The sequence below is a fragment of the Desmodus rotundus genome, chromosome 4 (assembly GCF_022682495.2).
Source record: "Desmodus rotundus isolate HL8 chromosome 4, HLdesRot8A.1, whole genome shotgun sequence".
NCBI lineage: Eukaryota > Metazoa > Chordata > Mammalia > Chiroptera > Phyllostomidae > Desmodus > Desmodus rotundus.
Window position 1 is genome coordinate 26,710,350 of NC_071390.1, and position 561,019 is coordinate 27,271,368.

The 561,019-nt window shown below is 40.0% G+C and overlaps 4 protein-coding genes, 1 non-coding gene and 1 pseudogene across 16 annotated transcripts; 2 read left to right on the forward strand and 4 right to left on the reverse strand.

The window, feature by feature from the left end:
- Positions 1 to 883: 883 nt before the first annotated feature.
- Positions 884 to 74,715, reverse strand: TBC1D12 (TBC1 domain family member 12). Of its 3 annotated transcripts, XM_053922374.2 has the most exons (13): positions 73,572 to 74,715; positions 48,507 to 48,630; positions 29,892 to 30,007; positions 22,392 to 22,474; positions 20,067 to 20,184; positions 18,662 to 18,768; positions 15,277 to 15,357; positions 12,070 to 12,158; positions 7,666 to 7,737; positions 5,288 to 5,416; positions 4,916 to 5,025; positions 2,614 to 2,872; positions 884 to 1,449 (listed from the first exon to the last, which is right to left on the reverse strand). In XM_053922374.2, exons 1-13 carry the CDS (start codon positions 74,534 to 74,536, stop codon positions 1,381 to 1,383), a joined length of 2,322 nt encoding a protein of 773 aa, XP_053778349.1. In that variant the 5' UTR covers positions 74,537 to 74,715; the 3' UTR covers positions 884 to 1,380. The 3 variants fall into 3 exon arrangements, with proteins under 3 accessions (XP_053778349.1, XP_053778350.1, XP_053778351.1); XM_053922375.2 differs by lacking the exon at positions 5,288 to 5,416; XM_053922376.2 differs by lacking the exons at positions 48,507 to 48,630; positions 73,572 to 74,715 and adding an exon at positions 44,893 to 44,912.
- LOC123480067 (ubiquitin-ribosomal protein eL40 fusion protein-like) lies at positions 14,336 to 15,266 on the forward strand (annotated as a pseudogene).
- Positions 74,716 to 98,907: 24,192 nt separating the features above from the next.
- NOC3L (NOC3 like DNA replication regulator) lies at positions 98,908 to 122,641 on the forward strand. Its single transcript, XM_024563463.3, has 21 exons — positions 98,908 to 99,045; positions 100,043 to 100,250; positions 101,834 to 101,966; positions 102,730 to 102,887; positions 103,479 to 103,532; positions 104,488 to 104,618; positions 106,501 to 106,662; positions 107,042 to 107,135; positions 109,754 to 109,929; positions 110,328 to 110,456; positions 113,095 to 113,226; positions 114,636 to 114,716; positions 115,400 to 115,500; positions 116,488 to 116,560; positions 116,699 to 116,762; positions 116,847 to 116,918; positions 117,258 to 117,439; positions 118,585 to 118,713; positions 119,379 to 119,476; positions 121,455 to 121,539; positions 121,863 to 122,641. Exons 1-21 carry the CDS (start codon positions 99,037 to 99,039, stop codon positions 121,989 to 121,991), a joined length of 2,400 nt encoding a protein of 799 aa, XP_024419231.2. The 5' UTR covers positions 98,908 to 99,036; the 3' UTR covers positions 121,992 to 122,641.
- On the reverse strand, positions 119,456 to 451,522 carry PLCE1 (phospholipase C epsilon 1). 9 transcript variants are annotated; one of them, XM_045197747.2, is made up of 33 exons: positions 451,184 to 451,522; positions 417,295 to 418,820; positions 302,460 to 302,748; positions 260,266 to 260,582; positions 208,540 to 208,685; positions 203,412 to 203,670; positions 201,662 to 201,867; positions 193,903 to 194,578; positions 189,350 to 189,532; positions 186,221 to 186,338; positions 185,495 to 185,648; positions 182,916 to 183,038; positions 182,694 to 182,830; positions 180,443 to 180,681; positions 178,781 to 178,842; positions 178,532 to 178,697; positions 175,401 to 175,508; positions 173,548 to 173,664; positions 171,741 to 171,899; positions 163,724 to 163,853; positions 158,967 to 159,088; positions 157,814 to 157,931; positions 152,995 to 153,126; positions 151,658 to 151,948; positions 146,864 to 147,027; positions 145,344 to 145,605; positions 143,238 to 143,356; positions 141,283 to 141,411; positions 137,568 to 137,777; positions 132,824 to 132,982; positions 131,048 to 131,266; positions 130,525 to 130,735; positions 119,456 to 119,539 (listed from the first exon to the last, which is right to left on the reverse strand). In XM_045197747.2, the coding sequence occupies exons 2-32, from the start codon at positions 418,480 to 418,482 to the stop codon at positions 130,547 to 130,549; spliced, it is 6,891 nt and encodes a 2,296-aa protein (XP_045053682.2). In that variant the 5' UTR covers positions 418,483 to 418,820; positions 451,184 to 451,522; the 3' UTR covers positions 119,456 to 119,539; positions 130,525 to 130,546. The 9 variants fall into 9 exon arrangements, with proteins under 9 accessions (XP_045053682.2, XP_071077318.1, XP_045053683.2 ...); XM_071221217.1 differs by lacking the exon at positions 119,456 to 119,539 and adding an exon at positions 122,756 to 127,626 and having other exon boundaries at positions 185,540 to 185,648; XM_045197748.2 differs by lacking the exon at positions 119,456 to 119,539 and adding an exon at positions 122,756 to 127,716 and having other exon boundaries at positions 185,540 to 185,648.
- Positions 451,523 to 478,329: 26,807 nt separating this feature from the next.
- LOC112307421 (U6 spliceosomal RNA) lies at positions 478,330 to 478,434 on the reverse strand. The gene has a single exon (XR_002975049.1). It is a non-coding gene; the product is annotated as a U6 spliceosomal RNA (small nuclear RNA).
- Positions 478,435 to 510,531: 32,097 nt separating this feature from the next.
- Positions 510,532 to 520,636, reverse strand: SLC35G1 (solute carrier family 35 member G1). Of its 2 annotated transcripts, none has more exons than XM_045197786.2 (3): positions 520,381 to 520,636; positions 515,723 to 515,900; positions 510,532 to 513,566 (listed from the first exon to the last, which is right to left on the reverse strand). In XM_045197786.2, exons 1-3 carry the CDS (start codon positions 520,562 to 520,564, stop codon positions 512,828 to 512,830), a joined length of 1,101 nt encoding a protein of 366 aa, XP_045053721.2. In that variant the 5' UTR covers positions 520,565 to 520,636; the 3' UTR covers positions 510,532 to 512,827. The 2 variants fall into 2 exon arrangements, with proteins under 2 accessions (XP_045053721.2, XP_024419213.3); XM_024563445.3 differs by having other exon boundaries at positions 515,723 to 515,903.
- Positions 520,637 to 561,019: the final 40,383 nt, after the last annotated feature.

A 561,019-nucleotide genomic window follows, 5' to 3' on the forward strand; every position in this document is an offset into this window, starting at 1 on the left:
TTCCAATAAGTGGTCCCTAGGCTAGAATGACCCATGGGGTAAAAATATATGGGCACATCTGGTCCCATATTCTTAAAGAGGCAGTCACTACACTAACAAGGTTCTCAGGCTTGTTAGATTGAAGACAATATACCACTAACAGAAAGAGTGTGCTTAAGGCTGTTTCAAACCAAACTGCAACATAAAAGCACACTATAAACCTAATTATTAACCAAACAGCATGTTATATAGACATCGCTCATAATACTAAAGTGATTTATTTTAGGTTTAAAAATTAAACATAATAAATTTAATGTCCAGTTACCAATAATTAATAATCTCTTTATGCACTATACCATCAAAGTTAGACTCATTAGAAAAAAGTTCATTTTATCTTTTTCTTTTACTCTTATTTCCATTGATTAGAAAATTATGCACAGTATTTTACAAGTCATGGACTTGGCTACATATTAAGATTTCAAATTTCAAACTGAAATTAACAAATTTTATTTCTACAAACAGTGAAAGAATTTTAACTAAAAAATTCCAAGTCTTGCCAACTAGCATGCTATTTAAGAACTGTCAGAATTCACACTTTTTAATCTTACCAGTGAAAAACCTCATTTACATTTATGGACATACTCACCAAATCAAGTCTTCAGTCCACTAAAGTGCAAAGAACTTTCCTTCAAACAGTTAGCTTTTTAAATTACTAGATGAACAATTTTTTTAGACTCGAAACAGAAAGGCTAAAATTCTTTAAGTACTAGGAATTCCTTAAGGGGACAAAACAATTTCCCTTCAAAAACAAATAGACCCGGATACTGTAGAAAAACATCTAAACAGATGCAAATCAATTTCCCAAGTATTTCCAGTTCCCAGATAACCAAACTTTGCCCCAATCAGTGTATGAAGATAAACAACTTCAGTAACATATAATTTATACCAAAGTTGCTTATTTTTGGTCTATAACATCTTAAAAAGGTCAGAACTAGAGATAGAGAATATCTGTATTTTTCCAAATAGTATTTTGGAAGTTAAAGAAGTAGTATTTAACAATCCTGTGCTGACCTCCAAAGTGCCTTTACGGTAACTGTTAAAAAAGAAAAGATGCTATAAAAATTTGAATATCTGCAAAGCTGTTAAAAAATTTTATTACATTACTGTTCACTCCAAATCACTTAAACTTTTTCCTTTGTAAATGACTCTGCCTACAAAATACTATCTTATTAAAATACTGTCAATAGGTTACTTATTTCATTTATTTCAGCCACGGACTTCCAAATCAGCAGTTTTCCATGTCTTGATTCTTTCAGATTTCTCCATGCTTCTTACATAGGAAACAAAAAACTTGCATCAAAAAACACATTTATATTCCAATTAGTCTGTTAATTTTGAAGATTAGCTTTTCAGAGCAGGACTACTATTCTTGTCTCCTTCTTTAATATCCTTCATTACAGATGCAAAGACCTGAAATTATACAGAGTAAAGACGAATCCTCAAAAAACTATTATGTACATTAAAGAGGTTGAAATAACTATATTGTATTAATATGAAAAAGCTTGCTCTGGCTGGTGTGGCTCAGTGGATTGAGTGCCCGCCTGTGAACCGAAGGGTCGCCAGTTCAACTCCCACTCAGGGCACATGCCTGGGTTGTGGGTCAGGTCCCCAGTTGGGGGCATGTGAGAGGCAACCAATTGATATATCTCTCACACATTGATGTTCCCCTCCCTCTCTTTCTCCCTCCTGCCCCTCTCTCTAAAAATAAATAAATAAAATCTTTAAAAAAGAAAGAAAAAAGAAAAGCTTTAATATATGTTAACTCTGTCCCCAGAGTTAAGTTTGAGACAGCCATTCTCAAATCCTTTTGTTTGTTTCAACCCAATTTTATGGTATATATTCAGATTCCAGTTTACATCACTTGTTAAAAATAAGGTGGGCAAAGTAGGTTTACAGTTGTTCATATGGAAAATATTACAATAATAAATAATAACACAAGAATAAACTCTGGGTTTTGTGTACTCACAGCTTTACACGTATTTTTGCCCCATCCTTTATTCTTAAATTACTATTTGGTAACAGAACATCTTCTAGACCAATATTCCTACATTTCATTTTCATAAGCAATAAAACTGTGAGCTTTTTCATAATGCCTACTGTCTATCATTCATGGAGCTTAACCTAACTTATGTCACTTAACTCAGACCACCAGTGTTTGCTTCCCTAACAAGACTAAGCATCTAAAAAGCCAGGATCATACATTATTTTCTTTCTATTGCAACCCTTAGTATACAGCAGGTGTTTACACAATTGCTGTCTACTTGAAATACCAAAGTAATAATATATTTTACCTGGCAAAGACATGACTACTATAGGATGTACTTCACTGAACTCATAAGATATTACTGAACTTACAGAAAAATAAATCCACAGGTTTGGAGAAGTCAAAGAGGAGCTATCTGTTTTAAACTTGCTCTTTCAAAGTCAGGAATTATTATTATTTTTTTAAGGAATTACTTTTAATAAAAGACTTTTTATTTTAAGCACTAACATTTGAGAAATGCATAACTTTGTTATATAAAGTCAACTGATTGTTTTAACATGTCTATTAGCAGAATGAAAATGCCACTCTACCTGAGTCCATTTTTTGGTGCTATTTTGCATCTGAATGGCTGCAATACAGCTGAACAGCTTTTCTGATGTGATATCTTCTGGTAATTTAGTTAGAAACTGTGCTATATGAATAAAATCCATCTGTAGGAGGATATCTTCATATAATCGGAGGATTCCTAATCCAGTCCTAAATAAAAATTCCTCCCCATCTCTGCAAAATACATCCCAGACTCGACATGCGAGATCAAGTGGTAGTGATTTGCTATATAGAGTGAAGATCCTAAAATTAGAAGAAAGAATAATCATTGAACTTTTTCATTTATTTATTCATTCACTCATTAAGCATCTCTATATAAAAAGTACAGTGCTTAATTAGGAATAAAAAGGCAAATATAATATGGCTCCTTCCCTCAAGGAACTTTAATAATACAAAATTAAGTAACAAATAATGAAATTATGTGAATTTACCTTACGTAGAGACACGGCCCAATGCAAACTAGAGGGAAGAACAGCCTAGTTGTTGAGGGTATGACTCTGAAACCAGAATGCTGGAGTTCAAATCTTAGATATACAACTTACTAGTTGTGTTACTTTGAGCAAGATTATTTATTCTTGTTGTCTCTCAGTTTCCCCATTAGTAAACAAAAGATAATGCTACCTACCTGCCAGGATTGGTTTGAGAATTAAAGGAGTTAATAAATGTAAAGTGTTTTTAGAACAGTGATTGGCACATAAGAAATGCTCAATAAAAGTTAGTTATTAATATTATTATATAAGAAACCCAAGTATCATCTTATAATAACCTACATACAAAATTATAAAGTCTTACTTCTCTCTTTTCTCCTGGTTTTTTCTCCACTGTTTTTTTTTTTCACCCTTAACCAAACTTGACCTTTTACTTCTTTTGGAGCACGTACATGCTCCAACAGAATCAACAAAATGGTTTTTCCCCATCCTTGCTGACAATGTCTGATCATATTAATTCATTACCCAGTGGTACTTCAGGGTGGCATTCTGGTTGGAGAAGAAGAGGTGCTAGAGAACTTCTCCTTAAAGTTGCATTGGCAAAAGAAAGTACAGTTTTTACACAGACTTTGTTTTTTTGAGGTGAGGGCTAATGAAACTTGAGGAAGGGAACTAAAAACTCTCCAACCAAAAACACAAACACACTTCTTTTGCACTGCCACTTATTTCCAGAATTTGTATGTAGTAAGTCCAATAGAGGCAGTGAAACAAAAATCCATGTCTACTTCTTAAAGTAGAGAAACACATATTTGACTGCATAAACCAAAAGAATACTCTTGGTAGTACAGAGAATACTAACTCACTATTCAAAAGAGAAAGGGTACTAGCAGTGCCTAGGCAGTTTCTAATACATAGTACTCCCTCATTATTTCTATCCTGCTCCCTATATCAATTGTGATCCTGACTGCTTCATGTTCACATTCCTCAAGATTGACAGCTGAGTTATTTTTCCCCTTCTTTACAGATGTAGTATTTCATCTAGGTCCTCTGGGTCCTATGATATAATTACCCATTACCTTGGGTTCTTCCCAGAGGAACTCAAATGTTCCTAGTGGGAATAAAAGAGAATATATTGAAAAATAACTTGTTTTTTTAGAAGTCTAAATAAAAGAAGCCCAAACACTTGGGAAGATATCATATTTGATTAATGAGATTAATTATTTTTCTATATTAAAACTTACTATCATGAAACCCACTGATTTAAACTTTAAATCCTAATCATTTGAAATGTACTCTTAACCTATCTTAAAATCAACTCTTCCATCTCTTTGGCTCACGAGAGTCTAGGCAAACCCTGCAAATTAAAACAAAAGAGCTGGAATTGTAAAGTTGAAAAAAGACATTAGCACCTAAATAAGGCATCATTCTTCTGTCAGAAAGCTGGACAAAGCCTTGAAAAAAAAAAAAGCCTTAGGTTAAGAAAAAAAGCACACTATCATAAAACCCTTGTTTGTTAACCAAATTAAAGCATAGCAACTAACTTTTGGAAAGCTTAGTATTTACTGAGTTTTGAATGAGATAATCCAAAACACCCTCAGTACAACTCAAAATAAAATATTATTATTCTCATTTCACAGATAAGAAATTGAAACACAAACAGAAAAATTCTGATTTCAACCCCAGAGTCCATGCTCTCTTAATTAAACACCTCCCCACAAAAATGTGAGAGTTTCTGTATCGGTAAACGAAGAGTTTTGTTTTTTATATGTATGATCCTGTGCATGGCATTTACTCTAGTCCCTGAAACAGAAAGTTATACTTTGTTTCCTTTTAATTATTTAGGTACATTATGACTTACCAGTCTATCAAATATATGTCGGGTGTAAGACTGTAAGATTTGAAATGAAGAAATAGTTTCGAGAGATTTTCTTCAAAAAATACTTCAAATGTTGCAAAATATTTCAACATCTAAAAATAGAAACATCAATAAAATTATTAGAGTATGCTCTAGAAATAGAGAAATTAAATCTTAATCATAAATTAACAGAAAATCTTTCTTAGCACCTCTTTCTGAGTCTTTTCACATCAAGCATTCATAAAACTATACTTCACTGAAATGTTTATTTTAGATCACATTATTGTAGTCTTCTATTGTTTTCACTCTAAAAGGGCATTAAGACTACTGACACTGACAGTCAGCAAAAAAACAATTCATTCCAAATGTCCCTACCATGCTGTGATCCACACGGAAGAAGGCCAACTGGCATGGCTTATTCAGGAGATTTGCAAATGCAATGAAGGCATCTGCCTCTTCCAAATTGAGAATGAGAACTGCTGCTATGAAGGACATCCCTTGGACCTCCAAAGGGAAAAAAACTTAATGAAAATGGGCTTATAATAATAATTCTATACAGTTTATTTTATTGCATTCCTGAAAAATTACAGTGACACAAGGTAAAACTAACCAAGATTTCTTTTTTCCCCTATAAAAGGTAAATATGGACAACTCAATAATTACAAAATCTCCCTAACTTTAAATTTCTTGATCATGGTGTGTTTTAAAAAGTGTTAGGGAAAATTTTAGGAAAAAGTATCAGATTTTATTTTTACCACAAAAGCCTATCTCAGTGTACTACCTAGTTTACTTCGTCTTTGAAGTCTTTTCAGAGTATAGAATCACAAAATTTAATGAAAATCAGGTGATTGCCTTCATTGTTATATCTGTCTGAAAAGCAGGAAGTGAGGAACTAAGAATCAAAGAGATCTATGAGAAGTGCTGTTGAAAATCCAAGATAGAAGAGGTTGTGGAGGTTGAGATAGTGAGGCTGGATTCCTGGAAAAAGCAGGAGGAGAAAAAAAGAAAAAAACATTCCAAGATGAGAAAGACGTAAGAGTAAAGACATACAGAACCCACCCAGTTGGAGCACAAGATTTATAATGGGAATAATAGGAGAAAGTAGAAAAAGTAGGATATATTTACAAATTGGAAAAGGCCTTGAGTAAAAGGTTAAGCTAACCAGATGCTTGCTTGTGGGTTATAATGAGCTAACGTACATTTCTGAGCACACAGATGGTATGGAACAGCTACTGTAAAAACACTCATTTTTTCATTAAATAAGTTTATGAAGCACTTACTTCTGGTAGAGAAATGTATAATAGACTTACACAGAAAGGCGACTAAGAATATTTGCAATAATACCTCTTGTCTCTTTCAACTTTCTTAGCAACCTTTAAACTCTTGAGCACACTTCAATCTGGATTCCCACTCCATAACTCTACTATTTTGAAACTTCTTTTACTAGGGTGACCAATGATATTTATTGTAAGTCCCAATGGACACTTTCCTACACACTAAGCAGAATTCCCTTAGCTTCTTCAACCCAAAATTTCTTTGTTCTCCTCCTACTTCCTTGGCTTCTTCTATGACTGTTCAATTTGCCATGTTTAACCAGAAGTCATAAAACCATCATCTTCTGACCTTTGTCTTAAAATAGAATTTTAGAGACCTCACAATAAGGTGGCTACATTGTATAACTTACTATATATTTTTTCATGTTCATTTGTACATTTGTTCATTTACTCACTCAACAACTATTTATTATGAGCTTACTGCTATGTGACAGGCATTGTTCTGGGTACCCTGAGATATTGTACCTCAGTGAATAAAGGATTCTTACAGTTTAGAAAGAGAAGACAGACCATAAACAAGTAAATCACATGTTATATTAAAAGGTGGTAAGTACTATGGAAAACATATGGCATAGTTTAAGGAGGAATGTGCCAGATTTGGAAATGAGGCAGGTTTTACTGCGCCTTAATCTTTGTTCATTTATTCATCCACAGGCCCCAGCTTTCCCTCTACTCTCATCAACTTCTTCCTAATCATTTTGGAGAAAACAGGAACACTTTTTCTTTTTTATTATCATAGTTTATTATATATAGGTACATTTATTCAACCAGCTTTTGTTCTTTGAATGGGAAGCTATTTGTCTGCTAGTCACTTTTCTTTCTATATTTGTTCTGCTTCTTAGAAAGCAAACCCTCTTCTCTTGCCTATAAGTAAAACACTAAAAATAAACACAGCATTTAGAAATTTTAATTTAACTGAACAGAGAATGTCAAAACTAAAATGTCCACAGAGGAAAAAGCCAATAAACAGCAAGCCCATCAACTGCAAAATCTAGAAGGCTCAGGAACTGAAGTTATCAGGTATCTCTGAAATTGAGAGGTAGGGCTACAACTAGGATTGGCTGACAGTGTGCAAAAGAAGCAAAACCCCTCCCCTATCCTTCCCTCAACCTGGAAGGATGCACAGTCAGGAAAAGGAAGATTGGGGAAAAGGGGGAAGGCACCATACTAACAGCAGTTACAACAAATAAAACTTTACAAATTGAATGGTGAAATCCCCAGTTGCCCTCCCAGAAAGCTAGCAACCAGTCTCATAAACCTCTGGTAGGAAATACAAAGGTTCCTCTCTGGGTAAGAGGACAGGTCCAAATAAAAAAAGACATGGAAATACACATATTTGGGAGCTAATCTAATATAATATACTTGGATAAGACAAGTTAAATGTTTATATTCAAAAACCAGATTGAAACAAATACTTACATAACCAACATCAGGTCTGTAACATGTATATGCCCCTAAGATACTATGTAAGACATCATGATATGGGCCACCCTTAGGAGAGAAAATGAAATGTCAAACTATACAAATAATTGTCTCCAAGTTAATTCTCAAATAACATGTTAATACCTTTATCATTTCCTAAATGACTAGTTTCAATATATTTAATTATTGTCAGAAATATCCTAAATGCACTCAGCCAAGATGTTTTCTAAAGAGTTCGTAAAATATATATTTAATCCTCAACAACAAAAACATCAAACTCACTTGTGGAATATAAGCTATGTAGTTTACGAACAAGTTTAAAGACATCTGGGTTTAGTATAATAAGATTATGAGGGAAACAGATTGTTTCATGTTATATAACACAATTTCAGGAAAAAAACCCATCAAGCTACACTAAATTAAGTTTACTAATAATTTCATCTTAATAACAAAAATTTTTATCTCATTTTATCAATGTAAAGATAGAGAAATTCAATTGTGTTTGCAGCCACCCTGGCTCTCTAACACCAACGCCTCTCTAGCTCCCCAAGCTCCAGCCAAGGAGAAGGGGGCTAAGTAAAGAGGTCTCTATACTATGACTCCTACAAAGCAGACTGCCCACAAATGGCTACCAAAATCAGTTGCAAGCACGCACCCTCTACTGGAGGGAATGAAGAAACCTTGTTACAGGCCTTGTACTGTGACACTTGGTGAAATTAGACGTTCTCAGTACACTGAATTTATTTTTAAAGTATATTTTATTGATTATGCTATTCCAATTGTTCCAATTTTTTCCCCTTTGCCCCCCTCCGCCTGGTACTCCCCTTCCCTTCAGCAATACCCCCCCTTAGTTCCTATCCACGGGTTCTACATATAAGTTCATTCTTTGGCTTCTCCACTTCCCATATTATTCTCAATACCCTCTGTCTATTTTGTACCCACCAATTATGTTTTTTAATCCCTGCATCTTTCTCCCCATTCTCCCCCTTCCCTCTCCCTGCTGAAAACCCTCCATGTGATCTCCATTTCTATGATTCTGTTCCGTTTCTAGTTGTTTGCTTAGTTGGTTTTTGTTTTTTTAGATTCAGTTGTTGACAGTTGTAAGTTTGTTGTCACTTTACTACTCAATAGTTTTGATCATTTTTTTCTTAAATAAGTCCCTTTAACACTTCATATAATAAGGGCTTGGTGATGATGAGCTCCTTTAGTTTAACCATGTCTGGGAAACACTCGATCTCCCCTTCATTTCTAAATGCTAGCTTGGCTGGATAGAGTAATCTTGGATGTAGGTCCTTGCTTTTCATCACTTTGAATACTTCTTGCCAGTCCCTTCTTGCCTACAAAGTTTCTTTAGAGAAATCAGCTCATACTCTTATGAGAACTCCTTTGTAGGTAACTCTCTGCTTTTCTCTTGCTGCTTTTAAGATTCTCTATCTTTAAACCTTGGCATTTTATTAACTATGATGTGTCTTGGTGAGGCCCTCTTTGGGTACAACTGTTTGGGACTCTCTGTGCTTCCTGGACCTGTATGTCCATTTCCTTCACCAAACTAAGCAAGTTTTCTTCATTATTTTTTCAAGTAAGTTTTCAATTTACTGCTCTTCCTCTTCTCCTCTGGAATCCCTGATTCAGATGTTGGCATGTTTGGAGATGTCCCAGAGTCTTCTTATTCTAATTTTTTTGATTTCTTGTTTCTTCATTCTGTACTGGTTGATTGTTTACTTCTCCCTTATGTTCCAAATCATTGATTTGAACCCCGGAATCCTTTCCTTCACTGTTGGTTCCCTGTGGATTTTTCTGTATTTCATTTACTGTACTCTTCATTTCTTCCCTATACATTTGCCATACTCAGTGAGTTCTCTGAGCATCCTATCACCAGTGTTTTGAACTCTGCATCTGATAGGTTAGCTATCTGTTTCACTTAGCTCTTTTTCTGGAGTTCTGATCTGCTCTTTCATTGGGCCATATTTCTGTGTCTCCTCAATTTGGCAGCCTCCCTGTGCTTCTGCATATTAGGTACAGCTACTTTGACTCTGTCTCGGCACACATGTTACATTGCAAGGGGTGGAGCCTTAGGTACTCGCCAAGGTGGGGCAACCCACTTCGCTACTTTGTGGTGCTGTAAGTGTGGGAGGGGTCAGAGAGGGGACAATGCCACTTGCTGGGCTCTCACCCCATTCCCAGTCATTTCCCTTATGTGACTAGTACCCTTCTAGCTGCTGCACTAGTGCTGAATCCCAGAGTGGGTGGTTTTGCATATGTTCTAGGGCCTCGCAGGTCCTTTAGACAGACTCCCCTGAGAAACCGGCAGTTTCTTTCACTGCCTCTATCCCCACTGATTTTTAGTCTAAAGTTAGGCTTTATTTCCTGGTGCTGTAACCCTGGGCTGCGCAATCTGGCCTGCAGCTGGGATCACTTGCTCCTCAGGTGTGCCTCCTGGTTTTTATACACCATACCTGAATGCGGGACCATCTGTTTCACCAACCACCACCGCCACCGTCACCACCACTGCCTTGCCACGGCCACACTGCATCTTCTCTGCCCTGGCTCCCCATCTCTGCCCCTCTTACCAATCTGGATGAATTATTTCTTCTTTAAATCTTTGGTTGTAGGACTTCCATACAGTTCAATTTTCAGCAGTTCTGGTTGTTTTTTGATTTGAGGTTAGCTGTGATCCTTTTTATAGTTGTGTGAGGAGGTGAAGCGTGTCTACCTATGCCTCCATCTTGGCCAGAAGTCCCAGTACACTGAATTTCTGATTCACAAACTTCCCTTCCAGCGTTTGGTGAGAAAAATTGCTCAGGACTTCAAAACACATCTGCGCTTCCAGAGTGCAGCTATTGGTGCTTTGCAGGAGGCAAGTGAAGCCTATCTGGTTGGCCTTTTTGAAGACACCAGCCTGTGTGCTATTCATGCAAATCCTGTAACACTTATGCCAAAAGACATCCAGCTAGCACACCACATATGTGGAGAGCGTGCTTAAGAATCCACTATGGCACTGGCTAGTGTGGCTCAGTGGATTGAGTGCTAGCCTGAGAACCAAAGGGTCACCAGTTTGATTCCCAGTCAAGGCACATGCCTGGGTTACAGGCCATGTCCCCAGTAGGGGGCACATGAGAAGCAACCACACACTGATGTTTGGCTTCCTCCCTTCCCCTCTCTAAAAATAAACAAAATAAAATCTTTAAAAAGAAAAAAAGGAATCTACTATGATGGGAAACATTTCATTCTTTCAAAAAAAATTCTCTTCTTCCTGATACTGGTAGTTCTGAACATCAGATATTTTTTTCCCATGGAGTCACAAGGTACCTAAGTATATGATTCCAAGTGGAAAATAGGGGACAGAAATCAGGTATTGTCAATTTTTCCATTTTCATTTGTGTGTGAATTTTTTCAATATAAATACAGGGACATAAAGCATTAATGTAAGTGAAAATGTTTTAGTGAATAAGTTTCAGCAGTTCAACTTTATAACAATATAAATAAACCTATTAAATTTTTCTAGGCAATGCCAGCATTTGAATTTTTTAGAAACAAGTACATTTCTTATTGACGGCAACTCAGTGGTGCTTATAGCACTTTTATCATACACTAGATTCCATCCATTCCCTTTACTTTTCTGACTGAGTTGTTCTACATGCAAGTACATGTTTTCAATGTTGTCTCTCTTCTGTGCGGTTCCTATAAGTTTGCTAATACATTAAACTATAAAAAAAATAGAGAAATTCCATATATAAAGATTTGAGTCATATATAAAGTACACATAAAATATAATCACTTCTCATAAAGTATAAGAAACTTTTTAAGAATTTTTTCTTTTCAGTTATAGCTGACATTCAATATTATACTAGTTTCTGGTATATATATAGTATAGTGGTTAGACATTTGCGTAATTTACAAAGTAATTCCCCCCAATAAGTCTAGCATGTACCTGGCACCATACATAGTTGTTACTATATCATTGACTATATTCCCTATGTTGTACTTTATATAACTGTATGAAACTTCTTAATAGCCTTTGCACACAAAAAAACCTTTCTCTTCCTATTTTAATTGTAATTCTGAAAATTTTTTTAAGTTTAGGGACAGATTCCTTTATATTTTAACAATATACTAGGCAAAATCATTAAAATTCAAATCTTACAGAATAAAAAGTGAAATAAAGAAATTCACTTTAATGATAATTCATCAAGTACCTAAAATTATTATGTGCTGTTACCTGCAACACATTCACAGCAAGTGGAATAAAGTAATAAAAATTTTCCTTTAAGTTTCACATTTTTATATTAAGTTCCACAATTTTTATAGTTTTGCCTTTTAAATAATAATACTTATGAATTTAAAGAATTTGTTCACTTGAATTTTTAAAAAAGTAGTTAAAAACTAATTAGAAACCCTCACCTTCTGAAAGATGTAGAGAGATGGAAATGTACGGGATATGTCCAACTTAATTAATTCCAGACTGGCCTCCCGATCAGCAACAGATACACCTGTTTTTGCCAGGTAAATAAAGTTAAAATTATTACTTGGCTATCCCCAGTTCAATCTTGTAAACACAGAATGATCACATAGCATACTTGTTACTTAAGGAAAGTTAAAAGTTGAATAATCAAGAAATTTAAAGAAATGCCACATAGCTTTTGCTGGAACTTAGACCCTCTTCTGTGAAGAAAATATCTATACATTTTAGCAGAAAGCTATATGGTAAAGAATTTCTACGTCCAGTTATTTTAGAAGGTAGGTGTGTTTTTCAGAGAGGGTAGGTAGATGATTACTCCCACAATAACAACTGGGAAAAAAATACATTTCAAATATTCCATTCTTTAAAAAGGTGTAACAAAGTTGTGTACACAGAGAGGTCTAGAGAATTTAAATCCCAGAAAGTGAAGAGCCTTTCGTAGGTAAGTGGATACCAGTGGTCGTTTTTCTTTCTAGGGCCATCTGCCAAGTCTGGGCATGGGTTCAGGATTGAGTAAACCATAGACAAAAAGGTATTTTGCTTGGGGTAAAAAGAAATCAGAAGAGCCTTTCAGACACAAAGACTGATATGATACAGCCTGAATGTATATCTGGTTTTCCTCTATGGACTTCTGCTAAGTGCTAACCTAATACATAGTGTTAGAAAGTTGGGCTAGAAAGGCAAATTGAAAACACCCAAAATCACATGGTCCTTGGTGATTGTCTCAGAGAGGGAAGAGCCTATAATCAAAATAGACCAGTTCTTCCCAGTAAGATGAACTAAGTCTATCTAAAGCTGCAACCTTGCCCCAAATGCCTAACATAAAAAAAGAACAAGGTCCCTCTGCAGGAGAAACATCAGCTTTAGTTCATACATTCTTTTTATATACAACTGACATACAATTTAAAATTTTAAATTATGGAAAGAAGCAGAAAAATATAACTTATATCAAGGGGGAAACCAGCCAATAGAAGCAGACCTGCAGATGATCCAGTATTGAAATTAACAAACAAGAACATTAATTGTTACATGTTAAAGAAAATAGATGGAGAAAAAGATGGAAAGAAATATATGAAATGGAAGAATAAAGAATTTCAACAGAAACAAAATCTACAAAAAAAAAAAGTGAACATTCCAGAATTACAAAGTATAATATCTGTATTTAAAGACTCATTGAACAGATTTAATAGGAAAAGAGAAGATTAGTGAACTTAATTACATAGGTCAATAAAAATAATCTAAATGAAGCACAGAAAAAATTTTTTTTAGGTATAAGAGATTTGTGGGACACTTCAATGTTCTGACATTTAATTAGAGTCTCAGAAGGAGAGAAAAGATGGGGTAGAAGTAATATTTGAAAAATAATGGTCAAAAAAGTTTAACGACAACTGAGAATTATAAACACCAGGAAATAAGAAATCAAAAATTTAAATAAAACATTGCTTCTCAGTAGAACAATTCTTCATTTGGATTCAATTAATTTCTACTGAAGTACAACTTTTACCATTTAATCATGACAAAATATCTCAGAAGCAAATGCTTAAAATTTTAATTCTTATACCTTTAATACTTCATAAAATGAGTGTAAAAAGAATGATAAAACACCTACATCTTGCACCTTTAGTTTCCCACAAAAAGCTGATGTAGCTAACAGGTCTCAGGATGATACTTACATGAACCCTTCTTAAAATCAAGCCTTCTCTAACCTTGCTTAGTCAATTTTCCCCTCCCTACTGCTCATTTTTCTTTTTATCTTTCCTTTTTCAATTATAGTTTACATTCAATATGATTCTGTATTAGTTTCAGGTGTACTGTTCACTTTTCTAAAACAGAAAAAAAGACTGAAAGAGTATTCAAGAAATTTAAGAGTTGTTTACATACTCACAGAAAACCACTATAAGATATGTAGATAAACCACTATAAAACCATTTCTCTATCCTAAGTCATGTTCATTTTGTAGAGTTTTACTTACAGGCAAGAGAAGGTTTGCTTTCTACTAAGTAAATATAGAAAGAAAAGTGACTGGCAGACAAATGGTTTCCTATTATTGAAAGTCAGGAGATGTTTGAATAAATGTACCTAAAATTAATTAGCCATGATAACAGAAAAAATGACATTCTCCAAAATGATTAGGAAAAAAATTGATGGGAGTGGAGGAAAGGGTGTATGAGTGAATTAAATGAACAAAGATTAGGCATGATAAGAATTATAAACAATATATTGGAGAGTAAGTAAAAGTCAGTGAGAGGGGAGACAGGAGGTTTCAAGCTTGACACAAACATCATCCATCTGCAAGTTAAAAGTTAGCCTAAAAATACTTCACACAATTAGTCTTACTATGTGATTAAACCCTAGGCTCTGGAGTCCAACCACCTGGGTTTACATCATGGCTTCACTACTTACAAGTTAACTGTTTTGAGTTTCCTCTTACACCATCCAGGACAATACCAGCTACTTAAATGTTATTAACATTAAAGGAGATAATATACATAAATCAATTACTACAGTTCCTGCCATACAGTAAAAAAAAAAAAAAAAAAAAAAAATCACACTATATCTTCAATGACTGAATTTTCATCTAGCAGTTTTTGTTAACAAAAAATAATCACACACACCCTTTTTCTTCAGCAAGGCAGCAGAGCAGCCTTCCTAGCAGATAAGAGATGATCTTTGTGAAGACCCAGACTGGCAAGACCATCACCCTTGAGGTTGAGCCCAGTGATACCAGTGAGAATGTCAAAGCAAAAATCCAAGACAAGGAGGGCACCCTGCCTGATCAGCAGTGTCTGATTTTTGTGGGCAAACAGATAGAGGATGGCAGCACTCTCTCAGACTACAATATTCAGAAACAGTCCATCCTGCACTCGGTGCTTTGTCTGCAGGGTGGCATCATCAAGCCCTCCGTCCCCCAGCTTGGCCAAACATGCAACTGTAACAAGACGATCCGCTGCAAATGTTACACCCACCTGAACCCTCTGCACTGTCAAGCGACACAAGAAGTGCCACCACACCAACAACCTGCACCCCAAGAAGATTAAATAAAGCTCCTCCACTACCTCCTAGGGCCACAGGGTGGTCCTCTACCTGAACCCAGGGTCCTGGGGCCTCAAAAAATTTGCCTTTCATTGAAAAAATAATAATAATCATACCTTCTGTATCATTCTCTGAACTTGTTTCACTGAAGCTTTTCCACCGTTCCTTCGCTCTTGATAGGAAGATTTCATAAAGTTCTGAGGACAAAAAGAACAAAAACTCATAAATAGGAGAGAAATATATTCACATATTTTTATTTTTCCTCTTAAAAAATAAAAGATCCCACATAGGTCAGGTCTCCCTTATGTAGCTGGCATAAAAAAAAATTTAGCAAATTGAAGTACTTGATTCCACCAAACTACTTATTATACAACTAGAAAGAGAGCAAATGAAATTACTCCAGAACAGCCATTCAAATAGCTACAATACAGAATATATGTATGAGGCAGGTAGAGATGCTTCTGCTAAAGGAATATCATTTGTGGAATAGCAGAAACATTATTTTTGGAGTCAGACTTAGATTCAAATTCCAGCTCTGTCACTTACTACCTGTGGGACTTAAAAAAGTTACTTTGTAACTCTGGAACTTGGCTTTCTTCATCTGTAAACTGAAGAAAAATAATACCTACTCATAGGGTTACCGTTGATTAAACAAGATCATTTATGTAAAGCTCCTGACACCTTATATGCCCTTAATAAATGCTAATTATTGCTTCCTTATTCCTTGAAACTGGTTTCTTCATTATGATACAGCTATCTAAAGCTACTTAAACTGTGATTAAAGGGTCACATACAAAAATCTCTACCCCTGTCTTTTTTTTTTAAGTGCCCAATCACTTTTTGAAACCACACTCTACACTTTCATATGCAGGATCTCATTAAATCTTCAAAAACAGAAAAACTAATTTTTTTCTCAATTCTCAAATTTTAATTGTCTTTATTTTCTAACTAACCATTACAGATACTTTAAATTATAGAAAAATTTCATAGCAAATTTCAATGACAGAGAAACAGTAAAAAATATTTCTTGCCCAAATACCAACAATTATATATTGCCCCAAATACCAAGAACTTTTGCCTCAATTAATCTTAAAACATTTATGTGTTTTTAAAGATAATACAAAGGAGGGTTTTTTTTTTAATTTATAAAGGTAATAAAGATACAGGATATTTTTTTTTAATTTAAACAGTACAAAACACTACAGAATGAAAAGTAAATCAACTTTCTTCAGATGCAACTATGCTTACCAAGCTGTAAAGATGAGAATATGCACATACAAGCACATACATATGTATCTTCATTTTTTCAACAACAACAAAAAAGTCACACCATATTATTTATAGCACTGATCTGCAACTTGCTTTATTATATTGGAAGCTGTTCCAGATTAGTAGAATAGGACTGCTTTATTTGTTTAACAACTGCACAATACTCCAATGTATGACTATACCATAAGTATTCTTATATTGCCAAGAATCAGATCATTATAAAATACTTACTAGATACATGTGAAATAGATTCTTATTATTCTGATCTTCTCTCCCTTCTGTTCACTTTTCATTATTACTAATGGTTTAGAAAGAAGAAATTTAAAAAATCCAACTCAAAATTTCTATTATTTATGCCCCATTCCATTTAGTGTAAGAGCTGGATATAAGTTTTAAATGTAGATACATAATTTTTGCTGTTATCAGAAACCAAATTGAAGTTCATACTTTATTTCAAATTGCCTCCAAGCCAGGTCTAGTTTCACTATTGTACTCAAATTTAAAACTGTCTTGGAAGAAGAAAGGCCCAGCAAACAAATCCATCACCCGTGGGAGCTACAAAATTGATCCAATAGTAAAAATGCGATAATGCTTTTCAGAACATCAAAGGACATCTCTCCAGGGAAGATTTACAATGCTTATCTATAATAAGACGACCTGCATCTCAGTTCAACTCCTTGCTTGACTCTGCATGTTATATTTATTTTATTTTGAATCTCCAAATATAGAGGTTGAAACAGACTTAAAGATGTATCTTAGGAACAGAAAATACTTTGAGATCAGTATATATTTCACTTTCTGATTTTTTGTCAATGATGACATTGTACATACTCTCAGCAGATTTCACTTTCACTCTAATCTTACACTCACTGTCACAAAAAAAAAAATGCTAGAACAATTTTACCCCCATTTTAGAAATGAAGAAAACTAAGACTTCTAGATATAAGTAATTTGCCCAAGGTCACAAACCTAATAGACTGTAGAAGCAAGATTTGAACCACATTTGACTGACATTAGAACCCTTATTCTTAATTACTATTCCATAATGGTGACAAATTTCATAATTAAAACAAATACAACAGGTAAGGAGTCAAACTATTAGAGTCATTGAAAGTAAACTAGATTATCAAAAGTAAATTTACTTCAATCAAAATTTAGCTTCCTTTCCACCACTAATGTTAAAGAGAATGAGTACCCATTCCATTCCTGAATACATAATTGTTTTCTTTTAGAGAAACCCAAAATTAATTTGAAAATAAAAAGTCCAGTTATTTCAAACTTTAAAAAAAAAAAAAATTTGAGTACAGTTTCACAAAAAATTAATACCAACTTAGCCAACATTTCAATGTCTACGTTAACAGGATTCCTAACATGACACCTTCTTTTGAGCTGCAAAATATACAAAAATAAGTGATGAGCTTTTCAAACATTTGTTCACCTGAAGTTTCTTTTTTGTTTTTTTAAATTGAATTTATTGGGGTGACAATGGTTAATAAAATTATATAGGTTTCAGATATACAATTCTATAATTCATCATTTGTATATTGTGTGTTCACCACCCCAATTTCCCTAATTCTTTCCATGGTGCGTAGTCTAGCATTATCATTATCATTCAGACCTAGTTAGCACCTTTTGTTATTAACTCTTACATATCCCCCATTTGGTGTTACTGTAATTTTATTTAATTTTTTAACTTCATCAAAACTACTCTACATTTTACTCCTATCCTTCAAAAGTTTTCAGTTAAAAAAAATAATTCCTTGAGAATCTTTTTTTTAATTTTAAAATTTTCAAACAAAAAAGAATCCGAAAGGACTGCTTTGAATAGAGATGTAGAAAAAGAAGTTTCTAGCCTTCCCCCAATATTTATGTTTTTTTAAACAAAGAGGAAACCTTTTCACAATTAAGACTATTTTATTTTTCCATATATATCCACTGCTACATAAAATCCCAGAAGTTTTTGCAGTTACCTATAGTTAAGGTATTTGGATGTCAGTAATATTACTGATGGTTGTAAACTAAAGGAAAACCCACAAATCTTATTTTGATAATATGAAATATAGTAAACTTTAAATCATACCAGGTTTTAGAGGGAGATGGGAAATGAAGCATGCTCTAAAAATGACATTATACATGGTAATGCCCTTTTAAATGGCCAATCTACTAGTCTACTTTTTAACTCTGGAGATGGCTATTTGTACGTGTGGGAGTAACTGAATATAGAATACAAACCAGGAGTGATATTTAGTTCATTTCCTACAGCTAGACTCCAAACTTTCCCACGAACACTAGGGGGCAATCCCTGCCACCACAATTCTCGAACTCTTCTCGTACTACGCCTAGAATTAAAAGGGGAGAAAAAAGGAGAAAGTTACTTTTTATACCAAAAATACTAGTTGCATGATGGTTTACCTAGTCTATGGCCAAATGACTGAATGGTTTTTAAAAACACAGAAAGTTAAGTACGTGATGCATTCTTTCCATTGTGTTCATGCTTGTAGGCCAGGAGAAAAGAAAAAATGGCCCCAAAGTACACTGTACCCTAAAGAGAGACAATAGTAATTTCAAGGGAACTGCCTTCTATAATTGCCATTTATACTAATAGAATAAAAGACCAGAAATATACAGATAATTATGGAAAACAAAAAAAACAGGATAAAAGGAACACAAGTTTGTTGTGTATTCAGTACCCAAAAGAATATAACAAAGTATTCAACATGGGTTAAGCCCTAGTCTTCAAGAGGCAGTGTAGTCTGCTTAAAGAGTATGGGCTTTAGAGTCAGACAGATCTGAGTTCAAATCTGCCTTAATCACTCATTAATTGTATAACCTTGGGCAAATCACTTAACCTGTCTGACCTTGAGCTTCCCTATAAGATAAGTGGGAGTAAAGGCTGTAAGAATTAAATGTGATTACTTATGTAGAGCCTAATATAGTATCTGTCACACTGTCCAATATTCAAGAAATTCCAAATGCACATCCTGTACTGGGCACTGCAGAAGACAGCTCTTCCCCTCCAGACTAGAGGGAAGACAAGGCATGTACAAAAATATTATAAAAAATAAAAGACAAAAGAAGTATATTAGTCTCAAAGTGTAATGGAACATTACAGAAGGGAAACATCATATATTTTATTGTATATATACAATAAATATACAAATATACATATAATACCACATTATTTTGATTATGAGAGAAGCATATTAAAAATCACTTTCATTTTTAACATTTAATAAATGCATCTTATAATAAATGTACATACTTTAGTATTTCCTTTGCAAAAACCCACTATGACAGCAATAGTACATTTTGCAATAGATGGTATGTTAGAAGTAGGAAAATATGGTAACTAAGGAAAAAGTAAAGTTTCATGGATCAAATAGCATTTCAAATGGGACTCAAAGGATAGGTAAGATTCTGACAGTCATAGAGGACAGTCAGTAAGGAAAGCAGGTATTAGAAATTGAGGGATTTATAAAAGCAAAGGCACAGATATAAGCATGAAATTTTCAAACATTGGTTAACAGTATAATTTAGCCAAAGCATAAGATACATGGTGGAAGTAATAAAAATAGAGAATTGGAAACATGAGCTCTTTGGAAAAAGACTGGAATTCAGGAAAAGTCTGCTTACTTACATTACTTCCCAATTGGGCAGTATTTCATTGATCCAAATTACCATTGCATTTGCAATATTTTCTTCCTGTTTAAATCGTTCTTTCATTATTTTTTTCCTTTTGTGTGCTTCTTTAATTTCTGTTTTAAACAAGTAAGAGTTATTTCAATACAAAAGAGCTAGATCAAAATCCCCTTCTCCTTCTATCTAAGCCTACAAAAAAGAGGCTTTCTCAAAAAAAAATATTCTGATAACAGAAAGGAAAAAAGGGGGAGAGAAGAGAAAAGAAGGGGGGAAAGATGTAAAAAAAGAAAGGAAATGAACTTGATTAACATAATTTTATTTATTTAAAGATTTTATTTATTTATTTTTAGAGAGAGGGGAAGGGGACAGAGAGAAACATTGTTGTGTGAGAGAAACAGTTGCCTCTCACATGCCCCTAACTAGGGACCTGGCCTGCAACCCAGGCATGTGCCCTAACTGGGAATCGAACCAGCAACCTTTCAGTTTGCAGTCCAGTGCTCAATCAACTGAGCCACACCAGCCAGGGCTGATTAATATACTTTTAAAATACACCTCCTACAGTGCCAAATGGAATAAAGACCAGAAAAATCACTTAAGTAGATTACAGTATCATATATTCTACTTATACTTAATCAGTAAACTGAAATTTGTCATAAATTAACTATGTAAAAAATAAACAACTATGAGCAACTAACCAATACTCTTTTTTCATAGAAGGGGTCTATGAACTTCCTCACATAAAACCACATGACATTAAATCTGAGTGTATTTCACTTTACTAATTAAAATTTTAAAATCCTCCTAAACACTTCTAAAAATCAGAAGTCACAATTTCAGAAGAGATGCCTCAAAAATAGAGAAGTGAAATATATACACATTAACTATGCATATATAGTTTTATATACATAGTTATGTAACTATATATAATTTTAGAACCAGTAGGGACTTAAGAGATTAGGTAGCTAAAGTGTTTTCTAAATTGTTTCACATATGCCTCAGGAATTGTCTTAAGGGGCAAGCAGGAGGCCAAATAGGAAGTTCCGCTTTTTAAAATTTGTTTTATATATTCGGATTCGATGTGAGGTTTCTTTGGAGAGGGTTTCATGACTTTAAAGAAAGTGTTTACAGAGGGATTTGAAAGCCTGCATCTAGAGTGTCCCACACACTTGACAGATGAGGATACTAACATGAGGTCTATTTAGAGTGTCACATTCAGGTAGTGTCAAACAGGATTAAAGATGTGACCTTTTGATTTCCCAATTCAATGCTATTCCTTTCATATCATTTTCTCAGGACTACCTACCTACTTATCAGTAACTATCTTTTTTTAATCCTTACCCAAGATATGTTTATTGATTTGATAGAGACAGTAAGGGAAGGGGGGGAGAGAGACGGAAATATCGATGTGAGAAGAGAAACATTGACTGGTTGCTTCCTGTAGGCACCCTGACCAGGGATCAAACCTGCAACCTAGGTATGTGCCCTGACTGGGAATTGAACCCACAACCTTTTGGTGTACCAGACAATGCTTCAACCAACTGAGCCACCCTGCCAGGGCTCAATAATGATCTTAAATATTTATTAAATAGTAAAGTCAGTGTTGAGAGTCAATTAAAATGTGTTGGATATGTTAGAAACGTTTCAAAATCTGTATAGAAAAATAAACTCAACTAATGTTTAAATAATTAGGCCTTTTAGAAAAATATAATTGGCCTTATAGGTTCACTACAACATTAAATAATTCACTTTTCCAAAATAGTGCCACAAAATAGAACTGTATACCATTACAATATCCCATTCACTTAGGTCAAGGAAAAAATATCAGTTGTTTAAATAGCATATGCTGAAAAGCATACACACAAACAAACATACACACATGACAGTATACATTTATGTGACACTCTGGGACTCTCGGGATTTCATTAAGTCACAAAAGCATATTTTGATATCAAATCACATTCTCACAGCCATAGAGAAAGTTATCTTAAAGGGTTAAAATTATTAAATTATAATATATCAAAAATCATGAGAAATATCTTCATTTATAAGTTAATAGTAGTCCAAGTTTATGACTGTAATTACAAGACCTCTCATATAGTGTGCTGCCTTTCTCCTCCCTATTAGTTTTGTAAAAGTACTTGCAGAAAAACTATGTTCCTAGTATGACATTTTATTTCTCCTTAAGAACAAACATAGTTATAAAAATAAGAAATCACCATCATCATAAAGACAGACTTCATCAACTTCACCGTCCATCTTCCTGCTGAAATTAACCTGTTATAATCAGTAAATTAAATTTACCAACTGGAGTTAAATTTTATACCTCGTTTTTTAGCCTCAGCCACCATCTCATCATATTCTTGTCGGTGACGTAAAGCTTCTTCCACAGATTTGGCAGGAAGATTTCTGGGGGGAAAAAATTTTTAAGTCACTTTTTAAAAGACTAACATTTAAATGTATTAACGTCTTCCTTTGTATAGACAGATACACAGAATTTCTAATCTGACCTCGTTTCACACTTAAGAAAGTAAAAGGTTAAAAAGAACTCTACATTTTAGAAAAGAATCAGAATCCAGGTTGCTAACATTTGTTATGTATGTTTTACATATTTATATGTCATATGTATATGTGTATATATTATTTTTGCATGTCAAATCTCAGACAATATTTCTAGGTTATTTGTTAAAACCACTTACTGAAGTTTTTTAAGTCAACTTTTTGGAGGTATAATTCACATGTGATAAAATGAGCATATTGTAAGAGTACAGTTTGACAAGTTTTGACAGTTTTACATACCTTTGCAACTAACACACCAATCAAGATACAGAACATTCCCATTATTCCACAAAGTTTCCTTATGACCCTTTGCATACAATACTTACCCATCTTCTACCTTAGGCAATCACATCTATAATTTCTAACATTAGTTGGTTTCTTGTAAAGAGTTTCACATAGATTCTTTTTCATCTGACTTCTTTTGCTCAGCATATTTTAAAAATTCATCCATGCTGTTCTGTGTTATTACCAATGTATTCCTTTTAATTGGTGAGCAGTGTTCTATTTATCCATCTGAATGAACATTTAGATTGTTTCCAGTTTGGGGCCGCTATGAATAAAGCTACAATAAATATTCATTTCAACTCTCCTGTGGGCATCAGCCTTCATTTCTCTATGGGTAAATACCTAAGAGTAGAATTCTTGGGTCACATGGTAAGTACAAGTATACTTTTATAACAAACTTCTTTGTAGTTTTAGAGTTTCAAGATAATGTTAATCACTTATATATACTATATTTTGGTTTACAAAATTAATGGTTTCATAGAGCCAGTGATTTATATATATGACTATGCAAAAAGATTTACATTTAAGTATTATCACATATCCAAATGTATTGTAATAATGTCTGATTTTTGCAGTCAGTTTTAAAAATTATTTTCAATAGGCTAGGGCGAAGAAAGGTTTGTGACAAACTTTCAAATTTACAATGTACCTCTTCCTCTCTTCTTAAGTTATAAATTATAGTCAGATTCCTCAGGTATGTTGTAGTAGGGATGAATAATGGTTAATGGTTAAGACTTCTGCTTCAGACCATAATGGAGTAAAAGGGACCAGGTTTACCCTCTTACCTTAATTAATTAGAAAAACAAACAAAATATATTAAACGACAGTGTTTAGACACCAGACAACAGGCAGCACAAGACAACGATGTTATGAGAAAGGAAACAAAGTAATTCTCCAAGTGCCTAAGCTTATAGCCAGTAGTTTCCCTGTCTCAGTGCTAGAAGGGAGTACGAAAACAGAGTCCACCAGTTTTGCTAAGTTGAGGAAACAGAGTTTGGAGTTGGAGAGTCAAGATAGCCAGACATTGCAGATTAGACTACCAGAGAGAAGGAAAGTACAGATGATTCCCCTTATGTCTTTGGCAGAATACTGATCTATGCATGCGTGCGATTAAACCATGGTAGCCAGGGAAAGAAAGACCAGAAAGGAATAGGTAGAGCATTCTCAAAGGTCACACTGGACCAGCCAAAGTTGAAAGACCTTCTAATAGACTGGGTATCAGGTGGAATCCTTAGGGTACTGCTTCAGTAGTAAGGATAAATTAGCTCCTAGCCACAAGAAGCTACTGGGCACTTGACTTGACATGTGGCTAGTGTGCATAGGGACTGAATTTTTTATTTTATTTAGCTTCAATTAATTAAATTTAATTTTCAATAGCCATACATGGCTAGTTGCTACCATAATGGACAGTATAGGCCTAGACTCTAGAGAAATAGGAAGCAATAACTGCCATCCTGGTCATTTACATAAGGGAATGGAACCAAACTATGAATAAGCACAAAGATCACAGACTTTAAGCAAATAATAGAACTACATCTCAAAACCATGGTTATAAAGGCCTAGTTAATAAATTCTTTTATACACATGTGTTTCACTGACAATTCACACCTTCATATGTCCTGACAGTTCCCCAAACTGTGCTGACCTAGTCCTGAAAGATTTCAAAAAAAAAAAGAAAGAAAAAGAGGCTAGCATATACCTTTTATATCTTCTTAGCATTAAATGATTTGCACAAAGGAATTAAACACTGTTCAGGGTACAGAAATTTTCAGATCATCCTACATCAGGTTTGTTTGCAATTTCTTTTCTTTGAATATGAATACTTCTAAAACACATTCTAAAACAAAATAGTACATAAATAATAATTATACATTCTATGCCTTGGTATCCCCTTTTTTGAATCATCATAAATGCAAAAACCTTGGTAAATAGTAGGTATTCAATAATTGTGGTCCAAAGCTGAATGACCCATATGGTAAATATCCTACCAATCTTTGACAGTCTGAGGTAGAGCAGAGCTTCAACACCACAATTGCTAAGAAACTATAGGCTGTACAGAAACTAAAGCATAAAAACAATGTATACAGACTTGCTTTGTGGGGATCTTTTTAAATCACTGATTTTGCAGTCATCTGTCTGGAGAAGTAAATAAAAAAAATCAAATTCATCAGTCTTGAAAATCAAAGACTGAGTAAATATTATCAATCAAAAAATATTAAACACCTTAGCACTTAAATACTGTAAGGGAAAGATATGGCTTATTCCTATCTCTAATAAAAGTGTCAATTAGTTATGTGGTCAGGGCAAGAAACCATTAATGAATATCTAAGATAGTGTATCATGCTAAAAATCATGGTATGAACATTTGCTGCTACTCAAAGGCATTACATAAGAAACCTGTACTTCACTTTTTGTGTTTCTGCCATTTCATTTGATACTAGTGTGAATAGTAATTCATTGAGAAAGCTAAAAGAGAAAAAAGGTAGCTCTATACATTGGTGATTTAAAAAAAATAGTTCCTTAAGTGTAAGTGATTTTTAAAAAATGTATGAGGCTCACATCAATACAATCAGCTAGTAAGAATGTTCTTTTCTTCCCATCCAAGGCTGTCTTTATTGTGATGTGGACTGGTAAAATGGGAACAGGGAGAAAGGAAGTTAACAAAAGGATGAAATTATACAAATTCCTATATCTGAAGTCCTCTGAGACTTCAGATTAATCATCTGTCATACTGTAATTGCATCATATGTGAAAATGTTTTGACTATAAAAACCTATGTTGTCAATGATTTTGGATGCTACTGAAAATTAGAGGTTAGGAAAGGAAAAGTAACACCCATTCACAAACTCCTTTTGCAATGGGAAACTCCTTCTCTACTATCACTTTGACCTATGGAAAAGGACAGTTTTAACATCAATTCCAAGATGAGGAAAAACTTTTGCCTTTTTCTCTACCTCCTCACAGATGCCACCTCATAATTGAAGTTGTAGTGTTAACCGAACCAAGCTGCATCCACCAACAGAAGAAACAAAATGTACAAGTCTCTCCTCCAGCTTCTCAGCCTGTGAAAGGATGGATGTTAGCAGGTCCAAATCTGTTAGGAGAGTATTCTGGGGGAGATAAAAGGAAGTGCCACGTAACACTCAGGTTGCACCCATGTATTCTCAGCTGGTTTTATCCTCAATAAAACTGAAGTTTTCACTCTCATGTTTCAATTGTTGTAGTAGAGGAAGGATGAGTGATTAGATATTCCATATTCCAACATCATGGAAAGCCTTTGTTGGTTTGTTTTAAGTTACTTAAATGTAAGTCATATAAATCACTTCCCCCATAAATATCACTTCAAATGTAAAGAGGTGAACAAATTTTTCAATTCAATCCCAGCATCTCAGAGCTGAGTGGAACAGTAGCTACCAAGCTGAATCTCAATATTACATAAAAACAGCATAAAAGCTACAATATTTAAACTTAATATATTAATTTCAGATAGTCAATAGTACAGTGAAAAATGAACGTACTTTTTTCAGTTGCTTATTTGGTACACTGAGATCTTATAATGTTATTGTGTCTGATATATTTCTTTCAAGTTCCAATTCCATGCTGCTTGTATAAGTTAAAAGAAAAATTTAAGAAAAGCAGATATCACTGAAGGTTGAAGATGTCAACAAAGACCTGACTTGATAAAAAAAAAAAGATTAAGCTTAATCTGTATAGGATTAGGTATATGAGCAGTAAAAGTAAGATAACTGTATTCTGAAGGCAGGAACATGAACAAAGGCATGAAGGCAAGGAGACTTATATAGGTTTGACTGTAAAATAGAGGATGGTGACAAGAAAAATTTGTCCCAAAGACTATCTAGCACAGAACTTTTTGCACAGTATTTTTATAAACTCCTTTGGGGAAGAAATTAACATTTCTGCTAAAAAAACCTTAATCCATTTTGGATGAATTTTAAGATGTTTAAGAAAGCTCTTCTGGGAACTTAGTTATCTACTTACTCAGCCAACTGTCCATCAAGATTCAAAAGGTCTTCAGCTAGGTATTCTTTTCTTGCTTATCTAACCACTCTTTCAATTGGCCTGGTTCATTCTGCTCCTTGTCAACAAGACAAATAAAACTTTGACACTTTTCATAACTAAATTTCTAAATAGCTATTTATTTTCTTACCAATAGAAAAATATAATATTCACCAAATCCTTAAAAAAAGGAGCAATGTGATCACAATTCTTTACCATAAAAAAAATGAAACAAGAATTTGAAAATAAATGTACTTATGTCCAGACTTTCTTCTCTCACAAGGAAAAAATATTCAACCTGTCTGTTTGGTTCCAGGTCCTTTTATTATGCTCCTCAGGATAATGGGTGGAAAAAGCTGCAGACCAGGAAAATGACAAAAAAGGTTAGGAATTACTACACTGGAAGGACAGAGAAGTCTAGAAGAAGAAAAAAGAATAGATCCAGAGACCTAAGAAGGGTGTGCTTTGACAACAAATCAGAGACAATATTTTGAAGAACAGCAACGTTGTGAACCACTGAGATGGGAAGGTCAGGAACGGGAAGGGAAGAATTTAAGATATTACCATCTTAATATCTTAATAATGTATTCTTTTTAAAAAAATATATTTATTGATTATGCTATTACAGTTGTCCCATTTTCCCCCCCTCACTCCACTCCATCCTGCCCACCCCCTTCCCTCCCACATTCCCCCCCTATAGTTCATGTCCATGGGTCATACTTATAAGTTCTTTGGCTTCTACATTTCCTGTACTATTCTTACCCTGCCCCTGTCTATTTTCTACCTACCATTTATGCTACTTAGTCTCTGTACCTTTTCCCCCTCTCTCCCCCTCCCACTCCCCTGTTGATAACCCTCCATGTGATCTCCATTTCTGTGGTTCTGTTCCTGTTCTACTTGTTGGCTTAGTTTGCTTTTGTTTTTGTTTTAGGTGTGGTTGTTAATAACTGGGAGTTTGCTGACATTTTTACTGTTCATATTTTTTATCTTCCTTTTCTTAGATAAATCCCTTTGACATTTCATAGAATAAGGGCTTGGTGATGATGAACTCCTTGAACTTCACCTTATCTAAGAAGCACTTTATCTGCCCTTCCATTCTGAATGGTAGCTTTGCTGGACACAGTAACCTTGGATGTAGGTCCTTGCCTTTCATGACTTGGAATAGTTCTTTCCAGCCCCTACTTGCCTGTAAGGTCTCTTTTGAGAAATCAGCTGACAGTCTCATGGGAACTCTTTTGTAGGTAACTGCGTCCTTTTCTCTTGCAGCTTCTAAGATTCTCTCCTTATCTTTAATCTTGGGGAATGTAATTACGATGTGCCTTGGTGTGTTCCTCCTTGGGTCCAGCTTCTTTGGGACTCTCTGAGCTTCCTGGACTTCCTGGAAGTCTATTTCCTTTGCCAGGTTAGGGAAGTTCTCGTTCATTATTTGTTCAAGCAAGTTTTCAATTTTTTGTTCTTCCTCTTCTCCTCTGGCACCCCTATAATGCAGATGTTGGAATGTTTCAAGATGTCCTGGAGGTTCCTAAGCCTCTCCTCATTTTTCTGAATTCTTGTTTCTTCGTTCTTTTCTGGTTGGATGTTTCTTTCTTCCTTCTGGTCCACACTGTTGATTTGAGTCCCACTTTCCTTCCCATCATTATTGGTTCCCTGTATATTTTCCTTTGTTTCTCTTAGCATAGCCTTCATTTTTTCATCTAATTTGCGACCAAATTCAAGCAATTCTGTGAGCATCCTGATTACCAGTGTTTTGAACTGTGCATCTGATAGGTCGGCTGTCTCTTCATTGCTTAGTTGTATTATTTCTGGAGCTTTGATCTGTTCTTTCATTTGGGCCATTTTTTTTGTCTTGGTGCACCTGTTTTGTAAAGGGGTGGAGCCTTAGGTGTTCCCTGGAGCGGGGTAACGTGGGTTGCTGCCCTGTGACGCTGCACGTGGGGGAGGGGCCGAGAGGGAACAATGGTGCTTGCTCCACTCTCTGCCGGTTTCAGTCACTCCCTCTGCCACCCACAATCAAACTGGGCCCCTCTAGTGCCAATTCCCGAGTGGGTGGGCCGGCGCATACTCCTGTCCCCCGTGGCTCTCCCCAGTGAACTCTCCTGTGAGGCTGGGAGTTTCTCCCACTGCCACCTCAACCCCCACGGGTGTCCCCAATCAGAGGTTTGAGGCTTTATTTCCCTGCACTGGAAACCTGGGTTGTGTGGTCTGCTTCACTCCCCCGCCATTCCTCCTGGTTTATCTATGTGTCAATGTGGGACCACGGGGTCTTCTAGCTGTCGCACTGCCTGCCCAGTTCCACAATCCGCCACCTCGCTAGCTTTGCCAGCCGCCGCCTTGCCGTGAGTGCTGTCTGCCCCTCTGCCCATCTCCGCCCCTCCTACCGGTCTAGATAAATGTTTCTTCTTTATCTCCTTGGTTGTCAGATTTCCAAGCAGTTCGATTTTCTGGCAGTTCTGGTTGTTTTTTGTTTTTAAATTGTTGTTGTCTTTCTTTTGGTTGTGCGAGGAGGTGCTATGTGTCTACCTACGCCTCCATCTTGGCTTGAACTCCTAATGATGTATTCTTAGTAACAGTAAACCAACAGATGGACATTCATTTCAACTGTCCAACAGGCAAGGACAAATACCCTTAAGTACATGTTAAATGTCAAGAAAGAAAAAATAATTGTTTTATCATGTTACGGTAAGGCAGAGGAAGGCTGAAATAGAAACAAATATAGAAAGCCGAAATGTTATGTGCCATACATTGGCTCTTAGAAACTTCTAAAAAATATACCTAAGGCTTGAACATCAACAATATATTCCTCCCCATTAGTTTTAGGATACATAACTAGGATTTAAATTAAAAAAATAAAATAAAGCTATTTTTATATCTAATTTCTTGGTGTCTTTTGTGTGAAATGGTAAGCAAAATTATACTTAAGTTTAAAATTATAAACAGCGAGCCAGATGAGCACTGGAGTACTTACGATGGTCGGTCCTCAAGAATCAGGGCAGTGGTAGAAAGTGGCTCAAATTCAAAATTCTTACGTCTTGAAGACTGAGGTGGTGGCTTACAGGTCCTCCCTGTTCGTGCTTCATATTCCTAGAGTAGATAAAAATATACTTTATGTAGAGACTTTCCCAATTTTTCATCATATCCTAAATCTGTTTCCCAATTTTTCATCATATCCTAAATCTGTATCATTAAGGATATTATGCTATAAAAGGGATACATACAATTCACACATTAATCTGGGAAAATATCAGGCAGACAAAAAAAGTCACTTTTTTTCCCTGAGGCAAACTAACTTAGGAATTAATATTGCATATAAAATATCAACGTGTGGTTAGGAGAGAGGAAAACTGAACTAGATTAATGAGGTAAGGTTTTTAGGGAGATGTTCCTGATTGCTGTCTAAGGTACCAGCTATCCAAGCTTTGAACCTACTTTCTAAACCTTCAACCAAATCAATGATGGAAATGTTGGCACAAAATAATCCTGCTGAAATGCTCTGAAGATCTTTTTCTAGGGTGACCCTGAACCTCTAATCAAATGTTGGTTTTGAATTCCAACCTACTTTGAATCTAACTACTATAAATCTACCTACTTACTTTAAATTTAAACAATTCACCAATATATCTTATCCAATAATATGTCCAAAGACTTAAATACTTAACTAAAATTAATAAACTGCTACTACAGTAGTCCTCCCTTATCTGCTGTTTTACTTTCAGTGGTTGCATTTACCCACTGCCAACCACAGACCAAAAATATTAAATGGAAAATTCCAGAAATAAACAATTTACAAGTTTTAAACTGCATGAATCGTGAGTAGTCTGATGAAATCTCAAGCCATCCCAGTGGGACATGAATCATCCCCTTTAGTCTCTCAGTAGCCCTTAAGCTATCAAATTACAGTCCCTTAGTAGTCTTCTAGGTTATCAAGCAGCAATGCTTGTGTTCACATAACCTGTCAGAAAGATCAATAACAAGCTTAATTGTTTGTTATTTCTAGAACCCACATTTTCCCTTTCTAAAAAAGATTACAATTAAGCTAGTGCTTGTTCATCACTGGGTAACACATACAGTGTGGAGCAAGAGTAGGTTTGCAGTTGTTCCTATGGAAAATACAAAAATTAATAAATAATAAAAGAATAAACTCTGTGTTTTGCATACTCACAACAATAAACCTACTTTTGCCCTACCCTGCATATTTTTCATGAAATTCTCAAAGATTATTCAATGATTCCATGAGTCGATTTGCAAGCCCACTGGCAGCTAGAGAAGACATTAATTTAAATGAAGAAAATTCAGTGCACTTAGAGCAGTCAATTGTTTCACTTATGACTGCTTTCCTACCATGGCCTATTTCTCTTTACGTTATCATTTGCTTTTCCAACTCACACACTGCTTCTCCCTACTAAATCAGACATTTGTAAAATATGAACGATGGTTCCATCCCTCTTAAAAAATTGATCTTGTTGAACCTTAATCTTATTTATTACCTTAAAAAATAATTTATGTTGTCTTAAACATTTTCTGTAAACTTCAGCTTACTTTATGATTTCTGCTGCTGTTTATAAAGGTCTGTAAAATTATAATTATCTTTAGTTCTGCATCTCCCCTTCCGCCAACATCTCTGTTGACCTGAAAGTTCCTTTGTTTGCATAACTGCATTAGATTTTTAAAAACTTCTTTCTCAAATTAAATAGTACTGTGTATGCTCATTTTTAACTCCCATCCCAAGAAACTAAACAGCCTTTCAGTGTCAACTAATTGAAGGGGTCACTCATTTATTTTCTTTTGCAATTTTCTTTCCTAATAACTATATGTATTATATATAATAATAATATATAGTAATATATACTTTTATACATAATATATAGTAACAATGTATGGTATTATATATAGCATATAATATTTATAAACATATTATAGTTGTGTATATATATGAGGTTTGTTATCATTTAAATGGCACTGTTTTCCTAAAATGTGACCTTGACTCACTGCCAGACAGAATACAATGAGTTTTATCCAATAAAGCATTTTCCATTCAAATAAATATCAGTGCAGAAACAGCAAAATAAAATTTCTAAATCAATATATTAGTAACTAGTATTTATTGACATTTACAATGTACCATGTGCACTGTTTAGACACTTCAAACATTTAATCGTTGAAACCATGAGAGACACCTAATTCACAGTGGGAAAAACAGGCATAAAGTTCACTTGTCAAAGGTCATAAATGACAGGCAGTATAGCTCTAGAGCCTGACCTTTTACCATCTACATGTTATCTTACTAACAGTCAAGTAGCTATCTGTGACAATTTAAAAGAATGGTACAGATAAAATCACTCATTGAGAGGCTGATGGGTCGATCAGACTGACAATACCTCAATCACTGATCCAGCTAAACACCACACAGACCACCAGATAGTATGTTTCCTGTTATGTTGCAATATGGAGCATATATACCAGTCCTGAAATATTTTTGCCAAAAGAAAAATCAACCTTAAATAAGATTAAACCTCTAGAATTGTGCTCTCCAATATGGTAGTGAAAAGAAGTGATAACCAAGTAAGTCATATGTTTAAATATATATAAAAAAGTATCAAGAATCAGTACTATTAAGAGGTTCTCTTCTGGAGGGCTGGATTAAGAATGAAAGGCATTTGTTTTACTTTAAATTATTCAGTATTGCTGACTTTTCTTAAATGAAATAATGTAGTTTTTGAGGTAATTTACAGTCATGATGGATAACTGACAAAGATTTTAGTAAAGAGGTTGAATCAGAACTGGGACAAGAAAGATAGGTATTAATTATATAGGCAGAAAGGATTGAAAAGGAACAAGCCATGGGGAGGAAGCAAAGACATGGGAAACATTCATCTCACTGAATATGAAAAAGGATGGGAAATAAGGTTTGAAAGGTGTAGGCTAAATTATGGGGCCTTTCATTGGCAAAAACAGTATTTGGAATTCACAATGAACAAAACGGAGAGCCAATAAAGCGAAGTCTAGCTTTGATGAAAGTAGTCTTTCATTAAAATTAACTGAAAAAGTATACATTCAATATAAAAAGCAATACAAAATGAGATATCTATATATCACTTATCTACCTTACAAATAAGCTTTATACAGAATTGGCACTCAAATATTTATTTTTCACATGACAAAAAAGTTGTATTCTAGCATTTCCTATCACAGACTCTTAGCATGAAAATGCTTTTAAGTTTCTACAGGTTAGTATTTTAAAAAGCTTAAAAACATAGTATCAATCTATTGTTATCTGTAATTACTATAAACTTATATATCCTGAATGACTCAAATACTTGCTGAATAAATTAAAGATGCTATTCTAATGTGATTAAAATTGCAAACATTATTAAAAATAGTAAAATAACAAATATCAGTACTTTCAAAATTGATCACAAGTTGATATCCTAATTATTAGTTAGGGTGTTTATTATATACAAAAAAATAACCTCACAAGGATTAGGCACATTTATCAGACCACCAAACTGACTATTCCATGCACATAGCTATGGAATAGCTATGACCAAGAGACTCAAACATTAGTCAGAGACTCCACCTCTCTATCATTCTCTCAGCCATGCCTTTCTCCATGTGTGGGCTTCACCTGGAGGCTAGCTTGCTTCTCAGAGAAATGACTGCAGCAATGCCAGTTGTCACATCTTGGTAACATAATTTTCAAAGATCCTCCCGCAGCTTTTCAAGTAACTCCCACAAAAAAGAAAGCATTCTTCCAGGAAGTTCCCAGTAAATATCCATTCTACAAGCAATCATGATGACCATAGATGAGTGTAAGTCAATGAGGGCCTATTTCTGCTGCTGAGGCAAATCACATGAACCTTAACTTTTGAGTTGAGAGAAGCAGAAAGAGAGAGCAGTGCTTAAGTTATTGCGAAGTACTTGAAATGCATAAGACTTCACTTTAAAATATAACCAAACAATATCTCTTGGGTGGAATGCCTAAAGTCAATTTCATTTTAAATCTATATGTATCATGTCACAAAAAAAACCTCCAATATGTTTCTTCTATAGGGTTTAATAATGAACTAAATATTGATAATTTCATAGGTCATAAAAAAACTACAATATGCATAACTACAATGTATGTAAACAGTACTGAAAAATCATAGTCCAAGGAAATCAGTAAATAACACTAACTACAGTGCATTCACTGTTCGAAAATACCATATCAATATGCCTTATTTTCTGCCAACAAAGCAATTTTAACTGACCTATTTTATGAGTAGTTGGAAGCTAACTACCTCCCAACTGTAAGAAGCATTTAGCTTCTCTTTTAACATACATAACAAAGGATTCCATTTCTATGGGATGTTGTAATAAGGCCTATTTATTTTTTTAAATTTAATTTATTCTTCATTTCCCACTTGAAATATTCTATCCTATGAAATATATTTACTTTAATTGGGGTAACTAGAATAGTAGATGAAACCAATGCTAGGAGATGAAACCAATGCAGGCTGGCAATTATCTGTAGGATAATTTATCCCAGCTACTATAAGAAAATTAGAATCAGTAGGTAATTAATTGTAACACTTATCAAAAGATGGTAGGCAACTGTTGTCATCTTCATGAGCATAAAGTAAAAAAAGCACTTACAATTCCAAGGCAAAAAAACATTGTATACTTATAGAGAGAAAAAATGTTTTCACTCAAAATAATCTGTCAGAAAAGAGGAAGGGCATTTGCTTAACATCTCTCATATTACAGGTGCTTTTACTCTATTAATTTTGAACAAGAAAGCACTATCTGGAGAATGCATCCTGAAATTATCTCAATCAGTGTTAGTTTGGAAGGTCACTTTTTGATCAGTGGCATTTTTGTTGTTGTTGTTGTTTGTTGTTTAACTGGAGTAGGAGAAGAAGAAACTGAACAAAAGTAAGGAAGGATTCCCAGAAGTATAACCATCCAATTGCAAACTATCATAGAAAAACTTTAAACATTTCCTTAAAAAGCAACATGGCACTGTAATATAGTCAACAATATAGCGATAAGTATGTATGGTGCCAGGTGGGCGGTGAAAACATCAGGGGAAACACTTCATAAAGTATATGACTGCCTAACCAATATGCTGTATACCTGAAACCAATACAAAGTAATATTGAGAGTAAACTGTAGTTGAGAAACTTAAAAAAAAAAACATAGTAAGAAACTGGGTTGTAGAGATTATAATTTTATACCTAAAGACAAATGAAAGAAAAAACTGTAATGCATTTGAAAATTTGTGGCTTGAGATTAAAATCTCTGGTAACAAGACAGTACATAGATTTAAAAAGCACTGTATCTCCTACAACTTGGACAAAAGTGAAAATAATGTGCTCTGGGGTTAAAGACTACAAAACTGGTCACAGTGATAATGACATATTGATGTCAAAAATGTTTGCACCCTGGCCGGTGTGGCTCAGTAGATTGAGCGCCAGCCTACAAGATGGAAGGTCGCAGGTTTGATTCCCAGTCAGGAGCACATGCCTGGGTTGAGGGCCAGGTCCCCAGTTCTGGATATGTAAGAGGCAACTGATCGATGTTTCTCTCGCTGTTTCTCTCCCTCTCTTTCTCTTTCCCTCTAAAATTAAATAAATAAAATCTTTTTTTAAATGTATGGAAACAGTACTGAATAAAAATGTACCATTTCTGAATATATTACTTTATAAAATATATTATTTGAATGTGATCATAAATTCAAATCTTCATCTATATTCCTAAAATTATATATACATGTTGGCGCAAAATTTTTTCAGAATGACTGAGGAGATTTGCACTTGGTGGACTGGGTAATTCATACAATTTTCTTCCTGAAAACAACCTCTGTGATCCCTAGCAAAAGGGAAACAAACAAGGTGAGCCTAATGATCACCCAGTGTTGTACGTGGAGGCAATTCTGGACATCAGTACGGGAAGCGGGAACTCAAAGAAAGTCTAGCTGTCAGTTTGGAAAGGCCAAGGAGGGCCAAAATTTGTGTGCCAGAGAGTAACAGAAAAGAAAGCACTTCTTTGAGAAAGAACTCCAAAATCTGCATAGGAGTCCTCTTGAGTCTTTAGCTGAATACTAATCTGCACATGTGCAAGGCAAAACATTACAGAGCTGGGCAGAAAACAAATTCTGGGGAAAAAAACAAGTATTCACATTCCCACCAACCAGAATGGAAAGTCATCACTGAATACATGGGATGTTCAGAAGAGACCTGACTGTTTAGATTCATCTGAAACAGTGCGAGTCAGAAGACATTGGAAAAATCTTTTAATATGCTGAAAGAAAAAAATGGTGGAAAAAACCCTGTTGACTTAGAATCCTATATCAAGAGAAAATATCTTTCAAAAGTACAGGAAAAATTTTTTTCAGAAAAACAAAAGCTGAATCTATTGCCAGTAGACCTGCAGTATAAGCAAGCTATTTTTTAAAAATTTTTCAGGCAGAAAGAATCTAACATATGAAAGCATGAATATACAGGGTGGGGCAAAAGTAGGTTTGCAGTTGTGAGTACACAAAACAATTTATTCATGCATTATTTATTGACTATTGTATTATTTTCATTTGAACAACTGTAAACCTACTTTGTTCCACCTTGTACACAAAGAAATGATAAGCACCCAAAACAGTAAATATGGGTAACTATAAAAAACCTAAATAAAAAACAAAAAGTAAATTGTGATAAATTAAAGGTAGTTATCGTAAGCCCTATCACAGCAGTTTTCAACAGTGCCCCAGAAATGCCTTCATAGGCTCTGCAAAGTCAAAACTACTTACATAACAACGCTAACAGTTTGCCTCTGTCAGCGTACTGACAACAGCACTAATGGTGCTACAGCAAGGGTGAGTAGACTGTTGGTACCCTGGCACAAATGAGAGTGATGACACCAAATTATGAAAAAGGTTCACTAAGAATGTCTATGATCAACCAGTAAAAATTACTAATTATATTAAATCCTGACCTATGGGTAAACATCTCTAATATTCTTTGTGACAAAAGGAAATATATACATAAGGAACTTCTGCTGCATGCCAAAGTACAATGGTTGTCTAGAGAAAAAGTATCTATGCAATTACTTGAGTGCCCTGGACAAACCTTTTTGATCATGAACACTATTTTTCCTTAAAAAGAAAAACTGACAGCAAGCCATAGTTATTCCGACATGGCTATCCAGCAGACATTTTCTCAAATTTAGACAAAGTGGACACTTCACCTCCACAATATTTCTCCCAAAAAATATTATCCCAGTCAATTCACAGGGAAGTCATCAGACAAACCCAAGTTGAAGATCTGACAAAATAAAAAATATGTATATATTTGGTCTCTGCCTTGAAATGTACCAAATGACAAGTGTCTTGACTGGTGGCACAGACTACCAGATATTCTCAGGATGGGAAGTGATTGCTAGGGGGACCAACCACGTGATTAAGCCCCTGACCTCTGGAGAGGTGAGATGTGCTAAAGATTGAGGTATTCACTAATAAATCAATCAGTTATGCCTACTTAGTGAAGCACTCTTGTGTTGGGGATCACATCAAGGTCCTGGGAGGGTGACAAACCCAGAGGGTCATAGAAGCTCCATGCCCCTTCCCATATACCTCACCCTAGGTATCTCTTCCATCTGGTTGCTCATAAATTTTATCTTTATTTTATAATAAACTGGTAATCTAGTAAGTAAAATGTTTTCCTGAGATCTGTGAGCCATTCTAGCAAATTATCAAACCCAAGGAAGGGGTGGTGGGAGTCCTCTGATTCAGCTGGTTGGGCATAAGTACTAAAAACCTAGACTTGTGATTGGCATCTGAAGTGGAGGTGGGGGGCGGGATGCAGTCTTATGGGACTGAACCCCCTTAATCTGTGGGATCCGATGCTAACTCTAGGTAAATAGTGTCAGAATTGAAGTGAATTGTAGGACACCCGGTTGGTGTCAAAGAATTGGTCAGTGTGGGTAAAAAAAAAAAAAAAACACAACCCAACACAGTTAACGTCAGATTGATTTACTTGATTTACTTTAGTTAGACAAGAAATAAAAGGCCCTGGCCAGGTGGCTGAGTTGGTTGAAGCATCGTCCCAATATGCCAAGGTTGCAGGTTCGATCCCCAGTCAGAGCACATATAAGAATCAACCAATGAATGCATATATAAGTGAAACAATAAATCCATGTCTCTCTCTCTCTCTCTCTCCCTCTTCCTCTCTCTAAAATCAATAAATAAATTTAAAATAATTTAAAAAGAAATCACAGCATTTTTCTTTCAAGCAACATTCTGGAAAATGCCTGAACAGTATTCCTCAAAAGTGTCAAGGTCATAAATCAAGAGAAACTGTAAAAGGCCATAGAGACAAAGAAACACAATAATGAAATACAATATGGTGTTGTGGATTGGATCCTGAAACCCAAAAAAGGACATTAGCATAAACTGGTAAAATCCAAATGAAGTTTGAAGTTTACTTAATAGTAATGTACCAATGTTGGTTTCTTAGTTTTGTTAACAGTCCAGAGTAATGCAAGATGTTAACATTAGGAAAAACTGAACGAGGAGCATACAGGAGTGCCCTATATTTTCTTTTCAACCTTTCTGTAAATTTAAAGTTATACCAACATAAAATGTTTATTAAAACAAAAGAGGAGTCAGTAACTTCAAATAAAGCAACTGAAAGCAATCATTGCCAATAATAAATGCCAACTTTTAAAGTGAAAAATAAATTATGTAAAACTTGTAAAAGGCACCATATGTTTGAGAGTGCCCAATACTATATTGCTATATTTTATTATTACTATAGCAGATATTACTATAATTTATTGTTATTGTATAATAAAATGTTATGACATTTGAATGATCTGTATAACATGGTGAACCAATATTTTCTAAATGATCAGTGTAAAACCATGTGCAGGTAAAAATCATCCAAAGTGCAAGAGAGATCAATGGATTTTAGTATTACAAAGTTATATGATTTCAGATTCCACACTATAACTTACCTTTACGAGTTTTGAATGATGTCAAAGAAGAATATCCATAATTATCTGAAAAGACTTAAAATGTCTTCCCTCTACTACCCACATATCTTAGTGAGGCCAGATTTTTTTTCACATACTTAAACTAACACAATATGATAAAGAAGTCAATTCATCAAGAAGATACAAAAACAAAGCTTCAAAACACATGGAACAAAAGGAGAAAAAGCCAAGTAGATTGAGGTGGGTAATTTATTACTCCTCTCTCAGCAATTAATAGAACAAGTAAACCAAAAATCAGCAAAATTACGCAAGACTTGAATAACACCATCATCTAACATATCTGAGATTTATAAAACATTCACCCAACATCTGCAGGATACACATTCTTTTCAAGAGTATATGATTCAAATAAGTTCAATGGCAAATTCTACTGAAGAAATGATACCAATTCTCTAAAATCTCGTCCATAAGACACAAGCAGAGCGAATACTTCCTAACTTAATCTATGAGGCTAGCATTACCCCAATGTCAAAACAGGCAAAGACATTACAAGAAAAGCAAGTCACAGAACAGCATTTCACATGAACATAGATGCAAATAACCTCAACAAAGTACTATTCTCAAATGGAATTGAACAATGTACAAAAAGGATTATACACCACGACCAAAGGGAATTTATCCCAGATATGCAAGGCTGGCTCAACATTTGAAAGTCAATTAATATTTTTTGATCCACTCATTTGCTGATGGGGACAGATAGCATATGATCTCACCTTTAACTGGAACATAATCAACAAAAGAAAAAAGCAAAGAAAATATAACCAGAGACATTGAAATTAAGAACAATGTAACAATAGCCAGAGGGGAGTGGGGAGGGGACAGTGAAGAGAGGGGATTACAGGAACTACTATAAAGGACACCTGGACAAAATCAAGGGGGAGGGTGGGGGAGGAGGGAGGGAGGTTCGGCTGGGGTGGGGTGGAGGGATGGGGAGAAAAGGCATACAACTGTAATTGAATAACAATAAAAATTTTTTAAAAAGTCAATTAATGTAATCCATCACATTAAGATGCTAAAGAAGAAAAAACACATTATCATATTAACAAACACAGAAAAAGCTTTTGACAAAATTTAACACCCATTCATGACAAAAATTCTAATTTTGCATAGAAGAGTACTTTCTGAACTTGACAAAGAACATCTACAAAAAAAATTAAAACCCACCTGTAGCTATATCTCACATTTAATAGTGAACAACTTAAATCTTTCTTGCTAAGCCAAGAATAAGGCAAGGATGGCTCCTGACACGACTGCTTGTCAACATTCTATAGGAAATCTTAACCAATACAGTAAGAAGAGAAAGAGAAATAAAAGGTATACTGATTGGGCAGGAAGAAATAAAACTGTCTTTGTTTGCAGATCCCATGATTGTCTATCTAGGAAATCCAAAAGTATAGACAAAAACAAAACAACTTCTGGAATGAATAAACAATTATAGCAAGATTGAAGATAAAAGGAAAGTCAATCATTTTCCTACATATCAGCAATGAGCAAGTGGATATTAAAACAAATCAGTATTTACATTAGCACTTAGGTATAAATTTAATAAAAGTATGCACAAGATCTACGTGAGAAAAACTACAAAACTCTAACAAAAGATATCAAAGAATGAAATAAATGGAGAAATAATCAATACTGGTATAGATTAAGTATTATCAAGATATCAGCTCTTCCCAATTTTATCTATAGATTCAACATAATGCCAATCAAATTCCCAGCAAGTTATTTTGTGGATATTGACAAAATGATTCTAAAATTTCTATGTAGAGGCAAAAGACCCAGAATAATAAACTCAGCATTGAAGGAGAATAAAGTTGGAAGATGAACACTACCTGATTTTAAGACTTACTAGATAAAGCTACAGTAATCAACACAGTATTTTATTTAAAAATAAATGTGTGAGATACAGAACAAACATTTCAGAAATTTATATGGAACCATAAACGACCCCAAATAGCTGCAGCAATTTTGAGAAAGAAGAACAAAGCAGGAGGGATCAAAATACCTGAGATCAAACTGTATTACAAGGCCAATGTAATCAAAACAGCCTGGTACTGGCATAAAAACAGGCACATAGACCAATGGAACACAACAGAGAGCCCAGAAATAAACCCAAGTCTTTACGGTCAATTAATATTTGACAAAGGAGGCAGGAGCATAAAATGGAGCAAAAATAGCCACTTCAACAAATGGTATTGGGAGAGCTGGACAGCTACGTGCAAAAAAATGGAACTCGATCACCAGCTTACACCATACACAAAAATAAATTCAAGGTGGGTAAAAGACTTAAATGTAAGTCGTAACACCATAAAAGTCCTAGAGGAAAACATTGGCAGGAAAATCTCAGACATTCCATGCAGCAACATCCTCACAGACACGTCCCCTAAAGCAAGGGGCATAAAGGAAAGAATAAACAAATGGGATCTCATCAAAATAAAAAGTTTCTGCATGGCTAAAGAAAACAGCACTAAAATACAAAGAGAACCAACAGTATGGGAAAACATATTTGCCAATGATACCTCAGACAAGGGCCTGATCTCCAAAATATATAAAGAACTCACACGACTCTATTCCAGGAAGACAAACAACCCAATCAAAAAATAGGCAAAGGACTTGAACAGACACTTCTCCAAGAAAGACATACAGAGGGCCCAGAGACATATGAAAAGATGCTCAGCATCACTAGCCATCAGAGAAATGCAAATTAGAACCACAATGAGGTACCATCTGATACCAGTCAGAGTAGCCAACATAAACAAATCCACAAACAAATGTTGGAGAGGAAGGGGAAAAAAAGGGAAACCCTAGTACATTGTTGGTGGGAATGCAGACTGGTGAGGCCACTGTGGAAAACAGTATGGAATTTCCTCAGAACACTAAAAATGGAACTGCCCTTTGACCCAGCAATTCCGCTGCTGGGATTATACCCTAAGAACCCTGAAACACCAATCCAAAAGAACCTATGCACCCCCATGTTCATAGCAGCACAATTTACAACAGCCGAGTACTAGAAGCAATCTAAGTGCCCATCAGTAAACGAATAGATCAAAAAACTATGGTACGTTTACACAATGGAATACTATGCAGTAGAGAGAAAGAAGGAGCTTATACCCTTTGCAACAGCATGGATGGAACTGGAGAGCATTATGCTATGTGAAATAAGCCAGGTGGTGAGGGACAAATACCATATGATCTCACCTTTAACTGGAACATAATCCACAACAAAAAAAGCAAAGAAAATATAACCAGAGACATTGAAATTAAGGACAATGTAACAATAGCCAGAGGGGAGTGGGGAGGGGATAGTGGGGAGAGGGTTTACAGGAGCTACTATAAAGAACACATGGACAAGATGAAGGGGGAGGGTAGAGGTGGGGGAGGGAGGTGGGTTTGGCTGGGGTGGGGTGGAGGGATGGGGAGAAAAGGCACACAACTGTAATTGAATAACAATAAATTTTTTAAAAAATAAATATTTTTGAATTAAAAAAAAAGAAATAAAATACAGGAGCTGGGGAGAATACGGAGCTTCTCTTTCTAAGACATTATGAAAACCAAAGTAGCCTGAGATATATACAGGACAGGGCAAAAGTAGGTTTACAGTTGTGAGTATATGAAACAAAGAGTTTATTCTGGTATTATTATTTGTTGTATTATTTTCCATACAAACAACTGTAAACCCACTTTTGCCCCACCACGTATGCTAACTCAACATTTAGGTTCAGTGGACATTGATAACACTCTCCTAAAGGGGCTAATGTTAAACTCTCAATTAGTAAGTAAACTCTCACATTTCTTTAGGCTGTGAACAGTTTATATATATAGAGAATCAGAACAACATTTCAGAACTGGAAGAAAATTCCCCATGTGGACATTTCTAGCCCATCAAGACCATGTCTGCTCACAATAAAGCAGTTCTCTTCCTCAGCTTGATCCAACAGCCAGGGAAACCATCATGTTTGCAGTAGAGGGGGTTAAGCCAATTATTATGTCTTTACTAATTCTAAATTTTCTTCCAGAATCTATTGATTAGTAGAGATAAAAACCCATCCCAGCCCTGGCTGGTGTGGCTCAGTGAATTGAGTGCGGGCCTGTGAACCAAAGGGTCGCTGGTTTGATTCCCAGTCAGGGCACATGCCTGGGTTGCTGGCTAGGTCCCCAGAGGGGCGCGTGCAAGCGGCAACCCCACACTGATGTTTCTCTCCCTCTCTTTCATTTTCCCTTCCCCTCTCTAAAAATAAATAATGTTTTTTGTTTTAAAAAAACCCATTCTATAATTCAAACTTCATAGAAACCTTGAGGCAAAGTATTTCATATCCCTCTGGCATATAGGAGTGCTTCAGCAAACTTTATTTTTGCAAAGTTATATGTACAATTTTGTTTAGTCTAATTTGAAGCCTAATATAATATATAAATCCAACATAAATATAGAATGAATACAACTTTTACCATAACTTTGATATTTAAACTGTATTTATGGAATCATACAACAGGTAGTCAAGAGTATTTTCAAACTGCAACCCCTTTTCCAAGTCTGTCTTTGATAACAGGAAAAAAATTTCCCCCAAATCCTACCCTACTGAATTTGAGAATCTGTTGTTCTTACTCTTTTAGTTTAACTAACTTAAGCTTCTCTCTTGTGGTTCATACTCTTCCCTATCCTGGTGGCTCAGATCCAGAGCTGTTATAAATTCCTCCCTTGATCTTCAGACCACATAAATTAACTTTTATAAAATCAATTTGTTCTCACATAGGAAAGACAATAATTTATCTTGAACTGTAAATAAAGCACACAAATGCAGCTGCAAAGGTAGTTATTCACTACCTTTTCAAGGTGACAATATATTAGGTAAATAAGGGTGAAAATAAACATGCAAGGATGTAACATTTTTAAGGACTTTTCAAAAATAGTGAACATAGTTCAGTCACTCCACAATTTAACAAAAATGGAAGAAGTAATTTCTGTGGTATTCGGTATTACATCAAAGATATCAATATTTAAGCATAATTAAAGCCAGTGAACTATTCTCAAATGTTCTAATGCTACAGAGACCAATAAAGACCAGAAAATCCAGCTCTAACACTTTAGAAATGGTTATATACTTAGCTACTGCTCACAAAGCACATGTACTCAAGTCCTTTCTATGTTACTGTTCCTACAGTAAAAAAATTCCAAAAGCAAAGGTTTAAATGATGACAGTGACCTATTCTACTTTTACACAATTTAAAGTGCTCAGATTAAATCCTGGTCAGAGTGGTTCAGTTGGTTGGGCGTTGTCCCACAAAGCCAAAGGTTGCCGGCTTGATTCCCAGTCAGGGCACGGGTGTGGGTTGTGGGCCTGGACCCTGGGTTGGAATGCATGGGAGAGGCAACCAATCACTGTTTCTCTCCCTTCTCTTTCCCCTTGCCTTCCCCCCCCTCTAAAATAAATAAATAAAACCTTTAAAAAATAAATTAATTAATAAAGTGCTCAGACTAAGAAATCAGTCTACTGTCTTGAAACTTTTTTCCTTGCCTATCAAGGTTACATGAAAGGTATTCATTCACTGAATTAAAACATCATTCAAAAAAAAAAAAACAAAACCATGAATGATGAAAAATCTTAACCATCACCTAAGTACTATAATCTCATTTTCTCATTAAAGGTGCCAATATAAAAACGGTGCTTCGCAAAAAAAGAAAAAATTACTTTCTACTGAAAGATTGTCAGTTTGACATCAAAAGGGTTATACATATTCAATTTAGTATGCGATCATGTTACAAGTACACATGATGTGGCTCGTTTGTAATCATTATCACTTGCAGTTTGGAGGTCATAAGATAAACTATGTAGCTGTATTCAAATTTCAGCCTATTAATTTAGAAAAAAACAACTTAGGTCAATTGAACTACAATATAACTGAAGTACTATTTATAATTAATAGATGCAATTTTTAACATGGCTCACCAACTGGTTCAAAAGGCCACAAGCAGGAATTTCACACCTGCAAGAGAACACACGTGATAATCCTCATAAAATAATATTATGAATATTCATGTGATTTGGGAAGTGACTAAGTTAAATACCAAACTTGAGTCAGTTTGACTTTGCTTTTATCCTAAAAAGATTTTTGTTCCTTTACTGTTAATTAACACGGAGAGCTAAAATTGATTAGCTCTTTAATATAATTTACTATAAGAATACAGTTTAAAAATATTTAACCTACAATTACCTTTCACTTATAGAGTTTATGCATCTCTGAAAAGCTATAGGTGCACAACGTGTAGAGTTAAATAGAGCAAAATAAAAAATATATACATAGACATTTTGTTTTGAAATGTTACAGAAAAATTTATGTAATACCATATATACACATGTGAAAAAACAATTATGTTTTCCACATGAAAAATAAATTTTAAAAAGCCTAAAAATGTGAAGGTAAAGTAAAATGAGACATATCTTCTATAATATTTTATATTTTATTGAGAGAATATAATCATGTGTTATTTGTGTAATCAGAGAAAAAGTTTATAAATCAAACCTTACTTTCCTATATAATTAGTTTATAATCATATATATATTTCCACTAAAGAAAAAAAGTCTGACCCAATAATATAACTATACTCATACTTTAAAATATGGCATATACGTCCCAAATATCTGCTTTAAAAAATTATCCTATGAAATAATACTAGTACTCTAAATCTCCAGTAAATTTTACTGTTTTGTCACTTAAATAGCAAGTAAGGCATCTTTAGAAAGCTCAAAGGAATTGATTATAGTAGTTTTAGCACTGCTCAATTTTTCAGGCAGATTTACACTTGAATTACTAGCTACATTCATATTCTACAGCTTTAATAACTTAATATCCTACCCTAAAACACAACAGATGTGTCCTAACATTCTTCATGGCTTTACTGGCAATATCTGCATTTTTTAGTTCTGATTCCAAACACGTAACATCCATTTGAAAGGGGTACATAGTAAAGGAGCTAAAATATAGTTTTATATTCATAATGTGTTAGAGTTTAAAAGTCAGGGCTGTTAAAAATGTTTCATAGATATGTGTGTCTCAGAGACACAAAGTTCTAAATTTATTATTACTAATAAAAGAAAATTATGTCCTCCTTGAGAATGGCAAGGAAGAGGACAGCACAGACACAAATGGGGGAGCAGAGGACACACAGAAGTAGAGAAAGAGAAAGGGAGAGGCAGAAACATGTCTCATTACATGGTGAAAGAGATACATATTTGAGGGTGGAAAAGGGTCAAAAGTACAATTTCACCGTCATCGTGCCTCCCCCAAACAAAGAGACCCATGAAAAAGGCACTAAAATATATATACTAGTACCTACACACAACTGAAAAGTTCAAAATTTAAAAGAAGTAGCTGCGAGAAATGACCATTAACTAAGCCAGAGAAGGTGATGTAGAGGACAGCAACTGCATTTTAATTCCACTCCTTCCTATATGAAAATAAAAGTTCTTTTCCTAACCAGTCATCAAATTTTCACACAATATACATAAGAGAGAATGTAGCTTTCCAAAATAAAAAACAGCAGATTAAAGGCATACAGAGAATCAATAAACAGATAATTATCCACCCAGTAATTTATTTAGGTACAATAAGATATTGTATAATGTTAGTTTACATAAAGATACAAAAATGTACGCACATGCATATTCAAGGTAAACTACCATAAAGAATACAAACCTTCAATAGCAAGACCACTGTTTTGCCTCTAGAGGGCGAACTTGGTTCTGGAAAACTCTAAACAAGAAGTTACTTTCAGACTTCACAAAAAAAGAAGTTAAAATTTAAGATGCTGAGATAGCAAAGATTCCCAAACTTTCTTGGATAACAGTCCCCTTAAAGTCTCCATAATTTTTTGATGGTGTCCCCCAAACCAACAAAGATATCTAACTGTTCTGTTTAAAAACTACAGGAGTTATGTCCAATAATTTAATAGGATTTATGTACTAAGTAGCCATTTGAAAAAATAATATACATAAATTAAAGAAAAAAAGTTCTATTTCATTCTTAAACAACCACAACTAATTACTAATTGGGCATGTATACCTGTTATGCACTATACAATTTCACAAAACTTGAAATCAGATTGGACACCATCACCTTCATTTCCTGTTCCACACTGATATTTGCACAGTATCTGATTTTTATCAAAACAACTTCAGAACCAGATTCACAAAGGTATGATGCCACAGAAAAGAATATAGTGCCATTTCATACTGAAATTTCATACTACCTCAAGCTGATAGTCTGTATCCTATCTGACAGATGTGGAATATCATTGACCTACATTAGCTGCAGCACATGGGGTGCTTGAGCACACACCTTGGGAATCAGCATAGTTTTTAAGTCCTAGCAGCTACTTAAACTAGACAATATTTTAATTAATTATGAATAAAATTATCTATAACATGTTTTTAAAGATCTAAAAATTATTTTCTTACATTACTTGGGAAACTAGTTTTTCTTTTGAGCATAAAAGCAACACTATTAAACTCTTAAAAGAATATATTTTTTCCAATTTGAATGATGGTTATTGCCTCATTCAAATGATGGTAATTATTTTTTATAATGCTGGTTTTGTTAATCTGATAAACTGCACTGGGAAGCAGAGAAATAGGAAATTTATTATATAACTCCTTCTAAGCAATAAGTTCTCCTAACTTGAAAATGCTACAAAGAGATCCACTCCTGCTGCTTTCCAGTCTTGCTCATCTCCTAGCACTGAGGAACTCATGTTAAGGCAGGGGTGTCAAACTCATTTTCACCACGGGCCACATCAGCCTCGCGGTTTCCTCATGGTTGCCTTCAAAGGGCTGAATGTAATTTTAGGACTGTACAAATGTAACTACTCCTTAACAGTTACACAAGAGCTCAGTGCTGCCACTGGGTAGAAACAAGGTGCCAGGTGGGATAAAAGAAGGTGGAGGGCCAGATTCAGTCTGTGGGCCTTGTATTTACCACCTGTGTGTTAAGGAGTCAAATAAGATCTGAAATTCTTAAAAGTGGAAGAAAATGAATAGTAATACAGATATTAGAAGAATTAGCTCCTAAATTACTAAAACAGATTAATTATGTACCCCACCCATCTCACAAAGTCCTTGATTTAGGCAGAACACCAGAAAAGTAACCAAGAAAAGAGTTCAATCTCAAAATCTACTCAGTTTTTGCTTTTTACTGTTTCATAAGTTCACAACTATATCCGTAAAATCTGTGCAGTTGGCAAATGCTACCATGTTCAATTAGAAGTCAAAGTATGTGGTGAGAGTAGTGAGCTAACAACCACCACAGCAACAGCAACAAAAAGCTATCCAAGGAGTAACTAAGAAACAAAATCAATGTTCTATTACTTTAAAAATTTTTCACAACCATAAAAGATAATTGAAAAATGTGTCATGTTTTTAAAAATAAATATTAATGTTACTACATGTATCTATAATCCCAAAATCTTATATGTACAATAAAGGTAAATGAAAGCAGAATATAGTTAATTATCAAAAAGAGAATTTTGAAAAGCTAAGGCAAACCACCTGGTCATGTTAGTACTTACCTGCTGAATAATTTTGGAAGTTTTCTGAAGATTCTCTCTGGGAGGGACTTTACCAAATAATTTCCAGCCAGGAGCACTATGGACTACTGATTTGAGGTCCTTGGTCCTTTTTAGAAAAAGGTTTCTGAAACACAGAAAAGTTACATGAATTGTGTTTTTTATAACCAGGGAACTACTTACTAGTAATTTTTAAAGTATGTTTATTCCCAAGACAAACACAAAATACTTTTAAATAAAATTATTTCTATTACTTTAATACTATTAGACTAACAAGGCTCAAGAAAACCTGGCTATATAGAAATATTAGAAGAATCATCAAAAGAGACATTAGAGAAATAAATAAATTGGAAAGAAAATGACAGCTATAAATAAAATATAAATATCTGCTTTGAATCAGCTACAAAATGACAAATTAACTATACATGCACTTGACGATAAAAGCCAAGAAACTGAGAACAAAAAAGTTCAAGAGAACCTGTATAAAATATGTTAAGGATTAAATAAAAATCTTTTGGGAACATATTAATGATTTTCAGTAGTAATTTGTTATTGTTTGTAACAGAAGAGCATCAACTGATCCTCCACTGTCATTAAACAGGTATATGTAAATTTTACATTTTGTTTTTCTAGGACGGGTATGTACAAGAAAGGTTACTGCAAGAGTATATAACTAAAAAAGAAAAAATTATCACTGAAAAGGATAAAAAGAGAAAAAATGAAATAAATAACCTCCACAAAAAAAAACTAGTTCCAATATTTATTATAGTATCATAGTAAGATCAGAATGAAGTTTAAATTCTCATGAAATCATTTTTTTAAAAAGTCAAATACTTTAAATTTACATAATCCAAAAACTTTGGCTACCATAATAAATTTCCACAAAAGAAATGAGCCAGAGGTATCCAATTGCTAAAGAAAGGTCATCAGATAATGTTCCACATTAATTTCTTATGCCATTAAGAAATTTTGGATTGGGTTTTCAGTTTACTTCCTGCCACAAAAACTACTTTCAATGTAGCTAACTAGCATACATCAGCAATAAAAAGTAATTTTAAAATACTGTTACAAATGCATGGAATTGTATTAAAACAACATTGCAGGCCTGGCCAAGTAGCTCAGTTGCTTAGAGCATGGACCCAATATGCCAAGGTTGTATTTTTGATCCCTGGTCAGGGACATACAATTATCAACCAATGAATGCATCAATTAGTGGAATAACAAATCGCTGCTTCTGTCTGTCTGTCTCTCTCAATTCAATAAATAAAAATAAGAAATAGAAATAAAAATAAAACAACATTACAGATCAAATGGGCTTCTATCAGTTAGCCTAAGAAGAGAATTACCACTTCATTAAATTTTAAGTGAAAAACCCCAGTGAAAAGGTACATAAATAAGCCAAAAATGTGTAATACTCTGTTCTTCTTCTCATTCACCACCCCGTGTCCACCCAATCCACTGGCAGGAACTGGTGAAGTACAGGTCCCAATGCAAATAAACGTGTGGGACTAGGTTCCTCATCACCTTTTCAAACCAGACAGGCAGACACACACATTCACACACACACGCTCTTCCTTTTTTCCTATCCCCCAAGATATTCAAATTTCTTAAAAGTAAATCAACAAGACAGGCTTCTTAGCACAACAAACAAAATGTGTACAAGCAGCCCTGACCAGTGTGGCCCAGTGCGTGGGGTGCCATCCCACAGACCGAAAGGTCTCCCAACTCGACTCTGGGTCAGGACACATGCCTGGGTTGCAGGTTCATCCCCAGTTGACAGAAGGGGCAAGAAGCAACTGATCAATGTTTCTCCTCTTCTCTTTCCCCCTCCCTTCCCCTCTCTCTAAAAATAATAATAAAATAAACATTTAAATGTGTCCAAGCACCCATACACAGAAGATAGGACAATTCTTTCTCTCTGAATTCCAGCTGTAGAGCTTGACTGTACACATGAGCTTTATATGGGAGGGCTGCGGGAAAGGATTACTCTTACTCTATATTCTTCTAATTTGGGGGTGAGGGGCAGAAGGGAGGGACACTTCTAGCTTCTCTGTGCCCCCTTACTCATCTCCACCTGTGGAGATGAAATCTAGTGACAGACATTGCTGCCTAAAAGCAGAGAGGATTCAGTTTATTCTGCTTTCCTAATATGAGGCTAAATTAGTTTCCTCTGCACCCCTCTGTCCCTGATCCCCACAGAAAGGCTATGCTGTGCTAGTAACTAGCTGGATAAATTTAAATCAGGTGAAGTATTAGAAGGCCCACTGCAACCAAGGGCATGCCTTTTGAGCCATATTTCATCAGTATTAAAGCTGATGTTTTGAGGTTTCATTTGTATGTGTCCTATGTATTTTTTCCTACTGATTCCAAACACAGAGGGGCTGATAAAGAAGTGTTATTTACTGGTTCTGCCTAAACCCCAGTCAAGCTGTTATAAGTTGTAAAATATCTTACATTTCAGATATGCTGGAAATATTTAAAAATATGTGTTTTCTAGTTTGGGCTTATTTTTTCTTTCCCATTCTGTGACACATTTTGTCAGTGTATATAGAAAACAGGGAATGGCAATGGTAATCCATCTTTCTCCCCCATTAAATTCATTCTCCACCCCTACCAATTCTATGTTCACATACACAACTATCTACACATACACAGAAGACAAAAACACACCACCTTCCATTCTCTCTACTAATTTGTGTCCACTCTTTAGCAAAAAGAAATTAAGAAAATCTGTTGTACCAGTTCAGAATAACAGTTTAATGTTTCCATACTGCTGAAACATGAAAAAGAAAAAAATAAGAGGCACACCAAGAAAAAAACTGATGTGGGGATTAGAAGAGAAAGATGGAGGAGAAATAAAGCCCTAGCCTTCTCTGTTAGTGGCTTTTATAATAAAGGTTGATGAATGAATGACTGTTGCTTGTTAATACCTGTTAATATTTGCTTCACATATGTCTGTTTCATTTTTCCAAGATTTCTTTTACCACACAAAGAGTTACATATGATATAAGAGTCCGACCCCTTGCCTACTACACCTTACTAAAAGATAAAGCTAACCTAAAGGAGCAAAATTTATTTATACCATCTTAGCTCTCTGCTCATGATTTCTACCATAGCAGAATCTCCAGTGTTTGGGTCATTAAGAAGTGGCAAACCACTTATAAACTGAGACAAAACCATGTAAATTCCATAGTTTCTCAGAATGGAATTTGACACTAGAGAAAACTGGCTAATTCTGAATTTTCTTACTGCCAATAATGTCAGCTCTAGCTTAAAAAAAAAAAAAAATTCACTGTTTTTACCTAACATTTACATCTATGACTATTTTAACTTTTTAGCGTCATTACATAAATTCTGGTCATCATTCAAATGGAGTTGGAACATTAAAAAGGGGTCAAAATACTTTTTCAAACAGGAAAAAGAATCATACTTCAATCAAGCGAGTAAAATCAGGTTGAAAAATTAGAAACCATGACTTGCTCTTCAAACTGTCTCAGTAGAAGCTGGACTACTGAAAACACATCAACTTCCTGGACTTTGTACTACGTTTCCTCAAAGTATAATAGAAAGTTAAACAGAAAACATTCTCTAGTGATCATGGAATGCCACAGTTCACTACATAATTAATTCAAAGAAGTGTAAGTACTGTCTCTTTAAAGTGCAGTTCTTTGGCTACCCTTGAGTATTTTGGATTAAAGATCTGGCATGAAGATTACTTACATTCTTTCCAAACCTCAATCATTTTTCACTTGGAAAAGACTTTCAGCTGACTATACACAAAAAAAGTACTTTTTCTGTTTTTGTTTTGTGACAGATAACTTAAGCTTTTTTAATTTCAAGAATTTTCTTTTTCAGGCTGTTTCTGGCTCTTGTATTTGTCATTATTACATATCCTAAAAATTAAAAAATAACACAGATTTTTATTTAATACACACTGCTTGTAACCTAAGTATTTCCATAGATCAGACTATTAAAAAAAAAAAGACTTCAATTCTCATTTACTGTTTGTCAAAAAATAGAACTTCAAGGCTGAAAGAAAGTTATAATTTGTTTTTTAAAGTATGTCAGAACTGCCATGGACTTCAGAGAGCAACCAAGACAAAGGTTCTTCATCAAGAATCAACCAACCTACATGAATGGGCGAGAGGAGGTCCATAAGCCTCCTCAAACTATATGCACAATTTGAAGTAAATAGTGTGTTTATGAATATTTTTCTTGGGCAGCTATCTAGATCTTTCATGAAATTTTCCAAGGACTGAATACGCCACCCAACACCCCCAAGAAAGGTTGATGAGCCACTTGCCAAGGTCACACCACTAACTAGTACTGGAGCCAGGTCTCTTGTAGTTCCTCTTCTTCCTAATCTTGTTCATGTCCTCACAGAACAATCAAGATGTAACAGTTTCACAACTATCCCTGTTTTCTTTCATACTACACATCGATGAAAGGCCTCTTGATATTAATTTAAACAGTTCAAAAATATAAGTTATTTTCTTCTGCTTGTATTCACATCAGCAAGTCGCCTTATGGTATGTCTTATTTGTTATAGCAAATAAGTTTCAGGCGCTATCTTACTGAGATCTTTTTATTCTTTTGTTGCAGGGAGAGAACAAAACTGAATATAATTAAGGAAAAAGAAAAAGCAATCATAAAAATATTCTTACTTCTGTGCTAGATACTATTTATATCCTCTATCAAATGCTTCATTAAGAGAATCTCCATTGCTTTAAGCCCAATGTAGTATCTAAGACATTCAGACAAAGATAGAAACCACCAGAAGAGGAAAAGTATAGGAATGACGTTTCAGACAAGAATATAAACAGTAAAAAGGGACAACATGCAAAATAAGAGCAAAATATTACAGTCACCAGGCTGTAAACTATCTTTTAACCCTAAGAGAAAGTTAAGAAACAAAGGCAAGATGATGACTGATGATGATGATGAATAAAACTAACCGCATGTGTGAATACTTTTCCACTTATGCCTCTTGTATATAAATAAAACAGAAACTATGTCAGTGTTTTTGTTTACATTAGAGTAAGCAAATATTTAATTTTCTTGATGGGTACAGGGTTTTCTTCTGAGATAATAAAAATGTTCTAAAACTGATTGTGGTGATGGTTACACAACTCTGAATATACTAAAAGCCACTGAATTTTACACTTTAAATGTATGAGTTGTATATGAATTATATCTCAATAAAGCTGTCATTTTTTCAGAGAGATGCAAATTAAAACCACAATGAGGTACCATCTTACACCAGTCAGAGTGGCCAACATAAACAAATCAACAAACAAATGTTGGAGAAGATGGGGAGAAAAGGGAACCCTAGTGCATTGTTGGTGGGAATGCAGACTGGTGAGGCCACTGTGCAAAACAGTATGGAATTTCCTCAGAAAACTAAAAATGGAACTGCCTTTTGAACCAGCAATTCGGCTGCTGGGATTATACCCTAAGAACCCTGAAACACCAATCCAAAAGAACCTATGCACCCCCATGTTCATAGCAGCACAATTTACAATAGCCAAGTACTGGATGCAACCTAAGTGCCCATCAGCAAATGAGTGGATCCAAAAACTATGGTACATTTACACAATGGAATACTACGAAGCAGAGAGAAAGAAGGAGCTTATACCCTTTGCAACAGCATGGATGGAACTGGAGAGCATTATGCTAAGTGAAATAAGCCAGGTGGTGAGGGACAAATACCATATGATCTTGCCTTTAGCTGGAACATAATCAACAAAAGAAAAAAGCAAACAAAATATAACCAGAGACACTGAAATTAAGAACAATGTAACAATAGCCAGAGAGGAGTGGGGAGGAGATAGTGGGGAGAGGGGTCTATAGGAGCTACTATAAAGGACACAAGGACAAAATCAAGGGGGAGGGTAGAGGTGGGGGAGGGAGGTAGGACTGGCTGGGGTGGGGTGGAGGGATGGGGAGAAAATGCAGACAATTGTAACTGAATAAAAATAAAAAGAAATATATTAATAAAAATAAATAAATAAAATGGAGAATTGCCTTAAAAAAAAAAAGATGTCATTTTTTAAGTGAAAAAAAAATCAAGTGACAATATGTGAAAAGAAAAACAAGACCAAGTAGGGTTTATCCAAGAAATGCAAGGCTCATTCAATGCTCAAAAGTCAGTCAATGTAATTCACTATACTAACAGTCTAAAGAAGAAATCCCACATGATCATATCAACTGATACATTTGACAATATCATAAATCCATTCCTGACTTAAAAATACTCAGAAAACTGGAATAGAATAAAAGTTCCTAGTTAAGGGCATCTATAAAACAAAAAACAAACAAAAAAACCCCCTCTAAAATCAACTTTTAAAGTTTAAAAACATCCTACAGCTATTATCATACTTATATCACGAAAGACCAAATGTTCTGGAGATTGGAAACAAAGTAAGGATGCCCATCTACACTCATCACTTCCATTCAAAACCATTCTGAAAGTCCTAGCCAGTGCAATGAGGCAAGGAAAATAGCCCTTACAGATTAGAAAGAAAAAAAATTAAATATTCTCTGTTTGCAGACATTACTATTTACATAAACAATCCCATAGGATCCACAGAAAACTTCCTAGAACTATTAACTAAGTTTATCACAGGGCTACTAGATATAAGACAAACTAAAATCAATCATATTTCTATACATGATATTAGAAACTGAAAAAATTTTAAATGCATCATTTATAATAACTCTAAAAATATATTAAATCTAACAAAACATGAGTAGGACGTGTATGCTAAAAACTACATAATATTGATGAAGAAAATTTAAAAAGGACCCAAATAATTGGAGAGAGAACTTGTGTTCAAGAAATGTAACAAAGTAAAGATAAAACAAAGTAAAGATGTCAATTCTACCCTAATTAACAAGGATTATCTGTAGATACAGACAAGCTGATTCTAAAAATGGTATGAAAAGGCAAAGGAGGCTGTGAAGCCGCCCCAGGAGCTGAAGCTGTCATAACCCCTACTTTTCTACTTCCCACTGCAACCAATAAAAGTTTGTTAGTACTACTGTTTAAAAAAAAAAAAAAAAAAAAAGTAGGCAAAGGAGTAGAAGAGCCAGAACAATTTTGCGAATTTATTTAGATTTATCTTCTGCACTAGAATGTGAGCTCTGTGATGTTACAATTATCACTGCATCAGACTGTGAGCTCTGGTCATCACTGTATCCCTGGTGCTGTGCTTGCACACATGAATGAAAGTCTCCCAACTTGGGGACAGGGCACTACACAGAAAAAAGTGAATTTTGTCCTCCACGTAGTTGTTTTAGCCCATTCTGGCTGCTATAACAAAATACCATAGACTTTGTGGCTTAAAAATAACAGAAACTTATTTCTTACAGTCTGGAAGCTGGAAAGTACAAGATGCAGAGTCTGATGAGAGCCCACTTCCTGGTCCGCAGACCACCACCTTTTCCTGAGCTCTCACAGGGCAGAAGGGGTGAGAGCACTCTCTGGGGCTTCTTTTACCAGGGTATTAATCCTATTCATGAGGGCTCCACCCTCATGACCTAAGTACTTGCCAAAGGTTCCACCTCCAAATACAATCATACTGGGGATTAGGTTTCAACATAGGAATTTTGGGTTGACACATTCAGTCCTACAGCATTAGTTTAATGGAGGAGTGGAATCTGGTGAGCCACTATTTCTATGAAACTTTCTCCTCTATAAGCTATTTCTTCTAGGAATCATTCTCTTCTGATACTTTTTACTCTCTGCTTTATATAACTGATCTTAATGCTACAATGATTCTATAAATGCATGAAAACAAAATCTATATAACCTTCACAATGCTCTGCATATAAGGTAAACACTCAGAAAATAATTTATTTTTTAAATTAACATGGAATAAAAATTGTTTTTTTGCCATACATATAGATATGTGTAACTACCACAAAAAATTGAGGTATAGAACAGTTTTATCACCCAAAAAAACTCCATCGTACTAACTCTTTGTAGTTACTCTCTCTCCCCTAACCCATGAAAAGCTTAAAGATGAACTTAAAGGTAAATTCAGTGCCAGAGGAGTAAATATTGCTTCTCCCATCACATGCTCCCTGCTAAGCACATCATAGTACTTCAATTTATGTTTGCAATGATTGCCATGTCTTTACCAATAAAGCTTTAAACTAGCTCCTTCTTTTCCTGTTATATAGTCAGTGCTCAAATATGCTTGCTAAATGTACAAGGGAAGATTCAGACAAACCAAAATTAGAGAAAAAGGAATGACAGATGTCTCATTCCAGCTAGTAAAAATGACAAAGTACAAGCAGAAAAGAATAGAGCATTTAATTTCCTTGCCACCAAATCCTCAAATTCCTAATATCTATGGAAAAGTTTTAATTCCTTATCTTTAAAAAGATTTACTTTATCTATTTTTAGAGAGAGGGGAAGGGAAGGAGAAAGAGAGGGAGAGAAACATCAATGTGTGGTTGCCTCTCACACGCCTCCTACTTGGGACCTGGCCCACAACCCAGTCTTGTGCCCTGACTAGGAATCAAACTGGCGACCCTTTGGTTCACAGGCCAGCACTCACTCCACTGAGCCACACCAGCCAGGGCTAATTCTTAATCTTTTTAAAAAAGATTTTACTTATTTATGTTTAGAGAGAGGGAAGGGGAGAGAGAGAAACATCAATTGGTTGCTTCTCACTCACACTGAGACCAGGGATCGAACCTACAACCCAGACCAAGAATCAAACCAGTGACCTTTCACTTTGTAGAATGATGTCCAACCAACTGAGCCACACCAGTCAGGGCTTTAATTCTTTTCCTTAACATTAAAGACTCTACAAATTGGACCCAAATTATCTTTCCAACATCATTTCTTACTACTCTTTCTAGGTAGGATAAATATAGGGCCCACCACAAGTAACTGCCCTTTTTATTACAAAATCTGTATTAACCAGAAAACTAAATTCCACTGGTTTAGGCTTTTAAAACAAAATACAAAGATACTGTTCATGCCCTGGCCAGTATGACTCAGGCGGTGGGGAATCATCCTGCAAACCAAAAGGTCACCAGTTCAATTCCCAATCAGGGCACAAGCCTGGGTTGCAGACCAGATTCCTAGTTGCGGGCAGTGTGAGAGACAACCAATCAATGTTTCTCTCCTTCTCTTTCTCCCTCCCTTCCCCTCTCTCTAAAAACAAATAAATAAATAAAAATAGAGTGCAAGAAAAAGCTAGACACATTTTAGTTCTACTAAAATTGAAAGTAATTTGTTTTGCAAATTAGAAAAGCCAGCCTAAGGCCATACCACCCTGAATGCACCCAATCTCATCTGATCTTGGAAGCTAAGCAGGGTTGGGCCTGGTTAGTACTGCCCTGGTTGGTATGGCTCATTTGGTTGGAGTATCGTCCTGCAAACTGGAAGGTTGTGGATTCAATTCCCAGTCAGGGCACATACCTAGGTTGAGGGTTTGGTCCCTGGTCAGGGCAATAGAGCGATGTTTCTCTCCCTCCCTTTCCTTCTCTCTAAAATCAATAAGCATGTCTTCAGGTGAGTATTAAAAAAAAAAAAAAAAGGAAGAAAAGCTAAAGAATTTACTTCCCAAGTGTAAAACTATAAAGGATACTTCAAAACTAGAAATAGCATTAAAGCAATATTTGTAATACAAACTTCAACACTTCTTTCACATTTTAACATTGCCAGTTACAGATGCTGTATTAAGGATTTTACCACAATCTATATGTTAGTCCTTTAAATATGGACTGTATTGCAAACACACTGGTAACAAGAGTTTTAGGCTTCACCAAAATTAAATTGATACAACTACATCCACCCAAAGATGATCAAATTTAAGGGTGCCAGACCCCAAGTCGTTGAAAAGAGTACCAGAAGTGAAATCATTCATTCACGCCTGTTTGTACAAACCAAAACTATTTACATATTATGTCTATTTGCCTGAGGATGACTCTTTTATACCTAGTATATTGCTTACAGTTAACACACAACTGGATGTGTTTAGTTGGCTTTTTAATGTATTTCAGCTATGATTCCCCTCCAACATTCAATTCTTCAGTTCCATCTTACATTGGCACAACTGATTTCTCTCCTACAGAAACATCTCCCAAAGATAAATACCAAACATACTTTGAGAAATGATACCACTAAAGTAACAAGTGGAGAGCCTCACAAAGCAAACCACTACAAAGGTTCCAATCATTTGACTATATAAATTCTGGTACCTTCTAAAAGGTTTTTGATCCAGTAAATTTTCATGTTCCTATTATATTAGGCTCTATGTCTCTATGCAGAGACAAAAAAGATACATTCCCTATCTCCAGGGAGTCTGCATCATAGTAGAACAGACACATATACATACAAGTAATTATGGAAGTCTCAATACTTTTTTACCCATTCAATCCTCAAAATTGGCAGATGTGTATACTGCCTCCATCCACTTTTATGAAGCAATGTATAGAATTTGTGCACTGAATATAAAGACTTGATTTTACAACTTCACACTCTCAGGGTTTTCCCTGAAGTTTTTCCTTTCTGATCCATGACAGCAAAACAACTAGCCTAACAGCCATTCTGTATCTTTCCCACCTCACCAAATTCCTTACAAAACATGGCAGACCTAATTTTTCACATGACTCTTCCATTTTCATAGCATCCCATTTCCCTCAAAACAAACATCAGATTCAAAGTTTACCTTCATTAAAACTTCACAAAAAGCCTATCGGTGTAAGAATATGGAGGGCTGTCCAGAAAGTACCCAGCCATGTACTATGAAAAACAGAGACATTTATTGAAAAACATACAAGACACAAGAAACAGCCTACAGCCACACCACCCTGAACGCACCCAATCTTGTCTGATCTCAGAGGCTAAGCTGGGTCAGGCCTGGTTAGTACATGGATGGGAGACAAGATACAAGAAACATTGTACATAGGACAATGACATCTCAGTCCTCTTCAAAGTAGGCACCTTGGGACCTCACACACTTCTCCCAATTGCTATCAGCTGTCCCGTCATATTTTCCTGAATCTCATCAACAGTCTGAAGTCTCTTCATTTCAAAGGTGATTTTAGTTTTGGGAAAAGCCAGAAGTCCCAGGGTGCTAAATCTGGGCCACAGTGGGGCTAAGTCACCTGGGTGATTTGATGTTTCGCCAAAAAACTCTGTGTGAGATGTGATGAGTAAGCGGGTACGTAGTCGTGATGAAGCTGCCAATCAGCAGTTGCCCATAGCTGCGGCCTTCTGAATTATCTGAATAGTTTCCACAAAGGAATGTTCAAGCTTAACACAAATTTTGATGCAGATTTGTTGCTCTACTCGCTCAGTCATTTTAATGCGATGGCCACAGTACACATGCTTACTCAACAGTCTACCGCCCCCAGTGACTAGTACAGAGAGGTCGTCATTGTTCACGCATGTGCATTCCAGTCCACTCTCCTTGGTTGCCAAGTTACATAAATGTCACGCAAACTGTTCTTATTGTATTAATAATGGCTGGACTTTTTCTGAACAGACTTTGTATGTCACTCAAACTGTTAGCTATCCCTTCTAGCAAGGAATGAATTTAATGTTATTTAAATCAATTATCTGGATATTACATTCTAATAAAGAAACTTCTAAGCACCCATAAACTACCACAAATGGATTCAAGCCCAAGTTTCTTACGTCCCAAATCATGTGCCACACTGCTACGAGAGTGACTGTTCTAAGGCACAATCTGAACCACACTGCTAATGTTTTAAAAATCCATCAGTGGTTCTACGCCCCTCATGGAATCAAATTAAATTGCTCAGTTTCATTACACAAACTCCAAAATTTAGCCCTAACCATTTGCCTTGGTTTTTGACACTATACCTCACCTGCCTCAAGACAGTCACACTAATGAGCATCTGCAGTTCCAAGAGTGCTGTGCTGTTTCATGTATAAATTCTGCATGTGCTGTTGTGTGTCCTCAGCCTCATTCCAACCTAAACCCTCATTATTAAAAGACCAGGCATTCATGTTTAATATCCATGACGAGTGCCCTAACTTCCCACCCCAAAGTTAATCACTCCTTCAGTGCTACTGCTGCATCCTTGTAGCTTCCTTTACAACACTCATCAGATAATATTGTAAGTATTGATTTATATGACTCCCCTATCTTAAGTTTATTAATATCCTATTTACCTAATTTCCTTAATGCCTCACTTAGGTAATAAGGCTCAACAGCATTGTGAATGCATAAACAATAAGAAAAATGCAAACTAGTAAAGAACTGTCTATGGTTAGCTAGGAGGATTTGTAAACAAAATTAGGTAGGAATAGTTAAATTGCTGAAGGAAATTCTGTAAAAGAACTGACTTGTTCTTTGTGGTTCTAAAGGGCAAATTAGGACCAGGAACAATACAAAGGGAAACACTGTGCTTCCACATAAAGAAAGTTCTAACAACTAAGAACCTCAATAGGCTGCCTTGAGGAAATTGAGCTCCTTAGCTCCTTGTTAGTGAAAGAATTCAAGCAGAGGCTAAACAACACCCATCAGGTGTCTAAAAACTATCTAAGAATAAAGAAGCAGAAACTTAGCTCCAGGGTTGTTGCTGTTTTGCTTTGTTTTGTTGACATTTTGCGCATGTCTAACCTAGACGTACTTCCTGAACTGATGATAGAACCTGTGATACAACCTATGAGAGATCTTGTATTCCAGTGGGAAATCTTTCTCCTGACAAGGGTAATTGTCTTTTTTTTCCCTACAGATGTTATCATGTTCCATCAAATGGACAATTAAACCAAAAAATTGTATTTTAGTGCTCTCATATAAGAGCAAAACAAACTTATCTCCTCATTAAAACATGTACCTAGTTACTATTTTACTCAATAAAATTTTAGAGTGGTTATCTTCTAAATGTTTGTCCTTCAGGTAGTATAATTCTCAGCTGTTTTATTAGTATGCCCAGTATTCAAAGTCAATCACTATTATACTATTCTTGACTGTATCAATGTGCTTCTGAGAGTGTATCATGAAGATAGTTATCATCCTCTGGCTATATGCTCTGGTTATGTTCTATAACAATTATCCACCAAAAGTTTTATTTTATCAGTCTTTAGTTAACAAATTTTGGTGCTCAACACCAATTCTGAATCACAACAAATTATATGTTTTCCAAACAACACCCAAGGATTATCAATCTCTTTAATTCCAGGTAGCACCAATGAAATTAAAAAGTCAGTCCAGCCCGAGCCAGTGTGGCTCAGTTGGTGGGATGTTGTCCTACAAACCAAAAGATCTTGCGTTCAATTTGATTCCAATTCCCGGTCAGGGCACATGCCTGGGTTGAGGGTTCAGTGTCCAGTTGGGGGTGTGCAAGAAGCAACCGATGTTTCTCTCTCACACTGATGTTTCTCTCCACTCTTTCTCCCTCCCTTACTCTCTCTCTGGAATCAATAAAAGAAAAAAACTTTAAAAATAAAATAAAATAAAATAAAAAAGGCCTGTCCAACAGGGGGTGGGATGAGAAGTATCACCATGTAAGCAAAAAAAAAAAAACACCTTAAATTTTATCATTCTTCAAAAACACAGAAACTGCTTATTCAATTGAGACCTCTTACTAATTTGAAACTTCAATAACTTACTTCAGAACTTGAATTTCTAAAAATACATCTTCCTGGTAATGAATACTTTTTTTCCTCATGCATGAGAGAGACTTTAATTCTGTTTGCTAGATTTACAATGGTACTTGTAAAAGTACCTTTCAGCACTGGAACTCAAGTAAGAAAACATTGTGTAAAATTGTATATTGCATTTATTTTACCCTTTCATACAATGTACTTTTTAGAAATACCTTAATCTACCATGCCAACAACCTAAACTTTTAAGGTCTAAATTAAACCTTATATATACAACTTCTCATTAAAAAACAATATTTCACTTGCACAATATAGCCTATAACAGTCCATGAGGGGATGAGGACACTAAGGAAGTTAAGGAGAGACACAGCAGATATCTTTAAGGAAAGAAGTTGCCAGAAACATTCCAAAGGCACTGAGGTAAGCAGAGTAGAAAAATATATATGGAGATCATCTGCAGTAATACTCTGAAGCCCACAGGCCAAAGTACAGCACTAACTTCCAGCTAACAATTAATCTCAAGCAATCTTCTCTGTACTAACCTCTTCAAACTCATTCTCTAAGTTTCTCCAGTCTCTAATCATACCTCCACACCCTCTGGTTTTCTTTATCTTCTTTCTCACCACCTTAAATGGAAAAGTATGGACACAAAGTATTTACCTTTAGTTTGTATTTCCTACCCTGCTTTTTAAAAGCAGATTATATGAGCATTTTGGGTTTTTAAAAACATTTTTAAAAAGATTTTATTTATTCTTAGAGAGGGGAAGGGAAGGAGAACGAGTGGGAGAGAAACATCAATGTGTGGTTGCCTCTTGCGTGCCCCCTCCCAAGGACCTGGCCTGCAACCCAGGCATGAGCCCTAGACTGGGAATTGAACTGGCGGCCCTTTGGTTTGCAGGCTGGTACTCAATCCACTGAGCCACACCAGCCAGGGCACATTTTGTGTTTCTTAAACACAAAAAAATTAAACTGTTGTAATTTTTCAATAACTTTTTCCTGAAACAACAGAAAAATATTTCCCCTACTTGACTAGAAGACTACCAACGGATTACATGAAAAACCGATTTGGAAATTCTAAATAATGCCCAGTATATGATGGGTAATTGTACATTGCAGTATTCAGAAAAATATGAAAGAATAGCACATAATTTGATTTCAAAACTATCATGTTCAGTTCCAAACAAAATATTTTAATCTGTGTGGCGCTGAAGACAGGCAGATGGAAATATTTTTTAACCAAAAAATGTATCCCAGAATAAAATTCAAATTAAAAAGAAATCAAGAGCAAAATTCAAAGATAAACTGAATACATTACCAAGTTCACTGTCAAACTAGCTCTACATAGGTGCATAAATTGTAGCTTGGTTTCCTAAGGTAAACTTCTCTTAATTGCAAGAAAGAGCCTGCTGAAAACCCAGTCACATGGGTTTCCCTCTCTTTCTTCTTTTGGCCACAGAAGTGCAAGAAAGGCTGAAGCGGCAAATTCTAAAGGGGAATAAGCCATGTGTAATATGCAGGAGTTTTTATTAAAGATATGGAAAAGAATTTTAACTATCAGCAGAAGGAAGGAAAATCAACACCTTTTTGATAAGCTGTAAATAAAGGGAGGTAACGTTATGACTCCACATTAGAGACCTGAGTCTCTAATGTGCTAAAGCTTAAGAATAGCTAAATTCATGAGCTAAAGCTTAAGAATAGGCAAGCATGGCTATCTAAACAACGTAAAATGAAAGTTAAAGACCCTTCTCACTAATAAAAATGAAGCTAAAATTTAATTAAGCAAAGATAATTTCTCAACCAGTGGAAGTTAAAAACATACTTCTACATTTGTATTTATATCTGTTCTTTGTTGTATTTCTATTTATAATCATGAATTACACCGTACATAAATATGATCCAACTTTAAATAAATAAAGCAATCTGAGCTGTAAATATATGCTGTAACCTATCAACAATTATTTCAGTGATTAATTATAGTCTTGGAACCACCTGTATTAGAATCACCTGTATTACTTGGTTAAACATGTGGATTCCTGCTCGGTGCCACCACCTAAGATCTACTCAATCAAAGGGCGGGGGGTGTAACTCAAGGAATCTGCATTCCTAACACCACCCCCTCCCCCTTTAAAACACCAAACTTTAAGAATCGATGTAGTAGGATCCAAGCAACTATTAACCGGAACTACCTGGGGACAACTCTTAGTGTAGCTAAGAGTTCCTAGGAAGAAATATGCTGCCTCAAAAGGGATACTTTCCCCTTCTAAATAATACATTTAGCGATGCGTAACAGACGTATTACCTCAAAAGCTCCAAATGTTTCCTCTCCTCCCCCAAAGCTTTCTTACCACAACATACTAAGTATGAAATGTATGAGTAAGCCAAGTTAAACATTTCACAAACTTAAACTTAAAAATTGGCTTTGCCTGTCTATAAGAAGTCCTTAAAACAATAAAAGACACAAATACTTTAATATTTTTTAAAAAATATTTTATTTATTTTTAGAGAGAGGGGAAGGGAAGGAGAGAGGGAGAGAAACATCAACATGTGGTTGTTGCCTCTCGCGCACCCCCTACTGGGGTGAGGGGGCCTGGCCTGCAACCCAAGCACATGCCCTTACTGGGAATTGAACCGGTGACCCTTTGGTTTGCAGGTCCGTTTCCAATCCACTGAGCTACACTGGCCAGGGCACTTTAATATTTCTTAACATTCCCTCATTTCAGTTCCTTCTTGGATTTGTTTTAGTCAAAGTTTCAAGACTTCTGGAAATTTCTGCATCACTACACTAGAGTTCATTTTAATCCCAAAAACAAATTATGTTTAAAAATCTATTACTCAAATTGTGTAATGTTTTTTCAGGTAGTATAGATAAAATTTACTCCAGTCTCTTCCTTTCTTTAAACCAGTGGAGTTCACTGATGGGATTGAAAAAGGGACTGTGTTGGTCTTGCTATAGTTTGAATGAGACTTGAACCCTCACTATATGCTGCATAATAAACACAAAGCACTTAATATTATCTCATTTAACCCTCGTGACAATTTCATGAGGTAGGTATCACTATTATCCCTATTTTATGGATAAGTTGCTTAAGGTCCAGAGAGGTCAAGTAACTTGTCCATAATTTCACCACTAGTAAACTACTCTAGACCCAGGCACATACGTAACTTCAGAACTAGCAATTTTTAACCACTGCAATATCCTGTAGTTAAAGATGTCACCTGCCGAAAGCAAATACCCTGAATCCGGCTAGGTAGGGGTTGTGGATTCTGATGAATCTTGTTCTTTTAAATGCTATTTTTAGGAGGTGTTGAAGTTTAATGAAGGCTAGAAACTACTGCACTAGGCTGTTAGTTCTCCAAAGTGGAGCACTGGCAAACTTTAAGAAATAACTCATGGTCAGAAAGTTAATGCCTCAAATTCCAGTTCACTGATTAACTGTAACTTATTTATTACCTACCCTCCCCACTCCAAAGAATTATAAGGAAAAAAACCTACCATTGTCTATAGAAAAAAAAATTAGAACTCCTGATCTGTACTGTCTACATCTAACAAACTACACAAAAATCACTGATGTTTTGCATGATTACTCTGAGACAGAGCTGGATCTTTACTGAAAGAAATGTTCAAGTTAGAATTTAGAGTTGAGGAGGATATATCTATCTCTGGCAACGTTCTCATTTTATAAATGAAAAAATACCCTGTTTTTTTTTTTAAGCATCCTCTTTAACTCAGTTCACATTTGTAATATTTAGCCAGCAAATATTTTGAGTCTACAACAGTGTATGCAAAAGAATTGTGTAATATATCACAGTATACTGGATCTAGAAGGGACTCTGAACCTCCTAATTTCACAGATGAGGAAAATGAAGTCTGGAAATTTAGTGATTTGCCCAAGGTCACATAATTATTTAATGGCAAAAGAAGCTACCCAGGACAAAAGCCAAGTTTCTTATTTCTCAAGCCAATAGCATTTTGACTACACAAAAACTATGTTTTTCTTCATAAACTTCTTATATTGATTTATTCACAGAAATCAGCACATTAGCTTCAAACACTAGGAATCAGACCTATAGTCCAGTTCTGATTTTTTTATTAATTAACTATCTGACTATGGACAAATAACTGTAAAATAAAAATATATGCTACCTTTCCTAGGTCACAAGTATATTTCAAGAATTTAAAAAAAAAAACCTCCCAAGGGTAATATGTATAAAAATAATTTTGGAGCCCTGGCTGGTGTGGCTCAGCGGACTGAGTGCCGGACTGAGAACCACAGGGTGATCTGTTCAATTCCTGGTCCAGGCACATGCCTGGGTTGCATGCCAAGTCCCCAGTGGAGGACGTGCGAGAGGTAACTGCACACTGATGTTTCTCTTCCTCTTTTTCTCCCTCCCTTCCCCTCTCTCTAAAAATGAATAAAATCTTTTAAAAAATGATCATTTTGGAAACATATTATGTAGATATGATATATTTTCATATTTTTTTTCTAGAGGTCAACAGATACTGGTTAAATCATGTAAATACTACCCCAAATAGTCGGAACTTAAAAGCTTCAAAAATCATTGCTCTACGTCCCCCTAAATAACAACTTATTACCATGTCTAATTCATTTCCAGTATCCAATTCATAACACCTTACTAGGTGATGTCTAGCAAATGAAAGACTTATGACAACAGCACTGTGGTTTTCCGTGGGATATTCAACAATGAATAAAGGGAACCCCGAATTTCCATCTACTTTTAAACATTTATAACTTTATAGTAAAACAAAACTGCTCCCCAAATAAAAATCTTTTAGTCAATAACTCTACACCAAATAAACTATATAAACTGTAAGGTTTAAGTAAGGGAATATACAGCAGGTCCTTGAATATAGTCATTTCATTATAACATAGATGAGATGCCAAAATACCGTAGGACTGTACCTCTGTTGATATCAATTAGCCTATGCTAGAATCAGTTTGGTTATGCATCCTTTCACTTAATGCCTAGTAAGCTGCACAACCTAGCAACGATGTTAAGTGAGGACTTACTATACAAATGTTGCTTTCTAACTTGTAACAAATGTACCTGAGTAATATGATGCTGACAATATGGGAACAAAGTGAATGGGATGGGACAACTCTATGTAGTTATCTGTGTAACTTTTCTGCAAATCTAAGCTTTTCTAAAATAAAAAGTATTAAAAATAAATAAAAAGTATCTGTTCTCATTTTGAGTAATTCAGAAAATCTCTACCTAACGGGTAACTCCCACTTAATATTGGTTTAATAGTCTGCTTTGCTCACTAGGGTATAGCATTAAAATATTAATTTAGTTTAACATTTCAAAATGATGTTTGAGCACTTAAAATTACCTTAGTCCCACGGAAACTGAAGTTTTCCAATACTATTCTACGAATTTAGATTTATGTTATCATATCTCTAACCATCCACCTTAAAACCATGATCAACAGTGGAAAGAATAAACAAATGGGATCTCATCAAAATAAAAAGCTTCTTCACGGCTAAAGAAAACAGCATGACAATGAAAAGAGAACCAACCATATAGGAAAACATATTTGCCAACAATACCTCAGACAAGGGCCTGATCTCCAAATTATAAAAAGAACTTACACGACTCCACTCCAGGAAGACAAACAACTCAACTAAAAAAAATGGACAAAGGACTTGAACAGACACTTCTCCAAGGAGGACATACAGAGGGTCCAGAGACATATGAAAAGATGCTCAGCATCGCTAGCCATCAGAGAGATGCAAATTAAAACCATAATCAGATACCACTTCACACTGGTGAGAATGGCCATCATAAACAAAGCAACAAACAACAAGTGTTGGAGAGGATATAAAGAAAAGGGAACCCTAGTGCACTGTTGGTGGGAATGCAGACTGGTGCAGTCACTGTGGAAAACAGTATGGAATTTCCTCAGAAAACTAAAAATGGAACTGCCTTTTGACCCAGTAATTCCACTGCTAGGATTATATCCTAAAAATCCTGAAACACCAATCCAAAAGAACCTATGCACCCCAATGTTCATAGCAGCACAATTTACAATAGCTAAGTGCTGGAAGCAACCTAAGTGCCGATCAGTAAATGAGTGGATCAAAAAACCATGGTATATTTACACAATGGATACTACGCAGCAGAAAGAAAGAAGGAGCTCCTACCATTTGCAACAGCATGAATAGAACTGGAGAGCATTATGCTAAGTGAAATAAATCAGGTGGTGAGGGACAAATACTATATGATCTCATCATTAACAGGAACCTAATCAACAAAACAAACAAGCAAGCAAAATATAACCAGAGACATTGAAATTAAGAACAAATGGACAGTAACCACAGGGGAAATGAGAGGGGATAATGGGTGGGGGAAAGGGTGAAGGGTTTTCAGGAACAACTATAAAGGACACTGGACAAAACCAAGGGGGAGGGAATAAGGTGAGGGAGGGGAGGGAGGAGAGGGAGGTGGGGATGGCTGAGGTGGTGGGGGGAAAGGCAGGAAACTGTACTTGGAGAATAAAATTTTTTTAATAATTAAGAAAAAACAAAACCATTATCAAATTCCTTGAACCAATGCTGGACATTCAATGGTTTTGTATAGATCCCTGTTTCCTATGGTTGTGGTGGTGGTGTGTGTGTGAGTGTTTAAGAAAATACTGAATCTTGCCCCAGCCAGTGTGGCTCAGTTGGTTGGGTGTTGTCCCACAAACCAAAAAGTCACCCGTTCAATTCCTGGTCCTGGTCCCTGATGCCAAGGTTGCTGGTTTGGTCCCTGATTGGTCAGGGGACATATGGAGATGACCAATATATGCTGCTCTGTCACATTGATGTTTCTCTTCCTCTCATTCTCCTTCTCTTCTCCTGTTGCTAAATTTAAAATTTTTTAAAATTTTCCCCTCTCTAAATTTCTAAATTTAAAAAAAAAATTTTAAAAGAGAAAATACTGAATCTAAGTGTGGGGGGGTGGGCCAAACATAAGGAAAAGATATGGAAGTTTCTTGAGCCATTAGCTCCCCCATCTAATATTCTAACAATTAGCTTCACAATACCCTAAAATCTTCAGACTCTTATTTTTATTCTAGAGAAATTAATTATATTCTTTTCAGCTTTTCTAAAATATTAATTTTTTTTCCATCCTCACCTAACGCCAAACTCACTGATTTCAGAGAGAAGGGGGAAGAGAGAAAGGGAAAGAAACATCAATTCGAGAGAGAAATATCTATAAGCAGCCTTGATATGGCAGTCTCCCTATGTACCCAACAGGGGGCTGAACCACAACCTAGGCATGTGACCTGACAGGGAACTAAATCCAACCGAACTTCGACCTTTCAGTCTTCGGGACAACACTCCAACCAACTGAGCCACATCAGCTGGGGCTTCTAAAATTTTTAACATTCTTATTATATTAATATATAAGTAACACCCAATGGAATTCCACTAGTGACATAGAAATGAATACTTCTGCATTTTTTATATCTTGTAGTAACAAAAATTTGATATCTGGATCAAAATAATTCTTTGTTCTACTTATCATTATACCACACCTATATTTAAAAACTGCTTGTTTCAGGGAACTACAAAAATCTTTTAAAATTTATGAGAAGTTTGATATGTTGCCTTTATTTAATCAAGATGTTGAAAAAGGAATTTTTTTTTAAGAAACTGATTTTGAAACTGCAGTTTTTATTTTAGTTGGCTGGGAGGAATACACACTGAGGAACAAAGCCCTCTCTAACACAGGTCTACGATGACTCACTCAAGTGAATTATGATTTTGTCAACTAGTGTAAATTCTGGAGGAAAAAAGGATGTGCTGATTTTGATATTTCTGAGAACTTTAAATTAAGAAAATTTATAACTGGGGGAATTTTAAATTCTCAGTATCATACATAATTAACAAAAAATATATTCTCAACAATTTTCATACTAAGGAGAATGAAGACTACCTAGATGTGAAAAGAAATCACTAAAAAAACTTTTAGTCTTCCCTATTCAGCCTAACTAATAAAAAGAGCTCTGCGAAAGGTTTTTTGGGGTTTTTTTTGCCACAACATTTAGAAAGTTCAGAAGTCAATAATTATAGGGAAAGCTACATCAATCTGTATGTTCTAGAATCTAGAAAGTCAATTTTCTTTTCAGATAGGAGGGGAAAAACAATCTTCAATATTTTATTCCCTACCTTAGTCATGATATTTAAGGCCACTAAAGTCTTACAATTCATCATGAAGACTTTGTAAAAAATTATCAACTCTACCGGGAAACAAAGATACATACTGTGGGTTCCTAAATAACAGTAACTATACCAGTGCAGTCTGAACAATCCTCAAAGTAACAAATGGCGCCTTGGCTGGTGTGGCTCAGTGGACTGAGCACTGACCTGTGAACCAAAGGGTTGCTGGTTCGATTTCCAGTCAGGACACTTGCCTGGGTTGCAGGCCAGGTCCCTAGCAGGAGGCGCATGAGAGGCTACCACACGTTGATTCCCTCTCCCTCTCTCTCTTTCTCTTCCTCTCCTTCTCCCCCTCTCTTTCTCTCCCTCTCTTTCTCTTCCTCTCCTTCTCCCCCTCTCTCTTTCTCTCTCCCTCTTCTGTCTAAAACTAAATAAATAAAATCTTCTTTAAAAATAAAAGTAATAAATGGCTTTAAAAAATGCGCCCTGGTCAGGTAGTTCAGTTGGTCAGAGCATCATCCCAATATGCCAAGGTTGCAGTTATAAACACAGAGATGCCCTTGTGAAGCTGAGGCCATCCCCCATCAAGGACAGAACTACAATTCACTTCATCAGGAAGGGAAAGAAAGCAGGAGATCATGACAGTGGTCCCATCCTGGACCAAATTCCTTTCTCTCCTGTAATATTTCTACCACAGTCAATGAAGCTCCTGTCAATGATGAATCTTAACTGAACGTAACTTTATAGTAATAGATATAATGCTGCAAAATGTTTCCCTCTCTTTACTTAAGTTAAAGCAAACCTGAAGCTATTCTTTAGAAGTATTTCTGTTACAGATTTTTGCCCAGGGAAGGGAAAGAAAGGAAGCAGGAAGGAGAAGGAAAAGATGGAAGATAATCAGGTGGGAAAGAAAAGAGCCACAAGTAAACAGCAGTTGTGATGGAATATAAACCTGGATTGAAAATTAGGAATCCTGGTTCCCAATCCCAACTCTGCCATTACCTAACGAAACTAAACTACCTTCTTTAGACAGTGAGTTTCCTCATTAAAAAATGAAGTGGGTATAGGGGTTGCACCCAAGAACAAGAATACAAACTAGAATGAGATATCTCCAAAGGGAGCCCTGGCCCAGAGCTTCAGAGTTGAAAATGGTAACTGTGCACAGGAAGAAAAAAAATAACCTCTTAGGTTGCAGAAGCAAGGAAAATTTCTGATTATTCTGCCTGAGAATGGAAGATTATTCAAAATAACTATTTACAAATTACTACCTAGAGTGGGAGAGTCCATGCAAGTTGCCAATTCAACACCTGAGTGGTGTTCTTTATACCAGTGCTAGGCACTATAGATTCAGAGATGAATGTCATAGTCTCTGCCTTTAAGATGTTCGGGATCCAGTTAAGGTTTTTGGCTAAATGCTAAGAGAAAAATTGTGCCTCTGTCTGACTCTGCCCTTTTCCACCAATGTTACACAAAGGAAGCAATGACACCTAGAATCTTAGCATTCAGATCTCAATTAAGAAAAATGAGGTTTAGAGAAATTAACTTCAGAGTACCTAAGGTTTCTAATTTCAAACCCAGTCATCTGATACACATGACTAGCATGGCCATATGAATGCCACCTAGTTACATTAACTAAAATCCTATGAACCTACGGGATGAAAAAATTTTAAATTATATCAGAATTCCTGCCTACGGTTAATATTAAAGCCTCTTATAATAGATTTGTTTTATTAGTCATAAATTGCAAGCATACATATATGCATATATATGTATATATGCACGTATATATAAGTGTGTGTGTGCATGTGTGTGTGTATAATTTCCACCTAATCCCCACTGGCCTGTACTCCACCTCCAAGTTAGGAACCATTGCCCAAACCATCTCTGTTCCCAATGGGTAGCACAGAGCAAATACTCTGGGTACATTGTTTGAATTAGTGATCTCCAGAGCCCCTCCCAGGTCTAAAATTGCTTGACACTTGACATCAACACATGACCAATACACACCTAGACTAGTTTATTTGTGACAAGGTCACAAATATATACACTTAACTCACCTTGAGATCTTTCAAAATACTGCCACTACAGCTTTAAGTATATTTTGCAACCACAGGCACAAATGCAGATCTTACTACTCTATACATTTTGTTCACAAAATTAGTATTTCCCAATCTTGATTTAAATGTTACAATTTATTTGTAAGTTTATACAAGTAGGAAAAATAAGTGATAATAAAGTAGAAAAAAGAATATTACTTAAAATCAGAAAATTGTGACTGTATGTCTACAACGTACACTAATTGTATAATCCTCTAAAACTTGAGTTGTAGAATGTGTGTGTGTGAAGATCACTGAAATAGGAACAAAAACACAGGAGAGAGAACTTTGAAAGGGAGGGTTTTACAAGTTGGAAATACTTTCCTATTTGCCTACAGATTTTTTTTTTAAGCAGGTCAAAATCTGACTCAAGGTAGATTGCTTTTACTTTTCATTAACGTGCATTAAAATGGTATTTTCTGACTACTTACTTATCACTGACAAATCAACAAAGCCCCATTCTGAAATCTGTAATGTCCTGCACCATAATTTAATTTTAAGAATAGCACGTCAAATAATATAAACAATACCACAAAAAATTAAAAATAAGTTGTTGAAAAAAGTGGAAGCCTATCTGTCAGAATTAGAGAAGAGGGATTTTCTAGATAAACCGCCATAGTAATTTGGCTTTAAAGACTGGATCAAATTCTAAACACCAAACTGCACTTGAATAAAGGCCACTGGGAAAACACAGTTAAACACTGTGAAACACAACCTCCTCTATTTTTGAATTCCCAAACCGTTTGAATGGATTGACTCCATGCAGACAGCTCTGCAAAATGACTTTCCTTTCTTTTTCAGAAACACAACCCCCCACACACCGCCAGCCCCTCCCCCAATCCTTTTAGTACAAGTAAAAATAAGTAAGTTAATTAAAATGGGGACGGAGAAGGCTGTCCGCTTTTCCAGAAGAGGCAGAACTGCAGGCAGGGCACTACCAGGCTGGCAGGACCTGAACAGACAGAAACCAGGTGTGAAAGGCGGGTACAGCCTCCATTCGACAAGGAACAGAAAGAGTCGCTCCCCTCGGAGCCCTCAAGTTCCACGGGCAGCACAACGCAGACCAGCTCCTCTACCCGCGGTGACAAATCAAAGCTAAGCCTGGAGGCCGCCGAGAGCCGGCACGGAGGCGGCCCCCCAGCGGCTCTCCGCCAGCACCCGGCCTCGGCCAAACCCAACCCGAGCCCCGGCTCAGCCTGCGCTGTACCTGGCGAAGAAGTCGGCGAAGCCGCCGCTCCGTCGAACCCGGGCCGCGGTCCCCGCGGGGCCCTGCTCCGCGGCGGACGAGGGCACCGGCGGCCCCGCCGGGGGCAGGAGGTCGCGGGCGCTCTGGCGGCGGCTCACCTCGAACGTGTTCCGAGAATTCAAGAGAACGTCGGAGAAGCCGAGGCGCGGCTGGGCGCCCGCGCCCCTGCTAGTCCTCTCGCCCGCGGTGGCGGGGGACGCGCCTTCCTCGGGACCCCCGGCCCTGGCTGCCGGCTGCTCCAAGTCCTCGCTTCTGCCGCCTCCCCGGACGGCTCTGCCCCCGGCGCTGCCGCCCGCGCCCTCGGGCTCCTCCGCGTCCTCCGCGTCCTCCGCGTCCGCCGCCGCCAGGCAGCAGCTGCGCAGCGGGTCCTCCAGCGGTGCGGCCCAGTCGGAACGGCCGCCCGCGCCGTCCGCGCCCTCGTCGCCAGGCCCCTCCAAGCGGAGGCGGTGGTGGCGTGGATTCCGGAGGCCGGCGCGGGCCAGCCCGCGAGACTCCTCCAGGTCGCGACAGTCCTGGCCCAGCAGAAAGCCCGAGTCCCCGTTGGTCATGCCTCCGTGCGGCGGACCAGGGGCATTCGCCGCCTCCGCACCTCCGTGCCGGGCGCCCGAGTCCAGCGGGCAGGCGTCCGAGTGCGGGGCTGCCGAGGACCAAGGAGGGCAGTGCTGGCCGGAGGGGAGCGGACAGTAGCCCAGCCCGGGCTCCAGCTGCCCCCCGGCCGCCGCGAGGTAACGCCGAAGGAGCTGCTGAGGCGGCGTCTCCTCTTCCTCCCCCTCCTCCTCAGGCGACTCCACAGCGCCGACGCCTCCGCCAACGCCGCCCGTGGCCCGGATCGTTTTCCCGTCCTGGCCCGCCGACTCGGGCGCCGGCACAGGGAGCAACGTGCGACTCCGTCCCGAGCAGGCTCCGGCATCCTCCGGACCCACCATCTGGGCCGGGTGAGCGCCTCCCGAGGAGGCGGCGGAAGACTCCCCGGCGCAGGCTCGGTGCGGGTATAGCCCTAGGTGCTGAACCCGCGGCGGCAGCCGCCGCAACCTTCCCAGACCCACTCCCACCCGGGGTTCGAGCTGTTGCGGGAGGGCGGGCCAGTGCCTCGGCTTGCGCACGCGCAAAAGCCGGACCGGTCAAGCCCCGACCTGGAGGTCCCGCAAACCATAGAGACGCCAGCTAGAGAGCCCCGCTCCATAATACTCGAGCGGCCAATCTGGGATCAGCCGTCTGGGTGGTGGAGGTTGGTTGGTCCACTCCGAGTATGACAGTTCTCACAGAAGCACGGCTCTGGCTCGCTTAGCAAAAATTCACTTGACGTACTTAATTTATAGGAGTAGAATACAGGATGTTAGATGTAAATCCTTTCAGCTCTAATTGGTCACAAGTCGACTTTACCCATTTACATCCATCTTCTCCATCACCATTGCCACAATTTAGGGTTTCATCTCTGCGACACCCTCCAGAGTTCTCCCCTTCATCTTTCACAATACTACTTAGGTTATCTTTCTTGTCTAGCAACACACTTCATCCCGATTGCTCTTCTTACAGATTTCCTTTATCGCTCAAGGAGGGAGAGGAAAGAGAGTCAGGCAGAGAGAGGCTGTTGAAATAATTCCAGCACGCTATGAATATAGATTAAAATGGAGTGATAACCATTGAGTGGAGACGAAGTGTATTTAAAGTAGAAATCACAAGACCTGATAACATCTGTTATAAGGAGTGATTGAAGAGGGAGGAACCAGCAACTACTACAAAACTCTTGAGATTCAAACCAATGTAGTTTGAAGAAATAGGGGCTGGAAAAACTTGATTAATCGGGGAAATATGTCTGGTAAAGTAAAAGAATGGTACTACTATCAGGCATATAGTTACAGGTGTAAAACTTGGGTTAGAACTTAGGTCAAGATGCAAGTTGAAGAGTCATTTGCATAGTGCTGCTAGGTGAGTCATGAGTGACAACACCTAGAAAGAAAGAATAAAGATGGAGGTGGAGCAGAGACTCAATAGCATCATTACGTCAGGATGGACAAAGAAGTTGTATTGCAAGGGATTAAAGAGACACCGCTTGTAGATAAAATGAAGCAACAGACTACTCGTTTTAGAAGTATGTCAGTAAAAGAGAGCAGAAATAGGAGAATGCAGTAGTAGAGAAAGCAGCACTGTCAAACTTCAAAATTTTTTCTTACAAATATACATACATACACACAAAAGAGTGAATATAACCTATATGGGTGATAATATATATATATATATATTAAAAAATGGGTATCCATATACCCAGCAACCAGTTTAAGAATCATCAAGTGTCTTTTATAATGAGCATTTTTTGAAGACCCTAAGGAAGGGCTAAGTGGCATGGGCATAGTTAACAATGCATTTATTTCCAGATCTTCTAGAAGAAAAATGACTTCCAGGACAGAGGTGGAAAAGTGAATTTAGAAAGTGAGAAAATGTTTGCAAAGCATATATCTGATAAGGTTTGGTATCCAGAATATATAAACAAGTCATACAACTCAACAACAGGCAACCCAATTATAAAATGGGTAAAGGACTTGAACAGACATTTCTCCAAAGAAGCTATGCTAACAGCTATTTTTTTAATTCTTACTTATTGATTTGAGAGAGGGGGGAGAGAGAGAGAGAGAGAGAGAGAAAGAGAGAGAAACATCGATTCGTTGTTCCATTTATTTATGCATTCACTGGCTGATATTTGTATGTGCCCTGACCAAGGATTGAACCCACAACTTTGACTTATCTGGACAATGCTCTAACCAACTGAGCTACCTAGCTAGAGCACTAATAGCTACTAATAAGTATATGAGTCCTGGCTGAGAGGCCCAGTTAGTTGGAGCATCATCCTGTACACCAAAAGGTTGTGGGTTCAATCACTGGTGGAGGAACATACAGGAGGCAACTGATCAATGTTTCTTTCTCATATTGATGTTTGTTTCTCTCTGTCTCTCTCTCCCCCCTCCTCTCTCTCTAAAATCAATAAACATGAACATATCTTCAGGTGAGGGATACACACGTGTATAGACACATATGTACACATGTGTATGTGTGCATGTATGTGATGATGCTCCACATCATTTGTCACCAGAGAAATGCAAATCAAAACCACAGTGAGATAGCACTCATACCTACTAAGATGGCTATAATCTAAAACTGGAAAATAACAAGTGTTGTAAAGAATCTGGAGAAAGTAGAATCCTTATACATTGCTGAAAGAAATCTAAAATGGTACAGATGCTGTGGAAAATTCCTCAATAAGTTAAACATAGAATAAAATGACCTAGCAATTCCACTCCTTGGTATATTCCCAAAATAGTTGAAATATGTTCAAATGAAAACTTGTACATAAATGTTCACAGTAGCACTAATTATAAAAACCAAAAGGTGGGAACCAAAAAATGTCTATCACCAGAGGAATGGATAAAGAAAATGTGGTATATCCATACAATGGATTATTACTCAGCCACAAAAAGGAATGAAGTCCTGATATGAATTACAAAGGGAATGAATCTCAAAAACTTTATGCTAATTGAAAGAAGCCAGACACAAAAGATCACATACTGTATAACTCCATTTGCATGAACTATCCAGAATAGGTAAATCCATAGAAAAAGAAAGCAGACTGATGATTGCCAATGGCTGCGGGAAGGGGAAAAGAGGGAGGGACTGACTAATGTATATGGGGTTTCCTCCAGGGGTAATAAAAATGTTTTTGAGCTAGATACAGTTGGTAGTTTCATGCTATTGCAAACGTGCTGAATTGTACTTTTTTTAAATGACTTCATTTTATATGAATTTCACCTCAATTAAAAAACGTAAGTTATACAGGCAATGTCTAGACATAAGTATAGTTATTCGATGGGTAAAGATGAGGGTAGCTGACAGTCCAATCTTAATCTTTTGTCTTTTCAACCTCTTCCCTCTCTACCTAGAGAATTTATCCTTGTGATTCTCTTACTGCCATCAAACCTTTCCTAACTAACTTGTTAACTTATTCGACCATTCCATTTCTTCCTCTATAAAGTCATACTATTTTTAAACTTTTTTCCCTAAATGCTTATTTTGTTATCCCCCCCCTCTCCCATAGTCAATAGCAGCCAAGTTTTTATGAACCATGCTAGCCCATATTACCCTACTATTTCTCAGTGCAGGCTTCAAAACCAAGACACATTTACATTTTGTAACTTTGTTGATGATCATATGTATTGCATAATACTAAATTATGTTAATAGCTCTTATTAGAGGTTAGTGGTTTTATTTCCCACTTTCAGCAGTAAAAGTTTGTCTTATTTGATAAATAATAGCATATCTTATTTTACACAAAAAATATCTTTCTGCAAAAAAATATGCTACTTTCAAGGTGTAGCATATCCTTTTTGCAATCCTTAAGAATTTGACATTAAAAACTTTTGATACTGGGCCTTAGCCAGTTAGTTCAGTTGATTAGAGCATTGTCCTGATATGCCAAGGTTGGGGGTTCAATCCCCATTCAGAGCACATACAAGAAGCAACCAATCAATACACAAATAAGTGGAATAACAAAGAACAACTAATCAATGTTTCTCTTTCTCTCTCTACCTCTCTCTCTGTCTCTCTCTTTCTGTCTCTCTATCTCTTCCCTTCTTCTCTTCCCCTCTCTCTGTCTAAAATCAATAAATAAAGCATTGTCAACTTAAAACAAACTTTGATACCCTATTACTACATTACTACAACTTTAGGCATAAATAATACAAGCTGGTACTTTCCTATAAATCATATCAAACTATTATAATAGAAAAGATATTCATAATCACTGCAATAAAATATTAACTTAGTTAAAATATGAAAAACTATTGGTATACTTGGATTCTTACATCTTGTAAGAAAATTTGACCTTCACAGAAATTCACAAAATGCGTATAATTGCTTATATTCTACATATTTAACCCAATGCTCATTACTGAAGGGTGAGACATGGTATCATTATCTCATATTATTATTTTGCTGCAGTTGTATGCAAGGAAAGGACAAAGGCCTTAAAGAAAATGCTTCAGAACTCCTCACATCTTTCTTTAATCCTCCAGCTTTTACTTGTTATACTGAATTTCCAAACAACAGTCAAGCATGGTTTCCTTTCTATCACGTTAAATCAATCACCATCACCTCCCACATACCAGCCAATCTCCTCAAAATTAGCTGTAACCTCAACTTAATCACACAAACTCCTCAAACAAATCCTAAATGAAGAAAATTCTGTTCTAAAAAGTGAAATGAGGGGACTCTGTTCTTCAAAAAGTGTAAATATCATAAAAGGTAAAGAAAAGCCGTGGACATGGTCAAGAGTAAAGAAGATTAAAACAATGTGACAATTGCACGCGATGCCTGACCCTAAAATGGATTTTGTACTGGTTAAAGAAAAACAGTCTGCGAAGGAAATTATTAGACCCACTGACACTATTGTCTTATGCACAGTGGAGTAAATAAAGGTGTCAATGTGAATATTGGTATTTATAATAAAAAATTGCTATATGATCTATAAGAAAATATTTCTATTCTTAGGAAATGCTCACTGGAGTATTTAAGATAAAGGTCCATGTTACATGTAATTTACTGTCTAATGATTCAGAAAAAATGCATGCACACAAATACACAAAAAGTGATAAAGTAAATGGGATAAAATGTTAACAATAATTAAATCTGGGAAAGATGTATGTGTTCCTTGTACTATTTTTATGTTACAACCTTTTGTAAGTTTAAGGTTTCCCCCCAATTTTTAAAAAAGTTATCTCCATTTTCTCATCTCCCATTTACTCCATTCTAGCTTCTGTCCATAATTCTTTACTCTCAGCAATGACTTCCCCGTCCCCAAGCCAACAGAAAGTTTTCTGTCTCCATCTTGCTTGACCTCTCAATAGAATTTATACTGTTGATTACTCCCTCCATTTTGAAACACTCTTTCCCCTTCTAAAAGAAAATTTTTTCCTTAGTTTTCATGACTTTATTGTTGCAGTACTCTCTCGGTTTTCCTCCTACCTCTGGCCAATACTTCCCAGTAACCTCATGGGAAGGAATTCCTCCTTAACTGAAACTCCCTAATGAAATTGTTCTGACCCTCTTCTCTTCTCTTCTCACACAACCTAGGCAATCTCATGGATTCTCATTATGTAGGTGATCACCTATAAACCGATGACTCTAGAATTTGTTTCTACAGCTTCTACATTATAATCCAAATGCCTTCTTGATTTTTCCATATGGATATTCCTAGGCATCATTAACATAACATGACAAAAACGAGTTTCTCCTAGTGTTCTTCTAGCATTCTCCATCTTTATACATACCACCACCATCTACTCAGTTTCTCTGGATCTGTCCTTTTAAGATTTTATTTATTTACTTTTACAGAGAGGGGAAGGGAGGGAAACATCGATAGGTTGCCACTCACACACCCCCAACTGGGGACCTGGCCGGGAATTGAACCAGCGATCTTTCAGTTCTCAGGCTGGTACTCACTCCACTGAGCCACACCAACCAGGGCACTCCAGACCTTATATGCTAACTGTGTAGCCAACATCTTTGCTTGGGGGGGGTTTCAAAGTCACCTCAATCTGTCCAAGTTTAACCTCAAAATGGCCTTTTCCGAATCTGCTTGTACTGAACCATTCCATATGTCACTGAATGAAAGTATTGTACATTTAGGTGCACAAACCTAAAACCCCAGAGTCATCCCTGATAACTCTCTTTTACTCATCCCGTTAACCAAGTGTAGTGAGTTGAATTGTGGCCTTCAAAAAGTTCAAGTCCTAACCCCTAGTACCTGTGACTTTATTTAGAAAAGGGCTTCTACAGATGTAATTAAGTAAGACTCTCAAAATGAGATCATCTTGGACTGGACACTCTCTCTCTCCTCACAGAGCTGATAAACAGGTGTCCACATAATAGACAGAGACACAGGAAAGTCCATGTGAAAATAGGGGCAGAGACTGGATGCATAGAGAAGCCAAAGAACACACAAAAAAACGCTGAAAGTTAGTAAGTTAGGAGAGACCTGAAACAAATTCTCCTTACAGCCTTTCAAAAAAAGCACTGCTGCCAACCCCTTCATTTCAGACTTCTGGTCTCCAAAGCTGTGAGAGAACAACTTTTCGTTGTTTTAAGCTACCAAGTTTGTGGTAATTTGTTATCACAGCCCTAAGAAACTAACGTACCAAGTAGTTATTAAAGTCTCTCTGTTTTATTTCCTATCTTTACGCTGTTATTTTTTTAAGATTTTATTTATTTTTAGAGAGAGGGGAAGGGAGGGAGAAAGAGAGAGAGAAGCATTGATGTGAAGAGAAACATTGAGCAGCTGCCTCTCACACATGTCCCAGCCAGGGACCAAACCTGCAACCAGGGCAGGCTAAGTTTCGCTCTGCAGGGCAGTGACCAACTAAACGAGACACACTGATCAGGGATTATCTTTATTTTAATTGTATGAACACTATTATCAGTTATACTCACCATGTTTTACAGTAGGTCCTCTGAAATGAGATAACTGAAAGATCCTTACAGATTTTCAACTGTAAAATGAATAAGGTCTGAGGATCTAATGCCAATGTCTTAAATGTATTCACTCCACACTAATTCCACGCCCCACTCCAGACTAATTTACCATCATCTCATTCCTAGGCATCGGAATGATCCTCCACCTGGTCTACCCACATTCACTTGAGGCCACATCCAAACAATTCTCTATGCTGCCGCCAAAGTACTATCTTCATACATACAAATCTGACCATGTTAGTGTTTTGCTTTTTAGTCATTTTATCAACTTTTTAACCTTTTCAAAAACACTTTTTCCTTAGTTTTCCATTATTCTATTGTTTCCATTTTTTTCTCTTACATTTTTGGTTGTTTCTTCTAAGTACTCTTTGGGAGGGTTCTTCTTCCTTCATCAAAATGGAGTGGCTATCTTCGTAAGGCCAGAGACAAAATCTTTTTTCATGACCTTCAAAGCTCTTCATGGTCCGTCTACTTGTCTAGTTTCCTCTCCTACATCTCTCCCTAACTTCCTGAATTTCAGTTACTTTGGCCGTCTTTTCAGTCTAGCTACTACAAATCTCCGAGTTTCTAAATCTACAATGATCTGGGTCTTTGTTATCTACATCTCCAGTCTCTTCTCACATGTATCTTCCTATTCATGTCTCAGACACATTCCCTTTTGTCAGTTCTGAACTATGTGCTAAGTAAGCCCTTTCTCCCCAAGGATTTTCGTGCATGTTCATCCCCTGACTAGAGGTCTTTTCCCCACCTTGTCAGTCTACCTCTTACTATTTCTTCAGAACTCGGGTGTTTTTTAAATTGATCTTATAGAGAGGAAGAGGGGAGAGAGAGAGAGAGAGAGGAAGAGAGAGAGACATTACTTTGTTGTTCCACTTATTGATGCATTCATTGGTTGCTTCTTGTATGTGCCCTGACCAGTGATCAAACCTGTATTCTTGACCTATCAGGATGATGTTCTAACCAAATGAGCTACTCGGCCAGGGCAGGACTCGGTTTTAATGTCAGCTTTTCAGAGAAGTCTTCTTTGACCTCTGCTCCAGTTGCTTAGATTCCAGATACATGTTTTTATAACACTCCTTTTCTTTGTAGTCAGTATTACAACTATAGTTTTATGGTTTGGGGCCAGTTAGTATTTGAACACTCACACATGCATAAACACCACAACACAAGCTCTGCAAGGAGAGGGAGTATATCTGATTTGTTCATCTTAGTGATAGTATCTAGCACAGTGCCAATCACATAGTTGTTCAATAAACATTTATCAAAGAAAACTTCAATAAACAGGTGAATAAGACTATCAAAACAGGGGTCTAGTCCCCAGGAAATCCCCAATTCAACAGATCAAGCATATCTATCATCCTGAAGACCATGATTCAGAAACCACCTGATGCTGATTCCTATGTATACTCTTGGACGCATGCAATTCCATCACCAATGAATGAATGTTTAACCGAAAGATGATTTGTTCCATAGTATGCACCACTGAAATCTAAATAACCATAGGTTTTCCTCACTATATACTGATCAGAAAGCTGTGAGTCTTTGATGATGAACTGATTAAACAAAAATATGCTCAATATGTCCGTTGGAAAATTGGTTGACAAGATGTGGAATAAATTTGGTATCAAAATCCAAATAAAAATCCTGTAAGGCAATGGGGATAAACAATCTTCTGTGGGACTATGTGACTCGGATTGCTATTGAAACCATCTTCAACTTCTACAGATGGTTTAAATTCCATGCATGCCTGGTAAAGCCTCAGCTGGTAAGAGAGGGTGACTAGGACTAAGGTTATGGATTATAGTTAGTGCACAAGTACTGAATGGATGCATATTGCAGATTAACTCGGCAGGGTAAGATATGTGTGGGAAATTAATGGTAGTAAGATCACAAAGCAGCTGCTACTTAGTAAGCCACAGAGAGACAGCCAGAAACCAAGAGACAGATGAAATGCTTTAGAAATTCACGCTGGCCCTTGGGGAAGCGAACTGATGCCACATGTCAAGAAGCACAGTATTGCTGCTCCTGGGAATCTGTCACAAGGAAATCATTCAAAAGGATAAAATAAAAGCTATACAAACATGCTTATAGCAAAATGTTTAATGCTCAAAAATTAAAATTACCTAACTTGTCAATAATATGGGAAGTGCAGGAAAAACTAGGTATATCAAATATTTCTAGAGAAATATTATGAAGATAATTGAAATGATAAAAATGTGGAAATATGAGAACATTTTACAAATAATATTAAATAAAAGGTAGAGATACACAATTGCATATCATAATTACAATGATGTGTAAAACTGCATATCTAGCTTAGTAAAGGTCAAAAGGGTACCCATGAAAAGAGAATGATGGAATTTAGTTATTTTTTTCCTTTTCCTTTTTGTGATATTTTAAAAAGTGATTGAATGGTAACTTCTTAAAAGAATGCTATGAAATTAATTTCCAAATACATGCCACAACTATGAATTGTGAAGGATCAAGAGTTTCTTCCACGCTGTGAGATGGCACTCAGCTACATCTAGAGGAAAAAGCATTTAAAAGCCTACATTTAAAAACTTTACACAGACTTACAAAAAGAGTGACAGGTTCTGCAAATATTTACTACTACTGCGATCAAGTGAGAGTCTTCACGTAAATTCAGCATAAGGACTAAAGTTTGTCAAGTGTTAGCGTTTTCAGAAATGTTTGCGCCAGACGTGAAGTAGGATATATATATGGACACAAGTGTGTGTATGTGTGTGCATATATACATGTAAACACATATATACACTGTATTTTGCCATGTATAATGCGCACATTTGCCCAAACTCTTTGAAAAATAAGGATGCACATTATACATGGGTAGTACCTGAAATACCTTGTATCTGTTCTTGTGTTTTGTAATTATGTTACATAAAATTTCTTGTACCAGAATATGTTAAAAAATAAATGCTAAAATTCCTTCATAATACAAAAACAAGCATCTAAATATAATTTGATGCTAAATATAATTTGAAAGATCTTTTTCCTGAATGTCTGGGCCAAAAATGTGGGTGTTCATTATATACGGCAAAATACTTCATATGTATTCCCAGTGACATCTTTATTTTGATTACAAAAGTCTAACAGAAAGCCATTGGGCCATAGAACAGAATACAGAAATTTTTAAAAAGCCACAATTCCATCATCTAGAAATAATCAATTTTAATACTGGTTGAATACTCTTTTCAGATTATTAAATTTTCTGTGTTGTTTCCCATTCCATGGATGAAATAAAGTATATCTAACCAATGCCAGTACTGGACATTTTGATGGTTTCCAGCTGTTTACTATTACAAACACCTTTGTGGTTTAATTCCTTGTATATAAATGTTCATACATATCTTTGGTTAGTTTCTGTGGAAAATTTATCAGAAATAGAACTGATAAGGAAAATGACATAAACATACATTTTATTTTTTATTAGGCTTGAAAGCCAAAGATTGTATTGCTTTACATGTTTTCTTCCCATGTCCAGCTAAATCTCCTTTCTACCCATTAAATTCTCATCCATCCCCCAAAAACCAGTTTTAAGTTCCATTTTCCAAGACAATTTCAGCGAGTCCTCCAATGCTCACTGATCCCCTACATCTTTTATTTTTAACTTTGAAATAATTTGACTTACAATAATTTGCATAAGCAGTACAAATTATTTCCACATGCTCTTATTTTCTCCAAAATTAACATCTAACATAACCACAATTATCAAAATAATGACATTAACATTGATATAATACCCTTATCTAATCTACAGACCTTATTCAAATGTTTTTGTCCCACTAATGTCCTTGATGTGGTGCAGGATTAAAGATGTGTGGTTTTCACATGTCCTTCTATCCCTCCACTGCAGGACAGCTTGTCTTCCCATGTCTTCCACGACCTCAGGGCCAGCTTCATGGGCATGCTCCCTGTCCAGTACGCAGGGCCCCGCGCATTTGTTTAATGTTCTGCTGTGGCTGTCTTGAAATTCTTAATCACTCTGGAAGAAGGAACCTCACATTTTAATTTGAACTGGGTTCTGTCAATCATGCAGCTGATCCTGAATGACCTTGACACTTTTGAAGAAATTCGCCCAATTATTTTTCAAGATGTCCCTCAGTTTAGGTTCGTCTAATTGTTCCCTCATAATTAAATTTAGATATTGCATTTTTGGTAAGAATACCACAAAAGTGACGTTGTGTCCTCCTTCGTGCATTGTATCAGGAAGCTCACAATGTTGGTTGATTCCAATCCTGGTGATACTAATTTTAGTAACTTAGTCAAGACGATGCCTGTCAAGTTTCTGCACTGTAAAGTTTCATTGTCCTTTGATACATATTTTCAACTTGCTCCAGAAAGATTTTACACTTCCCACTTGCCTATCTTCCTGAAACCTCTCCAAAGGTAGATTATATCTTTTAAAAAGATTTCCTAATCTTGTATGAGTAAAAGGACTTTTCTTAACTATTTCAGATTACTTCCCTTTGACTATTGAGGAGGCTGAATTCCCCCCTCCACCTGATTTCCATATTACATAGCCATTTATGTTTCTTCTTTTGACAATAAGTCAAAATTTCTTTGGCTCAGTGTGCTTCCAGTCCACCTTAGTGACTAAATAATTCTAAGAAATATTTGTGAATTGAAAGTGTACAATCACAGGCTAAGCAATAATGTTACGGTGCTTTATTTTTTTAATTTTATTTATTTATTTTTAGAGAGAGGGGAAGGGTGGGAGAAAGAAGGAGAGAAACATCAGTGTGAGAGAGAAATGTCATACACGTCACCTCTCACGAGTGCCCCAAATGGGGACCAGGCCCACAACCCAGGCAAGTTCCCGCACTGGTGATGGAACTGGTGACCCTTCACTTTGCGGGACAATGCCCAACCAAGCCATGCCAGTCAGGGCTACAGCATAAATGTTTAGGAAAAGAAAACAGAAACCTCCTTTATAAGATGGGGATTGTCTTTAGCACTATAGCTGTGTGCTGTGAGTTCTGAAGGGGATACTGTAAACTGGGTCTAGATCTAGGCTACTGGGGAAGACTAGAACCCTGGTGGCTTGCCCACAACAGGTTTGTGAAGTATGAAAGGGGTGAAGAGAAAAAAAATAATGGAAAAGAAGAATCCAGGATGGCCTGTTGGAGAGCAATGGGGATGAGATGATGGTAAAACAGAAAACCTCTGATGACTGCAGGCGCTCTGGAGACCTGCTGGCATGACTAAGTCAAATCAAACGCATGCATGACCTATGACCCAGCAACTCCACTCCTGGTCATACCTTTCAAAGGCATTTTCTCACCTGTCCCTCAGGGGAAAAGTTTGAAGATGCTCATTAGATTGTGCAAGTGTTGTTGTTTTAGGTAGAAAGGAATTGTAGAACATACAGAATTGGAGTAAATAAAATAAGCGATAGATGAACCATGATAGAGAACTATGCAACAGTCAGAAACAATAGCTTAGATATACACAGAGCTCCTGGGACAGACATTAAGAACATAGTGCCAAGTGAAAAAGGGAAATAATAGTACAGTATCATTTACATATGTTAAAAGTACATATACAAAACCACAAATATATATTTTTGCAAGAACACAAGTAAATTTTTTAAATCTAAGTTAAATGCATGAAAATGGTTGCCTACAGAAGAGAGGAGAAAGGAATTGCTGAAAGGGGATAAAATTGAATATACTGATAAATAAAAAAATGCAACAGACAGTCTTTGCGTGAATTAATGACGATAATGTGTCAAGAACTGAGGAAGGTGCTAACTTTCTACATTCAAGGAGAAAGGAAGGAAGGAAAAGAAAGGGAGGGGGAGGGAGAGGGAGAGGGAGGGAGAGGGGGAGAGGGAGGAGGAAGGGAAGGAGGTGGAAGAGGTCAGAAAAGGGAGAAACTGAGCAGGCAGTTAACGCTGATGAGTAATAACCCCATGCTCCCTTTGGTCACAGGGCTTTGCACATGCTGTTCCAACTTCTAGGAAGTTCCTTCAGAAAGGAAATTCTTCACAGGTAGGCGTTACTCCTATTTTAAAAATTGGTAAAGACTAAGTCTTTGCACCCTCCATTTCCACCTTTCCCGTGTACTATTTAGGATGGGGACATGGAGAGAAGTAGGACAAAGAGACTCGGCGAGAGTGCTGACTGGAGCGAGGGAAAGCAGATAGAAAATCAAGTTTAACAGAATGCAGGGGCATCACTGAGCTAAAAAGGGGAGATGGCTACCAAACAGCACTTTTGATATCAAGCCAAAAGCAATCTACAGGAACCAGCTCACCCTTAGGACGGAGAGGAAGAATAGGCTGAACGAGTACTACATAGTATAATCCTGTAATTTAAAATCTAGATGCATGGGTCTCATACTCACATGCCTTTAGGGACCAATAGGCTGATGGATACTAGACAACAGGAAGTGGTGGGGCCTGTGGGGAATTAGAGAATGCGCACTGAGTGTTCCCTACCTGAAGGTATTCAAAATTAATTACAAGATCACTCTCACACACACTGTTTTAACCAAACAAACAAGTTCATTGGCAGAGTTCAGTCCATCGTCTCCAGTTTGCGGCCCTGTACTGATCTAAGTTCTAGGGAAGAGAGCTGACTATGTCAAAGAAACAGGTAACAGAAAACAACTAGTAGAACTGCAGTAATAGAAACCCACGAGTCGGTGGGATACATGTGTCTAAGGATTCATCTAAATTCATAGGTTAAATTTAATAAAACAAACCAGTAAATAGTTAAAAAATAACGACTCAGGTGTAAGGCATTACAGGATGGAATAATTCACTACTGCTGCTGCTACAAAGTTTTATGAATAGGCAGTCACACGTTACAAAATAACCTTTCTCCTCTGCTCAGTAGAAAGTCAGTCCCTCATGCTGAACACAATGTAAATCTTGCCTTCACATTCATTTAGCTTTAAACCTATTATAGTTCTATAATGTTCTATGTGCTAAAATTGCTTCTTGTCTACCTGCAAAAAACTTCTGATTTCTTTAGTCCTGGGTGTTGGAAAATAATTTGTGTTGGAATTCCAGTGTCTACTCAGGTCCCAGTAAAGATGCTCAATAAATATTCATTGAACCCAACACTGATGTTTTTTAAATATGTCCACAAAGTTTTTGATACTCCTATCTTCAAACGGTGAACTCTAATACCTCTATCATTGAGTGTGATCTGAATTAAGTAACTTCTAATAAATTGACTGGCGGAAGTGATGACAATTGAATTGACATTTAAAAGCATTCATCTTCCCCTTGCTCTCTTGGATAACTTGCTCCTGGGGAAGCCAGCTGCATGTCATGAAGACCCTCAAGCAGCCCTAAGGAGAAGTTCAGAGAGAGAGAGAAATGGATGCTTCCTGCCAACAGCCAGGAAGGAACTAAGGCCTCTGATCAAGAGCCATGTAAGCGAGCCCTGTTAGGAGCTAATCCTTGGGTCTCAGTAAAACCTTCACATGACCGCAGCCTTGTCCAGCATGTGGACTGCAACTCCCAGAACTGCTACCATCATGCTAAGTCTCTTCTAAGTTCCAGACCTACAGAGACTGTGTGAGATAATAAATATTTATTAATGTTTTAAATCGCCAAGTTTTAGGGTAATTTTTGAAGCAGAAATAGATAATTCATATGCCCACTGAAACATCATTATATTATGATATATACCCACATCATTGTACAATGTTTAAAAGTTAGTTGTGTTGGCCCTGGCCTGCGTGGCTCAACTGGGGCGTAGGTGAGAGGCCAGGCAACCGATTGATGTTGCTCTCCCTTTCCCCTTCCCTTCTTTCTAAACAGATGAAGTCTTAAAAAAAACAAACTTTTTTTAAAAATGTAACTGTTTTGGAGCTTGGCTCTTTTACTTACATCCTTCCCCTCTTCCACTTCCTATTTTTGCCACCTCCAAAAGCCACCAATTCCCTTTCTTGGATGTTAAAACGTCTTAAATAGAATATTAAAAAGTGCTTTCCCCTCTAATGGGCCCCCAAGAGATTCCTTAAGTGCAAATCATTAACTTCTTCCCAGTGTGACAGAGGTAGGAGGAGATATTTTAGATCCTCCAGACTTCTCATCTTATTTCTATCTTAAGTAGAAATAAGATAATCTACTTATTTCACCTACATATCCATTTATCCACCCAAGTGGATTTTTGTTATAACCAGCAGCATCTACTTGGAAAGTGCAGGAAGACAGCCAGAAGCAGAAATGCCACCTAAGCAGGTCTTGGGAGTACATGTGGCTAAGCCCGTGAATGGAGGCATTGAAACTTGGAACAGGAGGAGAGAAGCTTTGGTGACGGTGGAGTAGAGAACATTAGAATAAGCAGGGCCAGCACTGTGGAGGTGTGAGAATGAGAATGACACACACACTTTAGATGTCAGTTTCATTCTACAGTCTCTTCCCTGCTCAGCTGCACTTACCCACAGCTTCGGAATAGAGGCCTAGAGACAATGCGTCTTTGTTTTGCGGAACATTCTTTCAGAGAGCTCCTAGCAGAGTCTGGTACAGAGAGGAGAGTGAGGAACTATTGCTGCCAAAGGGACTGTCAGAAACTGTACAGGACTTTGTGCGTGGAATCTACTTCCTCTTCCCTAGAGATTTTGAAAAGCAATGAATAAATAAAGAATGGCTCTGAACAGCCAATGTAAGAAAAGAGGAAATGTCATGTTGTTACAGAATAGACTGGGGTGGGGGGGGCACTGAATGCTATAAAAAAGACCCCCCATTTTCTCCAGGGGTTCCTCCCCCATACTAGGTTTGCTTTGCCCGCCGCCAGAGGAAAGATGTCTTTCAATGCCAGAGATTGGTGAAAAGGAATTATTATTTATTTAAAAGTTATACAGACTATACCCACAAACACACGCAGTCCTTCCTTCTCCCCTTTGCCCAGTCTGGGGTACCGTATCTCAGGAAAGAAGTAGAAGTCCTTGATTCAGGCTCCCGGCACCATCCACATGGCAAAAGGGGGCACTTCCAAAGCCGTGTGGTACCTGAAAAGATGCCCAAGCCACATGGTCCCCCAAAAGACGCGTGGTCCCAAAAAGAGACACCAAATGGCTGCTGTGCCCGGGTTTAAGTCCCAGCACCAACCTTCCTCTGCAGCCCCATTTCTGGCTCCTCCCACAATTGGCCACAGCCGCCAGCATTCAGGGCAGGTGTGGCCCTGTGGTGTGGAGCCAATTATCTCCAAGCTCTTCTGGACCCCATTACAAATCCCTATTTGGGGCCCCCCTCTTGGTTACACCCTGTTATAATTCCCTCCTTTCAGATATATAACCCCTTTATAATCATATAGAGGACAATGGATGAAGGTCTCATCTTGTAACTACTTCCAGCTGGACATGGACATCGTCCCACCTACCCTTGGGTCAGGGGTTCCCTGAAAGGGGGGGCGGTGAAGCACGGAGGGAGTCCTTCCTGTACGGGGAAGGACCTTACAGAATCCAGGTCAGTTGGCTGTCACCAGGAAGTTGCAGGCTTGATGTCCAAAGGCTGGCATTACTGGACAGTTGGCATCCTTGTATTCTGGAGGTGACAGATTTGGAAAGAGTTGGACTTATCTGGAGGAAGGTGTACGAGGCAGGCTATACCTATCCAAAACCCTTGTGGCCCACTATACTTCACTCAGGCTGAGGGGAATATATTAGGGTTTCCCTCCTTTCAGATTTCTGGGCCCTTTCTGTCCACGGCTTTAGGACAGAAAAGGGAAAGTCAGTTCTAAAGTGAAGCCCACAGACTGCCCCAACCCAACCACTTAGTTCAGTCGAACCGCTGAGTCTCAGGGGGCGATGATGAGGGTGGGCTCCTTAAGTAGGGCCTATATTGCAACTGACCACTCAGGTAGTGCGGTCCTAGGCATACGCCCTAGGAAAACATATTAATTTACACAGAGATCCCCAGGCCAGTCTCTGTGCCTGTGAGACTGTCTTTTGGGAAGACATCGTGTTGCAGGCCCTTGCTGCAATGAAAGTGGCAATTTGACAGGTCCTTCGTGCCTATAAATTGAACATTTTTGGTGATATTACAAACCCAGTTTTAACTTTTAAACGAAAAACAGACTTTCAAGACAGTTAGCTGTGCCATTTCTGATGTCCAATACTGAGCATTGTGATTTTCCTCGAACCACAATTTTTCTCCCTAAGATCACCCTCATTGTTATTAGAGGAACTACATTGAGTCCAGATTTTAATTTTGCCTGTTCATTTGCATAAACACACCAAGAGCAGCCTGAATCACCTATATCTTTAAGTCCCCTTTGCTGGAACTCACACAGGGAGCCTTTAGACTGACTTCTCGGTCCGCCCCTCGGGGCACAGAAGCAGAGCCACACACCTGCCCTCTGGCTTCGCCTGTACCAGTTGTTTCTCTCAAGTCCTGAGGCTTCCATTGTGCCTACAGGTTCCTTTTTAGCCATCTTTTAGGAAAGCAACCTTCATTCCTTCCCTGGAAAAACTGCCATGAACCGCACAACCAAGGTACCAGGCTTTTTCTTGTGGGCTTTCGCTAGCTTTGCAAGTCAATCCCAGTTCCTCAGGGCTTCCTGGTGATGACCAGACCCCAGACAGGCCTCCTTCCGGCGTGACATTCCAGTCAAAATCGGTTCAGAAACCACCATTAATGACTGGTCTTAATGGATTTATGCAAAGAAACGTTATGTCATCTTTCAGAACGCCAAATTCTGGAGGGATCAAGTAGGGAGAAAAAAATCACGTGTGAAGGAAAATCCTTTTCCTTCTGATATCCTTTTATATACCTTCTTCATTTACACATCCTTCACTTTTCCTAGTTCACTCTTCTACAGAGTGTGAAGTTTAACCCCTCCCTGGAATCCTGTCTCCTTTTCAGAGCAGATTGGCAGAGACGTGCTCCTTAGCCTCAGGCTGAAACACTCATCAGCCCTGAATGACCCTCCCGGTCCCAGCGGCAAAGGCATCCTCCCCAGCTGGTCACAGGTGACCTTTCCCAGGTCTTCAGATACAGAGGGTTTCTGATCAGAAACAGAACCAAACTGAAAACAAGAAAAAAAGGAAACAAAATATAACCAGAGACATTGAAGTTAAGAACAATCTAACAATGGTCAGGGGGGAATGGGGAGGGGACAGTGAGGAGAGGGGATTACAGGAACTACTATAAAGGACACATGGACAAAAATCAAAGGAGAGGGTGGAGGTGGGGGAGGGAGGGGGGTTCAGCTGGGGTGGAGGGATGGGGAGAAAAGGCACACAACTGTAATTGAATAACAATAAAAATTAAAATTATTAAAAAAAGAGTAGTTAAGGTTTCCTTTCCTCCAGGTTTAAAACGTTCACAACCTTTCTACATATTTTTTCCCATTCAGATTTAACCACAATTTTCTTTAATTCCTGTTCCTTTCCCATACTGGGAAGGACTGTACTTAAACTCAGCACTTAAACTCAGTATATGGCAGCCGAGAGTCCCTAGCATTATAGGTACCTTCCACTGAAAGTCCCTAAATTCGAGAGGACATCCTGCAGCTTTCTGAAGCTTAAACCTTGCAAACACCCTATAAATCAGATGGTGACCCTTGGACCTCAGGTCATGACCTTCAGAACCAGAGCCCTCCCTATCAGAACCAGTTGCACAGAGAACCTGACTGGTGCAATGCCCACGCGACCGCAACACACAGCACATGACCTGAAGAGAACCCTGAGCCCAGCACTTCGCCCAGGTCCAAGACGGTGGAACTCTCAGGTGACCTGTCACCCAAGATGGCAGCGCCCATGCACGCAGGGCCGTCCAAGATGGCGACATGCACGCAGGACCCGCCCTCCATGGTGGGGCACTCACGTGGCTCATCCTTCGTCTTACCCGAAATGGCGGCGCACCCACAGGGCTTGCTGTCCAATCCCCAACATACAAGCAGGCTGGGCTGACAGAGCCTGGGGGCTTGCTTCCTCCCCAAACCCGAGTACAGGTGCCCTTAGGGCCTCCTGGGCTCACCAAACCTGTAGTGAGCAGACAGGGGCAGCCTGGGAGTAGCACACCAACCAAACCATCATCCACAACTCCATTATTCCAGAACAGTGTTCAGAAACAAGTTTTTGACCGAACCATTTCACGTCTCTGCTCTGTTCCCCATTTCGTTTCCTTTTCACCTTTCCCGGCGTGGTTAGGCGGCCGGTGCCCTCAGGAGGAGCGCAGAGAATTCTGAGACTGGGAGAATTCCGCAGTCCCACTCTCCCACACTGAGGGGGTCGGCCGGCCACGGGCAATTGTGGTCCCTTCGTGGTCTCCGAAAACTGTTACAGAACAGACGGGGGTGGGGCTGAACAATATAAAAGACCCCCCTTTTTCTCCGGGGTTCCTCCCCCATACTAGGTTCGCTTTGCCCACCGCCAGAGGAAAGACATCTCTCAATGCCAGAGATAGGTGAAAAGGAATTATTATTTATTTAAAAGTTATGCAGACTGTACCCACAAACACACAGTCCTTCCTTCTCCCCTTTGCCCAGTTCGGGGTACCGTATCTCAGGAAAGAAGTGGAAGTCCGTGATTCAGGCTCCCGGCACCATCCACGTGGCAAAAGGGGACACTTCCAAAGCTGCTTGGTCCTGAGAAGAGACCCCAAATGGCTGCCGGGCCAGGTTTAAGTCCCAGCGCCAACCTTCCTCTGCAGCCCCATTTCCGGCTCCTCCCACAATTGGCCACAGCCGCCAGCATTGGGGGCAGGTGTGGCCCTGTGGCCTGGAGCCAATTATCTCCCAGCTCTCCTGGCCCCCATTACAAATCCCTATTTGGCAGCATCCTGTTACAATGTCTTAGAAGCTTACTTTATCAACAAAAATCTTAAATGGAAAAGAACATATATCACAACCCTAGGAAAATCCCTCTTTAATCTTTTTCCAATCTATAATATTGCAGATTAGGAAAAGAGCTTAAGGTATTTGATCCTTTTGTTGAAAAAACACTCTCACTGTTGGGACTGACAACTTAATACATTTTCCACCTCGTATAAACACAGACTTTGCTAAACTATAAATCTAATTCTCAGATTCATTAACTTTAAAATGAAGCTAATATTTATCTCATAAGATTATTGAGGATAAAATAAAATAATTTAAGGAATTATAAAAGGTACTTAGTGATAGCTGCCTTACATTGGGGCCCCCGTATTTGACCCCCGAGTTCAGGTGTTAGGGGTTGAATTGCGCACCCCCACAACAATGTTTATAATATCCTAACCCTTAGCACCTAAGAATCTAAGCTTCTTTAGATATAAGGCCTTTGCTAACATAATCAAATTGAGATGAGGTCATGAGATTGGGCCCTTAAGTCCTGGCCAACGTGATTCAGTGGGTGGAGTATAGTCCTGCATACCGGAAGGTCACTGGTTCAATTCCCCGTCAGGGCACTTGCCTGGGTTGCAGGCTGTGCTCTGCCTCCATTGGGGCCCTTGCAGAAGACAGAAGGTGACCAATCTATGTTTCTCCCTCACATCAGTGTTTTTCTCCCTCTCTTCCTCCCTCCCTTTCCCTCTCTCTAAAATAAAAATAAAAATAAAATTTATTAAAAATATTATAGATTGGATCCTTAATTCAATATAATTAGTGTCCTTACATGAAGGGAAGAACAGAGTCACGGGGAGAATGATATGGAGGCAAAGGTTGGAGTGATACACCTACCAGCTAAAGAATGCCAACGATTGCCAGCCATCACCAGAAGCTGGGAGAGAAACATGGAACAGATACCCTAAAAAGAATCAGCTTTGCCAACATCTGTATCTCTAACCTCCAGAACTGTAAGAGAATAAAATTCTGTTGTTGTAAGTCATCCAATTTGTGGTTCATTGTTGCAGCAGCCCCAGGAAACTCATGCACAAGGATCTGAGTGCAAGTGGTTTATTTTGAAGGGAATCCAGGAACCACTGACTGCAGGATGGAGAAGTGGGACTGGGAAGAGAAGGACAGTGACAGAGTGGGCTGATGAGTAGGTTACCTATGCAGGTTGAGCTCAGTCCATTTGTGAACCTCCAGGAGAAAATGTAGCAGGCACCTCAGAGTTATCCTACCTTTGAGGAGGACATTGGTATATTTATTAGTATAGATATAGGTGTATTAGTTTTCTATGGATGCTGTAACAAATTGCCACACATGTGGGGGCTGAAAACAACAGATCTAGAAGCAAGAAATCCAAAATCATTACCACTGGAATAAAGCTGTCAGGACGAATAAAGAATAAAGCTCTCATTTCCTCCAGAAGCCCTAGAGGAGAATCTGCCTTTTCTCCCTTCTGGTGGTTACTGGCATTTCTTGATTTCTGGCTAAATCACAACAATCTGCTTCTGTGGTCCCATTGCCTCCTCCTCTTCTGTCTGTGTGAAATCGCCCTCCCCCTAGTTTGTTATAAGGACACATGTGATCACATTTAGGCCCTCCCTGGATAGGCCAGGATAATCTCCCCATCTCAAGATCCTTAATTACACCTTTGGACATATAAGGTAATAGTCGCAGGTTGAGGGGATTAGGGCCTGATTCCTTTGGAGGACATTTTTCAGTCCTCCATGCCAATTATGGTAGACTATGGCATAATTGGCATAGTCTACCATAACTGGCATCATTCTACTTACATTTATTATTGGTGGAGGGCGAAAATTCCTCGGCACTCTGGCCTGCCCTGCAGGGGTTAAAAAAAAGTCCTCAGGACAAAATTTGCAAGCTCTCATCGAGGATTTTTAGGCATGTATGGAATGGGAAGTCCCAAGAGGATGTCGATGGGACACCAATAACATTGCTATATGACTATTATTTTTGTTACTAGTTTGTTTTTTTGTTAACAATTAATTTTAATTTAACAATTAATCATAGTTATTATGACTGTTACTAGTTATTTTAATCTAACTTCGTAATGGACCACAATATAAATTTTTGCACTACCTGTGTGACTATGCTTAGAAAGTACTATCCCACCTGTTTGAACTTGATCCTTTCTACAAGGGTACATTTAAGCATATATTGCTCTGTCATTTCCACCAAAACACCCTTTCTTTATCTTTTTTTTAGCACCAATGCAATCTGTTTTATTAATCTCTATTTGGTTATGTATAATTATCTCTCTCAACTGTATATTTTTCTTAAGTATATTTTAACAATGTCAAAGGTAGAGACCATGACATATGTATTTTCAAATACTTAATGTTGTGACTTTGGAGATTTACATTTACAATCTGGAACCATTTAGTAATTTTTCATCAGGAAATATAAAGCATCTACTTTGAGCCTATTACCCATTTTTAGTTTCTTCAAGGTCCCTTGTTATAACTCATATAAATTATCTTGTGGGGCTGGAACATCAGCAGCCTTATTGTGCCATGTCCACTTAGTGACTGGTTCAAACCAGTTTGTCTATAGAAAATGAAAGAATTGTAATATGTGAGTGGCCAAGAAATCCCTGGCTTGTTTCCAAAGATCTCTGGAGTATTGGGATTTTTAGCAGTGGGTCAATGAATGAAACAGGGAATATTGGAAGAGGCACAAGTGAAAAAAATAGTTTGGAGTTTGATTTTAAACACAGTAAGATGAAGTTCAGTGGTTGCCTTGTGGAGATGTGCAGGAGGCAGGTGGCTATGAGACGAAAGCTTGAAGACTGAGCTTGAGGGAGAGGTAGGAACTGGGGTATCTCTGCAATAGGTAGATGGATGAGACCACGCTGGAAGAGCAAGCAGAACAAGAAGAGAAGTAGCAAAGTGGGCCAGGAGTAGAACCCTGAGGGTCAACAAACATTGAAGAGGCCTGAAGAAGACGGAATAGGGAGAGGACAACCTGGAGAAGAGACTGTTAGGGGAGCCACGGGACTCAAATTCTAACCTGAAAAAGGAGAAGTGGAGCAGAGAGATCTACTGAGGTTAAAAAAGAAGAAAAACGAAATGATGTAATTCAGTGCATACTTCAAAAAGAAAAAAATCACAACCTGGAGGTTCTTGATGACCTTAATGAGAGCAGTTTCAGTGGGATGTTATGAGCAGAGCCAGATGGGTTCACAGACCTCTCAAAAGAAAAGGGCTCACAGGAATCTCTGGGTACAATCCTTGTGAAGCTAGTTCAGGGTCACCCAGCGACCACTTTCAGCCCAAGCGTCCAGGAGAGCTCTGGAGGATCCAGGAGGATCTAGAGTCCAAACTGAGCTTAGCAGGGGATTAAGTGGACAGGAAATGACACAAAGCTGAAAAACCAAGATTAAAGTAGTAAACGCCCATTTTTAAGTTAGAGTTCTAATAATAAATAGATTGCTCAAGCTCAAGATGGGAGAGATTTAGCTTAGCAACAATTGCTTGAAAATAATCCAATGATTTTAGTTGATTATAAACTTAAAATGGGCCAAGGCTATGACTTAATTCCCCAAAATGCTAGGACAGGCTTGGACTGTGATAATAGAAAAGAGGAAGTGGAGACACCAGTAAATACCAGGGTTTTTTTTTTTTTTTTGAAGGACAAGCAGAGAAAGAGGAAAATGAAACAACAATCAAAAGGAGTAAGGTTAAATTAGAAAAAAAAATTTAAGGATGGAAGAGATTTGAATATGTTTATAGGCCAAGGGGAAGGATCCATCAGGGAGGGAAAGAACACAGGTGAGAAGGGAATTAGTGATACAGGAGTCTGATGAAGCTGGAAGTTGGTTTTGAACTGAAATGCTGGTGCCTCTCCCTTGAAGAGACTTGAGGGAAGTCTGAAAAAAAGATGGGAGTAACCACAAATAAGTTGTTTTTTGGGAAGGAAATCAGACACTTGGAAAGACCATAGGCAAGCGTTTTGGATTTGCTTGATGAAGTAATACTCCAGGGGGACAGGCTCTGCTGCCTGCGGGTGTGAGGGGAGAGAGAGCCATGGGGAACTTGGGGCAGCTGGCAGGGATGGAAAGAATTCCAGAGAGAACGGGATTCTTGGTTTTTGAAGTGAGATCCAGAAACTGGGAGGTTTCTTCCCAGTCCCTTTAAGACCAACACCCACAGGAAGCTGGGAATCTTTTGAGCCCGCTGGCTTTTCCCAATTGACTCAGGACTGGCAGGCCAGACTGTGTCAGCAATGTGCTCACGAATCCTAGGCTTTTTTTTTCTTTTAAATAAACTTAAGTGGAATGCTTAAATTTATTCATTAAAAAAAGTCTTTTACAGTCAATCATTTTGAAAAAACATGTTTTTATTCTCGCAATGCATAAATCTACCTGTTAAAATTTTGGCGGAATTACTAAGCAGGTAGTATAATTTATGCAAAGGTAATGTTGCGAAATACTGAAATGCAAAGGAATCTGGCATAACCCTTTATCAGGCAAGTTATTAAGGCAAAAAGTGTTTCAAAATAAAGTAAATTATCAACAATCACAAACTTTCGAGTAACGGAAGGTCCTGAGAAATTCGGAATTTCCGAAGGGTCAGGCGAGGGGAGGGCTTTACACAAAAGGAATAAGCTTTTCTCGGCCCTCAGGACTTAACGGGAGGGAACAGACACAAAAATCAGTATCTGTACCAGAACTATGAAATAAGCTACGTGAGAGGCGCAAAACGCAGTGAGGTGATTGAAAAAATCGAGTGGTTTCGTTCTGAGATGAGGAGCCCGATTTCCCAAACGCTTTCAAGGAAATCCGGAAAGAGGCAAGGGCGCAGAGACCTTGTAAAACATCCGCCCCGGGCCACCCGCCTTTGGCTCACGCAGTTCTAGGCTCGGTGTGCCCAGGCGCGCGCACGCTAGGGCGACTGTCACCGCGGGAGGGCGCGGCCCCGAGTGTGTCTACGGAAGTCCCGCCTTCACTTCCGGCGGGATTTCCGAATGGGAGGGCCTAGCAGCAGCTTCCGATTTGCGGTGTTGCCACTGCCACACGTGTGTCTTCCCATTGGGATTCCTGGATTATTCCTACCCCTGGGGAATTTGTCGCGCGGGAGCTTCCTTCAGATTTAAGGATGAAGGCGGTAAGGGTCCTCAGAAGCCCAGCCCCCACAATTTAGGACCGCTTCGGCTGAGAGTCACTGCCCGATTTTTCGTCCTTGTTTAGGGGGCGGTGGCCTAGACTTAGGGCTCCCTCTCGGTTCTTTGCGCTCTTTGCTTCCTAGCTTTTTCACCTGATTCTTCCTTCAGTGCTCACTGTGCTCGCGCTCGGCTTCAGGAGCCACGATGAGACCAGCATCAAGTCTTGCATCTCTAGGATGTCAAACATTGAAGGGTTCTTCACGATTGTCTTTCAAACCCCTATTTTACGGATGAGATGCAGGGTCTTGTTCTCAGTGAATTTATAGTGTGAGTCATGGGATTCGAAACGAGCTCTTCTTCTTCCCCGAAAGGGTAAGAAGATAGGAAAGCAAGTGATTTGCTCCGGTTCTCGCTGAAAATTAGAGCTAGCCCTAGGATTTGGATTTCTGAATAAGGGGTCACCAGCAAGAGAGTTGGAATCCAAAGACCCGAATTCAGTGTTGCTTTCCTTAGTTTAAGGGTCTTTGACAAGTCATCTTAAGGCTTAACTTTACCAGTAATGTAAAGTTAATTGCTTAACTAAGCTATTGGAGGTAATATGTTGGAGAACTTTGTAAGTGGTAAAGCAATATGTAAATGTCAATTGTTGTCAGAGACAGCCAGCATTGTGCTCTGGGTATGCTGAACTAAGATAGGCTTGAATAACCACCTACCACTAGATCAGTGGTTCCTAACTTTTTGGGGGGTCTTAGACCCTCTTTAGTAACTGTGGCTTTTGGTCATGAATAAGACCCCTGGTTGGAGTAACTATTGCTCTAGTGCCATTCTGTAGGATTAATGCCATAGTTTGGTTTTAGCTCTTATATGCAAGATCCTTGGCTGTGAGGCATTAGAATTGTGGAATTGGTCTATTGAAATTTGTAATCAGTTCTCTTTAATCTGATTTAAAAAATAATATGTTTCTGGATATGCAGCATTCCTCCTGTTGTTGTTTTCCAGAGAAGAAATAAAAAACAGGTCCCAAGCTTTAGGAAGCTGATTAAGACAAGTAAAGTCAAACTTGAAAACAAGCTAAAAAATAAGCAATTTAAACAACAAAGTAATCTCAAGAAGTACCGAAAAGAACAGAGGAAACTAAGGCAAGCTGTCAAAGATGCAGTGTCTAAGAGACCCATCCCCCTGGAGGACCCGAAGAAAAAACGACCAGGTAATTGTGAAAGCATTCACGCTCTAATTTCCATCGGTTTGTTTTAAAATGTTCTTCATGAAATAACTGCATTCTACTGGTCGCTATTCTTGCTCACAGATCTTCGTAAGAGTTAGTAAGGATAGTAGTCCTTTATGCTTTACCAGTCAGTGTAAGAAAACATTTCAGTACAGTATTCATTGTGAGAAAGAGCTGGCCTCGGCTTTCAGTATGGTTAGAAAGCAGACCTGAAGATACAATACTTGGGATAACAAACTCAGAATTGTGCAGTAAATAAATGTCAGGCAGCATGCCATGTCACTTTCCCGTTCACTGGCAGATAGCTAGGGTAAGAACTTCGCTTTTCTCTGCTGTGTTCTTCACAGTGTTGCCAAAATTCATGTAGTATTCTAAACATCGGGCTTTCTTTTTATTTGGAAACTTGGAGTATAATAGAGCTGTAATTGTCAGAGTTATTCTTCTGTGAAACTATCCAAGAACTCCCAAGTATTCAAAACAGGTAGGGAATATGACCATTTTGAGGCAGACCGGTTCTACAATGTTACTGATACTTTCAGGGTAGTTATATTTGACTGTATCTGACCTATTCAGTCTTCCAATGTGCATCTCATTCTCTTAATCCTGACCTATTTCATTTGATCTCTTGGCAACATATTATTGTGATATATAAAAGGTCATGGGCCTGGAAGTCTGGAAACTTGGGCTTTTCTCTTAATTTTGATACTTAATAGCAAAGTGGCTTTAGTGAGTGACTTAATCTCCAGATACTTAATCTGTAAAACAAATGTGATGGTTGAGTTAAATAAATGTCTCTTCCATCTAAATTTCAATAGAATTTAAAAAGCACGATGTGTTAATAATTATATATTAAAAATAAGCAGATGATTTCTTCATTCTTAAATGTTGGAGTCTATCAGGCATTTGGAGTCTATCAAACTCTTTATGTTCTAACATTAAATAGTGTACAAAATAAACTTAATTTAAAAAAAGACTAGGTGTTTACTGAAGCTTTTACCCACTTGAAATTACAGGCTGTCACCACATGTCTGATAGGAACACACTGGTAAATAGAAAAAGAAGAGTGGGCAAAAGGCCTATATATTTGGTCAGAGAAGTGAGTGGCAGTAACTGAATGAGAGCTGGAAGGATAAAGGGTTAAAGGGTTAAAGTCTGAGAGTGGGGTGGGCGCCACGGTTTGGGATGTGGCCTTGGGAGGGAGTGGCTGAAGTGGAATGGAGGTGAAAGCTACTGGCGATCAGACAGAACTGAGGGGCCAAGTCATTGGTTCTCAAATGCGCTGAAAGACATTGTAGACAGTGTGGAGACATTTATTGTTTGATTGTTGTAGTGACCTGGGCGTGAGTGATCCTGGCATTTAGGTTTTGGGGGTCAGAGATGCTAGCACTTTGGGTAGCTCAGGACACCCCGGTATAACAAAGAATTGTCCTGCCCAACCTGTGAGTTGTGCTCCCATTTAGAAACACTGGGCTTAGGTACTAGAAAAGCATACGTCTTTCCTAAATGCGGAGTTCTACATCTCTTACTGCTTGATTCTGATTTTTTTTTTTTTTTTTGATGAATAGGTAAAAGGATTGAGAGGGAAGAGGAGGAAGAAGAGGAAGCCCTTCCTTTAGATATGATGGATGAAGATGACTTACAGTTAATGAGGGATTTAGGACAAAGAGCATCTTTTCTAACGAGAGATCTTTCTTCTAGGTAATATTTCATTTAGATTATAATCATGCATATCCTTTAGTGTTAAAAACTTGGTTTTGAATTTTACTTAGGTGATTAGTGCAAAACTTGAGCTCTGAACACAGTGTTGACAAAGAGTAAACCCTATTTATTATTCAGTTTATTTCCTAAATAAGGGAAGTTCATGAATAAAACAAGCTGCATTTATTTAGCGTACATCTTTATTTCGTTTGAGTCTGAATAGTGAAGTAGAGTGAATGGGGAAGAATGCTGTTCTTTGTTTGAGGAATTGGCAGAACAGTCCCGAGTTCTTCGTGGCCATGGTCTCAGTCCTCGCTACCCTATTAGGTGGGTGTCGCTCCCACTTACAGAGAGGAGACTGATGCTTCCTCACAACCATAGGTTGTAGATCTGAAATTTAAACTTAGATCTTTTTAACTCCTAAGTCCATGCTATGCTCTGAAGGTTTTTGGGATCGTAGGGTAGCAGTACGCCCCCCTTGGCTCTGGCGTGTTCTTCAAAGAGACTCTGCTGCACCTTTCAGCTTTATTTTGCATCTCAAGGGAAAACTAGACAGAGCCATGTGTTGAGTCCGGTGGTAGACTACACAAAGAATTTACTCATTTACTAGATACTTGAGTTCTGCTGTGTGCCTGGCTTAGGTGCTAATGTCTATATACCTGTTGAAGTTTTGGCTAGTGGTTTATTTTTCTGTGTTTTAAAAATGATAGGTCCCTACATTCCTTTTTAGTATGTTAAAACTGAAAATTGTTTTTTTTTTCAGTGAGCCTGTTCACATCAAAAAACGAAAGCATGAGCACGTTATAGATAAATATGAAAAAATACCAAGATCTCTGCAAACTGCGCCAGAGAAGGAACTGATTCACTTGCTTCCCATCAAAGATAAAAGTGGGATAATCCCACAGACCAGGGAAAAGCCAGGTGAGCATCAGCCTGTGTGTTAGTTACAATTTCAGCTCCTTAATAATACCACTTATGTCTCTCATTAAAAATTTAACTTTATTTTGACTTTTACCCATATCTACAAAATAGAGGCAGCTACAGTTAGTCATATAGCAAGCTGATGATTTTGGCCAGAAACACAATCAATTATCTTAGGTGTTTGTGGTACTGTGAGTGCAACTGAAGCTATAAGGCCAAGGTGATTATTTTCTTTTCAGAGTATTTCACCAAATTTTATTGTTTCTAAAATTAGAGCATGTTAGTCATCCTTTATTAGCCTTTTTTTCTTTTATGGATATTTTTTCTTATGAAATACAACACACAGAAAAGTCCAGAAGTCTTAAGAAGTGAAGTTACATGGTTTATCACAAAAAACACCCATAGAGCTACCACCTGGGCAAGAAACAGATAGCACCCAGAAACATCCCTCGTGTTCCCCTTAGTCACCAACTGTTCCTTCCTCGAAAAAGTAACTGCTTTTCTGCGTTTCATGTTCATCACTTCTGTGCTTTTCTATGTAGTTTCACCACTTAAGGATGTTATCACGTTTTTAATGTACATATTTTCCAGTTACTGACACTAACCAAGATGATGAGGATCAAAAAGAGCTGGAAGCTGAGGAAGGTAATGGGACACATCTTTGTAGTTACTAATTGTTAATTGAGACTTTTTTTTTTTTTTTTTTTTTGCCTAATATAAGTGACTTAATTTTAGATAAAATCTGGAATGTGCATTTTGGAGTACTGGGAATTTCAAGGTCATTTTGAACATTTTCCAACATTTTGAAAGTTTCACCTTGTGGAATTTGATTGTTGTTTTTTATTATGGAAAAATTTATGCAATTAAAATTTGTAATTATAGGCATTCATGAAGAGTCTTGTTAATTGCATTGTTTTGAATTCTTTTTAATTGTAAGTAAGGACCTACCTACAGATAACTATTAACTGTTTAGCTTTAAATTACAAAAATGATTTTGTGGTATGCAATCATTTTGGTTCTTTAGAACAGTTATACTTTGTGTATATCTGTTTTAAATCATTAAATGTGAGTTTCTAATAGCTAGCATAGTTCTAATCAAAGTTAAAAGAACATTTATTGTTTGAAGCTGTATTGGTTTGGAATTCGTGACAGAACAAACTGGTTAAATTGTGCCTCTGCTTTGCAAACCTCATTAATAGTGTAAATGAGATTCCAGGTCAGCTACTTTACCTGTGTCCGGTCCTCCTGCATCGGCTTCTTGCAGATTATACCCATGTGTTTATTAGATCTAGTTCAATATAAGTTTCTTTAAAAAAATTATTATTCTATTACAGTTGTCCCAATTTTTCCCCCTTTGCCTTCCTCTGCCCATCACACCCCCCTGAATTTCTTAATGTGAACATATTTGATGCAGTTCAAAGGACTGTGTAGAGTTGAAAACAAAGAATATAGTGTACTTTTTAAAACCACAGAATCAGATTGCCCTTCCCCTTATGGTATAGTACCTGCCTCATGATTGTTGAGAGGATGATATGAAATAAGGTTCTTGGAAACTTGTAAATAAAGGAATGTTTAAGAGGGAAAATCTAACCTGTTTTAGAGATCATTGAAGATCCTGTTCCAGAGCTGACCTTAGAAGAACATTTAATTGAGAGAAAGAAGAAACTACAGGAAAAGAAACTGCATATTGCTGCCTTGGCATCTGCCATAATATCAGATCCAGAAAATAATGTAAGTAGTGGTGATTTCTTTAGGTTCCTCGTGTTAGATATGGTCTAAATGTCTAATATTTTAAGATTCTCCTGTTACCTATAAGTACACACAACAAGGAAAAGTTTTAGCAAAACATAATAACTGAGTTAGAATAAGAGAGTAGACAGAACCTTAGCCTAATTCTGTGTTTGAACTTAATTTCTTCTGTAATCTTGGAAAAGTCTTTTAAGTGCTCTGAGTCTCTTAAGTGTAGGTATTGGACCTACTGTTGTAACACATGGTGCTGGGAAGGAGGAACTTCCTTGCAAATTTGCTTGACCGACTGTCGAGTTTTTAGTTAGGAACGTGCACATGAAAGACATTATTTTAGGAGTACTTGTAGGTGTAAAATATTTAAGTGCAGTAAATGAGAAAGTTATAATGAATTATCACTGGGCCATGGGTACACCAGAGAAGGTGGTGGTAGTTATAACACGTCACCTCGAGAAACCCAAGGTTTAGACTTGGCTCTGCTAAGTACTATTAGACTTTGGGTAAGTTCTATATCCAAGACTCATTTTCTATCTTTTTCTTTTTAAAGATATATGTTCTTTATATTTTTAGAGAGAGGGGAAGGGAGGGAGAGAGAGGGAGAGAAACATCAGTGTGGGAGAGAAACATCGACTGGTTGTCCTCAGTACACACCCTGACCAGGGACCGAACCTGCAACCCAGGTGTGCTGCCTAACCAGGAATCAACCGACGGCCTTCTGGTTTGTGGGACGACGCTCAACTAACTGAGCCACACCAGCCAGGGCAAGACTCATTTTCTCCATCTCTAAAATGAGAATGGAACCTGTATTAAAACTTTGCTGTGAGGATTAAATGATATGTATACATGAAGTTATATAAAGTGTTACTATTATTTTTGTTATACTAGTGTCTCCAGCATTCTACTATGACAAATATTTGTTTACTGAACAATAAAATAGATTATTTACATCTATAGAAAAAATTTCATGTGGGTTTGTTTTGGACTAGTATTTGTCCTTTTCTAACAAAGTGGGGAGATCTGGAGCATAATCAGGGAGGGAATTTGGAATATTTCTCATCTGTATTATCTCATTTAATCATTGCAAAACCATAGAGACAGAAGCAATTAATCTCATATTATAGCAGAAGAATAAAACCTTTAAAAATTCAAGTGATTTGTTCCAGATTTTAACAGCCACTGGGTTGGAACCCAGTTCTTCTAACTTTGGAGGCTCGAGCTCATTTCGTAAAGGCTAGGGAGAGCCAATAGGCAGTGACATGCTTGTCCTACTCCCTGCTGTGGCGAACAGTGCTCATCAGCCAGGGCGTTGCTTCTCAAGGTAACGCTCCAGCAGGCAGTAGGAGCTCATCAAAGCAAGCACATTAGTTGAAACCAGTTTTTTACTTCTGCATTACATCATCTTGTACCAATGACTTTTATATGAGTAACTTCGAAGCTTACGTTAACGTGGATACATTATATTAATTTCTGGTTAACTTGTGTATATGTGATTATATAATATATGGTAATACATGAGAGAGAGAGAGAGAGATATGTATATATAACAAGCTATTTCAAAGGTTGTTTTTAGGGAAATAGGACACAAGTCTCTCTAAGAAAATCCAATTAAAAATAGGCAAATTAACAAATTTAAACTATTATTTAAGTTATTTTTTAACTACTTACTTGACAAAAACATGAAAATTTATGACTTCGGCGATTTACCTGTAGATAACGGGAGCAGTCTGGAGTTGTGTGTGGCTTCAGCAGACTCCGAGTCGTCGTATGAATTCTGCTCACTGTGCCAGATCCAGATGCGGGGCTCTTGCCTCTGCTCGTAATTATTTAGCCGTTACTTCTCTAGCCCTATATGTTATTTCTGTAACAGGTGAAAAAACTGAAGGAGTTGCGTTCAATGCTGATGGAACAGGATCCTGATGTGGCCGTTACTGTTCGAAAGCTGGTGACAGTTTCTCTGATGGAGTTATTTAAAGACATCACTCCTTCATATAAAATCCGTCCCCTAACCGAAGCAGAAAAGTCTACCAAGGTATGTTAAATACAATTACTATACAAAATAAGCTGAACATTTTGGAGAGTGAGAGATGGGAGAAACAAGATTTTGTCTCTTCTTAGATTTTTTGAATTGATTTCTTAGGGAGGGAAAGAGAGAACCATCGATTTGTTGTTCCACTTACGCCTTTACGGGCTGCGGCTTATATATGTCCTGGCTGCGGATTGTACTCAAAACCCTGGCGGGTGGGGACGGCACTAACCAATGGAGCTCCCTAGCCAGGGTGGGGTTTTTATTTTTATTTTCTGATGGTTTTTACATGACTGGGTGTATAGTAGGCCCTCAACATTTTGTCCTAATTTTCAGATTTCAGTAATTTGATGTTAAAAAGTGCTTGATCTTTTGGTCTTTTCAGATACGCAAAGAAACCCAAAAGTTAAGAGAATTTGAAGAAGGCCTCGTTAGCCAATATAAATTTTATTTGGAAAACTTGGAGCAAATGGTTAAAGGTATATTAAACATCTTTAAGCGTGTGACATCCTTAGCTTTGGTCAGGAGGGCGGATTCTGTGTTCTGGGCTGCGTGCCGACTGTCAGCGCAGCGGATGGTCCCCAGCGGAGTCTCCAGCCAGACTCCCTGGGTTCAGCTCTTGGCTCATCACGTAACGCCTGTATCCTGCGAATTGCTGACTCTCTCTGGGCTTAGGTTTTTCTGACTATAAAATGGGAATAATAATAGTACTTAACCTCATGGAATTGTTGTGTGAAAGTAAATTGACTTATAGATATAAAGCACTTAAATTATATCTAGCTTGTGTTAAGGACTATGTTTTATCAGTTATTAGTATCAGTATTGTTATAGTTCTTTGCCTGGAAGTAGTTGTATGTGTCTTAAATTCATGAATAGTTGGAGTTTATTCTGCTGGTGTTTTAAAATTTTTATTTTGGAGAGCAAGTAAGTAGTCAGGGGAAAAGGATAACTTGTAATGAATCCTTTGAAAACTCTTATGAGTCAGTTATTCAGGATGATAAACTCTTCTGTTGAACCCTTGTTCTCAGAACAGGAAGGGCATAGGAAAAATCGGGGCATGACGGGAAGGGATTCAGTTGCCTAGGCCGGGTGCTTTCATTGGCCAGGTTGGGCTGCTTTACTCAGTGCAGGGCCTGAGGATCACCCAGTTGCTGTCTCAGCTGGAACAGGATTACCGAATGCCTTGCCCAAAAAGGACATGAAGGTGCTGGGGTATAGTGGAGGTGGGTGGGTGGGGTGGATATTGTCTGTAAGCTCTGACATCCCACCTGGAACCTGCTTACTAGCATTTCACTCTCCCAGTGGTACGGCTTGGAAACATTGTGTAGACTAGCACTGTCAAAAGAGGTAGAACCTGATAACATGAGACACAAAAGTCATTAAAAACAATGTAGCCACACTTTAAAAAAGTAAAAAGCAGTATCATTAATTTTAATAGTAAATTACAATTGTCTAAATTATCATTTTAACTTGTAATCAATTTTAAAAATTAGTGAGATGTTTTATATTTTTTGGGTGTTAAGTTCAAAATCTGGTGTGTATTTTACACTCCAGCACATCTCAGGCGGGAGTAGCCACAGTTCAGGCACTCTGTTGCTCTGTGTGGCTGGTGGCCTTTGCATTGGACCGTGCAGGTGCAGGCCGTTCTAAGTGGGTCGAAACATATTTTTTTTTAAGCTTAAAAAAAATTATGGTAAAGCATATATAACATTTATATAGCTTCAGCTATTTTTAAGAGTACAGTCCTGTGGCATTAAGTAAAATCACCATCATCCATCTCCAGAACTTTTTTATCTGCCCCAACTGGAATTTTGTAACCATTAAACATTAACTCCCTATTCCCTCCTCCCCCAGCCCTTGGCAACCAGTCTACTTTCTGTCTCTGTGAGTGTGACTCACCAGGAACCTCATATTAATGGGATCATACAATATTTGTCTTTTTGTGACTTGCTTGATTCACTTAGCAGGAGGTTATCAAGCATACATTCTTGTAGCAGGTGTCAGAATTTTCTTCCTTCTTAAGGTCAAATAATATTCCATTGTCTGTAATCACATTTTGTTTATCCATTTATCTTTCCATTATGAAGTCTTGTCAGGTTTAAGTAAATAGAACATATGGTTCTTCCTTATGGTGAACACAGTCTGTTGAGGGAAAAACTATGTATATGAGAAGCAAGCTTAAAAGAAGTTACTGTCGTCCGTGTCATCTTTATCATCTCTGGCTGTACATGATATAGAGGGAAATGCTGAATCTGCTGTAGAGAGACCAGCATGTTTTCATATTCTCATATTCAAGATGCTGTGTCACCGTAACAATATATGTATGCAGAAATTTCTAGAAAATAGGTCTGTGCATCATCAATTATTTTGAAGGATAACTTGACTCTCTTTTGGACCTCCTGGGTAAAGATACCACTGTGAGTTTCAGCAAGAATTCAGGAGAAATGATGTTTTAGACTCTTTGAATTTGTAATTAATTAATTAATTAGAAATACTGCTTTGTTGTTCCACTTATTTATGCATTCATTGGTTGCTTCTTGTATGTGCCTTGACTGGGAATTGAACCTACAACCTTGATATATTGGGATGATGCTCTAACCAATTGAGCTAGTTGGCTAGGGCCAGATTCTTGGGATTTTTAGAGTATGAAAGGCTGGGATTCAGAGAGTTTGGAACTTGTTCATAGTCACCAGCCAATTAGTGGGTGACTAGGATTTGAATCCAGGCTTCTTGACTTCTAGTGGAGTGTTTTGGGAAAAGTCTTGGAGAGCCCAGTGTGAGGACTCCTTTACGGTATCCAGCTCCCTGTCCCCTCCTTTCTTTTTAACCCCCTGGGGACCCTTTTCGTCTGATATGTCTTTAAGACACAGAAAGCCGATACTCTGGTAATTGTGGTTACAGTCAGAGGACAGGTGTGGTAGAAACATTGTAATGATAGCCTTGTATTTGTGTAAGTGTAGATACAGCTCATATTTAAGAATTTGCATAGTATGTTGGGTTTTCATATGACCACATATTACTGTAAAAGAAAGATAATTAGTTGAAGCTTTGACCAATGAGGAAAGTAAGTAACTAACTACAGTTGTCTTTTGATTAGATTGGAAGCAAAGGAAGCTGAAGAAGAGTCATGTAGTTTCCTTAAAGGCATACAAAGGCCTGGCAGAAGTGGCTGTGAAGAGCCTGTGTGAGCTGTTGGTAGCCCTGCCTCATTTCAACTTTCACAACAACATCATCGTGCTGATTGTCCCTCTCATGAACGACGTGTCAAAGTCGGTGGGTTGCTGATTGTTGCTGTTTGTTGCTGTTTGTGCTTAATAGAAAATTATAGACCATGTGGTTTTTTTCTCTCAAAATTCTTTTGGAGCTCTTACTTATTACTAAAATAGAGTCACTTTGCTGAATACTGCTTCTTTAAGAAAACTCTTTGAACCTAAGTTTGGGGCAGTGGTTCTGAACAGGAGGCGGTTTTGCCTTCCAGGGAGCATTAGCCAGGGCTGCAGTAGCCGGGGCCCGGGAGCTGCCGTGTAGGGGTGAAGGCCAGGCTTCTAAGCGTCCTGCGACACACAGGACAGCCCCCACAGTAAAACATTCTAAAGAAAATGAAGTCCGGTATTTAGCGTTAGGTGCTGAGGTTGAGAAACAGCGGTCTAGTGTAACGTTTTATTTTTCAGATATCGGAAATGTGCTGTGAGGCCGTAAGCAGACTTTTTAAACAAGATAAATTAGGCCAAGCATCCCTTGGAGTAATTAAAGTGATTTCTGGTTTTGTGAAGGGCAGAAATTACGATGTCAGGCCAGAGGTAAGCCTTTTGTTTTTTACTTTACATTTTATTTGTCTTTAAGTCACAAACTTAATTTTCAGTTGTCAGTTTATTCTTTACAGAAGTGTGTGAAGTAGAAAGGGAAGGCGCTCAGTGCTGCAAACGTAACCTTCCATTTAGTGCTGCAGTTTTCATTGCCCACCTTGCAGTTTCTCCTGTTGCAGTTCCTAATTTCAGAGTCTTTCTTGGCCATTAGATCCCCTTCATTAAGGCTGATAATTTTAGTGGAACTGCTAAAATTACAAATATTGCGCTTAAGAGAAAATATTTAGTGTCTTTATTCAGGATTATAGAGCAATGAGATAATAAGGGTTGAACAGAAAACTTGTTCACAGGGAAACACTTCCACTTCAGTGATTTAGAATTATAAACTTCATTCTTTAATTTGTTGTTTTGGTCTATATTTAGGTTGTACATTGTGACTTTTTAAAGGTGTACAATGTGAAAATTTAATATACGTACACATTGTGAAATGATTACCACATTAAGTTAATTAACACATTCATTACCTCTCATAGTTACCTTTTTTTACTTTTTGTGGTGAGAATACTTAAGATTATTCTCTTAGCAAATTATTAACTATAATCACCATGCCGTACTTTAGATACCTATCTTTTAACTGAAAGTTCGTAGCATTTGATCAACATTTTACCATTTTCCCCATTCCTGGCAACCACTGGTTCTCTGTGTTCCACTTTTCAACTTCCACATAAAAGTGAGGAGATCACACAGTGTTTGTCTTTCTGTGTCTGGCTTATTTCACTTAGCATAATGTCCTCCAGTGTCATCCATGTTGTCACTGATGGTGGGACCCTTATTTTTAATGGTGGAATAGTATTCCATTATATGTATATACCACATTTTCTTTATTGACTTATTTGTGGACACTGGCTTAACTCTTTGAGATGTCTACCCATCTCCTTTGGGTATACAACCAGAAGTGGGATTACTGCGTTACATGGTCATTCTCTCTCTAATTTTTTGAGGAGCATCAAACACCTGTTGTTGTGTCTTTTTGATAACGGCCATTCTAACAGGTGTGAGGTCGGCTTTGCGTTTCTCTGACAATTAGTGCTGTTGAGCACATTTTCATATATACTTTTATGTCTTTTTTGGAAAAATGTCTGTTCAGATCCTCTGACCATTTTTAATTGGGTTGTTTTTTGCTATTGAGTTGTATGAGCTCCTTCCATGTTTTGGATATTAACCCCTCATCACATACGGTTTGCAGATATTTTTCCCATTCTGTGGCTGACTTTCCAAGTTGACGGTTGACTGTGCGGGAGTTTTCATTTAACGTGGCCCCGCCTGTGTATCAGTGCTCTCGGTGTCATAGGCAAGAAACACTTTGCCAAGGCCAAAATCAAGGCACTTTTTCCCTATTTTTTTCTAGTAGTTTTGTGGTTTCAGGCCTTATATTTAAGTTTTTAACCCATTTCCACTTAGTTTTTGTGAGTGGTTTACGATAAGACTCCCAGTTTGATTCTTCTGCAGGTGGAAATTCATTTTTTTCCAGCCCCTTTTATCGAAGAGCGTACCCTCCCCCGCTGTGTATCTTGGCGTCCTTGCCAAAGGTCAGCTGACCGTGTACCACGTTTTTTGATTTGGAGTTATTTTTCATCTGTGAGCACACAGAATACAGATGCGCGAATTGACCTTTCCCACACCTAGGATGACCTTAGGCTCACTGTCTGTAGTTAGTTTTTCCCGGCTGCCATTAGTGCTCTAAGCCCTGTCATCGGAAATACTCAGTTTTCTTTCCGATGTTCACGTTGGAATAATAGAAAGCTGTAGTTCTCAAGTATTTTTTTTTTTCAGGAATGCTTCTGTGACTTCCGGAGGTCTGTGGAGTGGTTTATCCCAAGAAAATGTAGGGTTTTAAACCCCTTTTGTCTTTGTGTTTGGATGGTTGCCAATTTCCAAGTCAGCGTCTGACTTTTTTGAGTGGCTTAAGGCCACAGTTCTCACTGGGTCCCTGAACCAGCATCAGTGGAAATGAAAACTACGGGTCCTGAGGCCCTGCCCCAGACTCACTGAACGGGAGATTTGCCGGGCCCAGCTGTTAGTGTTTTAGCAAACCTTCCGGGTGTTCCGATGTTTGCTGAAGTTAGAGATCCGTTGACTTGAAGGAATCTTCCTTCAAGATAAGTTGTCTTAATTAATAACACCAGTCTCCGTGTTGTTTATTTTTGTGGGGCGGGGGGAGATGAATATTAGAACCATTTTCCGTAAAACTGAAGCCACTGTGGTAAAGGAAAGCTGGTTTAGAAACACCTAATTTATGTCTCCTCCTCCAGTGCTGTTCAGACCTTTTACCTGGCCTGCCTGCTCTTCGTAGTCGTTACACACCAAAGCCACCTAATCTGCTCTTGCCTCTTATTGCCACTAGACTGCAAAATAATGCTACATGTAGTTAGCCAAATACCCGACAAAAGTTACCACATATGTCTAGCAAAAAGGTAATGGATCTTTGTGTAAAATGGGATAAAAGATGTTTTGAGAGGTTTTTTTTTTTTGCATGAAGGAAGGAAATAACATCTTTAAATGCTTAGTTTTCTCGAAGTTTTTGAGGGCATTATAAATATTAAGTTGTGTATTGTGTTTTCTTCCATATCAGATGTTAAAAACATTCTTGTGCTTAAGAATCAAGGAAGTGGAAGTGAAGAAAGATACAGAGGACATTAATAAACCGAAAAAGTTCATGACTTTCAAGGAAAAGAGAAGAAGTCTGTCAAGAATGCAGAGAAAGGTTTGGTTTATTCCCTTTTTTGTTTTGATTTTAGATTAAAATCATAGTATAGAAACAGGTAAAAATTATTGTTAAATAGTAATTATAAATATTTATAAGTCCAATTTTAGAGAATTTAATTTTACCATTTAGTACAAAGAAATATTTTATTGAGTCAGTTTAAACTGACAATTCATTGGCAAAAGAGTAATGGTGAAAAAGACACCCTCGCAGTGCTGGCCTTCAAGGTTGCCTTTGATCCAGCGTGACGCGTAGATGTTTTCCTTCACAGGAAGACTGTGTAGCAGCAACGTGGCGTTCTGTTAATTGAATCAGGTTTTTATTGGTTCATATTTAAAACCTTTTATTTATTGACTAGGAAACTCTGGGCGCATTTTAAAAATATTTTGAGAAATGGAGCTATTAATAGTCTCCACCTTCCAGAGTCATTGTGCATTTAAATGAGGTGACACAGGCAAAGCGCCCAGCAGGGTGCATGGCACTGGCTGCCTTACAGCCCTTAGTTGCCACCCCCACTCTCGTCGCTACCATTTCTCAAAACATTTCTAAATAGTTCCTTAGTGTTATCCAATTGCTTATAAAAACAATAATTTCCAGGATACCCATTTTTAAGTGTGGGTGATAATATTAAAAACATGACATAAATATCAAATTAGACTTTGTAACTGCAAACGAATGAAGGCAAATACTTATTTTCATTGTTTATAGCACATTGTCCTAATGTAAGCCGGCTAGTAGTTGTGATGGGGAGCAAGGACCCGATACGGACGCGGCAGCTCATCCACAGCCTCACCCGAGGGAAGGAGAGGCGTTCTCAGTCAGTGCCCTGTGTCTCGGGCAGCTTAGCAACCAGTTTGCTGCTTGTAGAGCATAAAGAAGTGAAAACAAATTGACATTTTGTCGAATTTCTGTATAGTATCTGGTTTTATGCAATGTATATAAATGAATTTGGGAAGTTTTGGAGATGACTGACTTCTGTTACAGATGATTTGACAATAAGAATTGAGCCCAAAATTTCTGGGCTCAGCCTGTTTTGTTTTGTTTTTTTTTAAGCTTTAATTTGAATTATAGAAAACTACAGAAAATAGTGTAGCACACCCCATGTCTCCACCTTTCTGAATGAGCAAATGTTAATAGACTGATGTCAGTTTTTTTCTTGAAAAGGAAACAAGCATTGATGTTAGAGTTCGAATCCCCTTTGGCCTCCCTGTTTCATTCTTGTTGGTGCCTCCCTCCTGCGGGGCCACCACTCTTCGTGTGGACTTCTTACCGTTTTCTCCTGCTTATATTTGTAGTCATAGGCAACCTGGTGGTGTTGTATGTGTTCCACAATATTTACGTAATCTCTCTCTGAAGCTTGCTATTTTCACTCAGTGGTATATACTCTTTATTTTTCAATCTGTTTTCAGTGGAAGAAAGCAGAAGAGAAACTAGAGCGAGAGCTTCGGGAGGCAGAAGCTGCAGAAAGCACTGAGAAAAAACTTAAATTGGTAGGTGGTTTCACATTCTCCTGGGCCAGCAATAATAGCCATTCAGTGTGAATGAGTCAAAATTATACCTATATCTTTTGTCAGATCAGCAAAAATATAATTATTTTTTGGTGTGCTGCAAAATTTTAGTAATTAGTTTATGTGTATCATAAGAAAGGATAAAAGTTGAAAATTGCTGTTCTATGCTTTTTAAATATTTGGTTAAATAATTCTAACTAGGGATTTATTGTTTCAACTTATGGCTATATAATTTTGGTTTATTTCCTTTTTTATTTTTGTTTATTTATTTTTAGAGAGGGGGGGGAGGAAGGGAGGGAGAGAAACATCAATGTGTGGTTGCCTTTCGCGTGCCCCCTGCTGGGGACCTGGACTGCAACTCTTTGGTTCACAGGGTGGCACTCAGTCCACTGGGCCACACCAGCGAGGGCTAATTTTGGTTTATTTCATGAGGCTTAGATTTGAGATACTCAAGAAATTATAATGTGGTCAGTGCTGGTTTTATGAAATCGTTTGATGTGTATCTTCATTCTATTGAAGCTTCATTTTGTTAAAGCTCCTAAGATGGAATTGTTGGGAGGGATGGGAAGGGACAAAAAAAGGTTGAGCTTAAGTGATAGTTACGGTAATTCAGGAGGAAGGGTATTGCGTTATACTGAAGTCATGCTGTCTGTTTCTTTGGCCAGCACACGGAGACTTTGAATATTGTGTTTGTAACCTACTTCAGAATATTGAAGAAGGCCCAGAGGTCCCCTCTCCTGCCAGCAGTTCTGGAAGGTCTTGCCAAGTAAGGGCTGCGTGGGTTAAAACCTCTTAGATTCTTTCCAAATAATAAGACCAATGAAACCATGAATTTTAAGCAGGGTTTAGTAATGATGACACGGTGTCCTCAGTTCTCTCTGGGGTTTTTTTTGGTCACCAGCCTTTCCTTGCTTCGCTTTATTTGTATTTGGCTAGTCCCTTTGCTGCCCTGGAAGTATTTCCGTACGCTTGGGTTCATGTAATGGCCAGCTCAAAGGGTGCGCATTTTAATTTTGGTAACTATTGCTAAATTGCTCCCCCAAAAGATTTTACCAGTGGACTGGGAATGTGTGACTTCTGAGGCTCTTTCTTGTTCTAGGTGTCAAAGGCTCTTACACTGATACCGAAGAGATACCCTCTAACTACTTCAGTGCCTGATGTTTTACAGTGTACAGAGTACTCTGACGTTTAGTAGCTCCCACAGTTCTTTCTCTTTGACTCTGTTTTGATTGATCTCAGTTAGAAATGGAGGCCCAGGCCAGTCAAGTGACTTACCTAGAATCATAAAGGTATTTCACTGCAGAACTAGACACCAGGCCCAGCTTATTTTCCGTTTTGTTTTCAAAGCTTTCATAGAGTCCATATTCTTACAAATAGCAGAATCTGTCCTCCTTCCTTCTCCCCGCCACCCGTTTTCCTAGAAGCTGGTGCTGCCTGCTGTCTTGTGGCTTTGAACAGGTCTGTGTACCCGGTGAACTTGCCCCGGGGAACCCGTTTGCCAAGGCAGCTTCCTTCTCGGGGCAGCAGTGTTTGTGAAATGCTGTATGAATTGGTTTGTACCTCACGTATTCCTGCTGAGCATAGTGTAGGACTGTGGCTTGTCAAAAAGGCCGATCTGAATAATTGAGAGGTAACTAATCTCTGCAGTCGCTATCACAGCTAGGAATAAGGAATATTAAAAAGTCAAGTGTAAATTTGGCTGTTTTATTTCTGTTTTTAGATTACCTTTTAACTAAGTTTTATTTGATTTTAGGTTTGCTCACCTTATAAATGTGGAGTTTTTTGATGATTTATTGGTAGTGCTACATAACCTTATTGAGTCTGGTGTAAGTAACAATTAATGAATAACTTTTTAAGATATAAATGGTACTGTTATTATTTATAAATAAATAAATAAATAAATATATATATATATATATATATATATATATATATATATTTTTTTTTTTTTTTTTTTTTTTAAGAACCTAAGCTACCAAGAAAGTCTTCACTGCGTCCAGACGGCTTTCCACGTCCTTTCCGGGCAAGGTACGGGCCGCCCCTCCTTGAGCTGTGTCTGCTTTCCCTTCGGAGGCTGCAGCACATCTAACTGTGTTTGTTGTCATTTCAAAGGTGATGTTCTGAATATCGATCCAATGAAATTCTATACACATCTTTACAAAATGCTGTTCAAGTTACATGCAGGTATGTATGTGTAGATAACATGTCTTTAACATTTATTTCTTTTAAGAATATGCTGTGACTGGAATGATAGCCAATAAAAAGTGAGAAATAGGAACTGGTACATGAAGTGCTGGCCTGCCAGTTCCCCGCGACTGTATTTACCCTCCTGTAAGTCGGGAGGAGCAAGAACTTCTGGAATTGGCTGGAGCTGCTGTACTACCCACATCTCTGGAGCAGTCTGGCCCTACTTCATGGTTCGGCTGATGATTGGGGATGGGCACGACAGTTGATCTTGAGTTTTCCGGAATTAGGTGAGGTTGCAGCGTGGGAAAGTAATAAAGGGTGTGTCTGCTCTTTTAGGTGCTACCAACGAAGGGGTCGAGATTGTGCTCCAGTGCCTTGATGTCATGCTAACTAAGCGCAGAAAGCAAGTTTCTCAGCAGCGAGCCCTTGCCTTCATCAAGCGCCTATGTACCCTTGCTCTTCACGTTCTTCCAAACTCAAGCATTGGCATTTTAGCAACTAACAGAATATTAATGCATGTAAGTAGTGACAGGGACGAAGACAGCCACGAAGCCCTGGCCGTGCAACAGTGGTGTTTTGTTTGATGTGTGTTCCTTCCTCACCATTCACATTGTTATTTAATTACAAAAGTAATTCGCACTTGTAAGAAAATCAGGCACCAAAGGAAGCACATAAAATTACAAAAGGACAGCATTCCACCCCATTGACAGTCTCTGGAGGTGACCATTTTTACCATTTGGTGGGTATCTTTCCTGACTTTAAAAAATTCATATATAAACACGCACACCAGGCACATGCAAACAGCATAGCTTTTATTTTTTAATGGAGAGGGTTGTGGAGATTATGATGTACATAGTGTTCTACAATATTTTTTTAACACAATGGTGATGAACACATTTTATAGATTCTTTCTTTCTTTCTTTCTTTTTTTTTTTATCATTGGCAAATAACTCCTTCAATTCAGTAGATTGCCTTTTTGTTTTGTTGATGGTTTCTTTTTTTTTTAATTTTAATTTTGTATTGTTATTCAATTACAGTTGTGTGCCTTTTCTCCCCATCCCTCCACCCCACCCCAGCTGAACCCCCCTCCCTCCCCCACCTCCACTCTCCCCCTTGATTTTGTCCATGTGTCCTTTATAGTAGTTCCTGTAATCCCCTCTCCTCACTGTCCCCTCCCCACTCCCCCCTGACCATTGTTAGATTGTTCTTAACTTCAGTGTCTCGTTGTTATATTTTGTTTCCTTTTTTCTTCTATTTATTATGTTCCAGTTAAAGGTGAGATCATATGGTATAGGTTCTTTCTGCTGTTACAAATAATGCTGTAGTAAATATCCTTATGTGTACCTAATGTAATTATTTCTGCAGGAAAGATTCCTAAAAGTGGGGTTGCTGGGTGAAAAGAATATTCTGTTTTCTCTTGCAAGATTAATTCTTCTCAGAGCGAGCCAGGAAAGGGAAGTAATCGTTTGCAGTTTTTGTTCTCTCATGGTATAAGCTTAAATTTACAAAATTAAAACTAGATATGAAGTTTTTATGCTTATAGCTCTAATATAACCATAAAATCAAATGAAATTTAAGTATACATAAAAGTACAGAACCCAGTAACCTCCTTTAAACTAATAATATTAATTTAATTAATCCTTTTTATGTGACATATTTGCAGACTTTCCCCAAAACTGATCTGTTGCTTGACAATGAATCTCAGGGCAGTGGGGTCTTCCTTCCCGAGCTGGACGAGCCTGAGTACTGTAACGCTCAGAACGCGGCCCTCTGGGAACTGCACGCACTGCGGGTAAGGGTGCCCCTCCCTCCTGTTTGTGAGCAGTTTGCTCAGCTTTTCCCCAAGCAGTTGCTATTGCCAGAGTACATAATGTACCTTGTTCTGGGACAAGAGGTACATTGTACGCCTCTCCTAGAATTCATGTTTTAATAGCTTGCGTTTCACTTTGCTTTTCCTACTCTTTAAGATGTCGAGGCACATTTTCTATGGAAGCTGAGAGGGACAGTCTTGTAGGGTAAGGTTTATTGAAGTCTTTCCCTCCCCAGGCACATGTGTATTGGCTCCTCCCAAGGAGACTTTGGTGGGCCCGCAAGTTTCGACAGGGTCCCCCCTGTGCAGTGATCCTACAGTGTGGACGGCATTAGAGTGAGACGGGGCAAAAGTGTGTTTCAGGAAGCCTGTCAGCTCACTTTGTCATCTGAAGGAGAAGTTTTGGTTTTCTGTTCACCCTGCAAGGGCGAGACTGAGCTCTGCCACTGGAAACTTGCTCATCGCACAGATTTGTGTGTAATCCTGTGAGCAAAGACAAGTCGTTCCCGTAGTTACGTGGTTTTTATGAATTACACACACATCTATAGTTTTTTAAAAATAGTAGCATTCATTAAATAAATCTGCGGTAGCTAGTGTTTTATGAAATACTGACCTGTGCAAAACGTGGCCGTCCTGCTTCCCCTCAGCGCCACTTCCACCCCGTCGTGCAGAGGTTTGCGGCTCACCTCCTCGCCGGGGCCCCCCTGGAAGGCTCTGAAGCGCTCAAACCAGAGTTGAGCCGAAGGTATTTACGTTGCTTTGTTATAAAACTGGAAATTTCGGTTGACAGGTCTTGACTGTGAGAAGTCTGTTTTAAAATGTAATAGGTTTTAAAATGTAAAGTGCTAGTTGGTGATCTGCATCTGGTCTCACTTCATATTCCTGAATTGTTCCGAAGAGAAAGCACGCTGGCTGTGATTTTAGTAGTTTGTTTTGGGAAAGCACAACATTTTTTTTTTTTTGTCATAAACATTTTTACACATGTAGATACATAGAAAGAATAGTGAATTCTCAAATGCGCATGGCTCAGGTTCAACAGTGACTAAGATAGTACCATATGCGCTTATGTGAAGATCCATGAGACTGACTACAGTGAGATCCCTTTTTTTTTCTTGGATGGTCCTGCAAGGACGGAAAGGGAGAAATGAGGAGAAGAAAGAAGTGTTTTGCAGCACTGCCAGCCGGGGGGGGGGCAGCAGTTTCTCTCCTTGGCCTCCTGACCTGCAGGAAGCACAGATCGCTACCCCAGCATTCACCTGACACTCTTCCAAAGGGGGAAAAGGGCCCTAAGGAAGTTTCTTTTCCCGCCCTTTTTTTAAAAAATTGAATTCATTTTTAAATAAATGTTTTACCTATTGATTTTAGAGAGAGAGGAAAGGGCGTGTGGGGGGAGACATCAATTTATTGTTCCACTTATTCATTCATTCATTGGCTGATTCTTGTATAAAAATCCACAGCCTTGACATACTTGGGTGGTAGTCTAATCAGCTGAACCGCCCAGCCAGGCCTCCCCACACCTTTTTATTCTGAAAAACTTTTAAAGCACAGAAAAGTTGAGAAAAGAGTAATTACCTATCCCCCAAAAACCAGTTAGAAAATACCTCAGTTATACAGAAGAGAAAATGATCTAAAAGACACCTTGTGATAAAGCTACCACTCAGAATTAATATTTTGTTGTAGATTTTTCTCCTTTGCAAATGCATTGGTTTTTTATATTCAGAGATCATTGGCAAATGACCTGTAGGTGAGCAGGCTGATTTTCTGGCCTCTTGAGAGTTTGAACAGAAAATGAATTAGTTTTTATATTTTTAATATTGGAAGAATTCATCTGAAAATCCAGTTTCTTTTGAAATACTGAGAGATTTGGCAAAATAGCTCTGTATTTTTTTTACATGGCACTAGTTAGCTGCTTACCCCTCAAAATGAGGCATGAACTTTGTAGATTTCCATAAATCCTTTTCCTACTGGGTCAGATAGAGATACCTTTGGGCCATAAAATAATAAAATGTCCATTTACATTTTTCTTCCCTCATTCTACCCACCTGTCTCCCAGCCTTGTTTTTAAAAGGAGAAAACAATTTTTTGTCATCTTTTTCACCAACCTTTCCTGGCAAGTTTTCCTTAGTGATCTTGAACATTTGCCCCATTTATCCCAGCGGTGGCCCTGTCCAGAGGAAGAGGAGGAACCGCTTTACCCCAGAAGCTTGAGAAAGGAGACTCGTGATATGTCTCCCCCTGGGGAGTGGAGCTGGGGTGTGACCCCAGGCACAGCCCTTGCAGGCCCCTGCCCGTCGGTCTCCTTTGGAGAGTGGCAGCCAACCCCAAACCGTTGTGGATTCATTGACGTGTGTTGTCTGAAATCCATGGAGGGTAACTCTGTGCTTCACTCCTCTGGCTCCCACGACCATCTTAAACGTAGTTGCATGTTGTTTACGTAACTCTGGTTGGTTGAGTTGGTACTTGATCCCATGGAACGTGAGCTCTCCTCCTCAGCCTTCTCTGTTCAGGCCTGTGCTTCTGAATGTGCGCCAGACCTCTGTGAGTGGGGGTCAGTTGGATAATGTCGTCAGTACATGGGGATTTAGGATTTATTTTATGGATGTTGACTTGGCGGGATTATATCTTAACATAAGGGTTTAGAATAACGAGTCCTTCTCTGGGTACAATAAGCAGTATCAAGTTATTGTCCTTTTGTGACTGCAGATTTCTGTTTGTGACTGTAGGTCCGCTGTAGAGCTCTTTGAGGCCTACAGCATGGCAGCAATGACGTTCAATCCTCCTGTTGAAACGGCAAGCCCCAAAAAGAAGGTACGTCTTACCTTTTCATTTTTTTAAAGATGTAATTAAAATTAATTTTTTAATAACTGATTCCAATTTGCCTGATTGTTTCAGAGGCAGAATTTTTTTTCATGTTCAGGAGTGATGGTAGGCTGGCTCTCTGGGGCTGGAATTCTGTAGGTAGAGGCAGCCAGGAGACAGTGCCATTCGGTGTGGGGGACGTCCGATGCGACCCAGCAACGTGCGTTTCATGTGTCGCTTTGCTGTCCCTGTTGCCAGTTCAGCTTCGCTCACAGCTTGGCTTTTGCTGGTAGCGTAAGAAATTTCAACTCACACTTTTAATATTTTTTCAGGATAAAGTTTTGCAAGGGGATTCATTTTTGAATGAAGATTTAAATCAACTAACCAAAAGACTTTGCGATGAAGTCGCTACCCATTTGCCTTTGGATTTCACCAGATATTTGAAGCTGTCGCGGCGGTAGTAGAAGAAGGAAGAGTCAGTGGACGTTCCTGTACGTTAGTGTGTTTGTGCGGATGCACGTAACGCCAGTGGTTCACTCAGGACCTTCTCTTTTTATACAAGGGAAACGGCCTGAGAAAATTAACAGAGGAGGAATTATCCTTCGCATGGCACAGGATTCTGCCCTGGTTCTGAAAATGTCCTTTCGTTCAGAAAGGAGAATCAAAAGCCTTTTCTTCTCCTTACATTTGTAAACTTCTTTCTTAATGTGTTGCATTTTTAAAATTTAATATACATATTAGCTGTTTTGGCCTCTGAAAAAAGCCTGAGTAGTCATTACGGCTGCCTTCAAAGAAAGTTTGTCTGTGATTCTAGTCTCCTCGAAGTTCTTCACGTTTGCTGACGTGCCCTGGAGGGTGATGAGGGAAGAGCTGTAGGGTGGAAGACGCCCACCCCGGGTCTCACGGTTCTGTCTGAAGGACAGAGGGTACCCAGTGAAGGGCTTTTTTTTCCTGTACAGGTAAAATGCCATATTCTTGTAATTATAAAGCAATGTTGATGTAACATCTGTTGCCATATTCTAAGAATGGCCTATGAAGTGAGTATTTTAATGACCAGGTTATAAAAATTTCTCCTGTGAATAGTTGAATAAAACAGCTGCTTTTTTCTGCTTCCTGTTTTTGTAATGTGAGAATTAAAAAGAAAAATGCACAGCAGTCCAACTACATAGCCCTGTTATTAGTTCAGAGCTAGAGAAGCCAGTGACTTTAGTCTAGTGGAGCTTAAAGCGCTTTTTCTTTGTCTTGAAGTAAATGAAAATAGAAAGTTCCCTTATTATTCTAACAGACTGGGGAATATCAGCTTTAAAAAGTGTTTCTAAGACCAGTTTTTTTAGGCTTGATTATTTAATGATAAGAAATATATGCCTCAACATATAAATATTTGTTTTCAACCTACCTTTTAGACATAAAACAAGGGTCAGGAGTGTAATGAATGGTTGGGATGACCAAAGGGTCTTCCTCATCAGAGCGCAAGTCACCAGTACCTGTCACAAGTCATTTATTTTCCAAACATATACAGATAGTCTGTGTTCTACTTTGGCAGTAGAAACTGTAGTTTAGAAGAAAAATAAGTTTTAAAATAGAAATTCATCAACCAATTCACACTTGCATTATGCTTTTAACCTTGTTACATATATAGAGAATCACAGGGGGACCATGAAGTTCTATGTCTAGTTTTTGAACACCCTCCATGGATTTGAGCATTAACGTATATAGCCTCGTATCCGTGAGTTTCATTTTCAGAACCAAGTAGTGAGAGTGACTGGTAATAACATAGACACACACTCAGACAGACATGCCCTGAGGCTGCACTGAGCTACAGCCCTATTTTTTTTTTTTTAACTAGACAAATACAGAGCACCTACTATGTGCTTAGCACTGTGCTAGGCACTTAAAAGTGAAGTGGGGTAATGATGGGGAGTAAGACACACAGCCTCAGTCTTCCTGGATCTCGAAAGCTGAGTCAAGTCATTCGCACACATGAAAAAAGTACGACAGTACCTAACTCAGTGTCAGAGTGAGTTGTTTGGAAACCTGTGTCACCGAAAATAGAGGAGGTTTCAGAGGCATGCTTGATGTCAGCCTTGAGCATAGTACGGTTTGGATCTAAGAGATGTACGTTAATAGTTGGATGATAAGGATATTCAGCAAGTACTTGAAAAATATTCATTGCAGGTATTCCTCTGCCAGAGTACTTAGCCGCTGGTCAAGGATTGCTCTGAGGAAGCTGATGCATGGGGATGGCAGAGAAGGCGCTCGTTAACAAGGGCTGTATCATGGGAATGTTGGCCCAAGGATGGGCTGTGTGTCAGAGGCCATCTCCCTTCTCTAATAACTTTGGGAAGGGCCCGGGCTCACCTCCTCTTGCCTCACTGCTGATGTGACAAACAGCTGAAAGGAGTCTGAGGCAGCCATCTAGAGAGCAGTCCCCCTCCAGGCTGCCTGTCACTCCGCCAAGTGGGAGATCAGACAGCAGCCAGGAAAACCTGTCCTCTTCCATGGGCGTGGGAGCTGAGCTGTGGGGCTGTGTTTTGGAGTTAATTCAAGTTTACCAGACCAATATGCAAGCTGTGATTACTTTTCAGAATTAAACAAGGCCTGTGGGAGTCTGGGCAAAGGAGAGGAGGTTAACACAGACACTGAAAGGGAGCGAACGGAGCAAGGGGAAGATGGCCATATAGGAGGCCCACTTTCATTAATGAGCCATGAGGGCCTTCAGAGCTATGGTGATGGGAGACCATTGTATGAGAGCAAATTTGATTAAAAACAAGGCACGTGTAATTCACTTTTCTTAAGTCTAGGCCCCATATTTACCCCCAAAAGGAGAAATTATAAGTAACTTTTACTAAGGATGACAAAAGGTGTTCCCTCAGGGGGATACTTCCTGCCCAAATAGTGTTACTTCCTATAGATTTGTCCAAACTTACTCCCAATTCCTTACCACCCTTGTATAATTTTCCATTTTGCAAAACAGCCAATTTCAGATGAACAGGTGACTGAGGAGGTTAATCTGTTTCTTCCAGCATCACAGAGATTGTGGATTTCTGCTTCAATCCTTTCTTGCCGGCTACGGGTTTTCTTAACAGTTGGCACTGCCTAACAAAGACTGAATTCATGCTCTTTTCCTTTTGCTTTTGGTGAAGCCACTTAAAATATTTCTCCCTCAAATCTTGTAATAACCCAGGTTGCATATTTAGATCTTTTCCATATCAACTTTACTGGTAAAGTCTGCTACCCAGGTTTTTAGTAGTCTGAAAAGTATGACGTGGTAACGGTTATAGTCTGGGGGGCTATTATAGACACATTCTAAACAACAGGAGAGTTCCATTGGTGTACTAATATAGCTACATAACTCGGATAAGCTGTAAATAAAAATCTCATGTCTTTGGCAACTACCAGGTTTCTTTCTGCTGGTTTATCTGAATAGTAGAGTAGACCTGTTATATTTATGAGCAACACATCCTTCCTAAAATCCCAGCGACTCAAATACAGTAGAGTGTGTACTTCTACCTCCAAAAGGAATGAATGACCACGTTGAGTTGCAGTGCAGGCCATATACTCACTGGGTAAAACCTAGTCTCACATGCAGTCTCAGGGTGTGTTTTAGATTCTGTACCGCAGCCAAATCAACTATGCAAAAAGGCTGTGGGGTGCGGTGGGGTGCAGTTTAGAGAGTCACGGCCAAATGATAAACCTAGGGAGACCGGTTTTGCTTTTCCTTTTATTACTCTGCAGTTTTTATTCAACTATAGCCAGTTAGGCCAGGCACTCCGTTTTCAATTCATGGTAAGCCAAACCAGAGGGGGGTAAATGCCTATTAATTTATAGAAACCTGATAAAGTATTTCTGGAATATACTTTGAAAAAATGGACAGCATTGTGCATTTGTAATAGGCTGACTTTTTGGTTTAAAAAGAAACCTGTAGCTCTGTACAAACATCAAACTGGAATAGCCTGAATTCTGCTGAGAAACCAATGGAGATTCTTCCAGCATGAAGGCTTTGGGTTAGTCAGAACTTAACAATAACACGAAAGCTGTGTGGCCTATTTTTAACACTTGTTTCTAGAATATGTGAAGGACTTGGGATTGCTTTATTCTTTTTTTATAATAGGTGAAAATAAAAAACCCCACAACTTCTCAAAACAGAGTTTAGGATTTTTAGTGTGTTTTATAATTTTAAGAGGAAATGTCTATTTTTAATGTCAATAGATAAAATTTGAATTTTTCTTTAGAGGAACACACATTTCGTTTTAAAAGTCGTAATTTGCTTCATACCCAGAATAAGAAGAATCCTCTGCACGTACTTGATAGTTTTACACAGCACAGTTTTAAAAATAATTTACGTTAAGTAGCAAGTATGACATGGATCAATAGCTCTTAAGTTAATCAGAAATGAAAATGAAGCTTTGACACACGGAATTCTGGTCCACTTCAGGTATTCAGAGCATACATTTTCCTTTTAGATTTGTCTTCAAATAGTGAGAATCACTAATGTTTCTAATCCACAAGTGAGATCAGGAAAACTATGTATAATAAATATGTAAGTACAGTGTCAGCACACACCTTGCAAAATAAATAAATTTAAACACCAACTCAGTCTACTTTTGCTTTTAAAAAAATGGTTAAGTTGCTTGTTAAGACATCATAACTCATAGATATTAAATTACACATCATTCTAAATCAATTTTATGAAAACCAAAAGTGGAATAATCTGTGGATATATAGGCAATAAACTTCAAGGGAAAAAACCCCAACATTCTATATGTAAAAAATCCTACAGAAGAGTACATTATGGTACACAATATGGAAACTAAACTGAGTTCCTCTTTAATGAATCTTGTAGGACATACCTATATTTGCGGTGCCCCAAAGCTTCCAATTCTCAGCCGTAAAGTGTATGGCTAAACCAGCTTGCTCCCAGTTTTCTAAGTTAGGTCAGCAAACTGGCCCATGGGCCAAATCCAGCCTGCCACCTGTTTTTGTATGGCTCTTGAACTAAGAATAATTTTTACATTTTTATGTGATTGTGGAAAAAAGGGAACATTTGTGACATGAAAATTATATGAAATTCCAATTTCAGCATCTGTGGACAGTTTTATGGGAACCCAGCCATGTTCTTTCGTGTTGTTTGTGGCTGATTTTGCACTGTGACCACTGAGCTAAGCAGTTGCAAGAGACCAGATGGCCCCTAAAGCTTAAAAATATTTACTGTCTGGCCCTTTACAGACAACGTTTGCTGACGCCTGTTTCTAGGTCAATTTTTGCAAGCTTAATATATATAATGGTTTGTCTGGAAAAAGTCCAGCCATTGTTAATATAACGAGAACGGTTTGCCCGACATCGATGGAGCCTGGCAGCCAAGGAGAGTGGACTGGGATGCACATGTGTGAACAATGACGACTTCACTGCACTAGTCAGTGGAGGCAGTAGATGCCATTGAGTGAGCATGTGTACACTGTGGCCATTGCATGAATCTGTATCAGATTTTGCATTAAGCCTGAACATTCCTCCATGGAAACTATTCAGATAATTCAGAAGGCTGCAGCTATGGACAACTGGCGACTGGCAGCTTCATCATGACAACACATCTGTTCATGCATCACATCTTGTGCAGAGATTTTTGGCGAAACATAAAATCACCCAGGCGACTTAGCCCTCCACAGCTCAGAATTCCTGCCCAGCGGCTTCTGGCTTTTCCCCAAACTAAAATCACCTTTGAAAGGGAAGAGATTTCAGACCATCAGTGAGATTCAGGAAAATATGACAGGGCAGCTGATGGCGATTGGGAGAATTGTGTAAGGTGCCTACTTTAAAGGGGACTGAGGCGTCATTGTCCTATGTACAACGTTTCTTGGGCCTTGTATCTTCTTTGATAAATGTCTCTTTCATATTATATGGCTGGATACTGTCTGGACAGATTATTTATATATTTACTTATTTTAACAACTTGACATTTGTAAGATGGAATCTCCTGGGCTCCTTTGCTTCCTTCATCAGGAAAACGGTAGCTTGTTAGTCCTGTGCCATTTTGCTTGTCCCCAGTGTGGACCTCACATCGTGTGTGAAGAAAGCTTCAGTCCAGAAATCACCAATTTCCTGTTTAAGTTGAATGAAAACAAGGAAGTTATATTTGTTTCCACCATGTTCACTCTTGACTTTTTTAACTTCTTGACGAAAGATCTTCACCTGTAAAGTTGTATCCATAGGCTTGTTAGTATATTTTTAAATTTTTATTTATTGATGTGTGTGTGTGTGTGAGAGAGAGAGAGAGAAAGCGAGAGAGAGAGAGAAACAGAGAGAGAGAGAGAGACAGAGAGAGAGAGATCTATCGTTCCACTTATTTATGCATTAATTGGTTGATTCTTGTGTGTGTCCTGACTGGGGATGAAACCCGCAACCTCGGCCTATCAGGATGATGCTCTAACCAACTGAGCTACCCAGCCATGGCTTTGTTAGTGTATTTTAAATGGAGGAGCAGAAACATTTAGAGTTCAACCAACTGGAAACCACAGGAGCTCTGGTGGCTGGGTTTGGCAGAGGGACTATGTCCTATATAGTCACAGTGTTATAACACGATGTTCTTAGGATTGGAATATTAGGCTATTTGTGTCCTGGGACACTGTATTCTTTAGAAAATATTTTCTTCTAAAAATCACAATAAAGCTGTTCAACTTTTTTTTTTTTTTAAAGGTGGACTTTCTTCAACTATTATTTCAGTTAAGAGTAAGGTAAATAATTACTTGTTTAGAAATTCTTAAAAGTATTACACAGGGGTAACTTAACACTTTAGAGGTGAAAATTTTAGAATAAGCAACATGAAATATGTCATCAGAAAGCAGTAAAAATACTGAGTTTGTTTATATAGAGAAAGGCCCTTTTTTTTTCACAAGTGCTCTTCCTTGAAAACACAACTTGTAAAGGAGTTCATAACACGGATATACATTCCCATAAACGTACCAATGGCAATTTTAAAAAAGAAGCTTCCCCAAGTTCAACCAAAGCTGAAGTCAACTGAATGATTCTGAATGTCTGTCTGCTACAGAAAAATTGAGTGAAAGACATTTATCTAAATCACCACCCTCCCTACTCTCCTAAACCATAAGCAATTAGTAATGCTCATTATAGCAAGCATATTATTTGTAAGTCAAATTTCCAGTGGAGTCGTATTCTTTCGCAGTACGTAATCTTGCCGCACACGAGGGCTTCTTGTGTGCAGAGTGTAATTTCGCTGTATCATTACGGAGGTTATAATGAGATGTGTGTATAACGCCACGCCTATGATTTATTTGATGCTAAGTTCTGGACATGGGAAGCTGTATTTTAAGTTTTCATGACCGTCCTTTTGGCCCGCTCACAGACCCACTGCCACAGTGAGTCATTTTCTAAACGCTGGAGAGGCTCAACGTTGGTGCTTCGTCCTGTAGCTCACTGGGCTTTTGGGGAAGGCTTGGAGTATCTCAGCGACACTGAGGGAGGAAAGGGAGCGAGCCTGGAGCTTTTCAAAACTGGGATACCAGCTGTTACCTCAACAGAAAATGGGTGCTGGACCTTCTCAGAACACCGACAGCCGGGGCTTCACTGTCCTGTGCGTGTTCCCGATTCTCTGATGCTATCTGGTGTGATGGCTGCCGTAGTTCTGACATTTCTCTGATGAGTCTGCATGTAGACGCTAAACGACTCTGAGTCCCTGGGGACAGCTGGGTGTGCACATGTCCTGGGGGAAGTGGCTTCCTGTATTTGGTCTTGCCTGTTTTTAATTTTTTTTAGATTTTATGTATTATTTTTAGAGAGCAGGTAAGGGAGGGAGAAAGAGTGGTAGAGAAACATCAATGTGCAAGAGAAACATCGATTGGTTGCCTCTCGTACATGTCCTGACTGGGACTAAACCCGCAAACCAGGCACGTGCCCCGACTGGGAATCAAACTGGCAACAATTTGCTTTGTGGGACGATTGCCCAACCAACTGAGCCACAGCGGTCATGGCTGGTCTGTTGTTTTGAAAGAGCTCTGTAAGTGTGATATTGGGCACCAATTATTTTAGGAGTTGGCCCTTAAGTGTAAAATATGGGTTTTTTGTATCGGGCTTTCTTTTGGGCTGTTACAAATCAAAGTTGGTCCTGTCAAGAGGTATCAATGAGTTCTTTAACTGTGAGCTTTTACAATTTAATATGAGAAAATCCCGATTGTAATAAAGACAGACGATGAAACCCTGTAGTTATTATAAGCAGCAATGCCTTCATTGTGGTCTCTCACAAATTTTATTTATTTATTTTTGTTGCTTGTGAATTTTAAATCCTAGAATTATAATACCACAGCTGGAAAGTGGGTGTTAATGATCCCTTGGGTTCATTAGGAAACTAAGTGAAAAGAAGAAATCTGTGTTTGGTTTCCTCATGTGGTTCTTTAAAAAAAAAATTCAGGTTCCATATAAATGATTTGTTTTAAGATAGGATGACATTTACCCTGTATGTGGACACCGAGTGGTGGGCTGGCAACCCAAGGCCTAACTCACTGCAGTTTGAAGATGGAGGCTGTTACACTACTTTGTTTTCTTTTTAATCATCACATCCTGAATGCCAAATTTTAATTTTTTTAAATGAGGCAGAAGTTGAGGTTGTTGAGGCCAAATCAAACCTAAATTAGAATAACGAAACTGGAAACCCAAAGGAATGAGAGTTGAATGGTACATAGCAGCCCCTGGAGAGTGTTTGTTACCCACAATGAAAAGAGCTCTGTGTCTGATGAAATGAGGCTGATGTAGTTGGGGCAGCTTGGCGGTCCTCTTGGACCTTTGTTGAATCATTTACAAAATAAGGAGGACTAAAGTGACAACTTCTGAAGGTACGTGTATCTTCAGAGCCCTTGCCCTGTTTTGGTACCATTCCTTCCTCCCTGAGGGGACGCCCCTGTTGGGAAAGATAAGGTACCGTACAGATCAAGCCTTACAAAGCTGTGTGACTGCACCCTGCTTCGGAACAGTGCAATGACTGTGTACCTGGTCAACGGGCTCCCCACGGTCACTGTCGATAGTCTGTCACGTCACTGGAGGACAAGCTTCCCACAGGTTTCTCCTCCTTGTTTTGGACACTTTCTGAGGTCAAGACCTGAGCAGGTGATGTGAGTCCTCGGGGCTGTTTGGTCGACTTGGTGAGCTTCTTGAGCTCACTTGCAAAAGAAATGCCTTTCCTTTTGTCTTCTCGGGATGCCTGTGGGAAAAAGAACTCTCCATTGGTATTAGGTTAGAGCCAGTGTCCTCATGGCGCTGTATGATCAGAAAGAGCACTTCCCTCTTCCCTGTCTAGTAAGTGGAGCTTGGGAAAGGACTGAGGAACTCCCCTCTCTGGACTGCTTTCCCACAGAAGCAAATACATTTCTTTTCCCACAGTGAAAATGGAGCCAAACAATTTTCTCCCTGCTAAGAAACTTTCTCCTAATTTCACTGTCTCCTAAATTTGAATATGGTGTAGTTATGAACATCAAATAATTGGTGAAGAGAGCAAAATAACCTTGAACTTTACCTGCACCTGCTCCTTTAGCTTAAGGATGAATTTCCCTGCACCTTTCCACTTGCTTTGGGCTTGAAACACACACTCCTGATCCAAAAGGACCCGCTGGGAGGACTTGGGGGTGGAAGACTTCTTGTTGGCTGTGTCTTTCACCACCTCTTCCAAAAGCACGTAGTCACTCGGGTTGGGGTTGCTCAGAATGCTATAGGAGTACTTGGCTTTGCATAAGGTCTGAAAGGTAAGTTGTGATCGACTGAATAAAGACACAGTGTCTCCAACACCTGCATTCATTGTAAATGGAACTTTAAGGTGGAAAATGGTCACAGACTTTCGGAGATGATGGGGATCTTGCAAATCACATCATCCCACTCCTCATTTTACATTTGTGTAGCTTGTAACATACTGTCCCACATTACCAGGTGTAGCTTCACAACACTCCATGATTTAGTTATGATTATTCCCATTTGCAGGCGGAATGATTCCAGAGGATGCACAGCAAAGAAGTAATGGAATAAAGACATAACTGGACTGGCTGCATGCAGCAAAGCCAAAGACTCACCAGAGAGTCTTGGGTGTTAAGACATTTTAGAATTTAGTTGGCTTCACTTCTCATTTTGTACAAGATTATCTTTCATTTATTTATTTATTCACTCATCAATCATTTAGTGAGGGCCTACTATAAATATGTCGCAAATACTTTGGGGACACAAAGGTCGGCAAAGAAAAAAGAAACAAAGTTCAAAATCTATACTAACAAAGTTATCCTGCAATAGCAAATAGCACTTAGTGCTTACCATATGCTAGGAATTGTACAATTTACATATATCACTGACTCAATCTTCATAAAGACCCCTGTGAGCAGAGAACTATTATCTTAGCTCCATGTTTTCTAAGTGGTGCTTTACTACAGGGTAGTATGTTGGAGCCAAATGGAAGACTGTGAAATCAGACATGGTGGGGGCGTTTACACAACAGAAATTGCCAAATGCTACAAATCAGAGGTTTTTTTTTTTTTTTTAAAGCATACCACTGTAACTAAGGCATAGATGGTTACAAAACTTGCCCAAGATCTGAGAGTTAGTAAAAAGCAGACCTGAGATTTGAACCTTGAGCCTGTTGACTGAGAATCTGTGTCCTTAACCATTATGCTATTCCAGTTCCCCAGGGTGTTTCATGAATGCAAAGCATGACAAGGCTTTGAAGGAAGGAAATACAGTTCTCTGAAACCACATGCACAGAGAAGCATGACCTAGAGGTGGAAGAGGGTCAGGGTGGGCCTCCTGGGTGTTCTCTGGCGATGGTCATTAGTTTTGTTTTGTTTTTTTTTTTAAAGATTTTATTTATTTATTTATAGAGAGAGGGGAAGGAAGGGAGAAAGACGAGAGAAACACCGATGCGTGGTTGCTTCTCACATGCCCCCTACTGGGGACCTGGCCCACAACCCAGGCATGTGCCCTGACTGGGAATCCAACCTGTGACCCTTTGGTTTGCAGGCCGGCACTCAATTGAAGCTACACCAGCCAGGGCGGGTCAGTAGGTATTGACTTAGGCATTTCTGGGACAATGAAAGTGTTACTTTGCACAGCCTCCTCCTAAATCCATTTTTACCAGTGCTTCACAGTAGATACTAGGTAAGTGTCTGTTCAAGGGATGAACTATTATTTCCCACTCTCCCTTTTTAGGTCCCCAGTGGTCTAGGCACTTTATTAATACAACAGGCTGACATCAATTTGTCCCAATAATTTACACAGAGGACAGGACCGAGGAGAGGAAGGGAGCGGCGTTCACCTGCTGAATAACATCCTGTGCTGTGCTGACGCGGGGTGCTTTGATGACGGTTCGAGGTTGTTCTGGGGAAACGTCGTGCACTTGGACAAAGAAACTCTCCTCCTCTGAGGTCAAGATCACCTCTTTGTCATCCTGAACAATGCTTTTCTCTTCTAGGTTCTATGTTAAAGAAGAAGAAAAGAATGGTAGATGGTGAGATGATGTAGAATGAGGAAAGAAAAATCTAACAAAAATTTGAGATGTATCTTGATAATGTGGAAATAACCTCTTAGTTTTATCATTTATACACTATTTAGTATTTCATGAGTTATTCTAAAAGGACATACATGTCTTAGAGAAAGAAGTACTGTGTTTCTGCTGATGTGGACAGATTGATAGGGTCTGGCCCAGAATAAGCTAGTGGATCTGCTCCTATTAGCTGTGGATTTTGAGTCCAAATCAACTGTAGACAAATTTGTAAAAAAAACTATGCACTATTTTGCCAATTACCAAGACAAGAGAAAGCCCACCCATTCCCACATAGACCTTGAGCATTTAAGAAATGTTAGACATGTGAAATGTGAAATGTGAATCTGACATTCAGCCAGGCTAAGTGAACAAAACCCACAGTGAAAGGCGGAAACAATGGTTGGAGGTTCACATTGAAATGAATATTGACACTTTACAAAGTATATGATTGTCTAACAACTATGCTGTACACCTGAAAAATAATATTGAATGTAAACTATAATTAAATAAAATAAAAAATAAAATATTAAGATATTATCTCTTAAAAATGAAATGAATATCAACAAAGTATTCAATAATTATGAGACTTAGTCATCAGGTTGATTGGCTCTTGGTGAACTGTATTGCAGTGAATTTTTTTAAAGATTTTATTTATTTATTTTTAGAGACAGGGGAAGGGAGGGAGAAAGGGAGAGAAATATCAATGTGTGGTTGCCTCTCATGTGGCCCCCACTGGGGACCTGGCCTGCAACCCAGGCATGTGCCCTGACTGGGAACTGAACCAGCAACCTTTTGGTTTGCAGCCCATGCTCAATCCACTGAGCTACGCCAGCCAGGGCTGTATTGCAGTGAATTTTATATATACAATTATGTATGTTACCCATGTAGTTAGATACATCTACAGACATATGTACCTTACTAAAATTTTCAAGTGGTACAGAAATACATCTATAAAAAGGCAAACTTTTCTCACTCTCACCCTTTTTCCTTCTCCCTCCCACCTCATTCTCCACAAAACAAAACAAAAAAAGACTGTTGTTAAGTATAGGTTATATATCCTTCTAAACATGTACTATGGGTATACAAATATATTTTTGTGCATGTGAATAAAAACAATGAAACCCTTGAATTATGTGAATTTAGCTAATGTGACTGTTAAATGGTCCCTGTTCTTTGTTAGCCCCATTTGCAGATGAGGGTGGTTTACAGTTATCTTCTGCAGGGGGAGGCAGGAAGGGGAAGGAGAGGCAAGGCAAGTAAACAGGAGGCAACCCATCTCGGATTTGGCAGGGAGGTCGGCCGATCCCCAGAATCCCCTGGCCTCATCTCCTCTGGTCAGGCTAATGAAGTGGTGCTAACCAGCCAGAACCCAAGACTCATTGTCACTATCCTGGAAGTTAAAATCAGCCACAGGACCCAGAGTGGTCCTCATTAATACTTACTAAAATCAAATGGGTAACTGCCACCAGGTGGCGCCAAACTGTAGCCAGGACCAGAGAGGAACAGCCAACCACCCACACAGACTCACCCCTATCATTTCATTGATCTTGCAGTCCTGGTCCCTACAATTTACATAACTGAAGCCTTTAGACCCCATTCATTCTATTATGGGCTTGGGCGACAGTTACGGTTACTACATAAAATTAGACTGTATTCTACTACACACATTGTTCTACAATTTGTTTTTTCTCTCTACTTCAAAGACTGTGGTCATCATTTCTTGTCAGTGCCTAGAGATTTTGCTGCATTATTCCACATGGCATTGGTCACGATATACTTCATCAATCAGAGAGTGGGGTTAAGTGGTGATTCACACGACATAATTTAGAATCTCAGGGCCCTGAAAACCAGGAAGCAAGTAAGCAAGCAGGCAAAAAAGCAAAAAGGTTCTAACTGCCTTATAAATAAAATATCCTGACAACCATGCACACTTATTTTTAAAAGAGCTCCTTGGAGCCTCACTCAGAGCTTATTTACTTTTCAGGAGTTTTCAGCTGCATTGGAAGCCACAAGCAATGACTGTAACAATAGCCCTCACTGTACGGCCCTTTACAGTTTACTAAGCATTTTTCTACATATTGTCTACATGTTGATCATGCCTCTCATGATCTTTTTGAATCAAACAGGGTAGCAGTTTCTATCATAGCTTTTACATATCAGGGCAGAGAGGTGTGCAGAAGTCAGGTGAGCTGCGCAGGGTCATCTGATACTTGGCATTGGCGGAGCGAGGTTTGTCTGGTTTCAAGTCCAGTGGTGTCAGAGGAGGGCATACGGACCACAGGAAGGTGTGCTACCTGACAGCTTGACAGCCCAGCAGACAACACAATTATGAAAGGCAGGCAGGAGAGACCAGGTCACAGCAGTCTGGGGACTTTGAGGATATGGGCGAACTGTGTATGTATCTTACTAGTTCCAAAGAGCAAAATAAGTGAAAACACTTGTAGCTGTAATCTAGCAACTATGCCAGTGTCTGCTTATATTCAATAATTGCCGAATTAGTTCATTCAATCAATCAGGAAGTATGTATTGTGTGTCATTATGCACCAGGTCAACCTAGATACGTTAAATATGATGTTAATTTTTGAAATACATTTCAGTCATTTCAAAAATCGCGTCCCAACAAGAGCATATAAAAGAGAGCTTGTATTCTCACTAGAAAATGTTTTTTCAGACTTCTAGTTTATCCCTTTTTTCTTCAAAATGCTTCTGTTCCACCAACCCTTATTAAACATTTAATCGTGAGGTCTCTACTGCCTGTTGTCTTATATACTTTAAATTGCGTATGGGCAGCCCTAACCTCCCAGCCCGTCCAACCACGTGATGAAGGCCCCATGACACTCAGCAGCCCGCTGTGTTTCCTGCGGCTCGCTGCCTCCCACAGCGCTGGACGTGGGGACTGACAACTCCTGCCTGGGCAGCAAGGGATGGTGCAAATAACACTGACCTGGAAGCCATAGGACTTGAGTTCTTTCTATTATTCATCCGTCATAATTTAACCTCCCGAACCTCTGTTTCCTTATGATACCATGAGGTCTTTCAAAATAGTGGGCGTTTGAGAGCTTTGAACTCTGTAAATCTTTATGCAAATATATGATTTAAAGAATTCACTGAAATGGTCACCTATAGGATACTTGTTTACATGTGGAAAAGACAATTAGAAATAGGAATAAAATTGAGAAATTAAAGATGGCTTTAAAAATCCAGCTACGTTCTCTTTTTTCTCATAAAGCTATTATTATTAGAACTGTTTTTTTTCTCTGGCTTAGCAATTTGTATGCCTGATAGGGAGAGGAAGCTGGGGAGCCAATTACATTTCTTTGCTTAAATGAAGTGCAAGGTTACAAGGGGAGGCAGTGGCTCTGGTTCCCAGAGGAGAGGCTGCAGGCATGTTTATCGTTATGTACCGAGGGAAAAACTGACACAGGATGCTGGCAATGGGCTCCTTTTCTTCTCCACTGTGTCCCAGCAAGCATGGATCACCAGTGGGCGCTGTACCAGTCAAACTAGCACATCCCCCACAGGAGCAGATCATGTGCCCAGAACGGGGCCTGGCACCTATCAGGTGCTCAATAAAATAAATGCTTATTTAATCCAATTATTGAATGGACTCCACTGCTTCATTGTTGGCGTATCATGCGGCATGACTGTCTCTGTGTGGAGCAATGACCATATTTTAAATTCACTATCATTTAAAGAAAATGGCGGTAAGTTAGTGGGCTCCTATCAGTTCATTTAGGGAAAGAAAAGGGGCTCCATCAACAAACCCCAACAGAAGCCAACCAATTTGGAGTTGCCATTGTACTGTTTCCTTCGTGGGAGTTATCATGGGAGTATCAGTGAACACAATGTATTTAGTATGAATTCTGACCAAAGCTGAGAGGTTATTCTTACTTTGTGGGAAGTTATAGAATATTTTTTAAAAATACCGTTGCTTTACTTATAAGCACTGAATATTTTATTAGCTAAAACTTTAAGAGGCACTCAGAGCAACGCACACAATCCCAAAATGCCTACAGGCCTTGCATCACACAGGTCTGTGACCCGCACTCTGTCTTCTCACACGTGCAAATAAGGTCCCGAGCAAGCGGCTGATAATGTGGACACAGGATCCTTTGAGTTCTTGCTCACTTTGTTTTCTTCTTTATCATATTTTTCCATTACCATTTAGTCCCCTTATCCGCCCTCCCCCCAGCAATCACCACACTGTGGCCCATGTCCATGGGTCCTTTTCCCTTTCTGCTCCATCCCTCCACCCCCTAACCTCCTCCCCACGCAGCTGTCATCTGCTCACTTCATTTTATAAGGGATGATTTTTAGGCTAAATTTCTGTAACTTAGAAATAACATTCTGAATATGTACATAAGAATAAAATCATTTCTCCATATTTACTTAAGAAGAAGAATATATATCAAGCTGGAATGACAAGAAATTGTGACTTTGAGGGAGGTGGCCAGTGGTGAGGTAGTTAATCACATACTAAGCCGTGACTGTGGAGGTTGTGCCCAGACACACTTACTTCCTGCTGGGTTTTTAAGACAATCCTGCCAACGTATCCCTCTTCTGGAAACCAGCTGTTTAAAATCTGCACGATCTCTTCTTCTGGACCAATGGCTCTCTGGAACGGTTGTTTTCTGCATTCATTCTTTTCTTTAGATATAAAATATTTTTCTTCCATCAGAAAATAGTCTGTGGCAGTAGGTTTGGTGTCTTGTTCAGAGGTTAGAATCTAAAGATAAAGCAAAGGCAAATTTAACACACCTCTGAGCAGTGGGCAAAAACTGTAATTCAAAACACATCTACATTTCCTATTCCGCTAAGTGAAATAAGCCAGTCAGTGAAAGACAAATACCGTATGTCTCAGTTGTATATGGAATCTAGTGAACAAAATAAACTAAGGAACACAACAGAAACACAGGCGTAGATACAAGGAACAGCCTGACAGCTGTTGGAGGGGAGGGGGCTGGGTGTGGGGACTGGATGCGAGACGGTGAAGAGATTAAGCAAGGAACACGTGTGCATGGTCCGTGTGCATGGACAACCTCAGGTGTGGGGATTGCCTGAGGTGGGGCTGGGTAGAGGAGGGCAAAGGGGGAAAGAGTGGGGACAACCTTAATACCATAAAAATAAAATTAATTTAAAAAACCACAAGCCTATTTTCATGATGTTCAGGCAGCTGTGATGTGCACTGTAGGTAATGCCTACTCTGGAGTGTGGCACAATTCTTTTTGGAAGGTCTCAGAATTCTCTTATGCCCAAAAAGCATTGTTTGTGTCCATTCTGGGCAATGACTCAATTTATTCATAACCCCCAGACATCATAACTATTTTTCTCACTGCTGGAATGAGGGCTCCTACTGAATTAAAAACTTGAGGTTTTCAAATCTATGAATTTAGCTCTTTATCATCTTATAACACAGGACTAAGGGCAACAAACCCAGTCCAGCTTTTATCAAGATAATCTCTCCAGCATCTCTAATCGCATCTGATCTAAGTTCCCGGGAATTCTCCTTTCAATGGGCTCTTGACTGTGTGCCTGGAGGCCCGTTTTCCTTGTTGGCTACTGACCCTGGCAGTCAGACAGAGTAGCTGAGACAGGCTGCAGGGCCAGACAGACCTGGGTCTGAATTTGCCTTTAATACTGGCTGTGAGGTGCTGGCCAAGAGATTTAACCCTTTAGAGATTTAGTTCCCCCTCTATAAAGTGGGAAAAGTAAGAGTAATGAGGGGGAGCAGAATGTGCCACCCCTAAACATGACGCTTGGGATATTGGTTATTTTAGGCTGGTTATTTTCAAGAAACAAAAGACTCAGAAAGTACCTTCAACCTTCCCCCTTACTGCCTAAAAGAATTTGGATGGAGGACCTGCTCCAGGAAGGGGGATAATCATCACAGATAATTATAATTTAATACAAACTAGTGCACGATGGGGGGAACCTAGCCATGCTCATCTGTTCAGAGTCCCCTTATGTCCCATTGTTAAACATGGCCCAACAAACATATTTACCAAACATTCTTTTTCCATCTCCACGAGAATCGCCTTCCTGGCCTTTTAAGTGTGTGTGTGTGTGTATACACATACATATATACATATGTATGTGTGTAAATGTATGTATCTTAACTCCCTCTTCTGTCCTCTGGTCTCACATTCTTATAGAACTCCCATGCGTACATATGTAATAAAATTGGTTACCAGTATTTTTTCCTGTTAATCTGTCTTTTGTTAATTTGATTATTAGTTCAGCCAGAAGAACTTAGAAGGTGGGAGGAAAATTATTTTTCTGCCTCCACAGTAACAGCCTTTTAATTTTATGATTTGTTTTATGATTCAGGCACTGGTTATCAAACATAACATGGGCACAGTCTGAGGACTCAATAGTCAAGAGCCATCATATGGTCGCTCGCGGTGGTGAGAGGAGGCTGCCACCATCAGGCCTGGATTAAGTCAACAGCCTTCTCCTCCATCCATACTTGTGGCTGCAGCATCTCACTTGGAGGAAAAGAATGGACTGAGGGTGAGGGGGGCGGGCAGAAGAGTCTCAGGAAGACTCTGTTCCCTTCACCCCAGCCCTTGGTCTGCAATGGATGCTGGGCTCTGGACTCCGTGGGGGCGGGGCAACAATCACTGTAGGAACTGTTCAGGATGCACGGCATTCAGGGACAGGCCAGTCGGGACTGTCACCTCCCTCCTCAGTCCTGCTTTACTTCCACGTGGTTATGCATAGGGGTGACAATCAAGTAGTGGGCTGCCTTTTATGGGTGGTCCATGGAAATGCTTCCTTACTTTGTATCTTCACATTTTATAGTCCCCAAAACCCCAATGGGGCTTAAATTTTTTTTTCTTTTTAATCCTCACCTGAGGACATTTTTTCATGGCTTTTAGAAGAGGAATAGAGAGATGGAGGGAGAGAGAGACATTGATTGGCTGCCCCTTGCATGCGCCCCGAGTGGGGATTGAACCCGCAACCTGGGCATGTGCCCGGATGGAGAATTGAACCTGCAACCCCTTAGTCTACAAGAAGACGCTCCAACCAACTGAGCCACAGGAGCCAGGGCAACAGTACTTTGTGATAGGACATACTAAATTTCATGGACTGATTGATTTTAAAAACAAAAATCCAAATAAAAACACTAACTTGGTAGTAGCTTCTATTTTATAATGTGTGAAACTTGACACTTAAGCTGTCTTCTCTGACTCTAAGTCAACAAGAAGATGTTGGGGCAAAGGTGGCCTGTCCATAGCACTTCCCCTCAGAGGGCAGAACTACGTACTAACATGCATCATGTGTGGTCGATCATGGAGTTTTAATCCCCCACTCATTCTATGACCTGGTTACAGTTCATCACATGCCCTAACTTCAGAGAGAGCTCCTCAGTCACTCCCTTCAGTCCCCTTGGCCTCCCCTCAAGTAGAAGAAGGAATTTTTAAATGGGTTAAGGATAGAACAGTCTGCAAGGACATTAGGTCACTGTACCAAGCAGGGGTGGAGCGTGCCTCTGGTGTGAGGAGGAAAGGAATCACTCATGGGCCTGCCTTGCTTTTCTGAGCAGCCGTCTCCCTCTCTTGCTGCTCTTTGTTCTTGGCTTTCTCCCTCTTACAAGTCCTCCTGTGGGGCAGTATTCTTGCCTGCAGAAGGCCACCAAGATCCCCGGGGGGATCCAGAGCATGAGGGGACTTGGCCAGTTCTGCTATAGTGGTCAGGTAACAGGCTCTCATCCTCTTGTGTTGGGCCCTCCATGCCTCTTCACATCACTAGTGGGGGAGGACCTCAAGGATCAAGATTGAGTGCCAGGGGAAGAGGGGCAAGGGGGCTGTTCAACACACAAATGAAGGCTAGAGGCTGGAGGGGCAGAAGATGTCTTCTTGGCCTGTAAGATCCATCCTGATGCTCTAAGAATTTGATCCAGTTCCTAGAATGACAGACTTCATTTAGTTCGGGTGCAAATTCTGGTGGATTAGGAGGCTCTGCATTATGGGCCCATGTCTAGGCTCAGAGGGAAACAGCACACACAGCTGGAGAGCCACTCATCCTGGTCTCGACCCTTCTTGATCTCACTGCTTTTTTATATAGCTGAAGAATTCCTAAAAATTCTTCTCTACAGGTGAAGGTAGCTTATTCAGTGGTACCAAGATCTCTCAGGTCAGCTGTAGGGTGGATCTCAATATTGAATATCGCAAAAAATCAAAAGGTAAATCATCAACATAGTTACACACATGCAGACTTAGTGCACTTACTTGCTGGAGAAGCTGCTTTGCCCTGGTGCCTCCATTTATGGAGAAAACAGTAAAGGGTTCTGGGCCTGGGACCCCATGTACCGTGACTCTGTGAGTCTGAAAACATTTTCTTTCTTCTGTAGCAAACATCTGTCAAGGAAGATCACATGGTTTCTCTTTCATTCTCATTCTCATGCAATTTCTAGCCTATATCCAACACAGAAGTGCTGGTCCTCAGAAGGACATACAGGGACATGCGAATGCAAAAGCAGAGCATCCTTTACAACCTGACCCAGCTTTCTGTGGTTGAAGAAGCAATGGTGCATCTTCTTTAACAGTCTAGTGAGGATGTTTAGAGCATACCAACAAAATATGAATGTATTTTACAAAACAGTATCTCTTTCCATCATAATTATGGAACTGATATCATCTGAAATGTATCTTAGTCCTAACTTCTGAACTGACATTCAACAGTGTCATCTCTCTTGGGGGCACTAGGCTAGAATTTTGGATGGTAAGATGATAAACAAACTATTTCGGTAAGTAAAGCACTTCCCTGAGTTCTGTGAGTCATTCTAGCAAATTCCTGAACCTGAAGAGGGACTTGCAGCTGGCATCTGAAGTGTGGGTTGTCTGGTAGGATCTGATGTGACTCCAGGCAGAGCGTCAGAACTGAACTGAGAGGTGGGACAGACAGCGGGTGCCGGAGAGTTAAAGAAGTAACGTCAGAAAAGACATGACACGTTTGGTGTTGCAAGTCTTGTGAGGAAAAACGGTTCTTTCATGGCACGTTAAGACTCTTCAGCTCTGATAAGTATCGAGGGCAACCAACCCAGAACCAGGCCCCTGCCCTGACTTTCAGAAAGCATCTGATTCTTGCTCTTAGGTGCCAGGTGGCCCCATCCCTGTTTCCCAGTCTTCTGCACAAGACAGAGGCAAATACCGTCCTCCACTTTGGTCAAGTGCTGTTCTCAATCTTGGCCACACTTTGAAGGGAAAAGATGCAGAACATAGGGAAACAAGGGCTGGGACAGAGAGAGAAGAAACTGATGAGGCGAGGGAAAGAGAAGCAGAGAAGAAAGCCTGGCTACTTGCAGTTGGCAGTGGTCAAGCCAGCGCCACCGTGGGCCTGTAAGGTGCCTTTCCAAGGGCTGTTAGGACTATGTTGAAGGATAAGACTGATACAACAGTGATCAGACTATTAATATGCAAACAGGTAATTGATGGACATCCTATTAAGTTAATGTTTAAAGAGCAGGCATAATGGAATGAGCCAGTTTACTACAGCAGCATTGCTCGTTTAAGTAAACAACCCTGGATGCCTGGAGTGAGCACAGGTCCTTTGGTTCTTGAACTTCAATGGGCGAAAAAGCCTTACCTGGGGACTTGATAAAACTCTGATTCTGCAATGGTGGCACTTTTTGTTTGCAGTGTCCCTCTCCGATTCCCCAGAGTGCAGATTCTGCAATCCCCCCAGTTGCTGGGCTGGGGTGCAAGTTACGTATCAACAACAGTACCTGGCTGCCTACCCCAACCCTGCTCACCTGACATCTGCCCCTGGACCACTGAAGAAGTAAAGGATTTTCCTGGTCCAACCTAAAGCTTCCAGAAGCACTAAACGCTTCCTAGCAGGTTTGCTTAATTAGCTCCTTCCCTGCATGTTATTTTTAGCTCACATTAAGAGTATGGGCTTTGGTACTAGATGATCTTAGGTTTACAGGTGAATGACCTAAGGGGTACTTAGCTCTTACTTCCTCATCTGTAAAACGGAGATGATACTCATAGCTCTTTCATAAAGTTATTGAGAGGATTCGATGAATTAGTATATATGTAAAGTGCTTAGAAAAAGCCAAGTGTCAGCCTTTTTTATTATTATTTCCATAGCTACCCAGTTATCACTCTCCTGTAGCACAAGTAAGCCTACCTCTAGCATAGCAATCCCCGCAAATATGCTGAGTGAAACAGAACTTAATTACCAAAGAGGCTGGCACAGTACTGCCAGAGGAATTTTCTTCCATCCTTCTGCTGTTTATGAATAAACTAGAGATTTCTAGGACTTCATTGTGGAGGTTTCGCAGCTGGAGATGTCGATATCCTGGAACAACACAGAATTGGGAAAAGCCTGTTAGCCACACACTGCAGAGCTCTGCTGAGACGATGCCCCAGGGAGGTCGAGAAATGGTAGGTAGAAATAAGACCTTATGATGAGCAGGGGGCGGCAGTGGGCATGCAGCCAACTGATGCCTTGTCACCAGGAGAGTGCAACCTCTGGGGACAGATTGGGGTCCCCTAGTGGTTATTAACTTGTCTAGGAACTGTTTCTAACTTAAACAGAAACTCAAACTCAAACAAAATCTAGTGGGAAATACTGTTCATTTTTTTAAACTACAGTCACTGTTTTATAAATATTTTGTCTTAGAACAGCTTTAGTGATAACGATTGCAACCATAGGGACTTGGTTAAATGTTATGGTATGAATGTTTGTATAAGTATAAAATGGAACATTTTGCAGCCAGTAAAAGTGATAATGTAGATAGATGTATAGTTATTAACACAAAAAGTTGCTCATTACCTACATTAATTAGTAACTGAAAACCAGTAACTTGAAAAACCTTAAGATGAGTAGGAAGCTTGTTTGTTAAAAATATATACTATATACCAATATGAATATATATATATATATATGTGGGCAGAGAAATAAAGCTTGCAAAAGATATACACCAACAGTGATTATTTTGGAGAGATTAAAAAAAGGATTTATAAAAGATTGTTTTTGCTTCTCATACTTTTTCACATTTTTGCAGTAACTGTTATGGGCTGAACTGTGTCCTAGAATTCATAAGTGGCAACTCTAACACTCAGTGACCTCAGAATGTGACTGTACCTGGACATAGGGCCTTTCAGGAGGTAATGAAGTTAAAATGGGTTGTCGGGGGGGGGGCCCTATCCAAAAGGATGTGTCCCTGTCAGAAGAGGAGATCAGCATGCAGAGAGAGACGCCATATGCTAAGCACACGGACCGAGGGACGACCATGTGAGGACAAAATGGGAAGGCGGTATCCACAAGCTAAGGAGACAAACTTCAGAAAAAAAAACTGAACCTGCTGACACCCCGACCTTAGACTTCTAGCCTCCAGAACTGCGAGACAATAAAATTTCAGTTGTTGAAGCCACCCAGTCTGTGGCACTTTGGTATGACAGTCCGAGCTGACTGATCAGTGACCATGTGCCACTTGCACAATGGAGAGGAGAAACAGGAAAGGACCAAAAGTACGAGACCGTCATGGGTTTGTAGAGCTCAGAGGCTGGCAGCCTGAGCGTGGCTGTGGGAGGAAGTATGCACTAGAACTTAGGTACTCGAAGTAGACTGACAGGGCCAGCATTTCTGGGAGCTTATTCCAGAGGCAGAGTCTTAAGCCCCACCCCAGATTCCCCTGCATCAGAGCCTCCATTTTATTACTAAGAGCCCCAGGAACTCCCATGCACACCAGATTTTAACAGGAAGTGCACAGACAGTCTGGACAGGTGTGATTGGAGGAAGGTCCCCGGAGGTCCTCAGCAAAGCCAACCCACCAGTTAACAGCTTCAGCAACTGCTCAGGATTCTGCATCCTACCTGTTCTACCCCCCAATACCCATCCCTGGCTTCTGACACCACACTTCTGCCAGGCACTGATTCCAGCCTTGGCCCACTAGCCACTACTACACGCCACCCTCCCCTCCTCTTGGTTTCCTCTCCTCACTTCAGTCTCTGCTTTAGAAGTGCCAGGGGCGCAGAGGGTGCTATTTGGGAAGGGACGTGGGGAGTGAGAGCCAACCACCACTGTTTCCGACATCAGCAGCAGTGGGGGAGGTGTATTTCCTAAGGAGTGTTGTTACTACCTTGGATTTTAGGATAATGTAAAAGAAAAACCTGTTCTGAGATGTGCTTAAACAGTGTTCAGAATTGTATTATTTCTGCCTGGTTCTTATTTTAACTTTTCAGTACAAAAAATCCAAACTATGGGAGAGCAGAGAGAAGAGCTCCGGGGCATCTGTCACGCAGCTGCAGTGATCACTAACAACCTGGCAGTGCTATGCTACCTCGTTTCAAAGCCTTGAGTGGGATGATTCTCTGAGCAGTGACTGCTGAGCTGTTGTTTTCCACGACTGCAAAACGAAGGAACACAAGGTCTTCGAAGTAAACCCGGAAGAAGAACTGCTCATTCCACATGGGGTTCAGAGTGTTCCGATGGATGGGCTTCGTGCGGAAGTGGCAGCTGTCCAGCGGCATGCCCAGGACATCAACCTCGATACACGGGCTTCCCGTGCTGTTACTTGGGCACACATTCTGACCAGAGACGACCTGAGGGAGGAAACAAGGATCCACGTGGCTGAAGATAAAAAGGAAACAAAGGCACCCTCTGCACCTCACTGCTTCCCTAAACAAAGAACACTCTGGAATGGATGAGGGAAATGATTAATAAATCAGCTAAAACAAAAAGGGAGAGTGATTGTAATCAGGCAACCACATGGCTGGAGACATGGGAAAAGCTTATTGTGTCACCTCATTGATCTGTAATCTTTCAATCATCAAAATGTTCAAGTATCTTCAAAACTAAGCAATTAAGATGAAATTAAGTTTCTCAAGAAGGTGAGAGAAAAGGAGGGAGGCCTAATGCGACCTAAGCATGAATTTGTTATGAACATTATGTTCAAGATGTTTTACGTGTATATTTTATAACTTCAAAGTCATTTTCTTGAATAGCTTAGTTTAGCAGCAAGTTACAGGGAACGCTGTTAAAAATGAATTCATAGCCGATGGAACTCTACTCGAGTCTGCCTCGGACGGTCAACAGGAGAGGGGCCCCTGCCCTAGTCTTGGGGAAAGAGACAAGCAGTTGAGATGGAGGAAGATCTGTGAGTGAGTTCTCCCAGGGGTTTGAGGTGTCGTGAGCAGCGCCTGCTTGGCATTCTTCCTCCGGAGTTAAATGGACAAGCTGTAATGTCAGACAGAAGAGATCACCTCGCCCCGCTTTGCTCTCACCCATCCAGCGGGCTTTTCCTCTGTCTGCTAAGAGGGAGCGAAAGAATGGGGAAATAAAGTTGAGTGATGAGCTACCAGGGCTGTTGTTAAGGGCAGTCTGTAGAGACTTGACATTTAGCTAAGTAGACAATAAAAGGACTACGGAAAGGCCCAGGAATGATAAACTTTAAACCGTGAGGAAAGATATTTGTAATTGATTTGTGTATTGATGGCTGTTCGATTTTAGGAGAGCCTGTTAGAGTTTAAGATGACCTGCTCTAACCAGGAGCTCAACTTCTAGGGCAGGTGCTCAGTGATGATTCCGAGGGCTCTGGAGGACAGGGAGGTCTTCACCAGTATGCAGGTGAAGCAGGGAGCTCGTAGCTCCACCTGCCGGGCACTGGCAAAGACATGTCTGGTGACAGCATTCCTAAACCACAGCCACAGCTTTTAAGAGGCAAAGAAATCCTTTTGGGAACTAAATCTGCATGAACCACACTGCCACATGAGAACTTGGTAATGCCTTGAACTCAGAACCAGTTCATATGCAGCAAGGATGAAGCGCCTTGCTACTTCTGATGACAGGAGCCACACTTACAGTTAAAGAGTAGACGGCGGGCTCCATGTTGTCCAGGTCTCTTTCCAAGGGAGAAAATTTCTGGTACATGGGACAGTTCTTGTCCCACAGAACTGGAGGTTTCAAAACATAGCCACAGCCACCGTTGGCCTCAAACATGGCAGCATTTAAATGCAAAGGGAGATCTGCAAAACAAAGTCAATATTACCTGTTACTTTGTCACTTGTAAATGCAAAATGCAAAAGAACTTTGTATTGATTTTCCCTAAGCTTAGGCACGAAGAAGAGGTGACCATCCATTTATTCCATAGCCTGACGGAGTGGCTGTGTGCCTGGTCGTATTAGGCACCAGAGATACAACAGGCAACAAGATCCAAAGTCCCTGTCTTCATGGAGCTCGGTTTACGGGATAAGCCCAGCATTCTCACCCCAACCCAGGTCCCACCACTTAAAAAACTCCTTCAGCAAATAAAAATTTACAACACTCATCCAAAAAATATCTTTGACATACGTCATTTTATACTGACTCTTAGAAAGGAACAATAATGGCATTTTCTTATCCCCATACGCCAACCCATGCAGATAACTGTATGACCAATTCTTGCTTTTGCAAGTATAAAATCTCAATAATCCAAGAAAGACTGGGAGAAGAGCCAGAGAAATATATTTTTCCATGAAATCTCCATTTTATCCCATATATTACAATACTTCTACATCTTTTTTAATTGTAGTTAAATATGAAAAAACATTATCATCACATGTGATTCACATCATGTCCATGATCCCCTCGGTCGTAAACTCTGGGAACCCTCACAACAGCTTCCAGTCTTCCCTGGCCAGATTTCACTTGGCACCATTCTACGCTGAACGATGGGATTCCTGCACCGTTTCAGGCTCTTACACATGCAAATGCTCATCTGATTGCACAAGACTGTATGGAGGCTGCCCAAATGAACAGCGAGTTTATGAGACACACCTGACAAACGTCCCCTCTGATAGATTCCTTCCATATGCAGAGTGAATTCTGCTGCATGGACCGACATCAAGGGAAAGTGTGGTAAGCACCACGGAACAATATGCAGTTGGCCTCCACGTGTCTCATGAGTAAAATCTGTGTATGTGGAGTTGGCTGGGATTGTGTGCAGGAGTTCTTGGGGTAAGATCTTTAGACTTATGAAAGCTACTTGGGCTCGGTCTCCTTACCTATAAAATCAGTGCACTGGACCCCGCGTCCCAGGCCCCTTCCAGTCCTGAAGGGACTGATTCACTGAGGCTGACGGTCTTGCCTGCAGTAAGAAGAGAATTTTCTTCCCAGGCTACTCTGTGACAGAGGAACACAGACCTGGGCTAGGATGGCTGGGAGAGTGAAGCAAACTAGCTCGTGCAGAGTTGCGGAATGTGAACTGGATGTATGTTACTGAAAATTGTAGCAGTTCACACTTACTACACTCTTCTAAGATACCCATTCTAAGTGCTTTAAGGGCATCAGTGCTTCCCAATAACCCATGAGGTGTTCTCCTTTTTATAGATGAGGAAACCGAGGCACAAGAAATGAAAGAACCCAAAGCACACAGTTAGTAAGCAGTGGGTGCTGGGGTTCAAACCCTGACAGTCTAACCCGTAGTTCCCAATCTGAACAGCCGAGACATCTAATGTGCATCCCTCAGGGGTGTCATAAATGAGATATTGTGTGAAAGTCCCTACCCAGCATTTGGCACATAGAAGGTCTCAAGAAACAGTAGCTGTTAAGTTATGATTATGATGTCAACACCTGTTTGGGTTTGAAGTCTGACTTCATGAAGTCTGTGTCTATCCTGTGGCTTTCTAAAACTTTAAAGCACTTTTTCTTTACTACAATCACATCAAGAAATGCAATAAGTAAAACAGATCCAGGTGGAGCTGCTCAGTTTGAAATAAAGGTGGGACCTCAAATCTAGCCCTCCTGTGGCAGCCTAGGGGTGATCCCAGGACTTCATCTGGGGCTATAGGTTTAAAAGCCCTGTTGAAACCAAGTGAGAGAGTGTGCATGAATCTGAGTCACATGATTACCCCTCTCGGTCACGCATGTGATGGCAGATCAGGCATAGCATTACTTTTATGATCTTCTATTAATTTTAAACTCCTGTGTTAGTTAGACATCATTTCCGTAATAATTGTGCCTATATTTGGGGGCTGGAAAAATCATCGCAAAGAATTTGACAATCATTCAAGAAAGCATGTTAAATACTAATAGAAGCTTTTTTTCCAATTGGGGCCACATATCTATACACTTGTCGGTCCTGGGACATGAGGCAGAAACTGTTCTGCCCCGAAGGAAAGAACGTTGAGGGACGGCTGCCAGCAATAAGCAGGACTTGCATACCAGGCTCAAGTCAGTTTCCAAATGTAAGAGTTGGTTTTATTGAGTGTAGACCTGGGCGATTCCTGGTTCCAGATCACTGCAGCCCTTCTTGGAGTTGATGGAGCCATTAGAGATCCTGGGAAGACATGACCCTAAGTCCATGGACACCCTTTTGGGGCATTAGTGTTCCCTGAAATTCAGGAAATGCTGAGGCAGATGAGCCATGGAACACTGCTGGAGGCTAGAGGGGATACTGGAGAAGGTTCTCTGATATTTGTTTGGGATGTTTTATGGAAAATCAAGCACTCCCTCAGTAGGAATTTTTTTGTAAAAATTAAAATACAATGATTCCAACATCAACCTTTACCTGTCTATTTGGACTTGCCATCCACAGAAAAGTACCTAGAAGAGATCTGGATCAAATATCAAGAACCACAGATTTGGACTGCAGTGGTGCTGATAGGGACAGTCTATTTCAGCTCAGCGTGCACATATTGAGCATCTACTGTGTGCAAGATATTTACCAGGCTCTATCCCCTGTCTGCACAGATGAAGGCCATTTTTGCAGATGAACATGCTGAAACCGCACGTTGTTTGTGCTTTTTCTAGCACGGGGAGGTGTTTAATAACTGCTCACCACATTGAATCAAGGGAGGTCTTTGGGAGACTCTCTCTTGGGATGGAAGATTACGTAGAGAAACTTGAGAGTGAACCATCCCCACAGCCATCTGCCTCCCTTGAGCAGTCAGTTCAAACATGGACTCCCAGCTTGACTTGGGAAAGAGGCAAAGCCTCCAGGGGTGAGCGAAGGCCAAGCTGTAGCCTCACTGTGTGCTTCTGGACTGCAGGGGTGCCCAAGGAGGGGCAATTCCATGCAGCAGTGGTTCTCTTTGCCATCGCTGGAGCCAGTGTGTCTGCATCAGCCTCAGCACGGCAGGAGAAAGGGCACATCCAAAACCAAATGCATTTCCATTTCCTTGAGAAAACCATTTTGCTAGTCATTTCAGTTTACTTAAAATATTTCAGTATCATAATAACCAAGGGCGCCAGTGGACACAGGGCTACAGACAGGGTCAGAGATGTGAGCCCACAAGCCACTTGGGACAGATTGAAAAGAAATTTTTACAACTTTGAAAATATTTCATTATTATTTCCATTTGTGTGAGTCCAAATCATACTGTTTTCATAACTTATCAAAAACACTTAATCATCGTTAACATTTGTGGAATGCTCTCTGTGTGCCAGGCACTACGCTGAGAATGGTATTTCACCTGTATTATGTTATTTAATTTCAATCAAAAGAAGCAAATATAACAAGGGCAAAAAAAAAAAGTCTGCAGGGTCAGCCACAAATGAGCACTGTTGGCACTAGTGCTAGGTAGCCAGCTGGTCCCAGAGCTAAAGGTGGGTTTGACCTTGGCTGGAGACAGGACTGTACTGCGGGTGATGGGCCAGTACCATTAGTTAGGGTCTGAGACAGCCCACATGAGAGGATGAGAAGGCTGCTTGGCTGTTCAAAGGAAAGACTGGCTTCTTAATGAGCTTGAGGAAACAGTCCTCATCTACCTTTGCTTTATCTTCTGCAGCTGCCCTCCTGCCTCCATAACCAAGTGGAAAAAAAAATACTTTATCCTCTAAACTCCTCGAGTCTTTGAATATATTACTATTAATCATTCTGTGACCTTGAGCAAATCAATTTTTCTGTGCCTTGGTTGGCTCATTTGAGGAATGGGGATCATCAGAGTACCTACCACTCAGGGATGTTGCAAAGACTGAACGACATAATGGGGGGTCAAGGAAAATTCAGCACAGGGCCTGGCACACAGCGAGTGTGCAATAAAATGGTAGCTTTTATTCTGGACTTTTAGACCTCATCCTGTTCCTGTTATCAGAGTTTGATCAACAGCGGAGAAACACAAACCCCACTTTCTCAGTTCATGTCATTTACATACTTGTTTCTTCCGTGTTGACTGCTCTTAGAGCAATGACCAATAGTCTGCATTTCAATCTCAAAGGGATGAGGAGAAGCTGAAATGGTTTTAACTTGTAATTTGTTTGGAATGAGAACTACTATTTGACGGCAAAGAATACCTTAGCAAGATAGCTTACTAAGGGATGTTAGGAACTCTCTGCCCCAAAGGATCTTGAGAAGCAAACTAGACACAGACCTAAACAGTGTCCTGTTTAAAGACACCCCAGAGCAGCCTTATGTTTAAAAGGTACCTTAAAGAGGAGGCAAGAACAGGAGACTATTATCAGGGACCCTTTGAAGGTTCTTTTTTATCACCTCAACTCTGAAACATCAAGGGCACAATTCAGCATCAAATTCACCTGTAGTTTTACTCTTACATACACTATGCCCCCGTCTGGAATCTTGCCCCTTTAAAAAAATGTTTGTTGAACTAGGTTTACTGAAGTATAAGACGCAAAGGAGAGAGGTGAGAGGCCCCCTTGGGGGTGCAGCAGGTCCATTACCATCGGTCTGGTAGTTGAGCGCCACGAGCTGTATCCCATGCAGCCAGAACATAAGGGGGTTGGGGTTGGATGAGTCGATGCGGGTGGCGGCTGGGTAGGTCCTGAGCAGCTGACAGGTGGTGTGCTGGATCAGTTTCTGAGAATACCTGCGACACAGACGTTTGGCGGCATTTTCATTCAGCGATGAGATATGGTAACATTTGGGAGTTCTAATGATAGCGCTGAGGGACGTGGTTGGGCTGAGGGGGGAAGAAGATTCCTCCCAGGCCTGTCGCATTCCTTCATAGGAACCTAAACCCCCCAAAAGATTAGCCTTAGATTAGTGCAGAAAACTTTAAATGTTTTAGAAAGATAAACTTGAACACTCCAGTAAACAATTATGACCACGTAACTAGATCTTATTAGTGTTAGTGTTTCACTGTTAAGTGTACACTACAATAGTGTTATACTATAATAGTGTTTCTTGTGAGTTAGTCCACCACCTTGAAACGAAATGATAGCTAATGAGTTTAAAAATGAGTGTAGAAACACCAATTTCAATTAAAAGCCTGAAAGTCCTTTGCCTCAGTACCTCATCTATCCTGTGGACATATCTGCACAATACACAACAATATATGTACAAGGGTGTTCACTCTGGCATTTTTTATAGCAAAAAAAAAAAAAAAAGCAACCCCCCCCCAAAAAAAAAACCCCAGGAACCAACCCAAATGTTCAATAAATGACAGCATGCACACAATGGAATGCCACAGAGGCATTAGGCAGGATAAGGTAGACATATGCACAGAAAACTATTTGAAAAGTTACAGCAATATAAAAGTTATAAAAGTGTGTTCAGTTATATCCCATTTGGATCATCTTAAAAAGGATCTTATTTTTCTTGAACAAAACACAATAAACTTAACAGTGGTTACCTCTGGGGAGTAGAACTGAGCCATTGAGAATGGAAAGGAATTTTAATAATACCCTATATTGTTTGCATTTTTTAACTATGAGAATTTATTACTTTTTTAATAAAAAGTAATTAGTAATAAAATGGACATATCTTCTGGAGTTATAATGGTGAAGAGAGCAGTTCCAATAACCACTAGAATGTTCCAAGGTGGTTCCAATATTTTCCTTTTGAGGCAAACACTGTTAGAACATCTTCGGTGAAACACTATTTTTTAGCAAGTTAAAAATGCAAATTAAAAAATTATTTATACCACACTTAGGTAATATAAACATTCATGAAAATAAAAAAAGAATTAAAAAGTTCAAGGGACGTGCTTAGACAGTGAAATGCTGGATGTATCCAGCATGCAAAATCAAGCAAAGATATTGTAAGAAGGTGACTTTACTTTTTCCAGATGTTTTGTTAAATGATGCTGTCTCCCCAGGGCTCATTCTGCCCGGATTGTTGCCAAAAATGGACTTCCTGCTTTTCCTTTCTTTTCCTCTGTTAGAGCCAGATGCATTTAGAGTTGACAGGCCTGTTCCCATAAAATGAAAATAAATAAGCCAAAAACTACAAGCAAGGGAACTCAACATTTTCCATCCTTGTTAATGTTTATTTTGAAGTCCTACTACTCCCTTGTAAGCCAGTACAGAAGACCTACTAGCATTTTTAGCGCTGTTAATAATAGTATTTCAGGAAATTAGAGCAAAGTTTTTTTTTAATCTCTGTGGGCACATGTGATGAGAACTGCATGATTATTACAGAACAACCACAAAATCACACACACCCCCACTTGATGGTACACCAGGAAGATTTTGAAGTTGCATACAAAGAAAGTGCTCCAGGCCACATCTAATTATAAGGACCTAATTACTTAATTTGGAGAGATGAAAGAATGGTAAAGAGCCAGATTTTAGAGTCATATTTTCTAGGTTGAATTCCTGTCAGTATGAGAGCCTTGACTTAACATCCACCGTCTCTCTTCCTCAGTTTCCTTATCCATAAAATGGGTGTAATGATAGGAACTCACAGGGTTAGTCTGAGAATTAAATGGGAAATACATTAAAATAAACGATTTTATTTATGCATTATTTTTTAGAGAGAAGGGAAGGGAGGGAGAGAGGAGAGAAACATCAATCCGCTGCCACTCCTATACACCCTGTCCGTGGAACACATCCAGAACCCAGGCACGTGCCCTAACCAGGAATCCAACAAGTGACCTTTCGCTTTGCGGGAGGATGCCCGACCAAATGAGCCATAGCAGTCAGGGCAATGGAAAATACATTTTAGGATACTGATGTTCATGCTTCTCTTTCTCACTCCCTGGATCCTTTCTGCCCAGCACAGTGCCTGTTGCACTGCGTCGATTTAACAGATATTTGCTGAGTGAGGAAGTGAATGCACACCATGCAGGCCTAGACCCAGTGCAGGAAGCGTGAGTGAAAGGCACCAGTGAAGCCCGAGTTGCCTCCAAACTGTTTCACCGTCTACAATTGTACCATTAGAGAGTAATTCCTTCAGCTGGAGCAGTGTTCAGGAGGTCCTCTCTGAGATGAAAATGCACCTTCCAAAAACATCATCAGAGAAGACAGGATAAAGTAGTGTGTAATAAAAACATAGACTGTGGGGTTTAAATCCAGTTCCCTGTGGGGTGACCTCATCGAAGTTATTTAATCCCTCTGCCCAACTTCTTCCTCATCTGTAAAAGGGCTGTGGTTAAGATTAAGTGAGGTAATGTATATATACATATTTAGTAGAGTGTCTTGTTCAGAGAAAGTGCTCAGTTCATAGCAGCTGTGGGGCTTCTCAACTTTTTTTTCTGTGAAGTATCCATTAGTACAAAGATGCACAAACTTGGACTAATGAGGTCTCATGCTTTATCTTAAAATTGTGTGTGAATTTTGCCCTCTACACAATGATGTAACAGTAGATTGCTTCCCACGTAAAACTGATGAGGGGCCAGAGGGAGGCACTGTGTTCATTCTGGGGTTTTTGCACACATCCTGGCACGTGCCGACATTCCCCAGCGATGTGGGACCTTCTGTGAACAGCCTGGTTATTCTCTCGGGGTGGGGCAAGGAAGAAAGAACAGCGCTGGGTCATCAAGAAAGGGGAGAATCTGAAGAGGCTGGAGAAGTAACAGAAGGAGCAGTAAAGAGCCTTCATCTGCCCTGTTGGCCCCTTCACCAGTAAGGACAGCAACAACCACGATTTCCGGAGAGCCAACTATTTGTAGATAGTGAGCTAGTCACATAATATACTTTATTGTTAATTTTCAGAACAACCCTGCAAGTTAGGAGTATTATGTCTTTTTTATGGATAAGGAATCTGAAGTGCAGGGAAGTTAACTTAATCAAGGTCATTGAGGAGTTGAATCCTACCACGGAAATGGGTTTGTGATCTTGGGAAAGTTCCTGTACTTCTGGGGAGGTCACACCACACAATCTTCATGCTGCCTTATTGCTCTGAAGATTTTTTTGCATATTGCTCCTTGGAAGGGACTTGGGATAGTGAAGGGTGAGATGCATTGAAATGGATAATGTAGGAAAATTAAAATCAATGGTGTAGCAAAATGAACATCTTATAGTATTTTTTCCAGGAGCATCAAAGCAAATTGTAATTACAACAAATATGCAGAAGGTATTATAATAATGATTCTGGCAACACAGTTTAGTTATTTCAAGAAAGGAAATATATTTAGGGAGAGAAACATGTACAAACCTCAATTACTAAAAAAATTAAAATATAGTACATCTATAAAGAATATGTGCCATATAACACTTCAAAAGAAGAGCACACTGGGAGTTTTAAAAATAAGCCAAATAACCACATGCTTAGCCTGTGCCTCAGATCAGAAGCTGCACCAAATGACCTTTTAACTCTTCTACAGTTCTCTGTCCATACAGAAACCTTATCTTTCACACTGACTTCAAATGCCTTTGGGAATAAGTGCTCTTTATTTACTCGGTGCTTGAAAGAAAAGACAAAGCCCAGAATGGTTTGGGTATAGTGTCAGCTGAATTTATAAAGAAAAGAGATACAGTGAGTGGGGCTCTTGGATGAAGTAGCCTTCTCGCTTGTTCCTGTGACTAAGGATGCACAGGCTACAAGGCTCTTGTGACAAGAAAAGGATTTTTCCTCATCACAAGAACAATTTTACCAGCTGTAAATATGGTCATGTTGTAGTTATGTGAGAGGAAGTCATGATCCCTGAAACAAAACTCAAATGGCTAGGTTCCTGCATTTCTTTGAAATCTTCGCTTGCTATTTATCCACTCACATCCTCTTCAAAAGCATTTGCTAGCTGATGAGCAGTAGCAGCCGCCAAAAATCCCGAAAGCTGCCCTGGTGGCCTGGTGGCTCCGTTGGTTGGAGCATCGTCCTGTACACCAAAAAGGTTGCGGGTTTGATCTTTGGTCAGGGGACATACCTAGGCTGTGGGTTCAATTACTGGTTGGGGCACATACGGAAGGCAATCGACTGATGTTTCTCTCTTACATCAGTGTTTCTATTTTCTCCCTTCCACTCTCTCTAAAATCAATAAACATATCCTTGGGTGAGGACTAAAAAAATACACATACAATTTCTTCTGGTGTGTAAAAAGAACACTATTACCTAATTTTTAAATAGCCCAATACCTTTGCCCCAATTTCAGGGCAGAGTGTGAGAAATGGTACTGAAGATAAACCTCTGGAAGGCAGGACCTTCTTTCAGAGCATATTGAAAATAATGAGGGTTGGTGCTTTAACTCCCTCTGCAGGCCAAGTTTATATACCCTGCTTACCAACATTTATACAATCCCCCAATTCCAGAGGCTTTCCTGTCTTCAGAGACCTTGTGCAAGGAAATCCTTTTTGTCAGTATAAGGAGATGAAGTTTTCTGACCTCCGTATATTTATGGACTTCCATGTGGTGCCCTCCACCTCCTGCTGCCCCCTTTGTGGGCACCTGCTGGGTGAGCTCACTGACAACACACCCCAACAAGAGAGGCGAGCTAGTGCAATGGAGATAGATAGGCTTTCTAATTGTGGTTCTGTCATTTATTAACTGAAATGAAGCTTTTTGGGAAGCAGTTTATCAGCACTGTACTTCTAGAAATGGCCAATTGGGAAAACCTTTTCTCCCACTGAAACCCCGCCCATGGTCCTTGTGGTGTGGGTACAGTCTCCCTACCCAGCTCAGGGATGGGGTGTGTGACGCGGGCCCTAGACTGTCACAACACTGCCTGCCCTTGGCCACAGGGATTGGTTCAGGGATGGAAGAAGGACCTAATGAAAAACAATCAAACTGCTGCTTAAAGTTCTGGAACAGATTCTTACACTGAAGCTGAGTCTGGAAACATGTAGTGTGAGCCTGTAGCAGCTGCCGGACAACCACAAAGGGAACAGGGCCAACAGAGTGGAGACAGTGACAAATGGCGCGAGAGATAGCCCTGGATTATGCTGTGCCTGAAACTGTGTATCCCTTCACTTTTCTTTCTTTTTTAAAAAAATTTTACTTTATTTACTTATCTTGTGTTTTTTCAGAGAGAGGGGAAGAGAGGGGTAAAGAGAGAGAGAGAGAGAAACATCAGTTGGCCACCCCTCATACACGCCCTGACTGGGGACCTGACCTGCAACCCAGGCATGTGCCCTGACCAGGAATCAAACTGGCGACCTTTTGTTTTGCAAGGCAACGTCCAACCAACTGAGCCACACTGGTCAGGGCTCCCTTCACTTTTCAATACATGAGCCAATAAACTTCCTCTTTGCTTAAGTCAATTTCTGCCACTTTTAAACAAAAGAGTCTTAACAGATGCACTCTGATCTAGGGCCAATTACTTTCTCACTCTCAGACTTGTTTTATTTAAAAACAAGGAATAAATCCACTACCTCATGGAATTATTAGGAAGGCAATAAGATGATGTATGTAAAATACTGACACAAATCCTGGTACTTAAATGCTTAATAAAATTTAGCTGCTAGATGTTATGAATATTATTATCATTATCAACTATTATGAAAATATGTAATATGATCTAGAAAATAAACATTTTATGGTATTTTGCTCATGAGCATCACAGCAAATAATAACAACAATAAATATTTAGGAGGTGTTATAACAATGAATTCTGCAACACAATTTAGCTATTTTGAGAGTATTCACAATGTGCAATTAAATAAATAGTATATTTTTATCTTTTGATACCTTTAAATGTTTTAGATGATTTTTCTTCCTCTTACCTGGAAATTTTACTGCTTGGCAATAGATGACAAGGTCAGAAAGCTCGGGTGCAATCTGTCTGCTCTCCTTTTTATTCTGAGGAAGATAAAATTCTTCTCCCAGTTCCATGTCATATACCTGTCAAAGGAAAAATAATGCCAGTTGACATGGAAGGCACATGCCACCCACGAGCCTGTTCCTTTCTCATGTCACCAGTGTGTTTCACCTTAGTCTATATTTACTCTTGTGTCCTAACACCTTTCCTAGAGTAAAAACTTTCTTTTTTCTCTTTTAAAAGATTTTATTTATTTATTTTTAGACAGAGGGGAGAGGAGGGAGAGAGGGAGAGAAACATCAGTCTGTGGTTGCTTCTCCAGCCCCCCCCCTCCCCCCCGCACTGGGGACTTGGCGCGCAACCCAGGCATGTGCCCTGACTGGGAATCAAACTGGTGACCCTTTGGTTCACAGGCCAGTGCTCAATCCACTGAGCCATGCCAGCCAGGGCAGAGTAAAAACTTTCTGAGAGCGAGAAATGAGTGTAATTCATGGGATATAGTCCAGGGTTGTAAATATGGAACAGTCAATGCATATTTGTTGAATGAATAGATAATCGAGCCTGCTCCTTCTATAGGTCACATTTTGACATATTATATTATTTTGTTCTCCAACAATGTCAGGGCCACTATTCTACAGATTTGCTCACAGCCTACATACTGGGAGGCCCCTGAAGGTAGGGTCTGGGTATCTCATTTATCCTTCCATCTCAGTGTTATTCCTGTGTTAACACTTCACAATTTAGCCCCGTTAATCTTCTTGGTCATCCCAACATCTTTAAAGCTCCTAGCAATTCCTTGAAGGCACCAGGCTGTCCTCTGGGCCTGCATGCCCTGTTTTTAGCTGCTACAAGCACTGTTTACAGGTTGGTCTCCATCACCAAACCACCTCCTGTGCCACCTCAGTATTGGCCACACAGTACACCTTCAGTAGGTATTTGTTGGATGAGTCAATGACTAACCTTCTACAAATGGCAGGTGGGTGCCCCATAGCATCAGCATGTGGGCTTTGGCATCTAAGGGAAAGGGAGGGTAAAGGTGAAGGGAAGGGATAAATAAGGAGGGAATGAAATCCTACCTGAAACCAACACGTGCAAATTCACAGAAACCATTCACCCACCTTTCCTTTGTTGCAAGCAGAGTTATCTGCTTTCTTTATCCTCTTGGGGATTTCTTCATTATACTCAAACTGAAGCTTGTCGTTACATGATTTATTTTCAGGTCTGTCTTCTAGAATGTTGTCTGAAAATGAGTTGGCAGGCTTCAGTGGACAAGAACCGAATGCTTCACTTACGGGCTATGTCTACGTCATTGCAAGCATATCCAGATACTTGTGCTCGCCTATAAGGCCGAGGCTGGCTACATGTTACCAAAATGGTGGCTTGAAGCATCATTTTTCACTTTGTTAAATAATGTGTCATACAGACATAATCTAAATGAGAAGGCTCATTTTCAGGTACATGAAGTATGCAAAGATTATGGAGGATAACCTGAGTCAAGAAGCTCTCGGTACACCAGTTTGGGAAGGATTTAGTGGTTGAAGCACTTCCAGATGGTGCATACAAGATTTATTCTCTCTCACTTTAAAATGAAGCTATTAGCTTCTTTTACCTCTAGAAATGTCAAAACCAGAAGAAAAAAAGACATTGTCATTTGTAATGCACTTTTCACAATTATACTTAATTGGAAAGTAAAGTTTTCACAATTTTAAAAATCAATTTATTAAGTGAGAATCTTAGGGATGGGAATTAAAATAACCTAAAATATAAGAGATAATTTTATCTCTTGCTTTCAATTTCTACTCAAAATGACTTTAAAGGTGTTAGCAGTATATCACGATTATATTCTTTTAAAATGAAAAACAAGAAAGCACATTTCTCACCTCGGATTTACTATCTTATCAGACCACGAATGCTTAGACCAAAATATCCTTATACCAAATCAGAGTCATGCAGCCTGCTATGAAGTCAGTGAGCTCAACCATTTTGCTACATTTTTATTTACGCGAGTGCCACAGCTTCACGCTAATCAGGCCTAAGAGACTGGAAACTGATGCTGACGCTCATGCAGTGGAAACGCTCAGTGTGAATGGCTTTACCTTCCTGACAGTTAGGAGCAGGGAAGCAGTAAGGACATCTGCTACAGAAAAACAGAGTCAGGAAGGGGATAAAAGTAAGAAAAGTTAAGACAAAAAGCCAGATAAATTAAACTAAGGTAGGAAGCAAAGCATAACAACAGCTTAGGTGATAGGATAAATGAACTAAGGAATCTTCCATCAATTCAATATTTTGATGTTAAGGATGCAACAGCTAGCAATAAAAAAAGTTCAAATGTTGTTAATGTTTATCATGCCATTACACTCACATTTTATATTAATACTCCCAACTATATATTATGTCAAATAGATATAAGGTGATTAATCTGTTAGAGTCATGTAGTTATTATCGAAGAATAGCTCTATATTAAGTTGCCAATTCAAATCTGTACTCTGTTCAAGGTTAGTCAGGATAAATGGCAAAGTTGGGAAAAATTAATCTATATTTATTTAATGAAATTTACTTAAATAAATAGTCATTTAGAATGTACTGCCTAAAAGGCAGAGTAGTGGTTCCTGAAATACATGAGCCTCATTTGGAACTTCCTTTGTATTTTCTGGAAGTAATTTTGGAATCATTATGTTTTTATAGCCAAAAAAAAGGCTACAGACGAATTCATTTTATAGATGTGAAAACTGAAGACCAGGGCTGTCACAGAAGTAAACTGGGCCACCCAGATTCTAAAGATGGGTTCCCAGCCTGGGCTGCTTGCGAGGGCCGCAGAAGGCCTGTGAACACTCCTTGCGATTTTATGCAGAAATTTGAGAGCATGTTTATTTCTCTGAGGGGATTGGCCACAGCTCCCATCTCATCCTCAAAGGGACCCATCATTATAAGAAGCTTAGAAACCTTTGAGGTCCCCTTATGAAGCTGGGAATGGTCCTGCCCACAGCAGGTAGGTTTCTATTTCCTTCTCATCTCAGCTGGACAAAGTGAAGATGGTACAGGGAAGCAGAGATGAGCGAGGCAACACACCATGACCAAAAGTACAAGACTGACAGGGTACTTAACGGTAGCAGAAAGAAGCCTGAATAGGACAAGCTTAGACAAGTCATGGCATAATGATAAGGCCTGTTTGGGAACCAGCCAGTGAGAGGAATCTATTAATGAAGTGGGAAATACTCATGTGGTGGCAGTGGATTTAATTGCTGTAGATCTAGATGGTAGTGCTGGAAGGAGGGAGAACATCAGTCAACATGTAACAGAACCGTCTCATTACACATCTGAGGGTGGAGGCCTTGAGTGGTGAAGGAACAATGCCCAAGTCTCCCGTCCACAGGGGCAGAACCTGGTGGGGCCCCCTTTCTCTGCATACCTCTTCCCAGCACGTGTGGGTCTTAAAGAAACACTAAACTATTAGAGAAATATAGTGGGGTAGGGTTTATATTTTACTCTCCTGAAAAAACAGGCAGACCTCATTTTATGGTGCTTTACTAATATTGCATTTTTTTCACAAATTGCGTTATTTTACAAGATCCTCCACCAGCAAAAAGATTATGACTTGCTTTATTGCGGTGGTCTGGAACCCAACCTGCAATATCTCTGAGGTATGTGTGTAAATCAGAAAGATCCTTCTCCTACCTGTTCATTTTGTTATTTGCATATCAAAACAGCTATACTAATAATACTAATAATAATACTAATAATTAAGAAAAGCCATCTCCTTTCTTGTTATAAAAGTACAGAAAATACACAGGATGATTTATGATAGTGAATTAATCTTCCAGTGCACTAACTTCTTATAAAAGCAAATGACATCTGGATTGGTTGACATCTTAAATGTGGTTTTCATTTCTTATCTGAATAAATTTGTTCTTTTATAAGAATATATCACCACGACTATCATAGGAACCCATGGGGAAAGATAAGTCAATATAAAAATATTCATATTCCCACAACTTTTCAGGAAAAAAAATACAAGAATTACCTTGACCCTTTTTCATTTTTTCCCCCCTCTTTTGACCTCCCCATTAGAGAATAGGCCCCTTGTATTATCTGATGGGATTTCAGGTCAAATAAATTGGTTTTTAGTTGATGATATGAAGCAATCAACTATTATTAAGGTCAACTATTAAATAGACACAGCAATGCCATTTCTGAATATCTACCTGAAGAAAACAAAAACAATAATTTGAAAATGTATATGCATCTCTATGTTCATTGCTGCATTATTCACAATAGGCAAGATATAGAAGCAACCTAAATGCCCATGGATGGATGAATGGGTAAAAAAGATGTGATACACAGACACACAAACATACATACACACACATAATAAACATAATGAAATATTACTCAGTCATAAAAAAGGATGGTATCTTGCCATTGGTGACAACATGGATGGACCTAGAAAGTAATATGCTAAGTGAAATAAGTCAGACAGAGAAAGACAAATACCATTGTGAAATCTAAAAAAAAAAGAAAATGAACAAAACAAAACAGAAACAGACTCAGAGATACAGAGAACAAACTGATGGTTGTCAGAAGAGAGGGGTGTGGGGGATGAGTGAAAAGGGGGGAAAGGAGAAACAGACCTCCAGGTATTAAAAAAAGCCACAGGGATGTAAAGTACGGCCTAGAGAAAATAGTATTATCTTAGTAACATTGTATGGTGACAGATGGCTACTGGACTTATTGTGGTGATCATATCATAATGAATATAAATGTTGAGTCACTACGTTGCTTACCTGGAATTAATATAATTTTGTATGTTAACTATACTTTACTTTAAAAAATGGACAGACTAGTATTGTATTCGGGGGTGGGACACAAAGAGCCTGTATGTAACTGCTGGCCATGATGGAAGTTCATGAACAAAACATGACGAGGAGACAGTTCTGCTAGGTGAGAAGCAGATATTTGCAGGGCAGCTTGGTTGTCTTAATGCCAGTGGTATGTGGTTGCTGGTCTGTGCAAATCTGCATATTTGTAAAACAGTTACCCTACAGAGAAGTAATATATTCTACCTATATAATGTTTATGTAAATAGGATTTTCCTTACTACACTTTGTCTTCCAGAAGTTGCCAAAATAAAACAGTCTACCATTAGCAATGGTACCTGAGAAAACATTTCGTAAACTATAACAAATGACACTCATTTAGTGCAAACAAAACACACTTGAAACTTAATTCTCATGTAAAGAAGAATCCTTTATCTGCAATCTCTAGATAACATCATTTATGTGACTTTTTTGTACTGCACCATTAGTTATCACCCATGTTTTTTCCCTTCGATGTGGCCAGAAAATGTCTCGTTGGCTTAGTAATGTGAGAAGCAGGGTAGTGGGGTAGGGAAACGATGCTTCTTTCTCTTCCATACTCCTAGGAAGCTGGAGTGAAAGGAAGGAGCAGAGTACAGAAACGTGATGCTGCCCCCTGCAGGTAGTACAGGAGACAGCAAAGATTCAGCCACAGTCTACAGTTTCTGCCAAGAGCATCAGTCAGTCCAGAACCTGAAAGGTGAGAATGGGGCTTCTCTACAGCAGTGAAACCCCATCCTCACCTCTTCCTCTAGAAATCCATTTAGGAATGACCCCTGTAATGCTTCCCACACCTTCCTCTTCTTTTCTTGAGTGGTGGCTTAGTAGCTAACTTGGTCCTCCTCACTAAGTGGAGGGATGGGATTTAGACTCTTGGGCACTATATTACAACAACCTGTACTATTGGTCTATGGAATGCCAGGCTTATTTTTGGAAAAAAAAGACACCCCCTGCAAAAAAAATCCCCAATAGAAAATCATCCAGGACTTCCCTGCACACAGCATAGGGTCAGTTTCTCTTACCATCAGAGAGGGATTCATAGTCATAATCATACTCATCCTCTTCATCTTCTTCCTCCTCGTTATTAGCAGGTGGGGGGTTGGTATTCCCACCATTATAAGCCTGAGCTTGCATGGATGCTAACTGATGAGCCTGAAAGATATCAATAATTAAAGACTGCAGATGGTGAGCTAGTGAATCTTAACTTACAGCTTTCAAAATGACTATCTCATGCTTACATCAGTCAGTAAAAGTGGCTTATCCTATTTTGATTCATTGGGGAAAGGGAAAAAAAATCTAAATTCACTTGAAGTACAAGGTTAATCATTGGATGAATGTTAACATCTCTGTAAGAGGAGTCCTGGAGCTTTTAGGAAACAGCACAATGTATTGTGGTTCTCCGAGGCAAACCCTCCAGGAGAAAACTTGGTACTTCGGAGAATCACCATCAATCTCAAATGATGAAGTGAACCAGCCTATCAATTTTGGGAAAGTAAATCTGTACTAAGAAACCATTTTTGTTCCTTCTTAAAATAATATTGAAGACCTTTGACCTTAAGAAAAATGTTAGAATCTCTATGGATGGAGAGACCAAAGGAACAGTTGATTTAAATAAAGTTTTTTCAATAGACTTTATCTAAACTATCAATCAGATTAACAAAAGAGGCTTAGAAACTTTCCAAAAACTTGCTTTGCACTGCTAGGGAGTTCATTTGCCTCTATATTTGACTAGAATTACTGTGAGGGGATATCATAGGAGACAAGAATAAATATAGATCTGGACACCTAGCATAAGAAAATAATTGAAAATACAGGAAAACTTAGATGTGTGTATATAATTTTTATATATGTAAATGTATACAAGTGTGCATGTATAAAAATATTTATAAAAGACTGGGCAAAAGTAGGTTTACAGTTACATTGTGACATTCTTTTGAGTTAATAAAGCTACTGTAATAATGATAACCTGCATGTCTTTTACCATACAAACAACTTAAACCTACTTTTGCCCACTCCTGTACATGTCTACGTCCTCTGCTCAATATCTGTATGTCTTTCATAATGATGTAAGTACATGCATAAAAGGCTAAATATTAGATGTAAATACAGCAGGATTCTTGACCTGTGTTTGTGGCACAGCCCCCTCTGGCAGTCTGGTAAGGTAGGATCTCTTCTCAGAATGACGTTTTAAATGCATAAAACCAAATATATAAGATTACAAAGGAAAAAAAGAATGTTGAATAACAGTTATCAAATATTGATAAAACAAAATTGTGCAACTGGAATGTGTGTTTCTTTATTAACACAATAAAACCATATATAATGGTAGGCCAAGTAACGTTTTTGAAATAGTGACGAGAACACATAATTCTTGGAGATACTAGCAACAATTGGGATATAATATGAAAAACCTGCTATTTCTGTCGGTGACAGAGACACAGGCACTGCCAACATCACTGTGGTTTCTTCCCTGCATTTATAATCCAAGGAAATGCTAAATTTCAACTATAGATTAGTGAAAATAAAGATGTACATTTTTTTCCATAGAAGTTCACTGAACCCCTGAGTTTTATTTCTGGATATTACCATGGTTAAAAATCCTTTTGGTACAGGTTGTTTGTGACTTTGGAATTATGCATATTTTAAATAATTCTCTATTCCCTAAACTTCTTGAACTGCGGTCATATTACCTTTATAATAAAATGTGTACATAAGGAAGATACTGTTTAGGCTGTGCTTATATCTATATCCACTCTGCATAACTGAACATTGTCTAGGCAGCGATTTCTCAAAGTGGGTTTGTGGAACACTGGCTGTTATGGAAAAACTGACAATTAACAGTAACCGCAAAACACATGGAAGTTTGGAAACAGCAGCTTAAACAAACTGGAACACATTCCTGCTATGGAACTTCACATGGCCTTTACTTAATATGCTGAAGGGCATCATGATTCGTCAAAGATTTCCAGTACAGTACTTCCCATGCTTATTTAATCAGGGAATTTTAAACTTTTTTCCAGAGTGTCTCATAGGATTCGTGTTCTTCAAAGCTTTAGGGAATGTTCTCGAGGCACAAATGAGATACAAGCTCAAGTGTATTTGTCACAGATAAGACAAGGGCCTCCGTGCAGCAAGCATTCAAGGTAGAGCCAACTGCCAGGAATGATGATGCAAAGAGCCTGGTTGGCCTACTGGTGGAAGAACATGAGACCTATACACTTGGAGAGGTACCACGCAAAGACCCAGTGACTAGCAAATGTCAGAAAGTGAGTGCCAAGGTCCTTAGTCACTCACATACTTCCACCAGTGCAAGAAGTATGGGAGAGGTGGCCAAATGGACAGCCAAGAGCTGACATCCCTATTCTTTGCAATGCCCTACTTATTCTGAGGCAGAAAAATGGAACCTAGCCCTTGAATAAAAGCAATTCAAACAGGCCATGGGGTTAGAGTGAGGGGCAGAAGAGATGGGTCTTGGCAGGAACCATGTATTACTCTGCTCTGTTCCCTCAGAGCCTAACATAGTGCCTGTCATCTACTGTGAACTAGTGGGTTGGAGTTCAGGAGACCAAGGTCAGACAGAATACAGGAGATCTGGTGGGGTGTAGTTAGGGAGGTTCAGCAAGAGTTTGAGGCAGAGGGAGGGGTTCAAAGATGCCCTTCTGAGTCAGTGCATCCTTGCTGAGGGTAAGTTCCTTGTATGGAAATGGCTCAGGCCTTCTGACTTAGAGGCTGGGTCTGAGCACACTGGAGATCTAGACATTCATTTGGCCAATGTGGCATGAGTACAGATTACCAGGTACACACCCACCACCTGCCAGGTAACTGAAAGACCTCACCCGTACGACTGCCGACACTCCCTGGGAAATCAGGTTGGAAGTGGTCTTACAAAACTGGAAATCGGATTACTTTGTCCCATTTTTCCAAAAGGAGGAAGAGATAAATTGTGGGAATTATATAGTAGGAAAGTGACAAATTACCTGACAAAATTTCAGACTAGATTACTAATTAGTTGGTTATGAAAACACAGGAAATAAAGAGATGGTTAAGAAGAGTTAGCGTGGTTTTACTGACAAACCTCCCACACACTAACCTCTGGTTTTTTGGATAAGGTAACTCACTTTGTTGGAAATAACAGGTAAGTGATGTTTTCAAACTTCCAAGATTATAAGGATTATTTTTAAACAAATAGATTACCAGGGCTTCCTTGAAAATTCTGACCTCATTGGGCAGATTTGGGACCTAAACATCTTTGTTTTAAAAAAGTTGTTCTGGTGACTCTCACCAATGTATTCTGACTTCTGTGTGGCGTTTGAAAGGCCTTTCCTCAGGACCTGAATCTGAATCCTGGCTCTGCTACTAGGAGCTGGGTGGCTTTGAGAAAGTCACGTAAATGTCTAGGCAAGCCTCAGTTTTCTATTCTATAAATAAAGAGGTTGAAGGTGACTCTGGAGAAATGTGGGCTGCAGGAGGCGGGAGCACCAGCCAGGAGAGAAAAGCACCAAACTTTGGCGAGGTTCTGTGAGAAGGGCCACAGCGCTCTCTACTTGGCTGCCTGGCTTAAAGGCAACCTGGAAGGAAGGCACAATCTGAAAAAAACTGCCAATAAATACATCAATGATAGAGGTCAAAATTCTCAAAGAACCTTGTGTGCTGCAATAACATCCCACCATTGAGGAGAATGGATTAACAGAGATAAATGTGAGGCTGCTGCACACAAAAGGTTAAAATTAACCGTGAACCTGGGAAATGGGGAGACTGGGCATAAGAACGGTTTTCCACAAACTCAATAGGAGTCTGGTGTGCATTAAAGAATTTGTATTTTTATTTTTTTGAGGTGTTCTCACATTTTATTTTATTTTACTTTATTTTTTAAATATATCATTAAAGAATTTTTAAAGTGAGAATTTTTAAAGTAAAATTTTAAATTTGTCATCACATTTTATTTTATTTCATTTTACTTTATTTTTTAAATATATCGTTAAGGAATTGTTAAAATGAGAGTAGTTCTAGGCTGTGCTAATGGACGTATAAAGTTCAAATTAAGAGAAGTAGCGGTTTCACCGTCCTCATGCTGTCAGACCCCAGCTGGAGCATTGACTTAGCTCTGGAAATCACATTTTAAGAGTGGCAAATTCAAGAATATCCACAAATTCAAGACTATCCAAAACATTCTTAATGAAAAGGGAAGAATCTCAGCAGCCATATCCTGTGAGGGACAGTTGACACAACAAGAATGTTTAGCTTGGAGGAGAGAGAGCTGGGGGGAGACACATGCTAGCTTTCTAGATATGCAATTAGTCTGTGCAGCTGCAGAGGGAAGAAGCACTGCCAATGAGTAGGAGGAACAGGAAGGAAGATTTGGGCTCAACACAAAGGAGACTTCTGAAACAACACGATCTATTCATTAGCGGAGTGGAGGCTGCATAATAACTGCAAGTGACCGTGTGCAGGACGGGAAAGGCAGCAGCTCCACGAACCTTCAAACACAGCTTGACGACCACAGAGGTATGCCCAGGGCAGCTGTACTTGCTGGGTAAAGAAAACAGCACAGAGGAACAGTGTTGTAGAGGAAAAAGCTCCCAGTGCTGGGTAGTGAATTAATGATGCAGCATTTGAGGAGGGCCAGACATTAGAGAACACAGGCTAATATTGTACAGTTGATCCTTGAACAACAGGGGGGTTATGGGTGCTGACTTCCCCTACAGTTGAAATCTGACTATAACTTCTGACGTTCCAAAAAGTTAACTACTAACTGCCTACCATTGACAAGAAATCTTATGAATAATATAAACAGCCAATTAACATATATTTGTTGTGTTATATATGTATTATGTACTGTATCCTTACAATAAAGTAAGCTAGAGAAAAGAAAATGTGATTAAGAAAATCATAAGGAAGAGAAAATATATTTACAGTATTAATTGGAAAAAAATCTACATATAAATGGACTCATGAAGTTCAAACTCGTGTTGTCCAAGGGTCAGCTGTAGTCAAGTGACTTTATAACATAGCCTCTGGAACCCGAGCAAATCCCAGGCCTTCTGAAGCAGTTCTGAGTGAATATCTGAACAAATGGAGACCTAGCAGAAGTCTCAAACTTCTGGCCCTCAGGGCCAACTTCACCTCTGGACTAGATATGTTTGGCTGGTGCAGTGTTTTAAAAAGACTGTAATTAGAGCTGCTCATTTACAAGGGCGTGCATGACCCACTCCTGTCCTCACCACTTCCAACTGTCATATATACTATGCACCTGGCTCCTCATATTTTCTTGGTTCTTCATTGGCCCCTGAAGGTGGCTGATTAGTAACTTGTGGCCTAGAGCTGTGTGTAATCTTCAAACAAGGTAACATGTACCTCTAGGGTATACAAAGACTTCCAGGGATATGCAGGTACGTACACTTAAAAAACAATTTCTAGATTCAAGATTTTCAACATCTATGTGTATTCTTTTTTTAAAAAAAAGATTTTATTTATTTATTTTTAGACAGAGGGGAAGGGAGGGAGAGAGAGAGGGAGAGAAACATCAATGTGTGGTTGTGTCTTACACATCCCCTGCTGGGGACCCGGCCACAACCCAGGCAGGTGCCCTGACTGGGAATCGAACCAGCGACACTTTGGTTCCCAAGCCAGTGCTATGTGTATTCTTAAAAACATGCTTGCCTAAGAACAAGTTTATGGTTGGCTAGTTCTCCCTTCCCATCTTCTTTTCATAATTGCTCTTCTCCTACTTTACCAAAGAAAATATAGCTCTCACTTATCAATCAACAACCTTACTATGATGCTTGAGATAAGGTGACAGTTGAGAATGTGGAGTTCCTGAAAGAGTCTTGAGAAACTCAGAGAGAGGAGTATCTTATTTCATCCAGGTCCCAAACACATTCAAGCCTCCATGTCTTATCTGTGTGTCTGTCAGTCTGTCTATCTATCCATCTATCTATCTTTTTTCCCTTCCCTTCCTGCTTTAGTCTGTCTGTCCATCCATCTATCCACCATAGAATTAAAATTCAAAAGTGAGATATCATCACAGGAATGATAATACAATACTTACCTGAATTAAAAAAAATAAAGTAAGACTTTTTTCTGACCAAACATAAGTCTGGCTAATTGGGCTCATTTACTTGACAATGAGGACTGTTTTTATACATTATATTTGTATATAATTTATGTGTAACAAATAATATGTCTGAACATATATTCTTTATAACTACAGTTGTGGTACAATTTTCAATGTCACCTTATAAATGTATGAGGGGGAAAGTGTATGAGAGAGGTACATAGTCTTAAAAATTCTTTTAAGGGATACTTGAGAAAAAAAAAAAAAGATGACCATAAATCTAGAGGATCCATGATAATCCTGACCTGCTCTAGCCAGGGAAACCTGATCAGTAGGGATTGGCTGGGCTGGATCTGCTGGGGTCCTTTCTGTGAACATCTGCTTTTCTGCTCAGAAGGGTGCGTCTCAAGATGATTGAACCTCTGGCCTCACCTTCCTCCCCCACCCAGAGGGAAGCAATTGGGCTTTTGGTGAATCACTGTGTTTACCAGGTGATATAACATAAGCCCCTAAGTCAGCCTGGACATTGGTCCACCTGGTCTCATTGTGGGTGAGTTGGACAATGTGAGAATGTCCTAGTATTTTTAGAACAGCAGATAACAGCATGCTCTAAGGGGCCCCTCGGAGAAGCATTAATGTTCTAGAATGGCAAGAAACACTGGAAATGGAGGCTGCAAAGTGGGTTAGCAAATGTTTACAGAGCAGTCTGCATTCTGACAGGGGTCTTGTGATTCATCTGGACAGAAATTTTGTGAGATTTTAGTGTCAGGAGAGTCCTTTGAGGCTAGCTACCATAACATTCTCATTTTATAGATAAAGAAACATAGGCCAGAGAGATTGATTGGTCCATGGTCACATGGTGAGTTTCTGAAAGAGCCAGCGGCTAGCACCTCGTATCTCAGCTCCCTGCCTAGTGCTCTTTCTCTGATATCATGCTACACATATGATCTGTACAAATTAGAGCTTTTCAGAATTGCTTCAAATTGACTACTCAACTAGGTCACAGTGGACACTTGACTCAGTTCAACTTGACATTTTTATTAATGACTTAGGACAAAGGTTCCAAATTTGTTGGGCTCATAATTTTAAAAGACTCCTTCTGCTGAATTCTGTTCTCTGGAAACCACTAAAATGGGACTGCAGTAGGGCCTGGAGACTTGGAGATGATGGCACAGAAGGAAATTACACCCATAGGCACAGTCTAGTTTTAGCTCTGGATTGTCTGTGCTGCTGGAGCTGCGTCATTCCACTCCCGCAGGGCGCTGAGGTTGGTGTAGCAACTTGTGGCTGCTCTAAGTTTCAAAAGTGGTGTTTTAGGGCCAACAGTGCCCTCCTAAATAGGACAAAGGGTTTTGGCAGCTGTCCTTCTGTGGGAAAAATAAATGCAACCTGGCATATGGACTCAGTGGTCTTGGACTAAACTTTTTCAGGGATCTTTGGGCTGAGGGCCTTCCTACACAGGTGGGTTTGTGGTGCTTGGGGTACAGATCTCCATGGGTGAGGCAGGCATGTGAGTTCCTCGGAGTCCACAAGCCACAGTGATACCCTGTGTCAACTGTCATCCTGGGACCACAGGGCTACTGCTAGTAGGATTCCACTCTGACCTCAGGATCACAGTCCCAGGTTCAGGTAGTCTCCCAAAAGGAGGCTCTCCCTACTGGGAATTATGGCAGCCACCGTGGGACTGACAGCCATGAAGCCCAGGTCCAGAGACAAGAGTCAGACATTGTCCCACTAGGAATAAACTTAATAACAAGTACATTCTACACGGGAGCTCAATTTCACACAACAAAATTTTAGGTGAATGGGATGAGAATACTTATTGGTCTATAAAATGGAAAGTCAAATATTAAATAAATCATTCAAGGAAACTCAATCTTCAAACTCTGGTTTTCCAGCAGGTCATCTGAAAGCTTAGAATGACATTAATTTCTTTGTTCTGGACCCACAGCATACCAATAACCTCTTTAACAAGAGAAGAGTACCTTTTGCTTTAAGATATCCACTGGTGTCTGATGAGCTTTTAGCTTCTTATTTTTAAGAAGCACCTTCCTTCTAAGTTGGTCAGGTGAAGGAAGCATTGGATCATCTGAGAAATCACTCTCAAATAAGAATTTAGCTACCAGTTTTTCTCCAAACACAGTCTAAAAAGAATAAAGAAAACACAGAATCAATGCCTTTTATCTAAATTTCAATTATTTTAGTCCAGTGACTTGTTTTTAAAGTCCTAGGAAGAAGAAGTAGGAAAAAAGGTATCCCCCCTCTCCTCCCAATGGTTTCTTACTGGGAGGAAAGGAGGAGGATAGAAGGAGGGGAGGTCTAGGCCATTCTCTGGATGGGGCCAGCTCTGACTCTTTAGGAGAATGATGCTCTGTGGTCTGGTGTAGTAAAGAAAACAGAGACTCATTTAGAAGCTGTGGTTGGTAGAATATGGCCCATTCCAGGTGTGGGCAAGAAGTCAAAAGGATAGAAAACTTGAAGTAAGTGTGGAGCAGGTACACAACTGAAAGGTAGTGGGGGGAGTTCACCAGCTGGTAAAGAGAGTCACACACAGCATCTCACAAGGACTTTGATGCTTGGACTCCAAAGCGGAATGTGTGTCCTTCTAGGAGGTGGGCAGCAGGGGCAGGCCCAGGATGATCCACTGGGGTGAGGGGAGGAAATGGGCAATTTCTATTTTTAGTTACTCTTAATTAAAAAAGAACAAAAGTGGAAGCTTATTAATGTTCCATGTAGGGATTGAAAATGGCTCCCTCGCTCAGTCTGTGAGGCAGACTCAGTCTGTGTGTCAGGAGCCGTTCATGAAGCTCCCCGAGGGACAGAGAAATCTCCTGATGCAGGAGATTTGAAATTTCAGGAATAATGAAGCATATTCAATCACGTCAAAACTTTAGACAATAAATAATAAATTCACTTTAAATTTTTTTATGAAAGCCAAAGGTTTTTCTACCATTGATAAGTAACAGTATTTAAAAGTTATTTTTAGCTTACCTTTCCTGTTATTCCCTTTTATATTCTACTTTTGCATGTTTTAAATAATATATAAAATATGTTAATAAGTTGGATATGTAAGTAATTTAGAAATAAGTCAAATACACAATAGGAATACATGTTTTAGTGTTTTACTGTTAGGAGTGTATCATCAAAAAAGCTTAGAGACCATTCTTCTAAATGATGGCAAAGGGAAGACATTAAGAAAGGCTGATTAGTTTTATTGGCATTAGTGTTTGAGAACATTTCCTGCAGGCTGTGTCCCTCCCTCCCACTGAGAGACTTGTTTCCACAAATGCCTCTGCCAGTGGAGGAAGGGGAAAGTCTAATGAAATATGTGCTCCTGAATCTGCATTATAGTTTCCTTGTATAGGAAGAAGGGCTGAGTGTTAACATAGCAACTGGTGCGGCCAGTCTGAGCTCTTTGCCACATTGTGTGTCCGTGGTGTGGGCCACGAGACCATTAGACTTATTTGCCCTGAGGTATTATCGGCTTTTCTACAAACAGCAGACAGGGAACATCCTGGCACCCCTGTGCTGTGGTTCCAGAAGCAGTGGAGAGTTAGCCTCTCCTTATCTCTGAAGGAGACCTCAGAACAATGCTTCTATTATTCCAGCTGAAAAGATGGACTGTCCTGGAAAGCCCAAGCTTCCAGGGCACCCCCATTTCTCAGGTCTGAGAGACCCTAAACTATACATGCTTCACAGCTGAGGTCCAGCTGTGGTGTGGTCCATGGAAGATCCACATAGAACTCAACAGTAATGGCAAGACAAAGGCCAAGATATCGTCCTGCCTCTTACCTTGAAAATTTCTGCCATTTTTCGTTGCTGAGGCAATGAACAGTGGTTCTCAATCGATATGATGATTGGCAGGTCAGAGTTGATGAAGGCACTACGATCAATGGCTTCAACCACTTCCTACGAGAGATAAAACAGCTGATCAGAGCCTGTTTTATTAGATATTTCATTAGATATCTGTCCAGGATGTCAGAAGGCAAGGTGCTTACAGCTTCAGAAAGCATCTAAATTATTGTTTTCAGAAGACTCTGGCCAAAGTGGTTTTTGTATTTTCAAATTAAGCAAGAGGATAAGGCTATTTTCCATAAAGCCATTAAACTGATCATATTGAGTTTTGTTCACCTGATATAAGGAAGTTATCAGCATGGTGAATTTAACAAATTAATATATGTATATTGTATATACTGTAGATAAAATACACTGTTTAAGTTACAGCATCAAAAATAGTAGGCATGAAATACTTTCCTGCTCTCAAGGAGTTTATAATCTATTTGGGGCAACAATGGCCATAGACCACATATATTTATTTACGTGTGTGTGGAAACATGATTATCAACTCCTCGTCTCCTTGGTGTAAAGCACGAGTTTGAAGAGGGCTGAACAGGAAAATGAATTAAAGAAAATGTGTTCTAGTCATCATCTCCAAGTATGACAGAAATGACAATATTCTTTTTTTTCACATTTTTTTTATTGTTGTTCAAGTACAGTTGTCTCCATTTTCCCCTCACCACTTCCTGCCCCAGCCATCCCCACCTCCCACCCTCAATCCTAACCCCCTTTGGTTTTGTCCAGGTGTCCTTTATACATGCTCCTTGACAACCCTTCTCCCCTTCCCCCCCATTGTCCCCTCCCATCTCCTCTCTGGTTACTGTCAGTTTGTTCTTTATTTCAATATCTCTGGTTATATTTTGCTTGCTTGTTTGTTTTGTTCATTAGGTTCCACTTACAGGTGAGATCAAATGGTATTTGTCTTTCCCTGCCTGGCTTAAGAAATAACAATATTCTTTCCTAGGCAAGCCAAAGTTCAGAGAAAAAGGATATTACACAGCCAAAGACCCTCTGAATGAGGATGGTAATTACACAATGAACTAATAAACTACTTAGAATTTGAAATAATGATCCAATGAGACCAGTCTTCCTGGGTGACTAACTCCCCAAGTGGAACCAATTCTCATTACTTTATGATGTTAATTATTGAATCATCTCTCTCTCTCTTTTTTTTTAATGATCCAGGGTGATTTATTCAACAACTCAATAATCTCATCAGAAGCCCAGGTGTTTTCTATATATATATTTTTAAATTAAACATTTTTTTATTGTTGTTCAATTACAGTTGCCTGCATTTTCTCCCCACCCCTCCACTCCACCCCAGCCAAACCCACCTCTCTCTTCCACCTCTACCCTCCCCCTTGGTTTTGTCCATGTGTCCTTTATAGTAGTTCCTGAAAACCCCTCTCCCCACTTGAATCATCTCTTAATACATGATGTTGTCCTCTGTTAGCAGGACACCAGGACAAATGACCTTTAATTCACAGAGCAAAGGAACAGCACCTGAATTTTATATATATCATCATATGATGCAAACATTACAACAATAGTGTTACTATGTGAAAACTATTTAAGGCAATGAAATTAAATTTTGGTTGAATGAGAATCTAGTAAGAATTCTAGGTCAACTCCCAGAAAAGTGACCATGTGTGAATCTTACACAATACTGTAAACAATTTTGTGGGGTCTTTAGAGCAAGGACAAGAACCCCTGACCTAAGGTATCATCTGGTAGAGTCACTGATTTAAATGACAAATGAAGACAATGACTGTTTATGAGTTGGTTTAAACTAAGTTACGAAGCATTACCTTGAAGGGGATCTTGGTGGTCAGTGTGTGTCCATGATAAATGATGGGCATCCCATCATCTCCATCCCAGCAGTCCAACTCTACACTCCTACAGCCTTGCAGGAGGACCTGTGTGATCAAGGAAGAAATCCAACCCAGATGAACAAATGGCGATAAGGCCTCAAATTAAATCCAGCACATGATTCTATATATCAGTGTTCACATTCAGGGCTAAAGGAGAAGGGCATGAGATCTAAAATAAATACTGCATCTTGGCCAAAGGCCACAAGTAACCAAGGATGGGGAAGACAGAGAACAGATTAAGGTGGAAAGAGTCCTTACCACTGGAAAGTAAAATTTGACAGCAGAAGCATTTGACCATTGTCTCAGTAACTTTCACCCCTCAAGGGACCTATACATACGTGGCACATGCTGAAATGAGAGAGCCAGGCTGGAGCTCTGTCTAGGCAGCTGTCAGTGGAGGTGATGCCAGAGGGCAGAGGAAATGAGGCCACTGATTCCTTAAATAACTGTCCAAACACTTATATAAAGCCAATCGGGATCAAACTTTCCATTTAGATCCAAATCCTGGCACTGGCTAATATATTTGCTATGAACATAGAGCATGTAAGACAGGGGTGTCAAACTCATTTTCACCGGGGGCCACATCAGCCTCGCGGTTGCCTCCAAAGGGCTGAATGTAATCTCAACTCCTTAACAGTTAAGGAGTAGTTACATTTATATAGTCCTAAAATTATTTCGGCCCTTTGAAGGCAACTGCGAGGCTGACATGGCCCCCGGTGAAAATGAGTTTGACAGTCCTGATGTGAGAAGAGTATAAGCAAGGAGTTAACAAGGATTTGCCTTGCTGTCTAATCCTAGAACAGCTTCTAGAGTACAGATGGCAAATAATCCATAAACTCACCTCTCCCATACCCTTAGCAGACATCAGCAATCAATCACAGCACACTGGCTCCCTAAGCTTTGGTATGTTATCTCACAACCTCTTCTGCAAGGTGCTTCAGCAAACACTACCAATGAATCAGACGAGGTGATATCTCTTTGCTATCCTGGACATTAGTTGGAAGCAGAGTTCCTGACATATGTGTGTGAGGTGTAGCTCTGTAATGTTTGCTTGTAGCAACATCTTCTTCCATAGAATCTATTTGTAGACTATCTTTTAAGAAAGTCTTGAAAGGGTATTGAATGGGTAACCTGCACCAAGAGCAGAATATATCTGCAAATGGGTCAAGCCACTGATTTAAGAATCCACGTAATTACTACCATGTGATAGCATGCCAATATTGAAGGCTAGTGGCCACTAGAGTTTTGGCAACAAAACTCAGATAGTAGAATCCCTTTTATTTTAATATTTCTGTATGAAATATCCTCTAGATTCTTCCCATTGCACATCAAGTAGTACTCAATCTTCCTGGGAGAGCAAACTTCCCAGCTGGAACCTACTCTGTGGCCTAGAATCCCAAGGCTATCAGTTTTTTCCCGCAGCTAGAGTTTCTAGAGGTACATTGTTTGAGGCTGAAAATTGCTGTGTGGTATAACAGCAAAACTGACAAGGCTGCTCCATCTTTGGGGTGCGCCTGCAACACTGGGAAGCACATTCACCTTAATGTCTCCATATATGGCTAGAAAAGGCAAACCAGAGCTGGAAATTCCCAGTGAAAACAGGGCTTTTTTTTCTTAGTTCTGCTCTATCCCATAGAGTGATGTTAGGAGGTAATTAGAAGGGCTGAGGAAGAGAGTGGTAAGAAATAAAATTAAAGTAAGACCTATACTAGGTTTAATCACATCTGTGAGTCTATTTGAGGGGTTTCTGTGCCTTATTCAAAAGCTGAGGAAATCTCTACTTGGGTTGTAATGTTAAGGAATTAAAAAAAAGCTTTTAAAAATCAAATAGGGAAGTGAAGTAGGAATAAAATCTAATTGGTCTTTGCTTGTTTTCTTGGGAGAGATTCTCTCTCTCTCTCTCCCCCTTAACTTTTTGCTCCTGAGAACAATGGATTTCAAACTTCTTTAACCTTGGAATTCTCTGTGCAAACGCAGGGCCAATATGTACAGCACAATATGCTCCAGCTGCAGCAGGGGCAGGTGTGGGACCTACCTGCTCCACTGCTTGCTCATTTCAGTGTCAGCAGCTGAGGCCCCTGGACTGAGCTTCTATTTTGAAAATCACTATTCTGAAGACATCTTCATTTCATAATAAAAGTTGCTTAGATTTTTAGAGTTTAGAGCACATATTCCATACCAGATAAACTTTGGAACCCATGCTTTGAGGACTATCTGGACTAATCTGGAGAACAAAGGAACTTCGGGTCTGCTGGGCGTATGTAAACAATACAATGGCAATTTTCACACTTGAACTCCCCCCTCCTCCCACATGCTCCATCACGCTCTTATAGTCCCTGGGCCTAACCTAGCTGCTTTCTGATTGATTACTTCCTCTCGTAGGAGTTCTGAAAACAGGCAGCAGACACTGGGAATTTGCAGACAATAGAACAAGGAGGCAACTGACATTCAGATCATTGATAGTTGGATGTTTAGGCCAAAAGGATGTGCTTTCTTTCTAGTCCAGAGAACCTACTGAGCTTCCCAGAGCATCCCCTTGAATTACATGTGGGGACAGAGCCTACAGTCTGTGCAAACTTTTTTTTCTTAAGTTGGTTACCATAGGGATGGATTGCTTGTGTATCCAATTGCAAAGCAAAACAACCAATACTTTGGGAATAACTTCATAGAGAGTTGTATTTTCTACTATGCTTTCCCACTACAATATATTGATTTATTTAGCATTTAGGGAAATGATTAGATCACTTTCCCATGGGAAAATCTAATTTTAGTAGGAGTAGGTCAGACTAACTAGGATCTAAAAGCTATGAGTCTCAAACAAATACTTCTGTTTTTTTGGTTGCTCAGAATAAAGGTTAAGCATGGATAGCAGGGAAAAAAGAAAACAAAAAGAAGTAAAGAAAACAACTGTATGTACATAGCTGTTTTCCCACACATCGTACTTCCTCACATTTCACATGTAGTAGTTCATAAGTTCTTCACAGGAGTCTGGGTCAGGTTTTTGTGCCTTTGGGGGTTATGTAAATAAGGTTTAAAGATGACCACATTCCAAGTGGAATTCTCAGTACCTGGCTGTAGAGCTCTACTGAGGATTCTCCTTTGAGCTGATGGCCTGTGAGGTAGGTGTTGTGTGAAGATTCAATGTAATAGTAGGACAGGGGCAGCTGTAATTCTTTAATGTTCTCCTGTGACTCATCATTTTTTGATGCAAAATTATCTTTATCCATCAGAAACCTAGAAGGAAACAAATTTTCTTAGGATTGCATGGGAAAAATATATACTGTTAAATAATGGGCAAAAGATATTTTAAAAGTTACCTTGCAAATCCTTCAAATGACATTAGGCCCTGGTGACACATACTAATGCTAGGCTCAAACTTCTGCAAGGGATACAAAAAGAGTGTTATTTAGGTAAAGGAAACTAAGAGGGGGGAATAAAGGTCACCACATCATTTTTTAAAGCTGTTCTGTTTTCATCAGGAAACACCTAAACCAAATATTTGAACTAATTTAGTTGAGTAGTGGTAAGATGTAGTTTTTTAGTCCAAAAGAAAACATTTGTTATAAGTGAGTTTATTATACGAAGCATATTTATTTAAGAGAACAAGGAGAGCAAAAGAAAAGATTAAGGCTGATTTATACAAAAACAACTGGTATCGGTTTATTCAGGGGAAAAGGGGGATGGTAATAGCAGCGACCATAGAGTCAGTGAGAAGCGAAATGAGATGATTCCCACAGAACACTTCGTATAGTGCTTGCACTCAACAATATTATAGTGAGCACTCAGCATGTGATAATAATCTTACATTTTAAGTATTTCCAGTGATCAAATCCAACTACTGGAGAGCTAATCCACTGAAAAGGGAGACTGAAAACTTAAACTAATTCTGTTGCATGTGATGCAGCCACAGTGAACTGTCTCATCCCCCTATCTGCTTCCCACTCTAGTTGCAGCCTGCACCATATCTTGCCTGGGTTACTTATGAAAGCTTCCTGTTAGTCTCTCTGCTTCCATTCCTTCCCCTGTACAATTCATTCTTCAGCAGAGTTAGAGTGACCTCTTACAAACAGCAGTCAAGTTATATTACTTCCCTGGTCAAAAATTTCCATTAGCTTCCCATTTCTCGTGGACGTCAGTCAAACTCCTTCTGTGGCCCAAAGGCCTAGATGGTTGGGCCCCTGCTTCCCTGTCTGAAATCATGTCTACCCTTGTTCCTCTGGCTTCTGTGGCACCCATGACACAGCTTTTTTATTGTTTCTCATAAACCCCGAGCTAGCTCCTGCCTTTGTCTTTGAGCTTGTCTGGAAAGTTCTTTCCTCAGACCTTCAATAGCTTACTCACTCAGGGCCCAAGTGTCACCTCTGGCACCACTCCATCCCTTTACTCCGTTCAATATTTTCCAGAACCCAGTATTACCTGAAGTTACATTATATGGGTGGGGCAAAAGTAGGTTTACAGTTGTTCATATGGAAAACAATACAGTAATAAATACTAATACCAGAATAAACTCTGTGTTTCACATACTCTCAACTTTTGCCCCTCCCTGTATCTTTATTCATTTATCGTTTGCCTCACCCGCTTGGATGTAAGCTACAGTGAGGGCCAGAACTTGATCTTATTTACTGCTTTATTCCCAGGACCTAAAGCAGAGCCAGGCCCATAGTAGGAGCTGACAAATATTTGTTAAATGATCAAAAAGATTGAAAACCTAGGCTACCAATTCTATTGCATGTGCTAGAACAACAAGAAGGAATCATGTACTGACTCCTTATCATAGTCTCTGAGTAACAGAAGGCTTGGGACCTATGTTAATTATATGTTAAATAAGAACCCATGTATGTGGTATTTAAAAAAACCCTTCTATTTCTGCCCCAAACTTAAGAGTCTTTGAAAAGAAGTATAGACAGAGCATATATTCAGCAGCAAATAATTAGAATGGTCAGGCTTTACACACGTGTGCACAAGGAAGAGGTACATACCTGGATGATGCTGAGGATTTCATCGTAAGTGCAGTGTTCTCCTTGGCAATTCACTAGGAAGTCATTGAGCTGAAGTATGCCAACCCCAAATATGCCCAGGGATGTGCTCTCGACCCCAGTGCCATTTGTCACGATGCTTGCAGCAGCAATGGCGTCAGAGATCTGCCTCTGGCTGTCTGACAGCTGCTGTTTATTCTTAATGAACAACCCCAAATCCGAGACATTTCTGGTCAACAAATCTGAAACAGAACCATCCACAGAACAAGAACAAACTAGCCAGCATCTTTCACAAAGTCCATCTGGGAGATAATGGTGTTGTGGCTTTATTAATCTGGAGAAATTCTTCACTAATCTGTCTAAACAAGCCATCAAACTCAGTGCTTACTCCTGGCTTCATGGAGTAGAGGAATATAAAAGGAATCAATTAATAAATAAAAGAAACTAAGAGAGAGCCAGATCGATGAACTTGAAAGCCCACGAGCTTTGGTATTAGAGGGGAACTAAATGTCCATTCACTTGGGGATTTTAGGCTGAATTTGGACTTCAGTTTTTTAGAATAACTTACATTTTTATATTTTCAGAGACTAAAGATGGACCTTTAAAATTACAGTTTTTCTGTACTTTAAAAGTGTAACTATAAATATTTGTGTGCAGGTTTCTGTGTGAACATAAGTGTTCATTCATTTCAGTAAATACCAAGGAATGCAATTGCCGGATGGTATGGTAAGAGTATGTTTAGTTTTATAAGAAACTGTCCAACTCCCTTACAAAGTGGCTGCACCATCTTACATTCCCACCAGCAAGGCTCTGGTTGCTCCACATTGACACCAGCTTCGGTGTGGCCACTCATTTTAATTCTAGCCACTTTGGAAGACAGTCTGGCAGTTTCCCACAGAGCTAAACATAGGCTTATTATATGATCCAGCAATTGTGTTCCTTGGTGTTTACCCACGTGAGGTGAAAACTTGAATGTACATTAAAACCTACACACAATATTTGCAGCAGCTTTATTTATAATTGCTAAAACTTGGAAGCAACCGGTAAGTCCTTCCATATGTTAATGAATAAATGGTGCTAAATCCATACAATGGAATATTATTCAGCTATAAAAGGAAATGAACTATTGAGCCATGAAAAGACATAGTGAAACCTTAAATGTGTATTGCTAAGTTAAAAAAGCCTGTCTGAAAAGGCTGCATATTGTATGATCCTAAGTATATGACATTCTGGAAAAGGCAAAACTATGAAGACTGTAATAAAAAAAAACCCAGTGGTTGCCAGGGGTTCAGAAGAAGGGTGGGTGGGATTTTTAGGACAGCGAAACTATTCTGTGTAATACTGTAAAGGTGGCTACATGTCATTATACTTATGTCAAAGCCCACAGAATGCGCAACACAAACAGCGAACACTAATTTAAACTATGGGCTTCAGTTAATAGTGATATATCAATATTGGTTTCCTGAAACAAATATGCAAGATATTAATAATAGGGGAAACTGTGGGGGGGAGTATATGTGAACTCTGTGTTCTTCACTCTTTTTCTATAAATCTAATACTGCTCTAAAAATTCCTATTAAATTTTTAAAAAGTGTAACAGGTGGACTAATCTATAGTTGTGTACCTATCTGAGAACTAAAGTTGAAAAGGTTAATATTCTTAGCATTAAAGCAACTGCATGAAAGAGAGCAGCTTTTTTATTTTTGCTTTTTTGTGTTTATATTTTCCAGCAAGAACAGAAAAGAAAGGTAATAGCCTTTAAAATGCATGGGGAGTGCTGGTGGGGGTGGGGGTGGCGAGTGGGGTAGAACTAGACATTCTGGTTTACATATCTGGGAAAACGTCCTGGATGCTGAGGCCACTAAAGACTCTCATTGTTAAAGGGTAGACAACTCCCACCTGAGGTTGAGCACCCATCTGCCTGTAGGCAGGGAAGAGACTGGTGGCTCTCATCTGGGACATACCACACACACACTGGACATTTGAAATGAGCAGGAAAGGGTTTTTGGCTGCCAGAATAGCTGGAGGGCTCTGTTGGTTGAATATCCTGCAATACATGGACAGACCCACACAGTGACGAATGTCCTGGTCTCAAATGCCAATGACATCTTGAAAAAATTCTCCACATGTTTTGCCGTGCCCCAGGTAACAGCACACCACGTAGGACAGGCTAAAGGTTTGTGTGATAGGCTCTCTAATCCTGTTTTTTAAGATAGAAAGGTCTCAAAGAGAAAGATTAAATTGTTACACAAACCTAGGTCAGGCTGAAGACCGCTGGTGTTTTCGTCAATGGTCAGGTTGGTGTAGAGTGGGGCCGACTCAGAGCCCAGTCGGTTGCAGGGCACGGCGTAGAGGTCAAAGAGATCCTTCAGGTCCTTGCGGCTCCTTACACTGGGTGAAGAATGAGAACGTCTCCCTTTTAGTACTGTTGTGAAAATGTGGAGCTGAGAAAGGGTAAGAAGAAAGTGCACTGTACCTGAAGGATTTGAACAGCTCAACAAATTCAACAAAACTCATGTTACTGTCGGAAACCATGAAGCTCTGAAAGCCTTTCATTCCTCCTTTGATGCGCCCGTGCCAGCTGCTGCTGCTCCACGCACTGCAACAAAGACAGGCCTTGATGGGCAGAACGAGGCCACTTCTGTCATTCTGCCACAATGGCCATTCTCTGGTCAGCAACAGGACCAGAAAGATGGATTGCAAGTCACAGGGTGGAGACTATTTCCATTTCTCTCAAAATTAATCTATATTATGTCAGAGATAAAACATTGAAACCACTTCATGTTTAGTCTATTTAATAAGGGTATGAAGTTGAGGTTAATATACTTCTAATCAAAACAGTTCTTTGAAATCACAGGTTAATTGGAGGAAAATGTAAGTTCAGTGTCTTTGAAGAAAAGTCAGTTAAAAAAAGAGCCCCAAATTACTCATTTATAACCTGAAGAAAATTATGCATGTTTTCCCCTGTATTCTGAATTACAGAAACACATTTAAGAAGAATATCTTGAATGTATCAGTGTCTTCTCTTCTTCCTTTTTTAACCACTTCTTAGATGAAAACAGGGAAGGGTTTTTAACCCTAATGAAAAATGTGAGTAAGAAAAATATTAAGAATGACAGTAAGCCAACTCTACCTAGGATTATATTTGCACCTGCCAAGGCTGTATCCATTCAATGTAAAAATATCAGTCAATTAGATCGAAAATTCAGGCTGGTTATTTCACAACATTTTTTACTTTCTACATTGGTTCCCTGACAGGACAGTATGAGAAATGTTTCACCTGATTGTTCACCAAATCAGTCAACAAGATCTCTCTTTTTCTTTCATTTCTGTTTTTGTCTTTTATTTTTCACTTTAGAAATATTTCAATATATAAGAAAGTATAGAGAATATTGTAATGAATAGCCTGTTTACACTCAATCCTGCTAATAGTGTTTACTCATGGAAAATTATTTTGTGTTGACATCTGAAGGTTCAGAGTATTATAAAAAACTAGATTTGTATTATTTTGAGGAAAAGATTATAGATCCCCTATGTGATGTGGGAAACAGAGGATGGAGTTTCAGGAAGAGGAAGAAGGCACCATGAAGTGGTTTATCATTTGCATTTAAACAAGTGATTCCCTGTCTTCCTTCTAGTCCCAGGTTCAGCCACTGTCTGTAGGCACCCACTTCCTCTGACTTTAGGAAACTCCATTTGTCCACTCTTTTCCCTTAGTCTTCCTTTCTCCTAGAACAGCATTTGGGCTGATTTTTCTTCTCCTGCCCTGTGGTCTTGCATCTGACATGTTAGTTTCTCTACTTCTACCTCTTTTAACAGGAGTTTCCTCCATTACTCTGTCCTTCCTTCTCCTGCTCATGAATAACTGAAATAAAGGGAAGACTACTTAATCCCAGGAACTTGGTTATTTTATTTACCTGGGATACTGTATAGGCTGAAATGTAATATACAGAATTCTAGTTATTTGTAGCTTTTAACTGTGTTACATACCTAAACTTACAGGAAAGTCGCAAGAGGGGCACAAAGAATTCCCATGTACCCTTGACCCAATCTCACCAAGTATAGAGTTCTCAATGTATATAAAGCATAAATTATTATGTTCATTATTCACAGTGTGAAAGAGTGCTTCCCTTTAAAAAATGATTTGCTGTAGTGTGTATGTGCATAATTAATGTTCCCAAAGCCAATGTCTGCACAGACCCACTTCGTCCTCCCACCCTGCTGTTTGATAAAGTGGAGTGCCTGTTTTATCTTGGATCTGTCTGGAATCTCTGCATTTCTGAAACTTTAGTGTGGGGTTGAAGAAGATGGTGTGGCATTCTGACTCCTTTGGAGGGTTTTCACTTTAATATTATTTCTTCTGAGAGGGTAGATGTTGTTTCAAATCTGTAATTTGCATGGACCTTATAAAATAATTTACTATAATACTAGCTTTGAAATTATCTAAACGTATCCAACTTGCTGTATAATACATTCATTTCTCTACACATGTATATGTTATATATGAGAAGTGTTAAATATATTTCACCTGTTAGCAAAAGGTCAAACAACTTACTTTAAAACTTAAATTTATTCTTCACTTAGCAGTGCCATTCAAAATAACTTTTTTCAGTGATAGAAGTATTCTGTGGCTGCACTGTTTAGCATAGTAGCCACAAGCCACTGTGGCTATGAGACACTTTTAATGTGGTTAGTGTGACTGAGGAACTGCATTTTATTTTATTAATTTAAATAGCCACTTTCCCTGCTGTGGCTAGGGGCTACTATACTGGACAGTGCTAGTTTGGAGAATCTCTGCTCAGGTTTGTTATTGCTAATGACCTTTGAAGGGTTGGTGTGTCACATAATTAGAAGCAATTGTAGTAATATGAGAAGATAGGAGTGCAAAATAGAGAAAATTAGGAGTATTAAAAAATTGGGGGTCTTTCAGTTCTCAATGTAATTGTTAAGTCAAACTTTGAGACAGTCTCTGCAGAGAGCACTGGGAGAAGCCCCCCTGCTACACAACTGGAGTGACGTGAAGCGTCCTTCTGTTTTATCATGTTAAGGCCCCACCTGGACGGGCTCTTGTTTGAAGACAGCACAGGGGAGGACACTGGCCTGATGGGAGATGGTGTCCCAGCAGCCAAGCTAGGGGACCCAGCCGTGGTCAGAGAATGGGCTCTTCTGGAAGGGAGAAGGTTAGGCGGGCTTGTGATGGCATTCGCCTCTGTGAGAGGGACAGACAGAAAAGAGACAATGATCCCAATTACACTTTCCCTCAGAAATCAAATAAAAACCAAAGATGCTTCTGAATGTCTGAGCAAATCACTCTGTACAGGAAATTTCTATACAGGGAGCATCAAAGTGTTCTGAAGAACGGACTCATCTGGTGGGTTCTCAACCCTGGAGCACAGGAGGATCATCTGGGAGCTTCAAATGTATAGATCCCAGCCACAGCATCTAAACCACTTGGGGTGTGGCCAAGGCATCCAGATGTCTTTTAAAAAAGCTCTAATACCCAGCTGTGGTTAAGAATCACGTGTGTGACCCATCAAATTGTACCTGTAGAGCTAATATTCCCTGTTAGTAACGGCAAGTTAAGTAATGAGAATTTTCTTCTAAGTACACTGTGCTTGTAGAAATACCTCTTGGGTTCCATCATCTAGTTAAAACAAAGGTAAGTATATTTAACAAGGTAAAGAATGTTACGAATACCCACCATCCTTAAATCACAATTTAAACCCAAATGCATATTTTTCCCTCAAAAAAGTTTCAGCTGTGAATATGCTGCTGCTCTACCTGATTCTTCTTGTTCATTCATGTCTTGAGGGTCAGAACCACTCCAGCTCCGACACTCTTTGTGCATTTTGGCCTTCCGGCCGGCCATCTCATCGTCGGTCGCCTCTCCGCTCTCCCCCTGGGAACACAAAACGCACGATGTTTCCCATTCTGCGTTTCTCTCCCATCACTGCCTTAGTTTGGGCCAGTCCAATCTCCTGACAGACCCACCTGCAAGACTGCCTCCCCCTGGTGAAGCCATTAAAGACCCACGTGAAGGCTAAGTACTCTCATGGAATATTATCCCATTCGTCCCTCACTATAAAGCATCCCTCGTCAGGGGAGGGGGCCCATGAAAGGAGGCACATGACCCTGGAATCTCCACGTAGAGACAGAATTATAAAGCAGATGAAATTCAACTTAGGCATCAATGGCTTTCCATCTGCAGAGTAACACTTTTTCTAGGTAACCATGGGGAAAATATATTATCATGTCATAGTAATAATGAATATAATGAAATATATAATACATAGTGATAAATATGTGTATTTATTGTGATAAAAAGCATAACATAAAATTTACCATCTTAACCATCTTTAAGAGTGCAGCAGAATAGTGCTAACTACATGTAGCTCGTTGTGCAACAGATCTCTAGAATATTCTCACCTTGTAAAACTGAGACTCTACACCCATTCAACAACTCCCATTTCTCCCCTTCCCCCCAGTCCCTGAACACCACTATTCTACTTTCAGTTTCTAAGAGTTTGACCAGGTACCTCATACAAGTGGAGTCATGCAGTATTTGTCCTTATGTGACTGGCTTATTTCATTTAAGACAATGTCCTCAAGGCTCACCCATGTTGTAGCATATGAAAGAATTTCCTTCACTTTTCAAATTGAATATTTCATTGTATGTATATAGCACCATTTTTTCCCCTTAATTGTATTTTATTAATCATGCTATTATAGTTGTTCCGATTTTTCCCCCTTTTCCCCCATCCACCCAGTACCCCCTACTCCCTTAGGCAATCCCCACACCATTGTTCATGTCCATGGGTAATGCGTGTAAGTTTTGAGGCTACTCCATTTCCTCTCCTGTACTTTACATCCACATGGCTATGCTGTAACTACCTATTTGTACTTCTTAGTCCCCTCACCTCTTCACCTATTCCCCATATCCCCCTGTTATCTGGCAACCATAAAAATGCCCTCTGTAATCCATGATTCTGTCTCTGTTTGTTTAGTTTATTTTTTAGATTTAATTGTTGATAGATATGTATTTGTTGCCATTTTACTGTTCACAGTTTTCATCCTCTTTTTCTTAAGTAAGTCCCTTTAACATTTCACATAATAATGGTTTGGTGATAATGAACTCCTTTAATTTTTTTCTTGTCTGGGAAGCTCTTTATCTGCCCTTCGATTCTAAATGATAGCTTTGCTGGGTAGAGCAATCTTGGCTATAAGTCCCCGCTTTTCATGACTTTGAGTATTTCTTGCCAGTCCCTTCTGGTCTGGAAAGTTTGTTTGAAAAATCAGCTGACAGTCTTATGTGAATTACCCTGTAGGTAACTGACTGCTTTTCTCTTGATGCTTTTAAGATTCTCTTTATCTTTAATCTTTGGTATTTTAACTATGATGTGTATTGTTGTGGGCCTCTTTGCATCCATCTTGTATGGGAGTCTGTGCTTCCTGAACTTGCATGTCTATTTCCTTCACCAAATTAGGAAAGTTTCCTTTCATTGCTTTTTTTCAAATAGATTTCCAACTTCTTGCTCTTTCTCTTCTCCTTCTGGCACCTCTATGATGCAAATGTTGGAAGGCTTGAAGTTGCCCCAGAGGCTGCTTACACTATCCTCATTTTATTAAATTCTTTTCTCTTCTTGTTCTGATTGTCTCCTTCTGTTCCAAATCATTGATTTGATTCTCATCTTCATCCACTCAACAGTTGCTTCCCTATAAATTGTTATTTATTTCAATTGGTGTATACTTTGTTTCTAACTGGATCTTTTTTATGCTGTTGAGGTCCTCATGAAGTTCCTTGAGCATCCTTATAAACATGCTTTTTTAAATAAACTTTGCATCTGATAGATTGCTTATCTCAGTTTGTTTAGTTCTTTTTCTGGAGTTTTGATCTATTCTTTCATTTGGGCCATGTTTCATTGTTTACTCATTCTGGCAGCCTCCCTGTGTTTGTTTCTATGCATTAGGTAGAGCTGCTATGACTCCGTTTTGGTAGCATGACCTAGTGTAGTAGGTGTCCTGTAGGGTTCAGTGGCACAGCCTCCCCTATCACCCAGGCTGAGTACTCGAGGTGTGCCCATTGTGTGGGCTGAGTACAACTTCCTCTTGTAGTTGAGCCTTGATTGCTGTTGGCAGGTCAATGGGAGGGATTTACCCCGGCCAATCAGCTGTAAGGACTGGCTGTGACCACTGACCAACAACCTCTCTCCTCAGTGGAGGATCAGCTGTGCAGGGGCAGGGTGGTGGTAAAGCACCTTCTCTTTATTTTTCATTTGTGGATGAACATTTAGGTTTTTTCTCTTGATGATATATTTTAAATTGTGTTCCATATCATTTAGTAGGTCCTCTAAGACCTTCATAATATGATCCCATTCTTTTTTAGCCTTTCCTTGCCCCAACCCCCCCTACCCCAGAGTCCCTGCTCCAGCTTGGAAACATGAACCCAGAATTATAAGTGCTTCCCTGAACAAGCTGAATCTTTCATGCCTCTCTGCTGCCTCATCTGCCTGGGATGCTTTTTCCTGTGTTGTCTGTTTGGTAAACTCCTATACAATCTTCAAGACCCATCTGTCAACTTCTCAGTGAAGTCTTCCCTGCCTGCCTCTATCTTCCTTCTCTCTGGTCCTACAGCACTTTGCAGGCTGCTTGACAATGACTTATTAGATCTCACTGTGTTGGTTAGCATGTCTGTGTCCCTCTACAGACCCTGACTTTTTCCTGGTGTTGACTCAGTTCCCAGTAGTGGGGCTGGCGTCCAGGAGGTACTTGGTAAGCCCTTCCACTTCATTTATTTTATACCTCATCCTGTCCCCAAACCAAATGACCTAAAATCGTTTATGGTTATGTAGAACATACATTGATGGTCTTTGATGATTTGGTCTAATGCTTAATAAACAAGTAACACTCTACCCTCATAAGGATTTTCTTCTTTTTCTTGGTAGTGCTGATGCCCAAGGTGTTGTTCCTCTGCATGTTGGGCTTCTCGGCACTCTTTGCAGATGTCCCAGGGCTGGGGTTTCGAGTGCTCCACCGTCTGCCACCAAACAGCTCCACAGCGTGAGCCAAAGTCGGGCCTTCATACCGTCCATCCTCCTGTAAAAAAAAAACACATGCTGAACACAAAGGGACAGCACGCCATGAGGAAGTAAACATATTCATGGCTTCCAGTAAATTCCCAGGGGTGGAAAAGCACAGGCAGCTGCAGAAGAACTACAATCTGGCCACCCAAGTGGCCCTGTTTTCTAACTGTCAGGACTCTTTGCTGGGGATGTCATCACATCCTCTAGAGTCCCGGTCATATCCCTCTTGAGTTCCACTAATGAGCTTTAACAGGGCCATGTTCAACTGGGATTAACAACAACAAAAAATTTTCCTTTCCAGTTTTAGAGGTTATGTTTTAGAGTTACCACTGTAAAAAAATTCATTAAGGTGTATTTTGCAAATTAGGGCTTTGGAGGACTTTTGGGGGTGGGTTGTGTGTATGTGTGTGTGTATGAATCTATTTAAAATCAATCCTATTTGTTATTGTATCACTTTTTGTGTATTTCCACAGAGTTTAATGCTTGGGGCAGTCTGACTTGAAATATGCGGCATAACTAAAATTCACTTTGGAGGGCTCTGGGGAGCACCGCAAATAGTTTGGGCTGCCATCCTCTCGAGTGACTAAAATCCAAGGATAGAGAGCCCAAGGGACTCAGAACATCATGCACATTATGATGCTGTGAGCAGCAAAAACATATTCGAAGGGTGGACAATGATCTCTAATAAATAGCTGCTTCTCCTAAGACAACTAAATTTAACATGTAGTGAGTAGCAGCAAAGATTTATTTATTGAATTTAATACTAATTGTTCAATTAACACTGGTAAAAAATTCTCTCTACAAGTCAGGAAAGCCAGTTAATAAAACTACAAAAAGCTGCATATGAATTACAGATATTGATAGTTCACAGGTTGTATATGCTGGGATTATACCCTAAGAACCCTGAAACACCAATCCAAAAGAACCTATGCACCCCCATGTTCATAGCAGCACAATTTACAATAGCCAAGTACTGGAAGCAACCGAAGTGCCCATCAGCAAACGAGTGGATCCAAAAACTATGGTATATTTACACAATGGAATTCTACGCAGCAGAGAGAAAGAAAGAGCTTATACCCTTTGCAACAGCATGGATGGAACTGGAGAGCATTATGCTAAGTGAAATAAGCCAGATGGTGAGAGACAAATACCATATGATCTCACCTTTAACTGGAACATAATCAATAGAAGAAAAAAGCAAACAAAATATAACCAGAGACATTGAAGTTAAGAACAATCTAACAATAGCCGGGGGGGGGGGGCAGTGGGAAGAGGGGATTACAGGATTACAGGAACTACTATACAGGACACATGGACAAAATCAAGGGGGAGGGTGGAGGTGGGGGAGGGAGGTGGGTTCAGCTGGGGTGGGGTGGAGGGATGGGGAGAAAAGGCATACAACTGTAATTGAATAACAATAAAAACTAAAAAAAAAAAAGGGCTCTTTTAAAATTACTTTCCATTTACTGACTTTATTTTCTGCAGACTTTTAAGGCTAGTCCTCCTTTGTAGTTCCAAAGAAGTGGCTGTAATGGACTTGGCTTTGTAAATAATAAAGATGTTTTATGTGTGTGTGCCTACTCCTTCATCCTAAAGTTCAATGACTATCTGATTTTATTCCTAGGCTTTATTACAAATGCTACTATTTCTTCTTGTCTTTTGCATTATCTCCTGCTACTATTTCCATGACATCAATTTTCATTTACTAGTGCTAAAATACTTGTATTTAAAGGTAACTTCATAGGTGTTCATCACACAAGAGGACTTCAAAGTCAGAAATATTATTTTCTATACATGCCCTTCCCAAACTAGGGAATAAAGAAATACTCTTTCAGGATCACTAAAAGAATTTTGTAAGAACCCTAGAATTTTCATAAATTTCTTCAACTTCTAGATATATTTAAATAGGTTTCTTCTGTACTTGGGACTTATCAGAGCATTAAATGAGCTAAGCCTTGTCATAAGTCACCAAGAGAGATATCTCGCATGATGCCTATCAGTCCCCAGCCTTTTTTGCCACCAGGGACTGGTTTCATGGAAGACAACTTTTCCACAGATGGGGCTGGGAGGAGGAGGCGGGGAGCGAGGAGGTGGAGCTCAGGTGGTATTGTGAGCCAATATTCACTTACATGCCCACCGCTCACCTCCTGCTGTGTGGCTGGTTCATAACACCACAGACTGGCAGCAGCCCGGGGCTTGGGGACCCCTGTTTGACCTTCTGTTTTCCAAGTACCAAAATACCATCGTTTTGATGTTCCCTGAGACAGTTTGAGAAACAGTCTGTATGATAGGAAAATGGTCAGTCTGTGGACCTTTTTCACTAAAAAACAAAAAAATCTTAACTCTCTGTTTAGAAGACATGGCATCTATCTTCCTAGGTGGCTCATATAGAAAAGAGTTTTGCCCTGGCCAGTGTGGCTCAGTTGGTTGGAGCGTCATCCCGTAACTGAAAGGTTGCGGGTTCAATTCCCAGGCCAGACACATACCTAGGTTGTGTGTCTGAGCTCCCATCGGGGCACATATGATCCTGGGTCCAGGAGTGTACAGGAGGCAACCAATTGATGTTTCTTTCTTTCCCTTCCTCTCTCTCTAAAAGTAATGAAAAAGTGTCCTCGGGTGAGGATAAAACAAAATAAAACCAGTGTTTGAGGAAGAACATCACCTATGTTTTCAGGAGTGACAGAGGTACATGGAGTTGTTCTGCCTTTACACTGTAACCACTTAGTTCCACGCAGGAGTGGAGAGATGAGGGCTTGGTGGGGAGAAGGGAGGGGTGTAGCTGGGTAGGACTGAGTCTGCTCCAGGTCACTTCCTGTGTCTTTGCTCTAGCAGTACCTCTTACCTCTTCTCATATGCTGTTCCTGGTTTCAGCTGGTGCCTCCTTCAGCAAAAACTGAAGGTTGACAGGGTAAATGAGAAACCAAGTACACTTAATGGGTTAATTCAGTTACTTTATACTCTACTTTTGGGAAGGAAACAAATGGAGCTAATAAATCACATAGGTTTTGTGATGGTTGTAATTGGGCTCAAAGACTTTGGTTTATGGCCAAGTTGAATGGATTTTCATGATCCTAGATTAGAAGGCTATGGAATGACTATAATTAAAAATCAATATTTATAATAGCTCCTGAAGACTTTTCTTCCAAGCATCCGACTGCACTGAAAGCTCCCTGTGAAGTAGACAGGAAGCAGGTATTTTGGTTTCCAGTTTAGATGAGTTAACTAAAACTGGTCTCGTGTTGTGCAGCTTTAGCATAATTGTGTATGGAGGCCTAAGTGCTAATTAATTAATTAATCAAGTTACTTATTCAGATATGATCTCTCCTCATAAGTATTGCACGGATATGGAGAAAGGAGAAAGACAGGGCATTATAATGTGCTGCTACTAACATCCCAGAGGAGAAATGTTTTCACTTATCAGAAACATGTTAGAACTGTGAAAAATACATAAAATCAGTCCTTTTATTAATTTAAGTCATAATTCTATTTATTCTGTGACACTAGTAAAGATAAATTTTTCCCCAAAGATAGAAAAGCATAAGAAAGAGAAACTGAATACTTTGATACAACTCATTTGGCAATGTTAGCAACAATGTTGCCTTGTGGCAGGGTTTATGACTCACTCTCCCATCTCTGCCCTCCTTCCTCCACAAGCATGGTCTCCCCTTACCACCTCCTTCTGCCCAGTCCCGCTGACAATTCTGAACACAGTGCGGGGCTGGGGGGCTGTTACAGTACCTGATGATTTAGGGTGAATGAGAAACTCAGTTTCAGCAGCCCACTGTGAGAAACTACCTTCTAAGGGCTGCGGCCACTACAAACCTGGTTAGGCAGAACTCCATGTATGAGTTAGCTCACATGTGGGAAAGTTTCTTTTGACATTAAGAGTTCTATAGTTAGACAGAAATACAGAGTTACATAACTCTCTGAGAGTCACATAGCATATTAGGTGATGAAGCAGGATTTTTATTCCCAAAGTGAAGGTTTCCAATGTATCAGTTAGTTCCTAATTAATAACAAAAGTATTCAGATTACAATGTTTTCAGTGGAAACTTTAAGTGAAAATGTTTTTAAATTAACTGGTTTCTTTCCAGATGTGAGAAGCCACTCTTTTTTATACACATGAATTTACATGATGGCTTTACATATATTAACTAAATTAATCCTCATAGCCACCGTATGAGTGGGTATTGCTGTTATTTTCATTTTGTAGGTAAGAGACTGAGCACAGAGAGGTTAAGTAAAGGCTGCTCACCATCACTCAGGTAGGAAGTGATAGAGCTGAGAGCATGAGTCCTGATGGTCCAGTTGCCAAGTGTGTTCTTACACCATTTATATCTTGAGAATGTGCTATTGAGGAAGGAGGGGAGGCTGTACCCTTACCTGATAGAGGCTGACGTATTGTTTCCGCAGCCACTGCTGTCTTTGGTCAGGGAACTTCCTCATCTTTCTCACAGCTCTAGTGAGTTCCAACAACCCACTGAAGAGCATCTTAGCTGTGTGCTTCGGTGCCACAAAGTGCAACAACCTATTGTCAGTGGTCTGAAGCCCATAGAGCAGTGTCACACCCGTCTCTGAGAGAAACACATTACTCAGTTTGTTCTGAACACACACAGTGTGTATATCAATGCTAGGGTGTCCCATGTACACAGCCTTTGCTGAAAACAGATCCAAGACCCCCTCCACCAAGCCACTTAATCCAGCGTTGCCCAGTAATGGGAATTTTCCAGGTTCAGATGTGTTGCTAAGCACACCAAGTTTTGCTTTAGCACTGGCTGGGGAGGCAGTGGTGGGCTTTATCCAGGTCAAGGTGCTATTGTCAGGCTGGAGCTGGAGGAAGCAGCGGGCCGAGAGGTGTGTGTCCTGGTCATAGTGGATAACTGTGGCCCCCTGCAGCAGGAACTGGTGCACATCAGCTCGGATGGACAGGACATACCACGGGATGAGCTCTGTCCCATGGTCAAAGGCCTTCTGTGGCTCTTCTAATCCATGAGGGTCCCATTCTTTGGGCTGCTCAAAGATGTCATTTTCTGTATCCAGTAAATCTCCAATTATAAACCTAATGGAAAGAGATAAAAATTTGGTCTATCTTATAACCAGAAGTGAGAAAACCACAGAGCCTTTCACTGACGCTGGACATAATTTTCATTATACTATGAAGTCAAATTAGCATAAGAAATATAAAAATGCTAAAAGTCATAAAGTAATTTTTATAGCTGTATTCCAAACCCTTATATTTAGCAATATTGTGGTCACAGGCATAATAGATCAGTTGTATTTTTAATATTGACAGCAATAATCTTCATTATATATTAATTTTCCCTCCTGGTCAGGAAATACATTAAATATTTTATATACATTTTTTTCACTTAATTTGATCTACTTAAAAAGTAAGATTTCTTACTCTTTGTTTTTCTTTTTAACCTACAAGGATACCAGAGGTTCAGAAGGGGTAAGTAGTTTGTCCCAGGTGACCCAGCTTAACGGAGGCCTACCCAAGGCAGGATTCTGGTCTGTCTGACTCCTTAGACCGGGATCTTCTTCACTAGGTTTGCTTGCCTTCTACTCGATCATTAACAAAACTCACGACCTGAATACATGGTGCTAAAATAGGCAAAATAAGGCTGACTAAGCTGGCTTGATAAGAGCTTCTGTTAAAAACAAAATACAATAACTCTAACTGGTGTGGCTCGGTGGGCTGGACATTGCCCCACAAACCGAGGGGTCGCCAGTGCGATTCCCAGTCTGGGCACATGCCTGGGTTGTGGGCCAGGTCCCTGGTTGGGGGCGTGCGAGGGAGCCAATTGATGTATCTCTTGCACACATGTTTCTCTCTCTTTCTTCCTTACCCTCTAAAAATGAATTTAAAAATATTTCTAAAAATGTGAAAAATTCAATGACATTCATTGGGAAAGACAGCCCTGGTGGTCAGAGGAGCAAAAACAGCTCTCCTTGACTAAACCTCAGATTTCCACTGGGGGTGTGTGCACACACACATGCACAAAAAAGACTTGTCTCCTTGGAAAATTTAGAAAGCTGCCTCCCTGAGTCAGAAACCCATGTTGTTTGGGCCAGAAGAACCTGGGGGGGAAGGCAAGGGTGACTTTATTGCCTCCTTTCTATCTGGCCACCTTCATAGGAACATGCCTAAGACAGAGTCATTCTCTTCAAAGAATGAGGAATTGTTAGTAAGATAAAGGTTTCTGCTGTTTGACCATAAACATAGCAAAGAGGTGAGTAAAACTGGGAAAGAGCTGGTCCATACGTGTCTGGGAAGGAATGTTCCCATTGTCTCGAGGCACTGGGCAGCCTACTGCCTCTTGGCAAAGTGTGAGCAGCAGTGCTGGGCTTCTTGGACTCGGTCGAGATCCTAGTCCCCGAGCAAGATCCCACTCCTGCTTTCAAACAGCAGGTTCTTCCTCCTTGCCTCACATAAATAGATATCCTTAAAAAGGAAAAGAAACCTACAGGAGATCTCACAAAGCTCATGGTCAAAATATCCCTTTCAGATGAACCACACTGGAAATACTGGAAACCACCCAAATGTCCAGCAACAATAAAACGTATAAATAAAATGTGACCTATTCATACAGAGTAATTCTGCAAAGCAATGAAAATAACACACAGTAGCTAATTATATACAGCAACATAGACAAATCTTAAGCAAGGCACACAAGAATAAATACTATATTTATGTACATGTAAATTGCTAAACCAGGAAAAACTATATTATGTAGAAATCCACAATAGTGGTAAAATTATAAAGAAAAGCAGGATGCACTATCACAAAATTTACAGCAGTGACTTTTCCTCTAGAAGGAAAATTGGTAACATAATTAAGAAGGACGAAAAGGGTTTTATGGGTACTGGCAATGTTTTCACTCTAGATGGTAGTTAGGCACATATTTACTTGATAATTATTCAAATGCATTCATTTTTATTTATTTATATTAAACATTGTATTCATTTATTTTTAGAGAGAGGGGAAGGGAGGGAGAAAGAAAGGGAGAGAAACATCAATATGTGGTTGCCTCTCGCATGCCCCCTACTGGGGACCTGGCCCACAACCCAGGCATGTGCCCTGACTGGGAATCAAACCAGCAGCCCTTTGGTTGGCAGGCCTGTGTTCAATCCACAGAGCCACATCAGCCAAGGCCAAACACATTCGTTTTTAAAAAACTTTAAATTTTAGAATAGTTTTAAATGTGTAGAGAAATTGCAAAGATAGTATACCCCCCATTCACTTTTCTCTATTGTTAACATCTTATCTTAGGATGGCATATTTGACACAATTCATGAACCAATACTGATATACTATTATTCATGCAAGTTCATGCTTTATTTAGATTTCCTTAGTTTTTTACCTTTGTCCTCTTTCTGTTCCAGGGCTCCATCCAGGACACCACATTACATTTACAATATCTGTCCTGTTTCTTTAGACTCTTACATATGACAGTTTTGCAGACTTACCTTGTTTTTGATGATCTTGACAGTTTTGAGAGGCACTGGTCAGGTATTTTGTAGAATTAGAATCTGCTTGATATATTTCTTATAATTGGACTAGCGTTCGAGGTTCTGGGCGGGAAGACCACAGAGGAAGAGTGCCATTCTCACCACATTGTATCCAGGGAACGTATTGTCAACATGACTTACCCCTGTTGACACTGACCTGGCTGAGGTAGTGTTGGGCATGTGTCACTGTAAAGAGACTTAAAAAAACCCTCCTTTCTATACTGTCCTTTTTGAAAGGAAGTCGCCAGGTGTAGCCCACATTTAAGGAGTAAGCAGCTATACTCTACTTCACAGAGGGCAGAGAATTTAATAAGTTATTTGGAATTCTTCTGCTTGGGAGATTATCTCTTCTCCCCCTTTGTTTGCTTATCATTTATATATATGAAGTCATTAATATTTATTTAATACTTTGGGTTATAATCTAATGCTAATTAATTTTGTTGCTCAAATTGGCCATCGGGAGCTTTTGCAGTTGGCTCTTGTATGCTTTTGCTATAACCCCATTGTTGTGTATGTCTGTGTGTGTTTTTAGCACTTCTTTACTTTCTGGTGTAACAAGATGTTCCAGGCTCACTTGTGTATTTCCTACCCTGGTCCTAGAATCCACCATTTCTCCAAGGAGCTTTGCTTTCTTTTATTGAAGAATGTTAGTAGAAGTTAAGATCTGGTTGCTATGTACAAAAATACATTCTATTTTATGCACTTACTGTTCCATTTCTACATAAAAAAGTGAAGAGAGAAAGAAAAAAGAGTCCTTTGTGTCTAACTTAGTTCCATCCTTCTGAAATTGCTCTTAGTAACAATGAAAAACAATACTTATGTCCTCGTATATGTACTACTTACGCCCACGCGTCCTACATGAAGCATGGTGATTAGAAACATGCCCTCTAGAATCACGCTGGGTTTCCTGTGCAGCTCCACCACCTGTCTGCTCTGTGACCTAGTGGAATCACTCAACTTTACCTATCTGTTAATGGCAAAAAGACAATGCCCATTGCAGAGATTAATGGTGAAGCTCAAATAAGATAGTTGTTGTAAAGCACTCAGCACAGTGTCTGGCTCACTAAAGTATATTACTATGATTAAATATAGGAAGACTGAGGTTTCATCCCTCCCACTTCTTCCCCACTTCCTTTCCCGAGGCTAAACCAGCCCAGCTGTTCCTCTAGAGGGGCTTCCTTTAGGTCACATCCAAGCCCTTTAATCTTTTTATTTCCTTTCTTTGGAACCACTTCCACATTCTCTATGTGATATTTTTTTTTTAAAGTATAAAGAGAATTCAATTGGTGAGTGTCAGTACCCGTGAAATATAACATATGTTAATCTAGACATAGAACTTCTGATTTTAATTTAGCATGAAAAATAGTGTTTCCCAAATTCTGTTTAATTTGAATTCTGAACTAAATCAAGTATTTTTCCAGTAAAAACAAAACTACAAGCATTATAAAAAATAGTGTCTGGAACGAAAAATTATAAGGCTTTTCTGGAGCCCGTTTCTGCTGTGAGCTGGGACAGAGCAGACGCTGTCTTTGGTAGCGTCAGTTTCTGTTTGAGAACACAGAAAGAACTAATGCTTAGTGTTGATAAGTCCAATAAAAAGCGTTCTCCCAGGGACTAATGCCCAGATAAAACTGACAACTGCCTGTAAGGAAGTGAGTTCCTTTCAAGAAGGAAACCAGTAGCTTTATCTCTTGGATCATATAATGAGTTTTACACACTCTGTGCCTGACCCTTGCAGGAGACAAGTTTCTGTGGATTTACAAAAAGGATTAAGATGGAACTTAAAGATTTATTTAGGAACCAAATAATATTAACCAAATGCCAAATATGTGGTTTACCAGTGAAGAAACTACCTTGTCAAACTTAGGTCATATGTTTTAAGGAATAAGAAGAGAAGGAAAGTCTGCACCCGATCCCAGAAGCGGTTCTGTAGCATCCTTCAGTTAGAAACCTTACATCGACGGACAAACGTTTTTCTAATGTTCCCTCATGAAAATATCATATTAGGGGACTAGTGTTTTTTCTTAATAATTGTTCATTACTTCCTACATAGCTAATATGATTACACGAACATAACTCATCAAGTGATAAGCCTGAAGTAATTTTGTTAGAAGAAATGTACACCTTTTCCAAAGGACTAACTACAGCTGTTCTCTGTAATAAAATCCAGAGTTTCAAACCTGCCTCTGGCAAATTCTTGCTTTTAATTAACCTAGCACTTCTCTCAACAACAGGCAGCCTCTAAATTATATCTGGGTGGTGTATGGAGCCCGTCCTCCTGAGGTTAAATCTTAGCCCTGCTGGGCGTGAGATCCTGAGCAAAATGGAACTGTTGGGAGGATTAAATAATTTAACATATGTAAAATATTAGGACAGTGTTTCTTTAAAAGTGGCTCTCAATAAATAATAACATGTTAAATATTACTAACATTCGTATTGTCAGGATTGTATTTATGAAGTCACTACGAGGCTCTGGATCAGGAATGGGTTCCCAGGTCCCAGAAACAGTGCTTGCTGGTCTGGTTTCAGTGACTTCTGTTCAACACCCACCTCCCTCCCACTTCATGTGCTTAGTGCTTCATCTCAGAGGAGCAGTTGCATGGGGTAGGGAGAGTGTTACCAGAACTGACACACATGTTTCAATGTGGGCTTTTCAATACAGCTTCACAGGTTTTGTAAAAGAAATATTTGCATTTTTATGCTCCTCCCTCCCCCCCTTTAAGAGTTCTTAGAAGCAGGGTCTGGAAAATGGGAAGTGGAAAAGAAATGTTCATAGGATGTAGGTGATAAAACAATTAGGAAGGGGAAAGAGCATAAGCAAAAAACTGGAAATGAAAATTTTATGAGAGGCAACAGGATCAGGTAAAAAACTTATCTCTTGAAGGAACCCACAGCAAAAAGAAAAAAAGTGGTAAAGGGAAAGGTCAGGGCCTAGGTCTCTGAGGCTCAACCAAAGGTAACAATCCTAAAAGTATTTTGGAAAGGTTGACACTTTTAATTAACACCCCACCCCCAAACAAGTGGAGGTTGTTATTTAAAAAAAGCCATATGAAATTCATTATTTTATCTATTTGGGGATGATGCTTCCCTTACAGTATGATTTAAGGAAGGAATTAGGGCCATATCTCAGTATGAAGAAAAGGTTCAATATCCCAAACATCTGTTTGATTTTTCTTATAAATACTGTGAAACTTGTAGTAAATCATGATTCCCTCTTTCTTTGGCCACTCAGAATCCCAGAACAAAATTCAGTCACTATAAATGACTGTACTATTTTTTCCCAACTTATTTTCCTTAATAACTTCAATTATGCATACTCGCTCTCATACCATCTACAAAATCTTTTGTGGCAGGAGGTAGATATATACATAGATGCATATATAGACACATAAATAGAGGTAGATAGAGGTTAAGGACTTAAATGGCTGAGATGCTTCTTGTACAGACACATGCTTATTTGTAGATGGTCTTCCCTGCCTCCAGCTATACTATATGGTATACTAATACACTAATACTAATATATGGTATAATTAGTATACCATATTAGTATATGGTATATAGTATATGGTATACTATATACTTTGGAGAAATTGGGTATATACGTTTACCTTCTTAAAACCTAATAGCATTAGAAATTCAGATATAAGGCACTCATTTCTGTGTTCACCACCAATTCTAAGTATCTAGTACTCCAATTCCAAACAAATTCTTTTCTGAAAACACTGTCCACGGTCACCCCTGCCATTGTAGGCTGACACACAATCAGGGAAGGCTCTGCAGACCAAACAGGAAAGTCTTGCAAACACACACGTGTGTATAAGGACTCTAAGACAGCTGCAAGGTCTAACTCATGAGTGCTGACCACGAAGAAAACCTTTCTTGGTAAAAGATGTCAAAGCCAGAAGACCTAATAGTTTGGGAGGTGCTAAAGGATTCCTCCTGCTGGGACAGTGAGCTAAGCTTGACTGTAAGGAAATGGCCTTGAAGAGAAGCAATGCATGCCCAAGACCACTGGTCTCTGTTTTCTCATCTGGTGGTGGGTAAGCACGTCTGGCTGGATTGCAATGCCTGCGGATAAACAGCAATCGGAACAACTAAACGTTTGCAAAGCTGAGGTTGCCACCTCACAGAGCTGAGTTTCTGAAAGTGAGAGATCCCTGACTACCCAGAATCACCCAGAGGCTGGGAGAAGCTGCAAAAAATATTGATCTAGGTCTCACTCTACCCCTACTAAATTGCTATATTTCATTTAAAAACATGTTAATACCTGCCCCTGTGTTCCACTCAGTGATTACTAAAAACCATTTTTTATAGAAGTTATGAAATCAATATGAGATCATGGTTCTAATCCTGAAATTTTATTGGTTGAATTTTTTTTTAATTGGTTGAATTTTTAGAAGTGGCAGGGTAGTCCTAGTTTCCTTTATAGGGCTAACCAGCAGCAAGAAGTTAAGTTATAAGCAATAATTTTAGAACAAGGCAGTGAAGCTAAAAAGATAAATTCTAATTCATGCTTCTGAAGATAAAGAAGCATGGCTTACTGATAGAGGCAGTGGGTTTTTATTAGGTGTATATCCGAAACCAACTGAAGTGGGAAAAAGAAGCAATGAGCATCCTCCCTTAAACTTACTGGCATCGAGCTTTATCCTTCAAGGAGTTTTTCCTAGAGCTGTTCCCTTCACTGGCGCTGTCCTCCTCCTCTGTCTCCAGACTCCGGCTGCAGCTCCTGATGACCTGAAAGATGCTGTTGACGGTGGACTCTTTCTCTGAATTCTTTAAGCCATTTTGTCCCACACGTTGTAAAAAATTATCTTGTCCACTGTAGTCAGCTACAAACTACAGAAAAATACATCAAGAGTTTGTTACTGGGACTTTATATAATACATATGAATAACCTACTCGGCTAAGGAAATGAAATCATAATAGTCATAAATAATGGTATCTGTGCCTATTTCATTTGGAGGGGGGAAAAAGAACCTCCAGGAAAAACATTTTTCTCTTTCACCACATAAACTATCAAAACTTACTTTTGTTTCCACTAAGACAACTTTAGTCCCTCTAGGAACCAACACTCCACTTTGAATTGAAAATACAAAAAGCAATATTATTCCAAGGTTCCCTGGGGAGATTAGCCACTTTACAGAGGAAGGGCAGGGTTATTTTATCCTTGCAGCGAGAATTGAGAAAAACCATGAACGAGCATACTGTGCTGTGGAACCAGATAAAAATCACCAAGAAAGGTGACGTTTTGCTTTATTTCCCTTATGTCCTATGGCAACGCTAAGGCTCTCTGGTAGTGTTTAGGCTCTTACTGTCTGGTCAGGAAATTTCTCCCATCACCTCGCCCGCAGCTGGGCCCTGAGATGTGGCATTCCCTCCTTCCGAAGCCCAAGGCAGCTGGTGTGGGGGAACTGCTTTCAGCATTCTCCTTCATTTCTTGCACTTTCACTCCCCTCACATAAGCTGGAGAGATATAAGCTGGTAGTGTTGCCTATAACCAGCAGGGGCTCTGAAGTCTCCCTGATACAGGTGATGCCTTTGTTCCCAGGTGACACAGAAGAAGCTCAGTTTTAGAAGTCTTCACGATGCCACTGAGAAGGGGTGTATGTGGGTACGTGTGTGTGTGTGTAAGATCAGCAGTGAGTACTACCACCATAGTGAGAATGATCATAGATTTGGGTGTGGGACTTCCAGGTATGGGACTCCTCAAAATTCACCATACAGTTCCCCCCAGTTTAGTTCCTCCTCTCATTTCTAAACCCCGTATAGGGAAGTTTCCTTATCTTCTCCAGTTTCTCAATGTCCTTCCTCTCCAGTGCCCAATGCCCTGGGGCAAAGCTCACATGGTCCTCTCCTCTCTGGGAGTCTGGAACAAGAAGCAATAGGTCGGGAAAACTGAGTCAGCCGTGGTCAGGAGCTTGCAGCCTGTCTTCAGAAGAGGCACCAGCTTCTCCAGCACTGTCGGCCCCCCTGCCCTCCCCCGAAGGATGAGAGGAAGGCACTCTTGACTTCCCCACATTTTTTCTTCTGCCGATTCGGAAAAGTTAATACTTTCACTTCACTTGACTTACTTTGTCCCCTGCAGCCAGACATTCCCACCCAATAAGAGAAAAGAAAACACCATCAATTTTAAAAAGAAATAAAATCAGAAAACAACACCCATTTCCACTCGTGCCTGCACACTGTCCCATTAAAGCTACCTTAACAGTGCTAGTTGGCATTCTTTCCTCTGGAACTTTTGAGGACCCAACAGTCAGTTATCCAACGCACAGTAACAGTGGATACCCGGGTTCACTAAGTTATCCCTCCTCATTTCAGTAAGTGATGAGCCAGGCAACAACAGCGACTCTCTGGATCACGAGGACTTTGGAAGGCCTCACCTCTAGAGTTTCTTCTTGGGAATTGTATCTTGGGCAGAGCTTCACCAGGCCGGAGGCTCCGTCTAGTACTTCACAGAGCTCCTTCAGAAACACCCCGCAGAACGGAACCACCTTACAGCCAGGGATGTGCAGCGCCCGCGTCACCACCTTCCTGTACTCGCAGGAAGACTCGTGCTGAGCCATGGCGTCCTTCAGGCTCCTCATGGTCTCCAGGTCAGACTGGTCCATAAACTGCCACATCTTTAAAACCTTTCTTGATCTATTGCAAGTAAATGACATTTTTTTTTCAGATTATAGGAGAAATAATATGGTTCACAAATTTGTTGTTCTTGCTTATTTTCTCTCTTTTAATATTTATTCAGGCTCCATATCTCCGCCTACTTCTCCCAAATAATGTTTCATATTACTTTTATAAATTGAAATACAAAATTAAATAGGATAGATGCAAACAAAAACACAAGTAGAAGGAGTGAATTTTGGAAGGTGGGCACTAAATTTGGGTTTGAGCTTTCCTAGCAGCCATAGACAAACGGGAAACCTAGTAATACGGTTTGTACGAATATTTATGGAGGGTTGCCTGCAGAAAACATGGTCCATTCACTCCTCTCGATCTTTTAAATGTTAACCCTGGATGAAGCCAGTCCCTCAATGACACACATGTAGCATGCTTCAGCTTCTTTGCTTTTACTGAATCCAGCTTTAACATTAACCCACTGGTCCACCCTAAGGGATGTTATCTTTAAGTTTTATTTGCATAAAAGGATGTTAAAGGGGACTTTCCTGTTTTGAATTGCTGGTAAGAACAAGAGGTGACATTGTCCCTACCTTCTAAAGAGAGGCACCAGACTGCCACAAGGGCCACTGAAACTGCTCTGCCCTCAGTGGTCTCTCGGCCTCCACCAGCCCATACAGAGGAACTGGATCAGGGCAGCCAGGTGGGAATACTGTCGGTGCATTGCCAGGAGGAGGAAATCACCCGAAGTTCAAGGGGCTTCAAGTGAACTCTTTGAAGAGGTGTATCTGTGTCCTGGGCAATGTGTTGATCACAGAGGCTGGTGTGTGACTCTTGCATGGGAAAGTCTCAAGTGAGAGGCTGCCTGGAGCTGCCCAATGGCAATGTGAGGGAGAAAGTTCTGGTGGGTGGGTCTGCATCTGCAAGTCTGCGAGGGCAAAATGCTGAGTGTTTCCTGAGTCAGGAGTGGACACTGTGACAGGGAGTTGGACATGAGCTATCTGGAAGGGCCTGCCTGACAAATGAAGTGACTCTAGAAGAAAGAGTCTGAAAGCGCGGGACCTCCAGAGCTGGCCCCAGGAGGGTGCCACTGGGAGGTACATATAGGGTGGGGGTAGGGAGACGTTAGTGGGCATCACTAGAGAGAACCCCCCATAGCATCCCACATTTGGAAGCACCTAGCCCAGATTACAACTGGTCCAGTCATTAAGACCTCTGCTTCCTCTCCCCCTCCTTCCTTCTTCTTTCCTCTCCTGTCCACATTTCCGGCAGGGATTGAGTTGAAAGGAGAGGGAGAAAAGAGTCAAACCGTTTCTTCCTACCCTGCTGCAGGTATCTGAGACTGGCTGGGCTGTGAAATGTGGGGAAAGGGCAAAGCTTTAACTTGAGTGAGAAGTTGTAGTTTTGATCTGTATTAGACTGGACTGAAAATTCATTATGTACTATATAAGATATCTAAAAGTCAAAGAAGTACCATATGACAAACACCCATGCACCAACCTCTCCGTTTAAAAAATAAAACATTAATAATATGTTCGAAGCCCCATTGGGTTCCTCTGTGAACATGTGCCTTCCTCCCTCGCCAAAGGGGACCAGAGCTGTGACTTGAGTGATCTTAACAGGTCTTTATACTTTCCCAACATGTGTATCAAGCAGTCTGTGTTTTATAAACTGTATATAAATGGTGTCACACTGTAGGCACTCGTAGACAACCTGCTTCTTTTGCACAGCCGTATGTTTCTGGGATTCATTCACACCCACGAGCATAGGCAAACAAGACAGCTTATTAACCACATAAGTGGCTGGGAAAGTTATAGGTTCTCCCAAGGTAGAATCCAGAGCCAAGGGAGGGAGGGCCAATTAGGCAGGTCTGAAACACAGTGAGGTCAGAAAAATAAAACTGTTTTCTGATTTCATCCTATGAAGTCCAGCTAGTCCTATGACTGGTTTCTGATGGGCTGGTGAGAATCCTGTTTTCGGAATAAAAAGGGGGTATAAATAAGCAAAGTGAATAAATTAATGAAACATGATTCTCATTATTTGATTATCCTTCTTTCTGTGAGTAATACTGTAACTATGTTACATTTTGGAGCAAAAGACAAACCTCAGCAAAGATCAATGATTTATTTTTTTTAATAGATTGAGGATTGATGCTATTTTAAAACTTTTATTTCTTTTTTTGACTATAAAGATACTAGATGCTTATTATAGAAAATCTGAAAAATACCAAAAATACAGAAAATCCACCCATAGTTCTACCACCCACAGACAATATTAGGTATATTTCCTTCCAGTATTTATTCTATTTGTGTCTGTCTTGCATAAATATTTTATAAATTTTGATTTATAAATATTGCTGAGGTTATTAAGTATAGACAGCTTTGTTACTATGTATTTTTATGTATTACATGATATTTGTTTTCCAATATTAAAATTTTTTCATAAACATCATTTTTGGTGGCTAAATAACATTCCAGTATATGGATGTATCATATTATTTCTTTTCATTTTTCTCTTGTTGTTCATTTGGGTTATTTAGAACTGACATGATGACTGAATAAATATTGTTATACATGAATCTTTTTACTTCTAATTGTTTCCTTAAAAATAGCTGAGAACTTAGTTTGAGGAAGCAAAATATACAATTAGAAAACCAAGATCATTGTTAAATGACCTTGTTAAATAAGGTTGCTCCCTCTTTCCATCTAATTGCTTGAAAAAACCTTTAGTTACCTTGATATAATTAAATTAATTATAATCTAAATATTTTCAAGCCTGAAGGTATACCCACTGGCTCCACCTCCACCATCATTCCATCCTAAGAGCATCTAGCAACTTATCTCCTAAATATATTTTTCTAACAAAAGAATTCTTAAACCCGATACTTCAAGCCATCTTTTTGTAAAGACCAGTTCAGTTCTAACCCAAATATAGGACCATGAGACGAGATGGCAGTGGGTCTTGGGTATAAAACAAAACACACAGGGATCAGCGGGGAGGTTTAGCCTGGTTTGACGTTATTCCTCATGTAAGAGAAGATCACTTGGCTCCACAGCCTTTTGGGATTTTGAATTCACACTAAGTTGTGTCTGCAAGTGACATTCACTAAGGCTTCCATGGGTCATTCTGAGGCCATTCTTGTATTAGGAGAACCTCTAATACAGGGTATGTGGGAACCAGGCTCCAAGATGCCCCCCCAGTGATCCACACCTCCTGGTGCAACACAGTCCCACCCACAACGAACCAGTGCAGGTCCTGCGTGACCAGTACAACACGGCAGAAGTGATAGTTAATGGTGTCTGAATAGGACACAAAAAGCACTGCAGCTTCTGCCTTACTCTCTTGGGTCACTCACTTTGGAGGGAGCCAGCCACCATGCTGTGAGGCCAGTGACATCCTGAAGAAAGTGAGGTCCTAGCCCACAGTGAGCACCAACTTGCGAAACACAGAAGGATAAGCATCATTAAAACAGAACTACTTTGTCATTATATAGCTTCTCGTACTCCCAGTATTTTTGCATTTTTTTCTTCTTTTGAGCCATGCCTGGTACATTTGTATGACCACTTTAAATGTCAATGACATGAATTTATTCTTAGTTAAGAAAGTTCAAAAGGACAAAAAAAAGTCCAGCTCCAAGAATTTTCCTTTCCTCCCCCAAATCTGAATCCCATCACTGGAGAATCAGAAAAATCTTGATAATGTTATGAAGCAAGATCTATTTATAGTCAGAACTCTCATTGGGAAGGTGAATGTCAGAAATAATGATGACAGTTCTCTTTATGGAGCCTTACTGTATGCCAGACATACCTGCTAAATATATCATCTCACTAAATCCGATGTAAAGAGGTAGGTACTTTTTATTATCACCCCCATTTTACAGGTGTAGAAACTGAGGCTCAGTGAGGTCAAGTAACTCGCTCAGATCACACAGCTATTCTGTGGGGAATCAGGATTTGATTCCCTGTTATTCTGACTTGACAACTCAGGCTCTTCTTCCCCACAAGTAAGGGGCAGTTACTTCATGCCAGGTAACCGAGTTTGAAAGGGAATAAAGCAGGAGAGACTTTACTGACAGAACCGTGATCTTATTATTAGCTCGATGGAGAAGGCGTAAGAGCAGAATAACATAGAGGTGAAGGGCATGAGCTCTGAAATCAGGGCTGCCTGCGTTCACGCCCCAGCCATGCCAGGTGACCTGGGGTGAATGACTTAACTTCTGCTAACATTAGTTTCTTCTTTTGTATACAGTGGTAATAATAATGATACCTACGTCAAAAAAATTGTTCTGAGAATTAAAAAGTTAAATGTATGAAACGTGCTTAGTCCAATGCTTGACACATAGTAAGTGTTCAAAAAATTGAGAGCTAAAATTATTGAATGCTTATTATCAATGTTGTCACTAAGGGCAGTCAATGGTTGGGAGCTTACAGTGCTTGGGCAATTCATAAGGCAGAACTGGAAAGAGAAACAGTGGAGTGTACAGGGCAGGAAGAGGAGGACTGGGGTCAGTGATGGGGTTGACAGAGTTATGCAACCAGGTAATTTCACTCAGCTTGGCCAAGAGCATGGGATCAGAGCAGACACAGCTAACTGGGATTGTGAATGGCCATGGGGGCTAAATTCTGCAGCATCCTGGAGGGGCAGGGCTTGCGGTGCTACCAGTGGATAATGTATATCCTCTGTATTCTTAAAACAACCGCCAACCAAAAGGCAGAGATTCTCAGATATGAATAATATATAAACTCCTTTTCAAGTTATACAATAAAAGGCTAAAGAAATCCCTCAAGAACAAGGGGTACTTAATGGAATAATCTGTATTGGTGGTCACTACCAAACGCATTTTGGGCAATTAGTTCAGTGCCATTTGACAAGTAAGAGGAAACTGTGCCCAGATACCTGAGGCCGGCCAAGAACTCCATGACAGTGTTATAGTTGCCCATGTTCCAGCAGCATTTGGCCACATGCACCAAATACGAGAAGACCTCCCGCTTCTCCTCCATGGAGCCTGCTGTGAGGATCAGCCACGTCACCCAGGAGCTCACCTGGAAAATGCAGAGAGGGGCGTTGACTGAAACTATGTCCTGGAAGCTTGATCGGTATTTTTTTTCACACAAAAACTGTTTCTTTTTTAAAATACCAGTTTACTATTAGAAAATGAAGGACCCAGCCAAGAGACTACTAAAGCTCTAATGGGATTCTGGCAAAGTCACTTAAGCTTTCTTAATTCTTTACCTTCATTTTACAAATAAGGAGGCTATAAAGTAATTCATAAAAATCCCTCTTGATCCATAAAATTCCATGAAGCTATAAGAAAATAAGGCCTAAAGATAACGATTTAAATATATTTGACTGATGGATAGCAAGATTGAATGCAGTCAGTGCACTTAGCCGATAAATGAAGGCACTTCTCAATAGGAAAATACATAATATCAAATGAAAAAATACAAAAATGCATATTTTGAACTATCTTTTACAAATGTATTATCTATCAGGCTCCTCAAATGATTAAACAATAATGAGAAGAACAAATACTTACATAGTACTTAATATGTACCAGGAACTGTTCTAAGCATTTATATATGTTAACTCATTTCTCTCTCACAACAATCACGAGTCAGGGACTATTATTATCCTCATTTTATAGAGGAGAATACTGAGGGACACAGGGCCTAAGAGGCTTGCTCAGGGTCCCCAAACAAAGAGGTGGTGAAGCCTGAATTTGAACTTAGGTGCATGCCCCAGAGGGAGCACTATTAACCACTGGCTAAACGTCTAATGAGTATATACAAACTCTAATGTTCTCCAGCTCCAAACTTAATTTGTTCTTATGCAATTTGTTTTTTCTACTACACAGACTAGAGTATGATATTTAATAACAACCCAATACTAAGGCTCCCTTTATGATATGTAGCCTCAAAATCCTCTGCTTAATCTCTAAGATTATTTTGCTGCTAGCTCTACTTTGGTTCTTGGACACTAGCGTTCACTTAAATAACTTTCTCCATTTTGGTTAATGTCTGGGCTGATAAGCTCAGTTTTTAACAAACCAAAGCTCTGGTCTTAACCCCACACGGACCATTAGCTGCACTTGGTTCAGCAACAGGGTTGAAACATGGGGAGGCAATCACTTCCCTGGCCTGAATGAGAATGAGGCCTGAGCACAGAGTTCACGGTGACTCATGGCATGACAACTGCAGGAAAAAGAGTTCAAGGTGCACAGCATACTGCTGTAAATGGATAGGAATGAAAGGCATTTATTACTGGCGGCAACCACAGAGGGCAGTCCAACCCCATTTTCCGGATCAGGAATCTATGGCTCATGGGAGAAGTGACTTTTCTCAGGTTACAATTCTTGTTGATATTAAAATCCAGTCTGTAGCTCTTTCATCTAGTAAAGGGTGAGTTTCTTTCAACTTGGCATTGGTTAGGTCCTTCTAAGCACTCAGCAAGAAGACAGAGCTAGAATAAAAGGAAAAGATACCGAGAAGAGTACCAAAAATGGTTGACGTGAACAAAGCAGACCAGAAGAGACTGATGCTGAACATCTTTTTCTTCTCCCTATACAGGAACAAATTGGGAAATAGTAGCAATAGGGAGTTTCAGTGATAAAATAGGATTATGCTTTGGTACCAGCCAAGAGCAGTGCAGTTATAATCTGCCTCTTCCCTTCTGAAGTTGGCTGAAGCAAAAATATGATGGGCCACTGTCCAGCCATGGGCCCAGCCCAGCCCAGTGGGCTCTGAGCATGCTCCTCTGCTCTCTACCTGCTTTGGACTTTACGGGGTCCTCATGAAATATCAGGAGAAGGATTTGGCATCAGACCCCTAGGACTAGCCCTTGTCCAGATCATCCTGCAAGGAATTTAGAGCCGCTTGGGAAAAAGATAACCATTCATTCCAATCTCCCTGGACTGCCTGAAGCACACAGATCCCTCCCCTGCAGCTATAAGCAAGCCCTAGCCCACTATCTCCATGCCTTGTCCCTTTACCTGGTTAGCTGGTTAACAGTCTCTCTAGAGAAAGAAATCATTTTGCCAATAGAGACTGAATGTCCCTTGGTGCTTCTGTCCAGTTTTTCCTTTAGTGTGATTTGTTTTTTATGGGCCCTGCTCTGCTGTGGGAAGTCACCAGCAAACACTTAGAATCGTAAAATCAACTCTTTGAGCTAGAAATTCAAACCCATCTCCTTACAAATAAAAATGAAATCATGGAGAGTTAAAACAATTCCTTAAAGACACCCAATGCATAAATTTTTGAGGCTTCTGGTACATCTTTTTGTGGCTTTAGTTCCTTTTTTTTGTTGAAATTGATGGCAAATCATGTCTCTGGAAAGTCGTGGTTCTTTCAGGCTATGTTGGTATCTATCACACTGTGACTTCTTAGTCCAGTGGGTTGAAAGGGTTAACTCGTCTTCTTCCCCTGGAGAGTCCTGCTCCACAGAGCAGGTGCAGACCACCACGTGGTTTGTGCCTCAATCCCGATCAAGCATCCAGATTTATTTCCTATCAGTCAAATGATTTTCCATATACTTTCCCACAATGCTAGGAAAAAAATAATGATACCATATTTCACATGGAAACCTAATTTAAACCAACTGTTCCATCTCCAAGTGTGAGTCCCCAGGGCCTGGCTGTTGAGATTACGTAAGCACTGTTATCATAAACACAGCGCCCCCCCCCCCCCCCCCGAACATCTGCTTACAGACTTCAGCGACAATACTTATGGCAACCTAATGTATCTGTAACTTCACAGGCATTAATTAATGGGAGTGTCATCGCTAATTACAAAAAATAAATGACACAAAAGGAAAACAAGGATTTGGCGATGACTGTAAAATGCTGCCCACAGCATAAACGGGGGTCACGTTTACTAAGTGGAAAATGTGATGTGTTGCCAATCCAGAAAGATTTCCAGGACATAAATCACAGAAAAAAACACACAGATCGCATACATATAAAGTACCACGACTCGAGCACAGGGCGCATCCCTAAGTGGAAAGGTGTTATACGTGGCAAATTATTTGCTATATTTCCGTGGCCAGCACAGAATACAGAGAGAATCTGGCCCAGCCCAATTCTGTGTGAGTTCCTGCCCGAGGCTCCGTGCTCACCCTGACGATCCTGACCCCTTGGTCCATGCCTACGACTCCTCCACAGTTGCTCCTCTCCAGATGTTTTCTTTCCTCCTTCTCTTGCCTTTCTCAGGGCTCTTTGGCCTAGCCAAACTGAACAGCTTTCTGTCTCTTCTCACATCAAATACCTTATTGGCATCACACAAGCTCAGTTCGGAAGGAATGTTCTTATTTCATTCAAAATGACCTATCTCTTGTCCACCATGTCCCTACCTCGGCCCACCTGCCAGGCTCCTGTCTGACCTCCAACCTCACCCAGCTCTCCCCCACACCCTACTTTTTGGAAGGTGACTAAGGCTTTTTTCCATCTCAGGGATCTTGTACTGGTTATTCTTTCTAGAAGAAAGCTTTCCTTCACCCCCACTGAGGATTTAGCTAACACCAATCCTTAAGGCAGAAATGTCTTTAGACCCTACAGTCAGGACCCCTGCCCTGAGCCCCATGCTGGCTGATCCAGCCATGACCCTCTCTATCAAGTGAGAGGCCAGTGGGGTGGAGGGAACATGACTGCCCACCGGCTGTGCACCCACTTCCAGATCACTTACCCCTGTAGACTCAGGACTTCTGAATCCCCTGTCCAAAGGGCCCAAGCCCACTTCTGGGCCTATTATGGCCTTTTATCTGGATCAGTCCTCCTGAGGGTAGATTGTAACTCTAGGCCTGAAGGCTGGCCAAGGGGTGGTAGGGAAGTGGAATATGGACAGAATTTGAACTTGAGGCCTGCAGTGTCCACACACAGGTATACATACTAGGATGGAAAGAGAAGGTGGGCAGGCCCTAAGCTGGGGTCTTCTTTGTCCTTCCTGGGTTTTTAGCTGAAGTCAGGGGCAAGGCTGCCTTTAGGAATCTGATGAAAGCATCATTTTCTTTTTTCTTTCTTAAAGATTTACTTATTTTTAGAAAGAGGAGGGAGAAAGAGAGGGAGAGAAACATCAATGTAAGAGAGAACATCGATCAGGTGCCTCTTGTATGTGCCCTGACTGAGGACCGAGCCTGTAACCCAGGCATGTATCCCGAATGGGAATCGAACCAGTGACCTTTTGCTTTTGGGAAAACACCCAACCGACTGATCCACACAGGTCAGGGCAAGCATTAGGAGGCCTACTGTGACTTCACATCTGGGCTGGGTCCACATGCTGTGTGTTACATGGTGGCCCCATGTCTCCCTGACCTCAGCCTCCCTGCACTGTCAGCACTGTGTTCCCCAAAAGGCAGACATCAACTCTACGGTGCTCACCAGCAGCAGTGCCCACCACGTAAGTGCTTAATCAGAGTTGGCAGATAAGTGGATGTGCCCTCCTCTAGGAAGGCTTTTCTGATGACCTAGCACTTTACATTCAACTTCTTCCTGCTTCTCTCTGACTTAATGTTGGACATTGAGTCCAAAGTTGTGTCTGCATTTGGATTCTCCCCGCTGCATGAGTTTGCATCTGGTTTATTTTTGTAGTATTTGTGTGCCTGACTCTTTCACATGGGCCTGTTCTGTCTCCCCCACCAGACCTTATGTCCTTAAGGACTGAGACCATCTTTCCCACATCTCCAGTGCAGGGATGCTTGGTGCCTCTGACGGATAGGCAGGCCACCCGGAGTCCCAGGAGGCCGTGGGCAGAGAGGATTCTCAGCCTCCAAATGGTCAGGGATTATATTTGGGAAAAGGCCTGAACACTTCCTACTGCTGTTCCCAGGTCCAGAAAAAGGAGACAAGTGACTTTGTGCCAAAAACATTTTTGAATATGCTGAGCAGAATTTTTTATTGAAAGACAATCCTCTGTAATGGGTATCTGGTTACCCTAATTGCAAAGGCTGAGCTCAAATGGCAAAATCTAAAGATGACAATGGAAGTCTAGACAAAGTTACTCCCAAGTAGTTTCTGTACAGTGCACATATACCTGCCTTCCGTGGAGCTTTACTAAAGCAACCCTTGAAGCAGAGTGTGTGGGCATGTACAGGCATGCCACACAATTGACAGACAGACAGACAGGCAGACACACATCTGCCTAGGCAGCACTCTTCCAAATGTGGAACACTGGCATCGGAATCTCTGGTGGTGTGTCAGGGTGTTTGTTCAAATGCAGCTTCCGAGGGTTCACTCAGACCTACCAACCACACTCTCTAAGAGCGGGGCCCAGGAATCTGCATTTTCAGGTAACTCCGGTGGTTCTTATACACACTCTCCCAGGGGTTCAGCATCCCTTTCTGCATCCCTGCATCTTGCTCAAGCAAGACTGATTCTTCATCTCTGTAAGCTTTAATTTGTGCCTCAGACTGGGGCCGTGACCTATTTAGAACCAGGAAGGAGAGGCTGGGGGCGGGGGATTCAGGGAAGCACAGTACAGCACAGCACAGCACAGCACGGCAGTGGAGGACAGGGCACTGGAGTTGAGTAGACCTGCGTTCAATCCCCAGGTCCACTGTTCCTTTGCACAGGTTCCTAAGGCAAGCCACCTAACCTGTCAGCCCAAATTCCCTTTTCAGTAAAATGGAAACACTAATATTTACCTCATAAAATTATTGTGAGGGTGAAACTAAAGATTGTATCTAAAGATCTCAACATGATGCTGAGTATGTGTTTAAGGGCTCAATAAATGTTTGCTACTGTGACTACTGCGGCTGCTTCTACTTCTGTTAATATTGTTGGCTGAGCTGTAGAGAAGCTGAATTCCAGGAAAATGAACACAGAAATTCAGAAGAGAGAAATCTGTAAGCCCCAGTTCTTAACTACAGGGAAGGAAGAAGTCCAAGGCTGGACCAGGAAGACTCTGTGATTGCCTTGAGAAGGGTTTGTGCCCTGAGCACAAGCCTTTCCTAATAGAAGGGTGACACATATGTCTGTTCTCTGAAGGCTTCCCTGTCCCCTCATTAGGAATTACCTTTTTTTTCTACTTAAATCACCCACTCCTCTATACATATATACATACATATTTATACGTATTATGTTTATTTATTTCTAGTATTTTGTCCTAGACCAATCTATGTTAACTGTAAGCTCCTTAGTGGTAGAGGCCATGACCTATTCATGCTGGGGTCTCAGTACTGAGTCTGCAGTGGCCAGCAAGTACACACACGTCCTCCTTGACATGAAGTGGGTGCAGAAGAGTTCCTTGAACACCTTGTCTGGTTTGGCATGGTTCTACCAATGACTGTTTGTTTAGGAGGGACACAGAGGGGAAAAGAGAGGCACCCAAAGGTGGTTTCTGGAGAAGCCCTAAATACATCTCCCCTTCCTCTCAAATACTATCACAGTTGTCTACAGGAGTTTTTTGGCCCTCAAGCCTGACACCATCTGGTCTAAATTTACATCTCCAGCATTAATCTCCAGTGTTGCCTACCACTCCTGTCTGACGTTCCAATCCTACTACATTGTGCATCATTTTCTCTTATCCACCTGTTGATACCTCTGTGGTACTGATCAATCTGTTTCCTTGTGCTGTGAATATAGAGAGGATTTTGTTCGTGTATTTGTTTTGCTTTGGCTGTCTCCAACATTTCTTAGGTGAACCACCCTTTCTCCATCTTAATCCATACATATTACCTGGGGCTACTCCTCCCTTGCTTTCAGAGATGGGTATACTATGACCCAAACATTCAGGAAAAGAGATATCATCTTTTTGATGGGATCATAAACCATAACAATATAAATAAAGATAAACTGTAAAGATCTGAGCTGTCTTTGTCATAAATATCAGCAGAGTCTGCCTGAGAATATCTGCTCCCCCACCCCCAACACACACATGCACAGTGCAGATGGATTCCTGGAGACACTGGCCAGGTTTCTAGGTCCAGACCTACTGAGAGCCCTGTGAAGATTCCACACACATAAACCAAAAGATTCCCTTACTTGGTTCGAGCATCTTTAAGTAGAGGTGTTGTTAACTTGAAACTGAAAAAACGAAAAGCCTTGATAAATATATCTGATGATCCCCTTCCTCTAAGAAATACTAAGGATCTGTATGCATCATGTTTACCATGCGGGACACTGGTAAACAAGACCGATGTGGTATTGGAGCCTTGTGGGGAAAATAACATAAGCAAGTAATTAAACAGTAGTATGGGTGGCATTTTGATTGGGTAGGTACAAGGCCAACTTTACCCATTCATAAGCTACCATCTTTGGAAGTTCAGTCTTTCTACCACTCCTTGGTCCCAGCTGCCCTTCCAAAGCACTTTATTTATCTCTCTATAACAGTGCTTATTCTTTCCACAGAGTTACCGCATGCCTGTGAATTTGCCAGGAACTATGTTAGGCATGGGGACAGTATAGGAGAAGAAAGATAGCATGCTCTGCCTTGCAGTTAAGTCAGTTGTATATATGGCCACCTCATCTAAATTGCCAACTCCTCAAGGACAGAGACCATATTATTCTGGCCATCTTCCTATTGTTCACAGAATGTCTTCCCTGTAGTTTGTACAAGATAGTTGCTTAATTCTCAAATGCTCCAACTAAAAATTCCCTGATGACTGAAAAATTAGGTTCTAAATTCACTAGAATTATTTACTGTTTTTTAAAAATATTTTTCTTTATTTTGGTTCCATTTAATCAACAGTTAGTGTCATAAATAACATGTAAATATTCCCAAGATGTGGCCTCCAGAGGCGTTGAAAAGTCCTCAATGCCACATGACATTAATTATTTTAAATTGCTTTCTGTATAAAGAATAACTTTATTAAAAGTTTTGAAAATGTTTCACTCTCTTACTTTTTGTGACACTGCATTATATTCTTTAAAAATTGAGGTATAATTGACATATAACATTCTATCAGTTTCAGGTGTAAAACATACACCTGAAAGCTTCTATATTTGCATATGTTGTGAAGTGATCACCACAATAAATCTAGTTAGCATCCATCACCTTACTTAGTTATAATTTTTTTCTTGTGGTGAGGACTTTTAAGATCTACTCTCTTAGCAAATTTCAAATATGCAGCTCAGTATTATTAACTATAGTCACCATGCTGCGCAATACCTTGCCATGACTAATTCTTCTTATAAGTAGAAGTTTGTAAATCGCCTGCCTCCCATGACCTCCCATCTCTCTGACAACCACCAATTTGTTCTCTGTACCTATAAGCTTGTGTTTTTGTTGTTGTTTTGTTTTTTAAATTCCACATATAAGTGAGAGCATATAAGAGAGTTAGTTGTCTTTCTCTGTCTGACTTATCTCACCTGGCATAACCCTCAAGATCCATCCACATTGTCACAAATGGCAAGATATCATTCTTTTTTTTAATGGTTATTTACTGTTTTAGTATCTTGATTTAGACATGTAAATGATTTTTCTAGTTAAATGAACTGCCCAGGATTGCCAACAGCTATGCAAAATGTGTTATCCTCTCTCAACTATACTCTGTTGAATGGATCATTCATTCTGAAACCAATTATTAAATGGTATTCAAGAGTAAGCCTCATTTCATGCATATTCTCCCCTTTTGTGAAAGTATTTATTGGTAGTCCTATCATAGGGTCTTTGTTACTTCACTGCATTTTAACAATGGGATTAAAACCCATGGCTACATAAAAAAAGCAGTTACATAAAATCTCTACATATAAATGAGTTCTTAGCTCCAAACTATCCTGATCCTAAGGCTGCAGGGCCATTTATAAATCAATTTCTCTTCCTCTTTGAATGATCTTAATACAGTGACAACAGCTTCCATGTACTGGGCATGTATTTGTGAGAGGGACACTACTAACTTAATTTAATCCCCTCAGGCCAACATGCCTGGTACTAATACTGTTCCCATTTACAGATGAGGAAGTTGAAGTTCAGAGTGGCTACACTAGCTTGCCCAAGGTCGCACAACCTGTCAACTAGGAATGAGCCAAATAAAAAAAAACCTGTGCTTCGAAACTACCATGCTTTACTACTTTCCATTTTCTCTTAAAAGCACTAGACCAAAGAGTGAATTAATTATAGCTTTTAGCCTGATATACTGAGCAAAGAAATGCCTTAGAAAAGGCTATGGAGAGTTCACCTTAAAGATCTGAGCAGCCGACTTGCACCCCCTTTAGAAACAGAATGTTAGCATTCTGAGAAATCACAGAGAATTTGGTATAGCTGCTTGCTGGTTGTTTACCAATGTTCCTGTTCTGTCACCTGTCTAAATTTCCAAGTTTTCTATGATACAAAGAATAGGACAGGGTCCTCCTGAATTTAAGAGTCTGGAAGTGAAAGGAGTCTGAAAGTGTGGGAGAAGGCCTGTGAGAGATTACATCCCTACAGCTCACCCCTGGAGACAGCTAGGGGTCCCAAACAGAAATTTGAGTCAGGAGATGCCTCCCAAAAACCTGCCCCCTGACCTGCTGTCACCACTGGAGTGGCCCACCTGCTTTCCCTGGTCCCAGCAGCCTCTTCACTCTAAGTTGCAGAACCTTCAGCAAGTATGTCCTCATTGAGCAAATCTTTACTGAGTGCCCACCCTCAGGGAGCTTACAGTCCACTGGGCACTGCTCTGGGGCATCATAGACACTGTCCCTGACCTGCCAGGAAATGGTGGCATCTGCACCACCCAGCACGAATGGTCCCTTCCTGTCCCAGCTGTGATCTGGGTCCTATGGGTGTTCTCTTTCACTTGTCCTCACCGGGAATCTCAATTGGGCAGTGCCCGTGGGCACTGAGAGGTTGACTCTGTCATAGGTTGCTTTTCCTTTTCTGACATCAGTGAAATAATAATGCTATCAAATTGCTCTAATACAGCCTACTTAACTAGTCTTTAAATGCTTAACATGTTTTCATTTAATCCTACAACAACTCAAAGAAGTATATGTCATTATCATCCCATTTTATGGATGAAATGAAAGCATAGAGAGGTTTGGTCACTTGCTTAAGGTCACACAGCTCGTAAGCTGTGGAGGTAGGCTCCTAACCCAGGCAGCCCAACCCCAGAGCCCATTCTCATAATACTGTTCCCTGCTGTAGGGAGTCAGTTTTTGATGGCCAGTATTTCCTGTGACTCTGTCCTTTGCCTTTCTTGTATTTTTTCTTATGCTACCTCACTCCTTAGATGACTTTCTTTTACTTCCCTGGTTTTACCCACCTCTCCACTGCTGTCTCTGAATAGCTATTTTTTGTCCTGTATATCCAAGAATTAACTGGCCATTGCCACCTACAGGGTCCAAAATCTCCACAAGCACACCCTGACCCCAGCCATTGACTTCTCCTTCACCTTCCATTCCCACATTCAACTGAGTAGCCTAGACATTGCCTCCTCCAGGAAGCCTTTCTTGAACTCTCACATGGTTAATGAGCATTATATAACTTTATCACCAGGCTGTGACCATTTTCTCCCTGGCTCTTGCCACTGAGGTTCAAACTCCTTGAAGGAAGGCAACTACTTCTCAGTAAGAGGTCCAGTAAGAGTGGTAGGTGCTTAACAGCTTCTTGTTTTGAGTCATGCACAGAGCACAGCAGCCATGGCAGCCGACTCCCTGTTGGTGCTGCCCTTCTCAGAAGAGTGTCCAAGCACCTGAGTGCCCAGAGCATCTGGGGGCTGCAGTGGGAGAAGTGAGGCTGACTGCCCCATGCTGTAATCACCTGTCAGCTTGCCCTTCACTCAACAGGCTCCAGAGGCAAGTGCTGGGGAAGGTACCAGGGAGCCATGACAGAGAAGGCCTACTGGTAATATGGTCCATGACAGGAAGATTCCATTTTCCCTGAGATCATTGGGTATCAGAGACTGAAGGTAGTGGTGGCCTTCACATCTGCTCTGGAATGGGCAGGGCCCATTCTCAGGTCCCCTGAGTGATGGGCAGGAAATGACCTCCCTGCTTACTTAAGTCCCCTGGATGGGGAGGTCCCTGGCCACAGGCCACATTGCTGGGGAAAACGGGGAAGAGCAAAGGTTGTCTTCCAGGGCCACTGAGAAGGTCCAGGAGGTTCTGAGACTTGCTGTGAATAACTGTGGGCCCCAGGGCAGGTGGATGCCTGTCACAGGAAAGTAAAAGTGAGCCCAACAAGTCGCCATCTCACTCCTAGGGTCCACTGGCAAATGCTTGCTGACTGCAATGCATATGGTACTCAGGTAACAGGAGGCTGACAACTAAACTACGCTAATGATCGAGCAGGAAGGAGAGAATGGAAGGGAATAAAATGATTTGCGTGTGTTAGCATATGTTTTCCTAAACACAAATCTGTATGAAGAAACAAAGGATAATCGTATCCCACCCAGATCAACTACATCCTCGCCCTGCTGGACAAAGGAAGATACAACATAGGAGAATATTAAGAAGATAATTAACTCTGCTGTCTGTGCAGTACATGTGAATGAAACTTCTTAGGGAATAAATCTGGTGAAAACCAGAATTCTGTCTCTTCAGCTTCTTTGTTCCTTTGGGAATGGGGGCAGGGAGAGGAAAGAGAACACAGGATTTGAAGCCAAAGAAATGCAAGTTCATTTCTTGGCATTTTTTTTAACTACTTCTGTGACCTTGAGGAAGTTTCTTTCCTCCCTGAGACTCAATTTCTCACTCATAAAATGGGAATAATAAATATTCCATATCATAAAGGTAACTAATAAAAGAGACAATGTAAGTAAAGGGCTCCGGTGCTTAGAGAAGAGTACATACTCAGTAAATGTTAACTAGTATTGGTAATTAAAAATAAATGAGCAGCTCCTTCTTCAAGGGTAGTCTTTGCAGGAACACTGTTGGCCTTTGCATTACAGTGCCAGCTCCTCTCCTCTGTTTAGCAGAGAGGGACTTCCCAAGGATTCAACCCTCAGAAAGAATGGGCCTTGGTTTCTTTTAAGGATGCCAGAAAGTAGAGGCAGAGGGAAGGTGGAAAGGAGACAACAAAGTTTCAGAAAAAAAACACATTTCAATAGAAAGTGTAAGGAAAGTTGGCAGGGAGGGGTGGGAAACAGGAGATGAAGGAGGAGGATCTGGGCAAGGGCTCTCTGAGGACATGGGCGCACATGGATACAGTGTGGGGGAGGGGAAATGCTTGGAAAAATAGCTGTGAGTGAGTCACAAATAGGTTCCAACTGGGCAACCACCCTGAGAACCTGAGGCCCTGTGTCCAGGAAACATACGGGACACCAGACTGCAGTCACACTGATTCAGAGCAGGATTAAACAACAGCATGTGGCACTGGCCATTTCAGTATCTTTGTCACTTTGTGAAAAGGAGGTCATCTTTTGGGGGGAAAGAATCAATCCTAATTCTGAACAAATGGCACATGTAAGGCAAAAATTCTAGGATGTTCAGCACAGGATAAAATTACTCGGTGTGCCTCATCATCTACCAAATCTATAAAAATAAACATTGAGTGTCCTGTGATGATATCATCAAACTGACTGAATGGTAACTGCTCTGGTGGAGCAAAGCAAAGAACTTGAGACTGACAGTGGAAAGCATGGAAATCCAATTTCGGAAGTCCAACAACTGCCTAGTGGCCTGAGCACTTCCAAACTGTACTGGACACTTCATTTGTCTTGTTTGTTGACTGGCATGCTCATTCATGTGCACCTATCTCTCTGCGGCTTTGGATTTTGAAATCTTTGCTGCCAGATACTTGATCTGACAATTTTGAATTATTCCCATGTGTTCCACACACAGTAGGCGCTCAATAAATATTCCAGCAGCTGTCGTTATCCCTGTCTGCTCGGAAGACCCAGACAAAGTTAGGTCAGCAATGTTTTGAGGTAAAGTTTCCTAAACTGTGTTCTGGGGACATGTTCTTCCAGATGTTAAGTATTTTGTGGAGAAAGTGTCTGGGGCCATATTACTTTGCGAAATGCTGGGATAAATTAAGATTTCTTCACTGGCAGGGTTTCCTGGAGCTTTAAATATGCTAATGTTCATGGTAAATCTCCAAGAAGGAGTTAATATTCAGAGTTTTCCATATTCTTTTGATCATGTAATTTTTTTCAAAGGAGCACTAACATCTATCTAGAAAGATTCTGAAATATTGGCACTGGATCTCTCCATGCCCCATGGGCAATTCTGGACACTTTTCTCTGCATTGGCCCAACCTGATAGCACATCCCTTCATCTCTAGGAATTGTGTGGTATGAGTGGACTTTGGGAAGTAGAAATAGTCAGAAATGGCCACATACAGTTTTATAACTGGTATCATAAATTCAGCATCAATACATCATTGGAGGAATTCTAAAACCAAGACACGGGAAATTTTTTCTTATAATCCAAAATGAGGAGATTAAGTCAGGTACACAACTATTATTTCATAGCCAGGGCTGTCATGAGGAAAGAGCTGAGCAGATGATCTTTAGGCATGTGGTTCCACTACATAATGTGACAACTAACAAATCAGAGAACCTTAAAGGTTATTTAGCTCATTTCCCTTATTCTATGCATGAAGAAATCCAAGAACCAGAGAGGTTAGGGGATTTGTTCAAGGTCACCCAGCTGGTCAGTGGCAGTGCCCTGGGTCCCCTGACCTCAGGATATCCTATAGTCACAACCTGCTGGGCTTCTGTTATCTTGTGAGGAGGACTGGATGCATCGCTACCCCTCACTCATTCTCTCCACCTGTGGGTCCTCAGAGGCAGGTTCATCCCAGTGAACAAGGGGTGCATGCCAGGCAGGAGCTAACCTGGTCTGAGGGTGAGAAGGAGAGCTGCAGGAATTGCTAAAGACACTAACTCAGGCAGCCTAAAAGATGGTGGCAAACCCCAAAAAACAAAAGGGAGAAGAGTCAGGGCAATGGAAACTAGAGTGCCCAGGACAGGGCCTGCCATGTCACCACCCTCAATGGTGACCTGCCTGTAGTTTCAGATATACCGAGGCTTGGACATCAGTCAAGAGAGAACTCCAGCTGTGTCCTACAGAAGGGGTTATGGAAGGGAAAGGCCCAGGAGAAGGTAGCTTTGGGGCAGAATTCTAGAAGGGAAGCAGGAAGGAAAATGGGGAAGAAATAGCAAAAGGTGCAGTTGCTATTTGTATTCATTAGAAATGAAAGGAGAAGTCAAAGGAAGAGGCAAGAAACTTCCTCTGCTTCCAAGAGGAGAGGGGGGCTGGCAGGAAGAGCCATCCTGGGAAAATTCCTGCCAGGATCAGTTTCTAGGAGGGAGAAAGCAGCTGCTCACTGGTGGTGGCAGCAGCGGGTTTGGGCTGGGGACCTTGATCAACAACTCCGTGGGTACAAACCAAAGGATAGAAGCTGCAGAAACTCAAAACTTTGGATGTGGGGAGGCTGAAGCTAGAAGAGATTTATTTTGGAGACAGGCCCATGTGGTTGACAGGACTTTGGAGTGATTTTGTTGAATGGGCTGAAGTTAAAGTCTGTTCATTTTCTTCAGGAGAGTCAGTTAAAAGAAGTTTGTGGGTGTTGATAGTTTTTGAGGTGTATTTACAGTTCCTATAAAAGTGACAGACCTGTTAGGGGTCAAGAGGGCCAGTTATTTAAAGGTTATATGAAGCTATGGCAAGAGGAGGTGGGGGATCAAACACAAGTCTTGCTTCTCCTGTAGAGAGGGTGAGTTTTCACTCCAGAGGGGCAAAGGCATGTTTTGTATGTGGCTTGAGAAAGCTCTTTAGAGAAATATTTACTTGGAAAGTGCTTAGGATGTAGATGGCAGAGACTGAAAAGTAAAAACACTATTCAAGTATTAAAGAGTGGCATATCTTATATCTCAACCCCCCCCAAACTAAACCAAAACAAAACAAGATTGTGTTTTGGGGTTGTTGACTGGACAAATATTCTTTTCTCGATATAGTGGGGGCAGCCCATGTTTGAGGTGAGGGGTGCTGGATTCAAGTCTCAGCTCTAACATTCACTAACTGTGTGATACTGGGCCAATTAGTTTCTCTTCTCTTCCTTCCACTTAAAGCAGGCCTATGAGCAATATCTACCTTACAGAATTGTAGGATTGAAGGAAATAAGGCAAAGGTGCTTTATATACTTTTATAAGCACAGTAGAAAGGTTAGCCAATTTTACTAATATTAATAGGCATGTAGTCAATGATTTTATGATATGGCATTTGGTTTTGTGAGTCACCTATACTTAATGTGGTATTTTTTCAACTTAGAAATTACAATTTTTGAATTAATGCTTCATTATATTTCTCTTGCCTTTCCACTCACTATACAGTCCCCTCCCTGGCCTCTCCACTCCACAGTGAACTGGAGAGCATCACGCCTTAGACTCATGCATAGAATAAGCCTACATTACACCCATGTAGACTCACTCTTTAAATTCTATATTCTTATATTTTATATGCTGTGGCATAGAAAAAGTTAGTAAACAAAGATTCTTTCTATGTCCAGTAGGTACTACAGATAAATTGACACATGCTAATATGAGAGCAAAAGCGAATTTTGCTATGAGTTGATAAAAGTCAAGTGTATAATATAAAACAAAGAATATCTGAACAGATATTTTTATATAGGGTTGACAAAAATATTTTTTAATTTTCTCCTAATTTTCTAAGTGCTGGAAAATACAGTCAAAAACTGAAATGTTTTAGTCAAATATTTTTCTGAAACAAAATTGATATGCATAATTTTTCCTTTTAACTCTAAATGAATGGACTATAGCCTTTTATCTAATACATCTAACACCTGTAGCATATAAACTCAGGCCCAGATTTCCTAAAAATGCTAGACATGTTTTAGTATTTTAATGATGAAACCCAGATGTCCTGTTTTACATGCCCTGGAAGAAAAGAAACACACAACCTTACAAAGAACACTCACCATTTTAAATCTGATTAAACTCTATGCCAAACAAGGACTGGAAAGAGTATGATGTTTGTACAAACAATCTTTTAAAAAGTATTTTCAAATCCACTTAAATGTTCTGGAAAACTCCTGAAATGTGCACAAGCAATATTTATTTACATTCCACCCTGGCACTTGAGTATGGTCTGGGGTCATGTTTTGGTGCTTGTGGTGGGAGTCGTGGTAATGACTGTCCAATCTGTGTTTCAAGGCCCACATGGAAGGAACCCTGCTTTGGTCACTCATACATGTGACATGCTATTGAGAGCCTGCTGCTTCCTAAATGTGGCTTGGTATCAGAACCAGCATGAGAGTTTCTTTAAAATACCGCATTGCAGACTACACCATGGAGCGTCTAATTCAGCAGATCTGGGAAAGGAGGTAGGAATTTGTCCTTTTACAAAGTTCTCCTAAAGTGATTCTGACCAAGCTTGGAATTGCTGATGTAGGGCCCTGGCCATTCTTTCAAGTTTGCTTAAATGTGCACAGGAATCATTGGGGATTTTGCTAAAATGCAGCTTCTGCTTCGGTAGGTCTGTGGTGTGAGTGGTGGTGGAAGAGTCTGTACTCCCAACAAGTTTCCCGGGTGCTGCTGCTGCTGCTGCTGCTGCTGGTCTGGGGAACCACACATTGCATTTTGTTCTCTGCTCTCTTCAGTCTCTTCCAATCTGGAAAAATCCTCTATATTTCCATATCTTTCATGTCCTCTGCAGTTTCAAAGATATTAGGCCTTATATTCTGTAGGGGGTCCTTAACCTGGATCTGCCGGATATTTTCTCATCAGCAGACTTAGGTTACACTGTCTTGGCAGGAATGCCTTAGAGCAAAGCTGTGCTCGGCTCGGGGCATCACATCACAGGGCACATGATGTCTACACTGCACACCACGTGGTCAAATGAATCTTGGCCATGCAACCGGGTTTGTACACAACAAAGCCCCCGATAATTGATTAGCCCCGATAATTGATTATTATTTTGTGAGGAGATATTTCTAAAATTGCACTGAAATTCTGTTCTTTATCAATCCTCAGTCCACCTGCATTTTATTAATTATTACCACCTGGATCAACTATCTACCTCTATGATGGCTGCCAAATGGTGATTTGTATTTCCACCATAGCATTAGTTGCTTTCTTTGGTAAGAACAAGCTTTCCATTCTCACATATGTATGTATGTATATTTATTTTTGAAAATATGCATAAACTCATGGGTTGAAATTTTTTTCACCACATTGGAATTTATGAATATCATAATGAAACTGAAATTGTCTCACAGGGGCTCCTGGGTCCTTTGGCCATATCTTCATCTTTACATTTGAGCATTTTCTTATTTCTTAGCATAACAAGATGTTTCACTCTTATTTTTAATATTCTTAGGGAAGGCAGTCATCCCTTGTAAATGGTTCACATCTGCCTTACGTTTAAGCTACAATGGTTAGTAAATTCATAATTGTGAAATTAAATTTGACATTTTTAATTAAAACAGTTAATAACATAAAAGTAAACATTAAAAAGAGAGAGAGAGAGAGAATGCTGAACTTTAAAGTTGTAAAGACCTAAACAGGTCACTTAGTCAAATGGTTTCAAATTTTGGGACCCCAAGACTTTATGGGGAAGCCTAGCATACAACGCTGACCTAAGCACAGCTGCTCTAGATGAAGAGAGCCTAAGTAAGAAGCGGGACAAAGTCTCTCCAAGAAATATTCCCTAGGGCAGGGGTGTCAAACTCATTTTCACCAGGGGCCACATCAGCCTCTCGGTTGCCTTCAAAGGGCCAAATGTAATTTTAGGACTGTGTAAATGTAACTACTCCTTAGGTAGGGGCGAGGAGCTCAGCACTGCTGCCGGGTAGAAATAAGGTGCCGGGTGGGATAAAATAAGGTGGAGGGCTGGATTTGGCCTGAGGGCCTTGTGTTTGCCACCTGTGCCCTGGGGCTCCTCAGAACATCACTTCAATATCACCATCCCAGTCTAACCCCTCAATCTCTAACCTAGGAGAAAGCACACTTTACTGACCTCTTTGCTATTTGTTAAGGGCAATTTCAAATGTTTAGCCACATAGATTTGTTCACTACCTACAACTGGTTGGTACATGGCCAGGAACCACTCATGGGGCTAAGCTGTGTATCTCAACAGATTTCAGGACTCTCACCTTCCTTCTGAATTATTATAAAGGGATATCACAAAATAATACTGACTATAAACAGTAATTGAAAAAATTTTAAAAATGCATGGGACAGTGCAAAGTTGTGAGTGAATATATAAATTATTGGTTTGGTCAAGAAGTCCATTTAGTTTTTTTCCATAAAATAGAAGACGCGTTTTTCACTTTCACCAATAGTTTTATTGATTTGGATATTTTGAGTATGTCGGCTATCTCCCACTATTCACTTCTAGTGGGTAGAGGCCAGGGGTGCAGCAAACATCTTCCAGTGCATAAGACAGCCCCACAGCAAACAATTATTTGGCCAAAATGTCAACAGTATCAAGAAACTTCACAAACCACTTTGACACATTCGATCAGTCACAGCACCTTCTCCATATATTGTACAAGTCTTTTTTTGCATTTCAGTTACATTTTTTAATTTTCTTAAAATAATAAAGTTAATAATACTTTACATTTACAGAGTATTAATAATACTCTGAAAATGTTGCATATCTTCTTCCATCTTCAGTATTAAAATGGCTGCACAAAAGTTCACCAGTTTTGATGTTTTTTTAAAATGCATGCTAATATGACAACTGTCACAATACAACCTAACAAAATTGTTTCGAATGAAGTTAAAGATAACTAGGCACTACTAGAGCCATAGTATGGAAAAAAAACTAGTGAATTTTTTTGCCAACCCAATATATACTTTCATTATTAAAAAAAGGTAAGTGTGAATTTATGATCTCTTTCATCCCTATAATGATGTACTTAATATAGGACACACTTTATCACCAGGTATTTTCAGGGTCAAACTGATATTTTGGTATTTTTATAAATAAAAGTACTATACTGCAAAAAAAAAAAAAAGATTGTGTTGCACAGAACTGGCTCATTGATGGTACAAATCCCAGCTGTTCACAGGAGAAACAGGATGACCTAGATGACCTAGGACCTAGGACCTGGGTTCCTGTCTTTTAACTTCTCAAATCATTTCAGTATGGCACTGAGGTGAATAGGATCCTCACAACTGCAAATAGAAAAGAGATGTGTCTACATGATGACAAAAAAAAGAGAAACAATTCAACTGTCTTTCAATGGTAGAAGGGTAGAGTCCCCAATAGAATAATACAGAGCAATGAAAATGAGTCAACCATAGCTACACATACCAATATGGATGCATTTCAAAAACAAGGTTGAATGACAGAACAAGTCAGAAAAGAATATGTACAATTTGATAAAACCTTCCAATGACCTCCCATATCATTCTGGGTAAAACTGAAAGTCCTTATGATGGCCTACAAAACTGTATACCATCAGGTGTATGACTTCACCACCTACTGCTCTCCATTCCTCTGCAGCCTTCTCCACCCCAGGCACACTGACCTTGCTGTTCCTCAAATGTGCCAGTCATGGTCCCACAGCACCCCCATCTCCTCACACCATGTGCTCTTACTGTTCCCTTTGCCTGACTGCTCTTCCTGCAGAAGTCCAGATAGCTCTCTCCCTCAACTCCTTCCTGTCTTTACTCACATGAGTGTCTCAGTGAGGCACTCAGTGTCTTCACTTCCCACCCTACAGGTTACAATAGCAACAGCTATTGTAATAACACTCCCCATTCCTCTTCCCTGTTTTACTTTTCTCCCTAGCACTTATCATGCCATATACTTTACTTATCATCTGCCTCCACCTAACTAGAATATAATCTCTGTGGGTGCAAAATTTTGTCCATTTTTCCACTGTGGCATCTCCAGACCCTAGAACAGTACATGGCACACAGTAGGCACTCAAGACATATTTCTGGATGAAAGACTGAGTGAACAAATGAATGATATTTCAAGAGGTGTCAAGAAGCAAACGAAAGGGTTGGCTGACTGATGACAGGAGGGAGAGATCACTTCCAATTTTGCTGGACTAGAAGAGTCACTTTTGGCAGCCTGCCTCTGACATATAATTCTAGTTGACAGATAAACTCATTTAGGAATCTGGGGGATGCATTTTGGGGCTGCTCATCCTAGAAAGAGAGTTATGATGCTGCTCTACTCACAAGAAAATGTTTCAAAGAAGCCATAGTGCATTTTTTTCCTGGTTGAGGTGGCCAACTGGCACCTTTGTCTCAGACTCCTGCTATGGAGTCCTCTCTTCTGTGCTCTATTAACTAGTCATTCAACAAACATTTGTGGAGCAATGTCTAAGTGACAGGACAGCACCAGGGCTTCATGTGCCTAATTTTACTCTTTCTGTTAAATAGACCTTTTCAAATTTACTTGCATGCAAGTATATTTTACCTTCATTCTCATTCTCTCTCTCTCTCCCCCCTCCCTGCTTTCCTTCTCTTTTTCTCCACCTCCCAAAGTCCTGATTTAATATTTATTATTTCAAGCAATACATGTTTGCTGGAAAAAGAATATTGAACAACATAGCATTCTATGCAGTACAAAATGAAATTTCCTCCTTCCTTTCCTCACCATGGGTCAATATAATAATAAACTTTATCAGGTAGATAGGTGAGAATCCCTGGCAGAATACACAAGTGGTAAACAGGAGAATAACTCTCACAAACCTGAATTACTTTTTTATGTAAAAGGACTTGCCAGGAATCTCAGTTTTCAGCTCTCTGTAGCATGTTATGCTTGTCAAAGCTTGGCTGAGGCAACTGGTATTCAAGAATGCTGTGGGCCACACCAGCCGTCATTCCTTAGATTTTCTAGTTTTATCTGTGTGTCAAGTAAGACGGCCAGGAAGCAACACACCTGGACTAGATTATCTTAGCTCTCCGCATTCATACCTTCAGAGAGCTATGCTTTTTAAATTATATCCTTTCATTGAGGGGCAGTATAAAATATGGCCAGAAAGAGACTGTTTTTGCATGTTTTGTCCTCAAAAACGCTCTTGAAGGACACAAGGACACACACAAAAATTCCTCTTGAAATTTGGCTTGGATTTTCTCATGACCTAGTGTGCTGCTTCTTCTTTTCCTTCTTTCTCTCCTTCCTTTTCTTTCCCCTCATTTCCATACTTCTTCTTTTCAGATAACGAGAACACTATAACCCATCATCTCTTGGTTTTTGTCTAGGCTACCAGGAAGCTCTTACCAACTCTTGAATCAATGGCATTAGTTTATTTCTGTTTAGGCATGCTTTCTCATATCTTTCTGGACTTTCTTGCATGCTTTTAGCCTTTTTACTCTACCATTTTCAAAAGCTCCTTGATAATTTTTTGGCTCTTTTTTTTTTGCAAGGGTGAGGAGACATACATTAACAAACAGTCCAATGCTGACATTTTACAATTTATTGGTAAGGAAAATAAGGCCCAGAGAGGTTCCCTTTGCTGAGAGCCACAAATAGCTGATTAGCAGAAGCTTTCAGACTAAATCCAGAGGGCTCCCACCCTTTTCCTACCCTATTGTTTCAGATTAAAGACTAACACTTCTTCTGTCTTCACTAGTTGTGATATTTACTCAGCTTGATTTCCTCTGTGTTCTGCTTTTGGGGGGAGAAGCCAAGGCTGTGGCATGTCCGCTTCTCTCTCCACTTATCACCATCAATACACCAGGTGGACAGGGTCAAGCAGGGAGGGACCTACCTCTTCACATCTTTTCATTTCTGCTTCTGGGAGCCCAGCTCCAGCAACCCTAATGAGTCCAATTGGGACTTCAGACATAAGAGAGGAGATATAGACAAAATATCTTTAGGAATCAAGGTGTCTCTGAGTATTATATTTTGTTGTGGAGTCTGGGGTCACTTCAAAGAAGGACATAATGAGTTAAATGAAAGATGAAGAACCCTAGATTTTGAAGTTTAAAACCATGGAAGTTTATACTCTCAAAGCAAGTGTAATTGGTTAGATTTAAAATAATCATTTCTACTTAAAACATTAATATGCAGTACAAATTCCTATTTGTAGTTTTACGTTTTTTTGTATGGAAAAATATGGCAAGTCTGAAGATGGGTTTGGGAGCGCAAAGCTGTACAAATATTCAGGGTAGACTGCCAGGTGTCCATCGTGCTGTGGGGAGGGATCACAAGTCGAGGGGAGCACAGAGCATGACGGAGTGGGGCACACGGACTGGGACCCAGTTCTCCCACATACCAGCTGGGTGAACTCTGACATATTTTCTCAGTTCTTTGAGCTTCAGTGTTACCATCTGTAAAATGGGAACAACAGGACCTATGCCCAAGGACTGCTCAGAGTATTTAATAAGGTTGCATGTATAAAGCACACAGTATAGTGTCGACTCATGGGCCCACTAGTTGTAGTGCTACCATTACTGAGACAGGTTTGAGCAACTACCGTAGGCAGTCAGTAACTATTTTACTTAACCAGCTAGGCAAAAGTCATCAAGAGAAACCTGAGAGGACATAGTAGTCATGGAAGGTACTGAAAGAAGTGCTGGGGACATTTAGCTGAGGACAGACTTAACTCTCTGGGATGGAGGCAGCTGCAGAGATGACAGTTTCAGACCGAAATTGTGATTAACCAGACTTTTGTCAGGATAAATCAAATCAAGGAATAAAATCTGTACCTGGTGACTGTTTGACTTTGCTTCACTTAGCTTGTAGCCAAGGGGCAAAGGTTTCTTCACATTGTCAGTAAGTCATAAATGGCTAGCTGAGCATACAAAGGGCCAGAGTGCCCCTAAAGAATAACAATGGGGCAAGACTACAGTCCTAAGGTCAGACCCTAAGGAGAAAAAAACTCTCGCAAACTGAGAGGTTGGCAGCCCTCAGTTTTGAGGGTTGGGGTTGGAGAGCATTAGCTTCTTTGGGGGGTGGCAGTAAAGTTCTTGGCTCAGTTTCATCACAGATAGTGATTTGGATCTGAATGTAAAAATATCTTGCCAGAAACTTTCTGTACAGGAAGCTCACTAGAAAGCAATGAATGATTAAACTGCTATGTATCCTTTAAAGGCATCACTATAAACATAGGGAGGGTGAAAGGGTACTCATGCCAGGAATAAATTATGTTGATAAAAGGAATATGGGAAATGGGGACAACTGTAACTGAACAACAATTTAAAAGAAAGGAACATGGGAGTTTCCCCTTGGTCTAAAATGTCTTGATTGACTGACTGAGATGGTCCAGATGTTTGTATATGGACATATTCTACATGCCATGGTTACATTATACAAATATTGGGTTCTATAACATTTGTAAGTTTATCTGATTTGTACAAGTTACTCCTATTTGTTAATTTGAAAAACAAAACTAAATAAAATGTAAGAGAACTAAAACCAAATTGGCTATTTTTTTTAAAATTAACTTGGCAGAAAGAGGGGCCTGTGATTTTGTGCCTGATATTCTGAATAATCATAGGCTGGATTTTTTTTAACTAATTCCTTCTCCATATTTCTTGAAGCTTTAGGAAAAAAAAAGCCTCCTGAATATCTACAGTCATTTTTCTCTTTGGGGACCTCAAAGAGCAACAATAAAAAAATCATAATATTACATATTTCATTTGAAGCTCACATAATTCACATTGTGCCCCCTTTGAAAGAGCTTGCCTTGTTTAAAATTTTATCAATATTAAACTGAAATTCCTCAGATAATTTTTTTGAGTGGGCCAAAGTGTTCTATGTAAACAAATAAAATTTTTGGTCTTTGTATTTCTTATTTTGTGAGGAGATAACTTTTTTAAAAAGTAAACTTTGTATTTTAGAATATTTTTACATTTACAGAAAAATAGCATAGATAGTACAGGGTTTCCACATACCCAGGGCCTAATTTTCCCCTTTATTAACGCTTTCAGTTTAGTATGATACATGTGCCACAATTAATAAAACAATATTGATAGATTACAATTAACTGAGCTCCACATTTTATTCATTTTTTCTCATTTTTACTGAGACAAATGAGTAAAGTATTAAACTTAGTTAATAACAATGTAGCAATATTGTCTTGCTGCATTCTGTCTACCTGCATCCAACCCGGACTTCCCATGTGGCCCCTTGAGGCATGCAGAGTACCCCCTCTAAGTCCCGTGAGCAATAAACTTCTCTGTTTTACTTTCTCTTGCTGCCTTTTTGAAGCAGGGCTCACCATTCAACACCCCAGGCTTCTATTTGACAAATATTAATTCAACAAAGTCACGCAGGCTATAATTTAATACTATTTTATTTTGTTGTTCAGATTGTTTCAGCTTTGGCTCTTATGTCTCTGTGACAATTCCCCTTCACTGTGACTTTTTGGGAACACTTCCTTACATTCTAGCACCAGTAGGGGCTCCAGGTTCCTTTTGTGTATTTCCTGCCCCAGTCTCAGAATTAGCCCTGTCTCCAGGAAGCCCTTTATTGGAAAATGGTATTAGAAACCAAGATCTGGGGGGTAGGTGTGCTTATTGCTCCTGGTGTGTCAGGTGTTTATAGGCACTTTCAGATGACAAAGCAAAGAAATATATGTGTGTATACTAACCCATGAATATGTACATATCTATAAATACGTCTACATGTAACCATCTATATATCACATTAAACATTAGTTCATATTGATGTCAGGGAAAAAACCTTTTGCATCTTTGTTTCTTATGCCTTTGTGTTTCTAACATGGAAAAAGTAAATTTCAAATTTGAAAAAATAAGTTGAAATGATTACGTTTCTTGTCGGTTTTCCTGGCCACCCTCCCCACCCCCACTGCACTGGGGCATTTTAGACAGCCAGTGCTCTCAATTGCTGTAGTCAGCCTGAATGCCCAACCCTGGGGACCCTGCCTGGTTAGGCCTGCATTTATTTCTCCCACAGCACGTCACACTGTCTGGCCTGCTGATTCCACTCCTGTTATCATCCATCACATCAGGTCATTTTTCTTTACAAAACTGACTCACACGTGATGATTTATTTACATCTTGGTCATTTATCTGCTTCTGTGAAAATTTCAAAAACAGAGCCAAAACAAACTCCAAAAACGCATCTGAGGCAAAACCTTTTGCTACTTTAGACTTGCTATAACTCCCTTTTTCTGCCAAGATGTAGGGGAAAAAGTGAAACATTTAGCTCATGTGGGAAACAAGTTTTACATGTAAGAGAGCACTAGCGTTACTATCAGAGGCAGCAGTATTTCTTACCTAGGCACAGCACTTTAGAGTTTACAAAGCACTTTTGCATAGGCTGTTTCACTTTTATTTCTAACAATCCTGAGAGAGTAGTGAGACAGGGATTGCTATTCCATTTGCAGGTGAAAAAACTGAGGTTTGTGCTGGTGAGAATGTGGAGCAACTGGAACTCCCACATATATTTGGGAATGCCAAGTGACACAGACACTGCACAACACTTTCCAAAATAGTATAGTATTTACCCAAGAGAAATGAAAACCTACATCTACCGGTTAGAGAATGTATTAGTGACTTAATTCATAATTGCAAAAAAACCCTGAAAATAACCCAAATGCCCTTCAGCTGATGAATAGATAAATAAACCGGAGTAGATATACACAGTGGAATACTATTCAGAACAAATTACTGATATGTGCAATAACAATGATTCACTTAGCATAATGTATTTCCAACGCATTATGATAAATGAAAAAAGCCAAGCTCAAAAGGCTATTTACTGTAACATTCCATTTATATGACATTCTCAAAAAGGCAAAAGGATAAAGAGGAATCAGATCAGTAATTCCCAGAGGTTTTGCGGCAGAGGAGGAGTTTGACTACAAAGAGGCAAAAGGGACTTTTGGAACAAGGGAAATATTCTCTATCTTGATTGTGGTGGTCATTGTACAACTGCAGGCATTTGTCAAAACTCAAACTGTGCACCAAAAGGATGAATTCTACTGTATGTAAAGTATCCTTCCATTTAAAAAAGGAGAGAAGATAAATTAAATGTAGAAATTGAAAGGTTTAAAGAAGCTCTTATCTACTAAACAACTTGGACATAGTCATCAAGCAGAATCAGGAATTAAACCCAGGTGTTCCACCTTCAAGCCCAGATCAAGAAAACAACTTATTTTCTGTTCTTTCTGTTTATAATCCCAGTTATAGTGGGAATCCTAAGTGTTGACCCCTCTCTTCCTGTCCACACTTGGAAGCAGAGCTCTCACTTTCCCTAACTGGGGCATGCATTCATGCTCAAGGACTTAGAAAGACAATAGCCACCCTTTGAGGGAAGAGACTAAATTTTAATGTCATGTTTCATTATCAGAAATGTTGTGAAAAAGGATTTGAATGGAGATTTCTATAAAGAAAATATATAAATATGAGCCCATGAAAAGATACTGAACACCATTAGGAAAATCAAATCAAAACCACAGAGCTACCACTTCATACTTAGCAGGATGGCTACAATGAAAAAGAAAGAGTAGGAAGTGTAGACAAGGACGTGGAGAAATCATAACCCTCATATGTTGCTGGTGGAAATGTAAAATGGTACAGGCACTTTGGAACACAATTTGACAATTCCTTAAAATGCTAAAACTGAGTTACATATAACCCAGCAATTATACTCCTAAGTATGTACCTACCCAACAGAAATGAAAACATACATCTACACAAAAATTAATACATGGAAGTTCATAGCAGCATTATTTGTAATAATCAAAAAGTGAAAACAACACAAAATATCCATCAACTGATAAATGGATAAACAAAATGAGGCATATCGATACAGCAGAATATTATTTGGTCATAAAAAGAAATGAAGTACTGATATATGCTATAGTGTGGACGAACTTGTGCTAAGTGAAATATTGTATGATTCCATCTGTGACCACATATTATATGATTCCATCTGTGTGAAACATCCAGGATAGGCAAATCCATGGGGATACTAAGTAGATTAGTAGTTTCCAGGGGCTGGGGTTAGTGACGAATAAGGAGTGACTGTTAATGTGTAGGAGGTTTCTTTTTGGAGTCATGAATATGTTCTAAAATTGATTGTGGTAATGGTTATATAACTATGAATATACTAAAAAATCACTGAACTGTATATTTTCAATGTGTCTATTGTGTGGCATATGAACTATATCTCAATAAAGCCATTACAAAAGCCATACTGAAAATAACAAACAAATAAAAAAGAAGTGTTGCCAGGAGTAGGGAAAGAACATGAAGGGGGAGTGGGCATTCTGGGCTAAGTAGTCCTGCCACATTATGTCTGAGTGGGGCTCTTTCTCCCTAAATTTCTCCCGTGAAAGGCAAGCTATATGTTCCTCCACCCTAAGAATTTCCCCTCACTGAGCTGGGAGTATAGCTGCTTCCCTTCTGGGGGCTCTACCCAGGTGAACAACCTGGTTGAGGGTGGATCAGACAAGAAATCACTATCTGAAAGGAGTAAAGACGAGAACCATTCATGCTAAAATATATAGAATATAGTAATAGCAGAACCCTAACTACCACCCCAACCTATAGACCCAAGCCCTTGAGCCCATGGCCTTGGCTGTTGACTAGCAGACTCAGTTCCTCCCTCTTCCTTCTCCACAAACAGGGATATAGCAAGTGGGTAGTGCATACAGGATTTTGCATTCGGTACTATATTCAATTCACCTTATGTATTAAGCATCAGGATTATAATAACAATAGATGACATTTATTGATCCCCACAACCTTACATAGGAGGAAGGCTGTTATCCTCATTTGACAGATGGGCAAAGGGAGGCTTAGAAAGACTTAGTAACTTAGGTCAAGTAAACAATGCAGCTGGGATTCGAACTTGGGGAGATCACACTCCAGAGCTCAAGTTCTAAGGAGCATGGGAGATCACTTGGTCTAATCCTTTGTCTTATGGGGCAGAAACTGATGCCCAGAGGCTAAAGGACTTGCTTAGGGTCACGTGGCTGGCTAGCAGCAGAACAGAGACTCCAAACTCATGGTCTTGTTAAAAGTTTCCTGGGCCTATTTTAGATTCATGGCTCAGACATGGAAGATATTTCCCGATGCCAGGATCTCACAGCCACAGTCCAGACTTAGCTAACTTGAGTCCAGAAACTATGCCCGAAAGATGGGTGTGTATTATTTCCTTAAGGATTTCTAAGAAAGAAGTTTTCACAATTTTCAGGGAGTTATATTGCTGATAGAATGTCTCCTCCCTACTCCCCACCCCCTTCCTAAATGAAAGGGAATCACTGGGTGTGGTGTTCTCCTCCAACATGTCATGTCCTGTCACCCCTTTTCCAAAAAAATTAAAAAGCCCCCAATTCTTAGGGTGACATTTCCAAACCCAAACTTCTGTTCCCATGCCTTTTCTCATTGTGTCCCTTTACCCAAGGACTTCTTTCTTGTTAGGAGAGGGCTTGGGTCTCCAGTGTTTGGACCTTCAGTCCCTCAACCATAAACTTCTAGGCCTAGGAGAGCCCTGTTAGAGGTCATGTGGCATCTGGACCAGTCCATCACCTTTTCTCTCTTACTGTGATTCTTACCTTGGGGAGGAAGGTGATGCTAGTCAGCCAGGGTTGGGACAGGGCAGATAAGGGAGAGGAGAACATGTAATATTTAAAAAATGTACATTCAACATTATAAATGCTTTAGGACATGCTATAAACTAAATTTTGAAATTTCTAATCACATTATATGTGTATATAAGTTCTTTTTTTTAACATTTTGAAGGAAGGCATGGGTTAAAATGTTAGAAAATTTTACTTTAGATGTAGTTTCTCTATCTTATGAATCCAGATACAGATAGCAGGACCAACTTTAACGTTAGTACATCTCTATACCACCTTTGTAATCACTCGAAGAGCCCACACAGGTATGTTGAGCTGTTCAAAATGGTGACCTCCATTTCCTCAAGCTTCTTGATAGCTTATAAATGGTGATCTTAAAATGTTGTATTATTGGAAGCAAAGAAAATTTTCTTATCTGTTCTAAGTGCAAAGGATTCAGAGTTATTAGTTTTCCAGAATCATTATCTTCATCATTAGTTATTTACTGAGTTCTTGAGTCTGTGTCAATCACTGTGGCAAACACATTTCATCTTTTTTAATCCTCGCAAATCATTTCTTTTAATTCTTGCAACAACCTTATTTGTTGGGCTAGTGTTATTAGCACCATTTTACAGATGAGGAGACTGAGGTGTAGAATGGTAAAGAAACCTGCCTGGGGTCTGACAGACAGTAAGTGGGAGAGCTGGGATCTGAATTCAAATCTCAGAGCTGGCACGCTCATCCAGAGCTGCCGCCTTGTGTACCATGTGGATGGTATGCCCTGGAATTGTGCAGCATTTCTGCCACTTCCCACAGAGTATGGCATTGAGTCATCCAGGCTGACAGATGTGAAAGGGAGAGAGGCATTAATGGAGGAGAAAACTAGACAGGTACACTTCAGGGCCCCCTGAATGTGGCAAAGATGCCTCAATAGTATTTAGCTGGCAATAGGAGCTACTTAAGAATGAAGAGCAGAGAGTTAACTTTTGGTATTGCCACAGGGACAAAAAATGAATATGAAAACCAAATAGTGAATATAGCACTTGCTATTAATTATCATATATTTCCCCTGGGAAAGAATGGCAAAACTATTAGCCAAAGAAGGATATTTGGTTCTATGTGGATTTTTATTAGCAGAATATCTGGCTCTCTCATTGGCACAGATACAGTTACTTATATTGAATTACATACTAAGTATCTTGCCTTGTTTGGAATAAGAAGAGTAATTAAATTTCTGTGTTTGGCTTAAAACTCTACTGGAATACAGTTATGCTTCAAAACAGTGTGAAGTAAACATTTTTGAAATGATCATGTGACATTAATAAGGAAAGCATATTTTAAGAAGTGATACAAATTTTGCTTTTTAAAAAAATGCACTTTTACACCACAGTTTCCATGGATTTAGCCTGCTTATCTCATCCACTGGTTGGGGATCGAGCTTTTGAGAGCCTAGGAGGGAAGCCCGCCTTTTGTTTACAGTCCATAGAGAGAATTAACTTCAACTCACTTGCAGAAGTAGATTTCAGAGGAAGGGATCTGACAAAGTTGTTAAACCCAGTGGTGGCTCAAGAGGAAAGCTGGGCTGATTATGTATCTGATCACTGTCATTTTGAAATTCATTTTGGCCCCCAGAGTATAAATACACTTCAGTATTTTTGTTAGGATTGCCAGAAAATCAGCAAGTGTTCACTTTCTTTGGCCAACAAAAGCATGACTCTCTGTACAAAAATTTTCTGCACATTTATAAACAAGAACATTTAGAAAATCCCCTCTTGCTGAGAGATATGACAACAGATATATTTAACTGTGCCATAAAATAAAGCCGATACAAAGGATGCCATTGGGTTGATCAAGCACAGGAAAAGTTTTTATGTTGCTCTTCTGACACAAACATATATTTATATTTTTTAAAAAGGCCTGTCCAGAAAGTAAGCAGCCATGTAATATGAAAAACAGAGACATTTATTAAAGAAAATACAAGATATAAGAAACTCTGTACACAGGACAATGATGTCTCAGTCCCCTTCAAAGTAGACACCTTGGAACCTCACACAGTTCTTCCAATCACCGTCAGCTGCCCCGTTGTATTTTCCTGAATCTCATCGACAGTCTGACATCTCTTCCCTTTTAAAGGTGACTTTAGTTTTGGGAAAAGCCAGAAGTCATAGGGCACCAAATCTGGGCTGTAGGGGGGCTGAGTCACCTGGGTGATTTGATGTTTTGCCAAAAAACACTGCACGAGATGTGATGCATGAGTGAGCGTGTTGTCATGAGGAAGCTGCCAATCACTAGTTGTCCATAGCTGCGGCCTTCTGAATCATCCGAATAGTTTCCATGGAGGAATGTTCAAGCTTAACACAAAATCTGATGCAGATTTGTTGGTGTACTTGCTCAGTCATCTTGAATATGATGGCCACACAGTACATATACTGAACAGCATCTACTGCCCCCACAGACTAGTAGTACAGTGAAGTTGTCTTTGTTCACACACGGACATTTCAACCCACTCTCCTTGGCTGCCAGGTTACACTGATGTTGTGCAAACCATTCTCGTTATATTAACAATGCTGGACTTCCTCCAGATAAACCTCGTCCTATCCCTCCCCAAATCCCTTCCCTGTACTGTGCTGGTCTGACGAGCCACCATCCAAATTTTCACTTTTGCTTTCAGTCAGACTTCTCCAGCAAGTATTCCCAGTCCATTATCTACATTTTCTCACCACTGCACCCTGGTTTTCTATCCATGCAGGCTATTGCAATGGTGGTTTCCAAGTGATCTGTGACCTCCTATCCAGATCTAAGGCAAACACTTTCTTCCCTCACAGAATCTCCCAGTTGAAAAAAGGCCACTAGATGATCTCAAACTTTCTGGCAAGCTTTTTCTGTGAAAGGCCAGAGGATAATATTTCAGGCTTTGTGAGCCACTCAATCTTGGTTGTAGCTATTCAGCTTCACCACTGTAGCGTGAAAGCAGCCATAGACAATACGTCAGTGAGTGCACATGTCTGTGTTCCAACAGAAATTTATTCATGGACACTGAAATTTGGACTTTATATCAATTTCACCTATCACAAAATATTCTTCTTTTGATTTTTAAAAATCAGAAAAAAAAATGGCCCTGGCCAGTGTAACTCAGTGGGTTGGGCACTGTTTCACAAACCAAAAGGTTGCTGATTTGATTCCCAGTCGGGTCACATGCCTGGGTTGCAGGCCGGTCCCCAGTTGGGGGCATGCAAGAGATAACTGATTGATGTTTCTCTTGCACATCCATGTTTCTCTTCCTCTCTTTCTCCCTCCCTTTATCTCCCTCTAAAAATAAAAAAATAAAAAATTTTTAAATATCAGAAAGAAATGTAAAAATCATTCTTGGCTCAGAAGCTAAAACAGGTGGCGGGAAGGATTTGGCCCCACAGGCCATAGTTTGTCTAGACCAACCTCCCAAACCCAAACCAGGAGTTTCTTCCCAGCTTTGCAGCCAGCCAGCCAGACTCTGTGTAAAATTTCTCCAGTTTAAGAAGCTCACTACCTCAGAAGCATCCTGTATTAAGGCCCAGATGAAATGACTAGACCTAGTTCTGCCAGCTAAAGACACAAAGAATAACTCAACTTGATCTTCATGACAACCCTTCAAACACTGAAATGTACCTATCCTGACCACCTTAGAAGTTGAAGTCTACCACCTTGGCAATATAATTCAAGTTCCTTCAGTTGTTGCTTGCACAACATATTCTTTTACTGTGTTCTCTGCTCCAGTCTGTAGACATCCTTCTGCAAGTTTGGCCTCAGGAGACAACCCTTCATGTATGCCCAGGGTAGGGAAGGGTGAGTAGTGCTATTTCATTCAGCCATTTGTTCACCATTCTGGACTCTCTATCACGCACTTCTCTACTTCTTTGGTCGTCTTGGAAATTCTTCCCCCTGGATTTTTATCATCCACAGTGTCTGATTCTCTTGTGATGCCCACATTCTCCTTCTCACTGGATCCTTTTATCTGCCCTGACAGTGGGTTTTACCAAAACTTGATCCTTGGAGCCTCTCACACTTGCTGTCTTAGGAAATAGATTAATTCTCATGGCTCAGCCATTTCTTCTTTAGGGATTGTTCCCAAGTTGCATGTGCAGCCTTGATCCCATAATACATGATCTCCAGGCTCCTACCTCCCACTGCCTAGAAGGCACCAACTTAAAGATAATACTTTATTCTCATCATAAAACCTGCATCTCCCAAACTGAATATCTCCTCACAAAATGAATAAGAATAGCAATAATAATAGAAATAACAATGAACATTTTTTGAACACTTGTGCTAGGCACTATCCTGAGCTAAAGATTCGTTATCTTACTTAACCATTACAACAACCCATGAGGAAACTACTCTCAGCTCACTTTTATAGTTGGGAAAATAGTCTCAGAAGTAAAGTGATTTGGCCAAATCCACCGTGTTAATACATAACAGGGCCAGGATTTGAACCCTTAATCAAAGCATGAACTCTTGACTACACTGGGTGGTCTTTGTAATTAGCCAGATGCTGTTATGGGTGGTAGCTCATGAATTCTAAATACCCTGCCTGGATTGCCTGAAGTCAGTCTAACTTTATCATTCAACCTTCCTATCCGATCGATCACTGTGCTACTACTAAAATTCTTTTTCTAAGCAATCAGGAGTCATTTTCCTCTTTTATTCTCACCAGCGTCCTACAGCAGATCTCTTGTCATTGCCTGCTGTTTACTGCAACAACTCTCTCCTGATGGGTCTTCTTGCATCCATCATGCATGATCCTGCCCAGAATACATTTGATCAAGCTGGTTCTCTCACTTGAAAGGTTCTCCCTGCCATTCACCTCTTTGTCATTCATTCATTTGACCCATGTTGGAACTGTCCAGCCCTAACTGACCTGAAGCCTTATTCTAAGGGAGAGGAGGTAAGGAAGTCTGGAACATACGTCATCTGTTATGTAATTTAAGTATTTCCCATGTGCACTTCTTGTTCCTTAGTATTTTTGTCTCAGGTCATTTCAAGAGCAGTGTGTTCTGCAAACTAGAGAAAAAGCAGGAAAAGAAAGCTGCAGGTAAAAGACATTTGAGAAAATGCTGGTGAATTGTACATGTTTTTATTGCTGGACTTTTCAAGCCTTTAGTATGCTAATGTGCATTGGAAATATTAATACACAAGGGAAAAAGAGTTGCAAAGGTGTTTCTGTAAGGTACTGAAACACACATTTTTTTTTCTTTTCTCCTCTAGAGCAGGTTGAGAAACCAGGGCTCTGAATCACAATTTTTAGGGAAAGCTACTCTAGAACTGTCTATCCAAATGCTAGGCATGCATTAGAAGTGAAAGGCAGAGGTGATGAAGGGAAAGGAGTCCTGGACTTGGAGTCAGGAAGACAGACTGAAGCCTCAGATCCCAAATCAGGGTGGCCGTATAAGGATTAAATGAGATAACGTATGTGAAGAGCTCTGCATAAGTATAAAGGCACAGTATAAATGTACATATTATTTGATTAAGGATTTTAAGTATATCTTAAGAAATTTCCCCAGGGTTGGCTGTTGGTTTCTTCATCTAAAAATTAAGAAATCATATTTTATCTATAAATAAAGAGCTTCTTATAGAGTATTAGATTGAAGGACTATAAATACATAGATTTTTATTCTCTCCACTTGTAGGAAGCATTTGTTAGGCTTACATATTTGATTGATCCAAATAAAGAACTGCCACAAATATATGATGATATTACTTTTCATTGAAGAGAGTATTTTACAAATTACAAAAGTGACTCATTACAATATGACAACTTTAACATGATTTGCGGTGGTTGAGTGGGAATTGAGGGCATCAGGGTGCCTGTGGGTTTCTAGGGAAGGTAGAGAAGGGGACAGAGAGTAGAATACATGGCGTGCTGCCTGAAAATGCCAACAAACTTCTTTGCTGTATTATTTATCCAGGGCCAGTCCTGTATGTTTTCCATCCTAATGACTTATACACAATTTTAGTGTCTGTATAATTTTTAAAGTGTGAGGTGTAATAATAGTGGGGTGTAATAGGTATAATATGTGAGTGTGAGGTGGAATGAAACTTGTTTTGTGTGAGGCTTATGAAATCCAAATCATGAGATTAAGGTTTCACTTCATAAACCCATATGGCTCAGGCCCACATGCCAGGACTGGAGGGACCTAGACCTCCTCTCCCCCAGAATCTGCCCTGCTGAATCCTTGCTTCTTTCCCTGCACCATCTCTAGCTCTTGAGGATTTGTGTCCACATTGCTTCAAGAGCCGAGGCATTAAGGCCCCTGACCCTTATTCTCCCCTAAATGACAAACCTACCTGGCTCCCTAACATGGTAGTTTCCCAAAGCACATTCTGTAAGAGGTACCAGGCACTTGGTGCTCAAGTATGTTTGTGATATGCTGCATTCTGAGTGTCCCAATGTACGTTAGCATAATAAATGACCCGAGAAGTCCTGCCATGAAAAAAAAAACAAAACCTTATTTATTGTTTGCCCAGCATGTGACATATATATTAGACCACAGAGCACTATTTTTCCGCAGAATGCACACTGAACTCCCACATAATTCACTGTGGAAGATGCCACTCTGGTCTTACTTGGTTACCCCTTAAATCCCGCAAACAAATCAGCATTTTATGCCTCCATTTCTTCATTCATGATTATTTATTTTCCCATGGTAGAACTGTTTGTTGTGCAACTAGATGCACAATACTACCTGTATAGCAAAGCTTGATTTTCATCTGGGTTTACTCACATCCTAGCTATGTGATATTCAGTAAATTATGTAGCCTTTCTGAATCTCAGTTTTCTTATTTGTAAAATAAAGCAATGATTCCCACTATTCAGGGTTTTATGAGAGTTAAATGTGATTAGGTATATAAAGTGTTTGGTATAGTCCCCAGTATAAGGCACAGAATTAATAGTATCTACGTTATTATTTTCATCATCATTATCATCATCATCATCTAAATAAATGGAAGGAAAATTACACATCCTCAAGCGGCGAATTGTCAAATTAACCAAATTTTTCTTTTATTTTGAGAGGATAATTTGACTTGCATATCATGAATTTGTCTTGGTTTTAGGAAGTTATTTCACAGAGTATCTCAAACTATACTTAGAGACATATGAGAAACATGTGTTGGATGATTGTAGAGTTAAGGAAAATCATACCTCGCTTAAAAACACTTTGCAAAGAAGTGATTGTTGGTTTAAGGCCATCCTAAAGAGCAGTAACTAGTGATGTGTATAAGGCAGTCTATTAATTCCTATTTGGTTTGCTATTTTTCCAACAATTTGAATAAATATACATGAGCCACATTTACCAAACCTGAACATTAAAAAAATCAGGAGTGGTAGCTAATTTAATACATAACTGAATTAAGATTAAAAATTAAAAAAAATTTCAACAGGTCTGAATGTCCAAAAAGATAAAATTTAGTAGACTTAGATATAAAGTACTACATCCATGGGAGAAAACAACAAAGTAACCCATGCACAGAGAAAAGATGAGCTTGACAGCCATTTGTCTAGGGGTTATAGTTGACCTTTAATGGGGCTAACAATTAGACACTGCTGATGGAAATAAAACAACAATAAAATTAGCAGGCATTAAGAATAGGGGAAACACTCAACTGTAAGAAGGAAGAGTCTCAGAACAGATTAGGCAGCCTTATTTTTAAGAATGATATTGAAGAATGATGTAAATTTTGATGATATGGAGGATAACTAGCCTTAAGAGAACTAAACCAAGGAAAACACAATTACTGTTTTTTCCCTGGGAGCTACATCAACATAATAGGCTCATTGAAATGAAGTGAAGTCTGTCTTTTAAAGATTCTCATCAAAGCTGGGTAAGAATCTGCAAGGAGATATTCCTACATTTGGTGGATGGTAGGAGTACCAGCTCTACAAATACTCAGGACTGCCAGAGAGATGGGTAAGTGGGTCCTGAAACCACTGGAGGCAAAAATAACAAAACTGAAGCTGTCCCGGGTTGGGCACACATAAGAAGGCAGGGTTCTTTGGGAAAGACAATAATGCTGGGAAACACAGAAGGCAGCAGGAAAAAAGGAAGGCCAAATATGAGAGATGGTTGACTCCATAAAAGAAGAAAAGGCATGAGTCTACAGGAGCTGAGCAGGGCCGACATTGTGCACGTCATTCACTCATAGGGTTGCCAGGACTTGGAACCAACTCAACAGCACGTTATACGCAGGAGTACATAACATAGTATCCGAAACCTCCTCAGTGGCAAAGTTCATAATTGCATCTGGCAAAATCCTTTCCAACCTCCAAAGATCTGAAGCCTTGGTCAACCTCAAGGGAAATGTAGCCTGTGTGGTCTCTTCCACACTCAGGGCATGTACAGTCCTTGTCTCTCATTTGGCATGGATCACACTAGTTACCATTTATTGAGTACCTAGCCTGTGATAGGTGATTTATACATTATCCTGCTTAAATGTCCAAAGAACCATGCGAAATTGATAAAATTATCCCACTTAATATGAGAAAGTGATAATTGTCTATGTGGCCACCCCACAAAGACAGGAAGTCAAAGCAGATCAATCTAATATGCAGAAACAAACAAAAGAGCCACATAAAATAGGGAGACAACAAAACAACCCCAATTGAAAGGAAAGGAGGAATCCCCAGAAAAAGAGCTAAATGAAATTGAGGCAAACAATTTGTCAGGCATAGAGTTCAAAGTAATGGTTATAAGAATGCTCAAGGGATTTAATGAGAACTACAAGGAACTTTATGGGAATTACAAGGAATTTAGTAGGAACTACATCAGCATGTAAAATGACATAGAAACTATGAAAAAGAACCAGGTGGAAATGAAGAATATACTAGAAGGAATTAAAAGCAAGCTAGATGAACAGAGGATTGAATCAGAGTGTTAGAAGACAAGGTGGAAAATAACACCCAGTCAGAGCAACAAAATGAAAAAAGACTTAAAAAGAATGAGGATTGCTTAGAAGCTTTGGGACAACATGAAATGTGTTTGCATCATAGGAATACCAGAAATAGAAGAAGAGAGCAAGGGATAGAAAACATGTTTGAAGAAATAATGACAGAAAACTTCCCTAGTTTGGTGAAAGAAAAAGTCATGCAAATTCAAAGCACAGAGAGTCCCAATCAAGATGAACTCAAAGAGGCCCACTCTAAGACACATCATAATTAAAATGGCAAAGTTTAAAGACAAAGAGACAATCTTAAAGGCAGCAAAGGAGAAACAGCTAGTAACATAAAAAGGAGTTCTGATAAGGCAATTAGCTGATTTCTCAACAGAAACACTGCAAGCCAGAAGGAACTGGCATGAAATATTCCAAGTAATGTAAAACAAGGATCTGCAACCAAGACTACTCTATCCAGCAAGGCTCTCATTTAAAACAGAAGGTGAAATAAGGAGCTTCTCAAATTTAAAAAAAGGCAAAAGAGTACATCTCCACCAAACCAGCATTGCAAGAGATTCTAAAGGGACTGCTTTAAGAAGAGATAGAGAGAGAGGAAACACAGGTACGAAGAGGAAAAAATTGGCAATGGATAAGTACCTATGAATAATAACCTTAAATAAATATGGATTAAATGCTCCAATCAAAAGACATAGTGTAGCTGAATAGATAATAAAACACAACCCATATATATGCTGTCTACAAGAGACACACCTCAGAGCAAGAGATTTACACAAGCTGAAAGTGAAGGGATGGAAAAAATATTACATGCAAATGGACATGAAAAAAAAGCTGGGGTAGCAATACTCATATCAGACAAAATAGACTTCAAAACAAGAGAAAAAGGTTACTATATAATACTTAAGGGAGTAATCCAACAATAGGATATAACCCTTGTCAACATATATGCACCCAATATAGGAGCACTTAAATATATAAAGAAAATCTTGGAGGACTTTAAGAAAGAAATTGACAGCAATACAATCATTGTAGGGGATTTTAACACCCCACTGTCTACAATGGACAGATCCTCCATACAAAAATTAAAACAAGGATATAGTGGCATTAAATAGAACTGTAGATCAAATGGACTTAATTGATATCTATAGAACATTTCAACCCAAAGAAGCAAAATATACATTCTTCTCAGATGTGTATAGATCATTTTCAAAGATAGACCACATGATAGGACACAAAACAAGCTTTAACAAATTCAAGAAAACTGAAATCATATCAAGCATGTTCTTGGATCATAATGGCTTCAAACTAGAAACCAACCTCAAGGAAAAAACTAAAAAACATTCAAATACAAGGGTGCTGAATAACAGGTTATTAAATAATAAATGAGTTAACAATGAGATCAAGGAACAAATAAAAGAGTATCTGGAAATAAATGAAAATGAACACACAACACAAAACTTATGGGACACAGGGAAAGCAGTCCTGAGAGGGAAGTTCACAGCAATACAGGTCTACCTAAAGAAGGTAGAAACACTTCAAATAAACAATCTAACCCTATATCTACAAGAACTAGAGGAACAACAACAAACAAAGCCCAGAGTAAGTAGAAGGAAGGATATAATCAAGATCACAGCAGAATAAAATGATATGAGTAAAAAAACAATTCAAATGATCAATGAATCCAGGAGCTGGTTCTTTGAAAATATAAACTAAATTGACAAAACTTTAACTAGAATCATCAAGAAAAATGAGAGAGGACCCAAAGAAATAAAATCAGAAGTGAAAGATGAGAAGTAACAACTGATACCACCGAATACAAAGGATTGTAAGAAATTACTACAAACAACTATATGCCAAGATATTGGACAATCTGGGTGAAATGGACAAATTCCTAGAACACACACTTCCCAAACTGAATGAAGAAGCAGGAGAAAGCCTGAATAGACCAACAACAACTAGTGAAATTGGAGCAGTAATAAAAAAAAACCTCCTGGCACACAAAAGCTCTGCACTATGTGGCTTCACAGGGGAATTTTACCAAACATTCCAAGAAGAATTAACACCTCCCCTTCTCAAACTATTTTGTAAAATTCAAAGGGAAGGAAGGCTCCCCAGCTCATTTTACAAGGCCAGTATTACCCTAATTCCAAAACTAGGTAAAGATGCAACAAAGAAAGAAAATTAAAGGCCAATATTTATGTTGAACATAGATGCTAAAAACCTCAACAAAATATTAGCAAACCAGATGCAGCAATACATTAAAAAGATCACACACCATGATCAAGTGGGATTTATTCCAGGGATGCAAGGATGGTATAATATTTGCAAATCAATAAACATGATATATCACATAAACAAAATGAAAGACAAAAATCACATGATCATATCAATACATACAGCAAAAGCATTTGATAAAATCCAGCACCCATTCATAATAAAAACATCCAGCAAACTGGGAATAGAGGGAGCATAATAAAGGCCATATACAAAAAAACCTACTGCCAACATCAGCATTTCCCTTAAGAGAGGGATATCCGCTTTCATCTCTCTTATTCAACATAGTACTGGAAGTCCTAGCCACAGCAATCAGACAAGAAGAAGAAATAAAAGGCATCCAAATTGTAAAGGAGGAAGTAAAACTGTCATTATCTGCAGATGATGTGATAGTGTACATAGAAAATCCTATAGGCTCCACCAAATAACTACTTGACCTAATAAGTGAATTTAGCAAAGTAGCGGGGTACAAACTGAATATTCAGAAATCGATGGCATTTTTGTACACCAACAATGAACTATCAGAAAGAGAAGCTAAGAAAAAAAATCCCATTTACTATAGCAACACACAAAAATAAAATACCTAGGAATAAATTTAACCAAGGAGGTAAAAGACTTGTACTTGGAAAACTAGTAGAAGAAAGTGAGGAAGATACAAATAAATGGAAGCATATAGTATGTTCATGGATTAGAATAATTAACATCATTAAAATGTCCATACTACACAATGCAACCTTTAGATTTAATGCAATTCCTATTAAAATATCAATGGCATATTTCGCTGATCTAGAACAAATATTCCAAAAATTTATATGAAGCCAAAAAAGACCCTGAATAGGCTCAGCAGTCTTAAGAAAGAACAAGCTGGAGGGACCACAATACCAGATATCAAACTTTACTACAAGGCCACTGTAATCAAAATAGGCCACTGGCATAAGAATGGACACATAGATCAGTGGAAGAGAATAGATAGCCCAGAAATAAACCCATGTCTCTATGGTCAATTCATATTTGACAAAGGGGGCATGAGCATACAATGGAGTAAAGATAGTGTCTTCAGTAAAGGGTGTTGGGAGAACTGGACTAGTACATACACACATACACAAAAAATGAAACTAGACCACCAACTTACACCATATACCAGAATAAACTCGAAATGGATAAAAGATTTAATTATTAAGTTGTGATATCATAAAAATCCTAGCGGAAAACACAGGCAATAAAATTTCAGATATACAATGCAGCAATATTTTTGCTGATACATTTCCTAGGGCAAGGGAAATAAAGAAAAAAATTAACAAATGGGACTACGTCAAATTAAAAAGCTTCTTCATGATTAAAGAAACCATCATCAAAATGAAAAGGGAACCAATTGAATGGGAAAACATATTTGCCAATGATACATCAGACAAGGGTTTAATCTCCAAAATACATAAAGAACTCATATGACTCAACAGCAGAAAGACAAACAACCCAATTAAAAAAGGGGCAAAGGACCTGAATAGATACTTCTCCAAGGAGGACATACAGATGGCTCACAGACATACTAAAAAATGCTCAATATCACTAGCCATAGAGAGATGTAAATTAAAACCACAGTGAGATATCACCTCACACCTGCCAAAATGGCCATTATTAAAGAATCAACAAACAACAAGTGCTGGTGAGGGTGTGGAGAAAAGGGAACCCTAGTACACTGTTGGTGGGAATGCAGACTGGTGTAGCCACTATGGAAAACGGTATGGAATTTCCTCAAAAAACTAAAGATGGAACTACCTTTTGATCCAGTGATCCCACTGCTGGGATTGTATCCTAAAATCCTGAAACACCAATTCAAAAGAACCTATGCACCCCAATGTTCATAGCAGCATTATTTATAATAGCCAAGTGCGGGAAACAGTATAAGCGCCCATCAGTAAATGAGTGGATCAAAAAACTGTGTTTCATTTACATAGTGGAATACTTCACAGCAGAAAGAAAGAAGGAACCCCTACCCTTCTAGATGGCATGGATGGAACTGGATAGTATTATGCTAAGTGAAATAAGCCAGGTGGTAAAAGACGAATACCATATAATCTCACCTATAAGTGGAACCTAATCAACAAAATAAACGAGCAAAAGAGAACCAGAGACATGGAAATAAAGAACAAGCTGATAGTGATCAGAGGGGAGGGGAGAAGGGGATAAAGGGGGAAAGAAGGGGAAGGGACAAGTCAAAGAACATGAATAGAGGACTCATGGGCATGAACAATGGGGAGGGGATTGACTCTGGGAGCTGGGGGGTGGTAGGGGAAAGGGGAGAGCAATGGGGGAAAAAGTGGGACAACTGTAACTGAACAACAACTATAATTTAAAAAAACCCTGTGGTGCATTTACACAATGGACACTATGTAGCAGAGAAAAAGAAGGAATTCCTATCTTTTGCAACAGCATGGATGGAACTGGAGACTATTATGCTAAATGAAATAAGCCAGTTGGCAAAAGACAAATACCATATGATATCACTTTAAGAGGACTCTAATGAACAAAAGAAACTAATGAGCAAAACAGAACCAGAGGCATAGAATCATGGAACAGACTGACAGCTGTAAGAGGGGAAGAGGGAGGTGGGGTCTGTTTGAAAGGTGAGGGGATTAGTCAAAGAACATATATGAAGGACCCATGGACATGGCCAACAGTGTAGGGACTGACTAAGGAATTGGGGAGTGGGCAGGGTAGAGGAGGATGAAGGTGGGAAAACTGGGACAACTATAATAACATAAATAATAAAAAATTAAAATAATAAAATAATTTTAAAAATTAAAAAAATAATTATCTTGTGGAGATCTTTTTAAAAAATTATTTTATTGTTGTTCAAGTACAGTTGTCTGCATTTTCTCCCCACCCCATCATAATGTCATTTTGTGGAGCTTTTTAAAAATATAGATCCCTGGCCCCACCATGTATCCATGGAGCCAGACATTCCTGGGGCCGGGCTCCAGGCATGTGTATATTTTTTAAATATTCTGGTATCTTAAAGCCCTTCCCTTTACTAAGCTGATCATTAAAAAACCATTGTTCAAGAAAATCACAGTAGATGTTCAAACATAAGCACAGACATGGAGGTCCTGATTCACAAGATGCTTGGTAGCCCTTCTCTATTGTCTTCTCCCGCTGCCCTAGCTTTGAGCACAGCCCCCTTCCTCTGAGTCCTTTCAGATGTACAGATAGGACTTAAGATTTGGAATTTCAAAAGCCATTCCTGTTGGGGATGTAGGTTTTGTGCAAAGTAGATATAGACAGGAGGAAAAATATAGCAGAGATGGTATGGTCAAGGGAGGAAGAGAAAGAAATAAAGTAGAATTTTCAGCATTTTGGGCATCCTACACTGTCAGGCATCCAGTATCTCAAAGTCGAGAGGAGAACTTTAAAATCGAAGACCTGAAATCACCCTTCTGCCCGGGTCATTTGGAAATGAAAACTCATCCTAATGTTCTGCGACAATATTCTCAGACACCTTATAATGCCATTCTCCCCACCATTTCAAGGACCACAGCCTCCCAATTCAAAAGATGTGACTCATTTTCAAATCAGGAAGTGAGCACGTGGGTAAAAGTCAACAAGGAGGTCAGCATGTTTAAATCATAATATTTTGTACCTGCTGTGAAGAAAATGGTTTTTTATTCAGAGAAAGAGAACCAAGGTGAGGGGAAAAGGCTCCTTCAGCTTTATCCAATAGCACCAGGTAAATGAGCCAAGACTTTGGATCTGGAAGCTAGATCACCTGGGTTCAAATCCTAGCTCTGAAACCATAGGTCATTTAATTAGAGTCTCCGAGCCTCAGTTTTTTCATCTGTTAACTGGGAAGTAATAATATCTAAAAAATGAGATCTATTATTATTAATTATCCTGAAAATGCAGTTATTTTAGTGGGGTTTTTTTTGTAACCAACATTGAACCATTTCTGCGACTTGGGTCCTCACTGAGTGCTTTACACATGTCATCTCTCTGAATATTCACAGAAACCACTGGAGGTGGGTACTATCATCTGTATCGAAAGCTGAGGGTTTAGGTAGTTGGCTTGAAGTTACATGGCTGGGAACGGAGGTCTAGAAACAAAGCAGGCAGACCCGGAGCTGCACCCTGAGTGACGATGTGAGCCTGCTCCTCCTTATCCCCAGCACTGCCATTTTCTGAGTGCTCCTGTGTGTGAGCAGAGTCCTGTGGGTGCTAATTCGCCATGGACCACTGAACGTGATGTGCTGTCAACTGGCTTCAGGGCAGAGGAACCATAACCTTGCTCTTAGCACACTGCCCTGTGCTGCACAGTCTCTGTGGTTTAGATGCCTACTGTATTTTTTAGTTCAGAAATTTCTGGACAGAAATTTCTGTTAAGCCTGGAATGTGCAGTGAAATGCTCTGGAGAATGAATCGACTGTCTGCTCTCAGAGGTGTGCCTCTGGGGAGAGGTGATTTGCCAAGAAGAAATCTGGTTTTCCAAACTGAGCTGAAACTTCCCTTGTCCTGAGGTGGCTTTATTAACAATTTATCTCATGAGTGTCCAGGTATGAGGAAGAAAGTTGGTATAGCAGCCCTGAACAGATTATTTTCTTGGCTGTCTGAATAAATGAGGGGAGGGGGAGCCTTGAAAGAGAACTTTTCTAACATGGTTGAATGTACAGATTTAAAACAATATTTTTTCCAAAATATTTCAAGTGAAAGAACACACCTGAACATGAGGTCACTGCCCCTCACCCTCCCATTATCATATGTCATACTTTTCCCTTATTGTGCTGAAATGGTCTTCCCTTGGCTGTAACCAGGCAGATTTTTAGATGCTGGAATGTGTGTGCCAAAGTGATGATCATCACTTATGGAGGGACCCAGGCTCAAACAATCCTTTTCTGGGCAGATGTCTATTTATTCATACAATTCTCTCCCAGGGAGTTAAGCTGTACCTTGGCATTCTTAATACAAGGAGAGGGCTTTAAAATGTTGAATTGTGTCCTTTATAGTAGCTCCTATAGACCCCCTCCCCACTATTCCCTCCCCACTCCCCTGTGGCTATTGTTACAATGTTCTTAATTTCAATGTCTCTGGTTATATTTTGTTTGCTTTTTTCTTTTGTTGATTATGTTCCAGTTAAAGGTGAGATGCAGACAATTGTAACTGAATAAAAATAAATAAATAAATTAAAAAATAATAAAATAAAATAAAATAAAATAAATAACCACACACAAAAAATAAAATGTTGAATTGACATCTGGAAGGAACAAGCAACAACCGAGTGTCACTTTTGGCTGTCCATGTTTGTGTGGCAAGAGAAGCAGGTTGATGACTGCTTAGACTGACCAAAACAGAGGGAGTTTGGAGAAGGCCACTGGGGGCAAAGAGGCAGGTGGAATTCTTTCAGAATCTTCTGGGGTCTCATAACTGCATTCTATCTTGGGCTCATGACCTGCCCTTGGACCAAGTAGTGTGAAAGGAGAGCCCAGACAAATGGTCTTGCTAAGAACTGCTCAACAAACAAAATATGCTCCCATAGGGCATAGAAAAGAGTGAACCTGTTAACAGCCTCTTGAACCCCAAAACCAGTCCTTAGCTAGAGAAACTAATGATCTGTTACACAAAAGAGTGTCTGTGGGCAGTGGGAGGTTATGGAACCAAAAATCGTTCTGTTGACAGATCCTGAGGACCAGCTGTAGGTACAGACCATGATGAGTTCCATCCTCAAAGGTCATCAATGGGTGAACAACAGGACAGAAGCAGAGGCCACACTGAGGAGGCATAAGGTTTGAGAACTAGTGACTCAGAACTGTAATTACAGAATACATCCCTCTCCCCCACATTCATAAGAAAAAGAGGTGAACACATAGGGAATAAGGATGATCTTCAATCTCTATTTGCCTCTCATCTCTTCTCAACCACATGTGTGCATGTGAGCTCTTTGGTGAAATTATCCACAAAAGAATGCCATTGTCTCTTCTAGAAAAGATAAATGGCTCTGCAATTTATTCCAAGAGGAGTTAAAAACCAGTAAGATAAGAAGGAATGTGGACTAGGGATAGAGACTGGGTAGAGGAAGAAAATGGGGGAAGGGGGAAGGACAATATGACTTGAAACTGTCAAAGCAAGAGACTTTATGGGTGGCTAGGAAGTGAGGCTCCTCAACCGGAAAGGAGAAAGAGAGAACACTGGCTTCTTGGAGTTTAAGCTCAGAACATAACTATAGAGAGGTCCGTCCAGATCAAAAGGGTTGAAGGAAAAAATAAAACAAAACAAAACAAAACAAAAAAAAGGGTTGAAGGAGACCTGCCTCCCAAGCAAGCAAAGCAGGACTGAGCCCACCCCCAGCACAGATCCTGACTACCACCACTTGAGGGCTGACCCTTGCATGTGCTTCTATGTACTTGCAAGGATAAAAAGATGACTTCATTTTCAGAAGTGACTCTGGTGTACCAGTCTTGACATCGGGCAGGAAAAGGGGCAATTGGACAAACACTGCTTCCAAGCCACAATCTAAATTGATTTTTAATGACATCTCCTGGCCTTCCTTGATGTAAGCCAAGCCATTTCAGTTTTTTCATGATTGCACTTTCGATTGCACTTTCACCATATTTCCCTAAGAATGAATGTTACGCAACATTGCCCGAAAGGCACAAGGATTTTCTTCCCTTTTCCCACATCACAGTTAAGTCATTGTGTAAAAGTTGTTAAAATTCAGGAAGTTTCTGGCTCTTGATCATGTTCTACTGACAATCAGGAGCAAGCTGACTCCACAGACCATGAATGAGTCTTGCTCATGACAAGAACTGGTTGTCTTCCTGTGCGGAATGTCCTCCCTTCCTCAATGTTCCCCCTGTACCCTAGCTATCCCTCATGGCCCAGCCCCACACTCCAGAGCTGAGTAGAGAGCTCTGATCACCCACCCAGACACTGCAGTTCCCATCTTGCCACTCACACTGCATGTACTTTCCGCCTTTTTTCGGTAGTGGTTTGTGCCCATGCCTGACTACAATTTAAGACTGGTAGCTTCTGGCAGCTGCAGACTGTTACTCACTTTCCTTAGCACTTAGCTGCCATGGAGTCCTGTTTCTGAGAACTGCTGACAGTACGTTAACTGAATGACTGAACGCATGAATAAATACATTGGCCCCTCCCCTAAGGGACAAACAGTCCTGCAATGAAGCAAATATTCTCTCTCATCTTTCAGATTCTCCAGTGTTCCAAGAAATACATGTATTTTCCTTCCCTGAAGAAAGTGTATATATTTTGTGTATCCGGTTTTGACAGAACCAAAATTTAGGCTTAGAATAATATAAATTTTCATCATATATTGCTAATTTCTTATTTAAAAGAATATGTTTGAAAAAAAGAGGAGGCTATATGGCATAGTAGGTGCTCAATAAATGTCTTGAATGAATGAATGAGTGCCTGAGTAGAAGTAATAGGAAATTGGATAAAAATAGGGACACAAATAGGAGTAGAAAAAGTATAGATGCAGAGAAAATTTAGAAAAGAAGTAGAAATAAAGGGAAGGGAGAGAGAAAGGAGACCCAAGTCTAATTAAATTCTAAGCCAGCAATTCTGGGCTTACAACAAACTTGTACGTGATAATTTCATAAATAGAGAGGCAAGGCAGTTGAGCGCAAAGAGAATTTGCTTGGAAGAGAAACAGCTGGATTCTGATATACACTCAGTCACTGTGTGACCTTGAACAAGTGACTCAACCTCTCTGAGCTTCACTATTTTTAAACTTGATTTTCAAGTAATTTTAGATTTATAGGAAATTTGTAAAAATACAAAGAGTTTCCGTATATAATTCACCCAGCTTCCTAATGTTAGCATCTTTCATAATCATAATTCCATTTTCAATTAATGTTGATATATTAATACTAATTAAACTACATGTCTTATTTAGATTTTCACCAGTTTTCTCATTAACATCCTTTTTCTAGTCCAGTATCCAGTAGGATCCTATGCTGCATTTAGCTGTCATGGCTCTTTGTCTCCTGTAGTCTTTGACAATTACTCAGTTTCTCCTTAACCTTTCATCACTTTGATACTTTTCAGTAGTAAAATGCCCCTCCATTTGAGGTTGTCTGACTGGTTTTCTTCTTCATGATTAGTTATGCTTTGGGGTGGGGGTGGGGCAAGAAAGCCAAAGAAATGGTGTCACGCCCTTCTCAGTGCATTATATTAGGAGATGCACATCAATATGTCTTATCTGATCATGTTGACTTTAAGCACCTAAGGTGGTGTTGACTGGGTTTCTCTACTGCTCTATTTTTTCTTCAGTAACTAACAAGTATTTTGCAGAGAGGTGCTTTTAAACCATGCGAATATCTTGTTCCTCATCATAATTTTGCACAAAAATTTTAGCATTCATCAGTGCTTCTTGCCTGTAATAACTTATTACTGGAGTGTCCTAATGGTGATTTCCTATTTCCCTCATTCCTTTTACATTTATTAACTGAAATTCTCTTGTAAGTAAGACCTGTACATTATCCTCCCCTCCCACTGATATATTTATTCAATTATTCACATAAGTACAAATTCACGAATATTTATTTTATTGTACAGGCTATAATCCAATACTATGAGTATTACTTTTGTTGTTTAATCTTCACTTTCTTCATCTGAGTCAGGGACAATGACAACTGCCTTACAAAACTGTCCCAAAGAGTAAATAAGAAAATACGCAGTCCAGAGCACCTGGTAAACAAGTGCTAGCTGCTTTCCTTCTCTTTCTTTACAGAAAGTAAAGCCCTGGTAATTTGCAGGCAAAACCCTTCTAAGTAGGTGAAGATCTGAATTTAAGAACTCTCCCTTAATGTAATGCAGCTTTTCTACCCTGAGGTATATAAACAACAAGAATTTAGCTATCTCAGTGTTGTCTAGTGGAGGTCATTTGGGATCTGCCTGTAATGACTATATAAGATTGAAGACTGATTTTTATCAGCATGCCCATAATTTGTATGAAAATAGATGCTTGAGAATACTTGAAAACAGACTGTTCTCTTGAGTAGTTTAAGTGTTTTCCCAGAAATCTTGTTTATGTTGTGAAGTTCCTTAGATAAACTATTTTCAGAGATAGTCCAAAGCATGCTTCAACCCAGCTGTGGTTCATATCATCATTTACTCTGAACTAGTGCCAGCCCCCAATATGAGCCTTGTTACAGGTGGAAGGCAGAATACCACAGTGGTTCAACGCTCAGGTTCTTGACAATGTGGTTTTAAATCTCACCATTGCCAACTTCACCCTTGTAACCTTGAGCAAATGACTTCATCGCCTTGTGCCTCAGTTTCCCCATTGGTAAGGTAGGGTTAATGACAGTATCTATCTACCAGGGTTGTTATGAGGAGCAAATAAATGGCACACGTAAGTGATTGGCACGACAGTAGTATATGGAGATCAGCAATTCCTATAGATAATGGAATCTCCCTTTGAGGAGCATGTCTGGGCACAGAACTAACTGCTTGGGCTGAGCCTCTAACACTTTCTGCATCCACTGTGCCTTACTGTGGTCACTGACATTTACATCCATCACCAGGGTCATGACTGGCAGGCTGCAGAGACTGCGAGGTGAACTGCTATCATTAGAAAGTACTTAAGTAACAAAGGCTGAGTGATCCTCTGTCAATCAGAGATATGTAGGACCAGAAGTGGGAGTATCCTCTTAGCATTTAGGTAGTTTATTAGATGACTAAACTACTATATTTGTGGAGTTAAATCAACCACCAACCAACAAGTAAAGAGGCTGAAATTTTGTTTTAATATTCAAGGCAAAAGAAATTAAGTCTAAAATTGCTGCAGCTATTTGGGGTCGCTTATAAAAACAGGCAAATAGACCAATGGAATAGAACAGAGAGCCCAGAAATAAACCCAAGACTCTACGGTCAATTAATATTTGACAAAGGAGGCAGGAGCATAAAATGGAGCAAAAATAGCCTCTTCAACAAATGGTGTTGCGAGATCTGCACAGCTACGTGCAAAAAAATGAAACTCGATCTCCAACTTACACCATACACAAAAATAAATTCAAGGTGGATAAAAGACTTAAATATAAGTTGTAACACCATAAAAGTCCTAGATGAAAACACTGGCAGGAAAATCTTAGACATTCCATGCAGCAACATTCTCACAGACACATCCCCTAAAGCAAGGGACATAAAGGAAAGAATAAACAAAATAAAAAGGGGACCTCATCAAAATAAAAAGCTTCTGCATGGCTAAAGAAAACAGCATTAAAATAAAAAGAGAACCAACAGTATGGGAAAACATATTTGCCAATGATACTTCAGACAAGGGCCTGATCTCTAAAATATATAAAGAACTCACACAACTCCACTCCAGGAAGACAAAAAACCCAGTTAAAAAATGGGCAAAGGACTTGAACAGAAACTTCTCCAAGGAAGACAGACAGAGGGCCCAGAGACACATGAAAAGATGCTCAGCATCACTAGCCATCAGAGAGATACAAACTAAAACCACATGAGGTACCACCTCACACCAGTCAGAGTGGCCAACATAAACAAGTCAACAAACAAATACTAGAGAGGATGTGGAGAAAAGGGAACCCTAGTACATTGTTGGTGGGAACGCAGACTGGTGAGGCCACTGTGGAAAACAGTATGGAATTTCCTCAGAAAACTAAAATTGGAATTGCCCTTTGACCCAGCAATTCTGCTGCTGGGATTATATCCTAAGAGCCCTGAAACACCAATCCAAAAGAACCTATGCACCCCAATGTTCATAGCAGCACAATTTACAATAGCCAAGTACTGGAAGCAACCTAAGTGCCCATCAGCAAATGAGTGGATCCAAAAACTATGGTATATTTACACAATGGAATTCTACACAGCAGAGAGAAAGAAGGAGCTTATACCCTTTGTGACAGCATGGATGGAACTGGAGAGCATTATGCTAAGTGAAATAAGCCAGGCAGTGAGGGACAAATACCATATGATCTCACCTTTAACTGGAACATAATCAACAGAAGAAAAAAACAAACAAAATATAACCAGAGACATTGAAGTTAAGAACAATCTAACAATAGCCAAAGGGGAGGGGGGAAGGGGTAGTGGGGAGAAGGGTTTTCAGGAACTACTATAAAGGACACATGGACAGAACCAAGGGGGAGGGTGGAAGGAGGGGAGGGAGGTGGGTTTGGCTGGGGTGGGGTAGAGAGGTGGAGAGAAAATACAGACAACTGTAATTGAACAACAATAAAATAATTAAAAAATTGAAAAACAGAAAAAAGAAATTAAGCCTAAAAGACAGAAAATGTAGAAGAGAAAACTCTGGGTATGGGGATTTACTATAGAGGAAAAGTGTTCTTTAAGCCCAAGAGTACAGCATCCAGGACTCCAGTGTTGCATGGAAACCTGCCTCTCTTCCTTCCTGCCCCTGTCCTTGCTCCAGAGCCACAGTGTGTCAGTCATTGGCCCTTTTCTTCCTAGTGAGCGACTAGACTCTTACAGTGCCTCCCTCCTAAGTGTTCCCAGACTCCAGTCACAGCTGTCTTCTTTGGAACTGGTTTCTTGTAAGGTCTCAGAGGCCTTGGAGGGATTTCCTGGGGGATGGGGATCTTGATGGGATGCAGAGGGTAGGAGTAGGGTGATTCATCATCCCTCAAACTCATGTTCTTCCCTGCTCTCCTGACCCAGGTGTTAGTGTTTAGTATCTGCTGAGGCAGCCTGAGGGTGGAAGAGGGGGGTAGGCTAGATAGATCCCATGGCCAGGGATCATGTTGCCCAAACTCAGAAATGAGACATTGGGCCTTAAAAGCACCTGTAGGAACCAGGGGGAGAATATCTGAATGGACCCAGGGAGAATATTTTGTCAAGGGAGGAGACAAAGGGTGGGGATTGGTTGTCCAAAGGGAGAAGGCATATGGACTTGGTAATGACATGGGGTGGAGAGAGGATCATTTAGGTTTCAGGGTTGGTTGGAGTGAAGTGAGAGGGATGATGACAATGTGTTGCCTATCCCATTGCCTGGAAAGAAAGCAGCCATCATGGAAGTGATAACATAGACAGGTAGATGAGATGTCAGTAACAGATAAACCTAAAAGGAGAAATATGCTTAAAAGTCACTTACTAGCAATTTTTCCAAAAACATCTTTAAGTGGTTTCTTACCTCATTAAATCTCATCACAAGATCTTCAAGGGCATTGTGCTCTCCATTCTGTGAGTTAAGAATGGATGCTGAGATGGATGCTTTGAGGCAGGGCAGGGACCTCTGACATTCCGGAGTGCCCAAGTTCTGGGTCAAGAAGCAAAGATAGTCAACCGGCAAGACCCTTCGGTAAATACTCTGCTCCTGCTCCATCAGGATGCTGGCAACTTCCTCAGGAAACTGGATGAGGGGCTGCAGATCAATCAGTTCCTTGCTGATCCCAGCTGAACTTGAAGGGAGGGCACTGGAATTGGCCATAGAGGTGCCTGGTTGGCGTTCTGAAATAAAGCCACAAAAGTCACGGTCACACCAAGGTTGGTATCCCTTCCAACAGAAATTACCTGAGAGCCATTCAAAATCTTGTAGGTTTCTTTACCAAAGTTTCTGCTTGGTGAATCGTTCTACACTATCTTTCTTGTTATACAGACCAGATGTCTGCCCTGCCTGTTTCCTCCTGCTCTCTCCTCACCCTGCGGCTGGGGGTATGCATAGTTTCCCATTTTTAGAAGCAAAACTGATCTAGCACACTGTTCTCTAACCAGTTCACTACGATACTTTGCAGAGTAGCAGAGAAGTAAAATGTACCATTTGCCTCCTCACCCTCCAGTGCTAAATGTCAGGGTGAAAAGAAATGTGATGGAAGTGTGGGCACAGCCACTGAAATGGAAGAAGAAAGAAGGCTATAGGGGGAGGAGGCATGCACATGTACATGCGCATGTGTGTGAACATGTAGGAGAACCAGGGACTCTGCATTTGAGGTTTCAAAACTTCATGGTCTATTCTGCGAATATCCCACTCTCAAAACTCTGATTCCACTGAGATCCATTTGGGGATTTTCAGGGATAGAACCACTTATAAAAGTAAGAAGGGAACAGGCAATAAGGACACTATCTAAATAAATAAATCTTCTTCCCTGGCCCACAACTGGTAGTAAGAAGATGGCATGGGAGAGAAAGTGGTGAGAGCATTTTACAGAAGTATCAAATGCATCTGTAGACTCAATGTTATTCCCTCAGCACAAATTCACTTTACTTTGACCACTGCCTCTCCAATCTGTCTCTTAACTTCCTCCCTATGTCATTCATTTAGTCACCAGTCATCCATCAGTTCATCCAAAAACTAAAAATCTATGACGAGTCCTAGAACAGAATTTCCCAAAGTATGATCAGTTTTGTGGCCAGCTAAGTTGGGCAAACTACACATTCTTGTCACAAATTCCATTCCTGGAAATACACAAGGCACATGGGTACATCTATAAAGGCTCAAAGGGATCTATTTACATTGCTTAACTCAGTGTTTCTCCAGAGCCATACTTTATGTAACACCTACTATGCCATTCTGCATGACTAGCATTGGTTGGAACCGCTTCAGGAAATGCTGTCCTGAGGGCCAAGCTGTTCTTGCTCTCCATCCAGTTCACATCTTTTCGTTTCTGGCAGTTCCTCCCTGGCTAGGCTTCCTTCATGCTTCTTCTCCTGGTACTTCATATTTGAAAGTAGTTAAAAGTAAGGCAGGTGCTCAAATTTATATGGCCTACATGGCCTCACTCTTCAACTTTGTGAATAGTTTGCAAAGTGACTGGATTTCCTGAAAATTAAGTCAGAATGTAGTCTGATGACAGAGGCAGACTACAGTTTCTGAATACAAATAATTTATGTACAAGGAATTAGCCATATACAGGAAGTCTTCCCAGAAGTAACAAACTCTAAGTCATGCTTTCAAAGCACAGCACTCTGTGAAGAAAACAAAAGTAACTGCCAAGTCTTATGAAACCACTTATTTAATATGAAAGAGATAATATAATAAAATATTTAAGTAATGTAAGATAAGATGATATATTATAAACTGTAATATATCTTGAGACATGAATCACATGCTGTTATAATGAATAAAGAATCGAGTGATTGGTGGGAAATAGATTTCAAGGAGCCCCCAAAAAACTGAACAAAAGAAGAAAAAGAGGCCCAGTCAGTGTAACCCTAATAAATATAGTGGCTCATGTGTCTCAGTATGAGTGTGGTATCATACTCAAAGGAAACACAAATCTGATGTTAGAACCTTGAAACATAAGACCTTTAATGTAGGTTTCCTTAAAGCAGGATTACTCCAGATTTTTTTTATCATTCACCACAAAGAAACATCCCAGAAATCTTCTTGGACATCATTTTCTATCCTCCATGTTCCACACTTTAGTAGCTGTTAAAAAAAAAACAAACTCAGAAAAAGAGGTCAGATTTGTGGTTGTGACACATAAGGAGTGGAAGGAGGGGGAACTGGAGGAAGGTGGTCCAAAGAACAAACTTCCAGTTGTAATTAAGTACTAGGGATTTAATGATGACTACAGTTAACATTGCTGTATGATACATACTGAAGTAGTTAACAGAGTAAATCCGAAGAGTTCTCATTACAAGGAAAATAATTTTTCTTTTTTCTTTTTTTATTTTATGTACCTATATGAGATGACGGATACTAACTGAACCTACTGTGGTCATCATTTCACAACCTATGTATGTCAAATCACTATGCTGTACACCTTATCTTGTTTGGTGATGCATGTCATTTATATTTCAATAAAGCTGGAAAAAGATATTTCTCACTTCTTCTCATACTTGCTGACCTCTCCTTATAATTTCTTCCTTCCCCTTCACATGACATGCTACCCCAACTCTCAGCCTTCAGTCACCATCACCCTTCCTCCCTATAATATGGGCAACTCTACAATGCGTTAAAGACCCAGTGACTCTATGGCCCTGGATTCTTCCTCATTAATTGCTGGGCAAACTTCATAAAGCCCACTGAAAACTTTAGTTCTTTTATTGTGAAAAAATTTAGAAAACTCCTGGTAAATAAAATTATCCACTTCATTTCCTGTCAATGTTTGCTCTCAATCCCATGCTATTTAGTTAATAATTATTCTACAGAAGAAGGGCTATGTCTTTAGACACTTTCACACCCAGAAATGTTTACAATGAGACATACTATCTTCAAGTTCTAATTCTCTGCTCAAATAATGGCTTCCTGAACTAAGTACTTTAGATGGATTTCAGGAAGTAGGCCATACCATTCATTATGCAAGGCTCACATAAGGTCACATAAGCAGTAAGCCAGGAAGCTGGGGTTTGAGTCAGGGTCTATTTGACTCCAGAGCTCATGTTCCTGATCATTCAGCATATGGCCTATGCAGCAACAACATGCCACATTAACATTCTGGGTTTTAGATGCAATTCAAGTGATTTTTAGTTAGTATAAATCAACTTCTTGGGCTTATTGGAGTGACCTGATAAAATGAACTCTTCAAACTCCAAAGTTAAGGATTTGATCCTGGAGGGTGGACAGTGCCCCTCCTTGGTCAGCCTGAAACCATCACTCCAAACACTACATTACACCACACAGGAATGAAGCACACAGAAACTCAGAAGTGCCCTCTTCTTTCCTTCTTATTAGTTTGTAAGAATGCTCCCATGTTTTAAACCAGTATTTGCCAAAGTGTGTTACATGCAAAACATGGTTCCTTGATTAACAATTTGGGGACATACTAAGCTGAACAAAGTCAAACAAGCTCTCTTTTTCCAGTTTAACTGCAGAACTTCTCAGAGGCTTTAACAATTCTCACAAGGGGGATACAGTTTTATAGCTCTCCTCAAAGTTGTGGTCTGTCTATAATTCACATGGGAATTACATTCCCTTCACACTTTGGTCATCACACTCAGTGACTGCACAGGGGGAAATGGGGCCTAAGGTGTTCGTGAGGTTAGCTAGTTTCCAAGGAAGCTTAGTCTGACATGTTCCTGGAACCCTATGTAAAGGCCTAAGCATAAAAGAGGCTTATTTAGGAAACTATAAGTCATTCTCAATGGCTGAAGGATATTTCAGAGAAATGGAGCACCACTGTAGAAAAGGAGGAAGAAAGCTCCATTTTCCAGAAGGCACTAGAATGCAGGTGTGGCTCACAAAGAAATAAAGGCAGATGGAGGTAGCAGGATGATCGAATCATATACATGAAGAAATATCACCCTAGAGTTCTGGGTCTCTGCGTGGACCTAGATAATCAGCCCACCTTGAAGGAAGGGAAGGAATTTGGGCCAAGTCTTCCCTTTAAGGATGCTGCTCTGACAGGCATCCTCTCTCTTGCCATCCCCACAGAGTCCTCTCATTCCTTGCTTCCTTCCTTTCTGGTGATAAGAACACCCCTGATTTTGTCCACAAGCTGTCATTCCCAGAGGATGTTCACAAATTGTGCAGCTCAGAAATATCTAGAAAAGCCTCTCTTCTTGATGATCACTTTTCCTTGTTAATTATTCACCCACTGTCCTAGGTACAGTGCCTTTGGGGAACTCCCTCCCCCAAAATTCTGTCCTCTCCCTCAGGGTTAGCACTTGTTCAAAGATGCTAGTTTACATCCAAGCCCATGGAAGAGGCTCAGGCTTTGGCAGCTCTCTCTCTCTCTCCCTCTCTCTGTCTTTTGGTTCATATCAAACCTAAAAGACACTTCCAGCCAAGATGGAGGTGTAGGTAGACTGTGCCTCCTCACACAACCAAAAGAAGGACAACAACAATTTAAAAACAAAAACAACCAGAACTGACAGAAAATTGAACTGTATGGAAGTCTGACAACCAAGGAGTTAAAGAAGACACATTCATCCAGACTGGTCGGGGGGGTGGAGACACACAGCTGGGTGGAGAGGACTGGCAGCAAGGCGGTGGCTGGAGGACCCAGTGAGGCAGCGGATTGTGGAGCAGGGTAGACAAGGAGCAGCTGGCGTATCCCGCAAGGCAGCTGATTGCCCACTGGGCAGTCACACATTCACATGCAGATAAACCAGGAGGAACAAAGGGGGAGCAAAACAGGCCGCGCAACCCCAGGGCTCCAGCTTGGGGAAATAAAGCCTCAAACCTCTGATTGAAAACCCCTTGGGGGTTGAGGCAGCAGCAAGAGAAACTCCCAGCCTCACAGGAGAGGTCGTTGGAGAGACCCACAGGATCCTAGAACATACACAAACCCACCCATATGGGAATCAGCACCAGAGGGGCCCACTTTGCTTGTGGGTAGCGGGGGAAGTGACTGAAAAGCTAGCAGAGAGCAGAGCAAGCACCATTGTTCTCTCTTGGACCCCTTCCTCAGACACAACGTCACAGCACAGCAACATGGGTTACCCAGCCCTGGTGAACACCTAGAGCCCTGCCCCTTTATGAAAAAGGTGCACCAAGACAAAAAAAAAGGGCCCAAATGAAAGAACAGATCAAAGCTCCAGAAATAATACAGCTAAGCAACGAAGAGATATCAGATGCACAGTTCAAGACACTGGTAATTAGGATGCTCACAGAATTGGTTGAATTTGGTCACAAATTAGATGAAAAAATGAAGGCTATGCTAAGAGAAACAAAGGAAAATGCACAGGGAACAAATAGTGATGCAAAGGAAACAGGGACTCAAATCAATGCTGTGGACCAGAAGGAAGAAAGACACATCCAACTAGAAAAGAATGAAGAAACAAGAATTCAGAAACATGAGGAGAGGCTTAGGAACCTCCAGGACATCTTGAAACGTTCCAACATCCCAATTATAGGGGTACCAGAGGGGAAGAGGAAGAACAAAAAAATGAAAACTTATTTGAACAAATAATGAAGGACAACTTCTCCAATCTGGCAAAGGAAATAGCCTTCCAGGAAGTCCAGGAAGATCAGAGAGTCCCAAAGAACCTGGACCCAAGGAGGAACACACCAAGGTACATCATAATTATATCACCCAAGATTAAAGATAAGGAGAGAATCTTAGATGCAGCAAAGAAAAGAACACAGTTACCTACAAAGGAGTTCCCATAAGACTGTCAGCTGATTTCTCGAAAGAGACCTTACAGGCAAGAAGGGGCTGGAAAGAAGTATTCCAAGTCATGAAAGGCAAGGGCCTACACCCAAGATTACTGTATCCAGCAAAGCTATCATTTAGAATGGAAGGGAAGATCAAGTGCTTCTCAGATAAGGTCAAGTTAAAGGAGTTCATCATCACCAAGCCCTTATTATATGAAATGTTAAAGGGATTTATCTAAGAAAAAGAAGATAAAAAATATGAACAGTAAAAATGACAGCAAACTCACAGTTAATAACAACCACACCTAAAACAAAAACAAAAGCAAAATAAGCAAACAACTAGAACAGGAACAGAATCATAGAAATGGAGATCACATGAAGGGTTATCAATAGGGGAGTGGGAGGGGGAGAGAGGGGTAAAGGTACAGAGAATAAGTAGCATAAATGGTAGGTAGAAAATAGACAGGGGGAGGGTAAGAATAGTGTAGGAAATGTAGAAGCCAAAGAATTTATAGGTATGACCCATGGACATGAACTATTGGGGGGGAATGTGGGAGGGAGGTGGTGGGCGGGATGGAGTGGAGTGAAGGGGGGGGAATGGGACAACTGTAATAGCATAATCAATAAATATATATTTTTTAAAAAAACAACTATGTGACATTTACACAATGGAATAGTACTCGGCTGTAAAGAAGAAGAAAATTTTACCTTTTGTGACAGTACGGACGGACCTGTAAAACATTATGCTAAGTGAAATAAGCCAGTCAGAGAAAGAAAGGTACCAAATGAACAAACTGAACTAACAAGGTGAATGGGGACAGACTCATAGATGAAGAGCAGGATGACAGCTAGTTTTGGGATGGGGGAGGTTAGGGGGTAGAGGGATTGAGTAAAAAGGAAAAAGGACTCATGGACACGGACAACAGTGTAGTGACTGCTGGGGATGGGAGACATAAGGGGACCAAATGATAATAGAAATACAATGAAGATTAAATTAAAAAAATAAAGCAAGCATGATTATGCTCATTCTATAGATAATGAAACAGAGGTCAGAAATGTTCAACAAGTTGCCTAAAGACACCATGCTACTGAGATGGGATTGGAACTAAAATCCAGCTCTGACTCCCATAGTCCACCCTATATTGCCCTCAGAGCTTTGAGGGATCCTCTGCATTCCCCCTATTTCCTGCCAAGGCTGTCTGTCTGTCTCTCTGGGCAGGGAGAAAGGAGGTTGGTGAGTTAGGCAGGATGATACCTTATAGGAACCTGACTTTAATGAAAAAATAAAGCAAAGTACTCCCATTATATTTTGATGGTAGCTTAGTTTTTATCCATGTATCTATCATCTACCTATTCTTTATTTACAAAGGTAAAACCTTTGGGAGAACCTGACATGTAGCTCTGCTTCTACAACATTATCGTTCATTCTCATTCTGAGTGAGCACAAGCTTTCATGGAAGGCAAATCAAAAATGCAAACAGCATACCTTTGTCCGAGCAATGCCACTTGTATTGATGTTGAAAATTTTCACAATAAATTTAGGTGAAACAAAAGCAAGTTGGGAAAATAGAAGTATGATCTCATTGGAGGAAAAAGAATTTTGTAAATTAGGTAATGTTTGTATATCTGTCCAGTACATACCAAACTAATAGTGTTTATATATTGCACAGTTGTTTTAACTTTTTCAATGTACATGAGACAGTATTTTAAAAAATATATCAAAATGATATCTGAAAAAGTCATCCAGAGAACAAAATTCAAATCTCCTGATGGATACAAACCGGTTCAGCATTTGAGCTGTCCAGATGTTTTCCAATAAATATGGCAATATTGTTTTTGAAAAGTTATTTCAAATTACTATTAGGGAAGAAAGTCAGAAAAACTTTTAATTAAATTTGTAGACAGTCCTTTTAAGCATTAGATTCATCAACTGCAATTTAATATTCTGAATGGTAGAATTCCAATTATATAAAATAAGACAGGAGAGGAAAGACAGATTTCTTTTTATAAAAGATTCAGAGTTGGTTGAAAGACACTAACTCTCAGGTAGAGCTGAAAAATTCCTTTTTAACAGGAAAGTAATGGGTGTAGAGAAAGGCTAATTAAGTAGTGATTCTCATTATCTGTTACTGGTTTTCAGAGTAACAAATCAATCTTGCAACAAATGTGTCTTGCCTGCCCTCAATACCACATGAAAAAGATGAGTTCACAAAATCAATGAAGCATATTATTTCTAAGTCAGTACTTTTTTAAAAAAGGAAAAAACAATATGCCTAGACTGAGAATTAAGACATATTCAGATAAAAGTTAATGGACTTAGCCTCATAGCAGAAAAAAATATGACAGAACTCTTATTAATAAAAAATAACTTCTGCATTCTGATTTCCAAAGAAATACATGCTCACTGAAAGTATAAAAAAACTTAGAAAAGTATAAAGAATAATCCCATACCAGAGATAATCTCTGCTAGTACTTTTGTTGCAGCATTTCATGTACAAGATAAAGTGAGGACAATTTATATGTACTGAAATTGAACATTTTTTTCTATAAATACATGTTTTCTATAAATACACACAAATTTATGAAGTTAGGATCGGAACACATACTGCTTTTTACCTTTTTTAGAAAGGTACTCTATAGTGCCTATTTCCCAAACTCTAAAACTAGTTTTCTAATATTTGATTTTAATGGTTCTTTGGTAGTCAGTGTTATGTTTACAGTTTCTTATCATTATAAATAACACTGTGATAAAGAGTATTGCACATATATCATTATATGTGTTTATTATGTTACCTAATAACATTGAAAGAGAGAAAAATTCCGCACCCACATTGAGACATTTTCAGGGAGTAGTAGTTTCTTTTCTTTTCATAGCAACTGTTTTATCACTATCTCTCATTGATTGCCTATTTCTGATTACTTTGGGTAAACAAGATTAATTGAGCCAAAATTCGTAAGGTAAGTTGTAACAGTGTATTGTGCTGTGCAGAGGAAAACTGTATTACCGACTCAAAGTTAACAGGAGGGAAACTTGGAGTGCTGGTGACAATCTAATGTCCTTTGACCAGCAGCACATTCCCAAAGGATGGTTGACCCAGTAGATGTGGACAGTTCTCGAACTGAGCCCAGGCAGGCCACCTGAACTCCAGAATCCAACTGGGCTGAGTTACTTAAACATGGTTACCCTTCAGGGGTTCTGTGTGTCTATTTTATAATTATAACCATCAATAATAATCAGCATAAACAAGTCATAGTACAATATTATTAAATATACTATAATAACTACTAGTTACGATGTGCTAAGAATTGCACTAAGGTCCCTATAGAGGTCTCACAACCACTTTATGCAGATGGCATAGACCCTATAGCTATTATTATACTCATTTCAGCATTTGGGAACAGAGGATAAGGAACCTGTTCAACATCACACTGAGATTAGCAATGGCACCAATGCCACATCAGTCTGACACCAAAGCCCAGGTGTCAATCACCACCCACACTGACTTGAAGGTTTTGTTCCTCTTAGTGTCTCTATATACAACTGACAAGCAGATGTTTTCTTGGTTGTAGGTAAATGGGGCAGGACTCAGACCGAAATCTTAAGCTGGAAGGAATTACAGGGATAGTTAAGATGAATTTCCCACACTTTACAAATCAGGAAACTATGCCTCTGAGAGGTCAAGGTTCTTGCCCAAGGTCACAGGGCTGATTAGTGGAGAGTTGGACTAGAACTTTGGAGTATTTTTGGAGGCCCCCAACTCCCAGTCCAGAGTATTCCCTCTTTACTTCACTGCCTCTCCTACTTGGTGTGGTTAGAAACTCAGGCGCTATAAATTTTGGGGAGGAATGCCCGCCCCCTCCCCCTCCCCTGCCTGCTGAGGGAGGAAAGAGGGAAACAGCGAGTAGATCCAGTGGTTGTGAGGTCGGTCTTGGGAGTCACACAGATGTCAGGGTGCAGTCCATGTCAGTCACTAACTTGCTTCATGGCCTTGGATAAGTTCTCAACAACTATGTCATGGTGATGATGAGGAAATTAAAAAGAGAAAATGCATGGAAAATATTTAGTACATATTTAACTCTCAGTAGTGAGTCATTTTTTTACATTGTCATTAATTTATCATTTGAAAGAGGAAGAAGGAATTCTGGGGCCTTTCATCTTAGAAGCCAGATGGGGAGACAGTCATATACCAAACCATTTCAGGCTATGGAAACCTCTGCTTTGTTTTTTATAACCTGTAACTTGTACTCTCTGGTGTGGTGCCCACCACAATCAAAAAAAATTTTTTTTAAGATCCCCAATGATACTTCATTTATTCATGTAAAGAAATATCCATAATATCTTGCCATACATTGTAGTAATGAATTCCCCAATTTAAAAAAGCCCCCCTCCCCCCTAAAAAGTCTGCTGAACTCTACAGCTCATCCGTCTATGAAGAGAACATTCACATTCCTTCTAGCTTGGCATTGTCAGCAAACCCGATCAAGATGTTGGAGCAGCCTTAGAGTTAAATCCTTCCATGCTAAGATGTTGCTGAGATATTTATGCCACTTTTTAAAAAACTTTCAGTTACAGTTTACATTCTATATTACTATGTACTTGTTTCAAGTGTACAGCAAAGTGGTTAGAAAGTCATGTACTTGTCAGAATGGTACCTCTGCAGCTTCAAGTACCCTTCTGGCCCCATACATAATTATCACGATATTGACTGTATTCCTTATGATATAATCTACATCTCTGTGACTATTCTGTAACAAGCAATTTGTACTGCTCAATCCCTTCACCTTTTCCACCCAGCCCCCTTCCCATCTGACAACTGTCCATCTGTTCTCTGTATCTATGAGTCTGTTTCTATTTTGTTCGTTAGATATACATATAAGTGAAGTCATATGATATTTGTCTTTCTCTGTCTGATTTTCACTTAGCACAATATCCTCTAGGTCCATCCATGCTGTCGCAGATGGTAAAATTTCATTCTTTTTTATGGCCAACTAGTATACCATTGTGTATGTATCACTACTTGCACTTGTCTGTTGATGGGGCTTGGGTTGCTTCCGTATCATTGTAAACAATGATGCAATGAAAATAGGTATTCCCAAAAGTGGAATTATGGGGTCAAAGGCAATTCAATTCCTTTTTAATTTTTTGAGGATCCTCCACACTGTTTTCCACAATGGCTGCACCAATTTTCATTCCCATCAGCAGTGTATAGGTCTCCAATTTCTCCACATCTAGGTCAATGCTTGTTTTCCTTGATTTTTAAAAAAATTATAGCCATGCTGGTGAGTATGAAGTGGCATCTTTGGTTTTGATTTGCATATTCCTAGAGAGTAATGATGCTGAGCATCTTTTCATATTCTTATTGATTATTTGTCATATTTTCATGAGAAATATCTATTGAAGTTCTTTGCCCATTTTTGAATTGGGTTGGTTTTTGTTGAGTTTTGTATAAAGTGTAGATATTAATCTCATCAAGAATGATTTACAAATATTTCATTCTGTGGGTTGCCTTTTGTTTGCTGATAGGGTTCCTTGATGCACAAAAGGTTAAAATTTTGGTGAAACCCAATTTGTCTATTTTTTATTTTGTTGCCTTTGCTTTGGTGTCATATCCAAGAAAGCACTGGCATTTCCAATGTCATGAAGCTTTTCCCATGTTTCAGAGTTTTAGGCCTTACACTTAGGTCATTGACCCATTTTGGACTAGTTTTTGTATATGATGAGGTCTGTCTGGAAAAAGTCCAGCCATTGTTAATGTAACAAGAACAGTTTCTGTGACATCAGTGTAACCTGGTAGCCAAGGAGAGTGGACTGGAATGCACATGCATGAAAAATGATGACTTCATAGTACTAGTCAGTGAGGACAGTAGATGCCATTAAGTGAGCATGTGTACTGTGTGGCCGTCTCTCAAAATGAGTAGATCAACGAATCTGCATCAAATTTTGCATAGCTTGAACATTCCTGCATAGAAACTATTCGGATGATTCAGAAGGCCGCAGCTATGGGCAACTGGTGATTGGTAGCTTTATCCCGACAATGTGCCCACTCACGCATTGTGTCTTGTGCAGAGTTTTTTTTTTGCGAAACATCAAATCACTCAGGTGACCCAGCCCTCCTACAGCCCCTATTTGGTACCCTATGACTTTTGGCTTTTCCCCAAACTAAAGTCACCTTTGGAAGGGAAGAAATTTCATGCTGTTGATGAGATTAGGAAAATATGATGGGCAGCTGATGGCGATTTCAACAAAGGATTTAGCAGAGTGTTTTGAACTGCTGGGAGAACTGTGTGAAGTCCCAAGGTGCCTACTTTGAAGGGGACTGAGGTGTCATTGTCCTGTGTACAATGTTTCTTATATCTTCTTCAATAAATGCCTGTATTTTTCATAGTACATGGCTGGTTAGTTTCTGGACAGACCTCATATGATGCAAAGTAGGAGTTCAAATTTTTTTTTTTTTTTGCATGTGGATATCCAATTTTCCTAGCACTATTTGTTGAAATGATTGTCCTTTCCCCACTTAATGGTCTTGGCATGCTTGTCAAAAATTACTTAACCATATATGTGAGGATTTATTTCTGGGCTCTCTATTCAATTCTGGTGGTCTATATGTCTGTCTTTATGCCAGAAACACACTGTTTTGATTCCTGAAGCTTTGTAGTCTTTCAACAATGTTTGTAGTTTTTAGTATACAAGTCTTGAATTTCTTTCATAAATGTATTTGTAAGCATCTTATTCTTTCCAATGTTATAGTTATAGTTTCCTTAACTTCACTTTTGGCTTATTCATGGCTAGTGGACAGAAATACAACTGAGCTTGTATTATTTTTAATAATGTATATTTTTAAAGTTTTTATTTATTGACTTTAGAGAGAGAGGAAGGGAGGGAGGGAGAGAGACAGGAAGGGGGAGAGAGAGAGAAACACCGATTTGTTGTTCCACTCACTGATGCATTCATTGGTTGATTCTTGTATGTGCCCTGATGGGGTACTGAATCCACAAACTTGGCACATTAGCATGATGCTCTAACCAACTGAACTACGTGAGCAGAGCCAAGTGAGCTTGTATTTTGCAATCTGATTGAATTCATTTCATAGTTCTAACAGTGTTTTAGTGGATTCCTTAGGATTTTTAATATATGAGATCATGTTACATGATAATAGAGACAGCTTTACTTCTTCCTTTCTAATCTGGATACCTTTTATGTCTTTCCCTTGTTTAAATGTTAAATAAATTTCAGTAAATGTTAAATAAAAGTGGTAAGAGTAAATATCTTTGTCTAGTTCCTGATTTTAGATTGAAAGATTTTAGTCTTCCTTCATTATGCAATATTTTAGCCATGGGTTTTTTGTAGATGCAATTTACCAGGTTGAGGACATTTCCTTCTGTTCTTATTTAGTGTTTTTATCATGAAAGGGTATTTGGTTTTGCCAAATGCTTTTCTGCACCTGTTGATATGATCATGTGGTTGTTATATATTATTCTATTAATATGGTATATCACTTTTTTAAAAAAAGATTTTATTTATTTTTTTTTAGAGAGAGGGGAAGGAAAGGAGAAAGAGAGGGAGGGAAACATCAATGTGTGGTTGCCTCTCACATGCCCCCTACTGGGGACCTGCCCTCCAACCCAGGCATGTGCCCTGACTGGGAATAGAACCTGTGACCTGTTGGTTCGAAGGCCCATGCTCAATCCACTGAGCTACACCAGCCAGGGCTATGGTGTATTACTTTGATTTTCACATGTTTAATTGTACATTCATTTTTATATTAATATATTAGATGTTTAAGAACAGTTTAACTGAGAAGAGCTTTGTATAAGACCAAGAGACACTTACGGTGTATTAACATTTCTGGCCATAACTTGGACCTGTACAATGGACAAGAACAGATGGAAAACTGGGACATGACTACAACCATGACTTCAAATCACAAATGATCCAATATATTTTAAAATTATGTTTCTTATGTTTAATTATGTTTATTAATGATATATTTTTAAATTATGTTTGTTTTTAATTATGTTCAATTATGTTTATTTTTAAAATTATGTTTGTTTTAAAGAAAAATATATTTAAAAATTCATGTTGAACATGCTTTATTGTTTATTATTATAATCATATTTTCTACCCCTGATGATATGAGTATCAATTAAAATAGCTGTATGCTTAAAAGAAAACTAGTGCATGTTATTTCTGATTTAGAATATATTATTGCAGAAATGACCTGTACTTAACTTTGGGTAAGTCAAAGTTATTTAAAAAGAAAAACACATATGAACCTGGAATACTTTTTTTGCCCATAAAAGACAATAATAGTGGTACTGATAGCATGACTTGCTCAGATTTTTAAAAAAATATTTTATTTCATTTATTATTACAGAGAGGGGAAGAGAGGGAGAAAAAGAGGGAGAGAAGCATCATCTGGTTGCTTCTCACCCCCAACCAGGGACCTGGCCCGCAACCCAGGCATGCGCCCTGACTGGAAATTGAATTAGTGACCCTTTGCTTTGTGGAATGATGCCTAACAAGTCAGCCAAGATGGTCAGGGCAACTTGTTCACATTTTATTTAAGTATCTCCTTTAGATCAACTAGCAACTCTGTGGCCTAAGTACAATTAGCATTCCATTTTGTAACTGAGTAAACTCAGGGAGGTTAAGTAACTTGCCTAAATATTCACAGGTAGGAAATAGTGAGGCCAGGATTCTGACAGAACCATTTGACTCTGAAGTCCATGCTCTTCACCATTTCTTTTCTTTTCTTTTTTAAATCCTTTCCCAAGGATACTTTTTTTTTTTTTTTTTTTTTTTTTAAGAAAGAGAAGAAAAGGAGGGGGGAAAGAGAGAAAAAAATATTGACGTGAGACAGAAACTCTGATTACTTGCCTCCAGTACATGCCCTGACCAGGGATTGAACCCTCAGCTTAGGTATGTGCCCTGACTGGGAATGAACCCACAACCTTTTGGTGGATGGGATGATGCTCCAAGCAAGTGAGCCACCTGGCCAGGGCTTCATCATTTCTTATACCTCGAGTGCCAGACTTTAATTTATGCACAAACTCAAAACTGTTCCTTTCCCCTTTTTAATGAAAATGAGAACTAAACCTGGGAAGTCAGAGGATTCCCAGTGTCTCACTTGTTGACCAAATTCTATTTCAAGTCAAGGACTCATTAGGTACCATGTGAATTCAACCTCTGTGCCATACCTAATGCAGCAGTGGACAAGGCTGTACAGGAACTATATTTAATTATGCAGTTAATGACTTTTCAACTGTTTGATGATTTAAGCAGATCTTTACTTACAAAGTCAAAACCACCTTTAACAGGAAAAGATTAGCTTTGCCAAAGTGGCTAATGATAGAATTGAGGACATTATAACTTTGTGTATTAAAATCACCATAGAATAAAAACAACCATTTTGAATCCCAGAGTGTTAATATTTAATCAAAAGTACAAAAACCAAAGCTACAGTAGACCGATTTGCATTACTCACACAAATTAAATCTTGTTTTTGGGAAATAAACATATCTGAGTTTCATATTCCTATGTCTCTAATGGCAAAGAGAAAAAGGTAAAAGTTAGAATTTTATTTGTAGTAACTTAACATAGGAAAAAATACTACTCATATGTTCAATTATTTAAAACACTTTGCTGAAGTGCAGAGGGAGTGGTGGGGGGTAAATGCGGGCAACTGTAATTGAATAACAATAAAATAATAATAAAAAGAAAATAAAAAATAAAACACTGGACTTAAGTATTGAGTGAAAGTTATTCAAAATATTACATATTTAACTCTCTGCTCATGCTGTTAACCTGAACTTTCCAAATCTTTCTTTAATTAGTGAGTATGGAGCAGAGGCCAAGGGCATGTCTGTGTAATTATTAGTTTTCTTATTTGGTTTGCATGGGACTGCTGATATACAGGACATGAGATGATGTGGGAATCTTTTTACTAATTCTAATTGTATAATACATATAGCATTTTCTCTCAACCTAAAGATCAAATAAAGACATCTTTACTTACTTAAACAATCAAATCAAATCAAATCACCACAGAGTTGTTATGTAGAAGGAGCCAGGCAATCTACAATTCTAAGCCCAACACCATGGAGTTCCCCTGAGTCTTCGCTCAGGACATTACACTCTCTGGCTTTCCTCTGAATTCTGTAGCTGTGCCAGTCGTTTCTGGGCCTCCTTGCAGCCCCTCAGCCTGAACTCTACAGACCCCAAGCCTCTGCTTATCTCTGTCTCCTCCTAGGAAAGCTCGTCCAAAGCTGTAACCATCACAGCTAAGCAGTTGACTTGTAAAAGTGCAATTCCCATTCGGACCTCTCACCCAGCATCAATCCCAATGCTTCTACAGGGAGGGTCCACTTTAACATCTAGCACCTCAAAGTCCAGACATACAACTGATTCTAACTTTTCACTCCCTTTTAATAGAACTACCTTCATTTCCCCAGGTACACAGTCTTAGAGGCATTTGTTATTCCTCCATGTCCTGGGCTGAGTTTGCATCATCCATCAATTCATCCATCAATTGTCTCAAGATTTGGTCCCTTCCAGCCCATTCTCATTGCTTTCCTTCAACTACTATGAATGTCTATAAAAGCTTCCTGACTGTCTTCTACTGTGAGAGACCAAGGGGAATCTTTACAAAACCGTCTGTAGGCTAACATCTTAGGAGTTAAAAAGGTCATTTGGCCCTGTACGATAATGTCTATGATGGCAGTGGGATGTAGGAGAAAGGTATAGGCCCACACAATAAAATATGTGAAGAAAACCCTGGCTGATGTAGCTCAGAGGATTGAGTGCTGACCTGAGAACCAAAGTGTCACCAGTTCGATTCCCAGTCAGGGCACATGCCTGGGTTGTAGGCCAGGTCCCCAGTAGGGGGCGTGTGAGAGGCAACCACAGATTGATGTTTCTCTCCCTCTTTTATCCCTCCCTTTCCATCTCTAAAAATAAATAAATGAAATATTTTTTAAAATGTGAAGAAAATACTGTTTTTACACATCTGGAAGAGACCTTAAAGGCTAGTTCCTTCCTAAGGTCAGTTCCTCTCTGTTTCGGTATAAAACAGTCACAGGGCCTGGAATAACATCTGTTGGACTCTCTTGAGTGAGACTGAGCAGCAGAGACAAAGAAGGTGCTGGTGCCCACCTTCTTTGGTGTAGGTGAAGGTATTGGACACGGACAGCTCAGGCTGATCAACATCTGGTGTCTGTGATGCTGCTGATGGACTGTTGCCAGTCTTGCTGTGCAAACCAGGGCTGCATGCCTGGGAGTGTTGGGCACCTTCATTCATGTGCCTTTTACCAGAGGTGGTGAAGGAGGAACCCCAGGCTCCAGATGCAATATAGGAGAGTGCTCAGGTGTCCAGGCTCTCAAGTGGGATGGAACCAAGTTCAAATCCATTCTCAGATTATTCTCTAGATGCTTAACCCTGTAATTAATCTCTCAGAGCAAACCAGGCCACCTTTCTGGGAACTCCCAGCTAGAATAAGCACAAAACATCATTGAAAATATGATTAGATGGGAAAAATCAGTTTTCCTAAACTCTTCACAAGTAAGATATACGTTGCTGGAATAAACACTTTGGCTAACCTCTGAGGTTAGAAGAGGGGTGGAATCACCAGGAGGTTCCCTAAACACCTTTTACAACAGAGTAACCCATCTAATAGCCTCTAAGGTTCAGTTTTCTCATCTTTGAAATGGGGATTATGATCCTACCTCATCAGATTGGTTTGGGAATTACATGAAATACACATGAAACAATCAGCACAGTGGCTGAGCCTGCGTGTTTCCACATGAACCTTAGGCAGACTGTCATATGCACTGGGAGTGCGTTAGTATTTACTTGTTTATAAGCACATGAGAGTTGGCAAAGAGGAAACATAGGTCATTAATACACATAAGACATGAGGCTCCTTCATGATGTTGAAGGCCCAGTTACTCACTGGTCTGTTATTTCTTTCAGGGTGACTTCCTTTTTGTCTACAGTTACAGATATAAATATAATGAATACAAGGAGATTATATTCCCTGACAGCTGGTGGATCATATCTAATTACTCTGTAATCTCTTCACCTGAAGGGACCTAACTGGCCAACCCCTGTTCTCTATGAAGGAACAATCATAAACCAGAACACCCCTCTGGTCACTGAGTGAGTCTTAGAGTGGTAGACCACCAATCATGGGCACAAAAAGAACTCTCAAACATTTTTATCAATGGGGGGGACTTGGGGTCTTTTTAAGTTGGCCTTGAAACTGCATGAGACCAAGGCACTGAAGATGAGAGGCAGGGCAGAAAAGATTTAGGTTGGAAGCTTCGTAAATGGCATAGGTAGGACTTGAACCCAGGTTTGTTGTTGTTGTTGTTGTTTTTAACCTGCGAATCTTGTTAAAATAATGCAGATTCTCACTCATGAGGTCTCAGATGGAGCCTTAGATATCTGCTCTTTCTGGGATGACACTTTCAGTTGTAAGAGTGTTGGTATGGATAAACACTCAGAAGTTTATTGCATGTAGTTCCTGATTCAATAAATGATAGTCATTATTGTTATTGTTTCTATTGCTTGCACTGAGAAACTGCGAAAGTGCATTTGAGTTTAGAAGTCAGTTTTCCGTGAACTTAACTGGCTCAGATCAGTGCCCCAGGGTTCAAAGGCTGATTCAAGTAGGCTGGGTGAATTGCCACACCAAGCTTCAAAGATACCTTCAGAACTGAGCATTAGACCTAAATGTAGATAGAGTAGACAAACATACAGCAGAACGTAACAAAGTTGCCTCCCGTGTGTGGCAGCAATGAAAATGTTGAGCAGGCTACCTGGCATGGAATCTCTTGGCCCTCAGAAGATGAGTCAGTTTTCCTCAGGCAAAGATGGGTGATACAGAAGCCATGAGACACAGAAAGGTCCTTTGAGGAGGCTTTTGGACCTAATCTAGAGTCTTGAAGCGGCAACTACATCATCACCTGGGAATCCCTTAAAAATTCAGAATCTCAGTCCCCACCCAGGACCTAGCAAATCCAAACATACATTTCAACAAGATCCCCAGGAGACTCAGATGCACATCATTGTTTGAGAAGCACTGCTTTGGAGGAGTTTCATTATAGACAGGGTGGCCACAGGGAAAGAAGCATCCAGATATAGCAGAGAATGAGCCCACTGGCTTCACGAACCCACACCCAGAACCACAATTATAGACATCATTTATCGTCAAAATTATTAACAGCAGTAGCAACCGCAGCTTACATTTGTATAAAGGCTAACAGTCAACAAAGTCAACAACAAAGTGAATGCCTCTCCATTCCTTTGATTCATAGGGCAAGATTATTGTTTTCACTCTGTGGATACAGAACACTAAGGCTCAGAGAGATTGAATAATCAAATCGGAGGTCCCACAGAATGGCTCTTTGAAACTTTACCTCCAAAATTTATCTTTAACATAGAAGCCTAAATTAAAGTTACTTTATTCTGCCATGGGCCATTTCACAAATACATAGTTTTTCATTAATTTGTACTAACTGAGCAGTAGAAAAGGTTAGTCTTAATATTTTTAAAGCAATGCAGGCTTTCTGTTAAGTCCAAAGTGATAAAAGTACAAGAATGCTCTTTTTAAAACACAATCACCATGATTTATACTCAAGTTAAGCACTAAGCCGTCACCTTTAAGTACTAGGTTCATGACACAAAGGTGCTCAGGGTAGCCCTGAGTCCTTCTGTGGTGCTGAGTCCTTCTGCGGCGTTGTTTTCAGAGTCAGTAGCACTGTTGTTTGGATCTCCTACAGTTTATATTGCTATCTCCAACACGTGGCAGAGGGCTTGCAGAGAGGAGGGCTTGCAGAGAGGAGGGCTCAGTAGCTCTCATCTAATGAACAGATGAAGAATTGATCATCACACAAAAACATGACACAACCTAGGGCCAAAAGGATCTAAGACCTGGGGCCCTCTGTGGAGAAGTCAGAAGCTTCTAAAAGGAATATGACAGCCAAGTTAGCTGACTCTCAGATAACTGGTTTAATCTCTCTAAGTCCAGACATTCAGGGCAGAAGCAAAGAAAACAGGAAGTCCTACAAATGGACCAGTGGCAAGGCTACTGTGACCCACTTTTGATAAAGGGAGTAGTAAGTCTGTGCTTTGCTGACCGTGTGTGTTTCACTGTATCTCTATACCCTTCCTTTCCCTTCTCTCTCCCCTATTCATTTCCCTGCCTTTCCCTACTTCCATTCCTCTTTTCTCCCTTCCTTCCATACTTTTTCTTCTGAAAAGCATGCATTAAAAAAATTCCAACTTTCTCATGGGTGAGCTAGAGAAGGAGAAGGAATTCGCCTATGCATTATCCAACTGAAGTAGGTAGGAAGGCAAGAGAGACCTTCCAGAAAGGTGAGGCGCTGTCTGCAGTTGCTGCAGCTTGAAATCATGGGAAGGAATGTGGGTGGATGGGAGAAATGAGCTCTGAAGTCAAGGAAGAGATGCTGTCCACATCCCTGTCCTCCTGAGGTTTGCCTTGACCCAGGGTCCACCAGCAGTTCCAGATGGCCTCCAGACCAGGACGCCCATCCGAGCTCCATTTCCCACAGTCCCCTCCATGTTCCCTCCCTCATGCCAAAGCTGATCCCCTGCTAAGCCCCCTCCCGAGAACCATCCTGCAGCTAAATCTTTGTTCTTGCTATTTCTAGAATGGCTCCTTTGCTCCATCTCCACCTTTTTTTAATTGTTTTTGGACATTATGCTAATAATTTTATATTCAGTAGATTTATTTTTATCCCATTATAATTCTCTGAGGCAAATATCTGCATTGTCCTTATTTGACAGGCAAGATGATGAAATTTGGGAACAGAGGAGTTAAATAATTTGCCCTGTGTCACAAGGTTTGTGTGTGGCAGATGTGGGATTCAGGTCTGTCTGTCACCAGAGCCACACTCTTAATCACTAATCTTTGCCTCATATCTTTGTATCACAGTACAATATAACCACATGTTCACATGTCAGTTTCTCTGCCAACTAAATCACCAACTGCTAGAGATTAAGAACAGTGCTTTTTTTTCATCTTCAGCTACAGCAAAGCCATGGCTGGCACTAAGTCAATGTTTTCCATATTGCACAATATTTTATTTTCTAGTGGTAGATTAGAGACAGGTTAAGACTCAAGTTTGTCTAGACTAATTCAATCACACTTCTTGACCTCTGAATTTATGATCATCTAGGGCTTGGTTCTTAGCTGCTCTGTGTCTTGGTTTCCCAACTCTATATCCATCTTCATCTTTCAATAAATTGTGCACATCAGGGAGTTTGTTCTTTGATCCACACCCCCCACTAACACTGTCCCCAAACAGTGAAATTAAGTTGACTATTTAGTGAATGAATGAACATTCGTAATTCTCTAACCATCTGCCTCCCTAATTTTTTAAAAATGGGATCAAAAATGAAAACATTAACTGTTATGGGGAGAGAAACAGAAAGTTACGCTACGCTGTGCATATACATGCATAAAACTATAAACAACTAGGCTGGAGAGTGACAAGGGATATTGAAAATAGAAATGGAGGTTGGGAATTTACCAAGACCCTGTCTATGGAAAATGTGAATGCCCTCTGGAGATTTTCCAACCCAGTTCCTGAATACGTAACACACTTCCAGAAGATCTAACTTGAGCTTTAATATTCCATTAGCAGGAGAAAAAAAGTACTGCATATGTTACAGGTTGAGAATGCAATCCATGTGTAGGTTTACAACCGAAGTGTTAAGAGACTTCAAAAACAGACAAAGGCTGAAATGCATGCAGTCTCATCAGACTAGAGAGAAGCAGCTAAAACAAGGCATTACCCTACTCAAAGACCCTTGAGGCCTCCAGCCATTCCCCTTGGATATCTCTGAAAGGCGTCCAGCGAGTTCCAATTTGGGCAGGGGTTTGTTTATTCTGCTTGGTTCAAATCAGGGCTACGGATCTCTAATGGTTTTCACATCCCTAAAGGTTTTCCACATTTGGGCAAGATCTATGCTTTACAGAGGCCCGAGGAGGCCCTGCTCCCAGCCCCTGTGGCTGAGCTGAATGCGCCAAGAGCACTCAAATGCCCTGACTCTGGGAGAAGCTTAGCAGCATCCAGCCCTGGCACTGAGTTCGGAGATTTTCACAATGGTGCTGTGTCATAGTAAAAAATGCCTCCATTCTTAACCAAATGTAATTTTTATTACATTTCACTTTTCTCCTGGTGGGGCTAAATTTTTAAGAGTAGTCTTTTTTCTGTAACCACTACCTTGTGCCAATGAAAACTAAACCAGGGCTCACGCTGCTCCTGGCCCTTTATTTTGAGCACACCATTCCTAATCAGGGAATAATCATTCAGGTTGGTAACTGCCACTCTCCTTCCTACAGAGGGTGTCCCCACCTCCAGGTTCTTAACCCTGACATGCCGTATGTTGTCCGACATTCTGAAAATTCAACCTGCGGTTGCTCTCTAATGCTTTAGGTGTAAATTTCACCTTGTTGTCTCCAAACTGTAACCACAACTACCAAATTAACCTTATGTCTCACCATCTCCACCATGAGATGGTTGCTGAAAACCATTTCCTCTTTGTTTCTGAGGCAGGCACTCATTCCCACCCAAAACTTCATCTCACAGGCTTTTCCTGCCTGGAACTAGACCCCCAACCAGAACATGGTTCGAAGGTACCCTTTGTGTGTTCAGAGCCCTTCTCCACTTTGTCACAACTTCCAGCCCAGCCTTTCTAAATCTTAAGTTCTCGACAGTATGTGCGAATCTCAGAATCCAGGGGTCCCAAATGCAGGTGCCTTCAGGACCAGGCAGGTGAGAAAATGAGACCAGACCTCAGAGGTGGGGCTAAGCATATATCAGGGAGTGGAGAGAGGGTGCGTCTCACCTATGGGTGGTGTGTGGGTCAGGGCCAGTGCACGGGACCTAGGGAGGATGGGGGCCCAGGACTGCCAGAGAAGTCAGAATTCTACATTTTAATGGGAAATTTCCTAATTTAAAAAATACTGCAGCTGCCAAAGAAAAACTCCCTTGTGCTGGATTTGGCCCGTGAAAGAGTTGTTGCTCCCCTGGTATAATGTAAGTACAATACTGCTAGACTCATAGTACCCAGTGAGTTTGCCATGAAGGGATGGGGACGTTAACAGTCCCCCTGGGCCTGGAGGTGGACAGTCTTCAACCCCCCCTCTCTAATTCATACCACGAGTCTCTACTAAACTTGTGGAATACAGTTCCCAGATAGCAGGGAGACCTGGGTGACTAGGCCATTCCTCCTTTCCCTACTTCCTCAGACCAACTTCAGCTAATACTTCTGGGTCTCTATTTTGGAATAATCATTTATTTTCAGATTCAATATCCATGAAAGTTTTAAATGTAAACACTTTTACTTTGGGTACAAAGGGGCCTGGAAGTGGCTGTACATGTTTGGGCACCTCTAGCTTATTGTTATCAGAACTGTCCTTTTGTAACATAAGTCTTATTGTGTCATTTCTGCTTAAAACCCTCTCTGATGGCTTCCATTGCTCCTAGGGATACAGACAAGGGCCCTAAACAAGAGCTTGTATTATCTGGCTTTTTATTTTCCCTTTGTGTGTCTTTGTTCCTTTATATGTAAGAATGGCATTTAAAAATTGTACAAGACTTTAAAAAAACTGGGGAAAAGAGTGAAGGGGTTGCAGGAACAATTATAAGGACACATGGACAATAACAGGTGGTGGTGGAAATGGGAGGGAGGTGGGGAGGCCTGGGGTGTTGGGTTGGGGTGGGGGGAAAAGGCAGAAAACTGTACTTGAACAAGAATCAAAAAAACCCAAAACAAAACACTTGTCACGATGCCTAGTATGGAGAGAGCACCCAGTAGCTGTTCACTATTGTCTTTCTGACTTCTCCAGATTTTACTGATGATCCCTTTATCTCTCCACTCTCCATCCAAACCTCAGACTTGCCATTGTCTTTTCTGCCACTGGGTCTTTGCACATACAATTACTTTTGTTTAGAACACGCTGCCAACCACTCAGTTCTCTTAGTTAATATCTATTGGACCTTTAATCCTCAGCTGAAACATCAATGCTTCAGGGAAGCTCTTCTCTGCTTGGGTCAAATGCCCCTTTTAGTGGGTCTCACACAGCCATATCCCTCTCCCTTGTAACATGTATCATGGTTACAATCAGTCATTTGTTTTGTAATTAATTGATTTCCTACTGGTCTTTAAGCTGCACGTAGGTAGGGACAAGGTCTATTCAGATGTCTATTTGGTTGCTAGTAGTGTAGGTATTTAAGCTGACACTCACAGATGAAATCTGATAGCTTCAAATGTCCCTTCCTCGTTTTAGTACAGGTAACTGTGTAGTAGCCTGGAGCTGTGTGCATGTGTTCATTTATTCATTCATTCACACAACAAATATTTTCTGAGCCCCTTCCCTGTGCCAGGTGCTATATGGCTTTTATTTTTTGTAGAGAGGAGTACATTTGCTTGGTCCATTAGCTAAGAGGAGTCCCTTCTCCCATTTGGTTGCTTCTGTATATGATGATTCAGTTGTAGATGGGAAGACCCCTCCACCTACCCTCATAAATGGCCATATTAAAGAATGCTTGGGATATCCGTGAAGTCCTCAGAGGTCAAGGAGGCAGCAGGTATAGAGGAAAATGATCACCTTTGTAGACAGATGGACCTGCATTTAAATTGGGGGTTCCATGTTGTACTTTTATATATATGCACACATATTTGTGTGAGCATACACACATGGACACAGATGCTGAGACCTGAGTGCATGGTGATGCTGGAGTGTTTCCTAGTGCTTAAGGACTTGGATTTGGGAATTGAACAGGCTTGAGATGAAGTGCTGGTTTTGCCCCTACTAGCTGATCAATCCCAGTTAAAGATTTTGGTTTTAGACTTCATAGCCTATAACCCTAAACCTTGTGAGTTGCCAGGGTTCTCTGAAATGTTTTGCATTCTCAGTTCCTCCAAATCATCCACAACAATATCTGTTTGAAATCGGTTTTTGATGAGTCTGCTTATTAATATAAAAATGTGACTCTGGATACAAATGGGGTAACATATCCACGAGAGCTACCAAGGGTGTTTCTGGTGACTGAAATTCACAGGGAAAGCCTCAGAGGGGTAACACATCGGTTCAGGTCTTAGTAGAATCATTTGTGGGATTAATATTATAGAAAACATTTTAAAAACAGTTTGTCACCACAATAAAATACAGAGTTAAAAGATTCAAAATACCAAATTCATGTATCACCAGTTGGCAAAACATTTTAAAGTTTCCTGAAGATAGTTAGAAATTCAGTCCATTAAAAACAAAACACTCTTAAAATGTCTTTTAACTACTTTAACTGTACCACTAATTTCTTAATGATTTCTTAGTATTAAAACTCAATTTCAACAGAAGTTTAAAAAATGAGTCACACCATCTTAAGATCTCTTTTCTTCCTCTTAAATATTTGCTACTGACTCACATGTTACTATAAACAAATTATAAGCATGTACTATTATGTTCTATAAATGTTCCCATGGACAAGAATTTTCATAGCTCATTTAAATGAGTTTTTGTTCTTTGAAAGAATAAACAATTTAGAAACACTCAAAAGGATTAGTTTCATGTACTGAAAAATTCTCATTTAGTTTTATTGTAATGAATGATGCATCTTCATAAAAATGTACAAATTTTAACTTGAACCCTAAACTTTGTACCAATTATAGACTTTTAGATATGGCTCTCAATCCTGGAAATAAACACTTAGCATCTTTTCTCCCCTGGAGGGAAGAAAGATGATATCAGCAGAAAATGAAGGAGAAACAACAAAAGTTGAGGGCTCATTTTCCTTAGTTAAATAGGCATTCACATTTCTCCAGGCTCTTAAATGGTTTTAAGAAACCTCAGACTTCACCCAAGATGGTACAGGGACCTCCTTCTAAACCCCTATACCCTCTGCTTATTTCAAGTATAACATTTATGCCATTCTAAAATTGCATGTGTATCTGTCTATGTCCTCCACTAGTAGGTAAATTCCTTGAAAGTTAAGACTATATCTTGAGCTCGGAGAACCAAGATGGCGGCGTAGGTAGACACACTGCGCCTCCTCGCACAACCAGAACTGACAGAAAATCGAACAGCAAGGAAGTCCCACACCAAGGAAATAAAAAATAAACATTCATCCAGACCTGTAGGAGGGGCGGAGACGGGCAGCTGGGGTGGAGAGGACTCGCATTGCTGTGGCCGGACCGAGACTGGCGGAGTGTGGGACCAACAGGGCAGGCAGTCTGACCACTAGCAGACCCTGCGGCCCACGTTCGTGTACAGACAAACCGAGAGGGCCGGACTCAGAGTGACGGAGAACAGGGCAGGCAGAGCTGCGAGTAGCACCCCGCGGCCCCACTTTCTCACACAGATAAACCGGACAAACAGCGGGGAGCAAGGCAGACCGCACAACCCAGGGCTCCAGCATGGGGAAATAAAGCCTCAAACCTCTGATTGAAAACGCCCATGGGGTTGAGGCGGCAGCAGGAGAGACTCCCAGCCTCATGGGAGAGGTCGTTGAAGAGACCCACAGGGGCCTGGGGTGTGCACAAGCCCACCCACTCGGGAGCCAGCACCAGAGGGGCCCAGTTTGACTGTGGGTAGTGAAGTGAAAGACTGAAAGCCGGTGGAGAGTGGAGCAAGCGCCATTGCTCCCTCTCGGCCCCTCCCCCACGTACAGCATCACAGCACAGCAACCAGCGTTACCCCACCCCAGTGAACACCTAAGGCTCCACCCCTTAAAGTAACAGATGCACCAAGACAAAAAAAAAAATGGCCCAAATGACAGAACACTTCAAAGCTCCAGAAAAAATACAACTAAGCGAGGAAGAGATAGCCAACCTAGCGGATGCACAGTTCAAAACACTGGTTATCAAGATGCTCACAGAATTGGTTGAATCTGTTCGAAAACCAGATGAAAAAATGAAGCCTATGCTAAGAGAAACAAAGGAAAATGTACAGGGAACCAATAGTGATGCGAAGGAAACTGGGACTCAAATCAACGGTGTGGACGAGAAGGAAGAAAGAAACATCCAACCAGAAAAGAATGAAGAAACAAGAATTTGGAAAAATGAGGAGAGGCTTAGGAACCTCCAGGACATCTTGAAACGTTCCAACATCCGAATTATAGGGGTGCCAGAAGGAGAAGAGGAAGAACAAAAAATTGAAAACTTATTTGAACAAATAATGAAGGAGAACTTCCCTCATCTGGCAAAGGAAATAGACTTCCAGGAAGTCCACAAAGCTCAGAGAGTCCCAAAGAAGCTGGACCCAAGGAGGAACACACCAAAGCACATCATAATTACATTATCCAAGATGAAACAGAAGGAGAGAATCTTAGAAGCAGCAAGAGAAAAGGAGACAGTTACCTACAAAGGACTTCCCATAAGACTGTCAGCTGATTTCTCAAAAGAGACCTTACAGGCAAGAAGGGGCTAGAAAGAAGTATTCCAAGTCATGAAAGGCAAGGGCCTACATCCAAGATTACTGTATCCAGCAAAGCTATCATTTAGAATGGAAGGGAAGATAAAGTGCTTCTCAGATAAGGTCAAGTTAAAGGAGTTCATCATCACCAAGCCCTTATTCTATGAAATGTTAAAGGGAGTTACCTAAGAAAAAGAATATCAAAAATAGAAACAGTAAAAATGACAGCAAACTCACAATTAACGACCACACCTAAAACAAAAACAAGAGCAAACAGGCAAACAACTAGAACAGGAACAGAACCATAGAGATGGAGATCACATGGAGGGTTATCAATAGGGGATTGGGAGGGGGAGAGAGGGGGGAAAGGTACAGAGAAAAAGTAGCATAGATGATAGGTGGAAACTAGACAGGGGGAGGGTAAGAATAGTGTAGGAAATGTAGACGCCAAAGAACTTATAAGTATGACCCAGGGACATGAACTATAGGGGAGGAATGTGGGAGGGAGGGGGTGGTCAGGATGGAGTGGAGTGAGGGGGGGGAATGGGACAACTGTAATAGCATAATCAATAAATATATTTTTAAAAAAGACTATCTTATTCATTGCTTTGTCCTCAGGACCTAGCACAGTACTTGGTATATAGTAGATGCTCAACAAACATTTGTTAAGTGAATAAATGAATGAGTAAATGGCCTGATGCATGGGTCCTGAGGAAAACCTCACTAAAGGTTTTACATAGGGGTAGACTCCAGCCTTTCAAGTGTCCCATAAGATGCTACTGCTCTGGGTCCACAGCCAAAGAAACCCAGAGGATATTTCTCCTTTTTGTGAGCATCTATCACTGAGCTAAGAGCACAGCATCTGAATTAAGAACAGTGGAGGGGTGGCATGTTAAGGTGCTAGTAAAAAGTGGCAGCAATCATGCTTACCACCACCAGAATCCTCAGCATCACCTACATCATAACATTTATTAAGCACATATTAGGTGTTAGATCCTGTGCTAAGTTCTTTATATATGTTATTTCAGCTAATCCTCAAAACAACTCTGTGAAGTTATTACCCTTTTTCCCAGTTTACAGATGCAGACACTGAAGCACCAAAAAGTAACGTCACCTATGCAAGATGACACAGTGATGAAAACAATACACACACCCAAGGCAGAATGACCCACTAAATTTATTTTAACCATGAAGCTACTCAGAGACTGGCACTCCTCACAAGACAAAGAGAACCCAAAGTAACACTTGTCATTCATTCTGAGCTTCTTTTCATAACTTACTTCAACAAAGCTTCGGTCGTCCCCTATCTCCCTTCTCATTTGACTGTGAGCCCCATGTGGTCTTCAGTGTGGCACTAACAGCAGTAGTATTGGAAATGAGGGCTTTGAATCCATGAGTTTTCACATAGGCTCCAAATGTCTCTTTTAAAACATTGTAAATGTAATATGTGCACATGGAAATTAACATTCAAACAGTCTAGATGGGTAGGAGACAAGTAAAAGGTGTCTTTTGGAGGTAACCATTTTTGTATGTTTCTGTGTCTATTCTTGGGCATTTATCTCCTCACTCTAAAAAGGCTTACATCCCTGTTTCTTTATGTATTCCCTTCCCTTTAAAGAAGAACATATTCAGTTACCTCAATGAGGAATTTGGCTCATTCCACCAATTACTGCAAGTTATATATTTTTAGTTTTGTTTTTCTATTGGTAACTTTCAGCTTCAAATACAATTCTTAAACTTCTCTCTTTACCTTTTCATTTATATATTTCTTGATTCTCCCATGATTATCCCATCTACTCTTTATCCTTCTTGAATTAAACCTACTTATTTGAGGATAAATATGACAATTTCATATTCCAGTTTCTTTTTTGGAACATTTAATTACTTATATTGAAAATTATCTTTTTTATTTAAAATATTCAGGAGTCCCATTTCACATGTATTAAGCAAACTTTTGGGGAGAAGCCCTGGAATATATTCACTGTTGTTTCTTTGAGTATAGAGTTTCAGATAACTATCCTGCAAATAGATTTCTGCAATATGGCCCATTCCAAGTTTCTGTAACTAGAACTTGACATTTTTATGACCAGCTCAAATACGGGAAACCCAAGTAACTGTCTGGGGTTCAGTAATTAGGATTTAGCAAACCATTAACTTCTAGATTTCTTGAAGTGATGGTGGGGAAGGGGGATGGGTATATGACCCAAGAATCCCATCGATAATATTTAACCATTAACAATCGGGGTGTCCAACCTTTTGGCATCTCTGGGCCACACTGGAAGAAGAAGAGTTGTCTTGGGCCACATGTTAAATACACTGCAACATGTAATCACAAAAAAAATCTCACAATGTTTTAAGTAAATTTACAATTTTGTATTGGGCCGCATTCCTAGCCATCCTGAGCTGCAGGTTGGACACCCCTGATTAATAACAAATTAAAAGGATTTGTGGAGGGAAGGGGAGAAAATGCAGACAATTGTAACTGAATAAAAATAAATAAATAAATATTTTAAAAAAAGAAAAAAATAAAAGGATTTGAAATGATTTTTTCAAGATAAAATTATAAGTCATCTTAGACACAGTTCCTTGTATCCCATTCAGTCTCTACATTCTATCAATTCTACCTTTTATATACACCTCTCTGCTGCTTCCGAAGGGTTCAAACTTTTTGGTACAGTGAACATTTTGTGCGTTGCACAAAGGTGCTCACTGGAGTGGAGGACAGGTCTGAAATCCAGCCCATGTGCTGTGCACTTAATGATATGTGTGGGTATGAGGCTGCATCACCTTGCAGAGAGTGGGAAGGAGAACCTTTGTTTGTAATTTTCACCAACTAATAAATGTGCCAGCAGCACCCTACCAGGAACACTGCCTTAGCAACTGCCTCCAGTTCTCACTGCCCTTTACCCCCATCCACCTTCCACATCAATCATACTCACCTGAAGTATCAGGGACTCTAATTCAGTGGGTTTGGGGGTAAAGCCCAGAAAGTTATACTTTTAACACTCATGCTGGTTTAATTCTGACACAGGTGGGCTAACACTGTGAGGAGCCTCCCCCAATGTTACAGCCAGAGGGATTTTTCTAAAAACCCAATCTGATCAAATCATACCCTTCTTTACAATCTTTCAGAATCTCTCATTACTTACAAGGTAAAATCCAAGCTCTTTATCATGAAATACACCCCCTGAAGACCTATTTTCTCCCCTTGCTCCATGCCTCCCTCCTTACCCGCTGTACTCCCCAAGCTTTGGCCGGAACATATAGATCAGCCATCCCCAGAACACATAGTGTCTTCTCCTGCCTCATGCCTTTGCACCTGGGTGCCCCATTCCTCTGCCAGTTACCACCAGCTCCTCCATCCATCCCCAGCCCTCCTGGGGGAGTTTCCCTTATCAGTCAACACTCCAGATCTTTATTTTAACCCATCAAGTCACTGTTTTTCACAAAGCCCAGCTGGGATTCACTGCATAGAGAACAGATTGTTTCCATGAGACAGCAAGAGGGAGGAGTGGATGCGCTGGTGCAGTTAGGGGGGCTATGGATCCCCAGAGGCAGCAGGTGCCTGGGAAAGAGGGCAGAGGAGTTCAGACAGGAAGAAGGAAGGCCCCAGAGACAACCCTGCAACCATTCCAGGGATCTGGTGCTGGTAACGGTTTTTGAGACGCTGAAAATTGGCATCTGTGCCAGCTTGGAAACTTCCTGAATGTATCTGCATTTTTATTTTGTTTGAGTTTAATATGTTAGTACCATCTACAATGTTAATTAGTGTTTTATTTTTTTGATTCTAAAATTATCTCATTCAATTAAGTGTTAGCAAAGAACAAGGATTAAATGTTCCTGAGTTTGTGAACACACCTGCCACTTGATTCCACCAAGGTTTATGGGCTTCCTCTTCCTTGCCTCGTCCTGTGCCAGGCAAGATGTGTGTGAGAGAAGAGGATGAGCAATTTGACCTTGGGAATAGAAACACCCAAAAACAACTAAAACAAGGCAGAAATGGACAGTGCCATTGGACAGCTGCGAACGTGTCCCCATCACAGCTGTGGTCATGAGCCTTGGTGAAGCTTGGTCTGAGTTGGCTGCACATAATAGTTGTGAGACCTTGGGCCAGTCACTTAACCTCTCTGAGCTTCAGTTTCTTGGTGCTAATAATTTCTCACAGGATTATCAAAAGGATGGTCTCAGTTTTCCTAGTGCTACAGTAACAAATTACCACTACTGGGATGCTGTAAAACAATAAACTTTATTCTCTCACAATTCTAGAGGCTAGAAATTGAATATCAAGGTATTGGCAGAGCCATGTTCCCCCTGAGACTCGGTTAGAGTCTTTCCTTGCCTCTTCCTATCAGTCCTTGACATTCCTTGACTGGGAGCTCCAACACCCTAGTCTCCACCTCCACTATCACATGGTGTTCACTGAAACATGGCTCTGACTTTATGTCTTTTCTTTTTTTCTTCTTCTCTTCTAATAAGGAAAACCAGTGACTGAGTTTAGGACACACTCCAACTGAAAATGATTTCATCATAACTTGATAACATCTGCAATGATCTTATTTCCAAATATGGTCACATTCATAGGTACTAGGGGTTAGGACTTCCACATATCTCTTTCAGGGGACAAAAGTCAACCCACAATAAGGACTAAATAAAATCATGTGGATAAAGGGGTTGGTATATTGCCCTCTATATGCTGAGTAAGCACTCAATAGGCTCTTGGCTTCAAGTACTGACTCTATCACTGACTACCTATGCACCCCTGGGCAAGTTTCATAATGTCTCTGGGCCTCAGCTTCCTCGTTAGTAAACAGCATCTCCCTCATTGGGCCATTGAATGGTTTTCAATGAAATCACACATGCAAAGCACTCAGCAATACCTGGCACTCAGCAAGAACTAAAAATATGCTAACAAATATTGCTATTAATTCTATCCAACTGTAAGCCTCCCATGTGTTAAATTTTCAAGTGGAAGAGTTTAAAATTTCAGAAATAACAGAAATGGGGATGTTATCTTGAAAAAATTCAAAAATATATGTAATTCCTCTGCTTGACCACCCCCCCCACAAATATATATAAATGTTTTGACATAAGCATCATGCCCCCAGTTATATTTGAGGTAGGTGACTTTGCTCTTCACTAGTGTTTTAGAGATGCTCCCCTGGTTATAAGCAGGGGTGTGGAGTCACACTCCTCAGTCACACCTGGGCATGGAATCACATTCCTGAATGATACCTGACCACCTGTGGTCCCAGAGCAGGGGGCTTTTGTCCTGTGCCCATCAAACTTCCTGGACTATGAGCTACAGTCTCCACCATCAACTGAATAGCCCAATAGTTTATGAATCTCCTGGGGATAGTAAGGGCTACCTCAGTAGACATGAAACCCAGTATTACATTTTCTCTGGGGTGAGAAATATTATTTTACTAATTGAAGACTTCCAGATGTGATATTTTCCATTCTTTTAAGAGGTGACATAACACAAGGCCATAGTGGGCAGTGAATGAATACTTTTTAGTTGATTAATTGGTACAGAAACATACCACAAATTATATTAACACATACTTTTAACCATTAAGAAAATATTTTCAAGGTCGCAAAACTCACAAGTCAGAGGATTTCTTTAAATAAACTTACACCTTGGAATTAGAACTATGCATGTGCCTTTCCCTGCCTTGTGGGCATGTAAAGGGTAATTCTTTTGATTATGAGGAATTCAACTGAGACAGCCTTTAAAAACTAAATTACTTATGAGGTACAATCACATAGTTCAAATGTGCATGTATATTCCTATTACGACTTACTGTTTTTATATTCAGAGGTATTAACTTTAGAAAAACTATGGTACATATACACAGTGGATTACTAGTTGGCCGTAAAAAAGAAGAAAATTTTACCCTTTGCAACAGCATGAATGGACCCAGAGAACATTATGCTCAGTGAAATAAGCCAGTCAGAGGAAGACAAATGCCATATTTCACTCATATGTGGAATCTAATCAATAAATTGAACTAACAAGCTAAATAAAAACAGACTCATATATAGAGAGCAGGCTGACAGTTCTGGAGGTGGGGTGCAGTTATGGGATGGAGGGATCAAGCAAAAAAGAAAAAGGACTCATAGATATGAACAACAGTGTGGTGAGGAAGGGGGATAAATGGTACTGGAAAAAATACAATTAAAATTTTTTCAGAAAAATAAAGAAAAAGGCACAAATTAAAATATACTTATTGCAGTAAAAGAAAATAAGTTGAAAAATTTTTAGATCTTGCTATCAGAAACAAAATATTCCCTAGTTTCAAATAAGAATATTAAATATGTAGAGTACTTTTTGTTTTCATATTAATATTCTATAGTCTATATATGACCAACAACTTTAATGTAGCTATTCTATACTTACACATATATGCATGTAAACTGGTTAAAAATGAACAGTGAAATTTTCTTTTCTACTGCATAATTTAAATATAGGTGAATAAACTCTATCCTGGTTATCTATAAATATTTATTCCTTTAACTTACAAACCTACTAAGCAACAATTTGAGAAGGAAAAATTGAGTTTAATGTAGTAAAATTATTACATTGTCTTGTACAATATACACAGTTGAAAACACTTAGCTACATTACATTGAAAATCTTCCTTACCAACACTAATTTTTCTAATTTTGCTATTACAGTGATTTTACTAACAATTATCTCACTCTTTTCTCTCTTTTGTTAATCTATCTTGCTTTTGTAATTTTCAGTAGGAAGTACATTGGAAAAAACAGAGCAAGGGACATAAAGGAAAGAATAAACAAACGGGACTTCATCAAAATAAAAAGCTTCTGCATGGCTAAGGAAAACATCAGCAAAATGAAAGGGGAACCAACTGTATGGGAAAAAATATTTGCTAATGATATCTCGGACAAGGGTTTCATCTCCAAAATATATAAAGAACTCACACCACTCCACTCCAGGAAGACAAACAATCCAATTAAAAAATGGGTAAAGGACCTGAACAGACACTTCTCTAAGGAGGACATACAGAGGGCCCAGACACATATGAAACAATGCTCAGCATCACTAGCCATCAGAGAGATACAAATTAAAACCACAATGAGGTACCACTTCACACTGGTCAGAATGGCCATCATAAACAAATCTACAAACAACTGATGCTGGCGAGGTTGTGGAGAAAAGGGAACCCTAGTGTACTGTTGGTGGGAATGCAGACTGGTGCTGCCACTGTGGAAACCAGTATGGAATTTCCTCAAAACACTAAAAATGGAACTGCCTTTTGACCCAGCAATTCCACTGCTGGGATTATACCCTAAGAATCCTGAAACACCAATCCAAAAGAACCTATGCACCCCAATGTCACAGCAGCACAATTTACAATAGCCAAGTGCTAGAAGCTACCTAGGTGCCCATCAGTAAATGAGTGGATCAAAAAACTGTGGTACATTTACACAATGGAATTCTATGCAGCAGAAAGAAGGAGCTCCTACCCTTTGTGACAGCATGGATGGAACTGGAGAGCATTATGCTAAGTGAAATATGCCAGGCAGTGAAGGACAAATACCATATGATCTCACCTGTAAGTGGAACCTAATCAACAAAACAAGCAAGCAAAATACGACCAGAGACATTGAAATAAAGAACAAACAGACAGTAACCAGAGGGGAGGGAGGAAGGAGATAATGGGAGAAAGAAGGGCAAGGGTTGTCAAGGAGTGTGTATAAAGGACCCATGGACAAAGCCAAAGTGGGGAAGGCTGGAGGGTGTGAGGTGGGGGTGGGTGGGGAAGGGTAAAGTGGTGGGGGGAAAATGCAGACAATTGTATTTGAACAATAAAAAAATTATAAAGAAAAATAATTAATTAATTTTAAAAAATGGTAGATTTAGAAAACTTCTTCCTGACTAATGAAATCAATAATTCTTTTGAATGCCATTGCTATACAGAGTCAGTCCTGAGAGTCTAGCATTGGTTAATGGGAAGAAAGGGAACTGGACAGGAAGTAGAAAGACCTTAATCATATTAAACTAGTGGAAGTCCCTGCCAGAATGGTGTAAGAAACTCTTCATTTCCATTTTCAGAAAGCACACCCTTGTAATCAAGGACACACCCTTGCTGATCAATGCTTTGTATCAGAAAATGTTTCTCATTATTTGGCAAACTTTGAATTTAGTAGACAAACCATCCTTGGTGCTCCTGAAGGCATAAAACTTGGAATGCTGGGTACTGATTGTTGGCTGTCTTTCTAGAGCCAACAGTAACAATGGAGGTGTATAAGCTCATGGAGATGTTAAAGAGTTAGCCAGATCCGGCCAAGCTGTAAGGCTGTAAAACTCTGGCTAATCAATTCTTGAGTTACCAATTCCTGACTTGTGAATGCCTTGTGAATAATGAACAACTGGTTGGACATTTCCTTCTCCTATTCTCACCTACTGCAGTCTATTCCAATCCTCACTTTGTAATCATAACCACTTCCAGAAGACAAATTGACTTGAGCCACCTGGAGGTCATATGAAAAGCTGTCTGTGTTCATATTTCTTTCACACAACCTCAGTTCCAATCAATATCTTCTTTATTTTTTATATTTTAAATTATATTTTATTGATAATGTGATTACACTTGTCCCAATTTTTCCCCCTTTGCTCCCCTGCATCTAACACTACCCCCACTCCCTTAGGAAATCCCCACACCGTTGTTCATGTCCATGGGTCATGCACGCATGTCCTTTGGCTACTCTGTTTCCCATGCTGTACTTTACATCTCCATTGTAAATATCTATTTGCACTTCTTAATCCCTTCACGTTTTATAGCCTTTCCACCAACCCCCAACCATCAAAACATTCTATGATTCCATTTCTGTTCTGCATGGTTATTTTGTTTTTTAGATTCAATTATTGGTAGATACATATTTATTACTATTTTATCATTCATACTTTTTATCTTCTTCTTAAAGACAACCCTTTAATATTTCATATAATACTGGTTTGGTGGTGATGAATTCCTTTTGTTTTTTCTTGCCTGGGAAACTGTTTATCTATCCTTTAATTCTTTTTTTTTGATATATTTATTGATTATGCTATTACAGTTGTCCCTTTTCCGCCCCTTCACTCAACTCCATCCTGCCCACCCCCTCCCTCCCACATTCCTCCCCTATAGTTCATGTCCCTGGGTCATACTTATAAGTTCTTTGGCTTCTACATTTCCTACACTATTCTTACCCTCCCCCTGTCTAGTTTCCACCTATCATTTATGCTATTTATTCTCTGTACCTTTCCCCCCTCTCTCCCCCTCCCAATCCCCTATTGATAACCCTCCATGTGATCTCCACTTCTGTGGATCTGTTCCTGTTCTAGTTGTTTGCCTGTTTGCTTTTGTTTTTGTTTTAGGTGTGGTCGTTAACAACTGTGAGTTTGCTGTCATTTTTACTGTTCTTATTTTTGATCTTCTTTTTCTTAGGTAACTCCCTTTAACATTTCATAGAATAAGGGCTTGGTGATGATGAACTCCTTTAACTTGACCTTATCTGAGAAGCACTTTATCTTCCCTTCCATTCTAAATGATAGCTTTGCTGGATACAGAATCTTGGATGTAGGCCCTTGCCTTTCATGACTTGGAATACTTCTTTCCAGCCCCTTCTTGCCTGTAAGGTCTCTTTTGAGAAATCAGCTGACAGTCTTATGGGAAGTCCTTTGTAGGTAACTGTCTCCTTTTCTCTTGCTGCTTCTAAGATTCTCTCCTTATCTTTAATCTTGGGTGATATAATTATGATGTACCTTGGTGTGTTCCTCCTTGGGTCCAGGTTCTTTGGGACTCTCTGAGCTTTGTGGACTTCCTGGAAGGCTATTTCCTTTGCCAGATTGGAGAAGTTGTCCTTCATTATTTGTTCAAATAAGTTTTCAATTTTTTGTTCTTCCTCTTCTCCTTCTGGCACCCCTATAATTCGGATGTTGGAACGTTTCAAGATGTCCTGGAGGTTCCTAAGCCTCTCCTCATTTTTCCAAATTCTTGTTTCTTCATTCTTTTCTGGTTGGATGTTTCTTTCTTCCTTCTCGTCCACACCGTTGATTTGAGTCCCAGTTTCCTTCGCATCACTATTGGTTCCCTGTACATTTTCCTTTGTTTCTCTTAGCATAGGCTTCATTTTTTCATCTGGTTTTCGAACAGATTCAACCAATTCTGTGAGCATCTTGATAACCAGTGTTTTGAACTGTGCATCCGCTAGGTTGGCTATCTCTTCCTCGCTTAGTTGTATTTTTTCTGGAGCTTTGAAGTGTTCTGTCATTTGGGCCATTTTTTTTTTTTGTCTTGGTGCATCTGTTACTTCAAGGGGTGGAGCCTTAGGTGTTCACTGGGGTGGGGTAACGCTGGTTGCTGGGCTGTGATCCTGTACGTGGGGGAGGGGCTGAGAGGGAGCAATGGCGCCTGCTCCACTCTCCACCGGGTTTCAGCCACTCCCTCCGCTTCCCACAATCAAATTGGGCCCCTCTGGTGCTGGTTCCCGAGTGGTTGGGCTTGTGCACACTCCAGGCCCCTGTGGGTCTCTTCAACGACCTCTCCCATGAGGCTGGGAGTCTCTCCTGCTGCCGCCCCAACCCCCACGGGTGTTTTCAATCAGAGGTTTGAGGCTTTATTTCCCCGTGCTGGAGCCCTGGGTTGTGGAGTCTGCCTTGCTCCCCGCTGTTTGTCCGGTTTATCTGTGCGCGAGTGTGGGGCCGCGGGGTGCTACCTGCCGCTCTGCCTGCCCCATTCTCCACCACTCTGAGTCCAGCCCTCTCGGTTTATCTGCGTGAATGTGGGGCCGCAGGGTCTGCTAGTGCTCGGACTGCCTGCCCCGTTCGTCCCACACTCCGCCAGTCTCAGTCCCACCACAACAACTCGAGTCCTCTCCACCCCGGCTGCCCATCTCCAGCCCTCCTACCGGTCTGGATGAATGTTTATTTTTTATTTATTTGGTGTCGGACTTCCTTGCCGTTCGATTTTCCGTTAGTTGTGGTTGTGCGAGGAGGCGCAGTGTGTCCACCTACGCCGCCATCTTGGTTCTCCCTCCTATCCTTCAATTCTAAATGATAGCTTTGCTGGGTAGAGTAATCTCGGTTGTAAGTCCTTGCTTTTCAGCCCTTTTAATATTTCTTGTCAATCCCTTCTAGCCTGAAAAGTTTCTTCTGATAAATCAACTGACAGTTTTATGGGAGCTTTCTTGTAGGTAACTAACTTTTCTCTTGCCATTTTTAAGATGCTCCCTTTGTCTTTAACCTTTGGCATTTTAATTATGATGTGTCTTGGTGTGGGCCTCTTTAGGTTTATCTAGTTTGGGACTCTTTGTGCTTCCTGGACTTGCATGTCTATTTCCTTCACCGAATTGGGGAAGTTGCCCCAGGCCCAGCACTAGCAGCAGCCAGCCTTGGTTCTTTCTAACACCTTAATAGACCAGGGACCAAATACCTATATAACATGTTCTCCTTCCTTTTAAAATGTTTTCATTATTTTTTGTGTTAAAATACATATAACATAAAATTTAGCATCCTAGCCATTTTAAGTGTATAGTTCAGTTATATTAGGCACATTCATATTGTTGTACAACCCACAACACCATCCATCTCCAGAACTCTTTTCATCTTGAAAACAGAAACTCTATACTCATTAAACAATTAATCACTAACTCCCCATTCCCTCTCCCCCACCAGCCCATGCAACCACCTTTTTACTTTGTGTCTATGATTTTGAATATTTTGAGTACCTTATATAAATGGAATCATCCAGTATTTGTCTTTCCCCCTCATTTTTCCCTACCTTTCCAAACTCCATGTAATTTACTTCAAACATGCTCTCTCTCATGGAAGAGGTCATTCTTTTTCACCTTCTTCCTTACCCTTTCCCTCTGGGGAAGAAATTTTAAACCCTGCCCTGCCCCCACCTTCCCTTCTTCATTCCACTTATAATCCTCTCATTAAAAAAAGAAGAAGAAAAAAGAGAAGAAAGTTACTGGTATAATTTTCTGATTCTTTCATAGGGGTATGAGTATTACATGTAATTAACTGTAACAAAAGAACTACAGATGCCAACATCTAAAATCTCTGAAATGGCCCAAGGTTCTTTTCAAAATCTCCATAAAAGTTTAAATTTAACTTTCTACTCATCTTAGTTAAAATTATTTCCCTTCAACAAGAAATGTCTTTTCTCTCACTTGTATTGCTTTTTTCTTGGAGGCTGATTCTCAATATTCTAAAAATGGTGTTTTTTCTTTATTCCATGGGAAGATTTCCCATTTGTTCAGATTTCAACTGTTACATGTTAAAGAGGCTTTTGAAACTAGTCTGTGAACCAAATCACAACATTTGATACTGTTCCCTAGGAAAGTGTTCTAAGTTCCACACAGTTCCTGAGAACTGAACTGCTGGGATGTAAGCCATTTATAAACTGGGGACTGAGTGAGTGTATATACTTCCCATAGATTGTCTTTAGCGATACACAGCTGAAAGCTATTGGCCAACTGAATTCCACAGGACACACAGTGAACAATAAAAGAAGCAGACAAGCAAGTCACCGCAGCCAGTATGTCATCCAGATCCCCTGCCAGAGTACACGGCCAACATAGTTAAGACCCAACTAGTCAATATGCTGAACCTACAGATTCTATAAACACTCCATGACTTCAACCGTCCATATAATTTTTTATGCATTTTCTTCCACTGTATGTTGAAACACATGTTTCACTGTGGCACATAACAGATTTTGAAAACCCCATGGTGATTGCACTGAAGTTAAAAAAGGTTTCCATGAGACTGAGCCAGAGCTGCAGAGGTAAGCCCGGAGCAGCAGCCAACCAGCTAATTGTATTATTAGGAGAAGCTACTTACGGATGGATACCATTACTGAGCTGCAATACAGAAAGTTAAAGAAACTCCCAACCCTTGCATAAAATGCCAATTTAGAGATAACATATTAGGTGAGGGTCCAATGAGTCCCAGAAGTGAGAGTGTTCATCCATGAAGTTCTGATCTGAACAGGGAAGTGCTAATAGCAACTGAGATCAAGTTACTACCAGGGTAACAGACACTAACCAACAACCTCCTTTTTTTCTCCCCAAAAGTCTGTGTAAGACTGTAGGCAGCCTGTCTTGGTCTTGGAGATGTGTTCCTTTGCAATTAATGGAGAAGAAAGAAAGTAACTTTTATTAACTTTTGTTTGTTTGTTTGAGGCCTCACATTTCAGGCCAAACCATTTGTCACATTAGATACCAACTGCCTCTCTAAACTCTTTGAACATTTAGAGCCAGTTCCACATTATTTGACATTTAGTTCTCCACGGTCTCATATTATTCTCTGAATACCCGATGCATGCAAATCTGGCCTCCTCATTAGGATCATAAACAAATTAAAGGCAAGTAAATTGACTTGCACTTCATTCGGATCTCCTATAAAACTATACATTGCTGGGCACTGAGTGGTATCTCATAAACACAGTTGATTAACTCATAGGATGAGATCCCCATGTGGAGTCACAAGCATTGACGCAATGCCACCTCCATATGCCAACTCAGCTCAACTTCCTAGGAAGAGTACTGATGAAAAACATAGCCTTGGTGGTCACAGGAAGCCACATCAGAGTAGAGAAATCTTGAATCCTGTGCATGGAGAAACTGCTTACCACCCAGGGATGATAAGCTCCATGAGAGCCGGAACTATGTTTTGTTCCCTACCCAGAACCTAGCACCAAACACCTGGTAGGGCTAAAAAAACATATGTTGAATAAATCAAAAACATATGAAATCAAGTTTTTTCCATTTAGTCTCATGAATTAGTGATTCCACATCTTTTGTTTGTTCAATGATCATTTATAGCCAATCTGCAAAAGCTAAAGTGACTTCAGAAAACAAACCAACGTGGCACCCACATGGTACACAGAGAGGCGGATACCTCTTCTCAGCCTGCCCAGGGTGTGTGTGTGTAGAGTGGTTGTGGGAAGAGGCTGAGGATCAAGGAGGCAGGTCACTGGCCTGCTAGTCATGGGCCTGGGGCTTGCTATGGAGGAACAAGAGCTATTCTCCTGGAAAGAAATGGCCAGATGTGAGACTGAGCTCTTGGCAGCCCCCAGTCAGTGGAACGCTGCTCTATGTGGTCCCTGTCTGGTTGGCAGCTTCCTGCCAGGGAAGGCTGCCAAGCAGGTTGTGACAGCTGTGTAGTGCACAAATCTCCAAGGGTCTGGTGCACTGACATTTCTGACCTGCCTGTCGGCTACTCGTGGGAAGTAGCGAGAAGTTCTGATGCTGAGGGACCCCATTTTCCATTGGCTTTCACTTGTCAAGAGAATGCCTAACTACTTCATCTTTTAAGATAAAAGTCATTGGAAATGGCCTTTAGCTTTTCTGGTCAACATGAACCTATTGATTCTGTGTAGGAAGGAGAACTACAGGGAAGGGCAAAAGTAGGCTTACAGTTGTTCGTATGATAAATAATACAATAATTAATAAATAATAATGCAAGAATAAACTGTTTCATGTATTCACAGTTGTAAACCTACTTTTGGTCTACCCTGTACATTTTATTCTGTTCCCAACCACCATTTTCACTGTACCCACACTTGTTTATGGGCATCTTATCAGAGTAACTGACATGTGTTATGGACTACCACTAAGAGAAAGCACCTGTCTGAATAATTTTTAAAAACTAAAGACAGCTTTTTAACCACTTACTTATTTTGAAAAAAATCAAAATATTAATGCTTATTTTTTGGAATGTTTACACCTTAAGGGATTTTGATAAAGGACTGCCCTTTTATATTCTCTTAAAGCTGCTACCTTTACTTAAAGTTGCTGAAAAGTGAACTGAATTTTTCATCAAAAGATATATAAATATTAGATTCTTTTCTGCACTCAAAGATGAAAAGTTAAAAGTGAAATTTCAGACATACCTTTCAGCATCATTCGTCCAGTGGATCCTCCAAAAGTATTGAGAAGGCCGCTTCTTGCTCCTAAAGATGTGGTTGCTTCTAGGAGAGAACCAGTGATGTACTGAGATATGGAAGTCCTTTGGAGGGTGGCACGATACTCACATACGGTGTCTCGGACACATTGCTTTATGTAGGGACCAACGTTAATCCTTTCATGGGCTGTCTCAGAGCCTGGGAGCTTTGTGAAGAAATGGAGAAGAGATCCAATTGTATCTTCTGTTTCTTCTCCCCTTCTCACTGCATTGTAGATCTGTGAATAGCACAAAGTACAGGAAGTATTAATCTAGTTTCTTAGAAAAGCAAATTAACTTGTTGACAAAATGCCAAGATGACTTATTAAGAAAGAAGGCTCAGTCGCTCTAAGCACAAACACTTTTGAGCACTGGACTCATGTATTAACCTGAACATTCTACAGACACCATTTATTTGGGAAAGCTATGTGTAGTTATGAAATAGGCCATTCAAACAACCCTGCTATCAAACAGAGCGCTTACAAGTTGTACCAACCAAAAATATATTCAGCTCAAATTTCTCCTCCTCCTCAGCAGAGCAAAGCTCTTCTGCAGAGGGACAATGCCAAACCTTTCCTTTTTTCACATTCCCAGGTCTGTCTGCCTCCAAGAAATACTTCAACCTGACATTCATGAGGAATCTTTCTTCCATGCTCAAACAGAAGTGAGAGTGAGAGTCACGGGGAAGGAGAAATTCTATATTTCTCTCTTGGTCACAACGCTTCAATTCATCAGCTTGGATCAAATCTTTGAATCCTTTTCCTCTTCCTCCTTCCTCACTTCCCACATCCAACGAGTTGATCGATCCTGCCCATTCTTCCTGTTCTGTTTCTGTCAGTATCTTGATTTCCTCTTCCCTTTATAAATTGAATTTACCAAAAATTATCTTAAGGAGATTGAACTATTATGACAGGTTCCCAACCACAATCCCAATCCATTCCAAAGCAATCATTCAATATGAATTTATATAGATCCTTCTCTATGCAAGGAACAGCATTAAAACATGTGGGACATGGGCAAAGTGTAACACACACCTCTTGTACTGCAGGATTTCACAATCTATTGTACTTTAGAAGATGAGGCCTGAAAATGATGAGGTTTGACATTATTGTAGAAAGGTTTTAGGTTTTGTTGAGGCCTCTGGGAAGCCAGAGACTTCTGGGTACTATATGAAAAAACAGGGAAGAAACATAACACGGGATGAGTTAATCTAGCTTTTTAATGGGGAAATAAAGGTAGGCTACATGTTTTTTATTTTTTTTATTTATTGATTTTAGAGAGAAAGAAAGAGAAGAACATCACTTTGTTGTTCCACTTATTTATACATTCACTGGTTTATTCTTGTATGTGCCCTAAGTGGGAATCAAACCTGCAACCTTGCCATATCGGGACAATACTCTAACCATCTAAGCTACCCAGCCAGGGCAAAGGTAGACTATACTGTGGGTTTTTTTTTTTTTATCATGCCACATTGAGCACCTTGCCATGATTGTCTTGTTATTTATGCACCAAAATCAACAAATAAACATTATGTATTTATATACCAGTTACGTGTCAGGCCTGGGTAAATATGACAGCTTCTCCTCTCAAAGAGTTCAGTCTAGTGATACGCAAAAGAGCTCACAGTAGGGTGGAAATAAAAGTCACCTCCTCTTGTGACTTCAAGAAGTGGCCAGGGAAGAGAAGATCTTCCTATGCCCTCCAGTCCATGTGTGTGCCCCCATGATACTGCATGATCCAAATATCATCTTAATGAGGGCCCACTGACACTCAAGAGGACCCCTGTAGAGCTATGTAGATCCTCTTTAGAATGTCTTCAGGATGGACCTAAAATACCCAGATTATTCAACCTAGGTTGACCCTAACTAGATTTCTACTCTGCTTTCCCCTGCCTACTGGTATATACTTGTCACTCGAAGGCAAAGTATGAATTCTTTGACTTTAATTCTCTGCCATTAAATTTCTGGTGGCAAGTATAGCCATGAAGATACTGTCCTGAGACAGAAAGAGCTCAGCCTTGGCATCAGGCATATGCGGTTGTAAACCTGGCTCTACCTTGACCAGCTAGAGAGCTGGACATGAGCATAAGCATGAGCAAGCTGACTTGAATGTTTAGAGACAGCTTCCTCTTCTGTAAAATGAAGATATATTTCTTAGGGATGTTGTGGGATTCACCAAGACAATAATGTAAAGTGCTCAGCCTAGTATCTAGAAATGATGCCCATTACTATTGGGCAAGAGGAGAATGGACCCCTCTATCCTCAGGAAACACCAGATGGTTATGTAACAACAGAGCAGTCTACAAAACTCACTGAGATGGGGTTTATATCCTTGCTCTTATGTTTGGCTGGATAATATCATCCTAACCTTATTTGGATGTATTGTGAGGGGTAGACAGCTGCAGAGCTCAGGACATGCTTTTCTTCTCTCAGCTCCTTATCATACAGGCAATCTCCAACACACTAAGTCTCAAACAAGTCCTTCAGAAGAAAATGCTCTAGAAGTTCAGGGAAGAGAACCCACTGCGAGGTCTGAGGGCTAAAGAAGGCTCCGGAGGAAAAACAGATTTGAGCTGTGCCTTGGAAAACAGGCACAACTCTAACTGGAGCAGCTGGGGAAGGCAACTCACATGATAAGCAATGGTGAATGGAAATGTATGCATCTTAAGGACAGTGAGCAGAGCAGGGCATTTAGAGCAGAGGAGAAATTAGAAAGGTCAGTTGGCCTGATAAAGGAGTCTTGAATGTCAAACCAAGAGGTTTAACTCATCGTGAGTGGGAACACTTCACTTTTTTTTTTGTTTATTTGTTTGTTTTTAGAAGAGGAATGATGCTAAAAAGGTTTTACTTTACTAAGATGAATATGCATACAGTTCTTAGTTACTAATGAGTAGACCTAGTTTCTTTCTTGCCAAGCTCCTCCATTGGCTCAGATGCCTTCATTCCTTATGTAATGCATTGCAGTCTCCACATCATGCCTTCAGAGATCCCCAATGTCTCATTCAGTCCCTTATCCAGCTTTCCCAAACTGTTTTCCTCAAATCATTACATCTAGAGAGGCTACACAAAGGAAAAACACCTTGATCCTGTAAGTTTAAAGAACTTAGTAACCAGTTCACCTTTTGAAGGTTTATACTGCATATTAGAATATTAAAGACAATTAAAAGGTTTAGAGTGAAGAAATCTATTTTGCTTAACTGAGTGTTTGAGCATTACTCATACTCATGTTATTTGACCATAATATTTTTAAGAACGCACAGCCTGTGAATATAGTGTTGTACCAAGTAATTTGCTCTAATTGAATGGCCTTTTCTTATTCTCATTTCCTTGACCTCTGTAGATTCTTTGAAACAGTCAATTATCCATCTTTCTTGAAGTCCTGCCTCTATTATCATCTCACTGCTCCATCGCTGCCTTATTCTGTGGCTGCCCTTCCACCTTGGGCCTTCAAGACAGTTGTAACGCAATACAGAGGTGCCAAGAAGTGCTTAATGTTGGGGGTCATAAATTGGTAGCCATGGGCCAGATTTATTCAAAAGATCTGCTTCACTGAATGACACATGGTGTTTTAAAATCAGGGAAGTTTACATATACATCTGAAGTTACAGCATCTTCTGATAAATGGAATAATCTGGCAATGCTGAGCATTCCCATGTAGTATGAAGGGCCAGACCTTAGACGGGGCATGTGTTCTCCAGCTGGCACCAATCCCCACCACTCCCATACCTGGCCAATATCTGGGCACCATCAGCATATGCATTGGTGACCCTTGCCTTGATGAACTATGGATATGGCCATACATATATATAATAAACATGTGCTGAGGTCTTCCAGTATGTCTCTTGGCTGTGTGCTCTTCCCTGTGCTAGCTGCCAAAGATATGTGCAACATATATAAATGTTATATATGTACTAAGTAATCATTCAGCATTGCTATCAGCTACTTGTTTCCAAGCTCTCAAACTAGTCTGATGAAATGTAAGACAAAGAGCCCTAAAAATAAAGCTCCAAGCTGCCATCACCACATACACAAAGACCAGAAAAAGATGAGCAGGTTCTACCAAGATCTGGACTAACACATGACAATCATACAAATACTGGATGAGCTGAATTCAAGATGCTTGTTGGAAAAATGCTGAAACATGGATGAAATGGTGGTAGATATGGCAATGCTCAGGGAACATATTAAAATCAGGCTATAACCGCTTATTAGATCCGCTTGAAAAAAAAGAAGCAATTATGGAAAACTCCACATATATAGAGTGGGAAGAGGAAGCAGTATAGAACAGTCATTATGAACACGGCTGTGGAGTGTTGCCTTGAATTTTAGTACTCCTGCTTCCCAGCTGTGTGATCTTGGACAATTTACCTTGTCATTTTGTGCCTCAGTTTCCTTCTCTCCAATGTGGGGATATAATTGTTCTGCCTCATGAGGTTGTGGGAAGAATTACAAGCTTTGATAAATGTACTAGGACTGGAACAGTATCTGCCACCTAGTTAATGCTCAAAAATACTGGTTTCTGTGATGATGATGACAATGACAATTGTGATAAACTACAAAAAATGCCATAAATTATTTCCTTCACTGATTCTGGGACAGCCTTGGGGTTTGCTTAACCAATGGGAATTTAGGACACATGATGCAAACAAAGTCCGAAAAACACTTGTTCATTGAAGCTTGCTCTCTCTTGCTATTTCTGGGAACTGTGCAATAGTGACTACGTGGAGAAGCCAGAGCCATTTTTCTGGAGAATGAGAAACCATGGTGCAGCCACTTTTTGTCACCTTGGCAACAGCCAGATACTCAGTGAGGCTATCCTAGATCATCCAACTGCCAGTCTGACTGCCATCATAGATCATCACAGATACATGAGTTAGCCTAGCAGAGATCAGTTGATCCAGACTAGGAGAGCCACTCAGCCAGTTCACAGAAACATAAGCTAAATAAATGACTTGTAAAAAGACGCTGAGTTTTGGGAGTGCTTCATTACAAGGCAAAAGCTGATTGACATAATGATGACATGTTGGACAAAGTGGTAAGTATTTACCTGCATGAAATTTAAATCCATACACTAACCCTAAGAGATTGATTCATTTGGCAGATAGGGACAGTAGGCCTAGAGAGGTGAAGAGATGTAGAACTTTGCACAGCTGGTAAGAATCTGAGCCAGGATTGATATCTAGGTTTGTCTAATTCTGTGGCCCAACTTTATCTATTGCACTAAACAGAGTCACACCCAAAGCCCAAATGGTGGGGCTCAAGAAAACATTGTTATTTGGCAAAAGGCTTAAATGATGTTTACAGTGCTGCTGTTATTATTTTTACTCATGACAATTCCTTTCATGGTCACCCTAAATTAATTTTGAAAATAGTCATGATTACTGAATGCCTACATGTTTCTTTATATAGAAACAACAATAAAATAATTTAAAAATTAAAAAAAAGAAAGAAAAGAAAAGAAAAAAGAAATTCATAGTTTTAAATTACAAGGTTAAGAAAAATATGAACTTCATCTCACTTGATTAATGTGGTAATAGACGGTACTGAAAACTGGACAGACTACTGTCCAATGTGGGCCACTATCTTTTCTGAGATAAAATCAACATGTCACAACAGGGCACCTAAGTTTGCTAAGCAGATATGTGTCCATTCATTCATTCAACAATAGATTTATATTGACTAAGCACATATGTTATGTCAAGCCCAATGGCTGGGATTACAACAGTGAGCAAGAAAGCTTCATTTTAGTGGGGAAGGCAGATAATAAATAAGTGGACCAAATAAATAAATATTGCAGACTTTTATATGTGGTACAAATATATTTTGGATATATATTCCACAGGACTTGCTGAAGTTGCTAGGAAATAAGAAAGGAAAAGAGTCAAAATTTCTACATTTGGTCATTTTTAAATTCTTAGAGATTTAAAATTTATACAGAGATCTACAGATCTATGTTGCAAACAGAGCTGCTCATGGCTCCCGTGTTTAACAACCACTGTGAACCAGGAGTGGATTCTCTCCATGGAATTACACTACTCCTGTTATGGCAGGTACTATGTTTGAGCAGAAAGACCTTGAGACTGTAAAGTTACCTGCAGAAAAGCAAGCAATGGCAAACATTTAAGAAAGCATTTGCAGTTCCTTGTGACTCAATAAAGATGGATGCCTTGTAGAAACCAGCACTGAGACATGGAATTCAGACCCAAAACAAAATATAACAAACATCCAAGGCTGAAGAGAGCTGGGATGATTCAGAGTGAGACAAAGCCAAAGACTTTGGTGCACGGAAAGGCATTAAGCAGCCAGACATACCATGTCCACAGCACTCACCCAGGAGGAAAGCTTCCTCCACACAGCCAGAAAAGGCTTTGTCTTCATTTGTCTTTTACTGAGGTCAAAGAGGATACTTGTCAAGGGGAGTCAATTTTGTACTTATTCTATTTCAAAATCTATCTTTCTGGGGTCAGTTATGGAAAATTGGCATTCCAAGATCTGAGGGCATATGTTCTGAAATGTTTCAATAAGAAAAAGCTTGTTACTTTAGGGGTCCATTGACTCATTACTTATAATCACTGCCATATATATTGAGTGCTTAAAATAAAGTAGGCACTGAGACATGATTTCATTGAAACTTCAGAACAGCTCTAAAAAGAGGTCCTACTATTACTACTGCTTAAAAATAAGAAACTGTTGTGCACACAGCTAGAACTCAGCATCAAGACTCTATCTTTAAGCCAGTGCTGCTAACCACTAAACCAAACAGAGAATCCTATAGTACCATCGTCAAAGAAATCACTCTTAAGAGAGAGGTAATTGTAGTTAATGATCCTTACATCTTTCTCTGTTTGTCTTTCTCTTCCCTCTAGAATGTCAGCTTGTTGAGGACTTTATTTCTTTTTTCATTTATGTATCTCTAGTGTCTAGAAGTGTTTGGTGTTATAGCTTCTCAATAAATAGTTCTTGATTGAATTAATGAGTGTCTCTATTCTTTATTTTTGTCAAGAACTTGATTAGAATACTCTAGATTTCTGGTCATGAATCCATTGCATTCACCTAAACCACAGGTGACACTGTACTGTCAACTGTATTTTTTGAACACCAGATACAGAAATCAAATGAAATGGTATAACATCTTTACAAAATATTCAGAATATCTGTAGCCAAGTGTGGCCCTAATTGCCATTCATCAGACATGCCCTATTCTGAAACATTTATCAATAGTTTAACATTATTCCACTATCATTTATTGATGTGCTTAGAGTTGAAGATCTTAATCAGATCTATTCTGCACCCTGATTTTTTATGAAAACGGTAACTTGGAAGAATGATGGAACTTTAAAAAAAACAATATGGATTTATATATTGGCTTTCCTAATTCAATTTAATTCAATAAATGTTGAGTTGTGATTACAGAGACTATGGTAGATGCTTGAGAACAATGATTTAAAAAAAAAAAAAAAAGACAAACTCTGCCCTGTGACTGGAACTCACCCCTCCCCTAGTTTTCTTTTCTTTAACATGAAGGGGTCAGTCAACATTATCTCCAAAGGCCTTCTTTGTGTTATTCTTCAATGACCCATACTTTCTAGTCTTCTCAAATAGGGGATGGAGGATATTAATTAACCTTAATTTTGATGATAATTTTGACCTTCATTATTTTCTAATATAGTGTGTAATTAGAGTCTTCTGTTTCCCTCTCTCTTAATCAGTGTTTTCCTTCAATATCAGGTGTTATTTCTCACCACTAACTATATATCTACTTCTAATAGTATACTTATCCTCCCCAAAATGTGACTCTTAAAGTAGCATGAGCTAGGAAAACAATCACATTTATTTCAACTATGTGTTAACTGTGACTTAATAGGCTGGGTAAGACTGTGGGAGCCTCTCTCATGGATTCATGTGTGAGAGCTGTGGTTTGGAAACCCCTTTTACTGGTCTCCTGGGCCCCTTTCCTAACTTCTGGAATCTAAGAGCAGTGTTCTAGATGATTGAAGATGCTGAAAGTTTGACTGCTCATGGTGTTTGTGTCTAAACAAAATGCAATGATATAAAAACTGCCAAATTCCCTGAAGAGTCAACAAAAAACAGTGAGGCTGTTCTGGGGGGTGGCAGCTAAGGCAGGTTGGAGACCTGAGTGGCAGGGATGAGAAGCAGGACTCTGGTACCAAGCTGTGGCTTCCTCTGCTCTTGAATCTACATTCCATTCAAGTGCCTGGGTAGAGAATTCCATTTGACTGAGACTATTCAGACCACTCACGACACTGAGCTCCAGAGAGCCAAAAATAAAGGCTTTGCTAAAGCAAGGCCAATTAACAAGAGGTATACCACCAGCTTCTATTGGAAATAAGTTGAACCTTTATTACTGCAGGAAACATCTAAGGAGTGGGAGAGGATGGCCAAGGACATATAACAGCTATAAATGCCCTTCCATGTAACTTCTTTCAATCCATATTTCACCCCTACATTCATATTCTGCCTCCTCCATGCAGCCTTTCCAGGGCTCCAGCAAGAAATAAGCATCTTCTTTTCTGGGCTCCAATGCAAACTCCATAATGGCACTATACTGTGAAGTTTAGAGTCTCTCCCCTTTCAGGCTGTGAGTTCCTGGGGGTGGGGGAGGGAAAGTGCAGGGGAACATGTCTTATTCAACATTTGTCTCCAGCCCATAGCATGCTGCAGGCAATAGAGAAATAACTAAAGCCTTAGACCTAAGTTCTCTAAGTGTGTTCCCCACACCACCATCATCTTCATCACCTGGGAACTTGTTAGAAATGCACACTTTTGGGTCCCACCCCAGACATACTAAATCAAAACATCTGGGGCTGGGGCCAGAAATCTGTGTTGTATCAATCAAGCCTTCCAAGTGATGTTGATTCCTGCCAACATTTGAGATCCACTTCCTGAGACTTTAAGGAGAACACACCACCTTTCCTCTTTGCACTTCTCATATCATGCATTCCATAAACACTCACATCCATGTAATGTCCCTTCTAGAATGAGAGCTCCTCAGTGCAGGGGTGAGGTCCTATCATCTCTATATTCCCTAAGCCCTTAGCTCAGAGTCCAGCACAGGGCACACTGGATAAATGAAGGGGCATCTCTCGCAGAAATTCCCTGTGGCTATGAATGTAACAGGACTTTCTGAAACAATGTTCCTGCTTAATATTTCCAAAGATGAATCATGTCTGAAATACTAATTCTAATGGGAATTACCACACAGATGAATCATATCATAATGAGAAAAAACCTGGCTGCCAAGGAAGCCTCTTGAAATGAAAAAATCCAATTAGGACAAATGGATTATGTTGCACAGCTTGCGATCTTAGGCTATGAATTAGGCCAACAGAAGGGATTTAATGGCCTGAACTACCAGGCTCCCTGAAGCTCTAAGGAGCAACGAGTCAATTAATGAAATCACATGGGAACAAAGCCCCTGCAAGACAAAAACAAACTTTCACAAATCTCCTAGACTGCGATGCCCTGGCTCAGAGGCTCAGGGGCAGCGTCCTTGCTAAGCTGTGTGCAAGTGAAGCTGTGAGGGACAGAAAGTTCCTCAAGTCCTAGGGCTCCAGGCTGCTGTGTGTTCACAACAGGTGGAGGGACCAAGGCCAACCTATAGGGTCAGGTTCTGTGCTTCCTACACTCCAAATGAATTCCCTTTCACCTTGTCCATGTTGGCAGGGTCAATACTGCTATCTATTTTCATGGGTCCCAGAGTTCCCTTTCTGCCTGGGTCATTGCTTCTGAACCAACCAACACTATATTTCTTTCCTCTGCTCTTTGCCTGAAGATTGTCTGAAACTGACCTCCAGGAACATACTGCTCTGACCACTGAGGGTGGGACAGCAGAGCAGAGGCCATAGTGGAGAGGAAAGAGCCTGGTTTTGGCATCACAGTGATCATGTTGGATTCTCAGTGCCACCACCTAGGAGCACTGGAAAAGCAACTTGTGTTTCTTTAATGGAGATTATCACAGCATTGTGGTAAGTCAGGATTCAGTGGGCTAAGACAGCTATGAGTTCTTTGTCTCCAGCTACACAGCCCATGAGTATCCAAGTGTCATATGATTATAGTACAATGCCTGGAGCTTTAGCGCTCTAAGGCCAGGCCAGCTTGCCTGCAGGACCTGAGATGACTTTCCAGTCTAGAAACCTATCACCCCCAACACGTCTCTCCTGGTTATTCACTGGTGTTCCAAGGTGGTGGAGCTACTCTGATGCCCAGGAGTAAGTTTGCCCAGCTTCCTGCATGTGAACTCAGGTGAAGATGCATGAATATTTTCTACTTCACAGTTCCACATACAACCACACTGTGAATTCAGTTTTGGGTTACTGCACCCACTGTACTACAAGTGCAAAGCCTTAACATGGTGTTTGGTATGTATGTGGCGTTGAATAAATGGGAGGTTATTAATCCTCTTAGTTAAGATTAAAGTTATAGCATGAATCTTCTTTCTCACCCCAGGCTTCTTCCTTTCTCTCACTTCTCTGCTCTCTTTGTTACTCCTGGAGGCATTTTCAACAACTTCCTCTGGGTCCCTATCATTTCTTCTTTCTCCAATGTTTTATTCCTCCCCTCTTTCATATACCTCATTTGGCTTTTCTTTTACTCTCATCCCATTGTTTTCTTGCTCTGTCCTGATCTTCCTATCTTCCTCACTCTCTCTCTTTATCTCCCCTTTATTCCCATTGCCCATTTCTCTCCTGTACCCCTCATTTCTCCTCATTCCATTTTGATCAGGATCCTTTGAGCTTCAGTACCAGGGACAAAGGAACCAGGTAGGAATAAGGGAGGAGTGTTGGTCATTAGGGTGTATAAGCAGAGACCCTCCTCTAACTGTTAGCAGGCAGTTGCTTGTCATTATTGAATGCACTATAATTCTTCTGTTGTAAAACTGAAGTGACTTAATTCTCGAAAGTCTCTCCTCTGATGGGAGCCAAGTGAATCACCAGAGAGGAGCTGGGGACATTCTTTCCCCAAACCTCCAAGGAACTGAACTTTAGTTGAGCCAACACTGGACCCATTGTAAGCTGGCTTCTAGCCTTGACTAAGTTCCTTGCTGCAAGCCTGATGGCATTCACTTCAGAGTCTCATGCTACCAATAAGACTTGAGAGCTGTTCAGAACAAGCAGGACAAACTCTCAGGTTTCATCCAAGGGTAGATCCAGGCTTAGTAAGCAGTGAGTGAACATGCTTCAGTCAGAGCAAATGGAGGAGGCAGCGATGGGTAAATAGAGATCACCAGGTTTCCAGGAGCCAGAGTCATCACAGCTCAGACAGGTCAGGAGGACAAGGAACCTGGGAGAGGAATTGCTGGGTATAAAAGAAAGGCAGCAGGGGACTGGGCAGGATGGAGGAGTTGAGGAGGAATATAGAATAGGAGTAGAGCTCAGCCTGGTGGGGAAATATTGGGGCCCATATCCACAGAAGGGCAGCCTCTGGGAAGGCCTAAGTAACAACTAAGTCCCAGGCCAGGTGCTCAAACAGAAGAACCCTCTGAGAAGCCTACACTGGCATCCAACACAGGCATGGACAAAGTCTCTGGCCGCACTTTAATTTCTGAAGGAAAAGAAATCTATGCCTACAAATGTCTTCCTTGTTTGGACTCCATTCATTCGTTCACTCACCAAATATTTACTGAATGTCTACTTTGTGCCAAAAAGCTGCCAAAAGCTAGGAAAAAAAGCAATGAATGAAACAGTTTTTGTCCTCAAGAAAGTTACCAAGTATCAGGGGAGGTAGGCAAGAAAATGGGCAATTCTGCAATGGTGTGAGCACAAAGTGCTTTGGGAACACAGGGGAAGGTCTTAGAAGGCCATGGAAAGCTTCTTGGAGTAACTTCTAGACACAACCTAAAGGCGGTATGAGCTAGCAAAGGTGGGGATACAGTAAGATAACAGAGAGGAAAATGTTTTAAATAGAGGGAACAGCATGTTCAAAGTGGCTCCCTATTGTTGGAGCTAAGAGCATGAGCAATGAATCTGGGGAGAGAAGCAAGGTCCTTCTGAGTCCTTACAAGTGGGTGCAATGCTAGCCCAGAACCATTTCTTTCATGAATATTTTCTAAGCTCACTACCATGGAAATAGCTTTGACAGAAAACGAGAGAGAGAGAGAGAGAGAGAGAGAGAGAGAGAGAGAGAGAGAGAGAGAGAGAGAGAGGAATACACAAGCTGGAGGGTTATATATTTGATGACTTGGGATACCCATTGCCCTTCTGGGAGTATCATACTAAATGCTGAGGCTGCAACATCAAACAAGTCCCAGTCTTAGCTCTTAGGGCATGAATGAGACAGAGGTGGTCACTTCTACAATTTCTTATAACTCAACGGTCTCTTTCTTATGAACAAAAGCCAATGGAAGGGCCCACCTCCTACCAGCCTGGAAAGGAGAGAGATCGACTTCATTCACACCCACGGTGTAATAGCAACAGAGGCATCCCAGAGGTGAGGGGTGATTTGGGACTGTCTAGTTGGAGAAATAGAGCCAGAAAGAGAAGGAAGAGTTCCAAAGAAAATATCACCTTCCTTTCTTCAGAAGATAGCAGTGGAAAACTAAGCCTTCAAGAAGGTTCCAAAATATTGGGGACTACGAAACAATAAATAGGCTTTAGAATTGCACTCAAGTTCATGGAAAGGAGTCAGGGACACTATCTACCCCTATATCACGTACTTCTGCCCTGTTATGGTGCTCTCAGCTATGTGTGTGTGAGCAAACACAGGGTCCAGCAGAAGTGACATCTGCTTGAGTGTGGTTGGTAGGTAATAACATGGGTGTAATAATTTATAGTTTTAATTTGAACATTTCACCAAAAATGTCATATGGTGTGCTTGAATGTGATATTGTTATGTTATAGAAATACACACTTATGATTTTGTAATGAAAGATTCTGTAATTAAAAGGGGGTGTTATTTGTGCTGGACCCTGTATATTCAAAGGTAGAATGATGGGGAGAGATTGACGGTCAAAGATAACTTGTTCAGAGGGCTTGGAAATGTGGGAAAGTTCACCTTCTACCTCACCTATGCCTACCGTGTAGTCAGAGAAGAAAGATACGGTTATCCTCAGCTTCATTCCAGGGAACTTCATGAGTGTCATAAAAAAAAAAAAAACGAATGAAAAAAACTAAAGTTGATGGAAACTGAGGGCTATAGTCATAAAAAAAGCTTCCAATTTACATTCCCAAAGTAGGGCATTTTAGCCCTTACATCTTGTCATTGAAAAAGTCCATTCTGTTGTCTCTACAGAGCTTAAGGTTTTGCTTGACTATCAAAACAAAGAGTTCTTTTGTTGACAGAAACAGGCGACAGTGTTTTGGTAAAAAGATTATATACAGAATAATGGTATGAAGCTCTATTGTGTAAAAAGTAGACTTAAGAGCTTTCCCTGTCTCCAGATTCTCTGGGTTTCTCGCAACAATCTAAAATACTGTTGTCATTCACTTTGTGGGAGCCCTAAACAATCGGTTGCAGTTACTGTTTTCTAAGAGCCTATAAAAGACACTCTGCAGATGCGACTACACATAATTAAAGGCAGTATCAACAACCGTGCATATCCTAACTATAGCTGAGACTGACCGCCCTGGGATCAACCATTTGTGGGTATCCCAAGAATTTTCTCTCCTTTGTACCCTCCATAATCCAATGTCCCATAATATGTTCTATTACTTAAGAGTTGGAACTCATAAAATATTGAATTGATTTCAGGTGGCACTTAGCATCTTGCCTGTAGTGGACATTATTACTATGTCAAAGGCAGGGTGCAAATGAAGACAATGCAGCTAGCATTTGGCACAGGAGTCTAGACTGGGTGGGCTAGAGGGAGGGTGGGGTCATGGAGACTCACTCCCAGTAGAGCAGGTAGGAATCAAGGAGACACAGTGAATGTGGTGCTGAGCTGGGAGAAGAGACCTTCTGATGGGACCACATCTCTGGTAAATCACTGTCATTTCTACAGCTGCTTTGGACATCAATGAGTGTCTTTTCAGGGTTCAGCTGCAGCGTTCTATCATCCATGGACCAAAAGTCAGGCCACCTTTTGTTCATTGAGAAGCTCACTCCCCACAGACTTTCTTCCCTCTGAATCTGTTGTCCCCACTATAAGAACCCCAACCCTGCATGAAGGAGAGAGGAAGGGAGCTCCATCTGTTGTGCTTATGATAAGAGGAGAAGGAGCACACATGTAGCCATACTAACAAACAGAGACACAAATGACACTCTCAACTCGTGCTTATTTGTGATCAGGAAGTGACCCTGATGTGCTACAAAATAGGAGGCAGAGACATTGGGAATGGAGAGGGAAGAGGCTCTGGCAAACAGGCTCTAGAGAGTTGGAGTGCAGGAATGATATCAGGAGCTCTCTTCTCTTTTGATGCCCTTCCTCCAAATCGCTCCTTTTTGATTCTTCTCCCTGCAGCCTGGGGGGGGGGGGGGGGCGCGGCACGGACGGGGGGCAAAGGCAATCTCTTTGAAGAGGTAGAAGATACTCTGTGTGAGGAAGGAGGGTGTGGCTGTCCCTGGCTGAGCTAATTCTGGTTTCCATCATTCCCTCCAACAGCTTTCATCATCTGCTCTTCCATGTTCTGCCCTGTACATGTTCTTAAGAATTCTTGAGAGAGATCTGGCAATCTTTTCCTATCAAAGCCACAATCCTTTCCCTACTTGCAAAGTCAATCAGAGGCCACACACAAAAAGTTGTTTTTTTTTTTTTTAAATCACAGCATTATTTTCCCAAGGCACAGAAAATAAGAAAAGTCAAGTGTTGTATGCATAGCAAGTGGGAGGGTAAATGAGATCCACGTTGTGAGCAGTTAAGAAACTGGGCTGTGTGTGGGTAGGGGAGGAATTTGACAAGAAGAGAATCACAGAAACAATTTTTAAGATAAGGCTAGAAAGAGGGAGGCAGGGGCAGGAGGAAGAAAAGCAAGGACAATGTGTCTGAGGTGTATGTGCTCTGGAGACACCTGCTGTTTGCCCTGGTTTTGGACATCAGAAGACAAATATCGCCCTACCCTATGAAGTGCTCGCCACTGAACGGATGACTCACCCCTGCTTCACTGAGTGTCTGTTACCTGACCAGGGATAGTTGCAAAGGCAAGGCAGGTAATAGGAAAAGCTGAGTAATAGGATGAGACAGGAGATAATAAGTGAGAAGAGAGAGGTTCAGGCGACTGGGAATAGACTGACTTCACTGGGATGTGAGCAGCTACTGTAGGCCTAGAATCTGGCAAGGGTGAAAACTTAGTGCACAACAGAGTTAACCTATTGTGAGGTCTGGGGATGAAAACATAAGGAAAGAACAGTGGTACTGTGAACTCTTGATTATCTGCGGTAATGTGGAGAGTATAATAGCAAGCGAAGCTACCTACAAGGGAGGTGCTATAAAGCTTGGTATAAAAATTCAAACATGACAGGAAATCAGAACAGGGAGAGGTCATGGGAAAAAAGTTCACAGATGAATTAAGCCCTGAGATGGACAAAGCTTGGCGAGGAAGGTCGAGGGGAATGTGTCCATGGGGTGAAAAGTTGCAGGCACTGAAGTGCAGATTTGGATGTCCCTCCCTCCTTGCCCCTTGTAGGCATATTAAAATACCTCAGTGGAAAGGGAGGGAAAGGCTGGGAAACCCAAGTTGCTCCTATTGTGGGAGAGTGAGAGAGTCAGGTGGAAGAAGGCCTTTCCTTCTGCTTTGCAGAGTTCACCTTTTAGCCCAGCAGGCTTGACACCAAATGTCCTGAGCATTCTGAGCTTGGGGAGTCCCCCTGGGGCTGGGACTTCACTATCATGACAAAGAACGTATGGTTCTAAGGCAGGGCCTATGGAGGCTTTCAGCTCTCCCAGATCTTTGTGGCTTTTATTTTGGTGGATGCTTCCCAGTGACCAGATCATGGGACCAGGTGAGGTGGCAGGTCCTGTGGTGTGTCTACCACACATCGGTGAGATGCAGGGAATGGAGTGGTACTCCAGACAATATACTCATAGCTGCTTTTAAATAGACCCAGAGAGAGACCTATTCAGACATATACATACCTGGGCATTGAGAAAACCAAACAGGGTCTTCATATGCCCTGCTTTGACTTGACTCAGTTACCTTCACTGGTGCCCACCCCACTGCATTTTGTGCCTTCTCTTTGCCTCAGTTTCACTATGGTAAAATGTGGGTAAGTGTGTGATGATTAAATGAATTAATGTATGTAAAGCACTCAGAGCTGTGCCTGAGACACAAGTGGGTTCCGTGAAAGTTCTTGTCTTTTTCTCACCCACCAGATATCCCCGGACACCTGTATGGCTTCTGGTCATTTTCTCCTCTGAACACTCAGGTGCTCTTTAGAATACAGGTGATAACTACTGTATTTTTTGGACTATAAGATGCACTGGACCATAAGATGCACCTAGGTTTTAGAGAAGGAAAATAGGGGGAAAACCCCTACTCCACCAGTGCCCCCCATCCCCAGCGAGCCAGGTAAGCTACATTTGGACTATAAGATGCACCCCCATTTTCCTCCCAAATTTGGGGGGGTGCATCTTATAGTCCAAAAAATACGGTAAATACTTCCAAGCAGGATTTACTTTATTTTGCTCAGTTTTTGTCCTCAAGTTAATGTCAATTTTGAAAGGAATAGGTTACAGCACTGAGTTTCTATTCTGTGGTTCCTAATTCACTCTTTCAGTGTTAAGTCCTCCCAGTGAAGAATACCTCTGGCTTGTTTTTTATTTTTTTAATAGCAGCATTATTGAGATATAATTCCCAAGCCATACAATTCACCCATTTGAAACATACAGTCAATGGTTTTTGCTATATTCACAGAGCTATACAATCACTGTCACAATCAATTTTAGGTCATTTTCATTACTCCAAAAAGAAGTCCTGTACCCATTAGCAGTCAGGTCCCATTTTCCCCCAACCTCCCAGGCCTAGGCAGCCACCAATCTATTTTCTATTTCTATAGACTTGCCTATTCTGGACATTTCACACGATCCCCTAGCTTTTTAAAGAGGCCAAACTCTTCTTTCACTCGTCATCAATCTATTTCCACCAAAATACTCAGCCATAAAACCATGCACACAGCAGTCATCTCAAATGTTGTTGCATAAAAACAAAAACATGGGTTCAATTAACTTAAACTTTTTTTTTTTCACATTTCATCCTGGGACCTTGTTGGTCTAAAGCAAGATAAGGAAATAGAGATTAGGAGCAGAGTTGTGCTTTTGCTTTTCCTGAAGCATAGAAAGCTTTGTTGAGATGCCTCAAAGTAAAGTTCTAGTGCAGTGATTCTCAAACCTGGCTGTTCCTTACTGTTACCTGGAAAACAAAAAATCCTGAGCCCTGAGCCCTGCTCCTACCCACCCCGCCCCAAAGTTATGTCTGGGGTGGGGTCCATCAATATCTTTTAAATGTTCCCCAAATTTGAATGTGATTCTATGAACAGCCAGGGTTGAGAACTCTTGATCCAAAGAAAACAACCCTTCTAAGCAAGAATGATTTGTTGAATTCCAGCCATGCCCAGAATGACACGCAGCCAAAGTTTTCAACTGTCTTCAGGGAAACGAATCTCTGAATTTTAAAGAAAGCAATTCAAAAACAGACTCTCATTTCACAAAAAATTTCTTTATAGTCAACATTACTGTAAAACTGAGCCATGTGAAATTGCTGATATTTGATTGTTTTTGAGCAATAAATGAAAATTTCGTATCATTCAACCTATATGAATGCATTTATTTTTTGAAACAAAAGATGCATCATATTCAGTTTGAACCACCATTTTTCTAATCCACCTATTCATCTTCTTTGTGCTTCACACGCTTTTAAAAAAGGACATTTTAAGCTTTACTAAATATATATCTCTAGTGGAAGATGAAAAATAAATTAGCCATTAAGGAAGATAAAAGCATGGAAATTCAAAAACAGATAAAACAAACACTAACTTTGTGGACATCCTTCACATTTTGCCACACATTATTTCTGGAAAGCATGTCATAAAGTAGACTGTCATAAAATAAGTTATATTTTCCCATAGGAAAAATTTTATGATTAGGGGTTGTGTTCCTGACCAGACATCCTATAAATCAGAGATATGATCAACAACAGATCATGAAAGCAAAGCTGCAAGAGCTATAAACCTTCATAAACATTTAAAATAATAAATTTGTTATTCGAGTACCATAAAATACCAAAATTATATTTTATCCACTGATTATCATACCATCATTTCAAAAGGTAATTTAGCACTACCCATCAAAACTCAAAAAGCGCACATTTCTTTGATTCACTTTTAGTGATCTTTCCTAAGGGAAAACTGGTTCTGTTTCTCCCCTGGCGGGACCAAGTATAAAAGTCTTTGTCCAAACCCGAGACTCTGCACACTCCTGCTCTGACTGGGTTCTCCCCAGCCACCGCCCCCACCCCCTGCCTCCTCATCTGAGGCTCTGCTCCTTTTACCCATAAGCTGCGCGCTGCCCAGGTTCTGAGAACAATCCTGTCAGAGTCAGGAGGAATTTAAGGAGCTTTAGTTCTCTGGTGCAGGCTCCACAGAGTCTAGTCAATTGCATTTCTGCTTTCATTTCCATCTCTGGCTGGAAAGTGGGGCTTCTACCTCCTTCCTGTGCCCAGAGCTGCTCATATCTCAGTCCTTCTGAGCTTCGTGGTTTGCCAGACTCTTTGTTCACCCCACCTCTGCCTACGAGGGGTGGAAGTTCTCTCCTTGAATCCCACGCTGTAGCTAGAAGGAATCCTGCGACCTACTACAACACGGTTTTGATGCCAAACACATCTCTGGCAATCAGATGTTTCATGAATGAATGAATTCCTAGATTTCTCCATTTCTCTGCACAATTGAACAGCCACTGCTGCCTCTTAGTGGGGCACTCTGAGCCAGCTGACCCCTTGGACTGCTGGCTGCCATGACTTCTTAGTGAAAGCCATGTGCTTTGAACACCAACTGGGCCTTCCTGGCTGTGCCCCAGCACCGGCTTACCCTTGGAAGAGTCTCCAGGCCTCCCTCCCTTTCTCTGTGCCTTCTTCTTTACTCCATTGATTAAGGCCTTAAAAGCTCCAGGCACAACTCTCTCACCAAAACCCTCCCTGTTAACCTCCAGACTTTCTCTTCCTTGCCTCCCTAGTCCCTTTGGTGTCTCACGCACTGCACAGAGGAGTGGGCACTTGGGAAAGTATCAGGACATGATTCTAGAACAGTGGTTCTCAACCAGAGGTGATCTTGCGATCCAGGGGACATCTGGCAATGTGTGGAGGCATTTTTGGTTGTCACGATTGAGGGCATGCTATTGGCATCTGAGGGGTAGAGGCCAATGATGCTGTTAAGCATCCTGCAATGTACTGGCCAGCTCCTATAATGAAAAATTATCCAATCCAAAATTGGCTGAGGTTGTTCTAGAGAAATAAAAGAAATCTGTAGTGCTACAAATTAAATCAAACTGAAAATTAACAACAGAGAAGGATAATGCTCCTGTTTTCAGTAAAAACAAAACAAGACAAAACCTTTTCCAATTACTGAATTTCATGCTCATAATAAAACTATTAGAAAATAAAGGCAAATGATACTACTCTCACTGTGTATGTTATATAGTTGTGATTGTATTCTGCTTTTTTAGTATTACACGACAACCATCTTTTCTCTATATTACTAAATGGCATCAGTTTCATTATTATGTGAGATTCCTCCCCACGATCACCACAGTGCAATGAACTCTTCTCTTACTAGTGTAAATTTAAGTTGTTTCTAGATTTTCACTATTATAAAAGCTGTTGTGAATACATATTTGTGCATAAAACTCTTTCTGCAAGGGTGGTTATTATATCCAGGATAAATCTTAGAGAGGGTCTATACTCCTGACATAATTTTTGAAAGGTAAACAGGATTTGCCAAAGGATTCTGATATCAAAACCTATGTAAAATGTTCCCCTGGACCCTAGCTCTGTTCTGGTCTAAAAACATACTCCAAACTTGCAAGTCAAAGTGTCTCCATTTGAGGAGCATCAAAGAAGCCAGAAAAACAATTCATCTCAGAATTTTCTGAATAGAGCACTGCAACAGATCATGAGAACAAGAATGAAAGGTTTTGTGATTTTTGGCACAGAGACATAACTAATATGCCTTTAAGATGGTAGGATTTGCTGGTTACAGAGTCAAAATGATTTTATTTAGAATGTCTTTCTTATAAGCATAATGCCATTTTCTGTTCATTAAAGTGGTTTAGCTATTTTATTTTATTTTTTTGCTGTTGATTTTCTCTTTATCTCAGGTATTTCCTTAGATCTTTGGGAATGCACTTATTTTGACAAGCATGTTAACAGCTGTTTTTTGGCATAAATTCAGAACATTTTGAAACAAGAATAGGTCAAAGATAAAACTTTATTTTAAATTAACATCCAAACAGTTTTTCTAAGTTTTGCATCTGATTACAGCACCATCACGGTAGAAGTTAAACTCTTACTTTCCTCTTGCTCCCAGGTTCAAAGGGAAACCTACAAGTACATATAAATCAAAGCAAAACAATGTGTCTTGATACGTAAACTCAGTGATGGCAGGAATGGTAAGAAGTTAGAAATCAGAGGATCTGGGCTTCCACTTGTGTATGCCTCTTGCAAGCCCCTTGTATAGGGCAAGTCATTGACATTTGTGGGGTTCAGTTTCAAAAAAGACTATTGAATATGAGACAGTTTATGTGGAGTGCTTTGGGAGATACACATACTTCTCTAAATGCAGTAACAGTACAAAGAGAGTTGTTATTGTGTGTTCCCATGTACTGTGAACTATCCTTTATGATGGCAATCTAGGTGTAACCAAGGGCACAAAAGTCAGTACTCATCAGGTAAGCTGTGGGACTGGAAAAAAGCAGTCAGACGTCTGCGTGGGGAGTCTGTGATTCAGAAACAGTTATCACAGCAGAAATCAAAAGTCCCTTCCATGTCACAATTCTGGGGACAGGATATTAGCCATGATGCTGGGAGGTGTAATGTCAGCCGCAATTAGGACCACTGACACCACCCTTACTGAGGGTTTACCACACTGCAGGCACTCGCTACATGTTTTACTTGCATTATCTCAGTCAGTCTTCATTAACTGCCCAATAGGCATTGTTACAAAAACAGAGACCAGACTAAAGAGAGAGAGTCAGTGTAATATAAAATTTTAACAGCTGCAAAATGGCAGAAAGTTCAACACTGTTTTCTCAGAGTCCAAGGGAAAAGTAGGAGCGGAATAAGGAGCTCAGTGACATCACACAGGAGGTGTGAACCTGGGAGCCAGGTAGAGGCTATGGCCCCAGCTAGGGTGAGCTCACACATTGCCTGGGGCTGGGTGGGATGGCCAACAGGTCTTACAAATAGCCTGGGATTGTTCTTTTAGTAACAGGGAACAGTTGTTGCTGCTACAGTTGCCCTTTTGTTCTTGCCGTCCCCCATAACGGGGTCAAGAATGGACTAGGAGGGCCAGCAGGCTCTCAGGGGTGTCCAACATTTTGGCATTTCTGGGCCATGCTGGAAAAGAAGAGTTGCCTTGGGCTACATACTAAATATACTGTGACACATAGTCACAAAAAAAGTTTATTTAAAAAAAATCTCATAATGTTTTAAGTAAATTTACGATTTTGTGTTGGGCTTCATTCACAGCTATCCTGGGGTGCATGTGGCCCACAGGCTGCAAGGTTGGGCACCCCTGCATCTAGCCTGTACTAGAAGTGAGAGAAATAACGGTGGAGCCTCGGTTCCTGGGTACAATCTGCCACAGCGCATTAGACCCGCAGTCCACTCCGCCCAGAGCTCATCTCCAACAGTGAAATCAACAACTAATGTAATGGCTTGTGAACTCCCTTTTTAATAACAAAGTATTTTTTTAGAGAAATTTTAGGTGGAAGCCCAGAATTTACAAAAGATACAATGTAGAGAAATTCTGTTTTAAAGAGAGGAAGGAAGCCCAGAATGCCCTCCTTCCACCCTATAATACCTTCATGTAAGCAGGGTGTACCCTTTGACATAAACATGAATGGCTAAGGAGCCTAAGCATTCTAATTCTCCTGAGGACTCCAGTAGCAAACTGTTACCATGTAGTTTTCTAAAACTTAAAAAAAATCTATTTAAGTTTTCCATGTACATCACATTTTGGCTATAGAGCCCATCCACTCTTTACTGCCCCTTTCAGAAGTACCAGGACAAGAGAAAGGTCCTAGACTTTCTCTGCTCCAACTTCAAGGGGCATCATCCCTGACTCCTAGTATTTACACTAGAACTATTTATGACTTCAGAAACTTTGCTCACATTCTCCCCCTCTTTCCATACAGAACATTCCTAATCTGTTTAGTCTGTTCTCACTGGAGGATTAAATGCAATAATGTATGTAAAGCATCAAGCAAGAGAGGTGGCACAAAGGAGAGGTTCAGCAAGTATTATGCTCTAACCCTTCCTTTTCCATCTCCTTCATCATTTAAGAGGCTCTTCTCTAGTTCTGCCTTCCATTGTAATGCTTTGCCTCTTTCTCTCTGCTGTGCCCTAAATGGAGGTGTGGAGGGCAAGGTGGAGTTATCTTCACCAACACAGCCAATGATATTGCAAGACTACAAGCACCAACCCCAACCAGTACTATGTATTGCATTTTCACAGTCGGGAACACCGAGTTCAGTCTTATCTTAGTATTGTAGCTTCTAAGTCCTTGACAGGAAAATTGTAGCAAAGAAACCTTGGCCTGAAAGGCAAGAGTGAGGGTAATTGTGGTGCTGGAAGTAGGGGTTGAGGGGAGGCACAAAAGTGGGGAGGATTTGATACAGCCAAGCAATGTGGGAAGAAGAAAGAAGTTCTCTCAGCAGAAAGGGAAGCAGAGAACAGGAATTCTCGGAGAGGACTGGAACTGGTAAGGAAGGGAGCTAGAGTTCTCTTCCTGAGCTTGTATGTGGAGGAAAAGAGAATCATGGAAAATTTCAAGACACTAGTGGCAGGAAGATAAATTGGCACAGCATTTTGACAGGACCATTTATCAATACCCATTGCAGTTTTAAGTGTGTATAGCCTAAAATTCAGCAATCTTGTTTTTAGAACTTACAAAAATATTAACATTGCATACATAGGTGTAGAATGATGTTCATTCCTGCACTGTTCATAAGGGAAAAATATTGGGAATAGCCTGAGAGTTCATCAACAGGGACTGATTAAATAAGTTATGGCATATCAGTGAAAAAAAGAACGAGGTAGCAATATATATATATACCGACATAAAAAAATCTAAAAAAATACAGTAAGTATAAAAGGTAAGTTGTAATTTGTATAATATGAGGCTATCTTAGTTTTGAAATTATATAAATATTAAGAAAGCCATCTGGAAGGTTACATGTAGATTATCTCAATTTTTTTTTTGGAGACGTGAACTTTAACTTTTTACTTGAGGTACTTCTAGATTGTTGAAATTTTGAAATTTGTAATTAAAAATAAATAGGAGAGCTAGCTGTAGCACAGTGGTTATATGCATGGGCTTTGAAGCCACAGTACCTGAGTTTGAATTCCTACTCTGCCTTGTCCTAGAAGTAACAGGTAACTTAATTGCCTGTGACTCAGTTTCCTTATTTATCAAATTATAATAATGATAGCACCAACCTTGTACGCTGTTGTGCCAATTTAATCAGTACAAATAAAGAGGTGAGAAAAGATCCGGCATGTAAAAAGAGAGTAATTTGTATGTTTACATTACCAGAGGACAGAAGGGGAAAAGTGGGAAAAGATTAGTGCCAGATGATAAAGGGCCTTGAACACCAGGCTAAGGAGTGAGAATTAATTTATTCAGTAGGAAATGAGGAGTCATTAATTTATTTAACAAATATTTATTGAGTGCCATCTATGTGCCACACACTGTTCTAGATAGTTGGGACACATCAATGAATGAAGTGGAAAACAGCATTTTAGAAAAGTACCAATATAATCGAGACTGGTGTTTGAGGGATATAATGGATGTGTATCTTAAAGGTGCTGCATGCATGTGTTTGGGGGAAGATGATCAAGACAACTGAGGGGCTGTCAATCAGGAGGCCATTGGATTTTTAGGGGGATGAGGGCCTGAAACATGGAAGGGAATTTAGGCCTAGTGTAGGCAAGGTAACTGAGTGTGCAAGCTTCAGGTGGGGGGCTGTGGCTAGCCAAACCAGCTCTTCAGACTTCATCCCAGCCTTGGCCAACTCAACTGGCCTGCAGTCAGCTGACCTGGCTTTAGTCCCGTGTTTACCACTAGCCCAGGGTACCTTAAAGAACCAAACTTCTCTGGGCCTGAGTCTTCACAGAAAACAAGAGGGTCACCCTTGACAATCTCCAGGGCCCCTGTCAGCTCTAACGTTCTGTAGTTTTCATGTCATCACAAAGAGGAAAATGAATGGAACTTCCTTTCCCATTACCAAAGCATTACATAGCAGAGTCAATGAGAAACCACTAAAACATAGGCTTCAGATGTGCGGGATAATGTATGAGAAGACTGTTTACATTCATTTCCTTTTTGAGAAAGTGCATGCTGAATTTTAAGCCAAATGTATGTGACAAGGTCTGAAAATGGGTTACTCAAATAACTGCCTTCCATACATGCAGCTGTTCTAAAGCATAAACCACACTCATCCAGTATAACCATCATCTGTTCCATAAAGAATATGAACATTCATCTGGCCCTTATTTTTAGAGTAAAAGGTCAAATGCACAAGGGGTGAAATGCAGTCGAGTCCACTGTGCCAGATGCAGACAGGGGCGGTAGGCCAATTATAAATCTTAATCTCTGAACATGTGGGTATTTAAATAAGATGGTTTAGAATACCAAAAGAAGTAAATCATGGAATATCAAAGTGGCAAAGAGAAGCCACAAAGAAGCTCACCTTTCATTTGTTCATTCGTTCAACAAATCGCTCTCACAAAATAAATCACCAAAATAAACAGACTGATTCATTTCCCATTTTTTTCCCATTGCTTGTTGGAGTTTGGTTCTCCCCTCCCCCCACCCAGGGTCATGGAATGCCTGAACTTCAGGCTCTGTTGTGTGTGAGAAAAGCTCTGCATCAAGATAATCTACTTTATGTTAGAAGAAATTGTAACTGTCTTGTACCCACGAGTAACGGGCACTGAAGCCAACTCCCTGAGCCCTGATTTCAGATCTGCCACTTACTAGCTAAGTGACTTAGGGCCAAGTTACTTATCACGTTTTTTGGACTATAAGATGCACCCCCCCCATTTGGGAGCAAAATGGGGAGGTGCATCTTATACTCCAAATGTAGCTTACATTTATCTGGGTGAAATACTGTTATTGTTATTTATGTTATTAAATATTTTACCACACTTTTTGCTTCAAAATTTTTTTTCCTATTTTCCTCCTCTAAAACTTAGGTTCATCTTATGGTCCGAAAAATACGGTAGCTCCTTTCTGGCTCAGTTTCCCCCTCAGTGTTGTGATGAGGATGTTACTATTTCTACATTGCTTTGAATAGCGCCTGCTGTACAGTAAGCACTATATATGTGTTTATAAAATAAATCTTAGTTGCTAGAGGCAACACAAGGCAGCTGAGAGCGGTCACACACTGATTCTCTTAAAGGATACTTCCTCTCTGCTCATCCTACTCACTTATAAAAGTACCACAGAAAACCATATGTTAGACAAGACAAGGATCAGCTGTTCTTCATTTTTACTTACAAATGGCTGGGAGGAATTTACACTAAAAAACCTCCTGCCTGGATGGCTGCAATCAAAATGACTCTTCTCTTTAAAAAGGAGATAAGAATTTGTCTGTAGAGATGAAATTAGAATGCCATGGCATGATGCCCACCAGCCTCAGAGTCTGCAATTTCAACCAACTGTTTGCTCGAGTAATTTGAACCAATTTTATTCTTAGATGTTCTGGTGTGTGAGTGGTTGAGTTGTACATGTGTGTACGCACATACAATAAGGGGGAAAGGGTAATAAGCCACATGGTGACATGATGCTTCCATGTTTGAGTCTGGGTCATTCTAGCTCCAACACTTAGACTTGTGATCTAGAACAAGTTACCTAATTTCTTGAGCCTCAATTCCTGAAACAGAAAAATGGTTTTGACAAGTGGTCTCCTGGGTGCTCTTCTCTAGATAAAGACCTATTATTCTAAGTGGTTAGTATGATTTGTTTTCATAATAGTGCCCCCCTTGCAAGCTGCTGCCTCTCTGCTGGCAGAGACAGCACTTCAAGGTATCTGGCATCATAAGATATTAGTAGCGCAAACATTGGATTCAGGCCCTGTGTTGAAACACCAGCTTTGCCACTTATTATATGGCGACCTTGAAAAAAATGTCTGAACCTCTCTAAGCCTCAGTTTGCCTATCTGTAAAATGGTGATAATAATAACAACATCTTATCAGGTGGCTGGTAGCAATAAACGAGGATACTTGAGAAGCACTTAGCATGATGCCTCGAAGTCACTGCTCATTAAATAATAACTGTGTTTGTCCCCAAGTATCCTGTGTGATCTTAGGTATATTCATCTTTGGATTGTGATGGGCAGTTTATTAACTAGTTTTTATATTAGCTTTTAAAATCCCCAATGAGAACTCTTTTTAAACACACCATATGCCTCCTCCACTGTTGCTCTCCTACCCCTCCTCCGAATTTCAGAACAAATCAGCTACTTTACAGTGTGTTTAAGCGGTTGTCTACTATTCATCAGAAGAAATTCCAAGGCTTTTTGTAAGGAAGATTTCATGTCAGGCTGCATTCTTCAGGGAGCTGCCTGTCCTGTTCTTTCTTTTCCCTGGACAGTCCCTGGAATGAATGGGTTTCAAGTACCTCCCTCTGAGGTGGCTGGATAGGGTGGGAGGTGGGGCTGCTGAGAGCTCAACCCAGGGCAGCAGGGCGGAGGAGTCAGTGGGAACCCAAAGAAGGAGTTCTGGCTTTGGCCCTTCCAATAACTAGCTATGTGACCTTGCACAGGTCACTTACACTCCCCAGATTGTATTATCTTCATTTGTGACATGGGAGGGCTAGCAATGGGCAAAAAACAGGAAGACAATTCACTCAGGAGGATGAACACTATATATACATTGTTCCCTTCACTAGTTATCAAAGAAATGCAAATTATAGGAATAAAAGACATCATTTTTTACCATTATAAAAATAAGAATTTAAAGACAATTCTTTTGCATTACTGGAAGCATGCAAATTGGTACAACGGCTTGAGATCAGGAAACAATTCATATCGTGTCTCATAAAAGAGAACGAGGTAAACATAGGTGTAAATTCTCATCTCTGCAACTCACTAGTTTTGAGGCTCAACTTTTCAAGACTCCATTTCCTCATTGGAGGAAAAATGGGTAAAATGGTGACAATAAAAATAATGCCCACTTGATGGGTTGTTGCGAGGTTTAGAAATCATGTCGATAATGGACCCAACCTACTGTTAGGCACATAACATTGTGAAGATGAGGATGATGCTTGATTCTGCCTGGCTCATATTATAATGCTGCTGGAGAGACAACCCATTCTCTTCTCTTTGTTGGATTCCTTGTCAGAATCTGACTGCGGCGGGCAGAGCACACAGATGCTCAGCTGCAGCCCCACTTGTCTAATTTCCTAAGGGATTCTGACCCATGATCTCAAGAGGATCCCTGGCAAGTCCAAATACATGCCCCACACAAACAACTCCTACCCCCCCCACCAGCACACACACTACCACACGTCAGATGCCAGTCCTATGCTGCCCCTCTGGCTTTCACTTAGTTTTGTAAACAGGCTTCTGGCCTCTTGGGCCAGACCCTTCTAGTGCTTGCACACACAGCAGGGAGCAAGGACATCTTCCTTGTGCCGCACAGTGTCTGCCTGCATCTCCCTCCAAGCAAACACAGCCCAGGCCCTCCTGAGAGTTCAACCTCTCTGATACATGTCAGCTGCTGCCATCACCTGGAAGTTCTGTGTCTGCCTCTGGCCACCATATTTACCAAATAACTCACCCTTCGCCCTAGGGAGGCCCTCAGTTACTTGTTTTTGAATGCCCGTTTGCTTCTGAAGAGGGTTTTACTCTTCTTTCTCAGATTTCTCCTGTGATCCATCTCTTGTTTTTCAATAATTTAAGCTCAGCATTGACTTGAATTGCCCTGGAGCCTTTATCTACTCAATATCAAAGATATCTCTTGAATGTTTCTTTCAATTCCTTCTCAATACCAGGTTCTGTTTCTGTTCCCATTTTGCAACCTAATAAGGACTGAAATCTGTTTTCAGTAGTTACTCGATTTTTTTCCCCTCAGCTTTAAAGATGATTTCAAAGAATCAAGGAACCGAAGAACTGAAAGGAACTCATAGAGTCTTCATTTCATTCATGAAAATACTGAGGTTTGTAGGGGCAAACTTTGTGGTGGTCACGCAGTGGGGAGGTACTCAGGAGAGAGAAAGCAGACTGTAGACTCCTAGGAAGTGCTCCTTCTACCCCTCAGCCTGACACATGCCCCATTTCCTTGGTAAACCAGGCCCGGGTAATGCATGGCAATGATTGCATTTCCTTCTATGGAAAGATTTGAGGGGCCTGGTAGCTTGGCAGAAATAGTCCCCCAGGTGTCCCAAATCCATCATGGACTCATTCATCTCTGAGCCTTTCTTCTCTGGCTGTGTCACATTCATTTTCTAGGCACTTTCTCCAGGAAACCCACCTGAGCCTCCAATTCCAAGCAGGGAATCCTCTAGTGTGTTCCTGGTAGTGCCTTGTATGTCTGACACTCACCCAGAGCATCAGGCTCTTAATCACTGTCTCTTTTTGTAATTTCCTAGAGTCTCCATAAAAGGGTCAGGTATATAGGTGTGTTCTCCTGAGCCATTTAAATACTCACGGTATTAATAGAACAACTAGAAAGTTTAAATTGGGTATTTCTAACACTCCTTTCTGTCCAGTCTTCCTGCTTGGCCTGCTCCTCACTCCTGGAATGAACCTTTACCTCCTGTGATGATCAAATATCCACTGGGTCTTATCTGCCTCCTCCCTCGCCATAGAGACTTCAACCCAAGTTCACTTCTCATTCTCCATACCCCTATTATGTTTGTGGATGGCTCTGCAAAGGTTATATTTCACAGAATTGTCCAACCACTGGATAATAATTTATTATTTTATAACAAACATGAAAATGAATATTTTTGAGCATTTGCTATTTGCTAAATATATTTTTCTTGTTTAATTTTCATGGTAACTTAAAAAAATAAATATATCTCCCTCTTTACAAAAAGGATATTGAGCCTTGATGAATCTATCTGAGAAAATAATATATCCTAACAGTTTAGAGTGTGAGTTTTGTTATTAATGTGCTGGGTTCCATCCCAGTTCACTAAGTAGGTAAATGTGCACAAATGGCTTCTCTAAGCCTCAGGCTTGTGATCTATAAAATGGGGTCATGTGCATGAAGTGCTGAGCAGATGATTGGCACAAAGCGCCCAGTGACTGACAGTACTTAATGTTACTAGGCAGAAACAGAGCTCCGAGTCAACCCCCTGTTGTCTTGCTCCAGGGCCGATGTTGCCTGCTTTTCATATAATCCTGACATAGGTAGTTTATTATCCCTATTTTAAAGATAAGGAATTAGGTTCAGAAAGGTGAAGTGACTAGTTCACGATCATACAGTTGAGGCTAAGGGTTGAGCCAAGTGCAGCTTTTCTTGACTTTCCAACACCATACTGCTGCCTATGTTAATCTGTTAGTTTCAGGTTATCTTCTTCCTTCCAAATGAGTGATAAGCTCCTCTGAGCCAAGCAAAGTCACTTCTACTTTGCCTGTGTTTTCCTAAATAATCTGACATAGCACCAAGCATGGGGTGCTCTCAACACACCACCGGTCAAGGAAATAGTTGATGCCCTTGCTCAGTCTGGCACCCTGCCCCCTCTTCAAAACTGTGAGCAGTTTCAGCTATGATGATGGAGACATATAAGACACAGGGATTTAAGAAAGTGATTCCAGAGTCTCCTAATAATTTTCTGCCCATTGTACTTATGAGAAGTAAATCTCAAATAGCAATTCAAGGTGTTTTCAAAAAGACAATGTCCTACTGAACAATCACCATAACTTCTTCCATAATAAATGGTGTTTAAAAAGAGAGGGATCTGTTAGAGATGAAAAGACTCAAGAGACATAGCTATCTAATGTAATATTTAGACCTGATTCCAAAAACCAAATTTTAAAAGCCATTTTGGGTGCAATTAGGAAAATTTGAATATAGGCTTGTTATTGAGTAAAATTTGGAATATTATTTGTTTAGGTACGATAACATTGTAGTTATATTTTTCAAAAACTCTTTATCTGTAAAAATTACATAATGAAGTATTAGTGGATGAAATGGGGTTTATTTTAAATACTCCAGTAGGAAAGGAAAATACTCCTGGGAAGAGATTGATGAAACAATATTAGTTAAGTGTTGGTAAATGCTGAAGCAAGGTGACAGGTACGTGGGGTTACTTATACTATCCTCAAAATTTCTGTGTTTGTTTGAAAACTTACACAATACAAAGTTTTGTTTTCTTTTTAAAGAATGAATGAGTGGTGAATCCCCAGCAATCTTCTGTTTTGTTCTACAACTACTGTTCTTCCCAGAGAGTTCAGCCTCCTCGATGACGTGAAAAGTCATCTTCTCCCCAAGGTCCCAGATGTACTCATCCAAGACGTTAAGCACCTGTTGTGATGACACCTCATCTGGACGATTCTGCCACCTCTGCCCAGTCAGTCTGCTCTGAACTAACCTTGTCATTTCCCACCACGCTGCCTCTGCTATTTCTGCCCTGCCATTGCTACTATCTCCTTCCACTTTGTGCAGAAACCTCAGCATCACCTCTGCCTTCTTCCTCCCCTTCACCCCCAAGGCCAAGCAGCCTAGGTACTTCGCAACATGACTCAGACAGACAGTCTTCCTCTCCATTCTGATTGCTCCAGCCCTGTCTAGAGCCTCAGTCCCTCACACTCAGATTGTTGCATCGGTCTCCTAGCAAGTCTCCCGCCTTTGAACTTTCTCTTTCTGTGCAAACCCTTGGATTGTGCAAAATTCCAGACTGCCATACTTGATGCTTTTCCTTGGAATGGCTCACTTGAAACCCATCTGCTCTGTCCCTGTCCACTTACCCCTCTCAGAAATTCTTACGGTTGCTCTATCTTATTACCTTAAGCAGCTCACTGTGTGCCCCCTCCAGCCACTTTGGAAAAAGTCTGGTTACACTAAACCAGAAGTTCATCAGGGCAGGGACATGTCTGTCCCCCACTATATCCCAGCACTTAGCTCAATGCTTGGCCCACAGTTGTGGGTGCTTGGTACATATTGGCTGAATGAATGAATGGAGTCATGAATGAACAAATACTATGAAAGAAACCCTGATTTCACCTTTCCCTCCATGTAACTACGAAGAGCTCTCTTAAGCATGGGTCCAAATTTTGTCTACCCCAAGCCTATGATGGCTAAATCTTCAAGGATTTTTGTTAGGAGACCTTAATGAAGGACATTTGAAAATCCAAATAAAAGATATTCTAGGATTTCCATCTCCTATATACAGTCTAAACAGTCCTTAACTGATAGGTCAAATAATCTTAGCTTTACCTCTGACTACATCTTAACTTGATCTACCCACCAATGTCTCTGATCCTCGGTTTCATCATATGTTAATGGAGGGGGTGGGTAGGGGGGTGGTTAAGATGGGGTCCTGTCAGTTATAATCTTCTTGGTACTTTCTTTCATAAAAGTCAAAATGCCTTGTGCCTAATGTGTCATATGCCTGAGTATTCGAAGAGCTTCCTCTTTACTTTAGGTTCCAGCTGCTTGCTGGACAGGAAAATTAGATTCACTGACATGAAGTTCCTTGGTGGAATTCACCTTTGGATGGAGTTTCTTTCATTCTTTTGTTCAGTACATATGTATTAAGTTCCTACAATGCACCAATTCAACGGTAATTTGTTCCTCCTATTGCTAACATGGTACCTCCTGACAATAATAAGTTACACATCTTTTTGTCTGCCTTTATGACCACCATGTTATTCTATATCCAGGGCAACCAGTGGAGACAATCTCATAGGGTTAATGGTTGGCTCATCATTTTGCAAATGAGTCAGCTAGATAAGCAACACACTGAAGGCCAACAGCAAGGGTAAGGCAGGGGTTACCTAGAATCTAGGTCTCCTAAATCCTGGTCCTGGACTTTTCAGCATCATTCCATACTGCCCCTGGGAACAGGCAGCAGGACAGCTGAGAAGGTGAACAGAATAGAGTCCCGGCTTATGAAGCCATCTCAGCATTCTGTGAATGAAGCAATGAAGCAATTGCCCAAATAAGGCTAAATCTGGATCATAAGAAGCTTCTAAGAACAGTTGGAGATGACAGCCTCCTTTTCAGTCCTGGAGGGCACTCAAGTCCAGATTTGCCTTGTAGCTTGTGAAGACCCTGATCAGCTGATCCTAATTGCAAGGTAGCTGGGCCCCCAAAAGCCCACAGTCTGGGTGGTTCCTGTAGAATATATAGTGGAAGGAACATGGGCTCAGAATCTAATAGGTGGACTCAAATTCCACGTGTACCCCTTAGTAGTTGTGTGAAATCAGGCCTGTTATTCATCTGTAAAAGAAGATGATACTACCGACTAAAAGTATATCTTACATGAAAACAGCTAGTATGATGCCAGACATTATTTCTCTTCCCCCACCTTCTAGTGTCTCCCTCTCCTCTCCTACGCAGCCCTGTGTCTGTGGCACACAAGTACTCAGTGTCAGTTATTATTAAGGAATGGAGGCTCCCACGAAGTGCAATGGTGATTAAGGAGCCTACAGGAGAGGTGAGCTGCAGAGCAGTTACCGCCAAAACAAAGGCACGGAGTGCATCTTCCCCCAGTGCACTCATCCTTGTGTGGGGCCTGAGACAGACCCAGCATGGGGCACACAGGCCTTTGTTGGCATAAATAAAAACCAATCTCTCTAAAAAAGGGTCAGTTACAGAGGGAGTAGAAGGAAGATAGAGGCATTTTAAAGGTCATTAAAATGTATTCTTTATTAAGCAGTTGCTGAAACTATCTGTAGCTACTTACTAGCAATTGGAAACAATTCCTGGAGGAGCCAGGTGAGTTTTTTGCTGATAAGTTTTGAATCTTCTCTAATTTGATTAGACATTAGATCTGAAAGGGACAATTAGTCAGAATTCCACTTCTATGGAAAATTCACCAAGACAATGATTGGACACCCATTTCTTCCCCTTGTTCCTATAACCATCAGGCTAAGCACCTCTAAATCAACATTGCTCCTCACCTGGCAGCACCTGCATAAGCACAGCATCCAAAAGGTGTTAACCTGCTGGCAGGTATGAACACTGCCTCTTGGGGGTTGATCAAGTTGTGTACTGAAAGGAGTGTCCATCACTCATGAGTAACTACCCGGCTAGCTGGGGCTTCCTCCTTCTGGTCTCCAGGTCTGACTATTCCCTAACCCTGGATCACTTCCCTTCCTGACGCACCTCCTCCAGACTTTCATCCAAGGACTACTCACCCTGCAGGTCTCCTCTTAGATAGGAGCTCTTCTATGAAGTCTCCCCTCCTCACCAGGTTTGGGTTCAGGAGAACTACCAAGAGCTCCCACAATAGTCTGTTCTTTCTCCATTCAGACAGTTACCATATCCTCCTTCAGTGACTATTAGCCTGGATGATTTTGCCTCCAGGGGACATTTGGCAATGTCTAGAGACATGTTTGGCTATTGGATTGGTGTGCGTGAGAGGATGCTACTGGTGTTTAGTGGGTAGAGGCCCAGGATGCTGCTAAACATCCTGCAATGCACAGGACAGCCCCGTAACAATCCAGCCCAAAATGTAACCAGTGCTGAGGCTGAAAAACCCTGCTTTAGTGTAATTGTTTACTTGTGTATCTTTCTCACAATGGCTGTCTCAATCATATTTGTATCCTCAGTACAATGCCTAGCACACTCTACCTGCTCAAAAAGACCTGTTAAATAACTGAATGACCATCGATCACACCAGCTTGCTTTAACCCTGACCAACTCCCTGTACTGGCCTCTCTGCTCACCTAGCATGAATTCTAGGCTGACTCCACCATGAATTCTTGCCCTCTCCACCCAATTCTACTCCTGCTCTATGCACTGCAGGCCATGGGTGATACAGAATAGGGCTACCTGCAGCAAAGCAGAGTCCAGGGCATCTGGACTAGCTGATCAAGCAGGGCAAGATGAAGTCGAGACCATGAGAAAGGGAAGAAGGCCTGGGCCAGCTGGGAGCAGGGCCAGACCACCAGGCAAATTGGGCAGCTGGACTGTGCAGTTAGGGGCTCAAAAGCTGATTAGTTTCCAAATCCTCCACATGTCTTTTATTTAATTAATGGACAGTGAGCGTCCGTTTCCAAGGCTGCAGGAATCTTCTACCCTTTTACTGAAGCAATGCTGTATGATGAATACTTTCTTGAAAAACTGAGTCACTTGCCCATTTGTTTCTTCATGCTTTTGCTACTGAGTTCACATGAATAATTATAAGTTTATTTTACATGATCGTAAAAGGGCTGGGTTAATTCTCAGCAATTTCAAGAATGAAATGTTCACAAAGACTTTCAAGACCGTGACACGGCAGGGTTTGGGAATTCAAAATCACTGCTGTCTAAAATATGTTTTCTTATTTGATTTATTACATTTCATGTTTATGTATATACTGTAATTGATGTTCCGATAATATAGTGCAGACATGGAGCTGGGCAATTTTATCAGACAACGAAGGTTTTAGCGGGTTGCTGGATTTTTCAAGCTAAGAGTTAGCTGCTTTAACCAACAGCCCCATGACTTCACCCCTGAATTCCTTTAGAACTCTTGGATGAATGCCAAGCTGTCCCCACGATTTATCTACATCCAGCTTGTCAACTAGGTTTAGAAAACTGCGCGCATCTATTACTATTTGATCTAATGCCTCTGTTTCTAAGGATGATTTAAGAGTGATATTCATTTTGATAAATTTTTCTGAAAAGATCAAGGCAAATAATTTATTATGCCTGCTGGCTCCTTTTCATATATCCAAAGGAGTGTTCTGATCACCTGTAAAAGTTCTACACCAGGTCTTTGGCTGGCTCCTTCACTCCAATTACCTTAAAAGACACTAGGGTTTTGGGGGGTTTTTTGAATTTTATTTTTTATTGTATTTTTTCCCACTACCATTTAGTCCCCTTATACCCCACCCCCCCACAATTACCACACTGTTGATTGAACAAAAAGGAAAAAGGACACTATTATTTTTAATGTCTGATCCTTATAGAATGCTCCTTAAATTATACATGGATCCTTTTTGTAGGCTTTCTGGGTGGGTTCCCCCATTTTTCCAACTGAATTAACTTTCTATTTCTTCTGAGAATGTCTCTTTCTTGTGAATATGTCTCTCCCTTAAGCAAGCCTTTTTGAGCTGCATGTGTAAATAGTGATTATTATCCCAACCTCCAGGGCTATGAGGGTCAAATGAAGTAAAGCACATCGAGTGCTTTGCCTGATGCCTGGAACAGAGTGTTTTGCAAGTGGTTATTTATTCTTATCATCTTGACCAAAGAAGGTGGGGTAGGAAAAGGAAACTAGGACTCAATCCCACCTCTCAAAATGGCTTTTTGCATCTTGTCATGCTTTGTGCTTTCCCAAAAAAGTGTTTGGTAATTTTTTTTTAATTTGTTGACAAAATGCTTGAGGTTTATTGACAATTTTTTTTCATAATTACTATTCATGTTTTTCTTAGTTCTCCTGTTATGTATATATTATCTCGGTTTTCCGTCCTTGCAGCAGACTGTTAAACTTATTAGGGTCATTAAATTACAGCCGTAACACACAGATACTCCCTGCACCTTCCACGGGGCTTCTCTTCCTTTCCTCCTGTAAAATCATTAGCGCAGGAAATGATCGTTTGTCCTAATTCATCCCAGGGAGGTATTTTGCCAATCTAAGAGCTAGTAAACACCCTTATTATTACTAATTGGCCTGATTTTTTTTAGCTCAGCCAGTCCTATTTCATTTTCCAGCTCAATGTCATTATCCTTGTCAGGTGGCCCATAACCCTTTCTACTGCCATATTTTCACTAACTGTTGGCTATTTCCACCCACTGGGCATTTCCTGATGGCTTTTTTTATGCTGAGTCTCCTTGGATTTTTCCACTACTCTGAAAATCTGTTTCACGGCCCTGGTTTTTTACCTTCTTTGCCAGCTGTCTTATGAGAATCTTCGATTCCTGAAAAACTAATTAGGCCTGTTTCTGCTCTCACTAGGATCCTCAAATTCCACCTGTTTCATGGATGCTACGTACCAAAGCTATGTGGGTATATAAAGTGTATTATACATAGTCCATTATGTATATAACAACCAAAAAAGGTTCTGATCTCCAGCCCCTTACTCAGTTGCCCAAATTAGCCCTCAGAACCCTCCTATTATATGCTCCCAAGTTGTAGTACTGAGACCAAAGGGGAAAGTTGGACATGTTATCCTTGGGACATGCATGAGACAGCTTCCATCCTATTGATTTTCTACATCTCATCATTTTCACCAGATGATCTTTACCCAATTAGTGCTACAGTATAACAACTCCCTTTGCCAGTTGTGGCAAAAATGGAGTCACTGTTCTGGAGTACCCCAAGCTTTCCTGTGAACTTCACCTGCTTAAGCAGTAGTTGCCACAGTTCTTTCCTCATAGGTGCAATTTGCTGACCCCACTGGAATCCTAAGCTGAACTGACCCCAGCAGAGAAATCACTGAACATACAGAGCCTCTGGCAAAGCCCCTCTCCCCTCCCAACACATGCATACACCCTCACAACATATACATATCCTCACAACACACACACACCCCTGCTCCTTCCCATGTTGCAGGCGAGGACATGAAAATTTTTAGTATTAGTTGCCTGAGCAGTTTGCATTCAACTGACATCTTGTGGCCGAACATGCCAGGGAGTGAAATGAACATTAAATAAACCACAGTAGGTGTTTTACCTTTGTTCTTCATGGGGCAACAGCTCCTTTGGGAAGTGGCAGAAGTGGGTGCCAGAGACAAGTGCTTATGTTTTATTATCCAACCCATGTCACACTGTCACTGTGGCCACCAGGGCCCACAATGTATGGGGAAGCTCTCTGAATGGTACAGTGCTGGACTGTTGAAGTTGTTTCACCTTCCCCTAAATGGCTAACACCTTGAGGGCAAAAACTATGCTTTATTCTCTGGGGTGTCCCTGCAGTCTTAACATTATGACTTGTACTGCGTAGCTATTTAATTCAACTCCATATGAACTAGAAGCGATCTATCCATTCAACAGCACATAGGCACACACCAGGTGTGTCACACATTGTGGTCCTCCCTCTCCCTCCCTTCTCCATCCAGTGCTGGGCTACTCACCTCCTTTTCCAAGAGTCTCTACTATACCCAAAGCTTCATAAGGGTAGGGACCATGTCTGTCCACCTCACTGCTGCATCTCAGGGCCCGGCAGTGTGTAGCACATAGGCTTCCAGGAAACATTTACTGAGCCAATACATCAATGAGAACAAACCTACTTTCAGCTGGGGCTGGTCTCATGGAAAAAACACTCTGCCCAATACCAAAGTGTCACCTGTGTTCATTTGTGTGAAGCATATCCACTTGTGTCATTTGCCACAGGACAAAGCAGATGTAATGACCTTCATGGGGAAGCATAGGCGAAGGGGACAGAGACAGGGTCATTTTTCAAGCACATGTGTGTGCATATCAGTGTAAATGTTTTCAGAATTACAGCCTACAAAAAGATTTCTAATGGAGGTTATGCTCACAAGAGTGGATGGAGTCATTTCAGACTGTAATCGAGGTTAGAACCTACAATGACCCAGCTGTAAGGCAATGCCCTTCACTGCGTGTGTGTATATCACGTACCATAGTTATTCACACAGACTAATCTTTCTCCATCACTGCCTCCCTCTCCACCCAAATTCTAATTACAGATACAAGATTTACTTGCTGCACAGCTTTCTCCCACTAGGTTACTGTGACTATTAATTTCAGCAGAAGGCATTCTGAAAACTCTAGACGGAAAAGTGAAAAATGGACACAGAAGAAGGGGGCCTTCACTTTAAACCAGTGCCACTCAAAGTATGGTCCCACTGGTAGCATCGGCCTCTGGGAAACTGCTGGAAGTGCAAATTCAAGGGCCTTACCCCAGTTTTCTAGAATCAGAATTTCTGGGATGGTGCCCAGGAAGCTGTGTTTCAATCAACTCTGCAGGCATAGCTTAGGCACACTAAAGTTTGATGAAGTGTGGGGGTAGGGTTCCAAAGCACTATTTACTCCTTTCCCAAATTCTCTCAGACACTGCCTCAGTGTCTGGAATCCCTGGAGGAGACTTTTCATTATTTACCTTTTCGTACTGTTCAACTTTTTTTAGCCAACCCCATTCCATGTCTTATCATTTCAATAGATATAACAACAAATAAGCGGAACCTTTTACCCAGAGCACTTTAAGAAGGAAAGGATAACTCATGGCAATTGTTCTTCAACTGTTTACCTAGAAAATTTCCCCTCTCTCCAAAATGACAAGAGGAAGAAGACAGAATGTGGGTAAGGTAATACAATGAAAATTCAGATTTAATTTTGGTCTTCTGAAAATATTAGAGGACTAAGGATACCCCTGAATAAGATGTTGATGTGACCATGAGTAAAGTCAGTAGAACATCAGGGTTTACCATTTATACACTACACAAAGTGATGATTTTCAAGGATCAATTATGGGAAGCACTTGTAACAATAGCTTGTTTAATTCTTCAGTAATCAGAAGACAGTGGACTATACAGTTAAGAGTTTTAACCCTTGGGATGATTTTTTTTCCCCTAAAGATTACAACTACTCTCACGCCTTCTCAAATTCTTATTAGCCACTAAAAGCAAACACAATGGCTAAAATACTAGCTTAAAGTAAAACAAAATGCAAAAACTCTATTGCCAGTCTGTTTCCCAAAGAAAGAAGAGAGGACTACATGAACTAAAGAGGCTCATTAAACGAACACAGTAAGAACAACTGGATGCAAAGACAGATTTCTCACCTAAGCAAAGTTGCAGCGTCGGAGTCTTCTGCAAAAACAATTCCTTTCAATAAATCATGGGGATTAGGAGTCCCTAGATCTACCCGCTGCCACAACAGCAGCAGGCATCCACTCCTACCGCACATCCTCACTGTAATGAGCTGTACCAAGTGGCCCCCTTTCCTCACTTCGACAACTCCACACTGTAGACACAAGAAAAATGACCTTGTGTCAGGAAACTAACAGGATTTCTCATGTTACTTTCTTACTGTTGTTATCTGTCTCCTAGGGTTGTAGAAGGAACAAACACTCAATTGAAATTGTAATCCTAATACTCATAAAACATCATATGCTCTTGAAAAGGGTTACAGAAATTCACAGAAAGAACTGTGAGCCATTTCAAGAGTAGTAGTATTCATAGCTTGAATTCCTTAAACATAGTACTTTGCAATGAAGTTAGCCAAATACAGAGAAACAAAACAGTTTTCAAGTTTTATTCTGGGTTATTTTTAACTCAAGATTTTTTTTTTTTTAAGAAAAGGAACAGAATTTGGAATTGAGTTGGTGGTGAGCAGAAAACTACTGTTCCAATAAGCCCGTCTTGAGCCACCTTATCAAAGGTCTAACACACTTTTAATGTTTGTGAATAAACAGTTTAACCACATAGATAGACTGCATCACCTTTCCCACAAACTATAGACATTTACACTGAAAATTTTTTAAACGAAGTATATTTGAAGCATCAAAAAACACGTAGTTCATTTCAACAAGGGATGCTATCAAATATGATCGCATTGAACTCCTAAGTATAGTATTTTCCTTTTAAAAATTAGTTATACTTAAGGATATTCCTGACCAGTATCATATTCACAAAAGACAAAAGACAAAAAAGGGAAAAACAAAACAAATCAAATCTGTAAAAAGTAGATCAACTTACTCAAAAGCTAGTATTCTGAAGAATATAAAAGTTTCCATTAAACAAGATGTTGATTCACCACCACAGGCTATTATAAAAGGAAGAAAAAACAAACATCTAATAAACCCGCAGGATTCTTTTCAAAATCCTGTAGATTAAAAATGTTGTGATTTTAAAGAAAGAAAAACTTGAGTCTCTATAGTTAAGTATTTTGGGTTAAAACATCTTAGAAACTCTCTTAACTAGGAGAGAAACTCCCCTGATCCTCTCTGTGAAATGTCTCAGAGGAATTGTGTCTTGAATAACACTGCACAGCAGTGTGAGTAAAGGAACAGCCCCAGGATCCCATGCATTAAGAACATTGGGGGACTTCCTGGACAACGGGAACTCTTACCTTGTCTCCTTTAAGCCTCCAGCATCCGCATCCATCCTTTAAGAGGGTAAAATTGGGTACTGCAGAGAGAGGGAAGAGCCAACCAACCCTCAAGGCAGGATGAGAGCGTGCAAAGCCCCAGCTGACAGCCTGCTTCCCTCTCCTGAGACTCTCAGCCTCAGAGACTGCACAGAAACCAAGTCCCGTGCCAAATCTTAATCCCTTTGCAGAATCTCACATGGAGCTGCCTCACCTCTTCTATTCCCGCAAAGCCTCTCCCTGCAGCACTTCCTTCTGAAACCATTAATCACTATAACGACCCACAAAGAGAAGCCCAATCTCCAACAGTACTGAAAAATCCTGCAACGCGCAGGGTGATGAGTGTTTACATTAGCTGAAATGAAATGATGTAATAGCCAGAATCAAGGAAGGGCCTCAATCCAGAGTCAGGGCATTGTAAGAACCGCTGTGAAATACAACTTCTCTGGATGGAAAAAAAAATTCACCCTTGGGTTTTATTCATCTGGCTTCTGTACATTTAGGGTTATTTGGATTATTCCAGTCTTATGAATAATATCGTGTTCTCCAAGTAGAAATTCAGAACTTCTCAAATACCCATAGTTTTTACTCAAGAGAAAAATGGTAGCCAACAAAACCCAAAGTGTATCTGTGGACAAAAATGTGGTAGTTAAGGGGGAAATGGTGGGAGGGACCAGTCCAGGGAGGTGGGAGCCTTGACGTGCTGCAGGATACCAGAGGTGCAAACATCTTCAAAGTAAAGGCAGCTCCCAGGAAAGGCAGTGTTTCTTTAAGCCCTAAGTCTGTTTTCATGCTCTAAACTTTTGGTGAATAAGAAAGCCTAGAGGATCCCAACCATTCCTGATGGGCAACTGCTATTGATTACTTCAGGGATCCATGGTCCCTGATTGAGGAGGGATGGGAAGATCTGAGAGGTCATGTCACTGCTGGGCGAGAAGAGGGTTAGAGGGAGGGAAAGGGTTCGTCAGTAGCACCTGCTTAGAAGAGAGAACAGGTGAGGAAGAGAGACCTGATCAGAGGTTGGCTTGAGACTGGTGGGGATGCCAGAAGTAGACTGTTTTTCAGTATGTTACTGATCATAATGGGATATTTTAAAAAGTACTTACCATATGCTAAGCACTTTGCATGAATACCTCATTTAACCCTCATAAGAACCCTACAAGTAGATACTATTATTGTTCCTGTTCTACAGATGAAGAAACTGAAACTCAGAGAGGTTAAGTAGTGAGTAAGCTGGTAAGTAGTGTTACCGGGTTTGTCTGGTGTGCTCCTTAACCACCTATGTTTATGGTTCCTGCCACCTTTGCCAGCTACACAACCGTACCACTGTAAGTGAGCTCTGCACTTGGCAAAGTGACAGATGGTTACTATACAACAGCGTGGGAATTATGCGCTTATAGCTCCCCAAGTGCACGTACCAAATCCTTGGCTGTTGCTGCCCAGGAGTGCTAGGCCCCAGAGCTGCTTGCAAGGCCCTTGGAAGAAAGGTAGACCTTTGAATATAGGTACAAAAATCAAATGCTACATAAAAGGAGCTCTAGCCTGACCCAGTTGTATGAACTTAGTCAATCCACTTCCCTTTCTGGATCTCAGTAAATTTAGGAGGTTAGACTTAGATGGTCTCTAGGGTTCCTTCCAGCATAAAATTTCTATGATATATGCTTTTAAATGATGAAAATGCTGGGTAAGATATTTTTTAATGAACTATAGAAATGATCCCTGAAAGTATAGTCTTTGGGTAAGATATTTTTTAAAAGCCAGAATTTATGCATCCAAATAAGAATTCACTCCAATATACTACTACTACTACTACTACTACTAATAATAATAATACTAGTAATACTACTACTACTACTACTACTACTACTACTACTAATAATAATAATAATAGCAGCCACCCAGTCTGTGGTACTTTGTTATAGAAGCCCCAGGGCAAAAATAATAATATAATCACCCCCTTTTACTGAGTTAGTGTACTATGTAATTGGCACTGTGATTAGGGCATTTCATGAATATTCTCACTTGTCCTTATAAAAGTGCCCCCCCCCTGAAGGCAGTATTATTATTCCCATTCCACAGATGTGGAAACAGAGGCTCAGAGGGAATAAACAATTTGTGTAGGGCCAGCCACACAGCTGGTAAAGGGGACAAGTAAGGGTTATAGGCAGCCCTGATCAATTCCAGAGCCCACATATACCATCTGCATTACACTGCTCATTGTTCTACCCACACTTGTCACTCAGCACAGTTCTGGAACACCTTTTTGGAAACCTTCTTCAGAGCTGTACATTCCATTTTAGTCAATAAGTATTTCTGCACATCTGCTCCGTGCTGGACACTGCAGAGTGTGTACATACAGTCCTAGCTTCCAAAGGCTCCCAAACTACCGGGGGAAATGGAGGCAGAAAGGGGTTATTCTACCACTAGGGAGAATAGGCTAAGTGTTACAACAGAGGCACCAAAGATCGTGGGAATTTGGGCAAGTGAGAATTTATTTCAAAACTAACCAGATTATGCTCAGTGGTGGTAAATATCCATCCTTAGAGGTTGGATGTAATTTTGGCTCAGAGACAAGTCAATCAGAGCCAAGTCTGGGGAATAAAGTGGGTCATCAAGCTGGGCAATACCATTTTTGGTCACATGCTAGGTGTGGCTATAAAATAGCGAAATGAATTTCCTGTGTGGCCCAGACTAGCTCTGAAGGCAATTCCTAAAGGGCAGCTTTTCAAGCAATGATACCATCTCCAGATTAAAGGCAGAGCTACCCAAAGCAATTCCAAAAGACAAAGCTTCCCTGAGCACAGCTCTTGACCACCCAGAGGCACCGTCCTGCAGAGTAATCCACTGTGCATTGCCTGCTGGCAGGTGCAGGTGAACTTGCTGCTACTGTGCCCCCTGGAATCTAGCATGGTACTTGGCACAGGGGGAGGCTCAATCAATATTTGACTGAAGAAATAAGAGAGAGTTTTGAGGGTAAAAAAACCTGGATTTGTTTTTTAAGGACAGTGTATTACTTGGTCACACTTAGGCATCTGCATATTGACTGTGGATACATTCCCAGCTGAGTCCAATGAGGCCAGCTGAGGCCAAATTAAGACTGTACTTACACAGTCTATCTACAGGCCAGGTCTTGGGTGGTAAGCCTGGCCATGACTGTCCACAACAATTTCCCATCCTGTTCCTACTTGTGCCCATTCTTACATTCAGTGCAAAGAGGAGTGAGCACAAGGCACTAATGATGCCACCATACAGGATCTGCTTAGGGCTTATAGCCAAATGGGCCAACTGCTTCCTCATTTAAAGCCAGCTCTGGAAGTCAAGTAACACTGGGGAATACTACTTCTACAACTCCATCAGTTGGGCAGCCAAACTGACCTCCTACCAGATCTAAGTCTGAAGGAGCCTGGGCTGTCCTGGGAACATGGGCTGTGCTAGGAACCATCCCCCAACCACAGCCCGATTCCATGCATTCCAAAATATGGGCTGACAACTCTGACACTCCAGGGGATTCCCTAAATCAATAGGACCATTTGGTGTTCAGAATAGATCTCAGGAGACCAGAAGCCAGAGAGGTTTCTCTGTTCTGCAGTCATCAGAAGTGTGGACATCCTGGTGTTTGTGGGTGGCTTACTAATTACCAACATAAAAACCTAATCTGAGATGGATCAAGGCCTCTAGGACTCCCAGGACAAAAGGAATTCTTTTGGGTCTAATGTGACTTGCCCTGGGCCTGCCTGCCCACCTATATTGAAGGTAAGGGGTAATCTCTCACTAGTTATGAGAACTTGTCTGGCTACTTAACCTTTCAGAGGCTCATTTTCCTCATCTCTAAAGGTAATAACAGCATCCCCCAAATGCAAGGTTGTTGAATGAACAAATAAACATAAAGGACTCAGTGCTAGGATCAGAGTGTGCCTGACTCTCTATCAATTGGTGTTGCTGTTTCACACTCACTGGGAGTGGGGAAGGAGCCAGAAGCTGGACCCAGCTGATAGGAGAAAGAGCATCCATGTGTTTCTACATTTATTTACTATGCCATTTTGCATGAATGATTTATGCCCTGTTTAATGCTGCAGAAGCATCTGGTGTGGTTTCTATATTAAAATACATAAAACGAAACAACATCATCCAATCTAAGAAGGATTTAGAGACCAGAGTCGTCTGAGGGAAGCCACTGTTACTAAACACCGCATTTAGCTCTCAGCTTCTGGGCAAACGGAGTAATAGGAGAAACATACTGAGGAGGTATCACAGATGTTATCCAATCAGAACAAAATGTAAAGGATCAAGCTGAGAGACAAACTTTTTTCGGGCTCCAAATTTCAAGAGAAATTTATAAGCTGGGATATAAGGGCAATGCCTTCCCCAGCACTTGCCTAAAAGACAGAGATATCTTTTCAAGGGCCCAAACTCACATTAAACTAGTTCGAGAGAGGCTTTATGGTCTCTCAGAATGTCAGCACTAGAAGGACCTGGAGTCTAGCCCCTGGATTTATAGAAGAAGAAAGAGTGGCCAGGGAGCTGAAAGGACAGCTGTCCCAGGACCCAGACTCAGAGCCCCCAGCCCAGTGATTCTCCCTCACCCTGAACTCTCACCCGCTCCTTCATTTCATCTACCAACAAAAAGAAGCTTCCCTCAGTTCCTCTCCCCTTGGGAAATGGCGGCCTCTTTCACACTGTGGGGATCCTTTTCTTTAGGTTTGGTTAAAAATACATTTGAAAATGTAAGTCTGGCTTGGCGAGCTTCCAGGTAGCCTCAGGAATCTGCAGCACAAAGCCAGTCTCAGCTCTAAACTGTTGGGTATGTCTGCTGATCGCGGAGATGCACGCCTTACTCCAGGTCCAGTTTTAAAAGATTGTGGGTTTTAGCAGCTGCCATCCTTAAAAGCTTTCTAAGTGTCCCATGGTGTGCAAAGTGCCCTAAGTTATAACCTCAGTTAATTCTTCTAACAACACTATGAGGAAGGTTCTATTATTAAACCGGGATTTGAACCATAATAGTTGACTCCGGAGACCAAGGTCTTAATTACAGACCCTGAGTTACCTTTACAGAATGGAAGTCTTAACGAGGTAGGTACAAAGTCTGGCAACCTGTTTAAGAATACCTTTTCTGACATTGACACTTGGCAAATGTCATACAAATTTTAGTTGGTTCTCCTGAAAATCCAAGGGACTTTCTGGAAAGATGGATTTAATTGTGGCATCCTGAGAACAACATCAAAACAACAAGGCCCCCAAAGTATATCCATGTACCACACTTAACAGGAAAAATCACTTTTAGCCAAACACAGGTAACTGAGGTTTGCTCTCATAAGAAGTAGTGGGAACAATATGGCAGGGTGGTTAGGTGCACAAGCTGCACGGTTTCTGGATTCTGGCACTGTCACTTTCTCATGTGTGACCCTGGGCAAGTGGCTTAACTTCTCTGGGCCCCAGTTTCCGCTTCTGTAAAAGGAGATAATAAGAACAGTACCTCTATAAAGCGTTGGCATTACATGAGCTAACAGCAGTAAAGTTGTTTAGAAAAGTGTCAGGCACATTTTTATGGGCTCAATAAAAATTAGTTGAGACTTCCGGCCAAGATGGAGGCGTAGGTAGACATACTGTGCCTCCTCGCACAACCAAAAGAAGGACAATTTAAAACAAATTAAAAACAAAAAACAATTTAAAAAGAAAAAACAACCAGAACTGACAGAAAATCGAACTGTATAGAAGTCCGATGACCAAGGAGATAAAGAAGAAACATTCACACAGACCAGCAGGAAGGGGGGAGATGGGCAGCTGGGTGGAGAGGCCTCGCAACAAGGCGGCGGCTGGCAGACCCAGTGAGGTGGCAGATTGTGGAGTGGGGTGGCCAAAGCTGCAGCTGGCCAGCGAGGCAGCAGGTGGTGGACCAGGTGACAGACCATGCAACCCAGAGTTCCAGTGTGGAGAAATAAAGCTTCAAACCTCTGACGGAAAACACCTGTGGGGGTTGAGGCAGCAGCAGGAGAAACTACAAGCCTCATAGGAGAGTTCGTTGGAGAGACCCACAGGGGCCTAGAATGTACACAAACCCACCACATGGGAATCAGCACCAGAAGGGCCCAATTTGATTGTGGGCAGCAGAGGAAGTGACTGAAAACCGGCAGAGAGCAGGGCAAGCGCCATTGCTCCTATTGGACCCCTCCCCCACATACAGCATCACAGCACAGCCACAAGTTATCCTGCCCTGGTGAATACCTAAGGCTCCACCCCTTACTATATAACAGGTGCTCCAAGACAAAAAACCCGGCCCAAATGAAAGAACAGATCAAAGCTCCAGAAAAAATACAACTAAGCAACAAAGACATAGCCAATCTAGCAGATGCACAGTTCAAAACACTGGTAATCAGGAAGCTCACACAATTGGTTGAATTTGGTTGCAAATTAGATGAAAAAATGAAGGCTATGCTAAGAGAAACAAAGGAAGATGTACAGGGAACCAATAGTGATGGGAAGGAAACTGGGACTCAAATCAATGTTTGGAGCAGAAGGAAGGAAGAAACATCCAACCAGAAAAGAATGAAGAAACAAGAATTCAGAAACATGAGGAGAGGCTTAGGAACCTCCAGGACATCTTTAAATGTTCCAACATCCGAATTATAGGGTACCAGAAGGAGAAAAGCAAGAACAAAAAATTGAAAACTTATTTGAACAAATAATGAAGGAGAACTTCCCTAATCTGGCAAAGGAAATAGACTTCCAGGAAGTCCAGGAAGCTCAGAGAGTCCCAAAGAAGCTGGACCCAAGGAGGAACACAAGAAGGCACATCATAATTACATTACCCAAGATGAAACAGAAGGACAGAATCTTATAAGCAGCAAGAGAAAAGGACACAGTTACCTGCAAAGGAGTTCCCATAAGACTGTCAGCTGATTTCTCAAAAGAGACCTTACAGGCAAGAAGGCGCTGGAAAGAAGTATTCAAAGCCATGAAAGGCAAGGACCTACATCCAAGATTGCTCTATCCAGCAAAGCTTTCATTTAGAATAGAAGGGAAGATAAAGTGCTTCTCAGATAAGGTCAAGTTAAAGGAGTTCATCATCACCAAGCCCTTATTATATGAAATGTTAAAAGGATTTATCTAAGAAAAAGAAGATAAAAAATATGGACAGTAAAATGATAGCAAACTCACAGTGATTAACAACCACACCTAAAACAAAAACAAAAGCAAACTAAGCAAACAACTAGAACAGGAACAGAACCACAGAAATGGAGATCACATGGAGGGTTATCAACAGGGGAGCAGGAGGGGAGAGTGGGGGGAAAGGTACAGAGAATAAGTAGCATAAATGGTAGGTGGAAAATAGACGGGGGGGAGGGTAAGAATAGTATAGGGAATGTAGAGGCCAAAGAACTTATATGTATGACCCATGGACATGAACTATAGGGGGGGAATGTGGGAGGGAGGGCGTGTGCAGGATGGAGTGGAGTGAAGGGGGGGAAATGGGACAACTGTAATAGCATAATCAATAAAATATATTTTAAAAAAATTTGTTGATGACAGCACAAATGTGTTATAAGGCAGATAAAAAAAATATCCAGATCATCAGTGGTTGAAATCAGCAACACAATAGTCCTTAATATGAATTAGCTGCTACTAAATATTTGAAGTAGTTTCCCATTTTCTCCATACATCCTGATTTTATTTTATCTAATGTATACTTTTCCAAGTCACAAAGCAATTATGGTACCATATATTATGGTTCATCTAAGATCTTAGCAGCACCCTTTATTGGCAACATATAACATTGATTCTTCAGATTCGTGACCAAGAATGTAAACTCATATTCTCTACTGTTCCTTCTTGCCAGGATATTGTATTTAAAAAAAAAAAAAAGTAATAATCATAAGGAATCATCAAAAGTATATTTGATCCATGTATCCTCTTAAGATTTTAAATTTCAGTCTTTGATCAAGCCAATCATCAGAAAACCACATACCTAAAATATCAGTATTTTTACTTCACATAAAACTGCTTTTAATATATTTGTTACAATGTTTCCCATCAACTTTTCAATGATGTTCTGTAGTTTTCATTGTACAAGTTTTGCACCTCTTTTGTTAAATTTATTCCTAAATGTTTTAATCTTTTTGATGATATTATAAATGGAATTGTTTTCTTAATTCCATTTTAAAATTGTTTATTGCTAGTGTAAAGAAACACAATTGATTTTTTTATGTTAATCTGGTATCCAGCCATTGGCTTTTACTGATGCATGGTACAAATAATATTCATTTATTCAAAGACTACTGTTTGAGTACCTATTATGTGTCAGGCACTGTGATGGGCTGTGGCATAAAATGAAGAATAAAATAGACATGGTTCCTGCCCCATCAAGGACTTGCGATTGAACAGTAGAACCGGGTCCAGGTAAAGTACACTGCCCAATCACCTAGTAGATGCTGGTACACACTGCCCACATCACCACACAGGGTCCCTGCATGAGGACTATGGCAGAAGTTCCTTTCTATCTCAGAATTAGGAAATGTTGTGTATCCCCTTAGCAACAATTCTATTTTGATGCATGCCCACTGTGAATTGTGTAGCTGGACAGGTTTTCTTTGCTTCGGTTGCTAGGAAGCTTAAAGCTATGTTGTGGCCAAACTCTAGCAAATGACACTAAGTAAAAAATTATTTTTTTATTTTGCCATATTTTTTCTCTTTGCCTTGATTTTCCCAAACTCTTATTTTATCTTGTTTTTGGTAGAGCTTTATAAATTGCTTCAGATCTTTTATGATAGAGGATGGGAAGGAAGGAAGGAAGGAAGGAAGGAAGGAAGGAAGGAAGGAAGGAAGGAAAGAAGGAAGAAAATTTCAGTTACTTGTTAACATTCCTGACAATATTAACTTACTATGAAGATCTACTCCTTATTTCTGAAGTTCCATCAAAATGTGATTTTATTACCTGAGTGAATGCTTATACCATCTGGAATAAGAACCATCTGAAATAATTTCATACTTAAAGTTTCTTTAATCTGCTTTTGGCTGGCCTAACTAAACAAAGTCTATTAGTTTTGTTCAGACACACTAGAAGTGCTTTTCTGGCATCATGTCAATAAAATTTTCTTCCCTTATTAGACATAGAGAATCTGGGCAAGAGTAGGCAGGCAGGAGGGAGATATCTTTACCCCAAGTCATTCGTGACCAAGAGGCAGCATAAAAAATTCCACTTTGAAGTCACTCAGACTTGGGTTTCAACCCTGACTCTATCATTTGCATACTAGCTGTGTGATTCTGGAAAGTTTATCTTCTCCAAGTTTTAGTTACTTCATCTATAAAGTTAACATCTACATTATTGATTATTAATGTAAGCAAATTAGGTGATATTTAGCATAGGGCTGAGGATACATCTATTTAATACTGTACTGAAATTACTAGGCAGTGAAATAAGATAAGAAAAACAAACAAGATTATAAAGATGGCAAAGGAAGAAATATACCAACTGTCTGTGGCAGCCTGATAAAAATAAACTAGATTTCTACCTAATTAAAAAAAGAAATTCCAGATGGATTAAAATTCAAAATCTAAAACCAAAGTATCTTAAAATATTTTGAGAAGAACATCTTTATAATCATGGGGTAAGAAAGGATTTCTTAATCAAAATATAAAAAGCAGAAATCATAAAATAATATGTTAACGGCATAGCATAAAATCCAAAACTTCTATGCAATATATAATATAAAAAAAGACAAAAGATAAGTTATAGGCTAGGAGAAGGTATTTGCAACCTATATAACAGGCAAAGGATACAACTATACAGGGAACTTTACAAATCAATGAGAAAAAGACAACAAAACAGATAAATGGCAAAAGATATAAAGAGGCAATTCACAGAAGCAGCCCAAGTAGCCAATAAACACAACAAATGTTAACCATACTAGTAATCAGGAAAATATAAATGAAAATAAGAGTGAGATAATATTTTCCATTCATTAGGCCAGCCAAACTGTCAAATTTTTTTATTTTCTTGCACATACAACATTCCAAAGACTGATCTCGGACAATTGTCCAGTTAATGGTTGCCTCTACCTATACGAAAGAAGGAAAGAGTGGGAAATGGGACCCACAAGAGTCTCTGCAATATTTTATTTCTTTTAAGAAAATATGAGGCAAACATGACAAATGTTGACAAATGTATGGCTACTTGCCATAAGCTTCTCTATGCTTTCCCACATGCTTGAAATGCCCATAATGAATGAGTAAACACAAGCAAAAATGTCTAAAACAACCTGTTGTCATTAAGGAGGAACAACAGAATAGAAAAGTGACTGAGTAAATCAGTTTTTGAGAGGGCTGGCTAGATCCAGAATGGGAAACAAGACGCTCAAAAGAGAGACAGTGCAAAGTCAAGCAGATGGAGGAAGTGAAAAGGACAGGTGAGTAATGTGAAGAAAGATACACATTTTAGAGAAAACACTGGTTCAGAAAATAAAGTCTAAATGCAGAGGAACTATCTCTCTGGAAATCGAGAAGACAAGACCTGGCTTGGCCACTCAACTATATAAACTTTATTGCACTGGAACATTTTACCTGATTTCTGGCCTAATACCATGTCCAGTCTTATGATAGAGACAGTCTTATGAAGTAATTGCATCTAACGGCTGATCTTGCTGAGGGGAAGGGGTGTGGAGCTCTGGGAAGGCTTCCCTTAGTGCATGAACGGAAGTTAACCACAGACACAAAGAGGATTTTCTTCCCAGGTATGTCCCAGGTACAGGAACCAGCATGTGCAAAGGCCCTGAAGCATAAAAGAGTCCAAGCCTGTGAGGTGTTAGTGTAGAATCTAGAAACCTCCATGTGAGAAAGGACACTGCAATGAGGGGTCAGGGGGAGTGTACCGATGTCTTCCTCAAAGACCAAAGTAGAAAGAATTCACCCAGGAATAAGGACCATGTATAAAAAGTTGAAAGACAACTAAAAGTCAATAAAAGCTGGGCAGGAAAAGAAAAAAACAGGAGTACTTAACTGGTCTGGAAACAGTTCATACCCTGATACTCCCTTTCACTAAAGTAAAATCAATTATAACCTTGGAACTTTAAGACATGTCAGTAGGTATTCCCATCAAGTTGATGGAGTAGGTGGAAGATACACTCACCTCCTGCTATGACCAGATCAAACTTACAACTAAATTATAAAACGATCAACCTGGATAACCACCTGAAGACTAGCTGAACAAAAGTCCTATAACTAAGGACAGAAAGAAGCAATGTCAAGACTGGTAGGAGGGGCGGAGACAGAAACAGGCTGGCCTGCACCCTTGTGTGGCTGTTGAAAATCTGGAGGAACATCCTCTGAGGAGTGAGGGGTCTCAGCCCCATGTGGGGCTCTCTAGACTAGGACACCAGTGCTGGGAAGAGAAGCCCACATACATCTGGCTATGAAAATCAGTGGGAATTCCAGGCAATCTGGGTGAGACAGAGGGCTGCTAGAAATCCAGGCTTCCCCTTAAAGGGCCAGCACACAAACTCTCACTTGCTCACAGCACTCACCTTGGGATCTGGTGGAGGGACAATGGCTTGAAGGGCACCAGATACATTCAGGAAGAGATAGAGTTGTATGGCTTCAGGACAAAGGTTGGAGGGACAGCTGCCATTGTCCCTGTGCTGAGCTGTCTGAGCAGTCCGGTCACCCAGGCAACGGTCACCCAGCCAACGGCCAAATCTTAATCTGTATTAGCCTGAGAAGCTCCACCATCTCCACTCCCTGGCCCCACCCTACCCAGCTCTTACATCGCCTGAGGCTCACTTGGGGAAAACCAGCCTGGGCCCTAGTTACAGTCTTTCTTAAAATATAACCAGAGACATTGAAATTAAGAACAAACTGACAGTAACCAGAGGGGAGGTGGGAGGGGATAATAGGGGAGAAATGGGGAAAGGTTTTAGGAACATCTATAAAGGACATATGGACAAAACCAAAGGGGGGTAGGATCAAGGGTGGGAAGTGAGGATGGCTGGGGTGGGGGGGAGTGGTGGGGGCAGGGAAAGGAGACAACTGCCCTTGAACAACAATTAGAAAAAAATTAAAAAAAAAAAAAACCCCGTCAAGAAATTCCAGTCAAGTTTGGGAGGTGCCAGAGACAGGGAGAAACTGAGTTGTATGGCTTCGGGGCTAGGGCTGGAGGGACAGCTGCCATCTTCCCTGCATTGAGCCACCCCTCCACAAGATCAAATCTTAATCTTATTAGCCTGGTGAACTCTGCTAGCTCCATATTGACCACTCTCTGAGACCCCCGACTCTAAAACCTCCACACCACCACAAAGGTCTGCAGGTTCCAGGTGGGTGGCAGCTGGCCTTGGTGTATCCTGAGACTTTTGCTGGGTGGCCCAAAACTGGCATCAAAACTGAATCTGTATTAACCTGGTAAACACCACTCAACCCTGAGACCCTGCCTCACACAACTCATGTATTGTCCAAGGCTCTTTCAGTGGCTGAATCTTACCAACAGCCAGCAGGCAGTGGCAAGTCTCTAGGTGCTTTGGGCCTTTTTCTGGCCTTCCCCAGGCCTGGTACTGGTGGCAACCAGACTCAGTTCACAATGTGGTCCCTCACACACGCATCTAGACCCAGCATAGGCAGCTTACCATCCACAGATCACTTCATAGCTCATAACAGGTAGCCCCAGGCTGGTCACAGGCAGTGCTTGACATTGATCTGTACCAAAGTCCCTTCCAAGAGGCCCCAGAACCAGCACCCTGGGTGAAGGGCTTCAGACCACAATAGAACTCTACACGCAGCAACAGCCAAAGGGAGGTCTCAGCAGGCACCAGTCCCTGATGGAGCAAATCCTGCTCCATGGGGTCAGTCCCTGCAGGGCAGCTCATATGCTGTTATTGTGGCCAATCCTCACAGCCAGCCAGGCTGAGGATCAATCCCACTAACTGATATGCTAAGCAATCAAAGCTCAACTACAACAGGAAAGCACACACAATCCTCACAAGGGATACTCTTGGAGTGCCTGGCTCAGGTGATCAGGGAGACTGCGCCACTGGGCCCCACAAGACACCTACTACGTAAGGCCACCCTGCAAAGAATGGGAAACATAGCAGATCTATCTAATACATAGAAACAAATACAGAGAGGCAACCGAAATAGGGAGGCAAAGAAACACGTCCCAAATGAAAGAACAGGATAAACCTCCAGAAAATGAACTAAATGAAAAAGAGTCAAGGAATCTAGAGACACAGGATTCAAAACACTGGTTATAAGGATGCTCAAGGAACTTAGGAGAAGATTAGATAAACTCAGAAATTCGACAAAGAGATAGTAAGCACAAAAAAGAAACCATAAAAAAGAACCACTCAGAAATGAAGACTATGATAACTGAAATGAAAAATACACTAGAAGGAATCAATAGCAGATTAAATGAAGCAGAGGACTTAATCAGCAATTTGGAAGACAAGGTAGCAGAAAACACCCAATCAGAAAAGCAAAAAGAAAAACAGAATTTAAAAATAAGGATAGTTTAAGGTACCTCTGGGACTACATCAAGTGTAAAAACATCTGCATCATAGGGGTACCAAAAGGAGAAGAGAGGGAGAAAGAAATTGAGAACCTATTGACACCACACATATACAAAAAATTATTTTAAAATACTATGAATAATTATATGCTAACAAATTCTCAAAGAATTTGAGACATTCTCAAAGAAATAAATAAAGTCAATGAAATATACAATCATGCCCTAGCTGGGTGGCTCAGTAGTTTTGAGCATCACCCCCAACACCAAAAATGTTGCAGGTTTGACTCCAGGTCAGGGCATATATCTAGGTTGCAGGTTCAATCTCTGGTTGGAGCATATGAAGGAGGGAAAAGATCAATGATTTTTTTTCTCACATCGGTGTCTTTCTCTCTCTTTAAATTCACTAAAACATATCCTCTAGTGAGGATTTTTTAAAAAGGAAGAAATATACAATCTTCCAAGAAAGAAGAAACAGAAAATCTGAACAGACTCATTACTACCAAATAAACTGAATCAATAATAAAAAAAACTATCTAAAGAAACAAAAGTCCTAGACCAGATGGCTTCACAGGTGAGTTTTACCAAACATTCAAAGAAGTATTAGCACCTGTCTTTCTCAAAGTATTCCAAAACTATCAAGAGGATGGAAGGCTCCCAAGCTCAATCCAAAACTAGAAAAAAAACACTACAAAAAAAATTATAGGCCAATATCCCTGATGAATATAGATATAAAAATCCTCAACAAAAATATTAGCAAATCAAATTCAGTAATACATTAAAAAGATCATACACCATGATCAAGTGGGATTTATTCCAGCAATACAATGTTGGTATAATCAATTAATGTGATAACGCCACAAAAAAAGAGTAAAATCACATAATCATATAAATAAATGCAGAGAAAGCATTAGGCAAAATCCATTTTATGTCTTATGTCCATTTTATTTATGATAAAGACACTCAGCAAAGTGGGTACTAGAGGGAATATACCTCAACACAATAAAGGCCACATACGATGCACCCACAGCTAACATCATACTCAATGGGGAAAAGCTAAAGGTGTTTTCCTTAAGACCTGGAAGAATACAGGGTTATCTACTTTCACCACTTTTATTCAACATAGTACTGTAAGTCCTAGCCATAGTAATCAGTCAAGAAAGAAAATAAAACACATGCAAATTGGAAAGGAAGAAATAAAACTGTCATTATTTGCAGATAGAATGATACCGTATATAGAGAACCCTAAAGATTCCACCAAAAAACTACAAGAGTGAGAAATTAATTTAGTAAAGTATTAGGATACAAAGTTAATAATCAGAACTCAGTTGCTCTTTTAAACACCACTAATGAAATCTCAAAAAGAGACAATCTCACTTACAATTGCATCAAAAAACAGAATACCCAGGAATAAATTTAACCAAGGAGGTAGAAGACCTATACTTGGAAAATTATAAGACATTGAAGAAACTAAAAAAGATACAAATAATGGAAGCAAATATCATGCTCATAGATAGGAAAAATTAACATCGTTAAAATGTCCACACTACCCAAAGTAGTCTATAGATTCAACACAATCCCTATCAAAATACCAATGGTGTTTTTCACAGAACTAGAACAAGTGATCCTAACATTTATACGGAAGCCAAATAGGCACAGTAATCTTGAGAAAGAAGAACAAAGTTGGAGATATCAACTATACTACAGGCTACAGTAATCAAAACAGCATGGCACTGTCATAAAAACAGATACACAGATCAATGGAGCAGAATAGAGAGCCCAGAAATATAAACCCAAGCCTACATGGTCAATTAATATATGACAAAAAAGGCAGGAACATACAATGGGGTAAAGACAGTCTATTCAAATGGTGTTGGGAAAACTGGACAGATGCATACAAAAAAATGAAACTAGAAAACCTTCTTACACTATATACAAGAATAAACTCAAAATGGATTAGACCTAAATATAAATCCAAAACTATAAAACTTCTAGAAGAAAAGATAGGCAGTAAACTCACAGACATTGGTTTTAGTAGTATTTTTTTCTGATATATCTCCTTGGTCAAGAGAAAGAAAAGAAAAAATAATCAAATGGGACTACATGAAACTAAAAATTTTTGCACAGCAAAGGAAACTATTAACAAAATAAAAAGACAACCCACTGAATGGGAGAAGATATTCACTGGTGATATATCCAATAAGTAGTTAATATCCAAATATAAAAAACTCATACAACTCAACACCAAAAAATATCCAATTTAAAAAATGGACATAGCACCTGAACAGACACTTCTCCAAAGAGGACATACAAATGGCCAACAGACATAAGAAAAGATGTTCCATGTCGGTAATGATCAGAGAAATGTAAATTAAAACCACAATGAAAGGAGGGAAGATGGTGGGGAGATAGGTGGGAGCGGAGTCCACTTTCCCCTGCACATGGGTGAAACACCTAGCTGATCTTCTGAGGAACAGAGAGAACATCCAACAGTACCCCAGCATATATGAAGATTGGAGACCAAAAATTGTAGAGGATACTGAAAAATCAGATGGTAGAAGCTGTGAACACCAGGATACTTGCTGGAAGAGGAAACCCACCAACAAAGGAACGACAAACAGATAATAACAAAAGAAGGTGAAGGAGGGAGTGGAAGCCACACTAACTCAACCCAGGACTTACCTGGAAATACAACTAAATGGTGGAGAAATTACTCAGAAGAACTGAACAAGAGCAAAAGAAAAGCCTCAAAATCTTGTACACACGGAAGAATCAGCTTTAACACAACCTGTCCACACCTGCAAAACAGAAAACAAGAGGTGGTGGATGGAGTGACCCTTGGTTAACCAGCTGGAGGGAAGGACCCACCAAAGAAAGACCCAACAACAAACAAAACCCAAAGACATACTGAGAGCCAACATAAACAGCCCAAGATCAGCAAGCTCAGGAGATCAAGGAGACTGCACCACTGAATCTCATGGGTCTCCTACCATAGAAGTTCACACTATAAACCCAGGGAGTCAGAACAGATCAATTTAAGAAGCAGAGGCTAACAAGAAGAGTCTCACAAACAATGGGAAGACAAAGAAACAATCCCCAAACAAAAGGAAAGGAGGAAGCCTCAGAAAGAATGCTAAATGAAATAGAGGCAAGTCAACTATCAGATATTGAGTTCAAAGCAATGGTTATCAGGAAGCTCAATGAGCTCACAGAGGATTGCCAAAAACTACAGAGAAACTACAATGAACTCACTGCAAACTATATCAAAAAGGAAATAGAAACTATCAACAAGGGCCATGAGGAAATGAAGAATACAATTTCTGAACTGAAGAACACAGTGGAAGGAATCAAAAGCAGGCTCAATGAAGCAGAGGATCAGATCAGTGAACTGGAGGACAGGATAGAAAAAAACACCCAGAAAGAGCAAGAAAAGGAAAAAAGGCTCAGGAAGAATAATGAAGCGTTAAGGGAAATACAGGACAAAATGAAACGTAGCAATATCTGTATAATAGGGATACCAGAATGAGAAGAAGGAGAGCAAGGGATAGAAGACCTTCTGAAAAAGTAATGATGGAAAACTTCCCTAATTTGATGAGAGAAAAAGTTACACAAATCCAGGAAACACAGAGAGTCCCAAGCAAGAGGAACACAAAGAATCCCACTTCAGGACACATCATAATTAAAATGGCGAAATTCCAAGACAAAGAGAGAATCTTAAAAGGCAGCAAGGGAAAAACAGGAAGTAACATGCAAGGGAGCCCTAATAAGACTAGCAGCTAACTTTTCAATGGAAATGCTCCAAGCCAGAAGGGAACGTCAAGAAATATTCCAAGTAATGAGAAACGGAGGCTGAAACCAAGACTACTTTATCCAGCAAGACTCTCAATTAAAATGGAAGGCCAAATAAGGAGCTTTTCAGACAAAAGAAGACTCAAAGAATATACCTCCTTCAAACCAGCTCTGCAAGAGATGCTAAAGGGTTTGCTTTAAGAACAGGAAGAAAAACAGTGAAAGAGAGAGGAACACAGGTGCGAAAAAATGTCAATGAGTAAGTACCTATCAATAATAACCTTAAATGTAAATGGATTAAATGCTCCAATCAAAAGACACAGAATAGCCAAATGGATAGGAAAACAGGACCCACACATATGCTGCCTACAAGAGACCCACCTCAGAACAAAAGACCTACACAGACTGAAAGTGAAGGGCTGGAAACAAATACTCCAAGCAAATGGACAGGAAAAAAAAGCTGGGGTAGTAATACTCATATCAGACAAAATAGACTTCAAAAAAAGGGCCATAAAGAGAGACCCAGAAGGTCACTTCATAATACTCAAGGGAAGAATCCATCAAGAAGACATAAACATTGTAAATATATATGCACCCAACATAGGAGCACCCAAACACATAAAGAAAACCTTGGAGGACTTCAAGAAAGATATTGACAGCAACACAATTATAGTAGGGGATTTTAACACCCCACTGTCAAAGATGGAAAGATCTTCCAAGCAAAATATCAAAAAAGACACTGTGGCACTGAACAGTGCCCTAGATGAAATGGACTTAACTGATATATATAGAGCCTTTCATCCCAAAGAACCAAAATTGCACATTCTTCTCAAGTGCACACGGAACATTTTCAAAGACAGACCACATGACAGGACACAGAACAAGCCTCAACAAATTCAAGAAAACTGAAATCATATCAAACATTTTCTCTGACCACAAAGGATTGAAACTAGAAATGAATTTCAAGGAAAAAACAAAAAAACACTCAAACTCATGGAGATTGAATAGCATGCGACTAAACAATGAATGGGTCAAGAATGAGATTAGGGAAGTAATCAAAAGGTTTCTGGAAACAAATGCAAATGAACTCACAACAATCAAAAATTTATGGGACACAGTGAAGGCAGCCCTGAGAGGGAAATTCATAGTGATACAGGCCTACCTATAAAAGATAGAAACATTTCAAATAAACAACCTGACCCAGCACCTACAAGAACTCGAAGGAACAACAACAAAGACAACCCAGAGCAAGTAGAAGGAAGGAAATAACCAAGATCAGAGCAGAATTAAATGACATAGAGACTAAAAGCACAATTGTAAGGATCAATGAATCCAGGAGCTGGTTCTTTGTAAGATAAAGAAAATCGACAAGCCTTTAAGCAGGCTCATCAAGGAAAAGAGAGAGAGGACCCAAATAAACAAAATCAGAAATGAAAGAAGAGAGATTACAACTGATTCCACAGAAATACAAAGGATTGTAAGAAATTACTACAAAGAACTGTATGCCAAGAAATTTGAAAACCTAGGTGAAATGGACACATTTCTAGAAAAATATCCTCTTCTAAAACTCAGTGAAGAAGAAGCAGAAAGCCGGAACAGACCAATAACAGCTGATGAAATTGAAACAGTAATCAAAAAGTTTCCGAAACACAAAAGCCCTTGACCAGATGGTTTCAGATGGAGAATTTTACAAAGCATTTAAGGGACAGCTAACCCCCTTCCTCCACAGATTATTCCAAAAAATTCAAGAAGATGGAAGACTCCCAAACTCTTTTTATGAAGCCAGCATCATCCTGATCCCCAAACCAGATAAGGACATAACAAAGAAAGAAAACCTCAGGCCAATATCGCTGATGAACATAGACACTAAAATCCTCAACAAAATATTGGCAATCCACATCCAGCAATACATTAAAAAGATGATACACCATGACCAAGGGGGATTGGTCCCCCTTGGTCATCCCAAGGATGCAAGGATGGTACAATATTTGCAAATTAATAAACATAATACACCACATAAACAAAATGAAAGACAAAATCACATGATCATATCAATAGATGCGGAAAAAGCATTTGATAAGGTACAGCACCGATTTATGATAAAAACACTCAGCAAAGTGGGAATAGAGAGAGCATTCCTTAACATAATAAAGGCCATATATGAAAGGCTTACAGGCAACATCATATTTAATGGACAAAAACTTAGAGCTTTCCCACTAAGATCAGGAACAAGACAAGGATGCCCGCTTTCACCACTCCTATTCAACATAGTACTGGAAGTCCTAGCTACAGCAATCAGACAAGAAAAAGAAATAAACGGCATCCAAATTGGAAAGGAGGAAGTAAAACTGTCATTGTTTGCAGATGACATGATAGTGTACATAGAAAATCCTATAGACTCTACCAAAAAACTACTCTACCTAATAAGTGAATCTGGCAAAACAACTGGATACAAAGTCAATATTCAGAAATCAAAGGCAGAAATCAGGAAAAAAAATCCCATTTGATATAGCAACAAGAAAAATAAAGTACCTAGGAATAAACCTAACCACGGAAGTAAAAGACCTGTACTCAGAAAACTACACAACGCTGGAGAAAGAATTTAAGGAAGACACAAACAAATGGAAGCATGTACCATGCTCATGGATTGGAAGAATTAACATCATCAAAATGGCCACACTACCCAAAGTGATTTATAAATTCAATGCAATCCCTATTAAAGTACCAATGACATATTTCACAGATATAGAACAAACATTTCAGAAATTTATATGGAACCATAAACGACCCCGAATAGCTGCAGCAATTTTGAGAAAGAAGAACAAAGCAGGAGGGATCACAATACCTGAGATCACACTGTATTATAAGGCCACTGTAATCAAAACAGCCTGGTACTGGCACGAAAACAGGCACATAGACCAATGGAACAGAATAGAGAACCCAGAAATAAACCCAAGTCTTTACAGTCCAATAATATTTGATAAAGGGGGAAGAAGCATAAATTGGAGTAAAACTAGCCTCAAGAAATGGTGTTGGGAGATCTGGACAGCTACATGCAAAAAAAATGAAACTCAATCACCAACTTACACCATACACAAAATAAATTCAAGGTACATAAAAGACTTAAGTATAAGTCGTAACACCATAAAAGTCCTAGAGGAAAAACTTTGGCAGGAAAATCTCAGACATTCCATGCAGCAACATCCTCACAGACATGTCCCCTAAAGCAAGGGCCATAAAGGAAAGAATAAACAAATGGGATCTCATCAAAATAAAAAGTTTCTGCATGGCTGAAGAAAACAGCATTAAAATGAAAAGAGAACCAACAGTATGGGAAAATATATTTGCCAATGATACCTCAGACAAGGGCCTGATCTCAGACAAGGGTCTGATCTTTATATATTTAAAAATATAAAAAGAACTCACATGACTCCACTCCAGGAAGACAAACAACCCAATAAAAAAATGGGTAAAGGACTTGAACAGACACTTCTCCAAGGAAGACATACAGAGGGCCCAGAGACATATGAAAAGATGCTCAGAATCACTAGCCACCAGAGAGATGTAAATTAAAACCACAATGAGGTACCATCTCACACCGGTCAGAGTGGCCAACATAAACAAATCAACAAACAAATGTTGGAGAGGATGCGGAGAAAAGGGAACCCTACTACACAGTTGGTGGGAATGCAGACTCATGTGGCCACTGTGGAAAACAGTATGGAATTTCCTCAGAAAACTGAAAATGGAACTGCCTTTTGACCCAGCAATTCCACTGCTGGGATTATACCCTAAGAGCCCTGAAACACCAATCCAAAAGAACCTATGCACCCCAATGTTCATAGCAGCACAATTTACAATAGCCAAGTACTGGAAACAACCTAAGTGCCCATCAGCAAATGAGTGGATCAAAAAACCATGGTACATTTACACAATGGAATTCTATGCAGTAGAAAGAAAGAAGGAGCTCCTACCCTTTGTGACAGAATGGATGGAACTGGAGAGCATCATGCTTAGTGAAATAAACCAGGTGGGGAGGAACAAATACCATATGATCTCACCTTTAACTGGAACATAATCCACAAAATAACAATGCAAACAAAATATAACCAGAGACACTGAAATTAAGAACAATCTAACAATAACCAGAGGGGAGGGGGAGGAGATAGTGGGAAGAAGGGTTTTCAGGAACTGCTATAAAGGACACATGGACAAAACCAAGTGGGAGGGTAGAAGCAAGGGAGGGAGGTGGGTTTGGCTGGGAGTGGGGAGTGGTGGGGAGAAAATGCAGACTACTGTAATTGAACAATACAGCAATTTAAAAAAACTACAGTGAGGTATCATCTCACACCTGTTTGAATGGCTTCATTAATAAATCAACAAACAAAATGTGTTGGTGACGATGTGAAGAAAAGGGAACCCTCGTGCACTGTTGGTGGGGTTGTAAACTGGTGTAGCCACTGTGGAAAACAGTATGGAAGTTCTTCAAAAAATTAAAAATGGAACTGCCTTATTACCTAGCGATTCCACTTTTGGGTATGTAGCCAAAGAAATCCAAAACACAAATTCAAAAAGATACATGCACCCCTATGTTTACCACAGCATTATTTACAATAACCAAGACACAGAAGCAACCCAAATACCCATCAACAGACAAGTAGGTTAAAAAGTTGTGGTACATACACCTGTATACAATGGAAAAGAACGCCATGGAAAAGAATGAAATCTTAGCATTTGTGACAACATGGATGAACCTAGAGCAGGGGTGTCAAACTCATTTTTACCAAGGGCCACATCAGCCTCGCAGTTGCCTTCAAAGGGCCAAATGTAGAGCTCCTTGCCCCTAATTAAGGAGTGGTTACATTTACACAGTCCTAAAATTACATTTGGCCCTTTGAAAGCAACCACAAGGCTGATGTGGCCCCTGGTAAAAATGAGTTTGACACCCCTGGCCGAGAGGGTATTATGCTAAGTGAAATAAGTCACACAGAGAAAGATAAATATCATCTGATGTCATTTGTATGTGGAATCTAAGGAACAAAATTAATGAACAAACAAAACAAAACAGACCCATAGATACAGAGAACAAACTGAGCGTTGCCAGATGGGAGGTGGGTTGGGGAGCTGGGTGAAAAAGGTGAAAGGACTAAGAAGTACAAATCAGTAGTTACAAAATGATCATAGGGATAAACTACAGCACAGGGAATATAGTTAATAATATTGAGATAACTACGTATGGTGACAGGTAGGTACTTGAACCATCAGGGGGCTCAGTATATAAATTATATAATTGTCTAATCACTATTAGAACACCTGAAACTAATATACAATAATATTGAATGTCAACTGTAATTAAAAATAAATTTTAATATAAAAGATATCTGAAAATTAAATTAAAGTAAATTAAAAAATAAAGCAAGTCAGTAAGTTGAGCTATAGAGGCCACAGTAGGAAAGGAGCATTGAGGAATGGAAATCTGCTGAGAAGGAATGGGAATGTTCCTTGCATATCAACTTCTGTAGAAACTCCTAGAGCCAGGAGGCAGCAAAATAGATCATGTCAGCGGCAGCTAAAAACCAACAACGTAGGAGCATTCTTCTTGGATGCTACCTCAGCCTAAGCTGGTCACACAGAAAAATTTCAGGAATCAGAAATTCCAGTTGGCTTGGGGTAGGAATTTCTTCTGAGGTTTCTTGGATTGGCTCTGCTATAGAGAACAAAAGATAATATTTTTTATACCTGCAATTTTCATAATGGAAACTGACATCTTCTTGCGAGTAAACCAAGAGAAATAAATATAACTAAAAGCTTTTCCCTAATATCATATCAAATCCAGGCTCCAGGGAGGACATTAACATTTTCTCATTTCAAACAATGCTCAGTGCTGGAGTTCTTTGGTGGGAAAGCATGTGACCTCAGATTTGCTCCAATGTCTTTCTCTTAACATTGTGATGAAAATATCCACTTGACTTGAGTGACATTTGTGTTTTTGCCCTCAAGTGCAAGTGCATCCCCTTGAGACAAAAAGCAACTTGGGACTAATTTTTTTCCTCAAAAAAGTGTTAATGGCCACCAATGTAGAAATATTAAAATTCTCTCCACACAGGGGAAATTGAATTGTAATAACACTGAGGAAGGATGCCCCACATACCACTACAGGCTTGGGTTTGGCCTCTTCCGGGATATGTTATCTTCCGGGATTTGTTACTTTGTCTAAGTCATCAACTTGCTAAAGCCCATTCCCTGAAGTATCAATGAAGCTAAAAGGCCCACCTCATAAAGGTGTTGCTGTAAAAGTCTGACTTGGTAATGCTCACTAAGCATGAAACACAGTAAGCACTCAATTGTAGTTATTGCTATTATTTTATTTTATTTTTTAATTACTTTATTGTTATTCAATTACAGTTGTCTGAATTTTCTCCCCACCACTTCCCCACCCCCCTAAACCTCCCTCCCTCCCTCCCTTGCTTCGGCCCTCCCCCTTGGTTTTGTCCACATGTCCTTTATAGTAGTTCCTGAAAACCCTTCTCCCCACTATCCCCTCCCCCCTCCCCCTCCCCTCTGGCTATTGTTAGATTGTTCTTAACTTCAATGTCTTTGGTTATATTTTGTTTGCATTTTTATTTTATGGATTATGTTCCAGTTAAAGAGAGAAAGAAGGAGCTTATACCCTTTATGACAGCATGGATGGAACTGGAGAGCATTAATTTTTCTAAGTGAAATAAGCCAGGCGCTGAGGGACAAATACCTATTGCTATTATTTTAAATGATAGGCAAAAATGTTTCTCAAAGTCATGCCTGATGTTTTCTGATGGGCTAATTTGCATGGAAAATCACAAGGCACTGGCAACAATTATGACCTAATAACATTCTTTTTTTTTTATAGGACCAAAGTCATCTTTAAAAGGAGGGTTTTTGGAGAATGAAAACAATATCATCCAAGTCTCCGCTATTTGCTCATTCCAACTCATGCAGATTACAGGGACTCAATGCTACACATTACTAAATATTTATTTAAAAGGTAAAAGGGCTTTGAAATTTTTTTTCAGATTAAAAAACGCAGTGAAGTGCTTATACGATATAATTTGTAACATCTGCAACAGAGACTGGGGCAGAGACTATTGCACATTCCACAATCACAAAACATCTAAATATTCACATTAAGTGGAATAAATAAAGACTGTAACTAGCCTCGTGCCAGTTCAAGTCAGCCACCAAATGAGCTCACCGTAAACCTAAGAAGAGACTTTCAGTTTTTAGGGTCTTTACCTTTTAAAATAAATTCCCTATACTCAGACATTTTACTGCTGTGTCTTTACCTTCAAGAAATAAAATCTCTCAGTGCACAACACTGTAAAACAATGTTTATTGCAATATTGCTTTTAGTAGCAAAGAGTTGGAAAGTCAAATGACTGCCACTAGGAAGATGGATTAATACAAAATGGTGAATACACAGGGTAGAATACTATACACACACCACAAAGAATGACATTCTTTAGAGAAGGGTTTCTCAACCTTGGCACTACTGACTTTAAGGGCCAGAGAATTCTTTGTAGTGGCGGCTTTCCTGTGTACTACAGGCTGTTTAGCAGCACCCCTGTCCTCTATACACTACATACCAGTAGCATCCTACCCTCTACCCTAGTTGTGACAATAAAAAAAAATGCTTCCAGTCATTGTTAGCTGTCAGCAGGAGGGCAAAACTGCCCCCAGTTGGGAATTGTTCTAGAGATAATCACATATATGGGCAGCCCTAAACCACTGAATAATGGAGGGGAAAAAAATCAAGATCAGAATAATATGTATTGCACAATTCCAGTTTTATTTAAATGTACATACATAATGTACACATATAGAAAAATGTCTGAATAGCTTTATATACAACAAATTTAATGAATGCCTTAGGAAGATGGGGCATCCAATGGGTGGAGACTTTCCTCCTCTACCCACTGATGCATTGTTTGCATTTGGTAAATTTTTGTTTCAGAAATTTATTTTCTGAAAAATAAAATCATGGTACACAATTTGACAGTAAGTGCAAGGGTTTAAAACTGGGAATAAAAGTCTTGGGAAAGAACGTGTGGTCAGGACAGGAGAAAACCCCTCTCGAGATGGGTGTCCAGCAGGACTCATAGGAGACTTGGTGGTTGCCAGTGGCTACATCCAGCACCCTGGCCTTGTAAGAGGCTAATACCATTATCTGACCATCAGCCTAAAACCATTCTGCAGAATAACAATCCTCTAACTGCACACTCCCAACTTCTCCTGAGGGCTTTTTTTTGTTGTTATTCTTCTGAGGCAGAAATTAAAGGAATCCTGACAGGATTCAGCTGAAAGGACAAGTGCTGAAAGATTCAGTTCTATTTCCACCTACTGGTAGGAAAAAAGACAACAATGCAGAGCTCAGAAAAGGCAGCACAACCCTCAAACACCCAATTCACATTGACTCCCTGCCCAGCCCTGATAAAGACCTTTGTTCTCTGAACTCCCACTGCAACGGACTGAAGTCTCAGAATAATATAAGGTTAACTGGATTCAAAAAATTAAGTTATTGATTAAATCAACCACTATAGTTTATGTAGTATCTGCTTCACTCTGGGCTCAGAGAGCTGTCAAGAACATACACAGTATTACTTTCATTAACTTCCTACTGAAGACTCTCTCTAATAAGAATCGTTCTTCTATGAGGCCCTCCAGAATTCCCACAAAGCAGCATAACGGGGAGGTTAAACACACACATATACACACACAGTCTCTGAGGTCAGAAAGACTTGGGTTCAAGTTACAGGTGTTTCCATTTACTAGCAGTTGACCTTGAGCAAGTCACTTAACCTCTCCAAGCTGCTGTTTCCTCTCCTGCAAAGTGGCAATCCTAATGATACCATTTTATAGGGCTGTTAGTATTAGATGAGCTCATGTATTCAGCACAGTACTTGACTAATAGGAAATGAGTGCTAGTTGGTTTTGTTATACAATAATTCCACTGACTTCCACCCATTTCCCATATGGAAAACTGAGGCAAAGGGTGATGCTCAGAGGAAGGGAACTTGACATGGAGACCCATTCTGAATGCTACTCCCTCACCCAGGTCATGGTGCAGGCCTCCCTGAAATCCCCAGTTTTCCCACTTTACTCAGGAAGAAGATATCATCTGTTGCCATAACAGAAATGTTGGCATATTTGTCTCATGACATGCATGTTTCCAGTATAGGATCCAAATACATTCCCTTTGTGTAAAGGTAGGCTCAGCTTGAGTCAGTCAGAACCAATACCAATGCCTTCACCCCATTGTACTTTTATTGTAAAAAAACAGGATGCCAGAAATTATTAGTAGAAAAAGTATTCAGTCTTCTAAAACAAATGACTCCTCATATTTATGGATTTGTCACCTAATTTTCCACCAATTTTGCCTTCTCAGGTAACATATCACAAACATTGATACATTCAAACAGAATGAAAATTCTACTAGCCTAGTATTTTTAAATGACTTATTGCTGTAACCAAAAATAAAGGATGCATCTGGTGCCTACATTGTGTTGGGTGATGAAGGCAAGGCACACAGCTGTCCTCAAAGAGCTCCAAGTCCAGCTGGAGATGTGGGCATGTCCCTGGCCAACTAGCCATTCTGCTAAAGGTGCAAAAACAAAATATTGTGGAACTGAGGAGAGAGAAAGAGATCAATTCTGGTGGTGGATATGGAGGTTCAGCAAAGATCTTACAGGAAGATAATTCTTGAAAAATAAGAATTGAATGCCAGGAGGAGAAGAGGAAAAAAGAGAGGCAATGAAGGGAATTCAGAGGCCCAGACACTTGAAATCCTACTGTCTTTATGGAAAACCTTATGCATAGACCCATTTTGTCCAGGCATAAATTGTCTATTTAATAAGAGAGGAGCAGAACTTGGTAAAACTTTTGCACTTGGTATTATAAAAATTTTTCCTTAAAAAAAAATCAGTGCTAAGATCTAGTAAAAATGAATCAGTGCAAAACTGAAATCTCGGAAAGTAAAGCTATTAATATTGGTAACTGGCCTAGTGTCACCTTCCAAATGCAAATGTATTTAAGCATCATTTAAAAGAGCTTTGGTGTATCACTGTGAAATTGATATCCTAGCAAGACAGTATCATATTATTTTCAAATACTTATATTAATGCTGTTATAACTGGATATTTACACTCCTCACTTAGCAAAGTTAGTCATAACACATTTCCATTTAGAGATAAGAATCACCAGGTTGACTAAACCCAGGACACAAATAACAAATGGATTTTCATATTGCATGCCAGCTCTAATTAACTTTTAGAAGTGCTTGGGATGTATCATCATGAAGAATTTTTAGGTCAGGTTTGGGCTCACCAAAACTAAGTGTCATGATGATTATTAGTGAGACCTGCCGTGGATGCAGTGGGTAAATGGCAGCATATGTTCCCAGCATTGCTGTGTGTGATTTAAAAATTAAAGAAAGATGAGAGAAGAGGAAACAAATAATATCATTCAATTGGTGTCTATTTACTGAGTAGTAAAAACACTCCCAACATACTTCCTCCTCTCTTTACTGTCCCATATCAATTCTGCTTTAGCGTCTTTACTCCCCCATCTGGAATATCTCCCTCTCTGAACTCCTTCTACACATTCCTCCAGGTATAACTCAAGGCCCACTTTCTATGTAGCCATTCCTGATGATTTCCAGTCTTCACTGAACTCCATATGACTTTAAACATATCAGTCACAAGTTTATAAGTCAGTTATTTGAAATTCAGAATATGTTTACCCATAGAAAAGATATATAAATATTGATTAGTATCCCTGAATACTAATCCCCTGAACAGTGTGGCTCAGTTCACTGGACACTGACCCACAAAGCAAAAGGTCACTTGTTTGAGTCCATGTCAAGGGCCTGGGTTGTGGGTTCAGTCCCTGTTCCGGGTGCGTACGGGAGGCAATCAATTGATGTTTCTCTCCCTCTCTTTCCCTTCCTCTCTCTCTAAAAATAAATAAATAAATAAAATCTTTTGAAAAATCCCTAAGTAATGACATGGGTAAAAATGTATTTGCCTGAATATTCATCATGTAAAGGTGAATGGTGGTGAGCTGCTCTGAGGAGTGTGTGTGTGTCTGTGTGTAGGGGGGGAATTACACTCCAAGAAAATGCCCAAAGCTTGGGTGGGAAGCTGGATAGGGAAAAATGAAGACAGGAGCCAGAAAGCTGGGTATTCTCTGGTGCAGGAAACAGGGGACAGGGAGGGGAGAATAAAGAACTGGAACCAACTGGCAGAGGAAACTTTGCCATTGGAGATACCAGAGTAGGGTCCAAGTTGTTTCTGAGGGAAAGGTGAGGTCAACCCTCTCCTTAGTAAACCTCCATGTTGCTCATCAATGTTTCTGTGTGGAGAGTGGCAGCTTCTGGGGAGACCCCCAAGAGGAGGGCCACCTATGACATCAGGTGACATTCACTGGACTCCTCATCATCACATAAGAAAATAAAAACAGAAAAATCATTGCAATTCTTGGAATCAAATGTAATAAAAAAAATAACACAAGTGTCATTGTTAATGCTTGAGAGAAAAAAAATTGGTTTATTTGTAGGAGAATAAAGAAATAAATAGAATAAATGGAAATTTTGGAATTAATAAATAAATGGAGACATTCTGAGTAGTTTCTAAGCTTTGGTTTGTATTGATCACAAGCTCAAATACCTATAGGAGCAAAGCAGACAAATGAAATGCTTAATGGGGCCAAGTGGGGAGCAGGGAAGGTGAAAGACAGGGACAAGGACCCCCAACAACAACATTCACATTCAAATTCAAATTTAAATTCAAACAATAATGACAATAATAGCCCAGCATCAAAGGAATACTGACTTTAAACCTTAGTAACTTCTCTCATGCCCATCTTTTGGATGAAGAAATTGAGGAAGGGAAATTCAGCCATCTGTCCAAGACAAAAAAATGGTAGAGCTAAGGGCCAAATTCAGGCAGAATGACTCCCATCCCCTTAAACAGTGCCCCAGAGCACGGCTCCCTAAATCAGCCACCAGTGAGGTATTTTTTAGCACCTCAATGGAATGAAATGGTGAAAGAGAAAAGTAAAAGAGGAGATTGAAATAGGAAGGCAAAAGTTAATGTAAAGGAGAGGGCAAAAATAAGAGTGATAATAACAAAGAGGGAGGAAGGGAAGCGGTGAGGTGGCAAAGACACAGGAGACTTTCTGATGTAACCAGACGGACGGGGTGAAAGACAAAGACACAGGTAGAAAGAGAGGGACGGAGGTTTAAGAAAAGGTGTGTATGTACAGCAGGAAGTACTGCTGAGGTGAAATGGTAGGCGGAGGGAGAGAAGGATATGTGAAATGGACACGTTTTCCCAGACCAGGAAGGAGGAAGAGCCAGGTCTCAGGCTCAAGGTGGAGCCATTGGCACAGAGGAAACATTTCCCAGCCAGGATGGCCTCAAAGTGTGAGAGGAGCAGGGAGGCAGGATGGAAGAACTGACAACCCTTCCAGACCTTCAAGTCTGCATGGGACACCAAAAAGGCATGGGACACCAGAGAGAAAAGGTGTTAATTTCTTAGAACTGACTCTAAGTCCAAGATCACGGCTTGAATCCCAGCTCCAGCACTTGCTAGCTATCTGACCTTGACAAGTTGCTCAGCCTCCCTGAACTTCACTGATGATCATCGCTGAAATGGGGATAGCAATGTCTCCTCCCAGAATGGTTAGCAAGATAAGTGTGCCAATGGATGCAAAGTGTTTAGCACACTATCTTGGCATATAGCATGTTCAAGGTCACATCAGGAGGAAAGTTTAGCACTACATTCAAAAAAAGCTTTATAGAAAAGGAGGAGCCTAAAGTGGATGGGATTCGAAGAAAACTCAGAAAAAGGAACTGTGGCTGCAGTGCGAGGGGAAGGTAGGAATCGAGGAGGCAGTTCTTGAAGGCACAGAAGCAACAAGTCAGATCTGTCTGTGATGACCAATTGGGTGAAAATTGTTCCAATTAAAGGGGACAGTAGGACACCACTTCACACTGGTCAGAATAGCTAACATAAACAAATCAACAAACAACAAATGCTGACAAGGTTGTGGAGAAAAGGGAACCCTAGTGCACTGTTGGTGGGAATGGAGACTGGTGCAGCCACTGTGGAAAACAGTATGGGATTTCCTCAAAAAACAAAAAATAGAACTGCCTTTTGACCCAGCAATTCCACTGTTGGGATTATACCCTAAGAATCCTGAAATACCAATTCAAAAGAATCTATGCACCCCAATATTCATAGCAGCATTACTTATAATAGCCAAGTGCTAGAAACAGCCTAAATGCCCATCAGTAAATGAGTGGATCAAAAAACTATGGTACATTTACACAATGGAATTCTATGCAGCAGAGAGAAAGAAGGAGCTCCTCCTACCTTTCAAGACAGCATGGATGGAACTGGAGAGTATTATGCTGAGTAAAATAAGCCAGGCAGTGAAAGACAAATATATGATTTCACCTATAAGTAGAACCTAATCAATAAAACAAACAGGCAAGCAAAATAGAAGCAGAGACATGGAAATAAAGCATAAACTGACAGTGAAGGGGAGGGAGGGGGAAAACAGGGGAAAGAAGGGGAAGAGTCAAGTCAAGGAACTTGTATAAAGGACCCATGGACAAAGACAACCTGGCAGGGGGCGGACTGAATGTGAGAGGTGGAGGCTGGGTGGAGCAGGGGAGAGTAATGGGGGAAAATGGGGACAACTGTAATTGAATGATAAAAAAAAAACATTTAAAAAATAAAATTGGCTTTAAACTAATAAACTTAAATCTGTAAGCAAATCAAAATTAAATATTAGTTTAACAACAAAAAAATAAAGGGGATAGTAAGGGAAAATGTTTAATATGTAGGGGCATCGAAGAGTGGAAAGGCTTGGAAGTTTTACTGAAAAATAGCATATCCATTCCAAGGAGTAACCTGTTAGAATGCTATGGAGGCAGCTGACCTAGTAATTGGGCAATCACAGCCTGAACTGAGATAAAGGGAAGGGACACACTCAGTCAGGCAGCACATATACCGAGACAAAAGGGAGGAAGGGGCAGACAGAGAGGCACTGAGAGAACAAACTGGCCTGACCTGGGGATCGACATTCCTGGTGAAGGGAAGGAAGTTTAGCTCTGCCTCGTTAGGTTGAAGCTATTAACCAGTGTGTGGGCTCAGAGGAGGAACCTCAGACATTTGGGCACCCCTTGCACTTCCTCTGATGTTCTTAACATATTTGCTCAACATTTATTTGTTGGATGGAGGACAAAAACTGACCCTCTAACACTAAGAAAATGTGTACCTCCTTCGTTATGTTAAATGAGAGATTTATTACACTGATCGATGGCATGTGTTGTTGTTGTTGTTGTTTTTCCTAAGCCAGGCATCTTAACTTTAGTTTCAAATTGAGATGTCAGTATCATGCCATGATATCATGAAACTCAGTTTCAGAACTGATTGATGTTACCTGCCAATGACAACTGGCCCTTGGCTGGGTTGATGCTGATGCCTGTGGCTGCAGGCACAGCCTACATGCTCGCTCACTTCTGAGGCTGGCCAGCACTAGTGGGCATGGTTTAAAACAGGTTTTACTTGATGGAATAAGACTTCCAATGAAAAAAGACAAATCCCTCCTTCTCTAGTCATTTTAGGAGTTGACTATGGAAAGCTGAATTAACTGGTACATTATCCCCAATATATTGCAGCACTCGTTCAGTACCCCTGATAGAACTGGGGTTCCCAGAGAGTTGCCCTGTAGATCTGCCTTTGGTCAAATCCCACCCCACTCCTTGGAAGACACATTCCTTAATCATGGCCATCCTCTGTTTCCTCTAGGCATGGCTTCAAAACGTGGCAGGTCTGGGTCAGATGCCTGTCCTGTGCTTCCAGAACTGTGGTTCTTAAAACCCAGCTCTTTGAATATTACCGTGAATTCTGATCTAGAACTTTCTTCCTGTCCCATTATCTCGATATCCACACTCCAGGGTTATTTTATTATTCCTGAGTCGAGTTTTTGCTTTGGGTCTTAACCTCAAATGGTATTCAGTCTCCATTGAACTAACCAAGTTATGCCGGTTCCATAAAATGAACCAGGTGGCTTGCCATATACTTATTTGGGGCATTAATAGTTTGTATTCCTCTTAAAAGCTACCTGATATGAAGTAGGGGTGGGGAGGGGGGATATGGGATCTGTAGCATAGGTTATAACAGTGAAAGTTATTTAGTTTCTCTAAGTTGCAGTCTTCTCAATTGTAAAGAAGGGATGTTTGCAAAAGATTCGTTTTCCTCCACTCCTCATTCATGCCCTTCATCCACTGTCTATTAAATATCTCCCATTTACCAAGCTCTATGCTAAGCAAAGGAGGAAGGCAAGGGGGTAATAAGGAAAAGATAAATAAAACACCTATCCTTGATGAGTTTATGGTTTAATAGAGGAAGACGGCCTTGTAAATAAATTAATGCAGTCAAGTGCTACTGGTAGCATGAGACTCTATGGCAGATTGATTAACAGTTACAGCCACACTGCCTGGCTTCAAATCCTGGTTCCATCAATTATTAGATGGGTGATCTAGTGCAATTTTACTTAACCACAATGTGCCTCAGTTCACTCATTTGTAAAGTGGAGATAATAAATGTGCTATGAGGATTTAAACTTGACACATACAAACTTCTCAGGGCCTGGCACAGAGTAAGCATTCCATACATGTTAACTATTATTATAATGATGGAATAAGTGCGGGCTATTCTGAGAGCAAAAAGGAAGGAGTGGCAAATTCTATTTGGTGAGGAGGCTCAAGAAATTCTTCATAGAGATAGTGTTACTTAAGTAACATTTGCAAAAACTTTTGGCAGTTGTAAGCTGGATAAGAGTGGGCATTCCAGACAAAGGAGGTTACAGAGGCTGCAAGGGAGAATGAGAGGCAACAGGGGATGAGGCAAGAGGGGACAGCCTGACAAAAGAGGACAGTATGTGTCCCCATGATGATTTGCCCCCTGTCCTGGTTAGAAACCCATGCTAAGTAACTTCTATTTATGTGCCTCACCCCGCCCCCTCTACTCTCCCAAATCCCACTCTGCTTCCTTCTCCACCATGCTCGATGCCCTGGAGGCTGACCAATATAGACTGCAACACCAGCTCCCTGTCCCTCCTCATCCAGTGTATAACACTGCCAAGAATTCAGAAGGAGATAGACGAGGAATATTTCTTTTCCCTTTCCTGTTGCTGCTACAGGTTGGATGCATCTTTCTAGGGTCAGGCAGCCCTCTCCCTCCTCCTACCCTTTCAGGGCCCCATTGCTAGCCCTGGGGTACTGCACTGGCCCTTACTTGTGTGCTGCTCCTCACCACGCCTTTATAAATATCACCTTCATTAAACTCTCTTCAAATTATCCATTTTGAGTATGCCATGTGCCTCCTGCCTTGACCCTGACTTAAAAGACTCCCAAGGGGTTTTTAACAAAAAATGATATGAGCAGATTTGCACTTCAGAGAGGTCTTTCTGGCTCCTAGGTGGAGGATAGTTTGGGGCCAGCAAGAATAAAGGCAGAGCTTTTACCGGTGCTTTCAAACCTTGGAATACTTGCTACAAATATAGATTCCAGGGCCCCACCACTGAAGACTCTGCACTGGTAAGCCTGGAATAGGCCTGTATCTGTTTCTTTAAATAAGGACTCCATGTGACTATGACAGAATCTCACAGTTGTCCAGAACATTGGTTAGTGTGTTGGGCAGGAACCAGTAGAGATCTAGAGGCAGGGGTGCGGGGAGAGCTGATGGGACATGGTCTGGCACTGGAGGGCCTGAAGGGATGGGAGGGGAAATCAGAAGCAAAGGCAAAAGGCATTTGTTTTAAGACAGCCAAAGGTCACCTCTTTTGATAGTGGACAAAAATAAGTGTAAAAAGGAAGTTCAAGGAATTCTCACCTTGTAAACTTGAATTTCTTATGAAAGTAAGTGGCAGAGTCATATACTGAGACTCAAAGGATAGGTGAAGGTGTAAAGCCAGAGTGATGTAGGTTTAAAGAGCCATTGTTGGGCATGGGGTAGAAAATGATGACAAGGAACATATTAAGACTGCTCGGTGAAGCTGAGATAAGAGATGGTGAATTTGTGTGCCATGTGAGGACTAAGTTTTGTCATTTCTCTCCAGCAGTACTTGGTAGTCTGTGTCTAGAAATGGAAGAGGCAGTAATTGGATTGATTCCAGTTGGGAGGGTGGCAGAGCAGGTGTAATGGAAAGACAAGGAGACCTGCATGTTGAACTCACACACAAGCATGGGAATAGCAGAACTAAAACACGAAGGGTAGCAGCCAATGAATGCTGTCCTTGGTCCTGAACTAGCTTGCAGACCAGGGCACAGTAATTTCACTGTAAGGTTGGGGGTGGGTTAGTACATGTTCCCTTGCTCCTCAATAACACCCCACCACATAAGACTAATGATGTCAAAAGATTGTGTTCCCAACCCCATAATACTGTGACTGCTATGAATACAGCCTACAGCCTGGGTCCCATCATTTGCTGAAGATACAATTCCAATAGTTAAGAAATATTTAAGGAATTAATTCAACAAGTCTTGACTGAGAACTTTCCATGTGCCAGGCAAGGGATAGAGCAATAAAAAACATACAGAAAGTTTATCCCCAAGTCAAATCTTTTATTTGCTTTTCTTAAAGAACATCGAAGGGGCCCATTCACTCCTTCCCTTTCCTCTCCAATTCCTTTTCACCTTTCAGCAGCTGCAGAGTGCTCAATGCAAACTGACCTCCCCCAGGTTCACTCTCTCCACATACAGGGTCCAGCAGAAGTAATGCCTGCTTGAGTGTGATTGGTAGGGCATGTAAATGTCGCATACGAGATGGACAGCAATTTGAACATTTCACCTAAAATGTCACATGGTGTGCTTGAATGTGATATTATGTTACAGAATTACATGCTTATGATTTGTAATAAAAGATTTTTGTAATAAAAAAGGCATGTTATTTGTGCTGGAACTTGTCGATCTTTGTGATTTCTGTTCTTTTCCTTCTTCCTCTTGGATGTCCATTATTCTATAGACGAACTTAGCTTCTCTCTTGGCCAGCCAAAATACTACCTCTTTAGGAAGAGAGAGCAAATGGAACACCGAGAAGACAAACACAGACTTATTTTTATCAGGCTAAGAGGGGAAAGGCTGTGAATGCTGGCACACTCACTTTTGTGCCATGTTGGTATCTAGAAAGTCCTCCCCAAGCAGAGTGAGAGGCCACGTCACTGGCCCTATCAACTGACCGTGGAACCTTCCCCCAAATGATCTGAAGCTGACAGGTCCTATTTCCCCCCTGATGGTGGAGGCTGACCCTAGCTTTTCTGGCAGGGTGACAATTCCCAATTAATTTTTTAAAAAATCATTAATTAAAGGTCTTCTTTTATTTTCCAGGACTTGAACTAAATGCTGGGAACACAGAGATAATTAAGGACAATTGCTGTCCTCAGAGATTTCATAATTCAATGGGACAAGCAAATATGATGCAATAAGTTCTAGGTCTGCAACCTGACCAAAGTACAGAGGGAATGATGCAGACAGAATTTTGTTTTCAGTATGCTCGAGGGAGAATTGGTGATGGGAATCCAAAGATCATGCCTCTTATTTAGGAAGAAATAAAGGCAGCAACAGCATAAGATTTTACACATACGGCGGAAGACCAAGAGAAGGCTGAACATGAATCTGGATCTAGGACTGGAAAACTAGGTTTATATTTCCCCAGATGGCAGAAGTCAGAGGCCAGAGTCAGTAGTTCAAAGGGAGGGAAAGGAATGCATGGTATCACCTATCCAGGGTAATCCAAGAGTTTGGGACCAGATTAATAGATAGTTGAAACAAAGATAATCAGATATCTCAATGACCAGGGCAGACAAAGGTCCAGACTCAGGACAAGTAGAGGCAAGGGGTGAATGACCAGCTGGGGTAGGAAATATGCACATGGAGAGTGACAGTCAGAGATAAGCTAGTAGAAGATCTAAGTACAGATGGTTTCCCTAAGGGATGCTGAATGAAAAGCAGAGGCCAGGACTCAACATGGATGTCAAATGCTTTGGAGAATAGAACAAGGAATGAGAAAAAAAGTCTTTGGATCATACTCCAAGAAAGCAACTGCAGAACAAACACACACACACACACACACACACACACACACTGAACTCTCTCTCCAGTTATTGCTCAAGGCTCTACGAGAAAGGTCAAAAAGTAGCAGAAACAGGGCTGGATTACTGTTTCCTACAGCACAGAGGTTCTAAATACTCCTCATCCTTCAACAAGCATAGCCATGTAATGAGCAATTAATATGCCCCAACTTCTGTGCCCAGTGCTTTTAGTGCACTTTTCTTTTTTCATTTCATTTTTTTTTTTTTTTTACCAAATCCACATGGTAAAGGTTACCATCATCATTTTTGGCTGAGAGAATGGAAGTTCAGAGAGGTTAAATAAGTTGCCCAGGGTTGCCCAGTTAGAAGAGAAGAAGCTAAGATATGAACCATAGCTCTGCTGATTGCAAAGCTCATGTTCTTAGTCATTAAGGTAGCTTTCCATACCATGATTACATTCTCTAGGGCCTGATCATTGTGATCACTCTGATTTGGAGATAAGGCAAAATGAGTTTTTATAGGAATAAAAGCATACAATGTGTAGAAACACGCAAGGCCAAGGATGTCCTTGTACCGTTAATGGCTATGATATTGAGAAAATATCACAGATCATAAAAATATGTGTTAAAGTCCCTACTCCCAACCCTTGCCTATCTCCTCACAGTCCTCAACCAACCCCCTCTGCTCCTGCTTCTCTGCCTCTGGTCTTCCTTCAGTACTTTCAACGTGTACTGCAATTCCCTTTTCCTCAGGGCCTTTGCACATGCTACTCATTCTGCCTGGAATACTCTCCCTCAGCTTCCTCCTACTCATCTTGACTTAGCAATTACTATTCCTCCTCATGCTACACAATTGAATCTCACTTCCTTACAGAAGCCCTTACTGACCACCCCATTTTCCACTAGGTTAGACCCCACAGAACCATTTACTTTTTCTTTAGACATTTATCATAACTCTAATTAATTTATTTAAGCAATATATCTTCCTCTCACTAAATGGCATGTCCAAAGAAAATAGAAGATACAACTTCTTGTTTACCACAAGGAGAACCCCCCTAGTATCTCTATAAATATCCACTGAGTGAATAAATAATTAATGATAAGTGAATAGGGTCAGGGCAGGCCAAAAAAATGTGCTAATTCATTAAACTCCTTAGGAAGAATCAAATTCTTCATTCGCTCATTCATGCAGTTCACTCAACACGTATCAGAAGAATGTCTACTATGTGTCTACTAACTTCATAATTCACACAGTGCTTGGTATATAGTAAATACTCAGTGTTAGCTGTTGGTTTCTTGATTTTTCTTGCCTTCAGATTACAAAGACAACATTTTTAGCCCTCAAGCAGAAAACTGGAAAACAGGAGGATAACAGCTATGGAAGCTAATTTCCACCTTGCATTGCTGGAAGGTCCTTCCCAGATTTTATGTTGGCTCCTGAACAACATAGTAAATTGCTGTCTTTCTGAATTCACTCTCCAGACCACAGTGTTCTATAGCCAATCTTGGCAACACATCAGGTTCCAGGAAAGTACATGAATCATCATGGGACTCTAGACTCTGTACTTCTGAACTTCACAAAAACATGTGATTTTCTTAGCAGATCTTTTAAGTATCCTTCTACCCTGATATTTTCACTTCCTTTCATCTACTCATGGAAGCACCCCCTTCCATTTGCTTTCCCATCCCTGGATTCACACCCACCAATCCTTGCCCCCTCCCTTCCTGCTACCTTTGGCCCAATCCCAAAAACATATCCCTTTTTCATCTGGGCTCATTTACCACCTGCTTTCTTCCTGCTCTCTTCAGAACACCTACTTTGCTGTGTGCAGACCCTGTATCTCCACCTTATTCACCACTCTCCTTCCTGTCCGTCCTTTACAGCAATTTCATCCTTAACTCCTGACATCCCATACTCTATTATCTTCATACATGGAAGCCTTACCTTGTTGGGCAAGAAGAAGTTTTGGCTTTCTCATTGCCCTACGCTGGGAGTAGGCACTGAACCACCACCTTCTCCCCAATTCTCACAGGATGTTAATATCATCTGTCTTAGGTCCTGGCTATAGTATTGCCACATCTCAGATCCATAATCCCAGACTGAACATCTAGAACAAAAACCAGGCAATTTTTCTTTGGCTGATGGCATGCACATCATAAGAAATCCAGCTACTGCTCTGTGTGATGTTAATCACTGCTTTTCATTTCTCCTGGGTACCTTACTTAAGGGCCAGATCTTCAGTACACTTCAATCATCATCCACAGACATGTGGTACTGCTCTGCTACGTTTTTTCCATTTCCATGAACAACCAGTTAGAAATCACCTGCTCAAGCTAATCTTTTGATCTCCAGAAAAGAACTTCATTTTTACTACAACCTGTAATAATATTCCCACACAACTGGTTTCTCCAGCATTGTCTCAGTGAGAAGCACATTTAGTTTTCTCAGACCAGAAAAATGTAAAACAGGTTTCGCTTGAAATTTGCCATGCCAAGAATCCAGTGTCCTTGTCCCGTGGCTTCTTCCTTCCTGAACCCTTGGAGGCACATTCTCTGCAATTTCCTTAGTCTCACAACCAAAAAAACATGGTAAAGTTTCATAAAAATTGAAAAAAGGACTTAGAAAAAAATCTAAGTCCAGTAATTGTGCCTGGGTTCATGCTAACATTAAAGCTTCACAGCTGCAAAAAGTATTTCCTACTTTGCAATCAGAGTCCAATATAAATGCACTAATCCTTGCAATTTTCATGTAAGGCAAGCCACAAGAGTACTTATTTCTTCAAAGCACAGGGAAGTAAAGTCTTGCCAAGCTCACAAAACTAAGAAACAGACATTTACAGCAAGGTAATCTTATTTCCCATATTCTCCTATATTCTTACATCTTTATTCTTTTCTATACAATTAAAATTTCTAACCAGTTCTATCAGCTGTAGACTTCACATAGTTCCATTGCTAATGATGATGATGATGATGATGATGATGATATGATGATGATAGTCCCTATTCACTGAGTACATCCTAGCTGCCAGGCATCATGCTAAGCCTTTATATGTGTATCAAGTCATTCTAGTCTTACAACCACATTAGGAAATAAGAAGTATGATTATCTCCATTTTAGAGCTAAGAAAGTTGAAGCTTAGAGAAGGAAAGTGATTTGACCAAGGCCAAGCATGTAGTCAGCTTCATTTCAAAGTCACACTGCCACTCATACCACCAGAGTTCTGACCTATATACCATATGCCATTAAAATAATGAAAACTAAAGTGTCCCTATAGATATTGTCTTTAACAGTCTTTTTATTTTAAGAAGGCAAACAAAACCCAAACAATGCTTCTAATATAACTCGATGTAATTTACTAGTGTGCCCAAGTTAACTAAACACAGGTACTTCTTCAAAAGCCATGATGGAAATAAACAAACAAACCATCCGGAGCAGGGAAGGAATGCTCAGTACTTAAGCTGAAACTGGGACCACTCATTATACTCACTAAAACACAAAGAAATAAGATAGAGCCCCAAAAGCAGTGTGTCAAATGTTTTGAAGCACAGCAATAAAAATAGTGCTTCAAACAAAGGAAAAGGTGTGGTAAATGGAATACAAAGGTACCTATCCAGTGCAGTATTACCTGAGTAAATAAGTTTAGTGTGTGACATAATATTTCTCATAAGTGAAACGATGGAGTTATTTTCCTTAATCACACTTCCCATGGTGCTCGTCTGCCCTGCTTACCGGCCAGTTCCATTGGGCTGCCTTGTTACCCCTCAAAATCTCAACGTGTCTTGTGAGAAACATCATTTTACCTCTAAATCACTATTTCTGCATACCCTCTCTGTCACTGCCAATGGTATCACTTCCTCTTCTGTGATTTCCACCCTTGAGTTACCCATGATTCCTCGTTCTTCCCCAACAGTCAGACCTCATCAATTACCATGTTCCAACAACCTTTCCTCTACATTGCTCTGGTCATCACCTGGCATAGGCCCATCAAGTTGCTACCAAGACCCCAGTCCTGGTCTTTGCAGCAATTCTCTTCTGCTCTGTCCTATGCATCACAGCCTAAGAAATCTGTCTGGGCCATTAATAATGTCATTTCTATATTCAGAAAGTACCAGGGGCTGCCTATTAGTCCCATGTCATTCAAAGTTCTCAACACAATCATTTTCACACATCTTGCTTTCTGCCATGACTGTGTTTGTTCAGCCAAACTTTTCTTCATTTGCCTTTCACATTGTCACCACTCTATGGGTCTAACATATGGAAACATACACCGGAACTTGTCATTTAGACAGTTAGATCAACAGAAGCTTCATGCCAATATGTGCATATGGTCATGCTATGGGAATATTCAAAAATTTTTGAGGAAAGATTCCCAAAATCTAATTGTTTCTCAGAGACTCTCATCAGATTAAAGTCATCTCAGCAGATGGATGACTTCAATTATTTTGTTTAGATTTTTGTTGTAATTTATTTTTGGCAAAGTTGTGTTTATGAGTTTTTCCTTTATACTTTTTTAATAAAGTAAATGATAGAATCCTATAATGTTAGAACTGAAACTTTAAAGCGTCATTAATCCTCCATCCTCATTTTACCAAGCAGGAACTAAACAAGTTAGGTGATTTGTTCTAGATGCCAGACTCTCCCCTTCAGGTTCCTGGTCATCACCCAAGTTTTAGAAGACCCACTCAACTCTGCTTACCCTGATTAATGGAGGGAGATGCATAAATCAGCTTTGCTCATAGCATATTTATTTCATGGCCAAGGAAAACTTGGTCTAGTAATTCAAACAAATTCTTTACATAAGAAGAATTTTTCATATATTCATGTACTATGACTTCCCATAGGAGTGAAGGGGAGAGTGAAAATATGAAATGTAATGTTTCCCAAACTTGGTTATCATGGAATGCTTGGCTCAAAAAACCCCCAAAAACCACCACCACCACCAACAACAAAAATAAAAACTTTGCAGAAATGGAGTTCCACAGAACACACTTTTGAAAAGGGCTGTTATAGTTATTGACATTTATGCCTTTGAAGTTTCTGATTCCAGAGTCAGGCACATTCTGGAAAGGGAAGAGAATCAACAGGCTGTACTGAGCTCCCCACAAATGTACACACCAATAACAATAATAACCTTTCTTAATGCCTATGTAGCACTTGACAATTTAAAAAAGTTTTTTAACACATAGTAACAAGCAAATGAAGCATTCACTTTCCATTAATAAATGTCTCCTTGTCACAATTAATAAAAGGGGCTTCCTTGAAAGACTGTTACAACAATTCCATTATAGTTAGGTTTTTCATGTAGAGAGATGACCAAACAGATAACAAATGGTAAAATATTATAAATAAAAGGGTCTTAAAGTTAATCTAGTCCATTGGTTCTCAAACTTTGTACTTGAAGAACATCCCTATTCAACTATTAAAGTGAAGAACAGTGTGCCTTTTACAATTTAAAAAAAAAAAAGCAACTTAATGAATAGAAAGCATGAGAAAGAAATTCTACCAACAACCAGTGATGTTGGAAGAAGACTCTGAGCCCCAAGTGAGAATGGCAGCCTGGCTGATACCTCAACTTTAGTCAGGTGAAAATCTGAGCAGGGCATATAGCCATACTGCACCAGGCTACTCTTCTACAGAAACTGAGATGATAAATTCATGTTGTTTAAAGGCACTACACTTGTGATAGTTTTCTATGCAGCAATAGAAAACTAATACAGATTTTTGGTAGTTTCTCGTTGGAAAAATGGGCAAAGGACATGACAAGGGCAAAGCACACAAGTCAGTAGAAGTGTAGGTCGCTAATCCTTTAGTGGAAAATTTATCTCTAAGTATTAGGGGTCTCATATATGTCTATACCTTTTGACCCAGTCAAACTTCTAGGAATTTACTCTAAGAGAAATGTTTAGAGATGTATACAATATTACTGTATCATTATTTATAATAATAATAATGATACATTAGGGAAATTGTCAACTTAGTTATTGTATAACCATATGATAGAGTATAGGCCAGCTATTACAAACATTTTCAAAAAAATTTAGTAACACATTCAAATAATCTTGATAGAATGCTAGGTGAAAAAGCAGCCTGTAAGACATTATAAAAATGGTACAGTCATTTTGAAAGTTAGTGTGGTGATTTCTCAAAGTTTTAAACACAGAATTACTATAAGCCCCAGCATTTTTACTCCTAGTTATATACCCAAGGGAATTAAAAGCATATCCACCCCAAAACTTGTACAAAATATTCACAGCAGCATCATTTATAATAGCCAAAAGGTAGAAATAATCCAAATTCCTAGCAATTTCTGAGTGAATAAATAAACAGTGAAATATCCATACAAAGAAATATTATTCAGCCCGAAAAGGAATGAAGCACTGATACAGGCTACACATGAATGAACCCTGGAAACAGTGCTAAATAAAGAGAGCCAGTTACAAAAGACCACATAGTGTATGATTCTGTTTATATGAAATGTCAAAAATAAGCACAGAAAGTAGAGGAGTGACTGGGAATAGGTATGAACATTTTTTTTCAGAATGATAAAAATGTTCTAAAATTGATTATGGTGATGGTTGTACAACTTTGTAAATATACTAAAAACTACTGAACTGTACGTTTTAAAAGAGTGGATTTTATGCTATATAAATTATATCTTAATAAAGCTTTATTTTAAAAGGCTAAGAAAAGCATTACATATGATATGACTCAAAAAAATTTTGTAAAGTATATGCATGGAATTAAGATTGGAAGTTTGCCAAATACTAACACTGGCCTTTCTTTGCTGATTCAATTACAGATAATTTTCTCTTTTTCTCTTTTTTGTATTCTCAATTTTGTAGAATACATATGTAAATATTAAAATCTGAAAAATCAATTACTTTAAGTATTTGTATGCTATCTACTACAGTCTATCCCAGAATCAAAATTAAGAAAGTATTTAATTTAGTATATATGATACTCCCAGTTACTTAATGTTTCATTTCATAAAACAGAATTTCACTGTATTTGACAAGGAAAAACATAAATTCTGGGTAATCTTCAAACCACATTTAAAAAACACTTATTTAGTGCAACACACTGTCTTTTTTCAATCCCCTCTGATTGTTATAAAAAGTCCAAGAGTAAAAATATAAATTTAAGCATTTGGTGATGCTTTTTCAAAATGGAACCAAAAGAATGAATCTTCTTTACCTTTTGTAAAATTCATACTACTGAGGTTGGAAAGAATTTACTAAAAACTACAATATTGTGGAGGTCCAAGATGGTGCCAGAGTAGAATACCAAACTCACCTCCTGCTACGAGCAAACTCAAATATATACATACAAGAGAGAGCAATTACTCCTGTGAGACACAAACCACTTTTAAACAACAAAGAAGAAAAAGAGAAGGACTAGAGAAGGCTGAAAAACTGTGGGGACCCTCCGGCGCAGTGGGAATTCTCCAGACTGGAAGAGCTGATGAGCACCATTGTTTACATCCCCCTGCACTTCCATAGGGTAGGCAGAAACTCTATTTGGGTGCTTTAGCCTACCTGCAATATTGCCAAAGTGCATTCCCAGTTACATCGCAGGAGCCTTTTGCCTCGGAACAAAGGGAACAAGCAGGAACAACAGGGCATCAGGACAGCACCTGACTTCCCTGCAGGGGGCCGCTCCAGCGCAGGAGGCCAGTGCCCCAGGCACTGTAAGTACCTGCCCTGCTGTAACCTGCTTACCAAAACTACATAGTACACAAAGCCTAAACAGAGGCCACTTGTACACAAGACTAATTTCTCCATAAGAAACAAGAGAGAGAATGTATAGAGAAGGCTGTGGAGCCATGGAAACCCTCTAGGGACTTCAGGAATTCTGCAATTCTCCAGAGTTGGAGGTGCAGGTGAGCACCATCGTTTATGTCCACCTCCACCTACATAGGGTGGGCTGGGCTTTACCCAGGTGTTCTGGCCTGCCTGCAAGGTTGGCTCAGTGCATTCCTGAACACATCACCTAAGCCCATTGCAGCCTCCAACGAAAGGAAAAAGCAGGACAAATAGGACATTAATATACATACCTGGCCTCCCCACCCAGAGCCACTCAGAATCAGTGGGCCAGTTCCCTGGACACCAGTGACCTTGGCTCCTACCAGGCTGCCAAAATCACCCAGCAAACACAGCCTACACAGAGACCACTTCTACATAAGGCCAATCTTTTCCAAAACTGGGAGATATAGCTATTTTATCTAATACATATAAACAAATGTAGAAAGTCAAAAAATGAAAAGAGAGAAAAAGATCTCTCCTTTACTTATCTTTACTTACCTCTTACTCTCTTACTTACCTCCATTTCCTTAGGGTCTGTTAAGGAACCATGGGTTGTTAACAAACCCTAAGGAAATGGAGGTAAGTAAGAACAGATCAGTGACATGGAAGACAGAGTAGTGGAGATCAACCAATCAAAACATTAAAAGAGAGAGAGAAAGAGAGAGAAGAGAAAGAGAACAAATAATAAGGATAGTTAAAGAGACCTCTAGGATAATATCAAGCACTTAAACATTTGCATTATAGGAATCCCATAAGAAGAAGACAGAAAGGAACAGAAACTTTTACTTAAAGAAATATTGGCTGAAAACTTTCCTAAACTGGGAAAGAAAACAGACATATAAAAAGAGAGTCAACACCACTAGTCATCATAGAAATGCAAGTTAAAACCACAATATAATATCACCTCACACCTGTCAAAATGGCTGTCATCAATAAATCAACAAATAACAAGTACCAGTGAGGATGTGGAAAAAAGGAAACTATCATGTATTTTCAAAGTGTAAATTAGTGCAGCCAGTATGGAAAACAGTATGGAGATTCCTCAAAAAATGAAAAATAGAGATGCCATATGATCTAGCAATTTCACTTCTGTGTATTTATCCAAAGAAAAGAAAAGCACTAATTTGAACAGATATATGCACCCCTATGTCCACTGCAGCTTTACTAGTAATAGCCAAGCTATGTAGGCAACCAAGATGTCCATTAAGAGATGAATGGATAGCCCTGGCCACTGTGGCTCAGTTGGTTGGGGTTATCCTACAAACAGAAGGGTTGTGGGTTCAATTCTCAGTCAGGGAACATGCCTTGGTTGTGGGTTTGGTCCCAGTTGTGCTGCATACTGAAGATAACCAATTGATGTTTCTCTCTCACATGGATGTTTCTCTCCCTCTCTTTCTCTCTCCCTTCCCTTCTCTCTGAAATCAATGGGCATGTCCTCTGGTGAGGATTTAAAAAAAGAGATAAAGGGATAAAGAAGATGTGATATATACAGTGGTACCTCAGTACTCATCATTAATTCATTCTGGAACTCATGACAAGTGCCAAAACAAACAAGTAACCAACTGCTCACTACCGTGAAACTCATGAATCGACCTCTGTTTCATCGCAAGACAGGGGTGCCAAGTGGCAAGCAAGCAAACATTTTTTTTCTCATCAAAATGTGATGAGCAAATATATATGTGTATATATATTGTGTAAATATATATGTGTAAATATATATGTGTATGTATACTTGCTGAATACATACATACAGCAATAAAAAGTATACATATTCGGCAACAAACAAATCTTGCTATTTACAACATGATGGGCCTAAAGGGTATTACGCTAAGTAAATATCAGACAAAGACAAATATGGTACTAAAAAAAATAAAACAAATGAATAAACAAACAAGGCAGAAACAGACCCATAGATATAGAGAACAAGCTGATTGTTGCCAAAAGGAAGAGGGGTGGGGGAGATGGGAATTTCAAAAAATACATAATAAAAAAATACAATAAAGATTAAATAAAAAATACATAAATAAAATAGCAATTCTATACAAATTGAACTATAGATCCAATACAATTCCAATAGGAATCTTTTTAGAGAAGTTAGCAAAAAAAAAAAAAAAGCCTACACAGCTTTGGAAGACTTCCAAGTATATGAAAACCCAAGGAAAAATGACACCAGTGAAGGCATGTGATAATTTTCCAGTAACTGATCCCATAGAAATGGAATCTACAAAGTACCAGACAAAAAAAATTAATTATTCTAGGGAAGCTTAGGCGCTTCATAGGAACACAGATAGTCAACTCAATGAAATCAGGAAAATATGAACAAAACAAGAAGTTTGACAGATAACTAGAAATCATAGAGGACCAAACAAAAATTCTGGAGCTCAAGAATACACGTGAAATGAAAAATGCTACAGAGAGCTTTAAAACCCTGACTTAATGAATCAGAAAAAGAAATCTTTAAGACAGATCATTTGGAATTATGTAATTACAGGAGAAGAAAAGAGAGTAAATAGAAATGAAGAATCCTTATAGGATTTATGGCACCCCATTAAGAGAAATAATATACACATTATGTAAATACCAGAAGGAGAAAATTGAGAGAACATGGTGGAAAGCCTATTTAAAGAAATAACAGCATATAAGTAGAGTGGGCAAAAGTAGGTTTATAGTTGTTCGTATGGAAAATAATACAGTAATTAATAGGCCCTAACTGGCTAGTTCAGGCAGTTAGAGCATCATCCTGACTATGCCAAGGTTGCAGATTTAATCCCCAGTCAGACCACACACAAGAAACAACCAGAGAATGCATAAATAAGTGGAACAACAAAACAAGTGTTTCTCTCTGTCTCTCGCTCTCTCTCTCTCCCTTCCCTCTCTAAAAATCAATTAAATTTTTTTTTTGTTTTCAAGTACAGTTGTTTCCATTTTGCCCCCACCACACCCCCCTACCCTACCCACTCTCTCCTCCCACACTTGATCCTACTACCTTTGGCTTTGCCCACATATCCTTTACACATGTTCCTTGATGACCCTTCCACTATTTTCCCCATTATCCCTCTCCCTCCTCCATTCTGGTTACTATCCATTTTCTCTTTATTTCAGTATCTCTGGTTATATTTTTGCCTGCTTATTTGTTTTGTTGATTAAGTTCCACTTATAGGTGAGATCATATGGTGTTTGTCCTCCTTTTTTTTAATCTATTTTATTGATTATGCTCTAACAGTTGTCCCATTTTTTTCTCCCCTTAATTCCCCTCCACCTTGTATACCCCTCCCACCATCATTCCCCCACCTTAGTTCATGTCCATGGGTCATACTAAGTTCTTTGGCTTCTTCACTTCCCATACTATTCTTAACCTCCCCCTGTCTAATTTGTAGTTACCGTTTATGCTTCTCATTCCCTATAGCTTTTCCCCCATTCTTTCCTCTCCCCCTCCCAACTGATAACTCTCCATGCAATTTCTACTTCTGTGATTCTGTTCCTGTTCTAGTTGTTTGCTTACTATTTTTCTTTTTTAGGTTCAGTTGTTGATAGTTGTGAGTTTGTTGTCATTTTACTGTTCATATTTTTGATCTTCTTCTTTTTCTTAGATAAGTCCCTTTAACACTTCATATAAGGGCTTCGTGATGATGAACTCCTTCAACTTGACCTTACCTGAGAAGAACTTTACCTCCCCTTCCATTCTAAATGAAAGCTTTGCTGGATAGAGTCATCTGGGATGGAGGTCCTTGCCTTTCATGACTTGGAATACTTCTTTCCAGCCCCTTCTTGCCTGTAAGGTTTCTTTTGAGAAATAAGCTGATAGCCTTATGGGAACTCCTTTGTAGATAACTCTCTCCTTTTCTCTTGCTGCTTTTAAGATTCTCTCCTTATCTTTAATCTTGATGATGTAAATATGATGTGCCTTGGTGTGTTCCTCCTTGGGTCCAACTTTTTTGGGACTCTGAGCTTCCTGGACATGCTGAAAGTCTATTTCCTTGGCTAGATTAGGGAAGTTCTCCATTATTTTTTCAAATAAGTTTTCACTTTCTTGCTCTTCCTCTTCTCTTTCTGGCACCCTTATTTGGATGTTGGAACGTTTAAAGTTGTCCCAGAGGTTCCTGAGTCTCTCCTCACTTTTTTGAATTTTTGTTTCTTCATTCTGTTCCGGTTGAATGTTTATTTCTTCCTTCTGCTCCAACCCATTGATTTGAGTCCCAGTTTCCTTCCCTTTACTGTTGGTTCCCTGTACATTTATTTTACTTTTCATAGCCTTCATTTTTTCCTCTATTTTGCACCCATACTCAACCATTTCTGTGAGCATCTTGATTACCAGTGTTTTGAACTCTGCATCTGATAGTTTGGCTATCTCTTCACTGCTTAGTCATATTTTTTTCTGGAGCTTTGATCTGTTCTTTCACTTGGGCCATATTTTTTTGTCTTCGCATGCTTGTTGCATAGTAAGTGACTGTAATCCATTCAAGCTTGCCCTTGTATTCTGATTGAGCAGGACATTTTAATTGCACGTGAATAATTTGTGTCATCATTTAATTTTTCACTGTTCACCCCAACAGACTAAAAGCACTCTAAGGGAATGTTATTAGTGAATGGCTAAGGTAATTCTGACTACTTAAGAGAAACCCTGAATTCTCAGAGCCTTCACAAAGTAGTTTCTTTTGCACTCACACAGTCAGCTGTGGGTGCTCAGCAGGAAAACTTCAACATGGTGATCAGAAACCAGGCTCTTTGCATCTCTCCCTTCATCTCCAGCAGGGAGATGGGAAAAGAGAGACAGCGTAGAGGATAGACTAGGAGGTTTTGTTAATGGGCCTACCTAAATGTGGTGTACTTCACTTCAGTCCACATTCAACTGGACAAAACTCAGGCATATGACTGCAAGGGAGTCTGGGATGTGGTCTATCTGGGAGCTGAAGAGGAAGGGAAAATAGGTTTGGCAAACAGCAAACCAGTCTCCTTCACAGAATAGACCACCACATACATATCTTCTCATCTTCTGCTATTGTAACAGACTGTGCAGCAGTGAGGGACTATGCACCCTACCATGGGACCCCTTGTGTCACCTAGTGGTGTGTCTTTCATTTTCATGACAGAAGAAAGGCCATAAGTTCCATGATAGTAGAAACTAGGTCTGCCTTGTCTTGTTCATCATAGCATACCTATAGCTAACAAGCTTTTTAAGGACTTGGATAAATGACTAAACCCTGAAGAAATAATTTATTAGCTAAAATATGAAAGAACACTATAAAATTAAGATTAATGAATGAATTAAACCTCCTCAAAAGGTAAATAACATCATGTCACTTAGTTAACTACAAGTTTACACAGTCATTAGATATTTAACACGGCTGAAATCACAGGAATCTAACAAGTAATTTATTATGAAAAAGCCTCAGAATTATAAAAATCCCTTCAAAAGCATAAAGCAAAAGGTATATTTAGAATGATTTCTATGGTATGAGGAAGGGCTCCAAAAATGAGTGGGGTTGAATGGAGATTATAGTAAGACAGCCCTCCCCCCCCCCGACTTCCGTCAAGATGAAGGCATAAATAGACACACTGTGTCTCCTCGCACAACCAAAAGTAGGACAACAACAATTTAAAAATAAAAAACAACCAGAACTGACAGAAAATCGAACTGTATGGAAGTCCGACAACCAAGGAATTAAAAGAAGACATGTTCATCCAGACTGGTAGGAGGAGTGGAAGACGCACAGCAGGGCCGAGAGGACTCGAGGCAAGGAGGTGGCTGGTGGACTCAGCAAGGTGGCGGATTGTGGAGTGGGGCAGGCAAGGCTGCAGCTGGCCAGCAAGGCAGCTGCTGACGGACCCAGCAAGGCAGTGGCTGGCGGACCTGGTGGTCCCACATTCGTGTGCAGATAAACCGGGAGAAACAAAGAGGAAGCGAAACAGACTATGCAACCCCAGGGCTCCAGTGCGGAGAAATAAAGCCTCAAACCACTGATTGAAAACTCCTTGGGGGTTGAGGCAGCAGTAGGAGAAACTCCCAGCCTCACAGGAGAGTTCTTTGGAGAGACCCACAGGGTCCAAGAAATTGCAAAAACCCAACCACATGGGAATCAGTACCAGAAGGTCCCACTTTGCTTGTGGGTAGCAGGGGAAGTGACTGAAAGCCGGCAGAGAGCAGAGCAAGTGCCATTGCTCCCTCTTGGACCCCTCCCCCACATACAGCATCACAGTGCAGCTCCATGGGTTGCCCTGCCCTGGGGAATACCTAAGGTCCCGCCCCTTTATGAAACAGGCGCACCAAGACAAAAAAAAAAAAAAAATGGCCCAAATGAAAGAATAGATCAGAGCTCCAGAAAAAATACAACTAAGTGACAAAGAGATAGCCAACCTATCAGATGCACAGTTCAAAACACTGGTAATCAGGAAGCTCACAGAATTGGTTCAATTTGGTCGCAAATTAGATGAAAAAATGAAGGCTATGCTAAATGAAATAAAGGAAAATGTACAGGGAATCAATAGTGATGGGAAGGAAACCAGGACTCAAATCAATGGTATGGACCAGAAGGAAGAAAGAAACATCCAACCAGAAGAGAATGAAGAAACAAGAATTCAAAAAAATGAGGAAAGGCTTGGGAACTTCCAGGACATCTTTAAACGTTCCAACATCCGAATTATAGGGGTACCAGAAGGAGAAAAGGAAGAACAAAAAATTGAAAACTTATTTGAAAAAATAGTGAAGGAGAACATCCCCAATTTGGCAAAGGAAATAAACTTCCAGGAAATCCAGGAAGCTCAGAGAGTCCCAAAGAAGCTGGACCCAAGGAGGAACACACCAAGACACATCATAATTACATTACCCAAGATGAAACAGAAGGAGAGAATCTTAAAAGCAGCAAGAGAAAAGGACACAGTTACCTGCAAAGGAGTTCCCATAAGACTGTCAGCTGATTTCTCAAAAGAGACCTTACAGGCAAGAAGGGGCTGGAGAGAAGTATTGCAAGTCATGAAAGGCAAGGACCTACATCCACGATTGCTCTATCCAGCAAAGCTTTCATTTAGAATGGAAGGGGAGATAAAGTGCTTCTCAGATAAGGGGAAATTAAAGGAGTTCATCATCACCAAGCCCTTATTATATGAAATGTTAAAGGGAGTTACCTAAGAAAAAGAAGATCAAAAATAGGAACAGTAAAAATGACAGCAAACTCACAGTTATTAACAACCACACCTAAAACAAAAACAAGAGCAAACTAGGCAAACAACTAGAACAGGAACAGAATCACAGAAATGGAGATCACATGGAGGGTTATCAGCCGGGGGACGGGAGGGGGAGAGAGGGGGGAAAGGTACAGAGAATAAATAGCATAAATGGTAGGTAGAAAATAGACAGGGAGAGGTTAAGAATAGTATAGGAAATGTAGAAGCCAAAGAACTTATATGTATGACCCATGGATTTGAATTAAAGGGGGGGAATGTGGAAGGGAGGGGGTGTGCAGGATGGAGGGCAGTGAAGGTGGGGAGTGGGACAACTGTAATAGCATAATCAATAAAATATATTTTTTAAAAAGAGATGGCCCCCCTATACAGTACTGGCCACATAGAAGGTATTTAGTCATCATTATTAAATACTATCATGTTATTTGAGAATGACATTTGGAATTCTTACTGGAAATCCCTGAAAAGCAGTAGTCTGAGGGGAAGAAGGAAACTGAAAATTTAGTGAAGATGAGCTCAGGTAAGATAGCATTGGCCGTCACAGGGAAAGGCAATAATCATGGAGTTGTACTTAATATTGGTCTGTCTCTCTCTCTTGCCAAACCCTTCTTGGAGCCCAAGGGCTTAGCAGGGAGGATCTATCACCTCTTCATTTTATAGACTGCATGGAGAATTTGGATGTTTTTCAGTTTGCTTAGGTTTGATTTTATCTTCATTGGCTGGAAAGATCAGTGAGGCCAATGTCATCTATAGCTAAAGCTTGTAGAGCTGACTGTTCCCACTCCTCAAGCTGTAAGACTTTCTTAATTACATCCTTAGACTCTTAAACTTGCATATTTCACTTGCGGATTTGATCACTGTACTGACACTCTTTCTGCCTGTTTCTTTAACTGGGATTCTGGCAAGTTACGAATCTGAATCTCAAGTTCTGACCATTTCCTTTTCATAATTTAAAATATTTACTAGTAAAAAAAAAAAAGAAAGAAACTAACCTAGCCACTCCATAAAATGGACTAACTTCTGTTTTCCAAATCTGCTCTAATTTTCAATTTCATTCAGAGACTGGAAGACTGGCTCTTACTATGGTGACTAGCACCTTGGCAGCCCCAGCTCCTGGTTGGAATGCAAAATCCCAAACCCCTATGGCCAGCCTTCATTCAACAACTGTAAGGATATTTCTAAGATAGAACCCTCACTCTGGATTCCAGTGCCCCACCTATAATTTCCCAATGCAATTCACTAAACCTTTCTTGAGGACCTGCTCAATGCAAGCTACTCTGAAGGTTTCCTGGCATATGCAAAGGCTAATATGTAAGAGCTGGTCAGGAGACGTACAGTCCAGGGGGGGCAACGGAGTATAAATAACTGCCATTTGGCAGAGTAAAAATGTCACATGTGCTAAATAAGATTGATATTCTGTGTACTATTTGCTCAGATGTAGAAAGCACATTCCTCTACTACAGAACTTCACAACTGGCTATTTTTAGTAGTCATAATCACAGAGATCATGATCATAATCATAGCTTAAATTTGTTGAAATAATTTCTATCTGCTTTCTTTACTGCTTTTTCAGTGATCCTCTCCTCATGAGTCCTTGCATTAGGTGTTATTTTCATTTTTCTCATTCTACAGGTGAGGAAAGTGGAGGCGCAGGGAGATCAAGTGAATTGCGGAAGGCTCCAGTGCGAGTTAACATTGGAGCCGGGACTGCTTCCAGAAACCAGGTCTTAACTGTTTGTTCGGCTGCCTGTATAACACATTCCACAGTTATGAGAACTCAAAGAAATGGAGGTCTTTCCCAAAGTTTTCCCTTCAGAAAGCACTCCTTGGGACACTACACTGCAGGTTCACCAGGAGGGATTAAAGCATATCCTTGGCCATTAATCAGGAACGGCAAATGACTTACTGCACTCCAGAATTTTTCAATTTGAAAGCACCAAATAAGCATTTAGTAATGGAGGATAATAAAATAAAAATGAAACCTTGGGGAAATAATATGAATCACACCTTAAGACTATATGTTTTTTAGTCTTCCAAAGTCATTATCCTTTGTATAAAGGCAACTACTGGATAATGAGGAATGAGACATGATGCTCACTACCTTTATTCCCAAAGCAGTAATTAGCTTTTCAGTCCTGGTAGTAAAAAACACTTGGGACTTTCTTTGCTCTTCTTGTTCTGTTCTTCAATTAAGAAAAAAAAAGAAGGAAGGAGTTCTGTGCTTAAGGAAGTAAAATACAATATGTTTAAATTGCAATGTGGAGTCTTAGATGTGTTTTTAACAGCATAATTTCAACTTTCTCCAAAAACATCTGTAAAATAAATTACCCAATAAAAATAGTCCACAGCAAATTTTAGAGTTAGGTGATACAAAGTAAGAGACTTAATCTATTGCTAGAGCCCCTCTCCCGTCCTGCCCAGCCTCCCCTTTCTACATCTTCACTCTGTGTAAAGGAGGTGAGAGAAGGAATCAATGACATCTTTTCTCAGGTTTTATTTATAATCACTTCATGATTTCATAGTAAGGAGGAAGGAACAAGTAGAAAAATACCAGTCAGAGTGTTCCTTCAAAGGTTATTAGTGATTATTTCTTGTCAATACTGCTTTTGGTTTCTTACAAGCTCCTAGGTTTCCATTTGGGCATTCTCCATCCCAATCCCTATTTGATCATCATCAAATAAATATGTTCTGAGAACCTGTATTTTGCAAAGCACTCTTCTAGGCAGAAAGGGTTACATTACAAAGCTAAATATTAAAGTCATGCCTTCCAGAAGTAGGTTAAAACCTACATAGATTCATACAAAAATGGTTGGAACCAGAACCAACAAACTGTTAGCTTGGATTGGGGTAGGGGGTAATTGGGGAAGGAAGAATCAATCACTTAAAAAATTTATTTGTAAAGAAAAAATTACACCATTTTTTCTTTATAAGGAATGTATTAGTACCTTATTTCAAAACTTAAAAAGCCTTAGTGAGGGAGATACTATATGAAAATACAAACAAAGGCATCCAAGAAGTTAGACAGATGATCATAAGCCTACCTACCTATGGGGTCTACAGGTGGTTTGCTTGTCACTGTTCAATTTTAATCACACTGATGAGAATATCATTGTTTGGCATGCTTAACTATTCTCTAGCAGTATGGACTGTATTCAGCCACAGCATGTTTCAATTTTGAATCCAGGTTTATTTACTAATGGTGACTTTAAATTTCACTTTTAGGGCTGTTATGATAAGAAATGTACTTTCATAATGCCCATTGGTCTCCAACATTGATTGCCCAACGTTTTAACACATAACCAGAAATTTCGGACTAGTTCTGGGATATGTATACTTATGTCCAAAACTTATGGAATGATGTATCCTTTTGATGAGCACAGTTTCTTTTCAGATAGATCGGTTTCTCTTAAAATGAACTAGAAATGACGAAGCAGATGTTTGTTCACCACATATACCAAGGCAGCTGGCCAAATCTTAAAGCATGATTCTTACTCATGAAAAACAGTGAATCTCTTCTGCAAGTATGATTTCATTTTTTTTCTAAGTAATTGCAAACTCATGAGCTTAGGAACATTTACAAATGGGAGAATTATATACTCCCCATATGCCTCCTGATAAAACATCACCTAATTAGAGAATTCTTCTCTTGCCTCTAATTAAAATAGCACCACTTTTCCCTTGATCCTCTACTTCTGTACCCTGCTTTATTTATCACACATCACCATCTGACTATATAAAATCTGTTTATTTGTGTTTTGTCTATTGGATTTTTCCCTTTGTTACAACGTAGCAGAGACCACGGCATGTCCTCCGTTATCCACTCTCCTGTGAACATAGAGCCCTTGAATTTGTCTGTATATATAATCTTTCAGTATCAAGACTATATTTCCCGGTTTCCTTTGGAGCCAACTAGTGACCATGTAATAAAATTCTGGACAATGGAATGTTTTTGAAAGTGATGTGCACAACTTCTGGGGTGTGTCATTTAAAAAGAGTGGGCATACTAGTTCTTCCCCCTTCCTCCTGCTGTTGAGAACATAGATGCAATGTTGAGCCACCTTGGACCATGTGAATGAGAGAAATATACCAGAGAGAGCCTGGGTCTCTGGATGATGTTGTAGGACAGAATGACTAAATAAATTGGACCACCATGGACTATTCTTAAGTGACAAAGAAACATACTTCTACCCTATTAAGCCACTTTTATTTTTGGTAACTGTTAAAGACAGCAGAACCTATATCCCAACTAATATACTTTAAGAGGGCAGGGACATTTCTATTTTGATCACTACTGTTTCTCTAGCTCATTAATAATATCTGGCACACAGTGGTAGGTGTTTGATAAATGCTTGTTGAATGAATGAATCAATCAATGAATGTCAAAATGCTATATACAATTTGAGTCTGAGTATCTTTACTTGTTTGAACAAATCAGCATTTATGCTTTTTCTTATATGTTTGGTTTGGATTTTGCTTTTACCTTAGCATCTTCTAAATCAGTGCATTCAGATGTCTTGTCCCATTAGAAAGATATGTATGCATTTCAAACCACTACTAACTCACAGAGCCCTTTGGTCCCCCCAAATTCCTTAATCTGAAAAAGTAGTTGAGGAGATCTTTTTAACAAGTTTCCATTGCCTAGCCATGTGACAGCATTAAAATAAATACTAACACTCTGATTTATCTTCAAGTATTCCATCCAATAAACTGGCAACAGTTAAGGGCAGAAGCACACAAGTCATTAACAACCTTTGTCATTTTCTCCACCACATAATGCTATGAATCTAGTCTACACTTTCTCCTAAAGCAGGGGTGTCAAACTTACTTTCACCGGGGGCCACATCAGTCTCCCGGTTGCCTTCAAAGTACCGAATGTAATTTTAGGACTGTATAAGTGTAACTACTCCTAAACTTAAGTGAGAGCTTGGCGCTGCTGCTGGGTAGAAACAAGGTGCCGGGCCAGATAAAACAAGGTGGAGGGCCAGATTCAGCCCGTGGGCCTTGTGTTTGCCACCTGTGTCCTAAAGGATGAAATGGAGGTTCGTTGTCCAAACCATCTCTTTGACTTACATAAACTCTTAGAAGCCTTCTATTCTCTCCTTCCCTTGCATATATATGTACAAGTGATCTCAATGTTTACATGTCTAGGAAAAACTTCTCAAATTAATTCTTGACAAATGGATAGAATTTATTAGTTCATATTTTCTAGATAATAATTATTTTGTAAAAAAATATTTTAGGGGAAAAAAACCCTTCCAAAGATTGCACGTAAGGTTCAACTCAAGGACTACGAGGTTAAATGCCATGATGGAGAATAACTTTGTATATTGGGTAGCCTAAGAAAGTTTCACAAAAGGGATGGGACATGATTACTAAAGTTCTGAAAAATGGCCAGGATCTTAAGTAAATGGGGGCATGACAGGAAGAGGGAACTGACCCAGGCTAGAATTTAGAGGCTGGTAGGGAACAGAACAGCACTATTCATATAGGTTCAAACTGGGAACAACCCACGTAACTTCTGACAGTGGAATGGATAAAGAGTGGAATAGTTGTGAAATAAAATGAAATAGTAAATAGCTATGAAATACACAAACTATAATTACAAGCAACAACATGGATAAATCTTACGGATATAATGTTGGGTGAAGGAAGACGTGCAAAACAGTACCTACTATGAATTCATTTATATAAGTTCAAAAGTAGGCCAAATGAATGTATGGTGTTAGAAGACAGGACCGGTTGCTTTGAGGGGAGGGAGAGAGAAAGAGACTAGAAGAGGATATAAGGAAGGCTACTGGGGTGCTAATGTTCCATTTGTTGATTTTGGTGCTAGTTACATCACTGTGTTCACTTTGTGGAATACACTGAGCTGTATACTTTGTATAATTTGTTGTATATATGTCCTACTTCAATCAGCATCATAATAGTAAAGAGTAAAGGGCCAAGAATAGTAAGGACATTTCTGAAAAAAAATTGTTAGAACTTTCTAATGTTATTGGCACAGTGATGAATAAGTAAACCAATGAACTACATTAGAGGGTTCAAAGAAGACCAACGCATGTGTAGAATTTTGGTGTATGTCAGGGGTGGCATGTCAGGTTCGAGCTAGAAAATGGCTATCAGCTGTGGCTAGTGTGGCTCAGTTGGTTAGAGCACTGTCCCATAAATTAAGGGCTGCGGGTTTGATTCCCAGCCAGGCACTGAACCCACATGCCTAGGTTGTGAGTTTGATACCTGGTCTAGGTGCATACCATCCCTGGTCTGGGCATGTACAGAGGCAACCAATTGATGTTTCTCTCTCTCACCCTCTCTATATTCCTCACTCCCCCTAGCTCTGAAAAAAATGAGCAATGGAAAATGTTCTTGAGTGAGGATAAAATATAGATAATATGGAAATAAATTAAAGTGATATCCCAGCCTCATGCCTTATATAAATTAAGGATTTAAATAAATTAGGGAATTAAATGTTAAAAATAAAAATTTAAAACGCCTAGTAGAAAATATAGGTGAGTATCTTCTACATTCACATAGAGAAAAATTTCTTAAAAACAAAAAGCACTGACCATAAAATAAAACTGTAAGTTCGACTGTAAACATTAGGAATTTTCTTTATCAAAAGAAATCTTTAAAAAAAGCAAAGACATTTTGTAAAACAAGGATAAAATATTACTAATACATAGAAACAAAAAAAGGATATTAGGAATATATAAAGAACTCCTACAAATCAATCAGAAGCACAAGCAACCCAAGAGAAAATGGGCAAAAGATTTCAGGCATTTCACAGAGAGAAACACAGATGGCAATGACAATATGAAGATATGGTTAACACCAATCGTAATCCGGAAAGTGCAAACTAACCACAGAGAAATATTTTTAAACCTGCTTGATTGACAAAAACAACAAGTTAGAAAACATCAAGTATTAGACACAATGGTTGATCCAGAGAATCTTTTATATTGTTCTAGCAATTCCACTCCTAGGTATATATCCAAGAGAAAATTTTGAACTGTTTATAGTAGTAAAAGCATGGAAACAGTCTAACTGTCCTTCGACTGGAGAACACACCAGAAAACTATTATATATTCACAGAGGAATACTATACAGCAATCAAAACAAATGAACTACAGCAACATACAACAGTATAAATAAAGCTTAGAAATACAATGTTCTGTCAAAAGGATCTAAAAATACTATACATAGTATACTTTTTAAATGAAAGTTATTAATATTTTATTTACTTACTTATTTAGAGAGGAAGGGGATAGGGGGGGAGAGAGAGACAGAGAGAAACATTGATCGGTTACCTCCTGTACACACCCTGACCAGGGATTAACTATGCAACCTAGGTATGTGTCCTGACCGGGATCAGACCTGCAACATTTTCATGTACCAGACGATGCCATAACCAACTGAGCTGTCTTTCAGACCAGAGTAAACAGTACATTTTTATGAAACTTCAAAACTACTAAAATTTAAAATGCATATTTTTGAGGTGAAATTCACATAATGTACAATTAACTATTTAAACAGTACAATTCAGTAGCATTTATTAAAAATGTATACTTCTTATTAAGAATACATGCAGATACAACAACATAGCATAAAACAGAAAGTAAGGAAATGATGGAAACAGGGCTCAGGATGAAGGTACATAAGGGATTGGGGACAGTGTGGCAGAGGTGTGGGGTGGCCAAAAGAGGAGACTCATATCACTAGTGATAGGGTTTTTCAAGGCCCTAACTTTAAATTCTGGCTAAGTTTATGGGTGCTTATTTCATTATTAAAAATGACCAGCTACACAAACTGGTCTTCTTTGCCTCTTCATATTAACAGATGTTGTTGACAACTTTTTGCAAAGTAGAGAAAGCAATTTTCATAATAGGTAATTTGAAAATAAAAACAGGAGAATTTCTATTCTATGATGAAAATTAGATCACTTTAAATTTCATGGGAAGTAACCTTTTTAGGGGGGAAATCGCTAAGGCGAAATGGCAAAAGGCCTCTGAAATCAACGTTATATTTGGAATATGTCACACAGACTCCTCCAAAGGAGACAGGTAGTCAGTTTGCTTATAATGGGACATATGACTTTTCACTGCTAGAAAATGAGCAATCCTGAGTCCTGGCAGGACTCAGCGGGGATCCCCACCTTCTCCTTCAGGAAACCTTCTCAAACTGCACAAATCCTCCTATTATTCTTACAGCACTTAGACACTTTATCCCACAATTTGAATTTATTCCATCAGAGTTCCTAAAGGAATACCAATACTGGGGACTTCCAGCCAAGATGGAGGCGTAGGTAGACACACTGTGCCTCCTCACACAACCAAAAGAAAAACAACAACAATTTAAAAACAAAAAACAACCAGAACTGACAGGAAATAGAACTGTATGGAAGTTCGACAACCAAGGAAATAAATAAGAAACATTCATCCAGACCAGTAGGAGGGGCGGAGACCAGCAGAAAGAGCAGAGAGGACTTGCCGCAGGGTGGCAGCTGGCAGACTCAGTGAGGTGGTGGATTGTAGAATGGGGCAGGCCAGGCTGCAGCTAGCAGACCACACAAGGTGGTGTCTGGCAGACCCCGCAGCCCCACATTCCCGCATAGATAAACCAGAAGGAAGGGTGGGGGAGCGAAGCAGACTGCGCAACCCAGGGCTCCAACACGGGGAAATAAAGCCTCAAACCTCTCTGATTGCAAACACCGTGGGGGTTGAGGAAGCAGAAGGAGAAACTACAAGCCTCACAGGAGAGTTTGTTGGAGAGACCCACAGGGGCCTAGAGCGTGCACAAGCCCACGCACTTGGGAATCAGCACCAGAGGGGCCCAATTTGATTGTGGGTAGTGGAGGGAGTGACTGAAATCCGGCAGAGAGCAGGCCAAGCGCCAGTCCTTCCTCTTGGCCCCTCCCCCATGTACAGCATCACAGCACAGCGAGGAGAGTTACCCCGCCCCAGGGAACACCTAAGGCTCTGCCCCTTCACGTAACAAACACGCCAAGACAAAAAAAAAAAAAAAAAAAAGGCCCAAATGAAAGAACAGATCAAAGCTCCAGAAAAAATATAACTAAGCAACAAAGACATAGCCAATCTATCAGATGCACAGTTCAAAACACTGGTAATCAGGAAGCTCACAGAATTGGTTGAATTTGGTCGCAAACTAGATGAAAAAATGAAGGCTATGCTAAGAGAAACAAAGGAAAATGTACAGGGAACCAATAGTGATGTGAAGGAAAGTGGGACTCAAATCAATGCTGTGGACCAGAAGGAAGAAAGAAACATCCAACCAGAAAAGAATGAAGAAACAAGAATTCGGAAAAATGAGGAGAGGCTTAGGAACCTCCAGGACATCTTTAAATGTTCCAACATCCGAATTATAGGGTACCAGAAGGAGAAGAGGAAGAGCAAGAAATTGAAAACTTATTTGAACAAATAATGAAAGAGAACTTCCCTAATCTGGCAAAGGACATAGCCTTCCAGGAAGTCCAGGAAGCTCAGAAAGTCCCAAAGAAGCTGGACCCAAGGAGGAACACACTAAGGCACATCATAGTTACATTACCCAAGATGAAACAGAAGGAGAGAATCTTAAAAGCAGCAAGAGAAAAGGACACAGTTACCTGCAAAGGAGTTCCCATAAGACTGTCAGCTGATTTCTCAAAAGAGACCTTACAGGCAAGAAGGGGCTGGAAGGAAGTATTTGAAGTCATGAAAGACAAGGACCTACATCCAAGATTACTCTATCCAGCAAAGCTATCATTTAGAATAGAAGGGCAGATAAAGTGCTTCTCGGATAAGGTCAAGTTAAAGGAGTTCATCATCACCAAGCCCTTACTATATGAAATGTTAAAAGGATTTATCTAAGAAAAAGATTAAAAATATGGACAGTAAAATGACAGCAAACTCACAGTGACTAACAACCACACCTAAAACAAAAACAAAAGCAAACTAAGCAAACAACTAGAACAGGAACAGAATCACAGAAATGGAGATCACATGGAGAGTTATCAACAGGGAGCAGGAGGGGAGAGTGGGGGGAAAGGTACAGAGAATAAGTAGCATAAATGGTAGGTGGAAAATAGACAGGGGGAGGGTAAGAATAGTATAGGGAATGCAGAGGCCAAAGAACTTATAAGTATGACCCATGGACATGAACTATAGGGGGGGAATGTGGGAGGGAGGAGGTGGGCAGGATGGAGTGGAGTGAAGGGGGGGAAATGGGACAACTGTAATAGCATAATCAATAAATATATTTCAAAAATTAAAAAAAAGAAATACAAATACTTAGAGGGAGATAAAACAGAATTTTGGTTAAAAACTGAGGCTTGAGAACCAACTACAAGAGTAGTGCCAGGTACTGTCCAAATGCTTTAAAGTTAAGAACACTTTTGTTCATGTGTGTTAATATTTAATGTATAACAAACCTATTAATCCTTACGACAGCCCGAAGAATAAAGTTAAATTATTAGCCCCATTTTAGAGATGAGAAAACACAGGCACAGAGGGGTTCACTAACTTTCATTAGGTCACAGAGCTAGTACTGCAGGGTCAGAATTTGAACCCAGGCAGTCTGGTGCCTGAACTCACTTAACCGCTATTGAGCTCCAAGCCATCAATAATTTAACTGTTACAACACAGGCAGTTCAGTGCCATACCTGTGACTCAGAAATAGTGTTTGGCATCTTACACAGGGTAGGAGAGAGTTGACTTCAGGGCAGCCAAGGTGCCAGGCCTGGCTCTGAAACTGATGCCTAACCAGACTTGGGCAAGGACAGTGCCTCTCTTTGAGCCTCAGTTTCCTTCTCCGTAAAATAAAAGGTTGGACCTGATGGTCTCCAAGACCTTTCTAATGCTGATGTTTTATGAGCCTGGAATTCCTGGCTCAATTCCTTGCAGCCCAGACCATAGTGGCTCTTCCTGGGCCAGGTCTGGCCCCTCCTGCTGGGCTCAGTGTCTCACACTTGGCTCTGCTTCCCATAAATAAGAGAAAAAGAACAAGGGAAAATATCCTCCTGAGAGACTGGGAGGGATCCCATGGCTGCTCTGTGCACTTTGAAGAACTTACGGTCGTTAACTACAGAGAGCTACCTGCCAAGTGAAGGATGGAAAGAAATTAGACTAAGGGGAGAAATGAACTCACAAAACTTGGCTACATCCAAATTGAAAGGGCATCTCTGCGTACTTAAAGAACTTACAAGATTATTGCAACCAAATGAGCCAGCTTCTTAAAGAACTGAAGACAGCATAAGCTGTGAAAACTGGAATGGACCAGAGAACACAGAAAAAAACCTGATAAACTGAATAAATGAAAGATGGCACGGGCATGTCGGCTCCCGCCCTCCCACCATGAACTCCTCCAAGGTGGCAGCTGTATCAGCAATCTATGCCTCCCAGAAATCCTAAAGGTGTTAGAGTTCAGAATCAGCTGACATCAACAGAGCATCTACTATGTGACAGGCTGTATCATATATTTTATCTTACTTTAGAGAAGAGGAGACAAGAGTCTATGGAGACCCAGACTCTATGTCTTCTATCATTAGCTAGGCGAACCTGGTCACATTGCATCACCTATGTAAGTAAGGCCTTGGCTTCTTTATCCACAAAACCAGGGACTGAATAAAGTTATAGAAGATCGACCTTCCAGCTCAAGAATTCTGTAGTCCATGCAGTTTACCAAATACTTATTTTATATTCATACAGAAAAGCATTCACAGTGGACCATTTAAATTTGTTTCTATTTCAGAACATTGGAAGTCAATGGACTCCACTGTGCTAAGCACATAATATATGAATTGAAGAGAAAAAAAATATGTACTTTGGGTTTCAGTAGCTCTTCTGATTCTATTCCACATAGTACTACCCAGGATCACCTTGTAGGGATGAGCATGTTGTGCCTTGTACAAGGGCACCTGTCCAAGAGAAGTGGGGGAGATGGGGCTAAATTTCGATCTGCTCTGTGCTTGTGAGGCTGAATCTAAATCAAAGGTGCATATTGGATGTATGGGTGCCTCTGAACTATCCATCCTCACTGAAGGAAAATAGTCAGCAAGACTATGAAATGATGGCCAAGTTTGTGTTCAAATGGTGCTGAATACAGAACTTATAATTTTATCTTTGCTCAAAACATTTCCAGATACCTTGTTCACCTCCAGTCAGTTTACAAGACTCTCAATGAAATAAACCCTATTCTTCATAATCATCCATCAATATTGACCAAAACCAACATTAGCCAGGATACTTTGAATAGACTGTTTCTAAAATCTCCATGCAAGCTCAAAGGGTTGAGATATTTTGCATAATGGCAGCATAAATGGAAAATGGGGACAGCCTTTGAATGTGACTCCTTAGATAGGGACAACACTTATTTAGCTGAGCATGTCCTGGTATTTATTTATTTTGTCTCCCCCCCCCCCTTTTTTTAACAGCATGGATGGAACTGGAGAGCATTAAGCCAGGAAGTGACGGAAAAATACCATATGATCTCACCTTTAAGTAGAACCTAATCAACAAAACAAACAAGCAAGCAAAATATAACCAGAGACACTGAAATTAAGAATAATCTGACAGTAACCAGAGGGGAGGTGGGAGGGGATAATGAGGCTTAAGGGTTTTCTGGTATTTAAAATAAAGCTTCCAAATAAAAAGTGTGAATAAAACTCACACTTCCAAAGCATGCCCAAAATACAGAAAAACAAAAACTTTGAGGAAAACAATTGCCAGATTCACTTCTGGGCTTCTAGTGGTCTTTACACGTGGACTATTCTTTGCCACCATTATCAAGTCACTCGTTTTGAGGCTCCTGGTTTCTCTAGCAGCAAATTAGATTTGCACTAGTTCACTCACATTCTTTTTCCTTTACACTGTCATTGATAGTTATCAATACCGTGCATTCCGCATTTCCTGGGTCAGTCTCAATCTCAAATATCCTGCCCCTCTCTCCTCTCAATAAAAAGTTCCTAACTTTTTATTTGGAAGGCATGGTTGCCACAATAATAGCATTACCCTCACAACATATCAGACATGCCAGAGTCACACCATCATATGGTGCCCTTATTTGGCTGGTGGCCATCAAAAGGAGAACTGGATGATCTATCCAGGGCCTAAGACCATTTTATGGCCTAATTAAAGAGAAAAATAATGCATTTGCTACTATCATAAATAAGTTTTGGGTGAACAAATTTAGAACTCAAATGAACTTTTCCCTTGTTGTAGAAGAGTTTTTCAAGGCTAAAAAATTACTATTTGATGGAAGGGTACACAATCTGGAAAAACTGAAGCCCTGGGGCTTCCCAACTGCCAAACTCCCACATGCTGGCTCTCAAGACACATCCACACTCACTATTAAAGTGTCACCGTTTATAATTTGGTTCTAAATCTTTCAGAAGCTAGGCAACTCTACATGGTCTGCAGACAAATTGATTCCTTATTCTATTAAAACCCAGGGACAAGACGAAGTAGGTGTCAGTGATAAAAGTTACCTAATACAAGTTGAAAATGAAGTTATTAAAACTAGGCCAGCACCACAAAAGGGAAACCGAAGAGTCGGGTTTCGGTATGCAGGTTCGACTCAACAGCTTGCAGCATTTATGAAAGGAAACAGCTGACTCTGGTTTTGCTTAGCTGCCTCCGAAACAGTTTTTGAGTCCCTTTTCCCCAGGTACCTCATTCTGAATCCTTAGAGAATAAAGAGGAGAAGAGTTATCATTGCAGGGACATTTTATAATGTTTCCTAAGCGCATGAACATGAAACCAGCTCAATTTTTTTTCTCCAGCCTCACAACCTTGTGAAGCAGGTGAAAACTCCATTTTAATGGTATGACTGTGGAAAGAAATGTTACTAATATTTTTTACACTCAGGTTAGTTGGTCAGAATCCTTGAAAATTGAAGAAAACTTTAAATTACAATGGAAAAATACTAAATCCTGTTCCACTGGTTTTGGTCATTTCAGCATGATTGTGAATAAGCTATAGATTCTGAGTCAGAATCTGTGTGCAGTTTTCTTTGGAATTTGTCCTTGATTACTTGCTTATAAAACTTTTAAGATGTACTTCTAAATTACAGCAATTCAGTAAAAAATTCAAACCTTCGGGCTTGGTTTCCTCCCCTAGCAGGCTGAGTCATAAAAATAAATCTTAGCCATTTCAATAGCCAACACACCCCTCACATTAAGAATTGGTATTGTTCCCCACATCTCCCATTTCATCCAAAGGTCACGCCCAGCTCACATTTGAAGAAAGAAACAGCTCAGGGACTCATCCAGCTCAACATTTGCACATTTAATAAGAGAACAGAACTTCTGCCAAGTTACAGGGATAAGTTACATTAGAATCTTTCAGAGGAACTTCTGAGAATGGGCTTTGGAGGTAGCCAGACCTGGGTTCAAGTCCTAACACTGTGTGACCTTAGTCATGTTACTAATAGTGAGCAGGAAATGGGGATGTTCATAAATTCGACCTTGTAGACAGTTGCTGTGAGGATGAAAGGAGAAAAAATGAGGAAAGATGTCTGGAAGCCCAGTGCCTGGCACACAGTTAAGTGCCCACTAGGTGCTTGCTGTTTTGTTGGTACAGGCATTTCAGGACTTAGCCCAGGACCAGGATAAATGTGTCTCTCCTCTGCCCCCACTCCCACTCCAAGTGTTAGACAAGTTTCTCTCCATATCAAACCTCCAGGAGGCACTGCTGGAAGAGGTAGAATATTCACTCCACCCAAAACCCAGGGTCAGGACTTGAATCAAGAAGTCACAGATGATGGGCATTTACAGTTAAGAGGAAATGTGTAATTTATTAATTGAATATACACAAATTATATAGAGAGTGTCTGACACAGAGACGGCAATGGATACATATCTGCCCTTACTCTTATGCCAAAAGGAACGAAAAACCATGTCCTAAAGTGACTTGCTTAAGGTCAATCAGTCAATGGCAGAGCTGGAATTGATACTTGGGTCTTTTTGGCAGGGAGGTGCTGCCTCAGGTCTACTAATGAGAATATTGGGAGTCAGAGAGTTTGAAGAACTGGCCAGACACCTCCCAACCTCCAAGAGCAATCTTCCTAACAAACTCAGCATGCTGTCCCTATCCCTTTACCACCAACTCTACCTCTGACCACCACTGAGAAAAAGCTGGATTCCCTCTGGTCCATGCTGTAAACCCCTGCCTATAAGGACTGGGAGTTCTGAAGGGCAGGGACAGAGCTCTGGGATCTTGAGTGGAGAGGGCATCCTTCCTCCCTGGCCCATTGCAGATCACAGCAGTGTCAGGTGTTCCCCTATAAATGCAAACTGTTTGGAAACTTTCCCAAGGGTTTTTACAGCCAGCTGAAACAGAGGAGGGAGGGGGAGGCGGCCAGGAACAAGTTGGTCCAAGCACGTCCCTTCTTTGTCTTTTAGGCCAGGTCTGTGGAGGTGACAAGCATGGATCTCTGGGTTCACAAGACTGAAAAAGACCTTTTTGAATATCAGTGGAAAATTCTGATTCTGTCCTAGGTATTACACAAAGGAACTGGTTCCAAACTCTGAGGTTCACAGAGAGGATAGCTAACAAGCCTGTTGCACTTGGCCTGGGGAAACTGAGAAGTAGACATCAGCAGTGGATAGAAACCACCTTTCTTCATTTATAATTCATTTATAAATCAAGAAATATGCATGAACACAGAGAAACTCTGAACTGGGGTCTGTAGTGGGGGGAAAGGCTGACAGGGAGGACCACAGAGGGAATGTGAAATCCAAGTTCAGGACTGAAGTATGGGTAGGAATTAGCCAGGAAGAGAGTTGTGTTCTAAGCCTGGGGTAGGCTAACTTATTCTGTGAAGTACCAGGTGATAAAAACTTTAGTCTTCAGGCCATATAGTTTTGACTGCAGCTGCTCAAATCTGCTATTACAGGGAGAAAGCAATACAGAAAACAGATAAAGGAATGAAAATTTAAAGAAAGAAGAATGAGTGTGAAATTTGAATTTCATATAATTTCCACATATCATAATTTTTTTAAATTTTTTGAACCCTTTTAAAAACAAGGAACCATTCTTAGCTTAGTTTAAGAATATCTGTATTAAGATATGTGGAAGTTTAGTCAAGGTCATTCTTAAACTAAGAAAATGATGTGCATTTCTAAATCATACATTTCCTTAGACCCTCATATCCACAGCTGGGGCTATGGTGAGACAAGTGAGCTGCCTATGCCTCATAATTTAAGGAGGCATTCACTAGTAAGCAGAGGGTTGGCACTTGTAAGACTCCAAGACTGAGTGCTTCCTCAAATCTTGCACTCTAGGAATCTCACACGTCTCACCCTAGGCTTTGTCCTGCCTCTACTTGTGCATAATAGAGTACATTACTGTGAAGTGGTCACCTACTCAATCATCAATGCATTTGGATGCCCTCCTTCTAATGCACAAGTTTGCAGATGACAATCTGGTTCCCAGCTTTTGGATAAGAAAAATGACATCAGGCAGAAGAGGAGGGAGAAACTATGCAGACTGGAGTTTGCAAAGAATTTGTAAGAGAAGATCAAAAATTTTACTTGAAAGTTGTTGCTGGTGTAGTAGTGGGAGAAAGACTGAGAATGAGATCAATGTCCAAAGAAAATGATTAACAAGTTTTACTGTACGTTCAAATTGTAAATCTTCTTTGTCACTCTGTTGACTTTCCTTCATTATAACTATATTATACTTATATCTAGATATATATTACAAATCATGTATCTGATAATGAACTTATATCCAGTACATATAAAGAATTCAATAATAAACAATCAGCCCTGACTGGTGTGGCTCAGTGGGTTTGATTCCCAGTCAGGGCACACACCTGGATTACAGTCTAGGTCTCCTGTTGGGGGTGTGCGAGAGGCAACCAATTCATGTTTTTCTCGCACAATGGTGTTTCTCTCCCTCTCTTTCTTCCTCCTGTACCCTCTCTCTAAAAATAAGTAAATAAAATCTTTAAAATAAATAATAATAATAATAATAATAATCCAATTTGAAAAATGGGCAAAAGATTTAATGGCCAATGAGCACAAGAAAAGTTCAGAAAAATGCAAATAAAAACTGCAATGAAATATTACTTCAAACCCACCAGGATGACTATAAACGAAAAAATGAACACTAAGAAATGTTGGTCAGGATGTAGAGCAAACTGGAACCCTCACACACCACTGGTGAGAATGTAAAAGGTACAGCTGCCTTGTAAAACAGCAGTTTGGCAGTTCCTCAAAAGGTTAATTAAACACTGTTATATGACTCAGCAATTCCACTCCCAGATATAAACCCAAGACAAATGAAAACATATGCCCACATAAAAACTTGTACATGAATGTTCATGTACAAGTTTATTCCTAATAGCCAAAAAGTGGAAACAACCCAGTGTCCAACAACTGATGAATAAAATGTAGCATATCCATACAATGGAATGTAGTAAAAATTAACAAAGTACTCACACAGGCTGCAATATAGATGGAACCTTAAACCTTGAAAATATTATGCTAAGTGAAAGAAGCCAGTTACAAAAGACCACATACTATATTAGTCCATTCATGTGAAAGTCCAGACTAGGGAAGTCCATAGACTCAGCATAGATCAGTGGATGAGATATGGCTGGGGGAGAGGGGAAGGGATGGGGGAGAGGGGAAGGGATGGAGAGAATGGAGGGTGACAGCTAAAGGGGAGGGGGTTTCTTTTCAAGGTGATGAAAATGTTCTAAAATTGCTGATGTTTGCATATACCTGTGAATATACCAAAATACTAAATTGTATACTCTAAATAGGTAAACTGTATGGTATATGAATTATATCTCAATAAAGCTGTTAAAAAAAGGAAACCAAAGCATTTTTCCTTCCCTTCAAGGGTTTCAAAGAGTAACTTCTCCTCACCCTAAAAGATAATTGTGTCTTTGCGTTGCCCAAGACTGAGGTGGTTTTCTAATTTCTTTCTGAGGGGTTGAAGGGTGATGGACTAAATGAGAGGGAAAGGGCTGAGGTCCAAGGGCCAGGTGTTGGGGTTTGGGACTTGGAGCCTGAGCTCTGTAGGACCCTTATTTAATCTGAGGCTCTGAATGTATCCAGGCCAGCAGTTAGAAAAAAGAACCACTGGACAGGGCATGATTTTGGTGTTATGGGGCTCTTCAAGGTCAGAAAATAACCCCAGCACCATGGTGTGAGAACAGCTTTTCAGGGAAGGCCTTGTCTGAGCCACAGGTTAGTCTAGTCACTGAGGGGTCAGGGGATGGTCACTCCCCTCACCCCCTATGATGCATCAATTGTAGAATGCTGAATCATTTGGTCTGTATCACTCCAGAGGGCCTAGCATCTCCAAGGGGCTTACAGTGCTGTTCTTGAACCAGCACTGAATGAGGTGATCAGGGGAGAGGGACACTCTTATCACTCATCACAATGGGGAGGTCATTCTATGGGCAGCCTGAGTCTCTCCTGTAAAAATGCAGGGTGTGGATTAGATCAGGGCTCCATTGGATGGTCCTATCTTTGCCCACGGGTTCTAATTCTTTTCAAGCCACACTCTAATCATGGCCTATTTCCAGGGGTGGAACCTCTCCAGTTGCCAATTCTCATTATGCAGGACATCTGGAGAAAGGAAAGGGGGGAAAAAAGTCCTAATAGTGGTATGTCCCAAGCTAACATGAGAATAACAGTGGCCATGAATACGTTCACCTTAAACTAGAGTACAGGGTCAGTGCTTTTCATTGGTTTTCCCCACCCCCGCAAATCCTACACAAAAAGCTGGCATAACCATTGTAAAAAGTATGGAAGGAAATTCACCCTAAACTGTCCCAATGCAGCTAATAAGGGAAAGTCATCCAATTATCACAAAGCTGGCTTCTGACAGCCCATCATATTTTCCACTGATGCACTAGACGTGACTAAACTGTACAGGGACTGGCCAGGAGCTGGATTCCCTGTCACTGGGCTCAGCAGGAAGGGGCCAGCATCATCCTATACCCATGTCATGAACCTGACACAACCCTTAGTCATGGAAGAAGAGGCCTGGCATGTCACCAAGCACAGGCTTTCAGCTTAGCCTGTGCAGCCTGTGGAATTTTAATTATTTCAAGGTCCAAAGTGTACCTAAGATGTAGGGAGACCAAATTTCCAGACAAGAAAACAAGACATGTTGCTATTTCAACAGCCATCAATTATAACACTGAATGGCAGGGCTCAACAGATATGTGATAACCCGTACAAGTTATAACTTAGAAAATGAATTTATTATTGGTTGGTCCCTTTATTCATAACAGAAAATATAGAATCAAGGACATATATACCAACAAAGATATTTATGTTAAACACTCAAAAAATTTCCATGGCCCCTTAAGTTTAATTTTCTGTACTAGAGAGTAGAAAAATGTGAAGAAAGATACATTTTAGAAGGAAAAAAAGCAGAAAAGGAACTAGTAACATAGAAGCTGGTTTTGACTTTCCTTTTTAATTTATAGTTTTTCTATCCTCATTTTTAAAATAACACCTCATTTTTTGTTTCTGTTTTGCTGTACATATTGTTGTACGTTAAATCCTGTTGTGGATCAAAGCAGAGAAATAAATAAAGCAATAATTACAGGAGCTGGTGGACTTTCTGCCCTGGCTCCCCTCGCTTTATTCAGTGCATGCAGAACTCAGGTTACATGAATGATTCCAGCACAGGCAGGAACTTCTTGCACTTCGTATTCAGAATAACTCCAGTATCTAAATTCCCCAAAATTCAGGAAGGCAGAAACTTTTTGAAAAATAAAAACACTCTTAACCAATCTTTAACCTGGAGACTTTAGCCATTTGCCAAAATATACTGTTTTGTTGAGCCAATAAATTGAAAGCAGGAGAGAGGGAGTATGGCTGTAACTAAATAAGGGATAGGGTTTTAATTTTTTATAAGCAGAGGGAGGAGGATACCAATATGATTAGTCAGTCAGCCAGCATTAATCCTCATTAATGTCTCCCATTCAAATCCATTCTCCTCTGTACAGCTGTGCAAATAGAAAGTAATTGGGTCATTTTGACAGAGGCACCGAGGAAAAAATTTTAAGTGAGGCAAAAAAACCTTAATTGGACAAATAACACATTCTTTAAATGTGTGGGAAGGGTTTTTCAAATGACCGCACCATAGATTGAGGGACACACGTTCAAATTAATGCTGCTAGAGACTTCCCTGTTCGAGAAGCTGCCAAGAGAAGCGGTGGGGACATGTCCATGACAAAGCACGAAATAAACAGCTGGAGCGAGAGTAGCGGCACTCACTCTCCACCAGGCACTGCCAACCGACGCCAGAGACCACGTTTCTCAGCATGACGTTCTCCTGCTCCCTATATACTTGGCGTTATGCTTGCATTGTGGAGAGTGGGAAAAAGGCAGGCCATTCCTTGCCCTTACCACATTTGCAATCTGATTGGGGGACACCTGAAATACTCCAAGAACTGGAACCACAAGTCTGTGTTTTTTAGCTGAAGGAAGCAATTTATAGGATCTAGGGGAAAGTGGCTATAATTCACCTGCACAACTTTTGAGGATTTCTACCTCATGCAAAACTACAAACGAGATGTAGGGAGAATGCCATACTTTAAATAATACTGATTCATTCCTGCCATGGTATGGATGTTCAAAACGGTCTCTTCCTTTCAGTAATCTTCCTTGAGAAAAAACAGGAGAACAGTCAGCTGCTCCTCCAGCTTCATGTTAAGGTTTAATAAAAATGCCCACAGCCTCCCAGAAACCCGGTCAAGGAGGAAAGAGAAGTTTCTGGAGTTCACTCTGACAGATGTGGGGCAACCTCTCCCAGCCTCCAGAGACTAGAAAGAGGGAGTAGATAATTCGTATCATCTCTTTGGTTCTTTTCCTTGGGAATTACTATTCCAGGGCATCTGACTGACAGGAAGGGGCAGATTTGGGCTAGGGACCTGAGAACGTTCTCAGAAGCAGCACTGGGCTCCAGGAACTGAAGGAGAACAAGCATGCCAAAAATTATCCTGCAATTTACATCAGATCGACGGCCCTCATGCCTGTATAAGTGTGTGGGAGGTGGGGGTGGGGGGGGGGTGGGGAGGGAAGAACTATGATAATGATTCTCAAGCAATCTACTTCCCCTTACTTTACCACATTTAAATTTCTATTGTGCTCTGAATGTTCAACTTCAGGTGAACATGAATCTAAAAATTGCTGCACTTTTAAGTGGGCAGACACATTGCTGTGATGAACTCCTTTTTCCCTGCGTGGACAAAATTCAGAACTCAGTCAGAGAGCTGGGGAGCATGTGTGTAACTGACACCACTTTGACTGTGACTCAGGTTTCATGAGGTATCAGGTGAAGATGCAAAAACAAACCAGACACTTCTTGAGGTTAAGGGTAGGTTGGATGCACAGAGAGAAGGGCCTGCAAGCCGTTTCTTTTCAGCCAGGCTCCCAGGCCCGCCCTTGACACTCCTGAGAGACCAGACACTCAGAGAGACCATGTCTTTTGGGGAAAGGAAGTATTCCCAAAATGTCCTGAGGAAGACCAAAGAGCTCAGTTTAAGCTCCTGGTCAGTGGTTCTCAACTCTATAGAATCACAGAATTACCAGAGGAACTTCTTGAAAACAATATTCATGCTGAGCCCTACCCTAGCAATTCTGGTTCAGAGGGTCTGGGAGGTGAGGGGCTGGAAACTGTAATTCTAATATGTAACCAGGTTTAGAAGCACCGTATCAAACACAGCCAAGTTTGACATACCAAGTCTGAGATACCAGGGAGTGTGGCTACCAAGTCAACAGATGCTGCAATGAGCAGGACTTGTCTGTTCCGTTGAAAGCTTACTCTAGATTTTATTTCTTTCTGGATCCTGAAGAACTAAGTGTGTGGGTTGCTTGGATTATAATCCTAATTACACCACGTATTGGCTAAGTGACTTTGGGCAAGGCATATTACTTCTCTGTTTTCTTAACAATACAATGGAGTTAATAATCACACCAGTACCAGGGGCAGTTGAGATGATAGCGTGAAATCAAGAATAAATTATTTGGCCCAGTACCTGGCACAAGTATATTGCACAATAAATATTACCTATCATGGCTGATGATGAAAGTAAAAATATGCTACTTATATTTCACTTAAAAGGATGTTTTTCTAGATGTGGCATTTATTCATAGGGTCAGGTTTGAAGGAATTGTGAAACACCAGAATGTAAGAGTTAGAAATTTTGCATTTTCTTCAATTATGAATACAGGCAACAAACCTCAGTAGTAGTATCTGTACTCCTGTCAGCAATACAAATAACAGATATTTCCATATATTACAGTCATAGTAGGACCCTAAAATAATATTTATGTTTAGTGTGACCAACTGCCCTGGTTTGCCCAGGACTGAGAGGCTTCTCAGGACGATAAAACTGATAAAGCCCCAGGTAAACCATTCCCTACTTATTTAGATTCATCACTACTTTGAAATTATGGCAGTTAGCTTATCACTGGATGCCACTGTTTAGTGTGTTAACAAAGAAGCACCTATTCTACCACGTCACAATTTCAAAAAATATCTTGATAAATGTACATCCATATAATCTGTGTTCTTTATAATGCTTTGTATTTCATTTGATGCATTTAAAAGCATTCTGAGTCCACAGGCTGCACCAAATTGCCAAAGGGGGTCCATGGAACACAAAAGGTTAAGAGGGAAGAAACTGGGAACATTGGTTGGAAAATGGATGAAACTGGATTTTAAATTCCTTTAGGCCTTGCCAACTAAAAACATGACAAAAGAAGGCATAGGCATGCATCTGCAGAAGACACAACTATATTTGCAGCTGATGGAGTTTTTCCACTACCAGGAGTTTCTGTCTTATAATTCCACACACAGTAACCAGGGGATCTCTGTAATTTCTCTACTCCTGATGACATTTGTATTTGTATTTTGTTAACTTACATTGTTGGAGAGTTAACTTAAACTTGACGGCTATCAATTGGAGCATCTGTTAGGTCTACTTGTTTCCAATAACTATACAAATACTTCCCCTATGAATCATAATTTGACAGAAATTAAAAATTTCCATGAATTAAGACAATGAAAATTTAGATTTTGAAATATCAAGCTTCAAAAATGATCAAAAGAAACTTTAACTCTTACCGAATACCACTGGGCTTCTGACAGACTTTGGCTTCCATCTTGTGTGACCACCACTGTTGACAGCTGGCCCGTTACTCTCCCACAAGGCAGTAAGAGACCACTTTTCTTCATATCGATGTAACTCCAAGCTGCCAGTCCAATGTGACCAGAAGGCAGAGTTCTCACAATTGCCCTTGTCCCAGTATACACAGATTTCTTAACTTCCCTGTCGTTTTTACAAAATCTTCTCACTAGCAGAGTGGACCGCTCCTTTTTACTTCTCAACAAATCTTCTACATCTTCACAATTATCAGGGAAGTCTTCAAAATGGCTCAGAAAGGTCTTGGCAGATGGACCATCAGTAAAATTCTCCCTGCAAAAGCTGTCACTGGAACGTACTACATTGGCCTTTTGGCAGGAACCTTCGCAGCACAAGTATTCATCATTCAAGGTATCACAATGATCACATTGTAGCTGCCCGTTCTCATTATCACAGCTTTTTGCCAACTGCACTAGTTTACAAGTATATGCCATATAATTTTTCTTTTGCTCCCCACCAACATCGGGCAGCGGAACACAGTTTCCACAATCATCCAAAATCAAGTTATCTGATAGGGTACAGAAAGTGTCTGGCATTCTTCTGTCAAGTTCATATTGAAAGGGAAATACCTCCATGTTGCTCTCAGGGTGTGCCTCACCAGTCTCTGTGATGGCCAATTGATTTCCTAAGGGACTACTGGCCACGGGAGGTCCATCAATTTCCAGTTGAATTCCAGGGAACACTTTTCTTTCCAGTGAAGAAGGAATTCCAGTTTCCTCTGTGACAGAATCGCATGTTTCACAAAACTGGCTCTGAGGACGACCACGCAGATCATTTTCCAATATGCTGTTGCAGTTAATGTTAAGGTTTTCCACAGAATGTGGCATGCTTTTCTCCCAGAACTTTTCATTACAGTTCTCATCACTCATTATGTTCTCTCTTAATATTGAGAGAATCTTAGGCAAGTTGCTTCCAGAAGATTCTTCTTTAAGTTTTTTCAGTTTTGAGATGGTATGAGAAGTCTGCCCACTCTGCCTGACACTGTGTGTTTTTGGAACACTGATGTCCGAGACCTTTTCACTAATTTCATCTACAGCTGACTGAGAAGACACCTCTTTTCTCTGAGTCACAGGCATGAGAACAGAAGCTGCCATTTCTTCAGAAGTCATCTTGACCAGCACACAGGTTTTACCTACTTCTCTGTTTCTCCTCCCTGGGGATCATGTCAAGATAAAAGGATTGGTTATGAAAATGGCCTCAGATATAAAATCCCTCTGAGAAACAAAGTGACATTCCTTTGACTCAGGTACATTAAAAGCCAGATAAATTGCCCAAGTTTGTACTTCCTGTCATGTGCAATGTTTTTCTAGATCAGGTTTTTAGAGTGGTAGATCAATTTTCTTTCCTCTGTTATTTAAAGCAATTCTTTTGAAGACTTTCATTTGGGATTGAAACTTCTGATCCATCGCTGACTTGTAATGATTTAAAAATCCAGTATGAATTTTTCCTGTAAGAAAAAGGGATATGTCACTGTGGAATTAAATGAATTTTTAAATGAACTCCTAATTCTAAGGTAATGCAAAATACAAGCAAGTTTGAGGAAGAAGTTTTACAACTAGAAGTTAATTTTACAGTCATGGGGATGTAAAGTACAGCATAGGGAATATAGTTAATAATATTTTAATAACTATGTTTAGTATCAAATGGGTACTATACTTATTGGGGGTGATCACTTCATAAGTTATACAAATGTCTAATCACTATGCTGTACATCTGAAATTAATATAATATATGTGAACTGTAATTGAAAAGATTTTAAAAGTTATAAAACATAAAAAAGAGGTTAGTTTTAATGTTTTAGGTATTTAGCTTTCTGATTTAATACCTCAGAACTTCTCTTTCCAGTCAAAATGGACCAAATTTATCCTTTTCTCTTAAACAACTGAAAAAAATCAGAAAAAAAAATGATACAATGGTTTTCAGAGACTGAACAATAGGCAACACAGAACAGTGATCCCTGAAAGAAGAAAAAGATAATTAAAGCCCTATAAATGCCCTAGCTTACTTACAGCTTGAGAGTTTCTAGGCTATAGTGGAGAGATGTAAAATTTAGGTAGAACCCAACAGTGTGCCTGATTTAAAAAAAAAAAAAAAAAAAGAATGTTGAGAGTTCAACGAGGTTAAGGAAGCTAGAGAAAGAAGACAAACTCAGTAGAGGGGACAAAGATAAGGATGATAGCAGGTTTCTCATAAAAAATAACACAAGTCAGAAGAAAGTGCAATAAATCTTTAAAATACTTAAAGAAAAAATACTGCCAACTTAGAATTCTATACCCTAATGTTTGCTAAAGATAGCAAATATGTTTGAAGCCAAAAATAAAATACTTTTTAGGCTTACAAAAGCTGAAAGAATTCATCACTAGAACCCTGCATACAAGAAAGAGTAAAGAAAATTCTTTAGGCAGAAGAAAAATAATAGCAAACAGAAGTACCAGTGAGATAAAAAATAATAGCAGACAGCATCTATGCAAAGGAATAAAGAATATGGAACATATTAAACATGTGGGTAAACACAATTTTTCTTACTTTTTAAATCATTTAAGATAATTGACCATTTAAAGCACAAATAATAACAATTTATTATGGGGTTTCTAACAAATGCACAAGTAAAATGTACGACAATAGCAAAGGTCAAGAGAAGGGAAATGGAAATGTAGTTATTAAGATTACTATAGACTTGAATTGAAATAACATTATTTAAAAGTAGGCTGTCAGACTCTGGCTAAGATGGAGGTATAGGCAAACACACTTCACCTCCTTGCACAACTAGAGCAAAAATTACAATTAAGACAACAAAGGTATGGAGAGGTGGGAAAAGGCAGCAGAACAGGTGGTCCCATATTCACGTGTGGTGGATAAAAATCAGGAGGGATACCTAAGGAGTGAGCAATTCCATCCCCAGACTAGACCACTCAGCCCAGGGTTCTGGCACAAGGAGGATAAGTACCCATAACTACTGGCTGTAAAAACCAGTGGGGCTTGGGGCAGTGGAAGACACTTTGGGATTCTCAAGAGACTTCTCTTAAAGGAACCACAGTGGACTTAGGATACAGGCAGCCCTACCTTCTCTGGGTATCAGCACCAGGGCAACAGCTAGAAGAGCACAAGTGGCATATGGGAGAAGGGGAGGAAGTGAAGTGGCTGGCAAAGGGGAGAGTGCCAGGGAAATAGCTTCCTCTTGGGCAGTTTCCAGAGGCCAGGCAGCAGCATTGCATCCTCTCTGCGCCCTACCCCACAGAGAGCCATAAAGCAGTGAAACAGGTTGCCTAACTCCAGTGACTACCTAAGGCTCCACCTCACACAATTTACAGGTGCCTTTTCTACATAAGCCATGCTACTAAGACAGGGAGTCAAAGCAGCTCTACCTAATATACAGACACAAACACAGAGAAGCTGCCAAAATGAGGAGACAAAGAAAAATGGCCCAAATGAAAGAACAGAACAAAAGTCCGGGAAAAGCACTAAATGAAAAGGATATAAGCAACCTATCAGATGCAGAGTTCAAAACACTTCTTATAAGGATGCTCAAACAAATCATTGGGTACTACAACAGCATAAAAAAGACCCAGGCAGAAATGAAGGATTAAGTAAAATAAAGAAAAATCCACAGGGAACCAAAGTGGAGGGGATGAAGCCAGGATTCAAATCAACAATTTTGAACATAAGGAATAAAAAAGCATTCAATCAAAACAGCAAGAAGAAAAAAAAATAAGAAAAAATGATAATAAAATAAGGAGCCTTTGGGACATCTCCAAACATACCAACATCCAAATCATAGGGGCACCAGAAGGAGAAGAGGAAGAGCAAGAAATTAAAAACTTATTTGAAAAAATAATGAAAGGAAACTTCCCTAATTTGGTGAACAAAAGAGACATACAAGTCCAGGAAGCACAGAGAGTCCAAACAAGATGGATCCAAAGAGGAACATACCACAACACATCATAATTAAAATGCCAAAAGTTAAAGATAAAGAGAGAATCTTAAAAGCAGCAAGAAAAAAGCAAAGAATTACCTACAAAGGAGTCCCCAGAAGACTGTCAGCTGATTTCTCAAAAGATACTTTATAGGCTAGAAGGGACTGGCAAGAAGTATTCAAAGTGATGAAAAGCAAGGATCTACAACCTAGATTACTCTATCCAGCAAAGCTATCATTTAGAATGGAAGGGCAGATAAAGTGCTTCCCAGACCAGTAAAACTAAAGGAACTCATCATCACCAAGCCATTACTATGTGAAATATTAAAGGACCTATGTAAGAAAAAGATCAAAAGTAAGAACATTAAAATGACATTGAAGTTAAGAACAATCTAACAATAGCCAGGGCGGGGGTGGGGGGTGGGGGCGGGGACAGTGGGTAGAGGGGATTACAGGAACTACTATAAAGGACACATGGACAAAACCAAGGGGGAGGGTGGAGAGGGGGGAGGGAGGTGGGTTCACATGGGGTGGGGTGGAGGGATGGGGAGAAAAGGCATACAACTGTAATTGAATAACAATAAAAAAAAATGGCAACAAATGCACAACTATCAAAAACTGAATCTAAAATAGAAACGAGGGACTTCCAGTCAAGATGGTGGTATAGGCAGACATGGCTCGCCTCTTCATACAACCACAGCAAAATTACAACTAAAATATAGAACAATTATCACTCAGAACCATCAGAAATTAAACTAAATGGAAGTCTGACAACTATGGAATTAAAGAAACCACATCCATCCAGACTGGTAACAGGGGCACAGATGAGGAACAGGTTGGTCCCACACCCATGTGTTATGGATAAAAATCTAGGAGGGAACACCTTGGGAGTGAGGAGTCCCAGCCCCAAACCAGATTCCCCAGCCCAGGATTCCAGTGCCAGAAGGATAAGTCCCCACAACTTGGTGGAAGAAACTTCCAGAGCCCCAAGTAGTTCCTCTTAAATAACCCACACTTGGACTCACCTACTCAGACTCACTACCTCTAAGCTCCAGGACCAGCATAGCATCTTAAAAGGCACCAGTGGCACACTGGGAGAACCTGAAGTGTCTGGCATCAAGGTGAGCAGAGACCATTGTCCTTTTTCTAAACATTCCCCCAACAGAGCCAGCAAGCTCATATCTGAGACTCCATCAACCTGGCTAACACTGTTTGACCCCCCTTGGAGATCCCCAGAGACTCTGCCCCACCCAACTTAGAGGCCCACCTAAGCTGCTTTTCCATATGAAGGGCTGGTCTTGGCTTCATGCTCCCTAAATCCTTTCAAACAAGCAATGGTTGGCCTGAGTGAGCCCCAGGCCTGGCACCAGAGGCAGCCAGCCTAGATTTACAGCTTGGCTTCTCCTGGGAATCTCCAAGCCCAGCACAAGCAACAGCCACCTTAGACTGCTTTATAGCTCAGGCGGGTGGCCCTGAGAAAAACACAGGTGGGGGCTGACCTTGGCCTGCACCACCCAGGAAAACCCTGGGCCAGCGCATGCAGTGGACAGCTAGAGACCACATTAGAGCACTACCACCCTGCTGCTGCACAGCTGATCCTCCACAGAGGGTAGAGGTTTGTGGTAAGTGGTCACAGCCAATCCTTGCAGCTGACTGGCCTGGGTAAATCCCTCTTATTGATCTGCCAATAGCAATCAAGGCTCAACTACAAGAGGAAGGTGTACTCAGCCCACCTGAAGGGTCCACCTTGAGTACCGAACTTGGGTGATAGGGGAGGCTGTGCCACTGGACCCTACAGGACACCTACTACATTAGGCCACACTACCAAGATATGGAGTCAAAGCAGCTCTAATACGTAGAAACAAACAGAGAGAGGCTGCCAAAATGAGGAGACAAAGAAACATGGCCCAAATGAAAGGACAAATCAAACCTCCAGAAAAAGAGCTAAACAAAATGGAGATAAGCAATCTATTAGATACAGAGTTAAGAACTCTGGTTATAAGGATGCTCAAGGAGCTTAGTGAGGACCTTACCAACATAAAAAAAAGGTCCAGTCAGAAAATGAAGGACACCATGGGAAACAACAGTAGAGTAGATAAAACCAACAATCAAATCAATAATATGGAACATAAGGAAGCAAAAACAACCAATCACAACAAGAAAAAAAAAGAATCCAATAAAACAAGGATAGTGTAAGCAGCCTCTGGGACAACTTCAAGCATTCCAACATTTGCATCATAGGGGTGCCAGAAGAAGAGAAAGAGCAAAAAATTGAATCTATTTGATAAAAATAATTTTTCTATCAAAAATGAAAGAAATCTTTCCTAATTTGGTGAAGGAAATAGACATGCAAGTCCAGGAACCACAGAGAGTCCCAAACAAGATGGATGCAAAGAGGCCCAATCCAAGACACATAATTAGACTGCCAAAGGTTAAAGATAAAGAGAGATTCTTTAAAGTATCAAGGAAAAGAAGTTAGTTACCTACAGGGGAGTTCCCATAAGACTGTCAGCTGATTTCTCAAAAGAAACCTTGCAAGCTAGAAGAGATTGGCAAGAAATATTCAAAGTCATGAAAAGCAGGGACATATAGCCAAGATTGCTCTATCCAGAAAAGCTATCACTTGGAATCAAAGGGCAGATATAGAGTTTCCCATATGAGAAAAAATTAAAGGAGTTCAGCCTCACCAAACCATTATTATATGAAATGTTAAAGGGACTTATTTAAGAAAAAGAAGAAGATCCAAAGTATGAACAATAAAATGGCAATAAATACATATCTATAAACAATTGAATCTAAAAAACAACCTAAGCAAACAAGAACAGAGACAGAGTCACGGGCACGGAGAGTGTTTTGATGGTTGCCAGATGGGAGGGGCATGTGGGAGAATGGGCAAAGAGGTGAGGGGATTAAGAAGGACAAATAGGTAGTTACAGAATAGCCATGGGGGTGTTAAATACACTATAGGAAATGGAATAGCCAAAGAACTTAGTAGTCACGACCCATGAACAATGGTGGGAGGACTGCCTGAGAGAGAGGGTTGTGCTGGGTGGAGGGGGAGGGCAAAAAAACCCAGGACAACTGTAATAGCATAATTAGTAAAATATTATTAGAAAAAGACAAAATGAACCTCAATCCTTTCCTCACACCACACATAAAAGTTAAAATGGATCATAGTCCTAAATGTAAAAGCCAAAATTATAAGACTTCTAGAAGAAAACATAGGAGAAAATCTTTATAAGCATTTGAGTAACCAAAAATTCCTTCAAATGAACCCCAAAGCACAAACCATAAAGGAAATACTGAACTTCATCAAAATTAGAAATATCTGCCCTGACAGGTGTGGCTTAGTTGGTTGGATGTTGTCCTACAAAGTGAAGGGTCGCTGATTTGATTCCTAGATGGGCACATGCTTGGGTTGCACGTTCTGTCCCCGGTTGGTGCTCTTATGGGAAGTGATCAATCGATGTTTATCTCCCTCTCTTTCTCCATCTCTTCCCCTCTCTCTCTAAAAATAAATAAAAAATTTTAAATATTCAGAAGTCTGTTCTTCAAGAGGTAAGACATAGAATGGTAGATAATATTTATAATATAAATATTGAACAAAAGATTTTACATGCAGAATATATTAAAAAAAACTCTTAAAACTCAATGATAAAAGTAGCCCTATATTATAAATGGGCAAATGTTTGAATAAGCACTTTACGAAAGAAGAAATACAAATGGCCTACAAGATTATGAAAAGAAAATGTTCAACATCGTTGGTCAACAGGAAAATACCAATTAAAATCACAGTAAGATAGCACTTCATTCCCACTAGAATGGCTAAAATTAAAATGACTGGCCATTCCAAAGCTGGTAAGAATGTGGAGCCACTGGAATATTGTGGTAGGACTGTAAAATGGCACAGCTGCTTCAGCAAATGGTTTGGCAATTTCTTATAAAGTTAAACATACCTTACCATATAACCCAAAAATTCCACTCATGGCAGAAAAGTAAAAGCATGCATCCACAAACTGACTTGTATTTAAATGTTTATATCAGCTTTATTCATAAAAGCATCAAACTGGAAACCACTGCAAAGTCTAGTAACAGATGAATAAAACCTGTGGTATATTCACACAATGGAACAGTGCTCAGCAATAAAAGAAATGGTCTCCTGATTATGTAACAAACATGGATGAATCTCAAAAACATTAGCTCGTGTAAAAGATGCCAACCACTGAATGATTCCATTTATTTGAAGTTCTAGGCCTGTGCTGTCCATTTTAGCATGCACTAACTACACGTGGCTATTAAAGTTTAAGTAAAAATTTATTTAAATTAAGTAGAATTAAAAATTCAGTTCTCAGCTGCAGTAGTCACATTTACGTGCTTGACAGTCATAGTGGCTGGTAGAAACTGTGCTGGATAGCACAGATATGTAAAACATTTCCATGATCACGAAGTTCTATAGGCCAGTGCTGTTCTAAAGCATGCAAAATTAAGCAATGGAGATAGAGTCAGATCAATCTTGCAGGGGGAGAAGAAGGAGTGGAAAGACTATAAAATGGTACGAAGGCACTTTCTGAGAATGGTGGAAACACTGGATATCTTGACTGGGGTGGTGGCTCAACACCAACTGTACAGGGTGGGACAAGAGTAGGTTTACAGTTGTGAGTATGCAAAACACAGTGTTTTCTTGTATTATTACTTATTAATTATTGTAATATTTTCCATATGAACAACTGTAAGCCTACTTTTGCCCCCCCTCTATACATAAGCCCATATCAAATTTCAAATGGACTATAGGCTGCATTTCAGCCCCACTTGTACCTTTAGCCAGTAACCTCTGAGCAGTGAACAACCTATTCAACTGTACAAATGATGCTGAAAATTTCAGCTGACCACACAGCACCAGGATAGTGAAATCAATCAGTCTCAATTTTGATCCTGTCTATGACACTTAGTAGGCTGACCTTAAACAACTCATTTAATCTTGCTAAGGCAGAGTTTCTATGTGAAATGGGGAAACATAATAGTTTTTCATGCAATCCTTGCAAGAATCCTATGAAGTGGCAATCCCTCAAAAAATAGTATCTTTTATTATCATTCTAAAAATCTCCTGAGAGTACTTATACACAAATTACTTCCTGACGTAGGACCATGTCCAATTCTTGTAAATCATCTTCTGGTACAATAATAATAAAGGCTCAACAAATATTTGCTTACTTATTGCTTTGGATAGAATAGTATTTATATGTTAGTATGTAATAATTTTCCTTATTTCATACAATGCATACCACTAAATAATTTTTTAAGGTTTACAAGTTTACTGGGTGCTTAGCACATGTGCAAAGTACCACACAACTTCACAAGAAAGGCAAAATCCCTTTCTACAGGAAAATCATTCATTACTATAGAGCCATAAAGAAAAACTAAGGATATGAACTAACATCATAAAATACTGAATTGGCTCTGGCTGGTGTGGCTTACTTAGTTGGTTGGAGAATCATCCCATAAACCAAAATGTTGTGGGTTCAATTCCTGATCAGGGAACATGCCTGGATTGCACGTTTGTTCCCCAGTCCAGGGCACATGAGAGAGACAGTCAATTGATGTTTCCCTCTCACAATGATGTTTCTCTCCCTCCCTCCCTCCTCTTTCTAAAATCAATGAGCATGTCCTCAGGTGAGGATAAAATCACCAAAACTGAGTTATATATTCCAGCCAATTAAAAAGTAAGGAAAAGCATTCAATTGTGTGTATGCTAATTGTGCAATAGATAAAAAAACATAAAGATAGAGATGGCAAAAACCATCATAGACTCAAGTCATCAGCAAAGACTTCCCAGAGAATGTCATAGTCTATAAACAAGTACTCTGCACTGGGAAGTGAGAAGAGAGAGGGAGTCCGGGCTGCTTCTTGGACCTCGGATAAAGGTTGTGAGTTGGCTGGCACATTGAGGCTACTCTGCCCTCATTAAGCATAATAACAACAGATGCAGTAGAATCATTCTGGACAGGTGCTGGAAAGTTCTCATACCAGGTCAACACAGCACAGTTTGGAAGCCCTGCAATGAAGGGGAAGAGAAAAGTGGGAAGCACCCAGAGTGGCTTCCTTGAAGGCCTTGCCTTACCCACCCCACACATCAGAAATATAACAGGCTTCCTCAAGCAGCCAAAGGCCACCATTTAGCTAGGTTATCTATAGCTCATGTTACAAGCAATTTTTAATTAATTGAGAGTTAGATGCTCAGCATCACTAGCCATCAGAGAGATGCAAATTAAAACCACAATGAGGTGAGACCTACTCACTACATGTCTTTTTCAAACTGGTATTTTACAAGTCATTCCTCAATTAATGTAATTGTCTTTCCAAAGAATTAAAAATACATGTGATGAAAACTAACTCACTCTGGATGAGCTAAACATAATAGAACCACTCTACTACCTTAACACATTCTCACATTACACTCTCTCCGTAAAATGATCCTGATTTAATCAAAATAAGATATGATTCAGCTCCTGCAAACTCTTTTCTTCATGGCTGTGCTTCTTGCACTCCCTACCACCTGATATCTAGCCTCTATGTCATCATCACACCAAGTAAAACATTTCCAGACTAAGTAACGCTTTGGTTTCACAGAGGTTCCCCCACAAAGCTCTAGCAGATGAAAGCATTTTAAATCCACATAGTTAATGCATAAGATGGCCATTTTTCTTCTTATATTTATATTATATTTAACACTAGCACCAGTGAAGGTCTTCAGAGGTCTTTTGGTCAGCAAGCTTAAAAAATTATCCTGTTCCTCACCAATAACATCAAATTCTGGGTGGAAGCCGAAGCCAAGAGCTAACTCAAACAGTTGATGTCATTCTAACGTCTTGTTTTCAGTAGAGTTAAAAATGCAACTAGAAGAATACAGAGGAGGAGGAACCAAGATGGCGGCGTAGGTAGACACACTGCGCCTCCTCGCACAACCAGAACTGACAGAGAATCGAACAGCAAGGGGGACCAACACCAAGGAAATAGAAAATAAACATTCATCCAGACTGGTAGGAGGGGCGGAGACGGCACCGGGGTGGAGAGGACTCGCGTGGCTGTGGCGGGACTGAGACTGGCGGAGTGTGGGACAAATGGCGCAGGCAGTCCGAGCACTAGCAGACCCTGCGGCCCCACATTTGCACAGATAAACCCAGAGGGCCAGACTCAGAGTGGCGGAGAGTGGGGCAGGCAGAGTGGCGGGTAGCACCCCGGGGCCCCACATTCGCCCACAGATAAACCGGAGGAACAGCGGGCAGCGAAGCAGACCGCGCAACCCAGGGCTCCAGCTCGGGGGAAATAAAGCCTCAAACCTCTGATTGAAAGCACCCCTGGGGGTTGGGGCGGCAGCAGGAGAGACTCCCAGCCTCACAGGAGAGGTTGTTGGAGAGACCCACAGGGGCCTAGAGTGTGCACAGGCCCTCTTACTCGGGAACCAGCACCAGAGTGGCCCAGTTTGATTGTGGGTATCGGAGTGAAAGATTGAAACCTGGAGGAGAGTGAGGCGGGCGCCATTGCTCCCACTCGGCCCCTCCCCCACATACAGCGTCACAGCGCAGCGACCAGCATTACCCCGCCCCGGTGAACACTTAAGGCTCCGCCCCTTAAAGTAACAGATGCGCCAAGACAAACAAACAAACAAACAAAAAATGGCCCAAATGACAGAACACTTCAAAGCTCCAGAAAAAATACAACTAAGCGACGAAGAGATAGCCAACCTATCGGATGCACAGTTCAAAGCACTGGTTATCAATATGCTCACAGACTTGGTTGAATCTGTTCGAAAAACAGATGAAAAAATGAAACCTATGCTAAGAGAAACAAAGGAAAATGTATAGGGAACCAATAGTGATGCAAAGGAAACTGGGACTCAAATCAATGGTATGGACCAGAAGGAAGAAACAAACATCCAACCAGAAAAGAATGAAGAAACAAGAACTCGGAAAAATGAGGAGAAGCTTAGGAACCTCCAGGACACCTTGAAACGTTCCAACATCCGAATTATAGGGGTGCCAGAAGGAGAAGAGGAAGAACAAAAAATTGAAAACTTATTTGAACAAATAATGGAGAACGTCCCCGATCTGGCAAAGGAAACAGACTTCCGGGAAGTCCAGGAAGCTCAGAGAGTCACAAAGAAGCTGGACCCAAGGAGGAACACAACAAGGCACATCATAATTACATTACCCAAGATTAAACGCAAGGACCTACATCCAAGATTACTGTATCCAGCAAAGCTATCATTTAGAATGGAAGGGAAGATAAAGTGCTTCTCAGATAAGGTCAAGTTAAAGAAGCTCATCATCACCAAGCCCTTATTATATGAAATGTTAAAGGGAGTTACCTAAGAAAAAGAAGATCAAAAATAGGAACAGTAAAAATGACAGCAAACTCACAGTTATTAACGACCACACATAAAACAAAAACGAGAGCAAACTAGGCAAACAACTAAAACATGAGGGTTGTAAATAAGGGAGTGGGAGGGGGAGAGGGGGGTAAAGGTACAGAGAATAAGTAGCATAGATGATAGGTGGAAAATAGACAGGGGGAGGGTAAAAATAGTGTAGGAAATGTAGAAGCCAAAGAACTTATAAGTATGACCCATGGACATGAACTATAGGGGGGGAATGTGGGAGGGAGGGGGGTGGGCAGGATGGAGTGGAGTGGGGGGGGAAATGGGACAACTGTAATAGCATAATCAATAAATATATTAAAAAAAAAAGAATACAGTCACCTAGATTAGTGTCTCACTGAATAAGTGGGTACTATGGCCTCGCCAATTTGACACAGAAAACTAAGCAACGCAAAGCACATTAAGTTTCTAGTTGTAGGTCAGGGAATATAACAGCTATTTATACTAATCATTCATTTATTCTTTAATTCATTCAAGAGCCACGTTATGTGCATGGATACAAATTCTAAGATCCAGACAATCGTAACAGTTACAAGTAACTGTCACAAGACAAGCTACTTGTTTGTTGGAACCCTGTTGCATGTTTTTAAGGCTATTGCCTTATTTCATCTTGCCGTACTTAACTCTCCTCCAGAACAGAGACAGGAACGTGTTCACTGCGATGGCTTTCACACATCTCCTTGCTAGTTCCTTGTCAAGTGCATGTAAATGTCTTCTATCAAAAATAACGTTTTAACTAACCAATTGTTTGACCAGAACGGTGGAGCTCCATGGAAGGGAAATCTCAGCACTAAGAGAGGACCCCCTGCATAAATGCTTGTCCAGCTTCTGCTTGCATCGCCTTTGCTAACGTCCCATCATCCAAAGCAAGTCACGAGGACAGCCCCAGGTTCAAGAGGTGGGAAAATAGACTCCATGTGTTGATGGAAGTTGCAGCAAAGAGTTTGTGGCCTTACTCCCAACCCCCTTCTACAATGGTTTGAATGTTGTGTGAAGCACACGACAGTGTGTTTGCACTACTCGGAGGTCACACTGTGGAGCTCAATTTGACACTCGCTGGGGCACATGGGGCTTTACCCACCGCCCCATGACACTGGGTCACTTTTTGACATAAAGGGAAAGCTGGTGATTATATAGTTAAATCAGACAATCCAGATAATTCAAGCATTAAAAAAAACTCCCTTGAAACCTGAATTATTGGTTTTTCCCATTATATCAACCAGACACCTCCTGAACTGTGTCCTTTGTTTTGAAGACCTGAGACCTGCAATTTAAAGTACTACCTCTTCCCTTTATCCCTCTGCACAACCATTTCTTCAATCCTTAGAAAAATACCGAATTTCCTTCTTTTTCTTCATTATATACCCTCTACAAGATTACTTTGTCATGTAGACTCAAAATAAAACCTTGTACTCACCTGGCAAAAAAAAAAAAATGCAACTAGAACACCTCATTAAAATTCAAAGTTCATTTTAGCTGTTTCTCTGACTTACCACTGAGAAGTCATCATCCAAAAGGGAAGAAACAGTATTATTCGCACTTTCTACCTGATTGAAATATAATGAAGCAAACAAGTTTAGGGGATGTTGGTGTTTAAATTTGTTTAATTTGTAGGCCAATACCTTGGCATTTTTGCTATTTTTCAGGGCAGCATAACCCAAAGTACAGAGCTGTTTGATGAGCCCACAATCTATTCTAAGGCAAGTAGGGTTGCTCTGACCTGAACTAGCAGCCTGCAGTGCTGTCTCACATTCTACATTAACAAATGACACCTGGTATTTTTCTGATTATAAAAGCAATACATATTTACTGTAGAAAATTTTAGACCTGGCTGGTGTGGCTCAGTGGACTGAGTGCTGACCTGCAAACCAAAGGGTCGCCAGTTCAATTCCCAGTCAGGACACATGCCTAGTTTGTGGGCCAGGTCCCCACTTGGGAATGCGTGAGAGGCAACCACACACTGATGTCTCTCTCCCTCTCCTTCTCCCTTCCTTCCCCTCTCTAAAAATAAATAAGTAAAATCTTTTTAAAATAAAAATAAATAAATAAAATGTTTATAAAAAGAAAATATGAATAAAGGCTGAGAAGTATAAAGTAGAAAAGATAATTAGGTAAGTCCTACTTTTGTTATAACTTCTTTACAGTTTTATCCCCATTGAATATATATCTTCTACAGAATTGAAATTATACTGCATATTCCGTTTTTATCCTACTTCTTTTGTTTAATATTATTTTGTCTAAAGGAATAATTTTAAGGTGTAATGAAATCTATATAAATGTTAACAATACCTTCTCCAATATTCTAAATGTTATTTTAAAAAGGAGAAAATCATGGAAAACTACATGCCCTGCCCCCTAAAATCAAGTATAATCTCACCTGTTTGATATATTTGTAAGCATGGTCCCATCCTTGGAGTATAGCAACTTCCAGATCACTCAATTTTTCTTCCAAGGGCTGGTCAACCAAAGGATTTGATTCATACATTCACTTACTCAACAAATAGTTTTTTGAACACCTGCTTTGTGACAGATGCTATGTAGACACCAAGTATAAATGGTCCATAAAACTGCTGGGTCTAGTTGAAATTTATCGAAGGGCTATCTGCTAGGTTTAGGTAATAATTTATTACATTAAACTACGACAAATGGAGCCAGGTTTAAGGGTGACCTAATCAAAACTAGCCTTTCCAACCCACTGTTTTCACAGGCACCTCAGCCAGCATGGTGTAGTCCTCTGTTCCCTGAACCTACCTATTCATCCCCACTTCACTCCTGAGACCCTTCCACCTTCCTTTCTGCAGAGCCACATTCTGTTCAGGAAGATTTTCTGACAAGTGGCTGTGAGCCTTACTCTCAAACTACTGCTGCACCAACCATCCAGAATATTCTTAGACAACCTTTAACTGCGCTTGTTCCCAAGCAGGGAGGTGGTAAGTATCTGGGACATGTGCCAGAACCTCATTTCCTTTCTTATTCCCCACAGCTAGGCAGTACATGTATTACTAAGACCTAACCATTCCTTTCAGGAACTTCCCCATGTGACTCTGTCTCTGAAAACATTTTCCAGTAAAAAATATTGTACCCTCTCAACTGCTTTAGGCATGCATATATATACATACACACACACGCCAATATATATATAGGCATATGTGTGTGTGTATAGGCATACACACACACACATATATATTTCTATCTTGACTAATAACTTTGGTTACTTTCCTGTAGTGAGGTGATAGCTGAAGATAAAGCACTTCTGAAATAATTAATTTGGATTCACTTTACCAGCAATTAAGAAAGCATAACTAGTGTAAAGCAGTCTCTTGGGTCACTTCACCACCTCTATGCTACATAAGACCTGAGATCTTCTATGCAAGTCACCCACTTGAGCACATCATCTGTATAATTTTATTCAGTCTTCATAGCAACTGTAGTGAGGTACATACTATGATCACAATTTCCAATGTATAGATAAGAAAACAGATTTATAGAGTTCTTAGGGTATAATCCCAGTAGCAGAATTGCTGGATCAAAAGGCAGTTCCATTTTTAGTTTTCTGAGGAAATTCCACACTGTTTTCCACAGTGGCCTCACCAGTCTGCATTCCCACCAACAATGTACTGGGGTTCCCTTTTCTCCACATCCTCTCCAACATTTGTTTGTGGATTTGTTTATGTTGGCCACTCTGACTGGTGTGAGATGGTACCTCATTGTGGTTTTAATTTGCATCTCTCTGGTGGCTAGTGATGCTGAGCATCTTTTCATATGTCTCTGGGCCCTCTGTATGTCTTCCTTGGAGAAGTGTCTGTTCAAGTCCTTTGCCCATTTTTAAATTGGGTTGTTTGTCTTCCTGGAGTAGAGTCGTGTGAGTTCTTTATATATTTTGGAGATCAGGCCCTTGTCTGACGTATCATTGGCAAATATGTTTTCCCATACTGTTGGTTCTCTTTGTATTTTAATGCTGTTTTCTTTAGCCCTGCAGAAGCTTTTTATTTTGATGAGGTCCCATTTGTTTATTCTTTCCTTTATGGTGAGGGACAAATACCATATGATCTCACCTTTAACTGGAACATAATCAACAAAAGAAAAAAGCAAACAAAATATAACCAGAGACATTGAAATTAAGAACATTGTAACAATAGCCACAGGGGAGTGGGGAGGGGATAGTGGGGAGAGGGGTCTATAGGAGTTACTATAAAGGATACAAGGACAAAAATCAAGGGGGAGGGTAGGGGTGGGGGAGGGAGGTGGGACTGGCTGGGGTGGGGTGGAGGGATGGGGAGAAAATGCAGACAATTGTAACTGAATAAAAATAAATTAATTAATTTAAAAAAAAGAAAACAGATTTATAGAGATTAAGCAACCTGCCCAGAATTACTCACCTAGCCACTGGTGAAGCAGATACTCAAATCCAGACAGAAACCTCCCCATAGCAAGCCTTTTCTGCCCTGGCTAAGATATTTTCCTCACCTGTTCTCCCCATGAAGCTGAAACTAGTGATTCTCACATTTATATCAGCATCAGAATCATGTGGGGGACTTGAGAAAAATACACTTACTTGAGTGCCAGCCAAAGAGATTCTGACTCAGGAAGGGGAGGGGACATGGGCATCTTTAACAGGCAATCCGCCCCTTTCCCCACCCCTAACCAGGTGATTTTGATACCAGTTGTCTTTGGACTAAACAGAGAGATACTCCATTAAACAAGAGGAGACTCCACCCATCAGAGGAAGAGGCTTTTGTAAATGGCATTCATTTCCTCGCCACCTATGATCCACAGGGCTTAAGAGGCAAGTTGTTGAATGGGTACCGAGTATCAGTGCGGGATGATGAAAACATTCTGGAGATGCATGGTGGTGATGGCTGCACATCTATGTGAAGCACTTCATGCCACTGAACTGTACACTTAAAAGTGATTAAAATGGTAAATGTCCGGTTACATATTTTTACCACAATAAAAAAAATGACAGGATGCTAACCTCTTAGCTGCCTTGGGGGAGATGTCTCGGACACCCTGTCCTGCTGATCTAGAAAGAGGTGAGGTTTAGTCCCAAGGGATCCCATGAGAAAGGGACACAAGGTGAAGCAGAGTTGGCCATCAGGTTGCCCCTCTTCAGCTTTGGGCTGGCGTTGGAGAGGTCCCAGCGCACTTAGGCATGCCTCATCCCCTGCCTGCCCAAGCTTGTCCTGGACATACTCACGGGTGTCCATGGACATGGCAGAGAGGGAAGAGAAGAGCCCAAGGAATACCAGGAAAAGAGCCTTCTTCAGGGCTCCAGTGCCAGCTCCACCCTGGACTTTCAGCAAGTCAGCCACATCCCTGGGAGTCACACGGCCTGTTCCTTCTCACCTTTCAGATTTGAGCTCAAATGTCATCTCCTCAGAAAGGCATTGCCTACTCTAAAGCAGCTGCTCCTCCCCTCCCACCCATCACTTTCTGTAATATTACCCTGCCTGATCGTCTCCTGGGCATGTACCACCACTGGAAATTATATTTCTTATTTATTTGTACACTAGTTACTTGTTGGCCTCCCTTGTCTAGAACCAGAACCCCTGAGAGCTGGGAATGCACTGGTTTTGATCACTACCATCTTCCCAAGGCCTCACTGGAGACATAGTAGGAACTCAATAAATATTTGTAGATTAAATAAATGAGTAAGCCTCATTTGTTTCACTGTGTCTAATCAGCTCTTTCTACCCCGCAAGGTAATCTGTATAAAAGGTCAAATGAGATCAGGTGTGCCAAGATGTTTTGTAAAAGGAAAGACTCCACACAAGGTGGGGTTCATGAGGGAAAGGGGTAGTCCAGGAAGCCCTGAGGAACCTGAGGGGCCTCTTCTGTGACCTTGGCACAGTGGTGTGGCTCCTCCTTACTCCACCCTCCCTAGCAGAGATTTGTCGGGAATCTAAAATGATGATGTTCCCCGCTGCAGACCACCCAAACAGAATGCAACCATATTATTTATGACAAGTGAGGCCCCTCAGTGAGTTTTCTCAGTAACTCAAATGGGGCTCAAATAACAAGATGCTACTTAGAAAGTCAGGGATCTGCCAGGAAGGCAAACCAAGAAGAACCACAAAGACAATCCCTGCCCAGATCAGCTGGGCTAACAAGCATGAACTCAGTGCATGTTTATTTCACGTCTGGGCTCAGTCCCAGAGAGAGAGGAGTGACAGACTGTCATAGTGAAATGGGGGAGAAAGACACTAAATTGAAAACTCAAAGTCAATGAAGTGAATCAGGCCCAAGAGGAGTCAGGGAACGTATTCTGGAGTGATTGACACCCAAACCAAATTTAATGTACAGAGAAAGGAGGGCTGGGGAAGAGTGAGCAGCCCAAGGTAAGGCATAGACTAGAACATCACCCTGGCCAGTGTGGGTCAGTTGATTAGAGCAATGTCCCATATCTGAAAAGTTGTGGGTTTGATCCCTAGTCAGTGCACACACCCAGGTTCAGTTTCAATCCCTGGTGAGGGAGCGTACCCTGGTTGGGGTGCATACCCTGGTCGGGGAATGTACCCTGGTCAGGTCACATACAAGAAGGCAAACAATGAATATTTCTTTCTCACATTGATGTTTCTCTCCCCCTTCTCTCACTCTCTCTCTTTCCCTCTCTCTAAAACACAGGTGGGAAACACAAGGCCTGTGGGCCAAATCCAACCCTTCACCTTGTTTCTACCCGCCAGCTCTCACTTAACTCTTAAGGAGTAGTTACATTTATACAGTCCTAAAATTACACTTGGCCCTTTGAAGGCAACCAACTGCAAGGCTCATGTGGCCCCCAGTTTGACACCCCTGCTCTAAAAGCAATGAAAAAATGACCTCAGGTGAGGATTCAAAAAAGAACAACAAAACAATATGAGCTCACTTACATAAAACACACAAAGTAATAAAAGTATATCTTCACATGTAAAACCATATCAATACAAAGAAAAATGTTTGTAAGAACATCCATTAAACCAGTAACAGTGATTATTTCTACAAAAAGAAAGTAGAATTGGACAGGGATTAATAGGGGCTTTTACTTGATCTGTATTGTTTACATTCTTTACAATCAAGAATGTACTGATGCATTACTTGTGCAATTAAAAATAAACAGCTCTGACTGGTGTGGCTCAGTGGGTTGGGTGTCATTCCACAAAGCCAAAGTTCACAGGTTCAATTCCCGGTCAGGGCACATTGCCTGGGTTGTGGGCCAGGCATGTGAGAGGCAACAGACTGAAGTTTCTCTTGCACATCAATGTTTCTCTCTCTCCACACTTACCCTCTCTCTAAAAATAAATAAATAAATAGTTTTTTTAATATCTGAAATTATTACATGAGATTGTTTTCACTATGTAGGATTTCTCTTTGATGAGTTAAAGAGCTGAGGAAGGCAGTGGAACAAGTCCCACTTGGGCAAGGGTTTGTTTATCCACCTTATCTCAAGTTAGAGCCAACAACGCTAATGATTCTGAATAGCACTGGCCACTCCTTGGCTATCCCATCCCCTCCCACCTGGCTTCAACTACAACTTCTCTGTGGATGACTCCCAAATGCCTCTTTCCAGACACGGCCTCTCCCATGAGCTACAGTTCTAACTTTCCAACTTCGGGTTGGGTAGAGGCAACACCCCACGCACAAAACCAGACTACCGTCCTCCTTCCTCTCTCTAATTCAATTCTTCCACCCAACTTCCTCCTTTCTATTAACCGGCACCTCCATTTTCCCAGGAACCCAGAAAAAGAAACTTCCCAGTCATCTCAGGCCTCTTTATCCATGCATCTAAAAAGTTCTTCCCAACTGTTAAATCCTTTTGTTGCCACTGACACCACTTCAGTTCTGATCCCTTCTATCCATCACCTAGACCAGTGGAATCACTTTGTAAATGGTCTCCTTGGCCCTGGCTGCTTTGCTCCACCTGCTAGATGCCTGACTTCCCATTTGGTGAAGGCCCAACATTCCAGCCTGTTGAGGTCATTTCAAGCCTCCATTCCATCACCTGTTGTATTAGCTATCCTCCCAAATTTAAGCCATCTGAAGATGCGGGAAATAAGGCTTTGTGCCTTCATCCACATATCTAATAAAAGTGTTAAAGTGGGATGAGCCAAAGACAAACTCTGGACCACAGGTCGTTTTTCAAGGGAACCCAGAGCTTATCACTGGAGGAAACAGTAACTTAAAAAGAAAATTAGAGTAAACTGCTTTTCATATACCATCTAGTTTACACCTTACAACAATTTTTGGTGCAAGGTATTGTTATACTAATTTTAGAGGTTTTAAACTAAAGTTAAGAACAGTTAGGTAACTAGAGGAATGCCTCACAGCTATTAAGTAGTAGAGTTTTTATTTGAAACCATGTCTGCTGATTCCAGAGCTCATGGTTTTCCCATCACACCATTGGAACCTTTCATGGATCTTCACCTTCTAGAAGGTGAACCTGCATTGTGGGCCTTCCACATTCTAGTTTTAAACCTACCATTGTAACAGTAGAGACTATATACACCATGTAGCAAGCATAGCAATAATGTTTTACATGCTTTCATTTAACCCTCACCACAAACCTATGAGGTAATAAGCGCTATAATTATGACTATTTCCTGATTCTGAAACTGATGCATACTGAGATTAAAAACAGTTTAATCTGTAAATCAAAGATTATCTCAAAATAAATTTTAAAAAATAGCTTAATAAAGGCTCCCCAGCTAGTAAACAGCAAAGCTGGATTTCAAACCAGATCCTGCCTGACTAAAGAGATATTTAGGAAGCAGAATGAGCAGAAAGTTCCATTCATATAGTCAATCAACATATATCTATTGAGCACCTTTGTCACAGGCTCAATATTGTGCTGGGGCTGAATACAATAGAAGTGAATAACAACAAGACTCCCTGCCCCTGGCTTCATGAATCACGTGCTTTACTGGGAAAGACAGACATTGAAACGGAAGGTAGTAGAATGTGGGGAGTACTGGGAAGGAGAAGCCCCCAGTGCTAAGAAACCAGGGACTCAGTGGTGATAACCTCAGGGAGTTGAGGTTTCTGGTCTTGGCAAGTGGATCAATAAAGGTCCTTTTCACTGTGATGGAAAACACAAGAGAAATAGGTTTGGCAAAAGACTGAGTTCAATTGGAGACACTAGTTTAGGGGAGATGTCACACAGGCAGCTAGATATGCAAGGTGGAGCTTGGGGGTGAGGCTGCAGAAAGGTCTGGAATCACTGATGTAAAGGTGAACCTCAACTCATGGAGATGGATGTCAAAATTCTAAAGAACCCTAATATACATGTGGGGTGAATAACGAAAGGGAGGGCCTCAAAGGAGACCCTGCCTACCTGGCCAACTAATGCTCTACTGTGAACAAGCCTTCCAAGGATTGCTTTACTTCTCCCCAGGCAGAAACACCTTCCCATCCTTTTCATCAAGACTCACCCTGCCTTAGTCAAGCCATCACTCTGCACCAGAAAACTCCAGCCCAGAGCTCCCTCTCCTGGATTCAGCCATGTAATAACTGGCCCAGGACTCATGTTTCTTGGTAAAAATGGTGAACATCTCAGGTATTTGTGCCCTGTCTCTAAGTATTTGCTATTAAAAATCTTTAATGTAGTATAAAATCAGAAATGTAGTCAACATCCTCTATACAGAACCAAGCAATAGTACTCAGTTTCAAAGAGCATAATAAAGCAATAAATCAGTAGCAGAGCATCTATGTGAACTAGTTACTACAGATGAACCTGAATGCCTTCCTCAATACAACAGCAGCCAATGTCCTGGGCATTCTCCCAAGTTTTCCCCTGAGCCTCTGCACTGAATAGAGCCAGTCACAAGGTGAGCGTTCGATGCCTCTTCTTGTGCATTATAGTCCATTCTCTGGAATGTGCGGCCTTCAGTCCTAGCAGCCCTTGTTTCCAGAATTCAAGTTGAAAAGAAATATCTTCAGCAAAAATAAAATGTTTTACTAGAGAAAACAAGTAGCCACAATAGAAGCCTCTTTTCCATGAGTCAAATCACATAGCTTTAATCAAGCTCCTTCAACAAAATATTACCCAATTTTACAACTAAGGGTTCCTCATTCGTGATGTTTGATATTACCCTTCCCTAAGTAAATAAATGTCTGAAATATTGAGAAAGGCAGAGAGTGAATACATCTTATTTCACACATTACAGAAATTATTAGGTTCTCACCTGCAGTATCATCTGGCCAAGGCAAGCTCCGGTGGGCCAGCATAGTACTGACACAAAGGAGTGCTTCAAAATGGATGCTGTATGTCTGAGTACAGAATAGATGAGGGGAAAAAAGTAGGGAAAAACAAAATTGTAGAAAAAAAGGGAAAACAGGGAATGAGAGACAACATGTAAGTAGTAAGAGTCTGAAGAAAGCTAAGGTGAAGCGACAATCAACCACCTCCTTATATCTTAGGCTCAGATTCTCCTCAAATTCTCCACAAAGTTACCCACACAGTAGCTAAATCTTTGGGTCAATTTCTCAGTCCTCTATAGGATCTAGTTAAATGAAAACTTAAAGTATTTGTACATATATATATACACACACACATATATACACGTATATATGTGTATGTATATCTATATTCCTCACCTAAGGACACTTTTTCATTGCTTTTATAGAGAGGGGAAAGGAGAGAGAAACACTGATGAGAGAGAGAAGCGTTGGTAGGTTGCCTCCTGTATGTGCCCAGATCAGGGATCATATATACCCAGACCAGGGATAGAACCCACAAACCTGGGTATGTGCTCTGACCAGGAATCAAACCAGCAACCCCTCGTTTACCAGACAATGCTACAACCAACTCAGTCACACCAGCCAGGGCATATATCTTTAAGTCTTGTAACTGCTTTCTCTCTTTCTTTCCATATGCCTTTGAAACACTTTCTGTTTTTGTTTTAACCATTCACCTAAACAAAGACTTGACATTAAATTTGACCTCTATTAGATTCTAAGGTAATGATGTAGCTCAAGCTTTGACCTTCAGGTTTCCTACCCTATTTAACATCCCATCACTCCAGAAAAAGAGATCCACATTCAGTGTCGGAAATCCTCAAAGATGGTGCCTAACCCTCTAATAGTAGAGTTCCAATCCTATCTTATGAGAAGCACAAAAAAAATGAGAATGTCAGTTTAAAAAAAAAAAAAGGGCATCCACTAAGGCATCTCATTTTCATCTCACAGGAAGAACAAACTTAGAGGCTACCTTTAGATTAACACAAACTTTTTCCAAGAGCACAATCCCTAATTAACCAATCTATGGTGGACACTTTATTCTCCCACATAAATAGTGTCTCAGCTCCTCACATCTGAAGCTGCCCCTGTCACTCTCAAGAAAGTGCAAGGGGTCTGATGGAATTCAATCTATGCATACTCAGGAGCCGCAAGCTAATTTTAATACAAGCCTTTGATGACCACAGCTAAAATAAAGCTAAATTTTTTTAAATCCAAAGTAAAATCTAAATGGGTTCTAGATTAGTCTCTATTTTAGAGATATAATTCATTAACAAAATGATAAACAGCCATAACAAGATTGAAAACATGCTTTAGTGACATGAAATTTGTTAAAACAAAAGGTCAAATGAGGAAAAAGCATATAATCATCTCGAAGATTACTTTTTTGATATTTGATAAAATTAAATTCCCTTTAATTAAAAAAAACTTTGATTATAAAACTACTTCCTCAAAGTGATTTAAATTATTTTAAGCCAACATCATATTTACTAGTAAATATGGAGAGCATTTCCATTAAATTCAGGAATACAATAAAAAGGTCTATTATTTTCATTATTTGTTATTAATGTACAGGAATTTCTGATTTATGGAGAAGTAATCATCATTTGTAGACAATACAATTCTCTACCTAGAATGCTCAGGAGAATCAGCTTACACATTAAATGGATTAAATTAGAAATAAAACATTTTTTAAAAATGAGTAAGAAATATATGATTAATATGAATACTACCACAAAACTTAACTGAGAGATATAAAAGCATTTGAGTTAATTAAGAAATAAATCAGCCCTGGCTGGTGTGGGTCAGTGGATTGAGTGCCAGCCTGCAAACCAAAGAGTTTCTGGTTCGATTCCCAGTCAGGGCACATGCCTGGATTGTGGGCCAGGTCCTAAGTAGGGGATGTGCGAGAGGCAACCATGTATTGATGTTTCTCTCCCTCTCTTTCTCCCTCCTTTCCCCTCTCTCTAAAAATAAATAAATAAAATCTTTTTTAAAAAAGGAATATAGCAGTATGAAAGGACTGAATTCTGTAAACATATTAACTCTTCCTGAATTATACAGATTTATTATAATCCCAATTAGAATTATAATGGGACTTTGAGATTTTGACAAAATATCTCAAAATTTAATTTGCAAAAATAAGCAAGGAAAAATAAGAAATATTTGAATAATTATGAGAAAACTTTCTCTATGTGATATTAATTAATATATTAATTATATATTAATATATAATATTAATTAATATAAGGCTAACACAACTAAAACAGAGTAGTACTCATTTAAGAAATTACAGATAGATATTTTAGGCCTAAAACTGACTTTGAACTATATAAAATGAGATTAAAAATCATCTAGGATTAGCCAACAAATATATAAGGAAATTATATAAGGAACATAAACATACATATAAGGAAAAAAACATATTATTAAGAAAGATTAACTATTTAGGAAACAAGTTAGATCTCTAACTCATAGTATATACAAAAACTGATTCCAAAGAAAAAGCTGAATGTAACTAAAAGCCTAGAAAGCTAAAAATAAAGTTAATCACGGAAAGTAGACAAAGACCACAAATTTAAAGGCCATGGAAGTAATCATCAGGGAGGACATGGATCTGTCTGCCAAATGAAAATTAAATATTTCTGTACATTAAAAACCATGATAAACATTTCAAAAGTATGATATTTCATTAATATTTATACATATAACACATTGTTGGAATAAATACAATCTACTTAATTATAATTAACAAAGTTAGGTGAAGAAGCAGGTTATAAAACAAGTAAGCATGATCTCAATTTGGGAAAAAGCAAACAAACAAAAGAAACCTCTACAAAGTCATGACCGAAATGTTAGTAGTTACTACAGATGATAGAATTGTGGGTGACTTTGAACTTTTTCTTTATTGTGCTTTTCTCTAATTCCCAAATTATACAAAGTTAACTTGTATTATTTTGTAACTGCGAAAAAATTCTACTTGAGAAAAACAGCATCAAATGACAAAGACAGGGAATGGCTTGCAAAAAAAATATGATAAAGGTATGTTACAGTCTTAATTCATTAAAGAAAAATAAATGAGACAAATGGACAAAACATCAAGGAATCAACAACTAAGCATTCAATAATGGCGGAAAGGGTAAGCAAGCCCTTCATTAGAGTAAGAACCAGCCATTAAAATCAAAGTTTAGAAAGAGTTACTGGCATGGGAACATCTTAATGAGGACTATTAAGCAAAGAATTCAAGATCCACAATTGTGTATTATGTATCTGTGGTATGATCTCAATATTGTTTGAAGCAAAAGTCCCAGTTCTGCCACTCCCAGATAGGTAGCTTTGATCAAAACCTTGAGTCTCTCAGGAGACCAGTTCCTTCAACTTTAAAATTGAGAGGGCCAAAGTTTGAGGGCCTTTGCAAAAGGCCTTTTTAGCCCTCAATTTTATTATTGGATGTCATAGTATACAACAAAAAGGTAAGAAATTAATCATAAACAGAGGCATGTCTTCATTAATAATTAAAGGATAGAATTTTAGTTGTTAAAAATGTTTTGGAATTAAAGATTATTTTTTCTTTTAAACTACTATCTCCAAAATAGTGACGTATTTTACAACTGGCTGCTTAGACAGGGATAATTCATTAGAAATACACAGCACAGCTAGAAATAATCACACTCTCTTATCCTCTAACGAATTTGATCCGGGCCTGCCTGCCTGAGTCGGGAACACACTTCACCTGTTGTCAGCCATCCCATGACTTGGCGTTGGTGAGGCCTGGCCCATTCTCAGTCAGCACAGGGCAGTCAAAAACTGTGACCCAGGCCTTGTTAAGGGAGAACCTGCAAAGCTGTCTGACTGCTATGTTGAACTGATGGCGCAACATAGTCACTTGTTAGATTTCTTTCTGCAAATTTATACAGTTTTTATGCGTATAACTCAAGAAGTTCTTGCCTTCCTCTCTTACATTTATTTAATTGAGCATATTTCTTTACAATACCTTTCACTATGAATTTTAAAACCATGCCCGAGGCATAATGAAAAAAACCTGTCACAGTAACCGGGCTAAGTTAGGAACTAATTAGCCTCAACAGCAGAGACGTGAACCTGAATGCTCAGACCCCAGCAGTTAACATAACTGCAGACCAAGTGAAGCTCATGCTCTGCCTTGTCATCCAAATTCATTCTGGCTTTTGGGAGAAAAAAAGGAATACAATTTCATGCCAAAATATTTAACTTCTGTGAGTTTTATCCACCTCTCTGAGACTGACGAACCAGGCTATTAGGGAGTGCTTCAGTTCTTCCAGGCAAACATTTCATAGGTGAAAATATGTTCATTAATGAAATCTGAGTTTGTGTTATTAACAATAACAAATGAAGTGAAACTTTCTTTAGAAATGATGATAACTTGAACCAACTCCAGTGATATCCAAATTAAACTGTGTTATATGATATTTTAATCCCAGATGTGTATAGTATGTACTTGGTCACATGTGTTTTTCCCAATGATTTTTTTTCCATTCCCTGGATTTTCCATAGTCAGTGATATTATAGAGTTTAAACCTAAAATGAAGTCATCAAAATAGAGTCTCTCCTTGCTTCTGCCTCTTCCTTAATTCTGAATACAGCAGCCTTGCCATTTTATTACTACAATGTAGCTGATCCTACAAAGCCATAAAAATACATAAATGCTCACCAGGTTTTGCTGTAGCTCTGGATTTGTGTGAAGGAGCTCTTCCAGTATTTTTATACATGCAGCACATTTCATTGGGGCCACCACACAGCAGATCACTCCACAGAGCCAGCAGCAATACCACTGCTAAGTAGATAATGGCACTGTTTGACCAATAACCCTGTCAAACTTAGCCACCCTGTTTATGTTTATGTTTTTATTATTTTATTAAGCCCTAAGGGTAGAGGGGAAAGGATTCAAAAGCATTAAGTCTGAATTCTAGACCAAATGTATTAGAGGAGCAGAGAGAAGTGTGGAGTTTCGCTCTACTCCATCCCAGCCCCTCAGCTGGAGGGCAGGGTAGGAAAAAAGAAAAGTCCTATAAGTCCTGATAGCAGAAGGCAGAAGGCAGTGAGACCTCAGGGAGGCCTTATGGATGAAGATGCTGTACCCAGGAGAAGCAGCCCTGTGTCACTGCACTTGACATCACCTGTGGTCAGGGACAACGGGCATTTCAGGGATAACCTGTGGTCAGGGACACTATGCAAAGAGAGGATTAATGGAAGACCCTCAGCTGCAGCATCACCAAAAGAGAAGAGACTAGATTCTTCTTCTGCCATTCCATAGGGAGACTCAATAATAATAAAAATGATCATTAGAGCAAGTGTTTGTTGAATTCTTATTGTATTATCAGGCACTGTTCTAGGCCTTTCACATGAATTATCTCATTTACTAGATAGGTACTACTACTACCCCTCCATTAGGTTAATGAGGGAATTTAGGCCCCAACAGACCAAGTATTTTGCACAAGGTCACACAGATTGTATATAAGTAATGGAACCAGGATGGAAACAAATCTGAGCAACTGGGCTCCAGATCCCAAACTTACAAAATACAATTATAAAAGATACAGAGTTATATTTCTTGCACATCCAAATCTTTGGGCTACAATTGTTGTCATACATATAGTGACTTTGGGTTTAGTTCTCAAACTCCTCTTTTTGCTTCTCTATCATTAGAATCTCTCTTTCATGCAAGATCTAAGGTAGAACCCCAGTATGTAAAATGAGTAAGAGAAGGGCTCTTCAGTACAAGCAGGGTGAAGGGCTGAGATCCTCATCTCCCACCATCTCCCTCACATGGCAGAGGCTCCAAATCCTCCTGGAATGCAATTTGAAAACCCCTGGTCCAAACCAATATCACCCTGAATTATGCGCTTGAGAGACAAAAGAAACACAACTAGAAAACCAACAACAGCTAGCTAAACCAAAGGGAAAAGGCAAAAATATGCCCCCCCAATAGCAGTTAGGGGTACCTCACAATACAGACTGTGACACTAACCATCTCAAGTTTGAACATATGAGGGGCCAGAGGAGGTGGAATTCGGGGCTGGAGCAGAGAGTTAGGAATGAGGCAAATCCAATAAACAGGCAGAGGTGGGAAGCAGAGCCAAAAGGGCACCAGGGCCAGCAGTCTGTGGTGAGTGAGGGAGGCTGCTGCAGGAACAGAGGTGGGAGCGTGAGAGGGAAGCCAGCACAGGAACTGCTCCCAGAGCCAGCGTCCTCCAGCTTCAAGCTGTCCACACTTATTATATGAAATAGAAATAGCAAAAACTTACCAAATACTTCAATAACCAGTTTTGGTTTTTGGGGGGAAATGGTACCTCCCTTCTTGCAGATACAAATATTGCTTTTTCCTTACATAGAGTAACAAACCATTTGGTGTCTGATACTGTCAGACTTAAAAGACAGAAATGCCCGCCATTGGGAGCAGTGTGGGAAGCAGTTAAGAGTGCCAAACTGCTTGGATTCACAATTCAGCTCTACCCTGTACTAGCTGTGTAACCTGGGGCAAGTTACTTAACCCCTTGGTGCCTCAGTTTCCTCTTCTGTGATATGCAGATAATAAAATCTCAGCTGTGTAAAGATGACAGGTTAATAACACATAAAGTGCTTAGAACAACAGTACCTAGCAAAGTTCACACTAACTGCTGCCTATTACTGTTCTCTTATTTTGCCAGCTTTCATTTCACTCCTGACCACTTTCTTTTTTCTCTTCCATACTGTATTAGTTTCTTATTGCTGATGTGACAAACTGCCACAAACTTAATGGCTTAAACCATACAAATTTATCTTACAGTTCAGGAGGTCAGAAGTCTAAAATGGGTTGGCAGGGCTGCATTCCTTCTGGAGGCTCAAGGGAGAATTTGTTTTCTTGTGTTTTCCAGCTTCTAGAAGTAGTTATAGTCTTTGGCTCATGACCCCATCCTCTCACTACCCCTAACTCCTAGTAGGGACTCTGATCCTTGCCTCCCTTTTATAAGGAACCTCGAGAATAGATGGGGCCCACCCAGATAATCCACGATATTCCCCTCTTCTCAAAATCTTTTTAATCACATCTACAACACCCCTTTTGTCATATAAAGTAGCATATTTACAGGGTCCAGGGATTAGGACTTGGACACCTTTGGGAGGTCATTGGCATTATTCAGGTTACTACACATGCCTCTCCAAAGCTTAAAATTAAAGACTGTCAAGATTTAGGTAGGCCCAGAGGGGAAAACCAACAATATTAGTAGCTAACTTTTTCAGCACTATGTTCCTGGCACTATGCAAAGTGCTATAGGTAGATTATCTTAAGTCTCATACAGAAATGTTAACTGCTTGCCTAAGATTTGTAGCTAGTAGGTGGCAAAGCCTATGTGAAGTCAGTTAAACTTGATTCTAGAGCCCTTGTATGTGACCAACAGAATGCCTTGTCCCTACACCTTAGCCATTATAACTGGGGGGGCACCATGGCCATTAGCAGTCTCAGAGACTGGGCCACAGAGGTACACATGGTCGCTGGACACAGAGAGATGGGGGTCCATCTAAAAGGTCCCATGCTAAAAGGTCCATGCTGAAAGGTCCACATAGATGGCTAAGCACTCAGAACATTTTCTCATATTCAAAGGAGAAAACTTGGGGTTACTCAAGAATTTCTTCAAATGTAGGTTTGGACCAAAAAGCCTTAAAGGGAACACTTAAGCCTGCCATTACTTGGGGAGGGAAGGTGAAGAGTCCATTGCTGACCCTAGGCCAGCCCTGCAGTTCCCAAGGCATGGACCAAAAATGATTATTATACATGGCTCCTGGGTATAAGGAAAATTTCCCCTGTGGGACTGTCATCAACCTCCCAAAAAGAAGACAGGAACTGACAGTCTCTCCTAGAGAAACTTATGACTGAGATTGTTCCAGATCCTCTGAAACCATGGCAGGAAGTCGCAGAACCCCAGTGGGCCACCAGAATGGCCCTACCCATAGTTCAACAGTCAGTACACACCAGAACCAAACCATCATCTGCCTGCCACCCCACAACAGTTAATGAGTATACAAACCCCCCATGTGCCCCAAGTTTTAATAAGGGCCCAATGGTTTTACCAATGCCCACAATAAGCAGGCTCTTACCTACCAGTTCTTATACAGCGAATGGCTCAAAACCAACCGTGATTGGCACAAGGTAGAAAACAGCAAGCCAAACAATTGCTAAGCATGCCTATTTACAGTGGTTTAACTATCCATAGCATTTCAAAACCTCAACTGCTAAACAATTTGGCCACAGCTAGTCTGAGACTTTCTAAGCAGCTGAGTTAATGCTACTTGGTTTCACCCAGACAAAAAAAAAGGGTCAGTCATTTGTTTGGGGGTGATGAGCCCAGAGGCCGATATACAAAGGTCAAGGGAATGAACTCTGGAGCCAGCCTATTCTGACTGAATCCTGGCTCTGGCACTTTCTTGCTGTGACTTCATGCAAGTTACTTAAACCTTTTAGTTCCTCAGTTTTCCCATCTCCATACTTGTCCAAAATCAGAAGTCTTTGGCTTTTGTAATGGTAACAGGGTATATATGCCATATGTTACAAAATGCTGTAGGTGGGATCCACAGCAAACATGTCCATCCATTATTTTTGAAATAAAAATGTATAAATAGTTCTTACCAGATGAGAAAACTAACTTTAAATTTAAATGTAAATGGCCATGGGGCTTGTGACTACCACACTGTGTACAGCATAGCTGTAGAGGGCGGGGTTCCAACTGGCCCATGAAAACCTATTTAAACCATAACACAGATGAATTAGTGTTAATAAAAACAAGCCTGAAATCTGCATCCTGGGAGCAAAGAGGACCACATCATGCTAAAGAGTTTTACTTTCTAGGCCCCATGGCCATGGCAAAATGTATCTTTGGTATCTTTTTTCCTCTACTCTCCACTCCCCATTTCCAACATTCCTCTAGGCAGCATATAACTGGGCTATATGTTTCCCTAAGGCCCTATCAATACCTCCCAGCCCTTCTACAGGGGTACCATGCCCCCCACCTGTCTTCTCTTTCCCCAACCAAATTCCCACTTGCACAACACCAGGATCTTAACCAAATGTTGGGAGGAAAGCAACTTGATATAACAAATTCACACTGTAAGCTGTTACCGCTTTTTCTGGCTTTTTCCCTGCTCTCCTTCTAAACTCAGAAGTTCTAAATTGTTGTGTTCCTCTGGACCCCCTCTCCCCCTGGCAAATGTAGCCCAGGCAGAAGGACCCCCCAGCTGAAGCAATTGTTGTCCTGTCAGCTGCTTGCCAGCCAGGTGTGTGAGAGTCAGGGACTGCCAACACACACACATGCAGAGAAAATACTCCTCTTGCCCAGGTATGGGAAACATTACCTGCTCTCTGCTTCAGAAAGTATCATGCACAATTCTCTTCAATGTTCCTTTAATCGTTTAGAAATTTGTAAGTACCAAATTACACATCAAATGAATTTTTTTAAATATATAACAAAAGCCCAGAGAAGACTGTGATCAACAAGAGTTGCAAAAAGAAAAAGAAAACCAACAACCCTCATTGGAATCTACTATCACCACAACCCACTTGAGCTTAGAATTTTTAATGACACAAGTCAACCTTGGAGCACATCCAAGAAGCTTATGTTACTAGAAAGACTGAAAGGATGTCCATCCAGCTCAATCTCACCTCTTACTTGGCCCCAAGGACCAAAGATGATTACTATGCATGGCTCCTGGGTATAGGGAAAATTTCTCCTGCGTACTGTAAGTGGGGGACAATAAGAATGCTAAATATTATGCTTGTCTTTAAATCCTGATTATATTATCTCCTTCTCCAAAGCAGAGATTTGTGGTGAAGAACCAAAGTCTTAACATTTAATACCAGTCCCTACTTACTTCTAGAGGGTCTTCTAGGTGAAAGCACTGTGTCAAGAAAGCCACAGTTAATGCCTTCAGTAGGGAGAAAATGAAACATCTACATAAATAACTCTCAAAGAAGGCAGAGAGGAGAAAGGCTGGGAACTGCCTTTCTGCTAAACTGCCTAAACTGCTGCAGGAATCAGGGCAGGGGAAGTTTGGCTATTTAGGGCTAGGGAATCAGGGAAGGTCTCACTACAGCAACAAAACTCAGTTTGGAGGCTAGTTAGGATTTAGGGTAGTGAAATGGGGCAGGAAGAGCATTCGGAAAAAGGAAGGGATGTTCTAGGTGACAATATCATCAGGCATTCTTCAGAAAGTATTCTCAAAGACATGGCTGCCTATAGTATCCAGAGATGGCCCGCCTCCCCTTTTCCCCCAGTGACAATGGGGCCCCTATATGGATATCCATAGAGTCACCTGCACCCACCTCCCAAGACAGGCTCTCAAAGATTCCCCCTGGTGGGATCCAGCATTCTTGGCCTCAGCTGTGCCCATTCTGTGGCAGTGGCCCCACCCTATCCCTACCAGAGGTTCCTACAGTAAGAAACACAAGAGAACACACTAATCTTGCAGGAATCTAAATGACCTACTAGCAAATTTTGTATAACGCAATTAAAATTATGAGCCATGTGGAAATAAATCTCTTTGATGAAGTGAATCCTACTTAACCTCTATCAGGGAGCTCACTATTTAAAATGACATAAGTCTTTAAATGATGAATCCTTCCTACAATTAATAATTGGTTGAGTCCGTTGAACCAAGTGTTTCATGGCTTGTAAGTACCAGGCAAGGGGGTTGGTTAAGAACCCCGTCCGTTTACACTGTGCATTTACCATTAGCCATCACAGAGAACTCCTAGCTCTGGGTTATTCGCGATCCCAGGATTAGAGGACTTGAAAAAAGACGTAGTTACCAGTTAAAGTGAGCCCGCATACAATATTGTATCTTCTAGGATTTGATGGAGATAAATCTCTCCAGGGACAATTCCGTGAGCACCTTCCCCGAAATACTGTTACCAGAAGGGCTGACACTTTTCTTCGTGTGTACTGGCCACCTCCACACCGTGCACACAGACTGAAGTGGGGACTGAGGCAAACATGTGAAGGAGTGAAGGAGGAGGCACTTCAGGGTGTTCTCCAGCCCACAGGCGGGCTGGCCTGCCTCCGCCGGGGACTCGCCTGCCTCAGTTCCCCGCCAGTCTGGGGTCAGGGGTGGGGGTCAGGGTTCACACTTCCGCCAGGTACGCGGAGCCGGGCGGCCGCCCTCCGCGGACCTCTTCGTAGAGCGAGAAGCAGCCCGCCTCTCCCCCTCTCCAAGCCTCAGTAACCCGGCGACACAGTCGTCCCCTCACCTTTCCTCCTCTGGCCGGTCGCGCCGGAGTTCCCAAGTGCGGCGTCCCCCAGGGACGCGCTCGTCGCTAGCGGCGTCGGGTGTCCCCGCTACTGTGTGTCAGCGGCCGGGCGGCTGCCAGGAGCGCGCAAGAACCAGGCAAGTGCCGGGGAGGCAGAGCCCGGGGCGCGCCGCCCGCCGCCGCCGCCGCTCCCGCCCCGCGAACCCGCCACGGTCCGCCGCCCACGCCGCCCGCCGGCCCGCCCCGCGCTCCCGTGTGTGCGCCCCCGCCGGGCGCCGCTCCCTCGCTCCGCGCCCGCAGAGCTGTGCGCGCTGCCCGGACGGCGGCGCGGGCGGCAGCGGGGCCCCCGCCCTGGGCCGGGCTTTCCCAGAACTCGCCCGCCCCGGGTGAGAGGCCGCGAGCGCCGCCGCGGGCAGCCGGGCGGCTCGGGGAGCGGCCTGGGGCGGACCCGCCCCCGGCCTCGGGCGGCGCGGAGAGGGCGGGTGCGCGGAGTGGAGCGGCTGCCCCTACCCCCGCCTGGCCGCCAGCAGCGCGACCCCCACCAGGCCCCGGCCCCGGGAGGCTGTCGTTGGCCCACGCCCAGGCGGGAGCTGGCGGGAGCGCTGCCTGGTCGCCTGGCTCCGGGGAGGGCGGGAGCTCAGTACACCTCAGGCCGCGGGAATTTAGTCTCACACCTACCCCCAGGGGACCCCGCTTAATAGACGGGGAAACTGAGGCTCGTGGCGGTTAGTTTACTTGACCAACGTCACTGCAGTTAATGATAGTGCCAAGTCTCCAACCCGTTCGGTCTTTCATTCACTTAACAAACACGTACTGAGCACCACAACGTGCCCAGTGCTGTGCCAGGCCCTGGAGATACTCCTTTTGCTGCTATTAGCGGCCACCCAGGTCTGTGGACTCCAAATCCAGTGCTCTTTCATTGCTGAGGCAAACATGGAGAGAGACGTTCATCGTTGCCAGAAACTACAGGCTCTGCAGTGAGCTTTCCTTAGCCGCCGAGGTGGCTTTTATAGCCAGTTGGCAGTCACGAGAACCATAGACCAGGAGAAAAATCAAATTATCATCTCCTCGCCTTTTCCCCTCTTCCTCCTCCCTCTTTACCTATTCCAATAGCAAACGACCCTTCCATAGGCCTGAGCCCTCCCCCTGCATTCGGTCAGGACCAGTTTCTGTGGCCCATAACCCCTCCCATCTGTCCTCTCCTTGGACTGAAACATTCCTTGCACCGCAACCACGTTATTCATCCTCTTCTACAGCTTTAATCTGTGCAGAAACCTTCATTGGCTCCCTACTGCCTTCCAGACTAACTCCCTATGACGGTAGGAACCCAACATGCCCTGGTTCTTATGGACCACCCAACAGGATGACTCTCCCACCCCAACTTTGTACCTGTCCTTAGCCTGAGCCTCTACCTGGAGCATCACCACCTCCTCCCACACACTTTCCTCCTGCTCCAGTTTGACCCTTTCTTTCAGGCCACTGTTAAAAGTGACCTCCCTTCCTTTGAGCCTCGAGCACACAGGAGTGGTTGGAGCAAGAATGCACAGGAGGACACCAAAGAATTCTCCCCCATAAGAAAAATGTGCCAGCCTGGTCCTTAAATTGTTTTGCTGTTTTCTTACCACTAGGATTTTAATGAAAATCAACATCCCCTCTTGTGAGCTGGTTTCAGAAAGGTTTCTGCAAAAGACTCTGAGGAAACTTCGTTCATTAAGAGGTCGAGATCTTAGAGCAATCAAGAGTGGCCATTTACTCCAGCCCCTGAGACTACACTGTCCATAAGGTAAGCTGTTTATTTAATAGATAGTTTTATATTATGGTTTTATAATGCATTTAATGAATCTAGTAATATCAAGCCATCAATCACCTGGAGTGCCCAAAGACTTGTATTAAAAAAAAAAAAAAAGGTACATGGGAATCAGTAGATGGTTACAAACTGGTGGATGCATAAGCAGTTAACATTGAATCCTCCAAATGAGTCATTGCACTGTTATTACTCAAGGCAAGTCTAGGTCCATTGGGCAGAAAAATTATCTGAGTGTGATAATCACCATCCCTGGAAAAGGGCACCTTCCCCAAATCTTTGCAAAGAGAGCTAGTCCAGATCAATTGTCCTTTGCTTGCCCCCTCGCTCCCTCTCCAAATGAGAGTGGAGGGAGCCATGTCCCTGAGGCTGCCTCACCGCATTGGAATGTCTGAGCTAACAGTGCTTCCAGAGGGTTCATTGCTCCTCTCAACAGCACTGCCCAGACTTTCTGGAGATTTTAATTCACTCCCTAACCTCGCCAACAGTTGCACACAAGGTGCCTTTTTTACACCCTGCTCTCTGTTCAGTGAAACACGCAGACCATCTCAGGGGAACAATGGCCCCATTCAAGACTTTTTCAAAAGTGCAGCATATAACCTCCTTGGTGTGGGTTGCTGCCAGCCATTATCTGGAAGAAGAAAGACTGATAGATAAAGTGCCTATGAATTGAGGGAGCACTGAAAATTCAGCTTCAATAAACTGAGTTATGCATCTTTGTATACAAAACCTTTCTACATAGTCCAAAACAACAACAACAAAAGCCCCAAGAAATGATCCTGTGGAAACTATTTAAATATCATGCATCTGTGTTTGAAATTTCAGCCGAGAGCACACATCTCTTTTGAACTTGTTACATAATGGTCTCTATTTGATGGAAATGGATTTAAATAAGTTGTATATGTTGGGACTACAGAATTTAAGTCATAAAATCATTTTAAGAAGTTAAATTATATTCCTACTTTCTTCCTCTTCCATTCTGTAATTTTTCAGATTGGGGGAGGGAGGCTGGTCTCTGACTTCATGGTTGTTGATGCCAACAGGAGGCCCCACATCCCCAACTGCACATATTACAGAAAAATAGATTGGCCCTTTGCCACACTCAACAAGCCAGCCACCAGTTAACCCATTTATAAACAAACCTGAGGTTAGGAACTGAGTAGGCAGCACAGGCACCACTGACAAATATATTGATCTTTGTGAAACAGAAGCTAATTGCCAGGCAGAGGAATTTGCCAACAGACATCTGGGTAGTCTTGAAAGCCAAGGAAGAACTGAAGGAACAAGCCAGTCCTTAGTTTAGGAGTTGCCTCTTCGTCCCATTCAAAGTCACTGCTTCAGATTATACCAGGTTTACCAGCTGTCAGCAAATATGCTAATAAGTTCAGACAGTGGGGAGAGGGCCAAAACATGCTTTCCAGGGTTATGGGATATGTGATGGTTGAAGTACTAAGGCAGTTTGAGGTTGGTGAAAAACAACCTTGTTAAAGTAGTAGTTAGCTCCACTTCTGTGAGGTGGTTAGGAGTGAGGGTGGAGGAGGTCTGGTGGTGACAGTGAGTGAAACAGGAGAGACAATCCTAACCATTACCTCTCACATAGCCAGTATTAGGGGCACAGACTTTGGTGTAGGGCCACTTGAGTTGAAATCCCAGATTCACCCTCAGGTATGAACCCTTGCACAAGTCACTTACCTCTCTATGCCTAAATTTTCATCTTCTGTAAACTATTTCCACCCCTCAACATTGTTGTGAGGATTAAATGAGTTAATATATGTGAAACTCATTAGAATATATAATGGTTTCTTAATTAAAACCCAGAACTTTTTCACTTGGTAGTATTTAAAAAACATGATCTCCTTGGAATATTGCAAATACCTTACTAATGTTTGGACAGAAATTCATCTATTTTTTTTATGGAATCTCATTATAATATTTGGTTCAGAGTTACTATCAGCAAAATGTAGGACCAGCTCAAATTGTCTCAAGGAGCCATAACTAAAAATTATAAAAGCGCAATTTAAAAAAAACTTTGAGCTATACTACAATAAAATCCCAACGCATAGTCATTGGAGCTAGAGACTTCTCTAGGTGTAATTTTTTAAGGTTTCTTGTTGTTTCTTAGTGGTCAAAATGTTCCTTGGAGGAAGAGAGCTCTTATATAATAAAGGAACAAAAAGAAAAATAATATTTGCTTGAAAAACATCATCTTTTCTATAAACTTTGCTCAGGGAGTAAGTCTGCTAGGAAAATGGCTATGGCTCCTGGGCGACCTGTATCAGTAGCCACAGGTGGAAGGTGGAGGACATGGAGGAAGGTATACACAGGCCAATTTGTTCACTGATTCTCCAACTGGAAACATGGTGTCAATCAGTTTCACAAGCCTCCAACAAGCTCATTCTTTGGTTTTTCTGCCATTTCTTCTTTATTAATGTCAGCATTTCACTATCTGCTAGCCTTCCCAGATTGTTTTATTAACAATTATTGTTTTAAGCACATCTTCACATTGTCAACCACTCCTTCTGCCAAAAAACTAATAGCAATGGTATCAGCAACTGTAATTGAGTGCTTACCATTGTACCATTCTTTTTTTTTCTCTATTCAAAGAATATGTATTGAGCACCTACCATGTGCCAAGCATTGTTCTAGGTACCAGAGACATAGCAGTGGACACAGCAATCAACAAAATCTCTGCCTTTGTGGTGCTCATATTCTGGCAGGAGTGAACAGACAATCAATAAACTAGGGAGGCGGAAGGGAGTAAAGCAAACAGTATAGTAGAAGATGATAAACACTTGGGAAAAGCAAAGGAAGGAATCCAGAAGACCGGGAGTGCTTCAGGGCTTGAGGGTTGCAGTTTTAAATAGAATAGTCAGGTAAGAATTCATTGAGAGGTGACATTTGAGTAAAGGCATAAAGAGATGAGCAAGGATGGACGACTGCTTATTTTCCTCTAGTACACATTCTTTATTTGTCTTCTTTAGTTATTAAACCTTCTCTACCCTGTTTTGGCTGGGCCAACACTTGCTCACCACTTTCCCAGCCTCTCTTGCATCCAGACATGACTAAGTTCTAGCCAATGGTATATGAACGGGAAGTAAGTATGTGATATTCAGTAACGTCTTTAAAGTTGGGGCTGCTTGCCTATGATTTCTTTTCACCCTTCCCATTACGTGAAAATTGGCAAGATCTAAGGCAATAGTACTGGCCCAGAGATGGAAGCTCCATGCAGAGAAAATAGAGCTGCCACAGCTCTCCAGGATATTTCTGTCATTATTCTAGAAGATTTTCACATCCATGCTCCCTTCCAATATTGGGAACACATAGTGCCTTCCATGAGGGCAGAAACATGTATACAGTATATCCCCAACATGGAAAACCAAACCTGAAAAACTATAGGTTCTCAGAAAATCCAAGAACCACCTTGCCTCAGTGCTTTCCAACACTACTCAAACTCAGCTGTTTGCAGAAGTCACATCTTGGCCCCCCAAAGTCTCACCTCTGAAATTCCCTTCTCTGATCACAATCTTCTCTTCCTCTTCCACTCTTAGGCTGAAACTTCCTTTCCTTCATTCTTATTTTCCAGAAGCAGCTTCTCACCCTGGGCTATCTATCTCACCCTGACAAAGACATTGTAAGCAATGTATGAAAGAATGTCTCCGTCAACTGGAGCTCCAGACCTGCCTTCCTGAGCTACCATACCTTGGTCTAAAGTGTACATTTCTGTTTTAACTCCTCCTTTCCCTCCTGCTTACCTTTCCTCCTGCTCTTCCAGCCCTCCTGATGTCCTTTTGATCTCTTTTCTTTTTTCCAAATCACTCTCTCCCACTAACATGGCTTGTTCATGTAACTTGTTTTTTAATAATCCTCTTGACCTAATTTCATTCATTATTTTAATATAGATTTTACTAATCTAATGAAAAAAGCTAAGAAACAAGGTCTATTAAAGGTTATGAGAAATCCTAGAATAAATAATTATTTAACTCTATTTAACCCAGAAATTCCCTAATTTACAAAACATTGCACAGGGCTCTTGCTATGAAATACTGCCCACGGGCCAAATAATTTTACCTATTAGTTCTTCCAGACTTTCAGTAGACATAAATCAAATGCTCATAAAATATTTTCCAAAGCAAAGAAAATATGAAGTATCAATTGTGAGTCTAGATATGAAAATCCTAAATATAATGTAATCAAACTAAACTCAATAGCATATTATAAAATCGTTTGCTCTGATCAATCAGGATTTATCACAGAATTAAATTTTTTTTGAGTATTAGGTAATTATTAATAAAAGAATGCATATCAATAAATCAAAGGAACCTAATTATCATCTTAATAAATAACCAAAAGACAGTTCATAAAATTGAACACCACTTTCCACCTGATTGAAAAAGTCTTTTTAAAACAAATAATAGAAGTGCATGTTCTTAAAAGAAATACAATATCTTGCACAAATAGCAGCCATCGTCATACAAATGGTGAACTTCATAGAGGCTACCCATTAAAATTAATACCAAACAAAAATGCCTAATTATAACTGTTATTATTTAATATAGTCTTAATGTTTTATTCAGTATTTTAAGATATAAAACATAAAATAGAAATACAAACCCTGAAAAGGAAGAGATAAAATTATGATTACTTGTAGAAAACATGGTTATGTACCTAGATAATCCAAGACAAATCAACTACAAAATATCTTGAATTAATGAGAATTTACTAGAGTGGCTGGATACAAGACAAATATTAAAAAACCAACACCTTTCCTATATAAGACTAATATTTACTTAGAGATATGTTGGGGTAATCTCATTCACAATAGCATAAAAGCATTAAAAAGTGGAAATTAGGGATAGTCATAGTGATATACATACATGTGTGTGAGTATGTTTAATTGTTTTGGAGAAATTAAAGAGATTTTAATAAATAGGGAGAAACACAATATTCCTTCATGGGAAAACTTAAATATGAAAAATACCATATCTGCTAAGTTAATACTTAACATTTAACAAAATTCCAATGAACTTTTCAAAAACTTGCCAGAAAATGCTGATAATTGATAATGCTGATAATTCTAAACTAATGTGATCATCAGATTGGATTTCATTATTAATATTCTCTCTACTTTTGCTTTTGTTTAAAGTGTTCATATTAAGAAGTTTCAAAAAATCATTAAAAAATAAATGATTAGCCACAAGACTGTTCGGAAAAAAAAAGATAAAATGAAGGTAGCAGAGGTGACATTTTAGCACCAGCAGTGACTGTCCACAGGCAGAAGACATGTGGTAGCAATAAGTGTCCGGTAGAGAAACGCCAGCAGCTGGCCCTAAGCCTAACTGTTCCAGTCATGTGAGCTTTGTTGTGTCTTGCCCTGCTTGGTTTCGGCCATTTTCTAAGCTTGGGTCTCCAGTCTGCCCAGTGATTCTGATATAATACATTTCATTTCCCCCTAAACTGGGTAGAGTTGGCTTTTGTTTGCAATAAAGAAATCAGACTTGTACAGTTTAGAAAAGAAAAAAAGATATTTCCCAATACAAATGCCCATAGGCTTAAGAAAAAAAATTGTAACAAAAATTCTGATATATTTATTTTAATATATTATTCTAGTATTCAAGAAATTCTGATATATTTAGACCTGAATAACAATTTGAAGAAACCCAACAAACTACATATCAAAACTTGGCTATAACTGCCCTGGCCAGTGTGGCTCAGTTGGTTGGAGCATCATCCCATGGACTGAAGGGTCCTCGGTTTGATTCCCTGTCAGGGCACATTCCCAGGTTGCAGGCTCCATCCCCAGTTGGAGCACATACGAGAAGGCAACCAATTGCTGTTTCTGTCTCACATCGGTGTTTCTCTCTCCCTCTCTCATTCTCTCTCTGTCTTCCTCTCTAAAAGCAATGAAAAAAAAGGTTCTTGGGTGAGGATTAAAAAAAAATCAAAAACCCTGGCTATCAGTAAAGCAATAGTGAAGGGAGATTTGTAACTTTCAAACATATTTATTGAAAAAGAAGAAAGGTATATAAGGGATTGCTTAATCACTCAACACAAGACACTAGCCAGAGAACACAGAGGAAACTCTAAAAATGAATACATGTAAAAGAAATTACTTAAATAGAAAACAAAAAAGAACTGGAGTTTTTAAAAGACTAGGCAAACTTCTAACAAGAATAACCAAGGTAAAAGAAAAGAGGACACAAATATGTAATGTAGAAATAGTAATAAGTTTTATATTTATTTAAAGGTGACTTAGAGTCAGGTCAAGGTCTAAGTATTTGACATAACCCATTTAAACCCTCACAATGAGCTTTGGAATAAATACTATCATAATTCTTATTTACGCAGTGGGAAACTGACATACAGAGCGGTTAAGTAATTTGCTCAAGATTCATGACCAGTTGTAAGAAACCCTAGGCATTCTGGCTCCAGGGTCTCTATTCTTTACCATTATGTGAAAGAAGGTGAACCCTAATGTAATATATGGGCACAGCTAGGGGGAGAACAAGAATTGTTGTTGAAAGATCCTGGGTTGTTGATGGAAAAGTGATCCTGTAAATCAAATCTGAAGTTAAAGACAAGAATCAAAATGGAAGAGTGAGCGGCAAGGAGAGGGTGATTCAGAGTTAAGGCAGCAATAGCAAGCTCATGTATGGGTAGCTCCCTGCTTATACCTGGGGACAATGAACTTGATGGTTGTCAGCAGTTATGGGGCAGTTTCTCCCCTGTGCCTTGCTGAGGTAACATTGGACACTCTTTCTGCCAAGCAGCTTATATATGCCACACAGACACCCTGGGGCCAGGCAGGTGATGGTGTGCAGCAGCATTCCTTTGAAGAGGGAACACCGCCATTTGTCATTGCATTGGGCCCTCAATGTAAGACTCCGACAACCTTTCCAATCACCTGCCCTCAAACCATAAATAGTTCAAACAGATCATTGTTCTGGTAATTGAAGCTGATTGCTATGTATTTGTAACTTTCTTTGCTCAGTGAACTCCTAACATCATGGAGTGCAGGGTTTTGACAAATAATACACATATTTATTGTATATCTGCTATGTAAGGTCTCTAAACATATTATCCTCTTTTGCCCAAGAAAGATGGAATAAATTAATCTTCAGAATTACATGGGGAAAAAAACTCTCCAGGCTCCACCCAGTCTTTCTTTGTGTTATGCCAAACCTTCATGGGAAGGCAGTTCTCAAGACACCTTCCCATATATGGATCATTCCAAGGTGATTGGTAATGGGTTCTTGAATCTTATTTCAATTTTACCACATCACTTTATTTTAGGTACTTCATAGCTCTTTTTTAACAGTCTGATATATTTTCCTGTTTATTAATTGTCTAGTTCCACTCATTATCTTGCTGTTTTCCCAGCTCCTGTGATACAGGCTGACGCAAAATGGCATCTCAACAAATACTGGTTGAAAGAATGAGTGCACAAATGAGCAAAGACCATATATAAAATCTATAATTTAAAGATAAGGCTCAATACAGATAAAGATAAGCCAGTTAATTTCCTTTGTTTAATTAGTGACGTGGCTCCAAAATATAGATCCCCTAGTATACATTCTAGTCAATGAATAAAGTAAAACATGCACCATCCACACTGTGATTGAAGTCACCAGAAACATATACCAGGCATGGCAATAGCCGCTTGCAGAAAACTCCCAGAAATAACCATCTGACAGTGTTCTTTGTGCAGAACTTAATGGAAAGATTTGGGAGTCTTCCTCTGTGTTATCAGGAAGTATCACCCCAGAGGTAAAATGGAGGTACTGGTATTTCATTGAGTTGTGAGGACTGCATTAGTTTCCTGTTGCTGGTATAACAAATTACCACAAATTTAGTGGTTTAAAACTACACAAATTTATTATCCTCAGTTATAGAGATTTGGAAGTCCAAGTTCCGTCTTATTGGCTTAAAGTCAAGATATCAGCAGGGCTGGTTCCCTCAGGAGGCTCTAGGGGAGAATCTCTCTTGTCTTTTCCAGTTTCTAGAGGCTACTGTATTCCTTGGCTTGTGGCTCCGTCACTCCAGTCTTTGCTCCTGTTGCCACATGTTCTCCTCTGATCATCTTGTCTCCTTATAAGGCCCCTTGTGGTGATCTTGGGCTCACATAGATAATGTAAAATGATCTTCCTGTCTCAAAATTCTTAACTTAATTACACCCACGAAGTCTCTTTTGTCATGTATGATACTGTATTCACAGACTGGGATATGGATGTTGTTAGGGTCCACTTTTCAGGCAGATTTAAAACATGGAGCATTAGCTTTAGGGCCTTACCTTGTAAAATATCAGGTTCTTATCCAATCCGATCCCTTGGTGGCTGTCCTGATTACGTTATCTTTGTTTTTCCCTTAGTTATGCTATCATTATCATATAATAACACAATATGTCAGGCACAGTTTTATGTTCTTTATACATTTTAACTCATTTAATGTAGACACAGAAAGATTAAGTAATTCACTTTAGCTAGTGAGTAACAAAATCAGGATTTGAACCCAGGCATTTACTCCCTAGAGTTAATGTCTACACTGTCTTGATCTTTGGTGATCCAGCTTTTTCCTGAACACCCTGGTATTGAGTGTACATCTCATTTAAGCCACTTGATATCTCATGACATCTTCTCCACACTCTGTTTCCCACAAGGGTACACCAACATGACCCCTTTTGGGGGGCCACATCTATGCTCAGTCAGGCCAGTAGTCTCCTTTAGCCTCTGAACAGATTTGCATTAACAATCAAATCTCTGACCCCTCAAAACCAAGGACCAGCCCTTGACCATGGTAGCTCCACAGAGGATCAGTTCTTGCAGTCTAGCTGGATACATTCCTGCAGCCTTTACTACAGTATTGAAAAGTATTACTTTTAAAATTGGGAATATGAGTCATGCTTCTATTTTTTATTGAGTACATGGAAGCAACAGTTAATGCAATTTGGTCTGAACTCTAAGCATAATTCCACTGTTGGAAGAGCAATCATACTCAGATTTATTAGAGGCTGGAGACTCTTCCGTAGTTCATTAAAGTTTTTTCATTTTTCATCTATATTAAACTAAATGCATTCAGACAACACAGAGCTGTTGCTCTGAGTAGACTTTTCCTTGACCCAGGAGATCCTAATCTGAGACCAAGGATGCTTCAAGTAGCCTATAGATGTACTCGGTGGTCAGCAATAGGTTTCTAAGAGTCAAGGGCCACCAGGAAACAAGTGAAGCTCAGTTATGGGCTACAAAGATGGCATTTATTTCTCACCACCTGCATTGGCCAGAGCCACCATCTTTTACCTGCCCAACTGTCAGAAGCCTCCTATCTGGTCTGTCTGCTTCTGTTCTTGCCTCCTACCATCTATTTTCCACACTGCAGCCAGAATAATTCTTTCAAAGTGTGAGTCAGTCAATGGTACTTTGTTATAGCAGCCTAAGCAGACTAAGGCAAGATAAGAGAAGAAGATATGTATGGGGTTGATGTAGCAGATTAAAGATGGCCACAAATTCTTTGACATCTTCCCATCAAGAGGTGGGGTCTTACCATGCTCTTATCCCTTGAATATAGGCAGATTCTGTGACTGCTCTGAGCAATGGAATTCAGTGGAAGTAGCACTGTGCCAGTTTGCATGTTTGGCCTTAAGAGAATGAGAGCTTCCATGTCCTGTCTCTTGGAATGCCCACTCTTGGAGCCCTGAAATGCCACGTAAGAAGCAACTACCATGAAGTTGCCATATTGCTAGGAAGCCTAAGCTAGTCATGTGGATAAGCCATATCTATCTGTCTGTCTGTCTGTCTATTTATCTATCTATCTATCTATCTATCTATCTATCTGAAAGGGAGACAGAGAGAGAAAAAGAGAGATAGACACAGAGAGAAAGAGAGAGATGCTCAAACAGCCCCCAGCTGATTCAGCCTCCAATATTCAAATTATCTTAGCTAAGACCTCAGACATTGCAGAGCAGAGTCAAAGCTTCCTTGCTATATCTTTTCTGAATTATTGACCCAATAAATCATGAGATATAATAATGAAAGTTTTGGGATAGTTTTTACACAACAATATACAACTGGAATAAATGGGATTGAAACTTCTGGGTATATCTTTTGTTATTTATTACAGTGTAACATCCCATACGTACTGGCTTAAGACAATTGATAATTTCTCAGGATCCTGGAGTGGTTCTTTTGCTTCATGTGGTGTTAGGTGGCATCACTGACATGGCTGCATTAAGCTGGAAGCTTCATTGGGGTGCCTCAGTTCTCTTCCACTTGGCCTCTGTCTCCATATGGTATCTCATTTTCTGGAGTCTTTCTACATGGTCACTATCTCCAGCAAGATAGCCTGGACTTCCTTACAGCTTGATGGCTGAGTTCTAACAAGGACTGTTCCCAGAAGACAAATCCCAATGCAAGAGCCTTGGCTTACTCATGCTGAATAGAGACCCAGTAAACAATGCAAGTCATGTGGCTATGTCCAGTATCAATGTGAGAGACTACACAGTGCACTAAAACCAGAAGGCATAGTTCACCGACAGCCAAAAAAAATAGTCTATCATATTTTATATATAATTCTAAATTTAAAAAAATAAAATTAAATAGAGATGGTTAAAAAACAAACTGCAAAATCAAATGTAAACAAATATCAAATTGATAGTATATGCATACAAAAAAAATTAACACAAAAATATTTGAGCATAATACCCTAATAGTTATTTTAGTGAGTTATATTTTAAGGAAAAAACCTTCAAAAGAGTCTTGAATTTTACTTGGTAGGTTTTATTTTGGTAGTGATATTGACATAACTCTGTGACTATTTTGTGTATATTGTATGATAGAGTAAATATATTGATATTTTGGGGAACCAAGATACTCACTGTGTTATAAGGGAAATACAAATGTGTAGTAGGGGAAGGTGAAGGACTTTGTGGTGTTACGTTTGAATTGAAGGTGTCAGTGTAAACTCATGATTTCATATAGATTTATATATGTACACACACACATTCACACATTATAGCCTTTCCATAGACAGACTTAGAAGCAATGATACCCCAGTAGCAATGAGCATAACTACCATCCAGATCTTGTTTACTATCCCACTGAAAGGAATCAGGTTTCCTAAAAGAAACTGCTCATTCCAGGTCTAGGTCAGTGAAAGCACAAGGTGAATCTGTAAAGTCTTTTTATGCCAAAAAGCAAGAAGTGCTGAAAGATTGATGACAACTTGTCAAAAGAGCACAAGAGTTAGCTTCAAGTAGCCCTTACCAACCAAATTTGGGACAATTTGACCCTCAAAAAACCAACAATGCTAATGGATTATAACACTGTGTTGAAATTTTTACAAGGGATATAGTACATTTATACAGAGAATATTAGCTAATATGTAAGAGGAATAATAATTGAATTAGAAATCATTTAGTATCCACCAATGTAATAACCAGTTGGAAAGCATGTCAGTAGATCCCAGATGCTCTGGGTGAAATGTTGTTGCAGAACAGGATATTCACACAATCTCCAAGTATCACCTCATGGATTACTTATTAATTATGAAGGGAAAAGGTGCTTTTACAACAGATACTACTTTAACCCGGTGATAAACTTAGCAATGACCAATAACTGGACAACCTGATATTATGTGTGTCCTGGTGGGATACAATGGAAAGTACACATACATCACCACATATATAATGTTCTTGACCAAAATGTTTGACCTGAGTTTAATCATGAGACTACAAAGTGGCAAAACCACAATGTGGTATATATACTATGAAACAAGTGGTCAGGACTCTTCAAAAAAGAAAGAATGAAAGAAAGAAAGAAAAATAAAACAAAGAAAAAGAATTAATCTCTGAGTTAAAAATATAGCAGGGCACTTTTCTAGTCTAAAAGAAAGCTAAGAGATGTGACAAACAAATGCAATGTGTGAACCTTAATTGAATCATAGATTTTAAAAATCAGCTTTAAAAAACATATCAGGATTATTGGGGAATTTGCTTATGTAATATATATTAGATTCTGTTTTGTATCAATGTTAAATTTCTTGTGTGTGATTATGACTTCTTGGTTATGTAGGGGACACATGATGGAGTATAATGTGTCAGGATGTTTGCAGCTTTCAAGTGGTTCAGCAAAAAAATTGTGTGTGTGTATGTTGAGAGAGAAAGAGAGAAAAAGCAAATGTGGCAAAATGTTGACAATTGGTGAGTCTAGGTAAAGAGAATATGAGGTTTAATGTATTATTCTTTTAACCTCTAAGTTTAAAAATTTTCAAAATGAAAAGTTGGGGTAAAAAACAGTAGAAAAATGAACAGTTCAAGAAAGACAAATACCATTTTATGCCTATTAAATCCATTCTTACCACCTCACTGTGCTTTGTTTTAAAAAATAATACACAATACCTCCAAGGTTGTGGGAAGCTTGTACAGTCAAATTGCCAGTGGCATGAACATAGGCTCAACTTATGTGGACTAGATAGAATACAGCAATGCTTACCATGCATAGGGACACATTCAGACTGGTCAAGGCCATCATTGCTCTGAGGATTCATTTCTAGGAATTAGGTTGGCCTGATTTCAAAAAGAGTAAAGTTTTGTGCCTGAAAATTGGAAATGGAAGCAACCTAACAATAAAGGTTAACATTAGGAAATTATGCTTCACCACTAGATGGAATATTATATAAGAATTAACCATTGGTTTCAAGACTTCCTAAAATGAAAAATAAAAGATTGTGGTTAGCATTCAGTTATTCAAAAAAAAAGGACTTCCAGTCAAGATGGCAGCATAAGTAAACACAGCTTGCTTCCTTACACAACCACATCAAAATTACAACTAAACTATAGAACAACCATAATCAGAACCACCGGAAATTGAGGTGAATGGAAGTCCTACAACTATGGAATTAAAGACGAAATCACATTGGCACTGGTAGCAAGGGCAGAGATGTGGAATGGGCTGTTTTTATCTGTGTGGCAGATAAAAATTGGGAGGGATATCTCAGGAGCAAGGGGTCCAAGCCCGACTCCAGGCCCCTCAGCTCAGGTTTCCAGTGCCAGAAAGTAAGTCTCCATAACTTCTGGCTGTAAAAACCTACGAGGATTGAGACTGTGGAAGACAGGAACTTCTGGAGTCCCAGGCAGTTCCTCTTAAAGGGCCTATGCACAGACTTACTCAGATTCACTCCATCTGAGCCCTGGTGCAGTGATTGAAAGGTATGAGACATATGGGGAAAAACTGAATTGTCTGGCATCAAGGTGAGAGCTGGGGAGTCAGCTTTCTTCCAGGCAGAAATGCTGGCAGAGGCCATTGCTCCTCTCCTGAACCCTGCCCTCACAGAGCCACAGAGCTGGCAAGTGGGCACCATATCTGAGACTCCATCAACCTGGCTCACACTGTTTGTCCCACCCTGGTGATTCCCTGAAGTGCTGCTCCACCCAACTTTTGGGCTTACCCAAGCTGTTTCCAGTGGCTTTTCTATACAAATGGCTTGTCTTGGCCCATGCTTCAGATTTTTAAAAATTCTCTCAAACATGCAGCATCTGGCTTTAGTGAGCCAGCAGCTGGCATCGGTTCATAGCTTGGCGTCTCTGGGCATCTCCAGCCCCAGCACCAGTAGCAACCATCTGCAGATTGCTTTGTAGCTTAGGCTGTGTGCACCAGACAGAACAGAGGCAGTGGCTGTATTTGGATGTGCCAGCAGTGATCAAGGCTCAACTACAACAGGAGGGTATACACAGCCCACATGGTGGACACACCTTGAGTACCCAGCTTGGGTAATAGGGAAGGCTGTGCCAGTGGACCCTACGAGACACCTACTACATTAGGCCATTCTACCAAGCCTGGAAGATGTAGCAGCTCTAGCTAATACATAGAAACAAACACAGGAAAACTGCCAAATGAGGAGACAAAGAAACATGGCCCAAATGAAAGAACAGAACAAAACTCCAGAAAAAGCATTAACAATATGGAGACAAGCAATCTACTAGATGCAGAGTTAAAAACACTGGTTATTAGGATGCCTAATTAACTTAGAATCTCAACAGCATAAAAAAGATCCAGTCAGAAGTAAAGAACACACTAATTGAAATAAAGAACAATTTACAGAGAAATAAAGGTAAAGTGAATGAAGCTGAGAATCAGATCAATGATTTGAAATATAAGGGAATAAAAATAACCAGTCAGAAGAGCAAGAAGAAAAAAGAATTTTAAAAAGTGAGGGTAGTGTAAGGAACCTCTGGAACAACTTCAAGTGTACCAATATTTGCATCATGGGGATGCAGAAAAGAGGAACAGAGAGCAAGAAATTGGAAACCTATTTGAAAAAAATGACAGAAAACTTCCCTAACTGGATGAAGGAAATAGACATACAAGTCCAGGAAGCACAGAAAGTCCCAAACAAGATGAACGCAAAGAGGCCCACCTCAAGACACACCATAATTAAAATGCCAAAGGTTAAATACAAAGAATCATAAAGCAGCAAGAGAAAAGCAGAGATTTACCTACAAGGGAGCTCCCATAGGACTGTCAGCTGATTTCTAAAAAGAAACTTTGCAGGCTGGAAGGGATTGGCAACAAACATTCAAAGTGATGAAAAGCATGGACCTAAAACCAAGATTACTTTACCTAACAAAACTATCATTTAGAATAGAAGGAAAGATAAAGAGCTTCCCAGACAAGAAAAAGCTAAAGAAGTTCCTCACCACCAAACCATTACTATATGAAATGTTAAAGGGTCTTCTTTAAGAAGATCAAAAATATGAACAACAAAATGGCAATAAATATGTATCTATCATCAATTGAATCTAAAAAAACAAATTAAACAAATAAGCAGAACAGAAGCAAAATCATAGATATAGAGAACATTTTGATGGTTGCCAGATGGGAGTGTCATCAGGGGATGGGTGAACAATGTGAAGGGATTAAAAATTACAAATTGGTACTTACAGAATAGTCGTGTGGATATAAAGTACAGCATAGGGAATAGAGGAGCCAAAGAACATATATGCACAACCTATGGGCATGGCCAACAGTGTGGGGATTGCCTGAGGTAGTGGGGAGTACTGGATGTAGGGGGAAAAGGGGGGAGGAAACTGGGATGGCTGTAATAGCATAAACAATAAAATATAATTTAAAAAATAACAAAGGAATGCAAAACTATGTGATTCCAACTTTGAAAAAAAAGCATGACTGTATATGAACCCAGACTAACAGGTAATATGCAAATTGTTTATTTAAAATCATTTGAAACTTTCAGTTTGTGCAATAAAGAAAAAATCTCAACAAGCTTACTGTATTTCTATTAAACTTTCATGGAATGATAAATAAGGGCACGATACTTTAGAGTGTCTCAGTTGTGTGGTTATCCTAAACATCAGTTGACAAATTAGTTAACATTTGGGAAAATGTGTATGCCAAAGTTATGGACTGGAAGGAAAAGAGAAAACTCAGAACTATGTGCCAGTGTGGTGGGATCTTGACCATTTTTATTTATTTTTATATTGTTCTTTTATCAGAATATTAAAAAGTAATTTAAATATGAAACAAAGAATGAAACCATAGTTTTCAACATTCATTCAACATTACTTTGCATATTTTATTTCTTCAAGCCATAGACTCACTCTTTTCAGTAAGTTGGCTATGGAGGTTGCTTTTCTCTAGTCTCTCAACTGGCTGGCTTCTATCACTTCTTTAGAAGACTCCAGCTGTTTTGGTCCTAGCATTCTTTCTCCCACTACTGGTAAATAGCATCTCCAGTCTTGCTTTGGGAAAAGCATCCCTCCCTCACTCTTATCCAAATGCTTATTTTGGTGGAGCTGACTCCACACACTGCTTCTTAACCAGTAAAATTTGATGGAAGTGACTTTCTGGGAATTTTAAGATTAGCTCATAAGAAGCCTTACAGCATTTGATTCTGAGAAGCCTGATTCTCTTGTAATACCCCTCTTAGAACTCAAAGCTGCCATGTATGCAGTCCAGCTATCCTGCTAGAAAGATCATGTGGAGAATCCCTAATACCACATGGAGAGAGAGAAAGGCCTAGCCTTCCAGTTGTCCCTGTCAGGATGCCAGACATATGAATAAATCTACCTTAGACCCCCCCTCAAACCAGTACCACCTGGTGATCCCAATAGATGCCATAAGAAGCTAAAGAAACACCCACCAGAGACCTGTCTATACTTCAGACACTTTCAGTGACTGTAGAGCTGCTGTGGTTAAAGTGTTTGTTTGTTTGTTCATTTGTTATGAGCAACATAATCCAGTTGCCTAGTCTATGCCTTGTGTAAGTTTCCTATTGCTATTGCTGCTGTAACAAAATACCACTGATTTTGTAGTTTGAAACAACACAATTTTATTATCTTGCATTTCTGAAGGCCAGAAGTCCAAAATAGGTCTCACTGAGTTAAAAATAGGGTGTTGGCAGTTCTGCATTCCTTCTAGAGGCTCTAGGGGAAAATCCATTCCCTTGGGGGGTGGTTTTCTGACTCTAGAAACCACCTATATTTCTTTGCTTGTGGTCCCTTCCTCCATCTTCAAAACCAGCAGTGTTGCATCTTCCAATCTCTCTGACTCTGCTCTCATCAGCACATCTCTTTGAGCCTCCATCCTCCTCTTTCTCTTATAAGGACCCTTGTGATTTCCTTGGCGCACCCAGATAATCCAGGATCATCTCCCAAAGCTAAAATCCTCAATTTAATCACATCTTTTTACTGTGTAAGGTAGCAGATTCACAGGTTCCAGGGATTACAACATGGATATATTTAGGAGGCCATTATTCTGCCATAGAGGAATATTTTGGGAAACCATTGTATCATCTCATGAAAGCCAAGAAGTTAAACCACAAGGTTTAGGGAGGGCAAGAGCCTTGTCATTTCTAAGGACTTAAGCAGCAGGAGTTAATAACAACATGAAAGCTATCATACTTTCCCTGGTTTGGCAGCTCAGTTGGTTAAAGTATCATCCCAATATACTGAAGTTGTGGGTTTGATCCCCAGTCAGGGCACAGCCAATGAATGCACGAATAAGTGGAACAACAAATTGATATCTCCCTAAAAATCAGTTAAAAAAATTTTTTTAAATAGCCCTGGCTGGTGTGGCTCAGTGGACTGAGTGCCGGCCTGCAGACTGAAAGGTCACCACTGAGTGCCCTGGTCAGGGCACATGCCAGGGTTGCAGGCCAGGTCCTGGGTTGGGGGCATGTGAGAGGCAACCAATCGATGTATCTCTCACACATCGATGTTTCCTTCCCTCTCTTTCTCCCTCCCTTCCTGTCTCTCTAAAATAAATCAATAAAATCTTTTAAAAAATACATTCATCAATTGATTGAAAAAAAGAAAAGGAAAGCTGTCACACTTAAGAAGTTCTTAATGTGTATCAGTCACTGCCCTATGAACTCCACATATATTAACTCATTCAACCCTCACATCAGCTGTATGAGGTAGATACTATTATCTGCCCACATTTTATACCTGGGGAAACAAAGGCAGAAAGACCTTGTGACTAGAGCTATACCATTAATGTGAAGAAGCTCCAAAGGCCTGTCAGTCTCTGTCTTGTAGCTCACAATTCCAAATTCCTGGGACAGATCAGCCAGCTTGGGTGAGGAGGCCATCCTAAATTATGGTTGCTGGGAAGGTCTGGTGGCACAGGCAGAGCCACTGGGTGCTACTCTCAAAAAAGGGATTTATGTGAGAGATGTAGTCATCACAAGAAGTGATCACTTCAAGAGTAAAGATTGCTCTGGGGGCCTTCTTTGGTAATAAAAAAAAAAATAGCCCAAGTTAAATTTAACACATAGAGTGATCTATGGAAATCTGTAGGGAAAATAATGTTTTTTATTATCTTCAATACTATATAATCTGATTTTGCAACTGTTCAGCCAATTAGGAAATAAGAAATTGGGACTAAACATTGCTTTAAAACTGATAGAATGATTTATTATTGCATTGTAAATTGAGTAATAATTTCCAGATACTGGAGAACAAAGATTTCTGTGGTCAAAAAGTATGGCAAATGTGATGTCTCTCTCAAAATTTATATCTCATATCCAATTTACTTTGTTTATTGGTTAACCAACAAATCTATTGTCTTTAGCACAACTATTCACATATCTTCCTCTGGAATATTCCCATCTTAACACCAATTTAGGTAGCTCTGAAGTAGAGCACAATTAAACTGAAATATTTATGGAATTTCACCTTCTCATCATAGCAGCTGAAATTTAAATTCTGCTCAAGTACAGTTTTGTTTCTTTGCTAGTAACATTGAGTTTTAAATGCATAGACCAGTAATTCTTAAAGTGCAGTCCTGGGGCTAACAGCAGCAGCATCTGGAAAATTGTTAAAATGCAAATGTCAGGCCCTACCTCAGACCTATTGAATGGAATACTCTGGAGGCGGGATCCAGGAATCTGTGGTGCAACAAGCCCTCCAGGTGATTCTGATGTAAGCTAACTGGTGAGAGCTGCTGCAGAGCACTCTTCAGTGGCCATGCCTGGTAATATTGAACTCAGATGGACCTCTTATAGCCCACAAATCCTGAAGCACAGCAGTTAGCTTGTGACCAACCATCCTGGTTTACATGAGACTAATGGGTTTTTTTAGAGGTCAGGATTGTCTGCTAAATTGGGGCAGTCCTGTGCAAGCTGAGATGGTTGATCACCCTCTTCTAGTCTGTCTCTCCCCTTTTTACAGGGATTTATGGACTCACTCTAAGTCCTAGAACTAAGACATTGTAGAGGCAGGACTCACATACAGAAAGTTTAGTTCAGAGCCTGGGTGGATATCCATCATTCCACACCACCTACTAACTCCGTGAGAGCCCCTAGCTGCTCCACGGCAGAGTGGTAGGTGGCTGGAGCTGGCTTCTCTGAGCCCAGGCCCTGAGTCTGCTCCATCTGAGGGGTATCCCTCTTGGGGATGAAAAGAAGTTCAATTAATGGAGATCAGAAAAAGACACCTCTTCTGCATCCCTCACCAGTTATATAGTATAGTAAGGTACAGTATAGTATAAAATAGTAGTCCCCCTTTATCTGTGATTTTGCTTTTTGTGATTTTTAGTTACCTGTGCATGGTTAATGTGGTCTGGAAATACGGAATGGAAAATTCCAGAAATAAACAATTCATAAGTTTTAAATTGCACCTCATTCTGTGTACCTCACTTCATCTCATCGTAGAGGCATTGTATCATCTTACATCATAAGAAGAAGGGCAAATGCTGTATAGTAAGCTATTTTGAGAGAGAGGGAGAGGCCACATTCACATAGCTTTTATTAGTGTTTTATTATAATTGTTCTATTTTGTTATTAGGTGTTGTTAATTCTTACTATGTCTACTTTATAAATTAAACATTATCATAAGTATGTATGTATAAAAAAAACATAGTATATGTAGAGTTCCATTGTTTCTGTGTCTACTGGGAGTCTTGGATCATGGATAAAAAAGGACTATTGTACAGTACAGTATAGTATAGTATAGTGACAATGGCCTAGCTTTGAATCCTAGCTGCACTTCCTAGCCTTGTGACCTTGGGCAAACAACATCTTCTACCCCTCAGTTACCTTATTTACAAAGTGGGGATAAAGATAGGACTGAGATCAAAGGGTTAAGTGTGTGAAGGCACATAAAGCCCTAAACCCAGTGCTCAGCACACAGTAAGCAGTCAATGCATGCAGAAAAGAATAGTGAAGGAGACCACTCTTGTCCTTTCCCTCCAAGCCTTGGTCCCAACCCACCTGGTAAGCTCTCTTTCCCACTACACAGTGGGAGATGGCAAAGAACCAAGGGGTGAGAGATTATTCATTCACTGAGCACTATACACTGATTAGCTTTAGCACTCTACACAGTACCAGGCACACAGTAGGTGCCCAATACATATTTTCAAACAAATAAAATGCCTTTTACAAGCCAAGTATAATATCAAGTTTAGAGAATACAGAGATAAGCATGATAGTCCAGACACCGTAGAAACAATCTAATAAGGAAGACAGATTTTTCTAAGTAAAGATGACAGTACAACAGTCATCATAGTAGAAGGATGCAAAACAGAATTGAGTGGACACTAGAGGAGCACTGAGGAAGGGCCTAATTGAGGCTGCAGATGAGGGGGATTAGGAAGGCTTCCCAGGAGGACAGCATGAATCTAGAAAGCTAAATCTAGAAGGACAAGTAGGGAGTCAGTCTTAAGAGAAGTGAGCTATGGGTGTTCCAGTAGAGTAACAGTATGGACCAAGGACAGAGGCTTGAAGACCACCGTGGCTTAGTGAGAGAGACTGTTAGACCCAGCATGTCCAGGGTTGGGTGTCTGTCCTCCCTCCTCCCAGCACATACGTGCAATGGGTCTCCAGATGCCAACACGACTGAGTGGCAGGAAAATTAGACAGGAGAGTGAAGGCTTCTGTTCTCAGCTTTGAAGAAAATTTATTTTATATTCATTTTTGTTCTCCAGAGCCAAGTTCATGCTTCTGCAAAGACTGGGTGTTTCCTAAATGCTTCAAACAGACTGGCAGAGCAGCGATACAGGCAGCCAAAACTGTGAACAGTCTCCCCAATTGTTCTGGGGACTTGCTGTTCTCCAACCCTTTACCCTGAGGGGCCCCGGAGGCTAGATGGGCAGGCCTGGTATTATCCACATTGACAGAAATAGACTTCCAGACATGGAAAAGCAAGGCACACAAAGGGAGATACATACCCAGCTATCTGGATATGTAGCTCCAGATGCATTTTTACCCCTAAAGTAAAGATTGCATATTTCTGACTCTTTTCTACAAAACTGAACTTGGACAAAACTTCTTGTAAACAAATTTATTTCTCCAAATCAGCCTTTCATCATTTCACAATTAGATTGTGATTTACTGGCTTCTAGAATTAGATTAAAGCAGTCGGTAGGCAATGACTTATTAAAATGATATCTGGCCAAAAAGAAAAAAGGCTCCAAGTTGGTTTGAACTCCAAATGACTCAAAATGTAATATTCACATCTTCTCTCTGACCTCCCCTTTCTAATCCTATTGAATTCTGCCTAGTTTCATATAAGGTTTATTTGTCCTGATCAGAAGCTTAATAGACTAAAACAAAATTACTATACTTAAGATATATGACTCTGACAGGCCCTAAACCTTGTTTTCTTCCTTAGATTTACAAGAAAGTCAATTTCAGCTCAATAGCCGTTTTTTCTTTCCTGGACAGGTCAAGTGGGTTTCAGTTGCAAAGAAGTAAACAGAAGTGGTCTCATTCATTAAGAAAGCATAATGTAAATAGACAGGGGGAGGTTAAGAACAGTATAGGAAATGGAGAAGCCAAAGAACTTGTATGTACAACCCATGGACATGAACTAAGGGGGAGGGGAGTGCTGGAGGGAATGGGGGTACTGGGCAGAGGGGAATAAAGGGGAGAAAAAATGAAACAACTGTAATAGCATAATCAATAAAATATACTTTTAAAAAAGCATAACATTAACAAAATTCAAGCAAGTCATCTCTCAGTAAATTGACCTCTCAGAACAAACTAACACTATTTCTAAATAACCACAACAATTTACAAGTGGCTGTTTTAACTCCTTCCTCCATTTACAGTAGTAAACAAATAAACCTGAGGAAATAAATTGGGCATAAACATATCCATGTAAGGGAGTCAGAATGGTTTAACAGGCTCTAATCCCAGCTCTGGTCTCTTAAGAAAACCTTAAGAAAGCCACTAGAATGTCTAGGTCTCCTTTTCCATGTCTTTAAAGGGGGAATGAAAAGTGCCTGTGCTGAAAGTATATTGGTAGTTGGGAAAGGAAAGGGGGAGAAGGGAATGGGGTGACTTCTAATCAACATTGGCTTTCTCTTTGTGGATGATGAAATGTTCTGGAATTAGTGGTGGTGTTTGCATACCTTTTCAATATACTAAAAACCACTGATTTGTACACCTTTAAAAGGGTGAATTTTATGGTATGTGAATTATATCCCAATTTTTAAAGAAAATACATGTAGTACTTCCTAGGGTTAAAAAAACAAGTGGTTTTTTTTTTTTTTTTTTTTTTTAGTGAGGATCAGTTGTATTAGTTGGGAGCATTTTTTGTTGTTTGCTTTTTGGTTACAATTAATAGAAACCTTTACCGATTCACATGACTAAACCACAAGATGCCAGAGACCCTGGAATTAGAGGTTTCAAGTGGGCCACATTCTCTCTGCCTGTTATCTTGGCTTTTTTGGAACATCATCTTCATTTCCTCAGGCAGGGGAACAGGTATTTTTGGCTGCCAGACAGGAAATTTTTATTTTTGTCACCAGAAGGGTCAGAGTCTTTGGTTCTCTGGCCTGAAGTTCAAAACTACTGCAGAATCGTCCCAGTTGGGCTGGTTTGGGTAAGATGTACAACCTTAAACATGTCACAGTAGCTTGGGAGAGACTGTCTGTTGTTTGCTAGAAAGAAAATATGGTTTCATCAGTCCTCCGGTGACAAAGGTTCACTTTACTTAGAATAATATAAATGTATTATTATTTAAGATGAAATACAAATAAACATGTGTGGTGTCATCAAGTGCAAATAACTCATCTGAAGTGATATGAAATGGACAGATATTGTACCTTCTATGGAATCTGCTAAGTTCTCCCTACATTCACAAATTACAGTTATGTTCCATACTGGGGCATGCATACTAAGCCTGGAAGTTGGCAAACTTATTTAGATACACCCCACTTCAGGAATAATAAAATATGGTGGAAAATATGTTACAGAAACATGAAATTATCCCTATTTTCAGATGAGGTTTTAAACGATGAAGTGACTAACCAAACGTGACATGGTTCATTAAATGGCAAAACCAGAAGTACAACCCAGCACCCCTGATGCTAGAGTTCTCCAGAAGCTCCTCTACTAACAAACTTCCCATGATAAGAAATTTGTCAGAACAAAATCTTGTCAGCTCTGCCATGGCCAGCAGTTGGAATTAGGAGTCCCCCAGGGCTTTTAACCTAACTAATCCCTACAGTAGGGTTGGTGTGTCTTTCAATGCAATGAAGGAACTACTTTTAAAATATTTTAAATATTTTAAAATATTGACTGGAAATTCAGAGTCAAACAGATATAAATGCATTTATCTTTGAAAATAATAATTAAAAAGTCAAGACAATTAAAAGGAAAATATGTTGAGACTAGTGAATGATGATGAAAATGGTCAATCAAATCAGTATTATGCTTTGAATAAGCCATTGTTCAAATTTGGTCAAAGCATGACCAAATTTATCTGACCTTGTTTGGTCTTTTCTTTCTTTTAAAATTACTATTAGTTATGAGAAATTAATGCTGAATATTTAACAATCAGCTCTGACCTCCTATAGCACACCTGTGTCAGGCACTCAATGATCAGTTATGGCACTGATGGAACACTTTTTATAAAAAATATATTTTATTGATTATACTATTAGAGTTGTACAAATTTTCCCCTTTAGCCACCCTTCATCTGGTACCCTCATTCCCTCCAGCAATACCCCCCTTAGTTTATGTCCATGGGTCAAGCAGATAAGTTCTTTGGCTTCTCCATTTCCTAAACTGTTCTTAACATGCCCCTGTCTATTCTGTACCTACCAATTTGTACTTCTTAATCCCTGTGCCTTTTCCCCCATGCTCTCCCCCTCCTCACTCCCAACTGATAGCCCATCAAGTGATCTCCATATCTATAATTCTGCCTGTTCAGCTTCTTTACTTAGTTTGGTTTTTAGATTCAGTTTTTGATAGTTGTGAATTTATTGCCATTTTAAGGTTCATAGTTTTGATCTTCTTCTTTTTCTTATATAATTCCTTTTAGCATTTCATATAATAATAACTTGGTGATGGTGAATTCCTTTGGTTTTACCTCATCTGGGAAGCACTTTATCTGCCCTTCAATTCTAAATGATAGTTTTGCTGGATAGAGTAATACAGGTTATAGGCCCTTGCTTTTCATCACTTTCAATATTTCTTGCCATTCCCTTCTAGCCTGCAAAGTTTCTTTTGAGAATCAGCTGAAAGTTGTTTTTTCTTAAGATTTTATTTATTTATTTTTAGAGAGAGGGGAAGGGAAGGAGAAAGAGGGGGAGAGAAACATCAATGTGTGCCTCTCGTGTGCCCCCTACCAGGGACCTGGCCCACAACCCAGGCATGTGTCCTGACTGGGAATCAAACCAGCAACCCTTTGGTTCACAGGCCCACGCTCAGTCCACTGAGCTACACCAGCCAAGGCTGGCGAAATCAGCTGAAAGTCTATGGGAACTCCCTTGTAGGTAACTCTCTGCTTTTCTCTTGCCACTTTTAAGATTCTGTCTTTAACCTTTGGCATTTTAATTATGATGGGTCTTGACGTGGTCCTGTTTGAGTCTCTCTTGTTTGGGACTCTGTGCTCTCTGGACTTGTATATCTGTTTCCCTCACCAAATTAGGGAAGTTTTCTTTCATTATTTTTTCAAATAAGTTTTCAATTTCTTGCTCTGCCTCTTCTCCTCCTGGAACCCCTATGATTTGGCTGTTGGTACGTTGGAAGATGTGTCAAAGGCTCCTTAACCTAATACTCTGGTTTCTCTTGAGATCGTATAAATCGTTCGCCTTTTACTATCCTCATTTTTTTTTATTCTCTTTTCTTCTTGCTGTTCTGATTGAATGCTTTATTCTTCCTTATGTTTCAAATTGTTTACTTGATTCTTGGCTTCATCCCTTCCACTCTTGGCTCCCTGTAGATTTTTCTTTATTTAACTTAGTATAACCTTCATTTCTGCCTGGGTCTTTTTTATGCTATTGAAGTACCCAGTGAATTCCTTGAGCATCCTAATAACCAGTGTTTTGCATTCTGCATCTGATAGATTGCTTATCTCCATTTCATTTACTTCTCTAGGTCTCTCTACCTCTTGACATCTCTCTCTGCCTCTCTGTGCATCTCCACCCCTCCTACCCATATCAATGAATGTGGCTTCTTTAAATCCTTAGATTGTCAAACGTCCATACAGCTGGATCTTCTGACAATTCTGGGTGATACTTGTTTTGTAGTCTGGTTGTAATTTTTTCTGTAGTCGTGCAAGAAGGTGAGGTATGCTTACCTATGCCTTCATGTTGACCAGTTGGAACACTTTTTTTTCCATCTTTTTAAATTCCTCTGATGCATTTTTTTTAATTTTTATTTTTCAATTATAGTTTACTTTCAATATTATTTTGTATTGGTTTCAGATGTACAGCATAGTGGTTAGACAATCATATACTTTACAAAGCATTCCCCCTGATATTTCTAGTACCCAGTTGGCACCATACATAGTTACTGCAATATTATTGACTGTGTTCCCTAGGCTGTACTTTACACCCTTGTGACTAGTTTGTAACTACCAATTTTTACTTATTAATTTCTTCACCTCTTTTAAAATATGGAACACTTCATGAAATTGGGAGTCATCCTTGCACAGGGGCCATGTTGATCTTGTTTGTGTCATTTTAATTTAACACATGTGGTACTGAAGCAAACCCTGGGACACTTTTATCTTGATGTAACACCATTACAGCCTGGTTTGCTACTTCACAGTGTACCTAGAGAAAGGTGGGACAAATGATGAAAGGCCAAAAATAGGAGGAAAAAATGAATCAGGAGAACCTTCTTTCATATTTTTTATTAAGATGGAATTTCTAGAATATAATCTCCAAGTATAATGAGGTTCTTTTTAATGTATAAGTATAAATATTATTATGCTAATATTTTTTCTTTTCCCAGAGTTTACTTTATAAAAGTAAAGTAGCCCACAAGTCTGGTATTATGTGCCTTTAGAGGTTCTTTGCTATTTTCCCTTTCACAGCTGTTAAATAGCTTTTCTCTCCAATATTTTTTCCTGCATAATGATTTTTGTAGAAGCAAATATAGTAAGCACTTTAAATTCTTACCAGTTGTGACAATAAAATAATGGAACTTTTAAAAATCCAACCGTGTATTCGGAAATATAGAAGAAACATGCATTTATTTACTAGGAAATCCCACACTTGTGCTCATGAGGATGGCATTGTGCAAAATGTTTTGGAAATCCTCTTTTTAAATTGTCTTCAGCACAAGATTATGAGGTTTTAAATGAAAATTAGTTAGGTTATCTTGTAGTGCCTGATTTTTTTTTTTAATTAAAAACAGAGCCTCGGATGTAGGGTAAAGAGCAATGAATTTGGAATAAGAAGATCTGGATTCAAGTTTCACTTCTGTAACCTACTAGTTTTATAACTCTGTGTATCCCTTAACTTTCCTTAACCTAAAATTTCTTCTCTACAGTTTGAGAATAAAAGTACCTACATCAGGGGTTGTCCTGAAGACTATATGAAACAAGGCGTTGTTATAGCACCTTGTGAAATGAAACACACTGTCCAAATGTAAGTTATTATTGGCCCAGCTTGATTAGAATTGAATGGGCTTGATTATTTCCAAAATTCAGATGTGACTACTGAAAGCATAAATATTTCATCATTGAAAAAGTATTTAAAAGAACATGGAAGAGGCAATGATACCTCAGGTCAATTTGTTGTACCCAAATGAGAACTCTGCTGAGATCCAGAGCAATATAGTTTATAGTAATATCCTCCTTACTCTCTGGGTCCTTAGCATTCTCATTTCTTCCTTATCCTCTGCTATCTAGCACCCACTCCTTTGGATGAAAGTAGGAACTGCTGGCTAAAGTCAGGGCATTTATGAAAATAAAATCTGAAAGAATTCTGGCTGGGCTTTTCACAAGACCATTATCCTTTCTCTCTCACCTAGAAGCCTGGGCCAACCAGAAATCCTCATTTTAAGTAACTGACTCTAGGACTGTTGCTATCTTTGTCATTTTAAGATAGCCTTGACCTGAGGGGCAGGAGCACACATTCCACAGGCTTGCACAGGCCATGAGTAGGCTGTTCTGTACAGTCTGAGGCTACAAGTGAGAAATCAAGCCCTAGCCCAGCCAAGACACAGTTACTCCTACTGCTAAGTGGATCCCAACCATCCCACCTTCAACCCACTCAGTCACATGAATGAAACATTTAGCCAGGTTACCCCAAGTTTCTTGCTGTAAAATTAATCCTTTGTGGTCTGCTGGAGCAATTACTGAAATCTGTCATCTGCAATACTCTTTTCAAACCTAAAAGTATTCTCTCTTTTCATTTTGCATGTTAACCAAAAAAAATAAATAAACAGCAATCACTTAGGTAATCCAACAATGCTTTACCACATCAAAGCAACAAAATAGAACAACAGATATTTTATTACATTCTGCATCACCTTTTTTTTTTCTTTTTCTTCTTAATTTTAAAAGTGTGCTTTGTTTATAAGAAAATAATGTAGAAAAATTGCTTAACATTCTGAGGGGAAAAGAAGACCCCTCACTCGTGGCTGTAAATTTTTGTGTATGGTAACAAGTTGTCCTGCACCATAACCGTATTAATCAAGGTTTTACTGTGGGCACCTTCTCAGGATTCCACTGTCAGTGCAGGGTTGTGTAGTGAGTACAAGGAAAGTATAAAGTGCCTTTAAAAAAAAGGACAAACACAAATCTAATAACATTGCAAATAGTCTACAAGATGTAATTGTCCCAGTGACAGATTAAACACGATGAATACTCTGACCCAAGATTTGGTTATTCTTAGAGCCACTACAGATTATTACACACACACACACACACATACACACACATACACCCTCAGCTTTTTTTAAGGAATTCTTTGAGGTGAAGGAATCCTAGTAGGATTCCTCTATCAGTATTTTATAACCATCAACTTAGAAAGTGAATATTTGTGTTTGAAGGTAAATTAGATACTGAAGCAGCAGATCAAATGTTCATATGTCCTCATCTAGCAGTAATCAGTACCTCAGGCCCATTTTGTAAGGCATTCAGTTATATATTTTCTTATTTTCTGTTGCTGGCTATAAGTATTTATAAACAAACACAATTGCTTATAGCTACTTAGTCCCATCATTTATTGGTTTCTCAAACTTGGGTTGTTATACTGATTCCTCTAGGGAAACATCTATTTTTCATTGTATTTTGTATGATAATTCCTTGAGATATACATAGATGGTATGTAGAGAAATAGATTTCATGGCCAAAAATGTTTGGGAAATTCTGGGTTAAACAACCATACAAAATAAAAAATAAAAAACTAATTTTTGATGGGTGGTCAGCCTAAACATGGAAATGAAAATAATAAAGATTCTAGAAGAAAATATAGGGAAATATTTTCATGACCTTGGGGAAGGCAAAAATTTCTTAGCAGGACATCAAAAAATTGACAAATTTGACTTCAATAAAATTTAAAACATTAATCAAAAGACACATTTAAAAAAATAAGAAAGTGAAAAGGCTATGCAGACTGGAAGAAAATATTCACAATTCAATCTGACAAAGCACTTATATCCAAAATATATAAAGAACTCCTACAGATCAATAATAAAAAGATAAACAATTTAAAAAGACATAACTAAAAAATATTTGGCAAAAGATTTGAAGGAATGTTTCACAAAAGAAGATATATAAATGATCAATAAGTACATGAAAAGGTTCTTAACATTATCAATCATCAAGGAAATGCAAATTAAAACCATACTGAGGTACCACTTCACATCAATTAAAATAACTATAAAATAAAAAGATTTAAATACTAATCATCAGCAAAGATGTGAACCAGCTGGAAAACAACTTGCCACTAAGCAGATAGTTACTGACAGCCATAATTCCATTCCTAGATGGACTTCTCAGCATCTGTGTGTGTGTGTGTGTGTATAAAACATCTGTCAGCACATGCACACAGGATGAAAGTAATATCTGTGAAAAGACTGGCAAAAGAATATTTGTAGCAGCTTTAGTTATAATAGGAATCACTACTGATTCACACAGCACCACATGTATGAATGTCACAAACATAAACTACTGATTCACAAACCAACAGAAACTATGTCAAGGAAAAGAAACAAGCCCAAACTAGTACATACTATACATCATTTATATAAAATACAAGAACAGACAAAACTTAGTTATGGTGATAGAAATAATTTAGAATAATGGGTGCCTCTGGGGGGAGTCTGGGGGTGACTGGAAAAGAGCGCAAGGAACTTTTTGGAGTGATGAAATGTTCTCTATCTTAATTTGAGCAATGGTATTTATAAATGTGTACTTTTTGTAACTTTTAATTTTGATTTAATTCCAACTTATAGAAAAGTACCAAGGCTACTGCTAGGAATTTCCATATTCCCTTTATCCAGATCACAAGCTGTTGGATGTAAATATTTTTTGAAACTCATTGAACTGTATGCTTAATGTTTGTTTGTATGTTTATCTGCGTGTAGTTAAATTAAAACTGTTTAATTTATGCAAACTGATTTACATAAATACGCAAATATGGCCTTATGAAGGGGGGACAAGGCTATTTTACTAAAAAGCTTCTCAGAATGTGTTAAATCTTCAAAAGAATGTTACATACTTTATGCATTACTTGCCAGATATTTTTGGATGTGAAACCTAGCTTCCAAGGAAAACCTGCTGCACCAGCATTCTGAAGAATGCTGAGTGTGACCCTATGCTCTAGGATAGCAGTTCTCAGCCCTGACTGAACAGTGGAATCGCTCAGGGAGCATTTAAAATTCCTCAAGTCCCAATTGTGCCTCTGATTAATTGAACTGGACTCTAAACATGGATCCCAGGCATTAGCCTATTCAAAAGATTCCAGGTTATTCCAGTGTGCGTGCAGCCGTGGTTGGGAACCACTATCTTACGGAAAAAGTTCCTCTCTTTAAGCACCTGTACTTCCCCACATAGAAGATGGCTCACATTTAATAAGTATCACCAGCAAGTACAAGGACCTGTTGTCCTCACTTGGAGGGTATCACTGGGAGCAGAGGTCTTTTTTACTGGCTAGTGCCCACCTGGCTGGCTCTCTGAGCTCTGGAACTCTGGATTCCAGCCTTTAGACCTCTAGTTTCTGCCTGCTCTGGACCAGGTGCCCATGTCTGCCAATGGTATTTGCCCCTTTTATGCCAGCCCAGCTCTATACCACTAAATGATCTAATTGGTGGCTGATCCCCTGCCATGTGACCAACATCCAATGAGAATAAGACTTTGGTCCCTTAGACTGGAAGTTTATATCCTGAACTTTCTCAAGCCATCCCACTTCCCACTGTTTCCAGACCTATTTCTGATCTTAGCCTCATTTTTGACCATATTCTCAAATTGACCTCTTGGATTTTTGGCAGCTGATACTGCTCCTTTGGTTCCAGTCCTTGGCTCCAAATGTGACTGCACCCTATGCATTTATCACAGTAGCCTCCCCTACCCTTTCTGGTACCAGCACCTTCCAAACCAAACCAGGACCCCTCTCTGGTGCCAGCTGGGTGAGCCTCAGCTTAAGAAAGGGAAAGGGACAATTTCTCCCTACCCTCAGCTAATGTCCCTGGTCTCACCTATATGTGCAGTTTGGGCTTGCCCACCCTGGCTTGACTGGTCTGACCCTTTGACCCAGCCTGGTCATTTTTATTCTTTTGTACGTCACAAAGAATTGGAATTAAATAAGAGAAAATGCCTGGACATACATTAGGCTAAAGCCATTGTATCAGATTTCTCTGTGCTTCAGAGGGGCTGGTGTCTGCCCAGCATTCCATTCCACTGACCATGTGGTGCATTCTCGGTGCAGGCGGCTGGATGAAGTGCGTATCAGAAAATACAGCTGTTCACCCCTCAGAACTCCAAGTGCCCTCTCTTCTCATCTGCCTTCCCTGGCTCCAGCCTGCCCCTTCCTGGCCTGGGCCACAGCTTTGATCCAGGGTTTATCCTTCTGTCTAATGATTTGTATCTGTCCCTAGCCTCAAATCCATGTCAGAGATCCCTCCAAGGGGATGGAGAGGCCAAATTCCTGACATCAGGTTCATGGACATCTGTTGTTTTTGACTGCCCAGCCTTCACTCCCTTCTTCTGGTAGCAGCACCCAACTTTTCCTTGGAGGAATCTGTGCTCACCCACAATCAGAAATAACACAATATTTTTTTGTATCATGTGTGTGACTTGTCCCTCTCCTGGTCACAGCGTGGGCAGAAGTCCCAAACTAAATCCTTGGATGCTGTCTCTCTGAAACTTGAATGGAGCAGAGTAGCAAAAGCTTTACAATGGTCCAGAATAGTCAAACTTACTTATCTTCAAGGTAATGTTTTTTGTTTCTATTATCTAGAGCCTCTGAATGCCCTAGTTCCTGCCCTTTTCTGAGTTTCATTCTACAGCTTTTTCTTCAATTCCCAAAGTTCCTTTATTATTATTATTATTATTATTATTATTATTATTATTATTATTTTACAATAGCAAGAGCTGGTTCTGTTGTTTGTAGCCAGTAAATACAATTAGTTTACAGCCAACTTTTTTTCTTATGGTTATATAGAATTATTTTGAAAGGGTAACTTATATCCCAGGATTGAGTTAAAAGGCTGTAGAGCAGAACTAGATTACAGATCTTCCCATATATTATGCAGATGAGGAAACTGAGATTTGGGGAATTAAGGTAACATGCAATGCCCTGATCACCTGTTTACTGTTTATATTAGGGGAACTATCTACTAATTAATGGATGGGGAGGGGAAGCATTTATTTAACATTAAAAGCCCCCCCATACAAAATCTGAATAATTTACCTACATTTTCTTGAAAACAGCATCTCAGAGCTTCCAAAGTTCAATAGAGTTTTTTCTTTTAAAAAGATGCCCTACAATTGATATTTGGTAGTTGAATATGAGAGAATTTGGTCAGAATTTTCAATTTTCCACAAAATTCCCCAGTTATAGCAAGTTAAAATAGCCTCTTTCTTGGTTCTATAAGGAATTGTTATAATTATTAGCATCTATTATTTCTAATATGTATTGGATAGTTCACATGCAAAGTTAATATTCTAGATCCATCATGAATGTAAAATATGTATCTGGAGTGATTTTTACAAGATAAAAGATGTCAAGTCTTTTGGGGCCCATGGACTTTGTCTGTTACCTGTATAATCCTATCCAAGGTAATTGTTTTACATCTCAGAACCGCAGTTTCCTCATTTATGAAACAGAGCATGCCAGTGATACCTGTCTCACCAAGACCCAGCACTGGTTGGATGAGTTGTTAACCACCTCCTAGTTGCAGTCTGGCACAAATCGTAGGCGAGCGAACATTTGCTGAATGAAGCATTTGTGTATTACTTTCCAGGTCCACTTTGCTCTCCCAAAATGGTTTCTTAAAATTATGTAGTAGGCAGATGATGTGAAACTGTCCCTGTGACTTAATCATAGAAAATAGTTCTGAAAAAGTACATTTTGGAGCTTGGTCCAGGAGCCTAGCCAGTGATTTTGCAAGTATCCCTCTTCTGAAAAAGCAAGGCCTTTGTACAATACAATCCCTTATTCCTTTGACTTCTTGTATACTGGGATTGCTTCTATAGGTAGTCAAGTCCAAACCGGAAGAGACTGCACTCTAAGCTGTAAACCCACTATCTTAACTAAGGAGGAAACTGAGAGACAAAATGTGTGGCTTGCTCATTAATACAATGTTTAGAGGAGTGGAAAAAGGCTTTTTGACTTTCTTACTCCCTCTGCCCCCAATATTTGAGGCATGTTGCTAAGTTAAGGAATAAATTACCTGGATGAGGAAATGGTAGAGAACCTTGTCTTTTGTCATGCAATCTTCAGTCTAGGAGAACCATGAAAAGTTGAAGAAGAGGCAGAAACAGCAGCTGTTGGTGGGCGCTCAGTGCCGACGACACAGCCAGTGAGTCTGACACAGGTTTTTTTACACCCACCCTATTTACCCCCTCTCTATTTCAGATAATGATGCATTTTATATCTGTGTGAAACTAGAAGACACAAAAATAAGAAATAATAAGCTTATTATATTGATACTGATTTTTTTTGGTCTGCCAGTTTCTGTCTTAGAAACTTAAAATAATTAAGAGATGGTTTTTATTTTTTAAAGCCCAACTTAGCTATATTTGTGAAAACAAAAAAATTTTAAAAAGAAATTTAAATTAGTAAGGGTGTCATTATTGTCCAAATAGATTGTAAATATCAATATACCAAATAAAATACCTAAATAGTGTCAAGTTCATGAAAGGACTAAGTAAACATTTGTTGAATGAATGAATGAAAGATAAATACTTGTATGAGCAAATCAAGTCACTAGTTAATTTTTATATTAGATTATAAATATGGAGCTGGAAGGAGCCAGGAACAGTAGTTTAATCCTGACATTTTACAGGGAGAAAATGAGGCCAAAAAGAGGTTACCTGACTCAAGCACAGGCTGGTGGCAAATCTGAGTTTTCTTATTTTCCTACAAGTTGTCATTCCAAACCTCTTGGCATAAATTCACTTTTAATGCATATACAATCAGCTTACTTACTTAATGGGTTCCCCCTTCAGTTTGCCCCAATAGTTTTAGCATTCTTTCATTTATACAACATATATTTATTGCATGCTACTATGTACCAGATGCTATTCTAAGCAGTGAACAAAACAGACTAAAATCATGTCTTCAGGGAGCTTATATTGTAGTGGGAAAAGGACAAGCAAGAAAAAAGAAAGTAAGTAAATATTTAATACATCTTATGGTAATAAGTGCCCAAGTAAAGCAAGGTAAAAATGATAGGGATCCACTCCTAGGTATATACTTACATAACATATGTCCACACAAAAACTTGTTTGCAAATGTTCTTAACAACATTCATTACTCATAATAGCCAAGAATTCAAAATAAACTAAATATCCATCAACTGATGAATGGAGCAATAAAATGTGGTGTATCCATACAATGGAATATTATCTGGCAATAAAAAGGAATGAAGTACTGATGCAGGGTCCAAGATGAATGAACCTCAAAAACATTATGCTAAGAAACCAGTCACAAAGGACTACAAATTATATTTTTCATTTATATGACAAGTCCATAGTAAGCAAATATATAGAAAGTAAATTGGTGGTGCCCTGGCCTGTGTAGCTTAGTTTATTGGGCATCATTCCACAAACTGAAAAGTCAGAAAACGTGCCTGGGTTTTAGCTCTGGTTGGAGCGCTTGCAGAAGGCAACCAATCAATGTTTCTCACATGGATGTTTCCCTCCCTCTCTTTCTCCCTTCCTTTCCCTCTCTATAAAGTAAAGTAACATAAAATAAAATATAAAATAGATTGGTGGTTGCCTTGGGCTAGAAAGTTGGAAGGATTGGGGAGTGATGGTTAAAGGGTGCAGAATTTCTTTTGGGGGTAATGAAAATGTTCTAGAATTGATAGTGGGGATAGATGCACAATTCTTTAAATACACTAAAAGTCATTGAATTGTACACTTTAAATAGGTGAATTGCATGGTATGTGAATTACACCCCAATAAAGCTGTTTAAAAAATTATAGGGAGCACTGGGGCTGGGAGTGGGCTGCTGCTGCTTTAGGAGGGCTGGTTAAGGAAGGTCTCATCGATAATGCGATATTTGAGCAGACACCTCAAGGAATTGAGAGAGTGACCTTATGGATATCTGGGGAAGAGCATTCCAGGCAGAGGGAACAGCAAATGAAAAGGCCCTGTGGTAACTAAAAGAATGAGATGTTGGAGGAATAGCAAGAAGATCACATGGCTGGTGGAGTGAGCAAGGGAGAGGTGGTGGAAGAAGAGGTTAGACAGTTAACAGACTGGAGTGGGGATGTATTGGCTGGATTTGTTGGCTCCTGAAAAATTGTGGCTTTTTTCTGAGTGAGTTGGACAACAACTGGAAACTTTTAAAAAATATATTTTATTTATTTATTTATTTTTAGAGAGAGGGGAAGGGAGGGAGAAAGAGAAGGATGTATGAGAGAAACATTGATCGGTTCTCACATGTGCCCCAACCAGGGTCCAGGCCCGCAACCTAGGCATGTGCCCTAAACAGGAATCAAACTTGTGACCTTTTGCTTTGCAGGACAATGTTCATCCAACTGAGCCATGCTGGCCAGTGCACCACTGGAAACTTTTGAGCAGAGACATGGCATGGTTTCTAGGCAAATCCCTCTGCTACGCTTGTAATCAATCAGAAAATCAAATAATTTCATAACTGTATTCAAAGGACCTTCTGCCTTCACTTCTGGGCTTAAAGTTCAGAATGTGAATGGAACCAGGGGAGGGGTCTTCCTCACCCAGGCCTCCTGAGAACATTGCTCAGTCTTCGGTGTCGAAACTAGGGAGGAGTTTCTGAGGCTAGATCTGATGCAATTCCATCTGGTCTTATAAAAACTTTCTTTACAAGAGGAGACAGCTATCAGATTTACCAGTAGTTGTATTTGACAATAAGAATGCCAAGCCATAAAGGATTATCTAATATAACTGGAAGCCAGTGATTGAGATGAGCAGTAGAACCTGATTTCTGAGTCCCTGACTAAATCAGAGGATGGGCAGAGGGAAGATAAGTTACTAAGTTCATAGGCTTTAGAATCCATTTATCTATTCTTAACTGTGCTCTCTCTGTATGTGCTTTTTTACCAAGAGACACTGCAGAATCAGCGGGGGCGAGGAGTGGTGAGAGGAAGTGGTGAAGTTTATTCACTTTATTGATGGCTTACAATTCCTTATTGTTTTTTAGAACTAATTTTTAATGTTTTTATTCCTGTGCATTTTAAATCAATCCATTTTAAAAAATATATGCATTCTAAAGCATCCTATTTCTGTGGGTAAAGTTTAAGGAGTGGATTTTTTTTCCTCTAAGATTTTACTCTGAAGTTCAGCTAACTTCACTATTGACAACTTGCATTTACTTGAAAGAAATATGGCTGCATAGAAGATATTCTGACAGAATGGCTACTGGGCTGGTACTAGAGACTTCTGTTGTAAGAGGTGAGAAATAGTCTCATAGTCAATCATTCCCAATTTCTCAGGTGACATTCAACAGGAAACACTAGTGGAATGGATGAATTTACAAAGCATAAAGTTGTTGGGAACCTGATGAGTGGTCTAAACAAGGAGTCGGCTTTTAGCTTTTCCCTTCCCATCTTTAGTACACCTGTCTTTCTTGCCACCCTCTCTCTTGTCCTTTTCTTGCCATTCCATTTTCTCTCTTTCTCTCCATGTGTATTATACTAAACGAAGCTGGTTTTGTTAATGGTTGTATTTACCTAATAAAGTTTTATATTCCTGTGTTTATTTTTTAATGTATTCTTTTGTGGGTTGCCTGAGACAGGAAAACAAAAACAAAGAAGAGTAAGCTCTATGCTTCCTTTTTAAAGTGGACAACTTAAAAAAAAGTTTTATGAGTACAATAATTCTTTGTTTTTAGTGAGTCAATGGTTTTTGAGTAAAAATAAAGAAAGAAACCTTCTCCATTGACTCCACATCAATACAGAAATGCTCAAAAAGATTCCTTTGGTCAAGAAGAAAAGTGGTGAATTAGGAAAGGGGAAAGGCCATCCTATTTATGTATGTTATATAATAGAAATTGATTTTTGATAAGGAAGTCAGCAGCTGCAAGTATTGAAGTTTAGCTCTCGTGAGAGATGGTTGCTCTATTTTAGGGTTCCTGCCAAAGCTGGAACAGGTGCTAACTTTTCTTTCTTTTTTAATCACTCATAGCTCACAGGGGTTTAACTGGCTAGAAGGAGGCCCATACTCAATGGACTTATGCCCAAATGGGTTGTTGTTCAGGCAACACAATGCTCCAACCGGCTTGATGTTCTGATACAATTCCCAAAGCCCTTCTGTAATATTTGGCTAGGCAGACTCCCACCCATAGTAAAATTAGAATCACACCTGCTACATCCAGCATGTGTTAAGTTTCTGAAAATACTGGAGAAGGAAGATGGCAAAAAATATTCATACCAATATCCTTAAAGAGACTCATCCTGGGACATTATGGGTCGAGGTGAAAGGGATGGGAGTAGGGATAATCAGTGGCCTTTGCTTCTAAAGTCTTCTAATTAATGCAGGACTGTGGGGATTCTTTGAGGAGATTTGTGGTAAAACATTTGTTTACCCCTTTATAGTTTTCAAACATAAGCTTAGGTTTGCCAAACTTGAGTGCCTTTTACTTCTTTAAAATTAAAAAAATTACTACAATTTCACTGAGAATAGAATGCAGTGCAGAAAGATGCAAAGAAGAAGGTGGAGAGACCAAGAGGGACTGAGGAAGAAGGATTTTCAGAGGTAACTGGGGAATTCACAATTTACCTGGACTTGCCACAGGCTGACCTGCCTGCAGAGCCCACAGGTTGTGTAAATGAGAGACCTGGCTGGGCAGTGGTGGGGCTGTGAGGAACTGAAGAGGATGGTCTCTCTATGAGGTTCCTCAGCTCCAGCCACTTGTTGCCATGAGAGATTGTGGGCTCAGTGTTACTAGATTTTCTGAGTTTTCAAGGGCAGCCAGAAATCTGGAAGCCATATAAGATTTCCAAACAATACACATCTGCCAGCTTATTTAGCTGTGAGCTGCTAATTTGTGACCACTGCCCTATACAGCTCAGTACTTGTGTGCCATATGTCGCTAACCATGCTTCGCTTCTGTACCAATGTGAATCATTGGTTCCAATTGTTGCCAAACAGGGGCCTGGACCCGAGCGGGTCTGCCTTAAGCCAGGTATAGTGTGTGGGTTCTTGACTTCATGTAGGAAAAATTTCACAGCATGAATCCAGGTGAATATGAAGATCCACATATTAAAGCTGGAGACAGTAAATCAAGGAGGGACTTAGCATAGAAACAACAGGAGAGACGAGACTGGGCTGCCTTAACTAATTGGGGAAGTCAGAGAAAAGGGAAGGTTCAAGGGATCAGCCTGGGACAAGCTGCCAGCTTCCCATTGTCTTAGTTTAGGAGAAAGAAGTGGGAGAAAAGAAGGGAAAGGGAATGGCTGGGGCTGCTCCCCAGAGCGAGAACACGCACTCTGGGTCCTTTATCTTGAGGCTTTCATTGCTCTTTTGCTGGTGGCAATCTTACTGGAGGTCTCAGGGGAGGGTTACAGTAGCATATTCATCAGTTATCCAGGTGTGCCCTTTCAGGATCATGGTCTCCTCTAATTGACTCAGTCATTGCAGTTGGTTCTGGAGTTACCCACCTGGGTTTGCTGCTTTTCTAGGTCTGGAGCTAGGTCTGGAGACAAAGATGTTATCTCCAGGGAGGAAAGGTCAGGTGAGGAAAGGTTACCCTGGGGGCAAGGTCCTTGTTTTTCCAGTTTTGCCCCTTGCCAGGCACTGGGGCCTTCCACCCTGGTGACTATCTGCACCTGCTGTAAATTGCTCAGACACTGTGTTCAGCTATCTGTCTCAGGTTCCCTATTCTACTTGCCAAGGCATTTTCCCAGCTTCCCACAATCCTATCTCACAGTGTGGTCTGGCTTTGCCCCATCCGCCAGCTACCCCGTCTTTTCAGGCCTGGATGTGTCCTCATCCTCTCTAAAGACCCTTCCTACCACCATCCCTCCTCATTAAGTCTTACCCAGCCTTCACTTTCCCTCCCACTCTCTGGGCTTCCTCAGTCCATTCATTCACTTATCACATATTACTGATGCTTATTATGTGCCAAGCACTCTTTTAGGCATGGGGACATATCAGTGAATAGGAAGGCAAAAGCCCTGCACTTGTTGAGCCCACTTTCTAATCTTTCTTAGTTTCTTCTTGCCCTTGAATCCACAGAACTTTCAGGGAACGCAAAGTTTGACCACACTTCTGGCACCTAGGGCTAAAATAGATCATTAGTAAATGTCTTCAGCTTGTAAATTCACCTCTTAACTTACAACAGGAACTTCCTGACAGCAGAGACCATGTGTTCTACTTCTGGGAATCTCACAGCCCTCCTCCAAATGACCTTGAACCAAGTTTCTAAAATGTCCACTCTTTGATTGATTAAACTGATTTTATCATAACCAATGGAATGGAGCACATTAGAGTAAGTAATCACTATATTTCCAAAAGGAGATTAAAGGAACTTTCTTTACTTTAAATTGCAAATTACAACATTTTATTTTGAGGCATAGGTTAATTAATCTCAAGAATAAATAGCTTGAATTTTAGAGATTCACTTTTGGGACTTTGTGGTTTGTGCCAGGAGGCTTATAGAGAAGCTAATCAAAGGACGAAAGGAGAAGGGAGAACCTGTCTGCACTTCTCTTCTCAGTGATGTTGTTCCAACTCTGCATGACTTTGTCTCGTGATTTAAGGCTGTTCATTCTGCAAAGCATGTAGGTCACACTTGAGAGCACTCTCCCCATCAGGGCTTCCTTGGAGCGTGAAATTAAGTGAAGAGCAAGTCTGGCCTGGGAACTAGTGATGGTCCACTTTTGATGAACCCGTTGGCCCCGACCCAGGATAGCTCAGAAGAGCAATGAGAGTGTTTGGTTTCTAGGTCTTAGCTCACACAGTAATTCAGAAGTGGACATCTGTGGCTTTGCTGGCCTAGCATCCAATCCTGCTTCCTCTGGGACACCACCCTGCTTTTACTTAGAGAACTAAACTTAATTAAACCCTTATTCCATGTGATTTGGGGGAAGGTCAGAAGTCTCAGATCTGCCCATCAGCATTTTTTCATGCTCTCTGACCACTCAGGTTAGTTCAATGATGTTTAGTAGTAGAAGTGTATAGACCCTTTGTACAAAATATCTTTATTTCTGCTGAACTAGAGAGCTGTGTGGGGCCACCATGTGGAGAGTCAATTTAAGAGAGAGAGAATACAGCCAACATAGAGGAAAACAGGGGAGAGAGAAAGAGAAGGAAAGAAAAGTCCAGATCCTGATGATGTAGATTGAACCCCTGGATCCAGCCATGCCTAAAGCAAGTACACCCTTTGACTTGACAGTTAAATGTACTGATTTTCTTTGTCACTTGGGCAGTTTGATCTAGATATCTTATCACTGGGAATTCAAAGAATCCTTATTGGACTTTGTCATTTAATTTAAGCATTTAATAAACATACATTGAGCATCTACTCTGTTCCAGAGTTTGTGGTAGGAAGTGCTGGGGATACATAGTCGAGTGAGGTAATTTCTTTATAAATTAAAATTTGAAAACTTCACCTTTTGTTAGAAATTGAATACATTTGTTTTTCTTAATTATATTTTAGTGATTATGCTATTATAGTTGTCCTGATTTCTCCCACTTTACCTCCAGTCCATCTAGCACCTGCCACTCCCTCAGGCCATCCCCCCACCATTGTTCATGTCTGTGGGTCATGTGTATAAGTTCTTTGGCTACTCCATTCCCTATACTGTACTTTACATCTCCATGGCTATTTTGTAACTACCTGTTTGTACTTCTTAATCCCCTCACCTCTTCACCCATTCTCCACCTCCCATCCCATCTGGCAACCATCAAAATGCTCTCTGTATCCATAATTCTGTCTCTGTTAGTCTTGTTTGTCTAGTTTGTTTCTTAGATTCAATTGATGATAGATTTCAATTTTTTGCCATTTTAATTGTTCATAGTTTTCATCTTCTTTTTCTTAAATAAAGTCCCTTTAACATTTCATATAAAAATGGTTTGGTGGTGATGAGCTCCTTTAGTTTTTTCTTCTCTGGGAAGCTATTTATTGGCCCTTCGATTCTAACTGATAGTTTTGCTGGAGAGCAATCTTGAATCTATGTCCTTGCTTTTCATGACTGTGAATATTCTTGCCAGTACTTTCTAGCCTGCAAAGTTTGTTTTGAGAAATCAGCTTATGGGAACTCCTCTGTATGTAACTAACTTCTTTTCTCTTGCTGCTTTCAAGATTCTCTTTTTATCTTTAACCTTTGGCATTTTAATTATGATGTGTCTTGGAGTGGGTCTCCTTGCATCCATCTTGTTTGGGACTCTCTATGAATCCTGGACTTGCACGCTTATTTCCTTCCAAATTTGGAAAATTTTCTTTCATTATTTTTCAAATACATTTCCAATTTCTTGCTCATTCTCTTCTCCTTCTGGCAACCCTATGATGAGAATGTTGAACCTCTTGAGTTTGTTCTAGAGGCTGCTTACACTATCCTCACTTTTTTTTTTAATTCTCTTTTCTTCTTCTTGTTCCAATTGGTTGTTTTTGCTTGTGTTCCATATCATTGGTTTGATTCTCAGCTTCATCCACTCTACTGTTGTTTCCCTGTAAATTGTTCTTTATTTCAGTTAGTGTGTCCTTCATTTCTGACTGGATCCTTTTTATCCTGTTGAGGTTTTCACTAAGTTCCTTGAGAATCTTATAACCAGTGTTCTGAACCCTGCATCTGTGTAGAGTGTTTGTCTCTCATTAATTTAGATCTTTTTCTGGAGTTTTGATCTGTCCTGTCATTTGGGCCATGTTTCTTTGTCTCCTTGTTTTGTCAACCTCTCTGTGTTTGTATGTATTAGGCAGAGCTGCTTTGACTCTGTGTCTTGGTAGTGTGGCCTAATGTAGTAGATATCCTGAAGCTCCAGTGGCACAGCCTGCCCTATCACCCGGTCTGGGTATTAGAGTTGTGCCTTTCATGTGGTCTGATTACACGCCCCTCTTGTAGTCGAGCCTTAGTTGCTGTTGGCAGATCATTTGGAGGGATTTACCCTGACCAGTCAGCTGCAAGATTGACTGTAACTACTGACCACAAACTGCCACCCTCTGTGGGGGATCAGTGGTACAGGGACAGGGTGGTACTGTTCTGATGTGGTCTGTAGCTGTCCACTAGGTGCACTGGCCCTGGGGTTTCCTCGGTGGTACAGGCCAACGTCAGTCCCCACCTGTGTTTTGACCAGGGTCCCCCATCTACACTGTAAAGCAATCTAAGATGGCTACTACTTGTGCTAGGCTTGCAGATTCTCAGATGAAGCCAAGCTGTGAATCTAGGCGAGCTACTGATAGTGCTGGGTCTGGGGCTCACTGAGGCCAGCTGTTGCTTGTTTGAGAGGATTTCGGTGTCTCTGGCGATCTCCAAGGCGTGTCCAAAAATGTTAGCCAGTTTGATGGAGTCTCAGATATGGCACCAGCTTGCTGGCTCTGTGGGGGCAGGGTTTAGAAAACAGACATTGGCCTTTGCTGACCTTGATGCCAGACACTTAAGTTTCTCTCTATATACCACTGGTGCCTTTCAAGCTGCTACCCCTGTGCTCAGAGGGAGTGAGTCTATGTAGGTGATTCCACGTGTGTGGGTTCTTTAGAAAGAACTGCTTGGGACTCCAGGAGTTTCTTCCACCAACTCAATTCTTGCTGGTTTTTACAGCCCAAAGTTGTGGGGACATACCTTCCTGGTACTGGAAACCTGGCATGGGGGGACCTGGTGTGAGGCTGGGACTCCTTGCTCCCACTATATACCTCCTGAATTTTTTTTTTAAAGAAAATAAGGTTTACAGTGAGGAGAGGGGATTACAGGAACTACTATAAAGGACACATGGACAAAATCAAGGGGGAGGTTGGAGGTGGGGGAGGGAGGGGGTTTGGCTGGGATGGGGTGGAGGGATGGGGAGAAAAAGGCACACAACTGTAATGGAATAACAATAAAAAATTTAAAAAAAAAGAAAATAAGGTTTTTATTGTTGGTAAAAAAAAGTCTTTTTTAAGTATATTTTATTGATTATGCTATTATAGTTTTCCCATTTTTTTCTCCCCTTTATTCCCCTCCATCCTGCCACCCCACCAGCATTCCGCCCCTTAGTTCATGTCCATGGGTCATACATACAAGTTCTTTGGTTTCTCCATTTCCTATACTGTTCTTAACCTCCCCCTGTCTAATTTTTACCTACCAACTATGCTTCATATCCTCTCTACCTTTCCCCCCATTTTCCCTCCTCATCCTCCCCGCTGATAACCCTCCATGTGATCTCTATTTCTGTGATTCTGTTCCTGTTCCCATTCTTTCCTTAGTTTGTTTTTGTTTGTATTTTTAGGTTTAGTTGTTGATAGTTGTGAGTTTGTTGTCATTTTAATTCAAATTTTGTATCTTCATTTTTTTTCTTAGATAAGTCCCTTTAACATTTCATGCAATAAGGGCTGGGTGATGATGAACTCCTTTAACTTGACCTTATCTGGGAAGCACTTTATTTGCCCTTGCATTCTAAATGATAGCTTTGCTGGATAGAGTAATCTTGGATATAGGTCCAAGATTACAATATTGCCTTTCATGACTTCGAGTACTTCTTTCCAGCCTCGTCTTGCCTGCAAGGTTTCTTTGGAGAAATCAGCTGACAGTCTTATGGGAACTTCTTTGTAGGTAACTATCTCCTTTTCTCTTGCTGCTTTTAAGATTCTCTCCTTATCTTTAATCTTGGATAACTTAATGATGATGTGTCTTGCTGTGTTTCTCCTTGGATCCAACTTCTTTGGGACTCTCTGAGCTTCCTGGACTTCCTGGAAGTCTATTTCCTTCACCAGATTGGGGAAGTTCTCCTTCATTATTTGTTCAAATAAGTTTTCAATTTCTTGATCTTCCTCTTCTGTCACCCCTATGATTTGCATGTTGGAATGTTTAAAGTTGTCCTGAAGGTTCTTAAGCGTCTCCTCCTTTCTTTGAATTCTTGTTTCTTCATTGTGTTCTGGTTGAATGTTTTTCTCCTTCTGCTCCAGATTGTTCATTTGAATCCCAGTTTCCTTCCCTTCACTTTTGGTTCCCTGTGTATTTTTCTTTATTTCACTTTGTGTAGCCTTCACAGTTTCCTCTATTTTTTGACCATGCTCAACCATTTCTGTGAGCATCTGATTACTAGTTTTTGAACTCTACATCTGATAGGTTACCTATCTCCTCCTCACTTAGTTCTGTTTTTGGAGTTTTGATCTGTTCTTTCATTTTGGGCCATATTTCTTTGTCTTGGAGCTCTTGTTACGTTATAAGGGTCAGAGCCTTAAGTATTCACAGTGGGGAGGGGCAACCCACTTCTCTGAGTTGTGCTGTATGTGGGGGAGGGGTCAGAGAGGGAACAATGCCACTTGCTTGGCTCCTGGCCGGCTTTCAGTCCCCTCCCCCACTACCCACAAGCAAATTGGGCCCATCTGGTGGTGATTCCCTTGAGGGTGGGTTTGTGTACATTCTAGGACCCTGTGGGTCTCTCCAATGAACTCTCCTGTGAGACCAGGAGTTTCTCCCTCTGCCACAATCCCCAAAGGTATTTACAGCAGAAGTTTCGAGGCTTTCTTTTCCCACACTGGAACCATAGGTTGTGCGGTCTCTCTTGCTCCCCAGTTGTTCCTTCCAGTTTATCCGCACACACACGTGAGACTGCCTGATCCTACAGCTGCCCCCTTGCTGTGAGTCCTCTCCACCCCCAGCTGCCCATCTCTGCCCCTCCTACAATCTGAGTGAATGTTTGTCTCTTAACTCCTTGGTTGTCTGACTTCCATACAGTTCGATTTTCTATCAGTTCTGGTTGTTTTTTGTTTTTAAATTTCTTCTTGTTCTTCTTTTGGTTGTGCAAGGAGGCAAAGTGTATCTACCTATGCCTTCATCTTGGCCGGAATTCCCTCCTGAATTCTTATCCACAACATTGGGTGTGGGACCAGCCTATTCCGCGTCTGTGCCCCTCCTACCAGTCTGGATAGATGTAGTTTCTCTAATTCCATAGTTGCCAGACTTCCATTCAACTCGATTTCTGATGGTTCTGAGTGATGGTTGTTCTATATTTTAGCTGTAATTCTGATGTGGTTGTGGGAAGTGGTGAACCATGTCTGCCTATGCCATCTTGACCAGAAGTCTTCTGATTTTTTAAAGTGAAAAAGAAGTATTTTTTTAAATAAAAACATCTCAAAATATTTCCCTAGGATGTTTGATAGCCCCAAGAAGTATTGACCATCTAGATCCAAACCACAAGGTGGTGCTGTTGGAATTTCAATCAATCAATGCCCCATTAACTTTTTCCTTCTGTAAAATGAATCACATTAGCAGTGGTGGAGACGTAGTTATTTGTTTGTTTTTTAATATACTTTACTGATTATGCTATTAAAGTTCTCCCATTTTTTTCTCCTCTTTATTCCCCTCCTCCCTGCCCCCATTCCCACCAGTATTCCCCCACTTCAGTTCATGTCCATAGGTCATACATATAAGTTCTTTGGCTTCTATATTTCCCATACTACTCTTAACCTCCCCATCTATTTTGTACCTACCAACTATGCTTCTTATTCCCTCTGCCTTTCCCCCTATTTTCCCGCCTCCCCCTCCTCACTGATAACCCTCCACGTGATCTCCATTTCTGTAATTCTGTTCCTGTTCTGGTTTGCTTACTTCGTCTTCGTTTTTGTTTTTGTTTTTCAAGTTCACTTGTTGATAGTTGTGTCTGTAATTTTACTGTTCATATTTTTTATCATCTTTTTCTTAGATAAGTCCCTTTAACATTTCATATAATAAGGGCTTGGGGATAATGAAGTCCTTTAGCTTTACCTTGCTGGGAAGCACTTTATCTGCCCTTGCATCTAAATGATAGCTTTGCTGGATAGAGTAATCTTGGCTGTAGGATGTAGGAAAGGATCTTTGCCTTTCATGACTTGGAATACTTCTTTCCAAACCCTTCTTGCCTGCAAGGTTTCTTTGGGGAAGTCAGCTGATTGTCTTATGGGAACTCCTTTGTCTCCTTTTCTCTTACTGCTTTTAAGATTCTCTCCTTATCTTTAACCTTGTGTAATGTAATTATGATGTGCCTTGGTGTGTGCTTCCTTGGATGCAACTTCTTTGGGACTCTCTGAGCTTCCTGGACTTCCTGGAAGTCTATTTCCTTCACCAGATTGGGGAAGTTCTCCTTCATTATTTGTTCAAATAAGTTTTCAATTTCTTGATCTTCCTCTTCTCCTTCTGTCACCCCTATGATTTGCATGTTGGAATGTTTAAAGTTGTCCTGAAGGTTCATAAGCGTCTCCTCTTTTCTTTGAATTCTTGTTTCTTCATTGTGTTCTGGTTGAATGTTTTTCTCCTTCTGCTCCAGATTGTTCATTTGAATCCCAGTTTCCTTCCCTTCACTTTTGGTTCCCTGTATATTTTTCTTTATATCACTTTGTGTAGTCTTCACTTTTTCCTGCATTTTGTGACCATAATCATTTCTGTGAGCATCCTGATTACCAGTGTCTTGACCCCTGCATCTGATAGGTTGGCTATCCCTTCATTGCTTAGTTCTGTTTTTGGAGTTTTGATCTGTTCTTTCATTTGGGCCATATTTCTTTGTCTTGGTGCTCCTTTTATTTTATAAGGGGCGGAGTCTTAGGTATCCATCAGGGCAGGACAACTCACTTCTCTGAGTTGTGGTCCTGTATGTGGGGGAGGGGTCAGAGAGGGAACAATGCCACTTGCTTGGCTCCTGGCCGGCTTTCAGCCCCACCCCCCCACTACCCACAAGCAAATTGGGCCCATCTGGTGGTGATTCCCATGAGAGTGGGTTTGTGTACGTTCTAGGACTCTGTGGGTCTCTCCAGTGAACTCTATTGTGAGGCCACGAGTTTCTCCTACCACCACAACCCCACAGGCTTTTATAGTTAGAGGGTTTTGAGGCTTATTTCCCCACGCTGGAAAACTGAGTTGCTCCCCCCGTTATTCTTCCTGGTTTATCTACAGGCAAATGTCAGACTACCAGGTCCACCAGCCACCACCTCACCTGCCTGGTCCTCCCACTGCCTCCTTGCCACATGTCTTCTCCAACCTGGCTGCCGTCTCTGCTCCTTCTACCAGTCTGAATAATATTTCTTCTTTAGCTCCTTGGTTGTCGGACTTACATACAGTTTCATTTTCTGGACTTTCTGGTTATTTTTTGTTTTTAAATTTCTTGTTGTCCTTCTTTTGGTTGTACGAGGAGGAAAAGTGTATATTACTATGCCTCCATCTTGGCTGGAAGTGAGATGTGGTTATTTGGTGTGTTCTGTGAGCTTGCTTTAATATTCTTAAATCTGAATGAGTGTTGAAGGAAAATGAGACTAAAGAATTCTTCTTCTAATTGACTATATTTGTAAAACCAGAACAGAGAATGTAATGTTTAATTTCCTACTTTGACTTAAATCTTCACTCACACTAATAATCAAATGCTGGAGGGGAAGGAATTTGGATGTCAGCTTTGTTGGGTGACTTCTCCTTTAAATAATCTGGTTTGAAGTTATGCACCTTAACCCAGAAAAGTGCCTGGATGGCTGAATTTTCAACAGAATTCCTGGAGATTTCCAGGCCCAGATTAAGGACTCTTCATTGATTTACTTCAACTGCTTTATTTTACCCAGGAGGAAAACATGGTCCAGGAAAAATCAAGGCCACAGAGCCAATGGGAGGATAGCTGAAACCCTGTTTCCTCACACCTGGTTTTTTAGCGCATCTGCAACCAGAAAAGAACCAGGTGACCAAAGGTTCTAGAAACTGTGGATGATGCCTGTCAGGGAGAGGATACTCTCTAAAATTGAGCTTCTGCCTTGTGGCTACATCACCACTCCAAGTGTCAGATTATGTATGTATTTCAAATTAGGTGGTCTTTAAAGATCAGTTAAAGATTTATTTTAATGTTTAAAAAAATAAACTTGTAATGGAAAGGACTCATTGCTCTGTTAATGTACTTTTTAAAATTTATATTTAGAAAGGTTGAGTTTTAAAATGTACATATTAGCCATTTGTATTTTCTGTTTGGGGAGTTTTTCCCTCTTGTTTGAGGCATTAATAATAAATTTATACAGTTTTTGAAGGCCACTCTGGAAATTGATATTTATCGTGTACCTGGTTATCATGCTCTTAATTTAGAGATGTTTATTCTGTGATTTCTCCAGAGCAAGATTTTCTACCTGCTCTGAAGCAAAGTGCATTGGGAAAGATATGAGTCTGAAGAAATTACCTTAGTAATTGTCACTCAACCAGATGTACCTACCTCACCAGAAGCCAGAAGGAATTTCTCAGAGAGGATTTCTAAACACAACATGCAATGAGCTATTTAACAAAATATTTCAAGTAGAATGGAGGCAAAAATGAAAACGTGCTGGTGGAGCCGGAAAATAATCTACACATATATGAAGAAACACAGCCCTGACCGGTGTGGCTCAGTTGGTTGGGTATTGTCCCTCGAAGTGAAAAGTTGCCACTTGGATTCCCAGACAGTGTACATGCCTGGGTTGCTGGTTCGGTCCCCAGTCTGGGCACGTATGAGAGGTACCCAATCGATGTTTCTCTCCCTTTCTTTCTCCCTCCCATCACCTCTCCCTAAAAATAAATAAATGCAATCTTTAAAAAAAAAGAAAGAAACACAAAGCAGGCAGATTGCATTGTTTAAAACCCCACGGATTAAAGCAATAAACTTATGTGCCTTACAAATGTCCCTAAATAAGTTTGTGTCATGATAACTTGTGGTTTTGAAAACATTCCTTACTTGGTTGTTTTCCTTATTTCAAAAGCAGGATGACATTAAGATATTAAATGTCAAGTTAAATAAATAATCAACACTGACAGTCAAGTATTTCAGCCTCCCTCTCCTTAACGTAGTGTTATTACCTATTTTCACGATAAAAGTTTTTAAGTGCTGAAAAATTTTCAAGAGACAAGACTAAATTCTGTACTGGAATTCTTCAAGCTTGAGCTCCAGCTAGAGGTGAATTTTGTTTTGGAAAATAAGCTCAATTAATTTGAGGAGTGGAGAGAAGGATCCTGAATAGCCCTCGCTTCTTCAGACATTATTTAACCTAGCACATTCTTCATAGCAGCTGCTCTACATCTTCTCCACTTTCCCCAAAGCTTCCTAGGCTGTGGAAGACAGAGGCTGGACGACCTTCCTCATTCAAGTTCCTCCTCATCCCCAAATACTCCCATCTCTACTCTTGCTCAATTATAAATTCTCCTAAGCTCATTCAGCCTTCTTACCATTATATTCTCCTTGCTCTTAGCACAAAGCAGAGCACCTGGTTCAAAGACATTGTTCAATAATTAATATTTTTAACTGAAAGGGGAAAATATTTTTAACTAAACCACATGGACTTCTGATTTTAATCTGCAGTCAGACCCAGCCTAGATCCTGTTGCCTTGGGAGAATGAACTAAGAAAGATCACAGCAGAGCACTGCACACAGGCCTAGGTTGGAATCTGGTTCTACTGTTCACTGACTAGATGATCTTGGGCAAGTTGTTGAACTTCTCAGAGCCCCACCCTGCTATTTTTAGATATTTATTTCTTAATGTGAGGATGATAAAAATTCCTGCTTCATAGAGCTTTTAGTAGGATTAAATCAGCAAATGCTGAAAATGGATGTAACACATATTGTCACACATAATAAGTATCAAACCTCTGAATAATTTGCCAGCTTTGTGAAGTGTTTTCCTGATCTCTTTATGTTGTCTACAGGTGAGCCTCAAAAAAAAAAAAGAAAGAAAGAAATGGGTGTTGAAGGAGAGCTAGTTAGGAATTGTTTCTTGGCTCCTTCTCCTAGATTTTAGAACTCGTCTGTCTCTGGTGCCAAGGAAATCTGCCCCTTCCCCATTTGACAGATGGAAGTCAGAACAAATGACCTCTGCTTCACTTTCCCATGTAACTCTTGGTACCATGTCTGCCTCTGTTTCTAGTAGGACCTAACTCCGCACTGATGGGTCGGTGCATTTAATGTCTTTGAAATCAAATTGCTTGAATTGCCATGCCTTTTTTCATGAATGCACTCTAGACAGGTTGTTTTCTCTTAAGCTTATCTGTTCATATCTTAGAGATCATTTTTATTTTGCAAATTCTAAAGCTTTTCTTCTGACATTCCTATCAGAAGGTAATTCAGTCACAAAGATTTCAAGGCAGAAAAATTAATATATGTTGATTCATCATTAACTCACTCAGCAAACATTTACTAGACGTCTATTGTATTTTCTTAAATAAAAGAGTACGTGTTTAGATATAGGAGAAATTGTTTGCTTTCCCCCCTTATATCCTTTAAAAATGAGGTCACCTCTTGTGTTTTTTAAAATAATGTCCAACCACAGTGACATCTACTGGTGAAATTGAGCACTAAACCAAGGGGATCCTGAGTTTATAGATGTGAAGGTATTTTGACAATTCTTTCCCAAAAGTGTGGTCCAGGCAGACATCCAATCAACATTCTTTGATAATGAGAACTACTAAGCCACTCTCCTGTAAATTATTTCTTAATCTTAAAAGGTTTTCTGTTTGAAATACTACTGCTATCTTTGCTAAAAAATCATAAACCAAGCTGCTAGGCAGCCTTTTGAAAGGACCATACATATGAAAGTGCACATAACCTTAGAAAAATACTGCACTGAAATAATTCATATCGGATTGAAAGTCTGGGAGCCATAACTAACATAGCATTGCCATTAACTGACAGATTCCAGGGCATTCCAGCTCACAAATGAATTATTATAAAAAGTTAATTTGTGTGCCACCTTGGAATCTTCTCATATATACAGCCATGCCCAGTGGTTAAGTTCCTAAGGTATCCATCAATAGATCCCTTTATACACATAATTTAAATACTTTGTGCAAAAAAGGAATTAAAAAAAAGGAGGAAATAAGAAACAATGTTTTCGTATTATTAGCAAATGATTAGGATGTTAAAAAATGTTTTTAAGTAATGGATTTTTTATTACCTTGAATTCAGGAGGGAGAAATGATTGTATGATTGTCTAATAAATGGTTTTTAGCTTGCAAAATGTGAACTACCTCTTGTAGTGCCACTGAGTCTTATCAGTCACCTATTTGGCTAGGTGGCCTCATGTTTGTACAAGGCTGCAGCAGCTCCAAGCACCTCCTTATTACAAAGCGGAGAAGGTTCTTATCAGAAGCCTCATTGTGAGACCAAGAAAATCTTTCCCAGAGGTATTCTCCATAGACTTCTCCCTCTCATTAACCAGAATTTGTTCTGGTTTTCATTAACCAGAATTGGTTTCTTTGCCCCTTTCCACATCAATCACTGGCGAGGGGATTAGAATTATCATGGTAATTAAAATTCACTCCCACTTGAGTCTCTCCTGAGGCTGGGTTGGTTGGGTCACCTTCCCTGAGCAACTAAACAGAACAGGGGATGTCCAAGCAAGGAAAAGAGAGGCGGATGGATTTGGTTGGTGTCTTCTATAATTGAGATGTTGAATGGGAAGGGAGAAAAATGAGGCAGTTGTGGGTGATTCTTTCTAGAAGTCTAAGTTTGACAGAAAGAACTAAGATAAAACAAAAGAGAATGGTTGGAATTAGAGAGGGACGTGTTTACTTTTGTTTGCCTTAAAGAGACCTGAACATATTTATATATAGAAGAAAAGGGACCAGCAGAAAAGGAGGATTCAGGAATTAGAAAAACAATTTCTTTTTTAAAATATATTTTATTGATTATGCTATTACAGTTGTCCCATTTCCCCCCCTTCACTCCCCTCCATCCTGCACACCCTCTCCCACTCACACTCCCTCCCCTTTAGTTCATGTCCATGGGTCATACTTATAAGTTCTTTGGCTTCTACATTTCCTATACTATTCTTACCCTCCCCCTGTCTATTTTCTACATATCATTTATACTACTTATTCTCTGTACCTTTTCCCCCTCTCTCCTCCTCCCACTCCCCTGCTGATAACCCTCCATATGACCTCCATTCCTGTGAATCTGTTCCTGTTCTAGTTTCTTGCTTAGTTTGTTTTTGTTTTTGTTTTAGGTGTGGTTGTTAATCACTGTGAGTTTGCTGTCATTTTACTGTCCATATTTTTTTATCTTCTTTTTCTTAAGTAAATCCCTTTAACATTTCATATAATAAGGGCTTGGTGATGATAAATACCTTTAACTTGACCTTATCTGAGAAGCACTTTATCTGCCCTCCCATTCTTAATGAAAGCTTTGCTGGATACAGTAATCTTGGATGTAGGTCCTTGCCTTTCGGGACTTCGAATACTTCCTTCCAGCCCCTTCTTGCTTGCAAGGTTTCTTTTGAGAAATCAGCTGATATTCTTACAGGAACTCCTTTGTAGGTAACTCTCTCCTTTTCTCATGCTGCTTTAAGATTCTCTCCTTATCTTTAACCTTGTGTAATGTAATTATGATGTGCCTTGGTGTGTTCCTCCTTGGGTCCAGCTTCTTTGGGACTCTCTGAGCTTCCTGGACTTCCTGGAAGTCTATTTCCTTCACCAGATTGGGGAAGTTCTCCTTCATTATTTGTTCAAATAAGTTTTCAATTTTTTTGTTCTTCCTCTTCTCCTTCTGGTACCCCTATAATTTCGATGTTGTAACATTTCAAGATGTCCTGGAGGTTCCTAAGCCTCTCTTCGTTTTTGCGAATTCTTGTTGCTTCATTCTTTTCTGGTTCGATGTTTTTCTTCCTTCTAGTCCACAGTGTTGATTTGAGTTCCAGTTTCCTTCCCATCACTATTGGTTCCATGTACATTTTCCTTTGTTTCACTTAGCATAGCCTTCATTTTTTCACCTAATTTGTGACCAAATTCAACCAATTCTGTGAGCTTCCTGATTACCAGTGTTTTGAACTATGCATCTGATAGGTTGGCTATGTCTTTGTTGCTTAGTTGTATTTTTTCTGGAGCTTTGATCTGTTCTTTCATATAGACCATTTTTTATTTTTTATTTTTATTTTTTCGACTTGGTGTGCCTGTTTCATAAAGGGGCAGAGCCTTAGGTATTCACCAGGGTGGGGTAACGCTGATAGCTGCTCTGTGACGCTATACGTGGGGGAGGGGCCGAGAGGGAGCAATGGCGCTTGCTCTGTTCTCCACTGGTTTTCAATCACTCCCTCTGCTACCCACATTCAAATTGGGCCCTTCTGGTGCTGCTTCCTGAGTGGGTGGGTTTGTGTACATTCTAGGCCCCTGTGGGTCTCTCCAACGAACTCTCCTGTGAGGCTGGGAGTTTCTCCCACAGCTGCCTCAACCCCATGGGTGTTTTCAATCAGAGGTTTGAGGCTTTATTTCCCGCCGCTGGAGCCCTGGGTTTGTGCGGACTGTCACCAGGTCCACCAGCTGCTGCCTTGTTGGCCAGCTGCAGCTTTGCCCACCCCGCTCCACACTCTGCCACCTTACTGGGTCCGCCAGCCGCCGCCTTTCTGTGAGTCCTCTCCGCCCCGGCTGCCCATCTCCGCCCTCCTACCGGTCTGGATGAATGTGTCGTTATCTCTTTGGTTGTTGGACTTCCATAGAGTTCATTTTTTTGTCAGTTCTGGTTGTTTTTTGTTTTTAAATTGTTGCTGTCCTTCTTTTGGTTGTGTGAAGAGGCACAGTGTGTCTACATACGCCTCTATCTTGGCTGGAAGTCCCCCAGACTTTGGGATTTTGAAGATCAAATTTTTTAAAGTGAATTGAGTCCATCAGAGAATTGCTAACTTTTGATTTCCTCAGTGAGAAAAATAAATAAGTGAATGAATAAATAAGTGAATAAATAAACGATTTTTAAAAATAAAAACTACTTTTTGGTAGCAGTTTCTTATTTTTAAATATTTTTATTGTTGACTTGGGAACTGTCCAGATTTATTTTTAATTTTACAAATTTTTTTGCTATTGAAAAAAAAGATGAGGTCTGAATAAGGTTAGTATATTAGATAATAACATTGTATTGAATCAATTTTCTGTTTTTTTTCAAATTTTCCTGTGGTTATTAGGATATCCTTTTGAAGGAAATGTATACTGCAGGATTTTAGGGGTTGAGAATGGTTAATTTTATGTGTCAACTTGGCTAGGCTATGATGCCTAGTTATTTGGTCAAAATACCTGTCCAGATGTTGGTGTACAGGTATTTAAATCAGTTGACTTCAAGTAAACCAGAATATACACCTTAATGTAGATGGGCCTCATCCAATCAACTGAAGATCTTTAAGAGCAATACATAGATTTCCCAAAGAAGAAGGAATTTTCCTCAAGACTGAAATATAGAAAGTCTGCCTGAATTTTTATCCTTCAGCCCTGTGAAATTCAGACCCAAGACTGCAACATCAACTCTTACCTGAATTTTCAGCCTGCCCTACAAATTTCAGACTTTCCAGCCCCCACAATTGTATGAGCCAGTCCCTTAAAATAAACCTCTCTCTCACTTAAGATTACATATATATATTGGTTTGTTTACTCTTAGGGAATCTGGGTGAAAGATAATAGGAATTATTGGTACAATTCTTGCAATGTTTCTGTAATTCTGAAATTATGTTGAAGCAAATAGATAAAAGGAAAGCAAAGCATTTTTAAAAGCCAGTTGGGACATGGGTTTTCTTTTATGTTGTAAGCATATAAATTTGACTAAGTTCCCACAGTAGCTGACAAAGGACTATTTAACACATAATGTAGCTAAAATACTGGGCCATTGCAAGGTGATTAAATAGGAAGAAGGTGATACTGTTTTATTTTTCTAATTTTTAAACTTTTATTGAAGTATAATTGACAATATTATGTTAGTTTTATGTATACAACATAGTGATTTGACATTTGTGTACATTATGAAATGATCACCACAATAATTCTAGTTCCCATTTGTCACCATACAAAGATTTTTTTCATACAAACACAATATTATTGACTGTATTCCCATGCTGTATATTCCATCCCCATGACTTACTTATGTTATAACTGGAAGTTGGTACCTGTTGATCCCTTTTATCTATTTTGCCTCCCCCTCCAACATTCCCCAGTCCTCTGGCAACTGCCAGTCTGTTCTCTGTGTCTATAAGTCTGGAGTTTGTTTTGTTTTGTCTGTTTGTTTTGTTGTTAGATTCCACATAAATAAAATTATGCAGTATTTGTTTTTCTCTTTAAATTCAAAATAGTTGTTACATTTTGTCAAGTATTTTTTTGCATCTATTGAGGTGATGATATGATTTTTTTCTTTCATTTTGGTAATATGATATACACAGTGATTGATTTGAGGATGTTGCACCATCTTTGCTTTACTGGAATAAATCCCACTTGAGTATATGATCCTTTTAATGTATTGTTTATTCAGTTTGCTAATATTTTGTTGAGGATTTTTTGCACCTATGTTCATCAGGGATATTGGCCCGTAATTTTCTTTTTTTGTGGTGTCTTTATCTGGTTTTGACATCAGAATAATGCTGGCCTTGTAAAATGAGTTCGGCAGGGTTCCCTCTTCAATTTTTTTGGAACAGTATGAGGAGAATATGTGTGAAATCTTTGAATGTTTGGTAGAATTCACCAGTGAAGCCATCTGGGTCTGGATTTATATTTGTTGAGAGTTCTTCATTACTGATTCAATCTCCCTATTAGTAATCAGTCTGTTCAGATTTTCTTTTTCTTTTTTTTTCAAAATTCAGTCTTAGAAGATTATATGTTTCTAGAAATTTATTAATTTCTTCTAGGTTATTCAATTTGTTGGTGTATAATTATTAAATATTAATAGTTTCTAATTAACATTTGCATTTCTGTGGTATCAGTTATAACATTTATTTCACTTGTAATTTTATTATTTGTGTCCTCTCTCTCTTTTTTTCATGGTGAGTCTTGCTAAGGGTTTGCCAATTTTGTCTATCTTTTTAAAGAACCTCATCTCACTTTCTTTGATCTTTTCTCTTTTTTCTAGTCTCTATTTTATTTATTTTCACTCTGATCTTTATTATTCTCTTCCTTCTATTGACTTTGGGCTTTGTTTGTTCTTCTTTTTTAGTTCATTTAGGTATAAAGTTAGATTGTTTGAGATTTTTTTCCTGTTTTCCTGTATTGCTATAAGCTTTCCTCTTAGAACCACTTTTGCTGCATCCCATACATTTCAGTATGTCATATTTCTGTTTTCATTTGTGTCTAGGTATTTTTTTTATTTCTCCTTTGATATTATTGATGACCCATTGATTGTTCAGCAGCATGTTATTTAATCTCCATACTCATGGGACTGATATGTGTGAACTGCTCTATCTTCTGCCCTTTTACTGTTGTCATTTTACTGTTCATATTTTTGATCATCTTCTTTTTCTTAGATAAGTCCCTTTAACATTTCATATAATAAGGGTTTGGTGATGATGAACTCCTTTAGCTTTACCTTGCCTGGGAAGCACTTTATCTGCCCTTCCATTCTAAATGATAGCTTTGCTGGATAGAGTAATCTTGGATGTAGGTCCTTGCCTTTCAGGACTTCGAATACTTCCTTCCAGCCCCTTCTTGCTTGCAAGGTTTCTTTTGAGAAATCAGCTGATATTCTTACAGGAACTCCTTTGTAGGTAACTCTCTCCTTTTCTCTTGCTGTTTTTAAGATTCTCTCCTTATCTTTAACCTTGTGTAATGTAATTATGATGTGCCTTTGTGTGTGCTTCCTTGGGTCCAACTTCTTTGAGACTCTCTGAGCTTACTGGACTTCCTGGAATTCTGTTTCCTTCGCCAGATTGGGGAAGTTCTCCTTCATTATTTGTTGAAATAAGTTTTCATTTCTTGCTCTTCCTCTTCTGCTTGTGGCACCCCTATGATTTGGGTGTTAGAACATTTAAAGTTGTCCTGGAGTTTCCTAAGCATCAACTCCTTTCTTTGAATGCTTGTTTCTTCATTCTGTTCTGCTTGAACGTTTATTTCTTCCTTCTCCTAAACATTGATTTGAGTCCCAGTTTCCTTCCTTTCACAGTTGGTTCCCCCTATATTTTCCTTTATTTCACTTTCCATAGCCTTCACATTTTCCTCTATTTGCACCCATGTTCAACCATCTCTGTGTGAGCATCCTGATTTACCAGTGTTTTGAACCTTTCATCTGATAGCTTGGCTATCTCTTCATCACTTAGTTCTGTTTTTGGAGTTTTGATCTGTTCTTTCATTTGGGCCATATTTCTTTGTCTCAGCGCAACTGTTGCATTGTAAGGGGTGGAGCCTCAGGTATTTGCCAGCGCCACAACCCATGTCACTGGGTTGTGGTGCTGTATGTGGGGGAGGGGTCAGAGAGGGAACAATGCTGCTTGCTCAGCTCTTCGCCAGCTTTCAGTCACTTCTGCCACTACCCACAAGCAAATTGGGCCTTTCTGGTGCTGATTGCCAAGGAGGTGGTTTTGTGTATGTTCTAGGACCCTGTGGGTCTCTGCAACAAACTCTCCTGTGAGGCTGGGGGTTTCTCCAGCTAAGCTATTGGAAGCAAAGAGGCTTTAGAGGGGAAAGCAGGAAAAACAGAGTAAGGAGTCCCTTGGCAAATGTGGGAGTTTGTGGGAAGATTCGTCCAAGTATCAAAATTTTGTAGGACATGGGAAATCAAGTTGGAAAAGTGGAAATGGGGCCAAATTAATAATTAGGGTGTGATGTGGCGTGTAATAAGGCATTGCTGTGGTTTCATGAGAACCAGAGTAACAATGAAAGCAGGACTTTAGTAAGATTAGTATGGCAGTCTGACAAGGATCTGAGTGGAAAGAAGAGTCTAGAAATGGGTAACCCAATTAGAAATGGTTGTGATAATTTGGTTGTGATAATTCAGTTGTTAAGTGACAACTCTTGGACTAAGATGGTGCAGGTGAAAATGACCAAGAATGAATCCACACAACAATAAGAGACTCTACAATTTAGTAACCAATTAGCTATGGGAACAAAAGTACAGAGTTCAGAGTTGCTCCAAGCTCTGGGGGTCTAGAACAATGAAGTCCTTACTGGAACAGAAGATTAAAGTGTTTATTTTAGAAATATTGGATTTAATGTGACAGTAACAGAAGGACAGATAAACAGTTTGACACTTGAGATTACATCACAGCTGAATAGCTAAGAGGTCAGTCTGTTTTATAGCATACATTTTGAAGCACATGAATGAAAAAGGAAAAAAGTTATATTAGCTAGCACATTTGCTGTAATCATAAAAAACAAAATATAGCTTTCTTTCATATTATTTTATTAGTACTTATAAAATAAAAACAATTTATGAAAATATTTCCCTTTTCAAGATAGAGAAACTACAATTTTGCAAAAAATACACACCCATAATTGTTACAATACATATCCTTGTGTACACCTTGGACATTATAAAAGTGTTTAAGAATCACACTCCATAAAAGTTGGAAGAAACATCTTCTCTAACCTTGGTCATACATTCTGACATTCAAGTATTTAAACCACACTATGGAAATAAAATATCTCTAGTTTATAGGCTCAAGGGGATTTTAACTTTCAAGGCCCCAAAGGTTCTTTCATTGTGCAAGGTAAAGAACTGGGAGAGGGTGCCCTGAGAGTTAATTCACCTTATGTAGGTCAAGCAGTAGTTTACTTTCCGTACTTTATTCTGGAACCAAGGGGCAGGAGAAGGTCATGAAAACCCATCTTGGGCAGGTCCCCTCCCCAGCATCCCTATCTATGTAGTGTGGCTCCTACAAGGATTTCTAATGCTTGGGCTGTAAATGCTCTGCTTCTATAATTATTTATGATGCTTGAAAATGATGCTTTTGCAACTCTGAACTCCAATATTGTGAATTAGGCTAAAGTGATGATAGTGTGACTCCCGTAAATAGACTTCATTTAGGATTTGTCAGGTGAGAAGCATTTGGGACTATCAATAAGCCAAAAATTCCCTCTTGGAACTATTAGAGAAGATCTTTCTTACTGAGACATAGACCTCAGAAGACAGGTTCCTTCTTACTTTGGAAGAATTATGATGAAAGGGTGAGAAAGAACCTATAATCTTTCAAATTTGAAGGCTAACGATAATTATAGATGCTAGGTCTGACAAGAGTTGTAGACCATCATAGCTTTACCAACAAAGGGTACATTGTGACAAAAAATCATTTGCATGTGTTCTCCATTTCCTGATTAAATTCCCAAGCATTCCTAAATATCCAGTTCTCTTTTTAACTGCAGAATATTGGTCTGATGAAGTTCTAGATATGAAATTTGTCGTTTGAATTTTATCATGGGCAGCACTGACGTTTAATATCATACTGATACACTAGAATTTAACAATGATTTTTTTTCTATTCAAGAAACCACAAAAGTCAACCAACCATGGAATGCACAGGTCTTTACATCTAACATATAACATTAAGCATTATTACATATAATTCCATAAGGGAAAGACTATAAAAATAAGTTTAATAGTATTACTGTACTTTAAAAAGTTATTTGAAAAATACATATTCCAAAGCCCTCTAAGTATTTGGCTTAGAGGTAAAGGGAGGTATCTATTAGGGTGAACCATAAGAAAGTATAGTTTTTCCAAGTTAAAAAGGTAAAATCTCGGCAATTTCAAATGGTTCAATCTAATAAAATCCTGAGAAAATTTTATTTGGCATCACTCTGTAAATTCAAGGGGAAATTATTAAAAAAAAAAAAAAATCACATCTCTAGTGAGGGGGAAAACTCTTTAGAATGGAAATGTACACATTGACCATGCCAAGATTTCTCTCTTACAATTTAAAAAAACAACTTAGTGCTGTTTCAAAAAAACCCCAGAAAATTAAAACTATAGAATGATAGTTACAGTTGCTAATGCCACTGAAAGAGAAACTATTAGTCAAATTTGGTGATTTAAAGACTTTTCAAAAGTTTACTTGTAAAAATTCTGAAATGAAAAGGCACAAAATGGGTTAAAAGAATGATAATCATTTATAAAAGCCTTGAAAATAAGGCCAATTAATTTGTATTATTAACACCATTAAGTAGGCACCCATTCCAAGTTTCAGCTTTGGCCTCCTAAATGGAATTATATTTCAAATGAATTTTCAATCTAATACTAATCATAGCAGCATTATTACCAGTAAGTTTCTTAGCCTCTACACTGCTAAAAGGGCATCTAAAATTTCCTCCTCACCTATATTCCATCATTACCAAAAATACACTTTAGAAAAATTACATATACTTGTAATTTTTTTATTAGAGTCATAAAAATTTTTGCAGCGTTTCTCTAACTAATGAACTGTCCTCTTACCAATGCCACCCCAACAAAAAACAAACTAAAACAAAAACAGAATCAAAAAATCACTAGACCAAACTGATGGGCTATGCTTCATTAAGTGAAGACATAACCATATTTAAAAATGGTACTTTAGACACACAGTACCATTATAAAATTTATTAAACATAATCAATGAAGTAAATGTGGATTTTCCAGGTGTGCGCTGTGTTTGAACTGGGTGACCATGTACTTGTTAAAGTATACACATTTCAGCAAGTATGCTTCATTTGGAACTCTGGCACCATTTACGAAGGGCCGCTCCAGTACTACTGGCTACTACACAGAGTGCACCACCCACTGTCCACCACGTTGGTACATCGTTAAGGAAAATAATCTGAAAGATAAAAGCAAAAAACACATCCATGGTCCTCATTAGTGCTACTAGTCCTGCTTTTTCTATTTGAACAGCTTTGGTGAGAAACACCTGACCACCCAAACCAAACAGCCCAATTAGTATGAGAAAGAGCCTGTCCAGCCCACAGTATGGCAGACTCCACTCTCCTAAAATAAAGAGGACAACGATGGTCTCCATGAGGCCAAAAATAATATAATACCAAATGCTCAAAAAGTAGTCCACAGATTTCCCCATTTTTCTGAGGATAACTATACTCAAGGCAGCAAACATGGCATGTCCAACTGATGCGAACGTGCCCTTCAGGTGATCTGAATAGCTCTTATCCATCACCTCGGGGTTGGGACCAAACAAAAACGGCGGCCTCACGATGAGGATCACTCCGATGATGGTGAATGAGGTGAAGAGAACATCCCAAAGGCTATATTTTTCCTTGAGAAGTATGCAAGCAAATACAGACGTAAACACTGGACAGCTAAATGAGATAACTGTGGCATCGGCGAGGGACGTTGTCTGGTAAGCGTAGTATAAAAGGATCATGGCGATAGAACCAAGGACTCCTCTGAGCACGAGGAAGATTCGTTGATCTTTTGGGCCTATGAACCCAGTTCTGTAAATTCAAATGAAGGAATGCATATTAAAAAAACTTAGTATTTGTTTTTAAATTACAGTTTTAATAAAGTAGTATTTTAGAAGTTTTAACTATCAAAAAATAAGGGAATAGCTAATTAAATATGATAATGTCCACAACTATTCTATACCTTTAAAAGATGTTTTATAAGTATAGCTAATGCCATTAAAGTGTTCACAGTATAAGCAAATATAATACAAGAGAACTAAATAGTATAACTTGTTAGATATTTTTCTGTGTGTATATATATGTACATATATATATTGCAGTGTTTCTTAAACACGTTGCAAAAAAAGACAAAGGAAAATATACTAAAATGTTCATTGTGGTTAGACCTTATTCTAGTATAGGTAATTTTCCTTCTTTATTTTCCCCAAATTTTCTAATAAGTATATAAATACATGATAATGTGTTATTTTTATAATAAATACAATTTCAAGATTTAGCTTCCCCATAAAAGAAAACTTGGTCCTGGACAGTGTGCATTCCAAGTCTTGAGTTTTTTCTATAAAAGCTGAAGCAGTGCTACATTCTGTTTTAGCCATTGAATGAGACAACTTCTCATTGTTCTCACTAGGAAAAGAGTTAAACACACTGAAAAAGAACCTGTAGCATTCAGATAACTGCTACTGAAAGCTTTTTGAATTAAATATTTACTAAACAGAGTACTGTGTCAGTTCCTAACTGGAGGCAGCTTGCTGATCTGTGCCAGGGCTGGGCATCTTTAGGGCAGCATCTAGGCCCAACATGGAGACCCTGGGTCTCTGGCGTTAGAAACGAAAGTGTGGTCACCTTTGGTCCACAATTTGAGAAGCTAGGAGTTTTCCATGATAGTGACGGCGTCAAAACAGATTAGCACCCAAGATTTAAGAAAATTCTAACGCTGGTCGGGAAGCTCAGTTGGGTAGAGCGTCCTCCCCATATGCCAAGATTGTAGATTCAATCTCTGGTCAGGGCATACACAAGAAGCAACCAATGAATGCATAAATAAGTGGGACAACAAACCAATGTTTCTCTCTTCCTCTCCCTTCCTCTCTCTTAAATCTAGTGCTTTCCAAAATGGAGATGATGATTGTGTTAGCATCAGTGGTCTACTGCCACACTTAGACATTTCTGAAGTCTTACCATTATTTCCTAAGATACTGTAACTTATCCACACTTACATAGGAATTGCTGACAATATTGATCTTAGCAGATTTTCACCTTTTTCACAAAATCCTCAGTGTACAGAGTGAAAATTCTAAGTGAATATACAATATTACAAATATAAACACACTTTGGTGGCAAGCAACTGAGCTTTTAATTTGGGATTTAAACATCTTTGCCCAAAGAGAGAAAGAACCAGGCAGCCAGTAGGAACCCAACTGGTCCCTTCTCCCAGGGCTCAACAGGGGTGTGTAGAGGTTCTAACAGTGTGGGGAGGATGTGTGTGGAGGGGTTCCATAAGAAAGGGAAAGAGGGGCTTGGTGAGATCAGTGAGGATGGTAAATAGATAGTCTTTGCATATAGTTACATTCTATACTAAGTGCTCTGATGTACAACAAATTTCATTTGATCCTTGTAACCACAAGGCAGGATAGAGGACAAAGAATATCATTCCCTCCAGTTTACAGATGAGGTCACTGAAATGAAAGTAGTTATAAAGGCCCTCCTCAAGATTCCCTTTCCCCTTTCCCACATCATCCTGGGGTAAGACCTAAATAGTATTACTGTAGCCTTCTGTCTGCCCTGGTAGCAGAGCAACCTGTTCTACTTAAAGTAACCTCTGACACTAGGAGACACTACCACTTCCTCTTGTTTACTTTTTTCTTCCAAATACTAGTTATACCAAAACAAATAAGGGAGGATGGTACAAGATGGGTAGAATTATACAAGGAAAGTTTTGTTCTCAAAATAAAGGGTAGAGAATAACTGAATCTCTTTCTCCCCCATTGCTGGGCATGTGGTTTGTGCTTATAAGCATCATCTTTAGGTGGTATCCTTGTGACTTTTCATTAATCAGATCCAAAGGGTGTAAGGACTAGTAAAACTATGAGAGGGATAAAGCAGATACTATAGAGTAAATAATTTGAGCAGGTCAAAAGATTTACAACCATTTATTAATATCGTCTACTTTGCAGTTAAGAAATACTTACTTTCTGTATATTAAGCAAGGGATAACGACTAACATTTGGAACACACATCGGAATGCACTAATTTCTACAGCATGGATGTCTTGCACTTTTTTAACAAATAAAGAGCCCACTGAGAAAAGGAAGGCAGACAATAATGTGTAAAACAAGCCAAGTCCAGGACAGGGTGCTTTCTTCTTGGCTTCTGAAAAAGATTAAATTCTGGTTAGTCCTTGCTTCCAACTGTATGTTTTACCATTTTCACTTAGAAATTGAGAAAAATGGGACAGTGTTTGCGGCTAACAAGCTACAAATATTACCTCCTAAGCATATCCATTTTTTGGATCTGAAACATTTTTCCCACCAAGATGAAGAACCATACACAAAGGAAACAATTTAAACCTGCTTTGCCCTTACTGGTGTGGCTCAGTGGGTTAGGTATCGTCCCTCTAACCGAAAGGTCACAGGTTCTATTCCCAATCAGGGCACATGCATGGGTTGCAGATCAGGTCCTGGGACGGGGGCCTGCAAGAGGCAACCCACTGATGTTTCTCTCCCTCTCTTTCTCCCTCCCTTCCTCTCTCTTTAAAAATAAATAAGTAAAATCTTTTTTAAAAATAAGTAACCTTTTTTTTTTTAAATGCAGTTTTACTCTATAACGTGGATTTCCTTTGGCTCACTGATTGCCCCTCACCTATAAGCCAAAAAGAAAATGTTTGCCAAGCCAGTAAGTGTTATCTTTAAGAAATGCTTGTCAAGAAAGCTAGAGAAAAATGCATCCAAATTATATTTGATATCATCTCACTGGAGGACTACGCTTTATGAAGAGAGTATTCTCTTTTGGAAAACAGTTTATACCTGTGGTCTATGGCTATTTGTTGATTATCTGACTTCCCTCATAAGCCTGTGAACTTATCCAGGGCTGGGACCTCAGCTGTCTTGTTCATGCCCGGCACGTGGAAGACCCTGAGTAAGTATTTGCCAAATGAAAGAATATGAGAGAATTTCATGGAAAGACGCAGAGTGTAAAACCAGTGGCAAGAGCATGATGTAGAAAGGCATTGTGTGTTGTTATTTTGAACCATTAGTCAAATCTTTATTTAACTTTTCCTGGTTTTTAACTTATATTCCATTTAGAGCATACACTCTTTGAGGGCAGGGGCTGGATTAACTCCCCTTCTGACCCCAAAGTACTCTTTAAATACATTTTTAAATTAGGATTGCCATCTAATACCAACTTGCAGGCTTGATCTGAACCAGGAAAATTACTGCTTTCTCCAGGCCACCAAGTGTCCAATCTATTAATGACAGTCTGTATGAGCATTAAACTTTTGTTTAGCTACTTCCTCTGTCTTTGCTGCCTAAGACAGGAGTAGAACCAGCTTTCAATCTCACCTCCTAGCATTCAGAGGTGAGCAGAGAACTCCCTAAAAAGCCAGACACTAAAGAATATATATATAATATAATATATAATATAATATATTATATTATATAATATATTATATTATACTATATATATATAAACTAACAAAAAAAACGAGAGAATAAGAAGTAAACACTACTGGCTCTCAGGAGCTAAGAGTGCAACAGAGCTAAAGGATGTGTGGGCACATGAAATTTGTAGTAAAGCCAGGATTATCATTCCTATGTAGGAATTCACAATGTGTTATTCTGCTACAGAACAATATTGCATATGATGTGTATATATTTTTAAATGTCATTCCCTTATAAATGCAACAACACCAGGTGATATATTTCAATAACTAGTGTTAGCTAGAAAGATACCTTTCCCCACAAGTGACACTTTACAAATTGAGAACAAAGTGTGATGATGCAGTCTTTCTGGTAGCATTCTACAGCCTGACCTTTATAGTAAAAGATGCCATTCTGGTCAGAGACTTCCACCTCTTTCTGTTCTAGGTGCAAACTGAAGAGAATGATTTTGAGTTGGCAGTTGTCATGTTACAGGTTGTAAGTTTTAAGTGCCAGAATCCCCCACATTTTGTTCTGTAATTATTTGCTCAGATATTGCAAAAACAAACTGCATAAACCCCTCTGCCCATGAGAAGGAAGCATTAGAAGACTTCTAAGTTAAGCACCACTAAATACATGTTTGGCTGTGGTCAGTCTTAGAATTTAGCTTCTGGAATTTCAGAACTCAGGTCCAAATAAAATAGTTTTTCTTAAACGAAACCCAACCCATACATAGAACCTACACCCTCAGACAGAACAGAATGAGAAGATCAAGGACAGAAAACATCTCCCTGGTCTGTATTTCAAGGATCTTCTTCTCCAACCTAAACTTTTCAATTTTTCTTCAGGAATATTTTAACATGCTTTTTTAACTCTTTGAGAACTTAATTTCACACCCCTTGCTCTTATTATCTTTTCCTTAAAACACATACAGTCACATATTTTCTTAACAAGACTTACGGCCCATGCTTCCTGATTGGGACAGGACAGTTGTTGTAAGGCCTAACTGAACTTGATTATCTGTTAAAAGAAGGTGAGAACTGGTTCTACATAGGAAAACCTCAGTCTCTTACTGAATAACAATTTCATTCTCTCTGTCAGTGGACATAAGCGACATAGCATAATCCGGAGGGATTTGCTTATATAATAATTTTCCATGTCCATATCCCACTACAAGTATATCTAATAATTTAGTAACTCTAAATAATTCAAATTAATTGGCCATAGTACAATTTCCTGAAAAGAAAACAGAAAAGTTGCTCAGTTTCTTTAATCTCTGCTTTAAATAACTGGTAATTTGCAACCCTGTTTGGGAATTAGAACTAGTAACTTTTAAAACCTTAATTCCAAGCCCTATCCTAGACCCATTGAAACAGGATCTCTGCCAACTGTTAAAAGCTCTACTGATTTGACAATTACCACCACACTAAAGAACTCATTCCTTCCAGAGAGATACAAGGCATAGACCTAAGACAACTTCTCCTGTATTCAGTCTAAGACCCACACTGTCCCTCAGGTGTACCAGGGTAGCTGTATGCTGTCTGTGAATGTATAAAAATTGGTGAACAGTTTCAACCTGAACTCAAAAATGAGCTTTACTTAGATAACCAGTTGATTCAAGAAGCTAAAATGATACTGTAACAAAGTTCAAGACAACAGTACTGTGGTTTCAAGTGTTTCTGTGGCAATCCTGTTCTTGGAATATTTTCTGGTTACTTTTTAATAACTACTACTAAGTCTTGTTGGAAACTTTCTTTAAAGTTATAAGATCCCCAAGATTCTTAAGTGCAATCGTTTGTATTGGTTCGTCATTTTGCTATGTGCTTCCTGAGTGAGCAGTATTCCTCTACAGTTCACCAACAGGGAAAACATGTGTTTGCAAAGAGTAACTCAGCATTCCACCAGAATGACATTTAGTCATAGAATGATATGGTGAGAAACTGACCTCTTCAAGGGCTACACATCTGGTCAACCCAGTTTGAGGTAATCCCTGCTCTAGAGGCTCTAACCCATGCATAAATTATTAGAATTCTGATAATTTCTGTTAGCATTTAGGGCAAAAATGGAGCAAGAATCATCTTCCTGGGGGGTCTCTCTCCAAACTGGAGAAAGTTCTTAAAGGGAGGAAGGAACCTGTGGTGTTCCCTCCACTTGAAAATCCCAACTCATACTTAAAGGAGGCAACCCAGAGGTTGAGGTTGCGCAGGCCGTATAATTGGTCTTGAAAGGACATCTGCCCATTACCCTCTTCTTCCAGGAAACTGCTCCAAGTGGGTGGTGGAGTTCGAGGAGAAATGTGCTTGAGGCTAGTAGAAAGGGCTCTATGCTGGGTTTCTAGTAAGCTGGTGCTACAGAAACCTGTGCCCTGTCTCACTCACACAGGCCAGATCTTCAGAAAAACAAAACAAAAAAGCCCAAAGCCCTCACTTTTCTGGGCCTCACTTTTCTTTTTTTTCCCCCATATCTTTTTTAAAATTTATTTGTATTGTATTTTTTTCCATTATCATTTTTCCCCCTTATACGGCCCTCCCCACACCCCCCACCCCCAACAATCACCACACTGTTGTCCAGGTCCATGAGTCCTTTTTCGTTTTTGCTCAGGGCCTCACTTTTCTCATTTATCAGAGTAAGATTAAGGGTTTTTCACACGGGGTCTTTGGCTTTGGGGAAAGGCCCATGAGCCCCTTAACCACCTAAGACTGCCTGTCTTGTGCATCAGTTGCTAAAAAGTCCTAACCCCAAAAGGTCAAGAACCAGTGATCTCACTCAACTCAACCTGCTCTTCAGGTAACACCGTTTACCACCGAGATCACTTTTCATGTTTAGCTTCCTCCCAGCCACTGCCGGCTGTAGGATGGCTTTTCTCGCTGACCCCCCAACCTCCGACCTTGGCAGGGAGCTCCGAACTGCAATCTGACTCCACAGTCTTGACCCGCAACACTTTAATTATAGGAACGGTTTAGAATACCAAAAGGGTTCCAAACACAATCAGAAACTTTTTCCAGTCTTCGCACGGGCGCGTACTAGGGATTTCTGCTTTGCTGCCCCCAGGTGACAGCTCCAGGGTTTTCCAGAGCTCTGGGCAGGGGAAAGTAGGTGGTCGCGGTCCACAATGCGACCGGGCCCACGGCTGCCAGGATCCCCGTGCTGGCACCCGACCAGTCCCCCAAGGGCGAGACCCGCGCCGAGGTCCACACCCCCCCACTCACCAGGCTGCACGCGCAAGCCGCACGGCGAGGATCGGCACAGCCAGCACCAGACAGAGTGGGGGTCCGGTGTTCCCACGTCCTCGGCGGCTGCCGGCTCCTGGCTCGCACCCGGGGGGGTGTCCTCTGTCAGCCTCACACCAGGCTCCTGCAGCTCCGTAGCCCCGGTACTGTCCACCGGCCGCATCGTGCAGCCTGCGACCTCCCCGCGGCCGCGCGGCGTCTGGCGCCGGCAGCCGCGGCTCTGCTGCCAGGCTCTTCCGGCGGCCGCAGTGCGCCTGCGCGCGTGGTCCCCCTCCCTCTCCTGGGGGGATGGGGCTTGTCCTCCCCTGCCCTCACCTCCAGCTCCCCAGCGGGAGGTCACCGCCTCCGTGGGTGAGGCTGCGGTGGCCACAACTAGCCCGAAGGCGCCCACCCCTATGCTGTGGTCCGGGTAACCTGGCCAGAGCTTTGGAGTTACCTTTTGCAAGGCACACTGCACTCCTTTCTGTTGTTGCAGAGAGGGAGGTCCTGCGGCCTCCTCTTGGGGCAGGCCTTCTGGAGATTAGGAGGGTGTACTTTATTTATCTGTGTGACCATATATTCAGCACCTCCGGGATACCCTGGGGACCTTGCAAAGCACTGTGCTTGTCTTTGATGGATCAAGGGTTTTCCACCATCGTCTCGTTGCCACTCTTTTCAAGGAGGGTAGAATTTCACTGGTTTTAGATTTTTTAAATGGGGGGGAGGGGATTAACACAAAACCATTAGGAAAATATATAAGACTGAGGCAGAACCCATTTATATGTCTTTGTAACAGCAGGCATTTATTGGTTCTTTTTTCCCTTCTTCCCTCCCTTTCTTCCTTCCCTCCCTTTCTTCCTTCCCTCCCTTTTTGTTTTTAATGGAAACATCCTAATTTGATGAAATGTAAGATTCCAGTATTCTGATGTCAGAACACTGGTAAAATCAAAGATATGTGTCATTTGCCCCCAGGATTCACCAACAGCCTCTTTATGTAATTCTTCTTTCATCTCTTTTCTTGCTTTAAATGTGAAAGGACAGTGTTTGAGCCCTGGCCCTGTGTTTAAGTTGGTTGGAGTGGCGTCCCATACACCAAAAGGTTGTGGGTTTGATCCCAGGACAGAGCACATGCCTAGGGTGTGCCTTCTATCTGTTACAAGAATGAGTGACCAGAGGGGAAACAAAGACAGGGAGGAGCAGGGATCCGTGTCCCACCCACTGACTCAATAATCCTTAAAATTCTATGTATCTTTTTCATTATCTGGGAAAGAAAGCCTTTGAAACTGTGCTTTCATCCCAAGGCCTGAAAGGCTGGAAAGGGCTCACAATGCCTGAAGGAAAAATCCATTAACACCTTTGGGTGTGCACCACCACCCCCCAACCAATGCGGGCACCACCTTTACCTGTCAATCAATAAGTAACTTCTTCACCCCATCCTGCTAACTATGTAAGTCCTCAGAATAAAGGACTCTCGGTCTTGGTGCTCTTGGCTCTCTGGCTGCCTGGCCTTTGGCTGCCCTTACTTTTGCTGCCCTTACCCTGCTTTACCCTGAACCTATGCCTTTCACCCCACCCCACTCCTATCTCGAGAAGGCCGGTTCTCTTCCATGACCATGTATCACTAATAAGCCCTGCTTACACACTAATAGATTTGCTGTTCTGTAATTCTTTAGGGCATTGGCCAGAAGAACCAGTTCTCTCGCAGTAGCAAATCCCCAGTTGGGTACGAACAGGAGGCAACCAGTTGATGTTTCTCTCTCACGTGGAAGTTTCTTTCTGTCTCTTTCTTGCAAATCAATAAACATATCCAAAAAAAAAAAGAAAAGGACAGTGTCTGGGCAAAAATGAACCTGTCTAAACTGTTCTAGGTCCAAGCTTTTCAAACAGGAGAATAAGGCCTTTCCTCAGGTATTTGCACAAAGTGGTTCACAGTTTAATTGAACTTGAAGTCAGAAGTCCTGGGTTCTATCTAGCCCTGATTATGTCCCTGAGTATGTAACTGGACAGTCACTGCTTTACTACTTAAAGCCTTAGTTACTCCATTTAATTAATAGAAGTAAAATGTTTCTCTTTCTACTTTGCAGTTTTTATTCAAGTAAAGTGCATTGGTGTGGATGAAACACATCATCTGAAAAGCACTTTACTGGAAATCAAGGTATATTTTTAACTAGGGTGAACATAAAATTTATCCTCCAAACTTGAACCTTTTGTTGTTAAGAGTGAAAAGGGAAGCTCTTTTAAAAACTATTCAGAGCTAGCATAAACTGGGACTGTCCTAGTCAAACTGAGACAAACCATCACCTGAATTCTAATTTGATTAACATACACATTTACCTTGTCTTAAAAGAATTTAAGGCTGCTTACAAAAATATGTGCTACTGATTTTGGTGGTGGTGGGGGGGGGGTGTTTTAGTGGGGAAATTATAGAGAGGGGTGGTGAGGGTGCTCATGATTATGAAGCAAGAACCAAGAAGCTTCTCCAAACATCTAGAAATCAAGTGTAGTTTCATAACTACATTCTGAGATTTGGGTGGGCAGAAGGTTTGAAGTATCCCCCTCTTTGAATAGTGAAGATGATGGCCAGGATGTGAAAGGAAGAAAGACTCAGGATAATTTGAGCAAGAAGTATCTTGACCAGTTTGCTTTCAACACCATCCTCAAAAAGGTAACAGAGAGAGAAAAGAAAATGTGTACCACACCAGTGTTGGCTAAGGTGACTAAAGGATGATGGGATGATTTTAGTCTTGTCATTTATGTCACTTTAACTTTCCTCCCCTCTGCTGCTGACCTTGATGTATAAATGGTATCAGTATACCATTCTTCCATCTTAGCTAAACAAACAAGAGCCATGAAAACATAAAAAAGGGTGGAACCAGCTACGACATTATTTGTTGATAGGCTGAGATCAACACAAAACAGTGAGACATTGGTAAATCAGGAAATCTCTTTTCCTGGTGTGTCTATCTGATTCATACTAGAGCTAGACTGTATCTTGGTACTGATTTGAAAAACTGCTCCCCCCCCCAAAAAAAATGTATTTTTTTACCTTTACAGCTAATGCAACTATGACTTGGAAAATGGCAGTTTGTTCTAAGAAGTCAGGTCTAACATTTCTGTCTTGGGGAAAATCAGTACTGTGGAACATAAGACCATAATTCTAAATAACCTTGGCAAATGAAAAAGGGAAGAAGCAAGAGGGGTAGATTAGCATAAATGTAGGTTGGTACGTTGGCAAGGCAGAGTGAACTGTTTGAGATGATAAGATCTGACTCTAGAAATATAACAACAACAAAATGCCAGAGTTAGTTCCTTTAAAAAAAATTAAACATAGAACTACCCTGTGATTCAGCAATCCCACTTCTGGATATATTCCTAGAAGAATAGAAAGAAGGGACTCAAACAAATATTTGTACACCTATGTGCAGCATTATTCACGATAGCCAAAAGGTGGAAACAACCCAAATGTCATAAACAGATGAATGGATAAACAAAATGTGGTCTATACATACAATGAAATATTATTGAGCCTTAAAAAAGGAATGAAATTCTGACACATGCTATAACATGGATAAACCTTGAAAACATTCTAAGTAGAATAAGCCAAACATAAAAGGACAAATATTACATAATTCCACTTATATAAGGACCTAGAATAGTCTAATTCTTAGAAACAGAAAATACAATGGTGGTTGCCAGGGGCTAGCAGGGAGGAGGGAATAGGGAAGTTATTGTTCAATGGGTACATAAAGTGTCACTTTGGGATGATGAAAAAGTTCTGTGGATGGAGAGTGGTGATGGTTGTACAGCAATGTGAATTCACTTAATGCCACTGAAGTTTACTTTAAAATGGTTTAAATGTCCCTGGCTGGTGTGGCTCAGTGGATTGGGTGTCTGCATGCCAGCCAAAAGGTCACCGGTTCAATTCCCAGTCAGGGTACATGACTGGGTTGCAGGCCAGGTCCCCAGCTGGGGGCATGTGAGAGGCAACCAACTGGTATTTCTCTCCCTCCCTTTCTCCCTCCTTTACCCTCCCTCTAAAAGTAAATACATAAAATCTTTTTTTTAAATCCAAGGCAAAAAATTTTTTAAACGGTTAAAATGAATAAATGTTGTGTTGTACATATTTTACCATAACAAAAAAAGGTTTTTAAAAAATGCCAAGGAAAACCCTTCTGAGAGTATATAACATACAACTAATAAACCAGCAAGGTAGATCCAAAGATGGAGTAAATCGGAGTCTGAATACAAACTGAGACATGCAAAATATTTCCCCCAGGCCATGGTGTCTCATGTCAGTGCTGGCAGATAATGATAGAGGTAGGATGTCAAGCATAAAATAAGGAAATAATAGGAGCACAGGAGGCATAGTGTGTTCCAAGCTTCTGAAAGTTTTCCATCCAAGTACCCCTCATAGCTAAAAAGTGTGAACTTTGAACTCTAAATGTTAATTTCTGGAAACGATAATTAAGCCCTTTTCAAAAATGAGAACTTTTTTTGCAGTCCTGTGTCTCATCTGGAAAATTTATGTCAATTTTCCATTCTATTCCCCAATATATTTATCTCAATACCATTTTTCATATGACTTATTCAACTAATGTTGTTTGCCTGCCTACACTGGTCCATTTACAATTCTTAGCAGAGGCAGAGTAGGGAACAAAGGAGACTGGGCTGTACCCAGTCCTTACAGTGATTGGGGTGGGGATGATGGAGGAAGGCAAACTGATGCTAACACTATCTAGCTTAGTGCAAAGCCCAGGCCCAGTGGGCTGTGTCCTTAGCTTCCTGTTCCCTCCTACTTTGATACGCTGGCCTCAGACTCAGGACACTGGGTTTTTTGTGGTTGCACAGGTCTGGCCAAATCTGCTCAGCTCTGTCAACCTCCATTTTCTCAGCCTGGAATTCATAGAGCTGAATCCCCAAGCAACGCTGTTGGGTAGAGACTTTGTCCAGTGATTCCTTGCTTTCCTACCCTCATCTGTTCCCACAGTGCCAAAAGTGGCTCTCATATAAATGATTTCTAGCACCCTGCAGAACCTGCATCCTCCTGTGGGAACTTGCCTTCTGTTTACAGATTCTTTGGGAGTGAGGGTGCCTGAACTTGAAACTTGCCCTAGATGATAAAAGTGCAATATAATGCACTTTAATCCTGAATTTGTTATAATTTGGTATCTGGATTCTACCCAGTGCACATTTTAATAATTACCATTTATTAAATGCTCAAAATATGCCAAGAACTATTAAATACATCATTTCATTTAATTGTCAGGTGAGTTTTTTCAGGCAACTTAGCATAAGGATTAAAAAGCAGGGCTCTGGAGTCAGATTGCCTGGCTGCCTTAACCAGCTCAGTGACTTCAGGAAAGTGACTTAGTCTCTCTCTGAACCTCTATTTTCATGTCTATAAAAGAATCTAGCTGCTGTGAGAATGAAATAAGAGAATAATGTAAAACACCAGGTAGTAAGTACTTTAGAAAAAAGCAGGTGCCCTCACGATCCCCGGGATATGTCTCTTGCTTTAACAGAGTTTGAATGGAACAGACCCAGGGATGCCCCTTCTTCCAGCCTCCGACCACCCTGCAACCTCATTTCCAGTCACCACCTTTGGAACCACCTCAGCCATCCTCAGTCTCTGAGACCAGCCAACACTGTTTTTTGACCTTAACTCCTCATTGCCAAACAACCATGAGCTCTCAAATTCATCAGAATTATACCACTAAGGTGGCTGCCATCAGCTGGACTTCCTGCATCTACCTCTCTCTGGGCTTCTATTTCAACCACAACGGTGTGGCTCTGGAGAGCATGGACCACTTCTTCCGAGAATTGGCCAAGAAGAAGCTTGAGGGTGCTGAGTGTCTCTTAAAATGTTAAAACCAGCAGGGTATCCATATTCTCTTGCAGGATATGCTAAGGCCTTCCCTCAATGAGTGGAGTAAAACTCAGGATGCCATGGAAGCTGCCTTGGCCTTGGAGAAGAACCAGAATCAGGACTTTTGGGATCTGCATGACCTGGGTTCTACCTGCACAGACCCTCATCTTTGTGACTTCCTGGAGAACCACTTCCTGGATGAGGAGGTGAAACTCATCAAGAAGATGGATGACCACCTGACTAACATCCTCCGGCTGGGTGGATATCTCTTTGAAAGGCTCACCTCAAGCATGACTAAGAGCCTTTGGAGCCCAGAGGCCTTTGAGGGGCCCCTATGCATTTCCCTGCTGTCTGGCTTTTGCCTGAGGCTCTCCCTAAAACCTCTAGGCATCCTTTTAACCATGCTGGAGCCCTCTCCCATTCATTGGACCAAATGGAAACAACAAAGCTTTTTGTGGTTTAAAAAAAAAAAAAAGCGTGCATTCTCTTATCTTCACTTTACAGATGAGAAAATTGAGGCTCAGAGATGTTAAACACTTGCCAAAGTCACATTGATTGGTTAGGGCAGAGGTAGAGTTGGAACTCAGGAATATCAGAAGTCAGTCATGCCCTAGACTACTCTACTCATCCAGAGGACTTGATTACCAGGCCCGCTGGTTTCTGAGAGAACCTCCTTAGAGCATAGTTTTCTTTTTTCACACTACCTCCTGACTTGGACCTTAAAGCCATTGCTATAACATTCTATGACTACTTGCTACATTACAGTGATGCCATGTAGTTTGCATTCGGCTTACACGTATGTTGTAGCATCTTAATTTTCTTGGAGTAAAATGCTATGAAACGAGGAAGAGGAGCGACTTTTATCATGCTACTAACAGAACTCAACCTATTTCCTTATCTACTATCAGAACAGTCACACTCCAGTGTCCACAGCTCTGATCTCTGTTTACCTCACTTCTGTTGTCTAAAGCTGGGGATCTTAGCTAGGACCCTCTAGGGTAGGGAGTCTTTATAGGCAATTTGCTGAGTGAATAGGTACACTCAAATAACACAGGACTGACTTTATTTCCTTCCTGGATCTTCTGCCTGTCTGAACCATTCTATTTTCCCTCCATTTGCTTGCTGTCTGCCCCATGTCACTTTTTCCATTACCAAAGTTGATCTTTTTCCAACTTTTCATGCTATCTAAGAAAAAGGAGGAAATGCCAGTTTTTAAAAGTAAGAGATCTTGAAGAGGAAGAAGACTTCAGCAAAGTGTCAGTGAGTAGAGAATTCCAATATTAAACCATAAAGCATTATCCACTTAAGAGGCAAACATCTGTAAACACACACACACAGTTCTTGGCTACTACAACCGAATCAGAAATAGCACTAGTCTTTTCATAAATATATTTTTAAAAAATTACAGCTGACATGCAATATCATATTAGTTTCAGGTGTTTAGCCCACAATTAGACATTTATGTAACTTACAAAGTGATCACCCCGATAAATCTAGCACCAATCTGACACCGTATATAATTATTATAATATTATTGACTATATTCCCAATGCTGTACTTTACACCTCTTGACTATTCTGTCACTGCCAGTTTGTACTTCTAAATCCCTTCACCTTTTTCACCTATTTACCCAACCCCCATCCCATCTGGCAACCCTCAAAATTTCCTCAGTATCTATGAGTCTGTTTCTGTTCTGCTTTCGTTTATTTGTTTGTTTATTTATTTATTTAATTCTACATATAAGTGAAATCATCTGGCATTTTTCTTTCTCTGTGTGGGCCCTTTAAGAGGAACACCTAGGACTCCAGAAGCCCTGTCTCACTTGGCCACAATCCCTGCTGGATTTTACAGTCAGAAGTTTTGGGGACTTCTTTTCCTGGCACTGGAAAGCTGGGCTGGGGGCCTGGTATGGGGTTGAGACCCGTGACTCCTCAGGGAAGACCTCCACAGCTGAGATATTCCTCCTGGTTTTTATCTACCACACGTGGGTGTGGGGCCAGCCCACTCCTGCCAATTTCGATGTGGCTTCTTTAATTCCCTAGTTGAAGGACTTTCATTCAGCCAGATTTCAGGTGGTTCCGAATGATGGTGGTTCTGTGGTTTAACTGTAATTTTGATGTGGTTGTGGGAGGTTCCAAGTACTGCATTTACCTCCACCTTGATGAGGCACCAGTACTAGTCTTCTAAAGCAGCAGCAGTTTGACCTTCAGTGGGGGTAAGCACAGAAATTTCTGTTTTTATACAAATCCAAGTACATTTCCTTAACTCTTGTACTTGCTCAATATATTATTTTTAAATTATAGGACTAGGTTTTGAAGTTTTATGCATTATTTAATATATGATAAATATTTTAATAGTACAGGGGGTATACTATGAATAATGAAACCTTTTTTCTCCTTTCCCAATCCTACTTCTTAGAGACAATCACTGTAAATAATTTCTGTTTTGAACCCTTCTAGTGGTTGCCATCGTACTCTTACACAATCTTAGGTCTCTAGGTCTCTAGTTAATGATTTATCGACTTTAGATTTCTTTTATTCTGCTTTGGAAGATGAAGAATTTTAGTGCCCTTTATCACCTCCTACTTTTCCTTGTTCCTGTCATATCGTCTTGATAAACTTGTTTCTGGACAAGATGGAAACATGTTTGACTATAGGATAATAATGATTGCCTTTGTCAAGTCCTTATCTTGCTAGAAAGGTAATGTGCTAACATATGATATATGATAATTTCTTTAATCTTCATATCCATGCTAGTAAATAGACACTACCCCCCCCCCCCCGCCCCATTTTACAGGTAAGGAAATTGAGGTTTTGGCTAGTCATGTAATTTGCTCAAAATCCTGTAGTTATTAACTGGCACAGCTAGATTTAACCTGGCCTTTCTAACACTCAAGCCCACATTCTTCTTCTTTTTATTTATTTATTTTTTATAAAGCTCACACAAGGACTTTTTTTTTCATTGCTTTTAGAGAGGAAGGGAAAGAGAGGAACATCAATGAGAGAAACATTAATGTGAGAATGAAGCATCAATTGGTTGCCTCCCATACATGCCCAGACCAAGAATTGAACCAGCAACCTAGGTATGTGCCCTGACCATGCAACCTTTTGGTTATGGGACAACAGTCCAACCAACTGAGCCACACCAGCCAGGGCCAAGCCCACATTCTTAATCATTACTGCCCTAGAACAACAAATGCCTTAAGGCCAGTGTAATTTTGCCAAAGTATTTCCTTCTTCCTGGAAGTCGTATGTATATTTAGTTACAATATTTAGAAGTAAAACAGATGACAGTTATGACAATGATATCTTAAAGAATGGGAGAGGGGAAATAGAAAGCTATACAGTTCATCATAGATCCATTTATTATTTTGTTCAAAACAGTAAATTATCTTTTAAAGATATTAAAAACTGAAGAAAAACATTTTTACATGTACTCAAATATTTACTGTCTCACTAAATTAAAATCTCTACCTTCTCAACTGAGCAAGACTGTTATGCTTTGCATGGGTTCATCTTCTCTGTGCAGCATTTGAGTGCTTTTTATATCTAAAGGCAGGGCAATTGAAGAATATACCACATTTGTTGCACTTCTCTCAGAGATTACAGTCTTGTAAAGATTTCTGTTCAGTGACTATAATTAGATGTTTTTAGTACTTTGTCCATATCTATCTATATTTTATTTATGGCAGGGGGACTAGGTTAATAATACCAGTTACTCAATTACAGGCTGAAGTGAAAGTCCTCTATCTTCAAAGTTTTCATCTAATGAAATGAAGATCCCATTGGTGACAGTTGTACTGAAAACTCAGGAAATGAGATGCTCTTATCAGCAAGGCCACTTTGGGTTTTGATTCCATGCAGATACATACAGTTACCAGCAACATCTTTAGTCTTCAGTCAATAAACCAATTAAGTCTCTCATAGCTTCTACACCCAACCAACATATTTCTTTCACTCTCCTTTCTTATTGGTGGATTAGTGTAGGTTCAACTACTTGCTTATTGCCATACTCTTACTATACTTATAAAGATTATTATTTAATGTTACTACTTATCATGTAGTACCATATACCAGAAATATTTTTGAAAAGTGACATTTTGTTGACATAAAACAGTCATAAAAATGCACAAATCATAAGTGTACAGCTGAATTAAGGATCACAATTTGGACACACTCATATCAAGAAACAGAACATAACCAGTTCTATGTAAGTCCCTACTTACTGTTCTTCCTCTCTATCTCTATGTCCTTCCAAGAGTAACTACTATCCAGACTCCTAAAACAATACATTAGTTTTGTTTTTAAACTTCATATGACTGGAATGGTACAGTATGCATTCTTTTTTGTGTGTGGCTTCGTTTACTCAATAGCATATTTCTGAGATCCGTCCTTGTTACTGTGTGTAATTGTAGTTGATTGATTTCCTTTACTGTATGACATTATATTGTATAAATATATTATACATCATCAAAATTGACTATTATAAGGGGTATCACTACATTTGTAACTATAGTGTCTCTTGCCCATTTAACATATATCCATTGCAAAATCCTGGAGAGACTACCGGATCTGATTTCCAAATGGGTTACATCATACTCTCTGTATATTGAACTCTATAACTCAAATTCATGGTACTTCACAAATATTTATCAGCTGTGTACTATGTGCTAGATACCAGGCTAAACAATAAGTCAGGGAACCCTTGAGGATTTTGCAATATATATTGAGAAGGGGCAGACATATTAAGTAGGTAATCATAATATCCTATAGTAATAGTAATATGTTACAGAGAGCCATAACTAGGATTTTGTTAAAATTAAATTATATAGCCCTCATTGATGTGGCTCAGTTGGTTGGGTGTTGTCCTGCAAAGCCAAAGTTCGCTGGTTCAATTCCCAATCAGACAACATGCCTGGTCGTGGTTTCAGTCCCTAGTAAGGGTACCCACAGAAGGCAACCAATTGATGTTTCTCTCCCACACTGATGTTTTTCTCCCTCTCTTCCTTCCTCCCTTCCCCTTTCTCTAAAATGAATGAGCATGTCCTTGGGTGAGGTTAAAAAAAATGTTTTTAATTAAATTATATAATTGTTTAAACATTCATTTTTTACAAAAGGCTGACTTAGCCTATACTGGGGACTAATCTTCTGGAATTTCCAGAGTTGCCTTTACAGATAATTTAGACAGATTTAGGAAGATTATAGAAAGTCATTCTTTTCAAAGGGTTCTAACTGTGCAGTCAATTGAGAAGATCCTATTACGCATCAAAGAAATACCAATGTCATTCCCACAGGCTTTTCTTCCTCTTTTCTCCTTAAATGCTCTCAGCCCTTTTCATTTCTCACCTATGTCCACTCTCAACCAGCTCATCTATTCCTTGTGCTTTAACTATCACTGGTATCTGCCCATGACCATTGTATCTTCTACTCCAGTCCTCTCTATTAGCTCATATTTAACTACCTTTCAGATACCTCCACTGGCATGTCAGCTGATCAGGTCCCTAACTGAACAAACTGCTGTCTTCATAGTTCTCTGCTTCCTCTCTTTCCTACCCCAATGGCACCACTACCATTTCTCAGGCTGGGAGCCACTTTGGACTCTCTCTCCCCCTTCATCCTTCACATCAATCAGTGACACTTGTTAATTCTACCTTGTAATTATGTCTTGAATCTGTCCACTCTCTTTATTTCCATGTCCACTATTCTGTTTTAAACTCTTTCTATTTCTTTCTGGATAATTGCTGCAGTCTTCACACAGATCTTCCTGACTTCAATTTTATTCTTCATGCTGATTAATCTCCCAAGCCCTATTTTGGAATGCAAATCTTATCATATTATTTCCCAGCTTAAAAATCTTTAATGATACTCCATTACCCAAAACATGTGCCCTAATTGTGTATTGTAACGGATTAAGATATGTCAAAGGTGGCCAAGGATGGGCCAGGTGTATTGCCAGTTACAAGAAAGTTCAGCCTTTACCCCAGTGTGCCATACATGTTTCATTTTCCGTATATGACACAAATGGAAAGGGTAGAAAGGACTGGCTACAAGATTAAGTTCAAAGTGCAGACACTTGCCATCTTCTCTAGTCCCATCTTCAGCACTCATCACCTCATACCTTATTATTTAATGATTGCTATTTCCTGCCACATGTCCAGCTGTTTCATGCGTATGTCACTGCACAGAGAGCAAGCTCTTCCATCAATGTGGAATGAACCTCTTCCTTGCTTTAGCTGGCAAACTGCTATACATATTCAAGCTTTGCCTTCCTGGATAGGCACCTCTGAATTTCCAGGGTGGAATTAGCCATTCCAACCTTTGTGCTTCCACTGTACCTCACAATCTACCTCTTTTATGGCACCATCACACTGAAGAACATTTTTTGGTTAACTTGGTTATCTTGCTTGCCAGTCTGTAAGCTGCTTGAGGTTTTTCATCTTTGTGTAGTGCCTGTCACAAAGAAGGCTTAAGAAAAGATTTGGTGCCCTGGCTGGTGTGGCTCAGTGTCTGAGCACGGGCCTGTGAACCAAAGGGTCGCTGGTTTGATTCCTGGTCAGGGCACATACCTGGGTTGTGCCAGGTCCCTGGTTGGGGGTGTGGGAGGGGCAACTGATAGGTGTTTCTCTCATACATCGATGTTTCCTTTTCTTCCCCTCTCTCTAAAAATAAATAAAAACAAATTAAAAAAAAAAGAAAAGATTAGGTGAACCAAATGCAATAGAACAGTTTATATCAGTCAGGATGAGCTAGGTTATGTTGCAACAACAAATGACAATACACTAAAAGTTTCTCAATCATACTGTAACTATTCAGGTGGATGGATACTCCATATCAATTCATGGTTGCCTGGAGAATTATGCTATATATACATATAATTTTTTTAATTGTGATATAATACACATAATATAAAACTTACCATTTTAACCAAAGTGTACAAATCAGTGGCATTAAGTATATTCACAATGTTGTGAAACCATCCCATCACTACTATCTAGTTCCAGAACTTATTTATCACCCCAAATGGAAATTCTGTACCCATTAATCAGTCACTCTCCATTTCTTACACTTTCCCCTTCCCTGCCTCCAGCCCCTGGCAATCACTAGTCTGCTTTCTTTATTTGACTTTCTGAATATTTCATTTAAATGGAATCATACAATATGTGTCCTTTTGCATATGGTTTCTTCCACTTAGCGTAATGTTTTCAAGTTTGATCTATGGTGTAGCATGTATCAGTACTTCGTTCCTATTTATGGCTGAATAATACCCCATTAAGTGTGTATACTACATTTAGTTTATCCATTCATCAACTGGTGGACATTTGGGGTGTTTCCACCTTTGGCAATTGTGAGTAGAGAGAGGGGCTGTGAACATTCATGTATAAGTATTGTTTAAACACCTGTTTTCAATTCTTTTCAGTATATAGCTGGTAGAAGATTGCTGGCTCATATGGTAATTCTGTGTTCAATTTATTGGGAAACAACCAAGCTGTTTTCCACAGCAGCTACACAACTTCACATTTCTTCCAGCAATATATGTGTTCCAGTTTCTCTATGTTTTCATTAAGATATTATTTTTCTATCACTATTAATAGTATTGCCGTATATTCTCTTAATACAGTCACATCACTCTACTCATATTTTATATGCCAAAGCAAATCACATGATCATGCCTAGCTTCAAGGAGGTTGGGAGATGCAGTCCTACCATATGCTAGAGTCAGGAGCACGGCGATATTTGTGAGCAGCCCTAATGACTATCACCCTGTTAATATCAAGGGAGATGAGAGATTACATGAACATACACCCATCATCTCTCTGCAACTTCATATGTGCAAATCAAACTATATTATCTCTTATTTAAATATTATAAAATTTCCAGAAGGAAAATGAACTGAGAATTGCTGAGACTGTATAGATGTGAGCTTAAAAAGGAGGAGGGGGAAATAAAGGAAAGAATAGAAACAAATGAAAAACTTCTAAAGTCGAACATATTTTTTTGTTAATTATAAATGTTTTTGGAAAACATACAAAAGCATGTCACTTTAAAAAATTTTTTGATCTCTTTTTATTCAGTACAAAATATAGAGTAGCCAAATACCACCCAAACTCTGGCAATTCGACTTTAGTGCTGGAGGTAATTCATCTCTAATGGCTTCACAAGTAACTGCTGTGGTACATTTTGTTAAATAAAATAACCAAAAAATAAATTTCTAATGAAGCCACAAAACCAGTCTGAAAAATGTGGAAATAAAAATCTACATGAAAGGATTTCCCTGGAAAGAAGCACTTTGTGTCAACAAGCCTCTCTTGTCACCCAGCAACCGCTCCTCTGGAGTTCCCTTTAATGGGGGTAATTTCAGCTGGCAGCTGGCGCAACCTTGAAATGATCCTGTTTGTTTTCCTGCTCCCTGATGTGTAGAGGTCACTGCTGATAATAATGTGGTTGCTATTCATTATTATCTGGAGTGTGATAACATGGCAGAATTGCCTCAAAATGCTCTTTTTTTAATCTTAACATTAACCCTGCATATACAGTTGGGTCACACTAGAAGCACATTTCAAAGCCTAAAGGTATTTACAGTTTAGAAATAAAAATGACCGACATGGGTGGTGGTATGGTGGCAAATAAACATTATTGTACTTTGTCCAGTTTGTAGTTATTCAATCAATCACTAAACATTCATTATTCAAACTGCCTGTATTTGAATCTTTCTACCACTACTAATGCTATGTCTTAGACATGCTTATTAATGTCTGAATGATGTACTTGAATCATCTATAAAATGGGGCTAATAACAGTATTTATCACATAGATTTGTGAGGATTAAATGAGCTCATACATGCAAGCACACAGCATGATGTCTGGCACACAGTAGTAGCCCTATGTAATCAATGACTTTGATTGTTTCAGGGTCATGTTCCCTCTTGGTAAAGCGCTCTTCCCCCACCTTCCCTGACTGGATGAGGCAGGCCCTGCCACATGTCTCTCTGGCATGCTGTACTTCCCATTGCTAAACAACACTTAAATAGAATTATAATTGTGTGTTTAATTACCTGTACCACCCAGTAGCTAGAAGCTATAGGCAGGTAGAGACCTACTCCCTCTCATTCACCACTGCAACACTCTGTGTTGGCTGACTTACCTGTTGTGCCCCAGCAAGATAGTGCACAGCTGCCAAAGCAGCCAACCTAACCTACCGGGAACAAGGAGAAGGCAGCGTCACACTGAGGTTTACCAGGCCTTTGCAAGGACCTGAGTAGAAAACTGCTGAGTCACAGGCATGCATTTTGACCAGAAAATAATCTTAACTTGAGATGTTGCAACCCTGCTGCTTGAGCATGCATCTACTAACTGACCCACCAGAAAATGAAGGCACACAAACACTCATCTTTGAAATCTTACTTGCAAGTAATGGGATGCACTTGAACTAGCTTCAGAAAGGACAGGTGGGAGTGAAGGGAATATAGAGGATGTTCCTTAGAACTCAAGGGCAGGAGTACAGCTGTGTCTCCTGCGGGACTGCCTTTGGGAGCTAAGGCACCCATTCAGATTCCTCTCTCTCTCACCAGATAGTTCCTTGATGCTAGATCTCCCTGCCCATCTACTTCTTTCTTCTCTTCCTTCACTTCTCTGTTCACTGGAAGAAAAGCCTCTCAGCTCCTGGGGTTATATGTCCCTCAGTTCCAGCTGCACCCTGAAAATAACAGCTGTTGCTTAGCTGGCAAACTTCATTTCTGGGGAGAATCTGATTGGTTCAAACAGAGCCAGATGTTTCCCTTGATCTAATTTATAACTGCCAAGGATTATCTATTACAAACAAGGTTGCCAGGAGTCCACTCTCATGGGTGAGCAATTCTCTGTGGATGGGGTCACTGAGAAATGGGCAGATACTCCAGCAGATTTCTGCTAAAACAATGAAATTCAAAAAGGTCATCAATGTTATGCAAGGTTCGGTGAGGGAAGTGGCAGTGTGGCATACAGAGTACGTCTTAGCTATCCCAAAACCACTGAGTTTCAATGGCTTTTGAGAGTTATCCCTTTAATGGCATTAAAATATATAAACAAACAAAACTTCTTTTGGATGGGACTATTCAAAATGAACTACACAGTTATCTGGAAACAAGAGGACACATACTCTTCCCTTTGCCTAGAACTCTCTTCCTCTCTTTCTACATTGGAAAATCCCTATTCCTTACCCATCTTTCAAATCTGTTTTACACATTCCCCAGGTGGAGAAAATTTTATATATATATATTTCCCCCAAGGAGTTGACTTGGGCAGACCTGGGGATGCGGAGGGCCCTGTATCTAAAAGAAGGTGTTGGGCCTCTTGGTGGTGAAGTGTGGCTTATTTTGGCAAGTCAGGACCTGGTGGAGCAGCAGGAACTTCATCTTGGAGTTGTGGACTGCTTGACTACCAATGGGTGACACTTTGCTGGCCATGAGCTCCTTCCTGATCTGGCACCCACGTAAACTGCGTAATACCTGCAGTGGTCAGGTCCAGATACTCCCAGTACCTCTACAAACAATTTTACCAAAATCCAGGCAGAGAATATGTTTCATGCACAAACTGAGGTATGCAAAATATGAGCACTTAGCTTTCTATAAATGAAATCTGTTATTAGCCCCCATTCTGATTTCAGTGGTAGCCACTTAATCTTAGTCAGTGAAGGATTCCCCTCTTCCTCAGCATTGCATCAAAGTTCTGGGGTCTAGTGCTAAATACGGGAGAGGGTGTCAGGGAGAGGCAAGCGAAATGCCTGATTTTTGTTTGCTGACATCATCTAGGACACAGATGGCAAACTCAAGGTCCTCTGACTGAATCCGGCCCTCCACCTTGTTTTATCCCACCCAGTACCTTGTTTCTACCCGGCAGCAGCACTGAGCTCCTTATGCCTAGTTAAGGAGTAGTTACGTTCATACAGCCCTAAAATTACACCCAGCCCTTTGAAGGCAACCTCGAGGCTGATGTGGCCTTCCCAGTGAAAATGAGTTTGATATCCCTGATCTAGGAAGTCTTCATTCTCACTTTGTCTTTAGTTGTTAATCCACACAGGTCCCAGTGGAGTCATCTCTCCTTAGATCTTGGGTTCTCTCAGGTCACAGGGTGCCTTCTGAGGAGCATGGGGCTCCTGGTGTTGCACATCATGCCAAGCCCACAAGAACCCATGGGGTGCTTGCTGCCTTTCACTGTGCCTGGAATGCATTCAGAGCAATCATCTACTGTCCCCATGCTTAGCTGGGTGTAGGGGACTCCAGTGAACATCTCTCAGACCCATTTGCCCAGGCCACCATAACCATTTCTAGTCTGAGGTCTTGCCTCCAGGATCTCCCTCCACATCTCAGAACTTCAAACCTAGTTAGGGTTCCTGCTGTTTGCCCATCGTGGGCTGTACTGGAGAGAAGTAGCTTAGGTCCCCTCTGCATTCAGAACTTCAAACCTGTCTGGGATTTCTCTTCTTCCCTTCCTCCATTCCCAGGCAGCTGAGGGGAAAAACAAGGTGAAATATTCCTCCCTTGGAACAAAGTAGAACCAATCTAATCAGTGGTCAATGTCAGAGAAACTTTATCTTGTCTGGGGATGGCAGGTAGAGTAGGAGGTGGGATGGGAGAAGGGAGGGAACGAGAATAAACAAGAAACATATGCAGACATGAACAAAATAAAGTTTTAAATGGCTTTCTACGCCTTCATCTATTGCAAAATTCTAGAAAGACCCATTTAATGAATTTTTTTACCCACTTGGGAAAGCAGTGGTCTCTGTGATTCAGCAAGAGTTAATCTTATCCTTTCTTTTTGGATGATTTACAAATCTGGAAGATCAATGCAAAGCTGAAGGCAGTGTTACTGGATTTCAGCAAGGCATATGGTAAAAGAGTAGTCACTGAGAGTCAGCAAGAATCATTAGCATTGTTAGGTAATTATACATATATTATTTCATTTAATCCTAAAACTAAGCCAGTGAGTGGAAGAGAATTAAATAAATACTGAATGTCAATTATAGCCTTTGCATAGCTGAAGAAACTAAATTATAGACAGATACTACAATTTCTCTAAGGTTATATGGCTAGTACTTAGCTAATATTGCCATGTAATGTACTACTCTATAACTTAGTGGCTTAAAACAACAACCACTTTATTAATTTGCGTGTAGACAGGGCTCAGTGGGGAAAGCTTATCAACTAAGACTGGAGCATCCACTTCTAAGATGCTCACTTTCATAGTTGGCAAGTTTGTGCTGGCTTTCAGTGGGGAGCCTCAGTTCTTGCTTCTTGATTAAATTTGTATGTCAGCAGGACTAGCCTAAGTGCTGCCTAGAAAACTGATAAAACATTATTTCTGGATGTGTCTGTGAAGATGTTTCTGGAAAAGATTAGCATTTGAATCCATAAAGAAGATCACTCTCACCAATGTGGATGGGCATCATCCAATTCATTGAGAACCCGGATAAAACAAAAAGGCGCAGGAAGGGCAAATTTGCTCTCTGCTTCAGATGGGACATGCATCTTCTTTTGCTCTTGGAGATCGGCACTCCTGGTTCTTGTGTCTTCAGACTCAGACTGGAACTTACACCATTGGCTCCTGTAGTTCTCAAGCCGTCAGGTTTGGGCTGGAACTGCACCACCAGCTTTCCTGGGCTTCCGGCTTCCAGACAACAGATCATAGGACTTCTCAACCTCCAAAATTATGTACACCAACCCCTTTCTATATATTTCTATATGTCCTATTGGTTCTGTTTCTGTGAAGAACCCTTTGTAATACAGCTGGGTTCTTTGGTTCTCTCCCATTTGGCTCTTTTTTTATTTTCTCACAGCACAATAGGCTCAGGGTAGTTGGATTTCTTATATAGCAGTTGATTTACAAGAGTGCAATAGCTGAAATCTTAAGGCCTAAGCCCAGACCTTGCACAATATCATTTTCACCATGGTTTATTGGTTAAAGTAAGGCAGAGGGCCAGCCCAGATTCAAGGAGAGAAACTATAAAAGGTATGATTACTGGTAGTTCATTGGGAGTTACTTAAAAAATAGTCTGACCACATTGGGGATGGAGTTTTATTGGTTCACATTACTGGCCAGTCCATGAAGTATAGCTGACTTAGGTATGTCAGTAACAAGGCACTCAAGTGAAGTCAACAGTAATATACTTTTTACCTCTCATCCCTGCTTCCTCTGTGTTGACACCATGCGTAAGCAGATTCCTTGCTGACTGTGACAAGATGGCCACAATATTTCTAACTTGCAAGGAGCCATGTAAGATTCCATGTCCATCTATCTATGCACGTATTCTGTGACTGGCAGGATGGGATATGCCAGTTGGCTCGTCTGGATCATGTGCTCGCCCATTATGTGCACATGCTATTAATTAACTACCTGCTCAGTAGTGTTTTCCAGCCTTCTTCTCCATTGACTAAGAGACTGAAAAAGCCAAATACGGTGATCTTCACTAAGTGTTGTTGATAGGTTCTTGGAAACTGGGACTTTAAGTGAAACAACATGTGATGAAACTAAATTTACCATAAGCTAAATGATATAAACAAAGACATACAAATGTAAATGAAACATGGAAAAGTTGTACCCCTGGCAAACTTATATTCCAGTAGAAGAAACAAAACAAAAGTTATCATGACTGATTATATTTAAAAATATAACAATGTTTGTTAAGCTATAGTGAATAATTATATGTAACATATAAATAAATGTAATGACTAATGCCATGTAACATGTTAAATAGTGATAAGTGCTATGGAAAAACAGACTAGGGGTTAGACTGGGCTAGGTGGGGAGTGTGACAAGTGCCCCATGAGTATGTAGTGATGATCTTTTCCCCTCAGATATTGATTTATTCTTTTATTTATTTAATAAGTTTCTTTATTTTTATTGATTTTTTTTTAGAGAGAATGGAAGGGAGAGAGGGAGAGAAAGAATCATCGATTTGTTGTTCCATTTATTTACGCATTCATTGGTTGATTCTTGTATGTGTCCTGACTGGGGATCAAATCCTCAACCTTGGTGTATCGGGACGTTGCTCTAACCGAGTTACCCAGCCAGGGCCATCAGATATTGACTTAAATTATGTTACCCACCTTGTAAATTTATTTGATTAAGTTTAACCTCCCTTTTCATAACACAGGCATAATCTATTCACTTGAAAATACTTCCTCTGTGTATTAAAAATTATATTTAAAATGATAACTAATCACTTCTTTGACATTTTGTTAGATGTATCCTTAAGGATGGCCCTAAAATCCCAAAGAGCAGGCCTTGCAGATATGAATGCTCCGGGCCAGACTCTATGAGAATGAGGAGTGAGGAGCCTTATTTTGCTACCAGGCAGGATTCTAGGCCCAGTGTTGCCAAATTCTTCCAGTGGAACTGTTGGTGGAGAGATGGCCCCAGGTATTAGATTGGTGGAGTCAGATCAGACCTTGGTTCAGCAACCTCTGTACTTGAGTTCTGGCTAAGAAAGAATCCAGAGTCAAGACTTTATTTATTTAGTTAATCTACAAGAAGAAATTTATTTAGAAAGTCTCAGAGGTAGAAGTGAGCTGTGGAAGAAATGGCCTCAGGAAATAAGTTACAGAGGCAAAAGAAAGGCCCTTGGAGCTTAGAAGAGGGAAAGGTAGAGGTAATGTGCCTGGGAGGAAAAGGTGGGAGATGGGAAAGGAAGGCTCTGGGTTGGGCATGCTCCCAAGAGGAAGAGTGCTAGATCCTCTGTCCTATGGGCTTTTAAGAGTGGGCATTTTAAGGAGGTCCCAGGGGAAGATTTCAATAGAACATTCATCAGCTTCCCAGGTGTATCTTTTCAGGGTCATGGTCTCCACTGATTGGCCAGCACCAGGGTAAAGGGTTATTAGTCAGTGCTTCTGGTCCTGATGTTAGCCGTGGCATGGCTTGTCTGGTTTTGATGCTTTTCTGGGCCTGGAGCAGAAATACAACTAAGGCCTACATGTTATCCCTACAGGTTAATACTTAGGGGAATGGTTGTGCAAGGGCCCACATGGGCCCTTGTTGCATGAAGTCACTCTATTGTCCCTTGTTTCTCCTCCCAAATGGTCTACAGCATGACTAGTGACACCCCAGGGGGAGGAAAGGTCAAGGGAGGCTCTGAAGTGCATGACCAGTGACATGAAAGGCCAGAGGGGTCTAAACTGTCTGACCAGCGATAAGCTAGGGGAAGAAAGGCTATCCTGGGTTGAGGATCTCGTTTTCCCAGTTTTGCCCATTGCTAGGTACCCAGGGCTTTCCACCCTGTTGGCCTTCTGTACCTGGCCTATTGTTCTTGCTCTGCTCCTGTCTGTCTAACTGCCTATCACAAAACCAGAGTAAGAATGCCACCTAATCACATTTTAAAATGTATCAGACAGGCCACGCAAGAAAATTCTTCTTGGAGTTTGGCCTACAGGCTTTGTATGTGCCATAGAGAACACTGCTGACCCTTACCACTTCTATAATGATCATTCTTGCTTTTTTTTTGGGGGGGGGGGAAGTAGGGGAGGACTTTTTTGCCTTAATCAAAATATTAGATTTTGTCAATATTATTATGCATGAATCTGACATTAACTGTCAGTAACTCATGTGAACATACTGGCTGTAGTAACCAACTTGTGTTTTCTATTAATGCATTTCATAGTTCTCAGTCTATAGGGTTTTTCCCCCCCATGGAATTAAAGTCATAAGGGAACTTGCGGGGGTGGTGCTGAAGGGGCAAATGGAGACTATCCAGCACAGTATTAATATAACATGATGCTGTGGACAAAAAAGGGCTTAACCTGACAAGCCTGCATAGAGGCCTGCATGGTGGCCTCTGTAAGAGGCCTTACAAACTCAGAGACTTAAAGTAACCACATAGGATGGCAGGAAATTAACACTGCCTAACTAAAGGTAAGCCATGGCAGGTACCATGTCCTAGACTAGTTAGTATCTTCCTTGACAAAGGTCAATCTTTACCTCAACGGAGCCAGTCTTTTGTCTTTTTGCATCTAGGATAACATAACTTTGGAATGTCAGGGTAATTTCCCTTTTCCAGACCCCTGGAGGACACAATCTCCCACCAGAGCAAGAGACCACAGAACCCTCATTGTTACTGTGTTAATTGTTAACTATCCCAAACCCATTAATGTAAAGGAAGTATGTGTTTTACTATTTGTTTTGCTTTGCTTTCTCTAGTCTCCCTAATCTGTCACCAGTGGATTTCATGTAACCCCCTTAAATCTTCTCCTTTGATTCTAATGTACAAAATAAGGTGGAAAACTGCCATTTTCAGGAGCAATTTTTCAGTCCATTTAGATTTTGTTTCCTAGCAATTGTGATCAATTTGGCTCAAATAAACTCATAAAAACTCTTACATGTTTGGACGTATCTTAAGTTGACAATATTTAGGACACCAAAAGCCAGGCCCAGTGCATGTGAATGCTGGCACCATCACTTGGTAGCGATATGACCTCATCAAGTGATTTATCCTCTCTACAATGTGGTAGATACAGATTGCTGGCTGACTTACCAGTCACTCATGTCATCCTAAGAAATGTCCAAGCTGTAAGAATTTTTATAAAACTTTTTTGAGCCAAACTGATGACAATTGCCAGGAAGCAAGATCTTAAATACTCTGGAGAATAACAGCAGCTTCTCTTACGCATTTGACAATAAAGAGGGAACTAAGGAAGATTATTACGTGGAGGTGGGAGAGAGAAGGTAGGGATTGGATTACAGGATAGTTAACAAGATTATGTGCTCCCTGGAGGGTCTGAAAAAGAGGATTACTCTGACATTTCAAAGGTATGTTAACCTAGATGCACAAGGACAATGGGCAGGGTTTGCTTAAGGCTAAGGTAGACCTTTTACTAAAAAAGTTATATGCCTGGGATGTGACCACCCACCATGACCTGCCCAGATAGGAATTTATGATCAGATCACCCTGTTAGGTTACATTCTGTCACTGGACTTGTAATTTATTACAGAACCCCTTTTTCATTCACATTCCCAACACCTTCTCCCTTGCTGCCTTCTGTAAAGTCTAGAAAAGCTAAAAAGCCCCTTTCCCACGCTTCTTTCCAGCCAGGAGTGCCCAAGTTGAAACTGGAAAAGCTGGCGTTTGTGCTGCCTGTCACCTACCAGACCCAATAAGCAGAGACAGGGGTTGAATTTTTATGGGTACTTCATAAAAGTACCCAGATGGATGGTGACCTGAGAAGATGGTGGGTTTGTACCCTAACAGAGTGTTGTAAATTCCATTTTAAACTGACCCTTTTTAGAAGGAGAAGAAAAGTGGAGGTAGGGGGTTTGGGATTCAGGGGAAAAGTTAATCAGATAAAAGCTACAACATCCTTTCATCTGTGTCCTGGGTGGTGGTCTTTATCTGTGTTCTTTATCTGTGTCCTGGGCGGTGGGCGTCTCATGCTGGAGCACAATGGCTCAAATTCCATTTTGGTTGCTTGAGTCCTCCTGAGGCACAAAGGTAGAACTGCTTGTGGTCTCCTGGGGTCAAGGTGGGTCATAACTTCAGTTCCTGAAACAATAGCTTTTACATACATTAATTACTAAGCTTATTAGCTTTTACCTGAAACTAAAATTTTTCCAGCATTTCAGTCTGCCATCAAAGTGACAGTTTTGGCCAATGGTCCATAAGTAAAAGTTAAGGAGAGAGTTTCTGGGATGGTTTTTGCTTTTCTGATAAAAGGACAAATGAAGCCAGTGGCCCCCGTTTCCTTGACTATCCCCATTCTTCTTGTTGAGCAAACATGATGCCTAGAACTTAAGCAATGTTTCAATTCTAGGCACAAAATTTCTCTTGTGACCAGAGAGAAAGATCTAAGTAATTTCCAAGACACTGGCCCTGGCAACATGAGCCAGGAGCCAGGAGCCAGGAGCCACTTATCTCTGGACTGCTTGTTCTGAGAGAGAAATGGCTGGGGGCCGGGTGGGGGGCAGATTTTAAGCCATTGTTAGTCAGGTTTTCTGTTGTCTGAAGCAGAAAGCATTTCCAACTCATAAACTCATTTTCCTAATTTTAAAAATAACTATTTCAGAGTGTTATTGTAAAGATAAAGTACAGTGCCAACTAATGTTTGTATAGCACTTAGGATATACCAGGGTTTTTGTTTTTTTTTTTTTTTTTAGCATTTTACATGTGTAAACTCTTTGAAACCCCACAGGAACTCTATGTGGTAGGCATTATTGTTATCTCTACTTTAGAGACAAGGAGAGATTAAGTAATTTGCAAAGTCACAGAACTTGTAAATGGGAGAGCCAGTATTGGAACCAAGGTAGTAAGTGAACAGACTCCAGGTTCTGTTCACTTAAAAAAGCATTTAGACCGGTAGCATAGAGTAAGCATCCAAAACATGTCAGCAATAATAATGTTGATGATCAGGTGCCATAGACATGCCCGGAAATAATACAGGAACACTTATGTTTGTTGGCTTGGAGGGTGGTTCTGTTACTGGACAGAGTGGGCCCAGAGTGAGTCTGCCTTAGTCTGGCCTGAAGTTGAGTGTATTCTTGACCTTGTGCAGGAAAGATTTCACAACAGGAGTCCAGGTGATTCTGAAATTACGCTTATTAAAGCTGGAAGACAGTGAAATAAGGAAAGGCTTAGGGTAGAAGAAGCAACAGGAGAGAGACTAGGTCGGACTGCTTTTGCTCACTGAGAAGTTAGAGAAAAGGGGGTCTTGGGGACAGGGTCAGGGGTTAGCCTGGGACAAGCTGCTGGTGCCCATTGCTCCCTTGGTTGCAAGTCTCATGAGGTCCCTTAGAGTTTTTAGGAGATGCATGCCTGTAGGGGAAGACGAGGGGAAAAGCAAAAACATTGGTGGGCTCCCAGGAGGGAAAGTGTACACTGGGTCCTTTGTTTTGAGGGGTTTAAAGCCTGGGTGTTTGGGGGAAATCTTAGGGAAGGATTTCAGTAGGATGTTCATCAACTTTTCCAGGTGTATCCTTTCAGGGTCATGGTCTCCACTAGTTAGTCAATGCCAAGGCAGGGGTCATTAGTCATTGCAGCTGGTCCTGGTATCACCAGCTTCGTTTTCCTGCTTTTCTGGGGCTGGAGTGGAAATACAACTAAGGCCTAGATGTTATTGCCAGGGAGGAAGGTCGGGGGTGTCTAAACTGCATGACCAGCAACATGAAAGGTCGGGGCGGGGGGTGGGGGGCGGCAGTCTAAACTGAAAGGTCAGTGATATGCCAGGGGTGGAAAGGCCACCCAGAGGGCAAGGTCGTGTACCAGTTTTGTTCATTGCTAGGCTTTCTGCCCTGGTGACCTTCTGTGTCTGGCTATAAATTGCTTGGCCAGTTTGTTCGACTATCTGTCTCAATTTCCCCATTCCACTTGCCAGGGAATTTTCCTAGCTTCTTACTATACTGCCTCAGTGCTTTTCCAAAGTCTGCCTTGAAAATGGAATTATGCACTTGGAGTAAAATTTCTTAGAACACCAAACGAAAAACTCAAGGAGAGGAAAGGTGTATATGGGCAAGTCAGGAGTTCTGGAGTCGACTGACTGCTGACATCTCAGAAGCTAGCCTGTGATTCTTTTCCTTGAGTCTTTTCTGATCCTTGGGTCTCCATTTACCAGTGGCTCCACTTCCGCACTCTGGAGCCAGGATTTCTCCCCACTTCCCCCTCCAAACATCAGCCTCCAAGAACTGGGAACGTTTGTTTTTTTCTTGGTGAAAACTTATCAAGCACTAAACATCAAGTATGGCCAGCAGGTGTCAGCCTCTATCACAAAATGAGAGATTGCTTAAACCACCTTTACTTTTAAACTCGGATCCAAATTATGTAAAACAAATTAGTTTCCTACTTTATTAATGCTTAGAAGGCTATAATCCATTTCCAAACTTCCATCGTGCTGGGTATATATACAGAAATTGTATTTTAAATTTCAAAATTGTAGGGAAAAGTTTGAGGATAGGAGCTGCCTGCTTGATAACAAAATGAAGAAAAACAGTTTTTATTTAAAATTATTTATTCATTGATCCATTAGTCATTAATTGATGGCCTTTCTTTGGATCCAACAATAATGAAGAAGTAAGGAGTCTAGAATATTGAAGTTTAAAATGATGTATTAAGGGGAAAAAAGAGAAGAAGAAAAGTAAAATGATGTATCAAAATACGGATGACCTTTTTGGTAGATGTTAGCCATAATTCTGGGTTCCTCTATCCCCAGTCTATAACTATTAGGCACAACATACAAATGTACCCCCATTTTAAGAAAATGGAGGATGTGAAAATCTGGATGTACTAAATAGCTCAGTGTCATTCAGCTAATATCCATAGAACACCTATTTTCTGTTCCTTAACGATATTTTGAAAGCTCCCAAAGCTTCCTGGTCTAGCCTAGAGCAGTCCAATGAGAAGTTTCAATTTCATACCCAACTCAATTCTCTCTCCCTCCTCCCCTGCTTGGGTATAAGCAAGGGACCGGTACTTGGAAGGGGACACAGTCTACTCTCACTCCTTCCCACTCTTCTTCTGCATCCACTAGGAATGGAGAAGGCAGAGGAGGGACTAAAGAGGGAAAACAAAAACCTCTCCAGGGAAAAAAAGCCCTGTAGGATCTATTTAGTATGCATATGCTACTCATCTCATTCACCAGAACTTAGCCCATCTAGGGCCAAGGGGGAATGGAAAATGTAGTCTTTGTTACGAATGAGCATGCACCCAAGGTGAGATGACCTCTTCCAGCATACTCTTTTCTGACCACCACCTTCACCATTAGGCTTCCCCAGGATACCAGCAAGAAGGCTCAAGCTCTGCTAATTTTTATGGAGTTATCTGCATCACAGGAAAGGCAAATATCCTTGCTTGAGAAGCCTGGGCACCTTTCCTCCAGGGTAACTCTACTACTGCAGGAATATTTCTATTCTGATTTAGTCTGTAGGGATTGATGACATAATGGTGGCAGGACCTGCTGGGTTCCATTTGTAGTGGGCTGCAAATGTACTTAGTGTCAGCAGAAAGGGATTGGGTCAAGGCTGTTTTGCCCCAGCACAGTTTGGGTGTGTGCGTTCTTGACTTCATGCAAGAAGGATTTCAAGACACGGGTCCAGGTGATTTTGAGAATATATTTATTAAAGCTTGGGACAGTGAGACAAAGGAAGGGCTTAGGATAAAAGAAGCACCATCACAGCAACAGGAGTGAGCCAGGGTGGGGATGCTGCAACTCAGAAAGGTTAGGCAAGAGGAGGACCCTTGGAGCTCAGGAGAAAGAAAGTAAAAGTAGGCACCGAGGCAAAGAGAGGCATGCTCCCAAGTGCTCCAAGGGAGAGCACACACTCACTGGTCCTCTGTCTTGAGGGTTTTGTGTTTTTGCAGGCAGAAATTTTAGGGGAGGTCTCAATCAGAATATTCATCAGCTTTCTAGGTGTGTCCTTGTAATATTCTGATGCATCAAAATAAGGATATAGTGGGGTTCAGGATAATTCTCTGGTCAGCTTCACCTCTATCTTGGATTTGTCCAACTCTAATTGGAGTTTTTGTTATTTATTCACCTGCCTTCATCCATTCTTGGGTTTGTCTGGCACTAATTGGGTTCCTGTTATCTATATCCCTGATTAGGGTGATTTAAGCTACCCACTCTCTAGTTGGGGAGGAGAGATGTAAACCATTTGCTCAGAAGTGTCTTTAGTTTGGGAAGATCAGATCTTGTGATTTATTAGCTGGCTGCTAATTGCTTGGCCATTTGTTTAACTAATTGTCTCAGTTTCCTTATTTCACTTGCCAGGGAATTTTCCTAGCTTCTTACTAACCTTACTCATTTAGCACCTAGTTTCCTCAGTTAAAGCTTTATTGACAATTCCAAAAAAACCTGGAACATCCTATTCAGTATCATGTGACCTAAGGTCCTCTATGTAAATATCAGATATGCAAATAAATGAAGACCATCCAAATGAGAAAAACAAAGGCTATTTACTTGGAGCTTGCTATAGTTAAGTCACCCTTGGCTTTTGTGTTTTGGCAGAGATTCAAAGGCAGGCATAGGAATGGGAAAGCTTTTTAGTGGGGGAGGGGGAAGCTTCAGGTGCTCTAATTGAAGGCTGTTGGCATGAGGAAGCTGCAGGCTGGCTAATTAGAAGTGGAACACCTCTGTGATTGGTTAGGGGTACATATTTGGTTTTCTTTAATTGGTCCTAAATTGAAAGTGGAGAGAAAAATTAAGGAGGCTCTCAGTTATTAATCAAGTCGTGGACATTTGGGGCTGATTGTTATGTAGGTTGTTGTTTAGCTTCCCGGATTGTCACTAGATATAGCAAACCGGCTTCTTACTAGTCTGACTTACAATCAGGCTGGCATCTTAGGCCGTTTATAATAGGCGCGGCTTTGATTTCCTGGACAGGTTGCTGCAGGTTGTGGGTTTGTCACGGGAATGGGACCAGGACCGAAGCAGATCTGCCCTGGTACAGTCTGGAATGTGTGGGTTCTTGACGTTGTGCAGGAAAGATTTCATGTTGTAAGTTCAGGTGATTTTGAGATTACATTTATTAAAGCTGGGACAGTAAAACAAAGAAAAGGTTTAAGATTGAAGAGGCAAGGTCATAGCAACAGGAGTGTACCTGGTTGGAGCTGCCTTGGACCTTTGGAAACATAAGGAAGATCAAGCCTAGGCGAGGCTGCCTTGATCCTTTAGAGCACCTGCGGCAAACACCAGGCCCTCGGGCCAAATCCGGCCCTCCACCTTGTTTTATCTGGCCCCCCCCACCTTGTTTCTACCAAGTGGCAGCACCCAGCTCTCACTTAACTGTTAAGGAATAGTTACATTTATATAGTCCTAAAATTACATTCAGCCCTTTGAAGGCAACGGGGAGGCTGATGTGGGCCCCAGTGAAAATGAGCTTGACACCCCTGCTTTAGAAAATCACAGAGGCAGAAGTGAGTCAGCTGGACTGTGTGAACTCGGGGAAGCAAGTCACAGAGGCAAAAAGAGGCCCTTTGGAGACAGGTTCAGGGGATTAGCCCTGGATGAGCAGGTTATAAAGTGTATTATGTGTATCTCCAAGACCAGTGGAGTTCAAATAAGTCTCCCTAGAATGTGTCACTTTAGCATGCACATTATTTTGAGCTGAAGACAATTGAGGCCTGAAAGATTCAGGAAGAGCCTTTATCCCCCCTTAACTGCCTAAAAGAATTTTGATAGAGGGCTTGATGGAGGAAAAAAAACTATCACCAAAGAAAACTGAAGAATGTGAACTAGGTGTGGTAGACTTGGGAAAACTTAGTAAGGCCTACTTGTTCAAAGTTTTCTCTGTGTCCCATTGTCTCTGCGTGGCATGGTAACCATTTGTTCACCGAACATTTGTTCTTTCATCTTCTTGTTGTCTTCCTCCCCATTGAAGTCCCAGACTTCTACCTCTTTCCCTTGAACAGCAAGGAATGGCATCTAAGCTTCAGATGAAACTCAGAAGGGCATATGAGCCTTAATGGCCTGACTGCCTGTGGATCTCATATTCTTATAAGGTCCCTGCATGTATGTAATTAAATTGTTTTTCTGTTAATCTATGTCATGTCAATTTAATTAGTAGAGCAGCCAGAAAAACCTGGAAGGGTAGGGGAAAACTCTTTTCTCCCTGACAATAATAAGCATAAAAGTCTTACATGCAGGACATTGTTTTTTTTCATTGTGAAGCTAAGAAATAGTCTCAGACAAGTCAGGTTGTTATTAGACAGGGGCCTGGTCCTGAGTGGGACTGCCTAGGACCAGACGTAGTACATGGGTTCTTGACTTCTTGTAAGAAAGATTTCACAATGTTACAGAGCAGGGCTGGGGGGGTGGTTCACGATAAATTATTACAGAAAGGATTCCCCCCTTTCTGTCTCTGGAGGTTCCTTCCCCCCACACCCACCTGCTAGGTTCGAAATGCCCGCCGCCAGAGGAAAGACGTCTCTCAATGCCAGAGACTGGTGAAAAGGAAAGGAATTATTTATTTAAAAGTTATACAGACTTAGGAGTAATGACTTAATGTCTTCAATAAGATACTAAAGTCCTTCAGAATACCCACAGATGCACAGTCCTTCCCTCTCCCTATGCCCAGTCCGGGGTACTGTGTCAGGAAAAGAAGTAGAAGTCCGTGATTCAGGCTCCCAGCACCATCAGCTGTGTGGCTGCCACAATCTCCAGTTAATCCAAAGCCATGTGGCACCTTCTCATGGCCCACCAGCAAGAGTCCTTTCACCCCTTTTCTTCTTGGCAAAGTCTCTCCTGCTGCCTAAGCCGAGTGGCAAAAAGAAGCTCTCCAAAACCACATGGTCCTCTTCCTTTTCCTCCATCAGAACCGCGTGGACCTCTACCTATCTACTTGCTTCAGAACCTCGTGGTTCTCTCCTTTCCCCTCAGAACCTCGTGGTCCTCCTATTCACTCCAGAACCGTGTGGCCCCCTATTTACTTCAGAACCGCGTGGTCTTCCCTTTCTATGGCTGCCGGGCCTAGGTTTAAATCCCAGCGCCCATCTTCCTTTGCAGCCCCATTTCCGACTCCTCCTACAGTCAGTTACACCTGCCAGCATCCCTGTATTCTTCCAGCTTTACTGCGCTGCCATTGTAAGTCCGGGCAGGTGTGGCTCCATGGCATGGAGCCAATCATCTCCAAGCTCTCACGCAGGGCCTGTAACCAAGGGGAGTTGCTTCCCAGTCCCATCTAGGGTGGAAGTCACTCCCACCCCCTGGCTCAAAGCGTGGTGACAGCAGCTATTTAACATATCTATGAAACCAGTTAAAGGTTATAGATATGTTAAATGACCATGCCAAGAGCTGCAAAGCTATTTAACATATCTATGAAACCAGTTAAAGGTTATAGATATGTTAAATGACCATGCCAAGAGCTGCAAAGCTCTTGCTACCCAAAACAGCTCTGAAAGGCCATGTTCCATGTGTCCCATCCCCCCTGGCTCAGGCTTGTAGGGGTGAGGACATCCCATATATATTTTCTAATATTTCCTGGACACCCTGAGTTCTGGACCCCATTACAAATGCCTTCTTGGGGCCCTCCTCTTGGCTGCACCCTGCTTCAACAACACGAGCCCAGGTGACTATGAGGATACATTCATTAAGGCTGGGGACAATGAAACAAGGAAAGGCTTAGCATAGAGCAAGGGTGTCAAACTCATTTTCACCAGGGGCCACATCAGCCTCGTGGTTGCCTTCAAAGGGCTGAATGTAATTTCAACTCCTTAACAATTAAGGAGTAGTTACATTTATACAGTCCTAAAATTATTTTGGCCTTTTGAAGGCAACGACAAGACTTATGTGGCCCCCAGTGAAAATGAGTTTGACACCCCTGGACTAGAGGAAGCAACAGGAGAGCCTTGGCTGACCTGTCTTAGCTTGCTGGGTATTCAGAGGAAAGGGGGCTTTGGGGATAGGTTCGAGAGATTAGCCTGGGACAAGCTGCCAGATACCCACTGTCTTAGAGTTTAGGAGATGCATGCCTGTGAAGAAAAAAGTAGGGTCATCACCTACTTTTTTCTTCACAGGCATGCATCTCCTAAACTCTAAACTCTCCTAAAAGTAGGGAGGAAAGGAAATGGCAACGGCTGCTCCCCAAAGGGAGAGCATGAGTGTTCTGGGTCCTTTGTCTTGAGGCTTTTCTTTCTTTCTCACAGGTGGGAATCTTAGGGGAGGTCTCAGGGGAGGGTTTCAGTAGAATATTCATCATTTCCCCACGTGCGCCCTTTTAAGATCATGATCTTCACTGATTGGTCTGTGGCAGGGCAGAGGGTCTTTAGTCATTGTAGTGGGTCCTGGCATTGCTCACCTGGTTCTACTGCTTTTCTGAGCCTGGAACTAAAATACAACTGAGGCCTAGATGTTATCTCCAGGGAGGGAAGGCCAGGGGAGGAAAGGTTACACCTGCTAGGTCTTCCACCCTGGTGACCATCTGTGCCTGGTTGTGAATTGCTCGGCCATTGTGTAACCAAGCAGACAAGGGCCCATCCATGTGGCACCTTGGTGTGTGACCCAACAATTAGTATTGAAAGACACAGGTTTTTATTTAGAATATTCCAACCTCGGGGGGAGTGGGAGCACTTTAGCTCATAGCCCTGTTCTCCCATGAGATCCAGTGCTTCCCTTGCTCTCCAAAAGTCTATAAACCAAAAACCAAAAAGTTCCCCTTCTCCTTATCTGAGCTTAAGCCGGCTGTGCAAACAGTCTCACAGCAGCTCTCAGTTTCAGAATCTGGGTTACGTTGTTATCAGCCTCTGTGTTAGTCTAGGAAAGCATGTGCCATGTTATACTAGATGATGGTGGAGTCCAGGAAAGGCACCAAGTCCCGAGAGTCCAGATAGAGTCCACGTGTGCAAGGTAACAGATCAGCATCTTGCAAGGCAGGGTCCTTGGTGGCTTCTGAGTCAGCTAGAGCAGGCACAATCAGAGCAATAGCATGCATTCTTCCTAGCCAGGCCACATGGCCCAAAGCGGCAGTATGCTTGTTTTCTTACTAGCCCAGGCTGCATGGCCGAATCCTGACTACAAACTGCACAGCTGCTTGCTCATAGCTCCCTCTCACATGGCTGCTACATCATTCCTGGTATGGCAGACCAGCTCCTACAGTTCAAATGGCTCCTATGACACTACCGGTAGCATGGCTGAATCTCCCCAGCACTGCTGCTACATCATGGCCCTCCTTCCTCATGGCCGCCCACCCTTAGCTTAAATCCTGACCCAGAGCTTCTTATGTGGCATCCTATTCAGCTCCTCCCACAATGAGCTGCATTTGCCAGTTTCCCATATTGTTTACATTCTCTTGGCTGCCACCTTCAGTCAGGGAAGGAGTGACTCAGTGACGCAGGGGGACCCACGCCTCCCTGCCTCTCTTGGAGGTGCTGTACAAAACCCTGGTTTTGTCACGAGTCACCATACATTCCTAAAATCATGTATACACCTTTTGCCCAGGGGCAGGAACACAGCTATTATGTAGCTACCAGCTTTGCATAAATAGGCAAAGTATCTTAACTGCTGTATCATCTGCTCCCTCCACCCCCCAACCATGGGCTATGGGGACTTTGGGGATCCCTGGCTCAACGCCTCATTGCAATGGTGTTCAGCTCTCTGTCTCAGTTTCCCTATTCTACTAGCTAAGGAATTTTCCTAGCTTCTCACTATCCTGTCTCAAAAGTGACTTTTCACCGTCACAAAGCTGCTAAGGAACCAAGTACTGTGGTCACCATATGTCCTGATTTCCCTAAATTTGTCTCAGTTTGTCTTATTACCTCATCCATTTATCACCTCCTTTTATTTATTTCTCTTTTGAATAATAAATCATCTGATCACCTTATCTTAAGTAGCAGAGACTTGAACCTATCTATACCTTCTGACCACTGCTTCATTTACCCAGCTTTATTAACCCCAGGTTCCCCCCCCTCCACCTCCCGGCCCACCGTCACTGTGTCGCCACTGTCTCTCCCACCTCCCAGGCTTTGCCAAGGCTCCTCACTGAGTGGACTTGAGCCCAGTGATTTGTCTAAAGAAAACTTCTCTTTGAAATCTGCCTCGTTGCCAACTGGCTGACGAAAGTCCATCAAGAAAGTTTCGCTGAAGAGGTAATTAGCAAAATGAAAATAGAAATGTAAGAATTAGACTTGGCATTTAATAGTTTAATGCCCCTTAAGGAACCATCACAGCTGCTTGAACATTTGTAATAAATGCTAGAGGAGGAGGACGTGCATTTGCGTCGATGTGTAACGCCTCAGGCAGGGCGTTTTTACTAAACTGAGCCTCCTGGACTTTAAAACTCACTGAAACGTTTAAAATAATAAAAATTGTGCAAATGAACAGTTACAGACCCATTCAAGATTATTTCACTTCAAAAGTACTTGGAGCAGAATGCCAGTTTCCTTTCTGCCGTCAATTAATTCCGCCTTTCTAAAGCAGAATGTTTGATTGCCTTAAGCAGCCCCGCAGAGCAGCGTTTTCCCTAGAACAAAAAGCCGGCTGCAAAGTTTATGTTAATACAAACCTGCAGGTGGCAAATGACTGCTCTAGGGAAAGAAGGCAAATGGCTACTCTGGACTATTGAGATGCAATAGGGCTCTTGACTTGAGAAAAAGGTAACAACATGGCAGCAAGAAATAAATCGGTCATCCGTGGCCCCTTTGTGAACCTTGGGTCCAGCCACACAGCCAACCTCCCCCTCCTACCTCACTCCCCATTCTCCTCTCTGCTGTGACCCTTGAATTAAAAAACTGTTCTAGGAAGGAAGAACAAAACTTTTCATAAATCATTCAGTGCAGGAATTCTTCACAGCAGAAAATGAACCTCTTAGAGCTCAGCTTTAATTTTACATCATGGTTGGAACTGCCAGAGACAACTAGATCCATTCTCCTAGTTTCTGTCAAGGAAGCTATGAAAGGTGGTATGTCCATTTTATTGATGAGTTATCTGGTCTCCATGGAGAAATGCGTGGCAGAGTTGTAACTAGAACCCTAGTCTCCTAAGACAATGTTTACTTCACTGCACCCCATTTGCCACTAGCTAGAGGCTGCTTAATTCGCAAACAGCTTTATATTCTGAAAGTTCATTTGTATGTGTAGGTGAAACTGGAAAAGCCGGCATTCATGCTGCCTGTCACTACCACCGCCAATAAGCAGAGATGGGGAATGAATCTTTACAGGTGTTTTATTCAGATGGTCAGAGATCTGAGAAGACAGCTGGTTTGTATCCTAACTGACCATCTTAAGTTCCATTTTAAACTGACGCTTTTTATAAAGAGAAGAAGTCTAGGTAAGGGGTTTGGAATTCAGGGGAAAAGTGAATCAGATAAAAGCTGCAGCATTCTTTCATCTTTGCCCTGGGCAGTGGTCTTTACCTGTGTCCTGGGTGTCCTGGGCATGGGCATCTCACCCTGGAGCACAATGGCTCAAATTCCATCTTGATTGCTTGAGGACTCCTGAGGCACAAAGGTGGAACTGCTTGTGGTCTCCTGGAGTCGAGGTGGGTCATACCTTCAGTTCCTGAACCAAGAGCTGTTTACATACATTGATTACTAAGCTTATTAGCTATTACCTGAAACTAAAGTTTTCCAACTCTTGAGTCCCCCATCAGAGGGGTGAAAAGCTCCTCCCTTCTTCCTTCTACTATCTTTGGCTGGTCTAACAATTAAATTGACATAAGACAGGTTAGCAGAAGAAAACATGTTTTGTACCTACAGGAAGAGCCTCAGAAGTAGTGGAGACTCTCTGGCAGTCATACAATTTAGGTTTATGTACCATTTTGAGCTAAGGAGAAGGTGGTAGGGGAAGAAGATACTTCACAGGAAGATGAGAAGAGCAACTATTTGGTAAATAAAATTTCAGCCCTGGCTGGTATGACTCAGTGGATTGAGAACCACTGTGAACCAAAGGGTCGTTGATCTGATTCCCAGTCAGGGCACATGGCTGGGTTGCGGGCCAGGTCCCCAGTAGAGGGCACTCGAGAAGCAACCACACATCGATGTTTACCTCTCTTCCTCCCTTCCCTTCTCTAAAATAAATGAATAAAATCTTTGTTAAAAAAGTTTCATGCCATGTAACTATGTCTTTCTGTTATAAATATTATTTCTGTTAATAGCTCTCTCCCTGGTACAGGCCATCTACCTCAATTCTTGTGGGCAGTTAAACTGTTCCTGGGTCTGCTGGGCCCTGACTGTCTGCAGCTCAAAATAAAACACACGCCAAAGCAGCACATTCTGGTGTGGTGTATTCTGATATTCCTCATATGTCATTTGTTTGGAACTTGGGACACATTTTCTCTTAGAAACTTGTTTGTTCAGATATTGGCTGTGATCTCTGGCCAGTTCAAAAGCAGCCCAAGGCCCTACTAAAACTCAAGTGCTTGGCCTGACACTTGTTCTTAAGCATTTCTGAAAGCTAACCCTTGAGGTTTTGGAGCACCCAAATGGGCCAGAGAGTAGGAGAAAGAGAATGAGGCTGACGGAGGAATCCATATTGGGGCATCTTTTGGAGGCTTTGGGGAAGACTAGGAGAGAAGAGGTCAGTTTGGGAGCTTTGGCCACTGTGGGTGGGAGATGGGAGAAGAGGAGTTTTCAGGGTTGGGAATAGTTGAATAATGAGGCCATTGGAGGCTGGTGATGGGAAAGGAACAAAGTTTATTGTTTACAAGCTGTTCCTTCATAAATTGGATGTTCTACTAAGTTGTAAAATGCTTCTGTGGAATCTGGGTAGATTTGGGGGCATGGTTCTGTCTTTATAGCAAAAGAAGTACCAGTAACTCCCATAAAATACTCCCTTAGTGGAATAAATCACTGGATTTATCTGTACATCTGAAGGTAGCCTCTTCACAAGATAATGGATCTCAGTGTAACTGATGCCAGACCTCAAGCTCCCCCCAGGAGGTGTACTTGCCCCCAGGAGGTGCCTGGATATGTGAACTGAAAGTGCCAAACATCTGCCCTCTTGGGAACCCAGGTACTCGGCATCCTTGGCTGAGCTGGGATCTGCCCCCAGGATCTCCCGCAATCTTGGTTGAGATCTGGAACATATTGACATCATGGCAGTGGGGGACTGTCATGGCTTCTGGGACTTTATAAAACCTGTTTTCAACACTGATTTCCTTAGCAGCAAGAAACTAGAGCCTGCTGGATTCATCAGACCTTGGAAAGGTTTAAAATTATAAATTTTATTATCATTCAGGATTGGTGAAGCCAACAAATCCAGAGATGATTGCCAGTGAAAAGATAGTTATAGTTCCCAATAGGAGTGCATACCCACACCACAGTGGAGGAAGGGCACAAAGGGAAGGGCTGCTCAGAGGTAAAGGGAACTAGGTGGGTGGGGTGGGAGTGGGGGACCCAGGAAAAGGGGTTTATTGTGGTTTCTGTGGGAAGAAACTTGTGAGGCAGGGTTAGCAGGCTGAGAGGTATAGTGGCCATCTCTAGTTGTCTGGTACTTGGCCCTGGGGTGATTAATGCAGGGGAATAGTGGCCCTGAGTGTGAGAGCCTGATAGAGAAGGGGGCTGGGTGTGTCTCTGGATTGGCTAGTTTGCATGTGAAAGGAGCACTCCAAGCAAGTCTTTTCTACCTCTAGGCTAGTAGTGCTGGGCAGGGCAGTACTCCAGAGTCAAGGCCCGAGGATGTCTAAGCATTGGAAATGTAAAAAATAAAAAGGCTCGATTAATATGGGTACTCTCTACTATAGCCAGAATGTGGAAGCTGCAATGATTTCCTCTTTGGCTGAAGTGAGACAGGTGCCCTCACTCCTACTTACCACTGCCCCCCCACCCCAGGTTCTTGAATAATTCAAGGAGATAACCATGCTTCCTGCTAGTGAGGCCTCAAGCCAATAATTAGAAAACTGTCTGAGATGTGATCATTTTGATCTCTGAATTTGTACAGCATTCCATGCCAGTTGCAATAGTGAGAACCCCGTTGATCAGAATCAAATATCCAAAAAGAATTTTAAAGTACCATACTTTCATTTCAGAACTCTTCACCTCTCGTTATCCTAATAAAATGAAAGCAAAAGGAAAATGGATAAATTTCTATTTAAAATATGATGTTATAACATCTTTAAAGTAGGCAGAGCACATGGGACTTCAGATAATTCCCATATCGACATCTCGATAGGTGTATGACATCAAATGGAGATTACTTGGAAGGTGACTGAAGTTTAAACTGTAGGAATAAATACACATTTTTTAATAAATAAATTCCATTTTGGAGAGGCGTCCCCCTATGTACCCTTTTTCTGTGTGCATGAAGCTGATAGCTTGTTTCTTAACCTAATACTCATTTATTGTCCTCAAAGAATTTCTGGACAGTGCCTCCTGAGGGGCTGTCATCCAGTAGTCAATTGACCATTGCATAAATGTTGCATTATTGTATGACTAGCACAGGCGGCAAACACAAGGCCTGTGGGCCAAGCCCACCCTCCATCTTGTTTTATCCAGCCTGGCACCTTGTTTCTACCTGGAGGCGGCATCTTGCCCCTAGTTAAGGAGTAGTTACATTCATACAGTCCTAAAATTACATTCGGCCCTTTGAAGGCAACCGCGAGGCTGATGTCACACCCAGTGAAAATGAGTTTGACACCCCTGGACTAGAGAGGTCACAATAGATAGGCCACAAGCTTTCTTCCCATGCTGCTCCTGCAGTAGGGATAAATGATTTTTTTTTAAGATTTTATTTATTTATTTTTAGAGAGAAAGGAAGGGAGGGAGAAAGAGATGGAAAGAAACATCGATTCCTTGCCTCTCACATGCCCCCAACTGGGGCCTGGCCCACAACCCAGGCATGTGCCCTGACTGGGAATCAAACCAGCAATCTTTCAGTTCACAGGCTGGTGCTCCACAGCCAGGGCAGGATAAATGATTTTTAATGTTTACTTAGTCATGGATCCCTGATCATCCCTGTAGAAGTCTATGGATTACGGATAAAGAACCAGGTATAGCAGGAAAGGCAGACAAGTAAATTATACTAGAAGGTGTTTGACACAATAGAAGTATGTACAACAATGGTTCTATGGATGAAAAGGGGGTTATGTACAAGTTTGGGGACAGAATGAAAGTAACCTCACCCCAGGTCTTGTTCAGACAGGTGAGCAGATATGCAGGGAGCAAGAGAGAGGCCTGTTCCACTTCTGAAGAGGTCATCGGGCCATCCTGGCAGCAAACTGGCAGGCAGCTAGGCTGCTTCACGTCAGGGAGCCGTCATTCTGATGGACTCATTAAGCAAGTTCAAGGACCTTTAATGCTTTGTTGACTGAAGGGTAAAATCAAAATGAGTTTTTTTACACTAGTGAAGGTTCATAATTAAAAGGCTTTTCTAACTGTGGGGCCTCAGGTGTAGTTTTAGGCTGCTAGCGCCAACATCCTCTCATTAATAAATATTTATTGAGCCCCCACCCTGTGCTAACTATTGACAAACACTGTTCAGTGAATAAGTAGATAAATATCCTTTCTCCCCTGAAGTTTACAATCTGGTAAAGAGGTAATAAACAATAAGTAAGAATTATGGAGAACGACAGAATATGATAGGTGCTTTAGGGAAAAGTAGAGCAAGATAAGGGGGCTTTGAAGTACTAGGGGCAGGGTTTGCATTTTAAATAGGGTGCTCAGCACCAAGACTTGACAGTGAGAGCGTGAACTATGCCGATCGATATCTGGGAAAGGGTCCTTTGGACAGACGGAGGAGTCAGTGCAAAAGCGCTGAGATGTTAGTGTGCTTGGTGTGTTCAAGGAACAGAGAAGAGGTCTGGAGTCAAGGAAGGAAGGAGGAGCATGATAGGAGAAGGCGAAGAAGTGATGGGGGCCGGATGGCGTAGGGCCTTAGCGGCCTTGATAAGGGCTTTTGCTTTTACTCTGAAGGCAGTAGGGACTAGAACATATATTATCATGGTATCAATGGTGATATCATAATATCAATGGTATCATTGTCCTGCAGGACTTTTTACTGTCAGCAATAATATCAATATTATTATCACCATTGCTGTTTATATTTGCCTACTCTTGGGGGAAGAGGTGTGGGTCTTTTTTAGAGTCACAGAGTCTAGGGCATCAGTCAGAGAAGTTGGGATCAGCAACAAAACATAAGTGTGATGGTGTAATTGAGGGAGAAAAAGAGAAGAGGCCAGAATTGTAGGACTTAGTTCTGAGAAGTCTTCACGGACTCATCTCCCAGTGAGAGCTGGAGACCCTTTCTTTGGGCTCCCATGGCACCTTGGACTTGTCCCGTCCTAACGCCAATCCATTATGTTATATTTGTTACACAATCTGTCAATCTTCGTGAGCATATGGGGGCTTTAAAAATACTATATTTCACTTCTTTTGTCCTTGAATGAGTTCTTAGTGATTAATTGAATTGATTTCTTCCCTACCTAAATTTTATTTTATTTTTTAAATGATTTTATTGATTTATTTTTTAGAGAGAGAAGAAGGGAGGGAGAAAGAATGGGAGAGAAAATGTCAATGTGAGAAAGAAACATAGATCAGCTGTGCCTCCCACCCCACCCCAACACCTATACACTCTCCAACGGGGACAGAACCTGCAGACTAGGCGTGTGCCCTGACCAGGATTTGAACCAGTGGCCTTTCACTTTGCAGAACGATGCCCAAGCAACTGAGCCACACTGGTCAGGGCTCCCACCTAAATGTTAATAAAACACTTCTTTAGACAAGCAGATTGTGGCAAGTTTTATTTAATTTTAAAAATAAGTTTTTATTCATTAGGAAGGTTTAGTTAACTTTGTTCTGAGATACCTGTCTAAAGATGTTTTTTCATGCTAATGGCTTTAAAATGTAAAGTTCATGAATACTTACTACCTGCCACCTCTTGGATTTATGTTGGATATAGACTGACTTGCTGATTTTCCCACAAATGTCAAATCAGAAAACCCTGAGAAACAATTTGATAAAAACTCTGCAAATACTCAACTTTTGTTTTTTTCTCCACTGAACTTGTCACTGGCTTTCCAAATGTAGTTCCAGATTCATAAAATGGCCCACGTGGATTCTGAGGACCAGAGCAAGCTATGGGCCCTTGTAGCACTGGTATTTCTATTGTCATAGCATTTACACTTCTGTTTCTGGTATGGACTAACAATTGTTTGTGATGTTTAATGGCAAAATATAAGCTCCTTATTTATTCAACAACTGTTTTATGGAGTACTTACCGAATGCCAGGCACAATGCTGGGCGAAGGGTTTACAGCTATGAACAAAAATGACATAGAACCAATTCTCTTAGAGTTTACATTCTAGTGAGGTCAAAGATAACAAGCAGACAATCTTAACATAATTTTAAATGTATGACTAGTACTCTAAACCAAATAAAATAGTGCAATGTGATGGAGAGTGAC

Coding starts and splice junctions, on each gene's coding strand:
- TBC1D12 (XM_053922374.2), bottom strand. CDS start 74,536: ATGGTGGGTCCGGAGGATGCCGGAGCCTGCTCGGGACGGAGTCGCACG. Junction 22,475..29,891: donor ATTCTTGAGGACCGACCATC/GTAAGTACTCCA, acceptor TTTTCCCCCCAG/AAATCTTCCTGCCAAATCTG. Junction 15,358..18,661: donor TGAACTAAATATCACTCCTG/GTTTGTATTCTA, acceptor TTTTGTCCTCAG/AACTTTATGAAATCTTCCTA.
- NOC3L (XM_024563463.3), top strand. Junction 114,717..115,399: donor CTGAGAAAAAACTTAAATTG/GTAGGTGGTTTC, acceptor TTCTTTGGCCAG/CACACGGAGACTTTGAATAT. Junction 116,561..116,698: donor ATAACCTTATTGAGTCTGGT/GTAAGTAACAAT, acceptor TTTTTTTTTAAG/AACCTAAGCTACCAAGAAAG.
- PLCE1 (XM_045197747.2), bottom strand. CDS start 418,482: ATGACTTCTGAAGAAATGGCAGCTTCTGTTCTCATGCCTGTGACTCAG. Junction 175,509..178,531: donor CAGTAGAGCTCTACAGCCAG/GTACTGAGAATT, acceptor TTGATCACACAG/GTCCTCCTGCAAGGCTGTAG. Junction 131,267..132,823: donor CACAGGATGTTATTCAGCAG/GTGAACGCCGCT, acceptor CTTACCTTTCAG/ACCTTATGCAAAGCCAAGTA.
- SLC35G1 (XM_024563445.3), bottom strand. CDS start 520,564: ATGCGGCCGGTGGACAGTACCGGGGCTACGGAGCTGCAGGAGCCTGGT. Junction 515,904..520,380: donor CGGCTTGCGCGTGCAGCCTG/GTGAGTGGGGGG, acceptor AATCTTTTTCAG/AAGCCAAGAAGAAAGCACCC. Junction 513,567..515,722: donor CCTTGCTTAATATACAGAAA/GTAAGTATTTCT, acceptor TTGAATTTACAG/AACTGGGTTCATAGGCCCAA.